The sequence below is a fragment of the Stenella coeruleoalba genome (assembly GCF_951394435.1).
Source record: "Stenella coeruleoalba genome assembly, chromosome: 4".
Taxonomy (NCBI): Eukaryota; Metazoa; Chordata; class Mammalia; order Artiodactyla; family Delphinidae; genus Stenella; species Stenella coeruleoalba.
In genome coordinates, this window is record NC_137149.1 from 45343052 (window position 1) to 45919767 (window position 576716).

Sequence of the window (576716 nt, forward strand, 5' to 3'; positions counted from 1 at the left end):
TGCTGTAACAAAGTTCAAAGCTCTCTCATAGATTACACCCAAATTTAGCACTCAACTATGTAACATTCACAATGCCTGGCATCCAATCAAGAAATGTAAGACATGTGAAGAAGGAAGAAACTGTGACCCATAACCAGGAAAAAAAAAATAAGATGATAGAAAAATAGGCCCATAAATAATAGAGATGAAACAAGTAGTAGACAGAGATCTTTAAAGAGCTTTTATAAATATGCTCAAGCTCTTAAAGAAACATGAACCTAAAGAGGAAAGACATGGGGGAAATATTTCAAAAACAAATGTAGACTCTAAAGATGGAAAATAAGATATATGAAATAAAATTTTTACTGAATGCTCTTAAAACATATTAGACGCTTCAGAAGAAAAAATCAGTGAACTTGAAACATGGCAACAGAAACTATTCAAAATGAAGAATAAGAGGAAAAGAATAAACAAAAACAAAGTCTAAGTCACTTGAGAATAAAATATCAAGCTGTCTAATACATATACTCTGTAACTGGAGTCCCAGAATCTAAATTTTTCTGTAAATCTAAAACTGTTCCAAAAAATAAATTTTTTATAAAAAAATAATTAAAGGATGAAATAAGATATTCCATGATACCACTAGTTATGAGAAAGTTGGGATGAGCTACGTTAATGCCAGACACAGTAAATTTCTGGGTAGTGACTATTGTCAGAGATGAACAGTGACATTTTGTAATGACAAAAAGGTGGATTCATTATGAAGACATAACCAATCTAAATGTGTATGTATCTCAAAGCAGTTACTCAAAATACACAAAGCAAAAATTAGCAGAAATATAGATATAAAAGAATAGAGAATAGAGAAATAGAAGAAATAGAAAGAAACAGAGAAGGGAGAAATTTACAAATGTAGTTGGAAATCTTAACACTCCTCTTTCACTAACTGATACAATACTAGTCAGAAAATCAATAGGGATATAGAAGAAACTATCAAACGACTTGACCTAGTTGATATTTATAGAACTCTTGACTGATCTGCTGAAGAACATAAATTCTTTTATTTACCAATGTAGACCATTTTTTGTACCACAAAACAAGTCGCAGTTCTTTGGTCCACAGTGGAATCAACTTAGAAATCAGCGATAGAAAAATATCTGGAAAATTCCTACATATCTGGAAATTAAACAAAATGCTTCTAAATAACCCATGGGTCAAAGAAGAAATCACAAGAGAAATTGAAAGTATTTAACTGAAATAAAATAAAAACGAGAAAATTGTGGGACGCAGTGTTTTAATGTCCTTGGCTGCTGTAACAAAATACCATAGTCTGGGTGGCTTAAATAGCAGAGATTTATTTCTCACAGTTCTGGAGGCTGGGAATTCCAAGATCAAGGTGCCAGCCGATTCAACTCCTGTTGACAACTTTCTTTCTAGCTTGCAGAGGGCCAAATTCTCACTATGTCCTCACATGGCCTTTCTGTGGTGTGTGCAAGAGGGATCGGAGAGTGAGAGATCTCTTTCTTCCTCTTCTTAAAAAGCCACTAATTTCATCATGAGGGGCCAACCCTCATTACCGGATCTAACCCTAATTATCTCACAAAGATCTCATCTTTAAATACCATGTTATTGAGGGTTAGATCTTCAATATGTGAATTTTGGGGGACACAAACACTGAGTGCATTAAATGCAGCCAAACATTGTTTAGTTCTCAAAAAAAAAAAAAAAAATCTCCAGAACTTTTTCATTCTCCCATACTGGAACTCTGTTCTCATTAAACGATAATTCCCTATCTGCCTTCCCCTAGTCCCTGGTAACCACTGTTCTACTTTCTGTTTGTAAGAATTTGACTATTCTAAGTACCTCACATAAGTATAATCACACAATATTTGTCCTATTATGTCTGATTTATTTCACTTAGTGTAATGTCTTCAAGTTTCATCCAAGTTTTATCAGAATCCCAGTCATTTTTGAGGCTGAATAATATTTCATTGCATATACACACCACCTTTTGTTTATCTGTTCATCTATCAGTGGACATTTGGATTATGTCCACTTTTTGGCTATTGTGAATAATGCTACTTTGAACACTTAAGTATAAATATCTGTTTGAGTCTCTGATTTCAATTCTTTTGGGTACACACACAGAGGTGGAATTGCTGGATCACATGTTTCATATGTTTAATTTTTTGAGAATATCTTTAATTTTTTGAGAAACTACCTTAATGTTTTCCATAGTGGCTGCAACATTTTACATTCCCACCAGCAATGCACCAGGGTCCCAGTTTTTTCCTAACACTTGTTTTCTGTTTTTTTGATAATAGCCACAGTTTGGGGTATGAAGTAGTGTCTCACTGGAGTTTTGATTTGCATTTCTATAATAATTAGTGATTTTGAGCACCATTTCATGCGCTTATGGCCATTTGTATGTCTTCTTTCAAGAAATGTTTATTCAAGTCTTTTACTCATTTTTGAAATTTTCAGATTAGAAATAAGAAAGGTTTATAATCAATGATCTTAAGTGACCTTAAGAAGCTAGAAAAAGAGCAAAGTAAACTCAAAATGAATATGTGGAAGGAAATAATAAGTGTGGAAATCAATGAAATAAAAACCAGAAAAATAGAGAAAATTGATTAAACTTCTAACCAATTAGCAAGTCTTCTTGATTCCTACCTCCTGAATATTTCTTCAGTCTATTACTCTTCCAACGTCTAGGCCCTTAAATACCATATTACAATGCCCTGTGTAATATGAAGTTTCTTAACTATTGTGCAAAATTGAGGAGAAGGATGGACCATGTTGTTTTTATCTTGGTATCTCCAGTGTCTGGCATAGTACCTTCTTAATAATATGTGTTCGAAGATTACTTGACTAATTAATTCACAATTTTCCCTCACAAATTCAAAATGCTAAGATGGTGAGGACAAGGCAAATACACATAAACAACATAGAACAATGTAGGAAAGTACAGTGGAAAGGGCACAACGTTTAGAATAAAAAAGTCACCTCTTAACAGTGTTTCTCTACACAAATCCTGTGGTTCTTTGGATCGTCATCTATAAAGTGGGTGCAATTCAAATAGTAAATATTATAAGAATTTGGGATTTCCATTCACTAAAAATGATTTCATTGATTCAGATTGATGGCTAAACTTGGTTTGGTCCAGGTAAATCCTGCTCTATTCCATGTTAGAATTGTGCAGTGTCTCCATGCATGCCTCTTCATGTACTATCGAAAAAGTCACCCTTCTATTGTGTTATCTTCTTTGAAGTGTAATCCCAATCTAAATCACTAGATACAAGATTGCTGAGATCAGGTACAATGACTTTCATCTTTGTCTCCCTGGAACCTTACAGGTTGCTGGCTAGAGAAGGGCATGATAAATCATTGTTGAATAGTGGAGTAGAAGAGTAGGAAAGATCTCAGAGCCTAGAGAAATGAAAATTGCTAATACTTTATTTCTATAAGGAGCTAACCTGGGATCCACTGCCCAACAGCTCTAATTTCTCCATGTAACACTTGTCACTTGAAATGCCAAGGATGAGGTTAAATATTTGGTTCTGTGCAGACATTTTCCAGGACCTCATTGATACCAGACTCCAAATTGTTTTCAGACTATTTGGCAAATCTCTGCTCTTTTCTATAAGCATGGAGAGCTTTTCTCTCTGGCACAGGATTTCCATAGATTACTTTCTTCATCAAGCGACACTTGTGGAATTTGTCCATGCTCTGAAAGCAAAATACAAACAGTGAACAGAAAAAAGAAAACTGTAAACTTGACTGCAAACTAGCAACGGAAGAAAACTTTGGTGCTGGAAGTTTCTGGAAGTCAGTCCACAGTCAAGTCACAAGACTTTGTCATAACAGATTTCTCTCTCCACTCTCTGTCCAAAATATATACATCATTTCAGACCCCATTCCAATCCCACCTCCATTTATGATCAGACTGTTATCCACTGCCCTCTGCATTATTTGTATTTCTGTAACATTTATAAAGGGAGCCACAAAATCTAGCACCTATTTTAAATACGTTCTGTAAAAATAATTATGTCTGTACTGCATAATATTTTTGAAATGCTTTTAAATTTCCCTCATCTGGTCTTTGCAATTATTTGGAGAGGGTATTTGTGTTAATGCACCCATTTTACAGGTCAGAGTCAGAGTGCCTCAGGGACTTATATGAGTTTATGTACCTAAAGGTAAGTTTTGTGATTTCAAACACGTTCACTGACTTACTGGTTTATGCACGCTTTCTTTGTCTTCTCAACAGAGCCTAGTGGAATACTAGGCACAAAGCAACAAGCTTAATAATTGCTATGTTTTCATTTCAGAACATATGTTGGTACAAAGTACCCATTTGTCCTAAAACATCCTATTTCTGTTCTTTTGTTATGTTAAACATTCCTTGCTTCAGATTTTAGCCTAGCTTCTTAGGTACTTATTTGTAGTGAGGCCTAAAATAGTAGAAAATAGAAAAAACAAGTTGTAAAGAATCTTGAGATCATATAACCTACCAGCCTTCTTCTTTTCCAGCCTGACATCGATTCCTCCTTCTGATAACAGACCCACCAACTTTGCTGGAGAGCCAGTTCAATGTGGCTCTGTTGGTGGTGGGCTCTTTCTTCTTCTCTGCCTCCCATAGGTCTGGGCACATGACTCAGATCCAGACAAACACCCAATACCCTGGTCAAGGTTATTGGTTCAGCAATAGGCACATGATTTGAGAACAGCCAGTCAGAGTTCTCCCTGAAATCTATTTCTTTTTGCCAGTGCTATGGGGAAAGGGACTTTTCCAGTGGTAGAATATGAGTCCTAGATTCTGAGACTCCATCACTCCCATTACATGGAGATAGTCTACCTGAGAAAAATGGAGCCCCAATTATATCATTTGATACAGTCACCCCTAAGCTTAACACCAAACCTGGTCTTCACAGTTCAGTTAATAATTCTCTTTAAAATTTAAGCTAGTTCAAGTTGTATTTTTGTTACTTAAAAATTAAAAGAGTATAAACTGACACAACTGTCACTTACAGAAGAGAAAATTCATGCCTAGAAATTACTTACTGAAAAATCACAAGTCTAGTTAGTGATAATGTCTGAAAAGAATTAAGACAGATCACTATAATTTTAGTGTAAGACTTTTTCTAGTTTACTAAATTTTAGTATACAACTTTTTACTTTTTTGGGCGATATAAAGGCAGTAGCCTTTATACCATAAGACTGCATACATGTATAGTCACTGTTACACTTACGAATTTTAATATATTTTACCATCCAAGATTAAGCCCATTCTTGTTCTAAAGTTCTGTGATTCATTAATGTCTGCTGTTCATGGGTTTTGGTGTAATATTTGGTTTATGTATAGTACATGTTTAGAATACTTTTTAGAGATGTACTGGTAATGGAGGGTCAGAGAAGCTGTATAAATTGCTCAATATTACACAGGGAATAAGGGACAAATTTAGCATTCAAATTCAGCTCTGTTTGACTTTAACCTATGATCTTTTCTCTGCACCAGAGAGCTTCATGCTTCTCTGCGCTGATCTGAGTTTTTCATTTTATTGATGAGAATCCAGAGCTCAGAAAATTTTACCACTTGTTCAAGATCATGCAGTGGCAGAACCGGAACCTATTCACCCAACACCAAAAATCTAGATAATGTTGTGAGTGCTGAAGATAAACGCTCACAGATCCTACATGGTTTTGTTTCTGTTTCTTTTTTTACTCTAGAACAAGCATATTGAATACATATTCCTAACATCTTTATTGGAGTATAATTGCTTTACAATGTTATATTAGTTTCTGCTGTATAACAAAGTGAATCAGCTATACGTATACATATATCCCCATATCCCCTCCCTCTTGTGTCTCCCTCCCACCCTCCCTATCCCACCCCTCTGGGTAGTCACAAAGCACCAAGCTGATCTCTCTGTACTATGCAGCTGCTTCCCACTAGCTATCTATTTTACATTTGTATACAATAAATATACATTTGTATATTTATATTTTACATTGTTATATTTGTATATTCCTACATGGTTTTTGTGTTAACAGAATATAGCTGACAGTGGAATTTTCACTTCCCACTACAGTTGAGTTGGCAATGCTAGTTATAGTCCCTAAATTCTCAGGTTTCTGGACTCCAGCTTTGAAGAAAATGCCTTTTAAATACAAAGGTATTCCAGCCTCTGATAAGGGGTTTATTAGTGGGGTTCTTCAGAGAAACAGAACCAAGAGGATAGGTGTAGATATAGATATATCAATAGTATAGATACAGACATAGAGATATAGACAGATTTATTGTGAGGAATTGGTTTATGTGATTACATGGGCTGAGAAGTGCCATAGTCTGGTATCTGCCATCTGGAAGCCCAGGAAAGCTAGTGGTGTAGTTCTAGTGCAGACTTGAGGGCTTGAGGATCCCAGGAGCTGATATGTAAGTCCAAGTCCAAAGGCCTAAGAACCAGGAACTCTGATGTTTGAGGGCAGGAGAAGATGATTGTCCCAGCTCAAGCAGAGAGCAAGTTTTCCCTTCCTGTGACTTTTTGTCTAATACAGACCCTCAATGGAATGAATGATTCCCTCCCTGCCACACTGGAGAGGATGGATCTTCTTTACTCAGTCTACTGATTCAAATACTAATCTGTTCCAGAACACTCTCACAGGCACACCGAGAAATGTTGGGCGTCCATTAGCCTAGCCAAGTTGACAAATTAAAATTAACCATCACAAAGCAGGTAGGGCTACCTAGCAAATGTGCTTTCCTCATGGATCTGTGCCAGGCAGGTGTTACAGCCCAGGTGGACACTAAGGGCAACAGCAAGGAGAGACTTCAGAAGGCAAGTATAAAACCATGTCAAGAGAGTTCTTGTGGTTACAGTTAAAGAAGCCAAATCTATTGCCATATTCCAAGGACAAATCTGGAGCTGAGGATGAAAAAGAAAACCAAGAAGTGAAGTTCTAAGTAGCACAGAAATGTAGTGGGTGCTAAGGAACAAAGGCAAGAATAAGGTGAGAGGGTCTAGGATTTTATGTTATGTGGCACAAGGATGCTGATTTTATTGGCCTTCACTGCATGGTGGTTTTGTAGGTGCAGCCTGAATTATAGGAAAATGTTGGACAAATTTTAGGAGAATTTAGGAATTCCATTTCAAAATGTATATGGTGTGGAAGCTGCCTAGCTGTGGAAGAACAGTGGATGCTTTTGCTGGTTGGATCCATTGCAAAACTGCTCTTTTCCCCAACTTACATAAACTCCACATTGAAGTACTTACAGATTAAAAGCATTTCCCAAAAGCACTTGGAACACTTCACAGTTTTCATTCTTTAATTCTTATATATAGGTACACTTAAAAATATTACAGAAAACTACTCCACCATGCAGAACTGAAGAAAGCCTCAGAAAGATAGGAAAGCTTTTTGTGTTGATTTTAAGACCATGTGTGTATAATTACTTGGAGATTTCAGACTTGAAGTTTTCTCAATTGAGATAAGGCAAATGACCATTTGACACCACAAAGCAAAAAAAGCAAATCTGGGTGGGAACCTTGTCACTTTTGGAAGAGAAGCAGCTTCTTTTGGAGAGCTAAGATTTCACTTCTCACTCTTTGGCTGCAAGTGTTTTACACTGAAGTTGGCAACTGTTACAGAAAGGAAGCTTTTTGACAATTTAGTAGTTTTCTTTTTCTCTTTTTGAACCTCAGAAATTTCATGCTCACATTTTCAGATTTCCTATAATTTTCTTTATTCAAACAAAGTGCAACTCATTTTGAACCTGATGAAAATACACATTTAACTCAAAAATTATGTGCTGTTTATTGTTCTTATTTTGTTCAAAGTGACGATATCAGGTTCATTTTAGAAAATTTGGAATATACAGTAAACATATTAAAAAGAGCTGTAACTCCACTACCCTGAGATAATTACTGTTCCTATTTTGATGTTTGTCTTTCCAGGTATTTTCTGTGTTAATTGATATTTTATGATAATGATTCATGTTTCACACACTAAATTGTCATCTAGTTTTTATCTTTTTACATAAAAAATTAAACTCTTCAAAATGGATGTGCCATCATTTATTTAACTAATCACCTACTAGTAGATGTTTAGGTTGTTGCTATATCTTCCCTCTCACAAACAACTCTGGAATAAGCATCTTTGCAGATAAATCAATGTGCATATCCATGATTATTTCCTTACTATCAATACAATTCTAGAGTTGAAATGTATTCCTGGATCTCAGAGTAATATCTTGGCATTTTACCTCTTTTTTATTAGTTTGTAATAGAAATATTGGTTCAATTCAACTTTTAAGGTGTCAAGGTTAAGCCTGATTGGTTGATAGGCAAGTAGGCCAATATTGAGACTGGATATCAGGGACTACAGCTTGACTGGATTTGGTAGTTATTCAGGGAAGCTGAGAAAGTGGGAGCCCAAGGTAAGTTGGTTAAGTGGAGATATAATCTTGGTTTAGGAGGGCCCACGTGACTGAACACTGTGCTTCATACTGTACACAAAATTCCTCTAAACATTAAAGCCTCTAATGCAGGTATTACCACCATTATTTTGGAAACACAGCAAATGAGGCTCAGAGGACTTAGCTGAATATGTTTCCTACAGTTATCCCTCTAGGTCAAGGTCCCTCAACCTTGATACTATTGACGTGTGGGGCTAGACAGTTGTTACAGTGGGTTGTCCTATGCATTGTAGGACGCTTAGCAGCACCCTTGTCCCCTGCCCAATAGCACCCTATCCCCAGCTATGACAACCAAGAATGTTTCCAGATATTGCCACATGTCTCTTGGGGTGGGGAAATGGGCAAAATCATCCCTGGTTGAGAATCATCACTACTGTAGGTAGTATTGAAGACAAAATTATTCAAAATTTAAACTGTGTGATTCCATAGTGTATGTGCTTTTCCCTATAGCATTTCCTGAAAGCACTTGGAATTGCCTCTTTCCTGAATAGTAATCAAGATCTTCTCTCAGGTCCTTGCTGGTACCAGACCTGACTTCTCACCATGCTGTTGATGGCTTTTCCACTCTCTGAAAGTTTTACGACCCCACTCTCAGTGAACAATTCCACCCTCATTTGATTGAAAAGATTGAAGTCATTCAACGTTCCCTTGTCTTCCCATTTGTTCCCCACTCTTCCCCACACCACTCCAAGTAAACTTATCTTCATTCAACCACTCCTCTCTCCACCTGTCTAAAGGAAAAGGGAATTTCTTGGACAGGTGTAGTCGATAGAGCTAGGCTTTGGAGTAAGAGAGCTCTGGGTTTGAATCTAGGCTCTTATACTTACTACTATGTGATCTTCAACAAGTTACTTAGCCATTCTAAACCCACCGTTCTTCGTACAGAAAATGGGGATTAAAAATAACACATGTACAGTAATATTCTGAGGAATAAATGAGTTAATGTACTTGAAAGTACCTAACAGAATGATGGCACAGAGAACTTAGGAACCTCATTTTACCCCCAGGAGTAAATCTTTGCTGGAACAATCCATTCCCTTCTCTTCTAGAAATGTGCTTCACTTACACTATTCTCTTTTGTTGCCTCTCTCAAAACAACATAAATCAGAGTAGAATTATGTATAAGATAAAAAAAAATTAAAAGAAAAGTCAATGAAAAATCCCATCAGCTTTGAAAACTTTTAGTTTTGGGCCCTATGTATAGTCATATACTGCTTGCGGTCATGTACATGTAAAATTTTGCAATTCTGCCTCTTAATACTATATCAACACAACATAGACACACTGCTATGTAGCATTCTTCTTGTGTTAAAGACAACTAAATTGACAGTCTCATTGTTTATTTAACTATTCACCTACTTTCCAATAGTTAGATTGCTTTTGACCTGGGACTGCTATCAGCAATAATGTCATGCCTGCTTTCAACATATAACTTTTTATTTCCTTTGGTTCACTTATGGCTTTTATACATTTGGAAACTAGTTTCCAGAGAGGCAGCTCTAGTTTGTATCAACACTAACAATGAACTTGTGCAGTTTTGACCTTGGGATTACTGAGAATTTGACTTCCCCTCCCTCCACTGCAAACATAGTCATCAGTTTTCTAGGTGCTGATTTAATAGGTGAGATGTTTTGTTGTTATGTAATTTGCATTGTTATTTTATTTATAGCCTATTGATTAAGCCATACTATTTTTGCATATGTTTATTGATCATATTTTCTTATACTGTTCTCCATATTCTGATTTTAATCATTTTATCACCGTAGCCTACAGATGAAAATCAAGGTTTAACTTTCCTAAAACAAACCTTCCCCTGAGTTTTTTCCTTAAACTCTAAGCTTGTTTCTCTTCTTTTAATCATTTGCTAAATTTAAAATAATTTTTGGTATCAGAATGATAATATTCTGAAAGTAATAATAGTGAAAATTTTAAAGAAAACATAAGACACTGGAGAATAAAAAGTAATTGTAGTTTAATCACCTAACTAATTTTAAAATTCATTATATTATCATAAAGTTTTATTGTATAAATATACACAAAAATCAGGATGATATTAAATGTAGCTTAGTATTCTAATCTTTTATTTTACTCCAGATTATGTCATTAGTATTTTCTGATAGACTTAGTCTCTCAAAATATTAATTTAAATAGTTAAACTATATTTCATAAAAGAGATATATCATCATGTATTTAACTGTTCCCCTATTATACATTAGACTAGAAACATTTCTACCATTATAATTAATATTGCATTAAGCATACTTGTACACAAATATATGTACTCATGTTGACTATTCAGGATGTATTTCTGAAAGATTACTGATTCCACAGATACAAATTTTCTAAAGACCCTCAATTTATCTCGCCAAATTGCAGTTCAATCAAGTTGTGCCAGTCTATCCTTCCTTGTCATAATGGATGAGTGCCTGTCTAATGCATCCTTGCCAACGCTAGAATTATCCTTGAAAAATCTTTGCTACTTTAATACTTGAAAAATATTAGCCATTAAAATCATATTTATTTGATTATTCGGGAAGCTGATCATTTTTTCATATGTCCACACTTGCCATTTTACTTATGTGAATTATTTACTAATTTCCTTTGCCTATTTTTAATTTTTTTAATGATTTGTAAACATTCTGTATAGATGAAGAATATTATCCTATTATAAGCATATTTCATAGTTTCCTTGATAAGTAACTTTCAAGAAATGTCAAGTTTTTTATGATTATGTTTAATGTAGAGATGTCTTTTCATTCACTACTTTTAAGCTTAGAAAGCTTGTCTCTATCACAAGATCCTTAAGATCATTGAACTATTATCTACCAGTTCTATTATTTATTTAACACTTAACAGATAAATTAATCTGTACTTTGTTCTGTTTTATGTTCTGTAGTAAAAAGCCAAAAATTTTTTCCTTATATGGACAAATTCTTGAATAATGTCTGTTGAATAAATCCATCTCTTAACCTGTTGAATGTGATGCTTCCTTTATCATATATTAAATACTGCATTTACTAGCAATTGTTTCAAGCTTATTCTGCTTAATTACTTTAATGACTGTAGCTTTGCAATGTTGCTTAATATGTGGTGAGGTTAGTTTTCATTTTTATTTCCCTTTATTTATAAAATTATAATTCCCACCATTATCTGTTTATTATTTTCTATAAATCTCAGAATTGTTTAGTCAGTTTCCCCAGATATGCTATTGGAATTGCATGAAAACAGTTTTGGTCCCCACCCTTGTGGAATATAATCCACAAAGGGAGAAGAGACAGTAACCATATAAACAAACAAGTGAACATCTAATTTCGGATACTAATACATGAACTGAAAGCAGTGAGTAGAGTTTGGTGATTGACAATAAGTGTATGTGAGATTTAGAAGGCTGGGAGAGAAGCTACCAACATTGTGTGTTTTAGGAAGACCTTTCTAAGGAGCGGCCTTTGAAGCTGAGGTTTGAAGAATGGGAATGATCCAAAGAGTAAGAAACAAGGACAAACAAGGCAACTAGAAAGAACATGCAAAGGCCCTAAGGTGAGAATATCTGGGCATATATGAGAAGCTTAAACGATGTGAAGGGGTCTGAAGCACCACAAGCAAGGGACAGAGGCAGGTGATGAGGCTGAGTGGGGCAGCGAGGCCAGAGTTATGAATTTGGATTGTATTTAAGATGCAGTGGAAGTCATTGAAGGATATGAAGATAGCCAGTGGCATGATCAGATTTGTTTTAAAATGATTATTCTAACTATTTCGTGGAAAATAGATTATAGGGGGTATGAGTAAGAGGAGGAAAAGCTATGAGAGGCTATTGTGGTGGCGTTGGTAAGACACAGTGCTATTAATTTTTGAATATTTTTTTGTATTCAGTTACTTTATTAAGCATCCTCTTTATTATAATTCTGGAAGCTTACTTGGTTTATTGAGATTTATAGATATATAATTATTATTTTAAATTAATCATATTTTTTCTCATTATTTATAATAGTCACACCCATTGTACCAGTTTCACATCCTATAGCATTGTTTAGATGTTCCAGAGAAGAAATCATCAACAGTCAATGTGTCAGTCATTGTTTTATTCCTTCCTTTGATTTTAACGGCAATGCTTTGTGTGTGCCATGGTTAAACATGATGATGAGTTTTGGCTCACAGTGATATTTATTATGTTATATTTTTAACACATTTTATCTGTAATAGATGTTTGATTGCATCAATGTCATTTTTGGCATCTATATGATAATCACACTGTGCTTCTCTTTTGATTATTAAATGGGCTTACCTCTTCTCATGGCTACAACTTTTAATTCTATGACATTTTTTTTAATTTTTAAAAATTATTTATTTATTTTTGGCTGTGTTAGGTCTTCATTGCCGTGTGAGGGCTTTCTCTAGTTGTGGTGAGCTGGGGGCTACTCTTCGTTACGGTGTGCGGGCTTCTCATTGTGGTGGCTTCTCTTGTTGCGGAGCACGGGCTCTAAGGTGTATGGGCTTCAGTAGTTGTGTCACATGGGCTTCAGTGGTTGTGGCTTGTGGGGTCTAGATCACCGGCTCAGTAGTTGTGGTGCACAAGCTTAGTTGCTCTGCGGCATGAGGGATCTTCCCGGACCAGGGGTGGAACCCGTGTCCCCTGCATTGGCAGGTGAATTCTTAATCATTGCACCAACAGGGAAGCCCTGACTCTATGGTATTAATCTCATTTTAGAAACTTAGCTTGGGAGACCCCGTGGCAGGTGATACCATTTACTAAAATAAGGAGCCCCAGATGAGAGATTTCCTTGCTTTCCATAGTCACATCTGATTCTAGGACTGATTATCTGATTCTACGACTTTCGAGTCTTTGCAAATGCATCTTTAAACATATCATCTCCTTGAACTCATTTGCTAGTTTTTGTGTGGTGAACTTTGGTTCTGCATGAAGAAAAGCCTATAAGTAGTGTGTGTGAATCCTCTAGTCACTAAGCATACAAGTCCTTGGAAATCAAGTACAACTACTCCATTTTACAGCCAAGGAAACTGAGACCCAGAGAGGTAAGTGATGTTCCCAGGTCATAAAACAAAGGGATGCCAACAGCTGCACTAAAATCCTGATCTCATTCCATTTTCCAACTTTTGCAAGTTAAAGGACCTTCTAGTATCTCTACTTTGGAACATTTTAGGCTTGCCCTCAAGTTCTTGGGTGAACTTCAGGTCTTGTAAAGTGACGAGAGGCTTTTATCTGCATTGCATCATTGCTTTCAACCAATTTTTTGAAACTTTTCCTTTAGGTCAGAGATAATCATTTCAAGGACTATAATTATAAGCCTTTGTGGATCTTCATAATACTACTACAAGTGAATTATATTTATTACATTTTTAAATGTGGAAGAAAGCATAAATGAAAAGCAAAATCTGAACAAACAAAAAATTCTGAGAATATATCTATGCATATAAGTTTGTAAGTTTACTTAAGGCTTAATTCACCTAGCCTAACTTGAATTTCTGGCTAAGCGCCAATAAATGCAAACAGTGCCATGCTTCAGATTCCAGAATGGATTCATTCCTAATGTGGATAAAGCAACACCTAAACATTGATCCTGGTTTTCTGATTGACCAATGTGATAATACCAGAAATATGTTCCAGTGATGGAAATCTTCCCTAGTAGACTTAGCTGATAATATTTGATGAGGAAATGAGGAATAAGTTGAAGAACTTAGATCCTAGGGGTAATATCTACTAGCAGTTAACTGTTGGAAGTTTTCACAATAATTTCCTTCTTTGTTCCTTTAGCTTTCCATGTTGTAGTTATGGAACCCCAGCAATTTTTTTTCTGGGTGCTTTTCCAGTTGTTGTTGCACTGAACCTAAGTATCATCATGCATCAGGTTAGTGGGATGGCATCACAAGAATTTGATAATTCTTCCCCTGCATGGCTTTGGCCATATCTTGGAATGAATCTAAAATCCAAGAATTGGAAAGGACAGCTCCATATCTCATAAGACTCCATTAAATAGTGTTTGTAATGGCCACTTATTTCCAACTTGATTTCTTCTAGAGATAGGGAACTCATCACATCTTCACCATCATTGTGATGATCTAAATATCATTTGTTGAGAACTTACCATGGGCTGAGTGCTTTCCACATGACATCTTTAACCCTTTCAACAACTTTGCTGGGTATTATCACTCAGAGTTTATAGAAGAAACAATGAAAGCTCAAAAAAAATTAGCTAACAGTTTCACAATAGTGGAGATAAAATTGAACCCAATTCTTTACTGGTTCTGAGCTAAGACTCTATAGCCAACCTCTGCCCACTAGTTGAGAAGCCACACTTACCAGGTTGTATCATTGCCACCTAAGGATCAAAAGGAGGAAGTTCTCTTTCTTCCTCCACATCTCAGCACTTCATTGCTGATTTAACCCAATTCCTTTATCATACCATGCTGAGAATACCATGACTTTTCTGGGTCCTGAAAATTTTGTGATTATAATTAGTGAGTCTATTACATCACTATTTTCCATTCTATTTTAGAGGTACAATGGAGTGTACTGGCTAAGAGCATAGACTGTGGTGTCATGCTGCTTGCATTCAAAGATAAGTCCAACCAACTAGCTGTAGGATGCTGGGCAAATTCCTTAACCTCTGTTTTCTCATCTGTAAGATGGGAATTTTGTGAAGATTTAAATAGTTAATCAGTGTAAAACACTTAGAGCACTACTTGATACTTGGTAAATGCTGTATGAACATGTTTTCTATTAGTATCATTGTTATATATCAGCCTTGCCTGAATCCCAGCCTTTGTATTTCTCCTTCTTGGAGAGCTGGGGACGGCTTGGACAGCCTCTGTTGAGGCTGAGTGTGTTTCAGTAGCACTTCACTCACGTTTTGGGGCTCATTCCAGTTTCACCCAGAACCTATCTTTCTTTCCCATCACTTGATCCATTTCCACACTGCTCCTGGCTTTTTTGGTGTTACTTCCCTGATTACAACCCAGGATGGCTGCTCACGGTGGGTCCAGAGTACGCAGAAGTGGATTTAACTCTACCTGCCCACCCTCATCGCCTGCCACTTTCCTCACTATGTCCTGTGCTCCAGCCTCTTGCCCACCCCTGAACACTCCTTCCAGGCATTTTTACCATTCCATTCCTTCCATCCAGAAATCTCTATCTCCTATCGAGATGAAAAAATCCCACTCATCATTCCAGATGCAGCTAAAAATGTTTTCTTCTTTGAGAAATAGTCTTAGACTTCTAATGATCTTCACTCTCTGGACTACCAAGACTTTATATGTTTGCTATCTGTTAGCTTGTGTGACATTCGTGTGCTGTGATTTACCAGTATGTCTTCTCTGTCATCTCTGCTCTGGGAGGTCAATGAGGGCAGGGGTAGAGCTTAGCAAGTTGAGAAGCCGTGTGGTACAGTGAATTGGAGTATGAGTTCTGCAGCCAGATTTCCTGGATTTAAACTCTAATTTGCCAGCTCCCTAACTGTGTGACTGTGAGCAAGTCACAGTGTCTCTCTCCTTGCCTCGGTTTTCTCATAAGTAAATTGGGAGTAATAATAGAAATTGCCTCATAGATTATAGTGAGACTAAAATGAATTCACGTACACAAAGAACATGGAAAATAATTAGGCATATTCAAAAAATATTGGCTGTTATTTCTAGCAGTTTATTATTATATATTGTATTGTATTATATTATATTATATTATATTATATATTTTATTCCTTATTTCCTATCCCAGTACATGGCATGGCCCATAGATATACTCAACCACTATTTGGTGATTGGGTAGATGAATTCCCAATTTAAAAAATCTTAGTTTCCATACACATTCTCACTTTATGTCATAGCTTTTAAAACAAAAGCAAACAAGAAAAACTCACTTTGGTTTCTGTCTAAAATGTTTTTCGTGTGCTTAGTAAACCAAGGCCCTTAAACCCAAAACCTTTCTTCTGACTGCTTTATTCTTCCCAGGAACTGGAGGCGGGTCCTCAAACTTGGTCTTGGACCTGGGTCTCCAGCAGCTGCCAGTCCGAGCTCTTTGCTTGGAATCCTGATTGCCCCTGCCTGGATCCCTTTCCCTTCTAGGCTTTGCCCTTTCTCCCTCTCTTGCATGCCTGTCTTTCTGCCCATTGTTTATTCCTTGTCTGGGCTGTGCTCCACTGCTGCCTATCTGTTTGGGAACCCATTATCTCCCCGGCCTGATCAGCCTAGCTCTAGTCCCTGACCTCGCCCATCTGTCCTGTCCAGAGGATTCACTGGGTTACACCTAAACACATCTCAAAACAAAACAGCAAAGCTGGGCAAGAGCCAATTTGGCCTGTAATTGGGATATCATCAGCTTTTTCACATCATTAAAAGATTTATAAAATGCTGAGTGCACCTATTTTCCTTTGAGGTTGTCCTTGTGGTGAACTAGGCTGTGTACACAAAGGATAAAGCAGAGGGAGATACTCAAAATATTTAACAATGTATTATGAGCACCCTCAAATCAGTGTGAGTGCTGGAAATACACAATCAGTTTAGGTGTACCCACTGAATAAGCATTCAGTAATGGAAGCTGCTATTGTGACACTCTCTTCTGGGCTCCTACTAGGGACCAAAATATCTTTTTTCATATTTCCTTTCTATACAGATCCTTTGCTGTTCATGTTGCCAGATTAAATACTGGACACCCAGTTATATTTGAATTGCAGGTAAACAATGAATCTTTTAGAATATGTCTCAAATAAGACATGGGGCATACTTAAAGTTAAATGATACATTGTTCATCTGAAATTCAAAGTTAGCTGGGCATCCTTTTTGTTTGCAAAATCTGGAAACCATATTTACTGTGTCTCACCCCAGATTGACCTAAATGTTGTGTCCACGTTCATCACCATGAAGTTGAAATTCTCTGCTTTCTGTGCATTCTAGCACAGTGCTTGGCACACAGTAGGTGCTCAAGAAATATTTGCTAACTTTTGTTTTATTTGAAGGAGAGTGATAGAAATCACAAAATGAAAAGCAAATACAGGGAAAGCAACAAAGCGACATAAAAGAAAGAAAATCTGAGGACTCTTGTTTTCCTTAGAGAATAATGCTGGTCTCCTGATGGATTGAGACTTGTCTACATCAGTTGATCCCCCCAATGAGATGACCCATGTGAGTTTGATTTATCTCATATGCTGTAAAGGAACAAATTGCATATCTAGAGATATCGAGATGCAGCATCATGGGCAGCCTCTGGAAAAGCTAGCTGATGGCAGGTGCTGTGCTGCTGTAACTCTAGGGAATGTATTGCCTTTTCTCTTTGGTAGAACTTGGGCTATTGCTTAATAAGCATTTCCAGGAGCCACAGTCCCAAGCCCTCACTTTCCCACAGTGCTCAGATCTCTCTCACTGGTGCTGTTAGCACCAATGAGGGAGAACACAATGCCGTTCCGAACCACTTGGGATCTCGCCTCAGTGCCTGGGATGTGAAGTCCCAAATCCTTAGCACGGCATTCCAGGCAATTGCTGCTACTCCCATCCCAATGCCTCTCCTAATTCCCTGCATCCCAGACACACCAGGGACCCTCACTCCTCCTGAAGAGCCTTGGTTTCTCATACCTCCATGCCTTCACTTCTGCCTTTACTCCTGCCTGAGATGTTTTTCTCCTTACTTTGCTTCTAGACAGATCTTAAGCCTCCTTACAAGTTACACTTTAAAAGTTTCCAGTGCTTTGTGAAGCCTGTCCGAGCTTCTTATCGTCCTTTCAAAATCCTAGCACAATTCTACCTTTGCTTCTGCCCAGAGGGGAAAAAAAGACTCCCTCTTTTGGGCTACAAATGAGTCAGTGATCTTTATGTGTTGGGAATTGCATTCAGCCATGAATTATAGGAACTTGCCCCAAATGGCTCAAACCAATTGGGAGTTTTATTTTTCTACTTAAATGTTGACTGGAGGTTGACATTTCAGAGCTGATACGATGGTTCTGCCAGAGACCAGGCTTTATTTTTCTGATGAGCTGTCCTTGACATTGTATCCTGACCCAGGGAATGTTTATTTCTGAGAGATCTTCAAGGGCAGGGGCTACATCATTAATTCATCTGACATTTTTAAAATTGCTCATATCCTTGTGACTATGCAATAAATGCTCATCAAATGAATGGTAAATAAATGAATCATTAATGAGATAATTTCTCATTTGGAGATAAAGAAAAATGCATATTTCATTATACTAACCACAACCTCAGAGCAATGATCTATAGAATTTAAGAACATTCAGTGCTTCTCCTTATTTGCCTCAGATATCATGCTTTGGTTTATCTGAGAAAACACCAATTTTTCAGGGTCTTAGTGCCTTGATCTGAAAAAAATGAACTTAGAAATTAGGCAGCCTCCAAATTAGAGTGTAATGTATTCTCTTTTTTTATAACATTTTTATTGGAGTATAATTGCTTTACAATGGTGTGTTAGTTTCTGCTTTATAACAAAGCGAATCAGTTATACATATACATGTTGAAGTGGTATGTGCTTCTTACGGAAACAATGTTATAATTGACACATTTTCAACCAAGGATTTGTCAACAAATAAATCATAGAAATGATGGTTAGTATGTCATAAAAACACAAAGCCACAACAATAATTAAAAAGTGTAAAATTATGCCTTATGTCCTAGAAAATGAACATACACTTACAGTAAGTATGAAACAAAGGTCCAAATGTACCATAAATTGTGTATATTACACATAAAATGCAACTCTATTGTGCCATAAACAAGACTTAAAACTAACATGCTAGTGATAATAATGTTTTAAAGCTTTGGACTAGATACAATTGATCTTGTAACCTCAGGACTCACCACAATGCCTATCGTATAGAAGATACTCAACAAATGCTTGTGAATGTAATTAAACAGAATCTATGCAGAGCTCATAAAGCACTCTCACATACATTGTGTTTTTACTCTGTCAATAATTGCCCTGTGTGTTTAGTAGCATCGAGAGTATCCCATTTGCAGATAAACTGAGGCTCATAACAGTTAAGTGATTCATTTTCTCAAGGTCAGAAAGTTAAGTTGTGGTGCTAAATCTCTTACCTAGTTTTCCCAACTAAGTTTGAAATGTTTTGATGTTGCCTCATACAAACATCTATGATTCACATGGCTTAGGTCTGCAGATAGAAGCTTGAATAGCCACATCCTTTTTCTATTAATAAGTTTTCTCTCAATGGAATAGGAACATTCAAAACCATTTTATTTATCTTAGTTCTGTTATCTTACTTCTGTTTATCTCAATGTAAAATAATACATGAGAAGAATAAATTTGCTATTGATGAGTATGATGGAAATGGTTTTTTTCTCACCAAATGATAGTTTTGACAGGGAAGTCTGGCCTAAAATTTATCCCTGGTTCTTCTTCTACAGCAGTTATTTTTATTAAGAACTACAATTTGCTATTAGGACAAAAGGCCACTACATAACACTAAGCAATGACTTCCGTCTACTTGGCCTTTGTGGATGGGACTTAAAGTGGTTCCCATTTCATGGAAAACTAGACACAATGATTACTACTGAAATAGCTTATAATTTTATATGGCACTCCAATGCATCTATCAAATATTGCTAAAACAGGAAGACAATGGTATGCCGACAGAGTGTCCTCTGCTGGACAGTGGGTGTGTGGCAGTGTTCAAAATCATGACTTTTTGACATCAGACTGTGCATCCATTCCCTTCTTTGCTTCTTACTAGTAAAGTAATCTTGGAAAGTTACTGAACTCTCTGTGGTATAGTTTTCTTGTCTGAAAAGTGGGGATGAGAATAGTACCTACTTCGTATGATTGTTGTGAAGGTTAAATGTATAAAATTGTGTAAAGCATTGATAACAATGCTTGTCAGGAAGCAAGCATTTAATGAATGGTAGCAAGTACCGTTATTGGTTTTATATTTTTGAACAATGGTGGGAACCTCGCATTGTCTGCCTAAAATGTACTGAGGGTTAGGAAACCAGATAATTATGCTTATTATGGATGTTAGTAAAATAGAAATTAATGGTATCTGTCTGTAGATTGAACGATATCACACCGTAAAGTGCTAGTTCTTCTGTTTACAAGAATTCTGAAATTCACAATTGGAGTCAAAGCTATGCTTAGCACCAGATTTTAAACTGTCAGAAGGAGGAGATCTTCTCTGTTTCAATCCCATCTGTTCCTCAAACAATTGGCACATTGGAGGTGTTCAACAAATATTTCTGCAATGAGTGAGTAAATAAATAGATAAAAGAATTAATAGCATTTCCATGTATACCTGAAACTAACACAACATTGTAAATCAATTTTACCCCAATAAAAAAATAATTAACATTTCCAGCAGTGTGACTTATGACTAAGTTACCCTGTAACTACCCAACACATTAAGTAGCCTCTGTAGAAGCTGACCATCTTGATTTCTCTATGGAATGTAAATGTACTCTCATGAAATATAGTTTTTTTTGAGTTTATAAAGATATGAATGTGCTATAAATTTTATCAGTGTTGTTAGTCTTCCAATTACTGCAATCCCAATTTCTCCACATTACTTCTGCTCTTTTAATTACATAAGTCATAATGGAAAAGAGAAGCTATAATTTAATGCATTTAAATTTTCCATGATGGAAACGACATCCATAACTGTTCAGTAGGAGCTAAATGTTAAAGGCTGTGTTTAAATGTGATCTCTGCAAAGTGAGATGACTTTTCTGAATAGAGAGTCTTCTTATTTTATGTTCTGCCTTTGTCTTGAAGATTTTGCTGCTGAGCAACCATTAACAATTTACAAGTAACTTAAGGAGTAGTGTGTAGGGGTCATTTTGTGAGGTGCCCTTCTGTTTGGTTTACTGACTTTGGGGAAGATTAAAGAAGTGTTTATTCCCTTCCTGAGGGCTTGGTAAAACTTGGGAACTACTTTCACGACCTAGGGATTTCGAAACTCCTGTTAGAATATTGATACAAAGATAGAAATAAGTATATGTTAGTTGAATCACATGTTGAAATGTATAATTCTGTTTGTGTTGGCAGAGTCTGTGAACATAGGGTGCTCTCTGGCCTCCAAGTTTCATTTGCTTATTGGCTGTTAGGAACTTGATACTTTGCCACATAAACAATGCTAACAGATGAGACTGAAAAACCAATACCCCGACTTTCACACGCCCTCACAACCTGTGCATTATAACCATTGTTTCTGTGAAAAATCTCATTCCAAATTCCAGCTCCTCTTTGTGCCTAATTCTTTGTTTAAAAGGAAACATGTACTCAATAAGTGTTGCATGACCAAGTTATGTCAAAAAGAGCTCGCTGGAGCAGCCCTAGAATTGGGGGGCTGTCAGCTGCTTCTGACCTTTTTTTACATCTTTATTGGTGTATAATTGCTTTACAATGGTGTGTTAGTTTCTGCTTTATAACAAAGTGAATCAGTTATACGTATACATATGTTCCCATATCTCCTCCCTCCTGCATCTCCCTCCCTCGCACCCTCCCTATCTCACCCCTCCAGGTGGTCACAAAGCACCGAGCTGATCTCCCTGTGCTATGCGGCTGCCTCTTAATAGCTATCTATCTTACGCTTGGTAGTGTATATATGTCCATGCCACTCTCTCGCCTCATCACAGCTTACCCTTCCCCCTCCGCATATCCTCAAGTCCATTCTCTAGTAGGTCTGTGTCTTTATTCCTGTCTTACCCCTAGGTTCTTCATGACATTTTTTCCCTTAAGTTCCATATATATGTGTTAGCATATGGTACCTGTCTCTCTCTTTGTGACTTACTTCACTCTGTATGCCAGACTCTAAGACCACCCACCTCACTACAAATAGCTCAATTTCGTTTCTTTTATGGCTGAGTAATATTCCATTGTATATATGTGCCACATCTTCTTTATCCATTCATCTGTCGATGGACACTTAGGTTGTTTCCATCTCTGGGCTATTGTAAATAGAGCTGCAATGAACATTTTGGTACATGACTCTTTTTGAATTATGGTTTTCTCAGGGTATATGCCCAGTAGTGGGATTGCTGGGTCATATGGTAGTTCTATTTGTAGTTTTTTTAGGGAACCTCCATACTGTTCTCCATAGTGGCTGTACCAATTCACATTCCCACCAGTAGTGCAAGAGTGTTCCCTTTTCTACACACCCTCTCCAGCATTTATTGTTTGTAGATTTTTTGATGATGGCCATTCTGACTGGTGTGAGATGATATCTCATTGTAGTTTTGATTTGCATTTCTCTAATGATTAATGATGTTGAGCATTCTTTCATGTGTTTGTTGGCAATCTGTATATCTTCTTTGGAGAAATGTCTATTTAGGTCTTCTGCCCATTTTTGGATTGGGTTGTTTGGTTTTTTGTTATTGAGCTGCATGAGCTACTTATAAATTTTGGAGATTAATCCTTTGTCAGTTGCTTCATATGCAAATATTTTCTCCCATTCTGAGGGTTGTCTTTTGGTCTTGTTTATGGTTTCCTTTGCTGTGCAAAAGCTTTGAAGTTTCATTAGGTCCCATTTGTTTATTTTTGTTTTTATTTCCATTTCTCTAGGAGATGGGTCAAAAAGGATCTTGCTGTGATTTATGTCATAGAGTGTTCTGCCTATGTTTTCCCCTAAGACTTCGATAGTTTCTGGCCTTACATGTAGGTCTTTAACCCATTTTGAGCTTATTTTTGTGTATGGTGTTAGGGAGTGACCTAATCTCATACTTCTACATGTAGCTGTCCAGTTTTCCCAGCACCACTTATTGAATAGGCTGTCCTTTCTCCACTGTGCATTCCTGCCCCCTTTATCAAAGATAAGGTGACCATATGTGCGTGGGTTTATCTTTGGGCTTTCTATCTTGTTCCATTGATTGATATTTCTGTTTTTGTGCCAGTACCATACTGTTTTGATTACTGTAGCTTTGTAGTATAGTCTGAAGTCAGGGAGCCTGATTCCTCCAGCTCCGTTTTTCATTCTCAAGATTGCTTTGGCTATTTGGGGTCTTTTGTGTTTCCATACAAATTGTGAAATTTTTTGTTCTAGTTCTCTGAAAAATGCCAGTGGCAGTTTGATAGGGATTGCATTGAATCTGTAGATTGCTTTGGGTAGTAGAGTCATTTTTCACAATGTGGATTCTTCCAATCCAAGAACATGGTATATCTCTCCATCTATTTATATCATCTTTAATTTCTTTCATCAGTGTCTTATAATTTTCTGCATACAGGTCTTTTGTCTCCTTAGGTAGGTTTATTCCTAGATATTTTATTCTTTTTGTTGCAGTGGTAAATGGAAGTGTTTTCTTGATTTCACTTTCAGATTTTTCATCATTAGTGTGTAGGAATGCCACAGATTTCTGTGCATTAATTTTGTATCCTGCTACTTTACCAAATTCACTGATTAGCTCTAGTAGTTTTCTGGTAGCATCTTTAGGATTCTCTATGTATAGTATCATGTCATCTGCAAACAGTGACAGCTTTACTTCTTCTTTTCTGATTTGGATTCCTTTTATTTCCTTTCCTTCTCTGATTGCTGTGGCTAAAACTTCCAAAACTATGTTGAATAAGAGTGGTGAGAGTGGGCAACCTTGTCTTGTTCCTGATCTTAGTGGATATGGTTTCACTTTTTCACCATTCAGGATGATGTTGGCTGTGGGTTTGTCATATATGGCCTTTATTATGTTGAGGAAAGTTCCCTCTATTCCTACTTTCTGCAGGGTTTTTATCATAAATGGGCATTGAATTTTGTCGAAAGCTTTCTCTGCATCTACTGAGATGATCATATGGTTTTTCTCCTTCAGTTTGTTAATATGGTGTTTCATGTTGATTGATTTGCATATATTGAAGAATCCTTGCATTTCTGGAATAAACCCCACTTGATCATGGTGTATGATCCTTTTAATGTGCTGTTGGACTCTGTTTGCTAGTATTTTATTGAGGATTTTTGCATCTATGTTCACCAGTGATATTGGCCTGTAGTTTTCTTTCTTTGTGACATCCTTGTCTGGTTTTGGTATCAGGGTGATAGTGGCCTCATAGATGAGTTTGGGATTGTTCCTCCCTCTGCTATATTTTGGAAGAGCAGGATAGGTGTTAGCTCTTCTCTAAATGTTTGATAGAATTCGCCTGTGAAGCCATCTGGTCCTGGGCTTTTGTTTGTTGGAAGATTTTTAATCACAGTTTCAATTTCAGTGCTTGTGATTGGTCTGTTCATATTTTCTATTTCTTCCTGGTTCAGTCTTGGCAGGTTGTGCATTTCTAAGAATTTGTCCATTTCTTCCAGGTTGTCCATTTTATTGGCATAGAGTTACTTGTAGTAATCTCTCATGATCTTTTGTATTTCTGCAGTGTCAGTTGTTACTTCCCCTTTTTCATTTCTAATTGTATTGATTTGAGTCTTCTCCCTTTTTTTCTGGATGAGTCTGGCTAATGGTTTATCAATTTTGTTTATCTTCTCAAAGAACCAGCTTTTAGTTTTATTGATCTTTGCTATTATTTCCTTCATTTATTTTTCATTTATTTCTGATCTGATTTTTATGATTTCTTTCCTTCTGCTAACTTTGGGGTTTTTTTGTTCTTTTTTCTCTAATTGCTTTAGGTATGAGGTTAGGTTGTTTGTTCGAGGTGTTTCCTGTTTCTTAAGGTAGGATTGTATTGCTATAAACTTCCCTCGTAGAACTGCTTTTGCTGCATCCCATAGATTTTGGGTTGTCGTGTCTCCATTGTCATTTGTTTCTAGGTATTTTTTTTATTTCCTCTTTGATTTCTTCAGTGATCACTTCGTTATTAAGTAGTGTATTGTTTAGCCTCCATTGTTTGTATTTTTTACAGATCTTTTCCTGTAATTGGTATCTAGTCTCATAGTGTTGTGGTTGGAAAAGATACTTGATACAATTTCAATTTTCTTAAATTTACCAAGGCTTGATTTGTGACCCAAGATATGATCTATCCTGCAGAACGTTCCATGAGCACTAGAGAAAAATCTGTATTCTGTTGTTTTTGGATGGAATGTCCTATAAATATCAATTAAGTCCATCTTGTTGAATGTATCATTTAAAACTTGTGTTTCCTTATTTATTTTCATTTTGGATGATCTGTCCTTGGGTGAAAGTGGGGTGTTAAAGTCCCCTACTATGAATGTGTTACTGTCGATTTCCCCTTTTATGGCTGTTAGTATTTGCCTTATGTATTGAGGTGCTCCTATGTTGGGTGCATAAATATTTACAATTGTTATATCTTCTTCTTGGATCGATCCCTTGATCATTATGTAGTGTCCTTCTTTGTCTCTTCTAATAGTCTTTATTTTAAAGTTTATTTTGTCTGATATAAGAATTGCTACTCCAGCTTTCTTTTGGTTTCCATTTGCATGGAATATCTTTTTCCATCCCCTTACTTTCAGTCTGTATGTGTCCCTAGGTCTGAAGTGGGTTTCTTGTAGACAGCATATATATGGGTCTTGTTTTTGTATCCATTTAGCCAATCTGTGTCTCTTAGTTGGAGCATTTAGTCCATTTACATTTGAGGTATAATTATTGATATGTATGTTCCTATTCCCATTTTCGTAAATGTTTTGGGTTCATTATTGTAGGTCTTTTCCTCCTCTTGTGTTTCTTGCCTAGAGAAGTTCCTTTAGCATTTGTTGTAAAGCTGGTTTGGTGGTGCTGAACTCTCTCAGCTTTTGCTTGTCTGTAAAGGTTTTAATTTCTCCATCAAATCTGAATGAGACCCTTGCTGGGTAGAGTAATGTTGGTTGCAGGTTTTTCTCCTTCATCACTTTAAATATGTCCTGCCAGTCCCTTCTGGCTTGCAGAGTTTCTGCTGAAAGATCAGCTGCTAACCTTATGGGGATTCCCTTATGTGTTATTTGTTGTTTTTCCCTTGCTGCTTTTAATATGTTTTCTTTGTATTTAATTTTTGACAGTTTGACTAATATGTGTCTTGGTGTATTTCTCCTTGGATTTATCCTGTATGGGACTCTCTGTGCTTCCTGGACTTGATTAACTATTTCCTTTCCCATATTAGGGAAGTTTTCAACTATAATCTCTTGAAATATCTTCTCAGTCTCTTTCTTTTTCTCTTCTTCTTCTGGAACCCCTATAATTCGAATGTTGGTGCGTTTAATATTGTCCCAGAGGTCTCTGAGACTGTCCTCAGTTCTTTTCATTCTTTTTTCTTTATTCTGCTCTGCAGTAGTTATTTCCACTTTTTTATCTTCCAGATCACTTATCCGTTCTTCTGCCTCAGTTATTCTGCTATTGATCCCATCTAGAGTATTTTTAATTTCATTTATTGTGTTGTTCATTATTGCTTGTTTCATCTTTAGTTCTTCTAGGTCCTTGTTAAATGTTGCTTGCATTTTCTCTATTCTATTTCCAAGATTTTGGATCATCTTTACTATGTTTATTCTGAATTCTTTTTCAGGTAGACTGTCTATTTCCTCTTCATTTGTTAGGTCTGGTGGGTTTTTATCTTGCTCCTTCATCTGCTGTGTGTTTTTCTGTCTTCTCATTTTGCTTATCTTACTGTGTTTGGGGTCTTCTTTTTGCAGGCTGCAGGTTCATTGTTCCCATTGTTTTTGGTGTCTGTCCCCAGTGGCTAAAGTTGGTTCAGTGGGTTGTGTAGGCTTCCTGGTGGAGGGGACTAGTGCCTGTGTTCTTGTGGATGAGTCTGGATCTTGTCCTTCTGGTGGGCAGGTCCACGTCTGGTGGTGTGTTTTGGGGTGTCTGTGGACTTATTATGATTTTAGGCAGTCTCTGTGCTAATGGGTGGGGTTGTGTTCCTGTCTTGCTAGTTGTTTGGCATAGGGTGTCCAGCACTGTAGCTTGCTGTTCGGTGAGTGAAGCTGGGTCTTGGTGTTGAGATGGAGATCTCTGGGAGATTTTTGCCGTTTGATATTATGTGGAGCTGGGAGGTCTCTTGTGGACCAGTGTCCTGAAGTTGGCTCTCCCACCTCAGAGGCACAGCACTGACTCCTGGCTGCAGCACCAAGAGCCTTTCATCCACATGGCTCAGAATAAAAGGGAGAAAAAGAAGAAAGAAAGAAAGAGAGAGAGAAAGAAAGGAGGGAGGGAGTAAGGAAGGAAGGAAGGAAAGAAAGAAAGAAAAGATAAAATAAGATAAAATAAAGTTATTAAAATAAAAAATAATTATTAAGAAAAAAACTTTTTTTAAAAAAAGAAAAAAAAAAGGACGGATAGAACCCTAGGACAAATGGTGGAAGCAAAGCTATACAGACAAAATCTCACACAGAAGCATACACATACACATTCACAAAAAGAGGAAAAGGGAAAAGAATCATAAATCTTGCTCTCAAAGTCCACCTCCTCAATTTGGGATGATTGGTTGTCTATTCATGTATTCCACAGATGCAGGGTACATCAAGTTGATTGTGGAGCTTTAATCCGCTGCTTCTGAGGCTGCTGGGAGAGATTTCCCTTTCTCTTCTTTGTTCTCACAGCTCCCGGGGCTCAGCTTTGGATTTGGCCCCGTCTCTGTGCGTAGGTCGCTGGAGGGCGTCTGTTCTTCGCTCAGACAGGACAGGGTTAAAGGAGCCGCTGATTCGGGGGCTCTGGCTCACTCAGGCCTGGGGGAGGGAGGGGCACGGAGTGCGGGGCGGGCCTGCGGCGGCAGAGGCCGCAGTGACGTTGCAGCAGCGTAAGGCGCGCCGTGCGTTCTTCCGGGGAAGTTGACCCTGGATCCCGGGACCCTGGCAGTGGCAGGCTGCACAAGCTCCCCGGTGTGGGGGTGTGGATAGTGACCTGTGCTCTCACACGGACTTCTTGGTGGCGGCAGCAGCAGCCTTAGCGTCTCATGCCCGTCTCTGCGGTCCGTGCTTTTAGCTGCGGCTCGCGCCCGTCTCTGGAGCTGCTTTAAGCAGCGCTCTTAATCCCTTCTGCTCACGCACCAGGAAACAAAGAGGGAAGAAAAAGTCTCTTGCCTCTTCGGCAGCTCCAGACTTTTCCCCGGACTCCCTCCTGGCTAGCCGCGGTGCACTAACCCCTTCAGGCTGTGTTCACGCCGCCAACCCCAGTTCTCTCCCGGCGCTCCGACCGAAGCCTGAGCCTCAGCTCCCAGCCCCGCCCGCCCCGGCGGGTGAGCAGACAAGCCTCTCGGGCTGGTGAGTGCCGCTCAGCACCGATCCTCTGTGCGGGAATCTCTCTGCTTTGTCCTCCGCACCCCTGTTGCTGTGCTCTCCTCCGCGGCTCTGAAGCTTTCCCCCTCCGCCACCCACCGTCTCCGCCCGCGAAGCGGCTTCCTACTGTTTGGAAACCTTTCCTCCTTCACGGCTCCCTCCCACTGGTGCAGGTCCCGTCCCTATCCTTTTGTCTCTGTTTATTCTTTTTTCTTTTGTCCTTCCCAGGTACGTGGGGGAGTTTCTTGCCTTTTGGGAGGTCTGAGGTCTTCTGCCAGCGTTCAGTAGGTGTTCTGTAGCGGTTGTGTAGATGTATTTCTGGTGTATCTGTGGGGAGGAAGGTGATCTCCGCGTCTTACTCTTCCGCCATCTTCCCCTCGTCCCCCTTGACCCTTTCTTTATGGCCTCAAATGCCAAGGGAAAACATCACATGCATTAGCATCAACAGCAGGAGAAGAATGGACAAGAAGAAACCCCTAAATCCTAAGAATCTGTGAGTTGAAGGTAGGAATAAAATATTAATATTCTTGATAATGGAAGCTACTCTTCATGGAAGGCTCATTATGTGCCAGGAACTGTGGAGAACACCTTAATTCTCAGAAAGCTTGTTTGATGAGTGAGGAGTCTAAGGCTGAGCGTAAGTAGCCTATGATCACAGAGCTACACGTGCCCAAAGCAGAGTGTTCTGGCTCCTGTTTTCATTTTTTTTTTTCTCTTTCTGCCCAGCCCCCCGAACTATTCTGCCTGATGACTGGTGTGTCCCTGCAGAAGAGGCCAGACACAGTGCTGCTGCTCTGTTGAGACTTGGTAAGTTCAATGGGGGAAAGAGAATTAGGAAGCCCCCTGTCTGTGGGTCCAGGCCACAGTAACCTCACCTGCCTCTGCAAAAGCAAGTACTTTGTTCTCTGTCTGTGACTTCTATGTCTATTCCTAATTTTTTCTAAATTCAGGGAGGGAAGAATACAGTTAAGTATAAGCTTCACACCTAGTGTAAGCATACTGTTGTGATACTGTTTTACATTTGTTTGTTTTTCTTTGGTTGGTGTTTTAGAGGTCCTCTTTTGTGACTAACGATCTTGCTGCAAACAGCAATATATCAGCAAGGAGATCAATTAAATACATGGAAAAAAGTCTAAACTAAGGCTTGCTTACCCCCGGGGGAACAGAGCCTCCGATTTCTACACTTAAGCCTGCCTTAAGCCACCCTTGCAGTGTGCTGGCTGGAGAAAGTGACATTTACACAGAAATGCCCTGAAGGAAAAAGAAACAAGAGTTGAAAGAGAGCCACCAGAAACATTACGGTTCATAAACCTGAAAACAGGAAGGGTGACCTTTCTAAAGGCTAGAAATGTACTTTTCAGCCTCTAAAATTCAAACCATTTTTGGTGTCAAAATGTCCTTAAGCTCCAAGTTGCTGTTTCCATAAACATGGCTGAATTGAAAACTGTTGTAGCTGAAACTTTAGGTCTTCAAATGGAACCAGCACAGGGTCTGGGCAGGGAAATGTTTCCCTGGAGGTGGTGTGGACTGGCCAGTGAGCCTTTCTGAAAATCCTTTGTCACGGTTTATTCTTTTTGCAGTTGATAGATGGAAAACTGCAGAAATTAATAGCCAGCCCTTTTAACATTTGCTCCCTAAAAGGCTCACCTCAGTGTCATTCCTTGGCCAGGGAAACCTTTCTAAAGTACCACTTTTTTCAAGAGATGATAGACCAGCAACAACTCAGTATTGCTCAGGTTTCCCAGGGTTTGGGTGCCACCTTGGTGTGTCAAGAGAACTAGGAAAGTTTAATGGAAAGACTAGGAGACTTGGCGGTGAGGGGTGTATGCAATGGCATGCAGGGCTCTTACAAGGAAGAGAGGTGTAGTGGGCACTTGGTATCCATTCTTTTTTTATTATTTTTTAATTTTTGGCTTCTCTTGTTGCAGAGCACGGGCTCTAGGCACACAGGCTTCAGTAGTTGTGGCACGTGAGCTCAGTAGTTGTGGATCGTGGGCTCTAGAGCGCAGGCTTAGAAGTTGTGGCACACAGGCTTAGTTGCTCCGTGGCATGTGGGATCTTCCCGGACCAGGGCTCAAACCTGTGTCCCCTGCATTGACAGGCGGACTCTTAACCACTGTGCCACCAGAGAAGTCCCTTGGTATCCATTCTGATGTGCTCAGATCCCTTTGCCATTTCTGTGATCTCCTCCCCTGGCTTCCCTGTGCTTTTGCTTTCAAAGATACACACCTGCAATCTTCCTTCAGAGGACTTCTCAGGCTACTGAGCTGCTTTGCCCACAGACACAGAGAGACAGAAGTGCAGAGGGTTTATGGCTCCAGGGAGACCCTTTGTTCAATGACTGAATCATGGTGGAGTATGAGAGCCTCAGCTTCCTTGCCCCAAATAAGGATAAAGTTGGGAGATGTAACTTATACTCTAGAGAGCTCCCCTGCAGGGTCAGGTTGAAGCTACCCTTCAAGGGACTTTGCCTGACCTTGTACCTTCCCTGGCTTCTTCCCTTTTTCTGTGCTCCTTTCCCAGCTCCCTGACAAGTTCTCCTGGGAGCACTCCCAAAGTGAATCACTGGCAGAAAAATCTTTCCTCAAGGTCTGCTTCTGGGTAAGATTTATTCTGTTGGTTCTGAAAAATAAGATTAGGCCTAGTGGATAATAGAGGGAAGAAGACTTTGATTCACTGCAAGGAGAAACTCTTTACAAATAGAATTTCTAAAATACAGTTTGTGAGAAACTACTTAGAAATATTTAAATAGAGACTGGGTGAATAATTATTGGCACTGTGCTTTGTGGGAGTTCAGGCACTAAGTATGAGGTTGCTTGTAAGATTCCAGTCCAGTGCCTTACCACCGGACTATCATAGTATGCAAATGAGCCTTAAAGCTTCACAGGTTAGCTGACAACATTTTTTTTTGTTTTTTTTTTGCGGTACGCGGGCTTCCCGCTGCCGCGGCCTCCCGCGCTGCGGAGCACGGGCTCCAGACGCGCCGGCCCAGCAGCCACGGCCCACGTGCCCAGCTGCTCCGCGGCATGTGGGATCCTCCCGGACCGGGGCACGAACCCGCGTCCCCCGCACCGGCAGGCGGAATCCCAACCACTGCGCCACCAGGGAAGCCCTAGCTGACAAGTTTGAACAGTATTCAATGTGGATTTTCACAGTGCTTGTGTATTATTCAAACTATTATAAGACTCTCTCTTTATGTCAAGCAGGGAATGTGGCTGAATGGACAGCACAGTTAACTGGGGACAACTATTGTAGGTGAAGGCTTAACACCAAGTTGGCTCCAAGTTAAAAATTTGTGACATGTAAGATGAGAACCTCATCTTGCAAAAATATGAAAGGCTGATTAAAGCAGAAAATATGCTTAAAAAAAAAAAGGCAGAGAGCTGCCTGGTGACTGAATGAATGGTGAATGTTACACAACAGAGAATGAAACACAGTGATTGTTCAGGCATCACAAGAGACTGATGGACTGAGGCAATGACTGGGCTCAGTTTTGTTGACTTGCTAGTGGTGTTTTGAATCCTTTAATTTTCTAGGTTGGCCACCAAATTCTAGTGTTTGAAATCCCACTGACACAAAAAATCAACAACTGTTTTTCAACATCATTCCCCATCACCACCCCTGCCCCTGAAACCGTCAACGTCTCCCCGCTGCTTAGAGGTGAAAACTTCTATTTCATGGCTGGGCAGGCACAGACTCTCACACAGCCCTGGAACAGGTTTTCTGGTATCAGAGAGAGAATTTGGTCTTGTGTGGATCTAGAGAGAGGAAGAAGTGGTCTCATGTTGGGTGTAGTTCAAAGGTGACGAGGAAGTATGACATTAGGAGAGGGTGGGGTGCAGGTCAGAGACTGCATCAGGAAAGAGAAAAGCAAAAAGTCATGGAAATCCGAGTTAAGAAAAAAAAAGAAAAAAACCCTACAGCTAAAATGTTGCAAAAGAACACTACAGTTGCACTGAGGGGAACTAATAGAGGTGGGTGTGAAATATTTCACAAAGCAGAATTGAAGAAAGTTCTGCCAAATGGTACCTTCCCAGAAGTACAGGGTGGCTGGGAACTTTGATACCTCCACTTCCTGGCCTCAGTCTAACGACATAAAACCTAGACTTATTTCTAATTACTTTGTACTGCTCTAGTTTCTCTGCTTTACTCCAAATCATTTATTCATTGATTTTACTCATGCAATTATCCCCATCTCAGCCAAACCAAATCTTACCCACCCTAATGACCAAGCTTTGGACTCTTCTCCACTATGGAGTTTTCCACAGTTTTTCCAGCCTGTAGAACTCTTAATATCTGTTGACACCAAAAGACATTACTCATACCAACTATTTGGCTCTTGTCATGAAATATTTTCTGAAATTTTCTCTTGCTTTTGTATATGAGGCCTTGCATATTGAATATTTGTATGTTTATCTCTTGCATGATATATTAAATTGCTTATGCCTTGACATTCCAAATTGATCTCAGTCCAGATAGTCACATACCATATATGCAAATTACATCTATTTGGGTTGTAAGAGTTGCAAATGAGAAAATAAATGCTCCATGTTGAGGGTTTAGGAAAGATTGCTGAGGACTGGCGTGGGTTAGGAAGTCTTGATGGAGGTGGGGGAAATGAACTCAGCAGTTGAAGGATGTAATCTTCAGAGTCAAAATCTTTCAGCATCAGTGTGTAGCCTCTGTAGGAGAAAAACCCCTAGTAACAGCAATAATTGGTAGTGTTTATTGAGCGCTGTGCTAAGTGCTTTATGTTATCTCATTTAATCCTTCAACAGTAAATTAAAATTTTGTGGTAGGTATTATCATTCTCATTTTAAAGTTGAGGAAATTGAGACTTAAAAATGATAATTAATTTGTCCAAAGTCACATACCCTATTAAGTAGGAGTGACCAGATTCCAAAGTTATTTTAACTATGTTGTACTTTGTCCCAATAACAGTGGGATCATGTATGAGATTTGCATTTTCAAAGGAATGTGAAAATTGGTTTCTTGAGCTTTACCTGCTCTATTAGGAAGATTTGGGAACTATAACACCAGGACAGAGCAGAGACTACAATTTATGATGTAACTGCTCAATTTTGTTTCTCATTTTCACATCTTGTTCAGCCACTTTGCATTCCATCTGAACATCCACACGGGGGATGTTTCTTTAGAGTATCATTTACCAGTTGTCCTCTGGCTTCTCTGATTACAAAGAGTGACTTGAAATAGTGAAAAAGGACCTGAAGAGAGAAATCTAGTCTTGTTCCTATATCACTCAGAATTGTGGGCAACTGAGATTGGAGGTCAAGGTGACTCCTGCTTTATCTGAACTATTTAATTATGTAAAATAACACAGAACTATACCAAACTATACATTATTGATAATTATTCATTAAAATTTGAGAAATATAAGCATTTATTACATTAATCTGTGTACTTTTTCACATTTTTATTTGATAAAATGATGTATATATTTAATTATGGTATTTGTTGTAGAGTCTATTGTTTTACTTTAACAAGTAAAAAAATACAAAAATAAAAGTGACAACAACAAAAAACTATAATACTTTTTGCCTCTACTATCATGGCATAAAGGAGAAGATATTTTAACACCGATAAAATACAGATAGCATAATTTCAGAATTAAGATGGATCATTTAGCTTCTGAAAACCTCACTTGATTCTCTTCATTTTCTGCTTCTTTTCCTTGGTGTGGTGAGAACTTTGTCATAGCCTGTACTTATCTACTCACTGGCATTTGGGCACCACTGAAGTGTAAAATGCCAAATAATTCAAGATTTCTGCCTCAGTTCTCCACCTCCTCTCAAGTTTGGTGCATTAATCACAAATGAAAAAGTCTATGTACATATATGACCAACACAACCAGAATGCATGGAAATGTAGTTAATCCATGCACTCAGTGGCCTAGGGGTTTGTTGAAGGAAGAAAAACATTAGGGTCAGCTCTGTTGTCATCTCTCACGCCTGCCACAAGTTAGTTCATTAACTTTCTGTAAGATTGCATCTCCCACCTGACCTTTCTGATTGTTCTAAAAAGCAAACCATGACAGGGGTAGCAGGTTTTGCTCCGCTGGGGATTCTCTGTTGCGAACTTTCCCTTGTCGGCCATCACAGCTTGGGTTTGGCAATTATTAGAAGGCATGGCATAAAGCAGTGACTCCCTGTGATTCAATGGAAAGTGGGGCTTTGTAATGGACAAGGCAGGAGATCTGGTGATGGCTCTGAAATCTGTGGAGATTTATTGTTGTGAGTTAGTGGTGTCAAGTTTGGTTCTGTTGCCATGGTGTTTGGCTACTTGGATTGTTTGTTTTAGCTTTTGTAAATGTGCCCAGATATGGGATGTGCATTCAGTCAACTGAAAGGAAGCTGAAGAAGCAGGGTGAAAGAGGAAATAATTACATTCTGGTTTGGGAATGAGTCAGAATCCCAAGGTGTTATTTATTACTTGGGTTCATATAAATGTGCTCCGCAGCTTCCTTTTCAGAAATGAATTTCTGCTTTCATTTCATGGCAATCAATATTTGCAGCCCCTATCCCTGCAATCAAACAAGGAACTCAGATTAACATTCAAACTAACAATATTTAAACAGGAAATTTGAACTTGATCTGTGGATTACAGTCTTTACCCTTCAAACAAGACAAGGTTTACACAATCAGCCTTCATAATATTTTTTGCCAGTGTCTGACATTTTCCCCTGGTTTTGGCCTTTCTACTTTCAATGTGATGTTCCAAGCAAAAATTATTACCATGTAAGCAACTTTCCCTCCCATTTCTTCATCTAAAACTTGTAAAAGATGGCTTGCTCCTCAGTTTTGTAACCAGAAGCACAATGGCTGTGTCTATGTGGATCTTATGGAATAAGTGGGGCCTCCCTGCACCTCTGTGAGCCCTGACTGTGCCTAATTGCCTAAAATCCTATGTGAAGTGCTTTTCAGAATACCAACCACTCAGTTTTCCTAAAGAGCAAATTTCAACAAACCAAGTGGACCAAATTAAGAGTCCTGGTGTAGATGACTGGTGTAGATCTTTATTTGTTTATTCATTCATGTATGCATCTGTTCTTTCATTCTTGCTTTCATACATTTTGTAATGCATACATTCATTTGTTTGTTCACTAGATATTCACTATGCATTCAATAGAAATTGAATGGTACTTATTTACCAGGAACTAAGCAAAGGGGGTAAAATGGGAGAATTAGAGATAAATAAGGCTTACCTTGAAGGAGCACACTATGTAACTGAAGGAAAGACTTATGTCCATCTAGTAACAGTGTGGTGTATGACGTGAGGTGTTAAGAGCTCTGGAAAAGGAGCTTCCCTGGTGGCACAGTGGTTGGGAGTCCGCCTGCCGATGCAGGGGACGCGAGTTCATGTCCCGGTCTGGGAAGAATCCACATGCCGCGGAGCGGCTGGGCCCATGAGCCATGGCCACTGAGGCTGCGTGTCCGGAACCTGTGCTCCGTAACGGGAGAGGCCACAGCAGTGAGAGGCCCACGTACCGCAAAAAAAAAAAAAAAAAAAAAAAAAAAAGAGCTCTGAAAAAGAAATGGTTCATGTTGACTTGTATGTTGGTGAAGACAGCTGGAAAAGGCTTCATGGAGGGAATGGACCTCCAGCTAGAACTTGAAGATGATTTAGTTTTGTCTGGGAGACAAACAAGTTGTAGAGAACTTCAGGCATCAGGAACAAGGGGGCAAAGTTCATGGTTTCTAATAAAAAATGATTGGATTCAGAAATTTCACAAGTTGAGATTCACCCATATCCCATTTAAATGATGCCTAATAACTGGCTACACTGAATATTTCAATGATCCACCGGTTGCCTTGGCACATTAGAGCCATGGGGAGATAAGTGATCTACTTATATCTACTTTTTAAATCTTAGATACCCAGTGGAACGAAGGTATGAACCAATTTTTCTGACTTGTAGACTTCATGTGCTACTTAGCATTCTCATTGTTTTACAAGTTAATAATAGACACTGCAATTTTGGTTTGTAGTAGATTGAAATCATACCTAAAGTTAGCTTTAACATAATATGTTGCTGTAAACGTTTAACATTTTCATTGCTTCACAAATCAATGAAATATTGATGACTCTTACCTAACACCAAAGCCCAGATTATCTCCTTACTGCCCATCCTGAATTGCTTCCTAGACACCTCCCCAGAAATGTGCCACAGAAACCACGAATTTTCAAAGCTAAACAATGCATCTTCTATTTTCTGCCTTACAGTCACCACTGGGAATACATGGCAGAAACATCAGAGTTACTCTGATGTAGCTGGTGTAGATCTTTATTTATTCATTCATGCATGCATTTATTCTTTTGTTCTTGTTCTATTCTTTTCTCCTTGACTGCTCCATGCTGCCATCCAAGCTATGTCTTACCAATTCTAATCACATGTGGTGCTGTGGTCTCTCTGCCTCTAGTCTCAGCCCACTCCAATCTACCTTTCATGTTGTACTCCAGATGCAGATTTGGTTATGTCATTCTCTTCATTAAAAGCCTGCAAGAACTCACAGTTGTGTATAGTAGTAGAGGTTAATGAGTATCCAGAAAAGATAGCTAAAAGAAGGAAAGAAGAAGGAAGGAATGAAGAAGGAAGGGAGGGAGGGAGGGAGGGAGGGAGGAAGGAAGGAAGGAAGGAAGGAAGGAAGGGGAGATGTATGTGGGGAGGGGGACAGTTTTGTTCCATGATAAAATGAGTTAGGAAATGTTAGATTGAACTATGTTAAATAGATTTATTCCTCCAAGATTTGCCTGTCTTTAACATCTAGTAAATTTGAATCTCCCAGATTGGGAATTATAACACTCACTATTTCCCAAGCTTATTTGACTGCAAAACCGATGTTTCTGAGGAACGCCAGTTAACATCCTGTGGGCCCCTGGTGTCTTGGAAAAGCTTCTGCACCACAGTGATTCCTTGTTAAAGAATTCAGAGCCCTTTTATTTTGCCACAATCTCTGATTCTTTGAATATTGATACTTTGAATTGCCAGTCAACTTGCTGATCCCCTCCGAGCATCATCTCTTTCTTTATAATCTCTTCAAGTTTCTTCCTTTTCTCCTGGGAAATAGCCCTGCAGTACCTCCTCTGTGATTCCTGTGACACCCTCAAAATTTTTTTTCTTGTGTATTTGACCCATGTGTTGTCTGTGCTTCTATGAGAAAACATGAAATGGCAACCAACATTTTGTTTATGAGCAATCATTTATTGTTCATCTTGTGTTCTCTGAAATTATTAATGCAGTGCTTGTGATATTTTAGTGTGAACAACTGCAAAATCTATGGTAATCTTTTTCTGGATATTGCACATTGCCATGAATACAAGAAGATGCCAATGAATTCCACAGGGACAAGAAACTTACATCTGTGGAATTTTTAAACTAGCGCATCTCTTTTTAGTTTTGAATTTTTAGCCATTTTTAATTGAAGTAAAGCTACTTTACAATGTCATGTTAGTTTCAGGTGTACAGCAAAGTGATTCAGTTAATACATATCTGTTTATCTATCTATTCTTTTCCATTATAGGTAATTATAAGATATTGAATATGGTTCCCTGTGCTATATAGTAGGTCTTTGTTGTACATCTGTTTTATATATAATAGTGTCTATATGTCCCAAACTCCTAATTTATCTTTCCCCTCACCCCCTGCTGTCCCCTTTGGTAACCATATATTTGTTTTCTATATCTGTGAGTCTGTTTTTGTTTTGTAAATAAGTTCATTTGTATCATTTCTTTATATTCCACACACAAGTGATATCATATAATATTTGTCTTTGTCTGATTTACTTCACTTAACATGATAATCTCTAGGTCCATCCATGTTGCTGGAAATGGCATTATTTCATTCTTTTTCATTGCTGAGTTATACTCCATTGCATATATATATTCCATTGTGTGTGGTGGAATATTCCATTCCACCACATCTTCTTTATCCATTTATCTGTGGATGGACATTTAGGTTGCTTCCAAGTCTTGGCTGTTATAAATAGAGCTGCTATGAACATTGGGGTGCATATATCTCTTCAAATTAGTAAACTAGTGCATCTTCTAAACCAGCTCATATTCTGTCCTGTGCATTTAAATTTAGTACAGAAGTTCCTTTGGGAGAAAAAGGGGAAAGTCTAGCTAAATTCACTAATGCCAATTCCAAAAAAGATAAGTTTCTGTATGGTTAAAACATTTACAACTTCTAGAGTCTCATTTTGCACTATTTACTCCAAAAATCAGAGCCAGACCTGTTTTAATCTCAATTTTAAAGTGTCCTGGAAATGATTGATATTGAAGATCTTTTTTTAATAAAATAATATTGGAAGCATTAGATATTATTATTACTATTGACTCTGAGAGTCACCCTATCCCAAATCTTGTGTTTCAGAGTTTTAAAAAATTAGGTTTAGGTCATTTTAAAAAGTTTCTGAATGAAATTGTGCTATTTAATTATTTACTTCTGACTTTTGGGAGCCTGATGATGGACCTAGGTCTTTGAATTTGAGATTGAAATCCAATCTCAAATCTCATCTTAAAAGGAATCAAGTGAAATTTTTGCTCCAGTTTTATTTGGCAGAGCTTCTCCGCCTCCATTTTCTCTTTGTCCGATGAGCTTTATCAATAAACTGTGAAGTTACTAGAAAAGTATTGTTATTAATTTCATGCATACTTATTAGTCACTTAGATAATGGGAAAGTTTGGATGCAGATTCAGTGATCAGATCCCCCCACATTTTCAACAGCATCTGAATCAAGAATGGTCCATTAATTACCTTTATTGTCAAGGGAGTGACTTGGGAGACTTTGGAACAAAAAGAGTATTCATTAGTGGAAAAAGAAAATGGATGGAGCTTGAGTTCTTCATTTCTTGGTTCCATGCCAACTTTGAAAATGGTCTAGCTTCACCTCTTAGCAATGGATTCCTGTAATTGCAAGGATTCAATAATGTGTTTAGAACGCCAGGATATGGTTTGCATTATTACCCACAAATGCAGCTTCTGGTTGGATTTCTGCTGTGGGGCACCCTTTCTTGTGCTAGGAAAACTTGTACATCTTGAAGTTACTTTCTGATCCAACTTCTTTGTAACTGGGCCCAAACCCAAGCTAACAGGGAAACAGAAAAAAGTTGTCTCCTTTTGGCCTGCACTACACAGCTATCTCCTTTGGGTATCCAGAGCCTTCCATGTAACAACAGGTGCTTACCTTGGCTTATGATGATAAAGGAGGATCTTTCCAATATATGGTGGTTTCTGGAATGGTTTCTGGAACGCTGAAGTTCTTGAAATCATACAGCTTATGCCATATGCTTTGATTTATGAAAATTCTTCAACAAGGTAAAAGTCCTTTATTCTACCAATCTTTCACTAACTTATCAAAAATACTTCTTGAGTGTTCCAGTGTGTCAGGACACAGCGAGTACTGAGAAATGCCCCTGACTCCAAGACACTTAAAATATAGTTGACAAAGGCAAGGAAAGACACTGGTGCAGCAACTTCATTTCTCTTTGGTGCTGTTTAGTCGTGTCACTCAGCTTGTAGATGAATAAATTGAGGAACAGGCAATACAGCTAGCTAAGTATTAGAAAGTGCTAGAATTTAAAATATGGTGGTCTGAATATAGAGCACAAGATCTTCCTGAGTCATAAACTTATTCCAGTTATAGCATTGTTTTGAGGAGTAAATGAAATAATGCATATAAAGTTGCATAGAACTTATCATGTGCTAAATGCCCAACTAAATGTTAACTGACCTAATTGTTATTTTATTTATGATCACCTTATCACTCAGTGTTGGAAGAGCATAGTGGTAAAGCATGCTCTGTTCCTTACCGACTGCAGCTTTCCAGGAAAGACATTAGACATGGCACCAGCCACGTTCCTCCCTTCTCATATGTGCCTTCCTCCTCCAGGTTCTACTTAGAGGTGTCTGATGGAGGAATGAAGGGATGGATGGGAGATGGAATATGCTTACTTTCCTTGACTTATAACGACCTAGGGTAGACACTGAAGTATTTCCTGAAAGCAGATGCTATTTAAAGGGAAAATGGAAAAAATGACTCTCTCAAGTAACAGCTATATGTGTAGAGAGCTTTCAAGCTACATGCAGGATTTTCAGAAGGTCTGTGCGTGGGTAGAGGATGTGGAATGACAGAGGAGAGGTTAAGTCTAAGTGAGAGGTGCTCAGATATGGGAGAGAGCTCATTCCCTTAGGATGGGTTTGGGGTAAGGCATTAAGATTGCCCCATTTAATGCATGCCATTTGGAAATAAATACCTTAGTAAGTAGTTCGCAAAGGAATGGTTCCACCAAATGGTAGGATGCTGTAGTGGAAAGCAAAACAACAAAACAAAACGTGCTTTAGAGCCAGACAGACAGCAGTTCTAATCCAGGCTCTGCTAGATAATCTCGGAAACATTGCCTACACTTTCTGAGACCCAGCAGCATTATTTGTAGAGAGGTAATGTGAATGTGGTAGTGGATGTTGTTAGCTTACCATATCCTTCTGGGCACACAGAACACCACAATTCTCAGCCCCTTTGGAGCCTGGTCAACCAATATGAATAATTTTGGACAATGAGTTGTGAGCAGAAGTGACATAGATCACTTCCAGCCTAAAGCAGTGGAAAGCCACAACACAATTCTTCAATCTCTCTTTCCTATGAGCAGCCTGAAGGAAACCTTACGCTGAGATGGTAGAAGCACAAGGTGAAAGCATCCTGGGCACTAACCACTGCGTGGAGGACAGTTGTCCCAGAAAGTTACCCTATTAGCTTATCTACATTTTCTTAGTCATAGTCTCAACAAAGGTAGATAAACAATATAGCATAATGCATGGCACATGGTAAGCACTAACTGAATTAGCTCTCCCCCTTAGGAAGTCTCACAGAGTGATGATAGGGAGATGGTTTGGAGTAAGAGAAGTGTAGGAACATTTGAGTCCATGTGGGTTACACCAGTTTCACCCCTGTGTGAAGAAAGGCTAACCCATATCTGACACTATTTTATCCAGCATTATGACTCCATATACCTGAAAGTACGTTATATAAAAATGGTTCTCAGTGAAGCTTTGCTGAATAAGAGAGGCATAGGAGTCTGAGATTAATTATTGGGTGATCTAAATGAAATGCTGCTATTGCGTGGGATATGTTGGTTGGACTCACCAGACAGATACAGGTAATCATTCCTTACATCTGCTTAGTGATTTAGAGCTAGCAACTCAATTTCAGAGATGCCATTTGCATTATCTCATTTAATGAATAGTATTATACTGACTTTAGTTCTCTACCAAAGCCTTCACTCTTCTAAAATAGGACAGGTTGGCCCTCACTTCCAAAGTAGTATTATTTGATATAGAATTATGTTTTGACAGAACGTGACTTAACAGTATGCACAGAGCTGCTACTCTCAGTTCTGTAGTGTATGCACTGCTCAAAGGTGGTAGTCTCTGTGGGCCAAGCCATGTGCCCTGGCTCAAGGATGCATCTTCCAAGGAAGGGATACTTTTTTTTGACTTGGGTGCATCTGGGTTGCATCTGATCAGTGGGGTGATACTTTTTCTAATTTGCCCAAAGTGAGTTAGTGTCAGCTTGTGGTACACATATGTAGACAGACTGTTGTGGTAGCCAGCCTTCCAAAACGGCTCCAGATGATATCCACCCCCCAATCACCATGACCCTGTACCATACCCTCCCTTTGAGCTGGACATAGTGACTTGCCTTAAATGAATAGAATATGTTAAAAGCGATGGGCTATCACTTCCTAGACTCATGTACAAAAGTCTGTGACTTTTATCGTGCTAGCACTCTCTCTCTGGCTGGTTCTCCTTCTCCTGACCTCTACCTTGCTCACTCTGGGGAAGCCAGCTTCTATATGGAGAGGCCAAAGTGGCAAGAAGCTGAAGGTGGCCTCTGACCAACAGCCAGTGAGGAACTGAGTCCCTTAGTCCAATAGCCCCAGAGAACTAAACCCTGCCAACACCTAAGGAGAGAGCTTGGAAATCTATATTCCTTCAGCTGAGTCTTGAGATGAATGAGTACCTGGCTGACACTTGATTCTAGTCTTTTGAGAGACTCTGAGCTGGATGATCCATCTAAGCCAGGCCCGAATGTCTGACATTCAGCAACTCTAGGATGGGTGTTGCTTACGCTGCTAAATTTTGAAGTAATCTGTTATAGGGCAATGGAAAAGTAATCCACGTTGTAAAATGCCTGTTTGACTGCTCACCTATTTTTTCCTCCTCAAATGTTCCTTAGGTTGCAGGCTCATCCCTAAGTGTCAGCCTTTTTGTCCAGAGGTTTTAGGGTACTCTGACCAGCAGTGCATGTTGCATGCCCACCTTCATTCATACAAAGGCAGGGAAATATTATCTAGAGAATCAACTAGAATTGGGGGAGAGTATTTCTCAAACAGAGAGGCAGCCAGACAGAGAGGAACAAATGACCAGTACAAGAGGTGAGGTGGGCAAGTAGTACATCCTTGGGGCTTCATACAAAGACTGTCATGGTTGGCCTGCCTACCCATAGCATCCCTGAGCAGCTACCTAGAAGATCTGTCAACATAGGTTCCCTTTCAGGGATGAAACAATTCAGATGTCTCTCTGTTCACGTAAATGATAATTTATCCAAGGGCAAATGTAGATTCTGGGTCCAACACACACATATATGTGTAAATGCTTTGATCACTAAATATCTTTAATAACACCTGACAGAAGAAGATACGAATCAGAGCATCCCTTGAAAACTAACATCAAGCAGCACAATCGGTTCCTCCATTCTTGACGAGTCCTTTATGAAGTGTCACTGTTGGTAGATGGACCCTGGGCTCCACAGACTGACTCAGGGCAGCAGCCTCTGTGTCCCAAGTCACCATCCCCACACTGTAGATACCAATCAGCTAGACTGATTAAAATCTGGACCGAAGTCCATGTAAACCTGTTCAGATGGCTGTCCTTGATGGTACTTTGGTAAGCTCAGTTGGAAAATGGTTCAAGTCAGTAAAACAACAAAAAAAATTGAATTAAACGGAATTGAACATCCAGTTGATTAAGAGCTTACCCCATGGAGAGGAAAGACCGCAGGATTTGGGTCAGCAGTCCAGGCTTTATGAGCATTAGGTAATTAAGTGGTCGGGGGTACACACTGCAATCTGATGTGCTTGAGCATTTGCTCAGTAAAATGATACTTGGCAGCCTTAAAAGTAACAGCCCCGAGGAAACCTTGTGATTTTTTTACAACAACAAAGAAGAGATTTATGATTCCTAGGAGTAATTTTATACAATAACATTCTTAGAAATATATACATAGTGGTTAGAAGCGGAAGTTTTAGGGACAAATACCTTAATCAAACCTGGCTCCACCTCTTACTAACTATGTGGCATTGGGCAAGTTAGTCTAACTCTTTGCCTCAGTTTCCTCATTTGTCAAATAAATGTATCTACTGATAGTACCTAATTCATGAGGTTGCAGTATGAATTATAACAGCTCCAGGGTTATCAAATTGAAAAGCAGATTAGTTTAGTGGTTGTGCCCAGGGACCCTGGAACCAGACTACCAAGACTTGAAGGTCAGCCCCACTACTTCCTAGATGGTTGCTAATGAAATAACCTTGCATACTCTTAAATCTCTCTGTGCTTCAGTTTCTCACTTGTAAAAGGAGATGAAAATAATTGTACCTATGAAGTTAGGTGGTAATGAGAATTGAACTGTTCATTTAAAGAAAAATACTGGTTAAGCTTCTTTTATAATCCAGCCACCATTATCAATATGCTAAAAATTAAAAATCACTGCCTTGGTGTTTACCTTCTGCTAGAGTGAGAGAGAAAATAAATAAACATTTTAGGAAGGAGAAGAAGATTAGGAGTGCCAGCCAGGGAGAATGGCCGGGGATGCCAGAGAAGGGAGAAGAGTTGGGAGTTCTAGGAAGTGGGTAGGCTTGTTGTAGCTGCAATAGATAGAGTGTTCAGAGTTGGCCTCATTAACATGAAGAATATGATCAAAGACTGGAAAGAAATGAAAGGGTTATCCATGCAGGTATCTGGGGAGAAGTCCTCCAAGCAAGACACCCATATAGACCAAAGCACTAAGCTCAGAGCATGCCTGGCATATATGAAGAATAGGAAGAATTCAGTGTGGCTGAAGCAGAGTAGGAACCTGGGGGAGAAGTAGAATGTGGGAGGAGATGGCTAATGGGGGTTTCTGATGTTGCAGAGCCTTGTGGGCCGCTGTTAGGATCTTTGGCTTCAAGTCTGAGTAAAGTGGGATATCCCAGGATTCTAAGTGGAGGAGTGACATTACCTAATTTATGTTTTAAGATCACTCTGGCTGTTGTGTTGAGAATAGATGTAGAGAGGCAAGCATAAAAGTGGGGAGGACTTTTGTGGCAGATATTCTGTACTATGTGTTCCTCTATGTTTCCCAGGATCCCTGTCAGCTAACCTTACCAGGTGACTGAGCTCCAGTCAACGCAGTGTGACAACAGGAGATTGTCACTTCTTATAGAGGCCCTGAGGTCCTAGAAATTGTAGAGCCAGCATATGGAAGAGGTCTGGGGTTTCTGTAGTACAGCTAGGGGGAGAGTATTCCAGAAGAACCACCAGACCAGGAACATCTGCTTTCAACTTTGTATGAGATAAACATAAACTTTTATTGTGTTAGGCCACTTATATCTGGGAATTGTTTTTTATAGCAGTTAACTTATTTGATCAATACAACTTGTTGGATGGCTATTGCCAGTAACTCAGAATAATAGTATCTCGTATTAGTGTGGTAGCAATGCACGTGGTTGAGAAAGTAGAGCCTGTGGATTGGTTTGGGATATAAAGAAAGAATGTTGAGCAGAATAATTGAGTTATGAACCATAGAGCTGAAAGTATCTATGAAAGATCATTTGTGCCAACCACCCATGTTCAGTCAGATGAACGATATCCATGCGGAACATGACTTTTAGGATGGAGACTCCAAAAGGTGACTATTCTAGTGTTTTGTCATTCTTATTTCTAAGATCTTTTTCTTTTGTCTCTTAACTTTACTCATTTCTCATTTTATCATAGTTTAGCACTGCATTAAATATTTTCCTGATGTGCTTATAAGCAATAGTAATTGTAGTTTCACTTATTTTTCTGAGCATGTAAATGAAGAAAGGAAAAATCTGAAGAGGCAAGAATTTAACCTATGCCTGGTATTTCTTCACCCTTTCTTTTTAAACCTGCTGTCCTCATTCAGATCAGAAGTCAGCATTATACTTAATTGCCTTCTGATAACCCAAGTTGCAACTTATAACTCTAAGAGTCAGGGGGAAGAGCAGAAACTCAGAAAAGAGACGGAGAAGGAAGGATCAATGAGGAGGGGAAAACAAAGGGAGTGTGATAACTTGGAAGGCAAGAGAGCTTATCAAAGAGAAGGAAGTGATTGATCATATTAAAAATGTAGGTAAAATGACGAGGTCACTGTTGACCTTGATAGACCTTTTTCAGTGGAGGGGTGGGGAGTGACGAATTGATTAGAATGGGCTTAAGAGAATGGGAAGAGAAAAACTGGGGATAGCAATTCCAGACAACTCTTTTTCAGGGAGTTTTTCTTCAATGAGAGTGAAGAAAATTTGGAATTCTTGTACACTGTTGCTGGGAATGTAAGTTGGTGCAGCCATTATGGAAAACAGTACTGAGTTTCCTCAAAAAATAAAAATAGAAATACCATATGATTCAGCGATCCTACCTCTTGGTATTTATCCAAAGGAACTGAAATCATGATCTTGAAGATATATCTTCACTTCCATGTTCATAGTGGCATTATTCACAATAGCTAAGACATGGAAGCAAACAAAGTGTCCATTGATGAACGAATGGATAAAGAAAATGTGACATATGCATAAAATAGAATATTATTTGCTCTTAGAAAAGTAGGAAATCCCATTTGTGACAACATGGATGAACGTGGAAAGCATTATGGTAAATGACGTAAGGCAGACACAGAAGGACAAATACTACATGATACCACTTAGATGAGGGATTTAAAATAGTCATTCTTATAGGGATGTAGAGTAGATTAGTAATTTCCAGGGGCTGATGGAGGTGGGGACATGGAGATATTAGTTAAAAGGTACTAAGTTTCAGTTATACAAGATAAGTCCTAGAGATCTGCTGTATAGCACAGTGCCTGTACTTAACAAAACTGTATTGTATACTTTAAAGCTTTCTAAGAGAGTGGATCTTAGGTGTTCTTATCTCAAAAATAATAGTAAATAAAGAGAATGGGAAGAAATTTTTGGAGGTGATAGATATGTTTATGTTTATGGCATAGATCATGGAGATGATTTCACCACATGTATACTTATCTTCACACTCATCAAGTTGTATACATTAAATATGTAAAGCTTTTTGTATATAATTTATAACTCAAAGTGGTTTAACAAAATAGGGATGAATGGGGTTAAAGTACTTTTTAAGGTTAGAAGAAATAAAAATACATTTATATAAATGCAAATTATTCAGTATAGAGGGGAATTCTCATTATGCAGGAGAGTGCAGATTGTTTTAATTATTACCTTTAGAAAGCTTTTCCCCTATTCTATTGGTCTATTTATTATATTTGCTACTGTAAAAAAATTAATAATCAGAAATCTCAGTTAAATAGATTTGAAAGGAGTCCTCATGCCCTGTGATGATAACAGGGCCCAACAGGAAGAAGAAAGGCTCCTCTTCTTTCCTGGCAACAACTCAGTCAAAGAAATGTCATGGACTCTTTGTTTACTTTAACCCTTCCAACTTCCTTTTCTCCTCTGTAACAGAGTTTTCCTTCCCTTACTGTGTGGGCGCTTACATATGGCTTCTCATGGTCGCAGACCCCAAAGGGCAATTTTCAGCTGATCCTGAATAAATCTTTTTTTTTTTTTTTTTTTTTTTTTTGCGGGAGAAATAATTGGAAATCTGTTTGTTTTATGTCAACATTTTGGTGGCCCATATAAGGACCAGAGAAGACCCCTGTTGGCTCTGAGAAGTCAGGTGCAGTACCTAAATTTGAGCTCATTGTCACTCACTGCTTTTCTAACCGACTCTAAAGTTTGAAGGTATGTCTTTCTCCTGAATCCCAGCTATCAACCTCTTTGCATTATAAAACTCTCCAGGCTTTATTTGGGATCCATTTTAAGGTTTCTTTCTTTCTGGTTAAGGCCTTGTTTTGTATGTGAGTACTCATTTGGTACTTCAGTCTGATTTTGACCGTTTCAACTGAAACTCGCTTGCCTTTGGCCATTCCTTTGGGATGGGGCTGTTTCATTGAAATGGTGTCATTTTCAGCCTTTGGCTCGTTCTTTTGGAATAGGAATGTTCTGTGAGAACTAACCTGAAAAGCCTTCAGCCTGCTCCTCTAGGACAATCTTTTCCTTTAAAAGTGGCTAGTATTAAGCCTGCAGGTTACTGAGATATTTGAGATGTTCAAGTTGTTTGATCCGTTTGAGTCTTCAGCTGTGTAAGCTAGGAGATTTTTAGGCTGTTTGAAAATTATTCTTCTACTCCAGAAAAATCCTGAGGAAAAACTCTGAGAAATGGGATTCCCCTTTATCTAACTATTTTGAGGGCACCCCTCTACAGGGACTCTGGCCAATTTTATGTTTAAAAACCATGATCCTTCTTCATGCACATTTCTAACTAAATGAACTGACCTCACCAAAGGCAATTTAGAATATCAATGGCCATTATCCGGAAGTTTTGAAATCCCTAAACTTAATTTTCTTACAACTGAATTGGATCACTATAACTCTAAAATTACCAGGATTGAATGGAATACCTATTTCAGCTGGTATTTTGAGGCTTCCGAAATGTATGAGAAGCCTAAAATTGCCTCTCTGAAAAATAAGACTGTAAGATTAACTGAGGCAAACAGACAATGCCAGAAGTATAAAATGGCTCCAGAAACCTCAGTCTCTTCCTCCTTGGCTTTTCTTTTGTCTCAGGCTCCACATCCAGTGCCATCTTCCCCCTTCCCGTCTTTGTAGCCAACACCTTCTCTATAACCTTAGTTCCCCATACTAATTCTCTCACCAAACTTCCTTTTTCCCTGAAAGTCTCCCCACTCCCTTTTCCTCTGAACTTAGTAGAATCTGTCTCTTTAAAATTAAGCCTTTGGAGGATCCAGAAACTGAACCCTTAATTTCTTACATTCCTGGCCTAAAGCTGAACTGCAAGCCATAGTCAAAGATTTTCCCAAAGTAACTGAAGATCCTCACAGATTTGCTGAGGAATTTAATGCAATCTTTCAAACTTATCAGCCTGGTTTCTCTGACTTACATCAGCTAGTTCATATACTTGTTGGCTGGATACAAACTAATTGGGAAAAATGCTGAAGGGTCTCTAGAATTACAACCAAGAGACCAGCCCACTGACTTATATACGCATTCCGGCTCAGGCAATCACTAGGTGACTTCATTGAGCAGTTCCTAGGACTTTTTCAAAGCCTGTTGATTGGAACAAAATTCAGGCTTGCATGCAAAAATGTGATGAACCTGTTCATGGCTATTAAAATCAACTTCAGATTATTTTTAAAGAAAATTCTGGTCTTCCCTCAGATGTTGATTCCACCTGAGTAGCTTTTAAGTCTATGTTTATGAACCAGAATCTTTCCCTTTTAGTAAAAAGGACCAGGATGGAATGGGAAGCTACGTCTACTTAATATTTAGTTAATCTGACAAACCAGCTCTTCTCACACTCCAGATGAGTCACTTAAAAGGAAGATGACCCGAATTCTTAATCTTCAGCTCCAGCGATTGAAAACCACTACATAAAACCAAGCCTTCCTCGTTTCTGCTGTAAAGGCAAAGGGCCAGGGCATTAGAAAATAGATTGTTACAAATTCAAGCACATCAGGGGCCTTCAGCCTTCTAACCACCATTTCCACTCTCCTCCCAATTCTCAGTGACAGGGTTCTAAGGAACTCAGGGGCTTTTCCAAATCCTCCCTTTTAATCAGCTTGGAGGAACATTTCTTCAGACTGGTGATGAATTTCTTCCAGTCCGAATTTATGTTCAACCCCACTACTATAAAGCAGCCCCTGCCTTGGAATACTAAAACGGTTCAGATAGTGGGGATCGCTAATAAACCTCAAGAGGTACTTGTCTCTGAATCTATTCCCTTTTGTTTAGGACTAAGAAGCACAGACCCTTTTCTCCTTAGTTACCCTGCTTCTATCCATTTATTAGGCTAAGTATCATGATGGAATTTCTTTCTCCCAAAAGGGCGAAATAATCCTAGAGCCTGAGGAAGTCATCAAAGCAGACAACCAGGTGAATTAAATGACCCGTTGACATATTTTATGTGCTGTGTCTCTGACAGTGCTAGAGCTGGTTCTGGAAAAACTGATCATTTGTCCTTATTGAATCAGCTACCACCCTCCCTACGGACAAAATCTCCAACTGATGTTGGCAAAATGCACAGTGTACTTCCCATTATTCATATAGGTCCCTCAAAACCTCTTCCCAGAATTAATCAATATCCTGTAAGTGAAGAAGTCTTTCAAGGCACGGAGCCCATAATAGAAGATTACAAGGCTCAAGGCCTCATGATCCCTTGTGTTTGTCCCAGTCATACACCTATTTTGCTGGTGAGAAAACCTAAGGGCTGAAAGTAGAGTTTTGTCCGGCAATAAACAACATTATTATCCTCAATACCCTATTGCTTCTAACTGTCATATGTTACTAACATCTTTTCCCACTGGAAGCAAATTCTTCATTGTAATTTATGTATGCGGTGTATTCTTTAGTATTCCAGTTGATGAAACTAGCCAATACCTTTCTGCCTTCACTTGGGAAGAAAAACAGTTCACCTTGACAGTAATGCCTCAGGGTCTTACTGATAGTCCTTCTTGTTTCTCACAAATCCTGAAGGCTGAGTTGGATGATATAAAGTTCCCTAGAGGTTCTACTTTGTTGCAATATGTGGATGATTTGCTTTTTTGCTCTCCTTCTCAAATCTCCTCACAGGAAGGTATCATCCATTTGCTGAAGCTTTTAGCCTTAAAAGGACATAAGGTTACCAAAGAAAAATTGCAGTTTGTTCAAACCCAGGTTTGATATTTAAGGCATCTTATATCAGAATAAGGGCTACCCTAAGATCCATGGTGTCCTAAGCTTCTCAAAACCCAAAACTCAGCACCACATGTGAGGTTTTCTCAAGCTAGTTGGCTATTGCTGAAACTGGATTTTAAATTTCTTTCTTACGGCCAAACCTTTGTAAGTTTTACTAAAGAATAAAAATCCTAACCCAGTTTTACGGGAAGGACCAGACAGCATAGCCTTTAAAGCCTTAAAGGAGAGTTTGATGAACACACCTTCCCTTCGGCATCTCAATGATCAGATTCCCTTTTTCCTTCTGTGTATGAAAAGAAAGGGGATGCCCGTGGGGTTCTTACCCCAAAACACAGAGATCAGCATCAACCCATAGGTTATTATAGCCAGCAACTGGATCCTGTGGGATGGGGATACCCCCCTTTAACTTAGAGCATTTACTGTCACTGTTCTTTTGGTTAAGGCCACCAAGAAAATTATTGTGGGATCCCCTTTAATCATTTTTGTACCTCATACAGTAGAAATGCGCCTGAATTCTCATCACACTCACATTACTGTTAGCCATGTTACTTCTTATGAAGTCCTTTTGGTAACTGCTCCTCACATTATTCTTTCATGTCATAATTACCTTAATCCTGCTACTCTTCTCCCCTCCATCACTGACAAAGTGTCTCATGACAGCTTAATGCTGAGGTACCGCCTCCTGACTCCTCGTGATGCTCTGCAGGAAATTCTTTGGGGGTAACGGTGAATTCTCATTGTTCACTGATGGTTCTTATTTAAATGGTAGCAATGGCAGATATTGTGCTGTATATGCTATAGCAATTCTTTTTGATGTTGTTGAAGCAGCATCTTTACCTATGGTTATGTCAGCCCAACAGGCTGAATTATACACTCTTACGTGGGCTTGTACTTTAGCCAAGGACGAGACTGCCAATATTTATACTAATAGTAGATATGCTTTTGGAGTAGCTCATGATATGGGAATGTTGTGGAAGCAATGTGGCTTCCTTACTTCCAGCAAAAATAAAATTACAATGGCTCCTATGTTCAGAAGTTATTGGATGCAATACTTTTACCTGCTGCTTTAGCTATCATTAAGATTCTGGGGCATTCTAAACTTGACTTTCTGGAAGCTAAGGGAAACCATCTTGCTGACATTTCTGCAAGAAGTGCTGCCTTTAAATGGACCAACAGTAGTCAAGCCTCTGTCATGTCCAAAGGGTTATTTCCCCAAATGATAACGTTGAAAAACTAGCTAGAGAAATGGGATCAAGATGACAGAGTAAGAAGACCCTGATCACACCTGCTCCCACAGACACACCAGAACTACAACTATATGTAGAAAAGACTGTCTCTGAGAACGGCCTGAAGACTAGCACAGAATGGCTCTACTACAGCTAAGGATTGAAAGAAAAAGACCACACCAAGATGAATAGGTGGGAAAGAGAATTGATCTAGTCAGGACCCACTCACTCAGTGGGTGACCCAAAAGAAAAAGGGGCTATCACAACTCAGAGTTCCTCCTTAAGGAGTGAGGGGTTTAAGCCCCACACTGGGTACCCCAGCCCTAGGGTCTGGCACTGAGAAGACAAGCAAGCCCCTTTAACTGATTGTGAAAAACAGTGGGGCTTTTGACTAAGATAACTGGAAGGCTTTAAGAAACTGAGATTCCACTCTTAAAGGGTACACACAAAAACTTACATGCTCCCAGTCCCAGTACAGAGGCAGCAGGTTGCAAATTGTCTAATGCTTTAGCTGTCCTGCCAAGCCTGCCCCAGCATTCCCACTGGCCCGCACCAGCCTCTGGCACCAACCACCCCCACCAAGGTGGCAGCCCTCAAGCACCCCTGATAAAGCCCTGGCCCATACTATTCTCTAGCTCCAGCACCACCCCCTTCAAGGCAATGGCCATCAGAATGCCTCAGGAGAAACCCTGGCCTGTACCAGTCACCAACTCTATCCCCTTTGGCTTCAGCCACCCTGCCAAGGTGGTGGCTGCCAGCATGCTCTGGGAGAAGCCCTGGCCCATGCCCATGCTAGTTTCAGCTCCAGTCCTCTTTCAAAAGCCACTGGGCAGAAGCAAACTGCATATGGACACTTCTACACAAGGATACACCTTCAAGGCCAGGATAGGTAACTGTTTTGCCTAATTTCATAGAGACAAACAAACAAAAAATCAAACAAAATGAGAAGATAGAGGAATATGTTCCAAATAAAAGAACAATACCCAACCCCCTGCAAAAAATAAAGCCCTTAATGAAACAGAGATAAGTAGTTTGAAAGAGTTCAAAGCAGCAGTCATAAAAATGCTCACTGAACTGAGGAGAAGAATAGAGGAACACAGTGAGAATTTCAATAAAGAAATTAGAAAATATAAAAAGAAATAATCAAAACTAATTACAATAAGTTAAATGAAAAATACACTAGAAGGAATCAATGGCAGATTAGGTGTTACCATAGAATGTATAAGCAACCTGGAAGAAAGAATAGTGGAAATCACCCAGTCAGAACAGCAGAAAAAAAAAAAAAAAATAATATATATAAGAATGAGGAGAGCTTAGAGGAACCTCTGGGACAACATCAAGCATACTAACATTTGCAATATAGGGGTCCTGGAGGGAAGAGAGAGAGAGAGAGAGAAGGGCAGAATACATATTTGATAAAATAATGGCTGAAAACTTCCCTAACCTGTGGAAGCAAATAGATACCCGAGTCCAGGAAGCACAGAGAGTCCTAAAAAGATGAACCCAAAGAGAGCCACACCTCATAACTAAAATGACAAAAGTTAAAGATAAAACAAAAAAATTTAAAGGCAGAAAGAAAAAAACAGAGTCACATACACGGGAACCCATAAGACTATCAGCTGATTTTTCAGCAGAAATTTTGCAGGCCAGAAGGTAGTGGCATGATATATATAAAGTGCAGAAAGGAAAAAAACCTACTTTACATGACAAGGTTATCATTCAGAATTGCAGGAGAGATAAAGAGGTTGTCAGACAAGCAAAACCTGAGTTCATTACCACTAAACAGACCTTGCAAAAAATGTTAAAGGATCTTCTTTAAGCAAAAAAGAAAAAGCCATAACGCAAAATAAGAAAATATACAAAGGAAAAAAATCTCAACTGGTGAAGGCAAATACATAGTAAAGGCAGTGGATAGACCATGTAAAAAGCTAGTATGAAGGTTCAAAGCCAAAAGTTGTAAAATCAACTGTAACTACAATAAACAGTTAAGGGATACATATGAAGATGTAAAATATGACATCAAAAACATAAAACAAAAAAGACACCTCCAGAAAGACGCTTTTCAACCTCACTGCAGAGCACCCTGCTATGTACTGCTAACAAACCTTTGTGCCACCAGACTTCAGGGAGTATACTCGGGTTCATATGACATACCTAAAGAAAATACTGACCCTTAACTGGACCTGCACATCATTTAGTAACCTGAAAGTAAAGATTTCCCAGAATTGAGGCAGACAGTGTCTGATGAGATAGCTCCTCTAGGATAACAGGGCCAGGCCTGTTTTTAAGTTTGTCACCAAAGTTTTGATGATGACATAGTGCTTCAGATGATTTCCAGTGTTTATGGTCTTGACAACATATGTATTTTAAATAAAAAGTGACTGAGAGTTCTCTCTCCTACCCCTTCTTGTTAGTTGAATGTGATCTCAATAGGTTTCCGATCTGTGTACTTTCCCTCTGATGTGAGACACTACCCCCAGGAAAGGTCCTTCCTGGCATCGAGGGACAAAAAGCCGTTGAAACTGAACAACCTGACTCTTGGTCAGTGATCCTTTTAGAGAAAGATCTTGAGCAAAAGGGGGAAGTGTAAAAAACTAATAAAAAGAAACCTCAATTAAATAAAGTTCAGAGAACAGAAAGGGGAGCTCTCACAATCTGTGATGATAGCAGAACCCAATAGGAAGAAGAAAGCCTTCTCTTCTTTCCTGGCAACAACTCAGCCAATGAAAAGCCGTGGAATCTTTATTAACTAAAGCCCTTCTAACTTCCTTTTCCCCTCTATAAAAGAATTATCCTTCCCTTACTGTGTGAGGACTTGCATGTGACTCATCATGATTGCAGATCCCAAAGTGCAATTCTCTGCTGATTTTGAATAAATCTATTTTTTTTGCTGGAGAAATACTGTTTTTAAGGTCAACACTCCAATGTATATTGTTCTAAATTATCTATATAGTATGTCTTGCTATCTAATAAATTAAACTTTTGTATTCTCCATCGTTTTTCTACTCATTCTCTTACTATGATCATCCTCCAAGGTTATCATGGCTAGGCTAGGCTCTGTATTCTTCTATACAAATACTATAATCAGCTACTGAGGTGATAATACACACACACACACACACACACACACACTCACTCACTCACTCACACAAATGGGTGTTGAGACTGAATACAATTTCATGGAATATACAGATTTATTTAATGAAAATTATTACTTTTATGAGATTGAGATTTCCTCTCCATGAATGATATATATTTTCATTAATGTTTTTCAATCAAATCTGATGAATTATTTTGGACATTCTTGAACATTTTTGAAAACTTGCTTCTGAGTACTTATAGGTTTCTTCTCTGTCATATCTGTCATATTGAATTATTATTTAAATAAAATTCATGGATCTTAAGTGTTCAATTTGAGAAGTTTTGATAGTTGTATAAATTTTTGTATATCCCAAACAAAATATAGATCATTTTCACTACCCCAAACAGTTTTTCATGATGCCTTCCTATCAAATTTTCACTTACCACCAAAATAAGTACTTTCTGATTTCTATCATTAGTTTTACCTATTCATGGACTTCATATAAATCAGATTATACAGTCTGTACTTTTTGTGTGTCTGGCTTATCCTCAACATGTTTTGGGGTTCTTTTGTGTTGTTGTATGAGCAGCATTTTATTTGATTTTACTGTCTGTACTATTCTCTTACATGATTATTCTACTATGCATTTATAGACATTTGGGTTGTTCCAGGTTTTGCCTATTATGAGCAAATCTCCTAAGAATTCCTAAGAAAATTGTGCAATTCTCTTTGTGGTTAGATGCATTTCTTTCTCTGGGGTGAATACCTGGAATAGAATTGCCAAGTCGTAAGGTAGATATGTAACTTTTTAATAGGTTGCCAAACAGTTCTCCAAAGTGAAGGAATCATTTTACACTCCCACACACCTTATAGTTTTTCTTCCCTTGTAAAAAAAAAAATTGTCTTTTAAGAAACTTGTACGTTATATTTGTTTATTGCTGGTATATTAGCAATAAAAGTGATCTTTTAATATGGCTCTTGTATCAAGTATATATGGTGAACTTTTTCATTAATAAGACTTTATTAATCAATCTTGAATTTTCTGTGTCTGTTGGTCAATTCCTATCAGATACAAACATGCTGACCAGTCTCTGTCATCTAAGAGTCTACAATTTAGTTTTGCATATAGGAACAGACTATGATAGTTCTCGTCATATGTTCCTCCACATTTCCCATCCTCAATTTGGATGCGGTCAATATCACTAGTTCTTGCCAATTCTTAACTCTTGAGACAGTTAACATGTTTGGCATCTCCATTGTCTTGATATATTTCTCTCTGTCTCTCTGTCTCTTTGTCTCTCTCCCTCGACCCTATTTATCCTGTGCATTTAGCTGGAAGCAAAGTTTTCTGAATAGAGGAGCTGAGGATAGGAGCAGCCTGAGTCCCTTAATGGGTTCTTAGGTAAGAGTGTTGTTATAGGACCACCCAGTCTACACTGGATGGTGATTTGAGTGAAAATACAGATTTGTTCAGCTACTGAAATTTGGGAGTTTACTTGCTCCTGAAGCTTAACTGAGCCTATCCTATTATAAAAAGAAATTAATTACAAAACAGTTAGTGCTAGCTTAAGGTCAAACTCAAGGTGCCAGGGAAACACAGAGGAGGATACCTGACTCAGTTGTAGAAGTTAGAGAATGGTTTCTAAAGGATTTACAGTCTAAAATGAGACTGTGAAAATTAACAGGCTTTATTGTGTTCCAGCACAGTTCCTAGAACATGGTCATTCCAGAATGCTTTCTGAATGAATCAGTGAGCTCTATCAACTATCAGAATAGAGGTGTGTTTCTGAACATGTCTGTAAAGGGTTTCTGATTAATCTAACCCTTGAAAATATGACACTCTGTCTGGGCTAGTCTTAGAGGCTAGGACTTTTTGGAAAACAACTACATGTGTTCCAGTTGTAGATTGATGACCAGAAATGAAAACCTGTCTTCTCAACTGTCTCACACCATAGCATTGATGCAGTTGCTATCCCCTTGGCTTCTTCTCCTTGCTGTTTATGTTCCGATAGTCTGACAGTATTTACATTTCAGGCAATTCTAGGAGGCTTCTCAGAAACAGAGGAAGCCAGAGCTCGGAGAAGGTAATTAAAAGCAAAACCAGGAGAGAGAACAAAGGTATTTGCTTGTCTTTAGAAGACGTACAAGGCCACAGGCTGCAGGGTGAGGGTGGGCAGAGAGAGAGAGTGAGACTGAAAGCAAATTGGCCCAGTGACAATAGTGACCGAATGATTCAGAAGTAAATCCATGGTAACTTGGGGGTAAATACCTGAAAGGAAACAGCTGCTGAGGAAGGAACATTTTCACTTTGGATGGAAAACACTGGAAAGAAAACTTAAACATACTCATTATCTTTAATCTTAGCACAGTGGTAGAACCTGGTCATCACATTAAGACACTGGAGATCACTTCTACCAGTTAGTCAATTCTTCCACAAAAGAGATGAAGCCTAAGAAGGAAGCCTAAAAAGGAAGCCTAAGAGCTTTGTTTCAACACTTGAGGGGACAAAGTGAATGCTCTTTTAATTGATTTCTGTGTTTTCTCTGATGGATGTTAAATACTCATATAATCAAGTCAAAAGCATTTTTATTTTCATTGTAAGAAGAGCTCTCTAAGCAATGACAGATAGTATTAGGTATAACATGTTCTGCAAGGGTTGCCATGGTAAGAGTTCATCTGCTGTTTTCCTCCCATCTTTCCATAAATAACAAGTGGAAGAGTGCAGAAAGCCTCTACAGAAAAGATGTCTGGGACCCGAGTAATTAGTGCTCTGCCACGCAGAAGAGTCACTAGGTTTTATGTTAAATATATTTCGTACTAAAAGTGCTCTCTCTCTCCCTTTCCCTCTCTCTCTCTTTCTGTTTTGGGTAGGTGGCCTGATTTTTGACATTAGACAGCTCCACGCACTACCACCAAACACTGGCAGATTTAAGCTATTTAATGAAGCAGCAATGTGGGGTGTGTGTGTGTGTGTGTGTGTGTGTGTGTGTGTGTGTGTGTGTGTGTGTGTGTGTGAATGCAGTTGAATTTCAGTAGCAGTTCACTCCTTGTAGATGCCAACTCTGTCTTAATTATATGAGATTCAGTATTCATCTGATTTTTTACAGTGGAGTTTCAAACACAGCTTTTTTTTCCTTTCTAGGAAGGAAAACTTGGTTAATACTTGTATGCCTACTGAAAATTTCTAATGTATTTTCATGGAATTCTTAAGCAATTCTCTCTTGTGGAGTGGATCACCGTGAGGTGACATGAAAACTTTTCTTTTTCTGCTGAACAGATCAACCTTTGATGTTCAGTTTAGCAAATGCTCATTTAGTGCCTATTTTGTGCTCTGGGATTTTCTGGGGAATCAGAGATAACTAGGATGTGGTTCTTGTCCTCCAGGAGTTCTTATTCTTCTGGTTTGTTTTCGGAACATTAGTCTTGGGTTTAGAAGGTCTTCTTTGCGGGCTGGAGAGATGATGTTCTGGGGGCAGATGACAAAATGTACAGGTTGGACGCTATGTCGACTGAGGCCATAGTTCTGGGTAACGTAGAAGAGCGTGAACAGCTCCATTGTCAGAGGCAGAGCGATGGTACGAAGAGCCACTGCTCTTGCTTATTCAATCCTCAGCGGTTCCTGAAAGACCACAGCAACCACAGGGCTGAGGTCTGAGCAATCAAGAGAGACATGTGGCCAGAGTTATTGTCTCTTGCCAAGAGGCTTCTGCTACCTTTTAAGCCAGAGTAGCTCTGGAGTTTCTGCTCAGTTCCGTCCTTTCTAGTTGGACCCCCGGACTTAGAGGGCAGTTGTCGAATTGGGATGACACAGTGCCTCTGTGTGCGTATCCTGACGTGAACATGCACTTTGGATGTTCAGGGTTTTGGCTGAAGAATGGGTCCACTACCTGGCTAAGCACAGGGAGGTGATTAGAGTAGCACATTATCACAAGATTATTATACAATAAACCTTAAAATATAGTTTTGATTTTGTTTTCATGTAATAGAAGAAAAATAGCCAGTACATCAAATCTACAATAGAGGATAAAGTAAATAATGCCATGATATATAATTTTAAGAAAAAAGTAGATGTGTTCATATAAAAATATTAAGTATAAATGGTTTATCATATATTACTCAGGGAAGACTAGCTGCTATAATAAATAATCCCTATGTCTCAGAGCTTAATTAGTAAAGGTTTTTCCTGCGTGTCACACTCCAGTGTAAATTGGCCTCATAGCTCCACCCCATAGAGTCATGAAGGCCCCAGGCTCTTTCCAACTAGCTGTTCCAATATCCACTGAGCTTTGAGTCCTCCATTAGATCATCTGAATATGGTTAGGAGAGGAGGTAATAGGAGAGCTTGGAGGACTGCACAGAAAGTTCCAGTGGGTTGGGTCTGGGGATGATGTTATGACACCCACCACATTCCTTTGACCAGATTTCAGTCACGTGGCCACACAACTTTAAGGGAGCCTGGAAACTGTGGTCTAGCAAAGTGCCCAGGTAGGAGAGAAATTCAGGCTGATAAACAACTAAACTCTGGCCTACAGCAATATAACCAAGTTACTAAGGTTAAACACGAAAGAGTGACTTATGCAAACGCTGGTGGAATAGGAGAAGAGTGAGCATTGGAGGTTTCTGTTTTGGTGTTTTAATCACAGTACTGATTTTTTTTTTTTATAAGTCTCAACATTGCCGTTTATTAGTGAGGAGATCATAGCCACTTTACTCCGTATGTCTGGGGCTCAAAGGCCCTTTGTGTGGATTGAGGAGATCTATCTCAAGGGTTTTGGGGAGAATGATAGGAGCTCACACGTGTTTAGCATCATGGACAATACTTGGCACGAAGTAGACGCTCACCAACTACATGTTAATTCCCTTCCCCTAATATCCCTTTCTTCTTCAACTTTCTCTTTAAAATTTTTGAGAGAGACCTTTGTCATAGAGGCACACTTGCCCGCAATTAAAGAGTTAAAATATTTCTCCCCCAGGAAGAAGGGTATCTTCTCTTTTCCTGTACTGGCATGCTTTCAATTTCAATTTCATAGTTTAAATTGTGCACATATCCTAAGAATTGTTTATGTCGTCAGGTGTGTTTACTTTTTTAAAAATTTACAAAGCAATCACATTTGGCCTACCTAGATTAAACTAAAAAGAATTAAATAAAGTTTTCATAATAAAAGCTTCTCTACAGTAGCCCCAAATAACCTTCTTGGTGGGTAAGAAAACCTTGTTTTTAGCTGTGTCTTTTGGGTTGGCGCTTTCGTTGAAGGTCTGTCCTTTGACATTTAGATAGGACAATGATGAGATTTGAAGTCACATAAAGGAGGCAATTGTCCTTTAATTTTTCCTTCAACCTGAGGGAAGAATTTCTGAAACCTTTTCAGGTTTACAGGGTTAAGTTTTATATTCATTTTTCACACTTTCTTATTCATCTACAGTCATCAAATTCCCTTAATCTATTGAGACGTTCCTACTGTAACATATAAGGATCTCAACCTAAATTAGATTCTAAAATTAATGAAATTTAGCAAATCTATAACAGTAGCCAAATAATATTCTCCCTTCAATGAGCACAGGAAAGTCCCTTTTTTTTTTTTTTTTTTTTTTTTGCGGTACGTGGGCCTCTCACTGTTGTGGCCTCTCCCGTTGCAGAGCACAGGCTCTGCACGCAGGCTCAGCGGCCACGGCTCACGGGCCCAGCCGCTCCGCGGCATGTGGGATCTTCCCGGACCGGGGCACGAACCCGTGTCCCCTGCATCGGCAGGCAGACTCTCAACCACTGCGCCACCAGGGAAGCCCCAGGAAAGTCCCATTTTATTATGAATAAAGAAAGCCTCTGGATAATGGGTGGGAAATTAATCATAACACAAATACCAGTAACTCATGTCTTTACATTTTCCCCACTGAGACATCTGCTGGGGAACTTGTTTTTCCCTAAGGCAGAGAAATCTCATAGGTTACATAATCAGATGAAGCTGCCCCAAGATTTCTGAGTCAGTTAAAACTATCTAGTGTACTGAGAAACATAAAAATGTGTGTTAATGGTAATAATAGAATCTGTCATTTATTTGGCACTTAATATGTACTAGGCCCTGAGGTAGTGCTTCACGACTGGTGGAGATGAGGTTTCAACTCTAGCTTGTGTGACTTCAAAGGTTCTTACTCCTATACTAGCCCAGCTCTAGAGACAGAGCAAGACAAAGGATCACTAGTCCTTTGGAATCAAAGGATTCCATAGCAGTGGTCTACCCACTTCCTGTGAGACTGTAGGAAATCAGTTAAACTCTCTAGACCTTCTGCCTCTCATTTCTAAAGAAAGGATTAAAAACACTTGGAAAATTATAATTTTCCTATCTATGTAGGTTGTTATGCATAGTACAGTTTCCTTTGGGGCTCTAGAGAAATTGAATGGCTGAAAAGTCTTTACAAATCAATCATTTGGCTCAGATATATTTCCTCTGCTTTAATGAACCAGGTTACATGTTAGTGAGGTTGAATGCCATTAAATTTCTTTCCATGAGTTATAGATTAATTAATCTAACCTAACATTTACTGAGAACCTACAGTGGGCAAAAACTCATCCCAGTGTTTCATAGGAGCCACAAACATAAATAAGCTGTGGTCTTGGTCAGCAGGAGATTCTAGATTGCAACTAAACAGTCATAATAATAGTAGTAGTAGTCATAGTAGTAATAATAACAATACATGAATTGGCTTCCCTAACTGAAAATCAAGGGGTGTCCATACAAGTGGTCAGTGATGCCATCGGGAGTTTGTTTCTCTCCATCTCTCAGCTCTGCTTTCCTCTGAGTTGGGTGTCCTCATAGGTAAGATGGTATCTTGTAGCTCTTGACTCACAGTCATCTCGTTAACAACTACCTTAACAACTCCAGCTTAAAAGGAAATTTTCTTTCTGAACATATCTGAACTAATCCCAGATGTCATTCTCATCAGTCTGTACTGGGTCACATGCCTACCCCTAAACTAACCCCTGAAGCAAAGGGGATACCATACTCTCTTAGATGTGAACTAGGTACTCTTGTACCTATTTTCTTGGCCAAGGAGTGGCATATGCAGCTATACCAGAAGAGGTATAGAGAAGATGCTCCTTAAAGGAGCATGAAGCAAAGCAGAAAACCGGATGTTCACAACAGAGAGCACTTTGGCTTGGCTCTGACAGAAGTGTAGGGGTTTGACATAGGGAGAAGGGGATGAGGTATATTCCAGGCAGAGAATCCAGCATGAGTGTGATGCCCAGATACTTGGTAAAACATTACTTCTGGGTATGTCTGTGAGGGTGTTTCTAGAAGTTAGCATTTGAATCTGTAGAGTGAGTAAAGAAGATCACCTTCGCCAGTGTGGGTGGGCACCATCCAATCCACTGAGAGCCTAAATAGAACAAAAAGGTGGAGGAAGGCAGATTTTGCTCTCTGCTTGTGCTGGGACGTTCATCCTCTTCTGCCTTCAAATACAGGTCCTCCTGTTCCTTAGACTTTAGACTCAGACTGAATTAACCACCAGCTTTCCTGGTTGTCTACTTGCAGATGGCAGATCGTGGGGCTTCTCAGCCTCTATAATTGTGTGAGCCAATTTTTATAATAAATCTATTCTTATTGGTTCTGTTTCTCTTAGAATCATGACTAATACAATGAAATGACACCGACATGGGAAATTTTGTTTGATTGGAAACATAGATTACATAAGGAAGTTCAGTGGGCGATAGGGTGAGGTCCTACAGTGGAGTGTTTTAAATGCAGAATGAAGAACTTTATTTTCTGGGCAATGAGAAGTCTCTGATCACTTTGGTAATGGACATATGTTCTAGTAAGATATTTCCCACTTCACGGTGAGTCCCTTCAGAGCCAAAAGGTATCTTTTTTCCACCTTCACGCTTAGCACAGATAGAGTGCCTAGTACACTGCTGGGTCTCTTTAAATACTTGTTGAAGAAATATCAATTTTATTATCAAATATCTAGTGATAGTTGACACTTGCTGGAGGCTTTTATGTAGTGGACACTATAAGTGCTATGCACATATCTCATGGGCTATCACAGAAACCTTACGAGGGAAATGTTATACGTATCCCATTTTACAGATATGGACTGTGTCACTTATAAAGGTCAGATGGTAAAAAGAGGACTTAAACTAAGGTCCTGTGCATTCAAATCATATACTCACACAGCACATCAGCGAGACTCCATGTCAGGTATGTGCAACACCTTAGAGCACATAAAGAGCCTCCCATATATACAGTGTTTTACTCAGGCTTCACTATATCTCCATGAGGTAGGTGTTATTATCATTTCCATTTTATGACCAATAAGCTGAAATCCAGAGAGGAGAAGTAACTCAACAAGAATCACAGGACTAGTAAGTTGAGGTGATTGACTTGTATTGGGCAACCCTGTGTTCAAAATTCAGTCATTTCCCCTGTACCAACTAGTTTCCCCAGAAGCTGCCAGACCATAAAGTGAGTGTGGTGGGGAAGACGATCTGTTAGTTTGTGTATGTGTTACGTCAACTCTAATATTCAAAGATTCTAGTCTTCCACCTAAAAATTAAATGTGCATAGCACTTGTTTCAACTCTTTCAAATATAAAATGTGAGCCGAGCCATGCAGACTAAACTAAAAAGGTCACTGGAATAAGATTTTTATTCATAATTTTAGTTGAAATGTTGCTGTTTAAATCTCACGAAAAGGGGCTCGGTTAGCTTTCTTTTGTTGTTGTTCTCTGCCATACAAATATCCACAAATTCTCTGCACTAAAATTCTATGTACATTCCACGGGGCACTGAGGGCGACCCATTCCATGAGAGTGCTGACTTTTCCCACTAGGGACACTTGGCAAAGCAAACTGGCTTATAAACCACTTCTGAACTTGTAACCTGAACTTTGACGCAACAAATGATATATTCAAAGCATCTCATAGGATCAAACCCTTGCACGAATTAGGGATGGAGATGACCTATTTTTATTTCATTTGACTCTGAAAATAAAAAGAGAACTAGGATGCTTTTGCACTTGGCGCATGTGCTGGACGGGTGGCAGCAAGGAGATAACAAATGACAATTACAGTGTTAAAGAAACTGAGCACTGTACCAAGCAATGTATATGGAAATCTGACCTTTAGCATGAAGACTTAGCTTGCTTTTGTCTTTAGGTCATAGGTCTCTTTTTCCTGGGAGAGAGGACTTTGGTGGGTCTTTCAATCTTATTGACATTAGACTAACCCACATCCATTGTTCTTGGCAAGGACCCAACTGACAGTGGAATTACCCAAAGACAGAAGCTGCTGATGGCAGTATTAAGTCGTTTGTTTGGTAATTTACATTGGACATAGGTTTCATGTACCTGAAAACTGTGCAAGGTATTTTTTCCCCTAAATTTTGGTTTAAATTTCTCTATGTCTAAACATTATTTTTTGTTTTAGGAAAATGTTAGCATGTTTTTTTTTTTTTTTTTTGCCTAAGCGTTTGCTCCCAGGAGATGGAGAGTGGTGGGCAGACCACACGTAAGGGATGTGTTGGCTTGATATCATCCTCACCCAGCACTGGAGGAAGGGCTGGGAAAAAGAATTGAGATCAACTTGGACTAGCACAACACAACTCTGGCACAACTCAACTGGTGTCTTGTATACAGGGCTGACTAACCCTAAATAAACAAGCATTTCAGGAAGGGACTGTCACATCATGATGATTGCCAGGACCCTGGGACCAGATCACACCTGTGGGGAGAGATGGACTTTTCCAGGGATGGGCAAGAATATTGTCCCTGGCAGGGTTGTGGGAAGAGATTAGTCCCAGGCCGGGATATGAGATGGGGCTTAGATAAAGGGTAGGAGAGGTAGAGAGTAATATGCTCTTCTTTATCGTCTTTCCCTCCGGGGCTGGTAGGGCATGAGATGGACATCGGTTCTAGGTAGAATAGTTGTGGGGAATTAGGCAAGAACTCAGAGGCAGATTCTGGTTTGAGTAGCCAATTCTAAAAAAATAGCTGCTTCTAGGTAGCCATGAAGGAAACCACTTATGGCAGGTCAGCAACTCCTCTGCAGGACAGGGTGGGCGAAGTCCCCAACATAGGACAGCTGTCTCTTCAAGAGAGAAAATTTGACATATCAACTGGTGACAGAGGTTGCAGGCTGCTAGGAAGATGAAGAGAGTGGAGGAGAATAATAATAACAAGGATATGAGCAAACATTTGATGAACACTCATTGAATACTAACTGTCTCATTCACTGTGCTAAGCTATAGCTTTAAGCACAAAAGATTTCTAGCCTGTGAGATGCTCACACTTTTCTGAAAGGCAGAGGGGAACTAGGGCTAAATATGGCAACGGCAGATTCACACCTCCCTTCTCACCAAGGAAGAACTACCAGTTATTGAAAGTGGAATTTCATATAATGTTGAACTCTTGTTCCTTCTCTTGCTTTCTTTATATTTCTGTCTCTGGACAAGAGCTTATGGTTGAATTCTTTTAAGTTAAATGTGGGTGTTGATTACAGTGCTTGCATTGTTTCATTTAATCTTTATAACAATCTGACAAGGTAGGTAGGTAGCAGCTATTATTTTCCTCATATTATACCTAGAGAAACAGGATAGTGAGGTTGAGAGACTTGCCCAAAGTCATATGGATACAAGTGGGGTATCTGGCACTTAGACACAGGGAGGAGAGGGGTAAAGATAACAGTAACGAAGGGGCACACATTCTGTGCCCCTTAGCTGGTATCCAGGCCATAATTCATTTTCAGAGTTTCATGACCTTCTATTGTAAAACTCACCAATTGATTGTACACTCTAAATTCTCTCACCTGTTCTCCACTCTTGTTCATCCTCTGCTGTAGACCAAGCATTGGTGTTGCCCCCAAATTCATATGTTTAAACTTATTCTCCAGTGTGATGGTATTAGGAGGTGGGGCTTCTGAGAGGTGATTAAGTCATCAGGGTAGAGCCCTCATGAATGGGATTAGTGCCTGTATGAGAGACCCCAGAGAGCCCCTTTGCCTCTTCCACCATGTGAAGACAGCCATCTAGGAACCAGGAAGATGGACCTCACCAGACAAGGAATCTTCTAGGGCCTTGAACTTGGACCTCTCAGGCTGCAGAACGGTGAGAAATAAATTCCTGTTCTTTATAAACCATCCAGTCGGTAGTATTTTGTTATAGCAGCCCAAACAAAGACACCCTCTAAATGGCTCCCAGTTCATATTGAATTTCTTACTATCCTAAAGCATGGTAGTCCCTTTCACATCTCTTTGACTTTGCATCTCCTCTCCTTTTTGCCCAGAGTAGTCTTTTTTTCCTTCTATTGTTGATAAAAAGCACCTTATCAAAAATTAGGCCAGCATCAAGTCTTCCAGAAAAAATGTTTAGCATAGTGTTCAAAAGCATGGTCCCTGGTTCTGCCACTTAGCATCTGCAGGAATTCACTAAGCTTTAGTTAATGTTCTCATTTCTAAAATGGAGCCAGCAGTACTACCTGCAACATAAGATTATTAAAAGTATTACATATAAAGGGCTTTGCATGGATCCTGACACACAGCAAATGCTGAATAAGTGTTGTTACCTTAGTTCTCCTTGAAGACATGCCTGAGTCTTCAAGTACATTCAACCACCTTCTCAGATGGGTTGAAGAGTAGATATTGTTCATATCTCTATTTTAGAATTTATTCTGTTGTCTTGTAGTTATCTGTTTAAATATCTCTTCTTGTATTGTCCTATCTCCTGACCCATAAATATTTCCTGTCGATAATGGTATAGATTCTGCCTTGTGGGAACTCCATGCTATGCCAATTGGGATTGGGAAAAGCCCTAGAAAGCAGACCCCAAGAATCTGTTTTGGAGTTGTGTTACTTGTGGTCTGATGGCAGTATGGGACCCATACTTTGGTAATTAGTCAGGTAATAACCCCTGGCATGTAGTGGCATTGCAATCACTAATGTTTTCCCCTACAAATAATTGGGATGAGGTGAAAGGAGTAGGTGAAACATTATTTATGGAAAGTCTCTGCTGAATAAACAGTTTGGGGAAAATGCTAATTATGAAAATATTGGAGTAAATTAACTGCATCGCAGTCCTTGAAAAAAAGAAAATGATAGACTCCGAGAAGTAAACTGCCAACCTGAACATGCTGTGAAAGTCAGAGGGGTTCTGTGGCTGCTTTGAACAGCGATGAGATCTCTTATTGCTCTGCATCAGATGTTGCAGGAAATCAGGGGATGCGGCAGCAGAAGAGAGCAAATGCACAGCCATGACGGGCTTCCTTCGTTAGGATCATGAGAGAAAAAGAGGAAGGGCCTGAGAACTGGTTTTTCGGTCAATAAGCCTGAGGACCTTGCACCTCATACTCTCTTGAATGTTCCACCCAAGAAGAAGCAGCCACCTTCCCCTTGCCAGAGGAAAGGAGCCTCTCTTTGCCTGGAGACCATGTGAAGCTCTTCTATGAAACAGGGCCTTACAATGCTCTCCTGTTCTCCTCGAGCTCTGCCTCCACCAGTCCTCAGTTCCTCTAGACCAATATCCACGATCAGATCTTAGCACTCCCTGTCTGAACGGGGAAGTACTATCTGAGCCCTAGGAAAAAAGAGCTTACGCCCCAAAGGAATCTCAGAAGGTGACTAATATGTACTGTTAAGAACTAGGGAGGGCTTCCGTGGTGGCGCAGTGGTTGAGAGTCCGCCTGCCGATGCGGGGAACGCGTGTTCGTGACCTGGTCCGGGAAGGTCCCACATGCCGCGGAGTGGCTGGGCCCGTGAGCCATGGCCGCTGAGCGTGCGCGTCCGGAGCCTGTGCTCCGCAACGGGCGAGGCCACAACAGTGAGAGGCCCGCCTACCGCAAAAACAACAACAACAACAAAAAAACCCTCAGTGGTGGCTGTTTTATATAGACTTGGTTTGACAGTGGGAGATGCGGCTATGAAACTGAGGGCTCTCACATATGGATGGCAGATTTTAGGAATGACAGAAGCCACATGCCAGCATCTTAATGCCAGTTGCAAGATAGAAATAATGATCATAATGGGCATCAAGACCAGAGTGGCAGTTGGGGTGCCTTGTCCAACAAGGATAGGGGTGATAACTATTAAATTATGACATTCTTTGGGGGGAGGGTAGAAAGACATGTAGAGAGACAGAGAAACAGAGAGATGCTGGAGACAGAGAGAGAAGGGGAGAGGAGGGGAAGGAGGGGAAGGGAACGGGAAGGGGAAAGGAAAGGGAAAGGGGAAGAGGAGAAGACATTGACAGCCGGAGGGCAGAAGCTTGCCACCAGTTGTCACAGTGAGAAATCATGGTCCCTTATCTGGTTTCCAGATCTATATCAGTTTACAGACCCAGAACCCAACTAACAGAAGGAGATGGCAGATCTCTTTGATGAAGATCAAAGTACATAGTAAACATACCTCTGATCCTTCCTAGAATGCCCTGCAGCCGTTGGCAGCAAGGAAAGAAGAAAACTCAGGTTTTTGGACAGCTGTTAGGGTTTGAGCTGGTACTGATGCTAGGAGTCCTTCAGCTGGGGTGGGAGGGTCAGTGGAAGCAGGGTAATAAATGGAGTTGGGCCCAAGTCTTTCTTATTTTTATGGTTGTTCTCCAGAACCCAGTGGAGTAGATAGACTTAACATTTGGTGGAGGGCACTCCTTGGCTCTCCAAACTGTGGCACAAAGACCATTGTTTTAGATGATATGGATTGGAACCTATTGCCATGGACCTGAAGCACGAGGATCCTTTCAGGAGGTTTTTAGTGCTCGGGGGACAGGATAATTTGACCTGTGAAGTCAGCTGGCCTCTGTCCTTGGCCACCCCAGTGCTGCTTGCTGCAGCCTCAAGGTACCTGGCAATGCTGTTACATGATAGCTTTCTAAACCATAGAAATAATCTTTCTCTTCATTTTATCAGTTCCTTTCTAACCTAACCACCCTTGAACCATATTCAGTCTCTTATGGTTGTTGCTAAGATGTGACTTTTAAATTAAAAGAACACTAACCATACATGTTTATTATTTAAGGTCATAGGGAGCTGAAATAAACCATCAGTATCTGTTAATTATGATTCATCCTTGCTATGGAATATTCTATGTAAAAAAAAGATCAGCCTGCATGGGTATAGAAGGATCTCCAAGATACATGTTTAAAGGAAAAAAGAAAAAAGATAGGAAAAGTTCAAAATGCTGTGAAGAGTAAGATCTCTTTAGTATTAACAAAAAATGAATGTATGGCTCTTCATGCACATGAAATGATTTAATTGATTTATTACTTTTAAAGTGCTGCAAACTGTGCCCGGCTAATAGCTGATGCTTTATAAGTGCAGCTTATATTGTTACATTATATATTACACTTATATTTTAAATTATTTATTATTAGTATAGTGGTAATGTTTATACAGAGGGGTATTTGTGTGGGTCATAGAGAAGTTTTTATTTTTCATTTTGTACTTCTGGGTATGGTTGTTTTTTCTCATCAGATCAACATGTTATATTTTTCCTCCTTTTTATCTTTAAGACATCAGGGCTCATTTGGGCAATGAGTTTATCAGCTATTTCTTATTTCCTTCTTGAGATTTCTCTATTTAAACATTTAAAGATGAATTTGAATAATAAAAAAATGAAAGAAAACAAATATTAATGAAAAGAGAGGGAGAAATGATTCTGAGTGTGAAATGAGTATGCTGAGAAGACAAATTGTGGGTTTATACTGAATAGATCAGGTTCTGCCCATTTACTCTGGGTGTGAACTTGAGTCAGTTCAGTTAATTTTCCTTGACTTTGCTTTCCCTATCTGTAAAATGGAAATAATGACAGCTACCATACAGAATTACTGTGAGGATAAAGTGAGATAGTCCTTTCAGTATACCAGGAAAAAGAAGAAAAGCTCTCGCCCTCCCATATATGTATATATGGGAGGGTGAGAACAAGTTTCCTCCATAATAAAATTGTATGTAAGAGTAACAGGATGAAATATTTTGAATGCATGGATTTGCAAGCTGGTTGCACTGTAGATTTATTGCTAGGAAAAATGTGACTTGTACAAATTAAAAGTCACCATCAAAAAGGGAAAATGCCAATATAAACATCTCCTTCCTGTTTCTTTGTTGGAAAGTCCAATAAAGAGAAAAGAGAAGACATTTTAAGCCCAGGGGCACATTTTAAGCTTGTGATTTGCCTGAAATTATAGTCCTGCTCTTTTCTTCGCCCTCTTTGTGGAAGCACCTTTCTCCAAGTCCCTAGGTGTATTTGTGCCGCTCAAAGTAATTGGCTCATTAGGCTGCAGTGTTGCCCCTCATCCTGCACCCACATCTCTCCAGTTAAACTGGATGGAAGAAGCAGAGCTCTTCATTCAGGGACTGCACAGCTTGCTGTCTTTTTTTACATATCTCTAAGTCAAAGAAGAGGACACAAAATGATGCTTTCCTGAGTTAATTGGCACTGCACTCTCCTGAACTACTGAGGGAAGCCTTTCAATGCCATGATAATACTGCCCCCAAGTGGTCAAATCTAGAAAATCTCTCCCAAACCCTGCAGTCAAGAGCCCTATCCTATAAAGGACCAAAGCAATGTGCTCTTAGAGACTTCTACAGTAGTGCTGATTTCGTAGGGAAACCACTGTGATTGTTTAGATGGAACAGTTAATTAAGGCTTGCAGAGGGAGATTCAGTGCACTTGATTTTGGAGCTAGCTGTTAATTCTCCCAATGGTGTGACTGTAGTTTTAAACCATTGGTTTCTGCTCTGGGAAATAAGGGTGAAAGATCCCTTTACCCCCCTGTTTCATGAGTTGGGGAAATAGAATAACACTGGCTTTAAATGCTTTGAAACTCTGGGTGTGATGGTATCATAAAATGTATGGGAGTAAAGTGGAATTTGCCAGCAAAAACACTGTCACTTGAATACTGTCACTTTTTAGGGGCATGAGCTGAACCAAGTTTTTAAATTTCCTGAGACTGTACTTTCTTGTTCTGAAGATGTGCTGTGAATAATACTCCAAATACTCTTTTTAAACTGAGTTATCGTATGAACTGTTTTTTTTTAAACTGAGTTATCGTATGAACTGTTTTTAAACTGAGTTATCGTATGAACTGTTTATTGTAAAGTTGCTTTATAAAATGTAAAATGCAATACTAATCTTAGCTTCATAATTATTAAATATTTCAATATGACCCTGAGCCCCTGTGGTGGAAAGTCCCCCTGGTTCTGGCTTGCTCATGAACTTTTTAGGTAAAATTGGACAAACCAGGTGTCTAAGTATGAGGGGATCCATTTTCTCATCTCTCAAGTGTGGATAATAGTTTTGCTTTGCTTATCTCCTTGTGAATGTTACTGAAATGAGCCTTGTGGGGAGAAATTTTGAAAACTGTATGTTGAACATGTTATATGCTTTTGCCTTCATACAGTAACAAGTACTTCTTTCCTCCTATTAACAAGTAATAGGGTCATTCACAGATCACAGATTCACTTCAAAGTAGATAAATAATTCCTACAAAGTCATGCCTCATTTACTATAAATTATCATGGAGCCAGGAGCTAGAATCATTGGTAACCCTGCAGCATGTAAAGGTGAATGTCATTAGTTAGAGGATACAGTATTAGTTGCTTTGTGGCAGGTGGCAATTTGAATAGATGCTCTACCTGTGGATCCTTTTGGCTTTCCTGTGCCCTATTAAAATGCATTTTCTGAATAACTTGGCTTAAGAGAGTGAATAATTTACAAACAAAACTCTCCATCCCCCCTCCAACAGTAGCAATAAGAGCATGTCTGTTTTCCTTTAGCCCATTTCCCCACTAAAAGAATGTTTCACATCAGAAAATGCAATTCTTTTCCAACTGGCCTTTACTGAGGTCACACTGTGTGTTGAACAGAACCTTCTTCTAGTCTATTGTGATGAATAGCCAACCCACCTCTATACACCTCACTCACAGCTCTTCCCAGAGGGGAGGATCAGCACAGCAGAAGTGGGGTGTCTGTGTCCTGATGCATCCCTGAGAGCAGCTTGACTTTAAGAGAATGGAAAAAATATTCACGCACGCACACACACACACACACACACACACACCCCAATACACAGAGATTTTAAAAGAGATTAATTAGCTCTGGGGAATTTTTTGATATATACAAGAGGAAACGATTAGAATCCCATTTATAATAATTTATAAATTTAATGTATGAGAATAAAGTTAAGAATTGTGTAGGATGTATATAAAGAAAACCATGAGAATTTACTAAAGGACAGGAAAGAGGCCTGGAACAATGAGACATTCCATTTAGTGGGTGGGAATACACGACATTGAAGTGATGTTAATTATCCACAAATGACTTTATACATTTGTTGCAATTACAGTGAAACTCCCAGCGGTATTGCTTCCTTCCCTTCCATCCCCTTCTTCCCTTCCCTTCCCTTCCCTTCCCACACTGGCATTATTTCTGCTCTTCGAGCTCCAGGTTCTCTCCAGGCTCGGCCCTTCTGCATCAGCTGTTCCTTATGCTGAATTTCTCTTTTCCTGCATCTTCAAGAGACTGCCTCTTCCTGTCAACATGGGGCTCAGCCCAGATATCACTATCTCAGGGAAAATCTTTCAGCCACCCAACTTAAAGTAACTTATAAGTCACAAAGTCACTCTGTTACACTATTCTGCTTTTGTTTCTCCATAGCACTTGCCATAATCTGAAAATACTGTCTTTATGTATTTTTATGCATATTATCTACTTTTCCTCACTAGAATGTAAGCTCCATGAAAGCAGTGGTATTCCCTGACTTACTTCCACTGCATTCCTCTCCCCCCAAACTATGCCAGGCACAAGGAAGATACTCTGTTGATTGGTTTTGTTCTTAATGAATGATCAGTTTTGCAATTTTGAGAGATCATTTGACAATAGACTCATAATATTTAACTATTTTACTTGAAACTTGCCCAGAGATTTATTAGACTAGTTCTAACTGTGTTTACATTGTATTAAAACCAATTTTGAGGGCTTCCCTGGTGGTGCAGTGGTTGAGAGTCTGCCTGCCGGTGCAGGGGACACGGGTTCGTGCCCCAGTCCAGAAAGATCCCACGTGCCGCGGGGTGGCTGGGCCCGTGAGCCATGGCTGCTGAGCCTGCGCGTCCGGAGCCTGTGCTCTGCAACGGGAGAGGCCACAATAGTGAGAGGCCCGCATACGGCAAAAAAAAAAAAAACACAACAATTTTGAGGACTTCCCTGGTGGTGGAGTGGTTAAGAATCTGACTGCCAATGCAGGGGACACGGGTTCGAGCCCTGGTCCAGGAAGATCCCACATGCTGCGGAGCAGCTAAGCTCCTGTGCCACAACTACTGAGCCTACACTCTAGAGCCCGTGAGCCACAACTACTGAGCCCACGTGCCACAACTGCTGAAGCCCGTGCACCCTAGAGCCTGTGCTTTGCAACAAGAGAAGCCACCACAATGAGAAGCCCACGAACTGCAACGAAGAGTAGACCCTGCTTGCCACAACTAGAGGAAGCCCGCGTGCAACAACGAAGACCTAATGCAGCCAAAACAAAACAAAACAAAACCTATTCTGTATTTTGCTTGAGTGCTGAGTGTGATTCTTATCTCTGCTACCTTTTAGCTTGTGAGACTTTGGGCAAGTTGCTTAACTTTTCCCAGCCTCAACTTCCTCATCTGTAAAATGGGGCTAATGGGAGTAGCAAGCTGATAGGTTTCTTTTGAATTATGAGTGAATGAATAGATAATGATAATGTCAAACATTGCCCGGCATATAGTAAACATTCAATAAATGTTGGTTATCTTTTATATGGCAAAGAGGCTCCTTAACTTATGACCGTCTGGTTTTTGAAAGGCTCTTCATGAGTTATTTGTAAGTCCAAAGTAACACTCTACAAGGTCTAATCTGAATGTATTGGTGCAGTGTTTGGTTTCACAAGAGAACTGAGCAGGTTGGTGGTATCGGTTTTGATAATCCCATTTGCACAGATAATATTCATAATTTTCTTACCACCTATTGTTTATTTATTGTTTTTTTTTTCTTGCGGTACGCGGGCCTCTCACTGTTGTGGCCTCTCCCGTTGCGGAGCACAGGCTCCGGACACGCAGGCCCAGCGGCCATGACTCACGGGCCTAACCGCCCCGCGGCATGTGGGATCTTCCCAGACCAGGGCATGAACCCATGTCCCCTGCATCGGCAGGCGGACTCTCAACCACTGCGCCATCAGGGAAGCCCCCACCTATTGTTTAAATGTCCTCTTCCCTTACTATCAGCATTTCAGGACTTGTTGTTTAAGCAGTTGTACTGCATTTTAAAACAAACATCAGCAACAATACATGACTGCTAATGGCATCTGTGGTGGTGGGCAGAGGTGATGCTTTTGCGTTGACAGATAACTGTTCATATCTCTTCCTTTAGCTGATATTTACGGTGTGTTCTCCTTCTACCAGGCACTGTGTAGTCTTGCGAATGACATGAAGAACAGGGCAGACTGGTCCCGGATCCCTTATGATTTACATTTACGTGCTTTTGAAAGGGTGTATATTGAAAATTTTAAGTACAAGACTTCATGCGTTCTCAGTTGGAGTTTGGCCCTTTAAAGACTCTGCAGCTCACTGTGTACTAGGGTTGTTTTCTTTCTGGGAGAATGTCACCCTTGCTTTCAGCATTAGATATGGATAAGCCATATGCTAAGTGGTTTGACATTTCAGTTCGATTTAAACCGATAGACATTGACAGCTTCATGCCAAACTGTGTTAATTCTTAATCAGAAATAATATCCCCTTGGACCAAGGAATGTGTTTAGCATTAATTGGCAGTGGCTTCCTGGAAGCTGTCTATGGGAAGATGTGGACAGAAAAGAAAACTCAAGCAGTTTAGGGGGAAAACAGTGTCTTTATGAAGCAGCCACATCAAAGAGAATTTATTATCTCTTTGTGTAAACTATGTTCTATTCATTGACCATTTGTGCCTTCATTTAAATCGCATTCAAGAACATCTACAATGTACTAGGAGCTCTGGGGATACAAAGATGATGTATCCCTTAAGGAGCTCCTAGTCTGAAGGTGGAATCAGATAAGGAAAAAAACGATAAGCATGCAGTGTGATCAGTTCTCTTATGATCTACAAGAGGACTCGGTGCTGCCGCCTTTGGCACAGCTGAGCCGATTCTGCAGGAGATAAAAGTTTTGACAGTAAATTTCAGAAATTAATGTTTCTGCATATTGGGGAAATATGGTTTTTAGTCTAGAGTTCCAATTCTTTGTGAGGACTCCCCCGATCAATATATATTCAAAGGCCCTCTCCCAGCAGGGTTCAAAGAATGTGCATTTCATGCGAGAATACAGCTGCCAATGGTGCATATTAGAGGCACAGCGAGATCAGGAGGAAGACTGATGGATATCACGCTTCTCCCAGTTTCTCAAGCTGGAAATTTGGGTGTCATTCTTGACTTCTCTCTGTCACCCTCCACATCCCATTAATCACAAGTTTTGTCAGTCTTCTCCCTCCTGCATATCTTTCTGGTGTAGAAATATCTCTCTGGTCTACTTTTAATTGGTCTGGGGTACAGCTTTGGTATCAGCAGCTTTAAAATCCCCTCAAGGTGATTCTAACATATGGCAAAGTTTGAGAACCACTGGTTTCCAAATAAATAAGAATCTCTGAGGTTAAGGCCCAGACATTGCTACTTTGCTAATGTTTCCCAGATAATACCACGTGCCCCCAAGTTTGAGAACCACTGCTGTCATGCAGCACATTTCAAAGTTCAATGTATAAACGCATCACCCGGGGAACTTCTGAAAATGTGGATTCGGATTTGGTGATTCTGGGGTGGGACTGGAGATTCTGCATTTCTGAGGCCCTTCCAGGTGATGCCCATGCTGCTGGTGTGAGAATCACACTGTGAGCAGAAGACACTAGAGTCCTACAAGGAACCTTATAAATGGCCCACGTGCATTTAATACTTCCCCTCCCATTCATGTGGGACTTTGCTGCCAGTGCCGTCTTTCTAAAACACATACGATCATGTCATTTCTCTCCTTAAAACCTATTATCAAATTAGTAATGTTTCCAAACTTTGTATAATGGTTTACAGGATCCTCTAAGCTCATGACCCTGCCTAACTTACCACTTAGGGTTAGATCTCTAGACACTTCCTCCACAGAACATGCCAGCCAGGCCCAGACACTTGAGTTTTGTAACAACACCATGCTCCTTCTGGCCTCTGGGGCTTGTGTATACTATTCCTTCCACTAGAGCATTCTTTATCACATCTTGACAAATTTTTATTTATTTTAGCTTATATAGCACCTCTTCTAACTTCTCCACCCTCCCCCTTCTTCAGCCTGGATAAGGGATACCTTCGAATTTGCTCATAATTATCCAGCTTATCATAATTTGCTAGTCACTTGTATGTCTCACTCATAAAGGATAAGACATGTTTCCCTTATTTACTCTAATTTCCTAGTTCAATATGTAATACATGACAGATGTTTCATAAATATTCATTAAATAGGTATTAAATGAATAAATAGATACCATAAAAATATGGTGAAGAGCTACAACTTTGGTAGAAATCAATACAAACAATAAATGCTGGAGAGGGTGTGGAGAAAAGGGAACCCTCCTACACTGTTGGTGGGAACGTAAATTGGTACAGCCACTATGGAGAACAGTGTGGAGGTTCTTTAAAAACTAAAAAGAGAATTACCATATGACCCAGCAATCCCACTCCTGGGCATATATCCAGAGAAAAACATGGTTTGAAAGGCTACATACACCCCGATGTTCATTGCAGTGCTGTTTACAATAGACATGACATGGAAGCAACCTAAATGTCCATCAATAGAGAAATGGATAAGGAAGATGTGGTACATATATACAATGGAATATTATGCAGCCATAAAAAGGAATGAAATAATGTCATTTGCAGCAAGATGGATGGACCTAGAAATTGTCATACTGAGTGAAGTAAGACAGGGAAAGACAAATATCATATGATATTGCTTATATGTGGAATCTAAAAAATGGTACAAATGAACTTATTTACAAAACAGGAATAGAGTCACAGATGTAGAAAACAAACTTATGGTTACAAGGGGATAAGGCAGGGGGAGGGATAAATTGGGAGACTGGTATTGACATATACAGACTACTATATATAAAATAGGTAACTAATAAGGACCTACTGTATAGCACAGGGAACTCTACTCCATACTCTGTAATGACCTATATGGGAAAAGAATCTAAAAATGAGTGGATATGTGTATATGTATAGCTGATTCACTTAGCTGTACACCTGAAACTAACACAACATTGTAAATCAATTATACTCCAGTAAAATTTTTTAAAAAAGAAAATATTTTGAGCAAATGCATAACATGGATTGCAACTTACTAATAAGCCTTTATACAGAAAGTACATTGCCTGACCAAGGAAAACATGATATGAGACCCTTATAAGAGGACACAATCTTTACAGAAAATGAAAAAACTCTCCTTCCCAAACATACCCAATTAAGGGGTATTTCTACTCATCATGTGTGAAGGAACTGGAGACTGATAACCTACTTGTTCTGTGGGTTGTCCTTCATGATTACCTGTATATAATATATACAGTAAACTTTATTTCCAAAAAAATCATTGCTGTGACTAATATTAAGAAGCTTTCTTCCTATGTTTTCTTCTAGGATTTTCACAATTTTATATTTTACATTCAAGTCGTTAATCCATCTTGAGTTAATTTTTGTGGGTGGTGTAGTATAGTTTCATTCTTTTGCATGTGTATATTCAGTTCTCCCAACATGACCATTTATTGAACAACCTATCTTTTTCTGATTTTCCATTCTTGGCATCTTTGTCAAAGATTCAAAATCTGCGGGTTTATTTCTGGGTTCTATATCCTGACCCACTGGTCTATGTGTCTATTTTTATGCTGGTATCACACTGTTTTGATTACTATAGCTTTGTAATATATTTTGAAATCAGGATGTGTTATGCCTCCAGCTTTGTTCTTTCTCAAGAATGCTTTGGTTATGGGGTCTTTTGTGGTTTCATAAGAATTTTAGGGTGGTTTTTCTATTTTTGTAAAAAAAATGATGTTATAGTTTTTTTTTTTTTTTTTTTTTTTTTGCGGTACGCGGGCCTCTCACTGTTGTGGCCTCTCCTGTTGCAGAGCATAGGCTCTGGACTCGCAGGCTCAGTGGCCATGGCTCACAGGCCCAGCCACTCCGCAGCATGTGGGATCTTCCCGGACCAGGGCATGAACCCGTGTCCCCTGCATTGGCAGGTGGACTCTCAACCACTGCGCCACCAGGGAAACCCGACGTTGTAGTTCTGATAGGAATTTTATTGAATCTTTAGATTGCTTTGGGTATTATGGATATTTTAACAATATTAATTCAAGAATATGGGACACCTTTCCATTTATTTGTGTCTTCTTCAGTTTCTTTCCTCAATATCTTACAGTTTTCAGGGTATGGATATTTCACCTCACTGATTAAATTTATTCCTAAATATTTTATTGTTTTTGATCTATTGTAAATGGGATTGTTTTATTTATTTTTCAGACAATTCATTGCTAGCATGTAAAAAAGCATAGGCAACAAAAGCAAAAATAAACAAGTGGGACTACATCAAACTAAAAAGCTTCTGCACAGTAACGGAAACAGTCAGCAAAATGAAAAGGCAACATATGGAATGGAATAAAATATTTGTAAACCACATATCTGATAAGAGATTACTGTCTAAAATATACAAGGAACTCATAAAGCTCAATAGCAAAGATAAATAAATAAAAAAAATAACCTAATTAAAAGATGGGCAAAGGACCTGAATAGACATTTTCCCAAAGAAGTCATACAAATGGCCAACAGGCACGTAAAGAGGTGCTTGACAGCACTAATCATCAAGGAAATGCAAGTCAAAACCAGAATGAGATATCACCTCATACTTGTTAGAATGGCTGTTACCAAAAAGACAAGAGATAAAAAATGTTGGTGAGGATGTACAATAAAAGAAAAATAAACTGTTGGTGGGAATATAAATTGGTGCAGCCAATATGGAAAACAGTATGGAAGTTTCTTAAGAAATTAAAAATAGAACTACCATATGAACCAGTAATCCCACTTCTGGGTATATATCCAAAGGAAATTAAATCAATATCTTGGAGACATATCTGCAGTCCCATGTTTAGTATTAGTCACAGTAGCTGAGGTATGGAAGCAGCCTAGGTGTCCATCGATGGATGAGTGGATAAAGAAAAAAATATATATATATATACACATATACACACATATATATACATATACATCTGCATATACAATGAACATATCTGAATTGGATAGTTCCCAATTGAATGAATGTCCAAAGTTGGGAAAACGAGTTTATTAGCTCCATTTTCTCCAAGCTCTTCTAGCCTCTGAGCTTTGCAGCTACTGATTCTGCAGCTGAAATATCTGGGAGTGAAATATGTCACACTATGATGTAGGTTTTCACCTCATGGTTTGGGAAGTTAGGCTAAATTGACTTCAGGGATCTTTTTTTCTCATCCAAATGATAAGGTTTTCATAAAGATACAATGAGATAATTTATGCAGAGAGCTTAGCAATCTGCCTGACTGTCTGTCAGGCACTCAATAAATAATAGCTGGTATCATAATTCTTAACAACAGTCTGATTTCTGGCCTTTCTCCATGATTCCCTTGGATAAAGTGCTTATAGGAAAAACTGTTGTAAAGTCAGCTTTAGGAGGATGAGAAGTGAAATAAGAACTTAATTATGCAAATTCAAAGGCAGCATTGAAACTGAAAATGCAAGTGTTATTTGAGATGATATTTGCTTAATTCAGAGCATGATGCAGGATTCAAATTTGACTCTGGGATCTGTGACCTTGAGAAGAAACATCCTTTTAAGAAAAAAAATGTATTTTTCAGCTTTGATACAGTCAGGAACTACCAAGAGAATTGTCAATTTTGCAGTTTGCACCCTTAGGCATCCTGAACTGAAAGAAATACTCAGTTGCTATAGCAGCACCTACTTTAGGAGTATTTTTATGCAGATAGATGTCTTTGTAAAAAATAGTAGTGGAGTGGCTATGAGTGAAATATCACTAGTAAACTTCAATTTGCAGCTCATTTTGAGTCTGGAATGAAATTTAGGTGAGATTTGTCTAGCAGTCAAGGAATCCATATATGGATATTAGAAAAGATTTTTTGCTATAAAAACAGAATCTTTTCTTCTTTTAAATATCTAGTTACAACGACTGTTTACGGTGACAAGAGTACAAAGGCTAGATGAGAATTTGTTGTCCAAAGAGAGATTTATTTTCCAGGATTTTAGAAAGGGGAGAAAAAATCCAAGAAAGGGATTCATTTAATAATGGTGGTATTGGCAGAATGTCAGCATTTCTTAGAACTGGATCAAACTCTGAAAGCATATTCAAATATCCCAAGAAAAATGTTATATACTTTAAACTATTCAGAAATGAGTCCCTCATTCCTTTTGAGTCCCTCCCCCTAATTTCAAAGGAAATTAGGAAAAATGAATAGATGTGGGTAAGACTAGTGAACAGGGGTTTTCCACAGATTTGGGGGAGACAGAATGTAGACAGACAAGGGAGTCATTGCAGCATAAACACATATCAGAAGAGGCTTTCAGAAGTGAGGACCAGTCTGTCTGGTGCAGCTCCCAGCAAATCTTAGCTAAATGTTAAGGATTACCGCCAAGACAAGTAGGCTGAAATTGGCAAAATACATTGATGATCCATTAATGGGAAAATTGCATCAACCTGGTGGCACTACTGTCCTCTCGTCTTCAGAGATTTTCATGCTTCTGAAAACTGTGGTGGAGTTAGAAAGATACTTGGACAAAATTTGGACCACTCACATGTCTTTCTTTTTTAAGGTGGATCTGTACAAATGCTAAAGTTCTAGGCCACGACATAACCAGGAATATTGAAAATTTCATTTTGTTTCCAATCACAAATATTAATACCTCATAAAATATTTTTCATATATGTTTGAGTCTTTGGAAAGATGGCATAGTGCAGTGGTGAGAAGAGCAGATGTTGGTGTTGATTGCCAGTGTTCAAAACTTATCAGCTGCATTACCAGGAACAAGGTAAGCCCAGGTTGGCATCAAAGATTAAGGAAGTAGAGCAGGGGAGTTTTCTCTAACAAAATGGAAGCAAATATTTGGGGAAAGCTAACTATTCTAGTGTGAATTTCAATACCTCTGAACAAAACCCTCTTACACTAGCATTTGTCTAGATCTAGGGAACCTGGCTAGATCCTTTTCCAGCAAAAAACTACTTTTGGACTTGCCTGAGCCAGTTACTGCCTGCTCCTCCTACTGTGACACTTGCCAATCATTTGACATATCTTCCCCGCGAGGAACATATCTTTCCCACCCAGAAACCTCATTAAAATTCCCACCCCAAGACCTGGTTAGAAAGAGCCCTCTTCATAGAAAGCAGAGGCCATCCACATGAGCTGGCAAATCCTTTGTTTTAAACATGTAGAGATACCATGAATCACCAGTGATTTAAAGAGGACTGGAAGTATGAAAGAAAAAAGCCACTGCAAACAGAGAAACTCATCGCAGAGGAAACAGAGATAATTCAAGGAACAGAAGGAAAGTTAATATACCCAGACTCAATTAGATATCATGTCAGTAAAATGAAAATAGTATTCTCTAAAAAAGAAAATCAGAAAACAATAAAGACTAAAAATATGATTGAAAGAGTAAAAATTTCTATTCACAGACATATGTAAATTTGAAGTAATGTCTTAGAAGCTAAAACAGAAAAGATAAAGATAGGGAAAATATGAGAAAATAAGAGGAGCCTACTGGAGCAGTACAGGGGCTCCAACCTTTGGCCAATTAAACCTCAGAAACAGAATTTGGATTAAATGGAAAAGAGAAAATTATTAAAAGGTAAAAGAAGAGAATTTCTTAAGCATAAAGGAAGGACACAAATTTTTATATTAAAAGGACATACTAAGTGTCCAGAGCAATGAATGGGGGAAAAATGACTTATATCTGGAAACATCACTGTAAAATTTCAGAATATCAAGAATAATACAGATCATAGAAGCTTCAAGAAACACTTGTTGCTAGAAAACAAAGTCTCATAGTCTAAAACTTTCAGGGAGATTTAATTAAGGCAAGTAAAACAAGGATAAAAGAAAGTAACTATATTTTAAAAAGTCCAACTAATAAAAAAATTACAAATAGGAAGTAAACTGACATGTGTAATGATATTCAGCAGTTTATGGAGTACAAGAAAAGAGAATTTTCACTGTGGCATTAGTTTTGGTTGTGGAGGCCCAAGCAGCAGTGGCAGTGGAGGGAGAGACGATGGCCTTAGTTGTACTCATAGACTTCTTGCCCTCCCACTTCTCTGCATACTGAATTTTTCACAATTTATTTTAAACATTTATCCAAGTCATATGCATGTGGTAACAAGTTAAATAATACAGAATATCCCCCTCATTAGGCCCAACAGCCCAGTATGGGACCTCTAGAAAAGCAAACATAATCTTAACATGCCATACTTACTAAACACTGTTCATTGCTTTTCACACTTTATGATCAATTTAAGGACGATGCACAAGTGAAAGTGTGATGGAGATAAAGGGGGCATGAAAGTAGAGGAACAAAGAGACTGCTGCTAAATATCCTCATTTCATACAGTTGAAAAACCAAGAGACACTGTCAGAAGTTGGCGGAACAAGAAGTAGAGGTAGAGGTTAATTATCTCATGTTACAGAGAGGATCACTTGAAGAACTGGAAAAATAGTGTAAGTGATAACCTGTGGGAAGAAGGGAATGGAGAAAGTGGAAGTTTAGGGAGCTAATTCATCCTATTATAGAGTCATTAGTTGTGGTCCTAACTTGATAAGTCAAGAAATATAGTTATTAACGTGTTACTTAGTAGCGGAAAGAAAACTATCAGAAGGGTTAAAACTACTAAAAGATAATGCCATTGTGTAACTAGGCTTTGTTCGGTGGAATATGCAAAAGGAGTTTTGCTTTTTTTAAAAAATTAAAGCTATTGTTTGATTTGTTACCATGTGCATATATGACTTTGATAAACACAAAAATAAATTACAAAAAAATATATGTAAAGGGAGAAGAAAGGAAGGGAGGGAGGGAGGGAGGGAGGGAAGGAGGAAGGCAGGCAGGCAGCAGTGAGTCTGCAGAGCACTACAGTAACAGCATCACCTCCACGACCACTGCCACCTTTTCACCCGCCACCATCACTACTGCTTGGACTTGTGCATCAGACACTGGGCTAAGTGTTTTGAATGCAGTATCTAATTTTAGATTTAGTCTCCTTAGAAACAAGGATTGGTAAATTCTGACTAATAACTGCTGAGACTAATCTCTTTCTTCCATTTTAAATCTGATTTGAGAAATAGTGGTCATCTGCATATTTTCTGTCAGATATTTAACTATACTTGGACACAGGATATTTAGGAAAAAAATACTTCAGCAGCAAGACAGTATCATTCTTTAATATTTGAAGAGCTAACATGTGAAAAATATTTAGATTTGTTCTCAAATGTTAGAGAGCATGCTGATAGAGTAGACTGTACTTCAGCAGGTCTGGTACGGGGTGTGCCTTTTTACTATGCACCTCCGTGGATTCTGATCCAAGTGGTGCATGCATCGTGCACAGAGAAACGTTAGTGGTGGAGGCTGTATTTGCTAATCTCTAGGATTTCTTCTACCACTAAGAGCCTCTAACCTTCTTAGACTGATGCCTTGCTTAGATACTAGTTTAGAAGTGCTAGTTAGACAATACTTTTCTTGTGATGTGAATAGCAATCATCCTGATGATCGATAAAAGAAAATTAATTCAATCCAAATTATTTGACTTCCAGTTTCCATCTCCGACCACTCAAATGAGGTATTATTTGTGCTGAATTTATGTATCAAAAATTTCAAATTTTAAAAGGCTGTCCAAATATGAATATAAAAATACACTATGCTGGTTTGTTTAAAAAACAAAGCAGGTTAACAAGTAAAACCTGTTCCAGCCTGAAAGATTGGTTTTCCAATAAGAAAGAAAATAGATTATCTCATTAAATATTTCTTTCTACTCTGAGAGGCATATATTCCCACCATCACCAAAGATGCTAAGTACAGAGAATGATGCTTCTATTTGCTGAGCTAATGGGTTTCCCTTGTTTTTTTTATTGCAGTCTTGCAAAATTAAGAGAAAAACTGTTATTCCGTTTTTTGGTACTTTACAAAAAATAGCATGCTTCATGAGACTTAAACTTCTAAAATTAGGTGTAATAACCAATGAAACAAACAGTGCAGGAACAAGAAGCTTCTAGTTTTGCCGGTTTTGTTTTCTAAAATCTTTGGTTCTATATTGCCCCTTTATTTATTAAGCAGCTTCTTAGAAGATATGTGTGAAGGAAGTAAAGAGTCTTCAGCTAGTATATAACCGAAAATGTTTCCAAAATAATTGGTTTGGTATTTATAATTAATATTGTCCATGTTCATAAACCTTGGAATAATGAAAATGTGGTAACTTGCCTTATATGTCAAACTGCTGGGTGCGTGAAGAAAATCATATTTTCCATAATTTTAGTTTCAACTTTAGAAATTAACAGTGACTCCAGTCAGTAACAATCCAAGTGATTAGTCAACTTGGTAACATTTTGTCCTCATGAGTCTAGTTAAAGGGAAATCAAGAAGGTGGAAAAGAATGTATTTAAAATTTTTAATAAAAATCTTAGCATGTTTCCAGTTGATTGAATAAATCTTTGATCCTTTATCCTAAAGAAAATAATAAAAATGAAAGGAAACAATTATTTTTTAATCAGCAAATTTATTCTTCAGTAAATATTTAGACAGCTCCCACTGCTATTTAAAAGTTTTTGCATCATGGAAATATAAAATACCTATTGAGGCTTCCTATGTTTTTAAAATTCCACATAACGAAAACGTACATTATTATAACAACAAATGTAAAAAATGTTCAAAGAAGTTCTTTTTTGGAAGGGGAGTGACATGAAAAGCCTTATATTATTTTACAGTATTTTGCGTTTTGGAAGTTTTCAAAATACAGTTTTTAATGCTAGCCTTACATAATTCCTAGAAGTGTGTAAGAAACTTTGCAAAATAGTAGAAAAAAGAAGTATTTAAATGAATTAATCAACTATTGGTGGTCAGTGTTTTGAGTTATGTAATTTTAGATAATGTGTATCTGTTACAAACTAGAAATTAGTAATCTTATTTTCATAGAATTAAAAGTTTAATATACCTTCTAAGTATTCCTCTCCCCTTATTCTTTTTTCCAATAAAGATGTGATATATTTATACAACAGAATATTACTCAGCCGTTAAAAAAGAATGCAGCAACATGGATGGACTTAGAGATTATCATACTAAGTGAAGTCACACAGAGAAAGACAAATATCATATGATATTGCTTATATGTGGAATTAAAAAAAGATACAAATGAACTTACATACAAGACAGAAATAGACCCACAGACATAGAAAACAAACTTATGGTTACCAAAGGAGAAAGGCGGGGGAAGGGATAAATTAGGAGTTTGGGATGAACATATGCACACTACTATATATAAAATAGATAACCAACAAGGACCCACTGTTTAGCACAGGGAACTATACTCAATATTTTGTAGTAACCTATAAGGGAAAGGAATCTGAAAAAGAATATATATATATATATATATATATATATATATATATATATATATATATGTATGTGTGTATATATATATATATATATGTATATGTATATGTATATATATAACTGAATCAGTTTGCTGTATACCTGAAACTAACACAACATTGTAAATCAACTATACCTCAATTTAAAAAAAAGAAGGCCCTGCCAACATTTAACAAAAATTATTCATCTACCACTTATTTACAATGCATCTGATGAAAGTTTATTTTGTCTGCTAAGTGTTAGGTGCCGGATTTCAGAGATACACAAGACTGTTTCTGTTCTGGAAGAACTCATAAACTGGTGGAGGAGAAAGAAAATCTATCAATTATGGAAGACTGAGGACTGAAAAATGGCAACAGAAGGGCTCAGCCCCTTGCCTTTGGGAAGTGGGGAGAGATAAAGAGAAGCCTTTGTGGGGTAGATGACTGCTGCTCTGGGAAGACTTGGCCAGAAATATTGAACGGGAGAAAGCATTCCAAGACAATGCATTTGAACATGAAAATTACCTGGCGCGTTCAAAGATTTACAGCTCCTTTTGGCCTAAGTAGATCAGGTTGAGTTAAGCCCACTAGCAGCCAAGAATCCTAAAAAATGCTCTCACTAATCCAGCTCCCCCTTTCCTTCTTCTAGTCTTGCATTGTATTATGATTACTTGTTATGTTGTTTTCTTCCCGACTAAAGGGTGAAGAGGGAGAGGCCGTGTGTCACCATCTTTGTATCCCATAATGCTTTTAATTCATGACAAATGTACATCTAAATGCCATGGAAAGGTTAAGAATGCATGTCACCTTGTTGAATACGAGCCAGAAGATCCTATTTCTAGACTGACTGCTCCTCGATAGCTGTGTTGCTTCTGGCAAGGCACTATGTGAATTCACGCTTTGGCTTCCTCTTGTGTAGAGCAAATACATTAGATTAGATGCTCTCTAAGATCCTTGAATCTAAGTTTGGATGAGCCTGTGATTCTCCCTAATTAGGCTGTAGAGCTTCAGTGAGGTTCAGAAATGAATATTGCTTTTAAATCCTTTCAGGGCACTTAGCTTAATGCTTTTTTTTTTTTTTTTAACATCTTTATTGAAGTATAATCGCTTTACATTGTTGTGTTAGTTTCTGCTTTATAACAAAGTGAATCAGCTACACGTATACATATATCCCCACATCCCCTCCGTCTTGTGTCTCTCTCCCACACTCCCTATCACACAACTCTAGGTGGTCACAAAGCACCGAGCTGATCTCCCTGTGCTATGTGGATGCTTCCCACTAGCTATCTATTTTATATTTGGTAGGATATATGTCCATGCCACTCTCTCATTTCGTCCCAGCTTACCCTTCCCCCTCCCTGTGTCCTCAAGTCCATTCTCTACGTCTGCGTCTTTATTCCTATCCTGTCCTTAGGTTCTTCAGAACCTTTTTTTTGTTTTTTAAGATTCCACATATATGTGTTAGCATACGGTATTTCTTTTTCTCTTCCTGACTTACTTCACTCTGTATGACAGACTCTGGGTCCATCCACCTCACTACAAATAACTCAATTGCATTTCTTTTTATGGCTGAGTAATATTCCATTGTATATATGTGCCACATCTTCTTTATCCATTCATCTGTTGATGGATTGCTAGGTTGCTTCCATGACCTGGCTATTGTAAATAGTGCTGCAATGAACGTTGTGGTACATGACTCTTTTTTTTTTTTTTTTTTTAACATCTTTATTGGAGTATAATTGCTTTACAATGGTATGTTAGTTTCAGCTTCACAACAAAATGAATCAGTTATATATATACATATATTCCCATATCTCTTCCCGCTTGCGTCTCCCTCCCTCCCACCCTCCCTATCCCACCCCTCCAGGCGGTCACAAAGCACCGAGCTGATCTCCCTGTGCTATGCGGCTGCTTCCCACTAGCTATCTACCTTACGTTTGGTAGTGTATATATGTCCATGCCTCTTTATCGCTTTGTCACCGTTTACACTTCCCCCTCCCCATAGCCTCAAGTCCATTCTCTAGTAAGTCTGTGTCTTTATTCCTGTTTCACCCCTAGGTTTTTCATGACATTTTTTTTTTAAATTCCATATATATGTGTTAGCATGCGGTATTTGTCTCTCTCTTTCTGACTTACTTCACTCTGTATGACAGACTCTAGGTCTATCCACCTCATTACAAATAGCTCAATTTCGTCTCTTTTTATGGCTGAGTAATATTCCATTGTATATATGTGCCACATCTTCTTTATCCATTCATCCGATGATGGACACTTAGGTTGTTTCCATCTCTGGGCTATTGTAAATAGAGCTGCAATGAACATTTTGGTACATGACTCTTTTTGAATTATGGTTTTCTCAGGGTATATGCCCAGTAGTGGGATTGCTGGGTCATATGGTAGTTCTATTTTTAGTTTTTTAAGGAACCTCCATACTGCTCTCCATAGTGGCTGTATCAATTTACATTCCCACCAACAGTGCAAGAGTGTTCCCTTTTCTCCACACCCTCTCCAGCATTTATTGTTTGTAGATTTTTTGATGATGGCCATTCTGACTGGTGTGAGGTGATACCTCATTGCAGTTTTGATTTGCACTTCTCTAATAATTAGTGATGTTGACCATCCTTTCATGTGTTTGTTGGCAATCTGTATATCTGCTTTAGAGAAATGTCTGTTTAGGTTTTCTGCCCATTTTTGGATTGGATTATCTGTTTTTTTGATATTGAGCTGCATGAGCTCAATACAAAATATTGTATATTTTGGAGATTAATCCTTTGTCAGCTGCTCCATTTGTAAATATTCTCTCCCATTCTGATGGTTGTCTTTTCATCTTGTTTATGGTTTCCTTTGCTGTGCAAAAGCTTTTAGGTTTCATTAGGTCCCATTTGTTTATTTTTGTTTTTATTTCCATTTCTCTAGGAGGTGGGTCAAAAACGTTCTTGCTGTGATTTATGTCATAGAGTGTCCTGCATATGTTTTCCTCTAAGAGTTTGATAGTTTCTGGCCTTACATTTAGGTCTTTAATCCATTTTGAGTTTATTTTTGTGTATGGTGTTAGGGAGTGTTCTAATTTCATTCTTTTACCTATATCTGTCCAGTTTTCCCAGCATGGCTTATTGAAGTGGCTAGCTTTTCTCCCTTGGATATTCTTGCTTCCTTTATCAAAGATAAGGTGAGCAGATGTGTGTGGATTTATCTCTGGGCTTTCTATCCTGTTCCATTTATCTATATTTCTGTTTTTGTGCCAGTACCATACTGTCTTGATTACTGTAGTTTTGTAGTTTAGTCTGAAGTCTGGGAGCCTGATTCCTCCAGCTCCGTTTTTCTTTCTCAAGATTGCTTTGGCTATTCGAGGTCTTTTGTGTTTCCATAAAAATTGTGAAATTTTTTGCTCTATTTCTGTGAAAAATGCCATTGGTAGTTTGATAGGGATTGCATTGAATCTGTAGATTGCTTTGGGTAGTATAGTCATTTCCACAATGTTGATTCTTCCAATCCAAGAACATGGTATATCTCTCCATCTATTTGTATCATCTTTAATTTTTTTCATCAGTGTCTTACAGTTTTCTGCATACAAGTCTTTCGTCTCCTTAAGTAGGTTTATTCCTAGGTATTTTATTCTTTTTGTTGCAATGGTAAATGGAAGTGTTTCCTTAATTTCTCTTTCAGATTTTTCATCATTAGTGTATAGGAATGCAAGAGGTTTCTGTGCATTAATTTTGTATCTTGCTACTTTACCAAATTCATTGACTAGCTCTAGTAGTTTTCTGGTAGCATCTTTAGGATTTCCTATGTATAGTATCATGTAATCTGCACACAGTGACAGTTTTAATTCTTCTTTTCTGATTTGGATTCCTTTTATTTCTTTTTTGTTTCTGATTGCTGTGGCTAAAACTTCCAAAACTATGTTGAATAATAGTGGTGAGAGTGGGCAGCCTTGTCTTGTTCCTGATCTTAGTCGAAATGGTTTCAGTTTTTCACCATTGAGAATGATGTTGGCTATGGGTTTGTCATATATGGCATTTATTATATTGTAAGTTCCCTCTATGCCTACTTTCTGGAGAGTTTTTATCATAAATGGGCGTTGAATTTTGTACAAAGCTTTTTCAGCATCTGTTGAGATGATCATATTGTATTTATTCTTCAGTTAGTTAATATTGTGTATCACATTGATTGATTTGCATGTATTAAAGAATACTTGCATCCCTGGGATAAACCCCACTTGATCATGGTGTATGATCCTTTTAATGTTCTGCTGTATTCTGTTTGCTAGTATTTTGTTAAGGATTTTTCCATCTATGTTCATCAGTGATATTGACCTGTAGTTTTCTTCCTTTGTGACATCTTGTCTGGTTTTGGTATCAGGGTGATGGTGGCTTCATAGAATGAGTTTGGGAGTGTTCCTCCCTCTGCTATATTTTGGAAGAGTTTGAGAAGGACAGTTGTTAGCTCTCTCTAAATGTTTAACAGAATTCACCTGTGGATCCATCTGGTCCTGGGCTTTTGTTTGTTGGAAGATTTTTAATCACAATTTCAATTTCAGTGCTTGTGATTGATCTGTTTATATTTTCTATTTCTTCCTCGTTCAGTCTTGGAAGGTTGTGCTTTTCTAAGAATTTGTCCATTTCTTCCAGCTTGTCCATTTTATTGGCATAGAGTTGCTTGTAGGACTCTCTCATGATCCATTGTATTTCCGCAGAGTCAGTTGTTACTTCTCCTTTTTCATTTCTAATTCTGTTGATTTGAGTCTTCTCCCTTTTTTTCTTGGTGAGTCTGGATAATGGTTTATCAATTTTGTTTATCCTCTCAAAGAACCACCTTTTAGTTTTATTGATCTTTGCTACCGTTTCCTTCATTTCTTTTTCACTTATTTCTGATCTGCTTTTATGATTTCTTTCCTTCTGCTAACTTTGGTTTTTTTGGTTCTTCTTTCTCTAATTGCTTTAGGTGTAAGGTTAGATTGTTTCTTTGAGATGTTTCTTGTTTCTTGAGGTAGGATTGTATTGGTATAAACTTTCCTCTTAGAACTGCTTTTGCTGCATCCCATAGCTTTTGGGCCATTGTGTTTTCATTGTCATTTGTTTCTAGGTATTTTTTGATTTCCTCTTTGATTTCCTCAGTAATCTCTTGGTTATTTAGTAGCATATTGTTTATCCTTCATGTGTTTGTATTTTTTACAGTTTTTTTCCTGTAATTGATATCTAGTCTCATAGCATTGTGGATGGAAACGATACTTGATACAATATCAATTTTCTTAAACCTACCAAGGCTTGATTTGTGTCCCAAGATATTATCTCTCCTGGAGAATATTCCATGAGCACTTGAGAATAAAGTGTATTCCGTTGTTTTTTGTTGGAATGTCCTATAAATATCAATTAAGTCCATCTTGTTTAATGTGTTATTTAAAGCTTGTGTTTCCTTATTTATTTTCATTTTGGTTGATCTGTCCATTGGTGAAAGTGGGGTATTAAAGTCCGCTACTATTACTGTGTTACTGTCAATTTCCCCTTTTATGGCTGTTAGCATTTGCCTTATGTATTGAGGTGTTCCTATGTTGGGTGCATAAATATTTACAATTGTTATATCTTCTTCTTGGATTGATCACTTGATCATTATGTAGTGTCCTTCTTTGTCTCTTCTAATAGTCTTTATTTTAAAGTCTATTTTGTCTGATACGAGAATTGCTACTGCAGCTTTCTTTTGATTTCCATTTGCATGGAATATCTTTTTCCATCCCCTCATTTTCAGTCTGTATGTGTTCCTAGGTCTGTAGTGGGTCTCTTGTAGACAGCATATATATGGGTTTTGTTTTTATATCCATTCAGCCAGTCTATATCTTTTGGTCGGAACATTTAATCCATTTACCTTTGAGGTATTTATCGATATATGTGTTCCTATTACCATTTTCTTAATGGTTTTGGGTTTGTTATTGTAGGTCGTCTCCCTCTCTTGTGTTTCCTGCAGAGAAGTTCCTTTAGCATTTGTTGTAAAGCTGGTTTGGTGGTGTTGAATTCTAGCTTTTGCTTGTCTGTAAAATTTCTCCGTTGAATCTTAATGAGACCCTTGGTGGGTAGAGTAATCTTAGTTGTAGGTTTTTCCCTTTCATCACTTTAAATATGTCCTGCCACTCCCTTCTGTCGTGCCGAGTTTCTGCTGAATGATCAGCTGTTAACCTTATGGGGATTCCCTTGTATGTTATTTGTTGCTTTTCCCTTGCTGCTTGTAATATTTTTTCTTTGTGTTTAATTTTTGATAGTTTGATTAATATGTGTCTTGGCATGTTTCTCCTTGGATTTATCCTGTATGGGACTCTCTGTGCTTCCTGGACTTGATTGACTATTTCCTTTCCCATATTAGGGAAGTTTTCAGCTATAATCTCTTCATATATTTTCTCAGTCCCTTTCTTTTTCTCTTCTTCTGGTACCCCTATTATTCGAATGTTGGTGCTTTTAATGTTGTCCCAGAGGTCTCTGAGACTGTCCTCAATTCTTTTCGTTCTTTTTTCTTTATTCTGCTCTGCAGTAGTTATTTCCACTATTTTATCTTCCAGGTCACTTATCTGTCCTTCTGATTCAGTTTTTCTGCTATTGATTCCTTCTAAAGAATTTTTAATTTTATTTATTGTGTTGTTCATCATTGTTTGTTTGTTCTTTAGTTCTTCTTGTTAAACTTTTATTGTATTTTCTCCATTCTATTTCCAAGATTTTGGATCATCTTTACTATCCTTACTCTGAATTCTTTTTCAGGTAGACTGCTTATTTCCTCTTCATTTGTTAGGTCTGGTGGGTTTTTATCTTGCTCCTTCATCTGCTCCATGTTTCTCTGTCTTCTCATTTTGCTTAACTTACTGTGTTTGGGGTCTCCTTTTTGCAGGCTACAGGTTTGTAGTTCCTGTTGTTTTTGGTGTCTGCCCCCAGTGGGTTAGGTTGGTTCAGTGGGTTCTGTAGGCTTCCTGGTGGAGGGGACTAGTGCCTGTGTTTTGGTGGATGGGACTGGATCTTGTCTTTCTGGTTGGCCAGACTGCATCCAATGGTGTGTTTTGGGGTGTCTCTGAACTTATTATGATTTTAGGCAGCCTCTTTTCCAGTGGGTGGGGTTGTGTTCCTGTCTTGCTAGTTGTTTGACATGGGGCATCCAGCACTGGAGTTTGCTGGTTGTTGAGTGGAGCTGGTTCTTAGTGTTGAGACAGAGATCTCTGGGAGAGCTCTCGCCAATTGATATTACATGTGTCCTGGAAGTCTCTGGTGGTCCAATGTCCTGAACTCGGCTCTCCCACCTGAGAGGCACAGGCCTGACACCTGGCCGGAGCACCAAGACCCTGTCAGCCCACACGGCTGATTTATAGTGCTGATGGGTAACCTGGTACTTTGGCTGCTGATAGCCAATGAGAGCTCAGCGACTGTAGCACTATGTACTGCAGTACCACTGACAGACACCAGCAGGAAGAAGAGAATATGAGCTTCTTTTTTTTCTTCTCCTGTTTGCTTAATCCAGTTTCACTTGCTCACAGGATGCCGTGTACAGAGGTCTTGCCCTCGGCTTCAAACCAAAGATCCTCAAGTGAAAAGCTACACCCAATACCTCAGCTCACAGAAGTGCTGTGGAGACACCGCAATTCCAGCTTCCAGCTTAGTGCTTTTTATCATTGGAGTGTGTGCTTGGAAGTCAGAAAATCTTAGTTCCCAACCCTAGCTCTGTTCAAATTTCGTCAACTTTAGCCTTTTCATTTGTTACATGAAAAATATAAATTCTCCCTCTTATGTAGAGTTTTTTGAAGATTGTGTGAAGTAATGTGCAAAAAGGGCTAAATAAATTGCCTGGCACTTAGGTGCCAGAAAATGTTATCTCTCTTCTTTAGTTTACTCAGAATAATTGCTCATTAGATATTTGTTGATTGTTTTGCCTTAGGTGTTAGTCCAAAGCAGAGGGAGATGATAAAGTTAGGCTGAAACGCTGCCATCTTCTTTCATATTGCACTTGCCTGAGAGGATAAAACAGGATGGGTTGATCTTTTTCTATTCACACTCCCCTTCCGAGCTCTAAATTTTCATTATCTATTTAATAAAACAAATTCACTGAGTATCTACTCTGTGAAAGTTATTGGGTTAGATTGTTTAGTATAAGAAGTCTGCCCAATACACTGAGAAGGGGAATGAACACAGTTTGAGATCACATTTTCAAGCTTTCTGAAACTCAGATCAGGAAATATGACCTGACAAATACCCATGTGCTTTGAAGGGTGCTGAGATAGTCTGTTTGAAATTGATTGTCATAGAAATGAGAACAGAATATATATAAGAGGGTCATTTTCTTCCCAGGTTCCTGTCACATCCACTTCACCAGCCAATTCCTCCTCCTTGGTCAAATATAAGCTCTTTTCGATTGTCATTTCCTCTACCTACTGGGAAATGAAATTGTCAGCCACATACAAATACATTTAATATCAGAGCTAAAGTGATATACGTGCCTGAGGAGAGCTGATGGACATATTCCTACAGGAATTCAGAGACAAAGAAGGTACCTGCAGCAGCCTCTTTGCTTTCCTTGTACACTTTTCCCTAAACCCTTGCTACCCAGGGTTCTGGAAACATAAGCTTTCTCACGAGTTGGAGTGTAAGTTGGAGCAAGGTCATAGAAAAATTGTGAATAACACTGTAGATCTGAAGTGATATCACTTTTACAAATTGTCATTTTTTACAAGTGTTTGATTTAAAGACAAGTGTGTTTAGAATGGGACCGCAAATACCTTTCTCCATGGTTTTCTGGTAGAAAAAAATACGTCTTAAATGCAAATATTTTCTGAATTCTTTAAAAACATTCTAATTGAACATTGGTTGACTGCACACATGCCAAGGCATCCCTCATTTTAAGTTAACCAGAATTTCAAATTAACCTGCTTGCTTAGCTTGTCTGTATTGTTTGCTCAAAGGAAAAAAATTAAAATAGGTTAAAATGGGTTTTTTGACAGGCCTGTAACATAACATGGCAAATATAGATTTAAGACTTCTTTGGATCAGAGGTCAAATAAAGTCACTACTTGGTCCCTGTTATGGACTGAATTGTGTCCCCACCAAATTCATATGCTGAAGACCTCCCTAACCATCATGGTGATCATATTTGTTGATAAGCTTTGGGAGATAGTTAGTTTTAGGTGAGGTCGTGAAGGTGGGACCTTCATGATGGAATTAGTACCCTCATATGAAAATACACCAGAGAGTTTGCACGTCCTCTCTCTCTGCCACTTGAGGGTATAGTGAGAAGGCGGCATCTGAAAACCAGGACGAGGGCCCTCACCAGAACTGACCATGCTGGCACCCTGATCTCAGACTTCCAGCCTCCAGAACTGTGAGAACATAAGTTTTTTTATTTTTTCAGCCACCCAGTCTCTGGAATTTTGTTATGGCAGCCTGAGCTGACTAATATAGTCACATTTTCCCTTCATGTATATATTTTAAATTTCAAATTTGAAAATAGAGTATAGAATTCTGTGGTTGAGTTGCTTTCCAGGGAGATTCATGGCAAATACTGCTGCTTTTCATACCGCTGCCCTGTTTGTCTGAACAAATGGGTGACTTGGTGTGTCATGCAAGTGATGGATGCTGTCCCCATGGCTGGAGTAAGATGGTTTCACTTTATAGTGGCCTTAAGCCAGCTCCAAGGAGCTGTGACCTAGGACTCAGAAGGACTCCACTGAAAGAAGATGCTGATTTCTTACAGCTCATGGACAGATTCAGGAGTTTGTTTTTCTTCTCCCGTCCTCCAAACTTCAGTCTCTAAACTAAAGGAAATGACATATTGATACTATGCATAAAATAGATAACTAATGAGAACATACTGTGTAGCACAGGGAACTCTACTTAATGCACTGTGGTAACCTAAATGGGAAGGAAATCCAAAAAAGAGGGGATATATGTATATGTATAGGTGATTCATTTTGCTGTATAGGAGAAACTAACACAACATTATAAAGCAACTATACCCCAATAAAAATTAATTAAAAAAAAAAGAAATGACAGGGAAACAAATAAATAGCACCTAAGGTCTATTTAGTGCCTGTGTTTTTCCAGGTGCTCTGCTAGAGGCTATTTGCAGATTATGTCCAATAATTGCAATACCCAATTAATGTAGGCATTTTCCCCCTCTATTTTGAGTTGTGCAGAGTAAAGCGTATGGAGCAAAGTTGATTGACTAGGCCAGTGTCACACAGTGAGTAAGGGTGTGGCTGGGACTTCAGTTGAGGAGCATCTCTTTCATGTTTATGTCATGCTTGTGTGCTCTCAGCTAGGCTCACAATCATTTTTCTTAATTGAGACAAGAAGAGATCGTCTATCCACTGGGAGGACCCTCTCTAGTTAGCAAAGCCATGGTGCTGAAGAATTTGTGTTTGGGGAGTAGAGCAAAAAGTTCCATCTCGCATCTCAGCTGTTGTCCTTGCCTTTTCCACGATGGAAAACAGAGGGGTTTAATAACAATCCTAGAGGCAGGATTTTCCTAGGATTAGCTAGGGTTTGCTATTTTATGGAACATGCTTCCTCATCTCTTGCATCCTTGGAAATTATTTTAAGCACAAAGTTGTAAGAAGAGGTTTAATTAACAGAAAGTATTTTATGTGCTCAGTTCACATATTGGATGGGCAGATGATATGCTGACACTGAGATGTATAAAGCAAAAATTAACAGAGAGAAATGGAGCAATTCCTCATAAGACTGATTTTTAACATATCTCTCTCAGTAATTGATAAAAATAAATCATTCAATCAACACAGTTAACACGTTTTTTCTAAGGAATATACATAGGGTCCTGCATTAAAGAATCAGAGAATACATATTATTCACACAGATTATTTACAATAATTTTAAATAATGTTATTTACAATTGTTAACCATGCACTAGATTGCAGAGCAAGTCCCAATAAATTTCAGACTTGGAAATATTCAGACCATGTTGCATTCACTACAAAGACACTGAGTTAGAAATCAGTAAAAGAGGATAGCATACTCCCATTCATTTAGAAAACTGAAAAAAAATCTCCTGTATAATTAATAAAAAATTCTTGTACTTATTTGACAATCTTTAAAACTTAACAATAAGGAAAATACTACATATACAAATGTGTGTATACTTTGACAATTACATGAAGAGAAATACATAGAATTAAAAGAAAAGAAAAAAGTCTGAAAATTAATGAGCTAAGTGTCCAACCTAGTAAGTTAGGAGAAGAAATACAGAAGAAAATCAAAGGAAAAATAAGAAATTAGTAAAAAAATAAGAGAAACTAATGAAATAGGAAATATGTACAGTAGTAAGAAATAACATCAAAAATTCTTTCTCTGAAGCAGTTAACAAAAGAATAAAACCTGGACAATAATTAATCTAAAAACAAAAGGAGAGAAGGCACAAATAAACAATATTTGGAATGAATAAAGGAGGCCTGATCATAAGTAGAATCAATATTTAAAAGATAAAAATACAACTAATTGGGCTTCCCTGGTGGCGCAGTGGTTGAGAGTCCGCCTGCCGATGCAGGGGACACGGGTTCGTGCCCCGGTCCGGGAAGATCCCACACGCCGCGGAGCGGCTGGGCCCGTGAGCCATGGCCGCTGAGCCTGCGTGTCCGGAGCCTGTGCTCTGCAATGGGAGAGGCCACAACAGTGAGAGGCCTGCATACAGCAAAAAACAAAAACAAAAAAACAACTAATTATTTTGGATTATGGGTTTTTTTTCCTCTGATTTTCTTATTAAAGCATAAAACTCCATGCAGTACCTAAGAAGAACAAGCCACTATCATCTAATCCCCTAGGCAGAGTCAAGAATTCTTTCTGAGTGAGGGCTTTAAGACTGATACTGAAGTCTACTGATACTGAGGTCTAGGGGAGATTCCTTAGGGGAATGCTTAGGAACCTGGAAAATGAAGGGGAGGAAAAAAAAAATGTGTGTATTTTTGAATAGTCTACATTTGCCCTAAACCTCTGTGTTTCTAATTCCTTTGGTCTGGATTTTGCTCAGTCACTACTCCTCCCTGCCAATGCTTTTAGCAAGGTCATCGTTGGTTTTCTCGCTGCTCATCCAATGGCCTATTTTCTGTTGTGACTTTTCTGCAGCATTTGCCACACTTAACCTTCTCTTCCTCCTCCTCTTTAAGAATCCCTGCTTCTCTTGAATTTCAATTTCCACTATTTCCTCAAAGTGTCCTATAATGTCCTTTTAACTGTCCTCCTTCTCTGATACATTTACATTCATTTGAAGAGGTAGTAACATTCTCAGTTTTCTGCTGCAAACTATTGTGCCTTTGTCAACAAATCTTTTTTTTTTTTTTTTTTTTTTTTTTTTTTGCGGTACGCGGGCCTCTCACTGTTGTGGCCTCTCCTCTTGCGGAGCACAGGCTCTGGACGTGCAGGCTCAGTGGCCATGGCTCACGGGCCCAGCCGCTCCGTGGCATGTGGGATCCTCCCGGACCGGGGCATGAACCCGTGTCCCCTGCATTGGCAGGCGGACTCTCAACCACTGCACCACCAGGGAAGCCCCCTCAAAAAATCTTTATCTATCACTCAACATTCAATTTCCAGTATGTTTATGCTCCTGAGCAAAAAAAAAAAATTAAAAAATAAAAACACCTTCTCAGTGGTTTATTTTTCTTCTCAGGATTACTCCAGGGTCTTCTCTCTACTGTCCACTTACCCTTCTCCAGGGCTGCCATTTTGTTTGACTTCAAGCCTTGACTTATTCTCATCTCTCCTCTCTGTGAAGAGGAGTTTCATGTTCTGTCTCCACAGGTTTGACTGATGGTGCAGCTTCCAAGCTAAGTATTGATAGGAGGATGACTTTCCTAAAAAACTACAGAAAACTTCCTTTCTCCATTGTATTTTCTTGTATACCAGCTCTTTAGAACCTTCTTTCCCTCATATGAAACTTCCTTGAAATGTCATTTTGAGTAACTCTTCCTTTCTCTCATGAGAAGTAACAGCTAAAGTCTTTCTAATTAGGTACAAGTTTCCATCTTGTCTAGCCACAGTTTACCTCCCTAGTCTCCCTTACCTTTTGCTATTCTGCTTACTCAGCCTCAGAGATACTCACTGTTCTTCAAACTCACCAAGCACAAACCACTAGGAGCCTTTGAACTGGCCGGTCCCTCTTCCTGGACTGTTCTTCCCTCAGTTGTCCAGAGGAGTCCCTCCTCTTCTTTGGAGCCTTTAATCAAATGTCAGTTTTGAGCTGAGTCCTACAGGGATCACCTAGCCCACTACTCCATGCCTATTGTTTTAAAATATAGTGTGTTGGGCTTCCCTGGTGGCGCAGTGGTTGAGAGTCCGCCTGCCAATGCAGGGGACACGGGTTCGTGCCCCGGTCTGGGAAGATCCCACATGCCGCGGAGCGGCTGGGCCCGTGAGCCATGGCCGCTGAGCCTGCGCGTCTGGAGCCTGTGCTTTGCAACGGGAGAGGCCCCAGCAGTGAGAGGCCCGCGTACCGCAAAAAAAAAAAAAAAAAAAAAAAAAACCTAAAATATAGTGTGTTAATAGAAAATTTGCTGTACAATAAGGCCAACAGATCAGGAAACAATTGCCATTGAAAATAAAGCTCATTGTCACAGTTCCCAAGGGGAGGGGGCATGGCACGTCGTGGAGGAGACCTGCAGGCCAGCATCAGGGTCAGTTACTAGACAGAGGGACGGGGAAACTGTGCGCAAGAGCCTTTACTGTGGTTTCCAAGTGAAGAAATGGATGAGGCAAAGCAAGCATGTTTAGGATTAGTCAGTTTGAATAATTTCAACAGGCTCTGGGACATAGGGACTGTCCCTAGTTGTCTGGCACCTGGCCCTGGAGTGATTAGGGCAGGTGGATAGTGGCCTGGAGTCTGAGAACCCAGTAAGGGAACTGGCTGAGGGTGTAGGCTATGGATTGGTTGGTTTGTATTTGAAAAGCATGCCCTTGGGAGGAGTATTCTGCCCAAGGAGGTGTAGAAGGCAATGAGGGAGGTAGGAGACCAAGCACGGTGACTCAGGCATGTTATTGGGTTGTTCAGAACATGCATGTAGGGCAGATGTTACAGCATCAAATTTACAGAAACTAGTAACATTGTTAATATATCTGTACTCCTAATTCCCCTTACTCTAGTTTTTTCAGTAGGATTGTATCACCTTCTAACATATCATACCACATACCCATTATGTTTATTGTTTATTACCTGTCTGTTCTTTAGACTATAAGCTTTGTGAGGATAAGAAATCTTTTATATTCTGTTTTCTTAACTGATAGTACCTAGAACAATGCCTAGCATATGTATGTGCTCAGTAACTATTTATTGAGTAAATGCCTTTAACTCTCCAATCTATAAACTGTTGGCATTATGTCCTATGTCCCAACCAAGATTCTGAGATGCTATACTCTGGCTCAAGATCTCTCTGGTCCCTGATTGTTCATGGAGGGGGACAGGGCAGCTTGGACTCTGAAACAAAATCTAACTGCTTGAGAGATCTTGGTCTTAGTCTATTTAATTTCAGTTTGTTTTTGTAGTAAAGACTCTCTGGATGGAATCTATGCAATAATATATTTAATATTCTAAACTCAAGGTCTCACAAGCAGCTTTCTTTGTTAATGGATTCCAATGCTTCTTCTCCTATGATCTTCAGGTATTGTGAATTCAAGTCCAGCAGTGGTATGTCTGTGCACACATATACTGTATGTGGATGTGTGTGTCACAGCTGGAAGTGGAAGAGGAGGAGGAGAGTGTACACACACCTCTGCAGACGTGTCAGGGAACAGAAGGCTCAGAATGCTATTCACGGCAACCTTTTATGTCTTCCTTTCCAGTAAATCTCAATGTCCCTTTACATATTTTGAGGAGTGATTACCATGGAAACTATTAAAAAACTCAAAAGCATTGTGACTTTATATTCTCCACATTAGAGCCTCTAACAAAGGGGACCTCGCAGATACTTAACCTCCTAGTCTTTTCTTTCTAATTACACATTCGTGTTTAGCTTATTTTATACAGTGAAAATATGGAGACCTGTGTTGTTAATGTCATTGTCAATAGTCAGTGTTGACAATGTTGTCTTTATTACTCACAAACTCAGCTTTGGTTTTGGATTTCCAAGGGAAAATATCAAATTTGATATCTCAGTAAAATTATGTCACATTGGAAAATTTTCCTGAATTTAACCATATTTCTTATTTCCTGTTTTTAAAAAGGCTTTCACTTCTACGACAGAGTGAGAATAATATTTTAAATATCTCATGTGATAGGAATAAGACTTATGACAAATGTTGTCAAAACATTATGGGATCAGTCTATGTTAGAGGTTTTTTTAACCACCTGCTTTATTTAAAAAAATGAGAACTGCACACTGAGACAAAAATTATGAAAACACACTTGGTATGCTTGGAACTAGAGGCTTTGTCTTTTGTTGTTAAAATATATTACAAAGATGGAGTGTCTGGAGAGTTGAAATCCATTTTGCTTTTTCACTGCCATGCATAATATGTTGAGATACAAAAATTGCCAGTTGGACTTCTTCCTACATTGTCTGTATTCACACAATACGCCTTCCGCTAGGCATGATAATCAATGATAAAAAATTATACCAGTTGGTGGCAATGTTGTTTTCACAGCAACGGTCACTTAGTTAAAACCACAAGTCTGTGCTTATTTTCTCCTTATTAATTCTGTTATTTTGAGTGTCTAACTTGTGTTACAAGTTATTTCTGGTTTGAAAATGAAGCCAGGTTTCTGTAACCCCCAAGTATTCATCTTGTTATCTTTAAATCTTTTTCATTACCGGAGGCAAACTAAACGTGAAATAATAAATAGCAGGATGGTGTGGGCTGAAAAAGCAAATTCTGAGGACCGCAGGAAACTATGTCAAACATTGCCTTGCCTCATCATGAAATTACACATACATGCGGTGGAAAGCAATTTTGAACCTGGTTCTCAAATGCCTTTCATCTGGTATTCTGTTTTAGAACGTATTACTTAATAGGCAGAATATGTGATACCTAGTGAAAATTTCCCTGAACATCAGTTTTTATCCAACTAAACTCAGAAAACCTTCCAAGATAAGCAATTGATAAAGTTTAACTGTCTAAATTTATTTCATGTGTAGAATCAACAGATGGGATACAAGAATACATCTGCTGGTTGGAAATTGAGCACCTCCATTCACTGGCCTAAACTTGTGCTACAATTCTTTGCTCTCTGGCTTAGATTTCAACTTGACCAAGAAATCTTTCCAAATCATGTCCCAATTTGAATTAATAGTTGTGCCTCAACTGTTACCAACTTCTACAATGCCTTATTCATATATCTACTGTTGTACTTACCACAACTTGATTTACATTGATTATTTGTACATATGTGGTATTCCCATTAGATATCAATTTAATTCCACAAAGTGTACTGGACACCAATATGTGCTAGCCACACTACTGAATGTTGGTATTGTGAACTTTGCAGAGTCAGTAGTTTAGTCTTGTTCAGTTGTTTATCTCCCATTTTTCTTAGCATCATGACACATCAATGTGTTCATTGACTTTGATGAGATTAGAACTTTCATCTTTAAAGGATGATGCTGGAGTACTTCTTTCTTGAGTAACTGCAAGCGTGCAAACCCAGTGGCAAGAACCAAACAGATGAGCTGATTAAAAGGGTGTGGACTGACACTCATGTGCCAGGAAGAAAGCAGGGGGAGGAGCAACAAAATGGAGGAAGTGGGTTTAGCAGGGAAGATAAAGAGTGAGGGAAACAATAATAGTAGGAAAAAACACCACCACATTTTTGAGCTATGTACATCCTATGAATTAACGCATTTAATCCTCCCAACAAGTTCCAAGGTGGGCATCAATATCACTGCCCCCCTTTCACAGATGAGGGACCCTGTAGATGCTATTGTAGTGGCCTACCTGAATTCTGTTTCCTATGTTTTCCTGTCTATCAGTACTTTGATTTGGTTCAGATATCCACCCTTTCCCAACACAGAGGAAATACCTCCTGGAAAATTGATGGCATCCCCAGGTCTAGGAGAGGCCTCCATTGATTTAATGCTAACTCCATCCCTTGCCAATGATTTGTTCAGGAGCTCAGGCCTAAGGTGTTGAACCCATGGCACTGCCTGGACAGAGGCACTGTTTTAGGAATAGGCAAATGACCCAATTCAGGCTGAAAGCTTGCTAGAGGCTCCTAAGAAAGTAAATCCTTCACTCTGAAGAGAGAGATCCTGGAAGCAAATCTCTCATTTCTTCTCAAATTAATAGTGAACACATATGAAGTCAGAAACTGCTATAAGCATTTTGCCACCATGACACAACTAGGGAGGACTTCAGGTTTGATGAGCTAATGCATTTACTCTCTTTAATGTCAATTTGGGGAATAGTTTTTGTTTGATTTGTTAGTTGCTGCTGAAAGCATCCTTACTGACACGAACCTGAGGCATAAAAGAGGTTAAGTGATTTTTCCAAAGTCATACTCACGGTGAGTAAAAGAACCAGCTTCAAAGTCAGATCCATTTGACCAGTTCTAAACACTTCTTAGCATTACCTCCCTGTGGCAGCCTGGGGAAAGTCTTCGTGAATCTTCTGAGAATGTATTTGTACTTTTGCTGAGCTAGTTTGGGTTTCCTTAATAGGTTTCAGTTACTGTCTTTATTACGCAAACTTCTCCCCAGTGTTAAAGTTCTTTTATTGGGGACCTTTTATTGGCCTCATATCTCTAGCCAGTTCCCCCCCCCCCCCCCATGACTGGAGCCACTTTCTTCAACTCCTGGCTAATGAGTGCAAGTCTGCTTCAACTGAGATGAATCTCTCGGGAACTGCAAAGATACACCCACCGATGAAGCTCATTCTGTTCAGACAGGGCTGTGGTCACATGTCTCCGCAACTCAGCCTCCTAAGAAATACAGTCCTGATTTGGCTAAGTGTTCATTCTTCCTGGAGACATTGTGATATGGGCTTTCTCTTAGTCCCTATACGCCAGCTTCCAGGACTCTTTCTCTTGCCAACCCAGGCTTAAGATTCTATGCCTTGCAACTGAAGTGGAACTTGGCTGGGACAGAACATTTGTTATGGTCAGAGATGACCTGTGTATACCACTAACTATCATACAAGGAACAATGTGATTAAAGAACTATAATTAATGTCTTAAAAATTCAGTTGGTGTAAAATATAGATTAATCCAAATCTCACTGATGGGAAGATGAATAAAAACTGAGAGAAAGTAATGCAATCAATGCACATATCGCATCTTGTACCCACAATAGTTAATGCTCTCCCTCTGCACTAACCCCACCTCCTAAAGGTTTGTGCTGGCTTCTTTTAAGACTCGGAGTTTTTGCTTGGTGAATTTGAAAAATGGAGACACAAATAGCTGGTGTATTGAATTGCCTCAAGGATATAATGAAGTTATCTTGGCAGATGAATCAAATGATCGTTCTTAAGCAAAAATCAGGAAAATAAACCTAATGTTTATACAGTATTGCCAAGAGTCACATCTTTTAAAATTTCAAAGGAGAAACTAACTGCCCAGAAACCTTGATAAATGTATGTTGACATCCTAGAAAAGAGTGGCCATTCAATTATTTCCATACTCTATCAGCAGAACCAGGAGATGAAAAGCACATGGTTGGAAAATGCCCCCAAGTTCATAAGGCCTTTGACTGTTCCTAAAATATTTGATATTAATATCCTTTTTGAATTGGTCTCAAAGTATTTCCTTTCAACCAAGAAATCCGAGGAGGAGGATTAGCCCAAGTTAGGAATCAATTCAGATCAAATACACACATTTATTCATTCATTCATTCACTCAGTTCATCATAAACTCTGAAACTATTTACTGGGCACTCACTTTACTATAGACTCTGTGTTAGCTCTCAGTCTTCCAAAATGAATGAGAAAAAACATTCTTTTAAGACAGTCACAGTATACCCGGGTATGAGGGAAAGGGTTAGGACCCTGCAAACACTGGTCAGACTCACTGTGTTTGGAAAGATGATGTGGGAGCAAAGAGGGGGTGAGCTAAATACTCCAGGGAGGAAGATGCCAAGAAAATGACACATGGACAGAGGCATAAAGGAAGAGTATGTCTTTACCACACAGAGAAAGAGGGAAAGAATTATAGAAGAAAGAGGTGTGGAGGCATGAAGTGGCACACGCCTTTGGTGATACTGGCTCAGCGGGCCCTAGAGGGAGGGAGAGGGTATGAGGCAGGAAAGATCGATAGGGCCAGATTAGAAAGGGCCATTCGACTCTGTACTCTAATTCACTGAAAATTCATTTTAGTGAATGATTCTTTAGAAAATTTACTTGGCAGTAGAATAGAGGATGTGGAAGAGAAGGAGGCTATGTATTCATAATAACTAGAGTGAGCATGCAATTTTGTCTGTGTATCTAGTATGTTTACGTATCTCTAGGTAAAATGGTACATTTCTTCTATCTGAAGAACCATCTTTCTACTATTTTTCTTGGACCCGATTCAGGTGGGAATGACTTTACCCTCTGGAACTGGGGGAGAGCATGAGGCCCAGGCCTGTCCAACATTACACAGCCAGTGACTCTAACAGTTTGTGTGAGCTATAGCAAATAATCAGCATCATCAGCAACCTCCACTGAGAAAGGGGAAGATACTCTCCCATTCTGTACAGTTTGTTTTGAAGGTAAAAGATGATAATTAATATAAAAATAGTAGAGGAGCCGGTACATAGTGGGTCGGCCATAGTTATTAGTTTAATTTAATTCCCTTCTATTCACCATGAGGAGCGAATGAGATGATGTATATGGAATGCTTTTATACAGGGATATGCAATCCTTTTGTTGTTGTTGTTTTTTGTTTTGTTTTGTTTTCCTGGATAGGATTAGAGTGTCAAGAGAAGGAAAGTGGGGTAAGAGGGGAGTGCAGAGATTATGTGGATTGACCTCAACCTTTTGATTAGTGTACTGTATTCATTTATACCTTAATCCATTCCAAAGATGAAATCGCATCATTTATAGATGAAGAAACTGAGGCCCTGAGGGAAGATGGTTCCAAGTAAACATGGTCTGCTAGTCAGAGAACAACATAGAACAACATAACTGTCTCCTCTTAGCCCAGGCCAATGCACTTTCTCCTATACTTTCTTCTTTTAGAAGAAATTGTTATGGTAAATTATTTAGAGAAAATAATCAAAGTCTACCCTTAGAAAACAAAGCAAAGTTAAGTTTTACTTTTATTATTTTCTAATGGAGAACATATGGCGTGTGTATGTTTGACTATAGTGAAGGAATACTCTAGGAGATGAAAGCGTGGGGATTTGAGATTTTGTGATGAGCACAAATCTTCCTTCCCTTGTTTGTTGGAGGGAAGGAGGCAGACAGCTGAATCTCCGTTCTCTGTATCATTCACCAATATCCCTTCACTGCATTTGAAAGGAACAATTTGATCATAAGAAGTAGTAAAGGATCCAGGGCTTCAAGATACATTTTCTGAATTGAGGCTAGTAAATCCTCTAGACATTCCAAGTCACCTAGGTTTTCTGAGAAATCATCTCTGGAGCAGTGACCTAAGGATTACACTGAAAAGAATTTTGTGTTCAGTAGGAGCCTGTATTGTGTCCATTTAATTTAAAACAAAAAAATCACACCTATCCTTGAAAAGTAATGGAAACTCAGCCTCTAATGTTGTAGTATACCACACTCCTGACAATTTCACAATTCAAAAATGTGTATGCAATTCTTCCAAGGGTCATTTTTGTGTCTGCTATTCACTCATTTTAAATATCTTTTATATTCCCTTGGTGAGTAATGAATGTTCTTCTTTGTGTCTCCACCAGCTGTTTTGTCTAATCAGCTTTCTCAGACGAGTAGACAGAAAACATTTGTTGAATAGCCTGTGATAAAAGCTGTCAGGAGTGGTTGAGAATGCCTTTCTTGCTTACTTTATGCAGCCGTGGAAGAAATTAGATATGCATGTCATACTGAGGGCATCTGATTTTGAGACTTAGCTGGTGTTTTTGAAACAATACTAATTTTCCAATTAGAGTCTACATAGACCATGGAGCTCCTTATGAATGAAAATCAAGCATGGATTGCATCTAGACGAATTCCATGAAGCATGATTAATAAGACACAGGGTAAAGGAAACTAATGCCGGCTGTAGTCTCTTACAGATTGTTAGAGCCAGAATTTAAGATCATGTAACCAAATTCCTCACGTTACAAAGAGAGACGAGATGCAGAGAAGGAAATGGTTTCCCTAATATTGGCTCCCAACACAGTGCTCACGTCCATCCCCACGTAGATCTGTGTCTGGTTTTTTATATATTCCTCCCTTTTGGAGCTGATGCCAGTGTTCCGTTTGACATCACTATTTATTGATTTGTAGTAACGGCACAACTTGTGTTTCAAGTTTTGGTTATGCAGTTGCAGTGGGGCTGTTTATTACCTTGTCATTTTCATTTCAAATTTTTTTCTTTCAGTGACTTCCTTCCCACTTTACAAAATGGACATATCACAAAATTGATGAACTGGAAATAGGATGTAAAAGTTTACCTTTATTCTCTTTATATTTTCTAGTTGTCCTAGAGACTGGGATATTGTATTACAATTGTATAATTTTTCTTTTCCCAGAACATGTCAAAATGGTCATGCTTTGTATGTGTCTCTAAATAATTCTAGGACTAAAAGGTCACTTAGGAATTATCTAAGCCCTCACCCACAGCATTTTACAATGAAGAAATTTAGACTCAGATAATTTAAATCGGGAGTCACAAATTCAAATAGTTACATGATACAGGCTGGGATTCTGGCATAAGACAACAGGACTAAACAAACTACTCAGATTTCAACCAAATTTATCTAAGTTCACATTCCATCTCAAAAAACTGAGTAGTCCAAGCATTAGACTACCATTGTAAGGCAAGTGCTGAAAAGTGAAACCTACATGTGTGTGTTGTAATGTTCAATTTAACTGTTTAGTACAGTCATGTAATAGTTTTTTTTTTTCCCCCTTGAACTTGAGCTATAAGTAAATAAACCTTATGCAAATTTCAGTCAGGAAAATCCCAATTATAGAAACTGACAGAATATTGACTCTATCAAAAACACTGCAAGTGACCAAGAGACTTGTTGGTGCCCAGACCAAACGGTCAGTCCCTGAGTGTGTTACCCTACACGATGCTCCACTTACTTGGTAGAAAGCAAAGGAAGGGGAGGACATGTAGTGAATGTGCCATGTTATACTGATACAATACACTTTCCACAATAAAGTTACATTTGCAGACTCTCAGCCACTCTTCATTTTCTACCAAGGATCAATAATAATTTGAATTTGTATAGAATTTTGCACTTTGTAAAACTTCATATACATTATGATAACCTTTCATACCAGCCACCATGTAGGTGGAGTCATCCCTACCTTACAATTATGAAGAAAAAAAGAAGTAGAAGTTCATAAAAGTGGAAATATGAAAAGCAAAGATTTTTCCATCATGACTGAGGGTGTCAAGGTCATGAATGTGACAATTATCACAATTTCCTGAAAAATCAGAGCTTGTTGGTAGCAAAGCTAGAACTACATCAGTGGGTTTCTGGACACCAAACTTGTATTCATTCTGTAATTCATTCAATCAACGTTCATTAGCTATTTATTGTATGACAGTCACTATCCTGAGGCTAAAAAGCTAAATAAGACATGGTCCCTGTTTTCAAGGATCTCATCAGGGGATACAGTAAAATATTACAAGCAATTGCAACATACAGTGTGCTGAGTGCTGTGGGCGATCCATGTACGGGAAGCCACTGGGAGCATAGAGAAGCAGGGCCTGGCACGGATTTGGGGACCAGTGACCACTTCTGAGGGAAACTACAGTTACCCAAGTTCTGAAGGACATATTGATATTTTCTAAGTACAGTAAGATTCATAAAGGCATTAAAAGCAGCAGAGAGTGCGTGCCAGGACCCAGAGGTGAGAAGGAATGCAAACGAGAAACAGAAGGAGTGAACATGTCATCTCTGGCGACCTGGATGAAATTCAATCTTACTGGAGCATAGATGGAGAAGCACAAAGTGATGAGAGATCAGGCTGCAGATATTAGCAGGGGGCCTTGTTTGCTGTACCTCTTCTCTTTCCAGCACATTTGGCTGCATCTCTGAGCATGTTATTCAGGCTGCCCCATGTTTCTAATCAGGAAAACCCTGCTGTTCTTGGTGCCGGAATGCAACCAGAGCTGCTAATGGACCTCACTTTGACCTTTGGTTTTTGCGGAGGGGAGACAGGGCCTTGAAGACTGTCAGGGGAGTCATAAACTTTGACTTACAGAGAATCAAGACTGCAATTAGGGAGGCCTGGGCATGTGGTACTGAGTTTGGCAAAGCAGAAATCCCTCTGCCTATAGGGAATAGCTCTCCAGAAGGTGTTAGGCCTCCGTTGCTTGCCAAGGTTCTTTAGGCACCAGATACTATAAGGTGAAATAGCCCATCAGGGTATCCTGGTAATTCAGTATTAGGTACAGATATGGTAATCCACTTCTAGGCTTGTTTTACTGAGCCAAGCTTGTTTTATGAGAGGATACACTTTCTAGTATTTCTGTGGCTTGACTAAAACTAGTGTTTGTTAATCTCTCAGTGAGACTCAGTCAGACACAATAATCTGGATGATTAAATGCAAGGTCAGGCACTATATATTACTTTAAATTGGCTCTCTCTGAGTTCCCAAGAATGCCACATACAGCTGCAGAAATCACCTTTGGCAATTCCATAGCACCTAATAAAGGGAAACCTTATTGGGTTAGGATATTTAATACACATTTATTGATATACTTCTGTATAGTAGCACCCTGATCCACCAGGGAAGATGAGTGACACAAGACATTTTCATGGGATGAATTATTTTTTTCAGGGAATATTTTCACCAAAGATCAGGGGAGACTCCTGCCTTGTCAGGCCATAAATTACTTAGTATTTCCTTATAAAATGCAGTGAATAAAAGTTTCAATTCTTTAAGTTAGATGTTAGATAAAAAAATTTTTTTAAACAAATTTCATTTGTCTTCTGTTTAAGCAAATAGAGAGTAAAGATGAGATTTTTATCCCCACTAGTGCCTCAGTCATTTTCTGGTGAGATCCTCTTTGAGAATTGCTTAAATGATATTGTGGATTGAGTTGTAACCCCCCCAAAAGATATGTTAAAGTCTTAACCCCCAGAACCTCAGAATGTGACTTTATTTGGAAATAGGGCTATAGCAGTTTTAATTAATTAAGATGAGGTCATACTAGAGTAGGGTGGGCCCTAATCCAAAAGGAGTATTGTACTTATAGAAGGAGGAGAGAAACACAGGGAGAAATCCATGTAAAGACAGAGGCAGAGATTGAAATGATGTGTCCATAAGCCAAGGAAGGTCCAAGGATTGCTAGCCCTCACCAGAAGCCAGGAAAGAGGTATGAAACAGTGTCACTCAGAGCCCTCAGAGGGAATTAACCTTCCTGGCACCTTGATTTTGAGCTTATATCCTCCAGATTTGTCAGCCAATAAATTTATGTTGTTTTAAGGCACCTAGGTTATGGTACTTTGTTATGGTAGCTCTAGGGAATTAAGATAAATGGCCTGAGCAGGACTGCAAATTCCTTCCCTCCACAAACCCAAACTTGGGAAGGTGATCTTGAGCTACATGGATATGACTGGTCCCTGTTTGTTTCACCTGACATGAACTGCCCCTTCCTTTTTTTATAGGATGTTTGACAGGTTAGACATCTAATTAAAATTTCTCTTTTCACATTTGGAGCACTGAAAGATGGCTTCTGTTCTCATACAGAAATGTTCCAAAAAAGAAAGCACTCAGAAATTCTCATGATGTCATATAAAGCATAATGGCTGTAGCATATCTTTTATTAATTATAATATTTGTGAACTAGCTCCTGGGATTATTGATATTGTAGGTCTTCTCTATCATGCTGTCCTCATGACAGTTTGTCAAGACCATATGTCCGTAGGTGAAGGAAAAGCAATCTCATGACAAGTGGCCAAGGTCTCAGCCTCTCAGGTGGGTTTGTCTTAGGGTTTATGGCACGTTCTGTTTCTCAGTCTTCCTACTGATTGAGAGCAGATGGGCACTAAATTCTAGAAGGCATGGAGAAACCCTTGTATTTGACCATTTTCCAAAGCAAAACTAGAGACAATTATCTGTGTTAGCTTGACTTGGCAGTAGCATTGGACTAGTAAAATAATGACAGCCAATAGATTGTCATAAGGTTCAAGGATACCTATCTTTAGCACTAATACCCCAGCAGCTCCACCAATCACATGTATTAATTTGACTTCTAATTTGTGTTAAATTTTGTCTTGTTGCTGGCTTCATCTAATTTCCAACTAGACAGCCCCTCTATGGTTAACTTGCTATATTTTGCTAGATAAAAATTTTCCATTTCAGTTTAATTTAGATAATGACAGTCTAAAAACTGAGATAGACCTCCATTTACCACCAATCTGATAATGTTTGTTTGCAGTGAAACGAGCACCATGCATTCCTCCTTAAGTACAATATTTTCTTTCAGCCAGTGGGGTGGATTTAATAATTAAGTTCTCCAAAGCTGTAGAGAACTATAGCCCTCACACGACACTCATGATAACATTGCTTGGCTCAATTAAATTGTGACACCAAATCCACTGGCCTAATGTTGAAGTGGCCCAGACTTTCTACACTGTCAGAGGAATATTCTGATGTAGCACCCACTTGTCCTTAGAGCAAAACCAGCTGCTATAAAAAAAAACTCACATGAACTGTAAAGAAGCAAGTGAAACACAGACACTAAAACAAGCTTATTCAAATATGTTGGGTACCAAGGCCACAGGTTTGTTTCTTGCTTAGTTTTGGCAGGTGAACAGTTTATCCACAAAACAAGAGAATTAAGAGCCGAATGAGATTTCTTTTGGTACCTTAAACTGCAGGCAAGCTGACCATGCGGTCATGTTACAGCTCTCTGAAATAGTCTGCACTGTTGATAATGAGAGGTGGTTTTCATGAGTTTGGAAAAAATTTGAGAACTATCTCCAAGGGTGTTAAAGGCTATCATATATATATGATAGCCTTTTTAAATATATATATTTAAAATATTTCTCTGCCTCAGTAAGCAAGGCAGGCTTTGAACACCCCCTTTGGGATTGTGTCTCTCCTTTCCCCTAAAATGCTGAAGTAAATTAAAAAGTGAAAAACCCAAACAAACAAAAAGATAACGTGCACCTCAATGTCCATAGCAGCATTGCCAAGATATGGAAGCAACCTTAGTATCCATCAACAGATGAATGGATAAAGAAGATGTGGTGTGTGTGTATATAGACACACACACACACACACACACACACACACGATGAATATTAGCCATAAAAAGAATGAAATTCTGCCATTTGCAGCAACATGGATGGACTTAGAGGGTGTTATGCTAAGTGAAATAAGTTAGAGGAAGACAAATACTGTATGATATCACTTATATGTGGAATATAAAAAATACAACAAACTAGTGAATATAGTTTCACTGAGATTGTAATTTTTCTTTAAATCAAAGAAAAATAAATTCTTCTTGGAAAAATTTTTTTAAAAAGGCTATCATGGACGGAATGTGTCTCCCAAAGTTCGTATGTTGCAATCCTAACCCTCAGGTGATGGGATTAGGAGGTGTGGCCTTTAAGAGGTTTAGGTCATGAGGACAGGGCCTCCCTCATGAATGGAATTGTGCCCTTATAAGAAGAGAAGGATGAGCTTGCTGTAGCTCTCTACTCTCTACTGTGTGTGGGTACAAGGAGAAGACAGCCATCTACAAGTCAGGAAGCAGGATCTCACCAGGCACTGGATCTGCTATCTTGGACTTCCCAGCTTCCCAAACTGTGAGAAATAAATATCTGTGGTTTAAGGCACCCAGTCTGTGGTATTTTTGTTACATAGCAGTCCTAGCTGGCTGAGACAAAGGCATATTTTTCAAAGGATGAGGCTGAAGTTGCTGGCACTATTGAATTCATGATTTTAGAATTTCCAGTTTTTGAGCTTTACAATTTGTGTGTTCTCTCTCCTGATTAATGAGTTTTTGTTTTTATTACATCTTGCTTGCAATATCGAGGTTAGGGAAAGAGTACATTGAGTAGCTATGGTGATGCCTTCATGTGTCATACAACAGGGAATTAGCATTAGTTTGAAAAGTATTAGTTAGTGAAAGTATTAGTTTGAATCTGACTCTGATATTTTCCAAGTATGTGTCCTTGGGAAAGTTAACCTCTGTGTGTTTCTTTTTCTTTCTGTGCAAGCAGAAGTTTGCTAGAATAAAACCTTGGTTAACTGGAATCCAATTTCCTAGCATTGGATCCAATGTATCAGTTCTGATTGGAGTAAGCAGTAATAACTAGAAGCAGCAGGGTAGAACACTGAACTTTATTACAGGTGAGAACTATGAAAACTATCTTCTATTGCAGAAAAGGGCAGACACAAGAAGGGGTCAAAATCAAAGGGAAAACCTAAGTGCAATAAAATTGTTCTCTGGCATAGAAAACAGCTTCCTTTAAGATATAATGTTTATTCCCTATAAAAGCAATGGACTATAATGACACAGAAAAAGAATATTTTTTCACATATTTTCAGTCAACCATATGATTCTTACTGTTTTATATACTCTGTTTCTTTGTCTTCTATGATGTACATTTCCTTGGTGTCATACATACCCACAGAATCTCTGCTGCTCCTTTTTTTTTTTTATCCTTCTGAGTTTGTTTTCCTTTAACTGGCCAGTATATGGTAAAGTTTCTTAGAGCTGGGCCAGTACCTTATTCTCACCCTGTGGGAAGCCTCACATACAACTACAGTTTTAATCATCACCACATGTCAAAAACTCCCAAACATAAATCCCCAACTTCTGACCTTTTGTTAGAGTTTTGGATCTGTGTATCCAGCTGTCTTTTTCACATATCCAGTTAGATGTCTCAAAGTAACCTCACATTCAACACGTCCAAAGACAAATGCTTGATTGTCATCTGCAAACCTGTTTCCTCTTTTTTTTTTAGGTGCTCTCCTCAATAAATGGTACTGCCTTCCAGCAAGTTGCATAGACAAAATGTTAAGAGTCCACTTTGGAGGTCTTTTTCCCCATCTTGAATCCATCAAATTCTCTGTATTTGCACCATTATTTTCCTGTCCAAGCTAATGTTAGGTTTCTATCCATTCTTGCCCTTTCCAATCCAATTTGGGGATTTTATAGCCAAAGTGATCATTTTAATATGTGAATCTGAATAGAAACATACTTTTTTTTTTTTTTTTTTTTTTTCCTGTACGTGGGCCTCTCACTGCTGTGGCCTCTCCCGCCGCGGAGCACAGGCTCCGGACACGCAAGCCCAGCGGCCATGGCTCACGGGCCCAGCCGCTCCACAGCATGTGGGATCCTCCCGGACCGGGGCACGAACCCGCATCCCCTGCACTGGCAGGCAGACCCCCAACCACTGCACCACCAGGGAAGCCTGAAACATACATTTTGACTGCCGGTCGGTGGGTATGCCTATAGTAGAGGAACACACTTCTTTTCACTTTTTTCATCTCACCATCCAGTTTCTTGCTGGTGTCCCCCATTGGCTGGATGCACCTGGGAGCTGGAGGGTAAAGGGGCCCGTTGATGGAGTTTTCAAAGTTCTGTCTTCTAGGGTATAGGGTATGGTGGAGAAGGGTATAGAGTAGGTCTGGAGGGACACATTGAGCATGAAGATTCCCAGCCCAACTGCCAGTCAGTTCTCTGCCCCACCTCCTGCCTAATTTCATGCCATTCTACTTTCTAACACTCTCTGTTCCCCCTACACTAGTCGTCTTCATTCAGCTACTAGAATAATCTCCCTGCTTTCCATATGCTGATCACTCTACCTGGAAAGGCCCCTTTGCCCAATCTCTTTAGTTAGATAACTTCTACTTATTTTTCGTGTATTAGTTGCAACATCACTTCCACATGGAAGCCTTCCCCATACTCCCAAATTAGGTCAGGCCTCCTGTTATATACTCCTGAAATACCGTGCACTTTTATTACATAGTACTTATCATATGTTTGATTTTTCTCTGATTTTTGATTAATGCCCAACTCCTCTGTGAAACTGTCAACTCCTTAGCATCTGACATGATGCATGGCACACGATAGCTGTTTGCACAATATTTGTCAAATGAATAAATGCAATTACTATTATATCATAGTGTGTAAGTAAAAAGAGAAAGTTTTGAATGGATGACTCACAGATCTTTACCTCAGCTATCCTTCTAAATTTTAGAAAGAAAGTGAACACTCCTTAAATATTACATATCAATCCAGAAGTTGAACCTTACAACTTAATGGATGCAATACATAGTAATGCATGTACGTAGAACTAAATTTTCAGAGGAAGAGTTGGATAGAATTAGGTAGAGAACTGTCTTATTGCAAAAGTTGTCATGGAACATTGAAAAATCACAGTTCTGCCCTTTTGTTTAGGTTTTCTGGTCGAAAATCAGGCAAATACATAAATGGAACACTCCTGAGCACTTTCTACAGCTTTTTTTCCCCACAAGATCTTATTTGGAAAAGCGTACATACTTGCATGGCTAAAGGAAATCGTCAGAGGCAAAAGTAGTGACTTTTAGTCTAGACTGGAAGTGGGAATATTTGTCTGAGGCCTTTTTAGACGTCAAACTGAAGAGTGCTTCCAGTGAGGGTTCATGAGAAATTGATCTTCTGCTGGGTCTCAGATGGAAACTGAGACTTAGCATGCGTTTTCATTGTGTGTCTTGGTAGAATGGAGAAAGCCCAGATGCAAACACAAATGCACTTCAAGCCTTCAGGTATTAGGCACTTAAGTTATAAGGATTCTTCTTAAAAATACCGAGCTGTGTGGGGGATTATATTAGTGAAATATGAACCTAGCACCTGCCATTTGTGGTTCAAATTCTAGTTGGGTGGGAAATAGGTAGAATATATTTCGTTGACTGATATGTTTGAAAAGGTGTATATAAAACATCTTGGGGGCTTGCATCCAAATCCCTGAAACTATACACCACCAGTTTAATGGGTCTTGTGGTCACCAGCTTAGTGAGTATTGGTATGAATTAATTTTTATCCCATACTAGCTTCAAACCATTTTTATACTATTGTTTTAGCCTAAGGGGTTAGTGAGCAGCACAATGATTAGGGGTTATTAGAAGGATACTGACACTAAACAGATAAGGCTAAGAATTTCAAGTGATTCATCTTTAATTTTCTATTTAGTATTTTATTTCACAAGTTTGTAGTAGTAATTGGCCTTCAAAACAAATCATGTACAATAAAAAGAGGCTTTCTCTTCAGTTTAACATAAATAAATTGAAATGCCAAATGACATATTGTTATGTTACTAAAGAACTAATATTTATCAAAAACTATTATGTGTCATCCACAGTGTTCAGCACTGCATTGATTAGCTCTTGTAACAGTAGAGCTGTATAAGAAATTATCCCAATAACAAGTGATTTAAAACAGCCATTTATTCTCCTGGATCTGCTGGTCACTTATGGTGGTTCCGCTGATCTAGGCTGGGCTCTACTGGGCAGCCCTGCTTCAAGCTGCAAATTAGCGAAGTGGCAGGAGCAACTCTGCTTCATATATCTCTCATCCTCCTTTGCCTGCAAGCTGGCTGAGGCATGTCCTCATGATAATGACAGTAACACAAGAGAACAAACAACTACACAAGGCCTCTGAGAACCTAGGCTCAGAACTAGCATATTCATCATATCTACCCACATATCAGTTGACCAAAGCTAATTATATCCAATCAAAGTACCCATGATGAGGATGTGGCAAAGGTGTAGATAGGGGAAGGAGTGGACATTGGAGTGAATCATTCAATCTGCTATAGGGACACCTTAAATGCTTTACCTCATTTAATGCTCACAGCAGCTGTGAAGTATCAGTGTACATAATTTAGAGGTGAAGAAACCAAGGTTCGAGAGTTAGAGTAGCTTCTTCTGTTTTACAAAATAACTAACTGGCAAAGCTGAGATTCAACATCCAGTTTGTTTGACTTCAGAGCTTAAGCTTTTTCTATTGGAGTGTGTCTTAGTGTTATCATGTTTCTACTAAAGTTTAGGCATAAATCACTATGTAGAAAGAGGGAAAATGAATGTTTTATTGACAGAGTTTTTCCTCCTCATTTAATTTTACTCCTTTTAAAAAGCTTAGATAATATTCAGAGTAGAAAATTAAATCTATGTCAACTGATTTTTGCTTTTCCTTGTATCTTTATCTTTCTTACATGTTAGAAAAAAAGGAAAAAGAAACATAACAAAAGGAAGAATCACACTATTTTTCAAAGAAAAAATAAAAACTTAATATTATATTTAAAATTGAAACTTAAAACTCCATTCTGATACCATTTTACCTTAAAATTCCTTGGGATTATGTTCTCATAAATTTATCTTTTCTTAAAAAAAATTTTGTCTGAATCCTGATGACATGGTGGTTTCTTCTCTGTTTTCCAACTTTCTCAGTTTTGTGGTTCAATATATTGAACATTTTTTTAACCTTATACAGTCAATATGCTAAAATTCTATGGTTGTAAAGACCAGTAAGAGGAATTAGTAATAGCTGGCATCTATTAAATGCCAGTCATGTTCTGGACACTTTACCCATCTTAACTCATTTAGCATTCACAAAAACCATGTAAGTTAAAAGGTGATTATATTATGTGCTTTGTAGATAAAAGACTGAAAGAGGTTAAAGCACATACCCTGTTTCCCATAGCTAAAGAAGGCATATAACCAAGGTCTGTCTGAGTCCAAAACCTGTACCATTAAAAACTATATCACATTATTTCTCCACCTGGAGTGACTCATAATCTAGTGTGGGAATCTAGAGAAGCAATAACAGTAGAGAGAGAGATGGACAAGCAAACATAAAATTGCAAAGCATTGTTCTTGAAAGTATAGTTATGTGATCAGTGTAATGGAAACACAGTGGAACAAATGTTTATATCTGCCAGAAGAATTCATGAGGAAAATAATAGCAGTAGAGAAACAAAAAAAAGAAGGATATTATAAGTTGTTGTAAATAAATATATACATATAAAGTTAGAAAGCAAGGACTTTCTAACGTTCCTTGGAGGCTATTTGTATGTTTATTTTTATGCTATAATAATACCGTATTATAACTAACTGCAAAACCTTAGTGGTATAAAATAATAAACTTTTATTTAGCTCACATGTCTGTGGGTTGAGTGGAGATTGACTGTTTTAGGCTAGGCTTGGCCACGACGCTCTGCTGATCTTGGTTGTGTTCATTAACCCATCAGGAGGTTAGCTGATCATGCAGGGTGCAGCTATAGAGCTGAGCTTTGCAACACCTCTTTCTCATCTTTCTCTTTTAGAACCAGCTCGGGAATGTTCTTCTTATGGTGATAGCAGAGGCTCAAGAGAATGGGTTAGAAACTCACAACTTTTGTTAAGGCCAAGCCTCAGAACTGGCACAATACAACTTCTGACTTATTAGAGTTATCAAATAAAGTCAAATGACTAAAGCCAAAATCATGGTGGGGAAATATACTTCATCTCTTTAGTGGAAGGTATTATAAAGTCACATAGCAAAGGACATGAATACAGGAAGGGTGAAGAATTGAGGTAGGGGAGGATTCTGGGAGGCCTGCAGAATAGGAAGCACCAGGAATCTGTGTCTCCACCTAGACAATAATTTCACTGACAGAATCTGTCGAATGTAACTATTTTGGAATTCTGGAGCCTGTTGAGGCTTGCAACTTCTAGGAAGGTTTGAACAATAAATTATAATTAATTTCAGTTAATTCAGCTCTTAGTACTGTAGTAGCTACCCATCCCCCAACCCCAGCTATGTGGCAGGCAGCTGTGCATGTGTTCCTGGAGCACCTTGCACACAGGGTGGGTAGAAAGAACCCTGTCCTTCAAATATACAGGACATGTGCTCTTATTTCAGATTGCTGTTCCTGATCACAGAAGTGCAAACAAAGAGGCAGTGGCCATTGCTGTTGCATCTCTCCCCATGTTACAAGCCCCTCTGTCTCTGACTGAAGTGACTTCAAAGGGATGGCGCTCCTCCACCCCCCATCTTTATTTTTTTCTTTTTTCCCTCTTGGGAGCCAGACATTGAGAGTAGGACATTCAAAAGTAATTGTGTATAGGAGGGAAATTAGAAAGTGACCACACATGCTCAAGGGAAGGCACAGGCTCAGAAAAGACCTGAGGAGACCTAAAGTTTACACCTCAGGAGGATCCTCAGTACAGGGACAGCCTACAACAATCAAAACCGAGCAAAATCAAAATAGCAACCCTTGGGGAAGGGGGAGAATCTGATTTCCAGAATCACTACATTATTAGATTCAAATGTCCAGTTTTCAGTGCAAAATCACAGAGCTGATATATTTAAAATGCTAAAAGAAAATAAACTGTCAACCAAGAGTCCACCTGTCAATGTATATCCACCAAAACTGTCCTTCAAATGTGAGGGAGAAATTAAGCATTTCCTGGATAAACAAAAGCTGAGGGAGTCCAGTTACCTCAGTAATGATGTATAAAGATGTAATTTTGTGACATTAACAACTGAAAAATGGAGGGGATACATCTGTTAAAGAAGCAGTTTTTGTAAGTTATTGAAGTTTACAAAAAGTCAACTAAACACAAAAGAAGACAGTAATGCAGGAAATGAGGGACTAAAAAGCTTATGTGTCATATAGGAAACAAGAAGCAACACGACAGAAGTAGGTTCCTCCTTATCCGTCATTACTTTAAATGTAAATGAATTAAACTCTCCAATCAAGTCAGAGGTTGGCAGAATGAGTTTAAAAAAAACATGATCTAACTCTACACTGTCTACAAGAGACTCACTTTAGATCCAAAGAAACAAATAGATTGAAAGTGAAAGGATGGAAAAGGATATTTCATGCAAATAGTAACTAAAAGAGCAGGGGTGACAATACTAATATTAGACAAAATAGAGTTTAAGTCAAAAGAGCAGGGGTGACCATACTAATATTAGACAAAATAGAGTTTAAGTCAATGCCTAACAGAGACAGAGTGATATAAAGTGTTCTGGGTTCAGATTTCAGTTCTACAACATACCAAGCTAAATGACCCTGGACTAGTGTCTTAAATTCAGAGAGATCCAGCTTTCTTATTATATAATGAAAATTGCTTTTCACAATTATCACAAGGATTAGATATAAAACATATAAATCATATGATGTGTATGTGTACATGTGTACATACATGCTACTCTTTAAATGTATATAAAACTTATGTTCCATAATAGCAGTAACTGATTCAAGCCAGAATCATCAAAACTATTAGATGAAAATTTGTTTGGCAGCAGAAAGTGATGTGATACACTGAGCCCTGAGGGACTGCTCTAGTATTAAAGGAAAACAAAAAGGCAAGACAACTAAATATAATGCATAATCCTGGATTGGATCCTGAACCAAAAATGTCACTAAAAAGGACATTATTGGGGTGGTTGGCAAAACTTGATTATGGGCTCTATGTCAGATAATAGTATTTTTTATATATTAGATTTTTTGAATTTGGTAATTGTACTGTGGTTAGGTAAGAGAATGTCTTCGTTTTAGAGGATATATACTGAATATTTAGTGGTGAAAAGTCATGATACCTATAACTTATTCTCAATGGCCCATAAGAATAATAAGATTAAGAATAAGAATTGTAATAATAAGGAGTGTGTAATTAGAGAGAGAAAATCCCAAAGCATTAAAATCTTAAAAATTTATGAATCCACATAAAGAATATATGGTGTTCATCATATTATTTTTTTCTGTAGGTTTGTAAGTCTTCAAAATAACACAAATTGAAAAAGGAAAGAAATAAAAAGAATTGAGGCCAAGAATGTGATCTACTACAGTAGATTACACAGAATATCCATATGCAGTGTCAGCAATGGATGTATGTTAATTAGCAAATGCCTAAAACTCCTGGTGAGAAATGTATTTTACATTACCTACCAGAACACATAGGTATATTCATGCATATGTACATATAAAACGGAAACAAAAACTTCAAAAAACAGTATTTATTTTCACTTATTCTGACTGACCCACTCATATATTGTCTTGTCTTCTATTTCATTCTATTCTATTCTACTGTATTTCATTTAAAAAAAAGCTTCTCTTTGCCTCAAACTGAACTGATTTTATCATGCCCTAATAAGTCACAAACCATGGATTGAAAATAGCTTAATACGGTCAATTTTGAATACCTGGCAAGACATTAAGTGTAAGAGGAATTTACAGGTAGATGGAATCATACAAACTGACATACATTCACCAAAGAGAAGGAATTAAAATTGTTTCACCAAGGAAAGTACAATGTATGCCAGGGAGACTAATGTACAAGTTTGATAGTGTATTAGTCCTTCTGACCTTGGTGTTTTTAGATATCCGTATGGTAACACCACAGAGAACAGTTATACTACTAGTATTAATAGTTGCATAAAGAGTAAAGAATAGCTGTGATTTAATTCTACTTATATGGGTTTCAGTAAATGTTTTGATGTAAATTAAATGTAAATTAAATGAATTTAGCATTTGTCTGTGCATCATGGCATGGTAGTAGAGATCAGATTACAGGCACGTTTCCAAAGAACTCACAATTCAGGTTTATAAAGATAACTCTAAAAATTATGTCTTCAATGATGAAGATTATGAAAAATTTTTTGAACTTTTACTACATATAGTCTCTGTTCCAAATGGCTTATAAGCATCATCTCATTTAAACCAATGACAACCCTATGAGGTGAATACCATTATTCAGCTTACTTCACAATTAAAAACTGAGGCTTCCTTCCTAAGTCTGCACAGCTAGTACATGATGAAGTCAGGATTTGGACCCAAGTCTTTTCACTCCAATGCCTAAATGCAAAACTCTTAATACATGAGCTGGGAGAGGTATGAATGAAGTTTCTCCTAGATCTTCTGGAGAGAGTGTGTCCCTGCTGACACCTTGATTTCAGATTTCTGGCCTCCAGAACTGTAAATTGTCATAGATTTAAGCTACCCACTTTGTGGTAATTTGTTATGGCAGGGCTAGGAAACTAATGTAGACAGCTTGGCAAAAGCAGGAACATTAATATAATAATCAAGATTCTTCTACAAGTTAAGTGGAAGGACAAGTAGGGGTTTTAGAAACCAAATATGAGGTTTAGGAAGCACAGTTTTTCAAGGAAATTTACAAAGGCCAACGTTATTGAATGTCCAGGTGCAAGCTGAATATTCACTGTCCAATCCAATAAGATTTTGTTCATAATACTGATCAAGAGATATGTTTCTTTGTTGAGTTAGGGCTTCATTTCACACGTAATTCAATAACATCATGGCCATTGATTCTCAAATAAGTTCTATAACAGAGATTAATCATAGCTTTGTTCCACATGCACTTCAGCGACCAAGGAGAAATAATTACCACAGGACAAGTCATCAGTGTCATTGCTGTCAGGGCTCCAACAGAGACAGGGGCAAGTTGACATTGAGTCATGAGCTGGATAAATAAGGTGGAAAGGCTTGACCCTGTCCCTGGCTGTGCTCAGCTGTCCAAATCCAATAACACAGACACACCCAGCAAGGAGCATACACAATACAAGAGTACTCAATTGGTCAAATGGGATGGAGGTTTAGAATGTCAGGATCTCATGCAAGAAGTGAGATGTGGGATCATCAGATAGAATTTTTCACACACAAAAATTGTGAATCAGATTCTTTTGAAATCTGATTTTTCAGTGTTGTCAACTATTTCAAATTAAATAACACTGTGCAGGTTGCGTGGAGAACATCAGCAGGCTATATACATCACTGTGAACCACGGCGAGTCCTCTGATTGAATAGATTTTTCTTTCCAGTTTAGTCTAAGGGCACCAGGATTCAGGGAATGAAGGTAGAGGGCAGAACTAGGTAAGGATTCTCATCTTTCTTATCTGCAGCTGGCATTCTGTGGTAAAGAGCTGGGCTCCACTAGGAATCTTTAGCACAGTTAGCAGGGTAAAGAAAACAAACAAAACAAAAAAACAATCAAAAACAAAAATGAATAAAGAAAACAAACAAAAAAATATCCTTGGTACCAAAGATAAGATCAACAAGGACTAGTCTAATGGATAGGCTGTCTACATCCATGAAGGTAAGGGAGGCTGAGAAAACTTTCTTGCTGTGTTCCCCTGATGTATGAGAATTTAGATAGTAATAGTCCAAAGTGCTTTTATATCCATTCATTATTATGTTTGGAGATTTTAATATCCTGCTGGAATTGTTCGTCACTAGGGTTAAATGATGCTGAAACATAGGTGACTATTATCATTATTTACAATAGAAAAAAGGACTGAAAAGTAGGGACTGGTTATTAAGATAAAATGTGGAAAACTTAGCTTTTAGAGTTGTGTTGTTGGGAACAGTACCACTATCTCCCTTTGCTTATATTCATGGTGAAGCCAGGATCACCATATTCATGGTGAAGCCACAAGCCACATGTAGCTATTGAGCACTTGAAATGTGGCTGGTTGAAATTGAGATGTACTTAGTATAAATGTACACCAGATTTCAAAGACTTATAAAAGGTGTCATTAATATTTTTATGACAATTATATGTTGAAATAAAGATATTTTGCATATATACAGTTAAATAAAATGTTTTATTAAAATTATTTTCAACCGTTTAACAGTGAAAGCTGAAGCCAAATCTGGCCTCTATCCCAACACCAAATTAATTCTCAGTGAGAGTTTTGGGTGAAGTAGAAAAGAATAGCTTTATTGCTTTGCCAGGCAAAGGGGGCCACAGCAGGCTAATGGCCTCAAAACCGTGTGCCAACTTGGAGAGGGTAGTGAGGAGTTTTATAGTAATGGTTCAGAGAGGGCGTGATCAGCTCATGGACAACCTTCTAATTGGTTGGTGGTGAGGTAAGTGGGAGTCAGTATCATCAACCCTTCTGGGGATCTACCACTTGAGGACAGCATTCCGTTTTAGCTTCTCCCACCTGGTGGGGTTTTCAGTATCTGCAAAACAGCTCAAAGATACTGTTAAGTATATCTCCTGGGGGGGAAGCAGTACTCTGCCCCAAGGCTGCACTATTGTTTCTTTTGACTGTTCCTCCCTTGTCTCCACATCTACTCCCTTCCCTAATTAACAACTGTTTGAATCTGCTCTTGGAACTCAGAGAAAGTCACAGAAGCTGAATGAAGCCTATTTCCTGTAATCTAGAAATGGGGGACAGAGAAAGGCTTTTGTGCCCAGGAGCCCCACAGGGTCCTGCTTGGTATCAAAACTGTTTTTAATGTCTCTACAGAATTTTAAATTTCATGTGTGCCCTGTATTTGTGGCTCACATTTATTTTCAAGGAATGACACTGCCTTGGAGGATTATGAGTTAGGTCGCCATTTGATATTCATCAAAACCCCAAGTTTCTGACTAATGTTTCACTTGGTAGCTGGATAATATAGTGTCACGTAGATCAAGGCAGTGTTGTTTTTCAGGAATTAGGCAAATAATATAACCTCATGAACATGGCTTTTACATGACAGGTATTTCATACAAATATTTATCCCAAATACTTTAGGTCAAATGCAAGAAGGGGAGGCAGCTGATGAATGCCTGTCAAAGCAATCTTCACTAGATGAGAAAGTATAATTTTAAATCATAGCAGAAATTATAGTTTACACGCTGCATTAGCCAACTCAATCTGCATAGTATATTTTCTATAATGAATTTCCATGTGATAACAAGTCCAGATGTAGCATTTGGATGATCAGTAAGCTTTTTAGATCAATTTATTATGAATGAAAAGAGGCATTTATCTCTTCCTCACACAATTTAATTTACATTCCCTTTCTAAAATCTTAAAAGACCAATAAAGGGATCTATGATGGGCATTAAACCAATTCAAAGTTGTGAGCACTTAGTCTTCTCATGTAATATAGTTGTCTTTAGAATACAAATGGAGGCATTAATTGGGAAAGAAAGTATAAATGTTTGCTCTTGATGAAAGAAATATTTGAGTTTATGCTATTCAGGCAAATGAAGAATCATGTTTCAGAAAATTATGGTTTCTAACAAGAAATTCAAATATTGTCAATTTGAATTTAAATTATAGGAAGGATTGCTATATCCATTCAGGAAGATGGGAATTTAAATGAATGAGATTACTAAGACATGCGTAATGTTCTTAGCATTGTTCTGTGTATATGCTGCTATGGTTGTGTGTGTGTGTTTGTCTATAATTGTCATGATCCGATGGCATTTGTTAGATGTCCTTTTTGTACCTAGATTGTGTTAAAATAATAGAATTATAAATTTTAATGCTGGAATAGAAAGAACCTGTAGTCCAGTTCTCTGACCAAAGCATGTAATCCACACTTCCCATCATTTCCAGAGGGTTATTATCTGGATGTCTCTGCTTCAAATACTTTTGAATGAATAATATTAAATTCATAAAAATTCATCTTCTTACATGCCGTCCTACCTAATCGGGTAATGCAGTATTGTGCTCTGTTGTTTTAAGGGTATTGGCTTGAGAAGGGTTTATAATATAAGGCTGCATAGTAGGTAAGAATTAGGGTATAGAGTAGAGGGTCTTAGGTCAAAATGTCTTAATACGTATACTAGTTCTTTGACCTGGGACAAATTATTTAACTTCGATCAGAGAAGCTCTGCTTTTATGTGTTCCACACATTAGCATCTGGGGTCAGACGTCATTTGTTAAAAGGGTTATTCTAATTTTAAATATTTGGGAGTTACTAATCCAATCAAATGACTCACCTCACCAAAATAGTCAATTCAAAAAAATCTGTAGAGGATAAACAAAGAAAAAGACAAACTCTACTTATTCGCAGGGAGCTTGCCATTAAGTTGAGAAGATAAAATATATTCATATTGAAGGAGAGCTGATTGATATGTACTAAAGAAGTGGTATCAAAGAGCTAGGAGAGTGTGGTGGTTAAGAGCATGGGCTCTGGAGCCAGGCTGCCTGAGTTCATGTCCCTACCCCATTTCTTACTAAGTATGCATCTTGGGCAAGCCATGTGATCTCACTGGGACTCACCTGTAAAATGGGGATAATAAAAGTACCTTAAGGCATTGTAAAATTAAATGACATAATATATGTAAAGTCTGGACAGTGCGGGTTGCACAGGAGACATTTATTAATGATATATAACATTTACATATATACACATACAGAGACAGAAAGAATATTTTTAAGTAGTGAAGAACATGAATAAAGGAAGTGAAAAGGTCCAAGCATAGTTAATAATTGTAGGGATCCCTGTGAGTAGCTTCTGTGTTTATGCCAATCTTGCAGCAACACTCGATTCTTTGATATATCTCAGAAACACTCGATCCCCCATAATATATAAGCAAGAAGTAGATGTTTTCTGAAGATACCATGGAGAGAGGAAAGGAAGGGTTCATGACATTTCATATGACCAAATATCATGAATGTCTCTTTGGGCCACTCTATAATCTTCCCCAAATCTCTTTTCTGATGCTAGCCATCTTATCTCTCCACTCTTTCACAAGGCTAACCTCCACAGCTTCTCTTTTAATGCTGGTTCCTCCATCCTCCTGGTGGACTCTAGCATCCCACCTCAACCCAGAGCACCTGTGAGCTGCCTATTTGTAGTCTCATACTTACCATTCTGCTTGGTAATGAAATAATCTGCCTCAAGAACTCCTTTCATTAAAATAGAGAGGAGGCTGCTAAAACATATTTCCCTTCTGAAAAACAAGCCTATGGAGGAAAGCATGATCTCACTTGCCAAGAAATGGCAGAGGACTAACATTGGATAAGAATGCCTGAGACGACTGGGTGTTATTCAGTGGGCATGAGAGACCACTATGGAAAGACTTTGGGTCAGGGAAATAACGGAGTAAGTGCGATGTTACTAGAGAGAAACGACTTGGGTTGGTCAAAAAAATTGAGACTGGAATCAGGAGAACTGAGTTTCTATTATTTGACCTTGAGAAAATTACTCTTTAAAATTTATTTCTCTGTCATTACAGTATATAGAGAGGTTTAAGTTCAAAGGTGTTCTATTCTTTCCAGAATAGAAATCCCAATTTTTTAAAGTAGTGTGCCAAATGTCACTGTGTCCATTAGAGCCAGAGCTGAGATAAAAACCATACATGTCAGGAGCCTGGAGGGTCTAGAGAATATGCTCAAGAAGGAAAGTCTTTCATTTCTGAGATGACATTTACACAACTAGCTAGAGTGATGAGGATCTTCATGATTTTTCCTTCAAAATGTATCAATTAAGATTGAATTCATTGTGTTCCTCTTTTATTCAAGACTCATGAGATTTTCCTTTTCTTTGGGGGTCTGAACTTTGACCTCCTCACTGTCTTCTCTGCAAGCCATCTTGCCTTTCTAGGTAAGGGGATGGGATAAACAGGAGCATGGTGACTGTCTCTGTGCTAAGTCCACATACACATGAACACATCTGGGAGCTAAATGATATGAGCTGTTTTACAGATTTCTAGGTTAGAATTTGGAGATGTGAAATAACTTTTCCAATTCCTGGAGACATGGCTGAATCCAAGACTAGTGATACCCATTTGGGCAATTTAACTTTTTTTTTTTTTTTTTTGTATAGGGAAGTGATGTCTATAAATGTCAGGATAATATTTAGGGGAGAAGAAGAAGAGGCAGAGGATATGATAGAGATGGAGCCCATGAAAGGGATTTTTCAAATAGGGAGTAAAATGCTATTTCTTGCCCGGGGTGGTTTCCTGGCTGGTGATCATAATTAATTTAGCTATACATTTGATGGATGTGGTTATCTGAATTTATGTTTTATTTTGCAAAAGAAAGATTGTGAAAATTATCCCAAATTCATCAGGATGTTAGTGGTGTAGGTAGAATTGGAAACCAGTAATGATTCTACAAAGATTCAGAAGTATGGTGCTACTGCTGGCAGTAAAAAGCTATAGCTAATTCCTATAAACTTTGGCCAGTGAAAGTTTAAGAAAAGCCATGGAGGCTTCCTACCACCCTTCTTCAATTTCTAATTTGATTTTAGAGACACAACATAAAAAATCATCTTACTTTTAAAAATGAAATTGAAGATGAGCACTAACTCCATCAACTTACACACCTTGTGCATGAATTTTTTTTTTAAAGCCACATATTAGAAATTGCTTTTTGAGTAAAGTGGCTCAAATAATATTCAATCACAATCCAATACCATTGGTCTCCATTGGTGCAGGATGTTAAACTTTTTATTTATATTCTGCTGGACCTTCAGTTGCTTCATGATAAAGAGGTCTGGTGGTTTACATGCCCCTTTTCTGGGCTGTCATGTTTCTTTTTCATAGTAAACCTGTGTAAAGACAGATATTTCATTTCTACACTGTATAGTGCTTGAGTGGGATTAAAAGTCATGGACAGATTTTACATTCTGTTGAAATTCATGAATGCCTTTCTGTTTAAAAAACATTTTTAATATAGGACACCATTAATTACTAGGATTCTGATTGTAATTGCCTGGTTTCAGAACTGATGAACAAAGCCATTTTAGAAAGCAATCAATTTGAAATCTAATTTGTTGGCGAAATGAACCATATAAACAAAATGCCACTTGCAGTTTGTCTAAAATGAGATGTGCTTAACGAGCCCATCATCTTCTGTGATCCTCATCACTATGGGTCGCAGCTACCTCGAATGTCATCAATTGGATCCAGAGCACAGAAAGCTGAAATAGAACACAACACCACGAGCAGAGCGAATATGAAACAGATGGCTCTGCAATCCCCGCAGGGTGACTTTTGGGGGCAGCTTGGGGGTGAAGGCAGAGTGGCTACTAAAATCAACTAAATGCAGTAACACACTTGGCTCTCCTGTGTCATGCACCAAAAATAGCTGTGATTGTTTACGGTAACTCATCCCATTCACACGTATTCAGAGAACAAAAGATGAAAGTGCAGGAAACTGGATTTGGGGAAAAGGATCTGAATTATTTTTTATGAAATATATATACACACATATGTGCACACACACATATGAAACATATGTATTATGCACACATAAAACATACTATATATGCACACACACACACACACACACACACACACAGGAACCAAAAGGCATCTGGTGGGCTATATAGTAGAATCTGCGCTTTGTACAAAGTTTGACACAGCCTTCACTTGTTCTTTCATTAATGAAGGAAAAATTTCATGTAAAAGTCTTACTAATCATCTCTGATGACTTATTGCTGCGTGATCCTAAGACATCTGATGTTCTTGAAATGGATCATAAAAGAACTATTAGCATGTATGAGTTAAAGTCTTCGAGTTAAACCTGTCATCTATTTTAAATTTGCTAGGTCACTTGTATGTTGGGGCTTATTTATTTATGTTTACTCAGTTGGTATACTAAACTAGGAATTACTTCAAAATACAGCAATCTCAGGGCTTTGTAAAACTGAAATTACAAAACTGAAATCACCATGAAGGTGGCTAGTCCTATCATGAGATTGCTGGGGGTAGATGTAAACTGGGGGATTGTGAGCACGTAATTTAAGGGGGAAGAACCCTTCTGAATCAAGCAGTCCTCATCTATTCAAGTTCAAGCAGAGAGATAAAACCTTTGAGTTGATGAAAAAATTATTTCCAGTGAATCTCAATTGAGAATATTTTATCCTGTAGAAATTTATTATGAATCAGCAAGGCCTTGCCAGTCAATGTCATGGATAGGCAGTAGATTGTCACAGATTGGTATAAACTCACTTGGGAATTTATAGGGAATGCAGTGTCTCTGGCCCTACCCCAGATTTTCAGAATGAAAATCAGCCTTTTAAGTCCACTTGGAAGCCGTTCTACATGGAATTCTTCAAAGTTACTCCTACAGATAGCTACCAAACCTCTTTGGTATATATAACTCTACATTAAACAGAACCCTCATTATCCAGAGAATCAAAATCTCTTCAGTCTTTTAGATTACACTGGAAATTTACTTTTTCTCCTAGGGTTGTATTTAATTTCTGAGAATTAAAAATAATTAGATGACAAAATGGATGACAGAAATGGAACAAATTTATGTTCTCTTTGGTTAAAGATAGATATGGTTATTATTTTCTGAGAAAAATGATTTCAAGTGAAAAATGAAAAGTAAGTATGAAATGAAATGGTCATCATAATGATGTCATGCTGAATACTTATACACATGCACACACATACATAAATGCACGCACACACACATATACACACATTGTGCTCACGTATGCATACACATACACACTCACATACAAACATCTCACATCCCACATTCAGAGCTAAGCCTAGGAACATATTTTGTAAGTGTGATATAAGTTACTTTTATTTTCTTTAATATTATATGAGATTTAAAATGTTTATTATGGAAATTAAAACAAACACGAAATTAGAAAGAATGATAGAACAAATACCCTTGTGTCCGTTACTCAGATTCAACATCCGTCAAGATGTTACCAAGCTAATATCATCTATCCGCCCACCTCTCCTTGTTTTTGGTGCAAAACTTTTTTTTTTAAGGCAAATAGAGGACACTGTCATTTCACTCATAAATACTCCTGTCGATTAAAAAATTATTCACAACATAAAAGTTGAGAGTTGTGTTCCATTCAGTGGGAATTTTTAGGACTTCCAGCCTGGGAGGCAGCATCTTAAGTAATCCTGAGAGAACTGCTTTGAGGTGGCAAGTAGGGAGCCAGGTTACATAGAAGTTTTACAACAAAGGGCAGGTCATTGCAACATCAAAAGATTATTGTTAATTAAGGAAAGCCAGATATCTCAGGTTAAGGAATTTAGCACTTTTCTATGTATGGGAGGATACAAGAGTCTGAAATCATTTCTTTAATATGCACTTCAACTATCTGGGGCCAGTATCCTGTGTTTTCACATCCTGAGTTCCCTCAGGGCTCACCAGCTCCCTGGTGGTGGCTGCAAGCACCGTCGTGATTGACTGTCACGACCTTTGTTTACTGATAAGGCAGGCAGTATTCCATTTATTACTCCAGTATGCACCTCTAACTAATAAGGGCATCATTTTTACATAACCATAATGCAATGATCACACCTAATGAAATTAACCTTAATTCCTTCATAGTTAAGAACAAATAATTCATATTCAAATTTTCTCAGTTGTCTCAAAGAAGCTCTTAAAAAAATCACGATCCAAACAAGATTTACTTATTGCCTTTGGTTGTTTTGTGTCTTAAGTTTCTTTTATTCCATAACAGAAGATGCTCCCCTACACCCCATTCAGTTTGCCTTTTCACGTCATGGTTTGTTGAGGAAACTGAGTCTTTTTTCCTGTAGAGTACCCTACAATCTGCATTTGGCTCACTGCTTCACACTGGTGTTTAACTTATTTCTATTTCCGGTTTAGTCAATAATTTAACTTTCAATTAATAGGAAATAGTTTCTTTTCAGAAAAATTCTTATTAGTGATCTTTAGTCATATTTATTCGTAATCAGCTAATTATCTTTCTACTTAAATTATACTACTTGCAGAATTCTTGCGTTTCTTTATTCATTCTTTCAACAAAGCTTCCTTAAGAAACAAAGTGAAACTAGTTTGTAAGACAGGCTCGGACAATTATAATTGTTAAAATCTCGCGGTCAATGAAGCTGTCAGTGATTAGCTTCATGTGGACTTAACTAAAGCCTGTGATAACCTGTTTTTTCTCCATACCACCACAACTGTCAGTCTCTTTCAGACGGAAAGTTAAGATGTTAGAAAAGAAACATGATGTTCCTCTGGGTTGTTTCTCTTCCAATTGAATGTCCCTAATTCTTTCAAGACTTTCTGATATGACATGCTTCCAGAGCCCTCATCCCCTATTTTATTAACGTTTCTTTTAAAATAGGATTCATGAAATTTAATACATGATTCTAGGAATGATTAAAACTGCTTTAAGAAGATCAAGAGTAAAATTTATCTGTTTAACAACTACAAAAATTATTGCAATCATAACAAGAGGCAGGCACATAACAGATACTCAAGAAAGGCAAACAAACATACTTGTTCTTTGCCTTCAAGAAGTGTAGAGTCTAATGGAGGAGATAAAGTTAGGAAATGACAATAGTATGTCATAACTGCTATGATACAAGTGAATATGGGCATTTTGAGGAGGATCCCCAATCCAATTTGGGGGTGGAGATCTCAAGTGAGGAAGAATTAGCCAGCTAATTGGGAAGAGAGGGAAGAATGTACCAACAAAAGGAAGAGCAAGTACCTACGCTCAGAGTCCTAGAAACTATAAGTCACTTAACAAGATGAGATCAAAGGAGTTGAGTAGGATATTGGATTTAATCACTTTTCATAATCTGAGTGTCATGATTATATGTTCAAGGTACTATTCATCTGTGTTTAGGGTGATCTTTTCACTCATTCATTTGTCTAGTAATTATTTACTAAACTAGCACTTTATGTTAGGCACTGGGATGATAATCCTGAGTGAAATAGATAAGATCTCTGCTCTGATGGGAATACAATTTACTGTGGAGAGACAAAATAAGTAAATAACTAGAAAAAATATAAAAATTAGAATAATAAAATTAAAGTTCTAAAACACTATTTTTACTTACTATACTTATAAAATAAGTAATAAGAATTTTTTAAGTATAATAAAATGGGTCTGAAGAAGTGACATTAATCTAAAACCTGACTAATAAGAAGGAAGCATACATGCAAATGCTGTATCTGGGCAAGAGCTTTCCAGGCAAGGTAGCTGTAGAGGTCCTAAAATCAAGTGTAAACTTAGTGTGTTGGTATAAGAGGAAGAAGGAAAATATGGCATGAAGGATGGTAAACAAGACAAAGAATGGCACAAGGTAGATTCAGAGTGGTGGATCCCATAGGGTAGTTAAAACCACGTTAAGATATTTTTATTTTATTCTAGATGAGGTGGGAAGCTATTGGTAGTTTTTAAGCAGGGAAGTGACATCCTTTAACTTACATTTAAGAAAGGTCCATCTGGCTATTGTGTAGAGAATGGATTGGCTGGGATGGGGCAAGAGGGGTAGGAGGGAGACCTTTATAATTCAGAAGATGGGTCTTGTCTTGATGACTTGCATAGGAGATATGGTAAGTTCAGGGACTTAGGGGTTGATTAAGGAAGAAACAAGACCACAAGAGGCAGAAATACACAAGCTTTATATGGGCAGTACTTGGACAGGGTCCCTCTCTGCAAGAAACCTTCTAGAGGCAGCAGTACGGGGCCACCACCCAGTGGGCAAATAGCAGAGGGGAGCTTGGGGCTTACACGTCTAGGTGATCTTACTCAGTGGCAAGGTGGGGAGTTCCTGGGATAGAGAGCTCCAAAGGGCAGCAGCCATTTGGGGTATTTTATAGCTACAGGGCTTGTTTTATTTATGGTTAGCATACGTTGGGGGCAGCTTAATGGGGTTTAAAGTATGTAGGATCTATTATTTATTTATTTTATTGGGGTATAATTTTTTTATTTATTTTATTTTTCAATTAATTTTTATTAGCATATAGTTACTTTACAATGTTGTGTTAGTTTCTACTATACAGAAAAGTGAATGAGTTATACACATACATATATCCCCTCTTTTTTAGATTTCTTTCCCATTTAGGTCACCACAGAACACCGAGTAGCACCACAGAACACCTGTGCTGTATAGTAGGTTCTCATTAGTTATTTATTTTATACATAGTAGTGTGTATATGTCAATCCCAATCTCCCAATTAATCCCCGCCCTCTTCCCCCGCCTTGGTATCCATACGTTTGTTCTCTACGTCAGTGTGTTGATTTCTGCTTTGCAAATAAGTTCATCTGTATCATTTTTCTAGATTCCATATATAAGCGATATTATATATTTGTTTTTCTGACTTACTTCACTCTGTATGACAGTGTCTAGGTCTATCCATGTCTCTGCAAATGGCATTATTTCTTTCCTTTTTATGGCTGAGTAATATTCCATTGTATATATGTACCACATCTTCTTTATCCATTCCTCTGTTGATGGACATTTAGGTTGCTTCCAAAAAACTAAAAATAGAACTAACATATGGCCCAGCAATCCCACTCCTGGGCATATACCCAGAGAAAACCATAGTTCAAAAAGATACATGCACCTCAATGTTCATTGCAGCACTGTTTACAATAGCCAGGACATGGAAGCAACCTAAAAGTATGTAGGATCTTAATGGCTAAAAATATGGGGGTTTGGGAGCTATATTTAAAACAATTTGGATGTGTGAGAATTTGAGTTTGGCACTGGCAGGCTTTGAGATAATGATACCAGCTTGTTGTGAAGCAGCAAACAACATGAGACATTTTAGGCTAATACACAGGGGACATCTCTGGCTCATTTATACAACAGATGGTATCCCTAGTGATGGAGTGGTGGCATCAGCAGGATTTACTTGGAGTGTGAATACGTAAATGAGAGGAAAAGAAAAAGTATGGGTATCTTTCAGGTTTTTGGCTTGGGCAACTGGGTGATGCTATTTTCTGAGATGAGAAACATGACTAGAGGAGTATGTGTGTGTGCAATAAAGAGCCCAGTTCTAGACAGTTCATGATGAAGGGTTAAAAGCACCTTTGAATCATTACTATGGTACTCTTGATCCCACTAATCCATAGAAGGGAACAGTGAATCCAGGCTGAGCAACCTCTGTAACCTCAACCCAGCTCTGGCAAACACATTGTGTCCAAAGATCTAACCTTGCAGTCATATCTACTGGAAGGAAAGATGAAGCCTAGGAGTTTGATTACACAGATGTATTTATATGTAAAATAGTGTCAGTGGGAGAAATGATAAGCATGAGCAGTGCCTAGAAGGTCTCAGATGAGGTGGCTCGGATCTGCACATTTAGGTTAAATTAATAACACTACTTCTAAATTCTGTACAGTATAAGGGAAGACAAGGAAATAAAAGACATACAGATTGGAAATAAAGAAATAAAACATTTTGTATACAGACGACATGATTGTCTACAAAGAATATCTCAGAGAATCCATAAAACAAGGTTGAAGAACAAATCAGTGAGTTTAGTCATGCCATGGAATACAAGGTCGGTGTACAAAACTAAGTTGTGTTTCTATATACTAGCTTTGAGCAACTAGATTGAAGTAAAAACAACAGCATATACAAGAATACCTGAAAACATGTAACACTTAGGGATATACCTACAAATATGTGAAAGATTGGTATGCTGAAAACTCCCAAACTTTGTTGAGAGAAATAAAAGAAGACACACCTCTTAGAATAGCTAAAAACAGAAACAAAATCTGACAATACCAAATGAAGTCGAGGATTAAGAGCAACTGGAACTCTCACACTCTGCTGGTGAGAATATAGAATGGTACAGCCACTTTGGAAAATAATTTTTCAGTTTCTTATCAAGTAAAATATATGTTTACTACATTCCCCAGCAATTGCATTCCTAGACATCTACCCAAGAGAAATTATACTAACGCCTACACGGAAATCTGTGTGCAAATATTTATAGCAGTTTACTTCATAATCATCCCAAACTGGAAACAACCCAAATGTTTATCAACTGGTGAATGCAGATAAAAATTGTGGTACATTTATACAATGGAATATGTCTCGGTAATAAGAAGGGGAAAAAACTACTGATATATGCAATAACAAGAATGAATCTCAAAAGCATTATATAAGTGAAAGAAGCCAGGAGCCAAAGGCTACATATCATATGATTCCATTTATATAACATTCTAGAAAAGGCAAAATTATAGGAACAGAAAATATATCTATGGTTAATAGGAGTCGTATTTTGGGGGACAGGAATTGAGTAAAATGCCATGAATCATTAAAAATATAATTATGGTATTTGTCAAGGATTTGCATGCATTTATTTTAAAGAGTTAAGTGGTTTTATAAGGTTTCTTATTAAATAAAGTTATTTTCTATCACTGTTCCATTTTCCACTAGCCACAGGTAATTATTCCATTTTTCGTTATTTATTTCCATTACTCTGAACAATATGCTTCTTTATTTCTTGATGCTTATATTTTAGGCATTTTAAAATTTGTTAATAGATTATGAGTCAATTAAAGATAAAGATTTAGCTTTTACTCTCTTCAAATACAACAAGAACACATATTTCCAGTCACCAACCTCACATACTCTTACTTTATTTGTATTCTAGTTTTATTTGGATTATTAATTAGTGGTTGACATAGACAGGAACATTCACAGTAACAACTGGTTTCTCATCAGAAATAATGGAAGCCAGGAGTCAGTGGAATCATGTTTTAAAGCCTTGAATAATAGGAAAAAAAAGTCAATCCGAATTTCACTTTCTAATCAAAATACTTCAAAAATTAACACAATATAAAGGCCTTTTCATATAAATGAAAACTGATAAGAATTAATCACCAGCAAACATATTCTGTGTGGAAATGATTTGGTCTGAAGGGAAATGGTATCAGATAAAAACTTGAATCTACAGGTAGGAATGAAGAGCACCTGGACTCATAAATATTTAGGTAAAAATGAAAAAGCATATATATTTTTGTCTCTCAACATCTTTAAAAGGAAATTGACTGTTTAAAGAAAAATTATAACATTGTACTGGGTTTATAACAGGTTGTAAAAGTAGAAAATATAACAACAGAAGTACAAATGAAAGAGTGGCTAATGGAATTATAGTGTTGTAATATTATAGTGTTTAATACAAAGTAGCATAATATTAGTTCTAAGTAGATTGTGATAATTTATAGTTGCATGTAGAGTCCCTAGAGCCACTACTAAAACTAATACAAAGTATAGCTAAAAATTAAAGGCAAAATGTAAAAAAAAAAGAAATTTTATGAAAGTTCTAATCCTGAATGTGTATATACTTATAGGTGTGAGCACCTAATAACAGAGCTTCAAAGTATATGAAGCCAAAAGTGACAGAACTAAAGGGAGAAAAGATAATCTTTTTTTATTTACTTCCTAGAGTAATGAAAATAAAAATAAACAAATGGGACCTAAATAAACTTAAAAGCTTTTGCACAGCAAAGGAAACCATAAACAAAACAAAAAGATAACTCTCAGAATGGGAGAACATATTTACAAATGAAGCAACTGACAAGGGATTAATCTCCAAAATATACAAACAGATCATGAAGCTCAATATCAAAAAAAACAACCCAATCAAAAAATGGGTGGAAATAAAATTAAAATAAACAAGTGGGAACTAAGGACACTTAAAACCTTTTTCACAGCAAAGGAAACTATAAACAAGACAAAAAGACAACCCTCAGAATGGGAGAAAATATTTGCAAATGAATCAATGGACAAGGGATTAATCTCCAAAATATATAAACAGCTCATGCAGCTCAATATTAAAAAAAACAAACAGCCCAATCCAAAAATGGGCAGAAGACCTAAATAGACATTTCTCTAAAGAAGACATACAGATGGCCAAGAAGCACATGAAAATTTGCTCAACATCACTAATTATTAGAGAAATCAAATCAAAACTACAATGAGGTATCACCTCGCACCAGTTAGAATGGGCATCATCAGAAAATCTACAAACAACAAATGCTGGAGAGGGTTTGGAGAAAAGGGAACCCTCTTGTACTGTTGGTGGAAATGTAGATTGATACAGCCACTATGGAGAACAGTATGGAGGTTCTTTAAAAAACTAAAAATAGAATTACCATATGACCCAGCAATACCATTACTGGGCACATACCCAGAGAAAACCATAATTCAAAATGACACATGCACCCTAATGTTCATTGCAGCACTGTTTACAATAGCCAGGTCATGGAAGCAACCTAAATGCCCATGGACAGATGAATGGATAAAGAAGATGTAATACTTATATACAATGGAATATTACTCAACCATAAAAAGGAACGAAATTGGGTCATTTGTAGAGATGTGGATGGACCTAGAGACTGTCATACAGAGTGAAGTAAGTGAGAAAAAGAAAAACAAATATCGTATATGAACACGTATATGTGGAATCTAGAAAAATGGCACAGATGAACCAGTTTGCAAGGCAGAAATAGAGACACAGATGTAGAGAACAAACATATAGACACCAAGGGGAGAAAGCAGGGGAGGGGTAGTGGTGGTATGAACTGGGAGATTGGGATTGACATATATATACTAATATGTATAAAATCCATACAAACATGACCCAGCAATCCCACTCCTGGGCATATACCCTGAGAAAACCATAATTCAAAAAGACACATGCACCACAATGTTCATTGCAGCACTATTTACAATAGCCAGGTCATGGAATCAACCTAAATGCCCATTGATGGAGGAATGGATAAAGAAGATGTGGTACATATATACAATGGAATATTACTCAGCCATAAAAAGGAATGAAACTGAGTTATTTGTAGTGAGGTGGATGGACCTAGAGACTGTCATACAGAGTGAAGTAAGTCAGAAAGAGAAAAACAAATACCATATGCTAACACATATATATGGAATCTAAAAAAAAAAAAAGAAAGTGGTCAGAAGAACCTAGGGACAAGATGGGAATAAAGATGCAGACCTACTAGATAATGGACTTGAGTATACAGGGAGGGGGAAGGGTAAGCTGGGACAAAGTGAGAGAGTGGCATGGACATATATACACTACCAAATGTAAAAGAGATAGCTAGTGGGAAGCAGCCACATAGCACAGGGAGATCAGGTCGGTGCTTTGTGACCACCTAGAGGGGTGGGATAGGGAGGGTGGGAGGGAGGGAGATGCAAGAGGGAAGAGATATGGGGACATATGTATATGTATAACTGATCTACTTTGATATAAAACAGAAACTGACACACCATTGTAAAGCAATTATACTCTAATAAAGATGTTATAAAAAAACACACAGAAGATGTGGTACATATATACAATGGAATATAACTCAGCTATAAAAAAGAACAAAATACTGCCATTTGCAGCAACATGGATGGACCTAGAGATTGTAATACTGAGTGAAGTAAGTCAGACACAGAAGGACAAATATCATATGATATCACTTATATGTGGAATCAAAAAAAAAGGGTACAAATGAACTTATTTACAGAGCAGAAATGGAGTCATGGATGTAGAAAACAAACTTATGGTTACCAGGGTATAAGTTAGGGGGAGGGATAAATTGGAAGATTGTGATTGACATATATACACTACTATATATAAAATAGATAACTAACAAGAACCTGCTGTATAGCACAGGGAGCTCTACTCAATACTCTGCAATGGCCTATATGGGAAAAGAATCTAAAAGAAGAGTGGATATATGTATATGTATAACTGATTCACTTTGCTGTACACATGAAACTAACACAATATTGTAAATCAACTGTACTCCAATAAAAATTTTAAAAAAAACTAAATATTTTTAACCAGTAAAAAAACAATAAAGGGAGAAGAGATAAAATCTATAATCATAGTTGGAAATTTTGACAACAATTTCTCTTAAACTGATGGAATGACGTGAAAAAAAATAGGTATTATAGAGAATTTTGGAACAGCACTCCCAATCAAACTGTACCTAGTTGGCATTTACACGGTTTTTGTTTTCTGGCTGTGAAATCAATAATTTAGGTGGTACACAATTTTAGATTTACAGCTATTCTCTCCCAGCATTTCCATTATTGTCATTGAGAATTCTTCTATTTAATTTCTTTTTCTATATAGACAATCATTTTTTCTTTCTGTTTGCTTTAAAAATCACTTCCTTGTTAGTGGTATTGTGCAAATTTATTAATAAGTGTCTAGGAGATTTCTGTTTATTTCACCTATTGGGTATTGTTTGTGCATCCCTTTCTGATTTTTTATATTATTATCAATTCTTAAAATTTCTCAGTTATGCTCCCTTTCAATATTAGTTCTCTTTTATCCTTTCTATTTCCTTCTTCTGGAATTCCAATTGGATGCATGTTAGATTTTTAAACATTCTTTCCTCCATATTTCTTTGTCTCTTCACATTATTTCCTATCTGCCTTTCACTGTTGTGTTCTGTAGTTCTATAGTTTTAGATGTATCTTTTGTGTCAGTATTTCTTCAGCTGTATTAAAGCTTTTATTTAATCTGTATATTGAGATTTTAGCTATAGTGCTGACATTTTTAAATTTTAGAAAAGTTATTTTTTAAAATATGCTTAGTTATATTTTTATAATTTCTTGTTTCTTATTCATATTTTGAATTCCATCTGTTATTTCTTTAAACATTTGAAGCATGGGTACTTTATATTCTGGATTTGATAATTATACTATTTGGAATCCCAGGTGTCTATTGCCATGATTTTTTTTTTACTCATGGTAACTTGTTTTCTCATGAATTGTTAAATTTTATGTTGTGAGCTCAAATTTATGTATGGGTCTAGGTTAAGGACACACGCTTTCATAGACAATGTATTTTTTTTCTACCTAGAAAGTTGAAGTGCTACTACTCTTGGACTACATTAAGAAATTTTTTGATGTGGGTTTTCTAGGCCAAACAGTAGTATAATTGTATTTGAAGGCAGATCTATGGTTAGTACTTTTTATTCCAGTGTCAATATTTTTTCCTTCCAGTGTCTAAACCAATATAAACAGGTGTTTTTGTCATCTTCCCTTGTCAGTAGGACACACAAGTTCCAGACTTTATAAGGGAATCTCCATTCTAATTCTACTTTGCCCAGGCCAAAGTCCTCTCATAGGACACTAAACCACAAGGCTTTAGATTTCTGATATCAGCCAAATCCTCTTGAGCATATGTGGTTACATCCTTCCTGGACCATTCTCATTTTACTTCCTTGTTTGTTTTGGTCCCTGGTTATTTCCTCAACTTGAACTCAGTGTGACTTTATTATATGAGGTGTTTTCAAGATAAGTCTGCCTAGTCTTATTTTTTAAGAAGCACTTATTTAAGAAATAACTATTTGTATATACTATACTTTTTAACATTAATAATGTCTTCTTATTAAAGTATAGTTGACTACGTATACTTTCAAATGCCATCTTCTTGGTTTCTTCCCTTTGTTCCACCTGATTGCAGTATTCAAGTACTCTTCTAGGTACCGTGGAGGCTTTAAAGAACAACATAGTGGTCTTTTCCTTTGGGAATGCAGCAGAAGAATTGTATTGCACTGTAATACAAGGTAGAAATTCTAGTGCCATAAAAGGAGTCCAGATGAAGTGGAAGCAGGGGAATGAATGGTCCAGGACATGCTGTTTGAGGGTTGGCACATGGAGAATAAAAAAGCATCTACTTCCTTCTTCCTTAGAATAGTGGTCTCTGCCCATGACATCTGCTCTCCTTGCATGGCTGGTTCCTCCCTCCACTCCTTCCCTAGTTAAGGCCATGTTGCCCTCAGATCTCAGCTCAGTCCTCACTTCCAAAGGGAAGTCTTCCATGACATCCTTCGAAGTTGACGTCAAAGCCCTTCCCTGATACTATACGCCTCTCATTCACAGAATCTAACAGACTTGGAATTTTAGATTTATTATGTGGTTAATTTAAATTTTCCTTCTGGAGTATGTAGCGTAGGACAGCAGCAACTTTATCTGATTTTTGCTTATCATTGAATTCCTAGCACCTGGCATTGTGCTTATAAAATGTTTGAGTCTCAATATGTATGTTTTGAGTGATTGAATGAGTCCTTCCAATCTTATGTTTTTTACTGATTAGATAAGCCTTTTGCTTACGACTTTACCCAGTTCATTGCTTAACATATTGGTTAGTCAAAGATACAGCCTATTGTTAGACACAGGACAGCTTCATTGACCACATTTCTGGTAGCTGTGGCAACTGAGTGACCCAAGTTCAGGCAACTTTGGAGGCTCTAGGATTAATGGGGTTAGAAAAGTCTGGGATTTCCTCCCCTCCCTGGCCTGCACTAACGCACAGTTCTTACCCCTACCTCAGTTGAATTTAAAGATTAATAAAAGCCACAGAGGATAATGCATAAATTTTAGAATTAAAGTAGTTAGAGATGAAAAAAAAATTACCCTGTTCTGGATTATGTAGGAGTATAGTCCAGAACAGCAGTGTTCAGAAAATAAAATAGTTTCCTGATTTTACCATGGGAGGATTATATCAGGTTTTATTATATTTACATATTCATCAGCTGTGGATATAGATATAATATTTATGAGACAAATTGAGAAGTCAAAATAGATAAAAATAGCTCAAGATTTAGAAATGAAGACTCAAACTATAAAAGTAGGTTGTGAGACAGTAGATGAAATTACATAGACTGGATTAATTTTTAGTTTCTCAGGACATGTATATAGAAGGAGATCAATGTTGTCTTGGGGAGAAGAAGAAATAGTTTTTTCTTGGCTTGTGAGGCCCCTTGGCTAGGATATGCAGAAGGAGAGACTGCAAGGCTGGCCACAGGGCATAATCTGGCCATCAAGAGGATAGGATCAAATCTGCGGCAGTGTTCAGAGGTCTCCGTTGAATGGAGGAAGAAACAGGGGAGCCACTGGGGAGCTGTAACCATTGAAGCGATATGTTAAAAATGGCAGCCAGGAGAGCAATTCTAGAAGTATTAGGCTAAGCTTTTGTCTCCAGGACAAGGGTCTTCCTGCTTCTCCTGGATCATCCACAAAGCCTTCTATTGACCTCCCACTGCTGCCGAGGCCATTGAAGACTGCATCTGGCGAGAGACTGAATACGAGAAGCAGTTATGACAAACACAGAGCTCTCCCTCCTGATGGGACTGATGGTGCCAGGCTCTCAGAGGACATAACGCGCTTGTTAAGGTTTGGTGAATAGCACCAATCTCCACAGAGGACGATTTGGGTTCCCATAGAGAAGTCATCAACACAGAGTAAGAATTCAGCCAATTATGTCTCACCTCATCGGTCCTATTTAGATGGTAACCCCATGGGGCATGGACCATGTCTTTCCCTGTGTATTGTACAGTGTTGAGGAAACATTTGGCACTCAATAAATACCAATCAAGAGCTTGTTTCTTGTCTCCCTTGGCCTCCCACTGAGCTGATCTGAGGAAGGAATTCCCTTTGAAGTCTCTTGTCCCCATGCTTTTGATAAATAACATAGAGGCACAGAGAGAGATGAGGCATCTATACAGTCCTGGAACTGTTTTTGGTCTCCATAGATGACAAATACTATCTCCGTAGTGATATAGCTAGGGGGTAAGAGGCATACTTAGTGGGACCATGCCTTATAAAAACTCTTCTTCCGTAAACAGTGTCTTCTTATTTCTCACAGATATATGATTTATGCTTTTAAACATCTATTAATACCACTGCAAAGTTGTCTTGCTGAGCTGAGAGGTATAGCCCTTGTAAGTTTCGGTTCACTTTAGTAGTTCATGAGTTTTATCATGTACATAGAGAAAAGCAAAGTATAGGCGGATAAGAAATTAGAAGAGAAAATAAAAGATAAACATTGTAAAAATAGAAAAGGATTTTAAAAAAGATAATCTATGATAACTTTAATAAGCCGTGGCAAGGAGTTGCTTAGAGCATTGAATGTGTCACTATTGAAAAATGACTTTGCTTTTTATATTATAAAATATTATAATTTTGGCATTAGAGAAAAATATTTACAAAACTTTTTTATAGGTATCGAGATTTAGGGAGAAAAAAACCGAAAATAATATATTACAAGTAAAATAAGGCAGCTGAATTAACATATGCATATAATATGCATATACATTACCAAAAAATATACATTTTCTTTACATACTGGAAAATCTCTCAAAGTGTTTTCTTTAACTATTGAGGCCAAGACATCTAATGTTATGATAGACAGGTACTGATGAGGTTAAATAATCCCTAGAAGATGTGGCCATGTGGTGGAATGATGACAGCTCCAACTCTTTTTTCATGTACTCATAGTTCCAAGACACTCTCTCTCTCTCTCACCACCGCTCCACCTCTTTTCCCCTCTTTCTCTTTCCCTTCCCTCTCCCTCTTCCTTTTCTCTTCCATTGAGGCATTTTAATTATTAAAAATATTCATTTGAAAACTTGTGAGGATGAGAGTTTAACTTGGACTTTGATTCAGGAAAACACCTAATGTCTCTTGCTTTGAATAATGTACAAAATGAAAGTAAGGCATGATACAGCCAGGATTTTAAAAAGATGTGTCATGCTTACTCATGTTTCTTTTGAGAATAAAGTAAAATAGCTACATTATGCCCTAAAAGGTGTTGCAGATCTAAAAAAAGAATGATAGAAATTAGGAATATCTTGACCCCAAAATAATAGAGATCGAGAGACTTTCTTTTTGAAAATTTCCCATTTTGCTGTTGATTTCTTAAACTTTATTATTCCTTAAATTAAGGCCAAAGGGTAAGGCATTAAAATTATACTAACTAAAAATGTAGGAACTCACTCAGTGCATTGGGTATTTTATCACCTTTGGTCATTAGAATGAGTCCTCAGATTAAAATCATGGAGCTATAGTGTCTCATATGAAGGTGGAATTAGCCCTCTTCTGTGTAGGAGAATCAGATCATACCCATGGTTCTGTGTTCAGTATTCAATGCCATGTGACCTCAGGAGAGTGACCGACATATCGAAGGGAATTTCACTGCTTCAATATATTAGTGAAAGGTTGAGGAAACATTGAATTCTTTATCAAGAACAAAGAAGGATGAAAAAGTAGTTGCGTTGGAAAAATTGTATTGATGTAGAACTTCTTTAGTTTTAAGCCAAAATTTGAAAACAATAGCTTGGGACTCAGGGTGGGTTGGTGGTTAATTCAGCTATTTGGGTGATGATCTTTTCTGCCATAGCTGCTAAGGTATAAGTGATGATGAACGGGGTGTTCAAATGTGAATGATGATCTTTAACTTGAGACCAAGTAACAGTTAATGTTCCAGATCATATTCATTCATTCAGTTAGTCTTTTAGTAAACAATTACTGAGCCCATGCACTGGATAAGACACTGATAGCTGCTAAAAAATTTGGGGTTGAATGAGAATGATATACTCTCTGAACCTGTGGATTTCAGTTTCTAGAAGGACAGACTTTAATCAACCAACCACAAATTTGGTGTTTAATTATATTGTGGTGAGTGCTATAGAGAAGTATAGAGTGCTAAGAGAGCATATGACAGAGGGGATCTGAACTTTCCTGATAGTGGGGTGGGGCATTCATGAAAGTCTTCACAGAGGACATGATATTATTCTAAGATGTGAACTTAAGGAGAGCAAAGCAGAGAATTGGCCAGGTGAAGGGAAGAGCACACATGAATAAGGACACAGGAAGGAGGTCCTAGCGAGGGAGCACCAAGTCCCATTTCAGAGAGTGATGAGACACCTGTATGATGAAGACTCAGAAAAGGAGAGGGTGAGTGTCCTGAGATAAGACAGGTGAGGCTTTGTGGGCTTTGATAAGAATTTCAGAATTTATTCTAAGAACAAGGAGATGATACTTAACAAGCTTAAAGTAGGGGACCGGTATCATGAGATTCACATTTTTCCAAGATCACGTTGACCGTATTGTGGAAAGTGGTTTGGAAGGCTTCAAGGTCATATATGAGGAGAGTTTTTTAGAAGGCTATTTAGTATTCATTCACCAAATATTTATTAGTACCATCTATATATCGGGTGTGAGTGTGTGTGTGTGTGTGAGTGCGTGCATAGGGGGCGATGGCAAAGAAAATCAAGATCATGTCTGCCTGCACAGAGTTTACAGGCATTAAACAAACACATGGAATCATTTAATGAACACTCACTGACTGCTGACTATATGCCAGCACTACATTAGGTACTGCAAATTTAGAGCTAAATTAAGTAGATGTTATCTCTACCTTGTGGGGTTTACATGGACCAGTGGTGGAGAGAAATGATAAACAGTTAAACAAACAAAAATATAAGTACAAGTTCAATTAATGCTTGAGGGGAATTTCAGGGAACTATGAGAGAGAATGATGGCGATTGCTGATCAGAGAAATCTATCTGAAAAATGATGCTTAGCTGAGAGATGAATAATGACAAGGATTAGCCAGGCTGAGTACTGATTATTCTGTGTTCACTCTATTTCATGTTTGCTTTTTAAAGTGTTTACAGAGTTTATGCAGCTTTCACATTTTGACTTGAGAAGTATGTAATCAGTTTGAATGTTGGGGAATATTTAATCTGTTAAATCCACATAGTTTTGAGTTATCAGTTATGTAAGAAATCTGTGAATATTTAGAGAAATACTATGTAATAATAAATTGAACTGAAGAAAAAATACTAATTATTGTTCTTTACACCAGAAAGTCCCCTCAACACGAACATGAAAGTCATTTCCAAAGAGCTGACTGAGAAGTCTTCCTCTTAGGAGATTGTACTCCTCTTCAAATGCCTACATTTAATAGTACATATAGCCTTGTGTGCTGTTCAGGTCAATATATCTATCTATTAATTTATTTGCTCTCGCTTATGCTTTTGTATATTCATAGGTTTATTAAGCATTTATCAAGTGCCTACTTTAAGCCAGGTACAATGATGGCACATGGTATAGAAAACCAAATAAAACATGGGCCCTGCTGTCAAGGAGCATTCAGTCTAGAGGAAGCCAGAGAGAAATGAACTTGTTATCACAGAAAGCACAGCAATTTCTGTAACAGAGCTAACCTGGAGGGGTATGGGAGCACAACAGAGAGACATCTTAATCAGTCAAGGGGAACAGGGAAAACCTTCTGGTAGATGGTCTCCTTGAATTGAATTTGTCCTTAAGAACATTGTAGGGAGAGGCAAAAGTTTAGTCAGAAGATTCAGAAACAGCACCAATATGGGCCATTCAAGAAATAACAAATAGGTTAGCTATATTGGAGCAAAGCGTTTATTTATTCCAAGTTATCAGCACCTCTTGTGTTCAGCATCCTTGGTAAGTATTAACGGATACAGAGCTGCACAAAAAAGTTTTTGATCCCATCCTCTTGGCATTTATAGATTATTAGGGAATGGCAAAAGATGAATTAGAAAATCAGGCAGGGAACAAATTATTAAGGACCTTATATATTAAGTGAAAGTATCTACATCTTGTCCTGCTTAAGTAAGGAAATTACAGGGTCAATTAAACTTTATCTAAGAAAGATCAACCTGCTTGTAGAGTAGAAGATGGATTGGGGAGCTGAAGGTATTCAAGATTTGACACAAAAAGAGTAATTAGTAGACTATTCTAAGGATTGAGGCAAGAACTGATGGATGCCGGAACTAAGGCAGGAGGATGTTGTGGATGAGGCTAATGTAGAGACGTTAAGGAGGTAGAATCTATAGATCTTTTGGACCAGTTAGCTCGGGGGAATGAAAGAGACAAAGGAGTCCGGGGTGACTCCTGGTATCCTGGATTGGGAGGCTGTGTGAATGTTGTTGCAATTCCTCCAGACTGGGAATCTTAGAAACACAGGGGTTAGAATGAATCTGTAATCTTATGCATTTATGTATTATTATGTTCTTACAAAATTAAGAGCTCCTTTCATATAGGAAGCACTTCTTAGACCTTCCTTATAACTTTACACCTTCCCACACTCTAAGCAGTCTTTCCATCAATACCATAAACTCAATAAATAATCATATAATCAGTTGAGAATTAGATTTTTCTTCTCTTGTAGAGAAGAATTCCACTTTGAGTGAAAAGGGCAGACAATTTTTGGCAGTACACTGAGAAAAGGACATCTACAATATAAGCTAGGAGAAGATGAAGTTCTTTATCTCTGAATTACATATAGAAAAGTATAAAAAATCTTTCATATCTCTAAGTAAGTACTGTTTCAGTTATTTTTCTGAAATACAAATTTCAAAAGGTTTCTGATCACTTAAATTAAAAAGTAACCCTATTCTACTTCACAATCCATACTCTACCTCTATATTTAGTGATCCATGGATTAGAGATGCAATTCCACGTAGCCACACAGCCCTCCCTCTCAAGAAATCACCTCTCAATGAATGAAGAACAAGTACCAATGTCAAGGAATACCCAAGGAACCCACAGGGAATGCTACAGTAAATGTTGAATAGGGAAGTCAGGGAAAGTCAATGTGAGCAGTGAATGTCTTACTGATCTCCAGTGTCCTATGCTGAGTCTCCCACCTCCTCAAGACACACCCCCACTTTGGTTGAATCTCTTTGTCTCCCTTCTATACCCTTCTGTTTAGGCTGGTGGAGGAGACACAGTCAAGTTGAGAAGAGCAGGTGCTGAGTACTGCTCAGCAGCAAATTAACAAGAAAACAAACTCCCGGGAAGCTTGAGGCTAAAAGAGAGCTCAAGTCAACCAACTAATATTTCTTGAATATTAGCTCTGGGGAGAGCTATGCATTTGTGAAGATGAAGAAAACATATATAAGACAGCAAAACTACTTTCAAGGCACTTAGAGTTTGCATGCCAAGTCCGAACAAGTGAATGCATAGCCAGTAAATGTATATTTGGAATCATTCTTATGAAACCGTGTAGTAAACGTCTCTCCCACAGAGCTTATTTGCTTACCCCAGTAATGATGATCATTTTTATTTATTTTTTTATTTCTTTAAGAATTGGAAGGGAAGAGTCTAAAAATTACACAATGTCTCACTTATGATAAAGACACGAAATATAGAAATAGAATTTCTTAACGCCTTTGTGTAGCGTGATCATAATGGTATAGATTTTACCACAGCTCCTTGGATGTCGCAGGGACAAAGTTTGCTCTTTTTAACCGTCTAGAAATGAGCCTTGTGGCATGTGTTGCACTTACAAGGATGCCTTTCTCTTAAAGCCTCTTTTGCAAGGATAGCCACAGTTTAAGGCAGAAGAGCACTGTTTCATATGGGGGCTCCAAGGCAAGAAAAGACATCAGAGGGCCCCAAATCTAGACATAGCTGGACACTTCCACCGCTCTGCACAGAGAATCCACGATGCCTGGAAAGTACAGCAAGGGCGCTTCTGCACACAGGTCCAGCCTTTCCTCATTGAAGGTTTATGGGGCTTGTAATGTCAAGATTCATGAATTTCGGGGATTGTACTTGTCCTTGGATCAGATTTGGAAGCAGCTTTTGATCAGTGAAGTGAAACAATTAATTATAATAAATAATGCTACTAGGAGTCCTCACATCAGCTAAAGGAGGAGGGAGCCAAAGAAATAAAGCTGGTCTCTGGCAGAACCTCAGCATCTGGCTGTCTGGATCAGATCCTGTTTGGCTACGGCCCCCACAGCTCACTAAGCCGTGGGTGAAAGGCACGGTTGCTCCGTTTTCTCATCCGGTGGGTAGTATCAAGTTCTGGTGAGTGCAGGGGGTGGTCAAAGGAGGTCAAAAGAATCTGGGAGGAATGCAAAATTTCTTTCTATTCATCTGTATTTGATTGCTTTGTGCCCTGAAGCACGATTTAATTATTTTCATCATTGCCTCAGCTTCCTCAGCTACCAATCTCATTGAGGGCAATAAAATTATTCAGCCTTTACAAAAAATGCAGCCATAATAATTTTTGACTCAATGAATAGCTAAGGCTATAAAACCAGCTCCTTGGATGACCACATCCAATTGAAAACACCATCCTAGGGTTTTCTCAACAGTTAAAGTAAAACATAACCTTACGTGAGAGAAGTACCCTGCCTGTGATTTCCGTAATAGATAATTGTTATTTGCTGCCTACAACTTACATCCCCATCTCTTATCCACACAAGAATTCTCTATGCAGGTACTATTATCCCCAGAGTAAAAATGAGGAGAGGGACACTCAAAGACCTTGACATCTGTTGGCTTCCCCTAAGAGAACTTGAGAAAATCCTGAGTGTGCTGATTTGCCACTGTAAGGTGTGTGTGGAAGGGCCGGGAGTGGGGCTGGAAGGTGGCCAGAAGTGATTGCTTGCTCACTTGTTTGGACAAAAGATATAGCTGGATCAGAAATGCTACAAACGGAGAGGAATCGGCAGGGGGTTGGAGGGGTAGGGAGATGTCAGAAATGAACCAGAAGGTCCTGGGATTCCTCTAAAATGGTAATTTCCTTGAAAGGTCACAGCGGGAGATACTGGCTCTGTCTGGAACTGGGAGCCTTCTCTCTGGGTTTGTATATGTTTTTTGCTGTATGGGTGTGTGTGCATGTATGTGTATGTTTTAATTTAATCTCCTTTACTTTTGTGATTTCTTTATTAAAAATGCTTTCAGGATCCAAATCGTGGCTTGTGGTAATTGTGGCTTGAACATGTTAATCCTAAGGCACGCTTTTCTCATTTGAAACTGGGGGCGATAAATGTGCTATTTCACGAGTAGCTGCGTGGAATAAATGAAGTGCATCACTTAGCACAGTGCCTGTTCAGAATAAAGACACAGTAATGTCAATCATTATTTATGTATTGATTTACCTAGCCTCTTTATTTCTTTTATCTTGCATACTCACTCACTTCCTTAAACCCACCGTGTTTCGGGGTTTGAGATGTTTTATTCAATGTTGCACAGCACCCATCATGTAGAAAGGATTGTGTCAGAGAGATGGAGTGAGGAGTGTTCCTTGAGTGTGTGTGTGTGTGTGTGTGTGTGTGTGTGTGTGTGTGTGTTTGTGTACGTGTACGTGAGCTAGGTAGGGTGACCCCTCTAGAAGTTTTGTTTAACTAGTGTAGTAGTTAAATGCTTCCAAAAATGCAATGTCTACCTAATGATATCTCACTACCCATATGTGGGTATACAAGGTAGTTACAGGATGCCAGCATGACAGCCAGCAGAGACCTGAAAGTATTCCTGTGCCTGCCCAAACTATGAGGGAGTTGAGCTGTGGTTGAAGTGTGGCTGGTTGGTTTTGCCCGAAGTCATGGATGGAGTGGGTTTTCTGTTAAATGTTTGGTCAGAGAGGCATGACTGACCACTTATTTGTAATAAACTGGTAGCTGAGAGATTTTAAGGTTTTTTTTTTTTTAAGTGACTTTTATGTGACTAGTTCTTCCCAAGTGCATATTCGCTTTAATAGAAAATGTATTCACTGTCACCCACCACAAAAGTGTTAACAACATTCACCCCTATAATTTCCCTGTCTTTCAGAGGTTATAACTAGTCTTGCTGAGTGGACCATCAATACCTCTTTGCTGTCAGGCTGCTGATGGGGAGTGATGACAAGGATAGAGGACGGGTTTTATGTTGGACGGTGTTGGCTCTCAATCTTAATTTTACTACTTACCAGTTGTGTGACCTTGGGCAAATGACTTGATCTTACTGAGCCTGAGTTTCCTTATCTTATGAAATTAATACTCATCTCCCAGAGGTGCTGTAGAGATTAAATGGGGTGAAGCACATTAAACGTCCATCACAGTCTCTGGACCTGACTAAATGCATCATCAGTGTGAGACCAATTGCCAAGTCCCCTGAGATACTAATGACAAATTCAAGCCTCGGGTAGGGGGTTAGGCAAAATGATCTTTAAGTAACTGTCCAACCCTGAGACTCTGTGACACTAAGGTTACAAACTATGCGGGAACACTGAGAAATAATGCCTTCAATTGCAGGTCTCCTCCTGTAAATCACTGCATGGCTGGGAGTACCAGTCACCTGACCTCTCAGGGCTTGACATTTTTCAAGTGTTAATGGGCTGTTCTCATTTATGTGCTAACACTGAGAAATGATTGCTGGTATTTTAAAATAAAGGGCACTATATGTTCATAAGCAATTAATCAGGATGTTTTTGCCACATGAGAATGGATTGAAACTACAGTGGGAAAATAGAATCTAGGGTTTGGAGTCCAAGATGGCTATGTCCAGATTCCAGTTTCCCCAGTGGAGCAGTGGCAAGTATCTTTAATTTCTGCTTCCTTTACTAATAAAATGGTGATGATAGTCTCTACCAACTGGTCTTAGGAGGATTCGATGAAATAAGCACGTGAAGTACCTCCAATGAAAAAATGTAAAAGAAAAATATAAAGAAAATAAAATAGAACACATAAAGTGCCTGACAGTTAAAATTATGATATTAAAAGTTTAGACTAACAAAATAATCACAGTTAGTGGTGTTAGACACTTGAATGTCTCACTTTTGAAAATTTTCTAACAGTGTAAGAATGAGAAGTACTCAATATATCCGTTTGCTAGAGTTTATATATATTATTTTTTCCTTCCTTTCCTTTAGAATAGGATTATACAAACTTTGTCTGTAAAGGGCCAAATAATAAATATTATATGTTTTGCTGGTCATTTGGTCTCTTTCTCAGCTACCTAATTCCACAGCTGTTTGAAAACAGTCATAGACAATAGGTTGATGAGTGGGCAATAGCCGTGCTCCAATAAAACCATTCACAAAAACAGGCTGCAGGTTGAATTTGGCTTGTGGGCATTAGTTTTCAACCTGTGCTTTAGAAGACTGATTAAACCAACAATATTTATTAAACATCTACAATGTTTAAAACACTGCCTTTGAATTGTTCAAGGTACAACAATAAATCGGTGTCTTGCACTGAGAAAAAAACACAAGCTTAAAACAGAATACAAATTTATTTATTTTTTATCACTAAATAATTGGCCAGAAGTTGGCTTCAAAACAGTTGACAAGAAAATAGTTAAGAAGCTATGTCCTGAGTTAAATCTTGATCTTTGCCAATTTCTCACTATGTGACTAAGCAAATAATTTAAGGATTCTAAGCATTGATTTGCTCTATATCTATCAAATGGAGATAACAGTATTTCCCACACAGAATTTTGGAAAAGAGTTAAACAAGATAATGCACACAGAGAATACGGCACATTGGCACATAGTAAGCAATAAACACATGTTAGTTATCATCATTCAGGAGATTGAAGGAATATAACTAGTCACCCCAAGCGTGCAATCCCTACTCAAGCCGCAGTGGGATAAACCATGGTCCAGCTCTCCCTGGTCCAACCTCCTAAATCCTACTCATCTTTAAGGATGGTGAGTAGATATCTCTTTCTTTGGGAAGACTTCCCCACAATCATAGACTTGTTCTAATGTGCAGTCTGTACCTGTGTTTATAACTTAATTTTCTGCTATTTTTAAGCATCATGACCATGGACTTCCATCTACAGAATTAGTCCCTGGCTTTACCACTCCCTTAGTACGTTTTGTACTCTAGTATTGTGTAGCACACGGTTCTTAGAGAAAACACTACATTGAGTCACCATTGTATAGGAGGTGTTAAACACCGTGTCTTCCTACTCCGTCACAATAATCGTTTGCCATAAACTTCTTCACGTCCTCTGCTGCTGCTAGTCTATAAAGGGTATTAGGACACAACCTATGAATTTTAAATATTCTCCACATATATCCAAGATTGTTGTCCATAATACGCCTTTATCGATTTAATCCTGAGAGGGTTTGCTCCCTACAAGGAAGCTCCATAAAATGTCTGCTCCCTATTTTGCTCAGCCTTTCAGCTATGCTGCCTAACATCAACACTGTTTTGCTTTCTCAGGTTCACTGACACCTGGAAAATAACTATCCTGCCTCATTGTTATTAGGTTGAACCATCAAATTTGCCATTTTTGTAGATCAAATGGTTGAGTATTAAAAATTTCACATGAATCAGCCTAAGGCTTTTGTTACCATCGTTATTATGTAGTAATTATACTTTTTGATTAGAGTTTAAGCTGAAAATGAATTCCTGCCATTGGGCAGAAATATTGATGTCATGATGGCTATTGTGTATTACAACTAAATATATATCTCTTTCAGCACTATTTGCAACAGCTTAAAGTAATCACTGTTTAATCATTTCACATTTAATAATATATAGGTACTTTATATATTGGCATGTAGTTTATTAATTCAACAGTTGCTATATAATATCTACAATACACTTTCATGCTTTAGTGCCAAGCTAAACAAAGGAAGGTTATATATTCTTAGAAGCACAAGCGGGTTAAAACACATGGGCGAGGGGTAGGAAAGGAGTAAATTCTAGGGAAGCATATAGAATAAGTCCACTAACTCACTCTAGAAGAGTAAATGCAGATTTAACATGTTGATTACATAAATATCTCCAATTTTTCACTCATCCCTGTGTCCACATCATTTGCGAAGTAACTTTGCAGCTCCAGGCATCAAGAGGTGGAATCTATTTGCCCCACCCCTTGATTTTGGGCTGGACTTGACACTTGCTTTGGTCAATAGCAGACAGTAGAAGTGGTGTTGTGTCAGGTTTGGACGTAGGCTCTGAGGGGCCTTTCCCAAGTTACCCCAAATTATGATACCTTGACATGCTGAATATTTTAAGCTGAAGGAGTCTGAGGAAACAGTAGAAACAGGAAGGTCACTTTGACCTCTTCCCCCATCGCCCTTCGTCCCTGAGACAGGTTATAAAAACCTTGCGTGGAAGGTGCCCTTACTATACACAGAGGAAAGGAGCATCCTTATCTCTGAAGAGAAAGGTGCGCCAAGAGGAATCCTAACAAATAGGTCTTGCTAACTTGCTTCAGTAGAATTGCCTCATACTCCTTCACCTGTCATATTCTTCCACAACGATCCACTCTTCATCAAGCCTAGTATACAAATACAGCACTGTTTCTTTGGGTCTCCATTTCCTTATGGCGGCTCCCTTGTCACATAAAACTTACATCAATTAATTTTGTATGATTTTCTCCTGTTAATCTGTCTTTGGTGGTTTAATTTTCAGACTCAGAGAGGAACTCTTAGAGGGTTAAGGGAAACCTTTTCCTCCCCTAAAATTTCACAGAGTCTTGCTCAGTTTCCCTTCCAACAGTCCAGCTTGACCTGCTGGACGATAAGGAAACACTTGGAGTATAACTGAGCCATCAGACCACGCAGCCCCCATCTGATCTGGCAGCCAACTGCAGACATGAGGCAGCCCAGAAACATCCAGCTGAGCCCTGCCCAAACTGCCGATCCACAGAATCATGAGCCCAATGAGCCTCTAAGTTTCCTGGCCATTTGTTAAACAGAAAATGACTATTGATGTACATATTTCAGCGAGGAAGTTAGATTTTAGCTAGTCCTTAAAATGAAATAAGAGACTGGCAGATGAAGAAGAGGGAATAGGGAATTTGAGGCAGGGCAATTATTGACAAACAGGCTTAGATTCATGAAAATTATTCTTTTATTCTTAGAAAATGAGAAATCCAGTAAATCAGGATAATACTAATTACATGATGTAGACTATAGAATGTGTGTGTGTGTGTGTGTGTGTGTTTGCACGTGCATGCACGTGTGTAAGCATGGTTATGCATGTTTGGGAAATGGGAGGATGTAATGAAAAATGAATCTGGAAAAGGAAGTTGGGACCAAAAAGCCTTGTAAGACCTATAAAATCTGATGAAATGGATCTTAAGTGTTTTTTTCCTGATAATCTGTAGACTCTTTGACTTGGGCAAAAGCATTAGAGAATAAAGGGGGGGGCTACTAGTCATTGAAAGCATTCTGCATGCCACATGCTATGTTGGGTGCTTTGTACACCCATTGGTAACTCTTATAGTCCTCCCATCACTTTTAGGGATATTGCGCTAGTCTATGGAAAGAGAAACCGTCTTAGAGGGAGGTAGGGAGACCATATGGTTTGTCAGGGAAGCCCTGACTTAACTTGTTGTCTTGGCAGACAACACGGCCTCTTTCACTACCAAAAAGTTGGCCGTTGGATGACAAGTCATATTGTTGTACTACTTAGAGGTTATATGAATTGCCTGATCTTGCACAACTTAATAGGTGGCAGACCTGAGGTTTGAACCTGTAAGGCATACTAACATTAATTACTTTATTAAAATGAAAATACCTCTCAATGTTTGGCACATATAGGTGGATTAAATATTTGCTCAGTATTTTGTTTTTATAAGTATTTGGGGATGAACATTTTTATCTTATGGAATGCATCTCTGGCATGATATTTTCAGTTGGAGAAAACTTGCCTCAATTTACAGAAAATCAAATGGACATAAGAATGTACCTCTTATACAAATTCAGATTCACCTATATTGACAAAAAAGAAGAGACTTTTAAAGATGATAGCACACGGACATGAAAAATGTATACAGATATGTGTGTGGTGTTGGTGACGGGCAGAAAGTTCAACCATTTTCACTTATCTCCCAGTCACATTTGAAGACTAACGTTAAATCAGTAGATTTGGCATCGGGTTTGTTCTTGAACGGTGATCATATCTGCCTTTTTCTGCCAACCACCATAATTATCGAGTATATACAATTTAAGCCAATCAAAGCACAATTCTGACTCAAAAATTCAGTTAAGTGTCATGGTACCTGATTTAAGTTTTGATAATAGACCATATCCCTTTTCCTCTGTTGGGTCCCATGTGTACCTCTCAGCAAACTTGATGTTAATTGCTTTGTTCTAGAGTAGGTCAAGTGTGCTGTCACTTATTTCTGATTATACTTTTCCTTGAGCTTTTTAGTATCCAAACTTGTCTTGCTCTATCACACACAATTGATGTTATACATGAACAGCAAATTAACACACTGCCCAAACAATTTCCTGTGGTTATTAGGCAGTCTGATCAGAAGCTGCTCTAAACTTCAGCACAAATGAGTAAGTCTAATGTGAAAACCATTTTTTAAAAAATTGATGAAGCAAAGCTTTGAGCTCTACAGTGTAGAATATAATGTTTCCTTTATATAGAGTACATGTTGGATGTGGCATAGGTGTGTTTACATGAAGGATTATAATTCTGGGAGCCGTGACCCTTAACCACATGGGCTTTAAGGAAACTACATTGAAGGGCTTCTGCATTGGGCTTAGCAAATATTCACTGATCATCTGATGAGCTGTCACTGCAGGTATAAGAATCAGAAATAATTTTCGTCCATATGCTACTGAAAGCAGCACCAAGTCAAACTGATCTGAGTTCAAATCCTACATTCCAGACTTCTCAAGGAAAATGTAATTGATTTTTGAAGACTAAATTTTTGTTTTTCAGATTATAAAAGTAAAACACTTAGAATTTGAAAAATTTCTAAAATTCAAAAAAGAATACAGAAAAAATGAACATACAGACTTGGCAACTGTTAAAAGTTTAGTTATTTCCTTTAGTCTTTTTTTCCTCTGTTTATACTTTTATGTATAATTATATCATACTTGTGTTTACTCTAGATCTCTATCATTTGTACCTTGCTTTTTACCCCATAGCATTAACAAAATGTGTGAACTTTCTAAGGTATTAATGTTCTTTGAAAACATTTTACTGGCTTCATGCTTTTCAAAGTTACGGATGCGCCAACATTTATTTAATCCTTTCCTTGTTTAGAGACAGATTATTTCCAGTCTTTCTTTATTATTATTAACTCCTTGAGGAGCATCTTAATACATTTGTGTTTATCTGTACCTCTGGTTGTCTATTACTACTTTCCAAGTTAAAAACTTAAATTTTTACTTTTATATTTATATAGTAATCCTGTTCATAATTTTTAAAAGTTCAGTACTTCTGATGGCTTTATGATTAAAATAGCACTGGATGTTTTTTAAACCAAAAACGAACCTGGCCTTTTCCTTCTTAGAAGAAATAACTTGCAAAATTTTTTGTTGTTTCTTATAGTATTTAACATCCTACCACCTAATAACATGCTTATATTGCTATATCATAATTTTTCAAAATTAGGTATCAGTTATTTTCCTTCTGATGTGAGGACGAACATTTAATTCTCTCAAATCTTGTCTCTTTCTACTCAGCATTTTATCAAACACTTCTCTCATTCACCCAGTTTAATTATAGCTAATTGGTTGCATCAATATTGTGTTTATTATTGTGTATATATTATTCACAGGTGGGTCAGAGTGTATATGTTAGAACTCATTTCTAGTAAAACTTGATTTTTCCTGAAGTTCATAATTGCCTTTTATTAAATTGATGAATTTTCTATGTACCTATGACCAACTCATCCCCATATTCTCTAAGAAAACTCTAAAATAAGCATATAGGCAAATATAATAAGCAAATATGTAAGGAAGTATATAGCTTCTTTTTTTTATGTAGTATACCTCCTGAAGTCCTCTGACCATCTATATAAACATGGCAAGTTGTTCCAAGGGAATGCCAATTCCTGGTAAACACTGATCTGATTTCTTTCTTCATAATGTTATCATTTCAAGAATGATATACAAATGGAATCATACAGTAAATAAATTTTCTTCAGTCATCATAATTCAGTCATCATAATTGAGATCTATCTAAGTTGTGTGGATCAATACTGTGTTCCTTTTTATTACTGGGTAGTGTTCCATGGTATGAATGTACCACTATTTATTTAACTATTTACCCCACTGAAGGACATCTGGATTATTTCCCATTTTTGGCTGCATGAACATTCATTTTCCATGAAAGTTGTCTTAATTTTTATGTCCAAAAGCATTACCATAGTTAAATACGTGTCTGCTCCCTCACTTATGAGCAGAAGCCTTTGGTAACCTATCAATGTCTGTGTCCCAGAACTTTGCATGGTTCTACCACATAATAAATACTCAGAATAAATTCAATTTCTGAATGTCATTTAAGATGTTCTAAGGCAGAAGACTGATAAACACTGTAGGACTCCAGACATCACTGTGTTTGAGGATTCTGTCATGGCTTCATAGAATAAAAGGAACTTACGTTGTCCTTTGCAGAGTAAACAGGATATGGTCAAGAGGCATGCAATGGGGAAACTATCCCATTGCTTAATTAAAGGTATCTTGCAAGGAAAGTATATTAAAAATAACGGAATGGATCAAGTTGGATAAAGAGTAGAGTGTGTGTAGATGAGTCGAGGGAAATGGGATGAAAAGATAAATTGGGACCATGGTGAACGTGGCCTTGAATATCCAGCTAAAGATTTCAACCTTTTTCTCATAGACTTCCAAAAGCCATGTCTGGCTCATATTTGGGGAAGGCACGATGAAAGTTGACTTTTAATAAGTCATTTGCTGGCATTTACTGCAAGACTGCAGTTATTTATGTTCAGATGATATGTATATCCTTGTCTGTGTTTGGAGAAATCTCAAGTGCTATATTGTTTTTGGATAAGCAGTCACCACATCGGGCATCAGAACTTATGAAGGGTTTCTGATACCAATGAGAGGTAGGATCTACAACAGTGGTAGGAGCTCTGAAGGCAGTCACCAGAATCCTCACCAAGCAGAGAAGAATAGAGACTGGAAATTTTAGGCTCCTAAATTTGAGCCATTTTTGCCCTGCTTCCTGTCTTGGCTGTTAAAGCCTCATAATTATAGTAAAATATTGCAGCCCCCATGACCTGTGCTCCTTCCATTTAATTTACACATAATACATCTTTTAATCCTCACTACAAGTTTGTATGGAAGATACAAACTTTTTACCCTCCTTCTAGAGATGAAGTCCCCTGGTTCTAGGGATGTGTCTTGTGGGGTTACAAATAGGTCAAGAGAATACTACTTGTCACAGGAAAAATAGGAGAGAAAGAGAGAGAGAGGGAGGGAGAAAGAAATGAGAAAGTTTGGAGGATATTCAAAAGTCAAATTAGAGCAATTCTGGTACCATCACTAAATTAAAAGGGCAGTAATGAAGTGATGCATGTAAGAAATTAAGTACGCAGAGCAGGAAGGAATTCGGAGTGAAATAGAAACAGACGACCCAAAGAGAGTGCTGGGGCAGGACCTCTGAAAGTACTGCAGTGATGATGGTTATTTGCCTTATTGATCCCTGCTGTATGAGTAGGTTAGCTCGATTTAAAGAAACAGGATATATCTCTGATTCTATCTCTTGAAATTTTATTTTAAGGAATTGGCTCACCCGATTGTGGCTGTTCGCAAGTAGAAATCTGCAGAGTAGGCCAAAAGACTGAAGACCCAGAGAAGAGTTGGTGCTGTGGTCCTGAGTCTGAATTCCTTCTTTCTTGGGAGACCTCAGACTTTTCTTTTAAGGCCTTCAACTGATTGAGGCCCACCTCCACTATGGCAGCTAATTTGCTTTACTCAGTCTACTGATTTAAATTTAAATGTTAATCACATCTAAAGAATACCTTCACAACAACATCTAGATTGGTGTTTGACCAAATCTCTAGGCACCATAACCTAGACAAATTGACACATAAAATTAACCATCACACCCTCTAAGCTTCCAGGCTACCTCAGGTCACTCTCCAAAGCCAGGATGAATTTTTTCCTACCAAGTGTTGGCCAGGACTCCTACTGCACTTCAGCTGTTACCAAGCCATCAGGATTGTCCAGAGCCTCAGATGGGGCTTAGAACCGTGCGAGGAAGATTCCCCCTCAGTGCTGCACATGGTGTTTTGTAGCAATGTGCTTTAGACAGCCAGTTCCCTGAACTCTCAGCCACTTCACTGAACGAGAGGGAAAATAGAGCCCTGGCAGAGAATAACAGCTCCATCCAGGACTGAGAGCACATTCTCCTGCCTGGGACAGATAAGTGTTCTTGGAAGGATAAGTGAAATATAGACCTGGCTCTCCTGCCCAGTTGAAGAGATAGGCATAGAGAGACTGACGCTGGCAGGGGCCCAGCCAGGCCTCATCAATCATTTTAGCTTCTATAATGAGGTCTCCGTGGGACAGAGCCATAGGTCTAATACGGGCATGCAGAAACCCATCAACATGTTCTATGTGCTTGTAAAAATGGACCAAACATGCACCAATGAGTGGTTTCTCTGGAGACTGGAAAAATCCATTTCCTTCCTGTGCTGGGGAGGAAAGAGTGACTATTTTCAAAAGCTTGATTGCTATGGAAATCGTGACAGGATCAGATGTGGGTTGGCAAACTATAGACCAGACACTGCCCGTAGCCTGTTTTTATATGACTAGTGAGCCAAGGATGGTTTTTACATAGTCAAATGGATGAAAGAAGAAAGGAAAGAAAGAGAAGAGGAAGAGGAGAGGGAGAGGTAGAACAGCAAGAAATAGAGGCTGCATGCGGCCTACAAAGCATAACCTATTTATTATCCGGCTCTTGCCAGCCCCAGACCTAGAAGAAGATGCACATGCACCAGAATTCAACATTTTACCAAGAGTAAGTGCTGCCTACGGTGCAACTCTAGGAAGGTTATTTTGGTTTTCAAGCCAGATGTCCCCATGTGGGGCACACTGCACACTGATCCTCCCTGATGAAAAGTCTTACAGGAAAGAAACGTGTGTAACTCTTCAATTCAGTATTTTAGAGGACAGCAACACAGCAGTGGGATACCGTAAAGCTTCCATTTTGATAAGATTCAAAAATAGGCAAAACAAAACCATGATGTTAGAAGGAGGGTGCTGCCCTTATGGGGAAGCTCCTGGACTGCCTCCTCGGGGTGTCTGGAGTAAAGCTACCATTTTTTTTGTTGTTTTGTTTGTTTGTTTTTCTTTTTTTTTTAAGGAGTAAAGCTGTGGTTTTCTCTTTTTTTTTTTTTGAAGATGTTGGGGGTAGGAGTTTATTAATTAATTAATTTATTTTTGCTGTGTTGGGTCTTTGTTTCTGTGCGAGGGCTTTCTCTAGTTGTGGCAAGCAGGGGCCACTCTTCATCGCAGTGCGCGGGCCTCTCACTATCGCGGCCTCTCTTGTTGCGGAGCACAGGCTCCAGACGCGCAGGCTCAGTAATTGTGGCTCACGGGCCTAGTTGCTCGGCGGCATGTGGGATCCTCCCAGACCAGGGCTCGAACCCGTGTTCCCTGCATTGGCAGGCAGACTCTCAACCACTGCTCCACCAGGGAAACCCAAAGCTACCGTTTTGTTTCTTGATCTGGGAGCTCCTTACACTTTTGTTTGTGAAAATTCATGAAAATTTATGTTCCCTTAGGAACACTTTTCTAAAAATAAATTATACTATATTAAAAAGTGCATCTAACTAGAAAAACCTTTTTTTTTTTTTTTTACAAACTGCTTATAAAATAAATATTTTGCCAGGGCTTTGTCCTTTACAGAAAAGGGGACAGGCCAGGTAATTCTAACCTGACTTAATCTTCTTCCAAGAAGTCACACTGTAGATTTTCCAAACCAAACCCTTTTCCTACTGACTGATAGCCCAGTGCTCTCCACTTCACACTGTCTCCCACTTCTTCTGGACCAGGAGAACACCTTTCAGGTGGTTGGTGATGAGAAGGGGATTTAAGTTCTTCTTTGCCCATATGCTATCCCAGTAGGGTCAAGGCTTCCTAAAGATCTAGTCCTGCCCACTCCCTCCTGGTGTCTGGTTGTGTCCACTGTTAAAAGTTAGACTGAGGTATATTACAATTTTTAAGAGTTTATCTGAGCAAAAATCAACTGGAATCAAGCAGCGCCCAGCTGGATAGTTTCGAGTATTCCACCACTGACAGGAGCTCAGGAGAGACTTTCATAGAGAAAAGGCAGAAGCAGAGTAAGAAAATTATTGATTGGCTGTAGGTTACAGTCTAGATGGCTGTTCCTGATTGGTTGTCCTTAGCGTTTTGATTTCACAACCTTGAGGTATTTACAGGCTTAGATTTTGGCTGGCTTACTCACTTAGACTGCCATGGCATGAGACCCCCCTCAGTTTAATGGCTTCTTCTTTTAATTAGCTTAATACCACCTCTAAACACATACCCTGATCACACTGAACTTTTCCCTTTCCTGATCATGTTGAGATACTTCGTCAGGTCTACTCCTCATCTCCAAATGCCCTTCGCTTAATCACCAACTTGGGAAACTTCTGTTGATTCTTTCTCTGCAGATCAAGTGTTTCTCTATGTGGAATCTTCCCAGACCTACATCACTACAGAGCTAACCAGTTTCTATTGTGCATTACACAGATGCTTCTATCGGTGTGCCCACGACATATGTGATTACTTTTTGGTATGTTTGCTTATTCTGATACTCAAGAGTTCTTTTTTAAAAATTTTTTTCTCTTTGTGTTTAAAATTATGCTTCTTCTTTTTTTTTTTTTAAGAATGAACTATGCCATTTATTGTACTGTCCCCATGCTTGACACCTAGTAGGGATCTAAAATACATTTATTGAATAAATGAGTGAGTCCTTACTACTTGAAGATACTATTTTAATATGATAGAATAATTAATTTTTCCCAGTTGTGTGATTCTCCCGAGGGAAGAAATATTCCTTCACCAATTTGTTACAGTTTTCTTTTAAAAAGCAAATGAATTTTAACACACATAATACCATGATTTTTAAAAAAACTAAGTCATTTATTATTTAGGAAGCTCAAAAGAAAAGTTAAAGACTCAGAGAAGTATAAAAATGAGTCAGAATATTATTACCTAACTCTGGATTACTTTTTCCATGAGAGAACCAAAACCAAAAATAGGACAAACCAAAAAAAAACATTTTCATGAGCTATTAAAATTTTACCTCTAGGCAAAGGAATAATTAACTAGAAAATAACACGGAATTTTTTTTATAGATTAATTTTGAATTATTAAAAAGGTATTCATTGATAAATAGCAATGCAAATTGCAAAAATGTTGTTAGATAAAGATGAAATAGAATTAATCATGGGTCTAAGTAGTAAAATATTGTATGTGAGACGCCAATTATTTTGAACTATTTAAAAAACATCATTAACTAATGGTGAGACTTTGGGGAACATCTTTCAATTCACCTGCTTCAATTTCTCAACCTATAAAATAGTTCTGAAATGCTACAACTCTAAAATGAATCAAGATTTAACTTTACCTATTTCTATAGTATGTCAAAAAATGGTCTAAGACGTGATACCAAAACATCCCACTAGATGGCAGGGTTCCCATTTCAAAGGAAGCAGTTTTTTTCCTTGTTCAAAATGAGAGCCTCCAACAAACAGAATTTGAAATGTGTTTATTTGTACAGCTATAAATATGGCTCATCTGATCCAGTTTTCCACTGGGTTCCATGTTTTTCAGTGACTTGTAGCCAGTGTTTTTCTATTTTTTTTTTAAGCCAGATTGAGGAAGTCATTTGATATGCAGCTACATTCTTTCCAAATAATCAAAGTTAATCCTGATTTCTTCTTTTTAATCAGACATTGCAGGTCCACAGTGTCATTAGCTGAAAAAAAAATTATGGAACCATTCATTAAATAGTGTGTAATTTTTGAGCACAGTTCCACAGAGCCCTCAGCAAGTGTGAGTGTGGACATCTCTGGAATTTCTTTAGTTTCAGAAAGCCAAAGCAACACCTGCTAAATTTCATTCGATTCCTGACTGGCTGAGAGCAAATATTGTAAAGGTAAATCGAACTGAATTTTCAGAGAAGTGAAAGTGCTTTGATAACTAAATACATGTATGTGGCTAATCTTTGAAAAATAAATGGCATGCATGAAAAGGAAGCTATTTTTATTATTACCAGTTATCATGATTATTATTGTGGCTGACTTTTTTGTTTCTAAAACCCTCAGAGGAGTGTTTTCCAAGAAACTTAAGAGTCAAGAAAAAGAAATGCCTTTCTTCCAAATTTAACATAGCAGACCCAATATGTTTTAACCCAAAGGAATTTTTTCCACTTACAGAGTTCATACTGAGTAATGCTTTATTAAAGAGAAAAAGGAATCATCCAGACATGTCTGAAAATTACAGATTTGCTCATCCCAATATTTATCAGAAATTGCTAGACTTTCTAGTTTAAACAATTGAAAATCATCCCAATGCAGAGTTATCTGAAGCATATATAACCCTGTCTTTCTATTTGCAAAATAACACAACACACTAAAAAGAATCCCTTCTAAAGTAAAACACGGTGGTAATATCATGTGGTTTTCGGGGTAAAATATGAAACAAATACACAAAAGAGCTACCTCCCTCCATTAAAAACAAAAACAACAGCGACAACAAAACTAGGTTATTCTTGAAACTACCCCCTTTGTGATGGACAATAGCGTTTTAAAATCCCTCTCCAACCTCTGGGCAGTGTTTAGACACAAAGTATTTTCGTATATCATGAGATCTCTGTCTTTCTGCCTAATCCTACTGTATCGTAGTGCCTCATAACACAATGGAGATGCATGCATGCCTAATTTCCATAAATTACACAGCCCGACGTTTTCATAAAGACAAATTCCAATTGTAAACTATTAAACGTAATTCAGCATCTTTTGATGTCTCTGAGAAAAACTGTGGGGAAAGTTTAAGCATTCCCGCATGGGAATGTGTCCCCTGGGGTAGGTGAATGGAAAGAAAGGAGGTAATATTCTGCCCCTCATATCTCTTCATTAACTTAAATATGTTCTTCTGAGGCTGAAGTTAGTCTCTTTATAGAAAATTTAAAAAAAATTCTAAACACTGGGGACAAACTAACATACAACCCCTTCTCCTAAAATCTCTAAATCTGAATCAAAAGAATGTCCGTTTCTCTGAGCTCCTGATCTGATTTCTCCTCTAAGGTGGAAACCCAGTCCTAGCTGCCACCAAACAACAGTCATACTCTTTGGATTATTTAATGTTAATTTTTTTCCTTTGTTTCTAAACTCTCTCCTCCCAGACCCTCTTGTGACTAGGTCCTTAGATCAAAGCAAACACCATCCAGGCTTCTCCATTCCAGTACCATCAAGTTTCATCATTTAGTTGTGGAATTTCCTCGACAGATCTTGTTCTCAGCATCCTGTTGACATTATTTAACATACAGGTTATAAAGAAGGGTTAACCTTCTCCCTTCCTGTTTACTTTCACTCTTCAATGGAGCCTAGTGCTCAGAAGCGGGCTCTTTTAAACCTAAAAGCCGGATCACGTCCCCCTGAAGCAGGAAAGGTGTCAAAAGCAAACAGAGGAGAGCAAATACAGTGGCTTTTCAGTAGTTCCTCAGTGCTGGCTGTATTCTGAGAGGTGATTCAAGGAGTGAGAATTCTAGCAGGAAGCAGGATGGGGACCATGGATACATTTCTGGGTCCTGCTGAGTTAGTCCTTCACAGGGTGGCTTTGTTATGAGACGTGAAGTGTTATGAATTCCTGGAACCCCACACACACCAGTATGCAAATGTAAGCACAGAGAGAAGGCTCTCAGATTCAGGGCCACTAACTAGAACCAGTTCCTTGGTCCTATAATTACACTTGATGGGATAATCCATGCACACCTCTGGGAAGAGGATCCTTCCCCAACTATGTTTGTAAAGGCTGGCTGGAAACCCAGGGGGCTGGGCCAGAAATCTCCATGTGGGTAATCTCAGGTCCAAATGAGTCAGTGTCATAACAGAGAAGTAGTGCCATAAGGTCCTTTAACAGCAAGCTGAACTTGGTAAGCGCAACACAAAGCAGCTGTTGATGGTCGGAGCTTGTGGCATGCAGGGGGTGTGAGCCCCAGGTGTTGGTGGGTGGGATGGATGTGGGTCTCCTGTGAGGTGGCACTTTGAGGCAGACAGAGAGAGACCAGGCAGATCAGAGACCCCTTTACATGCATGGCAGCTGGTGGAGGGACACAGATTAAGGATAGGTAGGGCAATTCTGAGTTACCTGGTGCACCCTGAAGATTTCCTTAAACTCATGTTGATAAGTTGGCAGCAAAAAAGCTGGCATCTGGACAAAGAAAGGACAAGGGGAGATCAGTACCCAGCATGGATTCTGGGCATCTGAATTCAAACTTAAACTGCAATTTCATCAATTCAACACACCCCTTTCTTTGTAAATCCACTTGTTTTAAAAAATTAAAGCTTGTGTGATATTTAAAAAAAATTTCAACATGAAGTAAAAAATGGTATGCATATGTATATTCTTCCCGAATAAAGTGGAAACTTTAATGTGGTTTTATTCTATGACTTTCAACCCAAATCCCAATTTTCTTTTTCATAATCTGGGACTTAAAACCCAGATACATAGTAAATGTGTACTTTATCTTATGTGATTATAACATTCTTAATATTATAGGTATAAAAATACTTATATATTATTTTTATTTATATTGTATTTATAATACTTTGCAAAAGTGTTTTCTCATTTGCTTTAAGTGTATAATCTTTAACAATAACTGTTTAGACTTACTCTACATTTGATTTTATTTCTTCTCACCAGTTGTTTGTAATACCATGATGCCCCCATATCTTCATGTCTATACTTTCATTCATTTTTCAGCCAACTGTCATGCATGTTTGAATATGTTTTTCTCAAAAGGTATGGGAGAAAAGTATACTCTCTAAATTCACATATGAGGTTGTCTTTCTGTTTTTCTCAAACCAGGACAACAATATGGATTGTTGTAGAATTTTTGGTCAAAAGTTTGTCTACTTAAAACACTGAAATTTCATCTCTTCATCCTATCTGTTGAGCACCTACTTTCTGCCTGTATCTCCTACATGCTGTGGACAAGTGAACAAGATTACAGTCTTTGACAATTTTAAACTTACGTTTTTTGGAGGTTAAAATACATCATTTATGTCCTTTCTCCCTCTGTCACTTCTTTCTCTTCCTTCTTATTTTGAGTAGATGCAAACAGTAGTTTTTCTCCTTTATTTTTGAAATTGAAAAATGTTATTGAGTATATATCAGAGACAATACTAATTTTTCCTGGTACTTGGAGGACCTGTCAAAGTGTGAAGTGTTATGTTAACACACTAATCACGCTTGCGTCTTCAAATTTTATTTGAATCTTTTCTCTCATTGTTTTTGTCTCTTTAGCTTTGCATTGTGACACCCAAGGTAATTGATTAGGCTAGTTCTTTTCTTCACTAATTTGTCCTTCCATCGTATTCAGTTACTATCTACATTGCACTTTTTAATTCAGCAATTATAGGTTTGATCCCTGAGAATTCTTTCCTGATCTTAGATGGTGCTTTTTTTTAGGACTGCCTAATTTATTTGTTTTGCGATGGATGCCTTGTCTAATTTGTTAAGAAAAAATTGAGATATTTTCAAAAAATATCATTTCTTGCAGCAAATCTCTTCCACTGACATGCACTTGCACCTTCCTCAGACTGTTCTCTTTCTTTTGAACCATGGTATCTTTCTTATGTCTGAATATTTCTCTCTTTTTGTTCATCTTTAAGAAGAAAGAGCTCTGCTGGTTTTGTGTAGACTGTGTAGGTGAAATGAGTCCTGTCAGTGAGGTTTCCTGTCTGATTCTTACAGGCCCAAATAAAGGGATAAAGAAAAAGTTTTGATTTATTCTACATCCACTTAGCCACTTCTGAGACCCAGCCATGAGGAATAGGGGGATGGTGGGGATTGAAAAGGGAGCTAATGTCAAAATTTTTTCTAGGCTGAGTAATCGCTTTGCCATTGTGTCGAGACTCCCAGGGGCCTTCTGGATAATTCTGTTTTCCTGACACCCACAGATGCTGCTATGGACTTTCTGCTCTCTGTGGCCTCTGGCATCAGAACTGTCCCATCTTTACCAGGGGTCTTTGAGAATTACACAATCCATCCCACCTCCTCTACTACACTTTTGGTAGGCATGGTTTTATCAAGTTCTCTTCCATTTTTTTTTCACAGAAAACAGCGCTTCCTCTTCTTATGAAAGGAATTTCTATCGACTTTCATATTAATCTATGAAATTATGTCCAGACTATACTTCAGCACAGACTGTTAGCTCTTCCTCCAGTAAATGTCTCTTTTTCTTCTACAGAATTAAATATTTTAGTAAGTCACATGGCTGACCTGCCAAAGACAATATAAACAGCCTCCCTTCCAGTTGGTTTTGACCAGATGATTGGATTGGGGCAAATGATAGAAAAGTAGGTGTGGTATGTGCAACATTATGCCTTTAAAAGGAAAGAATGTACAGTTTCCTTTTCTTTTCCCTTCCTGCTCAGTGGAATGTGTGTGTGGTGGAAGGAGCTAGAACAGTCCCCTTAGACATAGATGGGAACTACATACTAAGACAGCAGAATGAGATAGAATAAACCAGAGTTTAGCCACATGCAATAGTATATTACACCTGGGATTCCTACGTTTGGACTATCCCGTGAGTGAGAAATAAACCTCTCCATTGTTGAAGTACTTTATATTTGTCTTTATCCCATCTAATAGAAATCTCTGTGCATGTCATCTGGCCCTGGTTTCCAGTAGGGGGTAAGTTTTTCCTTATTTCCTTATTATATCAATCATTTTCAGGGAATCTGGGAGGAGGAGAGGTCACCATTCCTCCCATTCTTGAAATGATTTCAAAGACTGGTAGAATTCTATGTCAAGACAATGTCACTTTACCTGTGAGTGGTTTCTCCCCTCCTTCACGCCATACTACTCTAGTGGTGCTTTTATTAATTGATGAAACACACATTGTTTAGAACCTCCTACTATCCAGCCTCTGCTAAGCACTAGAGATGCTTCAGGATCCCTCAAAGACCTTATCACTTAGTAGACAGAGACAGAGGTGCCAAAAATAATTACACTAAAGCTTATGGGGAGGAATGTACAGGGGACAGTGAGAGCCTGGAGTCGGGGTGGCAGTTGAGTTTTGACCCAACAGGGCCCCTGCTGGTCTTATTTATATGCTCTTAAGAAGTGCATATCCCTTTAATATTTTATTTCCCTGAGACTCTCAGTCACATAGGGTGAATTTTTTCCCTCTCTTCCTTGTGAGGAAAGAGTGGTTAAAGGCAATTAGTTAATGAGCTTGAGATAATTGTTCATTAAATTATAAGCACTAGTTATAGTTAAAAGTGACTTTAACTAGTTGTACAACTCAAGAAATACCTAAGTACTAGCATACAGGATTCCTTCCCTTCTGAAGTCCTACAACAGAAGATTTTCTTGTTGTAAGTTTTGCTGTAAGTTTATATACTTAAGATAAGGCATAGACCTCTCAGTGCTAAGTAGTGTCAGAGAAGCAGCAAAATCAGTAGTCATTTATTTAAGGAAAGAAGAAAAAGAAGGAAGGAAGGAGGGAAAGAAGGAAGGGAGGAAAGAAGGAAGGAAACAGGGGAAAAGGAAGGATTTGAATGAAAGCATTATGACATAGCCTATTTTACAACTAGATTACAAGAAACCACAACTTCTATTTCTTATGCATGAATTGATGCCCAAAAATGATGCTTATTAAGTATGTCTGATGCATTATTTAAATTGTTATTATTGAAGCAAAAATAGAAAACCATAGGTAGCTGTGTCATTTGAGATGGTGTCCAGAGACCTCAGTTAGATTCTCAGTTTGGCAGTTTACTAGGTGGGTGGTCCTTGGCATGATACGTAACCTCTGTGTATCTCAAACTCCACATCTATTGTTTGGGCATCGTATCTGTCCTGCAGTCATTTTGTGATAATGAAATAGGGTATCTCTGAAACTACTTAGCAAAGATCCAAGCACATAGTAAATACTCAATAAATGTTAAGGTAATGTGCATTTTTTAAAAAATTTTTTTATTCTTTTGTCTTTGGCTGTGTTGGGTCTTCATTGCTGCACGCGGGCTTTCTCTAGTTGCGACAAGCAGGGGCTGCTCTTCATTGTGGTGCGTGGGCTTCTCACTGCGGTGGCTTCTCTTGTTGCAGAGCACGGGCTGTAGGCACACGGGCTTCTGTAGTTGTGGCTCGCGGGCTCTAGAGCGCAGGCTCAGTAGTTGTGGCGCACAGGCTTAGTTGCTCCGCGGTATGTGGGATCTTCCCGGACCAGGGCTCGAACCCGTGTCCCCTGCATTGGTAGGCAGATTCTTAACCACTGCACCACCAGGGAAGCCCAGTAATGTGCATTTTAATAATACTCCACTTTCCTTTTTTATTCACATTTTAAATTTGTAGAAAAGTACATATTTTCAATAATAAATATCCACTTTAAAGATATGCACAAACTCTCATAGTTGGTCAGTAGGCATCATTTTTTAATCTCTTTGAAATTATTTTTCCATTACAATTTACCTATATATTGTCCCAATATATATTTATTTTGAAAGACTTATTGATCCACCGTCATCCTTTGCTGTGGCAAATATATGTAAAAAATTGGAAAGTAAAATTATTTTTGTGGACATCAAGCTCTAAGTGTTTTGTAGTTTCCTCTGGATGAGATTCTCAATTCAAAAATTAATATGTAATTGATAAATAACAACATAAACATTAAAATATTGCTACTATATGTTAAATGCAAAAGGTAAATTTTGTTGGAAATGTGTCTCTTGTTGACATGGGTGGGGCTGGATTATCAAGGTTTGATTGAGGGAGGCTTCCCTGACATTCCTATTTTGAACTGTCCTTTTGTTACATACACCAGAGGTTCCCCTCTGTAGAGCAACTCACCATAGTTAGATTAGGAATGAGGGTATCTTCTTCTTTCCAGAAACCAAGGATAACTGGTTATGAAACAGGAAGTGAAGGGGGAGATTCTCCCAGTCACTTTCTTGGACAGTTTAACATTAGGAAATATGACATATGTTGAGGATACGGAAATTGATTCCCCACAAATTATCTGTGCACATTTAACCTTGAGGTGCGGGCAATTGTGAAGAGGAATCAAAGATAAATAAGACAAATAAGAATAAAAACACAGCATCTTCCTTTTGTATATTTTTATAGCATTCCTTTTTTCAAGCATAAACGTGCTAGTAGTAGAAATTTCTACTGTATAGTAATTTTTAATGGACAATTGAGGTACAAACAAATACATATAAACCCAAGATTCTCTGATAAACACTATACTTTGTGTATTACACTTTTAAATGTATTGTTATGAACATATTTTCATTTTAAGCATTTTTCATTATACACTGTATATTAGTAAATAGATTTTCTTTTCCAAGATAAGCATTTAAATCTCCATATTTCTATGCAAGAGCAAAATTTTATGTTTTTCTTCATTATAATTCAGTTCAAAATATATTCGAACTCCCCATGTGATTTATTTGACCCATAAAATTTGTACAAATATGTTATTTATTTTCCAAATAATTTAGGTTTCTTTTTAGGCAGCCCTTGGTAGCTTTTTGTCTTTTCTTAAACAGCAGCAAGACTGATACTATTAATATGTAAGTCAGATTACTACATTCCTCAAAGTTAAGACAAACAGATTTTTACAACACACCATTATTTTATGTATGACTAAGTTAGAAAAAAAGTTACCCACTAACGCAACATTGATTTTTAGACATGTCTTTATTTCAGTGATGTTAAAATGTGAAAAACAAAACCAAAGCTATGCCTTAGAATTGATGAAATGTATTATTGTCTCCTCAGCTCAAAACTCATGACCTTCAACCTCTTAGAATCCATAGTGATTACAACAGCCTGCAAAGCCCTCCTGTAATCTACCAAGTCCCCTCCCTGCCTTCTTACCTCTCTCCCCTTATCTCCTGCTACACTCATTCCTGCTCATATAGCTCCTGTCTCTGTGGTCATTCTGAACTTGCTGTGCTCAAAGACTCTGGACATACTCCTACCTTGGGGCCTTTCAGATATCCTATTTCTTCTCCCAAATGTTGATTTTCTCCCTGTGAAATTACATCATGGCGTACTCTCTCTCCTCTCTCAATCTTTACTCATCTCTCATCTTCTCAGTGAGACCTTTCTCAACCACACTCTTGAACTTGCTAACACCTGTTTCCTCTCCCACCTTCCTGATCTTCCTTCCTGTTTCCTTTCTCTCCATTGTACTTATCAGAATTTAAGCTATGACAGAAAAATCCTACAGAATATCTCCCAATTAGTATTTTCCCAGTGGAATGAATACCTCTTCAGTATTAATACCTAGGCTTCACAGAGCATTTTAAATGCAATATTTTTTGGCCAATGTTTAAAAAGAAAAAAAAAATTTATGCCCACAAGTCTAAACACAGCATTTTTAACAAAACAATGTGCATGAACAGTCTTGAGTCGTATTCCAAATGCAATTGGTAGAACATAAAAATTTTAAGAAGTGAGAGTTGAATGCCAACTAAGGAGACGCACATCATGATACTACACAGCCAGAAGCCAGAAGCCAGAATATTTGTTAACAACATCATCAACTTTTTGGTGAGCAAAAGCAGTGTTTTAAGTGTTTCACATCCTGATGTAAACATTTGTCATTAATATTTTAGGCATTTGACTGTATTTTAATTATGTTGGGGGATAGTGGTTGGATTTGGGGGCTGTCAGCTTTGAGTGGAACCTGGAGCAGAAAAGGACATTATAGAATGTCTAGATCAAGAGACAACCAGCGCTGCCATTGGATTCTATGGTCCTGCAGACTCTGTGGTGTTGGAAGTGTCTATAGTGGGCAAGGGGGCAGTGTGGAGTCTATGGCAAGCTCCAGTGGGAGAATTGCCACAAAAACTCCTGGGATTCTGGAGTAAGACTGTACCATCTATCACAGAAGTTTGCATGCTATGTGAGAAACAGCTTGTGGCGTGTTATTAGGCCCTGGTAGAAATGGATCATTTTACCATTAGGTACCAAGTGACCCTATAGCCAGAACCTCTCCTCATGAGCTCGGTTCTGACATACCCACCAAGCCATGAAGTTGGACAAGTCCAGCTGCTGTCCATCATACAGCAGAAATGGCATATCTGGGATGATGGACTTATTAGAAGGACCAGAGGGCATGTGGATGCTACAAGTCACCCTCCACAGTTGCACAAATGCCCCCTCCCTGGCTTGCACATTTAAGGGAGTTTTGTAAGAACACTTGAAAGAGGAGGAATAAAAGTGAGTTTGGCTTATGAATGGATTGGCTTGATACATGGGTGAAGCTGAAAATAGATGATAAATATGTTACAGCCCCATTTGGAGGTACCCCCGAGGACAGTGGATGGGGAGGGAAAATCCTCCCAGTGGGTGGAGCTGCCAGCAGGGTACCTACTCATCTACTTGATGTGGAAGGAGTAGTGGCCTGAGGAGACTGTATACTGATTCCTGGGCAGTGGCAAATGGCCTGACCCTCTGGTGGTGGGAGGTGGGAGTGGAAGACAAGACTCTTTGAGATAGATGCATGGAGACGGACATAGGAAGGTCGGCACAAATTGTGAAGATGTTTGTATCATCAGTTAATGCCTAACAGAAAGTATCTACTTAGAAAGGGCACTGAAAACTCACATAGACAACATTACTCTACCAGTTAACAATTGGTCACTCAGAACCGGCATGATGGGCACATGATTGGAGAGGCACAGAGGTGGAGATGGAGGCTAGGTATGGATGCAACAGGATGGACAACCCACCACTAAGGCTGATCCAGCTCTTTCTGTCTCTGAGTATCCAATTTTTCAGCAACAAAAATGAACATTGAGCCCAAACTCTTATATGGCACTTGTCTTCAAGGACACCATCTGGCCACTTGGTGCCAATGTGACACCCTCAGGCTCCTCCCATCTTCAAACAGTCATTCATCTATTTCAGGTATAGGTTTGCTTTTCTTGCCTGCAGTGTCTTAGCTATGACTGCTATCCAGGTACTTATAGAATGCCTGATCCATAGCTCAGGAATCAGTTCCACACAGCATCCAACCAGGGGAACTTTACAGTGAAGGACGTACAGGAATGGGCTCATGGCTATTGGGTCCACTGGTCATATCATGTACTAAACCATCCAAAATCAGCTGCCCACCCCTAGAACTCTAGAACAGCCTTCTAGCTGTACAATTGAAGTACTAGTTCACAGGAAACACTCCAAAAAGATAGGGTGCTATTCTTTAGGATTTAGTATATCTATTAACTCAGAGACCTTTATATGGCACTGTGTTCATTCAAGAATAGGTACATGAACCAAGGCATGGAAGCAGAAATGGCTCCATTTACCATCACCTACAATGAGACACTAGGGGATTTTGTCCTTACTGTCTCTTTAACTCTGAGCTCTGCTGGGTCTTTCTGAAAGAGCCTTTTCCAAAAGTTAACATTTTGTAAGAAAGGATAACTAATCATTACCACCTAGTCTGTCGTAATCTGTGAATAGCACTTTCATGATCACAATAATGTAAACGTATTTAATTATGTTGGGAAGTAGAGGGTAATAAAAATATGGGAGTGTATGTGACAGCTCGTGTGTGTGTGTGTGTGTGTGTGTGTGTGTGTGTGTGTTGACTTCCATGGAGAAGTCAACAGGTTAGACCTAAAACTTAAAAGCAAGTAATAGTGGTAAGATTATGATACGAAGGAGAAGGCAAATAAGAATATTCAGCTCAAAGAAATGGAAATGATTGTTCTGGGGAAAGAAAAAATGAAGTAGAGTGAGATTACTCTTTGTTTTAAAAGAAGTTCTTAAATGCGTGTGTGTCTATTTATGATTGAAAACAAAAAAGAACAAAAGAAAACCTGATTGCCTCTTGAGTAATATGAATACTTTAGGATGATTTTATTTCTTAATTTCTCACCCCACTTCTTCTTAGAATATCATTTATCTTCTGGTTCATGTTTAACTTTAAATTTGTAATGATTTTATAATCATATTAATAACATTTTAGACATAGCAATATTTGTTTATTCTCTCCCCACTTCCTCCTCCTTCCCCCGCTTTCTTCTTTCCTTGTCTTTTTCCTAAATTTAATTTTCGCATTTTCCAGTTCTTTATTTTGTCTAGCTGGACTAAATCTTTGGAATATTTAATAGTACATTCAGGGAAGGCAAATGGCCCTTGCATCCTGGGATAAAATTCCAGAGACAGTATTATACAAGGCTATTACAGCATAAAAAGTGCTATATTTCAAGTAAGTGAGGATGATGTGCTTTGGTAATTGGTGTTAGATGAGTTGAAACTTATCTTCTGTGATGATAAAGGCACTGATGTTGAATATGTATATGAACAATTAGAATAAAATAGATTCACAAAATATGAGTTCAAAAAGCAACATTTTAAATTCAAACACTATTTTCATAAAACATTATTTTACCTAGGAGTATATAACATATAACTTATTACAAGCATGTGTTTGAATATATATATATATATATATATATATATATATATAATTTTTTATTTATTTATTTATTTATTTTGCGGTACGCGGGCCTCGCACTGTCGCGGCCCCTCCCTCTGCGGAGCACAGGCTCCAGACACGCAGGCTCAGCGGCCATGGCTCACGGGCCCAGCCGCTCCGCGGCATGTGGGATCTTCCCGGACCGGGGCACGAACCCGTGTCCCCTGCGTCAGCAGGCGGACTCGCAACCACTGTGCCACCAGGGCAGCCCATGTGTTTGAATATTTTAAACATATCCATAAAAATGTGAAATAATCAAATTTGCCCAAAATTTACCTTTGGATATTCTCATTGAAGAAAATGTTCTCTGTCATTGTTTAGAGATAGATGGTATTGACTATTCAATCTACAAATGACCCAATAAGTTACAATCTTTACAGATGAATAAAGAGAGGCTAGAAAGTTAAACATATACTCAGTGTCATACAGCTAGTAGAGGGGAGGTGAGATTTGAATCCAGTTGTAACTTGCACCCAAGATACTCTTACCTTACTGTCATCTATACCAAATCCTTTCTTTAGGGGACCCAGTGTTAATATCTGAGCTAGGGATGGGAAAGTCTGGGCAGACACGTTCCATGTACAGGAGAGTCTTAAGTTGAAGATTACAGTAGGGGTTCTGGGAGAGAAGAATGGAACTCTAAAGAGGTCATCACTCAAGTAAGGGGGCATATGCTAAAATACAACAAACCTGTGGACACAAGGTACTTACCTTGTCATTTTCTCATAAATGGTCTTTGCCATGGCTTTCACCTGTGTGACACCCCGTCTCTTCTGTAACTGCCTAGGCGTCTCCTGTTTCTCCATTAAGGCCTTCTGAAGTTTCTTCTCTGTTGGAATGCCTTCTCTGACCTACCTCCTCCTTCCTCGTAGCCCCCTGGTGCACATCACAATGTGATGCCATCATCATCTTCATCACCCAGTAACTTATATGATAATAATTTATTTGCATGTCTAGCTCCACCCTAGATTGTAAGATCCTTGAGAGCAGTGTTTATGTTCTTTAAAGCCATTTCTCTACTCAGCCTAGCTGAGTATCTGGAACAGATACTCTTCCACATGTGTAATATCTCTGAGCCTAACATTTGCATGTAACCAATAGTAGAGCTGGGCTTTGAACCTAGCTCTAGTTATTACATGAATGATTGAATGAATGATAAACATATTCCCTTGCAGATTTATGTGGGCATTGGGGTTTGGAGTACATTTGAAATATTTTTTCTTGTTTTGATATTTTTTACCCTGGAGAAAAAAATTTGTGTTGTTTCACAGGATGGTAGATTATGGTTCAAAACTCAGGTGATAATTTAATGTATGACAGCCTATCATTCTGTAACTTATTCTTCCAGAGCTAGTTGTGTTTTATCATCTTGAATATTCAGACCTTACATAGAGAACATGAGGTATTAGACTTGGGCCTAAAGGATGAGCAGCAAATTAGCATGTCAGGGTTGGGAGGACTGCTCCCCCACCATGAGACACTTATGGAAATTTCTACTGTTCTTAATCTGCAAGCTCTTAAAATTACAGAACCAATTTTCCTATTAGACCCTTCGACATAATTGAGTGAAAAAGAAGTAATTGCATTCAACTGATAGCAGAAAATGAGCCCCAGTTGATGACTCTCTAGAAGTGTATGTCTGAATTGTCAGGGTGTCATGGTGCCACCAAATGTTCTTTGATCAATCAGTCTGAAGGAGAAGACACAGGGTTTGCTTTGGAGACTTTTTTTCAGAACAACTGATTGCTTAGATATTTGAGAAGCAATGGTGGGAGAGTATGCAGTTTTTCCTCCCAGGATGTGCTATCCTTCCCATGGGCAGTCATTTTTATTCATGTTATAGAAACACAACTACAGACTCTAAAATGTTTGTTCTAGGAAGTTATTCAATTCTGCAACAAACCAACATTTCTACTCTCTTCTATAAAGACATCTCAAACGTGCTTTTTGTCCCTCACACCTAATTTATGCAAAGGATCTCTTGCCCTGGGGGCTGCTCTGTTTTTTAATGAATTCACTTAGATGACAAGTAAATGTGGCAGGTGTTTCAGGAAGCACATATAGCAGTTCATCCAGGGATAGTTTAAAATTCTTTCACATGTATAATATCTCTGAGCCTAACATTTTGGTTGAAATGTGTAGATTTTGTTTCCTTTTTCATCTCTTTCCATATGAAACATTATCTTCCTAACTTATCTTGAACCCCATTGCTGGGCTGGGAGTAAAGAAAAATTTAGTTTGCTCTGCCAAAAAGTGGCCATTTGACCCTGCATACATCACTGAGTAAGCTTCTCTGTGCCTCAGACTTTGAACCTGTAAAATGAGTTGGTGACAGTGGGGGAAGGGGGTTGGATGAGATGATTTCTCCATGGCCTCAAATACCACTTCTGTGCTTAGGATTTACACATATGGATCCTCAGCCCAGTTTTTGAAGCACCAATGGACATCTTCGATCAAATATTCCCCAAACACCTCAAGACCGGCAGGCAAAACAGCCAAGCTCTTTCCTGTTGTCCTCTGTGTTTGTGAATAATGCCACCAGTTACCTAGAAAGATACTTAGACTTCATCCACAGTGTTACAACTACATCACCTATCGCCTATCAGTCTGTGTGATTTTGCCCTAAATTTCTCCTCACTCACAGCTCCTGTGTTAGATTGGTAGTGATGAACTTAGAGTGGGATCATTGTTTAATAAAGACAATATTTCATAATACTTCTTGATGTATTTCCTCTTTGAAATAGCTACAACTTTTTGCATTTAAGACTAGATCATGAGATTGAAGTAAGATGTTAGAGGGACATAACATAAGGAAACAGTGGCGAGAAAAGAGGGCATAGAAAGCTCTCTTCTGCCTTGGGTGTCAGCCAGGGGCTTCGGAGGAGCATTATACTCCACTCATAATGACATAGCCTAGGGAAGTTTCAAAATTGCATTTAGCAAGACATCAGTGAATTCCGAAGCATGGGAAGTAGTTTACGTGAGACTAAAGAAGATATCTAGATGGAGTTAAGTGGACTCCCAAACAAATGGAGGACTGGGGTTGAGATGAGAAGGACAGAGGGGCAGGGACTTGGATCTAGAACTAGTAGCTATGGCACAGATGTCAACATTAAGTAGAATGTAAACACAATCAGGCAGGGATTTCTGCCTCTTTTGCTTATTACTGTATATTTCCAGAACCTAGAACACTGCCTGGTATATATTAGGTACCCCTAAATGTTTATTGATTAAATAGGTATGACGAGATACCTAAAACACCACCAAGATACCTAGACACCACCAGTTGCACTTCTGTAGACATCATTACAGGATATCCAGAGACCAGATAGGGTGAGGGGCATCTCTGGGAGATGGAAGAGACATCTGATATCAACACGTGGGTCTGGAGGTGAGGCCAGGTTGGTATGTAAATAGCCCATTCCCACCTCAAAACTTAGTTCCTAAGTTAAGGGCAGGAGAAAAGGAAACAAATTCTGAGTTCCTTTGTGATTAAACTGATAAAAGAGATTTTAAAACTATAGCAGAGCATAAACTGTCCTACAATGACTAATTTAATTCCTTTTATTTCTTGAGAGAACATGAAGTCAGTTACAGAAAAGGGAGTTTGTAAGTTATGTCTTGGACCTCACTGCAATTCCTATCATCTCCTGACTTCTCTCTGCTGCTGGTTTTGTTCTTTTGTAAAACCTCTTTAATGGCTCCACATATCATGGGAGAAAGTCGAGTTCAGAACCCAAATGGCTTCACTATGTATTCAATCTTACCTCTTGTCCTTTCTCTATCTCTTTTGTATTCTCTATTTCAAGGCCACAACATTAGGTATTTGCCCTAGGGGAGAGTGACTGCAAATAGCTGGTCCAATTAGGGGCACACTTTTCTGATTCACATTATTATGGGCTAGTGATAGCCAGCTCTTCATTGCCATCACCTACACACCAACTCTCTCTCTCTTTCTCTCTCTCTCTCTCTCTCTCTCTCTCTCTCTCTCTCTCTCCCCCTCCCTCCCCACTCCCCCTCTCTTTCTCTCCACACACACAAACCAAATCCCAAGTCATGTGGAACTATTCATAGTTTCACCAAGTCCACAAGCCTTTAGTTATACTAGTTATCCACCCATCACCTCTTCACTCCTCGCTTCTACTTCAATGAACACCTATACATTTAAAAAATTCCAACTAATGTGGAATTTTAGTACCTCCTCTCTGAATCTCTCCCTTTCCTGTGCCTGGTGGCAAAATTAAGTATTATTTGTTGTACAGATAATTAGCATTGTAATGTTATTTGGAGCCATGGATCGTGTCTTACTCATCTTTGTATCTCTAGGACCTAATGCGATCTCTGGTCCATAATAGGACCAAATAACGGTTCTTCAATGAATGTTCTCTGCAGTTTCTTCCAGCTCTAATGAGCTGAGATTAAAAGAGTAATGGATTTTACAACTAGAAACACAATTGGATTGAGTTCCTAAAGCAGCATCTTAGACCTCAGGTTTTACCTGATGTTGATGAAATTTCTCTCAGCATTTTCTAGGCCTGAGGTAAATAAAATTAGTTCCAATGTTAAGATGTGATACAGTGGATAGCACGTGACTAGGTCTGAGTTTTGACTCTCATCTTGGCTGCAACCTAGCTATGCAACTCTGGGAAAGTCACTGGATATTTTTGTCTTCAATTTCTTCTTTCATTTAAGGAAAAATAATATCTATCTTCAAGTGATGGTTTTAAGTAAAAAAAAAATGTGCTAATGTATGTGGCGGCTCTTTGGAGATTGTAAAGCAATATTCTTTCTCAGGATAATGCATTTGGGGAAGTTATTTGTCCCCTTTTTACTCCTCCTTAAAATCAGAAGCAGGAAAACAAATCCTAGAATAGAAATTGAAGAGTATTGATTGGGAGAATAAAATAAGAAACATTTTTATAATAACTAGTGCTGCAATCACTAAGATTGGCTCTCATTTCGTAATGAAATGTGATTCTGTGAAATAGTAGTTAGCTAAATGTCAGATGAAGGTTATTCCATTAAAATGCTTTTCTAGTTTAATCAAGCAAAGATAAGCTCAAGCCTTTACAGAGTACAGCTATTAGTGTTTTTTGTGCTTATGCAATTTTCTTTGGCTGGAAGAGTTTCCGCTATTCTTTATTCAGTAAAACAACTTGGCTGGAAATCTCTGTGTTAGTGAAATTTACACATTTCAACATAAAATACATATTAAAGTAACTATAGTGCAATATGTGTGTGTTTGTGTGTCTGTGTGTAATTCTAATCTGTTATTTCAAAATGGGACCACGTATTAAGGAATAAAAACATATACAGTGTTTTGTCTTGATACAGAGCTTGGTGAAATACAATATGCTCTACTTTAAGAAGAACTAGCTTTAAAATCAGATAGCTGAATACTTGTCTTAGGTACTACACTTAAATGAGTCTGGGCAAATAATTTAAACTTTTTGGGTCTTAGTTTGCCTCTCTATGAAATTAAAGTTATAATGTCTCAACCTTGTTATCGCTTACTTGTAAGGTGAAAAATAATTAGATAAGTAAAAAATAATTAAATTGAAATGTACAGTAATAGATGAAATAAAAGGTGTTATTATGAAGCCCAGACCATAGCCTTTGGGGCATACATAGCACTGGGCTCATACTGTGTCTCTACCAAGTATTAACTGGATGACCTTAGGCTGGTTACTTAGAACATTCAGTCTTCTGTAACCCCATCTATTAAATAGTGGGAAAGAGATTGGTCTTACAAAGTTGTGAGGAATCCATGGTGACATTTGTAAAAGACCTCACATATGATGGACATTAACATATTAGCAATCCCAGGACTCCCCCCTTCAACAGTGCCTGAGTCTAAACAAACTAAGCATTGAAATTTTTCTGGAAAAACTAGTGGAACACATTCTTACTTGTAGTGCCCATAACTTGTTTCTGATCATAGTTGTGGCAGTTCTTTTGATTTTTTGTTTTTTACCAAACAAGGTACCTGTGCTAGAACCTGGATAAATTGAGGACCATCTCTCCCACTCATTCCACCTTCTTTGGTCACATTGACTTGACAAATGAGTAACTGGAGATGAGTCAAAGGCTCTCTTAAAGTCCCACACTAGTGTACTTTCCCATCTCATACTTTTATGAAAAATGAAGAAAAGGTTACTTTATTATTTCTTATTATTTTATTCTGTTTTATTTAGGAAGAATTTAGGGCCTAGAAGAATCTAATAAAATAATGGACACAACAGAAAACATGTTCATTGCTAATCCATCCCATCTTAGCTTTGTACTCCTTGTTGACAAGTACAGAGCGATGGCTTCACCAGCCGCGTAATGATAAATATCTTCATAAGGGTCCATTTCCTTTGTCTTTTTAGTGCATAAATGGAAAAACTGTTTTATGTCAACTCACTGGAGTCAGTTCCATTTCTACCATATCTCTTTGTATTTTTTCTTGTTCTTTTTGCTCCTTTAAAGCTTCTATTTCTTGAATGTTTCATAATATATACATAAATGCATATATATCTCTATATATGCATATATGTATACACATACATGAAATACGTATGTATATATACAAAATGTGTGTATATGCACATATATACACATCTGGATAGGTGCATCTATATGTACCTATATATCCTAAGAACCAGTGTTCAGTATAATTCAGTATAACTCTCTTTTCAGTATAATTCAGAGCCTCACACACAATTCTAGAATTTTAGAATTGGCAGGTGGCATTATTGGTAGCTGGCATTATTTTTTCTTTCATAAATAATCCTTTTCAGAATTCCCTCTAAAATAAGCCACCAGTACATGTGAGTTATTCCTAGCCACCGTGGCAAATGACTCTGTTAATGGCGAGCCATGGAGTTTCCTTCTTAATTTCTCCTTATTTGGATAAGTATAATACGTTGGATCCAAACTACCCACAGAAGGATGCAAGACGGACCTAGACATTTCCTGAGCTGGACAGACACATAGAGGGTCTCTGTTTAACTTCACTTCAGAGTTCAGAGGGAGAAATAGGGGCACTGGACACTCTCAGGGGTGTAGCCGAAGTACAATGTGCTTAATACCAGAGTCCAATCCAGTGTTGCCAACAACAATCACTTTTTCCTTTTAAAGCTTTTTGTGTAATTTTGTTCATGGTAGAAATTAAGAATATTTTCTACAGTGAAAATATTTGCAGCCAATATGGATATTGTAATCAATTCTTGTCCTAAATGTCATAAAACACAAGCTTTAGAAGAAAGATTAGCTTATGAATTATGTGAGCCTTTGACCATCTATTCATCCATCAAACCAGCCATCCAATAACACTGATCATTTACCTTGAGTACAGATCTATGCCAGGCTTGAGAATGAACATAGTGATGAAGACGTAATCCATGCTCTGAAAGTGTTTACAGCTTCCTGGAGGCTAAAAGGCAACGGAAGAACAGGCCAGCACTGAGGGTAATGTATAGTAAGGGTCTTGAGAGAGGTGTGGTAAATTGCCACTGGGGTATGAAGAAGGAAATGTTACTTTTAGCTGGGGCTCCATCTGAAGTGGGCAGGATGCCTTGAATCCAACAGTAAATGAGGCAGATAGTTAATTCTGAGAACAAACTGGATAATCATACAGAGATAGGGAAAACATTGAAGAGGGAGGAATGTTGGAAGGTTTCATACATGAAGGAGGTAGTGAGAGGTAAAGCTAGAGAACTGTATGGAATTTGGTCTTGAGGAGTATTGAATGTCAGGGCATAGCATTTGATTATGATGCATTGAGGGGGTCATGTTTCATGCTTAGTGGCTTGGGGAGGAAAATGAGTCCACGGAAACCAATCTCCAGAGGGGAAAAGTGTCATTTTATGAGATAAGAGAGGGGGAATTTTAAATAAAACGTGGCAAACAAAGACTTTGAATAAGATTGGTATGATGAAAACACACACATACATAGACATTGGAGTAAGTGACTAGAATGTGACATTTGAGAATAAAGTTAATTAGAGTAATTGTGGTGGAAGCCAGGTTGGATTCAGTCAGGTTGTAAGAAATAGACTAAATGTTGTAGATGCAGATGTCTTGATAAACATTTTGAGAAATTTGTCAGTGTCTACCATGGTGCCTATCACATTGCAAGCGCTCAGTTAACATTTGTGGAATAAATCAGTGAAAGATACATAAAACTTGATAAACCACACATTTTCTCTCAGTGGAATTAGCTATAGCTGCACTTATCACATACGTAGAACCAGCCATCTGGTTCCTCAAGGAAAACAGAAATCTGCACGTCTGACAATTTGAAAGTGTGTATCTAAGTTTGAAAATATTTACAGAAATTATAGAAATTTAATATGGTGAGGATAAAAGAGTCAGACTACCTGAGTTTTAATATTCCCTCTAACGTAAGCAAGTCCTTTAGCCTCTCTGTGCCTCAGTTTCCTCCATAGAATGGGGGTAATAAAGCTGGTAGTTCTTTGCCGTGTAATGAGAAATAGGCATTAATACGTGTAAAATGCTTAGAAGAGGCTCTGATACGTGGCACTCATGGTATTAATGTTTGGTCATTATCATTGTTATTTTAAGAATGTACTTTTTAGAATTTAAACGGCCGCTTGAATTCCACTTCAAGACGTACAGGCTATGTTCATATACAATATCTTAACTTATTCCTTCATCCCAATTTCATTCCTTCCATGCGGTCAGTGAGGAATCTTAGGATCTGTCAGTTTAATTGACCTGCCTAAGGTGGAATTGAGTCTCGAAACTAGATCTTTTAGTGATGGCCATTAATTCCTAAAAGGTCGTTGTGTACCAGGCACTGTTTTAAGAACTTGGTCAAAATAATCTCATTTAATCATTTTTAAGCAAGAGTAGGAACCAGAGGATCAGAGAGGTTCAATGCCTTACTTAAAGCTACATAGCTAGTAAGCTACTAGCCACATAGCTAGTAAGTCATGAGGGGGAATTTAAGTCAGGTCCTATGTCTTCAAAGCCTGTGCTCTTAGCTATCAAACCAGAAGTGTCCTAATGTGAAGTGAGAAGAAGAGAGGGATCACTTGGTCAAGGGGAGGAAAGGCATCTCTAAGTATGTTCAGTGGACTAAGACTTCTCAGCCTCCCTAGGATCTCGGTTCAGCATCCCTGCTGGGCACAGATGTTTTTCTGAGTTCTGGCATGCCAGAGCTAGGTTCTTGCTCCACCTTCACTTCTGAGGCCCATCTCTTTGACTCCCCTGGCCCAGCTCTGCCTGGGCTCTGAGTAAACAACTGCAGCCATAAACCTTTCAAGTAGGTGCAGAGAAGAGCTGTTTTTCATCAGGTCATTGTAGGCAGCTTGGGCTGCCAACTTCCCATCAAAGCCTCATAAACTCTTTTACGAGGCCCATAAAATGCTGCCAACTCCTGTTAGGGGAGAGGAGGATAACCATGAGAACCAAATCATGCTGGTTTCAATTGCTTCATTTCCATACATAAGACTCCTTGGAAAACCAAAGGCAGGCCACAGTCAGATAATAAAGTGGTCCTTGTGTTCCTGTGGTGTTCCTTTACCAGGCCTCCCAGGCCCTGGGATGCACAGAAGTGTTTGATTACCGTGGAGAGCAATTCTGGGTGGTGGAGTCAGCAGCAAGTATTGCAGGGAATCATGTCTCCCATTCAGAGCTGGAGAAGTGTTGGCTGCCGGGTGGGTTCTGCTTTCTCTGCATGCACATTCAGAGAGAATGCTTCTTGACAATATCTCATGGCTTTTCCACTGCAGTTGCACATAGAATCTGCCCCTATTTGTATCTATGTACCTGGCATGGATTGCGGTTGCCCAAAAGAAAAGATAACCACCTTGTTAATTAGGTTCATGGAGCTGCCCAGCTTCCAAGGTTTTCGTATCCACCTGCCCACATAATGCTTCATCTTCTCTGCTTTGTCACAGAGAAACAGGCAGTTCTGAAGTCAGGAATGGGAATATAGTCAGAAGGCAATTTGCAGGTAATCCACCTCTCTAGTTAGTAGGTGTTTCATCCCACTCTACTGTAAGTTCCCTCAGGGACAGGTGCTACTTCTATGTTTTATTGACAAGTGTCTACTCTTGTGCCTGGTATATATACAGAGAGAGTGCAAAACTGTTCAATAAATGAATCGCTATTATAACATGTATCAGTCAGCATATGCTAAATTATGCTGTGGTAACAAACACAGCACTGAAGATTTATGTATTATTCTTGCTGTAAGCCCATCTCAAGTCAGTTGTTCCATGCCATCTTTACTCTGAAATCCAGACTAATGGAGTAGTTTTTACTTGGAATATTCCTAGTCTCTTGGCAGGGGAAAAAGAGGACAGTGATGTGAACCACATGCCGGTTTAAAAGTTTCTGCTTGAGAGAGAGACACCTTACTTCCACTCACATTTCGCTGGCCAATTCAAATGAAGACTAGGTCTGACTTCAAGGGGCTGGAAAATTAAAATTCTCTCCCACACGATCCCTTCCCTTATGTTTTGTCAGAGTTTAATATTTACTTGCAGTGTTGCCCCTAAGATATAATTTAAGGAACACAATATTTCATTGTAATTCTAAACAGCCAAAACTAATCTGAAACCTTGAACAGTAGATATATGTTTTGTGCTCAGCACCCCAATCTTATACGTCTACGGCCCTGGCTAAGAAGTGATGCCACGAGCACTGGAATGATAGTCAATCATTAAAGACAACTTCTGTTATTGCCATCAGCTAATAGTTACTAAAGCAAAGCAAAAACTTGGTATATCTTAGGAAGATCTTCAACAAAAAAGTAATTGAAATAAACACAAAAAGGTTTTCTGTTGAAGCCATTTTTCAATTCCTACAGGAATATAGGGAGGCATAAGAACATCACATTCAGGAATGGTTTTATTCTATTTCTTATATTATTCCATGCAAGAAACCATTCCCCTAAGTAAATGACCTGCAGTAAGAGTATAACTGAGGTTGAAAGAGTTGGCTAATAGACTAGAAAGGGAAAAATAAAAATGAAATTAAAAATGAAGTCCTTAGCAATAAAGTTAAAAAGGCATTCTGAGAGGAACTGTACTTCAAATCAATATTAAAGATTGAAGAGGAAAGAGAGATTAACATTGACTGATTTAATGTCAGCAAAACATTGTACTGCATGCTTCTTATATGTGGGATTTTATAATAAATGACAGTGCAGAAGTTACCACCTGTGAGAAATCTCTTCCTTTACCCTTCAAAATCAGCTAATGATTAAATATAGTAACAGCTAATACGTGTTGGACACTTAATATGCGCTAGATCAGTGGTTCTTAATCACCTGTGTGATTTTGCTCCCAGGAGACATTTGGCAATGTTTGCAGACATTTATCGTTATCACGTCAGGTGAGGGAGGATGGAAAGTGTTGTGTTAGTGGATTGAGGCCAGGACTGCTATAAACATGCTGCAATACACAGGACAGTCTCCAGTACAAAGAGTTATCTGGCCCACAGTGCCAGCCCACAGTGGTAACTAATTTAATCCTTACAATAGTTTTATAAATATATAGCATTGTGATTTACCTTTTACAGATGAGAAAATGGAGGCAAATCTTATTAAGTAACTAACTTATTCAAGGTAATATATCTAGTGAGTGTTGGGGCCTGTGTTTGAAGACAGACAGTCAGGCTCCAGCCTACAAATTCTTAACCACTGTCCCCTGAGTCTTCCCACTGTCATGTAAGTCTGTGAGAGTAAGAATTCTGTATATGCACTACTGTTTCCCATCAAACACTTAGTACAATGCCTATAATAGTGTTTACAAAGCAGCTGTTCAGTGAAGGAATGAAATAAGTTGTCCACCGTCACAGTTTACCAGGAAGGTTCTAGTTAGTTAAGAAAGTTGTTCCCAATTTTCAGTCTTAAAGAATTTTTTACATAGTATTCTTCTATAGATTGTATTCTTAGGAGCTGGGGAAATTCTAGTGAAAAGCATGAGGCTTACATTTCAGTTAGTCTGTGTACGCTAGATAAACAGATTGTTTTCCTCAAATTTTAATAATGAGAAAAGCTTAAGGACATCCCCATCCCCAAATCCAGTTATCCCAGATTAGGAACCACTGAAGGATGACAGTACATACTCTACTGGTTTGATAGCCACATGGGAAAAGGGAAAACAAAATAAAACAAAACACCTTTTCATTCCCCTAGAACTGGAGTTGAACACTCCCATTCCACAGGCCAAATCAGGCCCACTCAAGGTTTTGATAAATAAAGTTTTACTGGAACACAGTCATGCTCATTTGTTTCTATATTGTCTATGGTTGTTTTCACACAAGAGCAGAGTTGAGTAGTTGTGATGGAGACCATGTGGCCTGCAAAGCCTAAATATTTACTATCTGGGTATTTTCAGAAAACATCTGCCAACCTCTGCCACAGAAAAAAGCTGCCAATACTTGAAAAATAATATTTTTTTTGTCAATTACATGGTACAGTATTATTTTTCTTCCAGTAGTATTATCCAGACCTATTCTCTTGGCTTTGGAAAGTACAAACAACCTGGTGGTTGGGCTCTTGTTTTTGTAGAGATTATCTGAATGACTGTGGCTGTGGCCTGATAAATCCGTGCACCTGCTTTACCGAGTAAGTAGAAGGATTTTTGGAAGCACAATAATATGGCTATATACTTTTATCCATAAATGAAAATGCTTAGAAAATTCTAGGAGGTTTAATTTCTGCCAGAGTTCCCATGATAAATAAACCAATATATTTTTAAAGCAGCATGCCAACAAATCTAAAAGAGATCTATAATTAGTTGTTACTACATATGGATTTCAGCACAAATTAGATGAAATACATCAAGGTGACCAGATTTCCTTGCTAGTGTTTTGCCTCCAAAGCACATATTTTTATTCATAAGTTTTTAGACATCATTTAAAACTTTTCACACTATTTAGATTCTCTTAGTGAATAATTTTTTAAAATATAAATCTTATGACTTCGACATCATGGCTTTTGCTATAGTACTGAATATTGAAAACTAATGGACATAGAGGCCACTTTTATAACTTTATACTGAAGTACAACACATGTACAGAAAAATGGACATATGTCCAGTTCGATGTATTTTCACAAATTAAACACATCTGTCTAAACAGCACTTAGATCAAGGAATAGAGAATTACCAGCAGCCCTCTCATGCCGGTTTTGAGTTAAAACCCACCACAAGGGTAACCCTTACCCTTACCCTTCTAACACGATGCATTAGTTTTGCCTGCTTTTATTTACTTTTTTGTGTCTTTTACTCAACCTGATGTCTGTGAGATTCATTCATATTTTTGCATATAATAGTGATTTGTTCATTCTCATGACTGTAAAGTATTCTATTGCATGAATGCCTAATTTTTATTTATTCTACTGTTGAAGGGCATTTGTGTAGTTTCCAGATTGAGGATATTACAAATAGTTACAATGAGCATTCTATTACATGCCTTTTGTTGAATATATATATATATATATATATATATATATATATATATATATATACATTTTCTCATTCTTTTTGCACAGTGGAATCATTTATATATATATATATATATATATATATATATTTGTTCAGCCTATGTAAAAGGAATTATTGTCTTTTAATATATTATTTCTTGCTTAGAATAAAAGAGACTAATTCATTTGGAATTGTTCTTGATAACACTGTCATAGAATCGTTAAATCTCATCTTAGATCTTCAGAGGTCATCTCCAGGTCATCTCCAGGATTAATTTGATGGATGTGTCACTTCTCTAATATTCTCAACAAATTGGCAACCAGCTTCAGTTTATTTACCTCCATGTTAAAGAAACTCACTTTCTGAAGAGGAAGCTACTTCAATTTTCCCAAAGCTCAAATAAACTGAAATACAGCTTAGTAACTTTTTGATTCTAGTTCTACTCTCAAAAGTCCTACAGATTTCCATTTAATTTCTCTTCTGCTTGGTGAACTTGATATTGAGAGACACTAATTGTGCCTTCGAAAAAACCCATTTTTCCTCTTTTTTTGTATTAGTAATTGTTTCTAGATTCTTCACCATCGTGTAAACATTACATTGACATAATCTAGTCTGTCACCATCTCTTTTAATTATTGATGTTCATTTAAAAGAGAGAGAAAGGGAGAGAGACTGGAAAACAGATGCAATAGTCATCAACAAATGTTATTTCTGAATGTTAGGACAGCAGATAATTTAAATATTTTTTGACCTATATTTTCCTAGGAGTTCTAGATTGAACTTAGAAACTTTTAGGAAAATTAAAAAAAGCCATTAAACAATACAGTGTCCAAAACTGAGGAAAATTCCCTAGAGAATCACTAATCCAGTGTAGAATAGAATGCAACTATTTTCTTTCTTATACCGAACCTGAATTTTTTTATAAACACGGGTTATGTTAGTTATTTTTGGCAAATGCGTGTAATTATCATATCATATGTGAGACATAGTCAATGAAAGTCTTGTGATAACTTTCGCTTTTTCATTCAACATTGTTTATTAAACATCCATTGACCAGACAGCATGACTTACTCGAGGCTCTGTTCTTAAGAAGCAAGTAGCTGGTGAGGGAGGTAGATTTGTATATTTCCCAGTATAAAACTATGACCATAGATGCAACATGGGTGACCACAAAGTAGCACATAAAAGGAGCACCCAGTCCATTTCAGAGCCATTCATGGAATACTGAGCCCAGAAGTGAAGATACTCAAGTTTTCTTAAGAGGAAAACCAGTGAATGAACAACATGCTCTGAAGGGTGGAGTGTGGGTGTGATAGGATCCTGGAAGAGGGTTAGGAAGCTGGGGTGAGTGGAGTTTAGAGAGAAGGCTGAAGGGTCACCCTGAGATCATACACTTAAAGACTTTCTGAAAGGTATCCTGAATTCAATGGGGCATCAGTAAAACATTTAAGCCCAGAAGTGACTTGATCAGACTGGGTGCATCCAAAAACTCATTATGGCTCATACCACTCCATTATAAGTCAGTTTTGCAAGAGTATATATTTACTCTTAATAATTTCAATTTAGACAGAAATTTCATCATAGAACAAATAGCATTTCTATAGTCAATATATAGTTAACTTTAAATGGTCAGGGTGAAAACTAATGAAATTAGTTAGGAATATTTTTTCCTGAACCAGATTTGAAATTTTCATTTTTTCTGGCTCTCCCATAGAGGATAACTTCAGACTTCAAATATTTATTTAATTTTACTGGTGTTGGTAGATTTACTATCTTTGAAAACCAAGTGTGACATAACTTTATTTCGTATTAATAATGCTGTCTGAGCTTGGTTTCTATGACTCTTGGATACATTTGGAATATAAAGACGATCTTCTGGAAGTGGAACAAGACCTTTGCAGCTGTGCTTGTGTTCAGTGGTTTCAGTCCAAAAATAATCATGCTCTAATATTACCATAGGGCACTGGGCTTTCTTTTGTGTTCAACATTGATTTGGATCTGTAAAATTTAGTATGCCAAGTTTGTCATCAAATGCTTGGAACTTAGGAGAGAGAATGGAGTTTGAGGTTAGGCTGCAGAAACAGAAATTTTTATTAATATTGGAAAATAGCCACACTGATTGAAGGAAGGGTGGAAAAGCAGTACTGTGTCTCTTTCAGTTTGAAACAACATTCAATCTCTTGCAAAGTACTTTACTCCAAAGAGCTGAAAATGTACAGTGTTGGGCTGCCTGACAATTAGCGCTGGAGGGAGGAGGAATAATTGAATAATGTCTTTCCACCAAAAAATGTCAAGCTCTTTGCCTGAGCAGGCTCATTTGCCCACTGCTCTTTGGCAGCCATCAAATCCAGCTCTTGAATGTCAGTCAACTTGTCTAGGTGATAAACACAGAACTTGTTCTAGCCAATGGCTCTGTGCCTGCATTTTCACGTTTGGCTTCTTGGCCTGGGTTTCCTCAGCAGGCCGTCACTGGAGTGAGTAAAGGGAGAGATTACGCCCTCACAGAACCTCGTGTTAAAAATTACTTTCCTCTTGGAAACCAGTTCAACCTACCTGTGCGCTGGGTTATTGGTGGTTGAAATAAGAGAACCTTGTATTACCAAGCCCTGCCCTGCAAAACTCCTGCCTGGTTTGCACCTTTCTTTTATTGATTCTGTTATTCCGTGTTATGGGTTGAATTGTACATCCCCTCCCTACAAAAAAAAGGTGTTGAAATCCTGACCCTCAGTACCTCAGTGTTGAAGGTACCTACCCCCACTACCTCAAAATATGACCTTATTGGGAAAATAGGGTTGTGACAGATGTAATCAGTTAAGATGAGGTCATACTGAAGTAGGGTGGGTCCATCATCCAATAGGACTGTATCCTTATGAAAGGGGGACATTTGGACACAGAGATACACACACAGGGAGACCTCCATGTGGAGAATGGAGTTATGCTATCACAAGCTAAGGAACTACCACAGGCTAAGAGAGAGGCTTGAAACAGATTGTTCCTTAATGCCTTGAGAGGAATCATGGTCCTGTTGACACCTTGATCTCAGATGTCTAGACTCCAGAACTGCAAGACAACAAGTTTCATTTGTTTAAGCCACTCAGCTTGTGCTACTTTGTTATGTCATCCCTGGCAAATCAATACTCTGTTTACTCAAATCTCTCTGTCTCTTTTTTAAATTTTGTGTCATGTGCATACCCACTGAGCTAAAGATAAGCTTGACACCTTTGTATCTTGGTTTAGAAAGCAATCTGGGCTTCCCTAAGGTTGTTCTCTTTGAGCTGTTCTAACATAATTGCTCTATTTAATTGGATTTGAGACTAACACCCAGGCTCATTACCAACCAGCAAAGTGGCAACTGTGCCAGGCTTATTCTAGATGCCCCATGGGAGTGATTGTAACCCTCCAAAGTCCAGCAGTAGGCTACAGTGGTAGACCCTTCCTCATGCCAGGCAGGACAGACCATGTTAAAAACCTTCAAGCATAGTCCTGAAATTACTTCCACTGGCCAAACTAGTGCCAACATTCATTTTTATTATATAGGTCCTTTAGTCTATCTTTAACTCTGGAAATTAATTTGCCAACTTAGAATGTTAGAATTATTTTAGAAGTGGCTTTAAAACTATCAAGGTAATTTAAGATGAGGTTAACTATACTTCTATTTAGAAGAAGTCTGGTAACCAGCCCCCAATCTTCCAAAACTCTCTCGGTGGTGTGTTCAACAGACACATTTGAATGTTAACCATATTGGCACATTGTGTAGAAGATACAAAAGTGAGTGTTTAAGTGGAGAGCTTCTCTATACATCTAAATTAATACACATTTATTAAGTGAGACTAAATTAAGGGGATTATTAACTCACTCAACAGTGAATTACTTGGAACTCACCTTGTGCTGGGCACTATGCTGTGCCTTGTAGGTCATGGAATGCGTAAGATAAAATGGACCCTGCTCTCAGGAACTTTCCATCGTAGGAGAGAATCTCTTTTCAGTTCTCAAGGACTGTGTCCTCTAGAAGGGAGATAAGATAAATGCAAAAATAACTATATTAAAATCAGATGTGAATAAAGTGACTTAAGTGATAGGCAAATTTCTGTGAGCAAATAGAAGTGAAAACAGATGCAGTTATACAATCAAAAAGGAAGTGGGACAAATCACTGAAACATTAGTCCAAACCAAGGATACTAATTGCATCAAATTAAGTTTTTAGGCCCATGTGCTGGCAAACTATAAAATGTCTGTGCTGCTACTATTCTACTACTCCTTTCCACCCCTTAATGCCTTTCCCTTTTGCCCCTATTCCAAATTTGTAATCTCAGAAACATGCTTTTATAAAAGATACTTGGTCAATTTATAATGGCACAGACAACAAGCAGAATATTATTAGAAAATTTCTGAGGTTGTTAGCACAAAAATGCAATTATAAGTTTTACTGTACAGTAGAGGGGTGATGAGGTCAGCACAGCAAGGGCATTTCCTTTTTTACCAATAGTCAGTGGAAGGGGACGTGATGCTAATTTACTTGAGAAAATCTGCTCCAGACTGCTATACCAGAATGTGCTATTATAATTAAAATCACTAGTTTTAATTACTGTAAAAGTAGAGTCAGTTTGGAGAAAACATTCTAAAATGGAAAAAAATCTATTTATTTTTTAGATTTTAATTTCTCTGTGTCAATGCAGATAATTACCACTAATGATTCATCTAACAAGATATAATGAATGGAGGTAAGAACTTAACAGGGATCTTGAAGACCTGGTTTCTAGTTTTGGTTGTGCTACCAACTTTCTGTGTAATTATGGATAAAATGTGTTCTCTCTCTGAGCATTATTTGTATCATCTGTAGAATCACGTGCATTGGACTGGATGATCATTAAGTTTTTTTTCAGCAGTGGGATTCCATCTTACAAAATTAGGGCAAGAGGCCCATGATGCACATGTCTTGGATTCTCTCTGGCTGGATGTTGACCAGCTGCTCTTGCCCGCATAAAGCTTAGCCATCTCCAATAATGTAAGTTATTGAGGAAAGAGCTAGTAATAATAGGGAGTATTTGTGCCAGACACTATGCCAAGACTCTATTGTGTGATTTTTCACCATAAACCAGGGCTTGGGTGCTTATATTATCCACATTTTGTAGATGAGAAAAGTGCTTCTGGGTCATTCAATTGGGAAGTAAAGACCAGATTTGAATCCAGGTGTCCTTGACTCCAGAGTCTGGGCTATGGAGCTCAAGGCTTCTGTTCTACCTTTGGAACCTGTGAATATGACCTTATTTGGACAAAAGCTCTTTGTAGATGCAAGTAAATTAAGAATCTTGCGATAAGGTCATTCTGGATTTAGGGTAGGTCTTAAATCTAATGACAACTAGCCTTAGACAGAAGAAGGAAACTTACAGAAACACACAAGAGAGAAGGCCGTGTGAAGGCAGAGGCAGAGATTGGAGCTGTGCAGCCCCAAGTCAGGGAAATTCTGGAGCCACTAGAAGCTGGGAGAGGCAAAGGGGGATTCTCTTCCAGAGTCTTTGAATGAAGGATGGCCCTGAAGACATCTTGATTTCAGACTTCTGGACTCTAGAACTGTGAAAGAATAGATTTCTGTTGCTTTATCTAGCAAGTTTATGTAATTTTTTTTATGGCAATCCTAGGAAACTAATACAACTTTCAATCTGGTGGATCTTTAAAATCATAGGAAGTTTTTCTTAAATGCAGACATAAGGGCTTGGGTCAGATAAACTGAATGAGGATGATATTTGTACACAAGGCCATTCAGTTGCCACCAGCCCACAAAAGACTGTACCCTGAGAACGACCCATCCACTCCCACCCCATGCCAGCACCCTACACCACCATGGCTCTCACTTCTGTCAGAGTGGCTGCAATTTGCTACGTCCCGGGAAACAGACAGAATTCTACACCGTGAGCTCCTTGAACCTTCGTCAGGCTTATTGTTGCTAGAAATTACTGACAAAATATTATAATGGTTCAGTACAATTTTAATTTTAACTATAAAATAAAATATCGACATACCCTAAAAAGGGAAAAAAAGATTAAAGTGTTGGTCACAGTGTTCCTGAAGCTGTCCCTTTTCCTGATCACCTGAAAGGTAGATCAAAATTCTTTAGAAGGGTAGTAGGAAAGTCAGACTGGAGCTCAGGTAAACTCTCCAATCTCAAATCTCAGCGTGTGGGTGTATTTATTGTTTAGTTTTCTCATAGATATTTGGTTCAGTGTAGAAAGATCCTTTGTAGAAATACAATCTTGGCTAAAAAGCGACCTTGTTCCCTCTTTATAAAATTCGAAGCTACCATAATCTGTCAAACTTCTAGGGAAAGAAGGTTTTACTTCTGGGAAATCCCACAAAAGGCTTAGATAAAAGTACTGTGATAATATAAATCTACGTATATCACAGTAAATAAAATAATCTCAGAGAGATAGTTTCCTAGTCTGTAAAAAGATAATGGAAATGACACCTAACTTGTAGGAATCTTTGCAAGATAACACTGAGAACCAGATGATACCTAATACAGTGCTTGACACAAATAGGTGCAGCCCATATTGTTTTTATTTTTACTAGTGTCTTTTAATGGACTTGACATAGATTTTTCTCTTTCAATCTCATCTGCTTTATGTTTTCCTAAGTACATGTTTCTCATAAATAACTTTTTAGCAAGAAATTATTCTATAGTAGTCTATATTTATTAATATACTTTTAGGAATTTTTGTTAGATGTTTATTTAGAAAGTATGTGTGATCATTGTTTTAATGGAGTAGTCATAAAGGCAATACTCTAAAGAAGGAAAGATAATGTGCTATGGTTAAGTAATAATTTTAATCTCCTTACATGCTTGATTGAATCAAGAATACTTTTATTTGGTTCTATACAGAAGAGGAAGGACCCTCATCCATCTGAACCGCAAGGACTAAAAGCAACTGAAGTTTATTCTTGATTTTCTTATATTAATGAGCTCTTCAGCAGAGTCTATTTTGTTTGGGTTTGGGGAAAGGAGATGTTCTCAAGGAAAGAAGATTTTTTAAATTTATATTTGCCTTGATTATTTGGTAAAAATAATATTTAATTAGTTAAGGATTTGCAAGACCAGCTTTTTTTTTTCTTCTCCCTACACCTTCATTCTCTTGTAAGTATCACAGAAGATCCATCTGATAATTCAGTAGAGTTTGTTAATCACAGATTATTGGAAAATTATTTTTTGGTAAATGATAAGATTTGCCTATTTCACTAGAAGACTAAGTAATGCTCAGTGAATTTTATCAGTACAGTGTCACAGGAAACTGTTTTAGGTCTACAACCTTAGGCTGTCTGTTGGTGCAAAATGGTGTAACATGTAATTGGAATTCCTTTAATAATTTTTACAGTAATACAAGTTAGTATTTACTAAAAGCTTTCTGAGGTCTAGGCATTGTATAAAACCTTTGCATATATAATCTCATGTAATCCTCTTCCTATGTCCATTTAAAAGGTGAGAAAATTGGAGTGCAAAGAAATCATAATTTGCCTAAGGCCACACAGTAACAGTTAGTGATTGCAAACAATAGTTACTAACAATAGTACATAAGATAGTGTATTACTGACCCAAAGTGTCAAGACAATACATGATTTTTTATTATCACTATGCGCTTCATCAAGGAATGTTTCATGCTAAACTGCACGCAGATCTCCTCATGCCTATTTTGGTTAAGCATGTTTGGTTAAGCTAAATGTTTTGGTTAAGTTTCATTGACACATAGTAATGTCAATACAATCAGTTAAAGCAAAACATTTAGCATTAAACTGAGAGCTGGCAGAGGAAACTGACAAGCTTTTATATTAGTTATCTATTTCTACACGAAGTAAAACAAACTTAAGGACGTACCACGCATTAATTTTTCTCACAGTATTGGTAGGTCAGGAATCTGTGCACAGCTTTCCTGGGTCCTCTGCTTCAAAGTCTCTCATGAGGCTCTAATCAAGTGAAGGCGGGGGATAGGGTCTCATATGAAAAGGCGACTGGAGAAGGGTCTGCTGCCAAGCTCACTTATGTAACTGTTTGCAAAATTATGTCCTTTTTGGGTTGTTTTAGGGTCAGAGTTTCTAGCTGGCTGTTGACAGGGGATTTTTCTTAGTTCCTTGCTACGTGAGCCTTCCCAACATGGTGACTTAGTCCATCAAGGAAGGGAGGGAGTCTGCTACCAAGGTGGAAGTCAGAATTTTTGTAACCTAATCACGAAAATGACTTTTCTAAACTTTGAAAAATTCTATTGGTTACTGAAGGGAGTGGATTATGAAAGACTGTGAATATCATGTGGCAGGAATACACTGAGGGCCATCTTAGAAGCAACCTAGTCTAAATCTTTCCTCTGTTTTTTGCCATTTTGCTATTTCATGGAATGCTATATTCTTGATACCTTGCTGGAAATAATTAAAGAAGGAGCAAGGTTCTTAAATTGGGTTCCCTGTCACTGAAATCTTTTTCCTGGTGCCTCTGACATAATTTGGCTTTCTACCCTTTTGCATTCATTAGCTATAGACTGGACCTTCTATTGTCACATCAAAGTATGTAGTTCTTTTTTTAATAGACTTTATTTTTTGGAGCAGTATTGTATTCACAGCAAAACGGAGCAGAAAATACAGAGATTTTACTTATACCCTCTGACTCCACACATATACAACCTCCCCACTGCCCATACCATTTGATACAATTGAATTCAATTCAATTGATGAATTGAATAATGTACAGTAATACATTATTAGTTCTCAAAGTCCATAACTTATATCAGGGTTCATTCTGGCTGTTGTGCATTCTATAGGTTTTGACAAATTTATAACATATCCACCGTTATTGTATCATGCAGAATAGTTTCATTGCCTTAAACTTTCTTTTCACTTCCCTGACAACCACTAATCTGTTTGATTTCTCCATGGTTTTGCCTTTTCCAGAGTGTCATATGGTTGGAATCATACTGCATGTAGGATTTTAAGATTGGTTTCTTTCACTTATAATATGCATTTAAGTTTCCTCTATGTCTTTTCATGGCTTGAAAGCTCATTTCTCTTTAGTGCTGAATAATATTCTGTTATCCAGATGTATCACAGTTTCTTTACCCATTCCTCTCCTGAAGGACTTGGTACTTCCAAGTTTTAGAAATTATGAATGAAGCGGCTATAAACTTCTTTGTGCAGATTTTTGTGTGGATCTATCTTTTCAATTCATTTGGGTAAATACCAAGGAACATGACTGCTGGATCATATGGTAAAGTATGTTTAGTCTTACAACAAACTGCTCAACTGTTGTTCAAAATGACTGTACTATTTTGCATTCCCACCAGCAGTGAATGAGAGTCCCTGTTGCTCCACATCCTGTGTCCTTGCCAGCAATCTGTGTCAGCATTCCAGATTTTTGCCATTCTAATTAAGTTTGTAGTGGTACCTCATTGTTGTTTTAATTTGCAATTCCCGAATGACTTACGATAAGGAGCATATTTTCATATGTTTATTTGCTATGTATACCTTCTATGTTGAGGTGTCTGTTCAGGTCCTTTGCTTATTTTTAATCAGATAGTTCATTTTCTTATTATTGAGTTTCAAGGGTTCTATGTATATTTTAGATAACAGTCCCTTATCAGACAAGTCTTTTGCAGGTGTTTTCTCTGTCTGTGACTTGTCTTCTCATTCTCTTGACATTGTCTTTCACAGAACAGAAGTTTTTAATTTTAATAAATTATTGTTTATCAATTAATTATTTCAATTGTGCCTTTTGTGTTGTGTCTAAGAAAGTCATCATCAAATCCCAAAGTCTTTTAGATTTTCTCCTATGTTATCTACTAGGATAGTATTATTATAGTTTTGAATTTTACATTTAGGTTTCTGATCCATTGTGTGCTAATGTTTGTGAAGAATATAAAGTCTGTGTTTAGATTTGATCTTTTTTGGCATGTGGACGTCCACTTGTTCCAGCAACATTTGTTGAAAAGTCAGTCTATCTTGTCTCCATTATACTGCATTTACTCCTTTGTCAAAGACCAGTTACCTGTATTTACGTGAGTCTATTTCTGGGCTCACTATTCTGTTCCATTGACCTGTTGTATATTCTTTTGTTAATACCACACTGTTTTGCTCACTATAGCTTTACAATAAGTCTTTAGGTTAGGTAATGTCTGTCCTCTGACTTTGTTCTTTCCCTTGTTAGCTATTCTGCATCTTCTACATCTCAATATAAACTTTAGACTTGGTTTGTTGATATCCACAAAATAACTTGCTGGCATTTTTTTCTTTCTTTTTATTGGGGTATGGTTGTTTTACAACATTGTGTTAGATTGGGATTGTGTTGAATCTATAGAAGAACTGACATCTTGGCAATATTGAGTCTTCCTATCCAGGAACATGGAATTTTTCTCCATTTATTTAGTTCTTCTCTGATTTATTTAGTCAGAGCTTTGTATTTTTCCTCATATAGATCTTATACATACTTCTTCGTTTTTTGAAACATCCAACAAATAGTGGGGTTTTTTTCAGATTCTTTTCTATTATAGTTTATTACAAGATATTGAATATGGTTCCCTGTGCTATACAGTAGCACAGTCTATCTGTTTTACATATAGTAGTTTGTATCTGCTAATCCTAAATTTCTAATTTATTCCCCCTCCCCTTTTCCCTTTGGTAACCATAAGTTTGTTTCTATGTCTGTGAATCTGTTTCTGCTTTGTAAATAAGTTCATTTGTGTCATATTTTATATGCCAAATATGTGATATCATATGATATTTGTCTTTCTCTGTCTGACTTACTTCACTTAGTAAGATAATCTCTAGGTCCATCCATGTTGTTGCAAATGGCATTATCTCATTCTTTTTTATGGGTGAGTAATTTTCCATTGTATATATGTACCACATCTTCTTTATCCATTCATCTGTTGATGGACATTTAGGTTGCTTCTGTGTCTTGACTATTGTGAATAGCACTGCTATGAACATTGAGGTGCATATATATTTTTGAATTAGAGTTCTTGTCTTTTCAGGATATATGCCCAGGAGTGGAATTGCTGGATTTATGGTAACTCTATTTTTAGTTTTTTAAGGAACCTCCATACTGTTCTTCATAGTGGCTGTACCAATTTACATTCCTACCAGCAGTGTAGGAGGGTTCCCTTTTCTCCACAACTTCTCCAGCATTTATTATTTGTAAACTTTTTAATGTTGGCCATTCTGATCAGTGTAAGGTGATACCTCATTGCAATTTTGATTTGCATTTCTCTAATAATTAGCACTGTTGAGCATCTTTTAATGTGCCTATTGGTCATCTGTATGTCTTCTTTAGAGAAATGTCTATTTAGGTCTTCTGCCCATTTTTTGATTGGGTTGTTTGTTATTGAGTTGTATGAGCAGCCTGTATATTTTGGAAATTAAGCCCTTGTCAGTTGCATAATTTGTAAATATTTTCTCGCAGTCCATAAGTTGGCTTTTCATTTTGTTTATGGTTTCCTTTGTTGTGCAAAAGCTTATAAGTTTGATTAGATCCCATTTGTTTATTTTTGCTTTTGTTTCTATTGCCTTGGGAGACTGACCTAAGAAAACATTGGTGAGATTTATGTCAGAGAATGTTTTGCCTATGTTCTCTTCTAGGAGTTTTATGGTGATATGTCTTATGTTTAAGTATTTAAGCCATTTTGAGTTTATTTTTGTGTATGGTGTGAAGGTGTGTTCTAACTTCATTGATTTATGTGGCTGTCCAACTTTCCCAACACCACTTACTGAAGAGACTGTCTTTTCTCCACTGTGTATTCTTGCCTCCTTTGTCAGAGATTAATTGACCTTAGATGTGTGGGTTTATTTCTGGGCTCTCTATTCTGTTCTATTGATCTATATTGTACATACTTCTTTTTAGATTTTTACCCAAGTGTTTAAGTTTGGCGTGTAGCTAGTGTAAGATTTTAATTTTGAATTCCACTTTTATATATATAAGTAAACAACTTTTGTATATTAAACTGGATCTTATAACCCTGCTATAATTGCTATTAGTTTCAAGACTTTTTCATTGTTTCATTGTTTTTAGATCCTTTCAAATTTTCTACACAATCATGTCATCTCCAAACATAGTTTCATTTCTTAATATTCTAATTTATATGCCTTTTATTTCCTTTTCTTGTCTTATTCATTAGCTAGAACTTCCAATATTATGTTGAAAAGGAGTAGAGAAAAAGTACATTCTTAACTTTTTTCCTGATCTTACAGGGAAAGCTTATAGTTTCTCACCATTAAGTATTATATTAGGTTTAGGTTTTTTGCAGGTTTTTAAAAAATCAAATTGGAGAAGTTCCCTTCTATTCCTAGTTTTCTGAGAGTTTTTACTCATGAATGGTTGTTGGATTTGTCAATGTTTTTCCATGTATTTTTGTGATGATGTGACTTTTCTTCTTTAGCCTGTTGATGTGTAGTCTATTATTTTTTTCACCTGGCTCTATTTTGGAGGGTACCTGCAGTTTTGACTAACTCAATTCAAGAGAAAGAAATACAAAGCCTGATTTTGCCCACATTTCCAAACATTCTTCTCCAGTGCAGTCTTATGTTAGTAAAACTAATATTTTCATAGCTACCTGTAGTTTCTCAATTGCTTTAGAATTTGGAGAGAGGAAGGAGTATGACTGATTTTTGCCATATAAATAGAGCCCTCAGAATTCCTAACAAAAGTAGTAACAAACTTATAAGAATGTTAGGTGTATTAAGTGAGATTTGTTTTCAGTAAATGTAAGTTAAGTACTTGGTACATGGTAAACAATCAATAGCTACTTCTTTTTCTTATTTTCCTTTTCTTCCTCTTCTAATAATGATGATGATAGCTGTGATCAAATTGAGTTTTCTAAGTATTATACTACATATTTTTTACTACCTAGACTACATATTTATATTTCCAAGGTTGTACTACATGTGCTAAACATTTTTAATACATTATATATCCTACTACATATTCTCAGGTAGGGTAGAATATAAAAAATACAAAAATAATATAAATTTTAATAAAGGTAAGTTTATTAATTTTTATTTTTATCCAGTTAAAGGGAAAATATGGAAGGGGTAATAATACATCAACTTTCATGAGAGAAATACAAGTAAAGAATACTCCTATGAAATGACATACACAAAATATTATCCTAGTAGGAGCATCCTGGCTAGGGAGATGAACAGATACTTGGAAAGGCCATTGACAGGCTGAGTCTCTGGTGCTTGTGATTCCACTGTGCCTTGGATTGAGAGAGTTGGAAAATAATCAAATTACTCTTTAAAAAGAAGTTGAGAATGAGATTTAGAGACTGTATAGCAGAAAGAGATATGCAGTCTTTCAGGTGATAGTAAAAGAAGGATGGTGATGGGAGCAGGATTTTATATTGGTGCTTGTAGTTTGGTGTGCAACACAAACTCCTTTATTTACCACAAGCTTTTTCAGTAGACTGCAGTAAATCTGCATTGTTTATGAGCAGTTTGATAAAAGGATATGTTCTGAAGGAAGAACATGCAGGACTAAATCTTTTTTTTTAAAGATTGGTTTGGTGTGAAAACAAAGGCTACCCGTTGAAAAATAGGCACATGTTAACCAATAATTCATATTCTCTGGTATGCATGGTAAGGTGCTACCTACTGTTGATACAGAATTGAGCATGATATAGACCCTGCCTTCACACCTTCACAGAGGTCACTATCCTTACTACAGCATATCTTGTAAATCTCACAGTGAATTAGCTGAAAACCTGTTTGAAGAGTTACTGACAAATGTACCTTGAAAAAGGATTCCTTAGTTAAAGAGGTTTGGAAAATACGACACACTCTAACTCTTCTTGGAGATTCCCAAAGCTCTTTAGTACATTAAACACTGAGACATCTGTAATTAAATGTACTCTATAGTCACATGTGCTTACTTAACTCTGTCAAAGCCAGTCTTTCCCAAATGTATTTGCTCATGAAACTCATTTTTTTTTAACGTCTTTATTGGAGTATAATTGCTTTAAAATGGTGTGTTAGTTTCTGCTTTATAACAAAGTGAATCAGCTATATATATATCCCCATATCTCCTTCTTGCATCTCCCTCCCAGCCTCCCTATCCCACCCATCTAGGTGGTCACAAAGCACGGAGCTGATCTCCCTGTGTTATGTGGCTGCTTCCCAGTGGCTATTTTACATTTGGTAGTGTATATATGTCCATGCCACTCTCTAACTTCGTCCCAGCTTATTCTTCACCCTCTGTGTGCCCTCAAATCCACTCTCTACGTTTGCGTCTTTATATCTGTGCTGCCCCTAGGTTTTTTTTTTTTTTTTTTAGATTCCGTATATATGTGTTAGCATATGGTATTTGTTTTTCTCTTTCTGACTTACTTCACTCTGTATAACAGATTAGAAGTCCATCCACCTCACTACAAATAACTCAATTTCATTTCATTTTATGGCTAATATTCCATTGTATATATATGCCACATCTTCTTTATCCATTCATATGTTGATGGACACTTAGGTGGCTTCCATGTCCTGGCTATTGTAAATAGAGCTGCAATGAACATTGTGGTACATGACTCTTTTTGAATTATGGTTTTCTCAGGGTATATGCCCAGTAGTGGGATTGTTGGGTCGTATGGTAGTTCTACTTTTAGGTTTTTAAGGAACCTCCATACTGTTCTCCATAGTGGCAGTATCAATTTACATTCCCACCAATAGTGCAAGAGGGTTCCCTTTTCGCCAGACCCTCTCCAGCATTTATTGTTTGTAGATTTATTGATGATGGCCATTGTGACTGGTGTGAGGTGATACCTCATTGTAGTTTTGATTTGAATTTCTCTAATGATTAGTGATGTTGAACATCCTTTCATGTGTTTGTTGGCAATCTGTATGTCTTCTTTGGAGAAATGTCTATTTATGTCTTCTGCCCATTTTTGGATTGGGTTGTTTGTTTTTCGGATATTGAGCTGCATGAGCTGCTTGTAAATTTTGGAGATTAATCCTTTGTCAGTTGCTTCATTTGCAAATATTTTCTCCCTTTCTGAGGTCTGTCTTTTTGTCTTGTTTATGGTTTCCTTTACTGTGCAAAAGCTTTTAAGTTTCATTAGGTCCATTTTTTAATTTTTTTTTTAATTTCCATTTCTCTAGGAGTGGGTCCAAATGGATCTTGATGTGTTTTATGTCATAGAGTGCTCTACCTATGTTTTCCTCTAAGAGTTTTATAGTGTCTGGCCTTACATTTATGTCTTTAATCCATTTTGAGTTTATTTTTGTGTATGGTGTTAGTTTATTTTTGTGTATTAGTGTTCTAATTTCATTCTTTTATATGTAGCTGTCCAGTTGTCCCAGCACCACTTATTGAAGAGACTGTCTTTTCTCCATTGTATATTCTTGCCACCTTTATCAAAGATAAGGTGACCATAATTGCGTGGGTTTATCTCTAGGCTTTCTATCATGTTCCATTGATCTATATCTCTGTTTTTTGTCCCAGTATCCTACTGTTTCGATTACTGTAGCTTTGTAGTATAGTCTGAAGTCAGGGAGCCTGATTCTTCCAGCTCCGTTTTTCTTTCTCAAGACTGCTTTGGCTATTCGGGATCTTTTGCATTTCCATACAAATGGTGAAATTTTTTGTTCTAGTTCTGTGAAAAATGCCAGTTGTAGTTTGATAGGGATTGCATTGAATCTGCAGATTGCTTTTGGTAGTATAGTCATTTTCACAATATTGATTCTTGCAATCCAAGAACATGGTATATCTCTCCATCTGTTTGTATCATCCTTAATTTCTTTCATCAGTGTCATAGTTTTCTGCATACAGGTCTTTGTCTCCTTAGGTAGGTTTATTCCTAGGTATTTTATTCTTTTTGTTGCAGTGGTAAATTAAGTGTTTCCTTAATTTCTGTTTCATATTTTTCATCATTAGTGTATAGGAATGCGAGAGATTTCTGTGCATTAATTTTGTATCCTGCTACTTTACCAAATTCATTGATTAGCTCTAGTAGTTTTCTGGTAGCATCTTTAGAATTCTCTATGTACAGTACCATGTCATCTGCAAACAGTGACAGCTTTACCTCTTCTTTTCGGATTTGGATTCCTATTATTTCTTTTTCTTCTCTGATTGCTGTTGCTAAAACTTCCAAAACTATGTTGAATAATAGTGGTGAGAGTGCACAACCTGGTCTTGTTCCTGATCTTAGAGGAAATGGTTTCATTTTTTCACCATTGAGAATGATGTTGGCTGTGGGTTTCTCATATATGGCCTTTGTTATGTTGAGGTAAGTTACGTCTGTGCTTACTTTCTGGAGGGTTTTTATCACACATGGGTGTTGAATTTTGTCGAAAGCTTTTTCTGCATCTATTGAGATGATCATATGGTTTTTCTCCTTCAATTTGTTAATATGGTGTATCACGTTAGTTGATTTGCATATATTGAGGAATCCTTGTAATCCTGGGATAAACTCCATTGATCATGGTGTATGATCCTTTCATACACTGGGGATCCTTAGCCAGATCCCCAGTGGCTAAGGTTGGTTCAGTGGCTTGTGTAGGCTTCCTGATGAAGGGGACTTGTGCCTGTGTTCTGGTGGATTAGGCTGGATTGTGTCTTTCTGGTGGGCAGGACTGCATCCAGTGGTGTGTTTGGGGGTGTCTGTGATGTTATTATGATTTTAGGCAGCCTATCTGCTAATGGGTGGGGTTGTGTTCCTGTGTTGCTAGTTGTTTGGCATAGGGTGTCCAGCCCTGTAGCTTGCCTGTTGAGTGGAGCTGGGTCTTAGCATTGAGATGGAGATCTCTTGGAGAGCTTTTGCCATTTGATATTATGTGGGACTGGGTGGTCTGTGGTGGACCAGTGGTCTGACTCGGCCCTCCCACCTCTGAGGCACAGGCCTGACACCTGGCCAGAGTACCAAGACCTGTCAGCCACATGGCTCAGAAGAAAAGGGATAACAAAAGAAAGAAAGAAAAAAGTAAAATAAAGTTATTAAAATAATAAATTTTAAAAAATTATTAAAAATTAAAATAAATTAAAAAGTAATACAAATGAGAAATAAGAAAAAAAGGAAGAAGGAAAGAGGAGAGCAACCAAACCAGAAAACAAATCCACCAATGATAACAAGTGCTAAAAATTTTACTTAAAAAAACCGAAAATTACAAAAAGAAAACGGAGAGACAGGACCCTAGGACAAATGGTAAAAGAAATGCTATACAGACCAAATCACACAAAGATGCATACACATACACACTCACAAAAAGATAAAAAGGAAAAAAAAAAATATATATATATATATAAATTTTAAAGAAAGAAGAGAGCAACCAAATCAATAAACATATATCCCAGGGATCATAAACTCTAAATTCTAAACTAAGATAAACATAAAACCAAAGACAAATTAGATGCTAAAAGCAAACCGGAAGTCAACAGTTGCTCCCATTGTCTACCTCCTCAGTTTGGGATGATTCGTTGTCTTTTCTTGTAGTCCACAGATGCAGGGTACATCAAGTTGACTATGGAGATTTAATCCGTTGCTTTTGAGGCTGCTGGCAGAGATTTCCCTTTGTCTTCTTTGTTCGCACAGCTCCCAGGGTTCAGTTTTGGATTTGGCCCCGCCTCTGCGTGTAGGTCGCCGGAGGGCGTCTGTTCTTTTCTCAGACAGGGCGGGGTTAAAGGAGCAGCTGCTTCTGGGGCTCTGGCTCACTCAGGCCGGGGGGGAGGGCGGGGCACGGAGGGCGGGGCGGGCCTGCGGCATGACGTTGCACCAGCCTGAGGCGCGCCGTGCGTTCTCCTGGCAGTGGCGGGCTGCACAGGCTCCCCGGAAGTTAGGTGTGGATAGTGACCTGTGCTAGCACACAGGCTTCTTGGTGGCGGCAGCAGCAGCCTTAGCGTCCCATTCCCGTCTCTGGGGTCCTTGCTGATAGCCGCGGCTCGCGCCTGTGTCTGGAGCTCCTTTAAGCAGCGCTCTTAATCCTCTTTCCTCGAGCACCAGGTAACAGATAAGAAGAAATCTCTTTCCTCTTCGGCAGCTCCAGACTTTTTCCTGGGCTCCCTCCCGGCCAGCCGTGGCGCACTACCCCCCTGCAGGCTGTGTTCACGCCACCAACCCCAGGCCTCTGCCTGCGCTCAGACGGAAGCCAGAGCCTCAGCTCCCAGCCCCCGCCCGCCCCCGTGTGTGAGCAGACGAGCCTCTCGGGCTGGTGAGTGCTGGTCGGCAGCGATCCTCCGTGCGGGAATCTCTCCGCTTTGCCCTCGGCACCCCTGTTGCTGTGCTCTCCTCCGTGGCTCTGAAGCTTCCCCCCTCCTCCACCCGCAGTCTCCGCCCGCGAAAGGCCTTCCTAGTGTGTGGAAACCCTTCCTCCTCCACGGCTCCCTCCCACTGGCGTAGGTCCCGTCCCTATTGTTTTGTCTCTGTTTTTTCTTTTGCCCTACCCAGGTACATGGGGGACTTTCTTGCCTTTGGGGAGGTCTGAGGTCTTCTGCCAGCGTTCAGTAGGTGTTCTGTAGGAGTTGTTCCACGTGTAGATGTATTTGTGATGTATTTGTGGGGAGGAAGGTGATCTCCATGTCTTACTCCTCTGCCATCTTGTAGGTCTCTTGTGAAACTCATTTTTAGTAGAACATCCCTATTATCTCCTCTTGGACAATATTCCCTGGGAAAATCTTATTTAGAAAATACAACTTTAGGAGGAAAAATAAAATATAAATTGTTATGTTTTTGTAAGGGGGCATGAATTTGTTAACATAATAGCATATTGGAAAGAGCCGTCTCTCTTTGAAGTTCTTTGAGGATGTGCACCTTGTTAGTTAGCTCATTGTATAAGTGAAGGTAAGTAATAAGAGCTACTGTAACAAACAATTCCTAAATCTCAGTGACTGAGACTAATAAAAGTTTATTTCTTGTTTACATCACAGTTGTAATGCTGATTGGCAAGGAGCATTGGTCTGTGGAGGCATTCTGTAAGTCAGGCTTCCTGAAACCATATTCTGAAGCTTCAGGGGCTTTCCCTTGATCCTGTGCAGCCTGTTAGCATATGAGTAGATGAGATTTCTCACAGAATTATGCAGCTAATTTGGGGAGCCATGCCTAGAAATGACAAATTCCACTTTTGCCCACATTTCATTGTCTGGAAATTGGTCATATGGCCTCACGTCTATTTCTGTGCCAAGCAAGAAGAGGAGAACACAGATAAGAGTGGGCATTTGCAATTTCTATCAAAAATTTTGAAAAGTGTCTAAGACTTTACTAGTGGGACCAACTAGGTAAGAATATTTTAGGTACAAGGAGCTACGTGAATAAAGGGCATGGATTCATAAAATAAAAGGAAATTTAGAAGAACTATGAAAAGTCCAGGTGGCAGATGAGTCTGGAGAGAGAGAGTTTGGGAATAGATTGTAAAGAATCCTAAGTCATTCTAAGGATTTTAGACTTTGTATTGTAAAGGGTTGGGAATCAGTGGAGGTTTTCAAGGTGAGCACAGGAGTACTTTTATTTCATATAAGCAGCTCTGAGAAGAGTGTCCAAGATGGACTGGAGAGATAAGAGACTTGTGGAAATAGAGGGTAATAGACAGGAAGCTTTTGAACTTACCTGGAAGAGATGGTTCATGTTCATTATGAGGATTGTATTGGAGATGAAGAGGACAACCAAACTTAGACAAATAATTTCTTGGAAAAAAATCAGTAAGGTTTGATAAAGGGTTTGTTTTGGTGAGGGACTGGAAGAGAGAAATGATTTTAAAGTTTCTGGTTTTTGAGCTCGAGAGGATGGTGTCATGATTTACCAAATATTTTAGAGCTGGAGCAGGTTTGGAGGTGAAGATAATTAGTTTATTTTTTCATACTGAGTTGAATGTAACTGTTGGAGGTACATGACTGGAGTTTGAAAAAGAATAAACTATTGCTTGGAGAGAAATAAGCACATAGACTCAATTTGAAATCTTGAGATTCAGTGAAGTCACCCGTGGGTCACAATTGAGGAAAAAAATGGAAAGAGAACCAAAGAGAGAACTCTAAACAATGCTGAGGGTTAAATGATGGGTAGAGAAATAAAACACTGAAGTTGCCTTAGTGATCAGAAATAAAAGTTTACCCAGTGTAACATGATGTCTAGTAGAAAAAAAATGCCCGTTCATGAAACACGATATCCAAGAACTTTCCTTCCTTGAATAAGATAGACATTTTTGTCTATGTCTTGGAAAATAAAATGTATTGCTGTTGGGAATAAAAATATTAAACCTCTGAACCATTACTTAAAACATGTTTCCCAACTTGTTGTTTGACTAATAGAAAGCATTTGTGTTGAAAACACAGCAACTTATATCACTTTTTCTCCATAGTATCAATATTTGGTAAACACAGATTTTATTGGAAAAATAAGGAAAAGCAGTTTCAGTACCTGTAAATGCATTTTATGGGATAAGTGATGGTGCGGGAAGTCAGAATGCTCCAGTAGTTTTTGACCACTGATGCTGGCATGCAGACTTTGTGGGAAGCTGGAAATGATTGTCACATTTTAATTTACTCAGAGGAAGAAATATGAAATGAGTTTCATGACAAATGCATATCCAAGAGATATTTCTGTGCAGGAGAAAAGAAATAGCTGCTAAGTGGATCCTGATCTGGGGCATAATCAAAACTTGACAATTTCCATATTTATGTTTTTGTGAACGTTTCCTTTGTGAACATTTAAATAGACATTTATAAAAGGTTTAGTATTTTTGGCAGGGGAAATGCATAAAGAATATGTTGCCATTTTGGAACTTGAATAAGGAAACAAAAATACTTTATCCATTTCTTTGTTTAAAGCAAGAGAACAATATTGAGCATTAGCTGTGTTATTAAATTAGGGCTCCCTATAGATCTGTGTATTATCCAACCAGATGTATGTGCTGTATGGCCTCGTTGCTCTAAACATTATTTTTTCTCTTGCTCTCTCCCTTGCTTCTAGACAAGGTGAATTAGTAGTGTTCCAAGTAGAATGCGAGTGGTATGGAATAGAGGAAAACTATGGAGAGAATTTTATCTCTACTTTCTGCACGACACAGCCAAAGTTTTCCAAAAATTTGCAGTAGTCACAATTCACTTCACTTGCCTCTGGCTTAGACACTTTCCTACTCCTACATTCCATCAAAACAACTCTGAGCAAGACTGCCAATGATCCCTCCGAATAGTGGACCAAGTACAAGATGCTTTATGCATCCACCCAGTTGAGAACTCTCTTGTTTTGCTGCTTTGGCTTCCAGGAAGCCATTCACTGCTGGTTCTTTCCTTATTCTATAGCCACTCCCTCTTGTTTCTGTTCCACACCTAGCAGGGCACTCAAGTATGGTTTGTCTCCAGATTCCTTTCTGCTGACTCTGTACTACCACATATTCCTAATTTTCTACGTATGGGTTCATGACATTACAAAATTAGAAATTTGGTCTTGGAGTTGATATTCAGATGGATTAAAGGACTCAAAACAACATTAAAAAGTCGTTAATAATTATGACACAATTAGCTTAACAATATTTCATGATGTGGGATAAATTCATAGTCATTGTATTACTTAAGTGGGTCAAGCTGTTGTCCAAATTATGTACTCCCATTGACCAGCCAGATAGACTTCCAGCACATCCCAGAAAACCTCTGGTCATTCTTTGTGTTAGCTTGACATTATAATAGACCCATACTTGTGTCACGTTGTACCTCATCCTACAAAATGACACCATCCTACCAAATATCACACAGCCCATTCAGGTCGTTGTTCTGCCTCTTAGAATATTCCACTGCAGCCTGTTAGGTTTTATACACAGATGCAAATGCAGTAAAATTGTGAAGGTGGTTTTGAGATTCATGTATCTCCTGGGACCCCCTGCTTGGTTGCCATGCTCCTTCTGGTCATATTTTCAGCACTCCCCAAGGAGCTATACCTCCTTCTAAGTGCCAGTGGCTCCCAAGGAGTATTTCCATCTGCCTACTTAGAATTTCTAAATGATAGTTTTATATCCACATCAGGATAAACTTGGGTCCTTACTTTGTATCACTCCTTCATCACACCCACCCACCTATGTTGCTGATTCAGTTTGTAGCACCACTCCCACCATCCTGCTGAGTGTGCATTGAGAAACTGGGTTGTCATTTTAATTCTCTTCATATGCTTTACTATCCCCTCTGCTTTTTACTCCTCTCTCTTTATCCACCCATCTTCTACCTAATCGTGTACCAGATCTTTGGGGGTCTTATCAGTTGTACCCCAAATAGTTCATGATTCAGTGCCCTGGTTTCTATATTCACCATATATCCAAAGTTAACTGATGAAGTTGCTAGTATTGTATGACAGAGATATGAAATTATGTCTTGGAGCTTCCCCATATTTCTCAACCTCCCTATGATTAGAGATTAGAGACTCAGAGCAGTTCTGGCCAGTGGACTTTGAGTGGAAGTGACATGTGTCTCTCCCAGCCTAAGAAATTTAAAAGTAGAAATGATTTCTCCATGCTGATTTCCCCCCTGCTCCAGTAACCTTTGAGGCCAAATCTTCCAGCAGGTGTAGCTTCAAAATGGCTGAGGACAGTCTGTCATGGATCAGAGATGGTGGGGACAACCTCTGAGATTTCAGGGTTTCTTTCTTACTGTGGCATAGCTTAGCTCATCCTGACTCATACACTTCATAATAATTCTTCTGATTGCCAGTGTTCTTCCTCTTCACTTTTCTTTTCCTTTCTACTCTTTGCAACATTACCAGCTATCTTTCTAAATGCACCTCACTCCATTATGTTTATTATATGATTTAGTGGTCCCTCATGTCTTTAAAGTCAAGTCTACATGCTCTGCTAGCACATGCAAAGTCCTTTAGGATCTGGCCCATGAGTACATGAAGACCCTTACCTCCTATAAGCTCTTCATGCATTTCCTCTCTGGTCATATCAAACAACACACAGGAGCTCATGTGCTTCTTTTCTGAGTACATGCTATTTATTTTTATATAAGTAATAGATAAATAATTCTCACTGAAAGAAGTTAACTTAGGGTATTTAGAGGGAAATGTAAAACATTCTCTTTCTCTTCTTTTCCTTATATTCATTTCCATGCTCAGAATCAGAAACCATAGTGTATCAACGTTTTGGGGTACATTCTTTCAGTCCGCAAATGTGTAAATGTACATATTTATGTACATCTTTTTCTAAGCATAAAAGGTATTGTATTTATATATCATTCTGCACTTATATTCGCATTGTCTCTGTTATATTTTATATTCTATTCCTCTGCTTCTAAGCTCCTTTACTTATTCTGTGGAATGCACATTTGTCTTTCAAGATGCAGCTCAAACATCAACTTTTGCGTGAAGTCTTCTCCTAAACCTCTGACCTGCAGGCTAAGTTTTGCGCCACTTTATTCCGTATACGTTCCTCCATCAGAGCTCTTATTGCATTGTCATGTAATTATGGGCTGTGAAAAATACTTGACTCATTTAGTAACTTTTCATGCACGAAGTGGACATTTATCAAATACCTACATAAATTAACTCCATCATACATTCAACAAACCTTCCAAATTTTTTGCTTTAACTTAGCACCATGCCTAGTATTAGAAAGAATAGAAGCAGTTCTCTGATAAGAGGAACTTAAAATCAAGTTTAAAATCAACCCAGATTTGAGTAAATTTGACTAAGATGCCAAAATTCAGTGGGATAATTCTGAATTCAGTAATTGGTATGACAATTTTTTTTCTCCTCTCTTTAGTCCTTTCAATATATTTTCTAACTGGAGCTATAGTAATTTCACTTCCTTAAAGTCAAAACTCTTTTATCTTGTGCTTGTATCTCTTCATTTGACCCCCTGCTCTCAAGAAGACTCCAAATTCTTTTGGAGTTTTATGATCAAGCCTCTTTCTGTATTTATTCTTGCTGCATCTTTTATCGTACTATTGTACCTTTTACTTAAGCTTACCTTAACATTCAGGATACTCCATTGAAGTTGTCTGTTCATTTATGTGACTTGTGTGCTGGAATATGAATACCATCAAGAATTGGACACTGCCCTGTTCATTAATATAGTCCCAGGGCTTAGTGAGAGAATGATAAATGCATAAAATAGTTTTTCGTGGAGTTGGAATATACTTTTATTACACATTATTAAATAGCTACTACTTATTGAATACTCATTTTTTGCCAGATAAAGCACTAAGTGCTTTAAAATAAAATGACATTAAGTTCTCATACTAATTCCGTGATGGGGATGCTATGCCCATTTAACAGATGATGAAACTGAGCCTTAATGAGGTTAAGTAAATTGGTTAACATCACATACCTCATAAGTAAAAGAGTTAGGCCCACCTGAGCTCTAAACTGAACGTTATGACCCCTGCACTGTACTTGGTGGTAACATATTGGGTGGGCCAAAAAGTTCGTTCGGGTTTCCCGTAACATCTTATGGAAAAACCTGAACGAACTTTTTGGCCAACGCAGTATATTTGTTCCACTCTTTTTTCTCATTTGAAAGGTTGTTTTTCAAATGTGTTGTTATGGACTGAATGTTTGTGCCCCTCCCAAATTCATATGTTGAAATTATACCCCTAGTGTGATATTAGGAGGTGAGGCCTTTGGGAAATAACTAGGATGAGATGAGGTCACGAGAGTGGAGTCCTCATGAATGGGATTAGTGTCCTTGTAAGGGTCATGAGAAAGCTTACTTCCCCTCTCTGCTCTTTGTCATGTGAGGATACAAGAGAAATAGGCAGTTTGCAACCTGGTCGAGGGTCCTTATCAGAATCCGACAATGCTGGCACCGTAATCTTAGACTTTCCGCTTCCAGGACTGTGAAAAATACATTTCTGTCATTTATGAGCCACCCAGTCTATGGAACTTTGTTATAGCAGCTGGAACTGACTGAGACACATGTCATACCATAGCTTTAAAGTATTTGCCCTAGAAGCTCCAAATTTTTCTTCTTTCCTTTGTATCTCCTTTCTTTTTTTCTATTTCTTCCATCTAAAGTTTTATCATTCATTGAAACTTTAAAGACCATGCTAGTCAACATCTGCGCAAAACAATGACTCCAAGAGGATCTCAAGTCTCTTGGTTGCATGTGAAGTTTTAGGATGAGATAATCCATGGTCATTTTAGTGTTTGCCTCTAAGGCTCCTCCCCAGGGACCAGACCTGAACATCGTCTTTTCTTCTTTTCTTCCTTCCAAGCATTCCAGAGACCTAGGCTGCTCTCTTCTTTCTTAGTCTGCCACCACTCCCTATATTCTTTGGGTTTCTTCTCCCCCTGCACCTGGTTACAGAGAGAATGCATTTCTCTAAATGCTTTTCTTCTAGCCTCCCTGAAGGCAAACTACGCAGTACTAAATTTTAAAGATCTCTTTTAGATTTCAAAACAGTTTTTTTCCAGCTCTGCTGAATTTAATCTAAAGATTCAGGGTTTTTTCTAGTGTTCCAACATTTGCATTTCTTTATTAGTAGGTAAGGACAGAAAAAGAGACTCAAGTCCGTGGAGGAAACCTGGAGTCAGTTTCACTGGGGCTACTGTTTAGAACTCTTTACATGACAGCGTGAACTCTAAGCCTACAAGGAAATAAAAGCTACAAGGTTCATTTTCATGCATACACAATATTTTCATGCTCTTGAGTTGGCAACAGAAAACCAAGTGCTGTGTAACATGAGATACCCACTCCCCCGGGGCAGAGGTTCACACGGTGGGTGCTGCTAAATGCTGTTGATTCACTATCTGCTTCTGGGAGTGTAGGGAGAAACATTATTCCTCATGCATATTGTTCATTTGTTTATTCATGCATAAAATATTTATTGAGCAAACAGCACTACAGAAGAAACAGCACATGCTTCTAGAAGTTCACAATTTACAGAAGACTTCCCCCATTCCCCCGACTGCACCTTATATCCTGGTTGGCAATTACTGATAGTCACTCATGGAGAAACTAGCCTGTCTTGCAGCCATTGGTGATACCAGTACACAACACAATTAACCCCTCCTTATGTAGAGCTGAGTTATTTACGAGCCCATCAGCTGTTCCAGGGACAACAGTAATCTTTGACTGTGGTGTTACGCCTTGCTTAAGAACATCAAAAAACATCTATGACTCCCTTTTGCCTTCGGGACCAAGTGTGAACTCTGTTGTCGTGGAAGAGGTTCTGTAATAACCGAGCCTTGACTAATCTTGACTCATCTGTCACCACTCTCTGGTTTGTGCTTTGCTCACAAACAAGATCAGACTTCTGGAAGTTCCTCCCACACATTAACATGTTTCTCATTTCCTTTCATTCCTTTCTGCCTGTAATGTTTCCCCATTTCCATGACCCCCTTTCCCATCCCCAACTGCACTTTGGTGCAGCACCTCCAATGGTCTAACTGCTAATGATCTTTAATGGTTCAGTTGGCCATGACCTCCACAAGAAATCATCCTTGACTCCAAGAACATTGGATTTTGATCCTTTTCTGTATTCATTAAACTCTATTTAGTGTATGGCAATTGTAACAACCCATTTCTGTGTTTGCCTGCTCACCTTGCTGTGACCTTAAAGGCAAGAGCTCTGCATTATCTATTTTTTTATACCCGTGTTGGTGTATGGTATCTGACACATAGCAGGAATGAATGAACAAAAGAATAAGTAAACAGAAGAATAGTGAAGCTTAGCCTTATATCCGTTTGAAATTGCATTTGGTATTGGGTAATCCTGGCATCTCGAAAATTGTGATTCTTCTATAATATGAGGACATAGGTGGTCCCATGTTGGTACGTGTGATCCACATGTGTCTTCAACGAGCCAGAGTTTTCTATTGATATAGTTTTGTTCTTCACCCTTAATAAATGATATCCTCCAGATGTTCTCATGGTCACAAGGTGAGTCCTTAGCTCCAGTCGTCATGTCTGCATCCTAGGCAGGAAGAGGCAGGAAGAGTGAACGGAAACAATTACATGACAATTGAGTGATTTTTAGCCAGTTTCTCCAAAAGCCGACTAACTACTTCTGCATATATCTCATTAGCTAGAATTTAATCACGTGGCCACTTCCATCTGAAAGTGAACCTTGGAAATGCATAGTTTTTGTTGCATAAATTGTCACATCCAACAAATCCAAGTTCTGTTAGGGTGGAGAAGAGGAGAGTGGATATTGTCTGCCCCAGGCAATAAACAACATTTGGATGTTTAATGTTATGAGTTGATTTAAATGAAGGCTATCATTCCAATCTTCCAATTGAATTGAAATATGTAAGTTATTTGTATGGCTATTCTATAAATTATTGTCTAGTTAGGGAAACCGATACTATGGCTCAACAGGAGAGAATTAATACACAGGTTTTGGAAAAGCTGAAAGGCCATAAAGGGGACCAAGAAGCAATCCAAGATTCACCAGTAGTAGGAAGTACAGCCACCCTTTCCTGGTACAGGTTAAACAATGTGAGAAGGTGGCTTGGGAGCCAAAGGTGCCCACTGGGATCTTGGACATCAGTGGGAGTTGCCTGGGACCAAAGAGGAGATGTAGCCACTCCCAGACACAAGAAAGAGACAATAAGAAGTAGTCTAGATTCTCCCTCCCTCCTGCCTTCAGTCTCCACCAGTGCCTCCCATTCACTGCGCTTAGTCAGAAGCCTGTAGTTAGGGCAGCTTGGGAAAAGTTTGCAGGGTCAGCCCACTGAATGGATCTGAGAGAAATGGATCTGAGAGAAAATGAGCAAATGTCTGGCACAGGCACTGGTAGTGGGTCTAAGAACAATCTCTTCCTAAATGCAATTTTTCATAAATCTATAGGGGAAGGAGTATAGGGTAGTAAGGCACACACGCACTTGTAGTCAGAAGTGAATTTATGTATTACCTCCTCCACTTATGAGCTGTAGGATTTTAGCAAGCCACATAAACTTCCTGAGCCTCAGTTTCTTATTTTAAAAAATGGAGACGTTAAAATCTCGTCTGCTTTCCTCAAGGCATACCTGTGAATGTTGAAGAAGGCTAAAACACCTGTCTGCATACATCATAAAGGATGTATTTGAAGAAAACTTATTAATCATCTACTATGTGCCAGCTATTGTCTATGTGCTTTACTCACATCATCTCATTTAACCCTCACAAAAGTATTTATAGGCAGAGATAAATTGATCCATTTAAAATCGAAATTGAAGAGCATGGTAAGAATTGAGGCTAGAGAAACTGATGGGAACTCGATGATAAAAAGTCTCATAGATATTGTTAGAGTTGATTTTTTAAATGCTATGGGGACCTTTGAAGCCTTTTAAACAAATGAGACACACGATAAGATCTAAGTTTTAGAAATATCAACCTAGGTGGCAGGGAGGAGGGTTAATTGGGGGTGAGAGGAAGTGGTAGAATGGAGATGGCAGGATCAACAATACAAAACTTGCTTAATTGTTTTTTACATCCACTGTAATCCTGAATTTCAAGTTATTAGGTTTTATTATCATCTAAGAGAAAAAACATGCTATACACAGGTTTTGAAGTAAATGTTTCACTGAGTAGATTCCCTAAACCTCAAACAAAATTGATATCGAAGGAAAGATTAAGGTTAGATTTTCCTTGGAAATTTTGGTTTTGCTTATTAAACTCTAATACCTTTATGGTGCTAAAGGGCATGGGTTTGACTTAAGGCCATGTCCATTCTGGTCAGTAGAAAGTTTGCCTGTGATCAGAATCAGGGCGGAGCATGTGAGTTTGCCTGTTTTGGGGCTTGTGTAGGTTTACATGTTTTTGTACATGGTCCCCTGCACCTGCTTCCGTGTGTCTGATTTTGTGTGTATGACAGATGCATACTCAGAGGACATTGCAGAGGGAAAAAGGAGCAGCTACCATCTCTGGAAAACCCCAAATCTGCTTTAGAATAATCAAACATGGATTCTTTTCAGGATCACTATTGCAAACAGATATATTTATTTTTATTATTTTATTTGAAAATATTGATTGATATAAACCATGTATAATCTCTTACATTGGGATACATCATATGCTTGATGGTATAATGGTCCTCCGAACCTTTCTCAGTGTCCCTCTTACACTCTCTTTGGTGTCTCAGAGGCTAAAAGACCAGAAGCTACGTTTCCTAGTATTTCTTACTATGTTTCTGGTTTGCTTTCATCTAAGAAATGCATTGCATTAGTGTAGGAAGGAGGAAGGAAGCAGAAGCCATACTTCTTTGTCAATGGCAGGAAGCACCTGAGCTTTAGCAGATGTGAGGTTCAGTATCAGCAATAGTCTCTGGAAACACCTTTAAAGTCACCTGCCTCATTGCTCTAGGAAGCAGTGACTATCTGACAGTGGTTTCCTGGAGTTCCTGACTTGGTTGAAACTTGCTGATTCTCAGAAAGCTGGGCTGGTCAGCCTGAGAGCTAGTGTCCGCCTTCCCTGATCTTGGTTCCTTCCGCCCTTCTAACAGTGTTATTGGCACCAAATTCTGTGTATTCATTCCTTTCCTGCTTGAAATCCCTAGAGCAGCGTCTGTTTCCCAAACGTGACTAGTATACCCCATGGATCCTGGTACCCACCATGTTACTTATTACTGATTACTCATAACAGTGCTCATGGTACATTGAATGGCAATCAAAGTGACAGAATCAAGTGGATACACTGAGACATTCCTCCTATCCAATGTGGCATCACATTCCTTGAACCAAATCTTTGAAAATTCACGATCTGTTCCCTTGAGTTATGGTTTCCACACTCCAGATGCCTTCTCGCTTTCTTGTAGAAAACAATTTCTTGTACACCTTGTCTGTAACTCCTCCAGACAACCTTATAAGAATTTTAGGGTGAACATAATGAAAATATCACCTGAGACCTTTGTTATACATGTGTGAACAGTATATTAAATAAGCAGAACTCATAGCTTATTCAAAACACATCTCTATTTTGGTATTCCTCCATGTTTTTGCTCAATATTAGATAAAACACAGTCTAATAGTCACTTTAAGAAATAAACACTATCGTAATTCAGAAATTTGGTGTCTAGTGTAAATTATTAATTAAAATTCTGAATATGGCTTCGTGTGAATCTTCTCCCCTCCTCAAACTCTAACATGCTTCAGGGTGTAAGTCTAATGGTTGGCTACTATCTTATTTCTTTGCCTGCTTCTCCTCATTCGCTCCCATTTGTTTGCTTCTGAGATTCCAAGAGTCTAAGTTTAAAGGAAGCAGGTGGAGGAGTGGTAACGTATAAGAAAGGACAACTTGAACTTGTTCTCATGTAACTGGCTTTGTGTTCTTTGGTCCTGTCTTAGGTTTAAAGCTATATCTTTCTTTATCATAGGGTCACATTTTTGCCTTTTGTCAGGGCCCTCTTTGACTCCTCTGACTGTAGTTCCCTTGATCTGGGTGCAGATGCATCTCTAGTCTAGCTTTTTGCCTCAGACTCTTTCTGAACCTCTAACAAACCAGTATTCATATAATATCTACCTTCCTCATGCTAGGTTTCCTCTGTCTTTACAGACCAACTTATTGGAAAGATACCAAGAAGGTCACAAGCCAGTTCTCTGTCTCCTGTTTTCCTACATCAGGTCCATGGGAAACACCCATGGATTCTCTTCACTGACAAACTCAAGGACCACAGCCATCTTTCCCTCCTCCTTCCAAGTTTTCCTGACACATGTGATCTTTCCTGCCCCTCCTTTTCCATGAACATCTGCAATGGTCTTTTCATTTATTCTTCCATTTGAGCCTCATTAGTTCAATACCTTTGTTCAGTTATATTGAATCTGAGTATCATTTTCCATGCCCATGTAGGTAGTTTTTATTCTGTACCATTCTTTCCATAATAGAATTTTTAGATCTTGATTTCTAGAGCCAGAGTAACTCTTTGGAAGTCTTTCTGTGCCCTTCACCAGCTGCATGACCTTGGATTAGTTATCTAACCTCCCTGTGCTTTGCTTTCCTCATCTGTAAAATAGGGATAAAAAGGTATCTGAACAAAATTTCTTGTAAAAAAAATAGCTAAAGTGATCCATGTGACGGCCTTAGCACACTACCTTGTGCTCAATAAATATTGGATTTTTGCTATTATTAACTATGTCCAATTACACTTTTGCTTCCCAGGGTGACAACTCCTAAGAGTTACCTTCACAAGGTAAAGATTGGAGTGATTTGTGGGAGAGGAGTCTAGTCCCCTTCTAATTTCAGGGTGTCACTGGAAGGTCAGGAACATGTTAACATCACTTGTATGGAGGAAGGATATGACTGAAATTCTAATGTGGAGAAAATAATACATGAGACCAAGAACAACCCTTGGAGTTTAGTGTAGGAGAAAAAACTAGCAAAGTCAACAAACAAATAAGCAAATTGAACAGTCAGTATCTGGTAAGAAATAGGAAAACTCAGTATGCAAATTGTGAAATGAGAGATGTGCTTCAAAGAATTGATGTCAGTATTACTCATTACAGTAGAGAGGTTAAGGAAATCAACTTCTACTTCAGTAAGAACTTCAGCTACCTTTAAGTGAAGAAGAGCCTGCTATGCACCAAGGAATGACTCCAAGGCAAACCTAGAAGATCCAAACCATATCTTTGGAGCTTTGATTAAGAAATCCTTTCCTAAAGATAGCAAAAAGAAAACCATCTGTGTCCTGTTTGAATAGTGGTTCTCAATCTGGGGAACTTTAAAAAATACCTGTGCCTGGGTTTCACCCCCAAATATTCTGATGTAATTAGCCTGAGAAGGCTGGCATTCTACAAAACTCCCAAGTTAATTCAAACATTTAGTTAAGTTTGAGGATCATGTACTGGTGAGTGGTTCTCAAAGTATGGCCTGGACCAGCAGAATCAACTTCACTTATACATTAGTTGGTGATGTGAATTCTCTGATCATTCATCATTCCCCACACATACTGAATCAGAAATACTTGGAGGGGACCTGGCATTTAATCAAGTTCTCTAGATTATTCTGATGCACACTAAACTTTGGAAACCATTGTATCAATATAGAGATTCAGTGTTGTATTGAGTGATAAAAAGGCTAGATTGCTGGGCTTTGCATAAAAAATTTATGATAAGAAAATGAAGGTGGAATATATCCATAGTTTGATGGTAGGGGATGGTTTTGCTGTTTCGCCTTCTCTTTCTGCTTCCACTTTGTCTTCTGGTTTATGCAGCTTTGTTCTATTTATTTAGGTATTAATAATTAATAATAAATTAATATAATAAATATAAATAATAAAATAATAAATTAATGTTATTTTTCTTTTTCTTTTTTTTCTTTTTTTTTTTTGCGGTACGCAGGCCTCTCACTCTTGTGGCCTCTCCTGTTATGGAGCACAGGCTCCGGACGTGCAGGCTCAGTGGCCATTGCTCATGGGCCCAGCCGCTCCATGGCATGTGGGATCTTCCCGGACCAGGGCACGAACCCGTGTCCCCTGCATCTGCAGGCGGACTCTCAACCACTGCGCCACCAGGGAAGCCCCTGTTATTTTTCTTAAACACTGCAGATAAGCTGAGCTGCTGTACACACTTCGCTCCCGGTTGGAAAATGCTGTGTAATTTGACATAGAGACTAGAGAATTGGAAGGGGAACATGAGCATGTCAGTTCTCAGATAGGTTAAGTAACTTGTCCATTGCTTCTCAGCAGATCACAGACCTGGGATTAGAATCCAGGGCTATTTCTCTCCAAAATATGTGCTTTCCCTCAATTTTTGCACAGATCAATGTCTTCTTTCTGGACACACTCGTAGACTATGATGCCGTCTTTCTTGCAGTGAGATGTAGCCATGTGTTTAGTTAATGTGAGAAGAAATGAAGTGCATCACTTCAAGGTTTGGTTTATTAAAATATCATCCCTGATATTTCTGATGGCTTTTTGCAGATATTCATGGGACTCCATTAGTGAAGACGGTGCAGCAAAAAAGATGGTCGGAGCCTGGATCCCTGAATCAGCACTTCTGACAAACTTTGGACTTCACATAGAGATAAAGAAAAAACTTCTGGAATTCGAGTGGTAAGTGAAAAAGAAGCTGGCACAACCCTAAATTACCCCAGATCTTCAATGATCACTCGGAATACTTCTGCACTGGTATTAAGCATGTCTTCCTCCTTCTTATCCCTCCTGCTCACCATCACACATGACCAGACTAAAAGAGTCTGATCCTTTGTGTCTCACTTGCTGTTGCATTTGCTGTGACTGATTAATTTCTGCCTATAATTTGCCTGCTTTGTGTGGATTTAGGAGTGAGACTTTTGCTTCCAGAATAGAATTCTGGTAGGACTCAGCATTCCACTCAGCAGTTAGAGCATGGCCAATCAGCTAAGAAGTGAGTTGATGTTTGTGCAATCATCTTATTAGTCTCTCTTAGAGAACTTTACTGCTACACTGCTGATCTTTGATTCAAACCTCCTATTTGCTTCAGATATATTATTGAACCAAGCTTGGAGAGCAAATTAAGCCCTAAGGACTTTCTGGAAATTAGCAAAACAGGTTTTTCAGCCCATTAGACATTCTTCAACAACATTCATGAGGTTAGTGTCATTAGAAAGAACATTCAGATTATCTGCCTTCCTATGTATTTTTTAATGCATTTTAACAAAATAGAATCTGATGCAACTGGTTCTCATTAAGCATGAATTACTTGCTAAATCTGATTCAGAAGAACAAAGAAATTTTGAGTTATTCAAGGACAAAAAGGTTGCAATTCTCAAAAATATACATTTTTTTACATTCCTACTACTCAAAAATAGCTAACACATATTTCTTCATATTTGAGGGGAAAATCTCCCAGGCTAAGGAATTTGTTCCAAGTTTTGTCAAGGAAGGAATTTATGCTTTAATTTGGTATCTTAAAATAGAAAGAGTTCCCTGGTGGTCCAGTGGCTAAGGCTCCATACTCCCAATGCAGGGGGCCCAGGTTCAATCCCTGGTCGGAGAACTAGATCCCACATGCTGCAACTAAGAGTTCACATGCCTCAAGTAAAAATCCCACACACGGCAACGAAGATCCCGCATGCCAACTAAGACCCAACACAGCCAAATAAATAAATAAATGTTGTAAAAAATAGAAGAAAGTTGGAATAAGGCTATGTTTTTGGTTCCAAAATGCCTTTATTTAATAGTATTTTCTAGCATGATTTTTGACGTTGACTTTTTATCTTGATTTTGACTTTCCCAAAGTGTAACTCTTGATTATCTATTAACATAGATTTTTTTTTCCCCAAGTGCTTATGGACAACTTTTCATGTTATGCACCTTCTTTGAAATTTGCAGTATCACCAGCATACTGAAAGTTCTGGCACGTCCCTCTGTAAAGACAACCTCCCCATCCCCTGGCAAACTTGCAAACTTTGTTCCACAAAAAAACCTTTTTCCTAAACATATTTAGCCCCTTCTGTGTTTTTCTACACTTTCCCCAGAAATTCTTTTCGTAAAAACAGATGTCTTCTTGTTCATTTGCTAATAACTTCACCTGTTTTCTCTCAAAGTAAGTCCTTAAAAAGTGATTCTAACGTGTCTGAATTCCTTTCATTTATATCGTTTATATTCCCTTCATCATTAAGCATAGTGCTATGCTAGATATTCAATACATATTTCTTTAAAACTTGACTAAAGATGAAAACAAAATGGTAGAAATGTGTAAAAATTCTGCTTTGCTTCCCTACCTAAAATTTGTGACAGTTCTCAAGTTGCTTTAGATTTTTCGGTTAAGCTTTGAACTGTTTGGCTGAGGCTGTAATACAATCAGTCTGGAGCAGCAACATATAATTGGGAAAAACGTGTTTATTGACAATGATGCACTCTTCAAGATCCAGAGGACCTAGTTCTGACCCAGAAATGCTTTCATAATGCAACTGCATTATAACTACATATTGTTTGTCTTCCCTGCTGGGATGGTAAATCCTTGAGGCAAGAGCTTTGTTACCTCTTCTACCTCCATAACTAGTGCAATGACTGACAGAAATTCTCAATGGATATTTAGTAATGTGTGATTAAACTTGCTATTTGCGTAGAGAAAGAAGCTCTACTTGTAGTTTGAACTCATCTAATGCATCTACACAGTGAAGTTCTATGTCTTGGACTGTAATTTGAAAAGATACATGCACCCCTATGTTCATAGCAGCACTATTCACAATAGCCAAGACATGGAAACAACCTAAATGTCCATCGACAGGTGAATGGATACAGAAGATGTGGTATATATAAATATATATATATACAGATATAGATATAGATATATATGATGAAATATTACTCAACCATAAAAAAGAATGAAATAATGCCATTTGCAGCAACATGGATGGACCTACGAATTATTTTACTAAGTGAAGTAAGTCAGAAAGAGAAAGACAAATACTATATGATATCACTTATATGTGGAATCTAAGATATGACACAAATGAACTTATCAACAAAACAGAAACAGACTCAAGACATAGAGAACAGGCTTGTGGCTGCCAAGGGGGAGGGGTGTGGGGTAGGGAAAGACTGGGAGTTTGGGATTAGCAGATGCAAACTATTTATATATAGGATGGACAAACAACAAGGCCCTACTTACTGTATAGCACTGGGAGCTATAATCAATATCCTGTGGTAAACCATAATGGAAAAGAATATGAAAAAAGAATATATATATGTATAACTGAATCACTTTGCTGTACCGCAGAAATTAACACATTGTAAATCGACTATACGTCAATGAAATTTTTTTTAAAAGTTCTGTGTTTTGGGGATGTGGATCCATAACATACTCTCAGTGCATGATCTGGCAGGGAATTTTCCATACTTACAATTTGCATCATAAATATAATTTCAAAGAAAATATTTTAATTCTCATAGGTCAGCTTGTATTAATAGATGGCGTATTTCCCAGTGTTTTGCTTGCACTTATTCCTATCAGTTTGAAAACTTTATTTGAGATCGAGGTGTCATATTGACCACCAATAAACTTCTTTCATTCATCATATCCACAAATTGTACTGTTTTTGGATTCCAAAATCAACTGTAGAAGCAATATGTTCGTGTTTAAGAGATGTGAATTAGCTGAGGTAGCTTCATGTAGCTGGATTCAGGAAGATACTACCCATAATTTGAAGCTGTTAGTTTTCTTGAAAGTTTGTAACTTCTATAAATGGAAGTAAGCTCAACTAAAGCAACCTACAAATCAATTAAAAGGCATATGACAGAAAAAGGAAAAACATATCTAAAAGTGATTTAAATTTTAAGTTGTTATTACTATAGTTGACACTAATATGAATTCTAATTACTTAATTAATGTTGTTAAAGAAACAATTATTCATTACACTTGGTAAAGAACTGTAAAGTGAACTTTATTTGGGACTGTCGTGGTAGGTGTAGGGAAACACTGCAGTGGAGTTTTGCAGTAGGCGAGAGAAATTGGCTCAACTCTGAAAATAAGGAAGAGTGGGAATTTACAGCCAAGGAGCAGGGTGAGGTTTAGTGGAGGGAAAAGTACTAAGAGGAAACATCAGGAGTCAGGAAGATCTTGGTTAAACCAACCCAACGTGATTCTTGCCGAAGCCAGGCCAAGGTAATCAGACATCACCTGATGGATGATGGAGGATGAAGGATCCTATAGGGTATAGAGAGTGATCAGATATTGAGGATGGGGGATTCTGCTTAACTGACTTAGTAGGATTCTTATTAAAATCAGGCAATCAAAGACAAAGAAAGCCTAAGAGTCAAGGCCAAGTTGAGAAGAAGATTAAGAAGAATAGAAGATTAGAATTGGGTCAAGGAGAGAATTTTGGCAATATATATGTGACCTTTAGAAACCAATTTCACTAAAAACAAATTGGGCATAGACACTGTGCTGGTTAATTATTAATGATTAAACTCCTGTTTTTTTAACACTTGTTGAGCTTTCATTTAGTGGGGAAAACTGTATTTAAAGTATGTAAACTACAAAATATTCAAATGATAATTTTAATACTAATTTTATTTTAAAATATTAAGCATTTAAATTTTTTTTAAAAAATTAAATTTTAAACATTCTATTTAGGAACTGCAATAGGTAAATCACTTGATCACATTAAACAGCAGCATGATAATCATTATTCAGCTTCAGTGCTTCAGCTAAAGTCAATAACTCACAAAAGGTAACATAAGTGACAGTAACAAACTCGCAGATATGTCATTGCTTTAAAAAATTGCCGATCAATAGCATTGTAGGAATTTTAATTCTTTTGCCAATTTATATTTTAAAAAATACATAAATATTTAATCTAGTGGGAATTAAGCTAGTTTTGCCTTTTGTATTTATAAAACCATGACTCTCCATGCTTCATTCATTCCCCAAAATGTTGTCACTTGGACCAACTATATAGTTTAGTCTTGATTCATACCTGTCAAATAATTAAGGGGATCCCATACTCTAAAGCTTCTCTTTGAAAATTTCCTTTCTTTCCTATACTCTGACATCTTCAGATTTCTAAGACTTGCTTTCTTCTATCTCTCTTCTAGAGTAATCTTTCATGAACATCATCCACATTGCCCACGTGGCCTGAAAATAGTGTAGCCCTTCTCAGGGATCAGGGAAGAAGGGGAAGTTTTGTGAGTAGAGCAAGGAAAAGGCTGTAGTCCCTGGTGTATCAATGACTTTCCATATCGTGTCAATTTCTCTATTTTTTTTTCCTATGATGTTCTCAGAGGGTAGAAAAGTCTGCTGGCTGGCCTGAGGGTTGCTGCTATATCTGCTACTATGTGTGTTGTTCTGATTGGGTGCCTGTGAACTGTGGGTTATGGCTTGGAATGAAGCAACTGAAGCATCTATAACACACATTTGTTGCCAGTGACCCATTGCTAAAGTCATCTTTTAGTTTTTATCTTTATAATTACATATAATTAATAAAATTTGGGAAATACTCTCTGGAAAATAATAGGACTTTTGAGAACATTTTTGCCAATATTTTTATTTTCTCCAACTACATCTTATATTTCTAATAAACTTGTAAGTTACCAGCATGTTCACTTCTAATAATAAAACTCATATAAAAATTGGAATTTTAGTACTGCTGTACTGCAATATTTAAGGTCAGGAATCACTAGCTTCCTGGTCCCTGAGATCTTACAAAGAAGCCTGACTCCCACACTGATCCTCAGGGTAGACCCACCAGTACCAAAAATATGGGGAAAGGGATGAGAGATGAGGGGATGCTAAAACATTCACCTCTTTGACCTCTTAAATCGTGGGAAAAGTATGGGCTTTGAAGGTGGGCATCTGGGTTTCCAAAAAAAAAAAACTCCATGTTTTTCCTTATCTTTAACACTGGGAATAATACTACTTATTCTTCAGAGTTGAAAAGAACCTAAGACGGTGCCTCATGCTTTTTAGGTGTACTGTAGATTGGAATTATTATTCTACAGCTATATATGGGGATTCTTATTCCACAGGTAAGACAATTTGGTCTTTAAATTCCCACATTAAAACTAACCTTTTAATGTGCCCCATTCAAAACCCAATATAATGTGCAATCTTTTAATTTCTGCGTTGAACTCCCTTTTCCAACATAACTTCTGTAATTGGAACCATAAGGGAACTTACATGTTGGGCTTATTATACCCTCAAGGCTAGAATGTAAGAACTAAATAAAATATCTTTATGATAAAATACTTGGTAAACTTCTTAAGGGCTGAAGATTTCATCTGGTTTTCTGATAGTGTAATCTTGGTGGAAATTGGAGGAATGCACTAAGTGATTCTGTAATCATGAGAATGATCATTCCACATCCCGTCCGAGGCACAGAATGCTAACTGTCTAGGGGAAAAGAGCTATCACCAAAGCACACACATAGTCGTCTTCAACATTGGAAGATGGCAACTGATGGAATTTCTCATCTGTGTGTATTATTCAATGCATCTACAAAATTAGTTAGATAAGGTTTTCTTTCCTTTCGTCATTTGTAAAGTGGAGTTAACACTGACATCAGAGATGAAGAGTATGGGCTTTGGGTGTTGATTACCTTTAATTATTTGAGGCTTAAGAGACTCTGAATACATACAATAGTAACATCAAAGGTTACTGATCACGCGTCACTGTAACAAATATAATAATAATGCAAATTTTGAAATATTGCAAGAATTGACAAAAGTGACACAGAGACATGAAGTGAGCAAATGCTGTTGGAAAAATGGCATCAATAGACTTGCTTGACACAAGGTTGCCACAAATCTTCAACTTGTAAAAAAATGCAATATCTGTGAAGCACAGTAAAGGGAAGAGCAATAAAATGAGATATCCTTATAACCTAATAATGGAGATACACTTTAAAATTGCAAGATGCATACAAATAAAAGTCACTGTTGTAATATATAAAGAACCATAGCGTGTGTGTGTGTGTGTGTGTGTGTGTGTGTGTGTATGACTCTTGGCTAGCTTTTATGTTTTATATTAAACTTCCCAAATGCTCAGAGTACTATTAAAAATTGTGCCTAAACCAGAAACCTATCCTCCTACATGTAATGATTTAATATGCTATAATGAAGGTATAGCACATCCATGGAGAAATGAAAGGTTACTTAATAAATTATACTGGCACAATTGGCAAGCTATTTGAAACAAGGGCCAATTTATTCCCTCTTCTATAGGGAATATTTGTCATTTTTGCCAATTCAATATTTTTGAACGCCCATGTTATGTTTGGAGAACTTCCCATTTTATAAATTCTGTTACTCTAAAGTCAAAATTTGGAATTGTCTCCCAGCCTCCTTTAAAGGTAGATAAGAACATTTGACCAAGACTTCAAAAATTATATCTACTAGCTCATGACTCAGGTTATAAGTTAGTAAGTAAAGAAATGGTGATGCTTAGACTCCATCTTTTGGCACAGATGGTGGCAGGGACATCTGATTTTTCTTTGTTTGTAACCATCACCCCTGGATGATATATCATTTTGCCCCATGCAACCAAAAGAAATTGGAGATGGATTAAAGAATTACACTTTAAAATTTAGATTTTTAAAACATATACAACAACTAAAATTGCCATTAAATCTAGGCATGAAAAAGCATTTTAACTTTTTATAAAATGGAAGAAATCACAAAATAAAAATTCATATATTGATAATACAAATCAAATTATTTTCTATCTCTATAAAAATATCCAACAGATACAACATGCAATAGATTAATTGCTTTATTATCCAATAAGCTCATATAAGACCTCTGACAACACAAATATTGCTACTGAAAGCTTGAGTTAAGTCCCAAGGAAATGAGAAAAGATAATTTACAAAGTAAAAAAAAATGGATAATATTTGAGTAAAATGTTCAAACTCATCAGTAATGAAAGACATTTAAATTAAAGCCATGACAAAACATAATTTATTGTCAAATCAGTGATATTTTGCTTTTATAATAGAAATAATTCATGCTGATGAATGTATAGAATACTGGTTTACTTACATGCTAGGGGAGAGAGTACAAGTTGATACAACCTTTTTTGGAAACAATTTAGAAATGTATATCAAAATATTAATGTCTTCTGAACTAGTCATTCCTCTCCTAGAAATATTTTGTTAAGGAAATAATCTGAAGTATTTAAAAAGATCTGTATATATGATGCTTACTGAAGCATTAATTTTTAAAGTACAACAATCTAAAAATTACAGTATGTAAAACAACTTAAATAGCCAACAATAAAGAGTTAAATACATTATGTATAATCACGTGAGTGAATATTACAGAATTGTTAAATTGTTAAAATTATGTTTCTGAAGAGTTTTCAATAACATGAAAAATATACATATTATAATTTAAATGAAAATTGAGGTAACAAAGTATATGTATAACTGATTCATTTTGTTATAAAGCAGAAACTAACACACCATTGTAAATCAATTATACTCCAATAAAGATGTTAAAACAAAAAACCTAATTATCTATATAGTCTGAGCTCAACTGTAAAATACAGAGAAACAAGGTACGAAAGATGTTAGCAATCAATTCATCTGGGGATAATTTGGTATAATTTTTTCCTGTCTTTTATGTATTCATATTTGCAAACTAAATATTTTTTTGTAGTTAGAAAAAAGAAGTTCACTAAAATTAATTTTGTGCACAAGAACAACTGGTTTGACTAAATTTAGCTTAAAAATAAAATGTTAAGTTAAACAATCCTTATTGGAAACAACTTGATGGAAAAATTAGTTTTTCATTTTTCCATTGCCAAAATCATTTGAGATAATGCTTTTATCTTGTACCCTGTTTAGAAACCTCATAGGCTCCCTGTTTTATCCCTTCAAGTCTAAGTCTCTTTGACTGCTTTTCAAGGACTTAATTTTGTTCCACTGAAAATTATTCCTTCTTATTCTGTCTTCTGCTTGTCTATATTCCGATGGGTATTGAAATCACCCTTGAAACTCCATACTTGCTCATATAGCTCATACACACACACACACACACACACACACACACACACACACACACACACACACACACAAACACACACTTGGAATATCTGCTCACCAATATGAGAGAAAATCATATTGTTCATTTATTCATTCAATAAATACTTGAGTCTCCAGGATGGATCAGGTGCTGGAGATACAGAATTGAGAAGGTGAGAAGGTTCAGGAGCCTGCTCCCATGAAATGTTTGCTCAGAGGAAAAGTTATTTAGCAATAATCCTCTAAAGGCCATGAGGTGGATGGATTCCTCTACAAATGTAAGGTGTAACCTTCAAACTTAAGTGTGGCACCAGATTTCTGCATACTGGGTTAAATTAATCTGGTACCTTGAGGGGAAGAAAAAAAAAAAAACTTCACTGATTTCTATCTTTAGTTACCCCTCCCCCAATATTTATAAGAAACATCTATGTAAAATGTACTACTGCATGTGCTGTAAAGAAAATGCTGTTGAAGGCATTCTTTTTATGTCATTCTGTTCTACCCTATAAGGTTTATATCACAGTTTTATTTTATAAAATATTATTTTAAAAAGCTTTGCTTCCTCTAAGGAATTGATTTGCTTCCTCCTCTTTGATAGGAATAAGGATATGATACATCCTGTTTCCGTTTTTACCCTGACTACCAGGAAGATCAGTGACATATTCTTCAATTGCATTGACATCTACACATATTGGCAAACTTACATTAGCAATATTTTTTGATGTTGATTTTTTTCATTTCTAATTGCATTGCTTTCTTTTCTTGTCTGTAACTTCTTGTAAGAAGGCCCAAACTCCTTATGGAAAAAGGAAAGAGTGTGAACGAGATGCTGCCTGCTGGATTGAGGGACTCATTTTTAGCTGCTTTGAGTGGTAACCATTGCTTTCAGCTGAGTCCCTCTTCAGGAACAACATTTAGTCAAAAAGAGCCTCCTTACCAAGGCTACATCTCCATCACTGTGGCAGCCTATATCCAATACCCGGTTGACTCAGGCAGAGGTAGAAAGGCCCCAGTACCTTTTTCTCGGGGGAGGACAATGCTGAAGACCATCCTAGATCAACTGCACTGCAGTTCAACTTCTTCCTTAGCCAACCCTGCATCTCTTACCCTCACAGGTGTTGTTCCCTATAGCACTCACCGGTACATCTCCTTCATGCAAATTTCAGTCTCAATATCTGTTTCCCAGGAAATTCTACCTACAAAAACTAAATTAACAAAAAGTGAAAATGGTAATATTCCCTATTAGTTACCCATAGGTACTGTCTACCACATCAGGTCAATAACCTCACTGCCCCAACCTCACATGTTTCATTATGTCCATAAAAACACCATCAGTCATTGGTCTGCATTTCTGCCGGACTTAGAGTCACAATTCTTAGCACTTAATTCTTAATTCACTTATGTTGTTCATTGTTGCTTCAGAATGTTATAGAAATATGGCTGTACTTGACATCCCTCAATGATTCTCGCCTGTTTTTTGCATTTATGGTAAGCTTTCAAGTACTAGAAATTTTGGCAATGATTTTAGAGAGATTAAATTGCCCTTGTAGCTATTGTGCTACTTATTTGTTCATTTTTAGCCTGTATCACTTCTTGTGGAGAGAATGTAATTTTGGTGTCTGGACATTAAAATCTTATATTCACAAAGGGCAAAGCTCTAGTCTGTACGTGGACATTTGTGGTGCTCCTTGAGAATTATGATCTCCTTTATGCTTATAATCAGAATCAAGGTGTTTTAGTTTTCTAGGGCCTCCAAAACAAAGTACCTCTAACTTGGTGACTTGAAACAAGAAACAATTATTCTCCTACAATTCTGGAGGCCAAAAGTCCAAAATCAAGGAGTTGGCAGAGCTCTAGGGAAGGATTCTTTCTTGCCATTTCCTAGCTTCTGGTGGTTGCTGGCAATCCTTGGAGTTCCCTCTTGATAAATTCATCTCTGCAGTCTCTGCCTCCATCATCACATTGCTTTCTCCTGGTATATCTCTGTCCAAATGTCCCTCTTCTCATAAGGATACCAGTCATTAGATCAGGACTCAACCTAATCTAGGATGACCTCATCTTAAATTGATCATATCTTCAAAGATCGTGTTTCCAAATAAGGTCATATTCACAGGTAACAGGAATGAAGAGTTGAACATATCTTTTTGAAGGACACAGTTCAACTCACAACAAAGGTGTATCTCACTCTGCTCTTGGCTTCCTGGGCCAGCAAGACTAATATGACAGGTAATAATAAGCATCTTCAGTTGAGTAAAATCACTTTTATTTATTGATTGAAATCTGACACCACACCTGGGAAAAGTTCAGAGTGCAATACATTAACTAGGAGTAGAGCCACTGCTGTAAGCCTTGGGTCTCCCCGACTGCTTATTTGATGCCCTCCCCATCCCTTTCTCTGACTGTGCCTACCTCTCTTTTGCCTAATGTGTGCTGGGTGCCACATTTGACAGAATTCTATAATTTCCTCTGACCAACTGTACCTTCTTGTTTCAAACCTTTTCTTATCCTTCTTTCTGCTTTTCTCACTTTCAAGTCCTGTATATCAATCTTCAGGATTGTATAAAATGATGAGAGTCATTCTGGTAGCTCATTTTCTAAATTTTCTATATTAAATTTTAAAGTGAAATAAATATTGAACATTCATTCAGGAAGATTTTAAAAGATATTTTTTAAAGTGTAGATTGGAGGTGCTCCATGGGCAAATAAATTTAGGAAATATCAGGTACTAAGTCTCCTCTACCAGATTCACAAAGTTTTTAGAATACTTGGGTTATGAGAATTCCCACAAGCAAACAAAAGCAAACCAACAAAACATGTTTAGCTTGGTTTAAGTCAGCATTTTCCAAATGTATTTAATCACAAAACATACTGCGGAGAGCCACATAGTGAACATTTTTCAAAGCCTGTCTGGGGAACAAAATAAAACTGTCATCATCTTAGTATCTCTCTACACACAGAAGGTTTTTCTAGATTAGTCTATGATCCAAAATGATTAGAGGCAATAATGAGAACCTCAGACAATAACACTGGTTTCTAAGGGAAAGGCTCATCACCTTTTAAAATGTATTTTGGCATGGATATTAAAAATATGGGTTCCACATTGCCGGAGTTTAAATTACTTCTCCACAATTACAAGCTACGTGTCTTTGACCAAATTATCTAATCTCTCTTAGCTCAGTTTTCACACTTATAAAATGATTATAATGACAAAAATATCTACTCACAGCATGATTATGGGGATGGCACAATCCATGTGAAGTGACTAGCATGGTCTTTATCACACTGTTCATTTTCATTTTCAACCTGAAGACTCCTGCTTGTGCTCCCTTTTTCTCTCTTACATTACACACACACACACACACACACACACACACACACACAGGGCATTATTAATGCTAAAATTATATTGAGTGGTGGATACCTCCATTATTGCTCTATCTTAGAGCTGGAACTTGCTTTTTGGCTTTGTAAAGGACCCTATGCTAGGAGTCAGGCTATCAGAACTTGAGTTCCAATTCTGAAACTATCCATCTGAGAGATCTTGAGAAATGAATTTTCCTCAGGTTTTGTTTTCTTTACCTGTAAAATGCATGCTGAATGCAAAAGATCACCTCCATTCCCCAAATTTCAAAATCCAGTTAAAAATTCAACAACTAGATTCCAGTATATCTGGCATTTTGTTGTCCTGGATAAACACTTTGTTTTCACATGCTGCATAACACTTCCCCATATTGTAATAGTTTTTACTTTCTGCTAGTTGCTGCCCTGGCAGCTCAAAACTTGAGAGAGTCACATTAAGATGATCTTATAGAATGCCAAAAAGATTTCAAGAAAAACATTGAAATGTTTGAAATACATTTACCAAGGACTATCCTCATTTCACTGTGGGCTTGGATATCAGGCAGCTCAGTGTAGGGTTAAGGACATGGATCCAGAATCTTAAGACCTACATTATTATCTCAGTTCTGCCACTTTTCATTTCCTCAAGCTTCCTGTGCCTCAGTTTCCTCATCTGTAAAATGGAGTCTCTGCCTTCATAGAGTGATTGTAGGATAATATGTGTAAAGCACTGGTAAAACAATGCCCATTGTCCAGTAGGTGCTCAATACATGTGTGCTCTTATTATTACTAGGTGATCCCATGATGAGAAAACTGAGGCTCAGAGATTAAAGTGCCATTCCTGGAAGTCACAGAAAAAAATTAATGATAGAGCAGCGACTGGATTCAGTTTCTGCTCTTGATTATCCCTCCTTTTCCTCAACAATTGCATTCCAACAAGGATGGCTGTAAAGCCAATCTTAGCTGCTTTAGTTATCCAATTTGATTACTCTCTCTAAAGCCCTAAATCACTTTGGCTTACTTCTCAAAGTAAATTAATTTTTTCAAATGAAATCTTTTGATTCAGTGATTTTTCTGGTAAGTGAGATGCAACAGGAGGTTTCTATAAAGGTGAAATACAAAAAATATCAATTTAATTCAATTTCAAAGATATTTATTATCTATTACATATATAACATTTTATTTTAGACCTTATTAGGGGAAAATCTATTTCCCTTCTCCCTGTCCTTCTAGTCTTTCATGAGAAGGTTCTTTGCCAGACTTCAGCATGGGTGCATTTATTCACACGACAATATTTATTTAAAACCTGCTATATTCCAGAGACTGTTCAACATGAAGAGGAGAGAGTGGTGAGCAAGACAGGTAAAGTCTATGTTCATGGAGTTAATGTTCTAATACAGGGGTCAGAGAACTATGGCCTCAGTCAAATCTGGCCTGCTGCCTGTTCTTGAAAATAAAGTTTTAATGGAACAGAGCTGTGCTAACTCATTTATGTTTTGCTTGTAGCTACTTTTGCATTACAATGATAGAGTTGAAGAGGTGCCACAGAGACCCTGTGGACCTCAAAGCCTAACGTATTTACTATCTGGCCCTTTACAGAAAACAGAGTCCACCCCAGCCAGTAGGATAAACTATTCAATAAAAAATAGACAAAATTATTTTGGATATTATAAATAAATTAAAACAGGATTATATAACAGAGATAACAGAGAGAGCCTTTATATTTTGGGGGTTATCGAAGGACTTTCTAAGGTGGTGACCTTTGAACTGAGACGAGCATGGCAGGAGGGAGTGAATTATGTCAAGGACCAGGTGGCGAAATGTTTCTGGAAACAGGAACAAGTACAAACGACTTGATCAAGAACTGTCTTTGAGACAATGTTGTGGATGAGGGCAAGACCAATAAGAGACAAGATCACAGAACATGCTGTGGCTGAATCACTTTGGCCCCTATTTGAGGAAGAGTGGCATTTGACTTGGAACATTAGGGAGAACTTAACATCTGCTACATCAATTTTTTATTGTTTGGGGATAAAGATTAGTGTCCATGGATGACCTTGCTCTTCTATGCCCACCGCAGGCTATATAGCAAAGTCATCCTTTTCTGTATGGATAAAAGTCTGCATATTTCTTCCTTCTTCTTCTCTTCTTGCTATTGGGTGGAAAACTCTGGGTGCTTTTGGTCTGAAATCCTAGGTTATGAGAGGGACCAGGGAAGTTCTGCCCAATTCTTCAAACAGTTTTATCAGTAATAGAGTTGCACTATGTTTTAGTTTTGATTTGGCTTACTGTGTGATCCTAACTGACTACAACTGAGAGAGGAGAGGAAAAGGCATTTATCAGTAGCCTCATAGCCATATTTCTTCCAGTTAAATGTAATGATTTTGCTATCGTAACATAGAGTTCAGTGCAAATTTCCACAAATGTGACACAATTTACACACAGAATACGTGAACCTGCTAGGCAATATAGAATCTAACATCATATCCTAAAATGTAATAATGAATCTTCCTGTGATCTGCATTTTAAACCATAATTGTCTATGTAAGTCAGGGTCAAATGAGTAAAGAATAATTAAAAAGCAGAACACCATAAAGGTAACTACATTTGTTCTAACTAAAGGGATCTCTGTTAGGAGAACTAGGAAAACTATAGATAAAAGGTTGGCAAAGTCACAAGAATTGCCTAAGCGTTTTTCCTAATAACCTTAGAGACTACCTCACTGAAAGCATGTACTTATATTAGTTTTGCTTTCCTCCAAGGCACTCTTAAGTTGCTTCACTCATATAATCATTGTGATACCCCTGTTATTATTAATTATTACTAATAAGTATTGGCATTAATGTTATTCATAATATTAAATACATTAAATAATTTTTAATAATTATTATTCATTCATACAGTTGAATTTAGTGGCAAAGTTGAGATCCCAATCAAGCCATCTGATTCTAGAGCCCATGCTCTTAAGATATGGTCCTCACAGCAATGATGCGAGTCATTGCGGAGCAAGCTCTGTGCTAGAAAGGAGGTGCATGGGCTTTGCAGTCATGTGGATCTAGGTTCAAAGCCAAGATCTGTTTCTTACGGGCTGTGTGATTTGGAACATCTCATTTGCTTAGCTGTGCAATCCTGTTTCCTCATCTTTAAGTTGTGAATAAAACACATAGTTCATAGGATTGTTCAGAGGATTAAATGAGTTAAAATGAGCAGAGCATCAAGTACAGCACTGCCCACAGGGTAGGCATCCCACTGGGAACACCATTTTTATAGTTGCTGTGTTTACCTAGCAATAGAGTGAACTCCAGCTCAAAATAGTAATATATTAATAATCACCTGGTCAAGTTGGGTTTGCATACCTACAATGTAACTGATACAAACCTTAAAAGAATAAAAAACAAAAACGAAATGACAACACCACCAAAACCCAAAACTGACATTCTGCAGACGTAGGAATTTAGAACTTCTGTATATTAGTTTATCATAGCTCTGATACCCATGCCCCATCACAACAGGGGCATGATTATGTGGTGAGTGTCACAGATGTGAATCAGTGGATGACACTGAGCCACACAGCAAAACACAGAGAGAGCCCAAACCAGGAGTAGGGAGTTATTACATAACTGAGTTGTAAGCAGTTAATCCTGTCATGTGGAGGCACATTTTCCTTAGTGAAAACTTCTGTAAGCCTTAGGCAGTGCCAAGTTAAAGAAATCCAATCAGTTATATTTAAAACAAGAAACTCATACTTGTTAAACCCAAGTTTTATTTACAGTCAGTTCCTGTGCCTGGAGTAAGAAGGTCACATAAACAGCATCCCTAGAAACATAGGCCAACGCAGGGTCTGTTTTTCCTTGGATGTTTCACCTTTCATATTGGGGTTCCAGGTAAAATCAGGATCAAAATTTGCCTCCCTGTGACCGAATTTTCTCATAAGGTGAAAAAGTTTCACACAGGCTGTCATTCATCTAGCACTGGTACCTGCTAGGTGATTCCTTAGATCTCTTAGATTTGTTTCTAATCTTTTCCAAAAGCCCATAGGACATTGTTGGGGATCCTGAGGTTCAGACACATTAACTCATAGGATAACATATCTGGCACTGAAGTAGCAGAGTTTGGGGTTTAGGTTCTCTGGTTTTAAAATTCTTACCCTGTTCTCCATGCGATGCTTCTTTATACTTGCAGGTGATGAATAACAAGCATTTCAATCTACCAGTAAAATCTAAAGTTATCCAGAAGATATCACTTGAGTCTTCTGTGGGCTGATCAAAGTTTCTGTTCATATTTTTATAGCACATTTTCTGGTGGCAGGTAAAAGAAAGGGAATCAACATATACTTCCAGTTCTCTGTCTCCATCCTCATGGTCTTATCACTTGAGGAACTAGCATTAGAAATTCAAGGACTTTAGTTATTTTTTTGCCATCCAAATATCTTATCTGTTGGATCAAAATTTCTGTGGAAAAAAATTATCTAAGCCAGCTATTTGTCAGTTAATCATTTAAATATTTCTAAATCAAATGGTGTGTTGGAAAGGTAAAGCTATAATCTCAAAAATTTTTATCATGTGTCTAAACAGATTATTTTTTGGTTCTTCAAGTCAGAGTGAAGGCTTTGAGTTAGAAGAAAGATGATAAAAATATAAGACCAAAGTTTGTTTTATTCTAAAATTAACTTCTTTTGGCAAATTCTGTCAAGTGGAGGAAAACCTGTGGAGTGGTGGCTATTGAAATTTATTTAACATGATCCTTCATTTGTGACTTGGCACCTCTGGTATATATCTGGATACTTTTTTTTTAATGTGGAAAAAGTAAGAAATGGTTAGTAGTTTGAAAAAATTAAAAAAGGGATAACAGAAAAAACACCTGTACCATTTAAATGAAAAACAGATAAAATTTTAAGTCTGTTTTTGAAAGCACGCAAACAGAAAAACACATGGTTTAATTTTATCCATTCACTATGGAAATTTTAATGAATAGAGATTCTGAGCATAAAAATATACAATGCGCTTCACCTGGAATAAGCTGTGGTCTGAGTGGGTAAAGAGGATATTCCATAGCACCCGCCTTGGACCATTTGGAGAATTTGACTTATATATAGAATTCCGTCCTATACCTTTGAAAGTTCGGCTTCTAAAACTCTATTATGGGGGACAAATTTTAGACTATAAGAAAATATGAGGCCACTGGTGAACCCATGAAAGGTGTTATGGAAAGTCCAGTAGATATCTGGGGACTTTGACTACACAGATTCTATTTTCCTTCCTCTGATTTCCCACTGAGAGACCTTTCCTTCCTATTCTACAAAATCTTGCTAGAACTGTCAATCAAGATGCCACTTTGTCCTGGCAAATGGAGCACGTTTTGTTGGGATTAGTGCCATATATACAGTGTTAACTGCTGTAGCTCCCAGAAGATTGTGTCTTAAGCTGTGTGACCCAAACATGAATTCCATATTCCATAGGCAAGTCCCTCCGAAATATTTCATTTTCCTACACTCCACCCAATGACTGCTACGTTAAGGAATGCTTTTCACCCTTTCCTTTTGATTCTGTGGTGTACCTCAAATTCTAAATGCACTATTTTCAATCTCTTTCTTGATCTTTTTCTCTCACTTTTTTCATCTAGTTTTATTGATGTATAATAGACATACAGCACTGTATTAGTTTCAGGTGTATAGCATAATGATTTGACTTACATACATCATAAAATGATTATCACAGTAGGTTTAGTAAACATTCATCACCTCATATACTGATAGATACAAAATTAAAGAAATAGAAAATAAATTTTCCTTGTGATGAAAACTCTTAGGATTTATGCTCTTAACAACTTTCATATATAACATACAGCAGTGTTAATTATATTTATCACAGTGTACATTACATCCCTAGTACTTATTTATCTTATAACTGGAAATTTGCACCTTTTGAGTGCCTTCATCCAGTTCCCACCCAACCCCCGCCTCTGGTAACCACAAGTCTGATCTCTTCTTCTATGAGTTTGCTTGTATATTTGTTTGTTTGTCTTTGAAGTATAATAGACATACAACATTATGTTCATTCCTGTTAATGCAACATAGTGAGTTTTTTCTGTACATTTCAAAATAATCACCACTATAAATCCAGTTATATATGTCACCATACAAAAAATTACTTTGTTATTGACTATACTTTCCACACTGTACATTTTATACCTGTGACTCACTTATTTTGCAGCTGGAAGTTTGTACCTCCTAATCTCCCTATTTCTTAATACCTTAATCTCTATTTCTTAACCTCTCTGTTTCTTTCCTCTCCCTACCACCCTCCCTCTGGCCACCACCTGTTTGTTCACTGTATCTATGACTCTGCTTCTATTTGATTATGTTTGTTCATTTGTTTTGTTTTTTAGATTCCACATGTAAGTGAAATCATACAGTATTTGTCTTTCTCTGTCTGTTTTATTTCACTTAGCATTAATATCCTCTAGGTCCATCCATGTTGTCACAAATGACAAGATTTCATTCTTTTTTATGGCTGACTAATATTCCATTTTATATATATACCACTTCTTCTTTATCCATTCATCTATTGATGGGCACTTAGGTTGTTTCTATACCTTGGCTACTGTAAGTAATGCTGCAATGAACATATAGGTACATATATCTTTTCTAAATTGTGTTTTTGTTTTCTTCAGATAAATACCCAGAAGTGGAATTGCTATTTTTAACTTTTAAAGGAACCTCCATAGAGTTTTCCATAGCGGCTGCACCAACTTACATTCCCACCAACAGTACACAGGGTTCCTTTTTCTCCACATCCTTGCCAACACTTGCTATTTGTTGTCCTTTTGATAATAACCATTTTGACAGGTGTGAAGTGATAGCTCATTGTGGTTTTGATTTGTACTTCATTAATGATTAGTGGTGTTGAGTATCTTTTCCTGTGCTGGTTGGGCTTCTGTATGTCCTGTTTGAGAAAGTATCCATTCAGATCCTCTGCCCGGGAGTTTTCGTTTTTGACACTGAGTTGTATGAGTTCTTTGTGTATTTTGGATATTAATCCCTTATCAGATATATCATTGGCAAATATCTTCTCCCATTCAGCAGGTGGCCTTTTTGTTTTGCGGATAGTTTCCTTTGCTTTGTGAAAGCTTTTTAGTCTGTAGTCGTCCCATTTGCTTATATTTGCTTTTGTTCCCCTTGCCTGAGGAGATGGTTTAAAAAAAAATTACTAAGAACAATGTCAAAGAGCTTACTGTCTATGTTTTCTTCTAGAAATTTTATGGTTTCAGGTCTTAAATTTAAATCTTTAATCCGTTTTGAGTTTATTTTTGTCTATGGTGTAGGAAAGTGGCCTCGTTTGATTCTTTTGCGTGTAGCTGTCCAGTTTTTCCAACACCATTTATTGAAGAGGCTGTCTTTTCCCCAGTGTGTATTTTGCCTTGTTTATTGTAGATTAATTGCTTGTGTAAGTATGGGTTCATTTCTGGGCTCTCTATTCGGTCCAGTTGACCTGTGTCTGTTTTTGTGCCAGTACTATACAGTTTTGATATTACTGTAGCTTTTTAGTATAGATGGAAATCAGGGACTGTGGTACTTCCAGCTTTGTTCTCCTTTCTACAGGTTGTTTTGGCTATTTGGGGTCTTTTGTGTTTCCATACAATTTTTAGAATTATTTGTTCTACTTATGTGAAAAATGCCCTTGGTACTTTGATAGGGATTGCATTGGATCTGTAGATTGCCTTGGGTAGTATGGTCATTTTAACAATATTCTTTCAATCCATAAACATCGTATATCTTTCCATCTATTTGTGCTGCCTTCAATTTCCTTCATCAGTGTATAGTTTTCCAAGTACAGGTGTGTGTGTGTGTGTGTGTGTTTACCTCCTTAGTTAGATTTATTCCTAGGTATTTTATTCCTTTTGATGCAATTGTAAATGGGATTTTTAAAAAAATTCTCTTTCTGGTAATTTGTTGTTAATGTATAGAGATGCAAAAGATTTCTGTATATTTGGATGCCTTTTATTTCTTTTTCTTGTCTGATTGCAGTGGCTGGGACTTCATATACTATGTTGAATAAAAATGGTGAAAGTGGTATCCTTTATTTGTTCCTGGGTGTCCCAAAGCTGGTGTCAGCTGTCTGGTGTGTGGGGCTAGATCCTGAAACAGCTGGCTGAGGAGTCCAAGATGTCTTGGAGCTTGTGTTGGCCTACTGGTAGGTGTGGCCAGGGCCTGGCTGGGTCCCAGGGCTGGTTTTGGACTGCTGGTGAGTAGAACCAGCTCATGGATTACCTGGCTGCAGGTCCCTGGGGGTCCTGGGACTAGTGTCAGCATGCTGGTGGGGAGGTCCAGTTCCTGACATGGCTGGCTGTGGGATTTGGGGTGTCCTGAAGCTGGTGTCGGCATAGGTGGGCAGGGCTGGGGTCCAGGGGCTCCTGGGCCTAGTGCTGGCCTGCTGGTGGGTGAGCTGTGTTTTGACATAGCAGATTGCAGGGATGCAGTAATCCTAGGCTGGTGTTTGCTTGCTGGAGGCTGGGTCCTGGGACTAGTGCCAGCACAATAGCAGACGGGTCTGGGTCCTGGGCCATCTGGTGGGTCCAGGGTGACAGTGGGTTCAGGAGGTCTTAAGGCAGCAGGCCTGCTGGTGGATGGGGCTGGGTCCCTATGCTAATAAGCTAGATGGAGGATTCCAAAAGAGTGCTTGCCAGCACCAGTGTCCTTCTGATGGAATGAGCTCCCAAAAGTGGCCGCCACCAGTGTCTATGGCCCCAGGATGAGCTCCAGTTTCCTCTTGCCTCTTCTGAGGCTCTCCAAGATGAGCAAGTGGGGCTGACCCAGGCTCGTTTCAATTTATAGCTTCTGTCCTGGGTCCTGCTCTGTGTTCCAGAGTGTATGAGATTCTATGTGTGCTTTTTAAGAGTGGAGTCTCCAATTCCCACAGTCCTCTGGCTCTCCCAAAAGTAAGCCCTACTAGCCTACAAAGGAAAAAGTTCTGGTGGTTCATCTTCCCCATGTAGGGCCCGCATGCTGGGGAGACCAGTGTGGGGTTTGGACCCCACACTCCTTGGGAAGAACCTCTGAAATCGTAACTATTCTCCTTTTGTGTTGCTCCCTAGGGGTTATGGGTCTTGACTACACCATATCTCCACCCCTCCTACCCATCTTGTTGTGGTTATTTCTTTAGTTGTAGAAGATCTATTCTGCTAGTCTTCTGGTCTTTCTCATCAATAACTGCTCTGCTAATAGAGTACTTTTGGTGTGGCTGTGGGGAGGAGATGAGATTGGGGTCTTTGTACTCCATCATCTTGGCCACTTCCTCCTTTCTCTTTCACTTTGGTTAGCTGGATTTAGTTTTTGTTGCTTGGCACTAAAGAACCCAAACTAATCACAGATGTTAAACATTTATTTAAATATATAAGTAAATCAACTTAAAAGCACATTACCATTTTACATGTTTATAGTACATATTGCTGTTGAAATAGCAATAATACAGTAGTCACATAAATTTTCAATTTTCATCCTTCAATTCTTGGACAATTCGTTGCAGTTGGCTTGGGTGATAGACATGAACAGTGCTGAGTTTTTAGGTTTAGGGGGAGAATATTTAGATACAGGCTGACAGGTACTGGAGGGGAGCTTATCAGCCTGCTTTAAAGTGTAGATTGAAGAAGATGGTTACATATAAATTTATTTTGTTTTGTTTTACCTAACATGCACAAAAGCCTTTGTCTTTTATACCTGGCTCTTCATTAAATTGTTTAATGCCTAAAGTATTGATTTTACAATTAGATAGCTAACCTGCTTGATTTATAATTCTCACAATTGAGTCAAATATATAGAAATATAAATCCCAAGCTCCCCTGGTGGCACAGTGGTTAAGAATACACCTGCCAATGCAGGGGACACGGGTTCGAGCCCTGGTCCGGGAAGATCCCACATGCCACGGAGCAGCTAAGCCCGTGCACAGAACTACTGAACCTGTGCTGTAGAGCCTGCACGCCACAACTACTGGTTAGCTCTAGAGCCCACGCGCCACAACTACTGAAGCCCATGCACCTAGAGCCTGTGCTCTGCAACAAGAGAAGCCCCTGCTCGCCGCAACTAGAGAAAGCCTGTGCACAGCAACGAAGACCCAATGCAGCCAAAAATAAATAAATAAATGTATTTTTTTTTAAAAAAAATATAAATCCCCATATCGAAAAATTTCATTTAAATGGACTTTGGGGAAAAGTTTAGTATATGTATTTCAGGTCTCAAATGCATTTCTGGACAAATCATATAAAATTTAAAGCCTTGTTTATTGCCCCCTCCCCTTCTTCCATACTTTAGTGATAGAAGTAGACACTGGATGAATCATGAAATTGGCTCAGGAGATCTTTTGTCCCCTTCTTTTCACATTTGGGCCACTTTTCTCTCTTTCTCACTACAAGCAATCAGAGTTCACATGGCACATGGATTTCCTTTTATCAAGGGGAAGAGAGTGAACAGCTGATGATTCCTGGGAGAGATTGCTTTCCCTCCCCCGAGAAGACTCTGTAATTGTATAACTTCAGGTGTAATGACACCTGAGGAGGCTTTGCATTTTAGAAAACAGAAGTTTACATGGAGTACCAGACTCCTAAATCTTGATATTCACAAGATATTTTGTTTTGGCCAAGTTCCTAATTTTACCTCCACTACAGTCTGATGAATCAGACTCCTATTTGATTTTTATTTTTGTGATGAAGAATCTGAGGCTAAGGATTCAAGTAAGATCTGCTAAATTCCCTTAGATGGGAAATGTAAGAGCTTAGATTACGATCTTGGCTCTTTGGCACTAGAGCCTACATTCTTTATATTTCCCCACTCCACCTTTCTAAATTCCTTTTAAACCAGGATGGTTCAGCCCAACTTCTCAACAACATAGATCCACAGATCTCCTTCTATTCATCCCGGTCAGCCACTCCCTTCAGAAGTTTCAATTCACTTTACAGGTGAAAAGAAATTAGATTCTTACTTTGGAGATTTTTAGCCCTACCCTCTTTTAAGATTTAATTTGTTTTACATGAGAGAACATAAACAAAAATGTACGAAATATCCAGTCTTCAAGCTAACAAAAACTATAGAGGAGATAAGAAATAAAAATATCAATTTACAATTTCAATGAACCATAGAATTTTAAGATTGGAAGGAATCTTAAGTCATTAGGTTCAAATGCTGGTATTTCTGAAGTTGTGCTGTGTAACCAGCTCAAAACTAATGTCATTTCAGAAAATCATGAACCACAAAACCACAATGAGGATTTATTCAGTGTTTCCCATTTGTGTTAGATATTGTTCTAAGTGAATTACCCATGTAGTCATATATATATGTATGTAGCCATGGCCCATTATGTATATGTAAGTATAAATATTTTATAGTCACAGAATCATAACATACGTTTCATTTATATAAAACATATTGTCCTCACAATAACTCTATTAAATACTTTCTTTTAATTATTCCATTTTAGAGGTGAGGAAACTCATAGGCTCATTTAACTTCCTTAAAGTCACATAGCTAGCAGCAGTCAGAATCTGAACACAAGAAACATGGCTGAAGGACTGCTGCATTACACTTCCTCATGGGATTGGAGAACAGACCACTCACCTCCCACAAGGATCCTGCCACTGCTCAGGCATGGCAAGGATGATGACTTTGTGAATGATGCTCTTTTCATTCTCTCTCCTAACTTCTTTTCCTGTTTTATAGGAAGCTATTGAGTTTTAATTATTTACTTTGCTATTGGGTAACTTACTGATCTCAATGATTGGTTGTAATAGCTTTTCGGTGATGCCGTCTGAGTTTTCTAGGTGTACAATCGTAACATCTACAAATAAGAACACTTTTTCTTCCTCCATTTCAATTGTTATACCCAATATCAGTTATCTGGTTTATTAGATCGGGTATAATGCAGGTTTTTGTACAAATTAGTTGGAATGATGAAAATGTTGCAGAATTTTGGAGACTCTATAAGCAGTTAAGAAGCTTTTCAGGTATAATGCAGTAATGGTCTGGCCTCAATAATGGCATGGGGAAGCCAGTATCTATTACAGAGGGCTTTTATATTAAAAATTGACTAAACTTAGGGATATGGCCTGGGAAACACTAAAAGGTTTTGAAACTAAGGCATGCAAGTCTAATTGATAATGATCAGGAAATTGACTCTATTTTAATAGCTGTTGAATTCCACTAATCTATTCATCTGAAACGAGGTGACTAGAAAAAAATAATTAGAATTTTGTTTATAGACAATGCTAGGAATGTGTTTCTAAGAGAAATAAATACATATTTTTAAATTTGTACAGCTTCTCTGTGGTCTGATATTTGCTTTAAAAACCTATGAAATATACTATATAAAGTTAACCTGATGCTTATCCAACTTATAAAGTAACTTTAAAAAACAATATTCTGACTCAGTTAACCTGTTAAAACCCTGAGATGGAGAATACACTGGTTTTTGAAATTTAGTCCACTAGAGTTATTAGGCTAGATCTTAAAGATGGGTGTCACAAGAAGATTCTTGATCTAATTGATCCAGGGTAGAGCTTAGGAATCTACATGTTTAGCTACCAGTCCAGGTACTTCTGATAAATTGGTTCACAGACTACACATTGAGCAACGCTGGTCTAGGTCTTTACAATTTGCACCAGGACTTTGAATTTGTGTGCTGTATTTGGTACACATATCTCTGTCACTCATGCTCCAAATTTTAGCACCTTCTGTTTCTCTGAACATGGCAGTTTGTTTCTTTCCATATCCCTGTCCATATGGTTCTGACTTCTTAGAGTGTCATGACTTGCCTACCAGATTAACAGTCAAGTTATCCTTCTAAACTCTACTCAGGCTCAGGGGAATCCTGGTTCTCTTCCTCAGGGTGAGACTGAGGGCTTGCATGTCCCTCACAAGCAGAAGATGCAGCCAAGTCATTCCTTCACTGTAGTGGGGCTAAGCAGAAGGACCACAGGTGAGGCATCTTTCCTGAACATATATGGAAGCCTCCACAGCTGTCCCTAGCCTATGAAAATACCCCATCCTTTGGTGAGCTTGCTGTCACAACCAGATGAGGATTAAAGACAATTAAACGATATCTATTACTTCTGTCACTCCTACTTATTTTGCTTACTCCCGAGGAGAGGCAGAACAATATGCAGTATGGTTTACTTTATAAAAATGAAAGAGGATACTGTATACATGTAAACATAGGGAAAGAAAAAAATGCTGAATGCACAGAGCTTTTACCTACTTCCTTTAATTACTCATAAAGAAAATGAAGAAAGGATAAAAATACACTACCACTAAAATTGAGCAGTGATGATCAATCTGTTTCTGTAATGAAGGATGTATTTCCAGTAACTGCAAGACCAATAGACATGGATTAAAAAACACAATAGTGAACCAGAAACATCATATACCTTGACTTGTTTGCGTGAAAGTAGGTAGACATATTCTGTCTGTCCCTTGTTCAAAACCCAACTTATATATGACTGGGAGGATGATCAGCCAGCACTCTGAGATACCTGAAAGGGAGGGAAGAGTGGTGGTGTATCACAGGAGCCGTGCATCCCACAAATAAGTCTCTGGAGTTGGGACTGAAACACAACAAGTCCAGGTCACAACGGTCATTGGCGAATTCAGTCTCGTCTTACTGCCTCTTACTGTATGAGTGTCAGACAATCATGAACTGGCTCTAAGAAAGCTCCTCTCAGGGACAGTTACTCAGAATTAAACCATGAGCTCTGCATAGCATATCACTGTAGTGGCTAGTTTTAAAAATAAAATAAACAAAATAAATATAGTCTACCACACAAACCAACAAACGGACCAACCAAAACACTGCAGAACAAGAGAAAGAAAATAGCATCCTGAAGACAATCCTCGGAAGATATCCCAAGCTGTTTCAATCATTGGCAGCATCTTCGGGGTGAGTTTACACTTCCAGGACCAAGTCTGATAGAGACAGCCCTCATTTGAATGAGGAGTTCCCAAAATATCTGTTTAGAAACAGTCTTAGCATATTACCATTTATATAATTTGGAAGATATTTTTCAATAGCTTTTTTTTTTCTGGTGAAAGAAAGAGGGAGCCCCATCTCTTCTTATCCCTCCTGGGTGGTCCTGGTGCTCCTGCATAGCAGCAGAAAGGGTGTAATTTTTTCTCCTTTCAAAGATCCTAAGTGGAGGTTATTGCTCTGCCTTTATTGTTTGTTGCATTCTCAGCACTGCCTCACTCCTGCTAGTTTGTGTAAGAGCCCGATAGGGGGCTTTCATTATCTTTTATCTAAGTGTCGCCTTCCTTGCTTTTCCCCTTGTTTTCTTTCTTTCTGCCAATATCTTCATTTTCTTTTTGCTAGGATGTTTCTTTGAAAAGGGAGAAAGTAGTATACTTCTTTAAAAGCATACCTCATTCAAAACATAGAGAAGAGAGAGATTAATAAATTGAGAAGAAGGGCATGAATTGAGAAAGTTACAACTCCAAAAACTGCAATTGTGGGAGAGAAAAAGTGTGAAGGAACAGTAGATAGTGTGAAACAATCTAAGGCAGAACACTGAAAACCTCTATTCAGAAATGCAACAAATTAGACATTCCCTTTTGCTTGTCAATCTCCTATTCTCAATTCTTATACACCATCTCTTTTTCCTGATGCTCGGTCTGAAGTATTTCCTCTCATGAAAAGAACAGAGTTTTTCAAACTGAAGAGTCTAATTAGGAACAAGGTTTTCCATCCTTTCACTATTGTGTTGTAAGTTCAGCTTCTCTTTTCTGTACTGTTTACAATGGAAGCATTTATAATAACGGATATCACAGTAGGATACCGCCATTATTGGTAGTATCGAAATGAGAACTGTGGAGAGAAAATAGACATGAGTTCAAGTACTGCAGTGTCCATTCTTTGTAAGTGTTTTTGTCTAATGCAATAACAAGCAGGCACATACCATATTGGAATTACACTAAGTGGACAGTGAAACACCTCGACAATATCATTAATTCGCTATGACCATATGGATTGAGCCTCAAATTCAGTATTGGAAAAAGGTTGCTCACTTCCCAATTTTGACACCACTCTTAGAGACTACGTTTGTTTAGCCTTCAGGCAGAAGCAGAACTGGAAATAGAGATGTCAGAGATGGCTGGGAGAAAAGGAAGCATTTTTTTGGGAGGGATGTAGAGAATATTAGTTTTAATCACATGCAACTATACTTTCCAAATTTAGCATGCATGAGAATCAACTGCAGAGCGAGGTTCCTGGTTCTTGTCACAGAAGTTTTGCTAAGAAGCCAAATAATTTACATTTTCAAGATAATTCCTGGTGATACCAATGCTTCCAGTAAATAAATGGACCACATTTGTGTAGCAAGGACATAAGGCACGATGTTTCCGGGGAGAAAAATCAAAATAAGAGACGTGGGAAATTTTGAAATTATCCTTGACTCTCTCTTGCTCATGTCTTACTCCCCTGAGCTCTCTCACTCTCTGGCACAATTTCCAATCACTTTTAGATTGATCTTATAGATTCTACCCTCAAATTACCTTTTTAGTTTACCCCCATATTTGCACTCCCCACTCTAATTCAAACCCCTTTTTGCCTGAATCTTTAATGGTATCTTGAGTGATCTCCCATCCTCAAGTCTTGTCTCAATTTATTCTAGCCTCCATGTAACTTTCTTTTTTTAAAAAATCTGATCAAATTGTTCTTCTGATTAAAATCCAACAAAGGCCTCCAGTTCTTTACAGAGTGAAGTCCAAGCTTCTTAACGTTGCATATTAGGCTTTCCTGATCTCTCCTTCATCAATCTGTCCAGTTTTGTCTCCAGTGATTCCCCATTCCATCTCCCCTCTGAGCAATGCTTTATTTATCTGACAGCCATGTTGAGCTGTTTATGGTTCCTGAACAGGCATCACTATAGTCTTTCCACCTGAAATATCCTTACTGGGAGGAATCTCCATTCATCCTTCAAAATCCAACCTTTGAAGGCATAACTCCTCTTTGAGATGTTCCATGACTCTTTAGATAGCCCACTGCCTAAAACCCTTTCTCTTCTCTAGCCACTTGTCAACTTGTAGTAGTTATGTGCTTTTTTTCTTCTCCTCTAAAATAGTATGATTACCTTGAAAGCAGGGTTCAAAATACAAATTTTGAAACATCTAGCACAATGCTGTTTGCTCAGTTAAATTGATTTTAAGAGAGATTAAATCTCATTTGAAGATTTCCATTTTTCAGATATGGAGAGAAGACAGGAAAGATAAAGAAATGTGTCAAAGCCTTTAAAATAGGGCTACAGAGTGATCATATGTTTTTGCTAAAATGAGACAGTTCAGTCAAATAGGATTTCTGTCTTGTTAAGAGGCTTAAGCAGATCACTGTAAGGACCAGGAAACACTTAGAAACCAGTGAGTGTGTCTATATTTATGTTTCAAAGCCTTATGCCTGAAGTGTATTGTTTAAATACTCAGTACAAATATCACCAACTGTATATAGAGCATGCAAATTGCTAATACTTGGGTTATTTTATTCTAGCTGTGATGTGCTTTGAAAAACTATCCAATATCCTTTACCTCATTAAACACTGAAGCCTACAGCAAGTCTGAAGATTTACAAAGTATCTATTTTCCTATAAACGAAGAGGGAAGAAATAAACTTTGTAAAGTACAACATAACAGAACACTTTCCCCCTTCTTCCTCTCCCGTTCTGTTTGTATACACCAACCAGAGTTATGGAAACGCCGGTTGCCCTAGAGTTACAATACATTCTTTCATATCTCTCAGGCCAGGGGTAACTCTTAAAAATTTCAACTTTATGAGGGAATACGAATTATAAAACCAAACAGTCCTGTCCCCCAATACTACATGAATACACCAAGGAAAATTCACTGGGGTGGATAACATAGACTTAGGATGGTAGAAGTAGATAGAAAACCAGAGCCCCAAGGCAGGTGGTGCTTTGATAAATGTTAGTTTCTGAAATGTGTGACCAAGAGTTTTGGTTCTCCATATGGCTCCAAGGCAATCTAGGGAGAGTCTCCTAGCGCACATGCTACATTTTTCTTTTTCCTAGCCTAAATTCTCATAGAAGAGTGACTCACTTAACCTCTCCAGCTGGCTTCAGTCTATTAAAACACTCTGCTTTCAACATGGGCTCTGGTCTGGGAGGGACAGAAAGGAAGAAGGAGGTTGTTGAGCTGATTCTGGGCTCTAATTTGATAAGAAGCTCAGATATGTGCTAGCCGTGATGTCACTGCGCAGTAGAGTTAGAGGAGCATCCTATTTTCTCTGCTTCCTTTGACCCTACACCCTCTTTCTAAACCTCCCTCTCCTAATCTTTACTATTATTTGACTCAGGGTCAAACTCATACCTCCTGGGGCATTTTTGACCCAGAAGAGTCCTTAGGAAAGCCTGCTGTTCCCCTTGGAGAATTGTAACCTTTGAGAGCATACTGAGGTCATGGTTGCCAAGGAAATCAAGAAAACGGAGCACAACTGTTTCAATTTTACTGTCTGTTTCAGGAACTATAGCCTCCAGATAAAGAAGATAGAATACAGCCTGTGGGTCATTTATGTGATAGTTTTATTCTTTCTCCCTCCCAAATTCTCACTTCTATGTTTGAAGACTGTCTGAATCATCTTTGGGAAGTAACCACCTGATTACTCTCTTCTGAATATTTCCCAATTTAAAAAATTATTACATCGTATGCAATTATGTAAACTTTTATGTTAATTTAATCTTTAATGATTAAAGTCTGATTTTTTAATTGGTAAAATATATAAAAGTTTATAGTTTAACAACATTAAAAATTTTCCAAAGAGAATAAGGTATAAAATTTTAGTATATATATATGTGTATATAAAAAATGTAAATACATGTATGAATTGTTGGGCCCTGAATGGGAGAGGTGTCTTGAGTGCCACAGAGCAAGATTTTCACTTCTCATGTTTTAGATAGCTTTATGCAGCATAAAACGATCAAAGCCTTAAGCTAGAGTTTATAGCATATTGTTGTGTATTAGGTTTACCCTGAAAGGAAGACCCCGGGGTTGTTTCTACCTTATATTTGGGTTCTGTGTTTTTGATCCTAATGTAAGACTTTACATAATTTATGTCTATCGTTTTAGTATCATTTGAATCTGGCTACTTTTCATTAGCGTGCTGGTGACTTTGCACTCACTGCTTTGTTGTTCCAATCACTGATTTAATGTTGAACAGAACAGATTACCCTGTGGTAAATTTTCCCAGGTTGAAAATTTGATTTTCATAAATTAAATATATATAAATATAAAATAAGTGTGTGTGTGTGTGTGTGTGTGTGTGTGTGTGTGTGTGTCTCGTGACAAAGTGCGATTTATCCTGGGAATGTGATGCTTGTTCAGCATTTGAGAATTAATCAGTATAATTTATCACATTAACAATCTAAAGAAGAAAAATCATTTGATCCTCTCAGAAGATGTAAAAAATGACTTTTAACAAAATTCAACATCCATTCCTGATAAAAACTCTCAACAAACTAGGGATAGAAGGAAACTTCCTCAACATGAAGATGGTCATCTACACAAAAAGATCACTAATTTCTTAATGGTGGAAAATTGAATACTTGCCCACTAAGCGAACAAGGCAAGTGTGCCCACTCTTACCACACCTATGAACATCATACTCTAGGTTGTAATCAGTGCACTGAGACAAGAAAAATAAATAAACCCATACCAACAGATAGGAAAGAAATAAGATAGTCTCCATTTTAGACAACATAATTTTCTACTTAGAAAATACCAAAGAATCTAAAAAAAAGCTACTGGAACTAATAAGTGAGTTTAGTAAAGTTTCAGGATACAAACTCAATATACAAAATTTAATCACATTTCTATATATTAAAATTTAACAATTTTGAAATTTTTAAAAATCATCATTTATAATAGCACCAAAAACATGAAATAATTAGGTACACATATAATAAAATCTGCACAAATTTTATACACTAAACATTATAAAACACTAATGAATAAAATAGTTAAATGAATGGATATAAGCCTTATACATAGGTTGGAAGGTTTAATGTTTATGTCAATTATCTCCAAACTGATCTTTAGTTTCAACTCAATATAAATTAAATTCTAGCAGAAAATCTTTGTAAAATTTGACAATCTGATTTTAAAATTTATATGGCAAGGCAATGGAACTAAAATAGCCAAAAAGTTTGAAAAAAATCATGGAATACATGCACTATTTTAAGACATCATATAACTTTAGTATTCAAAGCAGTGTGATATTGGTGAAATTATGGAAACACTGATCAAAGGAACAGAACAGACTCCAGAAGTAGACTCAAGGTACAGGATCAGTGAGGTTTTAACAAAGAGTAAGGGCAATTCAGTGTTGAAATATCCATCTTTTCAACAAACGATGCCAGAAAATTGGACATGCAAATGCAAAAAAAAAAAAAAAAGAGTTGGTTCTTGAACTCAAAATGGGTCATACTTAAAAATAAAACCTAAAAGTGTAAATTATTTAGGCTATAATACAGGCAAAAGTATTTGTGACCTTGGGATAGGCAAAGATTTCTTTGATTAGACTACAAGAACACAATCTACAAAAGAAAAAAATTATACATTGGACTTAATCACCGTTTAGAATTTCAAAACTCCTGCTCTTTGAAAGATACTCTTATGAAAATAAAAATAGAAAAAGCCATGGATTGAAAGAAAATATTTTGTATTACATATTTGATAAGATATTTGTACCTAGGGCTCAATGGTAAGAAAACAAATAATAATTTAAATATGTTTTTGAAAAATACTTAAACTGATACCTTACCAAAGAAGATATACACATGGTATATAAGCACAGGTAAAGATGCTAAACATCATTAATAATTAGGGAAATACAAATTAAAACCATCATGATACTACTATTATCATGGAAGAGATTTCAATAGCTGACAATACAGTGTGTGAGGATGCAGAGCAACTGCAACTTGCATAATTTGCTGTTGAGAAGGCAAGTTACTACATTAACTGTGGAAAAAAGATTGTTGACATCTGAAATAGTTAAATATTCACTTACCACCTGTCATTCCTGGGAATACACTGAAGTGAAACAAATACCTTTTTAATGCAAAAATTATATGCAAATATTTGTAACAACTTTATTCATAATTGACAAGGACTGAAAGTAACAGAAATGTCCATTAACAGGTAAATGGATAAATAAACTGTGTTGCATCATACTATGGAATACTACTCAGCAATACAAAGGAACAAACTATTAATACCACAGCAATGTGGCTAAATCTCAAATGCATTATTGTAAATGAATGAAGCTAGCCCCCAAAGTCTACATACTGTATGATTCAATATACATGATATCCTGAAAAAAGGAAACTATAGACACAGAAAATGGATCAATTATTGTCAGAGCCTGGACTAAGAGAGAAGGATGACTCCAAAGGTGAATAGGGGAAATTTTTGAGATAATATAATTTTTCTGTATTTTGATTTTGGTAGTAGTTATATGACTATGCATTTGCAAAACTCAAAATACTATATATGAAAAAAACTATATATGAATTTTACTCTGTGACATATACCTTTATAAAAATAATTGATAAAAGAACATTAAAAAAGAAACAAGTCAAGTTACACAGTAGTAAGTTTCAGCCCAGATGATGTAGATTAGAAATGTCATAGGATTTTAGGAGCAAATCATCAGAAACTAGAAGGTCAAGGAAGTTCTGATAGAGGAGAATATGGTATTTTATTTAGATCTTGAAAAAAATCCATTAGTGAAAGAGAGACAAAAAGGCAAATTTAGAATGGTGAGGGGAACTTATTAAAACAAAATTGTGGTTGCTTTGTGCCATAATGATTTATTTTCATTTTTATCTAAAGACTTGGGAAAGTCAACTAAATGTAAGAAAAGATTAAAATCTGGGTTTATATCTTCTGCTTTATTATGAACCAGCTATAAGATCTTGGATAAGTTATTCAAAATATTTGATGCTTCATTTTGATACTCTTATAAGAGGAATAACAATTCCTATCTTAAGATTCAGTGACATTTACTTAGCCCCTAAATAATTCTAAAGTTGACTGGTAATTTCCAGTTTAGGGACCAGGTGTAAGTTACTTAGCTTCTTTGAACCTCTTTTCTTTTCTCCAAAAAGAGAATGATGATGATACTCATATGCTAGATTTTTTGAGAAGATAGAATAGGATCGTGTGGTCAGTGAGTGCTTATCTTGTTTGTACTTATTCTAGATCAAATATAAAATGAAGTAGTCACAGCCTAGGCAGACAGAACACGATATTCAAAGCCAAGAGACTAAGAGAATATCTAGTGTATCTGGGAAACTTAAAATAGTTGATGTGGTTGATATTAAAGGCTAAAGGGAGAAAAGCAGTGAGAGAAAAGATGGGCAGTAGCTAAATCATGAACTATGTGCGTTTTGGCCTTCATTTTATCCCTAATTATGAGAATAGCAATGGAGAAGTGTTGACTGATTTGAGATATATTTGGGAGGCAGAATTTACAGGGTTTAATGACAAATTGGGATGGGAAATGAGAGAGAAGAAGGAATCTAGGACAACTCATCAGTTTCTGGCTTAAGTGACTAAGTGACTAGGATGTTTGTAGTGTCAGTACCTACTTAGGAAATGAAGGGCTAAAAAGAAGTGTGTGTGTGTGTGTGTGTGTGTGTGTGTGTGTGTGTGTGTGTGTGTGTTTGTGTAAGGTTAGTGGGTGAGAATGGTTGATGAGTTTGATTTTCAAAATGTTGGGTTTGAAGAGGTAATGAATATCAAGTGGAAATTTTCATTAAGCCCCTGTATATTTGGTTCAAAATGTGACCCTGAAGGAGACTTGTGAACTTTAAGAATGTAAGTGATAGTTGCGGGTATGGAAATGAAAGAAATTAAATAAATTAAATTTATAAATTAGGCAGAGAAGAGACAGAAAGACAACTCCAGGAAATACAATTACTTCATGTCTAGAATGAGGAATTGAGTTCGAGATGGAAAGAAACTTAAAGGGAGAGACTAGATGATTCTGACAATAAAAATGGTAAGGGCTAGATAATATTAATTGAATGCTTATTGTATAATAGACACCATGCTGAGTTGTGTATAATTATTATCTCATTTTATATAAAGGGAAATGAAGGCTTAGGGATAATAAATGATGTCCCAAGGCACACATTTATAAGTATTTGGATCTGGGTTTGAAGTCAGGAAGCCTGACTGCAGAGCTTGAATTCTTATAAATTCAGGTTGGAGAGATGTCAGCAAAGTCATGGGAAAAGAGGAATGCCAGAAGGGAGAGTTTAACTGTGTTAAGCAAACGTTGTACATTTTGCATTGAATGTAACAATTAGGAAGAGAAGTCATAAGTGATCTCGAAAAGAGACTTTGCATGTATATGGCAGAAGGCAAAGCCAAATTACAGAACATGGAGCAGGTATAACAAAGACAGTAGCAAGTATGAACTTATTGGTGATGCCAAGATCACATTTCCAGTGGTCATAACCCTTTGGGTTTCTGCAATAGCTCTATGAAGACAGAGACCTAACTGGTTTTTTAGAAATTTGAAGATTTTTAACAATTATGCATTTGCCACATGAAGGCTAATAAGGGAAGTAAAACTCTCATGGCAAATAGGTAGGACTGCTTATTTAACAACAGCAACAATGACAACACATACTCCCTCAGAGCCCCTGCTGTCCACTCAAACCCAATTTATGGGACTGGTTCTTCCTGTCCACCTGAATCAGCAAACTAGGTCAGGGTTGATGAATCCTTTGCTCATTCTCAGATAATGAAAGAGTCTTTGTAACTTCTATCCACAAAGGAGTCTCAATTCAATCATAATTTTGTATATTACAGTGTAATAATCAAAACCGTAAAACTTTGTTTGAAGGCAGTTTTCCCATCCCATCTCTTAGCCGGAACCTGATCCAAACTGATGGCATGCAGGGGTAAGAGTGAGGCTTTATAGGTTGCTTCCCTCTTTCCACTACCAGCACTTTTGCTCTTCCTCCATCATCTTGCTAATAGATTTCTGACCAGTGGAATTGGGAAATTTTCAGCAGTGGAGAAAAGAGAGATATAACAAGCAAGAAAATATTTTCATTCCAAAAAAATGTGAGTAAACTGGGTTTGATGCTCTCTGAGCCTAGGAAGTACTTGAAGTTGATTGATTCATTCTTTAAGTTTCCTGGATTCTTATGAGACCCTCTTCCCATCATTGGGAACTCTCTAATCCTCTAAATGGACAAGCGTGTTAATGTTATTGCCTGGTCATTTATGATTTCTTCCTAAGCTTGTAGATGACAGAAAATACAATTCTAGTTTTCAAGGTTTCCAAGATCCCTGTCTATCTACACTTGGAAGAATGAGAAGCTGTCATTCCATTTCACTCTCTCATTCATAGTCTACTAGTAGTTCATGGGAACCAGTCACTTGGGGTGACTTGTTCATAGGCAATGTCATTACTCCCCAAACTGCTGTTACTATGATGCTATTTCAAGTGGTCTCTTTAGTCAATCTATCCCTCTTCAGATTTTCCAAGGCAAGAAACAGAAGTGAGTCCACTTTGCTTCTCAAGTCTCCGGAACACATAATAAGCACCCTGAGTGTCCATATGAAGCCCTTTCCCGAGGTTTGAGGTGGGGCATAGGAACTCTCATCCCTGACCTCTTGGGTATAGTAGTACTTATAGAACCCCAATGGATTTCCCTAAAATTTCTCCTTAACCTCTAACTCCTCAACATTCTGTACTTTATATGTGAAGTGTTGAAAACTGTGAATTAGTTTTGTTATAAAATCCCAGGTAGTCTTGAACTCTAATCTGGAATGTGTCTGAGTTCTTTAGATCTTTGCTAAATTGATTGTAAAATGATTCATTTACATGGATTATTTCTTGGAACTGAGAGGATTTTTGTTCTCATCTGCCTGAAATTTCTGTCTGAAAAGAAGAGCATGCTGAAGAGTTCAGAGTGCTGACCCATGCCTGGAATTGCTGGTGTTGTTATCTCTGAATGAATAAATTCAGTTAAGCATTAATTAAAATAACAACACAACAAATTAACACAACTTCCCTGTGCAACAAATTGATCAATAAAGGAAAGACATAGGTGCCTTAGAGAAAAATTTAATCTAAGTGCAAATCTTTTATTCATAAGTGTCGAATTAAATCTGCTTGACTTTTAAAAGCACCATTCAAACATTAATAAATGTTTTTGTAGCAAAGGGGGAAAATGCCACACTCTTTTGTAAACTAAAACGCATATGATTTTACATATTCCCAAATGGAAAACATGAACTAAGCACAATGTATAAATGAGAAAAAGAATTAAAATGAGTTTATCGTAAGCAGAATTTCCAGTGTAAGTTATGTCCACAAGTGTACCTTGGACTTATGGACAATAATATTGTCAACTATTTATGTTTGTCAAACAGGAAGAGTATTCTTGACTAAAGAATTCAATTTATATTAGGTTGAGGAATTAAAGCATTTTATTATCATAACTGCTGAACAGCTCTCTGTGAAGATCTTTGCTATTAAGGCTCGGGGAAAAAACAGAAGAAGATCAACCACTCTTGTTATGAACAATAAATGCTAATAGAGCTAACTTGAGGATGGTCCAAAGAGACCCAGCACAGGCCAGCACATTCACAGATATTTTCAAAGTTTAAAGCATTATGCCTTGTGGAGAGATAAAATAGAACCAGGCTCTTTGGCTCATGGTACTTGGAACATTTGATTTTATTCTGTGAGGGCAAAGGGCCTTAGTTAAGACCATAGTCAAAATACATGCAAAAGTATTCTCTGAAGACTTCTCACTGAAAAATAAATACAGAACACTGAAGAAATAAGAATAAAATTACCAAAGACAGCTCCAGTTTGGGAACCAGTATAAATTCTGGTTCTCAATCTGGATTGTTTTAGAGATGTGCAGATTAATTTATTGGACTCCTGGTGAATCAACAGTATTCTCTTAAGTTAAGATCACATTAATATCATGAGATGAAAGCAGAAAATAAAGTGAAATAAAATAAAGTCTCTAATGATTTATAGGGTCCTCCCCTCTTCCCACTATCACAAGGGAGATGGTAGTAATACAGGGGTGTTTATAATAGATTTGATTATGAACTGACTGGATGGTGGTTAATAGTGTGAGTTTTTGGAGTCAAATAACCAGTATTCTAGTTCTGGATTTACAGTTAGTGCATTCAATTACAGGCTAAAAATGGAGGATGATGGTGGAAGCTGATTCCTGCACAGGGAATTCTTAACACAGAAACCCAAAGATGAGGGAGCTTATGGTGTAGCTGAAATTCTAAACTTATTTCCTGACACATTTCCCCTTTTGCTTCCATTGTGTGAGATTACATATCCTAAAATAGTACTTTGATATGCTCATGGTCAGTTCAGGAATTTACAACATTTCACTGCTGCTCCCCCATCCCTATCACCGCCTCCACCAAAAAAAAATAATTTCGTAAACTCAAGGTTCAAAACCTTAAATAACGTACTTCAATCTACTTTGCAAGATCTTTTAACATATTAACGTAAAGCTTCCCTGTCTATCAAACTAGGTATTTTACTTTCCTACAGAGAATCTTAAACATTATTGCTTTTACTATTCTTGTTTCTCCCTAATATTCATGCTTATCTTGATTTGGAATCTCGTGTGTTCTCCTTCTCATAAATAACCACCTCACATCCTAAAATCTCACCTCTAGAAAGCTGTTTATGAAATTTCACATTGAAATAACCTTTTTTTTTTTTAAATGTTGGCAGTGTATCCTAAATACCTTTTGATGTATTTAGGTATCTACCTCTAGTACACTGGAAGTGCTGGACCTAGAAGTGCAAGCAGAAAATGACTTACTTCTATCTTTGTCACTCACTTTGCTACATCATTCCTCCCCTTCCCAATCCAATACTGGAACTAATCCCATAGCTTTTCTGGTCCTTTTCATGTATAAACAAAGTCTCATTTCTAGATATCTTTAAAAGTCCAGTCAAGCCTAAATTAAGACTACAACCTCTGATCTTTTCAGTCTTCTTAGCTCCTGCTGTTCCTGCTGGGGCCCCAAAGCTGGCAGACAGCCCTATTGGTTGTATTATTTTAAGAGGATTCTAACTCAACTCTCTTTGCCCTTTGGTAAAACTTGAAGGCTTTTCTGTCTTTGCAATGCAATTCCAAGCAGCTCAGCCAAGTTTTAGATTTAAGCTTTTTGAAGAGAACATCCAACACCAAATCTCTTTGCCTTCCCAAGGATGATAGTCAAAGAAATCATTCAATATGCTCTGACCCAGTAACAGAACAGGATGGGTCTTTGAAATTCTATAGCTCAACAAATAAAAGCCTTATGTCAGTGTTCCTTCTGACAAGCACAAAAATCTCTCTGAGGATTACCTTTCTTGCTTTCTATATTTCAGGTGAACTGGGGAAACATAATAAGTAGCATTGGGGGGAAAACCAACATGGCATCCACTCCTCAGCTCCTTCCCTGGGGCAGAGAGTAAAGAGTGGTATCAATCAATATCATACACCACATTCACAGAATGAAGGGGAAAAGAACTCCCGTATGATCCTCTCATTGATGCAGAGAAAGCATTTGACAAAAGTCAGCACCCTTAATAGAAATACTCAACAAACCAGAAACAGAATGACACTATCTCAACAGAATAAAGACCTTATATGAAAACCCATAGCTAACATCATACTCAATGGTGAAAGACTGAAAGCTTGTCCTCTAAGATCAGGAAATGCCTACTAAAAGGAGTTCCTGGACCCTATTCCGACATGTGTATGTTGAAGCTTCCCTACACCAACGAGCAATTCTCCTTCGCCAGCAGGGTATGCAAAAATTCAACTCATATCAATTCTGATACTATCTACCTGGAGATAGAATCATATTCCACAGGTAAAGGGCTCGGTTGCAGAAGACTCCACTTCAGATGCCAGTCACAAGTCTAGGTTCTTACCTGGTCTTCTGATCTACTGGCTATAAATCAGAGGTTCCCACATTCCCTTCCTTGAGTTTGATTAATTTGCTAAAATGGCTCATAGACCTCAGGAAATCTTGTTTACTTACTAGATTACCGATTTATTATAGAAGGATATTAAAGGATATAAATCAGCAGTCAGATGAAGAGATACATAGGGAGAGCTCCCAAAGAAAAGGGCTTCTGTCCTTGTGGAGGTTGGGGCCTGGCACCTTGACATGTGGAAGCATTCCATTTCCTGACATAGAAGTTTCTTGAAAGGGGGACAAAAACCATCCTTTTGGACTTTTATGGAGGCTTCATTACCTAGTTATGATTGGCTAAATCTTTGGCCAGTGGTGATTGAGTCAACCTCTACGCTCCCAGGAAATCAGGTTGTGAGACTGAAGGTTCCAACCCTCTAATCACATGGTTGGTTCTCTGGCAGCCAGCCCCCACACTTGGATGGCATCCAAAAGTCACTTTCCCTGAAGCATTTTCAGGAACTGAGGACTAGATAACTAACATCCTATTGCTCTTATAACTCAGGAAATTCCACGTTTGGGGAGGTGTGAGCCAGGAACTGTGGATGGAGAACAAATACATATAAGAAACACATATTTTGTTGTTTGAATGACCATAAATTATAAATTACAAGAAACCTGCTTTTGTCACTTCTCTTCACTGGTACTGGATGCCCTAGTCAGAGCAATTAGATAAGACAATGAAATAAAAATGAATCCAAACTGGAATGGAAGAAGTAACGTTATTTCTGTTTGCAGCAACATGATCTTATAGGTTGAAAGCCCTAACACACACTCTCTGTTAGAATTAATAAAATAATTCAGCAAAGTTGTAAGATAAAAAATCAAGACTCAAAAATCAGTTGCATTTCTACACACTATATATTATGCTATACACTAATGGTGAACAATCTGAAGAGGAAATTAAGAAAACAATTCCATTTACAATAGCATCAAAAAGAATGAAATACCTAGGAATAAATTTAACCAATGAGGCAAAAGATGTGTACACTGAAAACTACAAAATGCTGCTAAAGAAATTAAGGAAGACACAGATAAATTGAAAAACATCCCATGTTGATGAACTGGAAGGCTCAATATTGTTAAAATGTCAATACTACCTACAGCAATTTACAGATTTAATAAAATTCATATCAAAATCTCATGAGCATATTTTGCAAATAGAATTTCAAAATCTATCCTAAAATTTACATGGAATTTCAGGGGACTCCGAAAGGCCAAAACAATCTTGAAAAAGAATAAAGATGGAGGTCTCACGTTTCAATTTCAAAACTTATTACTAAGCTAAAGTAATCAAAACAGTGTGGTTACTTGTTAAAACCATTCATATTGACCAATAGAATAGAATAAAAAGCCCAGAAATAAGACCTCACATATATGATCAAATAATCTTCAGCAAGCATGACAAAACCATTTAATGAGAATATGACAGTCTTTTGAACGATTGGTGATGGAAAAGCTGGACACTTTTCCAAGAAGATATGCAAATGGCCAAGAAAGATGTGAAAAGATGAAATAAGTGAATAAGCTAGTCATAAAATGACAAACACTGTATGATTCTACCTATATGAAATACCCGAATAGTTAAATTCGTAGAGACAAAGTAGAATGGTGGTTACTGTTGGCTGTGGGGAGGAGAAACTGAGGGGTTATTTCATGGGTATAAATTTTCAGTTTTGCAAGATGAAAAAGTTCTCTAGATTGGTTAAATGACCATGTGAATGTATTGACACTACTGAACTGTACGTTTAAAAATGATTAAGATGGTAAATTTTACGTTACATCTATCTTATCTCAATTAAAAATAAATTTAAAAATTCTTCAGCAGTGGGCCCACTTCTCGTTGCTGTCCATCACCAAGTGGATGTTAGAGAAGTTTGAGCCTTAGAACAACTACTTTGAAAGCCATCAATGTGACCTACATTAAAATTTATTGTATTGAAATATATTTACTATAACTAAATCTTACAAAATCTGTCAGCTTTTTAAAAAATTAAAATCTGTTGAAATATACTTAAATAAAATATTTAATGAATGGAATCCATGAAGCTTCAGATTTTGACAGGTTTATTGAATTACAGTTATTGAAAACAAAGCTTGAAAATGAGAAGGCATTGGCACTAATCACACCAAAATCAAAGCAGGAGTTTAACAAATTAAAGAATGAGAGCTCAAATAACTTATAAAGTATAATTTTGAAATTCCCTAATTTGTGCTTTGGAACACCTTGACTTGGAAAAATATATTCATTAGAGTTGTTAACTTGGTTAAATTTATATTTAATAACATAATGAAATGAAATTGATGAGGCCTAATTTTGCAGCATCTAATTTTGAAACATTAACAAATATGAATAGAGAAATTATTTGATGAATTTTGCTGCATCAAAATATTTGTTGAAGAAACACATTCTTGATGGAAAAAAAAAATACCTGTGAGAATATTTGAGTTCCAGTTTATACAGTTTAACATAGAAAAAATGGAAATGAGAATATTTTTAATTTAGCAGAATTTTCTCTGAGTTTACCAGTTATATCAGCACCTATAGAAAGAATAGTCTCTCAAATGTGAATATTATGGTCTATAGAGAAGCATCAAAGATGTCAACAATTTCAAATTCATGAGCCTTCAAAAGTAACTTTGAGACAAATTTCAGGCACATCCTCTCCAATAGTTAGCATTTTTGGATTTTAATTTTTAATATTCTCAGTGTGTTAAATGGTATCTCAAGAGGAGAAAATATACATTCTCGAAGACTTATTTCTATTTTTTCATATTGTTAAGTCATATCATTCGAAAAGGGAAGAGGGAAAGGACAAATTCGTGGTATGGAATTAATAGATTAAAAACTACTATAAATAGTAGCTATATAAAATAGATAAGCAACAAGGATATACTGCATAGCACAGGAAATTATAGCCATTATCTTATAATAGCCTATAATGGAGTATAATCTGTCAAAATACTGAATCACTATGCTGTACACCTGAAACTAATACAATATTGTAAGTCACCTCATTTCAATTAAAAATTCTGATTATTTACTGCTGGTATGTATTTTTTAAAACTTGGAGTAGACATAAGATTCTTGGATTGCAGATCTTTTTCCACGGTAAAATGTAAATGTTAGTTCAGGCTTTCTGGTTGTGAAATTGCATTGCAGAAGTCACAGTTGGGCAAGAAATTATCAAATTTCCCTGAATGGATCACCTGGATCCCTTGTGTATTCCTTTCTGCTTCCATTTTGTAACAGTAGTCCAACTTCATTTTGATAATCTATCAATTACCCCTGCCAAGATGGTGATTCCTTTCCTTCCCTGCTGGTCTCTTGGAAGAAGTGTCCCAGAATGCCCAGGCACTTGTCCAGCTAATGGTTACATGGGACATTTTCTGTGTCTCCAGGTGAAACTATGCTCTCTTTGGGTGACAGAGGCTGGTAATATGCCACCTACTACAGGTGGGAAACTCATTGCCAGCTGGGCAGCAAGCAATCCATTTCCAAAAACCCCTCATAGCACCTGCTTTCTCAGATCACTTTCAATACCATTGCTATAGTTTGGCATCTCTGGATGTAGTTACTGAGATGGAGTTTAGTCTGCAGGTTATTTACTGGGAATTTACTCCCTTGGATGAGAAGGAAAGAAAACAAGATTGGGTAGAAAAATGTGTTGAATTGTGTCAAAGGTCTGGCAAAGCGTCTTCCAGATCCACAGGGAGCTCTGGAACAAACAGGGTCTATCAGAGTTGTACAAAGTTGGACCTTTATACACAAGTATTGATCAGTCATTTGATGTGGACAACACTAGGAAGGGTGTGCCCTAGATCTCTGCAGCTTAACAAACCTGAAGTGACTTACAGCTGGAACAATCGAAGGGGGAATCTAAGTGGACTATCTGTGTTTCTACACAGGCTTCAAATTTCTCCTCTTTGTCTTCAGTATTTCAGGTTTTTATATTTTGCTCTGTGCTTTTTGATGTTTCACTCACTCTTCTAGGTCAAAAATAAAGCTCTCGACAAGAATCTATGGAATTGCTTAATGGGAAAATCATGGTTTTTTTCTAACTCTATAATGTATTTGGGGAGATACTTTTCTCTTAAGTGCTCTTATATTTTTACTCAGGTTTTCATCTAAAGCCTTGGCTGTCCTTTTTCATTGGGTCAATGTTGTGATCACTCTACATGGTTTTCTGCTTCCTGAGTGCTTAATCTCTGAAGAATTGGTGATTTTTCTTTGGCAGCTTATGGGGCATCCAGACTGGTTACTTCTATATCCTAAAATGTGCTGAGGAAGGGGCTCTCTTCCCCTGTGGGGCAGGAGACAGTGTGCAAGAAGTGGTCCTGCCTCCCCTGACCAGGAGCTAGAAAGATGCTCTCTCTCCTGTCTTGGCTCCCTGGATTTTTAGAGTCAGGACTCTGTCAATTTATTCAAATTGCAGTTTCCGTTTTGTCCATTGTCTAAAACTGTTTGATGATCATCACCTTTCTCTGATTAAAAGAAAGGTACAAAATACTCGTTCTACTTCTTTCCATTCATTTTCAGTTTTCCTTGCAGTGGCAATGCGTGGAGAAATTGTAAGTATTCTTCTGAAATTTCTTTTGACTCTCTGAGACTCAGTTTCCTCTTGTAAGATTTTTACTTCTTGAGGAAATCATTTCTTTAATTCTGATTATTTCTGGAATACCCTACACAGAACTGCCTATACAGGAAAAAGCAGACCTGATAGAAAACTATAGCACATCATTGTTAGAGGAAGAAAGTTTCTAGAATCTGATTTGAATTTGAATCTCAAATGTGTCATTTACTTTATTTAAATCCCAGACAAATGATTTAGTTAAAACAACTCAATACATTCTCCTTAAATAATGTTTTTAAAATAAACCTGAAATTTAGTAGTGTTGCTTAAGAAATTATTTACATATACTATTTATTTGGTGGGGTTTGAACTTAGGACTGGCTGATTCTAAGCATACTTTTTTTTTCTTACTACATATGCAGACTTATTTATTGTACTGTAACTTCCAGCTTGTATTCCAGGAAATTATATATCATCACAGAAACTTGAATTTAATATAATTTTCACATGACATGAAGTATTACTCCTTTAAAAAATTTTTTCTGCCATTTAAAAATGTAGCAAATATAGGCCATCAAGAGGTATTGCTAAATTCTACTGCATTATAACTGGATTGGAACTGAGGGATGAATGGGAATAAAAGAAAGATAATAAATGTTGGGTGGGGAAGTGAGAGGGACATAGAGATAGAGATGGAGGTAAAGACAGAGATACATGAGAGAGAAAGAGTGACAGAGTCACATACAAACAAAGGAGAAAAGAGAGAGAGAGACAAAATATTTGGCCTTTGACTTTCCACCTTGTGGAATAGTAGTAGTTCAAGCCAATTAGATATAAAGGCACGATAAGATAACTCTAGCTGACACATTTGGATATGCATACACACAAAAAGAATTGATCCCTTAATTCTGGCACTAACTAGTTAGTTTATAATAGGTGTCAGCAAACTACAAACCATGGACCAAATCCAGCTTGACACCTGTTTTTTTATGGCCTACAAGATAAGAATATTTTAATACTTTTAAATTGTTCAGAAAAAACACAAAAGAAGAATAATATTTTGTGCTGTGTGTAAATTAAATGAAATTAAAATTTTCATGATTATATTAACTAAACTTTTATTGAAACACAGACATACCAATTTGTTTGCATGTTGTTTTTGGCTGCTTTTGTGCTTGCTGCAAGACAGAGTTAAGCAGTTACCACGAAGACTGTATGGCCTGCAAAGCCTAAATTATATACAGTCTGGCCCTCGTGCTCAGTGTCTCCTGGTCTATAGCCATACTTGTGATAGGGATCCAAATTTTGGTTTATAATTTTTACAAACTTTGGACTCATGTGACCTATTCTGAGTGTTCAAGGGAAGACTTTGATGGAATGTGCTGACACTCCTTCTTAAGAAGTGACATGAATAAAGTTGTTTCAGAGTCAACAGGTCTAGAAACACACAATATCCTGCCTGCCAAATAGGTCATATTAATAAACATCCAAATAGGTTACACCGTATGTCTTACTTTGTGCTAGAACATCTTGGTAATTATCAAATGGCTTCATTGAGCACACTCATTCCCTATCATATACTTCCAGCTCCTTTTAATTGCGTTTTCACTATTCTCCTACAAATAGTTCTGTGGATTTGTCTCCTTATCTTATTATTTTTAAGGTCTTGCTGAACTGTACCTGGAGGTTAACACTTAGTTGAATGGCAGTGTGGGTCAAACCAGAATTTCAACATAAAATTCTCTGACAGTGTCTCTCCAAGGAACTGCGGGGTCTTCATTGAACCCAATGCTATATCCTGAAAAAAACTTTCTATTGTCTTGTTTCTGTTTAAGAATTTCCCCCTTTTACTGATTTCAGCATTCAATTATCCTTTTTGTTTTTTTTAAATTTCTCAACTATTATATATATATATGTATATATATATATAAAGATACAAATGACTGGATTTTATTGGTATTTATCGTTTCTAATTATAGACCTTATTTTTAAAAGAAGCATATAATCAAAGCTTTGGATAAAGGTTATATATCCTGTGATCCTTTATTTATTTATTTATTTATTTAACATTTTTATTGGAGTATAATTGCTTTACAATGGTGAGTTAGTTTCTGCTTTATAACAAAGTGAAACAGCTATACATATACATATATCCCCATATCTCTTCCCTCTTGCATCTACCTCCCTCCCACCCTCCCTATCCCGCCCTTCTATCTGGTCACAAAGCACCGAGCTGATCTCCCTGTGCTATGAGACTGCTTCCCACTAGCTATCTATTTTACATTTGTTAGTGTATATATGTCCATGCCACTCTCTCACATTGTCCCAGCTTGACCTTCCCCCTCCCCGTGTCCTCAAGTCCATTTTCTAGTAGGTCTGCATCTTTATTCCCGTTTTGCCCCTAGGTTCTTCATGACCATTTTTTTTTTTTTTTAGATTCCATATATATGTGTTAGCATGCGGTATTTGTTTTTCTCTTTCTGACTTACTTCACTCTGTATGACAGACTCTAGGTCCATAGTGGCTGTATCAATTTACATTCCCACCAGCAGTGCAGAGGGTTCCCTTTTCTCCACATCCTCTCCAGCATTTATTGTTTCTAGATTTTTTGATGATGGCCATTCTGACTGGTGTGAGGTGATACCTCATTGTACTTTTGATTTGCAGTTCTCTAATGATTAGTGATGTTCAGCATCCTTTCGTGTGCTTGTTGGCAATCTGCATATCTTCTTTGTAGAAATGTCTATTTAGGTCTTCTGCCCATTTTTGGATTGGGTTTTTTTGTTTTTTTTATATTGAGCTGCATGAGCTGCTTGTAAATTTTGGAGATTAATCCTTTGTCAGTTGCTTCCTTTGCAAATATTTTCTCCCATTCTGAGGGCTGTCTTTTCTTCTTGTTTATGGTTTCCTTTGCGGTGCAAAAGCTGTGAAGTTTCATTAGGTCCCATTTGTTTACTTTTGTTTTTATTTCCATTTCTGTAGGAGGTGGGTCAAAAAGGATCTTGCTGTGATTTATGTCCTAGAGTGTTCTGCCTATATTTTCCTCTAAGGGTTTGATAGTGTCTGGCCTTACATTTAGGTCTTTAATCCATTTTGAGTTTATTTTTGTGTATGGTTTTAGGGAGTGTTCTAATTTCATTCTTTTACATGTAGCTGTCCAGTTTTCCCAGCACCACTTATTGAAGAGGCTGTCTTTTCTCCATTGTATATTCTTGCCACCTTTATCAAAGATAAGGTGACCATATGTGTGTGGGTTTATCTCTGGGCTTTCTATCCTGTTCCATTGAACTATATTTCTGTTTTTGTGCCAGTGCCATACTGTCTTGATTACTGTGCCTTTGTAGTATAGTCTGGTGTCCAGGAGTGTTACTCCTCCAGCTCCGTTTTTCTTTCTCAAGATTGCTTTGGCTATTTGAGGTCTTTTGTGTTTCAACACAAATTGTGAAATTCTTTGTTCTAGTTCTGTGAAAAATGCCTGTGGTAATTTGACAGGGATTGCATTGAATCTGTAGATTGCTTTGGGTAGTAGAGTCATTTTCACAATGTTGATTCTTCCAATCCAAGAACATGGTATATCTCTCCATCTGTTTGTATCATCTTTAATTTCTTTCATCCGTGTCTTATAATTTTCTGCATACAGGTCTTTTATCTCCTTCAGTAGGTTACTCCTAAGTATTTTATTCTTTTTGTTGCAATGGTAAATGGGAGTGTTTTCTTAATTTCAGTTTCAGATGTTTCATCATTAGTGTATAGGAATGCAAGAGATTTCTGTGCATTAGTTTTGTATCTTGCTACTGTACCAAATTCATTGATTAGCTCTAGTAATTTTCTAGTAGCATCTTTAGGATTCTCTGTGTATAGTATCATGTCATCTGCAAACAGTGACAGCTTTACTTCTTCTTTTCCAATTTGGATTCCTTTTATTTCTTTTTCTTCTCTGATTGCTGTGACTAAAACTTCCAAAACTATGTTGAATAATAGTGGTGAGAGTGGGCAACCTTGTCTTGTTCCTGATCTTAGTTGAAATGGTTTCAGTTTTTCACCATTGAGGATGATGTTGGCTGTGGGTTTGTTGTATATGGCCTTTATTATGTTGAGGTAAGCTCCCTATATGCCTACTTTCTGGAGGGTTTTTATCATAAATGGGTGTTGAATTTTGTCGAAAGCTTTTTCTACATCTATTGAGATGATCATATGATTTTTCTCCTTCAATTTGTTAATATGGTTTATCACATTGTTTGATTTGCGTATATTGAAGAATACTTGTATTCCTGGGATAAACCCCACTTGATCATGGTGTATGATCCTTTTAATGTGCTGTTGGATTCTGTTTGCTAGTATTCTGTGGAGGATTTTTGCATCCATGTTCATCAGTGCTACTGGCCTGTAGTTTTCTTTCTTTGTGACATCTTTGTCTGGTTTGGTATCAGGGTGATGGAGGCCCTGTACAATGAGTTTGGGAGTGTTCCTCCCTCTGCTATACTTTGGAAGAGTTTGCGAAGGCTAGGTGTTAGCTTTTCTCTAAATGTTTGATAGAATTCGTCTGTGAAGCCATTTGGTCCTGGGCTTTTGTTTGTTGGAAGATTTTTAATCACAGTCTCAATTTCAGTGCTTGTGATTGGTCTGTTTATATTTTCTATTTTTCCTGGTTCAGTCTCAGAAGATTGTGCTTTTCTAAGAATTTGTCCATTTCTTCCAGGTTGTCCATTTTATTGGCATGCTGTTGCTTGTAGTAATCTCTCATGATCCTTTGTATTTTTGCAGTGTCAGTTTTTACTTCCCCTTTTTCTTTTCTAATTCTATTGATTTGGGTCTTCTGCCTTGTTTTCTTGATGAGTCTGGCTAATGTTTTATCAATTTTGTTTATCTTCTCAAAGAACCAGGTTTTCATTTCATTGATCTTCATTTCATTGATTTCCTTCATTTCTTTTTCATTTATTTGTGATCTGATCTTTATTATTTCTTTCCTTCTGCTAAGTTTGCCGCTTTTTTGTTCTTCTTTCTCTAATTGCTTTAGGTATAAGGTTAGGTTGTTTATTTGAGATGTTTCCTGTTTTTAAGGTAGGATTATATTGCTATAAACTTCCTTCTTAGAACTGCTTTTGCTGCATCCCATAGATTTTGGGTCATCGTGTTTTCATTGTCATTTATTTCCAAGTATGTTCTGATTTCCCATTTGATTTCTTCAGTGATCTCTTGGTTATTAAGTAGTGTATTGTTTAGCCTCCATGTGTTTGTATTATTTACACTTTTTTTCCTGTAATTGATATCTAGTCTCATAGCGTTGTGGTCAGAAAAGATACTTGTTTCGATTTCAATTTTCTTATATTTACCAAGGCTTGACTTGTAACCCAAGATATGATCTATCCTGGAGAATGTTCCATGACCACTTGAGAAGAAAGCGTATTCTGTTGTTTTTGGATGGAATGTCCTATAAATATCAGTTAACTCCATCTTGTTTAATGTATCATTTAAAGCTTGTATTTCCTTATTTATTTGCATTTTGGGTGATCTGTCCATTGGTGAAAGTGGGGTGTTAAAGTCTCCTACTATGAATGTGTTACTGTCTATTTCCCCTTTTATGGCTGTTAGTATTTGCTTTATGTATTGAGGTGCTCCTATGTTGTGTGCGTAAATATTTATAATTGTTTTATCTTCTTGGAGTGATCCCTTGATCATTATGTAGCGTCCTTCTTTGTCTCTTGTAATAGTCTTTGTTTTAAAGTCCATTTTATCTGATATGAGAATTGCTACTCCAGGCTTCTTTTGATTTCCATTTGCATGGAATATCTTTTTCCATCCCCTCACTTTCAGTCTGTATGTGTCTCTAGGTCTGAAGTGGGTCTCTTTTAGGCAGCATATATATGGATCTTGTTTCTGTATCCATTCAGCCAGTCTATGTCTTTTGGTTGGAGCATTTAATCATTTACATTTAAGGTAATTATCGATATGTATGTTCCTATTACCATTTTCTTAATTGTTTTGGGTTTGTTATTGTAGGTCTTTTCCTTCTCTTGTGTTTCCTGCCTGGAGAAGTTCCTTTAGCATTTGCTGTAAAGCTGGTTTGGTTGTGCTGAATTTTCATAGCCTTTGCTTGTCTGTAAAGGTTTTAATTTCTCTGTCAAATCTGAATGAGATCCTTGCTGAATAGAGTAATCTTGGTTGTGGCTTTTTCCCTTTCATTACTTTATTTTATTTATTATTATTATTATTAATTTTTTTTTTGCGGTACGCGGGCCTCTCACTGTTGTGGCCTCTCCCGTTGCAGAGCACAGGCTCTGGACGCGCAGGCTCAGCAGCCGTGGCTCATGGGCCCAGCCACTCCGCGGCATGTGGGATCTTCCCAGACCAGGGCACGAACCCGTGTCCCCTGCATCGACAGGCGGACTCAACCACTGCACCACCAGGGAAGCCTCCTTTCAATACTTTAAATATATCCTGCCACTCCCTTCTGGCTTGCAGAGTTTCTGCTGAAATATCAGCTGTTAACCTCATGGGGATTCCCTTCTATGTTATTTGTTGTTTTTCCCTTGCTGCTTTTAATATTTTTTCTTTGTATTTTATTTTTGATAGTTTGATTAATATGTGCCTTGGTGGATTTATCCTGTCTGGGACTCTCTGTGCTTCCTGGACTTGATTAACTATTTCCTTTCCCATATTAGGGAAATTTTCAACTCTCATCTATTCAAATATTTTCTCAGTCCCTTTCTTTTTCTCTTCTTTTTCTGGGACCACTGTAATTCGAATGTTGGTGCATTTAATGTTGTCCCAGAGGTCTCTGAGACTGTCCTCAATTCTTTTCATTCTTTTTTCTTTATTCTGCTCTGCAGTAGTTATTTCCACTATTTTATATTCCAGGCCACTTATCCATTCTTCTGCCTCAGTTATTCTGCTATTGATTCCTTCTAGAGAATTTCTAATTTCATTTGTTGTGTTTTTCATCATTGTTTGTTTGCTCTTTTGTTCTTCTAGGTCCTTGTTAAACTTTTCTTGTATTTTCTCCATTCTATTTCCAAGATTTTGGATCATGTTTACTCTCATTATTCTGAATTATTTTTCAGGTAGACTGCCTATTTTCTCTTCATTTGTTAGGTCTGGTGGGTTTTTACCTTGGTCCTTCATCTGCTGTGTGTTTCTTTGTCTTCTCATTTTGTTTAACTTACTGGGTTTGGGGTCTCCTTTTCCCAGGCTGCAGGTTCATAGTTCCTATTGTGTTTGGTGTCTGCCCCCAATGGGTAAGGTTGGTTCAGTGGCTTGTGTAGGCTTCCTGGTGGAGGGGAGTGGTGCCTGTGTTCTGATGCGTGGGGCTGGATTTTGTCTTTCTGGTGGGTTGTGCTGTGTCTGGTGGTGTGTTTTGGGGTGTCTGTGAACTTAGTATGATTTTAGGCAGCCTCTCTGTTAATGGGTGAGGTTCTGTTCCTGTCTTGCTAGTTGTTTGGCATAGGGTGTCCAGTACTGTAGCTTTCTGGTCATTGAGTGGAGCTGGGTCTTGGCATTGAGATGGAAATCTCTGGGAGATTTTCACTGTTTGATGTTACATGGCGCTGAGAGGTTTCTCGTAGACCAATGTCCTGAACTTGGCTCTCCCATCTCAGAGGCACAGCCCTGATACCTGGCTGGAGCACCAAGGGTTTGTCATCCACATGGCTCAGAATAAAAGGGAGAAAGAAAAAAAGAAAGAAAGAAAGAAAAAGATAAAATAAAATAAAATAAGATAAAATAAAAAAGTTATTAAAATAAAAAACAAAAGATAATTATTAAAAATAATTTCTAAAGTAATTAAAAAAAAGAAAGAAGAAAACAACCAAACCAAACAACAAATCCACCAATGATAACAAGCGTTGAAAACGATACTAAAAAAAAAAACCAAGAAAAACCAAAAAAACAGACAGACAGCACCCTAGGACAAAGGGTAAAAGCAAAGCTATACAGAGAGAATCACACACAGAAGCATACGCATACACATTCACAAAAAGAAAAAGTGAAAAAATATATATATCGTTGTTCCCAACGTCCACCTCCTCAATTTGGGATGATTCATTGTCTATTCATGTATTCCACAGATGCAGGGTACATCAAGTTGACTGTGGAGATTTTATCCTCTGCTCCTTTGGCTGCTTGGAGAGATTTCCCTTTCTCTTTGTTTGCACAGCTCCTGGGATTCAGCTTTGGATTTGGCCCCGCCTCTGTGTGTAGGTCGCCGGAGGGCGTCAGTTCTTTGCTCAGACAGGATGAGGTTAAAGGAGCAGCTGCTTCGGGGGCTCTGGCTCACTCAGGCCGGGGGGGGGGGGAGGGAGGGGCACGGATGCAGGGTGAGCCTATGGCGGCAGAGGCCGGCGTGAGGTTGCAACAGCCTGAGGCGCGCCGTGCGTTCTCCCGGGGACGTTGTCCCTGGATCACGGGACCCTGGCAGTGGCAGGCTCACAGACTCCCGGGAGGAGAGGTGTGGATAGTGACCTGTGCTTGCACACAGGCTTCTTGGTGGTGGCGGCAGCAGCAGCCTTAGCGTCTCATGCCCGGCTCTGGGCTCCGCGCTGATAGCTGCGGCTCGCGCCCGTCTCTGGAGCTCCTTTAAGTGGCGCTCTGAATCCCCTCTCCTCGTGCCACAGGAAACAAAAAGGGAAGAAAAAGTCTCTTGCCTCTTTGGCAGCTCCAGACTTTTTCCCATTCTCCTTCCCGGCTAGCCATGGCGCACTAGCCCCTTCAGGCTTTGTTCACGCCACCAGTCCTCTCCCTGCGATCCGACTGAAGCCGGAGCCTCAGCTCCCAGACCCTAACCCCCCCGGCGGGTGAGCAGACAAGCCTCTCGGGCTGGTGAGTGCTGGTCAGCACCGATCCTCTGTGCGGCAATGTCTACGCTTTGCCCTCCACACCCGTGTTGCTGCGCTCTCCTCCATGGCTTCAAAACTCCCCCCTCCGCCACCCGCAGTCTCCATCCGCAAAGGGGCTTCCTAGTGTGTGGAAACCTTTCCTCCTTCATAGCTCACTCCCACTGGTGCAGGTCCCGTCCCTATTCTTTTGTCTTTGTTTTTTCTTTTTTCTTTTGCCCTACCCAGGTACATGGGGAGTTTCTTGCCCTTTGGGAGGTCTGAGGTCTTCTGCCAGCATTCAGTAGGTGTTCTGTAGGAGCTGTTCCACATGTAGATGTATTTCTGATGTATTTGTGGCGAGGAAGGTGATCTCCACGTCTTACTCTTCCACCATCTTGAAGCTCCTCCTCTGTTTTTTAACTTTCATTGATCTCCTTGGTTACTGCTTCAGGTATGCCCCTTATTGTTTGCAGCAACAAAAAATGGAGCGGTGAAAAATTGAAAATATTTTTTTTTTGTATTTATTTATTTATGGCTGTGTTGGGTCTTTGTTTGTGTGCATGGGCTTTCTCTAGTTGTGGCAAGCGGGGGCCACTCTTCATCGCAGTGCGCAGACCTCTCACTATCACGGCCTCTGTTGTTGCGGAGCACAGGCTTCAGACGCGCAGGCTCAGTAATTGTGGCTCACGGGCCCAGTTGCTCCACAGCATGTGGGATCCTCTCAGACCAGGGCTCGAACCCGTGTCCCCTGCATTGGCAGGCAGATTCTGAACCACTGCGCCACCAGGGAAGCCCTGAAAATAATTTTTAACTGACTTCTTTAAAACAGCTTTATTGAGGTATAACTGATATACGTAGAATTGCACATATTTAATATATACAATTTAATGAATTTTGATATATGCAGACAACCATGATACCATAACCACAATCAATGTAAGAGACATTCAACATTTCCTTGTGTCCCTTTGTTTTTGCTTTTTGTTTGTTTGTTTTTTTTTTAATGGGGAGTTGTTATTCAATTGATATAAAGTTTTAGTTATGCTAGATGAATAAGTTCTAGAGAACAGCTGTACAAACATATAGACTTTAGATAACAGTACATTATTGTACACTCCTAAATATGTTTAGAGGGTAGATATCATGTTAAGTGTTCTTATCATACACGCACACACAAAAAACACTCCTGAGATTTCTCATGTTTAAACTCAGCAAGGTGATTAATGTCTATCCTTATCAAACTATTTCAAAAAATTGAAGAGGAAGGCATGCTTCCAAATTTAATCTATAAGGCCAGCATTACCTTGATACCAAACAAGTAAAAGACATTACAAAAAAGAGAAAATTACAGGCCAATATCCCTGATGAACATAGATGGAAGAATCCTCAACAAAATATTAGCAAGCCAAATTCAACAATGTATTAAGGACTGTACACAGTGATTAAGTGGAATTTATTCCAGGGGTGTAAGGATGGTTCAGTATCTGCAAATCAATCAATGTAATACCCCACATAACAAAATGAATGATAAAATCATATGATCATCTTGATACAGAAAAAGCATTTGACAAAATTCAAGATTAATTATGATAAAAACTCTCAACTAAGTGGGTATAGAAGGAACATATCTCCACATAATGAAAGTCACACATGACAGACCCACAGCTAACATCATACTCAATGGTTAAAAGCTGAAACCATTTCCTCTAAGGAATAAGACAAGGATGCCCACTATCACAACTTTTATTTAACATAGTAGGAAGTCCTAGCCACAGCAATCAGACAAGAAAAAGAAATAAATGATATCTAAATTGGAAAGGAAGATGTAAAACTGTCACTATTTGCAGGTGACATGATACTATATATAGAAAACCTTAAAGACTCCACCAAAAAACTACTAATAAATGAATTCAGTAAGTTTTCAGGATAAAATAATCAATGTACATAAATCTGTTATATTTGAATACACTAACAATAAACTATCAGAAAAAATTAAGAAGACAATTCCACTTATAATTTCATCAAAAATAAAATACCTAGGAATAAATTTAACAAAGGAAGTGAATGACCTGTGCTCTGAAATCTATAAGATATTGAAGGAAGAAATTGAAGACAACAAAATAAATGGAAAGATATACAGTGTTTATGGACTGGAAGAATTAATACTGTTAAAAGTCCATATGACTCAAAGCAGTATTTAGATTCAACTCAGTGTTTATCAAAATAGCAATGACATTTTTCACAGAACTGGAACAAATAATCCTAAAATCTGAATGGAACCACAAAAGATCCTGAATAGTCAAAGCAATCTTAAGAAAGAATTGCAAAGCTGATTTCTCTCACTGATTTCAAATTATACTAAAAGCCATAGTAACCAAAACTGTATGTTTTTTACTGGCACAAAAATAGACACATAGATCAATGGAACAGAATAGAGAGCCCCCAGATAAACCTATACTTATATGGTCAATTATTTTACAACAAAGGAGCCAAGAATATACTGTGGAGGAAAAACAGGCTCTTCAATAAATGGTATTGGGCAAAGTGAACAGCTACATGCAAAGGAATAAAATTAGACCATTTTCTCACACCACATACAAAAATAAACTCAATAACCAAAAATCCCAAACAACCCGACTAAAAATAGGCAGAAGACCTGAGGAGATATTTTCCAAGGAAGGAATACAGGTGGCCAACTGACACATGAAAGGATGCTCAACATCACTAATCATCAGGGAGGTGCAAATCAAAACTACAGTGAGATATCACCTCACTCCTTTAGGATGACTATTATCAAAAAGACAAAAAAAAAATGTGTTGGTGAGGATGTGGAGAGAAGGGAAATCTCATGCATTGTTGGTAGGAATGTAAATTGGTGCAGCCACTGTGGAAAACAGTATGAAGTTTCCTCAAAAAATAGAAAATAGAACTATCATATAATCCAACAATTCCACTTCTGGGTATTTATCCAAAGAAGACAAGAACACTAATTCCAAAAGCTATATGTACCCCAATGTTCACTGAAGCATTATTTACAATATCCAAGATATGGAAGCAACCTAAGTGTCTATTTATATATGAATGGATAAAGATACTTTATATATACAATGGAATATTACCTATCCATAAAAAAGAATGAAATATTTCCATTTGCAACAACCTGGATGGATCTAGAGGATATTATGGTAAGTGAAATGTGTCAGACAGAGAAAGACAAATACCATGTAATTTCACTTATATGTGACATCTAAGAAACAAAAAAATGGAAAAAAACCCAAAACTGAAACAAACTTACAAAATAAGAGAACAAACTGGTGGTTGTCAGAGGGGAGGGAAGTGAAGGAGTTGAGTGAAACAGGTGAAGAGGATTAAGAGGTACAAAATTTTAGTTATAAAATAAATAAGTCACAGGAATGTAATGTATGCATAGAGGATATAGTTAGTAGTATTGTAACAACTTTGTATGGTGACAGGTTACTTGATTTATGGTGATGATCAATTTGTAATGTATATACATGTTGAATCACTATGTTTTACACCTGAAACTAACATAATATTGTACGTCAACTATATTTCAATTAAAAAAAAACTTCATATTAAAATAATTACAGATAAGTTTAAGCTGAATAGTCATTACTTGCACATATTTACCCCCATTTTTCAATCTTTCCAGCTTTCTCCTCTGTAAAAAATTGGGCATTCTACAGAATAAGCTATTATAAGCTTTACAGGAAAACTCAGTAAGTTGAAAGAAAGGGAGCATAGAAGAAGCCAATTTTCTATTATAATGTTTGGGATGAACACCTCACTCTCATGGTTATTTGAACTTAAATTCAAATGTTTGTATTTTTGCTTATATATAAGCCCACATTTCTCATTTGCAGGAGGTAGTATAATGCACTTAGTCAAGGAATCATCTGCATAGCTTACAGTTAAATTGAGACTCAGTATTATGATATATCAAATTAGACAAATCACAGAAAATAATTTTCCTCTGACTAAGCCTCAGCTGCATTTTGTCCTGGTTTAAATTTTTGTGGCTCTGGCTGTCCAAATAAATGTATAACTTCACAAGTTTGCTTGAATTGTGTGAGAAAGACAGGACTCATCAAGCTGACAGGATCATGAAACACTCTGACATTAGTTGCTTTGACTACTTTCAGCTGCATCAGTTTGTTATATTCTAATATTAGTTGACATCATGTGTGAATATATCATGGGGGGAAATAGTCCACAAGCTGACATAGTCTTGACCCAGAAACTTCTCCAGGAGCAAGAATTCTACTTGAATCCATCTATTGTGAGTTTTCTCAGCCTAAAGAGTAAATGTGTTGGCCTGTGTATGCTTATTCACCTGGTCAGTATTTACGGAGCACCAGCGATAAGTAAATTCTCAGATATAAAGGTAAATTGACACATTGTTAATCCCCTCAAGGTATTCAGAGTCTCATATAGAGGCAGACTTGTAAATCATACTAAAAAGAGATGTACCACATACTATGACAGAATTATGTACATGTGGCGAAAGAAAGACTTCTTAGAGAAGGGAGTAGTCATGCTAAGAGCCCAGGGATGTGCAAGAGTAACCAGGACAACAAGGACATCCCATTCCAGAAAGAGAGGGGTGGATGATAGTTGGTTTCTAAAGATCTCTGCTTCCACCCTCATAAACCTCACCTCACAGTAACCCTGTCTTTGTGGGGTCCCAACCCTTGAATCTGGGCTAGCTCTTGCATTCGCTCTTGGTTGGTAAACTGTGGCAGAATTGTTGCTGTGTGATTTCCAAGGCTAGATATTAAGAAAATCTTACAACTTCCACCTGGGCCTCTTAGAGTTGCTTTTACAAAGTCCCTGTTGGAACCCATCTCAGAAGTGTACCTGAGCCATGTGGAGAGTCTCAGAGGATGAGACATCACACTGAGGAGAGCCCAGGGAGCCTCATGTCAAGGCACCAGACATGTGCATGAAGAAATTGTCTGAGAAATGTATCCTTCAGCCCAAATTACTTCAGCTGAAGCCACTTGGAGCTGGACCATCTCTAAATTCATGCTCTCAAAACTGTGAGCAAAATAAAGGATTGTTTTAAGCCACCAAGTTTTGGGGTAGTTTGTTACACAACAGTTAATAACCAGAATAGAGGGTATATGTGCAAAATGCAGAGATATGAAAAGGTTACTTCTAACCTGGGAATTGCAAGTAGTTTAATAGCTTAGTATGGCTGAAGAAAGAATGGTAGGGGAAATATATTACTGAGAACACTTGCAATTACAAGTGGGGGAACCCTAGCTCAGTCTGAGTCCAGAGGTGAAGCTGATTTCAAGCATGGAAGGGACAAATGATTTAAATGAGGTCTTTAGGTCTATTTCCTCCTCCCCCTCCTCCCCCTCCTCCCCCTCCTCCCCCTCCTCCTCCTCCTCCTCCTCCTCCTCCCCCCTTCTTCTCCTTCTCCTTCTTCTTTCTTCTTCTTTTCTTCTTCTTCTTCTCCTTCTTCTCTTTCTTCTCCTTCTTCTCCTCCTTCTTCTCCTTCTTTTTCTTCTCCTCCTTCTCCTTCTCCTTCTCCTCCTCCTCCTCCTCCTCCTCCTCATCTCCTTCTCCTTCTCCTTCTTCTTCTCCTTCTTCTCCTTCTTCTCCTCCTTCTCCTTCTCCTCCCCCTCCTCCTCCTCCTCCTCCTCCTCCTTCTCCTCCTTCTCCTCCTTCTCCTCCTTCTCCTCCTTCTCCTCCTTCTCCTCCTTCTCCTTCTCCTTCTTTTTCTCCTTCTCCTTCTCCTTCTCCTTCTTCTTCTTCTTCTCTCTCTCATACACACACACACACCACACACACACAATTTACTTGTCACTCTACTATACTTTGTAATCTTTTACTTCCAGTTCCAAACTGAATAATCTGAGAGGCTCTTATTGACTCAACATGATTCACTTGTCCATCCCTGGACTAAACACAGTGGCCAGTAGTTGTGATTCACTGGGTCAAGATTACATTTTCTGTCCAGGACTGGCAGGCACTGTGGGTAGTATGTAGACAAGAAAGAAGCTATTTCCCCAAGGAACAGGGGGTGTTAGACAATAGTTGTTTACTATGGAGAGAATCACAGGAAGTCAACTTATTTCAGCAGTTATTTGGCATGGAAGGTTTTATATTTGGATTGCAGGTATAGCTTGGATTTTGACCAAATAGTGTTATATAGTTATTTTAGTTTGGGTTGATTTGATGTGTTCTCTTGGTTATTTTGTTTGCCAAAAGCTGTGTGCATTTCTTTATTTCTGTATTTAGCCCCTTTTTGCTTTTATTAAAAATGTGTGATAATGCTTTTCTCTTTGTAGGGAAAATATTGATACCTTATATACACTGAGTTTTTCTTCCAGCTGTATGGATGGCTTTGTGTGACAAGAACAATATTCTCCCATTTAATCCCTTTGTTATTCATCCATGACATATCATTTCAAGATACTTAGTAAGGGAGTTTAGGCTATAGCTGTGGTATCAATTACTGAATTAATTCACTCATTCTCTAAGTATTTAATAATATGTTCCTTTCCTGGACTAGTCCGAGAGATAGCTTGATAGATAAATAAATGACAAATAGAATTGGCTTTGAGTTTTCCATTGACCGAAAACAAATAAAGATGCATGCAAAGACAGGGAGTTACAACAGTTTTGATTTTCTACAAAAGAAAACATAAAATTGCAGATTTTTCTGGCGATTAAAAAAAGAAATTTCTCGTAGGAAGCTTCATATAGAAGACTCAAAAAGCAAGAAAGAGACACTTAGCAGTGTCTTTAATTATATCTTTCTTACAGAAAAAAAATTCCTGAAATTTTCTGAAACAAATAAGAGACAGCCCCTACCCTCTATCACTTACATAATAGTATAAGAAAGAGGCATAATCATGAAGAATGGCTGTCTCAACGATGTAATTGTTCTGAAGTGGTCAGTTTGAGGTGCTATTGAAACAAAGAGGGTATGTTGTTAGCACAGCCAGGTCCTAATGGGTTTAGTTCTCCCTATGGACACACACATGCTATGGAGGTTCATCCACTCTGCTGTGGAATATGATGGATACAACTCGAGAGCATATATAGACTAAGTCATCAAAGCTATTAAGACGTTTATTTAATGGCTCTGGATAGGGTTATGGGAGCAGGACAAAGAAAGTCTTGTGGGAACAGAGGATATGGCCTAACTTAGAATGCCTTAAAAAAGCTGAATTCTACCCAGCTATCTTGGCCTGCCTATTTAAATACAAAGTCAGGGAGATGAGATAAAATGTTATTTTAAGGATTTCCCCTGCAAAGAAGAAACTGACATTTTCTTCCATTTTAATTGGTTACTCTCTTTGACAGCTATCAGAAATATTCAGTGTTGCTACACTGTATTGTAAAGATAGGAAAAGCAAAAGGAATACTAGTCTTTTCTGACACTAGTAAAGGAGGGCTAATTAAGATATGCATGAGGGAGTGTCTAGGGTGGTAGTTAGGAGAACAAACTCTGAAGGTGGATTCAGTGGCCGTGAATCCTGACACCACTAGTTACTAACTCTGTGACCTTGAATGAGTTACTTAATCACTGTGCCTCAGCATCTTCATTTGTATAATGGGGATAATCTATATACATATAGATTGCCATTATTAACATGTTAATAATAGCAGTGATATTAGATAACTTTTCTTATGATCTATCTATATCTATCTAGCTATCTAAACTGTCTACTTATCCTTACACATAGATATATAATCTTCCTCATCTCACAGATGGGAAAATTGAGGTACAGAGAAGTCTCAGCATCTTTGCCTGAGGATCTGGTTGTATTTTTAACTGAAAATACTGGTCCAGACTAATATCAATCAGGTGAGGTTAATTTCACTGAGCCAGAAGACACAGGCTAAATGTGTCATGAGATATGTTTAAAAAAAATCGGTCTTTCTAATACCATCAGCAGCCCCCTTGCTCACTGGTCTGTTCTTTTAAAAGTTGCACCTTTCATTCTGAAGGACTTGAGCCCACGGAGTTCACAAACACTCCATGTATTCTTTGTTGTATCATGTCAAGCAGTGCTTCTTCATAAAGGTGGGAAAAGAGAAATCAAAATCACTTATGGAATGTTTTCAGTCTGTACAAATCAAGCACCTGAAACCTCCAAGTTATGAAACACAATCCTATTGGCACATTTGTTAAGAGCCCAGGGTCTGTAGTCAGGCTGCCTAGGAAAGAATCTGGTTTAGAGATGTCCTGGTTGTATGATCTTCAGCAAGTTAACTAATCACTCTTTGTTGAGATTCCTCATCTGCAAAATGGGATAATAATAGATCCCACCTCATAGGGTTGTTGTGAGGACTAAATAAATTAATATACAAAACACATGCAGGACAGCACCTGGCAAATAATAAGATCTCAGTTAATATTTGCTATAATATTTTTGCTTAATTTATTTTCTATCACTGAAGTTAAATAATGGCCAATCTTTTAGCCAGGTACTCCAAGGTCACAGCTCCCACCAGCCTCATTTTTTCCCTTTCTCCATCTCACTCCTTTTTACCAGTCACACTAAATTCTTTCTTAGGTTCTCCAACATGCAGACTACTTTCTTTCTGATGATTTTAGTGTTGGTTGTTTTTATTGCTTGGACATCTCTTTCCCTGGTCTCCTTATCCTTCAGGTCTAGGCCTCAGTTTAATGTCAACAGCTCAAAGTAGAGGTCCCTGACCATCCCCCTCCCCAAGCTCTCCTTCACCTGGACACTGTGATTCCTGACTTCAGCGCCCTCTTTCCTTCATACCGTGTATCACAACATACAGTTTTTTCATTATTTGTTGTTCTATTTCTTCTGTCTCTCCACTAAATTGTAAGCTCCAGGAAGACAGAAATCCTATCTATCCTTTTCACTGCTTTTCAAAGATGAGTGGATGAAGTCCAAGTATAAACCACATAGTGGCACAGAACCTGACTATATTCCTTTTCCCTTGAAGTTTACTGTCAGATTTCTAGATCTTGACATTATATAGTTTTTAATCTATTGTCCAGAAGGGTATATGTAATAGTGGTGTAACTCACCTCAGGATCTCTGATTGCATCAATTTAGATGCATGATGTACAGTTTCATAAGATCTTAGAGATAAAAGATATCTTTGAAGTCTTATAGCCCAGTATGATCACATTAGTAATGAAAGAGTGAGGTTCTGGAGCAGAGGAATGACTTGTCCAATGATGTAGATAATCAGAGAAAGAGTTGTTGGATCTGCTTTCTCCTCATTTAGTACTTTTTCCAAACCAGCACAGTGTCTTTTTCTATTTTCACAGGTAATTGTCTTTTATTTCTTCAAGCCAGAATCACTTCACTAGCTGCCTAACCTATTTACCCAACCATTACACTCTAGAGATTAGAGAGATTCCTACTCTTGAGAAACACACATTTGATAGAAACACAATTCTGTATGATAATCACAATTAACCAGAGACAGCTATGCAAGGTCAAAGGCACAGCTCTCTGTCCAGTGCTTACTGTGGGCTCAGTTCTCAGTGTGTTATGTGAGTTAACCGGTGAAATTTTCACAACTCTCTGTGTTAGGTGCTATCATCATGCCCTTTTTACAAATGTGGAAACTGAGGCACTGCTTGAGTTACACTGCCAACGTTCTTCAGTAGCACAGGAGTATAAACCTAGCTGAGTGTTCTCCTAATTACAGTATTGTCCTGACCTACTCAAAGCAGAATAGGATGGAGCTGGGGAAAAGGATACCTTTTAGAGGAGATTGCACTGGACTGGGCCTTGAAGGACCTGGAATTCTTGGAATTTCTGATATGCAGTATTTCCCTTCCAATAACATCTGTAGGAGCTCATTCTGGCTGGAAATTTCCCTTTTCTTTTTTTTTTGCACACACTCATGCTTATGTTTAGCATATTTGGAGTTGCCTCCTCCTCTCTGTTCAATCCTTCACTTCTCACCTCAGGTAGAGTTTTAAGGTGACAGATCAAAACACTTCCTGAGTATAAAAGTTTTGCATCAGAGTGTGCCCATGACTTCTCTGATTTCTCCTATGGGACCATGTTTCTCCATTATTCTTAACAACTAACTCATGACCATGGTCACGGTTCTATTCAGCCCTCGGTTTTCATGGTGGTCCCCAATGATGGTTGGAGAGCCAAGCTAGATCCTATATTCCTGTGCCCCATTACATGGAGGACACACATTGTCCAGTGCATATGAACTCCTGGGACCTTCTTCCTGTTTTAGATCTCAAGCACAAACCTAAACATGAGCTCTTGCTTACCTCTATGTGTTTCTATTCCTTTTTAGTGTTCTTTGAGATGCTTATCATCACAAACTTACTTTCTTTTTAACATCTCTTAAAACTTTTTGTATGTTTGCAATGGAGCCAGATTTCTCCATAATCACATTCTGCCATCTTGGCTGAAATTTGCTCAATTGTGATTTGCATTGTACAATACTTTTTTCTCAGACTTGATCTCAGTTAATCATAAAAACCTGTGAGATTAAATATTACAGTTTTTGACTTACAGATGGAGAAACAAACTCAGATGTTTTATAATTAAGCCTGCAGAATGGTATGGCTGGGACTTGAACATGTGTTGGTTAACAATTATATTTAAGTTAGAGCAGTCAGGAGCAAGGGATAGGAGTTCAGATAATGGGGGATTGCATTCAGACTCTACTGCTTATTAGTTGTGAGATCATGAACATTCCTACATAAAACCTCAGTTTTTTCATCTGTGAAATGGAATAATAATTCCTATGACAAACCATTGCTTATATGAAACATAGCACAGTCAGTGCTAGGCAATTTGTAAATGCTTTCCAAATGGTCATTATGATTAGTTTCTGTAGTCAGCTACCTCTCTACTGTGTATAGGTAGATAAATTTCCAATTCAACCTGGAATTAAAGTATGTTAATCTGGAATGACAAATGTGAAATGCTATTAAAATTAATATCTATCTATTTCTTTTCATTATTCCATCACTGAGTAAATTTCCCTCTGAGTTTCATTGGCTCTAAAATACTGATATTTTTTTCTTGATCCTGAGAAATGCAGATTTACATCAGGATTGGATTTGGGGTCCTAAGAAGTTACTTTATGATCAATGGTGGCATCCACCTCTCCCTTGCTTTCCCAAATAATTTGTTGGAATCTGAGCATATTTTATATTACTAATAAATCTTCAACTTACCATGTGGGACAGATTTGAAAAGAGTGGTCTAATATTGCATGTTTTCATGTAAATTCCTCTTATTTCTTAACTAACAGTGCTGAAAAATCCTACTGTATATTTCTGGTGGTCATTTATGGTACTTACTCCTGTGCTCTTAAAAGGTTTCCTCTAGACCAGAGCAGTGCATCTTAATTTTGACATAGGAATCACTTGGGGGATCTTGTGAAATTGCAGATTCTGATTCTGTAGGTTTGCAATAAAATTCTACATTTTTAACAAGTACCCAACTTTGAGTAACAAGGTTCTGAGAATTCCCTAAACTAATTAAGGAATTTTATAATATATGTATTCCTGGGGTCTATTCTCAGTGATTCTGGTTCAATAAGAATGAAATTAGATGTCTATATATTTGAATATCTACATAGGTAATTCTGATAATATATGACCTGCTTTGTAACTGCCAAAATATATTCCAATTATGAATGTTTTGATTAATTGGGGTCCAATCTATCTTTGAAGTCTATCCTTCTATGGTCTGTTCTTTGTCTGTGCTGCAGTCCCATTAAATTACAATTTTATGAATATGCTATCTCTTCATGTGCTGTTTCCTTTGCTTAAAAAATATTTTTTCATTCTGTTTATTGAGGAAATGACTACTCATCCTTAAAGATCTAGCTCTAGTACAACCCCCTCTAGGTAAGCTTCTTTGATGTTCTAGTTTGGTGGTTCTCAAATGTGATTTTTGTCTCCCTCTTCCCTTAGGGACACTGATAAAGTCTAGAGACATTTTTGGTTGTCACAACTTGGGAGGATGGGCAGGTTGCTACTGGCATCTAGTAGGTAGAGGTCAGGGATGTGGCTAAACATTCTACAATACCTAGAACAGTCCCTACAACAAATAATTATCTAGTCCAAAATATCTGTAGTGCTAAGATTGAGAAACCCTGCTCTAGGCTCTTAGATGTCCCTCTTTTATTTTCCTCCTGATTGCTTCTATATTACTACTTATCACAATTTTTATTGTCTATTTTTCTTTCTCCTGAGGAGTCTGTTATGTTCTTGGACAAGGAATTGTCCCTTTCATCTCTGTTTCCTCACAACCAGTGGATTGTGTGTGTGTGTGTGTGTGTGTGTGTGTGTATTCATTCCATAAATATTGAATAAACTAAATGGCTAAATATCTCCTTGAATATATAACTGAACTTAAAAATAAACTCATATGCAGTGTTTTGTGGTGGGCAGATGGGATAACCCAAGATCTAGATAGATTCATGGACTTTCACTTGGGGTGAGATGTTACTGCAGCCTGAAAGGCATAATATCAAATCATCAATCACCAACTGTAGGGTCAGCCTCCAGAGGAAAAAAACCTACATATAATGCTTGCCAATTGGAAGGAATACAATTGACTGGAACCAGCTGGTTTTGAACTCTCTAAAAGGCTGCGATCCATTTAATCAGTTTGGAGTGCTTCCATAACTTTGAAGATGGATCAGGAAGAATGGCAAACATGGACAAAGTCAGCTAAGACCAGCGATCTCCCCATTTAAAATGTCTGATGTAAGACACAATGATTAAAAAAGAAAAAGCTATGTGCGTAGGGTCAAGGGTAAGGGTAGGAAGATGGGTCATTCTTTATGATTTTGAAAACTGACAAAATGTGTTTAGTTTGGAAAGATCTGAAAAACCTCACATAACTCAGCCTGTACTCCATTTCACCAACAGTGAGGGGAAATAATGAAATCTGCAGTTCCTGCTTTCTATCTGTCATCTAAGTCATTCCAGGGACAGTAATCCTGGGTAGTGTCTTTCAGTTGGAGCCATTTCCCTGGAGAGATGGAGTTATTAATAAGACATTGCAAGCTCATATACTTTCTCCTACCTGTTTTTGATTTTCCCTGTTTCTAGTGCAGTTTCACTGATCTCTTGGAAATGAGACAAACAAGGGATGTTCTTCATGCTCACGCTTTCCAAATGTGCTCCTCAAATTAAAATGCTGTACTATGTGCAAAATTCAGGTCTAGGAAATTGGAAATAATCTCTTACATTTGTATGGGATCCTCCTGAAGAGCACATATTACATTTGCTTTCTTTTAGCCTCACTTTGTCAAACTGATTCACTTGCCTTTCCTTATTTTCAAAACTGGCGACCCCTCCATAATTTTAATTTCAAGGATCATTTTTCTTCTCATGCCTTTAGTGCTTATTCCCATTAATACTCCAATTTAGTATTTCCTGAAGCTCACTAAGACATAGAGTCCACTGATACTTCATTTTACTGTCACTTTTCCCCTCATGACCTCACTTAATCATCATTGAGTCTAAGGTCATTATTCATCCCTTTTATCCTCCCTCAGTCCCTCTACCCTTCTTTCCCTCTTATTATATTTGCCTGGCTGAACACCCAACCTGGCTAATTCCAGCTGTCTTCCTCTTATACACACGTACCTGAACAGCTGAAGTTGTCTGAAGAGGATTTTCCTTCCCCACTCCCACCTCCATATATGTACACAGTCACACCCATGTTGACCAGTCTCGCTTCAAACTTATGACCGTTACCTTGTGACTCTTAACACTGCTTCAAAATCCAACTCAATTCTCTAGACCAGGGTTTCATAAATGTTTTCTATAAAGTATCAAATATAGAAAGTATTTTAAGCTTTGGGGGCCATACGGTTTCTGTCACAATTTGGTCATCCTAGCAGGAAAGCAGCCACAGACAGTGCAAAAATGAATTGGCATGGTCATCTTCCAACTAAAGTATTTACAAAAATAAACAGTGGGCTGGATTTGGCCCAAAAGCTGTAGTTTGATGACCTTGCTCCAGACCATTCAGTCCTCTACTTACTATCTTAGATGACCATTTTGTTTGTATCTTCTCTCTTTCTCAAACCTTATACAGTTACTCCCTATCCCATACCAAGTCTTTGCTATTAACCTTGCTCCGTTTGATTAAAACATCAAAAGAAAGCAGAAAGGATGAATCACATCTTCCATCCTCTTTGGATGTGAGCCCATTTTACTCTGCATTCCCTTCTATCTCTATGGATGAAATATCCGTGTTTCTCTTTGAGGCCGGCTCCACTCTTTGTGCACTGGATCCCACCCTCTCTCCTCTACTTAAGAAAAAGTTCCAGCAGTCCTCTCTTCACTTTCCTGTATATTAATTTTTTCCTCTTTGTTGGATTGTTCAAATCAGCCTATAAATATACTGTAATGCCTACCATCTTGAAAGAAGGAAAAGAAGGAAGGAAGGAGAGAGGGAGGGAGGGAGGGAGGGAGGGAGTGAAGGAAGGAAGGAAGGAAGGACGGACGGACCCTATTCCTTGACCTCACATTTCTCTTTAACTACAGCTCCATTTCTCTGCTCTCCTTACAGCAAACCTCAGTGAGTTATTTATATTCATGACCTCCCTTTCCTCTCCTTCCATCCTTTCCTGAACACACTCCCATTAGATTTTATCCCCACCATTCCACTACAGCAACTCATTAGGGTTGACCTACCCCAGTTACCTTCTCTTTGTCAGCTCCAATAATCATTATGTTAGTCCGTGTCTCAGCAACATTTAAGAACAATAACAATAGTGTCCTTTTAGTTTATGAACTTCACGGGGCTCCTAGGATCCATTCTCTCTTACAGCCTCCTGTATCTGGCTGCTCCTTCTTTGGCTCATGATTTCATGTTCTGCAGGTAAAATTTCACCTTTTTCAGAGACCTTCTCTGATCATCTTCTCTGATGAAAAATTGCACCCCCATCACAGTGTTCCTTAGCCCCATTACCTGCTCTATTTTCCCTGTAGCACTTGGCACCATAAAACTCATTCTATACTTATATAAGTTTGTGTTGATCATCTTTCCCTCACATCATTAGAACATGAGCTCCATGAGTACAGATATATTGTTCTGTTCACTGTCGTATTCCTAACACCTAGACCATTTCTGGCATGTAGTAGATACTCAATGAACAGTCATTGAATGAATGGATGAATCTTTTAAATCCTTCTGCACACACAATCATATAAGATCCTTTAAGTCTCCTCCTGAGTATGTTATCCCCCACGCTTTCTTTTCTGCAGAGAAGATTGACATTCAAAATGGCTAAGTGATCTTAGATGCAAAATCACATCTCAGGTGAGAGCAAGCACCCAGAGAGACACTCCACCACATTTTTTTGAGTGATGGCTATCAAACCTCTGCTTAACCCCCTAGTTATGAGAGCCTAGCAGAAGCCTACCCTATTCCACTGCTGAGGGGCTCCATATGCTAAGTTCCAAGCTCCATCTGAAAGTTCCAAGTTAATTTTCTCTCCTTATTCCCCACTTGATAAAGAATTGTATATTTTTGTCACAATCATTCAAATCCACCTTTAAAAAATGCACACCTGAAGTTTTGCAAGGTATTTCTGCTGACTTTATATCCCTTGTCTACTGTAAAACTGTTTCTTTTAATACCTAAAGGATGTTACAACCTTGTTAGAACATTCACCACTTTCCTCAAGTTGTTAATTATTTTCTGTGCTCCCATGGTACTCTCTGAGCCACATCACAGTGTTCAGCACTGCAATTTCTATCTGCCTAATGACAGGGGCATGTCTTACTTATTTTATCTCCTATCAAGCTTGTAACAGAGAAAAAATAATTTTTGTAGAGTTAATCATTATACGTGGCATTTTACTTATATGACTTTATTTAATTTTCACAGTGCTCTGAGGTTAAGTACAAGTACATGCCCATTTTACAGATCAAGAGGATGAGGATAAGAGACTGTAATAGCATCCCCATGGCAACTGAAGCTGTTATGTTTTATTAATTTTCAAAACTTTATTTAGGAAAAATTAACAAATATAACTGTATATATTTACAGTATACAACACAATGATTTGATATACATATACATTATAGAATAATTATCAAGAGCAAGATAATTAACAAAGCCATTACCTCACATAATTAACATAGTTAACTTTTTCTTTTTTGTGTGTGTGGTGAGAATGTTTAAGACCTACTGTTAGCAACTTTCAAGTATACAACACTGTATGTTGTATACTTGTATACCTGTGGTCACCATGTTGTACATCAGATGCTTAGAACTTATTCTTCTTAAAGCTGCAAATTTGTACCCTTTGACATATCACCCCATGTTACCCTTCCCCCAGCCCCTGGTAACCACCATTCTACTGTTTCTATGAAACCACACCATATTTGTCTTTCCTTGGCTTATTTCACTTAGCATAAAGCCCTCCAGATTTGTCCATGTTGTCACAAATGTCAGGATTTCCTTTTTAACAGTCTAATAATATTCCATTTTTGTACATATATATCTCATATATATATGTTGTGTACGTATATATATATGTATATATATCACAGAACACACATTTTTCTAAAGAAGATATACAAATGGCCAATAGATATATGAAAAAGTGCTCAACATCACTAATCTTCAGGGAAATGCAAATCAAAACCACCATGAGATATCACTTCACACCTGTTAGGATGACTATTTTCAAAAAGTTACATGATAATAACGGTTGCAAAGATGTAGAGAAATGGGAACCCTTATATAAGGTCAGTGGCAATGCAAAATGATAGAGCAATCATGGAAAACAGTATGGCCATTTCTCAGAAAATTAAAAATAGAGCTATCCTATGATCCAGCAATCCCATTTCTGGGTATATCTGAAGGAAATGAAATCAGTCTCTTGAAGTGATATCTGCACACCCATGTTCATTGCAGCATTATTCACAGTAGCAAGATATGGAAGCGACCTAAGTGTCCTTTGATAGATGTACAGATAAAGAAAATGTGGCAACTGCAGCTTTTAAACATTAGAGCATGGACCACCCACACCCATGTCTGCTTGACTCTGATGACCGCGCTCTTAATAAACACCTATGTTGTACCCACAATAATTTTGAATGAAGGAAGGAAAAAGCAAAGCAAACAGAAGAATGAATGAAATAGCACATCCAGTTTTCACCATTTGATCTAGACTGGCCTTTTGAGAAACAGAATAATTATGTTCATTCTGTTAATAATGACCTGCCAGTTTTGAAGAGGGCAGCTGTAATCCTACCAGATCTCTTCTAAGAAATTATCTCACTGTCTTGGCCACTGCTGGGCTCCATGACTTCCAATTGGTTAATTTTTCCAGACCTTAGGTGTCCAAAGGGGTGTCTGTGAACTTAGGTGGGTGCTTTGACTACAGTGAGTCTGAGGTTGAAGCGTGCAGTACAGTGGCCAAGAGCCTGGATAGCCTTGAGTGATTCTGGCTCCAGCACCCACTAGCTGCTTTTCACTCAGTGACTTAACCTCCATGTGAATCAGTTTCTTCATCTGTAAAATGGGTTAATAACGTCCCTCAGTCATTAAGAGTATTAAAACTAGTTAAATTTAGTAAAGTGCTTAGAAAAATGCCTGGCACATAGTAAATGCTAATGAATTCTTTTCTAAATAAAACTGATTTCTCCCTGCCTCTCTTGCAACTGACATTAGCAGTTCAGCAAACGTGGCATGGAGCTATGTGGTGAGTGACTTTAACTTTTTCTTGGAAAGAGCACAGAGAAACAATTTAGGCTTTGCCTCCCGGAGGCTGGCATTTTCTTCTGATTGATTTGACCTGTCAATTCATAGAAGAAAAAGAAAAAAACAAAGAAAGGAAAAACTTACCAAACACCTAGTCAGTTCAGTTAAACATAAATTTGGCTGATTATTTTACATGGAGCTGACTGGCAGTTTGCCTGAGGAGATCAGAATGGCTTGTTTTGGCATCACATGTCACAGGCTGAAAGCTGGCAAGTGGTTTTTGAATTGAGGGAGATGGAGCCTGTTTGGATTGTCCAAGACCACGACTATCCCCAAGATCACGACTGCAGGGTGTGAAGAGGAAATTATCAGACTAGTTAGACTCCTGTTGGTGACCAAACATTATTACTCGTGGATCTGGAGGCTTGAATTGGTTTTGCGTTCTGCACTTTGGCAAAGTGTGCCAGATCTGGGTCTGCGGGGCTGCTCCATAGCTGTGTGGACCCAAGGGACGTGATTGCTTTTCTCTATCAGTACCAGTGAGAAAGCTTCCCATATGAACGTGGTCGCCTCGGTTTTCTTTGACTCTTCTCCCCAGTGTGCATTATAAGAGCTCAGGTAATGTTTCTCAGTGAATGCTGAATGGGCTGTGCAATAAACAGGCAGGAAACTAGACCAAGGCTCAGAGGTAGACAAGATTCAACTGAGAGGCAAAGATGATCCACAAACAAACTCATTTTTTGGGGTGAAACAGTATATTTAAGAAGATCAGAGTTTCTTTTCTTCAGAATTCTTCTTAGAACAAATGACATTACCAACAACTAGGTCCCCCTTATGGAGACATTTGGCAATTTCCAGCCGAGAAATGCTTGACAGGCCAGGTAGGAACCCCCTGAAAAGAGAGACTGAAGTGTGTACATGTGTTTAATGGTTTCTGGATTCAGATCACTATAATTAACTGCCATTAGGTGTTAATGCTGACCAGCCAATTCATCTGTTGATGAAATACTCCAAACCGAGAGGCCTTTATCTTCCCCCAGACTCTAACCGCCTCTGAGGCATTACAACCACCGTGTCCTGTGATGATGGGTAGGCCTTCAGCAGCAGAAGGTACTGGAGCCTATGTGGGAGACTTCATCCATTTCCTCTCCTTCTCTCATTTCATGCCTTCCCCTGAGCAAGTCCTTTCTGTGTCTTACTTTTCTATTGATGCAGAAATATCTACAAACTTGCACTCAAAGCATGGTCCCATGAGCAGCAGAATGGCCGTCACCTAGATAATACCTGGTTTCCCAAAAATCAGACTTTATATAATAGTAAGTGACATAGTGATGAGGTTATTCCCTTTCCAATTCTCTTTCAATCCTCCTGCTTAGAGAGAGTCTAAGTTCTAAGCTAGATGCTCTAATACTTCTTTAACACTTTTACCTCTCTCTTTCTACCAAGGAAGTGAAGTCTCAGCAACCCTTGGCAGCCAACAGAATCTAGCTAGCAAATTGAGCTGTTTTCTTTTCAGTAGAATTGGTATAAAGTTTAATCCATAAACCAATTTATTTCTGTTAAAATTGTGAATTGGAGTCCTATGGAAATTTTAAGTAAATAACAGTAACTGTGATACATGGATAGGGCAAAACTCATAAGGAAGATATTTAAATCACTGTAGTTGAGCAAGCATTGATTTTAAGGGCTGAAATTAGAGTATGAAATAGCAGTGCTTCTAAAACTTAATATACAATTTAACCAACAGGAGATCTAGTTAAAATAAAGATTCTGATTCAACAGACCTGGAATAGGCTACGGGACCTGAGATTTGGTGCTTCTAGCAATTTCCAGGATGGTGCTGGGTGCCAATCCCACTATTACTGTGGACAGTTTGCAAGGCAAGGATCTAAGGGAAAAGAACCCCAAAGGCCTTCAACTGTTGTGTGCAAAACACTTCTTATAGCTTGTCCCGACCCAACCAAGCTCACCAACGCCTCACACTGTGGCATGGGATCAACAGTGATCATAGTAATTGAGGTGTTCCCTGCCCATATTCTCTATCAGTGGTTCTTAAAGTTTAGTGTTTTTCAAAATCACCTGGAGTATTTGTTAAACTACAAATTACTGGGCCCACTAAGGTATTTTCTGGTTAACAGGTCTCAGAAATGGCTTGAGAAGTTGCATTTCTAACAAGTTTCAGATGGTGATGTTGCTTGTCCAGGGACCAGACTATATATAAACTTTACAAGTGGATGTGTGAGTATCAGGCAGGTGGGAACACAGAAGTACTGGTAAGCACAGCACTTATCCTGACTACTCTGCTGCTTGCGAGTTCTCGGAACATTTCAGGCTTCTTAACAGTTTCAGTAGGAATGCCAAGATATATGGTGGAGACTGGGTGGGGCCCCATCATCCCAGGTATTGCCTTCCAGTCATGTGTGCGTGTGTGTGTGTGTGTGTGTATATATATATATATATATATAGAGAGAGAGAGAGAGAGAGAGAGAGAGAGAGAGAGTGTGAGTAGTGTAGTGGTAGGGAGCAGACAGAAGATGTAGTTTCCCAGCCAAATATCACTTTACTTTGACTGAAACCTTGTGACTAACCATTTGTGACAGAATATTGGGCAGTGCGGCAAATGTCAACACATCTATTTGAGAAAGCCTGACTCAGACATAATGCCAGGACGCCTGTGCACCAACCTGGGAAAGTTCTTTTCCTTCTCATGTTTCTCTCACCCAGATCTGTCACATTATCGTATATATTTTTTAATCTATACAATAACAACAATAATAGTAACCAATTTAAAAAGCTGTTGTGAGGATCAAATGAAAAACAATACCTGTAGAGTGTGTTATTACAACCCCACGACCGATGAATATTAAGAGCCAAATAAATAAACTCTATTTGAGGACAGGGAGGACGGTAGTGTGGCTGGAGCTTCATGGATGAAGGGAAGGGAAGAAGAAGAAGTAGCAGATGAGGAAGTCGGGGGCCAGGTCTTGCAGAAGCTTGTAGGACAGCACAGTTTAGGTTTTAAGTATAATGAAAAGTAACTGGAGGTGTTGAAGCCAAAGTGCAATATGATCTGATTTACGCTCTAGAACGATCTGTCTGTCTTGCAGAGAGAATGGAGTAGGAGGGTCAAGAGTCAAAGGTGGGAGACTAGTTACAGTGTCCAGGTGCTAGGTGATGGGGCTTGCGCTAGGATTTTAGTGATGATGGTGAGAAGTAGCCAGATGCAGGCCCCATTCTGGCCATAGTGTTGTAGGGATTTGCTGAGAGATTGCTGAGCAGAAAGAGGAATCAAAGGTGACTCTCAGGTCTAAGTGAGGGAGTGAGTGGATAAGGGTGCCAGTTATTGAAATGAGGGAACTCTAAAGAAGCAGGCTCGGGGAAGCTACCTGGTATTTTTGTTTAGACATACAATTTGTGGAATGTGTTTAGATATATGAGAAGAGATATCGAGAAAGTATAGAGTCTGAAGGTCAGAAAGTAGATCAGAGCTTGATTCACATTTAGGAATCATGTACATTTGGTAGCATCATGTACATTAAGTAGCAACTTAATGCCCTGTACCTGGAGGAGATCTCATAAAATGAAAATACAAATAGAGAAGAGATGGCCTCTCAGTAAATTCCTTCACATGGAGGCACGGAGAAGTGAATGCTACTGGTTTAGCTGAAGATGGGGATTTGTACCCTGTAAGATAGCACCTGAAGATGTGGCAGCACCTGGGAAGAACTGGCCGAGAGGGGCACCAGGGAGGATGTATCCTGTGCCCAGGCCTTCCAGCTCAGTCAAAGATTTCTGCACCAGGCATGGCAGAAGAACCAAACTGATGGAACCATGAAAGAAGAGGCAGTGGGAATTTGAGCCGTAGGGAGTGAGGGCATCACCAAAGATGTCCAGCTGATACCTCAGCATTGAGTAAATCTCTGTTCTTGGCACAAACTCAAGGGGTAGAATGTGCCCTTGGCACCTCAAGTATGTGCCAGGAAGAGATGAAATTGCCATGAGCGAGACAAAAAATGGGTCGATTAACCCAACCTAGTTAATCTAAAGAAAATAATAGGATATTTGTTGCCTGTAGCCTGAGATTTGCACTCACTACATCCTGATTCTAATTACTGATGGTATAAATGCAGTTTCCTAACTATAAAGAGACGATTTTTTGCTCATTTTCCCTTCCCCAGGGAATGCTTGCATTTGCCTAATATACCAGTTTTGGAAGAGAATCTTTAAAAAAGGTATTTTCTGCATAGGGATGAGCTGAGGAAGCACCTCTCTCTGCCTGGAGTCATGAACCTGACACAGTTAACACAGTGAAATCTGCTGTACATTTAATTAGAGTAGTTAATTTGATTTTCTAAAATTAAGCAGAGCATCAGTTTGTCATTAGGCCTGAGAATTACTGGGTTTCAGAAGTCACTCTGTGTACCCCAAAAGGGCTTTATTGGATATGAATAATAACAACCTACAAATATATTGATGATAATGAGCATCTAAGTGTTCTGTAAGGAAAAACAGAAAAAAAAAAAATCCCCGACAAACATGACTGGTGACTCATGGTGGCCAGAATTTTTAAAATTTATGGTCATTACAACATGAAAAAATAATCATGAATAATAAAAATCTGTTACAATAATTAGCTGTAATGAATGCTCATGGTGAGCTAAATGAACTGGAGCAATTTAAGGTAATATCACATAATTTGTATTTTGTGCTATGTCAGATCATTTTATCATTAGAGGGAAAGAGGGAGAAGTAGAAAGATAAAGAGACAAAGGAGACAAAAAGGGAGCTGATGAAGAGAAAGTAAAATAAACCATTCCGCTTCCTATGTTCTTGTTTTCTCAAAAAAATGAAAAATGCTGCAGGTTGCATTTTTTATACTTTAGTTTTTGCATCCATTCCAAGTTCTTTGAGGGTGTCAACAGTGTGAGAAAGATAATCAGTGTAGCAGACATCTGAATCTGACAAAGTTGGGTTTGAACCTCTGCTTGTCTTTTTATATGTTATGTAATGGAGGCAGCTTCCTTATCTGACTTAAGTCTCAGTTACATTCAGGATACTAATAGATGTTGCCTGAAGTTGTGGTGAGGAGTGAATTCCACATTAACAGCTAACTCTTAGTAAATGCTTATTATTTACTAAGTGAATTTCACATTAACAGCTAACTCTTAGTAAATGCTTATTATGCACCTGGCATTCTCTGAGATACCTTCACATGAACCACGTCATTTAGTCCTCCTGACAACCCTAATCAGGAAGAGCTATAGTTATCTCTTTTATAGAGGAGAAAACAACACCTAAAATGATGGAATACAAAAAGTAAGTGACGGAGTGGTATTTGGTACCCAGGCTCTTAGTTTCAAGAGTTCACATGCTTTGCTGTTCCTCTAAGAAGCCCCTGCTAGCCAGCAGCAGGACAGTGCCTGGGATCACACTTCAATAAAGATCAGGTGTTGCTATTTTTCATATCATCTTTGTGTAAGCAAAATAGAGCATGCATTTACATTTGTGAGCAGGCCTTACTGTAATTAATTCAACTCTATAACATAAACGGCAACATTTAGGGTTGGCTTTGAAATTCTCCTAGTGTAACCAGTCCTATCCAGTAGAAACCCTGCACTGTGAGATGACGAGGTTACTGCAGGTGACTTTCTCAGTTGGAGGGTGATGGGCAGCTCCCAGAGATAGGCTTTTCCTGACATGGAGCAGGATGGAAGGGCTGATGGCCTTGATCTCACCAACTTGTCATCCAGGGCACTTGAGATAAGCCCCACTCCACAGACCCTGACAAAGAGCTCTCTGTGACTTAGCTGGTTGAGATTTCCCTGGTACCTGGATTCAGAGCCTTTCTGGGTGGGGCTTAGTATGGTAGTGAGGGGTGGAGGGAGGTTAGTTCTGTGGCCTGGAGCACGAAAACAGGATACTTAATTGCCCAAGTCTCCTTTTATCTCTTTGGGCATTATTTGTAAATGCAGTTAAACATACACTCCCAATCTGTGTCTACCTAGATAATATTGGAAAAGGTGTTCATTACATCACTTTGATTATTAAATGTGAGCATTGAAAATACAGCCCCATTTTCTTCACTCGATTTTGTTATTTCTTCATTTCATTGTATATCAGGAGCCTTATCAAATGGGAATGTCTTGGACTTTCCTTGTCCAGTAAGAAAGCTGGCATGCTTTACACTGAGTTAAAAGTCTACAAACTGTCAAGATGCAGATGGGCTGACCCTCTCCATTGTACTGAGACATAAAATAAATACAAAACCGAATCAGAGAATAAGCAAACATGAAGTGGGATTCCTCATCCTGTAGGTTGGCCCCCTTTCCCGAATGTTTGCTATTTTTCTTTCAAAAGAAATGCAGTGACGGGACCCCCAACCCAGGACCTTCCTCTCCTGTCCCCATAGCCCAACTCTTTCCTTTCTTCCCTCAGGTCCCCCTGCTTACCAGCTCCCAAGCTTCTGTTTGCTCTTAGGTAGTCTGCCTGTGGGAGGTTATCAAATGACCCAGCTGGAGCTTCCCCTCCTACCCTCCAGTGGGCAAGGGAGGGAGTGGTTTATTTTCCTCTTTCTCTCTTTGGAGGATGTGCCTTCGCTAGTCAGATAAATACCTCCTGGCTGAACAGGAGTCGGCAGGAATTTGCTTTAAAACAAAAGAAAGAAGAAAGAAAAGAGGGAGGAGAGCTCTCTTTAGGCAGCATATCTCCTTTGAGCAAACAACGCCAGCTCGAAGTTCCTTGGGCAGAGCCACAGGGCTGAGTTAAAGGCATCATTTTCATCTATGGATATCAAGTTGGTTAGGAAACTTGTCTGAGATTTGGATGGTCTCATTGACTGAAAGGGCATATCTGTTACCCAGTGGTTGCTAAAATCTCACATATGAAATATTATTTTTGTTTGTTTATAATCAGAAAGGATTGGGTTTCTTTAGTATGCACGGGGGTCCTTACTCACAGTCAGAGTTCGCTTCAGGCAAAACAGAAATATGGGAAAAGAAAACAGCACTAGGTTGCTACTGATTTCAGGTCTGTAACAAGAATTGTTTTCCTCTCATTTTCTCGTCAATTGCTTTGTTAAAGGAAAGAGGGAGGGAAGCAGGGGGGGTGAGAGAGAGAGAGAATGATTTACTTAATTGCTTAATTTTTTTAGTCAAGCGATGAGGGTATTTATCTTTGCTGAAACAATGGATTTTAGTGGTCTTCCAGGGACCAAAAGAATACTCAAGATTCAACTTCCAGTGTTGCCATTTTCTTAGAGGACTTAGTGAAACAATTTTATTCCGAGTTTACAAATTGGGGTTTCTTTTAAAAAAGTAGTATATGGTCAGGTTTTTTGAACTGACTTTAATCAAATAGTTCAAAGTCCCCTATTCCAAGGCCTAGATTTGTTGTTTTTACATTAATTGTGTGTGTTTGTCATTTCTGGGTCAAAATAAATTTTTGTCTAAACCAAATACTTTCATGTAAGACAAGGACAGTTGGACATCAAAATCATCCCCCAGGAATGGCTTCAAACTACTTCTTTTGATAACATTCTGCCTGACATGTTCAGTGCACCCATCACATCAAAGTTGATTCTGTTTTTTAAAAAAAAGACAAGGAAGAAACTCTTTCATTTTGCTTTTCTTAGAAAATGCATGTTTCAGTTTTCTTTCCGTATGTATTTTTAAAACCATTGATGCACTTTCAAAAGAGGGTTTTCAATAACCTTGAGTAGAGATGTAGAATGCACAATGCTTATTTTGAACACATAGAACCTGACAGATATAGGAAAATTTGATAGAGGAGGTCACTCTGGGGCAGTTCTATAGAATGTTTAATGCTGACCTCAGTGACCATGAACAGAATGAAAGCCTTCGAATTACCTTCTCTTCTTGGTTGGTGATAAGTTGACACAGTGTTTAAAGTACACCATCTTTTCTGTTGTCACTGCCTAACTCCTGGATTCAGGCTTTCTGATGCACCCAAGCCTTCACATGAAGTCTCCTATTGCATGAGAGATGCATGGCTGAGATCAGGAGCAAATGACTTTTTTGGAAGCATCCATAAAGTACTGATTAAAATGTTATCATTGATGGAAACACATTATGGAAGAAAAATACATAAGCTGAATGTCGATTTATGGCCCTTCATACTTTGTCTAAAATGCCTTTTTAGAAAGATAGCTTGGAAATGGGATTTTAAGGGCTACTGAAATATTTGTACTTCAATGGAACTAGTGATAATAGCTACAGTAAAATAAATAATACGTTTCTAAGATTTCATGTACTTATTTATTTAATGAAGTTTCTTTTCTTTTTTTTTTTTTTTGAGGTAGGTAATGCATTTATTCTTAGTTTATAGGTACAAAAATAGAATGTTCAGTAGCCAATCCAAAGCCACTACACAGTGGCTTAGCCTTCAGCGAGACCAAGAATGTATGTGTATACGTGTCATTTAGGGAAGTGGAGATTTAGGTGTGTTTTGTGTACAATACATATATATGATATATATCTATATATGTATTGTCTCTTTAAGGCTTTCTTTGGTCTACCTGGACATGCAGATAGGCAGAAGCAGTTAGGGGCTGCAGAGAACTGAGCACTCCACACAAGGACAGGGAGAGAATTTGATGCATATGTTTCTTAAAGGGAAAGTATGTTCAATGCATTTGACATTGTCTGGCAGATTCTGTGTGGTTCTAGAAAGGAAAACAGGCTGGACAGCATAGTGACTATGAGCCTGGGTTTGAAGCCTGATACTGCCCTGGGCCAGCTGTGAGACTTCATGAAGGTTCTTAAGTGCCCAGTAAATGCCAGGTGAATAGTGGGGATACGTATATAAATGCTATAGTTACTTTTCCTGTGGTACAAAAAACCTACTAGGACAAACAGGAAATTCTCAACTGTTCTGTCAGAGATCCATGCCCAAAGGATGAGCACCTAAGTAAGAGAAGTGTAATCAGTAATAGCTTCAAGGAAGGGGACACTGTTGAGTTTATTTTTACCTATTAGGTTCTTTGGGGAAAATAACATACTGGAAACTCAAGAAAGTTGGTCAATGTCAGTAAGTTTGCTCAGCAAGCTCAGTTCTTTCGCCCTTTTAGCTAAAACTGCCCTCACCATAGAATGAAATCTTGGAAAGAGGCTTGACCTTTCTGTGGTGTGCACTATTTGGACCAGGATGTGCACAGGACTCATGACCTCTCTAATTGTTGAAAAGTTTCTCAGCTTGATCCTGAGCTCCCTTCTCTTCTCTCTCTCTGTTGTCTGCCCAGGATACCTGTTGTACAGCAGTGCCTTTAGTTGTTGGCTGTATCCAATGACACAAATTGTATCACCAGCTCTCACTTTTCCTCTGAGTTCCAGACTTATATAGTCTAGAATCTTGTCCACATTTCTTCTCTAGAAAGTCTTGGAGAAATCTTTGAAATCAAGCAGGACTCATTTTGAAGGGTGTCACTATCCTTCAATTAGACTTAACTGGAAGCTCCATGTTTTTACTTAACCCACTCATTCCTAAGCTCCCTCCACATCCAATCCATCACTAAATTATGCTGATTTTACTTTTTAAACTTCTCTGGAATCTGGCAATATTCCTCTGTATCTATCACCAGAAACTACTACAAACTACAATAAACCCTTACTGATTCAATTACAGAATTATTTTTTGTCCTCTATTATCAGTCAGGTTGTTAGAATTCTCTAGAGGGAATATATGTGTGTGTGTGTGTGTGTGTGTGTGTGTGTGTGTGTATAATTTATTTTAAGGAATTGACTTACACAATTGCTGAGGCTGGCAAGTCTTAAAACTATTGTGGGGGAAGGCCAGTTGGAAGAAGGCTGAAAACTCAAGCAGTCTCAAGTGTGAAATTTGTAGGGCTGGCAATAAGGCTAGAAACTCAAGCAGTATTTCTATGTTACAGTCTTGAGGCAGAATTTCTTTTTTTCTAGGAAACCTCACTTTTACCTCTTAAGAATTTCAGCTGATTAGATGGGATGATCCACCCACATTGTGGATGGTAATTTCCTTTGCTTAAAGTAATTGATTGTAGATGTTAATCATGTCTACAAAATACCTTCACAGTAACATCTATACTAGTGTTTGACCAAATAACTGGATACCATATCCTAGCCAATTTGACACAGCAAATTTAACCATCACACCTCCAATCCCTTCTAATTTCTTCTTAGTACTATAGCCAGAGTTATGTTTTCAAAGCATAAATTGGATGGTATAATTGTTCACTCACATCTTAAAAACTTTAAGTGTCTTCCCATCGTGCTACCTGGCTTACAAAGTACAGTGTAGCTAAGTCTAGATGAGCTATAACTTCATTTCTCACATGCTTACACTCTGTGGACCATCTGCAGTGGCTTCCTTATATTTCTTTGGGTGAACCCCTTTCTCCTGCTGCAGGGATTTTGCAGACTTTTCTTCCTTCTACATGGAATGTTCTTCCTTCCTCTCCTTGTTAGGTTCCTCCTATGCATCCGTATTTCAGCTCAATTGTCCCATGTTCAATGAAATTGACTTTTCAGTGACTTTCTTGACAAGGCCAAGTGTGTTAGATGCTCTTAGAGTACAATGAACTCCTCCATTATAATATGTTCTAATCTATGTTAATATTTGTGTGATTACTTGATTAAAGTCTGACCCACCTTGAACCAGTAAACTTTAGAAGTTCCCTAAGAACAAAAACTGTGTTTGTTTCTATTTCTGTTGGTATCTTCTGCATGCAGTACACTGCTAGGTTCATAGTGCATACCCAGTAAATACTTGTTGAAAGAAGAAATTAATATGAATAATTTATTGGGCGACTCTTTATAAACATTGAGTTCTTTGTGAGCAGAGACCCTCTCTTGTTATGCTGTTTTATCACCATGGAGACAGTAATCATTAAATGGCTGGCCCTAAGACTGAGAGTTCAGTGAGTAGGGATGTAATTGTTGGTCATGTATTGTCTCTAACAAGGTGATAAAATAAGCAGAGGCAGCTGTTGGAAAGAGAAATGAGCCGACTAGGCAACATGAAAGAGATCACGTGGCCCTAAAGAGGTGAAGAGAGTGTCCTCAGTTGTTAAATTTCTGTGCTTTATTTTTCTGCTTGAAGTCAGGACATACCTTTATTTCAATCTTTGGAGTCTAAGAAATTTGTTTCCCTATAAGAAATCTCAACCTCCTTCTTGCCTTTTAATATTTAGGTTATTGATAAGATCTTTTACTCCTTGTAGCCCAAAGAACTCGGAATTGAACAACATCGTTCTAGGGATGCTCTGACAGCATAGTCATTATCCTACCATTTTTCACCCTTTCCTCCTGCCCCTTTTCTCCCTTCTCTGTTTCCTCACTATCTCAAGTGTTTATAAAAAATACCAGTGGAGGGCAAATTTTGCCGATGTGGTCTAAGAGTGAATCCAAATTCTAGGGAATTTGACTAGATTTAAGTGAAAGCGTAATGGGCTTAAAAATCCAGAAGACAAGTACAACAGCAATAACATTTACTACTATTTATCATTTACTGGTTCCTTAGATTGTGCCAGATACTCTGCTAGGTTCTTCTGAAAACTTTCCTGACTGTGGCCCTCCCTCTGCCCCTGGTTGGGTTAGGTGCCCCTCCTTAGTCTTTGTTTGCATCTTTGTTAGCATACTTACCACATTGTTTTATAATTTCTCTGATCGGTCTTTCTCACCATGTGGTGAACTGTTTTGAATTTGAAGATCCTAACACAATAATTTAAAATCAAAGATGTCGAGGGACTTCCCTGGCAGTCCAGTGGTTAGGACTCTGCACTTTTACAGCAGGGGATGCAGGTTTGATCCCTGGTTGGGGAACTAAGATCCCACATGCCATGTGGCATGGCTAAACATAAAATAAAATTAAATTAAAAAAATAAAATCAAAGATGTTGAATCTGTATCTTCTATATGAATTTACAGAAACAGGCAAAAACACATTATCTTAAATAATTTCGACATAGCTAACATGTATTTAGTGCTTATTAACTGCCAGTTGATTTTCTAAATGCTTTCAATCTTTTAAATTCATTTATAGTGTCTTTTTTTGGAATTACAATCTAGGGGTTTCTGGATTCCTAAAATGGTGGTCTTTACACCAAGTTTTGTCTCCTCAGGGAAGCTGGGTTTAAATTCTGGCCCTGTGCTTTATTCATTTTGATATTATGTATTTTAGGGTTCTTCAGAGAAACAGAACCAACAGGATATATATAAATATATAGAGAAAGATTTATTATGAGAGATTGACTCATGTGATTATGGAAGCTGAAGAGTCCCACAGTCTGCCATTTGCAAGCTGAGGCTCAGGGCAGAGGGTGGTATAGTTTCAGTTCAAACCCAAAGACCCAAGAGTCAAGAGTGCCAGTGTCTGAGGGCAGGAGAAGATGGACATCCCAGGTAAAGCAAGAGAGCAAATTCACCCTTTCTCTGCCTTTTGGTTCTATTCAGTCCCTCAATGGATTTGATGATGTCTACTTATATTAGTGAGGGTGATCTTCTTTACTCAGTCTACCAATCAAATGCTAATTTCTTCTGGAAACACCCTCACAGACCTACCCAGAAATAATGTTTTACCAGCTTTCTGGGCATTCCTTAGCCCATCAAGTTGACACATAAAATTAACCATCACATTGAGCAAGACACTTAATCCCATGGGGATCAGTTTTCTGTTGTATAAAAGAAGGATTGAGTCACCCACTTCTCAGCATGCTAGGAAGATGGAATCATATTTTCTTAGCTCTCTGTGCCAGTGGGGTATATAATAAACTCTTATTATCTTTCACCTTCATTTCTCAGATTAATGTAGCCATACGATGAAGGAAGAAAGACACGAGGGAGTTCAGGGTATAGAAAAGATAATGACTATAATTGTTGAGCACTTCAAGGTGAAAAAAGAGAAGGAGTAGGATCAATGTATTTTAGGTCATGGTGCTACAAAAAGATGGGTGGAGTTGGACTAAAAGAGTGAATAAACTGGAAAGAAAGGAAATGCTGGCCAATGAGAGGTGTACGTGCAATGAAGATGTGGAACAACCACCATAGTTGGAAAAGACAACATTGAGGTAGAGCCATGGGAGTGAGTGACTGTGGTAGGTGAGTTGGCATCAACACTGGAGGAGAGGTATACAAGGAACTGAGAGGCCAGTATGGGGACAAATAACCTACACAAATATATTGGAATTTTCTAGAACATAAGACAGATATAGTGTGTTAGAGAGAGAATAAGTGGCCTAAGAGTTAAAGTGGTTAAAAAATGATCTACATGTTCCAACTAGAAAACTACCTTACTACACTGCTAGCTACTAGTGATATAATACTGTGAAATTTCTTTTTTTGAGTGTTAAATTTCTCATTTTCAAAAGGAGTATAAGAACTGTCCTGTATTACTGACATATTTTTTGAGATGATCATAAGTAATAATGCATATAAAAATTATCTATTGTAATGCATGGCGACTGTGAGATGGGTGGGGTATCATCTTGAAATTTACATCTCAACCTTTATTTTTCATGTCAATGGAACAGTTATTAATTTCATCCAATACTTGGGGCACACAGTCTGTGGTATAGAAAAGTAAGGGGACACCTATGGTTTTTTTAACTCTTGTAAAAACTGGAGACTGAGTGACATTTGGGACTGCTTTTTCATTCACTTCCCTATATTTATCATCTATTTTCAAGTACCTAACTCTGATCAATATACATGGTAGATGATTTTATTCAATAAATATTTACAGAGTATCTGTTGGATGCCAAGCACATATTCACCATATGAGATACTTTACATTTTTCCCCCAATACATCTCAGTTCACTTTACAGTGAACTTCCATTTTTAGATATTTTTCTGCTAGGTTCAGGAAAATACACCAGTTTTCTTACAACCTAGATAAATTTTCATTTACAGAAAAATTCTATAGTGACCCAGGTGCACACCATACCCTGTTCCCCAACCACAAAACTCTGGTGGAGTTGATTAACTGAAGTGGAAGAAAGCAAGCAAGCGAGCAAGCCAAGCCGGTAAGCACACAAACAAAACAAAACTAAACTAGAAGATTTGAACCTGTGTATGTACTTACAACTAACTATAAAAGACCTTAAGTTGTGTACAACATTATAATTGTATACTTTGAGTTAAAGATCAATGGAATTATTCTTGCTTTTGAAATAATAATTATTAATAGTTTGAACACTTTTAGAGATGGAACCAAATATAAAATGACTCTGCTTTTATAACTACAGTCTCTAACTTGTCTGTATTTGGCAATAGACTTTAAATTCTTAGAAAGTAAGGGGCATGTTATCTTTATATTTTTGTTCCTAGGGCCTAGCACACAGTAGGTTCTCATTAAATGTTAATTGCTTTTAATTAGATTAAAGACAGATGGGATTTATATAGAACAAAATAATCTTTAAAATGAATTATAAACCTCAAACCAAAACAAGCTAACATTTTCAAGTGTGAAAATAAGTATTATTTCTAAATGAATCTCATATGTCATGAATCAAAACTGTAGTATCTCAAATATTTTTACATTTAGATTTGAAGCAAGCAACAGCTATGCAAAATGCTTCTAAATGTTAAGAACGTGTTTGTGTAGGATAATTTACCATGTGACTTTGAACGGTAGTTTAACTCACCCCTCCACCCTTCAAACATCTGGTATGTTTCCAATAAATAAGGCAGCAGAAAAGGTAATATAGAAGAAAAACTTGCTCAGGGTTAGGGATATAAGTTTGTTAGGCTGTGGGATTATGGATGTATATGCTTTTAATCATGGAAGATTATGTGCATACAATCAGAATTTTTATTAAAAAATATAAATAGCTTCTGAACAACTGTTGAAATTTAAAATGGAAGCAGTGAGCTCCAAGGGCAATGTAATTTTCTTAACAATTACAGCTTCCATTCCATGAGAATTTTCATTTTGCCAGCCATGGCAATGGGCAAACTGAGTTCATTACCTTTCGTCCTTAAAACCGTCTTAAAAGATGGGTATGGCCTTCAGTTTAATTATGAAGGAACTGAAGTGCAAAGAGTTGAACAAAGTAGCTGCAGTTCACAAAATAGAAACCAGCAGAACAAGATTTGACTTTGGGTCTCACAGGTGCGAAGGCACATGCTCTTTTTGCTACCTATCTCTTATAGTTCTTGTGAAACTAAGGTAATGATAATGTAAACACTTTACATAAATTAACATATTTAATCCTTACAGCAAAACTATGGGAGAATTGAGGAGACAAGTTATATGAATTGACCAAGGGCAAATAGCTGACATGTGAGAACAGGCGCTTAAGCACAAACTACACTGTTTTCTTTATATAAGAGAAATTATGGACAGCTCCTAGCTCGAAGCATGACTTGTATTGGGCACCAAGTAAATGTAAACTCCTTTCTCTACATATTCTCAATGATTTCCGTAAAGTGAACACTTAACACGTTTGTTGACTAAATCGTGGAAATGATAATACATGTATTATATAGGTATATTAAAAAAGCAGAACAAATACTAGATACCCCCTCAGACTGTTGTTTTATATGGCATTTCAGTCCTCCCATTTTTAGGAGAAATGTGATTTTCTATATTTAGGTTTATAGAAATATCTGGCACGGTCATCCCTTTTGGGTTATGTCTGTTTCATAAACTCCTGTAGTCGGGGCATTTTCATCTAAATGCCAGGCAATTTGTGATTACTCTTTGTTTTATGACCTTTCAGTTAGTATGCAATCTATTTGACAGCGCTCATCCAACACCTACAGCAATTTTGCCTAATATGAGAGCTAGTTTTCCTGAGACACTGACTTGGGCCTGAATAAATCAAATATGCCCCAATACTTCTACAATCCTTCCTTAATCAACTTATCTTCAAATGGTATGACAAAAAGAATCATGTTTGCTGGCATGATTTGTTTCTTTGGAAATCTGTGCTAATTCCAGTTTATAGTCTATTGCTTTTTCTTAACTAGACTATTTTTATGAATAGGTAGTTCATCATTCCAGTGAAGCTAGAAATAAATATGCTTAAGGAGAGAAGAGGTTTTATACCACCATCATATGGCAGATCATTGAACTTTATCATTTGCCTTCATTTTATTTAAATAAATAGATAAAATTGGTAGGGAGACCTTTTGAGGGATATTTATTTGGTTTATGGTCATTTCATGCCTCTGTCCCCCCTTCCACCCCGCCACACACACACATACAGTTGAGCATTCATGTCTGTATTCTTTGCTCCCTCTAAATAGAATATCTGTTTTGGGGGGGACAGAAGTAACGATTTTTATGGCTATTTTGTTACCTTCCATCCCTATCAAAATAAGAAGCACATAGTAGGTGATCAACAATTCTAGCTGGTTCATATTCTCAGTCAACTGAGAAGGGGTATAAAGTTGTGGTTGACGAACTTTAGATTTAATCTTCTTTGATTCCTACTGGCTGTGTAATTTTGGGAAAGTTATTTAAACCTCAGCTTTTCATCTGTGCATTGGGGCTGATAACAGTCCTTACCACATGGGGTCAAATGAGATAAATAGCACTGTGGTGGGCGCATTGTAAAGACTGAAAATATTATTCTCTTTAGTTTATTTAAAAATATTTATTGAACACCTACTATAAGCCAATTGTGGCCTGAGCTAAGGGGTAGGAAAGTCAAATTGTTTTTGACTTGGAGGAGACTGAGAAATGGCGAGATACACAACAGAATGTAATAAGTATTACAATCCGTTTTGTGAAAATATGGCTTAGCAAATGTCTAAATGCCTGAGAATCAAGGAAGAATTCAGAGAGAAAATAGTGTTTGAACTGATATCTAAAGATGAACCAGATCAAAAGCAAGGAAATTGCAGGCATTTAAATATATGATTAAATTCCTTTTCTATGTGACAAGTTCTTTCGTGAAATTTGCTGTGTACAAGTATACTAGTGTTCTCCAGACAAACAGAACTAGTAGGATCTATATATATGTATATCTATATCTAATCTATATCTATATCGTATGGATATATAAAAGATTTGTTATGAGGAATCGGCTCACACAATTATGGAGGCTGAGAATTTTCACACTCTTTCCTCTGCAAGCTGTAGACCCAGGAAAGTTGGTGGTATAATTCAGGTGAAATTCGAAGACTTGAGAACAAGAAGAGCCAATGGTATAAATCCCAGTCTGAGGTCCAGAGACCATGAGATGAGATGAGATGACCCAGCTCATCCAGTGAGGCAGGAAAGAAGCAGCATATTTCTTTTTCCTCCACTTTTTTTTTTAACATCTTTATTAGTATAATTGCTTTACAATGGTGTATTAGTTTCTGCTTTATAACAAAGTGAATCAGTTATACATATACATATGTCCCCATATCTCTTCCCTCTTGCATCTCCCTCCCTCCCACCCTCCCTATCCCACCCCTCTAGGTGGTCACAAAGTACAGAGCTGATCTCCCTGTGCTATGCAGCTGCTTCCCACTAGCTATCGGTTTTACATTTGGTAGTGTATATATGTACATGCCATTCTCTCACTTTGTCCCAGCTTACCTTTTCCCCTCCCTGTGTCCTCAGGTCCATTCTCTAGTAGGTCTGCGTCTTTATTCCCATCCTGCCCCTAGGTTCTTCATGACCATTTTTTTTTTTAGATTCCATATATATGTGTTAGCATATGGTATTTGTTTTTCTCTTTCTGACTTACTTCACTTTGTATGACAGTCTCTAGGTCCATCCACCTCACTACAAATAACTCAATTTCATTTCCTTTTATGGCTGAGTAATATTCCATTGTGTATATGTGCCACATCTTCTTTATCCATTCATCTGTCGATGGACACTTAGGTTGCGTCCATGTCCTGGCTATTGTAAACAGAGCTGCAATGAACATTGTACCACAGTGTTCATTTCCTCCACTTTTTGTTCTATTCAGGCCTTCAGGAAATTGGATGATGCTTACCACATTGGGGAAAGCAATCTATGATTCAAATGCTAATCTCATCCAGAAACACTTCACAGATGTACCCGGAAATAATGTTATATTTGGGTACCCCCATGGCCAGCCAAGTTGACACATAAAATTAACCATCACAACAGGCAATACACTCACTGAGTATTTTTATATAATTTGCTTCAAATGGAGGGAGGTCCTTCTTTTCAACACGCACTATGCAATGTACCTCTCTAATTATCATCCCAACAATATACACTTAAAACATTTTCTGTTGGAGAAGTATGTTTACGTGTGTGTATGTGTGTGTGTTTAATTTAACAATTTAACAGTTTCTTCACGGTGATAGTGGGAAAGTAACTTAACCTATTTTGAATCCTAGGGTACTCATCTATAACATGGGACAGCTACTCCTGACTCACAAACAATTAATGTGTAGAACCCTGGTGACTTTTCAGTTTAGGTTCTTGCCCTGGATCATAGTGTGACTTTAATATGCAAGGAATTTTTGTGTTTGGGAAATAACATGACTTCCTACATTGCTGCATGGTTTATTCATTGGATAACTTAGGGTTTTGGAAAGGGTCTTTTCTTTCTCATGTATAATTTCACTAAAATAAGTAGGTCAGGGTTTCAGCTCCGTGAGATTTCTTAAGTACCCATATTCTTTTTCTTTCGTTTCTCTGTCACTCCCTGTGGTGTTTTCTTGTGTGCTTGCAAAGTTTTTTCACCATCTCAATGTACACATCCCAGCCTATGGGAAGGGAGAAAGAGGACAGAGAAAAAAAGAAACTTCCTTATAAGGACACCATGCAGAACTTGAACACATCAGTCCCATCAGATTTGCTGGACAGAATTTAGTCGAGGGGTTTTAACTGGTTGCGAGGGTGTCTGGGATATATAGTCTTTAACCAGGAGACTATGTGCTCAGCTGAAACCCAGAGGTTTAATTATTAAAAGGCAGAAAGGAAGAATGGATACTAAGGAATAATTAGCAATCTGTACCATGTGCACACCATTGCAACAATTCTTTAAGGGTGATCTTTTTGTCCATATTCAATGGATAAGATAGTTGAAATTCAGAGAGAGGAAATTACTTGTCAAAGTCACATAAATGTGCAGATCAAATAAGAACGGCAATTACAATCAAGACAGCGCTACACTAGGTTCTCCGCTCTAAAACAAAAGGAAAAAAATAGCTACTTAATGTTGTTTTGCCACCCAACAGAAAACAGGCAGCTACAGTGTTCATGTGCCATTGACAAGGCTATGTTTTGCAGGCAATCTTGTGGGAGCTGACATAACAGGAAGAAAATTAAATCATTGAAAGTAGTAGCTAGAGTTAAGCCCTTGGGAGAGAAAAAAAAAAAAAAAGCATGACTTGTTTTCAATTACATGATTACACAGGTCTCAAAGATTCTCCTGTATGTCCCAGGTAGTTAAAATCTCCCTTCTTTTTAACCATCAGCTTTTAGTTGAATTTTTAGTTTGAGAGAACAGCCCTGAGAACACAAGTAATATACATTTACAGGTAAAACAAATTCAACCCTGAAAATATGGGGATAACAAGATAATAAAAAATGTGGGAGCAAAAACATTGGACAAGGCCTATCAATTTGCCAAAATTTTGAGGTCAGATGTCCACGAGCCATGAAATTGTTTAAAACTTGCTCTGGATAAATAAATATATGTTTGGAAGAATTGCTTACACAGTGATTTTTGAGCTTTCTATTTAGGAAAATGATAAGAAAAGTGAGAGAAAAGATTTCTTAGGGCCAGTGACAACATGAATACTAGGGAATATATCCATGCAGAAAGATGACCTATTCAGCGGTATATAATCACTGACCCTACTCTGCCTCATTCATGAGAAGAAGTTTCTAAGCAGCTTCAATTATTGCATAGTCTTCAGTACTTCTTTCAGGCGTTAAAAATTTTCAATCAGCTATCTAATTTTATTTTGGAGTTCTTACCTTTTAAAATTCTTTTACTTTTTTTCATTATGTTAGAAAAACTCAATTAGATTCCACTGGTTTTAATACTCTTCCTTTACCCTACCAATTTCCCTTAAAGATGGGTTGCCTATAGGCTTTGTTGGTAGGTAAATTTGGAGGAAAGTAGGGAAGTTTTGGTAGAAAGCAAAAAATATTCCACACTGAGAAGCTAGAATTTGAAAATAGAAGCTGTTCCTGTATGTTGAGCATCATGGTTAAAAAGAGACACAGTTGATTTCTTTGATAGAATTAATTGATTAATAGCAATGACAAAAAAAAAATGTTATGATCCCAGCATCTCACATTACACTTGTCACCTCTAAGATTCCTTCTCATCCTCTAATGCCCCCACTCACCAAAAACTGATGAGTAAATTCAGAATCCTTGGCTAAGTAGCCTTTGGAAAATTTTCTCTCCTTGGTTATCAGTCAATATTTGAGGAATAAACAGTAAGCCCTGTAATATAGTAACTTTCTAGTGTGCAGAATTAAGCAAAACATTAACTGTGATGATGGAAGAATGGAATTAGATGCTGTGTAGATTGATTTTAGTAGTTTACAAAATCCAAATATTTGTTTGGTCTATTTATCTTGTCTTTGAGGATGTCTGAAATTCTCACTATTTTATCCAGTCCTTTGAGTAAGGCTGTGTATTAGGCTGATCAGGCTGACATGACAATACCACAGACTGGCTTGCTTCAACAATAGAAATTTATTTGCCATAGTCCTGGAGGCCGGAAGTCCAATATCAAGGTTCTGGCAAGGTCAGTGTCTGGTAAGATCTCTCTCCTTGGATTGCAGATGGCTGCCTTCTTACCATGTCATCATATAGCATTTCCTCTTATGAGCACATGAAGAGAAAGAGAGAGAGAAAAAGAGAAAGGGAGAGAGAGAGCAAAAGAAAAAGAAGAGATCCCTGATGTCTCTTCATCTTCTTATAAGGACACTAGTTCTATCATATTAGGGTCCTACCCTTATGACTGCATTGAATCTTGACTAAAGTTTAAATGCCCTATCTTGAAAAACAGCCACCTTTGTGGGTAGGGCTTCAACACATGACTTTTGAGGAGACTTAATTCAGTATATAAGAGATTTTGTCACCCCAAAGCCCTATGAGAAAACAAATCTATATCCTGAGTGAAGAAGGAGGCCAAAGGCTTAAAATGCTCCTTAACATGGACAGCTTTGGCATATTTATTAGCTGTCATTTTAGAAATCATGAACAGGATTTTGGTAGTTTAGGACATGGGACAAAGGATTTTTCATGGAGGGGGTAAAATGGCCTAAGAAAAGACAATACACCATTTGCAGGTAGGAACGCTCTCTTAGGGACACAGGTAGTTGAAAGTTGAAGTGAGGGGCAGGGATGCAGAAATGAGCAAGAACCGTATTTGTCTCATTCTTGCTCCTTTGCCATAACCCACCTGCTTTTCTACTCCTTGGCTAACATGCATAAAGTAAATTCCTAGTAGACTCTATCATGATTTACTGTCACTGTCTTGATCCTCTTCTTGGGTCTCTTTGTCCAGTTGCCTAGTCTCAGTTTCTTACATTTGATTATAATCAGCATTGTTCTCATTCCTTGGACAATTTGACTGAAACTTTCATTAGATATAGCATTAAAAACAATAACATGCTTATCTAAGTAAAAGATGGATACTGTTCTTACAAAACTTATCTATAAAAATTTTAGCCACCATTGTCTGAAACTTATAATGTAAGTTCTTTACATTCACCTCTTCATTGTATACCTGTAACACCCCTAAAAATTATGTTCTTTATTATTTCCATGCATTTCTGGTATTGAACCTGGACCTCTTACATTTTGCTAGTATCCCTTGTTAGTTTTCCATGTTCTTGTCTCAGATTAAGAGGTTGCACCTATCCTTTAGGATATAACCTAGGATATAAAATTGCAGAGACACAGAATGGAAGATTACTTCAAATCTGAGCCCCCAAGACACAAGGGCATTGGGGCAGGTGGCCAATTCAATGCTAAACATCCATCAGAACCACTGGTTTGTGCTGATTAATGAAGATGACTGCTTTATGGGGTGGGACAGTAGGTTATTGTGTTTGACACTATAAGGAAGAGTGTACATGAATGTTTCTGCAGACATGTCACCTCCCTTAAAGGCACCTCTAACCTACATAGTGCAGTCTGCTCAACTGTCTTATTGTGGCTGCATATCAAGGGCTCCCTTTTCCCTGAGTACCCAGGAATTTTACTGATAAACATACCGCTTGGAATTAAAGAGTACTTTAGACAGATAATTGTGCTTTCAGATTCTTAATCTCTTTTGGACATATTTCATTACTCATTTAATGTAGCTTGAATTAGATTATTTTAAAATCGATTCAGTTAAATGTAATCTACAAATCATTTAAAGGCACTATCATATTGCATTATCAATGTGCAACAGTTATGTTGAGTGAGTGCCTAATATGTGCCTGGCATTATACTATAATACTAGCAACAATCTGAATGTTAAATATTTGTCACCTCCATTTAAAGATGCAGAAACTGAGACATATGTTTAACAGAGAGGTTAAATGTCTTTTCCAGTGCTACAGAGCATATAACAGCAGACGGAGCTGGGATTTGAAGCCATGGCTGGTAAACAGCAATTCTGTTGCGGTTTTACCATTTTTCTATGGTTTCTCAAATGATTTTGACTTTTCCACAGGTGATCACAGTCACTATGTTTAGACTCTATTCCGGTGTATATAAAAGGTGTGTTTATTTGCTCTCATCACTATTTCCTCTATTTTCTAAGACTGGGCCCAAATAGTTCTATATATTTGTGATATAATTAAAAATTATGTCTTCTTTGTATATATTAGAAGTTTTCCTTGTCTTGAATAAAAGAACACCAGAGAAAAACTCAGATTAGAGTTTTCTTGAACCATGTTAAAGAAAAAGTAGAAGTTATTAATTTTCGTTTGGCATTTTAAAGACATATTAAATGTCTGGAAGGTTAGGGATTTGGCTTAAACACTTGGCCCTGCTTTTTATCCACAGGCTTTTCTGTGACCTCAGAATCACTGTGCAGATTGCATGAATGGGCATATTTGGGTGTTTTTTGGAGTATTTTTTTCTGTCTTTGGGCTTCATATTTGTGTTTCCAAATGAGTGTGCATTTCTGTATGAGTAAGCACGAGTCTACTTTTTTTTTCCACAGAGATGATTTTATTTCCAATGAGGTCTGTAATGGAGTTAGGGTAGCTTCTGATATGTAAGAGAATTAAAATCCTGCTTCAAGAGAAATCAACATTAACGCTTCTATTTGTTAATATTCTATCATCCTCAGGTCTCTCTGCCCACTTATTTTCTGACTAAATAATAAGCACTCTCAGAGCCAGTTTTCAAAAATTTACTTTGAAATTTTTATTTGATCAGCAGCCTCAAGATCTGAAGGGGATTACATTTTCCCCCTTTTCTTGTTTCTTGAACTAGCATAAATAATCCTCTTTGTGATAATACCCTGTCTCCCAGCGTGCTTGTTTATCATAAGAGGACTCTTGTTTCCACGGACTAATGCACTCAGAAGCTTGGCTGACTTTCTGATGTAAATGTCAGACAGGAACCATGTCTTTGCTTTTCCAGCCAAATTGCCTCGTTTTTACAACACTATGCTTGATTTATAGGGGTCTTTGAAATATTGAAATTGCCCCCTGCACTAAAAGAAATGCATCGTGTAGGCATTTTAGTATAGAAACATTAATAAGAATAATTTATAGGGGAAATGGGTTGCAGCGTTCTGGAAAATACTCAACTCTTTGAGCAAAATATGGCAGTGTCAATGAACAACACTGACATTCTAAAGGGAGGTACATATATTGAAGGATAACCAGAGTCAATCCCAAAAGAATGTCATAATTTCTTAGTTTGGATTTAAATAACCCTTATAGAAATAATAATTAAAAAAGGAACATAAGAAATTGATTCATTTTTGTTTTTCTTATAGTATGCTTCATTTCTTTATTGATAAATGGTCCATAATGATCGTCAACCACATGCTTACTCAAAAATAGGATTTCTATCTCAGTCAGGTATTTAACTGGGGAACATAGCTGTGTCTATATAGGAAATGGGGAGAATGGAGAAAGAAACTAATTTATTGTACACATTCAACATGCCAGAAACAGGGACAGGCAGCTTATATGTCTTTTTAAATTTCAGTCCTTCCATATAACATGAGAAATTGGTGTTAGTGTTCACATGTCATTGCTAAAAGTCAGAGAGGTAAAGTGACATGCCTTAAGTCTCATGGTTAGTAAATCTTGGGTCAAATATGCAATTCAGAGAACGCTTTGGTGAGGGGACGAGAATAGAATAAAATTATTGGTTCAAAAACAAATTTATTTTGTATATAGTTCATTAAATACCAAAATACTACTATATCCAGTGAGTCAAAATTATGTTTTTCCAAATACATGATATTACTTCAACACCAGTTAGTATGTTGTATTGTGGGAATGGGGAGTGGGTTCTGGCAACATAATGTTTATCTGTCTTTAGAGTAGTTTCATAATGGTTTTATGTATTAATTAAATATGACTATTCTATATGACTATTTTATGACTATTATAAAATATGACTGACTATTCAAAGGTCAGAGAGAGTCTTTCAGAATGCTTTAAACAAGAACAATATTTGACAATAGACACATGGCAATAAAAATTAAAACAGTAGGTAGAAGAGAGAGTAAGAAAAAAGTAGAAATGTAGTGGAAAAGCAAAGAAAATGGAAAAATTGAGGGAGAAGAGGGGAAAATCTTGATTAAATCCAATGCCTTTAGGATATGGATTGCTTCTAGATAATTTTATTTGTTCGTGTTTGATCATTTTGAGGGGTCATTATTTTTTTAACACTGGCTATGTACCAGCCTTTGTTCTGGACAATAAAGCTACAGAGTTCCATGACCTTACAAACTCCTGGGTATGACAACAAAAGAGATGTGTAATGGTGTAATGGTGTCAAGATGGGGATAATTGGGAGTCACCGTGAGAGAACAACAAAGGGCATTTAACCCAAATTTTAAATGTCAGGAAAGATTTTTTGAAGGAAGTGATAGTTAAACTGGGCTGAGACTAGAGAGGTAAGGACGAGTTAGGCAAAGATAGGGAGTTTAGGCAGGGGACAGGAAAGTATTCCAGGCACATTCTTTTATGTGCAGTATCCCATAAGGAGTGAAATGGCACAGTCTAGGAGATTTAAGTAGTTTGGAATTCTTGGAGTGGAGAGTGAGAGGATGCAGGAAGTAGGACTAATGGACAGACTAAGAGTTATCCATTCTTTATTTCATTAAAGCAAACATCATTTTCACCATTGCCATCATTATGTCATTCATCTATTTACTATTCACAAGCTTTTATTATATAGCAAGTGCTCTGACATTTAATGTGAATGTTTTACAATGGAAAATATTATTATATAAGTTCCTAGCAGAGTTTGGGAAAACACTCCTGTGTTTCTCTTTTGCTCACACACTCATAATACTTCTGACACCAAATATATATATTTTTTTCACACAATTAATTCTGTGTGACCCTAGCTGGGTGTCCCATAATTCAATTCAATTCTGACACTGTCTACTTGGAATTATCATCAGATCCTACAAGTTATGTGCTCAGTTCCACAACACTGCCCCCAATTCACAAACCAGTTGCAGGTTCCAGATTGTCTGCAACCTGTACTTCTGACTGGCTGTAAATTGGCGTTTCCATGACACCCTTCTTGGATTCAGCAATTTACTGGAATTACTCACAGAACTCAGAGAAACATTTACTTACATTTACCAGTTTACTATAAAGAATATAAGAAAGAGTACAGATGAACAGTCAAATGAAGAGATACACAGGGCAAGGTCCAAAAGAGAATAGTTCAAGAGCTCTGTCCCCATGCACCACTTGGCGGGGCACCACTTTCCTAGTATGTGGTTGTGTTCACCAACCCAGAGGCTCTTCAAACCCCATACTTTGGGATTTTTATGGAGAATTTATCAAGCAGTTATGACCAATCATTAACTCAGTCTCCTGTCCCTCTTTCCTTTTCCTGGAGCGTGGGGACCAGTTGCCATCCTGAAGCTATTCAGGAGTCCAGTAAGATTTACCTCATTAGAACAAAACACACTCCTATCATCCAGGAAGTTCCAAGGGATTTAGGAGCCTTGTATTCAGGAACTAGGGCCAAAGGCCAAATATTAGAACAAAAGTTGTTTCTGGTGTTCTTATCACTTAGGAAATTACAAAGGTTTTAGGAGCTCTGTTCAAGGAATGGGGGCAGAGACCAATACATATATTTTCTATTACTTCACACCAGAGGACAAGGACAGTGTTTTATTCATCCTTGTATTCTCCAAGATAGCCTGAAAATTTCATTGTGAATAAAAGTTGCTAGTACATATATATTTTAGATATGTGTTAAACTGCCTTGATGTTATAATTGATTCTAGATAGCAGCCAGGGGTCAGAAAATGTTTAAAACTTGTGAGGAAATTAAGAAAAGAATTCCATTTAGAATAGCATCAAAAATAAGTTAATTAGAATAAATTTAACAAGTGTAGCACTTGTATATTGAAAAGTATGGAGCATCATTGAAAGAAGTTTAAAATGACCTAAATAAGTGGAAAGACATTATATTCATGGATTGGAAGATTTAATATCATTAGGATGGTAATACTCCCAAATTAATCTACAGATTCAAAGTATTTTCTATCAAAATCCTAGTGGCCTTTTTTTTTTCTTTTTTTTGCAGAACTTGATCACCTATTCTAAAATTCATGGAAATGTGAGGGACCCAGAATAGCCAAAACAATTGTGTAAAAAGAAACAAAGTCAGAGGACTAACACTTTCCAATTTAAAAATTTATTACAAAGCTCCAGCAATCAATACATTGTTTTACTGGCATGAGGATAGACATATAGATCGATGGAATAGAATTGAGTCCAGAAATAAACCGTTACATTCGTGGCCAATTGATTTTTGACATTGGTGCCAGGGAAATCCAACAGGAGAAAGAATAGTTTTCAACAAATGTTCTAAGACAACTGGATATCTAGGTGCAAAAGAATAAAATTGGACCCTCACCTCATACAATATACAAATATTAACTCGATGTGGATCAAAGGCCTAAATGTAAAAGATAAAACTATAAAACTCTTTGAAGAAAACAAGGTAGTATATCTTTGTGATTTTGAATTAGGCAACAATTTCTTAAATATTACACCAAAAGTAAAAATAGATAAATTGGACTTAATTAAAATTTAAAACACATGCTTCAAAGGACAAAACCAAGAAAATGAAAAAGCAACCTACATATGGGTGAAAATATTTCAAATCATATGTATGGGTCCTGATAAATCATATGTATGGGTCCTGATAAGGGACCCATACATAGAATATATGTATATATTCTTTTACAACCAATTATAAAAATACAAATAAACTAAGCAAAAATTAGCAAAAGACTTAAATAGATATTTCTCCAAAGAAGATATCCAAATGATAATAAGCACATGAGAAGAAGCTAAGCATTGTTAATCACCAGGGAAGTACAAATCAAAACCACAATGAGATACCACTATTACCCACTAGGATGGCTGTAATCAAAAAGACCAATAATAACAAGGGTTGATAAGGATGTAGAAAAATCAGAACCCACATAAACTTTATTTGGGAATGTAAAATGGCACAGCTACTTTGGACAACAGTCTATAAAATGGTATAGCTACTTTGGACAATATTCTGGCAGTTCCTCAAACAGTGAAACATAGTTACCATACGTTCCAGTAATTCCATTCCAAGAGAAATGAAAACATGTCCAGAAAAAAACTTCTACATAAATGTTCATAGAAGAATGATTTATATTAGAGAAAGAGTGGAAATACTCTAGATGTTCATCAATGGATAAACAAAATGTAGTATAACCATACAATGATTATCATTTGACCATATAAAGGAATAAAGTACTGATATATGCAATAAGACGGATGATTATTGAGAGTGCTATGCTAAATGAAAGAAGCCAGATACAAAAGGCTACATATTATAGAATTTCATTATATGAAATATCAGAATAGACAGATCCATAAAGACAGAAAATAGATTAGTTAAGAAAAATACATGAGGATGATTTGAAAGTCTCTTCTTTCTGTCCCTTGCAATAGGGTTGAGTTATCCAAAAGCCACATTACACGCAATGCCTAGGGTCCATGATAATATTTACTACAGTTTCACTGCAGAATATAATTTTGATATTTATTTTTATACAAATGCAGTAATAAAATGTAATTTTTTAATGGAGAAAGGGTCAACAAGGGCAATGTAGGTAAGTCGCACCAAAGTCATCATCAAATCCTATGCACTTCAACTGAAGGCCTCCCTGCCACCTCCCACCCCTAAGGTAGAAAGCCTTGGGATGAAACAGAAGCTATATGTATCATGGTAAATTGCAAAAGTGGCCATGATACTCTGCAGTGCTTCCTATTAAGCAGTGGATTCAAGTTCCCCATGCCTCGTATGTCTCACCTTTGATCAGGAGGATGTGGCAAATGTGACATGTGAGGCTTCCAAGCCTAGATCACAGCAGGTCTTGCAGTTTTCAGTCTCATGCCTTTGGGACTGGGCATGTGGACAATCCTTGTCTAGCCTGATGGAAGATGATAGACCAGGTAGAGAGAGGATCCAGTCATCACACCAGTCCCAGGAAGCCAATCTAAAACCAGCATGCTTAACCTGCCTGACAGCTGATGGCAGGCACAAGAGCAGAGATCACCGGAGCATGGTTTCTCATTTAACGTTGAACACAGCCTAATACAATCACTTACATTTTCATGTTTAACTCCAAATTCGATATACTAGCTCATAAAAACTTCTTTAAAAATCTCAGTTTTCAAGAATTTATTTTTGAGATTGATCTAGTTGGAATGTCATTACCTGTTTTCTCCAGTGGTTTTAGAAGATTATGCCCTATGCTTGATTTCAGAAGGAGGAGCAGTTAACACTGTCTGTTGGGAAGCAAAGTGGTGTCCAGAATAAAATATGTGATCTTGGGAGGAGGAGGGTGTTGAAATATAATTTCTGACTCTTGGATCAACCTCAAACATCACATGCAGGCATTTTCTTACAAAACAACATGATGATTTACTTTATTTAATTATTTAAAAGTGCTAACAAGAATAAACAGTAACAGCATACAAAACATTGGGTTTTGAATGCATAGCCTCAGGGTCCAGGTAATGGTGATTTTCATAACTTAAAATAAAAACACAATTAAAAAAAAAGTGAAACATGCTGTTTACTTTCACTCTGAAGTTAGGTGGTCAAAAAAATAAAGGCTTTTCCTCTGAGTTTGACCCTAAAACAAACTGGTTATTGTTTTCTCTCCAACAGAAGTAATTATAAGCCTTAAGTTACAGCACACCACAACACAAACCCCAGATAATTGTAGGATTACATAAAAGGATGAAAAAGATATAAATATATTTTATCTGTAAGATGGGATTGGAAAACTTTCTAACCATAAAAGCAATGGGAAAAATCACAAAAGGATATATCAGATTCGATGCTTTTAATTATTTTTTGTCTGCAAAAAGACCATAATATTAAAATGCAAATAGAAAACTAGAAAAATATTACATGCAAATTACATGACACATTAAAAGTTAATATCATTTATACATAAAGAGTTCATACAAATCAAAAAGGAAACATTTCCATAATTCATCAGGATGAAATTAGATGTTTTATCAACTTAAAAAAATCAGTTTTAATCAAAGAAACTCAAACTAAATAAGAATTTTATTTTCACCCATGAATAATTCAACAAACAAACTTAAATTCTGCTTTTGCTGGATACCATTTTGAGGTGTTACTCTTACCAAACTAAATAATCATACTTTTCAGTTTCGTGAGAAAAAAATAGATCAATAGGCCCACAATGTATGGTCATGCAGGTTGTGCACTGCATAAAGTGCTCAGTTTAAGATGCAGGTGGGCTCCTGAAACCATGCTTTCCTCCACCTATCAAGCCATACACCCTGATAAGAGCTACATCTATTTGGTAAAATTAGGTATTACAAATATTTTATATAGGCTAGTGGAGGCTCAACGTGCATGTATACAACATATATACACACATAAAATAGAAAAGGTGGTGAAATATGGTAACTACTATGGGGAATTTTTAGAGTTTTATGAGAGTTTATTCTGGTGTTTAAGGGTGGGATTCTGGGAGGAGATGTCATGAGCAGAGTTCTGAAAAATAAACTGGAATTGATGTCACAAATAAATATTCACAGAGAACAGAAGATGTAATGTTCTAGAAGTGAAAGAATGCATGGTCCATTTAGCATGGCCAGACTTTAGTGTGTGGAGTGTGTCGTCAATGACTGAGGAGGAAAAAGATAGAAAGGGCTTTATATGACATAGTAGGAGTTTGGTGTATCCTGAAGTTAATAAAGTCATAGTTGAGTTTTCAAGGAGAAAAATGACAAAAAGATTTGAGTTTTAGGGAAATTGATCTGGCTACACTAAGCAGAATATATTGATAATGGTCTTGGAAAGGGATTAAACGTCTGACAAGTTTCTCTGTTCCTCTGGGTATATGATCGCCAGGTTTTGCAGTGCCTTGCTATGATGTTAGACCTGAGTTCTTTGAGACACATGCAAACCTGAATTAGATATTCTTTCCCCACCCCACTCCTGCTTCTTCCACCTTATGTAATGCAACAGTTCCAAAATTAAGGGATGTGTTTGTCATAGAATTTGAGACTGACCCAGGTGACTATTATTCTGAACTCCAAATTCCTGGAAGAGGGAATCTGGTTGGTTTAGAGAGTGCTGGGTGATTTGTCAGGTCCAACAACCATGGCTAGTTACAAAGCGGCCTTACTGCCCCTCCTTGCTTCAATGAATGAAGATAGGACAATTCCTAAGGAAAAGGAAGTGTTTTGATTCATTTTGACACAACTAAAATATATTGTGTTCAATCAGGCTGGGAAAGTCAGCCATAAAAGAGAGAGATGGAAGGGAATGGGAGGAACATCAGGAGAATGGCTGATATAGTTAAGAAATATAGTTACAGAAATGATCTTAAATATATCAAGACTTTTAATGTTATTTGTACACTTGACCCTGCTATTTCCTTTCTAGGTACTCTGGATACATCACGGGTCTCAAGGTACTGGAGTCTATCTCCTCTCCTCATTTCTTCTAGATAAATCTTACTTCTTGCTCTACTCTCTATGTTCCAACACCATTAATATGTTTGAAAATTGTCTGCTCCTAATTTGCAATTTTTGAGTTCTGAGCTTATTCTTCTGAGTTTTCTTTGTTGCCTAAAATCTCTCTCCCTGACTTTCTATACCTTAAAGGGCTTTGGCTCATCATTTTAAGGAGTCAAACCAGGCATCAACTACTGCAGGAATATTTACATTTCAGGGTAATGGAGTATTCTTCTCCTGAGACATTGTCCATACTGCTGTCATTTCACTTCCTTCTGGATACAGAAAAGATCCTTTTGTATATCCCACAAGACTTCATTCTTAGGATAAGGACTATGTCTTATTCATCTTCATAACCTGAAAGGATATTAAGGTACTTTGTTCATAGTTAGCACTCAATAAATGTCTGTTGAGTGAATTAAATGAAAGGGTGATTACAATCAAAGATAACGAGGAGGAGCAGGGTAAAGATATTGATTAATTGTATATTTGTTAAGAAAAGTTGACATGCTAAGTCTGGAGGTAAAATGAGGAAATAAAAGGTATAATTTCTGATCTTATAAAAGGGGAAGAAAGTAATGAGAAGAAAAGGAAAAGGAAACATATATTCAAATGCTTGCTCAAAGAGAGGAAGAATAAAGAATCATAGAACATGTGGCATAAGTACAAAGCAAAACAAGATAATAGAATTAAATCCAAATGTATCAGTAGTCAAAATGAATGTAATCACCAGTTAAAAGACAATGATATTGAGCAAGATCTTCAAAAATGTCAAGCTCTAGGGTGATTACAAGAGGCATAGAAAGTGGAAACTTGAAAGTAAAAGAATTGAAAGCAACACTAAACAAATATGTTTTAATACTTAAAAAATTTTTAATAACTTTTAATATTTGTAGCTTAACATTATTTGTAAGAGCAGTTGCAATAATAGAAACCTGGGGAAAACCAAATTTCTTTGAGAGCAAATTGAATAAATAACTTACAATAAAATAATACATACCAAACAAGAGGGAAAACAAATGAACTTTAGGCACATATAGCAACATGAAGTATTCTCAAAAGCATGAGACCAAGTCTAAAAGCAAATCCAAGGAAAAAAAGTTTTTTAATATAAAATTTAAAACATGCAAATCTAAGCAATCCATTGCTTAGGAAATATAAGCATGTGGAAAAGACAATAAGAAAGGACGAATGATAGTAAACAAAGAATTCATGCCAGAGGTTCTCTCTCATATGAAGGAAGAAGACTGGGATCAGGCATACAGTGGACTTCAAATACACTGGTAATTTTCTATTTGGTGGGTGCACTAGCAGTCCATTCAACACCATTCTTTAAACCAGCTGACATACTTTAAATATATATGCATGTATGTTTATAAAAATATGTATATTTATTTATATTTATACATATATATATATATACACAATATATATTATATTGTGTTGACATATTTTAAAATTAATGCAAGGCTTGTATTCCTATATACTAATGATGAAAAATCTGAAAGAGAAATTAAGGAAACACTCCCATTTACCATTGCAACAAAAAGAATAAAATACCTAGGAATAAACCTACCTAAGAAGACAAATGACTTGTATGCGGAAAACTATAAGACACTGATGAAAGAAATTAAAGATGATACAAACAGATGGAGAGATACACCATGTTCTTGGATTGGAAGAATGAACATTGTAAAAATGACTATACTACCCAAAGCAATCTACAGATTCAATGCAATCTCTATCAAACTACCAATGGCTTTTTTCAAGGAACTAGAACAAAAAAATTCACAATTTGTATGGAAACACAAAAGACCTCAAATAGCCGAAGCAATCTTGAGAAAGAAACAGGGAGCTGGAGGAACCAGACTCCCTGACTTCAGATTATACTACAAAGCTACTGTAATCAAGACAGTATGGTACTGGCACAAAAACAGAAATATAGATCAATGGAACAGGATAGAAAGCCCAGAGATAAACCCATGCACATATGGTCACCTTATTTTTGATAAAGGAGGCAAGAATATACAATGGAGACAAGACAGCCTCTTCAATAAGTGGTGCTGGGAAAACTGGGCAGCTACATGTAAAAGAAAGAAAGTAGAATGCTCCCTAACACCATAAAAAAAATAAACTCAAAATGAATTAAAGACCTAAATGTAAGGCCAAACACTATAAAACTCTTAGAGGAAAACATAGGCAGAACACTCTAGGACATAAATCCCAGCAAGATCCTTTTTGACCCACCTCCTAGAGAAATGGAAATTAAAACAAAAATTAAAAAATAGACCTAATCAAACTTAAAAGCTTTTGCACAGCAAAGGAAACCATAAACAAGAAGAAAAGACAACCCTCAGAATGCGAGAAAATATTTGGAAATGAAGCAACTGACAAAGGATTAATCTCCAAACTATACAGGCAGCTCATACAGCTCAATATCAAAAAAACAAACAACTCAATCCAAAAATGGGCAGAAGATCTAAACAGACATTTCTCCAAAAAAGATATAGATTGCCAACAAACACATGAAAGGTTGCTGAACATCATTAATCATTAGAGAAATGTAAATCAAAAGTACAATGAGGTACCACCTCACACCAGTCAGAATGGCCATCATCAAAAAATCTACAAACAATCAATGCTGGAGAGGATGTGGAGAAAAGGGAACCCTTTTTCACTGTTGGTGGGAATGTAAATTGATATAGCCACTATGGAGAACAGTATGGAGGTTCCTTAAAAAACTAAAAATAGAACTACCATATGACCCAGCAATCCCAGTGGTGGGCATATACCCTTGGCACATATATACAATAGAATATTACTCAGCCATAAAAAGAAATGAAATTGAGTTATTTGTAGTGAGGTATATGGACCTAGAGACTGTCATACAGAGTGAAGTAAGTCAGAAAGAGAAAAACAAATACCATATGCTAACACATATGTATGGAATCTAAAAAAAAAAAAAGGTTCTGAAGAACCTAGGGGCGGGACAGGAATAAAGATGCAGATATAGAGAATGGACTTGAGGACATGGGGAGGGGAAAGGGTAAGCTGGGACGAAGTGAGAGAGTGGCATTGACATATATACACTACCAAATGTAATGGGAAACAGCCACATAGCACGGGGAGATCAGCTCAGTGCTTTGTGTCCACTTAGAGGGGTGAGATCGGGAGGGTGGGAGGGAGACGCAAGAGGTAGGGGATATGGGGATATATGGTTATGTATAGCTGATTCACTTTGTTATATAGCAGAAACTAACACACATTGTAAAGCAGTTTTACTCCAATAAATATGTTAAGAAATGTGATATAGGAATTTGAGGTTAAATAGACGTTAAAAATAAAGTATTAATAAAAAGAAACCTCTCAAGATAATTACATGGAGTGATGCACTACCTTAAATAGTCTGGGCGCTTCTTCCAATACCATACATATAACACATGGGTGTTATAAAGAATATTGAAACATTTTCTGTAAAGACTTTAAATCCCAAATGAAAATTTTATGTAAATACTGTTATTGTAAAAAAAAAAATTAAATGCAAAGCTTGTAACTGAAAAAAGTTGAAAAACGCCCACATGTCCGAAATTTGATGAGAATCAACAATTTCATATATCTGTGTGATGAAATAGTATGCACTCATTAAATGAATTATAATTAATTTTAATGTCAAGGAAATCATTTATGATTTCATATTTAACTGAAAAATGTTAACAAGCTGGAAAATACTGAGAATAATATGGTTTTCATTATGTAAAAAATGAAATATTATTTATTTAAGAAGGCTGGAAAGAATACACAAATATCCTAATAGTGGCTGTTTCCCTGTGGTAGAATTGTAGACGTATTATTTTTTTGTCTTGATTCTTTATATATTTCTAAACTTTTCTGATGTTGTACATAGAGTACATATTGGGTTTCCCTGAGTGCAGTTGAGCATGTGTTATTTTTATGATTTAAAAACACTATCAGTCATAATCAATAGAAAAAGAATTTTAAGAAAAAATACTAGAAAATGAACAAGCATTTTTTTTACTCTACAGGATTTTGATTAATGAAGCACTTTCTCCTGTTGCTTAGATCATCTGGAAATCTGATAATGGTAAGTTGTTACTATTTATATTTTTACTATTTCTGATTGGTACATGACAAGTGGACTGGGTGCATTAAAAATACATGATGGGAGCCATGCCTTTGGTTCGCTTGAATTCATCCTTATAATTGAGCACATCTTTTGAGGAAACCCTTGGGCTGTAACAAGAGATTGTGAAGAATGAGGCTTCTATGACAAGGTGACTCCCATACCTGTCCAATGTGGATCTTTTTCCTTTATATACCCAATGTGGATACTTTTCCATCTAGAGGGGACAACAAGGATAGGTCCTGTACAGCTCTGAGGTCTGTTACATGTACCTCTGTGAGTATTCTCACTTAAGAGAAATGTCTAATTCTGCTTTGCTGGAAAGATGGATTTCCCATCCTAGATTCTTGAAAGTGAATGTGGTGTCAAGTCTGGCCATTGGAGTGACACCGGGTAAACCATTAACAAGCCTTTAATAAATTAAAAGCCAACATTTCTTTGCAATTAAGAATATAATAGTCTTAATCTCTAACAGTGTTTTAAAATAATTACTGACAAATTTAATCCCTATCTCACTTTATCAATAATCTCAAGAATCAGTAATGTTTCCCTTTTCTTGAGCCTTTATTCTAGGTAAAATTGTTGAATAGGTAATAATATTCGATGACATCAATTACAACTTCTCATGAAAGTCTTTCTTGTACCAATACTCTCCTGCTCATTTCATATACTTAAAAATTTACTTTAAGTAAAAAATAACAATCAGTTATAATCAATTTTTAGTGTTAAACCTTATTTCTGATAGTGAAATATTTCCTTCCTTCCTTCCTCTTTTTTCTTTTTTCTTTTTTACTTCTCAGTTCATCCCTCCCTCATTCCCTTTCTTCCTTTAAACCAAATGGATAAACATCTTAGAGAGATATTTGAGTGGGAAAGAGAGCCTCTTGGAATCTGTGAAATCACAGCTAAAATCAGCATTAGATTTTATACATTCCACCAAATAATTTAGTGCTGACAGTTATACCAGTCTTCTTTATATGTACATTTCTTTGGGAGAAATAAAAATACTGACTATTAAATGCCCCCCAAAATGGTTTAAGAAAGCCTATATTTTTTTGGTTGTTGTGGCCTAAGAATTATCTTGGAACTGAATATCATTTTATTTTTTATCCTTTGTCTTCAAGTGGTATAAGTGAGAATCAAAGTTAATAAACAGATTTAAGGTTGTTTGCCTCAGGACACCATTTAGAGGACATCTGTTAATTCTTCTATTGTGTTTCTGAGTTGAAGCTCAAAAGAGTTAAGTAACATCAATCCATGAAGAAAATAATTTTCTTTTCTTCCTTTAAGCTTTGTTGGAAAGCTTAGAGTTTAGAAGCTATAGAGAACTTATAAGAACCTACACAGTTTTTATAAGAACCTATAGAGTTTATTATTTCCAAAAGAGTTTATTAAACCTATAGAGTTTATTATTTGTAGGTGGTAGTCTTCCCTGATCTAAATTTAGATGGTTTGAAACAACAAACATAATGAATGTACTCAATGATTAGAATTCAATTATCTTAGGACCCTAATTATGATCTAGAATGGTGATTAAAATTAACATCCCCACATAGATAAATCTCAATTAAAGTGATTAAATACATATTTCATCTCAACCTATATTCTTCTGAGAATAAATTTATTACTATATCTGGCTTCAGAAGTATATTGAATGGGGGTTTGTACAAGATTACCTTCAGTCACCATAGGATTTTGAAGTGAAATTATGTTAGCTCTCAAAGGGGAGCAAGTCATTGTTTTAGGACTGAACGCCAACATGTCTTTTGATACTAAGGTAGTTTCCTTTTCCTAACCAAAACATTGTCAGAAAGTTCTTAAAATGAAAAGGAATTGGTTTAAATCTTTACTTATCTAATTGAAATTTCTATCTATCTATCTATCTATCTTTTGCATATATGTTTATATGTGTACAGACATACAAATATACATATAGAGTAATAAAGTTTCTTATAATAAACTGTATACTTGAAACTTTGAAATAAAGTTGAATGAATCCATGCCTGGCCTCTTTAACATATTGTCAGTAGAGAAAGAAGCAAGTTTTCCCAGCTGCATCAATTTGTCACTTCTGTTGATAGATTAGGTACAATAAATTTCCATGCAGAAGAAATCACTCAGAGACTCACCTCATCCAGAAAATGTTCACAATTCTGTCTATACATATGTTTGTCATGACTTGAAGAAGAGATTTTGAACATTTGTATCTTCTACTGAACCCATTTTTCTATTGGCTTTCTTTAGAACAGAGTTGCAGTGAAATAGTAGGAAGAGGGCTGGAGTAACTAAGAAAGTATTAATGTTCTGGTTTGTCTAAGTCTGAATGGGGTAGGGCAAGACATCTACCTTGAAAATAGCAAAAATTGGAGAAGCAGGAGCCTTGCATATCTGGAAACCACATACCTAAGAAAAATCTTTAAGATAATTATGTGTACAATTTGATATGTAAATCAAATATTGGTAACCATCACCTGGTCTTGGCTTTTATTGACTACCAGTTTCCTGAGATAAAGGTAGTGAGCCTGTTTATATATAGAGTAATGATAATGAATACTGAAAAATCTGTGTGAACTAGTAAAATGAACTCACCTTTTGTAAGTGTGTGGAGTGTCAATCTTAGTTGAGGCACACAGGCTAGTATAGTAGACTATGTTTCTAACTGAGTGTCCAAGTTACTCTATACCTTTGAGTGCATGACTTTTGAACTAAGAATATAAGGATTAACTAATGTGCATCACTCTTTTCTACCCATTGCCAAGTTATGAAACTCTCCCAGAAATTATGGATTTGACATCAGGCAAGGTGTTAAGTGGAGTTTTGGTCCAAGTCAAGAACCCTGAACATAATTTTTAAAAATTACATTATTTACACTTTAAAGTTACATAACTTAAAACATTATAATAACCACACTACCTTAAAAAATCATCCATTAACTGTTTTCATGAATATCTTTATCATGATAGGATGTTCATCATGTTTTAAAAAATGAGCACCTTTTCACCTGGGTCATTATTTTTTAAAAAATTTATTTATTTTGGCTGTGCCCGGTCTTAGTTGTGGCGTGCAGGATCTTTTCATTGCAGCATGCATACAGGATCTAGTTCCCCGACCAGGGTTTGAACCCGGGCCTCCTGCATTGGGAGTGTGGAGTTTTACCCATTGGACCACAAGGGAAGTCACTCACCTGGATTTGATCACTAAATTCTGCCTTCAGTAATCAGATTGACTCAAGCTGATACTTTCCTCTGGACCTACATTGTGCTTCTTTATTTACAGGGGAAGGTGTTGGATTAAATCATAAAATTGTTTGTCACTTTATTGAGAGGCAGCTGGGTACAGCGGATAGAACAGTCTTCATAGACTATGTTTAAAATTTAAGTTCTTCCCTTTTCTTCTGTGTAACTCTGGGCAGAGTTATTTGACTTCTCTGATCCACAGTTTTTTGTTCTAAGTAAAATATCGTATCTACCTTGTTGAGTTCTTTGCAATTTGGAGAATATTTGTCATGCTGCCAGTCTTCAATAGATAGTTTCTATTTTTGATTTTGTATAACATGCTACAGCCAGAAAGGACTTAAAAACTCTTTTTAGATCAATTCAGTGAAACCAAGGGATATGTGTATGATTATCTCATTCTTATAGATATAGAATTGGACTCTCAGAGAAGTGAGAGATTTTCTTGAGTTCACAGTTAATTCGAACAGAAATCAGAACTGAACCTGTATCTTTTGGTGTTTAAATCTTTCAACAAATATGCTGTATTTTCTTAAGGTTCCTCCCAATCTTAAGGTCCATGATTTCTGGAAGCAGATGGCAAAGACTTCTGTCCCAAAATAGATTTATGGGAGATGAAAAGACTGTTTAATCCTGGTTACTATGTTCTTGCATTTACAGTGCAATTTTACATGCACTGTCTCTGAGTTGCATTTATCTATGGCATTATTTCTATATCCAAGTACAATATTGTATGTACCTATTTAAAAAAAAATTCCATGGATTTTATGTGTATGTATCTTTGTGTGTATATGTATAAAAATGCCAAATAATAATGTTATTATTATTGCATCATTGTCATTTTATGATGCAGTTAATTTAAACCTTTAATCAGCATAGTATTTGGTGCACACCAAAAGAGAAACACCGTTTTGGTAACTTACTCAATATGTATCATTTCCTTTGACTTTTGAATATTAATTTTATCTAGAAAATTTATACAAATATCCTTAAACATAGTACTCTCATGGAAATCAGAATTTTTTCAGGTCAATCACAATATCCAATTTTAGCTTCAAGTTTATATATACTTACGTGTATATGTATATGTATATGTATATGTATATATATATATATATATATTTTTTTTTTTTTTTTAATATGGGCGTTTGGTAATAGTCAGTTGTCCTTCTAAACATTTGTAAATAGGATTCCAGAGCCACCTAAGCCACTTTTCCTCAAAAGGAACAAAACCTTAATAAAACAACTCTCAAATAGTTATAAAATAACTAAATTTCCTATATGGAATCCATATAAGTTATTTTAGCAGCTAACATGATATATATCCATTATTATAATCAGCCTAGCCCTTAGGTGAAAACTCCTTTCTTAAACAGACAAAAAAATGGAATTTTAGGGGGTTAATTTTATTTATTTATTTATTATTTGAAGTATAGTTGATTTACAATGTTTCAGGTGTACAGAAAAGTGAAAAAAAGAAATTTTGAAGTGATAATAATATGAATCATATTGAAATGTTTACATTTCAGGTGTGAGTATTTATTTTTTATTTTGACTTTATTATTTCCATTCTCGAGTTCTTAAATGTTTTTGTACTCATCTTACTGAATAATTTTGACTGATAGTTTTCTTTATATACTGTAGATAGTGTCATAGTTCTCACATTTCTACATACACAGGTCTGAAAATCTGGCAAATATGTAATCTTTGAACCTTGTCTGAATGATTCATGGAATCTAAAGATTCAATTCTACTTGTGGTAGGCTGAATAATATTACTCCAAAGATATCTACATCCTAGTTTCCTGAACCTGTGCTATCTTAGATGACAAAAGGGATTTTGCCATTTTAAGTTAAGAATTTTGAGATATGGTGATTTTCCTTGGTTATCCGAGTGTGTCCAATAGAATCACAAGTGTCCTTAATAGAAGGAGGCAGAGGGAAATTTGAATAATGAAGAAGATGAGATGATGATGGAAACAGAGGATGCCTTTTATGATGAAGGAACAGGCCATGAGTCAAGAAATGCAGGAAACCCCTAGAAGCCGGGATAAAACAAAAACAAAAACAAGAAAACAGGTCCTCCTCTGAAACCTTCAGAAGGAGCACAGCCCTGCCAACACTTTGATCTCAGATTCAGACCTCCAGAACTATGAGAATATATTTGTACTGTTTTGAGCCAATATATTTATTGTAACTTGTAACAGTGGCAAATATGAAACTAATACACCACTATGGTGAACAGCTGAAAGTATATATTTTTATTCCTTACCCCTTAAATAAAATATTAGTTGAACAAATGATAAGTCTGGAATTTGACAATATTCAAAGAAGGCAACTAGGGGATTTTAACATTTTAATAGTTTTGAAGGCTCTGATTTATTGGAATGTGTTAAAGAGAAAGGTGGAGGAGATGCAGTGAGAACATCCTACTGAATTAGAGGTTCCTTAGAATGGAACTGTCTTAACAAATAAGGTGATCATTGCCTCCCTTTGCAAAAGTTATCAACCTCTTCAGCTGTTATTAATAAATGATATTGGTAATGACACTGGATCATTTTTTCATGTCCTTCCTAATCTTAACATGCTCTTCGTCTTAGATCTTTTCACTCATTCATGAACACTGCCTAATGCACCAGAACATTGCCTTAAGTGGCTATCTGGCTTTCCATATAAGCATTAAAATAAAAGAGTCATCGGGAAGGGAAAAAAAGAGTATAGTAGAAAGAAAGGCCTTTTGTAAATTGCTTTGCAAGAGCTAGGCATCATTCCAGGAAAATGAAGGGCACATTTCAATGGACTTTAACCTCCCTTTGGTGGTATTTAAAGTCCTTCCTTGGGACATTATAAAAGCCAATGGTGAATATTTTGCCAGAAATTTTCCATTAAAATTGTAATGACTTAATACTTTGAGGTTAGCCAAAGAGATTATATTATATAGAGAGTGATCTTAAAATTTGCATTTTAAGTTAATTACTATTAACTGAACAAGGCTGTCAAATATTTTTCCTTCTGGGAATCATCCAACTATATATATATTTTTCCATATATTTGTGCCAAAATATCAAGAATTCCCATTGAGGAAAAAAATAAGTAGTTCTTTTAAGAGGAAAACCTATGTTTTCAATATTATGATTCTGTGGAAAAATAAATATTGCCGACAGGTTAAAAGTGATAGAAATTTGGACATGAGACCCTAAACATTCCATATATCTTGCCCATCATGAGCATTTAAAATTCAACAACATGAAACATGAAAGAAATGTTCAGTGAAATATAGAGATATAAAATATATGATTATATCATACTCACTGACTCTTCCAAGCAGAACCAAATTATGTGTAGGTTACACTATATTCTATGATCACTATATTCATCTCATTCTTTCTCTAATAACTTAATTTACATGAAATCAGGTTTAGAGAAAAAGAAAGCTTGCATATTTACTATATGCCAGGCACATGTGTGTAGTATATATCTCTTCTACACCATTTGCGTTAACCCCATTTCATAAACTACAGGAGAACAGAAGTCCTGGATTGTACCTTACTTAGGATTTTGCAGGTAGCACATGACAGAGGTAAGATAGGGACCTAAGTCTTTTGATGCAAAGACTATGCACTTTCCTCAAAAGGGGGTATTCTGAAAAATGCATGTCAAATGGGAAAAGGGAATGTTCAATTGAAATTTTTCTTGATGGAGTTGATGTAGAAGGGATGGTATTTCAGGGTTTGTTGAATTACCGTATGTCTTTGTTCTTTGTGTATATAGCATGCATATAACAACTGGTATCTATCTTCGTCTGTCAGTGGAGACATTCATACACCAAAACTTCCTTCTCACAATCTCCTGGAATGGTTTTGCCAAGAAGTAATTAAAATAGATCTGTTGATCCAATGAAGATGGATCTATAACCATACCGACAGTCTGATATTTATAGAAACAGAACTGATAAGTAAATTAAACATAGATTATTTTTTCTACTTGCTGTCTGATCTTATCTGGGAGAAAAATCATGTAATTGTCATTTCACAATGGCCAGAAATACTTTTGTTGACCTGTAGAGACAGTATAGTGTACTAAACGTACAGAAATAATGTTATCAATAGAAAACATTTTAAAGGTACTATGTGCCAGATAAAGTTCTAATTTTTTAATGCATGCCAACACAATTCTTACAATTACCTTATGAAATAGGTACTATTGTGGTCTCCATTGTACAGACTGAGGAAATGAAGCTCACAGAGGTAAAGTAACTTGTACAAAGTCACTCAGATAGTAAAAGGCACAATTAGGATTCAAATCCAGGTGTCCTGGCTCCAGAGACCATATGCTTAAACATTTAATTTCTAATAGGAGTTGAATAGAGGTCTTAAGATATCAAAAAAAAAAAAAAAAAAAAAAAAACCGAAGGGGAAAGAAGTGAAGGAATAGAAAAACAAAACTTCCTAGACTAAATTATGATGTGAATCATCAGTTCAAGAGTCAGCCGAGGACTGAGCAGGATGAATGGAAAATGCCCACTCAGGCATATCTCTCACAAGATTTCGGAACATAAAAGATATTTTAAAAGATTCCAGAAATTTAAAGAGACAAGAAAACTAGCTGGTGACTTGCAAATAAATGAGAATTAAAATGGCATCTGATTTGTCATCAGCAAACCTGAGTATGACAGTGGTGAAAAAAGTTATTCTAAGTTCTAAAGGAAAAGCCTATTCTCTGCCAAAATATCAAGGGCAAGTGCAGGACAGACACGTATTTGGATATACAGGGACTCATAAAGTTTGCCACTCACATCCTAAAGTCATTTTCTAGAATACACTCCAGCAAATTTAAGACAAAATACAGGAAAGAGGAAGACATGATATTCAAAATGCATCATTTTAAACTTGAGTAAAATTTGAAAACTCAGCTGTTAAATGTGCAGTTGGCTTAAAAAATGAATGAACTAAAGTAGAACACGAAGTCAAAAAGTTTTAAGAAGAAAGACATTAAAGCAAAAAATTGATTCATGTAACAAAATAATGTAGAAGTTAGATGACCTTGGTGCAGTTTTTCTCAATCTTGGCACAATTGACATTTTGGATAAGATAATTCTTTGGTGGGAGAAACCTGTTTCATGAATTGTAAGATGTTTAACAGCAACTGGAAAAACGATGAAATGTAATGATTCTGTGTTGTGTAGCATGTGTTCAATAAATATTTGTTAATTAAAGTAAATTTCCAGAGATAAAAAAGAATAAATGTCAAAAACATTTATGGAAACAGTAATGAATAAAATATAGACATCATCAAAAACCAGGAAATAATATCTTAAGTTGATATGTTATAAAACAAAATTTAAGTAAATATGCAAATCTATACAGATAATGAATAGGGAAGCTGAAAACAAAATTTGGCATAATTTGAGAAGAATGGGGGATATGAAAAGCACAACAGAAGGTAAATGAATCATAAAAATTGTATTTTGTATTAGCAAGACAATATTATAAAAAGTTGAAAATCAAAAACAGATATATGAACACTTCATGCACAGTTTTGAGGAAAATTTCCAGGATAATTAAAAAAACAAAAAACAAAATAATTAAAAAATACAAATAAACAAAACAAAATATAATAATGAGACAAGAGTCAACAGGTGGGAGAGTGAATTCATTTGTGTCTTTAACTCTGTTTAATTTATACACTTTAATTGACTGTTTTTGAAACAAAAATTACACGTTTAGGGGAAGAACTTTGGGAGAATGATCTCGCCATGTAATGGGCTAATTGTTTCATATGAAACCTAATATCCTCTTTAGGATCACTGAATGGAGAAAAAGAAATTACTAGAAGAGTAGAGAGGAGATATTCTTATAGAAAATTCCAGACCAAGCAATGGACTAATAAAATTTACATTTTAGAAATAGCACTTTTATAGCTGAATGAATGATGAGTCAAAGAGGTAATAGAGATAAGAATTCAATTAGGAGATTATTTACAGTTAGGAGGTGAGAAGTACTGATGGCTTGAACCCAGAGGCAGCTTGGATTTGGAGAGAGGATTACCAGACTGACTAGAAATTTGGGAAACATGATGGGCAGGAGTTGGGGACAAATTATCATTATGAGATGAAGGAAGAAAGAACATCTAGGATGACATTATGGTGTTCCACTGGAAGACTGGTAGAATGGTGGTGTCACTCACTACAACAGGTAACCTAGGAGAAGAAAGAGTTTTATTTGGGAGAAAACGAAAATGAATTTAATTTTGGCAAGTGTTGACTATGGGAGTTTGTTTTTCATTCATGAAGATGGTGGAAATACAGACTGAAGACTCAGAGGAGTCAATTGGAGACAGAGATTTGTTGAAAATCTTCAGTCTAGTGCTAGTGTCTTCAAGACAATATTATCAGTATGGGAACTGGTATTCTAGTCAGGTCTCTAGCACTCAGCTGTGTTAGCTTGGAGAAATTGTCCTTCCCACCCCAATAAGATGGAACAAAAGAAGGGTAAGATGATGTTAAAGGTACCTTGAGACATGGGGAATTTGTCAAACCTACTTGTTGAAATTAGTCTAATATTGATGGTTAGGTTTGTAATATCAAGGTTGTTTTACTAGATACATAAAGACTGAGTTGTATTTTATGTTTCAAAGCAATGTGAATTCTAATCAGCTTCCTGCTGTAGTTGATGTTTTCCAAGAAGCTGGGAAGAAAGTGAATACTGTACTGAGGCAAGGATTTTCACTGCTGCAAGTCTCTGACATGATGTCTCCTATTTTTTGTGTTATTATTGTGCTCGTGGATTATATCTCATGTAGTGATGCCAAATATGTTCCTGATTTTAAGCACAACATTTCACTCATTTATTTTTAACCCCTTATAATAATCATAGCTTTGTTCATTAAAAATATATCTTTAGGGAAGCTGATTGGTTGGGAAAGGGATGTACTCTGGTATTCTGGGGGATCTTTCAAAGATAACGCACATGTTTTGGGATAGAGAAATGAAACTTTGACCTGAGTGAATGTTTGTGGTTCAGATTGATGAGATATTGTTCAGTTTATATTTCCTGATTTTTATCCTGATTGTCCAAAACACAGTTTATTTTCCTCCTTATTCTTTCTCTGTGCCTCTCTGTTCTAGAAGGGAAACATGTCTTCTCTAAGCATTTGGGAATTAGCTCGATGTGAAACTCCTTTATCAATCCTATGCACATTTCCCTGGGAAAAATGCCAAAATTAACCACTTATGCTAGATAGGAAAACCTCAGCAAGCTTTCCAAATTTAAGCAGTATGATTTTTCCAACAAAGATATTTGAAACCCAAGATATATGGGGTTTGCATATTTTGGTTTATAGTACTTAAACTGAAATTTGATTCACCTTGTTTTTCATTAAGACCAAGAAAAGAATAAACCAGGCTTTTCCTAGAATTCAGCATAATCTGCTTCCAACTGTACTCTGTGAATCTAAAAGCATTTCAAATGATTAAAAAATAACCTTGGATCTGTAATTCAGCCACAGTGTTCATGACCACAGTACAGCTGACTGAAATCACATGTGTTATCTTGTAGATAAATGACCTGTATGGTGAATAGGGAGGTGAGTAGATTTAGAAAGTTGAAGATTAAAAATGAGCAAATTCCAGGTTCTGTTTTAAAGCCTACATTTTTGAAAAATGCCTTCTACTTAATGCTTATTGGCTTATACAGAGAATGGCATGAGTTAATCTAGTTTAAGGATTTATTCTTTAAACTGATAGTCTTATTTTTTAGTAACACAGCTTAATACTGTAGTCCATGTTAGAATCCACATTATTAGTACTATGGGTTAATTGGAAATTAAATATTGCTTTTATCACTCATTGTTAATATCAAGTTTGAAAACTTCACATAACTTCAAAACTGATCACCTTGGGAGAAAGATGGGATTAGTTTGTGATCTCGCCCACAAATTACATGTGATTGAATCATCTTATGTGCACTAGGGAAGCTATTTTAATGAAATCTTGGAAATCCAAAAGAGAAAAGAGCTAATAGACTATTCAGCCTTGTGTTAGATAAACATCAGAATAAGCCCCAGAACCTTGAGTGTTTTTATGGGCAACAAAAATATTCAATTATTAATCTGAATTCACTTATACTTCACAGTTATGAAGTATTTTTAAAAAACAGTTTAGCAAGAGTAACCATCTCTTGAACAGAGTGCACTATTAAAAGATGTACATATACAGTAAAACTTGGATTTGTTGCTTTAAATATATCTTAAAGATAAATAGCATTTGAAAATTATTTTTCTTAAGGGCATATTTCCTTTCACTTTTCATTAAAATTTTATCTGGGTATAGTTACAAATATAAATATCCTGTTTGCATTGCAGTTAATGGCGTACTTATTTGAATAGCCCAGAACCTCCTTACAAAAACAGATATAACCACTAAGATAATATATCAGAAATATCACAGGCAACATCTACAATAAAATTATATGAAAAACTATTCCCATCAGTGTGGGGAAAAAACAAAAACAGCAATAAGAATGGTATGGTTTCAACAACTCTACAAAAGAAAGCAGAAATAGCAAATAAATCATCTTCAAATGACTCTGAGAGCTGAAGGATCCAGAAATTGCCACATTTGTTGTAGAAAGCTTGATGGGCAAATCTTGAACAGCCCAACTAGGAGGGTGCCAACAGAGGCTTAACTATGTAAGGAAGTTAATGGTTACTAAGGAGATTTCAGACAATGTTGAGGTAGTCCAATCACTATGAATTCTTGCAGTTAATGAAATAGAACTCATTTTAGAATAAAACACCAGACTTCCGTAAAATTGCTGTGAGTGAAATACACACTGAACAGAAAAATGGACTTTTAAGTGCAAAGGATGGAGATAGCTCATATAAAACTCAGCAAAAGAAACAGAACCAGCGCATATCAGAAAATACAAGGCCATGTTTTCAAAATCTTACATGATAACAGAGAATATTTCTGTAGAGTCATGTGATTTCATATTTTAGCCTACACCCATGTTCTAAGAACCTGGGTAAACCTAGTTGACTTACAGACCATCAACTGAAATATATTGCAATAGAACCCTATGTTAAATTTCCATATGAAAAAAGTAAAATGAGTAAAATAAAATACATATCAACATTTAATTCATTTTAGAAAAACATGCACAAAAGAGATAAAATCTATAAGCTAGTACTTTAAATCAGCCAAAAAGGAATTAAGGAAGCAATAGAAATCAGAATTATAAAAAGTAGTAATTCATTCAACAAATGAGAATATGAATAAAGAACTAACAATATTCATTAAATAATTAGAAATTTTAAAAAGTAATTTTAGAAGTAAAGTTTAAACAAGAAAGAAAACCATAAATAAAGTCATAAGGGACACAGGTAATGAAAAGACAAAAACAAAAGAAAGAAGGAAAGAAAGAACAAAGAAAGAGAAAAACAGAGTTTGAGAGAATCATATAAAAATAGGTAACAGGGCTTCCCTGGTGGCATAGTGGTTGAGAGTCTGTCTGCCAATGCAGGGGACACGGGTTCGTGCCCCGGTCTGGGAAGATCCCACATGCCACGGAGCGGCTGGGCCCGTGAGCCATGGCCGCTGAGCCTGCATGTCCAGAGCCTGTGCTCCGCAACAGGAGAGGCCACAACAGTGAGAGGCCCGCGTACCGGGAAAAAAAAAAAAAAAAAAAGGTAACAATGATGCAACTATGTATAATGGTAGTAACTGCAGAATATGAATAATAAAACAGTAGATGGGCCAGATAATAGAAAATAGAATTCAGGTAAGCTTTCTTAGAATAAAAAAGACCTGAAACTACATATTGAAAGAACATACTATATCCTTTTGAAAACTGACCCAGAAAGATTAATTTTTAGCATAATTATGGACTTCAGAGAAATAAAATCTTTCAGGCATCATTCCAAGAAGGTGGAGTCATTTATAAGAAAAGGAATATCAGATTGTCATCAAAATTGATGAAAGTAATATTTTATGTCAGAGGACAATGTAGTATTATATGTAAGATAATGTAGAAAAGACAATGTAAGCCAACAATTACATATCTAGCCAAACTGATATTAAAATGTAATGACATTTTACATAACACAGACACACTATTTATTAACATGCATAATGTCAGTGAATATTTCATGAGCCCTTCATAAGAAATACACTAAAGAAGAATTTTAAGAACAAAAAGGCCTAAAAAGACACTTATAATTATGTACAGTAAGCATTAAATATAATGTTATCAATAAAACTAAAATCAGTTTAAGAGGAAGGGAAGAGAAGAGAGGAGGAAAGCAGAATGAGTTTACTGATTGCCTTATGGATATAAACTGGAATTTAAAGTGTGTCTCCTCAACTGAAGTGCAAGGAGAGAGAAGAGAGGAAAAAGAAAAGATTCTACCTAACAAACTTGCTTATGGTAGAAAACAAATAGACATTATCCAAAAAGAAAAAGACAAGATTAATTAAGAGTATTATGTAAAGAGATCAGTATAAATGCAACTATTACCAAAAAATATAGGCTTGTCTAAATATTAAAGATAACACAGAGAGAAAAAGAGTGAGAGCAAGGATGAAAAAGGAAAGACAGAGAGAGAGAGAAGAGAGACAGAGTCAGAGACAGTGAGAGTAACCCCATAGTAAAATGACATTTAAAGGTAAATATAATATGAAAAATATCACAGAACTAGGAAGACCAAATCAGCTGATCAAGGTTCAGTCAGAAGACTAAAGCCACTCTTCTGTGTTCAGGTATAACTATTTTCATGTAGAAAAGGGGGCTTAAATATCTGTTGTAAGAGCCTGAGGGACAGAGATCAGAGAAGCTACTACTGAAATTCAGAGGGTCTCCTGCAAGTCAGAGGAGTCAACACTCAAGTCTCAACCCAAAGTACCGAGGTGGATAATTCTCAAACTGGAAGCTGCTGCAATTCTCGAGAATATAATTCTCCACCAAATATTTCAACCTGTAGTGAAGAACTAGATAACTCTCAAGAGTTGTCAGAATTTCTTATGTGTCCATATGTACGGCTACAACTTTCCTCAAGAGAAGGATGTCTTTCTTTCATTCTGATCTTTTATGCATGTTCCTCATATTGGCAGTCTTTTACCCAGAGCCATACACAGAAGGGGATTCTGGGAAATGCATTGCAATGGAGGGGGATAAAGATGATGCTGATTTGACAGCATATAATCCATCACAGTAAGTGAAGAAAGCCATACAGTATGCTGTATACAAGAAATTTATCTAAAATAAGGAGGTTCTTAAACGTTTAAAATAAAATCGTGGACAAAGGTACACAAGGCAATTTGCAAATTAAAAAGATAAAACAGGTGTCATAATTTTGATATCTGACAAAGTTGAATTTGAGGCCAAGAAACATAAAAAGAGACAAATAACACTTTATAATGTTAAAGTCTGTATTTAATAATAAAGATACTAGTTATTAATATGCATGCATCTAGTAACAGCAACGACTCACATAAAAATAAACTGTAGGACATAAAAGAAAAACAGACAAAATACAAAAATAATATAAATAGCATTCTCTCACCATAGATATTAAAAACAACATAAAAAAGGCACCACATGGATATATCTTAATAAATCTGCTAATAATTTAGGCAAATGTAATATTTTATTGTATTTTAATTGTATATGTTTTATACATAAAGTTATAAGTAAATATATTCTTTTAAATTTCTAACTCTGTGAACTGATTGTTTATGCCTTTTGTGCATTTTATCTGTTGGTTTCTTTGCCTTTTTGTAAAAGGTTTATAGGAGATTTTTGATATTGCATATTGATACACTTTGCTGTGGTCCAAGCGTGCTACAAGACTGTATCATGGAATTAGATCAGTTGCATAGGTCCAAGTGCATCTACTAGAGCCACAGATGAATATACTTAACCCCTTCTTATAATTGAGTTCTGACTGCTTTGTAAGAGGGCGACTCCATTTCTACGGCTTCTGGTTGGAATTAATTTTGCAATCTAATGCATTATCCATCCTTTCTAGGAGTCTTTCATTTATCACCATCACTTAATATTTACAACCAAGGTTGCAGCTAATTCCATTCACCCCTTAATTTGATTTAGCCTATGTTTTTACTGCTTCACTGGATTCTTTATTGTTTTCAGATTTTTCTATCTGGCTCTGGGCTTCAATTTTATAGGCATTTTATTGACATTGTTTACTGTATTTCAAAATAATTCCCACACTAGTAAAGACATACTTCTAAACGTATGTACTTCAGTCTCAGAAATATCCTATTATGTGAATCTCATTCTTCATTGATAGTGGAAAAAAGTGTTTATGGGATGGATGAGTTTGGTTATGACAACATTTCTATTTCTCTCCCTTCGGTAAGGAAAATGAGTGAAAAAATAAACTGTGAGTCTCAGTAAAAATGTTCAATTATCATGTTGACAGGCAGATCCAGGCCTCTCTTTATATACCTGTTTTAAAGAAGTAGAAAATATCACTTCATTGTTAATCAACTATACTCCAATATAAAATAAAAATTAAAAAAATAAAGAAATAGAAAATACATTGGTTCATACTACCCTTCTTTTCTCTCTCTATTCTCCATCCCCAGGAAGCCAAGTCTTGTCTGGGCTGCACTATACCAGGAATGGATCTCTTGGTTGACAACTTATCTAACAGATTCTAGACTCACTCTGGAAATACTGATACATTTTGATTCTAGGTTACTTGGACACTATACCCTTTTGATACAGTTATAATTTTTCAATCATCTTGTCCACCATAGTTAAACATGATTCAGATTGTATGTTATTTCTGTCTTCTCCATTCAACCTCACTAATTTATTCCTCAACTTTCTTTCCATAAGTATTCTATATTTGGCCTAGATATTATGCTTTAATTATCTTATGCTAAATTTTCTGTCTTAGGATATAAGAAGAAAAATCAGCTTTCAAATTTCAAAGGAAGGGGGATCTTGAAGGATGAGGAAGGTTTAGACATGTGAGGAGAGGGGAGAAAATATTCGGAGAGCATAAAATAGTTTTAAATGAGATATGGGTGAATGCATATATAATATTACATATATATAATGCATATATAATATTACATTACATATTACATAATGTAATATCCTATTTACTGCCTTTTACCTTCTATTATTACTTGTGGTATAACAATTTAAACTTTTAATGCATGCACATTATAATTGTATTGAACACTTTTTTTACCATAAGGAGTTTTGGGTGAGAATTTCACTGATTCATGATTCATGATTCCCTTTTCTCTTTACCCTTATCTAAAGTTATAAAGATTAGATTAAGAACATAGACCCTAGAAACAGATTATCTGAGTTTGGATTATGTCTCTGCTTTCTTGCACTATAGTTTTGGTGAAGTTACTTAAACTTTTTTTGCTTCATTTGTCTCATCTATGAAAAGGCAATATTAATACCACACCTACCTCCTGCTGGTGTTAAATGAACTTGTATATGTTAATGGCTTACAGTAGTGCCTGTTATCATAAGGAGGGCTATGAAACCAAAAACATAGGAGTCAGATGGCAGACATAGATTAGGGCCATTTCAAATGATTTTTAATGATTAGTTTTCTGTTACTAATTATTACATTTCCATTTCTAGTCCTGCCTCCTACATATGAAGTTGCCTATGTCTTAAAGTAGCAAGAAATTCTAAACTATAAACTAGGAGATGATATTTGCAAATCAAAAGTCTTATCATCTTTTCTTTCTACAGTTCAAAGGAACTGCTGTAGGTTGTGCTCTGAGAGTCTATAGAGCCTCCCTGCAAAACAAACTGTAAAGCAGATAATCAATACACTAATAATTAAACTACCCCATGAAATTTAAGAAAATTTCAGAGAGTTTTAGACTGGTTTAGCAAGGAAGAGATTAAAGACAAGAAATCTTATATTTTGATTAGTGAGTCAAGAAATGATGGGTCAAAATACTCTATTTTCACTCTGCTTGATTCATTATACAAAAGTCTTCAAATATTTAAGTACAGTATTTAGAATAAGATATCAGGTACTTATTCCAGCAATCTTAATATTATATTTATCTTTGTTGAAAGCTATATTTGTGTATAACAACATTTATAGAAATTAAAAAGACTTTTCACATCTTTGAAGACTTATGCTATGTAATCAAGTTAAGAACATTAGGCAGGAATTTAAGTGCCAAAGAGATCTACTATAACTGTTTTCTACTATAGAAAGCAGTTCTGTTATCTATAGTACTGTGCTCCCAGTCTTATTTTAAGTACTGAAGATAAAACTGATAAAAATGGATGAACAGACCCATAGATCAATGGAATGGAATAGAAAGCCCCAAAATAGCTCCACATAAATATGGCCAATTGATTTTTGACAAAGGTGCAAAAAATTATTGAATAGAGAAAGAATAGCCTTTTTTAAAAATGGTGTTGAAACAATTGGTCAATCATTTGCAAAAGAAGAAAGAAAGAAAGAAAAAGAAAAAGAAAGAAAGACGGAAACTCAACCTGTACCTCTCTCTTCATATCTATGAACTACAAACAATAAGTGCTAGAGAGGGTGTGAGGAAAAGGGAACCCTCCTACACTGTTGCCGGGAATGTGAATTGGTGCAGCCACCATGGAAAACAGTATGAAAATTCCTTAAAGACTAAAAATAGAGCTTCCATATGATCCAGCAGTCCCACTCCTGGGCATATATCCTGAAAAGATGAAAACTCTAATTTGAAAAGATACATGCACCTCAACGTTCATAGCACTACTTATAGCCAAGAAACTAACATGATATAGTAAATCATATATATATATATATATATATATATATATATATATATATATATTTTAAGATTATTTTCCATTGTAGGTTATTACAAGATATTGAATATAGTTCCCCATGCTATACAATATACATTTGTTGCTTATTTATTTTATGTATAATAGTGTGTGTATCTGTTAATCCCATACTCCTAATTTATCCCTCCCCTGCTCCTTTTCCCCTTTGGTAACCATAAGTTTGTTTTCTATGTCTGTGAGTCTGTTTCTGTTGTACATATAGATTCATTTGTATTATTTTTTAGATTCCACATATAAGTAATATCATGTAATATTTGTCTTTATCTGACTTACTCAGTATGATATTCTCTAGGTCTGTCCATATTGCTGCAGATGATGGCAATATTTCATTCTTTTTTATGGCTGAGTAATATACACATATATATCACATCTTCTTAAGCCCATCTGTTGATGGGCACTTGGGTTTTTTCCATGTCTTGGCACAATATATATAGTGCTTCTAGAGAGTTAAAAAAGGTGAATCATGGATCTAAATGAAAAATGTGAAAATATAAGAATTTTAGAAGGAAACATATGAGAAAATCTTTTTGACCTTGGGTTAGGCAGAGTTCGTAGATATTACACCAAAAGCATGATTCATCAAGAAAATTGATATTTACACATCATCAAAATTTATAACTTATGATCTACAAAAGATTTCATTAGGAAAATGAAAGGACAGCTACAAACTAGGAAAAGATACTTGCAAATTTCATACCCAACAAAGACTTGTATCCAGAACATATAAAGAACTCTCAAATTTCAGCAATAAGAGAACTAATGACCCAACACAATTGCAGGAAATATTTGAATTGACTCTTCACCAAAGAAGATGTATTGATGGTAAGTTAGTATATGGAAAGATTTTCAACATCAAATTAAAGTGCAAATTAAAACGTTAAGATACCTTTACACAACTACTAGAATGGCTAAATGAGAAAACAAACAAATACTCAAACAATACTGATTGCTACCTAGGATGTGGCACAACTCAAATTCTTAGCCATTCTAGAAAACAATTTGGACATTTCTAATAAAGTTAAACATGCATTTACTCTAAGGCCAGCTTACAGTATTTACCCCATAGAAAAGGAAACATGTTTACTTTAAAAACCTGTGTACAAGTGTTTATAGCAGCTTGATTGCTAATTCCCCTAATACTGGAGAGAGTCCATATGTCTTTTTCCCCCCAGCTTGATTGAGATATCATTGACATATAACATTGTGTAACTTTTAGGTGTACAATGTGTTCATTTGATATACTTGTATACTGCAATATGATTACCATAATAGTGTTATCTGTGTCACATCACATAATTGCCATTTCTTTTTTGTAGTAAGAACATTTAAGATCTATTCTCTTAGCAACTTTCAAGTATATAATACAGTATTCTTAACTGTAATCACTATGCTATGTATTAGATACCTAGAGCTTATTCAACTTAAAGGTGGAGCTTATACTCTTTGAGTATTGTGTCTTTCAACCCGCAAATGGATACACAAATTGTGGTAATCTATACAACAAAATATTATTCCATGATAAAAAGGAACAGACGCTTGATGCATACAACATGGCCTAATTTCAGAGGCATTTTGCCAAGGAAAAGAAGCCAGTATCAAAAGGTTATGTACTCTGTAACTCCATTTGTATGACATTCTCTCAAAAGCAAATTTATGGGGATAGAAAACAGATCCATGGTTGTCAGGGATTAGAGGTGGGGTTTAACTTCATGGGAAAGGGACAGCATAAGGAAGTTTGGGGGAGGTAGGGACTTTTGTATTCCAATTATGACAGAAGATATGCAAATCTATATAGGTGTTAGAATAACTAGAATGGTATACTGAAAAATTAAGTTAATTTTATTATATGCTAGTGTAAGATTATATTTAAATATATGTATATATATACTACTGCAATCTGTAGAACAAATTTGCTAAAATGGTTGGAGAAATCCTTGGGGAGATTTTTAAGACTGTAGAACACAGCTATCTCCTAAGGAAAAGGCCCCTTGTTAGAGCTGTTACCTGGGTCTGTGTGTGTGTGTGTGTGTGTGTTTGTGTGCATGTGTGGTGTGTGTGTTGGGAGTATGTTGCTGCAATCAGTAAAAATATATGACTTCAAACTTGAGAGACCTCAGAATTGTGTTACTTCTTGATAGCTTCTAGTGTAAGAGAGCCCCAAGAGTCTTCATTACGACCCTTGATATTAACTGAAATCCATCCATCTTTGGAGCTACACATATGGATCTAAGAGTGAGAGGTCTTAGAATCTTAAATCCTCCTTTGTCCTGAGGAGAATCTCAGGAAAAATGAGGCTACATGTTCTGTTAGAACAATTTCTATCTCCCAGTCTTAATTCAATCTGTCCTCTCCATCTATTTCTGCTTCTCAGAATCCTTTCCACTCATCTCAAATTCCAGTCTCCAGGAATACATCCACGATCAACACATTCCTCACACTGTTATATATAATTTTTATCTCTTGCCTACTTTTAGTATTTGGATGTAGTCCTTCAGTGACCAGACCTGTTTGCTTTCTCTGCTAGATTGCTGTTTCCTTGAGATTATTATGAACTGTTTACATATGAATTTCGCATTGCATGAAGTTGATAGAGCCTTCATTTATTTACTAATCTTTTTTGTTTCATGCTAATGCACTAGGAACTGGAGTTACAATGAAGAATATTGCAAAGCATATATGAAAAATTTCAACAAGGGCTTATTTATTAATCTGTGGACTTCTTTGTATTTGAGCACAGTCAATACCACCACTCTACTCCTTAGACATGTCTGTAACTGCATCAAAGACTGCCAGGGAGGGGAGATCAAGATGGCAGAGAATAAGGAAGTTGAGCTCACCTCCGTCCACAAAAACATCAAAAATACCTCTACACATGGAGAAACTCTCTCTGAAAACAAACTGGAGACTGGCAGAAAGACTCTTTTACAATCAAGGCTGTAAAGAAAGATCCACATGGGTTTGGGTAGGAAGGGAGGAGAAGTGATCAGGTCTGCACCTGTGCCCCTAGCAGGGGACACAGAAGAGGAGGGGATGTCACTGGCATAGAGATCCTCCATGGGGAGAGAGGGGATCAAGCTATATATTGGGCACCCCAGACCTGGGGTTCAACATTGGAATAGGAGTCCCCTTAGCTAGATTGTAATCCAGTGAGACTTACCAGAGGGCTGTAAGAAACCTAGACTGAACTCATGAAGAGCATGTATACATGCTTGCTTACTCCTGGCAACAAGGCGAATAAAGCATATTGAAAACTCCTTGGCACTCTGACCAGTTCTCCACCAATGCCCCAGTGTGCTCCCCAACTGGCACTGGAATCCTGCTGCCGTTCAGCTCCCCACTAGGGTGAAGGTTGCAGTTGCAGAGGAAAGTGCACACTTGGGGAGGAACAGAGCCAACCTGGACCCAGCCCTGCATCTGAACAGGGCAAGGGTGGCTATAGCTGGTGCACGTGGAAGCAGTGGTTTGGGAGCAGCCCAGGGCTCTGACTGGTGTGCCAGGACCTTCCTGGTACATGCTCTGGACTGCTTCAGCCCCTCTTGCTCCAGCTCTGCTCACCTCTGGGGCCAAAGTGCCATTGCTAGGGGAAGTGCACCTACTTAGAGGAAGCAGATACAGCTGGGACTTGGCCAGGGTCTAGAGGGTAGCCAATACCGGTGAACACAAGGAAACAATGAAGTAGAAATGGCCTGGGGCTCTGACTGGCTTGCTGGGACTATCCCAATGTGCACCCCAGTCCATTCCAGGCTCTCACTCCAGTTCCTCTTGCTCCCATGCTGTTCTCCACTAAGGTGTCAGTACCATTGCTGGGGAGAGGAAGAGAGCTCAAACTTAGAAGTAACAGTACCAGCTGGGACCTAAACCTCAAGGTTTCTGCTCTAGCATGTTGGGTCCTGCCCCTGCCCCCAGTAAGGTTGTGGCAGCCATTGAACATAAGAGAAGCCCCAGCTCACACTTAGCTTTGGCTCTAACCCCTCCATCTCCAGCCCTACCTCCCACCAAGGTAATAGCTGCCAACACACCACCAGGGAAGATGTGACCTCTGCTCATTTCAGAACCGGCTCTCTCACTAAAGCCACTGGGCACATGAAGAAGACTACACAGGGACATTCCTACACAAGGACACCACTTCACTTCAAGACCGGGATAGGTAACTCTTTCACCTAATTTCACAGAGACAAAACAAACAAACAAAAAACCAATCAGTTAAACAGAATGAGAAGACAGAAGAATTTGTTTCAAATGAAAGAACAAGAAAAAAATCTATGAAAAAAAATTCTAATGAAACTGAGATAAATAATTTTTCAGATAAGAGTTCAAAGCTTTAGAAATAAGAATGCCAACTGAACGTGGGAAAAGAATAGATGAACACTGTGAGAATGCAAACAAGGAATTAGAAAATATGAAAAAGATCCAGTCGGAGCTGAAGAATTCAATAATTGAAATTAAAAAAAGCACTAGAAGGAATTAATAGCAGACTAAGTGATGCAGAAGAACACATAAGCAATCTGGAAGATAAAACAATAGCAATCACCCAATCAGAAAAGGAAAAAAATTTTAAATGAGCCTAATTTAAGGGACTTCTGGGACAACATCAAGCATACTAACATTTATATTATAGGGGTCCTAGAAAGAGAAGAGAGAGAGAGAGAAATGTTAGAGAATGTATTTGATAATATGGCTGAAAATTTCCCTGGAGATCCACACCAAGACATATCATAATTGAAGTGGCAAAAGTTAAAAATAGAAAATTTTAAAGGCAACAAGAGAAATATATAGTCACATACAAGGGAATCCCCATAAGGCCATCAGCTGATTTCTCTGCAGAAAGTTTACAGGCCAGAAGGGAGTGGCATGATATATTTAAAGTGTTGAAAGTGAAAAACCTACAACCTAGGATGTTCTACCCAGCAAGGTTATCAGGTTATTCAGAATTGAAGAAAGCATAAGGAACTTCTCAGGCTAGCAAAAATGAAAAGAATTAATCAATACTAAACTGACCCTACAGGAAGTGTTAAAAGGTCTTCTCTAAGTGGAAAAGAAAAGGCTATAATAAGAAGTAAGAATTATAAGAAAGGAATAGTCCCACTAGTAAAGGCAAATAGATAGTAAAGGCTGTGGATCAACCACTTAAATAAGTGAGTACAAAGATTAGAAGATGAGGGTGCATTTATATCAGATGCAGTACAAAGATTAGAAGATGGTGGCACAGTGGTTGAGAGTCCACCTGCCGATGCAGGGGACATGGGTTCGTGCCTCGGTCCGGGAAGATCCCACATGCTGCAGAGCGGCTGGACCCGTGAGCCATGGCTGCTGAGCCTGCGCATCTGGAGCCTGTGCTCCGCAATGGGAGACGCCACAACAGTGAGAGGCCCATGTATCGTAAAAAAAAAAAAAAAAAAAAAGATTAGAAGATGAAAATTGTACAGTAAAATCAATTATAAATACAAAAAACAATAAAGGGATAGATAAAGATGTAAACTATCATATCAAATATATAAAACATGGAGGAGGGGAGTAAAAATGTAGATCCTTTAGAATGTGTTTTAATTTAAATGATTATCAGTTTCAAGCAAGTAGATATAGTTATAGGTCAACAAATATGAAGCCCGTGGTAACCACAAGTCAAAAACCTATACAATGGAAGACATGTAAGCAACTTAAATGTCCATTGACAGATGAATGGATAAAGAAGATGTGGTATATATACACAGTGGAATATTACTCAGCCATTAAAAAGAATGAAATAATGTAATTTGCAGAAACATGGATAGACCTTGAGATTATCACACTAAGTGAAGTAAGTCAGACAGAGAAAGAGAAGTGTCATATAATATTGCTTATATTCAGAACCTAAAAAAAAATGATACAATTGAACCTATTTACAAAACATAAACAGACCCACAGACTTAGAGAACAAACTTATGGTTAGCAGGAGGGGAAGGATGGGGGGAGAGGGATAGACTGGGAGTTTCGGATTGACATGTACACACTGCTGTATTTAAAATAAAATGCCTTTCCACACACACACACACACACACACACACACACACACACACAAACACCCTACACAGTAGAATACTACTCAGCCATAAAAAAGAACAAAAATAATGCCATTTGCAGCAACATGGATTGACCCAGAGATTATCACACTAAGTGAAATAAGTCAGAAAGAGAAAGACATATACCATATGATATCACTTATATGTGGAATCTAAAATATGACACAAATGAACTAATCTATGAAACAGAAACAGAATCACAGACATAGAGAACAGACTGGTGGTTGCCAAGGGAGAAAGGATTGGGGGAAGGATGGAGTGGAAGGTTGGAGTTAGCAGATGTAAGCTTTTATATACAGAATGGATAAAAAAACAAGGTCCTACTGTATAGCACAGAGAACTATATTCAATATTTTATGATAAACCATAATGGAAAAGAATATTTTAAAAATGTATATATATACATACATATATATATTTATATATAACTGAATCACTTTGCTGTATAGCAGTAATTAACACAACATTGTAAATCAACTATACTTCCATACAAATACTGCAAAATTATAAAAAAGAACTAGAGAGAAAAGAACATAAGCATACCACTAAAGAAAATCATCAAGCTACAAGTGAAGAAACTTGAAGAAGAAAAGAACATAGAAGAATGGCAAAAACAAACAGAAAACAAGACGAAAATAAGTACACATCTATGAATAGTCACTTTAAATGTCTGTGGACTAAATTCTCCAATCAAATAACATCAGTTACCTGATGGATAAAAAAAAAAGTCCCATCTATGTGCTGCCTACAAGAAACTAACTTCAGAACTAAAGACACATGGACTGAAAATGAGGGGATGGTAAAAGATGTTTCATGCAAATGGAAACAAAAAGAAATCTGGGGTAACAGCAGTCATATCAGACAAAGTAGACTCTGAAACAAAGTCTATAACAAAAGGCAAAGAATGGCATTACGTAATGATAAAGGGATCAAAACAAGAAGAGGATACAACATATAAGCATCTGATATAAATGCACCTAAATATACAAAGCAAATATTAACAGACATAAAGGGAGAAATTGACAATAATACAACTGTAGTAGGGACTTTAATGCTGACTTACAACAACAGAAAGATCATCCAGACAGAAAATCAATAAAACAAACAGTGGCATTTAATGACATATTATACCAAATGGACTTAATATATACAGGACACTGGATCCCCAAATAGCAAAATGCACATTCTTTTCAAGTGCACATAAAATGTTCTCCAGGTTGGATAACATGCTGGGCCACAAAATTAGTCTCAACAAATTTAAGAGTACAGAAATTATATGAAGCATTTTTTCTGAACATAATTGTATGAAACTAGAAATTAAGTACAGGAAGAAAAATGAGGAAAACAAACAAGTGAAAACTAAACAACATGCTACTAAAAAACAATGGGTCAATAAAGAAATCAAGGAGGAAATAAGAAAATGCCTTGAGACAAATGAAAACAAAAACACAGCTTTACAAAATCTGTGGGGTGGAGCAAAAGCAGTTCTTAGAGGCAACTTTATGCTGATACAGGCCTACCTCAAGAAACAAGAAACAACTCAAATAAAAAACCTAGCCTACCATCTAAAGGAATTAGAAAAAGAAAAACAAAACCCAAAGTCTGAAGAAGAAAGGAAATAATAAAGGTCAGAGTGGAAATAGATAACATAGAGACCAAAATATCAATAGAAAAACACTGGTTGTTTGAAAAGATAAATCAAATTCATAAGCTTTTTTAAAAAAATTATTTTATATTGGAGTATAGGTGATTAACAATGTTGTGTTAGTTTCAGGTATACAGCAAAGTGATTCAGTTATACATATACCTGTATCTATCTTTTTCAAATCTTTTCTCATTTAGGTTAGCCAGGATCATCAAGAAAAAGAGAGGAACCCAATAAACAAAATAAGAAACAAAAGAGGAGAAATAAACCAATATCACAGAGATACCAAAAACCATAAGAAAATACTAAGAACAGTTATATGCCAACAAATTGAACAACCTAGAAGAAATGGATGATCCTAGAAACATACAATCTTCCAAGACTGAATCAGGAAGAAATAGACAATCTGAAAAGACCAATCATTTTTACTGAAATTGAATTTGTAATAAAAAAAAAATTCCAGCAAACAAAAGTCCAGGACCTGATGACTTCACAGAGGAATTCTACCAAACATATAATGAAGTACTAATGCTTATACTTCTCAAACTATTCCAAAAAATTAAGAAGTAGGGAAACACTACCAAATTTATTCTATGAGGCTACAATTACCCTGATACCAAAACCAGACAAAACACTACAAAAAAAAGAAAATTATGTGCCAATATCTCTGATTAATATAGATGCAAACATCCTCAACAAAATATTAGCAAACCAGATTCAACAATATATAGAAAGTATCATACACCACGATCAAGTAGGATTTATTCCAGGGATGCAAGGATTATTCAATACCTGCAAATCCATCAATGTGATATACTGTGTTAACAAAACAAATGATAAAAATCACATGATCATCTCAAGAGATGCAGAAAAACATCTGACAAAATTCAACATCCATTTGTGATGAAAACTCTCATTAATGTTTGTATAGAGCAGTGGTCCCCAACTTTTTTGGCAACAGGGACTGGTTTCATGGAAGACAATTTTTCCATGGGATAGGGGCGGGGAGATTGTTCAGGCAGTAATGCGAGTGTTGGGGAGCGAAGAGGAGTGGCAGATGAAGCTTTGCTCCCTCACCCCCCCCCCACCTCCTGTTGTGTGGCTTAGTGCCTAACAGGCCGCAGACCGGTACTGGTCCATGGCCCGGTCGTTGGGCACCTGGTATAGAGGGAACATATCTCAACTTACTAAGAGCCATTTTTGACAAATGAACAGCTAACCTTGCACTCAATGATGAAAAGCTAAAAACTTGTACTCTAAAATCAGGAACAAGACAAAGATGACCTCTTAACATAGTATTGGAAGTCCTAGACATAGCAATCAGACAAGAAAAAAAATAACGGGCACCCAAACTAGAAGGGAAGAAGTAAACCTGTCACTATTTGCAAAGTGACATTTATATATTTGTACTATATATAAAAAACCCTAAAATGTCCACCAAAAACTATTGAACTAATCAATAAATTCAGTAAACTTGAAAGATAAAATATTAATATACAGAAGTATGTTGTTTTTCCACACACTAATAATGAACTCTCAGCAATCCTGTTTAAAATTCTATCAAAATGAATAAAATACCTAGAAATAAACTTAATCAAGGAAGTAGACTGATAACTCCAAAAACTATAAAGCATTGATGAAGAACATTGAAGGTGATACCAAAAAAATAGAAAGATATTTGTGTTCATAGATCGGAGAATTAATTTCGTTAAAATGTTCATACTATCCAATGTAATCCACAGATCTAATGAAACCCTTAACAAAATACCCATGACATTTTTCACAGAACTAGAGTAAATAATCCTAAAATTTACATGGAACCACAAAAGATCCTGAATAGTCAAAGCAGTCTTGAGAATAAAGACCAAAGCTCAAGGCATTATCCTCCCTGACTTCATGGAACTAAAAGCTAAACTAATCTAAATGGTATGGTACTGGCACAAAAGCAGGTGCATGGGTCAATGGGACAGAATGGTGAGCTCAGATATAAAACCATGCACATATGGTCAATTAATCTATGACAAATGAGGCAAAAATTATATAATACAATGTGGGAAAGACAGTCTTTACAACAAGTAGTGCTGGGAAAACAGGACAGCTACGTGGAAAAGAATGAAATTAGAACAATTTATCAGACCATATACAAAAATAAACTCAAAATGGGTTAATGATCTAAATGTTAATACCAGAAACCATAAAACTCCTAGAAGAAAACCTAGGTAGGACATTCTTTGACATAAGTTGTAGTCATATTTTCTTTAGATCAGTCTACTCAGGCAAAGGATACAAAGCAAAAATAAACAAATGGAACCTAATTAAACTTGAAAGCTTTTGCACAGCAAAGGAAACTATTGACAAAACCAAAACCAACAAACTAAATGGGAGAAATCATTTGCAAATCATATGTTTGATTAGGGATTAATATCCAAAGTATAGAAACAGCTCATATATCTTAATATCAAAAAAACCAAACAACCTGACTAAAAAAGAGGCAAAAGAACTGACTTTATTTTAAGAAGACCATGGCCAATAGGCACATGTAAAGATGCTCAATATTGCTAATCATCTGGGAAATGCAAATCAAAGCCATGATGAGATGTTGCCTCACACATGTCAGAATGGCTGTTATCAAAAAACCACAAATTAAAAATGTTGGATATGATGTGGAGAGAAGGGAATACTAGTACACTGTTGGAGGCAACATAAACTGGTGCAGCCATTATGGAAAACAATATGGAGTTTTCTCAAAAAACTAAAAATAGGACTACCACATGATCCAGCAATTCCCTCCTGGGTATGTATCTGAAACACTAATTTGAAAAGATATATGCACTCTAATGTTCATAGCAGCATTATAATAGCCAATGTATGGATGCAACCCAAGTGTCCATCAACAGATGAATGAATGAAGAAGATTTTATATACACACACACACACACACACACACACACACACAGAGGAATATTACTCAGTCATAAAAATGAATGAAAATTTCCCATTTGCCACAATGTGGTTGGGCCTAGAGAGTATTATGCTTAATGAAATAAGTCAGACAGAGCAACACACATATTGTATGTTATCACTTACATGTGAAATCTGAAAAATAAAACAAATGAATAATTATAACAAAACAGAAACAGACTCACAGACATAGAGAAGAAACTAGTGGTTATCAGTGGGAAAAGGGATGGGGGATCTAGAAGCATAAACTACTATGTATAAAATAAATAAGATACAAGAATATATTGTACTTCACAGAGAATATAGCCAATATTTCATAACTTTAAATGGAGTATAATATATAAAAAAAAATCTGAATCACTATGTTGTACTCCTGATGCTAATGTAATATTGTGAATCAACTATACTTTAATTAAAAAGAAAACATGCCAGTTGCCAAAAAAAGAACAAATATCTAATTTTCTTCCTAGGATTAAGATGTAAGAGAAATGGAAGGTAGAATTTGCCAAGCACTGACCCACCTTTCTGCATTACAAGGAGAAGTAATAGGAAGTGCATAGCTGGGTTAGGACTGGTACCTGGCACACTCTAGGAGAAGGAAAAGGCTAGTGTGACAGGAGCAGACTGAGCAGATGGGGGGAGTTTAAGACATGATGTCATACAGTGAGTGGGGACCAGATCAGGTGGTGCCTTCTAGGCTAGTGTAAACATGCTGGCTTTTATTTTGAGCAAGATGGATTGTCATTAGAGAATTTGAGAATTAGAGTACTAGAATCACTCCACCTTTGGGTAAAAACAGACCATATTAGGGCAAGCATGTAGCAGAGAGACAAATTAGAAGATTATGGAAAGAATCCAGGTGAGATAAGACAGTGGTTTAAACAAGGTATAATGGCAATGGTGTTGAAGAGTGGTTCAGCTCAGTATGTTTTTAGAAGATATTCACCTTGGTGTGGTGTATAAAAGAAATAGAGGATTCAGGGATAATTTGGCCTGACGACTGGAACGTTTGAATTGACATTAAATGAGATGAAAAAGACAGCAGGGGAAGCAAGTCTTCTGTGTAAGGGAGGAGAAATCAGGTTTTGCACTTTTAGAAACATTAGTTTTGAGGTCTTTATTAGTCACCCAAGTAATGGTATCTAGTAGGTAGTTGTTTTTATGAGCCTAGGGTCCTAGGGAGAGGCTTGGACTGAAGACATAAATTTGGGAGTTATCAGACTGTAGTTGACATTTAAAACCTTGGGTTTGGAAGAGATTACTAGAGATTGAGTGTAGATAAAACAGAAATCTTAGGATTGACACTCACTCAAGACTTTCTATTGCCTAGAAATCAGGATATGTGGAGAAACTAACAAAGCAAAATGAAAAGCTGCCAATGATGTAGAAAGAGAACGAAGTTAGAGAGATATCTCATAAACTACGTGAATAAGTAAGTTTCAAAAAGAAGTTGATTAACTGTGTCAGATATAGCTGGTAGGTGAAGTAAGATGTGAACTTATTATTGAAAAGAGCAGTGTCAGGGGAATGCTGAGTTGAAAGCTTGATCAGATTGGGTTCAAGAGAGACTGCAAGAAAATGGTTTGAGGACATAATGTACAGATACCTGTTTTGAGGAGATTTTCTATGAAGGATAATGGAAGCTGGATGGGGTTATAAGGTCAAAGGAGAATTTCCTTTCCATTGGTTTTTAACTTGAGAGTTATTACAGCATATTTATATGCTAATGAGTATGATCCAATAGAGTAAAAGGTGATGATTTTTGAATGCTCAAACCACCATGACCTTAAGTCAGTGAGAAAAGGTGAATTCTAGTGCACCACAATTGGGATTGGTCTTAGGTCCTTGGACAGGACATTTGTTGTAAGTGGAGGGAAGAAGAACTCTGTAGATGCATAGTACAGCAAATGGGGTACTAGGTATTTTGTAGTATTTTGTAGTAGGTATTTTGGTCAGAGCATGTGTATTTATCTTCTGACTTTTTTCGATTTTGTCAGTGAAATGAATGAAGCTGAGAATGAGGTGTTGAATGTTTGAGGAAAGAGAAGTTGTGAAATAGTGATCTAGGGGATAGGAAAGGGAATAAATCTGTACTGGAGGTTCTGGGCATCCAAGTGGCCTGGGTGAAGTTAAAGTACAGGTATTTAAAGTGAGTCTATTTAGCATGGTTTTATTTAACCAAATTTAGTTGCACAAGTACAGGTGGGGCAAACAGAGAGAGTTAGAGTTTTGCCAAGTAAGTAAAACATAATGAGAGATGGGCAAGGGAGTTGATGGTGTAAACAAGAGTGTCATTAAAATCATGGACCTTATTTGAAGGCAAATCAGTAAATGCTCCATTGTATGTCCTATCAATCTGAGCTTGATCCATGGGACAAATATTCCAGTACAAATGGCACTGACATTGTTAGCATTATAAATGAATATGCATTAAAATATACCTATGTCTGTCATTGATAGTCCAACTAGAGAAATATTCATGTTGATTCCTGTTATATTTCACCAGAGGACATCTAGTGATACCTAATGGAGAGTAGACAGTTTACTGACAGATGAGGGAGTTGAAGTGAGAGAGAAATGCCTTGCCCAAGGCCCTAGACAGTGTCTGAGCTGCGATCAGACCTATTGCATCCTTTCACATGAACCTTGTTCTGCCTGCTACACCACACTGCATCAGCCTGTGCCTCAGGTCATAATTTAATTCAATGTGTTAGTTTTTGTTCTGGTTTGGAACAACTTTTATCTGACTTGCAATTTCCTTTGTCCCCATTAGTGAAAAGGTCAAAAGTCTTGACTATAACCAAAACCCACCTCTAGTAAATGGCAGGCCTTCTTTTTCACTTTCCTCAGTCTCAAAGCTGTAGGACACAGAATTGTAAGAAGTCTCTTTTTATGCAACACAAATTAGATATGGCATTAGACGACTGAGAAAGTTTTGGAAACTGAATCTCAAAGGGTAGTTAAATAACTTATTTTTAGGTTCGGTGTTTATTTTCTCATAAAATATGGATCACTCAAGGAAATAACAATTAAGAAAATATCTTTTGTCAAAACAGTAAGTGGAAACTTAATTTTAAAAGGAAGAGATTGCTCTGTTTTTCATCATGGAGGCTAAGCTCTGGAGAATTGCTGCGTTGAATCTGTGATGTGTTCCTTATTCATGCAGTACCTCCTAATAAAGAACACAAGTGGAAGCATTTTTCTTCACTTTGCTCATATTAAACCATTTAGAAATAAGTTACTTTGATTTGGAACTACTGTAGTTCAGTCATTAAACTGTTGAGAGTATGCTGTTTGGTAATGTGTTGACATTTTTTACTATGCTAGTGTCTGAACTTTCTCATTCATGCTCACATGGCATTCTGAGAGTGTTGTAAATGATGGCATTTTAAATGTATTGCCATCCAACTTCATACCTGCCATGCAATTGCAATGCAATGTTCTGTAAGCATCTGAAGTGAAACATTTTAATACTGATCTTATTTTTCTCCCAACTAACAGCACCCTCTCTGGACTTTCCTGTCATTTACTAGAGGGTCCAAGCAAGATATCTGGAATTTATTCTAGGCCCTATGGCCCAATGGATAAGTATTCAGGCTCTGGAGCCAGATGGACATATATTCAAATCTTGACTTTGCATCTTATGAAGGCTGCTCTAAAGTGTTATTTACTTCCCCAGATCCATGTTACTCATCTTTAAAAATAAGAAAATAATGGTGGCTAAACCATAGGGTTATTTTGAAGATTAAATAAGATAATATACTTAACAAATACTTACTGAGCCTCTACCACCCAGCATTGTGTGGATACATTAGTGAGTAAAATATGTAAGATTTATCCTTTAACAGACTAAACATTCTAGTTGGGAAAATGTATTAAATTAACAAAGCAATATGCAAGCATGATTATGTCAAGTAACAAATGCCATGATAGAAATAAAAGTGGATGATGTGAAGGAGATTGTGGAATCAGACTGACAGGAAAAAGGAAGATCTTTGCAGGAAGGTTAACCTAAAAACCTAGCAATGTATAGATCTGGAGGCAGAGGATTTTAGTCCAAGGAAAGGGAGCAATTATTGCAAAAGCACTAAAGTGGGGGTGGTATCCTTGGGACATGCTCAATAATAGAAAATAGGCCAGTATCGTTAAAGAGGAATGAATAAGAAGCAGAAGGGTGCACATGACATCAGACAGGTTGGCAGAGAACAGATATTATAGCATTTGGATACTTTAACATCAATGACAATGAAAAATACGTGTCAAAATTTGTGGGTTCAAGGTAAAGCAATGCTTAGGTAAAATTCATATTTTAAGTGCTTATATTATAAAAGAAGGAAGATATAAAATTAAAGACATAATTTTTCACCTTAAAAAGCTGGAAAAAGAAGAGAAATTTTACCCAAACTATGTAGAAGGAAAACAGTAATAAAAAGCAGAAATCAAAGAAACATAAAGCAGACAAACAATGGAGAAAATTTACAAAGCCAATACATAGTTATTTTAAAGGATCAAACAAATTGATCAACCAGATATGGAGATATATGTATATGTATAGCTGATTCACTTTGTTATAAAGCAGAAACTAACACACCATTGTAAAGCAATTATCCTCGAATAAAGATGTTAAAAAAATAAATTAAAAAAAAAAAAGAGAGATACACAGAGATTCCATCTGGTGATGGTAGGGATTTGCCAGGAGAAAAACATCACAAACATCAGGAATAAAAAACAAATTATCATCTCAGATCCTAGGCATTAAGATGATCATAAGAGAATTCTACTAACAAATTTAGGTGAACAAATTTGACAACTTGGGTGATACACAAAAATTTATTGAAAAATACATAATAGCTATACCTTCCTCCTGAAAAATCTGAATAATATCTCTATAACTATTAAATAAATCAGATTTGTTATTTAAAAAATTCTCAAAATTAAATCTTTAGGCCCAGATATTTAACTGGTGTAATTTATCAAACATCCAATGAAGAAATAACATCAATTTTTCACACACATTTTCAGAATGCAGATGAGAAAAGAGTAGTACCCAAATCATTTTATGAGGCCAATGATAACCCTAATATCTGAAAAAAATATTGCAAAAAAATTAAATATCCATCATGAACAGATATGCTAATTTCTTAGGAACATATTACCAAATCAAATCTGACAATAAGAAAGATAATACATCATGAGCAAGTAAGGTTTATCCCAGGTATGTAAGATTGGTTTATCCTTTTGCAAATCAATAAACATAATTCACCACATTAACAAAAAAAAATCAAAGCTTTTTAAAAAATATAATTGAAATGTGAAAATGAAGTATGATTATTTCAATTGTTGCAGAAAAACCATTTGACAAAATTGAATATCTATTCAAGATAAGAACTATCAGCAAATTAGGAATAGTATAAAATATTCTCAATGATAAAGTGCCTCTATGAAAATTCCAATATTATTCTTACAAATGGAAAATTTAATTTTTTCCTCTTATGATAGGAAAAAGACAGGGATGTTTGTTATTGTCATGACTATTCTACATTATACTGGAGGTGCTAGGTACAGCAATGTCAAGAAAAAGGATAAAAAGTACAAAGATTGGAAAAGAAGATGCTAAGCTCTCCTTATTTGCAGGAATTTGCAGAAAAGAACTTACAAATTATTACTAAGATTAAAAAATAAATTTAGCAAGATTTCAGATACAAGGTTAACATAAAATATAAAGTGGATTTGTATGTACTATAAACAAACAACTGGAAAGTAAAAAGAATTTAAACCCTTTTACAATAACATCAAAATCATAAAATACTTAGGAATATTTCTAAGACAATGTAGCCAAGTCCTTCATACTGAAAACTACAAAATATTAGTAAAATCAAAGAAGACCTATATAAATGTAGAGATATATGCTAATCATGAGTTGGAATGATCATTAGTGTTAAAATGTCAAATTTTAAAATTCTAAGATTCAACGTAATGACAAAGTTTCAGCACCTGAATTTTTTCTTTCATAAGTTGACAAGATTTTATAAATAGATTTTAAAATATATATGTAAATATAAAGAATTTAAAATAGGCAGGACAAATGAAGGCCTTATCATAACTGCGTTACAAATGGATCATGGACTTAATTGTAAATCTAAAAGAATAAAACATCTGAAAGAAAACAAAGAAGAAAAATTTTGATATCCCAATATAGGCAAAGATTTCTTACATACAACACAGAAAGCATGAAGTATAGTATGAAAAAGATAATTGGTTGGATCTAACTAAAATTTTTAAAATTTCCATTGAAATAATTAAAGAGATGAAAATACAAGCTGCATACTGGTAGAAAATATTCATGACACATATGAGACAAAGGATTGTTCTTAGAATTTATAAAGAATGTTTACAACTCAATAATAAATTGGGTAAAAGATCTGGATACTTTACAAAAGAAAAGATTGAAATGGCAACTAAGCACGTAAAAAGAGACTTAATACCTTTAATTATCAGATGAATGCAAATTAAATCACAGTGAGATACCACTACACACCCATTTCATTTTAGATTTGTTAAAATGAGAGAGAATGAGCCTACCATGTAATGGCAAGGATTTGGAGCAACTGGAACTTCATATACTGCTGGTAGGAACACAAAATGGTACAACTACTTAGAAAAATAGTTTGGCTATTTCTTTTTTTTTTTAAATACACAAAGAAAAAATATTTATTATTATCTGTAAATTGTGCACTACATATCTTTTCTATCCATAAAATATACATTAAATGTGTGTGTGTATCCATGTGTGTGTGTCTATATACACACACATTTTTCTTTTCAGAGTGCCAACTGTTAAACACTTACAGGCACACCACTGTACCTACAGCTCTTGCTCAGGAATAAGTAAGGAATAAGGAAATATGACTAGAGAAATTTAGCCAAAATGATATCTCAGGAGCCTGTATTCTTAGAGTGACTTCTACCCTTCCCTCTCTTCTTTTTTTTTTGTTCTAATAATAACAATAACCTTTATAATAAAGACAATACAATTTTGAGCACTTAGTATGTGCAAAGCCCTTAGCATTATGACTACTTAATTCAATGCTTACAACTACCTGGAAGTTTGATATTATTATTATATTTTTTAATTAATTTATTTATTTTTCTTAAAACATTAAATGTACACCTATCTTGTGACTCAGGCATTCTCTTTCTGGTTATTTACAATGAGAACGAAAAACACAAAAATATGTACGAATAAAGACTTTTATATGAATATTACTAGTAGTTTTATTTGTAATGGCCCCAAACAGGAAACAACTCAAATGTCCATGAATAGGTGAATGGATACTTAAACTTTAAAAGGAATAAACTATTTATTTATACACAGAAGATGAATCTGAAAATCATTACTCTGAGTGAAAGAAGCAAGGAAAGAAAGAGTTTACACTTTATGTTCCCATGGATATAAAATTCTAGACAGAATAAACTAATTTATATTATCAGAAAGCAAGTCAGTTGTTTCTTGGAGACAGAGTTGGAAAAAAGAATGTATTGCATATGGATGCAAGAAAACTTTTGATGACGGAAATATTCATTATCTTGATTCTATGGTTGATTTCATATGCGTATACAAATGTCAAAACCATTCAAATTGTACTATTCAAATATGTGCATTTACTTCAATAATATCTCAATAATGTCATGAAATTTTAAAAAAGCTGACAGTAACAAACATTTGGAGAAATAGGATCATCATCTTCAGCTGCCGGGAATTTAATTAGACACACTTTGAAAGTAACTTGACATATTCTGATAAAATTAGAAATAAATATATCCAAACTCATATATTCCAATTCTGCAAAGGGAATCTTTCTCACATTTGTATAAAAATATCGAGGAGGGTTCTCACTGCAGTACTGTTTATAATATACAAGGTGTTTAGCAAAATATTTTTCAGAAGGTGGATGATTGAATAAAATGTGATATATGGGACAAGATATGATATTCAATACAAATAAAGTAAATGTCTAAATGGAAATATGGGTAGATGTACAAAACATTATAACTGAGAGAGAAAAGAAACATGACAGAGAATTATATATACAATATGATATTATTCATAGAAATTAAACATACATCAAAACTATATTTTATGTACATAAAATTAATATTTCATGTACATCTGTGTGCACATTTATACAAAAATGTATATATAGCTAATATATAAACATGAACCAAACTCATTATGTGTTTTTTCTTGAAGTTCCGGATAGTATACGGGGAAATGAAATTGGAGGGCTCTCAGAGAAGAGGAAGTTTTACCTTTATCTTTAATTCATCATTCCCTGAAAAAATCTTGAACAAATATTGTATTAATAGATATTAATTCTGGGTGTTTGGGATATGGACATTTGTTACATTATTTTTATTTTATTTTACTTTATTTTCTTTTGCGGTGTGCGAACCTCTCACTGTTGTGGCCTCTCCCGTTGCGGAGCACAGGCTCGGGACGCACAAGGCCCAGCAGCCATGGCTCACGGGCCCAGCCGCTCCGCGGCATGTGGGATCTTCCTGGACCGGGGCACGAACCCGTGTCCCCCGCATCGGCAGGCGGACTCTCAACCACTGCGCCACCAGGGAAGCCCTGTTACATTATTCTCGATCATCTTAAAAGCTTCTCAAACACACACACAACACCTCATACATATATATATTTAGTATGTAAATGTGTGTGTGTGTGTGTGTGTGTGTGTGTGTAAATGCATAAAACATAGATCTAAAGGAATATAAACAAAAATTATAATAGATGTTACTTTAGGAGAACGGGATTTAGGATGGACAATTTTCAGTGGTGGGGTGAGGGGTCAGATAGTCAACAGGGTTTTTGCCTTTATCTAAGTTGTTTGTATTTTGACAAGGAAAACATATTTGTGTTTTACTTAAGTATTCAAATAAATACTTTATGAAATGAAATTAATGATAAAATGGCAATACACTGAACCACGTTCTTTGGCAGAGGCAAATATATGCTACCTTCAGAGTGCTAAGAAAGGGTGCTTATGGATGTGGAGAAGGGTTCTCCAAAAGCTTTTTATTTTGAGAAGGTGACTCCTGAATAAAATGTAGAATTTAACCTGGGTGTTTGATCAGGAGTCCATTAGTTTGGGTTGAAAAAATATATAAATCCTTGATTTCATTAGCATCTAACTAAAATTTAGCATTTCTATTAACTATGAATGAGAGCAAGTGAACTCATTGGTTTCCACAGATCTGTAACTTTGTGGCCAATAAAAGTTGTCACATTTTCTTATAGATATTACTGTTATTATTGATGTATCAAAATATCATTTAACTCATCACAAATTGAAAATTATGGTAGCAATTAGATTTCCTGAAAGATCTTCCTATTTAATATGTTAATAAAAGGGATATATACATATATATCTTTATTTTAAATTTGCTATTTTTAAACATTTCAATAACTGGCTTCCTTTATGATCCTATATATGTTTATTATGGGTTTAAACACATTACTCTTTTTTTTTTACGCGGGCCTCTCACCGTTGTGGCCTCTCCCGTTGCGGAGCACAGGCTCCGGACGCGCAGGCTCAGAGGCTATGGCTCACGGGCCCAGCCGATCTGCGGCATGTGGGATCTTCCCGGACCGGGGCACAAACCCGTGTGCCCTGCATCGGCAGGCGGACTCTCAACCACTGTGCCACCAGGGAATCCCTAAACACATTACTCTTAAATGGAGTAAAAAAGCTTCATTAGACTGCCAAGGGAGTCCACAACATACATAAAGCTGTTAAGAACCTCTGTGTAGAAGGATGAACCAAGCAAGGATTGGTGTTGGGCAGGATGGATTAGGGCAGTGGGTGGAGGAGAGGAGCAGAGCAGGCAAAGGAAACTAGATGTGGGGCATAAAAGCAGGAGGGAATATGGCACCGTTGAGCTCAGCTCATCAATGACTTTTTATGTTGCAAATATAATTTTTCTTCCATAGTTACCCTTGGGGAGAAAATTCTATCCTTATCAATCTAATCAGCAGGTGGTTTGGTTCAGGAAGTGAATAACTTTGAAGCATGAAAGCATATCACGAAAAAGAAATACTTCTTAGATTCTATACTTCATGCCACTTTACACAAGAAAGTTGTTATCCTCAGAGTTTTAAACATAAATACATAATTTATACATAATTACTTGCCACGAGATGCATTGTTGAAAAAGAATCCTCTGAGATGCCCATGATCAATCTTGGTTTGATTAGCAAATTTGGGTGTCTCCATGTACTAACATCCAAGTGGAAAATAAAAAATCCAGACAAACATTGTACATTTTGTCTAGATCAGTAGAATTATTGTCTTCAAATAAAATTTTACTTGGAACGATAATATGTAAAAATAAAAACAAAACTGCTCTTCTTCATAAGCTAATGGGAGAGCAGGGACTCTGACCACTTTTTGTCCACCTTGTCCATTATGGCGGCCCAGGAGGCTACTTTATCACAAATTAAGCCTCCATATACATCAATATTGAGATATTTGGAGCCATCTATAATTTCCCCTGGAATATAACCTCAGCTCTGTGCTTTGAAAATAGTATCATCATCATTATGTATTTTATATTTGTCCGTATAATCTAAAACGTTTGGTTTTCAATGTTGTCATTGTGATTTCCGTCTCATCCAGATAGTGTAGGGACACTATTCAGAAGAGCAGTGAGGTAAAAGTCCTCTCTGTTCCTTCTCCTACTATTCCTTTTACCTTCTGGGTCATTGCCTCTGAAAACGTTCTTAGAGCTCTTTGGTAAGCATATCCTCCATTTTATTTCAATGATATTTTGCTTAGTTTTTTCTTACCATTAATACTTTCAAGTCTTGAACAATCATCCCTTTATGCATTAGAGACTGACAGCTGCAAACTGGGCTTGCTATACCCAGTTCCAACCTGGCTATCGCAAATCACAAGAGAAAAATTAAAAATATTCCATGGTGGTATTACTTATCAGTCAACAGTTCTACTTTGGTGATTTCACAAATTTATATTTAATTATGTAACTTTAATACTAAATTTGATTGTAGTTTGCTTTGTTACTTTATTAAAAAAATGATTGGGGAAAAAAACAAGGATTCTTAATGGGTTTAAATTAAATATGGTTAAAAATAATTTGTAGCTCTGTCAAAAGTACAGCTCTCATTGTTCTGGATTGGCTGGGTATGCATTGAAGATAAGCCTCTCCATAAAGTTTCAGTTATGATAGAAAGAGTACTTTTTATAAAATAATAGAAATAAATTTTATTATTAAAGATATTGAATTATGAACACAAAACTGTTCCTTATTTCCCACCCTGTAGCATGTCTATCAATCAACTTTGACAAATTCTATTTCTTCACAAGTTTTAGAGATAGCAAAGTGAGGCGGCTTCCTTTGCAGTTTCTTGCTTTGGCGGTCTGCGCACAAGAGTGGTCCTGTCCCCGACGGTGCTTTAAGCTCTGTAACTCTGAGGAAATCACTTAAACCTTCTGAACCTTTTTCCTTATTCTTGAAATGGCAAGGGTTTGACTAGCTTGTCTCTAAAGTCCCTTCCAGAGCCATTGTTATAAGACGGTATTTGCTGGATTGAGGAAAGATACAGTCCTGGCTCTCTCTCTCAGCCATTACATAAACCTGGAATTAATCCACACTACCAGCCAGCTGTCTGTGATGTCTCATACACCATATTTTAGTGTATTGATTGGATAATAACCTTTTCAAAACAAGGCATCAAGTGGGCTGCTCTTTTATATCACAAGTTGTCTTTGATGTTTTCAGAGCCATGTATTCTCTTTAGATAAAGTATAAACTTATTTTATTATATCTGAGAAATTCTGACATTAAAGTAAAAGGGTTCCAGAATAAAATCAATAGACATCAACTTTTCTTCAACACATTGCCTTAAAATTAAATGTCAACTGGTAATTTAGTCCCAAATCTGTTCACGACTTTACCATAACTGAAAGTAGCTTCAGAAGATTTTTTTTCCAGCTAGGAAATTGATCTCATACATTACATCTAAATAGTTTAAATCTGTGCACTATTACTAAACTGGCTAAGGAAGTCTCCAGTCTGTATAATGTTAATTCAGAAAAGCTTAAGCTTTGTTAGCACAATAATGAAGTAATAGTTTGTCTAATTTAATCTCTACACAGTGATATGTGACACTTCAATAATAGCTAATGTGACCTTAAAGGTTAATGATGGCATAGCTCATCTGAAGTGACAGACTACTTCAAGTTCTCCTACAGTCGATCTTAATACTTTTTTTTTTATTATTAGGTTACTGGTGTAGTAATAAAACTTCAGTGAACTGTTATCTGGAATTGTAAACTCAGCCAAATTAGTTCCAGGGGTCACGTGACAAGGCATTCCATTGTAAAAGCAAATGGCAGCACTGTTAAGGCAGTGCCCACGAAGAGGTAGACACATTACTGTGCAGATCATAAAATGCAGGATCTCTTCAGATATGCTTCTGCGTATGGATCTTTCTCATCAATCAAGATGGAGTTTTCTCAGGACATCGCAGTATCATTCATCCTCCTCTCTCACTTGGTACAGCAGCCATACATGTTGTTGTTGCCCTATACAAAACACAGTGCTTGGCTACGTGAAGAAAACTGAGATGAACTAGAATACGATCCAGGCTGCAAAGAGTTTAAAATCTACTCAAGGAAAGATAACATATAGACAGATCACTGTAATAGAAAGTAATGAGCACAGTTGCCTTACTAGAGAAAAAATGCAGTGCTTTTAGATTCATAGGAGAATGGAAGAAATTTCTCCTACCTAGAGGCCTAAAAAAAGCCATTTCCTGGGTCACCCTCAGAAGCAGGATAATTCAAAAATACTATGATTAAAATACATCTTACTCTTTCTGCAGCTTCCCGCACCTACTGTATCTTCTGTTATTCTACTGTGGTTGATGACAGAGAGAGAGAGAAGGGGGGTAATGAATATGATGAATACAGATACATAGATGAATGGAATGGGGTTCAGAAAAGTGGTGTTTGATCATCAGGATGTAGAAGGACTAGCTTCAAAAATATGACCTTCTAAGGGAACTTGAAAAAGGAAATCTAAGTGAATGATCTTGAATGTTGAGGCAAGTGTATAGATTTCTCTGATCCATACACAGGAAATATAATATATGAGAGAGAACCTCTTCAGTGTGAGAAGCTTAGAAACCCATGAAAAGTTAGATTAATTTTATGCTTCAGATACTCTCTGAGATGATCTCTTTTTGACCTCTCTTATTTTAGGTTTTGAAAATTCAGCCTGTCTCTTCAATGTTAATAAAGCCAAAGAAGGATTGGTCTTGGGTCAGGGGAAAATGCATCTTAAGTCTCCCACTCTATTTGTCAGATTTGGGAAGGCCCTGCCCTAGAGGACAAAGACCCTCATTTACTCATCTTTGGATTCCTCTCACACACACCCCTCCCTCCTCTACAGTCCTGCATAATTGAAAGTATTCATTAAAGTGTTGGTTCAAGAGAAATGAATTGATTGAACTGAATTATTTCATATGGCTGCCATGTGACCTTCAAGCCACCTTTGAATGCATTTTTGTAGGAAACTCAATTCATTTATATAATGTATCAGCTCCCCCTTGTGACTATCCAGCAGTCAATTTGACAAAGAGGAAATAAAGGTGCATTTTCCTTATTTACTTCCGTTTCCTGAGTAGAGTGATGTGGAGAGAGCCATTGCTCAGGGATAGTCACACTTATATGGAAAGAAAAACCCAAGACATCGAAATCAGTGAGACCGGGACGCTTTATGCTGTGACTTAAATGACATGTGCTTACCCACATGATTCATTATGTAAGGGCCCCTTATAATTGTTAGTGGAGTGACTGCCCTACCAACCTGCAGACACTATGTGTATAATGCAGCTCAGATTAAGGCAGGTGAGTTTCAATAAATATTATCTGAAGACCACTGTGACATATTATACATTTTCCAATGCTAATGTCTTTTATAGCCCATTAAGAACATCTCAAGACATTTTCTCTAAAGATCAAATATAAAATAAAATAATAAAGAAGCTGTTCGAATTATCAGCTCTTATTCTGTTTCCCTATCATCTGAATACATCTTTTAAATCATCCATCTCATCTTAATGGACTCTAATCCATTCTATTTCGTTAAATAACTGTAGCTAATTTTGCAGTTTGCGAATCATTTTCTCATGCCTCTTCTCTTTCGCCTCTCATTTTTAGCCTGGGACGGAGATGCTGCTGTCACTCACCTTTGGCACAGGCAGGGGCTGTGCAAGTGGGAATTTCACGGAGGTTCATTTTCAACCAGCAAATGGTGAAACTGAACTTGAGTCCTAGCCTTGAGACCTGATTTTCTGATTCTGGGACCAGACTCTTTTGTTTACACAAGTGTTTTCAAAGAGTTTAAGTAGCTGTCTGCTACCATCCACATCAAGGTCAGCAGAACACTTGTAAACTGCAGGATCAGATGCCCATACCAGCCTGATTAAATCAGAACCTCTGGCTTCTGATGTTGTCTCTAAGCCATTTGGTTTCTGCACATATTTCTTTTTTATCCACATTTTCATCTCTTTCACTTTCTTTTAAACTCCTTAAACTAAGTTTAGTGCCATTATTAAATATTCATCCATATAACTATGGTATATTTACTGAACTCCTACTATGCGGCACACACAGAGCCCCCAAATGAGGTGACAGATGAATAAGTTGTAATAGCTGACGTCCTAGATTGCATTGTCACTGGGGAAATCAGCCATCAGACTGATTAGTCTTACCATTGGCTTTGGACATGCAGGAGGCATTCAGATTGAGATTAATGATTCAGTCCTTTTCAAAATAGACAGTCTTTTAAGAGAGTCAAAGGAACAAAAGGAAACAACTGGTATTTATCACCCAGTGAGGAGTGCAAGGAAGACCTCAGGTAGTCTTGATACAGTACATAGGGAGACTTAAGTGGAAAGATGACAGGTCAAAAATACACTTAAAACCATCTCACTGTGTATCCAACTACCCGACCCACCCCCTTTAGCCCCCACTGGTTCCCTTTGAAAGGAATTCACTACATAAGCAGGTGAGGGAATTTGTAACAGAACATGATCAAAAGCAAATTGGGTAAGTGAGGGAAAGCAATTACACAGGGAGATCATTAATTGGAGGGCTTATCTCTTCAGTGAGCTTGGAATGTGTAAGCTGCAGTGTTGTGAATTGAATTTCATGCACTCCTATTGTTTGTGAAGAGCTGGCTGTGTGTGGGAGGTACCGGGTGATTTGCCAAAAATGTTGTTAAGAACACCAGCAATCAAAAAGCCACGAGGCTCTTAAAAAGCCCAGAACTGAGTGAAGGTACAAAGGCATGAAGGCTGAAGTGAATTGGGACTTTTTACTGAAACAGAGCTTGAAACTGTGGAAGTAACAATCAGTAATGCAGGGTAGTGAAGAGGAAGGCAGGGCAGAGGGGATTGGAAAAGGTCTTGCTAAGATCCCGTTTCATCAATCAAATTTAGGCTCCTGCTGGGACAAAATCTACCTGGGCCTGTTGTTAAGGCTCCTTGAATTCATAAAGCTTATAAAGAAAGGTCTGTTAGGAATCATTCACATATCTTGAGGGGAAATAGAAGTCATTTTAAACCATTCATGCATCTGGACAGGACACAGAGAAACATGAGGGAGCAGAAGCCTGGTTACTCTAGATCCTCCTATCCCATTCCTGTCACCCACACACTTACCTGCTCAGACATCTGAACCCTTGTCATTCTTCCAGCAAGCCATGCCACCTCTAACCTCCATTTCCTTTGCCTGGATTTTTTTTTTTTCCCTCCCTAATTCACTGAAACCCAAGTTTCAAATCCTAGCTCTGGTATTACTTTCTCTTTGAAATGAGTCCAGGTTAAGAATACTTCATGATGGCAGAATAGCATCTATCACAATACTGCACCAGTCCCCTGACTAAACTCAGCAGCCTAACTTTCTGCTTTTCTACCTTTCCTTCAGTTTCTTCAATTCATGCACCTTCATACTTACTGTGGTGCCTTTCTACGAGTTTGTGAATCCCTCTTCGTACTTTAGAACTTTCTCAAATGTCAATTCCTTCAGGCAACCTTTTCTAATCCTTCAAGTTAAATAGTCTTATAGCAGCCTGCCCCTCTCCTTTGAAACACTGATTATTTGATGTCCGTCTTTCTTATGAAACTGTCATCTCAGTGAGGTTAGGACTGTATCTTTATTGGCCTCTGATGTGTTACAACTTTCTGGCACAGTTCCTGGCATTTGTGAGGCCCCAAAAACTGTGCATTGCCTTTATTATTTCTTCTCAGTGGATTGTGAAATCCTTGGGGTCAAGGATCTTGTCTTTGATTTGTTTTCTTATGTCATAACAAAATACCAGGTGCAAAACAGGTATTAAATAAATGTGTATTAAATGAATAAAACACAAAAGAAAATATCTAGAGCAGAATTTCTCAATCTAGGCACTACTGGCATTTTGGGTCATATGATTCTTTGCTATGGCGGGCCATCAGTAAGATGTTTAGTAGCATCCCTGACCTCTACCCACCAAAAGCCAGTAGCACGCCTCCTAGTTGTGAAAACCAAAATTATCTCCAGACCTTGCTAAATATTTTTGTGCTGGTTGGGACAGTGGGCAGGGGTGTGCAAAATCACCACAAGCTGAGAATCACTGATCTATAGGACACATTTTTAAACTGCTCAAACCGTAAACATGAACTGCTAGCTTTTGCAAAAGAAAAGTGACCAGCGAGCAATGGATAACAATTATAAAATTTATTTAGGATTAGTTGAAGATTTATTTAATTGATGCAGGCTATCATGCAGGCTACTTGGCAAATCAACTTTTACATAGGCAGATACAGGAGTTAATAAATATTCTGAGAATATCCTTATAAGAATTAAATCAGCTAATGTACCTAGAAGTATCTTAGATCAGAGCTCATAGTAGCACTTCTGTTATTATATTCTTTCCTTGATCTAATTAAATCATTTGGTATAAAATAGTCATAGCTAACAAAGATAAATTAGGAAGAGTTTAGTCAAATGAGAACAAAAACACACAGAGGCGCACACAATCTATTTAGTTAAATTTTTTTAAGGCAAAAATTTTGATCAGTTGATCCACTGAGTTCTTTGTTGGGGGACTAGAGGGTTGACACAAAGAGTTTGTTAGTTTCTTTCCTGCTGGGGAACACTAAATTACATCCCACCAACTTAAGCTCCCCTGGAGTGACTCACACAGTGGTTGACTTTTAGAGTTCACCAGAGGTGAGTGTTCAGGCTATATGAGGTCCGATTTTCTCCATGAAGCAGGACAAACAAAAATTTATAATGCCAGGCTGCTTGATATAATTTCTAAAAGTAGAAAGCCACTGGTTTTACCCTCCCTTAACTCTTTCCTGGAAAGAAAGTATAAGAATTATCCCCAGAGTTGCTGGAAGATGGAGAATTTCTGGGTAAGTAGATTTATTTTTTCATACCCAGTGGGATTGTTGGCTGACTGAGTAGTAAATTTAGTCTCAGTGTTTTAGCTCACAAATAAAGACGTAATAAGAGAAGCTCTACATGTGTATTGGCTGAAATAGAAAATGGACAATAAGCAACCGGAGTTTTTAAGGAAACACATCCGGCTGGAAAAATGTTTATTGCTGTTTTAGAAAGAATTGCAAAATTGGGAGGTAGAGGGAAGTGTCGATGTCATGCACTTTAAACTGAGGTAAATGTTAGATACAACAATTTATGAAATGCGATTTGCAAGAACAAACAGTCAACTTAGATTGCAATGTGGCTACAAGCCTGGGAGGAAGTATGAGGATATTGGGGGTCAGGGAGGGAGGTCCGTAGCTAAGTCTGCAGAAAACCTAGGATTATTATTGCTGTAATTTAGTGAGCTTTATTCCTATGTTTGGGTTTTGACTAAAATTGTTTGTTTGGCTATAGCTTCCCTAAGTGAAATACTTCATGTGGTACATAGAAATTCCTCAGTGCATTTTTTGTTTCCTGTGACTTATGCACTGAATTTTCTTCATAATTCTAAATTAAAAACTGAACGAAAGTTTCATACTTTCCTTTTTCCGACTTAAGAATTCCTTCCTTGTAAGACACATGCCCATACATATAATGACTTTAGGTAGCTATATGATCCTAGAAGAGTCATAACCACTTTGGCCTCAGTTTCCATATTTGGAGAAGGATGAATTTGGCAGCTTCAACAAAGTACGAATTCTTCTACTTGATTCCTTTCTGCTTGAGTCCAAATCCATTTTCTCTTGCTTTCTTCAGGTTAAGATGAACTCAGACTAAAAAAATGTGTCTTTGGGCTTCCCTGTGATCACCCCAATCTGATTATGACTTGGAATCTAATGAAAGGGCATGGAGTCCTACACTATGAGTAGAAATCTTAGCAATCAATGTAAGCCCACAGTCAGAAGCCTATGAACCAACATCAGGGTTATGGAAACAGGGCCAAACAGGCTAGGAAACTGAAGAAAACAAACAAATAAGGAGATGTCTACTTATTAAGTCTACTTAAGTCTAGTACTTATTGGCTTTGTGACCTTGAACTGCTTACTTCTTGTCCTCAGTTTCTTTATCTGTGAAGTGGAGTTTGCCATTTGTTCCATGAAAGTGTTCTAGAAAGACTTAAGAATCTGTTCACAGTGGCCTCAGACCAAGATAAAGGGGAGGAGACCATGAGAAGACTCATAGTGGAAAATGAGGCTGATTAGGATAATTCTTTTTTTTTCCTCTCTTTTTTTTTTTTTACGGTACATGGGCCTCTCACTGTTGTGGCCTCTCCCGTTGCATAGCACAGGCTCCGGACGCGCAGGCTCAGCTGCCAAGACGCATGGGTGCAGCCGCTCCGCGGCACGTGGGATCTTCCCAGACCGGGGCACGAACCCGTCTGCCCTGCATCGGCAGGTGGACTCTCAACCACTGCGCCACCAGGGAAGCCCGGATAATTCTTCTTTTGCATATTGAAATTTCTCAAAGATTTATTTCATCACAATTAGTCTGGTCCACTGGCCAGGTGGCTAACATGTGGGTAAACCAATTTCATCATGATGTGCTGCAGCACTCCCTCTGTAACTTGACTGTTGAATGACACACAAAGTAATCACCACTTATCTCCTTACGTGACTGTATTAGTTTGCTCAGGCTGCTATAACAAAATGCCAGATTGGGTGGTTTAAACAACAGAAATTCATTTTAGCACAGTTCTGGAGCCTAGAAGTCCAAGATCAAGGTGACAGCAAAGTTTTCCTGGTGAAGCTACTCTCCTTTGGTTGTAGATGATAACTTCTTGTGGTGTCCTCATATGGCCTTTCTTCTGTGCAGGCACAGAGAGAGAGAGAGAGAGAGCTCTGGGGTCTTCCTCTTCTTATAAGGATACCATTTCTATCAGATTAGGGCCCCATGCTTCGAACTCATTTAACCTTAATTACCTCCCTAAAGGCCATACTCCAAATACAGTCACATTGGCCGAAGTTCCAATATATGAATTTTGGTTTGGGGGAGATGGTAGTGCGCAATTCAGTCCCTAATACCACCCAACTATTAAGTCTTTTTGGTACTTATGGGATCTAAGGGAGAGATGACTGAGGAAAGGCAGGGTAGCAGGACTGTTTCTTGTAGATCCCAGGATTGTTTGGATCCCTAGTTTGGAACAGTTTTTTGTTTGTTTGTTTGTTTTACTAATTCCCACGTATGAATCCATCTACCAAGAATAATAGACATTCCCAACCAGTCATGTGGAAGTAGCACTGTTATATATCTTAATTTTGTTACGTATTCACTCTGTGGCCTTGGAACTTATCTGAGGATCAGTTTTCCCCTCTCTAAATAGGAATCATAAGGTACTATCCCTGCTTGAATATAGACAAACTACTGCTAAATTAACTACTTACCATTTTCACATAGGCCCTATACCTTTCTGTTACTCTTTACTTTTTCTAATATTAATTTCCTTATTTTAGGATCAGTTTCTGTTCCACTTCTTCTATGAAGGCTTCCATGATATCCTAAAATACTCTCTCCTATTAGTAATCCAACAAGATTTCCAGGGTATCTCAAATTAATGACTTGTCCTAGAATTCTTTATGAAAACCCCTACCATATTTTGAGACCAGTGGCTCTGTAATTTAAAATTTTATTCCTACTATTTTCTTTCTCTGCACATTTTTTCAGTGCAATTATTGTGTCAAATTAAAAGGGCTGAAACTAGTTTAGAAAGCAAATATTGTAGAAAGAAGAAGAAACCAGCTCCAGAAAGCCTTCAAAGATACCCTTGGCTGATTTTTGTGTCTTGTCACTGTGGCATCTATCATAAAATCTAACACATGCTTCTCGCTTCTTTAATCATTCATTTACTTATCTTTCTCCCCACTCTATTCTGAGATCATAGAGGGCAGGGACTCTTGTTCTTTTCTATGCCACTAGGGGTGTTATACTGCCTATTAGATCACAGGTTTTCAATACATTGAAAGGAAAATGTGCAATTGAAAGACAGGGATTTAACTCAACTTTTATATTTTCCCAGCAGTGAAATATTTATTCTCCCAGTACCTTACACCACGGGCCAGTGTCCCTTCAGTGGTTAAATATTTATGGAGTATCCACAGTGTATTAGGGTCTGTAATAGGCAACATGAATTTACAGAGAAGATGGACCCAGCCACTAGCTTCAATATGTCAATCCTGTAGAAGAGGTGCACCCGTAGATAGAAGATTATACCACAGTGTGAGATGCACACTGATAGAAGGCTTCAGAGCCCAGAGGAAGCCCAGCTGTTCCACGCATTTGCTTTTTTTCTCCCTTATACACACCAGGTTCTTTTCCACCTCGAGGTCTCCGCACACGTTCTTGCACCTGCCTAGAACATGCTTTTCCTTCTGTCCATATGATTGGCTCCTACTAACCATTTATTTTTCAGTTTCAATGCTCCTTCAAAGGAAAGACATTCTTGATATTCTAACTTTCAGTCAGCCTCTCTTATTCGTTTTTACATTATCTTTGTTTCTTTTATAACATTTGTGAAATTCCACTTTGGAATATGTAATTAGTTTATTTGCATGTGTAATGTCTTCTTTCCTCATTAGACTATGCATTCTATGAAGGAGAAACTGTATCTTTTGTTCAACACTATTTGAAGCACAGAGAACAGTCCCCAGGATAATGTAAGAGCTCAATAAACATCAGATTATTGTATAAAGGCAAGAATGAAATAATGACATTTGCAGCAACATGGATGGACCTAGAGATTATCCTACTTAGTGAAGTAAGCCAGACAGAGAAAGACGAATACCATATGATATCACTTATATATGGAATTTAAAAACTGTTACAAATTAACTTATTTATAAAACAGAAATAGACTCACAGGCATAGAAAACAAACTTATGGTTACCAAAGAGGAAAGCGGGGGGAGGGATAAATTAGGAGTTTGAGATTAACATATACACGCTACTATATATAAAATAGGTAACCAACAATGACCTACTGTATAGCACAGGGAATTATACTCAATATCTTATAATAATCTATAAGGGAAAAGAATATGAAAAAGAAAAAAATATATGTATACACTGAATCACTTTGCTGTACACCTGAAACTAACACAACATGGTAAATCAACTAAATGTCAATTAAAAATAAATATATGAATAAATAAATACAATTAATTTCGAAAATTAAAAAAAGAATGAATGGGCAGAGAGTGTTCAGCCCCATGGAAACCAGTGAGAAGAGGGCACAAGAAAAGCTAGCCAGTAATGTTTATTTAGGATTATGCCATGATTCAAGAGCTTTGATCTTACTCTCTGCACATTTGTTATAAGCAAATGTAAGCATTTTGCAGATACGAAATTCCAAAACACAGAGCTAAGTCCCTCTTCCAGAGATAAACAAGTAATACAAGGTGGAATGAATTCTCATAGGTTTATTTTGAACCCAAATCCTCTACTTTTTCATGAACTATGCCAGTACCTCAAGCAGGTGCAAGAATGGCTGCTCTCACCATTCATTTCCTTCTGGGGAAGCAAAGACTTCACTGCTCCAAAGTATTTTACAAACACAGCATATCCAGGATTCAGAGAGGTGGATAAAGGAATTTCTATTGTTTCCTTATAAATCCTATAAACTCCTTAATTTTTGCCTCTGGAATCTCTCCTCTTATTTTAATGTTCATTGTATTCTGTTTTACATTACTTTGGTCCTGTTGTCATCTAGATAAGGAATATTAAATTTAGCATTACATCTTGCATCTCCATGCACTTTGCGTATTTTGTAGCAATTGCTTTGTTCACTACTAATTCCTTGCTTCACCAGAGTTAATTCTTTTATTAACAACCACAGGTTTTCAATGCTCTGTCTAGTCAACATTTCCTAATTTCTTCTTCTCATTCCCTTTATGTATTATTGAATTTTCTAAGTGAATTATTTAACTCTGCATAGCATTTTGAGATGTGACTTGCATGAAATATGTTGTACAAACTGAAAGCATATCATATTAAAATGTCTATAATAACGTGAAGAAAAGGCCCCCAGGGAATACACTTGCTGTATATAATGACTGTGGGGAAATTTTGAGCTCTTCAGTGACGTGAAGCAAACAAAGAAAGGGACATTGTTACATGTGGAGATTTGACTTGCACTTAAGTAGATAAAATGTGTTTATGTGCCAACTAGGGTTTTTTTGGTTTTATTTAAAACTTTCTTTTCCCCTTTGCCTTTAAAGGTAATCAAAAGAGAAGATAGGACATTTTCCCCTTAATTAATCTCTACAACAATTTTGTGGAGTGAGGAGTATTATCTCCATTTCATAGATAAGTCAAAGATTTACCCGTCATAGAAAGTCAAAGATGTTAATTGACTTAAAGGTCTTTCTGATTCCAAAGTTTCTGGCTTTTCTCTAGATTCCTGCTTAAAGAATATATGGCAGTGGACATAGTGTAATTGAGTGGATTGAATTCTGCCCTTAATGGTTTTTGTCACAGAGCTGAGTAAAGACTGTGTTTGGGGGTTTTAATGGAACAGTCAGAGTGTTTTCTTCTAGAACATGTCTCCATAACTTGAGCCCAGAAATCAGGACCTGATAATTATATCATCTCTCAAGTGGTGGCAGCTTTGCCTGTTGCCCAAATGCTTATATTCAAACATCTTTGCTTGACTATAAAAGCCCTTGGTAATTTAGACCCACCTATGACAGCAACCGAATACCCATTCTTTCAATTACACTTGTACTTCTAGATAATGGAATGGGTTGGGAAATAGTTCTTACCCCCTTTTCTCAGAAGATGGGCAGGGGGAGAAAAAGACCTTATCCAGCAAAGTTGATGCTAGTCTTCAGAGGACAAAAAGATAACCTGGATGGCAAATGTATATTATCTTTGTCTTAGTCAGCTCAGGCTACTATAACAAAATACCACAAACTGGGTGACTTAACAACATAAAGTTATTTCTCACAGTTCTGGAGGCTGGAAAGGCACCAGCAGTTTCCATGCCTGGTAAGGGTCTACTTCTTATTTCTTTTTATTTTTTTTTAAATTTTTATTGGAGTGTAGTTGATTTACAATGTTGTGTTAGTTTCATGTGTACAGCAAAGTGAATTCAGTTATACATATATCCACTCTTTTTTTAGATTCTTTTCCCATACAGGCCATTACAGAGTATTGAGTAGAGTTCCTTGTGCTATACAGGAGGTCCTTGTTAGTTATCTATTTTATATGTAGTAGTGTGTGTATGGCAATCCCAATCTCCCAACTTATCCATCCCCTGATATCACTTATATGTGGAATCTATAAAAGGGTACAAATGAACTTGTTTACAAAACAGAAATAGGGTCACTTCTTAGTTCCTAAATAGCTGTCTTCTTGTTGTGTCCTCAACATAGTGGAGAGAGAAGCAAACTCTCCTGTGACTCTTGTAAGGTCACTAATCTCATTCATGAGGGCTCTACTCTCATGATCTCATCTAATTCTGATTCTTTTCCAAAAGACCCACCTCCTAATACCATCCTATTGGGGGTAGGGTTTCAAAATATGAATTTTAGGGGAACACAAGCATTCAGTCTGTTACAGTGTTTAATTGCCTGTAGACCACAGGATAAATCTCCGCTAATAGAAGGAGTGCTCTTTCATCAATGTGGGATTGAACTGTGTTTGCTCAGAGGAAAATTCATGCTTTTACTAATAGAGTTTGCTCATCTCAGGGAGATATAGTCAGTAGATTTTGGGAGGCTCATATTCAGACCAGTTCATGCTATTAGAACGTGTTTCTTCTCTAGAAACTGGGATGTGAATTGCACAAGCCCAGGTTGTGGTGATGTTTGAATTTGAAAACAAAGAGTCATCAGGGAATGGAAGCTCTTCCTGTCGGGAGAGAAGACATTGAATGTGAGAGAGAGGGGCTTCATCGATCTGAGAAATTTGAACTCAGTTTTGAAGAGACATGTATGAAGTTGAGTGGTGGCAGGGGCGGTGGTGGTAGTGATCTCGAGTAGGGGATGGGTGGAAGGGGAGTTCTTGCACGACAAACCTTTTGCAAAGGCATATGTGAAATAGGCCCTAACCCTGACGCACACACACAGAAGCAGATACAAACACACATACACAAACACACACACACAGGTAGATTTGTTTAGTCCTTTGTGGATCTGTATCACAAAGAATGTGCATATAAGCATCCTAGATGAGAGTGTTCACTCTGATGGAAGCGTATGACTGAATGGCATGAGGAGGGCCAAGTATGAACGCAAATAAGGAAACATATCTTTATCTTTTAACCTAGGTGGCACACAGAAGATGCCAGGCACTAGAGAAAGCAAAGCTGATTTTTAAACCACTCTGTACAATTTCATAATATAAATAGAGGTCACCCTTTGGAGACTAAAGTGCAGAGGGTTATAGTTTTTTTTTAAATTGCCACATAAATTATGTGAATTTTCAAAGCCTATGTCAAATCTCAACGTTTCTTAAGTTGGTAGTGCTAATTCTCTCTAGCCATGAATGAGTATTTTGGTATCTTTTAAGTTGGTTATTATTTACATGTGATTTATTGAAGATGTACTTTGTGGCAGCAAATGTGTGAGGCTTTAAATATGCTGAAATGTGCAGGCTGACATGAGCACGTGCATCAGGAGCCACATAGAAAGATGACCATTCTAAGCCTGAAAATAAAAGCCCCTCTGCCCCATCTCCTTGAATAGGTACCTGTCAATTTCCATGCTAGCTTTTTGGTGCGCCAGATGACTTGAGTTTGTTCAATGTAATGCAAAATGTTCTCTTTTTCAAAAATTACGCTCTACTCTTTAAGGCAGAATTTTATAAAATTTAATTTGCCCAATCCATGGAGAAACTGGGTATCATCAGTAATTAATTCTGTTTTGCGCAGCTTGGCCCCAAATCTTTATTATGATAGTCATGAATGTTGACATTCAAATACTAATATAAAAATAACATAGGTATTAATTTGTTCTTTCCTTAAGAAACTTTATATTGTAAAAATTGTATTATAAAAGTAATTGTTTTTTTTCCCTGTGGGAGTATGGCTTGAGAGGTTTGGCTTCCCATTTAAAAATCCAGTCTTACCGCAGAGGTTTCAATTTAAAGATTTTTTAATGTAATGTAAATGCTTAGCTAAAAATATCTGAAGATGACTGAAAAATTCAGAATTTGATTACATCTTGCTCTTGACAAATACTAACAATCTCACTATATTTATAATCACTAGCACCATCGTTTGTATGTTAGTTTTATACATTCACATAATTTAATCATTTTTATCTCCCATTGTTACAATATACAATGCAGAAAGCCACTGGAACCATTGGACATGAGGAATAACTTCTTTGTGATCATGTCACTAGTTTGTGACCATTATCAGCATGATGCAATGCATGTTCTCCAAAACAATGACAGCTCACAGTTGTTAAATGCTTACTCTTTTGCAGATACCTCATAAGCACCTTTACATAAAATATTTAATTTATTGTCACAACAGTCCTATGAGATTGGTACTGATTTTAATTCCACATTAGTAGAGATAAAGTGGCTTCCAAGTTGGTAAATAGCTGCTCTGGGATTTGAACCCTGGTAATGGTATCTTCACAGCTCATGGTCTTAACTAATCCACCTTAATAGTGCCCCTCATTAATCAAATGACATTTTGAAAATGAAAGCTGTAGTAATACCTTACTTTATCAAGACAGTGTATGTGGTAGGGAGAAATGAGTATATTTTGTTATATAATACATTTGGACACAGTATATATAAAATAAATACACGTTAATTGAGTTCTGTTATAAACTTCCAATTACTTCTTACTCACGTATCAATGACCATTTTGACCCCAGTGTCTTTCATGACTTAAATTGCCTTTCTCTCCTCCGCTGATTTTGATCAACTTTTTCAGTTTATTTCACAATTTCTGTGCTGTGTCATCTACTTCTTGCTTTGGTACTCTTTTTACCATCAGCAGAAAAAATACATTTTGTTCATGCACTAGCCCAAATTGTATTCTTTAAATAGCATTTCTTTAGTAGTTGATAGTTGTTTTTTAAGAGTGACTTTGCTTCCTAATAATGGGTAGTTTGCATAGTACTGGTAGTTTGCTTGCCTTATTGGGTAAGGAATGCAAACATATGTTGCAATTTTCTCTCTTACCTGAGTACTCCAGGCTAGAATTCTCTATATTGACATCAGATATTTGTTTATTTATTGCCAAAGACTATAGGAGGTGATTTTTTGAAACATTTTTTTAAAAAAGATACAAACATTTTCAATTTGTAGTCTCAGCTAAAAATGGGTTTTCCCATGAGTTAGCACCATGACACTACCTATGCAATAAAATTTAATATTATAGCACTCTCCCAGAGTTGTATCTCAAGCCATGACAACTTAATGTGTATCCAATATCATGTAGACTGTTGTTTAACTTATCATGCAATGGATGAGTATAAGACCTCTGTAATCATACTATGGTTCAATCTGACTGTATTATTGTAAATAAGTTACAAAGCCTCTTTAAATCTCACTTTATATTAACCTGTAAGTTGTGACTTGGATTTAACTAATAGCCCAGTACCTGCAACAGAGTATGAGCTAGCTCTATATAGGTTTGATTCCCTTTATTAAGTGAATCCCTTAATAACTCTCAGGATGATCCCTGAGAGTTTTCATCATGAATAGATGATAAATTTTGTCAATTTTTTTCTGTATCCATTGACATGATCATATGGTTTCTTTTCTTTAGGATGTTAGTATGGCATACTAGCTGAGGTCCTATACAATCTATACTTTCCAGCTAACCCTCCAATATTGTCCCCTACTATTCTCTCTCTCTCTCTCTCTGCTCCAGGCACATTGCTTCCTTTCTATTTGTTGGCTACTTTGTGCCTTTGGACCTTTTTACTTGCTCCATCTAGCTTTCTGCCAAGACTTCCACATGATTAATATTTTAACTTCCCTAATGTCTCTGCTCAGATTTTATCTCCTTAATGAGTCATACTCTGACCATCCTATTGAACTATGTAAACTGAACCTGGCATTTCTGATCCCCTGCAATCTGGCTTGATTTTTTACATAGCATTTATTACCTTCTAATGCATTATATAACTTACTTTTCATTGTGCTTATTGAATATTTTTTCTATCCCTCTATCCCAACTGTCCCTCTCTTCCTCTAGTTCTCTCCCCTACAAAAATACAAGCTCCATGAGGGCAGTGATTTTTATTTCTTTTGTTTTTTGATGTACCTCAGTACCAAGAACTGGCTCGTGGTAGATATTTTATCCGCATTAGTTGAATGAATGCCTGATTAACAGAGTGAATACTTGAATGGGTTCTGCTTTCCTCTCCATCTGCCTCATTCTCACCTATTACAGGTAGGTTTCCACATGTAACCAAGGGACAAGTGGAGTATGGTCATCGGGAGCTCCATTATTACATCTCATCACCTTAGGGAATCCAGAGGAAAGAGATGTACAATAGATAGATAGATAGATAGGTAGAGAAAAGAATTGTGAGAATTGTGATTGGTGAAGCTTGGCTAGTGTTTTTACACCCATTTACAGGGTAGTATGAGCAAAAGGGTCTCTCTCCAGAATCAGAACCATGTGGATCTTGGGTTAGGGTGGGATCAGGTCATTGATCCAGAGAAAGTAATGTGTTTTACGAGAAGAAAGGGCTGTGAAGATGTTGGGCAAACAAAATCCACAGATGTTCACCACTGTCTTTATTTCAGTGTGACACCTCCATAGCACATCTTTATTTGACGAAAGGGCCCCAAATTACCAGCTATGTCAGTTCACCTTAAATCATCTCGAAGGAGGAGTTACTCAAAAGTTGGCACAAGCTAACTCTTCCAAGTTACTTTGTTAACCATTTAAAATTCAGAAAATTTTGTTTACTTTGCTCTTTGCTTCCAGACCTTTCCAACTAACCACATTGTTAGTTCTTTCTAAATACACATAAAGAGGGTTCTTGGGTAGCCACAAAGTTTATGTTTATTGGCAAAGCTCTCCACAACTTATAGCAATTATGGAAAGGTACAGAGTTGAGGAAGGATGCCACAAATAAAAACAAACTTGAGACTTTATAATGGATGGAAAAAGTAATATCAAGAAAACATTGTAAGAGGGAAAGTTGTTAAAAATATTAAGTTTCCTATAGCATCTTAGCCTCTGTCTGAAAAGTAAAATTTTGTAGAGTGAAACAAAATATCAGTTACGTTATTTTTATTTAATTAATGTCATTTAATTTAAAAATAATGTTATTTATTAATATTAACATTTAATATATTATTTAATTTTCATCACAACACTAACATATGGAATTTGTTATCACATTTTACAGATGAGGAACCAAATTCTCAATAGTTTAAGTAATTTATTTAATCTCATCCATGGCAAAGTGGAGAATCAGACTAACCTAGGATTATCTGATTCTAAGCTTCAATTTTCTACTTTAGACAGCAACAACATTCTCCTAAGAGAAGTAAGACTATTTTCTTCTAAATTATAATATCATACAATTTACTAGCTGTTATGTGAAGGGGACGGCTGCAATATTGAACCAGTTTCATTAGGTTCAAAAGCTCTGTGCATTATTTTTTATAACTCCAATATCCAAACAATTGAAATGAAGGGAAGTTCATACACTGATTCTTCTGCTTATTATTAACAAAGGCTCAGAGTTAAGAATAAAAATCAGTTAGTGAAATGCATAAATGAAAATGCATATTTAAGCCCATCTTTATTATTAGAAGGTTGTATATAGTAAGAATGTCTATAGTAAGAATGTCTATATAGTTGTATATAGTAAGAATTGTCTATAGTAAGAATGATGAATTACTACCCCAAAAGTATTCCAGATGAAAAGCATTTTATTGACTATACCATAACAATAACATCTTGTAGTGATCCTGGGAACTTCTATTATACTGTCTGTTGTAGCAAAGATTTCAAGTCATTAAAAACTCAGTTTATTTCTATAACAATAAAGTGTTTAAGAAGAATGTTATTATTTCCTATTACTTGAACTAAAAATAACACCAGAACCCATGGGGCCCAATAAAGTCAAGGGCAACAGCAGCCTATTATTTTTGAAGAATGGACACCTATTTAATGAAGAAGAAATATTCCTATGGCATCTATCTATATTGTGATATCTAGGAGTACTTTCACCTCTGATGGTAAACAGTACTGGAATTCCAGTTAGATTAATTGTGAGACATCTTGGTGGCTGATGCTTTTCTACTACCTTGTCGGGTGAACTTGGGCAAGTCATTTAAGTTCTATGAGTCATTGTATCTTCATTTAAAACTATGTCAGCTTTACCAATATTTTATTAGAATACAGTAGTAGTTCACACACACACACACACACACACAGAGTAAATTGTAAAATCCTAAACATAAAAGGGATGGTTCTTAATGCATTATTAATTACTCTAAAAATTTCTTTCAGTATTTTTGTCACTGCAGTCATTGGTCAAAAGTTCTTACAACCAAAAACTTGTCTTTATAAACAGAAAGCCAAGGTGGACTGCAAGGGCGGGGGGAAGGGATGCTTTATTTGTACAATATCTTTGAAATGTTTTAGCTAGCTAAAAACTTGAATACTTATCTTTCTAGATGTAACAATTAACGAGAGCATTATATGTCTCTGTGTGTGTGTGTGTGTGTGTGTGTGTGAGCATGAGTGTATTTTAAGAAAAGAGATGGTAACAGTAAGAAATGTGTGGCTGTATCATTGGGAATTTTACTATAAAATTACTAACCAGAAAATATGCAACAGTAATTTCTTTCCTGAGTAAACTTTGAAGAGTATATTCAACGTTTATTTAAAGAAATAGTTACCATGGCATCCTTGCAGAAAAATACACCAGCACATGAAAACAAAAATAGCAATTTTAGTATTGTTCTTCAGGATGAAAAACAGCATTTGCAGCTAATATTATAAAAGCATGACTATATATGCTTAAGAGCATATATTCCAATCGGGAGACTTTTCAGGAAAAAAATGAGTTAAATAATTTTTTAATAAACAGTATCACTTTAATTTAAATAGCTATGTAATTACATTTATGTAAATTAAGATGAGATAATTCTTTTCAGAAAAAATAAAATTGCATTTCTCTGGATAAACTGCTTACATTTATCTTTATTTCTATGACTCCCCTATAGGCTCTGTGGCCTTCAACTTGCCACATTACTTAACATTTCTCAGAATGTGAACTCCCCCCTTCCCCAAAGGCAAAGTTCTTTCATGTATTTTTTGTTCTATACAAAGACTCCATTTGATTGATATTCCATTTCTATATCCCACAACACATCTTCTCAGTGTGTTCTGCTCTATTCTTTAAGATTTAGCTGAAAAGTTTTCATATTTTGAGCTTTCCTCTACTACGTGGTAAAATCAGGAGCTTTTGTGTTTTTATAATTATTTACATTTACTTCTGTAATAATAATATAATAATAATTCTAGTTTACATGTTTGACTCATCAACCTAACATGAGCTCCTTAAGAGAAAGGTTCACAAAGAAAAAGATTCATAGATTTAGGTTTATTCATTCATTCTTCATTTTAACAAATATTTTTGGAGTATTTGTCTTATGTCAAGTAAGCAATCATCATTGAAAATTCACAGAAGCCTTGCCTTCATCAAACTTATGTGGACCTATCTCCCAGTGGGAATGGAGACTATCAAATAATCTTATAAGAAAGTTCATTAATTATGATCGTTTTAAATTCTGTGAGGTAAGGGTGCTGTGCTAGGATACCTGTGATAGAGAAATTTGGTCTAATTCAGCAGATCAGAAAACGCATCCGTAAGGAAAGACCTTGTGATGGGTTATAGAACCAGTATAAGGCTTTTTCGGCTGAAATAGAGAAAGAGAAGGGATACTGTGTAGGAGGTGAGCTGAGACAGAGGTAAGGACCAGACCTATCTGGAGTTCTGTCTCTATCCCAAAACAAATAGAAACTCGCTAGAAGTTTTAAAGGGGGGCAGCAACATCAGAAAAGATCAAAGTCATATTGTCCTCAGTTTGTGTGAGGCAATTGTCAAATGTCACATGATGCCCAAGTGACAGGTGATGTTAATTGGGACTAGGTGGAGAGAACAAGCCAGATCTGAGCTATATTTAGCAGGTGACACTAATGAGACTTTAAAAAAAATATATGATTATGAAACAGATCTTTTAAAAATTTTATTGGCATGTAGTTGCTTTACAATGTTGTGTTAGTTTCCACTGTACAGCAAAGTGAATCAGCTATACCTATACATATATCCCTTCTTTTTTGATTTCCTTCCCGTTTAAGGAGTTGGGAGACTGAGGGAGCTTCAGATGCCAGAGACGCTGTCCAGGTTTCTAGCTTGAGTCTGTCCAGCTGACAGTCTTGTTCTGAGAGCTCCTAGGAGTGGCTCTGATTCAGCCTTGTGTTTTTTTGTTTTGTTTTGTTTTTTGTTTTTTGCGGTACGTGGGCCTCTCACCACCGCGGCCTCTCCCGCTGCGGAGCACAGGCTCCGGACGCGCAGGCCCAGCGGCCATGGCTCACGGGCCCAGCCGCTCCGTGGCACGTGGGATCCTCCCGGACCGAGGCACGAACCCGCGTCCCCTGCATCGGCAGGCGGACTCTCAACCACTGCACCACCAGGGAAGCCTCAGCCTTGTGGTTTTTTCATAAGCCTTGTTCTTGCTCAGTGCCTTGGCCATTATATTTAGTGTTTGCTTATTTTTAGTGTTTAAAACAATTACTGTGGTCATGCACTGTATCTGGTAGTTTTTTTTTTTAAGTAAGGCAGATTCTTTCTCTTAAGAAACGTATTAGGGTTCCGTTAGGTACAGAATTATTACATATATTCTCTCAGTCTCTCATGGTGAAGTAGTCTAGGTATGATCATTAAAGATGCTATATCAGGGAGTGCAGGGGCATAAAAGAGTTACTACAAACAAAAATGTGAGGAGAAAAATATAATGGAAGTAATTAAGTTTAATATCTTAAGAGATAAGTATGATTTTGAAAGGCAGCTATGAGTATTCGGCAAAGTGAACATTTTGAACAATGGCATGGAGGTGAGAATAAGGAGGGCCAACACAAAAGTAATGAAAAGTCTAACTTGGTGGGAGCACAGTGTTTGAAATAAAAAAAGAGAACACTAGAAAGTTTGATTTGGGTTTTGACTGATGACATGAGGATTGTTTGCTTAATTTAGTTAGTGGAAACTGTTTTGAGTCAGATACAACAATTGGTAAGAATTGGAATAGAGGAGACACAAGATACTAGAAGATATTAGATACAAATAAAAATATTTACTTGGTGTGTGGTCAGAATAATTTGTTTGATGAAATTTGAGGATCAGAGAGGAAGAAAGGTGGACATACTAGTAAAAACGTTGTTAGATTCTGAAACAAATAACCTCCAAATTCCCATCGTTTGATAAAACAGAGCTTTATTTCTCACACAGCTTTCCAAAGCAGATGTTCCTGGCTGCTGAGTATCTTTTCTCCATGTGGTGACTTAGGGACCCCGAATGTGCCATCTTGTGGCTCTGCAATGCCCTAATACCTTGGAATCCCTTCATCCAGTTGGCAGAAGGGGAAATAAAGCATTAAGATGTGCTTTCTAAAAGCTCCAGCCTGAAAATTATACATATAACTTCCACCCTGCATTGCATTATCTGTTAGTCTCATAGCCAAATCTGAATACACGAAGGTGGAGAAATATAATTGAGTCATGTATTAAGGCAAAGAAGAAGGAAACAGGTTCTAAGAGACAGCTAGCTCTCTCTTTCAAAGATAGTTTCAAAAATTTCCGTGACTGTGCATTGGTGTTGGCGTTACTGGTTAACGTAAACGATACACAAGAAGAGTGATGCGAGGATGCTGAATATGCTTAATATGAAGTGGTAGGGCATTTTTTTTTTTTGGAGATTTCCAGCAGAAGTTTGGTTTATAAGTCTGAAACTTGGGGAGCACATTTGGGTTGCCTTTTGAATATGGCGGAGGATTTATAGGCTAAGCTGACTCTTGTAGAATTTATTCAATCAATAATGATATGTTGGTGCTAGAAATAAAGTGATAGATGAAATATGATCCCTTCTCTTTAGTGAAAAAGAAGAGGACTTAGGAAATTGACAAGGGAGCAGTTTAAATCAACACTGTCTAATAGAAGGTTCTGTGATGATGGATATGTTCTATTTCTGTTCTGTTCAATATGGTAACCACTAGCCACATGTAGCTATTGAACACTTGAAATGTGACCAATGGGACTAAGAATACCAATGTGAAATTTTATTTAATTTTTATTAATTTAAATTTAAAATCTAAATAGATTGAAATTCCTAATGGACAGAGACTATATTTTAACTCACGTGAACGATAACAGTCAACAGCAATGATGACAAATACCTCTGGAGCACTTACCACATGCCAAGCGCGATTCAAAACACTTTGTATGTATTAACATACAACCCTGTGAGGTTAGTAATATTATTATAATTATCATTTTTTTCTGGCAAGGGAACTAAGGCACAGGGCTATGAAATCTATTTCCTCCTCTTAGAAACTACACAGTCCAATGCATGAACTCTACAAACAGATCGTTCTTTTGCAGTATTGCTAAGAGCAATACAAAGGAACCAGCAAGCACCTGTAAGAAACTTGGAAGCAAAAGCTGGAATTCACCCAGTGAAAGAGCTGTAGAGGCTAGGATAAAAAAATGGAATATGCTAGGTATGAACTAAGGCAGGACAGCAAAGCTGGCCACACAAAAATCTCTTTTATAAACATGTAGTCAGTGTTCTCCATTCCTTTTTTTTTTTTTCCCCTAGAATTATACAATATTCAGGATACTCATTAACCCATCTGGCAAACACCCAGTTGTTTTTTCTTACTTGAATCCTACGTTGGATTACAGCACGTGGAGCCCCTGACAATATGGAAATGCTGAAACATCAAAACTGAAAGTTCTCTACCCTCCTCTGCCCTCTGCCTTCAGTTGATCTACTCGCAGTCTGCTTAAAGCTGGAAGTAGCTACCACGGTCTGGCTGCCCTTTCCTCAGAATAGGTCAACCTGCCTGGAACTGAGCTAAGCCCATTTCCATGCATCATTAAGGCTGGATAATGATTAGCTAAATTATTCCTTCTCTAAGCTTAATGAGCTGTGATGTGATACATTTGTAATTCATTCTAAAACATATAAAAATAGATGAAGTTTTTGTTCAGAAAATCTTCCTCTAGAAGCCATTCACTTGGCTCTTCCTTTGTCATCCTAGAGAAATATGGCCCACATGGTAACCCAAGTCATTTATGAATTATTGTCAACTTTGAGACAATAACAGGATTTTCTTAGTTACACTATGTATATGTGTGTACATATGTGTGCATTCCTTTTATGAAAATGTGACAATATAGGGTCCTGGAGGTCTCTCAAATGGGATAATATTAAATACCTTTCTTTTTTGTTGTTCATTTCACTTTCCCTTTGAATTATTCTATTGTTTATGCCTTGCTGATATGTTTAATATAGATTTTTTCTATCCCAATTTATGCAATATAATATTGTTTCGGAAGAGTTACATTCCCATCTTATCTTTGCAAATGAATGAAGAAACCTACTATTTAAAGGAGTTGGGTGTGCATGATCATGTGTGACTCTAAATCTGCATAGACAGAGTTTAACATTATTTAAAGAAACTCACAACTGGATTTACCAATGTCACATTTTGTGCCAGAAACTCTACTTTATGTGTTTGTTAGGGCAGGCTCAGCTATGGAAACAAAAATGTCAGTGGCTTGACGAAATAAAAATGTATTTCTTCCTCATGTAACTATCCTGGGAGGTTGTTCAAATAGAGCAATTCTCCTCCCCTCAGTCATGCTGGTACCTTGTCTCCATCTAGCTTGGGGCTCTGTCATCCCTCAGGGAGAAAGAGGAAAGGAAGTATGAAAGTGGAACACCAACTCTCTTAAGAATTCTAGCCAAGCATTTTCCCACATCATTTCTGCTCACATTCCAATGGAGAGAGCCTAGTTTCATGATCTAACTGCAAGGAAGTTTGGGAAGTTAGTCTAGATTTGTATCCAGCTATGATCCCCATTTTGATGTAAGGAGAAATCTGATTTTGATGAGCAGCTGAGTTTCTGCCACATTCTGGATATGTAAAATACTGTACAGATCCACTTGGCATATCTTCTACTTTTTAAAAATGAAAATATAACTTTCATTTTTCAGATATTCCAGACTTACACTGTCTCATTGTCTCCCCTATTCCCATGGTTTCTTTTGTCTTCTTTATTTATATATATATATATATTTTTTTTTTTTTCATTTATCTGCCCTTGAAATGCTTTGACTCCTCCAATTTACCCCAGGCTTCAAACCCCACACACAGAAGTAGATCTCTCTTCGTAATGTTTATCCCATCTTTCTCTTTATTATTATTCTTTCTACCACTACCTTTTAGACTTTGAGTCCATCTTAATTGAATTTTGCTATCACTCTCCCAGGGAGACTTCCCAACTCCTATCTTTTTCTTTTCCAATCCATTCAGTATACTGGTTCTAAATTAAATCCACACAGTTCCCCAACCCCCAAATACCTGGTTCAAAATTTCTGATGATTTCTCACCATAGTTCTGAATTTGGACTTGCCTTACCCTAAAAGTCAAGGTGCTTCTCACCATGGTATCAGTCTGCCTTCCATGTACTGCCTTAAATTCTATAGAATACACTGCAATTCAGTTATTTCCCACAATCCATGTTTACTGCTTTTCTATCACTGCTCTAGCAAATCACCCCAAATTTAGTAGCTTAAGACTAGGCAAATTTATTATCTTACAGTTCTGGAGGTCAAACATCAAATGAGTCTCACTAGGATAAAATCAAGGTGTCATCCTCTGCGTTTCTTTCTTAAGGCTAGAGGAGAGAGTCTATTTTCCTGCCTTGTCAGCTTTTAGAGGCTACCCCTATCCCTTAGCTTGTGGTCTCTTTCTTCCATCTTCAAAACCTGCAATTTGCTTCTTTTGTAATCTATTTCTCTGCCTCTCTCTTGTGATTACATTGAGACCAACCTGAATATCTAGGAGAATCTTTCTATCTTAAAGACAGGTGATCAGTAATATTAATTCCATCTACAACCTTAATTCCCTTTTGCCATGTAACCTGACAGATTCACATATTCTCGGGATTAGGACATGGACATCTTTTGGAAGGGGCAGTATTCTGCCTACCATGCCACGTTTTCCCTCTCTCTTGATTCCTGCTTATTCTTCCTCCATCTTTCTTCCCTTCCTCCACCTCAGAATGTTCTCTCTAAGACACTTTACATTTTGAAACCTTATACATCCATCCATTCTCAAATTTCACCTCATATTCCACTTCCTCTCCAGATTCTACTCACTGGTATAAAATGCATCTCTTTATTTTGTCACTTTTTACACACATAGCCTGCGTTACTTAGAATTTTAACTTTTAAAAAATTGAATGCATTTTGAATTATCACTGTGGGTTGATTGCAGTCTTCCAGGAGGAAAGGCATTATGCTTTGTTCACTTTTCATAGCATTCATAGACTTAAATTTTTTCTTACACATAATAACCACACATGTAATTTTTGTCACATTGAATGGAATTTACCACCAGCAACAAAGGGGCACAGTGACATAAGTAATCCTTTAAGAGCAGGCAACCCACAACTAACTTGCATGTGTTTTAGGAATGCTTCTTATGGGACTTTTGCAAGAGATGTCTAATTAAATTTTTTCTCCTCATACTGATTTTATTTCACATAGCTTCTTTCCTATATGGACTCATGGGTAAACATGAAGATATCATCTTTGACAGCATGCTTACCCACACTGATCACATTTATTGGCCTTCTCCTTAAAATGGAGTCTCTAGAGAAATAGGATTTAGACATTTGTCTGAAGATTTTCTCACAACAAAAATGCTTATAGAGTTTCTCCCTGTGTGACTTCCCTGATGAATGACAAAGTTGATTTCCAAACTCATTTTTTCTATAAGTATCCAAAGTATAGATTTCTTCCCATGGGGGCCTCTTGGTTGGCCTTTTGGCAAACTAGCTTCTCAGCCTTTCACCCTGATGTGGATTCTCTCTTATACTTTGATCAGATGTTGACCTAGCTTACCTAAATCCTATTTTCAAACATGCTCTAACTATGTTACTTCAGGGATTTCCTATAAATAGGTTATCTATATCTCTCAGTTTTTGAGGCTCTATAACTTCTTTAACTGACATTTTACTGAAACTTCTTAAACTCTCTTTAATTCAAGACTAAATTTCACACTTATGTATAATCTCATTAGAGCACGTGTTTTGTGAACCCTGTTGCTTCCTCTTGTTTTACTGGCATAGGGACTGTGGAATTCATGGTCTAAACAATGTTAACTGGGCTGGATAATTGGCTCTCCAATTTAAGCTTGCATCACATACATCAGAATTACTGGGACAACTTGTCAAATCAGAGAAATCCGGGGCCTTACACCCAGAGTTTCTGGAATTGGCTGAGAAGTGGCATTTCTATCAAGTTCTCAGGTAATGCTGATGCTGCTCGTTGGGGACCACACTTTGAGAGACACCAATATAGGTAATATGCCACAGAAAGAGCAATCTAAAGAAGAGTAAGAATATATATTCATTTATGTATTAATTTTTTTATTCATTCATTCATTCATTTAAGAAGTATTTATTACGTACCTGCTACCTCTGATTCCAGAGTTTATATTCTTTTCTTTATATCCATTTCATCTGTTCAAAAGGAAATATGGAAGTGTCTATATTTTACATAAATTAATATTTAAGATAATTCATGCAAGTAAATCCATACATTAACATCTAATTTACTATATGCTTTTTACAAAATGTAACTCAATTCAATGATTATTTATTGAGTGCCTGAGTGCCTACATTATACAAGGCCTCGTACTAGCAACACAGAACAAAATAAGAACTTAAAAATATTAGGTATATTAAAATGCTTCTCTACTTCTCCGCATTCTCCCATGTATCATGTGTGGATTTGTAAATTTGGCTATTACCTTATTATAATAAAATATAATAATTAGTTTAAACTTGTCATACTGTTGTCATCCATTGTGCTAGTCAAGTTGCATTTGCCTTTCCTTTTAATTTTAGCTTTTGCTCATAGAGCTAAATAGAGAAAAAATACTGCTGGGTGCAGAAATATGAGATGTATAAAAATGCTATGTTAAATGTATATAAATTTAAATAAATTTTGCTGTGTTTACATCTATAGGCTTTTATTTATCATTCAAACATTATAGTAAAATGAAAAAAGAATCTTTGAAAATAGATGACTCAAGACCCAAAGTTTAAGTTCATCAATAGCCCTCTGTGTGTGTGTGTGCGTGTGTGTTTGTGTGTGTATACACACTTGAATGTTGCCTGCTGGCTCTTGTCTGTATGCATATTTCTTTCTTTTAATCTCGAGGTATTCATACTTTTTATTTTGCTTTTTTCACTTATTATATTATAAACTATTTCCCATTTTCTGTAGTCTTCATAATTATTTAAATGGCTCCGTAAATTTTCATTTAGCTAAAATTGCACAGCATTTCCCTTCATTTTAAGCATATAAATCCTTCTATTTCTCTAATTTAGAAAAAAATTTTGAATAATATTCTCATGAAATATTCCTAGTAGAAAAATTTTGGTCAAATCTATGAATATTTTTATGACTTTTAAATGAGAATCTTATTAATATATAATGTAAACAGTAGTATATGAAGATACTTTTTAAAGGTTTATCTTTCATTGATAATTTATGATTTTTAGTCATTTGCTAGATATTAAACGTGCTTTTTATTTTTAATTCACATGCATTTTATTACCAATGAATTTAATCATTATGCTATGTTGATTTATAACTTTTTATTTTTGAATAAATAGGTCATTTGAATCAATAGAATAGGTTTTACTTATTTATCTATTTATTTTCAGAGGATAAGACTGCTTTTCATAATTGTGGATCCTCTTCATAAGCCATAACCTCATTTCAAGTTTCTATAAGTACTTAATAGAAAGTGTGCATTCAAGTATAAATTGAAACTACATTTTCAAATGAAAATAAACATTTTTCTCATCAAGTATTTAGATTTTAAAAAGCACAAATATCTATAATGAACCACTCCAAAAAGAGTTCACTTTAGTAGTAATATAAGAAATTAATAAAAAGCTTTTATAAGATATAAAGGCATACAAAATAGCATCACCATGAGGTATTCTATTGTCTGTTAGAAGACTGGATAAAACTACAGCAGGAATGTTTGAAAAAGAAACATTTTTCATTGTATTAATGCTATGGACTGAATTGTATCCCCTAAAATTCATATGTTGAAGCCCTAATCCCAAGTGTGACTGTATTTGGAGACAGGGTTTTTAGGAACAAATTAAGGTTAGATGAGATCAAAAGGGTGGGGTCTTTATCCAATAGGATTGATGGTCTTATAAGAAAAGGAAGAGCAAGATCTCTCTCTTTGTCTCTGTCTCTCTCTCTTTCTCCACATGTATGCACAGAGGAAAAGCCACGTGAAGACACAGTGGAAGGTGGCTACCTGAAAACCAGGAAAAGAGCTCTCACCAGAACTTGACTGCGCTGGCACACTAATCTTAGACTTCCAGCCTCCATAACTGTGAGATACTATATTTCTGTTGTTAAAGTCACCCAGTCTATGGTATTGTATTATGGCAACCTGAGCAGACTAAGACATATAATTAACAATAATTATAATTACATATAATAATAACAAAACATACACTTATAAGAATACACCTTTTCCTACTCCTCAACTGGAGCCTAATGCAGAACTTTGTTTTGGAACAGCCCAGAAAGTGTGATTTCAAGTTCTGTCAGGATTTCCCCAATTGTGTAATAGAAATGATAATACCTGTCCTATTTTCTTTCCTTTTCCCACAAAGGGTCATTATGTTATTGTACATGAAAGTGGTTTGCAGGACTTCCCTGATGGCGCAGTGGTTAAGAATCCGCCTGCCAATGCAGGGGATACCGGTTCGATCCCTGGTCTGGGAAGATCTCACGTGCCACAGAGCAACTAAACCCCTGTGCCACCACTACTGCGCCTGTGCTCTAGATCTCACAAGCCACAACCACTGAGCTCATGTGCCACAAGTACGAGCCTGTGCTCTGAAAGGAGAGAAGCCACCACAATGAAGAGTAGCCTCTGCTTGCCACAACTAGAAAAAGCCCGCTTGTAGCAACAAAGACCAAACACAGCCAAAAAATAAATAAATAAATAAGGAAAAAAAATAAAGAAGTCCCTTCTGAAAAAAAAAAAAGTGGTTTGCAAGCAGAAAACACTAAGAGATAAAAAAGTGATTACAAAATGATACAATCTATTGGTATCTAATGAGCAACTATTATATTGCCTGGGCCAGAATTTTTTGGTCATAATCTACATCATCAGAATCACCTTCTTTAATGCAAGTTACAAAACAATAAAGAAAAAAAACTGAATGGATATTGGATACATCCATGGGCAGGTACTTCATGGTCAGAAGTGTCTGAAGTCCTAATCTGGTTCTTAAATTGAGGAATCTGGCATTTTTAACGAGACAGCTTCTGAACATACTTACAGACATGTCGTTACCCTTATATCACAGTGTGGGGGAATACTTTCAAAGGGCATCATTTTGGAAAATGATGACTTGTTTGTAATTTGTTCTATTTAGAGGACGAAGGAAGGGTTGGTTATTCTGAATCATCACTTTGCTCTATGCCTGAGGTGGAACCACAGGAACCTTGCAATGCACATGAGTTTTTCACCTTCCCCTCCCTTCATAGCCTCTAAGCATGTGCTGTCAATTCTGCTACATAAATAAATTTAGCAAAGTATGTAATTGCTGGGGAAGATTATTATGAGATAAAGCAAAAATTGTCAGCTAAACTAGTGACAAAAATCTTACAACTTCTAGTCCCAGATTTATGCTCCAGAATCACTACCAAAAACCATTTCATCTGTATTAGGAAGATTTCATATCCTTGGAGGTAAAAGGTACAATGAATATTTATTATGGCCCAGGGTCTTGTTCTCCTTCTTTTATGCCTGCTTGTTTTTGTTCCTCTTATGTAACTCGGAAAGTTTGCTGGGACAGCCAGGCGAGGACACCGTGCATATGGTGGGGCTCTTAAGACCTATTTGTTGAACTGAATGCATTTTCTTGTTATTAAAACGTCAGATAAAATCCTGGATTTACTTATTTACTAAACTTGTGGCTTTGTACCTGTTACTTTTATTCTCTGAATCTCATCTGACAAATGGGCATAATAATAGATACCCAGTTTTGATGTAAAGATTAAGTAAGTAAGTATAAAGTAATACTCATAAAGTAGATGACCTGTGTCTGGAATGTATTAGTTACTCCCTTCATGTTAGTTATCCTATCTTACCCCCTCCTATTTTAAAAAGAGAACTAAAAATCTTCTATTGTCATTTATGTTAAATCATCTCATTTAAGAAACTCTCAACAATCAAAGGTAAATTCCACAAAATTAAAAGATGGGGGCAGTTTTTGATCTCTCATATATATAAATAATTCAGAAGAAGAATGAATTACATTTTCTTTCTATTACCTGGATAATTGCCTCAGTTAAGAGTTGGTATTTTCAAAAGGCTTCCCACTTTTTAAAGGCACTTTTCCATAAAATATCTTATTTGCTCATCATGGTAAAACTTGTAGGATCGAACAATTATCAGTCCAGTTTTAAAAATTTGAAGATACTAAATACAAGTAAACACTTACCTGTATTTAAACAAGCTCTGTGTTATTCCCCCACCCCTGTTCCTTCTCAGCCTTTACTATTTCAATTAATCATAATTGTGTAATTAATCAAGACTACAACCCAGGAGGTAGTTTCCCTATTTTTCTTCTTCTCTCTCATATCCAATTTCTAGTTCCATTGCCCCTTCTTCTAAGATATATTCTGAATTCATCAAATTTTCACCACTGCACTTTCATTCCTTTAGTCATTGCTACCATTATATGTTATCTTGCACTGTTGTGATAAGATGAATATGGAAAAGATTAACTGAAAAGTTACAAATAAATATAGGTTATTTTTATTATTGAGGTTTTAAGCATTCAATAAATAATACTCCTTTTCTCTCCCTAATGTATATATGTATATAACGTATACATATTGTCTTCATATTCTTTTCCATTATGGTTTATCACAGGATATTGAATATAGTTCCCTGCACTATACAGTAGGACCTTGTTTCTAAGTTCTTAACTCGTAGGAAGAGAGAAATAAGAATTTGGCAGAGATTGAAGTATCATCTTTATCACTTCCCTGAATACAGTCCAATACTTTCGTTCATTCATTAACGAAATGTATGACCCTTCTCTGGGTGAATTTGTGGCTCAAGTTTGTAAAATCTCTCTTATTCCACCCATAAGCCCGGGTGTTCTAAATTGGCCTCACCATTTGATTCTCCTTTAAGCCATGAACAACCAGGTTAGAGCTATTCTACTTTATATTAATTGGAGAGCCAGCAGCCAATTTAACTTCCAATCCAAGATGATACCTACCAGTCTTCATGTCTTTTTGCCTGCTCTCAGACAGGATCTTGCAGCATAACTTCTCTGCCCCACCCAAAGAAACTGCTTTTCTTTCCTGTCTGCTATGTGGATGACTTAAAAGTCAGACTTGCCAGAGATCTTTTCAGTTTTACACTTTTTCACCTAAGCATCATCTTACATATAATATCAATCTATGCCTCACTGGCTTCTGCAGAGGTCAAGCCATGCTCTTGGAGTTCAAGATCATGCTGTATCTTTACACAGTCAAGGCCAACATGAACTGCTCTATAAGGTAGAGCTGTCCAAGTTTGCTAAGGTCCTTGCAAAGCTTGTTTGCTAAAGAGCTATATTTTCTATGAGCTGTGCCTGCTAAAAATAGCCCTACCTCTATCAGTGAAGCCACTTGACTGTGAACAAAGCTGCCATAAACCATAATGATCCACCAAGGACAAAATTCCACTTAGGTCTCCCTTACTAAATCCTTAAGAATAAAGCTATGGGCCAATCTCTCTCTCTGTGGTATTTTGTTCTCCAAAGCTACTTCTTGACTTTTCTCAAGGTTCCTAACCAATATATGCATATATTGGAGTTTGAGAGAACTTAATAAACAACTTTTTTCCTAATCTTAATTCAGAACAAAATGAAATCCAGAAGACAGAGAGATGGTAACCAGAGTATCTGCTTTATTGACATTAAGGTAAATGTAGACCCTGGCTATACATCTCTAGGCAAGTGAGATTGCTAATACTTTACTCCGAAATTGAGCAGACACATCCACCTTGACACAGGCTGTACTGTATGATTGAAGACTTTGTCCAACATGGCAGAGTCCACCCACAAAGTTATTTGTTCTATGGAAGAGCAGAATGCAGTTCTCTGAGAGCAGGAAGACCCCAAAGGAAACAGAGGAGGAGACTGAGAAAACAATGCTCATCTTTTCTAACCACACCAATTGGCTGGCTAACTTCTCTCATCTCTGGGAGGAATAAGAGGGGTGGGGACAGAGCCAAGAGACTTTATTTAGCTGAAGTTTCTCCACCTGGAAGCATGAGGAGTGGAGAATTACTGTTCTGCTACCAAAAACATACCATCATGATTCTGAACTTCATTTCTTAAATGAAGAAATAAGCACGGAGAATTTAAATGATCTGAGAAACTAATGTTCATTAATTGCATGCTAATATCAATGAGAAAAAGAGATGCTCTTATAAATATGCAGCTGGTATAATTTTTTTTCTCATTCCACTTATTTTGATGGCAATAATGATGATTCGGATATGCTGGTTGCTTAGGATAATAAACAGAACCTTCCCTATAAAGTATTATCTTTTTAAAATTCTTGGTGCTTTGTTTGGACTAATGCTTCTAAGTGTGTATTAGTAAGGAATATGGTCACATATTGGAATGGGGGGAAGAGGAGGGCTCTTTTCAGACTAAATTACTCAAAGATTCTGATACTTAATGTTACCATCTCCAGTTGAAAATCTCCTCTCAAGTTAGCTACAGAGCAGTGGTTTTGGAGGTCAGCGTGTTTTATTCTTTAGGTTACTGGTCTTGAAAGGATTTGAAGACAGCTGCTTCAGAGTCCTGTTAATTTCACATCACCATGCCCATTTGTGGCCCCTCTAGGCCCTCCATTGGACTGACACTGGAATCCTTAGCTCCTCACTGTATTGTTACCCTCCAACTACCTAGGATTTGCTGCCTCTTATGAATCTTTCCTCCCGTACAGCTCCTTCAGTTCCCTAACCCTGCATGAGGATACTCTTCTCAACCTATTAGAAAAGGTACCTGACTTGTAAACCTTATCACAGAACAAGGCTTTCAAGTGATTAATTCTTTTATACACCCACTTAATCCTAAAATAGTTATGGGCATCTTCATGTGCCAGGCCCTGCCCAAGAGCTCAGGTTACTAAAGTGGGGAAGACACAATGACAATGAAGGACCTTAGGTTGCAGCCAGAACTGTATTTCCCAAAGTATCTTTCTTAAAACCTTGCTATTCAAAGTGTGGTCCCCATGGTATTATGTTAGAAATGCTGAATTTCAGGTCCCACTCCTGATCTATTGAATCAAAATCTTTAAAAAGAATCACAGTTTATGGGTATATGCACTAAACTTTAAGAAGTGTATTGCCTTAAAACACATTCTGTGATATGCTCTGTCTTAGTCTGCCTGGCTACTCTAACAAAATACTGTAGACTGGATGGTTTAAACAACAGACATTTATATTTCATCATTCTGGAGGCTGAGAAGTGGGGTTTGTTTCTGTGAGAACCCTCTTCCTTTCTTGCAGATGGCTGCCTTCTTGCTGTATCCTCACATGGTGGGGAGAAAGAAAGCATGCTCTCTGGTCTCTACTTATAAAGACCACTAATCCCATCATGAGGACCCCACCCTTATGACTTCATCTAAACCCAATTACTTCCCAAAGTTCTCACATTTTAATACTCTCACATTGGGAGTTAGGGCTTTAACATATAAATTTTGGGGGACACAAACATTCCTTCCATATAACTCTACTATTAAAAATATTTAATACTCTATTCAAATTCAAAACTTTTGGGTGAAATGAAATTAAAAAGCTTTTGTATTAAATAATTTTCCAGAGGCTTTCTATGGTAGTTTACCATTTTAATTTCCAAGAAGCACATATAGTACATTGTGTTTCCAAAATTTTTGACCAGGGAACCACATTTAATCCAAAATGTTTAATGGAACTAAAATATTGGAGAGTGCTTTTCGGAAAAAATGGGGGTCACATGATTTTTTTTCCTGTTTTTCTCTTTTAACTTTCATATTTACCATGTCAGTGTCTTGTGTCAGAATGTCAAAATGTATTACATGCATTATCTCACTCAATTCTCCTGTAGACTTCCCCAATAAAATACACAATGCTCAGTTACATTTGAATTTCAGACAAATAATGAATGTGTTTTAAGTATGAATATGTCCCAAATATTGCATGGGACATATACTAAAATATATTAGTTTTTTATATGAAATTCAAATTTAACTGGGCTTCCTGTATTTTTATTTTCTAAATCTGGTAACCCTACAGCCTCATAACAACATATGAGGGAGGCAGAACAAGCATTTGTCTTATTGGATTTTGTAAAAGAGAAAACTGATATTCTGCAATGTTAGGAACTGATATTCTGCAAGCCTGTGACTTTCTTCATGTCATGCAATTAGTGAGCTGTAGAGCAAAAATCACATGTAGGCTTTCTCATTTCTAGTCCAGGACTCTAGCTTTCACTGTTTTAGCGTGAGGGATGATTTAAAGATGATGATACTGTGCTCCTAATTACTATAGTTTATTTCAGTATACATTATTTCAGCATATGTTGGAGGCAGAGGGGTTACCTGCTTTTAAATTGATGTTCAAATTATTATAAATATTTTGGGAGAGAAAACTATGTATTCCTGTAAACTAGTGGATCACATATAATTGGAAGAAAGTGTATTTATTTAAATATTGGCTAAATAGGAGTCTCTGTGGGTCTGGAGAAAGTCCAATGAACGTAGCATAAACCATAACATGAATAAGAACTCAATATATATCTTTATTCAATTAAGGAATAGAAAGCTATCTTCCTTAAATGAATTGGGTAACTAGGAATTAATATCATGGTCCACAGGTTAAAACTTTTGACTCTGGGGCTTCCCTGGTGGCGCAGTGGTTGAGAGTCCGCCTGCCGATGCAGGGGACACGGGTTCGTGCCCCGGTCCGGGAAGATCCCACATGCCGCGGAGCGGCTGGGCCCGTCAGCCATGGCCGCTAAGCCTGCGCGTCCGGAGCCTGTGCTCCGCAACGGGAGAGGCCACGACAGTGAGAGGCCCGTGTACCGCAAAAAAAACAAAAAAAACTTCTGACTCTGAAGTCAAATTACTTGGTTTAACCTTGATCTAGCTCTCTTACTCTGTGCCCTTAAGCAAGTTACTTAACTAATCTGTGACTCGGTTTTTCCCCTGTAAAATGGATTTAATCCTTGTAAACAGCTCATATGGTTGTTGTGAGGATTAATGAATTTAATACAAGTAAAGTACTTTACAACAGTGACTGGCAAGTAGTAAACACTCAATAAACTTAAGCTGTTGTGATCATTATTATTTTCCTCCTGCAGCTGCTGAGACCAGCATGTGCCATAATTATTTCAAGTTTCCTCTTACCCCAAATTGCTTTTCTTACTGGTTCCATTAACAGCCGCAATAAATCACATAACTTCAAACAAAGGTTTTCAGGTTTGCCTCAAATGCTCCATCTATTAATAGCTTTCAGTGGCTATAAATGGCAAAAGCCTAGAATGGTGCCCAAGCTGTCAAATTCTGCCCCTAATTCTAAAAATTCAACTAAATACTCTGCTTATACTCACCTACAATGTGATTTTATATAACCATCTCCTAGCTTTTCAAGGTAGAGAGAATTCAGGCAAAGAATCACCTTGAAAACATAAATTTGTCATAAATTCAACCTTTATTTCTAATCTTCATTTAATCAGTGACAGAAGGTTGGAAATTAGAAGCAATAAGATATACAGATAATTTGGAGTTTGTGAGCCTGAGCACGTCAGACTAAGGTTTAAATTCTTTGGACACGTACTCTTAAAAAGAGTCTGGTTATCATAGCCAACTTCTGCAGTCCAGCGTATTTTCCTCCATCTGCCAAGAGTCTGAACGTTTCCTAGGTCTGTGCCCTTTCTTCAGCTGATTGCTCTGCCCAACACTGCTGACTTTAAAATATTCAAACCACTAATGTAATATGCAGCACCTGCAAATACTGTGAAATATTAGCGGAGTGGTAATGAGAATTGACTGCAAGTATAATGACAACAGGTGAAATTATTCATAGCCTGCTCATGTAGAAAACTTAAGATATAAACTCAATGAGCATAAATGGAATAAGTTCATGACAAATATGAAAATACCCCAAACTGCTGAAGTAATAAAAGTAAATATAATAAATCTTTTCTGCAAACATAATAAGGTCCCTAACTGCAAATGTAATAAAACCTATCAACAGCTGCAATATATTTGGAACATATTATTTAGCTTTACAAAGAATTATACCCCCTGCTGGTATGGCCTCAACAATGTCATGCTTTGTCTTTTGCCAATGAGTCCAGATCTATCAGACTACCGGTTGCCCAGTGTATATTAAATATGACAGAACGTTAATACAACCAGGTTTGGATTGAAAATGAAATGCTCAATCCATATGTGCTCTTTGGCCATTCTGCAAGCAGAGCCAAAGGCTGTGGATCTCCCACCAGGGGCTGAAATGCAGCCAGGAAAGCTAAGCATCGGAGGTGAGGAATTGATGAATCGCTGGATAACCTTTTTGTTGCTTGGATATGGTATCTGAATCAGGAAAGTGAGCAGTACGTGGACCAAGGGAATGAGGGGCCGAGGGACTGATGTGAGAAAGAGATATGGGGGTGATGACATTCTGTAAAGATCATTCATGTGCCGGGCAATTTGCTAGATATTTTGTCTCTTTTCTCCCTTCTTTTACTTCCTTCTTTCTTCTCACAATGTAGCACATCTGTTGAGTATCTACTAGTTTATATCCAGGGAGAAAAGAGTAACTAAACTCACTGTCCTTGGCCACTTGAGTCCCTTAAGTCCTGTGGGAGAATCAGAAAGTGGCAATACTAATATAATTACAGTACTAATACAATTCTAATACAAGGCAAATACATCTGTCGCTGGGCAAGAGAAAAGGATCTGGGACAGAAGCCTAAGGAATATCAACATTTAAGGGATGAGCAGGGGTTATATACACATATGTATGGGTCTTGCCGTTTTTTATATACATATAAGTTACTTTTCATCTTGCTTCACCCACTTAATAATATAGCATGGATATCTCTTTAGGTCGATAAAAACAAAACTAGCTCATTATTTTTAAATAGTACATAATATTTCATGCACTGAACTCCCTCAATTAACCAACATTTGGGATATTTTCAGTTTTTCTAACTTCTAATCTTTTGCTGTTCTGCTAGCACCATCCCCTGCCAATAATACTACAGAAAGTATCTTCATATATATTGCTTTGCATACCTGAGCTTTCATTCTGTAATACCGGTAATCGAAAGTGAAAATGTAAAGGCTATGGGATTTTTGTTTTTAATAGATATTGCCAGATTATGCTCCAAAGTATAATATTGATTCATATTCTTACCAGCAATCATGTGTCTATCCATTTCCCACAACTAGTCACTAGACCAGACTTATTTTGCTTTACATTCTTTTCTTTTTTTTTTACAATTAGAGGTAAAATATGTTTTTTCATTATGTCTTCAACTTCCAACTGCTAGTGAGGCCTATGATCTTTGTATTTATTGGCCACTTGAATTTCTTATTCTGTGAATTGCCTATTCATATAATTTCCTTACTTTTTTTTGTATTTTTTTCTTATCAGGGTGTTATGTATATTTGAGATAGTAATCAATTTCCTACAATATGAGTTGCAAATAATTTATCTTATTATTTGATTCTGTTATGGAATCCTTTTTATGTCTATTTTCCTTCGTGACATCTGGATTTCCTCTCACTTTGGTGGGTCTATTCTTTCCCAAAAATGCTATATGAGAGCTCCTAAATTTTTCTAATATATTGTTTTATTTAAAAAATAACTTTAAATATAAATACAAAGCTATAAAATATATTATGTGTAAGTATCTATTTATTATTGACTATTTATGTATATTTATATAATATAATTATTTTACATTAGATAATCATACATTGGATTATTCTGTAAGGAATTTAGTTTTTTTTTTTTCGGTATGCGGGCCTCTCACTGTTGTGGCCTCTCCCGTTGCGGAGCACAGGCTCCGGACGCGCAGGCCCAGCGGCCATGGCTCACGGGCCCAGCCGCTCCGTGGCATGTGGGATTTTCCCGGACCGGGGCACGAACCCGCGTCCCCTGCATCGGCAGGCGGACTCTCAACCACTGCGCCACCAGGGAAGCCCGGAATTTACTTTTTATGTGGCATGTGCTTTGTTTTCTTATAGATGGCTAACCACTTGTGCTGGCTATGAAATAAGCTTCATTTTGCTATTTTACTGAACTATAACTTGTCATACATTCAATCACACTTTCAGGTGGCTCTATTTTGAACTAGTTATTCTGAACAGCTGTCTATACCTACTCAATTGCCATCCTATTTTTATTATAATGGGTTTATTGTAAGTTTTGGCATCTACTTAGGCAAAGTTCCCTTCATATTCCTTTTTTGTTGTTGTTTTGTTTGTCATATCAGATATTTATTCTTTCATATTAACTTCAACATCATATTCAGTTTTAAAATAACAAGAGAGTATTCTAATTTTCTTCAATTTCTAATTATTTTTAGTTCTTTAATACACTTTAGTTTTTAGAACAGTCTTATGGTCACAGCACAGTTGAGCAGAAGTTACACAAATTTCCCAAATTCTAATTTTTAACCTAGAAATTGTGCTTTATTATTCAAAACATGATTGTAAAGTTTTTGAAGTATTTTTTCATCTTGACATATTTAGGTATAAAGTTCATTAATTTCTAAAAGTGGTATGGGAGATCTCAATGTTTTCTGATGTGTAAAATATTTTAATAGCACTGGATTACTTGTTATTTAAAGATTATATAGAACTCATCTATAAAAAATCTAGGCTAATAACTTTATAAGTGGTAATTTTTTAATTAATGCCACTACATTTCATTTGCCTATTTAAAATTTTCTATATCCTTTGAAATCAATTTTGATAATTTATATTTGCTTGGTAATCATCCATTTTTCTTCAAGTATTCCAATTAGTTTTCCTAGTTTTGCACACAGTATTTGTGTTTAAATATTTTTAAACTCTTTTGAATATGTGATTATGCCTTCTTTCTCATTCCTTATTAATATGTATTTTTTTCTCCTTTTTTCTTAATTCAGTTTTGCAATCCTTTAAAAAACCACACTGCAGACTTTAAAAAATAATTTCTACATTTTATTTTTGCTTTCTATGTTTCAATAATCACATCTTATTATTGATGTAAATAACTTCTTTGATTTTTAAAAACAGTAGACAATAGCCGAACTCTTGAATATTGTCAAAAATTATTGACAAATATTGTAACCTCTCCTACTCTAAATATTTATTCAGATAAACTTTTATCTAGTTGTTATGATCACTTATTCATTATTCTATCTTTTTTCCCCTTATTATTGCCTTATTTATTTTTCCAATTATATGTGTATAAACTTCTTAATTTTCATGTCTAATGTAACTAAAGTACAATTAAATTAATTTGCCAGAGTCTAGTCATTTTTTCCCTTGCCTATTTGTGAATTGAATCTACTCCCAGTTATCAGAAATAGCACACAGTACACCAACAAACAATACCATCTAAATCTTTCTCTCTTTTTCTTTTTTTGTTGTTGAATTACTTCCTTAGAATACATTCTCTAATGTCTCTGTGGCAGACAGAATCTTAAGTTTGCCCATGATCTTCACATTCTGTTATTCACAGCCTTGTGTAATTCCCTTCCTTTAAGTGTGGTGGTGGCCTGTTACTTGCTTTTAAACAGTGGAATATGGCAAAGGTGATAGAATGTATGTGATTTTGTGTTTATTATTATGTTACATAAGACTGTAGTGACCATCTCACTAGAGTCTCTCCCTTGGTGGTTCTGAGGAAGCAATCAGCTATGTTGGGGAGCCCCATGTGGCAAGGAACAGTGGGTGGCCTCTAGGAGGTGAGGGCAGCCTCCAGCCAACAGCCAGCAAGAAACTGATGGCCTCCATATCACAACTACAAGGAACTGATCTCCCAACAACTCAAGTGAGCTTGGAAGTGAATCATTTCCCAACCTAGTCTCAGATGAAACCCCAGTCCTGGTTGACACTTCGCAGCCTTGCAAGACCCTAGGAAAGAATCCAGCTGAAGCATGGCCAGATTCCTAACCCACAGAAACTGTGATACAATAGGATGTGTTGTTTTAAGCTGCTAAGTGTGTAGAAATATTGCCTTGCAGCAATAGAAATACAGTAGTATTATCAGGTCATATGGTAACCTTACTCCAACATAGTAAGACATTTTAAAATTTCTCCCCAGAAAGATTGTATGCTCTAAGTACAATCAAAATGCATCAGCACTATAAAAATATATCCATTTCACCACACAATTTCAGATGTTGAATATTTCCATTTGCTAATTTTTGCTGTTATTTGTTCATTTAATTTGTATGTATATATACACACATATGTTCAAGTATACCTATATTGTGAATGTGTAAACAAATCAAATGGTGTGTATATATGTATACATACACACACACGTTTGTTTATTAATGAGGCTGAAAAATTGTCAAGGTTTTTTCTGATATTTGTCTTATCCTTGGTGTGAACTGTCAGCTCCAATACTTTGCCTATTGGCTATGGAAGTTTGGGAATTAATTTAGTATAAATTTTAAATCAGTTCTGCTGTATTTTGTATTGCAAACCTTTGTCACAGCAATCAAAAATTTTCTTCCACTCTGTCCAGGCAATTTCTAAGTCATGAAAATTGTTTTCACTTTCAATAGTCTCTCTGTATGTACCCACCAAATACGGAATTCAATTTAAAAAATAATATAAAGTTAACATTTATTGAGCACTCACTATGTGCCAGACAGTTTCTGCATGGCACAGGGTCCTTATATGTCATGTCCATGATTGTATCTTTAGCACTGTACATAGTGACTGGCATATACTAGTTGCTCAATAAATCATTATTGGATAAAAATAATATCTATTTGAGGGATTAATAAGGGTAGTCAAAGAAGAACCCAACTTGAAAGCAAATGAAAAAGAGAACTCAAGTAGAAACTTCTGAGCACTTGGTCCACTAAAATGTTCCTTGCATGGAAATTACCTTGCATCATACTCTGTGTATCCTTTTGTAATTGTAGAATCACTTTTTAACTTTTACCCTTTCCAAAGTCTAGTGAAGTTGGCATAACAGGTGTATTTAGCTGAACTCAAAATTTAGAGAATTCAAGTAACTTGCTGTATGTCATACGTGGTACCATATGTCAGGATTGTTACAAGAACCCAAATTTCTGACTTTAGTGCTTGTTCCATTATTCATAAGCTATTTAAAACTGCTTATTTTAATATATTTTTCTGTGTAATTGAAGTCTCTCATATTGCTTTTATGTTATTATTTATATTCCACGTATTATGTTCTGTCTCCTCTGCAAGATCATGAGTTTAATTATGGTGGGCACTTGGTCTTAGGTCTCTATTTTAGGTATATGGAAGTCTGTAGATCCGCAATACATAGCTAGGGGAAGGTAGCATAAGTGAATTATACCTGTGATTCAGCTGTCCATACTGTCACACCTTTGAACATCTCAACTCCCTTGTCCACCTTCAGGCATAGACATCATGCAGCTGAATCTGGTGTTAGCCTATGCTAATGATGTGGAACATGGAAAGTACACCATTTGCAATCTCCATCTGATAGAACAGAAATGAATGGGTCATGCTTTGATTTGCAAAGTGCCTTTGGCTAGACCATACATGCTATTTTCTAAGTACCTAGATTATAAAGCACAGGCATAGAAAATTCAGAGACAGCCATACATCAGTGCGAATGACTATACTTCTCTACTGGACCAGTTAAAGGAAAATATATCTGTCTATTATATACCCTCATACAGTTATCTTAATGGCTTTATGGAAGGTTATATTTCTTATATGATCTTTGGTTAAATATCACATATTTCAATGTCTTCACAGTCAATTTTTTGAAAGTGAATCCCCATTTTTTGAGGATATATCTTTGTGAAGGAAATTAACATGGGATTTTGCTTCCTTCTGGATGCTGGGGAGTAAATATGTATTTTCTAGAGATGAAGGAAAGAATAAAGTAGAGGAAGGCATTTGAACAAGGTGAAACAACACAGGCAATGATATAGAAACAAGTTCAGGGAAATTCAAGAAATTAGGTACACCTAGAATTTAGGATGGGTGTAGAGAGATTGAGATGAAGGAAAGGGAAAAAATGAACAACCATGAAAACCACATTAAGAAGTTTGAACCTTCTACAAAAGGCAAAGGTGAACCATCGAAAGCCAGGAGAATAATATACTCCTTTGGTGAATCAGTGTAACTTAAATTACAAGCAGAAGTATTTGCTAATAAATTAAAGAGGCTTCAGGAAGAGGCAGAAATGAGAAAGAGCGATAATGTAGTTGTAGATCATATTTGGAGTGCATCAGAATCCATTGAAACTTACCTTTCATCAGAGGCTTAGTTTTTAAGTCTGTACAATTGAAATGATATATCTTTCAAAATACAGTTATTATGATGAAATACATAAGTGTATATTCATATATGGGAGTAAAATAGGAATTTAGTAACATATTATTAATGTTTTTGTTGTTTTTTTTTAACATGGCACACAAGATTCTGCATGACTTGGCCTCTGCTTTCCTTTGTACCTTTACCGCTCATCATTTCCTACTCCCAAAATGTTAAGTTTCAGCAACATTGAATACAGCTCGTTGTATCTTATATCCATGCCTTTGCTAATTCTATTTTCTCTGGAATAGTTTCTCTGTGGTGTTTCCTTCTCATTCTGAAGTCTCACTGCAGGATTTTAATCCACCTGGAAGGCTTTCCAGCCTTCCCCTCTGATCCTCATACACTTTTTGTGTGTATCTTTAACATACCTTGTATTAAAATTCTCTCTTTATGTTTCTATCTCTTCCACTAGGTATGGTCCCACTGGAGTCTGTGGCAGTGTCATACTCATCATTATAGCCCCAACACTTTGCACATATCTTATCATAACTGCCAACAATTGCTGAATTTAAAAGGTAGACAATTATCCAATAAAAACTGGCTATTGTCCAGATTAAAAAGAAAAGGCCATTTAAATAAGTAAATATTACTGGAGATGAAGAAGAAGTATAAGCTTAAATAAGCACCTAGCAGATGGAATAGAGAACGTTTGGCGCTTCCTTTAAGATTGTAGTTAAAGGAAAGGGAAGAGTTGAGTTTAGCTCATCCTTTCTGGAATGTAGGAATAGGTACTCATGATGCTTTTGCCTGAGATGGGGAATCCAGATGGAAGTGCACATGGGTGGGGCTGTGGATGAGAGATGGTCATGAGACATCTGAGAAAGCACAGGATTTAGATGGAAATGCATCATAATCAGACTTCACTAATGTGATCTGCATTCACCTCTCATTCTGCCTGCGAAGTCCTTCCTCCTATTCTTCATCCTGGTAATTGCTGCCTGTTTTCAAAATTTGACCCTGGTCCCTATTCTCTGGGGAGCTTTGCCTAACTTGCGGGTTGGATGAAAGTGCTCTCCTGCTTGCACATCTCATTTCTCTCTGGCATAGGACTTATCACATTGTCTCAGAGGAGATGCTCAACACTTATTCATTCATTCTTTAATGAAGACTTATGGAATCAATAAGACTGATCTCTTTAAAAATAAAATAGGTTGTTTAGTTCCATAGCACTAAAAGTTAGCCCTCACTGTAAAAATATGAAAGAAACAATATACCCACACAACTCGGAAAGTGCACATCTTTATTACTAATGCCAGATGGATTTTTTTTTCTCAAATCAAGGCCTGCCACAGCACGACATTAAAACAGGTATAATTTTACTTTTAATTTGTATTCCCCATTTCAGAATTACGAGACTTCAGTCTTCTTCAGATTATGTTAAGCTGAATTTGTTTTGCATTAATTGTTTTAAATAAAGGTTCTTGCTTGAGGGTTTCACTGAGTTGGTTGAAAGGAAATTCAGTACTCCAAACCAGCATAGCCCTTCCAACACTGAGAAAATGTTTGTACTTCTTATAAAATTTTAGAAAGAATTGTGTCATGTGGCCGTCACTTTAGGAAGCAACCCTTCTGGAAAGAAATTGTCAGAAATAAGACTCTTCAAGTGTCTCTCAGTAAAAGATGTTGCCCACTCTGGGCATGAGAATTTCACGGTCATGGTTTTGAGTGCATCTATCTGGTTTCAACGTCTTTCCATAACAGGAAGGCAGAGTTGTTCAAAGGGGCTTTAGAAAGATAAAAGCGTTACTTAAGAAAACTGAACATGTTCAAAACATACACAGTTTAACATACATCTACATAGAGGTCTATATGTACGTATATAGCTGTAAGGAATATATTATAGGGATTTGAGGCAAACATCATTTTTTAAAAACATTCACTAAATATAGCTGGATAATTGTTCTACAATGGTTCAGATTTCTTTTCTTTTCCTTTTAGTTTCGTGTATCATAATGAGGATGATTCAGACATTATCCACCCACAGGTATGTGGTAACAGTAAGAATCATATAATTCAAATCATATAAATCAAATATATCACATATTGCAGTGCCTGGACAAAAGTATGTGTTCAACAAATATTCTTTCTTCTGCTTAACACTCCAATGATATAATAGTGACTACGTTGTGAATGTGATAAAGTACTAATTTAGCTTTTGGTAAGTATGTTTCACACAGTGGTTTTTCTTTCATGGTAGTATCACTAGAAAATGTGAGAGGATTTAAGTTCTAGCCATCATGGAGATCTATATATCTGCTAGTTATTGATCCAGCTTACAGAAAGACACAGAGAGCCTAAATTGTGCTGAGCAAATGATTTTTTAAAACACAATTACATTTCTTTGGCTAGGGGCTCTGGTACAGTAATTACTTTTCTTCAAAAGAAACTTCTTAGCCCATCACAATAGCAACAGACCTAATAAAGCCAAATCGATCCCCGAAGTTATTGGAGCTGATCTTCTAGCTGATAGAAGCTATTTCCTTCAGTCGAAAAGGAACACATCTCGGCCTTTATTTCCTTGTTATAAAATTCAAATAAAGTATTTGGTAGCATTTCGCTACAAAACCCTGCATGCTGTGTCTCTTTCAAGCATTTCTAAGTGTACTTACAAGTTCTTTGATTTTGGAGTAAATTTCTCCCTGAACTTTAATTTGTTATCATCATTGTTCAGGTGACTGAAAATGTCTAAGGCTACCTTATAAATTGAATGGGATTGAGTATAAGATATATGGGAATCTTGCTACCACATTGCTGACAGAGGCAGTGTTGGAACTAGTATTCTGAAAATGCCCATACACCTGAGTAGGACCCTAAGCTCAGGAATTCCACTTGCTCTAATGGCTGATAATGGAAAAGAAACTTGGTAAGTGAGACACAAAGTTTAAAAGGTTTATCAGGTTTATTGGGGCTAGGATGAGAGTAGAGAGAAGGCAAGTGAGGCCACTGAGGTGCAATATTTAAGAAGCTCCCTCTCAGGGTCCTTCAAGTCCCTCACTTGCTTCACCCCAGTCCTGACCAATTTCTCAAGATATTTTGTGATTCAGGAAAACAATGGTGGAGGACATTCCAAACTAGAGATTACAATAATGAAAATTAATATTCTTTTATGTGTTCACTGTAAAGAAACATCAACCCTGTGTTTTATTTTTCATTATCACATTTTTTCCTCTCTGCAATACTATGAGATAGATACAGATATCTTTACTTTGAAGATGAGAAAACTGAGGTACAGAGAAATAAATGTATTTATCCAAGCTCTCACAGAAAGTTTAAGATACAGCTAGAATTAAAACACAGATGCATCAGAGAACTGGGATTCAAAGCCAGGTTGGAGGACTCACTACATTTTAAGTGAAACTGTAAAGCACATTTCCCATGCAAGCAGGAGGCCAGAGTGACAGTCTAGGACAAGATCAGGATAAGGCTTATCTGTGGTAGCTGAGTCTGTAGTTTAAAAAATTGAAAAAAACATTGTGAAGATGGTGGAACTGGAACTGTATTTGTTAGGGCTGTCATAACAAAATACCACAGGCTGAATGGCTTCACAAACAGATACTGATTTTCTCACAATTCTAGTGGTTGCAAATCCAAGATTGTTGCCAGATGTGGTTTCTCCTCCTGACACCTCTTTCCTTGGCTTTTCCTATTTTTCCTTTTTTTTTTACTTTTTACATGGCCTTTCCTCTTTGTTTTCATTCCCCAGGCGTCTTTTCTATTTACAAGGACACCAGTCCTATTGGATTAGGGCCCCACCATTATGACCTCATTTCACTTTACCTTTCTAAAGGCCCATCTCCAGATACAGTCACACTGGGGTTAGGATTTCAATCTATGAATTTTGGGTGGATACAGTATGGTCTATAAGAGGTACATAGAGACAATCTCACTCCTATCGTCCAGTATTGTCTAGTATCAGCCAGGATAGGCTAGGCTCTGATGTAGTAACAAGCAACCTTAAAATCTTAGTGAATTAATGCCATAAATGTTTTACTGTGTTCATGCTATAGGCACAGTATGGCTTGGCAGGGGAGCTATTCATGTGCTTTCTCAGGGACCCAGGATGTGAGAGCTTTATCTTGACACAAGCTTTATCAGCTTGGAGACTGGAAAAAGAAAACTTGGAGAACTGTGCACTGATTTTTAACACTTCTACTTACAGGTGACACATCTCACTTCCTTTCACATTACAATGGCCAAAACAAACCATATAGCTATGCTTAAATGGAAAGGAGACAGAAAGTTACAGTCCTAGTAGTATGTGTCTGGAAGAAGTTCAGGGTGCTAGCCTGAGAAGCGAGAATTATATCTTGAACAAATGTCTGCTGTTTCCTTGGTGGTGAGGCAGCTTTAAGGATGTAGGCTGTCTCATATAATTTTTACTTGTTTATTTGGTTTGGTTTTGGTTTAGAGAGGCAATTTATAATTTGTATTGCAAGATATTTGGCATTTCTGGCCATGCCCAATAAAAGCCAGTAACTCCTTATTGTGAGAACAAAAATCACCCCTTACATTTTCAAACCCCCTGAAAGAGGGGGCTGTGGGCTAGAAGAACCAACTACTGGGATACAAAATACTGTAATTTAGGAATGTTCACTAACACCCAAGGCTTGCTCCTCAATCCCAGAGCTTAGGTCTATTTGTCAGTGAAAGCAACCAGAATTCACTTGCTCACAAATATCACTCATTTTTGAACAAAAGAAATGGGAATGGAGTGAAGACATCAAAATATGTCTACCAAGAGTCAGGTACTAGGGTGTAAATAATTCTGTAAGAGATATGATGTCAGGGAAACCAACAGGAGGAAGGGAGAGAATATAGACCAAAGGGAACAAAGCAGGATTTGGTGTAGCCCTGACAGCTACAGAATTTGCAGGGAGAAATCTGCCTAAATGCCTGCAACGTTTGGACTTACTAAGCAGACCTAAATACTAATTACAACAAATCATGAATACAACAATTTGAAGAAACCATGTGGAAACATTAAGTTGTGTCTGTTATGGTCTGCATATATAAGTAGGGAAACATATTGCTGACTATGGCCAGCATCAAAACTAGTGAAATTTACAGATTTTAATACCTCATTTCACTGTTGTTTTGCAGCAGTAAAATACGTTTGCAATTACGTAGCTTCGAGTATTTCTTATGGAAAATTACGTTTTCTTAACATAATGACCTTTCAAGTTGTGGTAATACTCATTTTAATTTCAAAACTGTTTATACCACTTACAGTTAGTGCCTTATGATCTATAACTTCTATTTTATGGGCTCTTGTTCTGTATTTTGTGGTATAAATATTTCCCCCTTAATATAATTTTTTTAAATGATACTGGTATAAATATGTCAAAGGAAGAGGCAAAATTAATATATTTTGTATTTCTATACACTGTAAAAACATGACAAATGAACAGAAATACAGAAAATATTATAAAATGAAGGAAATTTATTTAGATAGTTCAATAATTCCTATATAAAACATTAATATATTTTATCTATAAAAATAATAACCAGATAAGAATCACAATAGGAGGACAGTTTCCACATACAATTATAATAAAAAGATAAACTGCCTAGGAATAGACTTAAGAGATATGCATGATTTATATAAAGATAAATTTTTAAAATTCTATTGAGGAACATAAATGAAGTTTTAAGTAATTGAATACTTTTGTACTGGAAGATTCAATGTAGTAAACATTTAAATTCACACAAAATTCATCTCAAATCTCAGTGCAATCTCAAAACACAATTAGATTTTATTGAAAATAAACATAGGACAATAGCTATGAAAATAATGAGAAAAATAATAAGGAGAATATATTACACCAAATATTGAAATCTCTATGGTTATATATTTATTGGAGATACAGTTCTGAGGGATACATGCCCTCACAGATCGCAATCTATCCATGAAAAAAGTGGATGTTACTGATAATGTACATGATTTTACATGAGTATTTTCATCACATATTCATTAGCCTTCTGAGTATATTGTTTGGATACTTGTTTTAATTCTCTACTTCCTTTTAGGCTAATATCAAATTCTCATTAAACTTTTTTTGTAACAGAAATTTATGCCCTATTTTTAAATTTGATTTTTTATCTTTAGGCTATAGACTATAAATTAAATGTTTCTATTTATACATTTTAATTTCAGAAAATTTCTTTACCTAAATTTGTAATTATGTGCATTAATTGCATATACATTTAATAAAACACTAAACTTTTAGAAAGAAGAAAATAATTTCTTATAAGCTACCCTCTGTCGATGTACACTTTTATTATTTTGGTGTGACTTTATTCCTTTTTTTTACATGGTAACTACCATATAGGAACTGGCTGTTCTTTAAGGTTTGAAAAAACTGAGAAAAAATCTTGTGGACCTCTCGAGTTTTGAATATTAATATCAAATAATTCTTTAATAATTTGTTCAAATTACCATCATGTATTTTTCCAGTAAGTTCTTCTATTTTTTCTTCCTGGATAAATTTTGTTACATGTACCTTAGAAATAATGGATTTTATAAATATATAAAATTATAATATTTTCCGTATTGTCATATTCTTTTTTTAACTCATAAATACTCTTTTTTTTTTTTTTTTTGCGGTACGTGGGCCTCTCACTGTTGTGGCCTCTCCCGTTGCGGAGCACAGGCTCCGGAGGCCATGGCTCATGGACCCAGCCGCTCCGCGGCATGTGGGATCTTCCCGGACCAGGGCACGAACCTGTGTGCCCTGCATCAGCAGGCGGACTCTCAACCACTGCGCCACCAGGGAAGCCCCATAAATACTCTATTTTTAAAGTAGTTTTAGATTCATAGCAAAATTGAGGAGAAACTGTAGAGTTCCCACATACTCCCTGACCCCGCACATGCATATCAATATCCCTAACTAGAGTGGTGCATTTGTTACAACTGAAGAACCTACACTGACACGTTATTATCATCCAAAGCCTGTAGTTTATATTAGGGCTCATTCTTGGTGTTACGCATTTTACGGGTTCTGACAAATGAATAATGACATGTGTTCACCGTTATAGTATCCCACAGAATAATTTGATACCCTAAAAATTCTTCTATTCATTTTTTTTATCTCTCCTCTAGCTCCTGCAACCACTGAATTTTTTACTGAGAGTAAAGAGTTTTGCTCTTCCTAGAATGTCATACAGTTGGAGTCATACAGTATGCAGGCTTTTCAGATTGGTTTCTTTCACTTAGTAATATGCATTTAAGTTTCCTTTATGTCTTTTCATGCCTTGATAGCTCAGTTCTTTTTAATACTAAGTAATATTCCATTGTCTGGACATATCACAGTTTATCCACTCACTTACTGAAGGACATCTTAATTGTTTCCAAATTCTGGCAATTATGAATAAAGCTGCTATAAACATTCCTGTGGAGATTTTTGTATGGACATAAGTTTTCAGCTCCTTTGGGTAAAAATGTCAAGGAGTATGATTGCTGGATCATATGGTAAGAGTATGTTTAATCTTGTAAGAAACTGCCAGACTGTCTTCTAAAGTTGCTGTACCACTTTGCATTCCCACCAGCAATGTATGAGAGTTCCACATCCTCCTCAGCGTTTGGATTGTTAATGTTCTGAATTTTGGCCACCTCTAGTAGGTTTGTAGTGATATCTCATTGTTGTTTTAATTTTTAATTAATTACTATCAATTCCCTAAAGACATATGATGTTGAACATATTTTCATAGGCTTATTTGCCATATCTATACCTTCTTTGGTGAGATATCTGTTCAGGTCTTTTGCCCAGTTTTTAGTTAGGTTTTTCATTTTCTTATTGTTGATTTTAAGAGTTCTTTGTATCTCTTGGATAACAGTCTTTTATCAGATATACGACATACTTGCAAATATTTTCTCCCAGTCTGTGACTTGTCTCAATCTTTTGAGAGTCCTTCATAGAGCAGAAATTTTTCATCTGAATAAGGTCCAACTTATCAATTATTTCTTTCATTGACTGTGTCTTTGATCTTGTAAAGAGCATTGCAATATCCCCAAATATCTAGATTTGCTCCTATGTTATCTTCTAGGAGTTTTATATTTTTGCACTTTACCTTTAGGCCTATGATCTATTTTGAGTTAATTTTTTGTGTGGGGGGAAGGTTTGTGTCTAGATTAGTTTGTTTACTGGCAGATGTCCAGTTGTTCCAGCACCATTTGTTGAAAGGGCTATCTTTTCTGCATTCTATTGCCTTTGCTTCTTTGTCAAAGAGCAGTTGACTATATTTATACAAGTCTATCTAACTCTAGGCACTCTACTCTGTTATATTTATTTACTTGTTTATTCTTTCACTAGTATACAGTGTTTTGGTTAGTGTAGTTTTATAATAAGTGTTGAAGTCAGGTTGTGTCAGTCCTCCAACATTGTTCTCCTATAATATCGTGTTGTCTGTCGTAGATCTTTTGTTTCTCCGTGTAAACTTTAGAATCAGTTTATTGATATTCACAGAGTAACTGGTTGGTATTGTGATTGAAATTGCATTGAATCTATACAACAGTTTGAGAAGAACTGACATTTTCACAATATTGAGTATTTCTATTCATTCATACGTAACATCTCTCCATTTATTTAGTTCTTTGATTCTATTTGTCATATTTTTGTAGTTTTCCTTATATAGATCTTATACATATTCTGTTTGATTTGCACTTGAGCATTTCATGTTTTGAGGTGCTAAAATAGATGGTATTGTGGTTTAAGTTTAAAATTCTACTTGTTTATGGCTGATATGTAAAAATGTGATTGTGTTTTGAATATTAACCTTGTATCCTGCCACTTTGCTAGAATCGCTTATTAGTTCCAGGAGTCATATCCATTTTTACTAAATTTGTGTTTTTTCTTCTTGGTTTCCCCAGAATTACTAGAACTGTAACTATTTTCTTTCCTTAATCTAAAAATTTAGCACTAGGCATTTAAAAACATATTCAGTTTTCTAATTCACTAATTGCTGTTTTCTCTCTTTAAAATATTTTCTTCCATTTTATTCTTCCATTGATTTTATGCTAATTTAACTTAAATTTTGGTCTGAATGATCACATCCAATATTCTCTTCCTGCCTTTTTTAGTTACAAAAATATTTATGCAATTTGATTTGACACTGAGTACAACCTTATATGTGTCTTATTCCTAGGCTGCAATCGATTAGTTGTGGAGTCATATGACTGAGAAACTTACTAGCTCTGTCACTCTGGACATGAAAAATGAGACAATAGCATCTTCCACAGAAGGTAGTTGTAACGATTAAATAAAATAATTAATGGAAAAGACTGACTAGAATATTGGGTATATAATATACACACAATGGGATATTAGCCACTAAAAAGAATGAAGTCTTGTCATTTGCAACAGCATGAATGAACATAAAGGGTATTATGCTAAGTGAAATCAGTTATACAAAGACAAATACTGTATGATTTCACTTAAATGTGAAATCTAAGACACAAAATAAATGAACAAACTTAACAAAACAGAAACAGACTCACAGATACAGAGAGCAAACAGGTGATTGCCAGAGGGGAAGGGGGTAGGGGAATGAGTGTATATATTTGATAGATGTTTTTGGATATATATTTATTTAGGTTCAAAATTTTAGAAGCCTCTACTAAAACAGACTTACAAGTTATTTTATTCAAATTAATTGTCTTTAGTTTTATTGTCTATTCTGTCAGTAAATGACAAATATAGGGAGTTCATAGAGATAAAACTATCTGATAAGGTCTAAATTTCTTCCAGTGTCATCATTCTATTTTCAAGACAAGTTGTTTTTCTATATCTAGATGCTATGAAATTCATGAGACATATTTGAAATAATTTCATTATGGAGTGTGTGGAATACAGCTAAACCCATTTTTTTGTGTATTATCTATGGCTGCTTTCACATTACAATGCCAAAGCTGAGTAGGTGAGACAGATAATGGCCTGTAAAACCTATAATATTTACTATTTGTTCTTTTACAGGGAAAAAAATTCCCTACATTGTATATCACTTTGGAAACAGCAGTAGTTGGCACCTTCTATATGATATATTACATTCTTTATCTTGCTAAACAAGGGTAACATTTTTGGGGGAGGTAAAATTTGTAGGCTCAAATGGAACCAGGAATGGTGAAAGACAGACTAGAGGTCCACAAGAAGAATAATTACTGTAAGAAGGTATCTATCTATCTATCTAGATCTAGCTGTAGATTAGATATATATCAGGAAGAGAGCTGTCTGGATTTTTTCATTCGGATCGTCTTCCTGAGGATGTAAGCCCTCTCAACATATTTTTAAAACAGGGGCTGAGCCCATTAGAGGGTGATTTGATGGTTTTGTTTGCATAGAGGAGATGGAAGAAGGAAAGGAGTTGTAGATAGAATTTATGAAAAAGTTTTAAATAAATTTTAGGATTAATTGAATCTTCACAATAATTTTTAATTATAAATTGCAATCCTATGAAAAAATATGATAACAGGCCATCTAAACTATTTTCCTTGAGTTTCCCTAAAAGTGAAGATTTTCCCAGAGAGATAGCCACTTGAGATGCCCTGCTCCCCTGACCACAGTGCAGATTTTGAAATACTAGTGTTGTATCTCCATTTATTTCAAGAGGTTTTAGAACATATTTTAAAATGGTCAAGAGAGAGTTGATTTGAAATAACTTTAATTTAAAAAGAAATACATGAAATATAGCAATTTTAGGAAAGCCTGGGTATGACATTTAGTTAAATAAACAGAAAAAATCAAATAATCACAGAGTCAAGCAACATGAGCTCAAAGAACAACAGATAGTATTTACCGTAAAAAGGAAGAAAAAACCACAACTCTTCTTGTAACATGTTTGTTTAAACTATCTATGCAAAATCAGAGCACTTACTGTTTCTGATTATTTTGGCACACAATCATATTCAGTCTTATTACATAACAGTATTATTGTTGTCTTGCAGAATAACTCCTAGATTATTACTATTGATGAAATAATATCTTGTTTTAAGACCTAGATTCAGACTTTTTGAGACAAGGGGCAGAGTTTCTCCCGTTGCGGAGCACAGGCTCCGGATGCGCAGGCTCAGCGGCCATGGCTCATGGGCCCAGCCGCTCCGCGGCATGTGGGATCTTCCCGGACCGGGGCATGAACCCGTGTCCCCTGCATCGGCAGGCGGACTCTCAACCACTGCGCCACCAGGGAAGCCTGGGGCAGAGTTTTTAATATGCGCAAATTCTCCAGCCATGAATTGTAATAAAACACAAAAGCTGATAGTCATCCTAGATACTACTTATAATACTCTACTTGCTTAAGTAATATAGCCTCGCTGTGGCTGGTTTCCTTGTGTAACAGGGCTATGTCAATGAGAAAGCATGATCTCTTCTTTCATGAGCTTACATTCTGGTGGAAAATTTAGATTCTACATGAATACACAAATAGACAGCATTTCCGTAAGTAATGATAAAGAGCTGGGGAAAACAAAAACAAAAGCAGTGACACTATGGTGTGATAGCTATACTAGAGAGAGAGTGCAGTTTCTGAATGAGTGCTCAGGAAGGGTTAGATCCAATTAATGAAAAGGAAACAGACTCAAGATGAGAGGCGGGACTTCCCTGGTGGTGCAGTGGTTAAGAATCCGCCTGCTAATGCTGGGGACACGGGTTCGAGCCCTGGTCCGGGAAGATCCCACATACCATGGAGGAGCTAAGCCCGTGCGCCACAACTATTGAGCCTGCGCTCTAGAGCCCGCAAGCCACGACTACTGATCCCGTGAGCTGCAACTGCTGAAGCCCGTGAGCCTAGAGCCTGTGCTCTGCAACGAGAAGCCACCGCAGTGAGAAGCCCGCGCACCGCTATGAAGAGTAGCCCCTGCTCGCTGCAACTAGAGAAAGCCCTCATGCAGCAATGAAGACCAATGCAGCCAAAAATAAATAAATAAATTTATTAAAAAAAAACAAAAAGAAGATGAGACGAAAACATCTTTCAGACACAATAAAGAGTAAGCGTGAAGTTCCTGAGGCAAGAGCCAGATCCACCTGCTCCAGCAATGGCCAAAGTTTGCTGTGGCTTGAGTTGAGCATGGTTGACTAGGGCAGGTAGCAGCTCTTCGATACAGTGTTGGAAGGATATATGGGGAAGATATTGGAACCAGGAAGCAAACTGATCTGATTTTCACTTTAAAGAATAATTTAACTACTAGTAGAAAATGGCTATTAGGATGCAAAGAGCGAAAACAGGGACCAGTTAGGGGCCTGTTATTAAGAGTCTTGGCTAGGAATAAAGATGGCTTGAATGTTGGTGATTTTATTAGGTTTGGGCAAAATGGGTGGGCCCAGGGCATGTTTTAGAAAAAGACCCTTGTCAACCTTACTGCACTGTGGAAATGTACTATTATTACAGTTAATGAACATTAATAAATTCATCTCAAAAATTAATTACTTAAGCCCCTTCCCATTTTTTTTAATAAGCTCACCACTATGTACATTGCTATTCAATAGCAATGTTTTAATTTTTGCCCGGTCCTTTCTCAATATAAGAAACTAGCATCTGATAAAATAAGATCCAGGTACATAGTTGCTACTTGATAAATATTTGCCATGTTAATGACTGCATAAATAAAATATGACAGACTTGCTACAAGGGTATTGGGTCAAGGAGATATTTGAATGAATGAAACATAGATTGAAGAAGTTTATTGTTACAAGATAAAATCGGTTGACAGTCTCTTCATTTCAGGATGGGAATTTTTATAATGTCACTGACCCTGGGATATATTTTTACATGAAATTTCTGGGCAGCATTGGGCTTAATCTGTTAGCATGAAATAATGTATATAAATGAGCTTCAAAAAGAGCAAAGCTTTGTGTCAATAATAGTAAGAATTGTTATCATTTATTTTCTGACCCCTATGTGTCAGATCTCATGCTAGGCATTTGCACATACATTAACTTGTTTAATTCTCACAAAAATCATAGAGGAAAGACAATATCCCCTTGTTTTCAAATTGAGGGATCTGCTACTCAGAAATTTTATTTAACAGGTGGATGAAGGATAAAGCTTTCAAATTCTGATCTGACTAGTTTCATTGCCTCGATAAAGGGGGACATTGATATTTTGATTTTGAAATAAATATTGACACACAAATATCAAGTACATTGTTGATTTCTTTGGAGAATGTCTTAGAAATTATGTTACATATGCTTCTAAAATAATCATAGAATTACAGATTTTAGAGATTTAGAGGTAGATCTCTGTATGACCAGATATTTCTTTATATGTAATTCCTTGCTTGACTTTCACATGCTCGAGGTCATTGGAAAGCAAAGCTAGGATTCAAATCCAATTTGGTGCTCTTCCGACCATAGCATACTGATACAGAATTTGACATTTGGTTCATCTCTGTGTTTATAAGAAGACTAAGATAAAAGACCCAGAGAAATCTATGAAAGGGCTCATTTTGCCATTGGTGAAAAGAATTTGTGGTTTACTTGGAAGAAAAAGATGACGTGATAGCAGTAACAAATAGCTTTGGCTTTAAAAAAAATTGTAAGCCCTACGAAGTGCCTAAAAATAATGAAACAATACGCTTAGCATTATCATGAGAGTGCATGCTCTGATGTACAGAAAATATAGAAATTAAAGGGAAGCTGTTGGATGTCAATGGCAAACTTTGCCGATGTCAGCAGTGTCAGTAGCAGCAACCACTAGAATGCATGACAGGGAAAGTGGGAGGACTTGATAAACAATAGAAAGATTATTGCATCGAACATTTTAGAAATTTCTCAAATGGAGAAGAGATTTTCATACCCCTGATTTGTTCACTTCAAAATGGTCCCCAAACACCCAGGCTGTTTTTGCACTCTCCCTCATACACTGTGACCTCTGAGTCAAAAGGAACACCCACGGAGAAACATAAACCTGGGGAGGGTAGGTTCATCCAGCCAGGATACATAAATAATCTAAATGTTTACTCTGAACCCATCCAGAACAACACATTCAGAACGTCTCCTGCCCTCACCAAATTCCTCAGAAGTGACCAGTCTGTACTATGTAATTAAGACAACTGGACTCGGCGGCGACCACTGCGCAGGTCGGACCTCGTTCGCTCGTAACTCGCTCCGCTTCCTGGGCAGCCATGTCTGACAAGCCTATGGCTGAGATTGAGAAATCCGATAAGTCGAAACTGAAGAAAACAGAAACGAAAGAGAAAAATCCACTGCCTTCACAAGAAACGATTGAACAGGAGAAGCAAGCAGGCGAGTCGTAATGAGGCGTGCGCCGCCAATATGCACTGTACATTCCACGAGCATTGCCTTCTTATTTTACTTCTTTCAGCTGTTTAACTTTGTAAGATGCAAAGAGGTCGGATCAAGTTTAAATGACTGTGCTGCCCCTTTTCACATCAAAGAATGGAGAACTACTGACAACGAAGCCCGCGCCTGCCTCCCATCCGCCTGTCTGGCTGGCAGGGAAGGAAAAGAACTTGCATGTTGGTGAAGGAGGAGGCTGGGTGGGACGACAGTGAAATCTAGAGTAAAGAGCAAGTTGGTCCAAGGTGTCCTGCGGGCTGTAAAATGCAGTTTAATCAGAGTGCCATTTTTTTGTTGTTGTTGTTCTAATGATTTTAATTACTGGAATGTACAATTTTTTTAATATGCAAATAAAAAGTTTTAAAACCTAAAAAAAAAAAGACAACTGATTTCTCAGAAGAATGGCATTGAATACATCAATTACAATTTTCTTTAAATGAGGGTTAGTTCTTATCTGTCTCAGATAGACAAAGCCATAGTTTTGTCACGGGTTTCAAATGAATCCAGAGTATCCACTGACATGACCAGAAGCTCTGGATACTAATCACACCCACGGTGATAAAAGGAATGGGCCACGAAAATATGAAAAATAAGGTCATGTAGATAGGCTATAATTTATTATGTGCACAACATTAGGAGTAAGCTAGAACCCTAAGTTGTCATATTCTTTTTCAGTTTTCCATGCTGTTTGCCATATGGATGGTTAAAACTGTGTTGCAGTTCCTCAGCTGGAGGTGTGATAGGGTATAATCGACAGCTGTACAGATTAACATTTGAGAGGGGTGGGTTTAAACGGCCATGGAAGTGTACCTGTTTATGCTTACTTAACTGCTTCCCCACTGTATTGGGAACGAACCACAGATCAATGTTTACTTTTTTTCCCCCGACTCCTAGGACTTGGAGATCCTTCAACACACTGGGGGTAGAAATGTCAAGGTGAATGAATTTTTAGGTAGGGAAAACAAGATCATAAAAACAAGAGCCAGAAGAAATTAAGAAAGACCCAAAGCAATCGTTTTCAATGGTAGAGATATCTAAATCACCTCAAGGTACTGCCCCCAAACTATTTCATCCCCCCTCATGCCTAGTCTATGGCAGAATATACCTTACTACTTTTCTATGTAACAACTATCACCTTGTGATTGAGTAATTTTTATGTAATTTTTTTGTTTGATTTCAGGGCCAATTCTAGGCCATAAAAAACTGTAGAAAAAAACTTGTGCCTATATTGTTTTCCATCTGAATCTATCACCTGGTAAGACCCTTCACACATAGGAGATATGTAGTAGATATTTGTTGAATGAATACATAAATGAATGAATGAATGCATATTCTTGTACTTTGACCTATCAATAGTATATTCTAACATTGAGTCTAGATGGATGGAATCATATATATTTTCATAAGTTTTTTAAAATTTATTTTTATTGAAGTTGATTTACAATGCTGTGTTAGTTTCTGCTGTACAGCAAAGTGATTCATATATATTTTTTTTTTCACAAGTTTTTAGGTACTTCTGCTAAGAACTGCTCATATCCTTGCCCTGATTTCTTTAAGCTTCTGCCTGTAAGATCATGTCTGTACCATCGTTTGCCTAAACTATACGGGGCCAAAGTATATATAATAAATCCCATCATTCTCTTCTTCATATAGTTTTTTTAAAAGTATTTACTGGCACCTACTATGTTCTAGTGCCCTGCTTGGAACTGAAGGCACAAGATGAATGATCTGGGTCTTTTATACAAGGAGCTCTAGTCTGTCCGGTGGATGAGACAGATCAACAGAGGGTCTGTAGGTAACACTAGAGGCACTAGAGAGGGACAGGGAAACTTCCAGGAGCACAAAGGAAAGCACCTAGTCCAGCCTTGCAGGTTGGTCTCTATTAAGACCTCTTCTACTCTTCCTCCCATCCCTCATAATACTTTTATAGTAGTGTTTAGGATGAGTTACATTCAAATGCACTGTTTCCTGGCCCAGCCATTACAGACCTTCCTCCCCACTCCTTCCTCCCCACTCCAAGTCTCAAGTACAAACCATACTAGGTATCGCTTTTGTAAGTTTTCTGTTTATTCTCTCCCACATCTGAGAGTGATTGCCTCTAGACCTCTTTCATGCCTCAATCTAATCCCGCCTCCTTGGCTAGTACTCTAATTCAGTGTTTCACCCAGTAAGTGTTTATTTAAAATGTATTGTTCTGAACACTGCCTTTCGAGTGTTCAGATGCTTAGATTCCTTGTTGCTGGGACACATACTTGAAGGCCAAACTCTCCCATCTTTCTAACCTTTGGAACTCTAAACTCACTATACCAAAAGTGATAGAGGCTAACCATTTCGGGTCATATAGATTTTCATACGATTTAAAATTTTAACCTTATATATGATTAAGAAATCCTTTGAGTAAATACTAACATTTCTTTGGGAAGAAACTATTTGGAAAAATAAAATCTTGTACAAAATTTCCCCCAATAACTTCACTAATGATTCCCTCCAAAAAGCAAAACAAGAGTTATGTCAGTATTTCTAGATGACATGAAAATAGAGCATCTTTCATTGTGAACAGCAAAAGTAACTTAAAAATCTCCTCAAATCCTTACTTGTCCTCTATAATTTGTTATGATTATTCTCATTTTACAGAAGAGGAAACTAAGTTTAACAGAATTCTGATGAGTTTTCCTAGATCATATAGCTAGTAAGCCACAGAATGAGGGATTTGACCTCAGTTCTGACTCTCCCCCAAAGCTCCTATTCTTAGAAAACAGAATTAAGTTGTTGAGAAAAGCAGTATTTGGATCCAGCTGGCTGTAGTTTCAGTCTCACCTCTTCCATGTGACCCTGTGTCAATTATGGAATTTCCCCTAAACACTCATTTCATTATCATTAATATAGGAATTAAAATGACTAAATGATTAAATTACCTGTTGAATATGCTAAATAAGTCAGAGTAAGAGCTGATGCTTATCCAGTGGTTATCATATGCTGGGCACTGTTTGAAACATATGACATGTATTAACTCATTTAACAACAACCATATGGCTTAGGGGCAAATATTATACCTATTCTGCAGTTCCAGAAACTGAGGCATACAGAGTTTAAGGGATTTTTTTGTCCAATTGTCTTTCAGCAAGATGTGGAAGAAAGGGATTTGAACTCAGTCAAGCTGGCTCCATGATTTTATTTGTCATTTTGCTATATAGTCTGTGCTAGTTTGGTATACTAGGCCATAATAAGCCCTGAAAAACTACATCTCCCTTACTCTATTTATTACCATAGATTTCAAGCAATAAATATGCCACCTGACATCAACTTACTCTGAACTAGTATTTCTGTCTTTAAGACTATAGCAAATAGCAAGTAAAATAAAGATATTCAAATCAGTACTGATGAATTAGAAATCAGTAAAATGTTGTAACTCCTGAAGATGTGGATATTCACACTTTATTTCTGTTTATTTGGTGGGTTTTTTTTTTTTTTCCAGAGTAGCACTTTGCACATAATGTGCAAAAGTTATAATATCACTATTTGTCTTGGCAAATACCTCCACCTTCCTATCTGTATTGAGGAAATCCATACTTTTATTATCTAGGTTTCTCCCACTCTTTGGTTCATGTGTTGCAAGTAAGTTTCTGATGCGAGTTAAGTTCTTTGGAGGGTCCTATGGAGCCATTCATTACAAAGGGAGCCACCATGGCTAACAGGGATGACCTGACAACCGTTCCATGGTGAGTCTCCAAGGAGTGACAGCTTGAACTATAGCATATGTGCTTGGAGAGCTTTCGAGGGACAGCAGACTGCATTTTTGGTCTTATTGTTTCAGAATGCCAAGGCATTATGGGGACATGACTGTTAACAATAGAGCCTGCCATTGTTATGGTGTTATTTTTTCTCAAGGCTTTCTGAGTGACAGTCCCTGGGGAGAATGAATTATCATCCTTAACTTGTAACTTAACTGCTCCTTTTGTCAGTCTGCATAATTGCTGTCACCCAGGTAAAACTAAATAGTTTTTCTCCCTGGTAAATTCTCCCACACTCAGCTTGGAGACCTTCAGGCAAGACAGGCAGTGGGGAACCTGGGCAGATAATGTGGTGATCTAAAATCACTCCTAGAAAAGGAGAGTCTTTGAAAAGCTTTGTCTCGGAAAACAAATGTCAAGCACAGTGAAGACATTTGTTTAAATAACTAAAGTTGCCATTTATTTAGCAATTACAAAAATAGGTATTAAAATTGCATGTGCCGTATACAGTTGGGAAGGTTAAATGGTTAATGCATTGAAAGTGCCTAGTCCAGCGTGTGGCATAAAATAAGAGATCAGTAGGTGTTAGCCTTCATTGCTTTGTGACATTATGTGTTTAATCATTATTACTGTCTTTCAAGGTAGTTATTATTAGTGCCATTTTATAGATGAGAAAACTGAATTTTATTGGAGCTGGAATTTAGAAGTAAGTAGGCTAAACTCTGAAGTCAGATGTGCTTAACTTCAAAAATGCTCTCTGATTCACCCAGTGACTTGTGTCAAGGGAGAGATCGAGATAGGTGGCCACCCAAGGGAAATGAACAGTATTTGGGGCTGATCATAGACTATCAAGTTTACCAGTTAGTCCCATTATTTGAGTGAATTTTTCCATTTTTCCATAAAGCTGTCTTTTCATAAAACTAATATAATTGGTTAAATAAAATAATCTATTTTGAAAAATAACTGCTTGGATAATTTTTTTATTCTCATGAAGGCCTTGAGGCTGATAAATATTGATAATAATATTTGTAAAATGTTGATAATAATATTATCAATAAAATATTGATAATGATATTATCAATATAATATTGATAATATTATCAATATAATATTGATAATAATAATATTTAGTAATAGTAGTCACAATAATAATGATGATGATAACAAGAATAATGTGAATAGTAAAGGTTACCATTTATTGACCACTTACTATGTGCCAAGCATTTTTCTAAGAACTTACCATTCATTATCTCATTTAATCGTCATTAGGCAGGAGCTATTATTATCCCTGATTTATATGTTATAAAACTGAGGCTCAGAGAGGTCAAGTAACATATGGAAAGTCCGAGTTATTAAAGAGGTGAGACAGGATTTGAATCCAGGCAGTCAGACTCCTGGGTCATGCTCTTTACATGGGTAGTACATGATGAATTGAGACTCAAGCCCAACACTCCCTTTCTCACATGCTCCCACTCTTTCCTTCTCATTCAAATCCATGATAAGCATGGATCCCTCTTGAATCCACCTTCTGCTGTATCTACATTTGGTTAGATTTGCAGGATATACTCATTCGATTTTAGAAAGTGAGATGTTCTTAGACTTTATTATGATCCATATTGGCAGTGCCCAAACAAATAACCCAGAGTAAGTACAATATAAGGACTGAATTCACAGACTATAGAGATGATTCTCAGTCAGGTCTGGAAGAGTAGGGGATGAGGGATATGGGTAGGGATGGGGGCTGGAGCCTGGGGAGTGAAGGAAGTCTCTTTGGAGCCAAGTTAGCATTTCTAGAAAAGAGATACATTGAAAAGCACATTCATATGACTACCATTTTCATTATATACAAACTACAGAAAGGAAAGTTCAGCATAATCTTTGCTGGCAGGTGAAGGAAGTATGTTAAAAAGAGAGGTTGAACAACATTGACCTACCTAAAAGTATGTCTAGTTTTCACTCAGACAGACCTGTGCTTAAAGACTGCATACATTTTAGAGCAAGTTATTTCAACAGAGCCTCAACTTAATCATCTTTAAAAAAGGGATTCTGAGACTTTTCTTACAGGTACAATTCCTAGCACATGTTAGGAACTCTATAACTGGAATCTATTGTTATTATTATCATGATCATTTACCCTAATTACAAGGTTAAAGTAATATTCATTCAATGGCAAAACGATCAGTAGTTTTGAAAATTCATATCCACATTAATTTTATTCTTGATGCCCCATAATTGACAATATCTTTCTATAAGCACTGACAACTGTAAATATATTCCACTTTATGGTCTATTTCTCTCTCTCTTGTTTTTTTCATGATCTCTCTGATCCCCCTCCAAAACAGTATATCTCTTCAGTTTATGCTTCATGACTTTTCTCTCTAAGGTACTCAAAACAAGAGATTCCAGTTTTCACAGCATACATAATGTATTTTGTATTAAAACAAAAAACAAAGAACATTTCAACTCCTGACCATGCTTACTGAAAGCAAGTATTGTAGTCTGTCCATTTCTTGATGAAATTCCTCATTAGGGGTCTTAAAATGTACAAAGCCTTGTTTCCATGCTGATGTAAAAATATTTAAAAATAGTGTGAAGACGAGGCTGTTCCTTAGAAATACACTGAGTTGCAAATTCCAGCTACATTCTTTGAGGGGTTAAAGTCATCCTGAGGAGTGTCCCGGAGAACAAATCACCACAGTATCAGTTGGTTGTGATACTGCCACTTTCTCGTGAGCTGGACCTTAGTTGCCAGGGTCAGATACTTTGCAGCTGTCCTGGCAGTCACAGCGAGGAGTTGATATTTAACCTAGGACACCAGCCAAGAATTATTTATCTGTCAAAACTTGTCAAATATAAGTCAGTGTTACTTTGCCTGCTGAGCCCTAGACTGTCTGCCTGCCTGATTTCCATGAGGGAGATCTTCAGATAATTTCTATAAAGGCAGGAAAGGGCAGCCTTATTGCAAAAGGTAAAAAAGAGAAGTAAGACGCTCTTTCGTAACTTTTTCCTCTTCCACTAAAACCAAACGAGCATCCTTTGAATTTTGAATGCGTTGTCTCCACAGGCAGCAACACTGAATTTTGAGTCAGGAAAAGCAACACCTTCCTTTCCCTGGCTCACCCCTCAGGACCTTTGGATTTCAAAAGTCAGCTTTGAAGCACCTGGTTTTCCAGGAGTTTGAAATGTGTCAAATTGACTCAGACTTGCCTGGACACTCCTTTCAAGTGTGGGAATGGTGACCTCTTCCAGGTCACCTTCCATGCTCTTTTTCGTGCTTGGATCCCCTGCACTGCAGCCCAGACGGGACCAGTTGCTCCTCTCTCAACCTCTCAGTTAAAACGGCACATTTGGTTTGCAGAAAATAACAAGAAGAATCCAAGAATGCTTGTCTTGGATTCAGTTCTGTTAAAATTTTCTTTGATAACAAGTTTGTTTAGGGGAGGGAGGAGGAAAAAAGGAAATCTGGGGTGTGTGTGTGTGTGTGTGTGTGTGTGTGTGTGTGTGTGATGGGAGGTGAGGGTCCACTTACAGCCCTACTGATGAAAAACAGCAGATATTTGGAAGCACATCATGGTTTTATTTTTCAACCAAACTGCAGGGCTGAGAGGTTTGACTGCTGGGAGGAAAGAAGGCACATTTGTCAGAATTTTCACTCTGATGCATGCTTATGCAGTTATTAAATACAATATCTGAGGGCATATGAATTGCTCTGGTGTCCAAATACCTTATGGTTTTGCAAGTCTGCCCTGTGTCTTAGAACAGCTTCATATTGAGTGAAGGTATTTGAGGCCCATTACCCTATAGAAAAGCAGCTGAAAAATTAATTTGCCTACTGGAGAGTAAGCTCACAGGTGTGGGGAGAAAACAGTCAATCAATGTCAATAAATGTGTTTTGGAGAAATTCTGTGTTTCTGCCTCCTGTGTGATTTCAGTGCAAATTTTAGGACATAGTAGGTGCTTGATAAATGTCTTGAATGAAGCTATGTACTGTGCTATGTTTACATAGCACGTATTACATAACTCCTTAGAATTCTTCCCTTGATCTAAGTAATAGGCCGGTAATGAATCCATGTGATATTTAAAAGACAAAACTGGTTAGTAGAAAGGATACCAATTCAACTTGGGTGCTGAATACACGTTGGTTGGATAAAATGAAAATTCACGACTGCAAACTATTGCCAGTAAAGTAATTTTATGCTGACTGGCCCCAGATATAAGCAGAACATATATTAAACATATATTTATGGTAAACACTAGCAGTTCATTTTAGAGAAAATAATTCCCAGGGCAATCTATCTCTGGACTTGTCTAGAACAGTTGTTGAAGTCATAATTAAAATGTTTTCCTTGATTTGGAAGGGGAGAGGAATTGGGACCTTGGTTGTCCAGCTGAGAGGAACGGTCCTTTATGGAGGAGGAGGTGACATTCTTTCCATCCATAATTCGGTGGCTTAATCCTTAGCAACAGACCTAATCATTTCTTTGGGCTTTCCAGCTGTGTTAAACCAACAGAGTGATATGAAGACTGTTAAGGAAATGTCTGGTTGTTCACATATTGATTAAATCCTATACATCATCATCCCATTTTTAAGGTCAAAATGAATAGAAGTTAGGAAACTCTCCCAGCATCCTCAAATGACTAAATGTTTAATTATTGAGAGAGTGAATAGCTTAAGTCTGCTGCAAAACATGCAGCCTGAGTGCCTGTTTAACAGTCCTTCAACTCACCTTGAAAGACAGCCCTCCTTAGGTTGCACTCCTTTTAGAAAAGAGTTCTAGGGAATATTTGCCAGCTCTTGAATAATGTCAGTTGATTTCCTTTTATCAGACCACAATATCTATGTACTCAATGATGTTTTCCTCCTTATTTTACCTTAGAAGGAGCCCAGGGTCAAATCTCTTGCTCTGCTACAGACTTCATAAAGACCAAGGATTTTTCATACTATAACATTTAAACACTATTTCCCTGTTTCTAATTTAGCAGTCTTATTTGTGTGTGTATGTGTATTGTAAACCATAGGACACTTCTTTTTGTATTATGTGACCTATAAAGCACATATTTTGACCTACAAAGCACATATTTTGAATTATAAATTTGTTTATAATTATACATTTAATTATAAATTTATAAATTTAACCACAAGCTATACTAAAATCAATGCTAGCTGTGCCATCTTTGGCAAGTTTCAAAACTCTTCTATGCTTTTGTTTCCTTACTTGTAAAATGGGGATTATAATGTTTATCTTATAGGGTTGTGATGAGCACCAAATGAATTAATAATGCAAAGTATGAACTCTAAAGTACAACATTTACCATTGACTCTAAGCTCCTTGATACCATACAAAGTAACTTAACAATTTTAAATTCCCAGGGTTTCAAGCCACACATGGCATTCATTGTCAAGGCTTTTGGCCATGGGATCTTATAGGTCTAGGATGGCTTTGTATTTTCTTCAAAAACCTGTTTACCTTCACCTTTACAATGTCTTCCTGCTTCCAGCTACAACCCAAATAGAGCTGAATCCTTGTCCTTGCTGCTACTCTGCTATTCTGGATATACCAGCATTTCTCAACCTGGACATTATTGACATATGAGACTGGATAATTCTTTGTTATAGGTGTCTGTCCTATAAATGTCCATTGTAGGACATTTATCAGCATCTCTAATCTCTACCCACTAGATGCCAGTACCATTCTCCATTTGTGGCAACTAAAAATATTTCCAGGTATTGTCAAATACCCCATGGTTGGCAAAATTGTTCCACTGGAGAAACACTGGTTTATAGCATTTTAAGGTACTTATTTAATTAAAAAAAAAAAAAAGTTTCCTGGAGCCAGAAGAGAATCTTAAATTATTTAGGAATTTAAATATATATCATTTACCAATAAGGCAGGGCCACAGTTGAACGATATCATCAAAATAAATCTTACATGCAAGTAGGTATTTTTCACCTTTATTTTACGTGATTTGTGGGACACCCAGAAGGTCCTTTTGCTTCCTTTAAATATCTACTTACTCAAAGGCTATACGATCTTAAATTCCAGCATTAATAAATGAGTCTGTTTACATGCTATGTTCTTTTAAAAACCAAAAGCCCTGGGAAAGAAGTACTAATTAAAATTAGTTCACACCGAGGTATTAATAGCAGGGCACAGTGAAGAAAATTTGTAGACAGAGTTGAAAGACTTACTGACTTACCTTGTTACTTTGAGCAAATGACTTAACCTTTCTCAGCTTGAGTTTCTTCATCTGGAAAATAGGAACGATGAAACTGACCCACAGGTTCCTATTTTGAGCATTAAATAATCTAATGCAAGTAAAAATACTTCTTAAAAGCTAATACTGCTGGGGTTTTTTTTTCAGCTTTTGTGACATGCTTCTAACTAAAAACCTAGGATATAAGACCACTGAATATCTAAGATGGAGACATTTTAAATAAATTCTGTGGACTTCAAAGTTTTAGCCACAGTAATCTCTGCATTAAAAAAAAATTTAAATAATGAGCTTGCAGGATTTCTAGAGTATCTGAGAGAAAGTTGAAGGCCAACTAATAATAACAGAAGTGCAAAAAGATATCTCAAATGACCATCTACCTTTTAGATATTACACTCCCTACCAATTACCCATGACCCTTCCAGCCTTCTGGCTGTCCTCTTCCAGAAGGGGAATAGGAATCATTATTCAGCTTCTGATTGGACTTTTAAAATTCAAAATGGAAGTTATATTACTATATTAACTCAGGGAAATGCTATGGAAAACCATCTATTACATGTATAAAACCAATGTTTGGTATCAACCGACCTAAGATGAAAGACTGTAACCTATATTACTGTATTCTGGACTGGTCACCTGAACACTGTGCTTATCAAGTATCTGGGAAGTTCCTACCTGCTTTCCCTCTCTAAAATCACACTGTTAGAGACAGCATAGTCCCAGCAGGCATTGGTAAAATGCCAATATTACCTTGTGGAGTGGTTAGACCAAATTAATGATTGCCCACCTAGACTAGGAACAGTGAATTTTTAATCATTTACCTCTACCTAGATTCATAGTCACCTGCTGTTACTAGCCACACTGCTCTGCCAGATATTTTTACAAACTTTGTATAATTTAATTTTTCCAGCAAAGCAGTGAGAGACATAAGTATTCTTGTCTTCCGTATGTTATTCATGAAGTTACTGAAGCTGTAGGAGTTAAGTGTGTGAGGGTCAGGTGTGGAACTGAGATTCAAACTTTGATGTGCTTGCTTTAAATAAGCACTTTGTACCTCACAAACCAGGGAATAAATAAACCTTAACATATCACATGGTCAAGTCCTGACAAGCTCAGTACAAATAGTAGGACTGTATCTAACCTTGAATTAAAACCTCAATCCTCTGAACCCTTATGCTTCTTTATTTAAACCTCTTAGTACTTGTATTATCTTTTTTATATCAAAACCAGTTATGAGAATGACCCTTATTAGAATGAAGACTGTGGTATTTCCTACAATTCCACCCTTTCCATCATATTCATTCATTCATTCATCTATCCATTCATTCATTCACACCTTACATGTTTGGGGCCCCAGGAACATAGAAATACATGCAATGGGCATAATCCAGTGGTTCTTATTCCAATTTTTGTTAAATGAATGAAATACAGCTTTGCTTGACTATTTTAGTTACTGCTCCAAATCCCTACAGATTATAAATTATCCTTTCATAGCTCTTCACACACACATGTTTTTTATTTCAGGATTTTTCCCCCACCAAGTATGTATAACTAGCAAGTGATACTCAAGGTCTGGAAAATAAGTTCTCACGTGGTAGAACCTTTTGTCACCTATTTCAAAAACAAAATCCACATTTCTCCTTCATCTCACTTTTGCTTTTATTGCCATAAACTTGTCTGTATTCATTATAATCATGGTTGCTGACATAGATAATCAGCCCAGTATGTGAAGGGGATTTTCAGAATTTTCACAAGGCTGGAGAAGAGTTCCCTGTGTGAAATGTAACCAAGTCCACAGAAAGTTCTTGTGCTTTCAAGTAACACATTTTCAGGCTTTTACTTTCTAACTCATCCACTTCTGTGAACCGCACCTCCACACCCTGCCATTCTGCTTATTTTTAAATATATTCTGCTATTGTTTATTTAAATACAATGTTTGCTTTTATAATGCTTTCAGATTTACAGAAAAGTTGCAAAGCTAATATAGAATTCCCATATATACTTTGCTCTGTTTCCACCATTGTCAACACATATTTCTATGGTACATTTGGCAAAATTAAGAAATTGACATTGGTACATGACTGTTACCTAAAGTCCAGAGTCAGTTTTGATTTCACCAGTTTTTCCATTAACATCCTCTTTTCCCAGTAGCCAATTTGTATCACCTTGCATTGCTTTCCTATCTCCGCTGTCCTTCTGGTCAATGAGAATCTTTCTGTTTTTTTCATGGCTTTGACAGTCTTGAGGATTGTTAAAATTCTTAGAATTTCCTTCAGTCTGGGTTTGTCTGATGTTTTTCTCATGATTAGACGGGATATAGGTTTGAGGAAGAATAACACAGAAGTGAAGTGCCTCTCTCATCTCATCTCATATCAGGGGTACATCATGATGACGTTAACCTTCACCAACTAGATAATGTAGTGTTTTTGAGGCTTTCTTCATGGTACAGTTATTATTTTTCCCCTTTTCTGTGCTATTCTTTGTAAAGAACTACTAAGTCTAGTATATTTTCAAGGGAAATGGAGAGAATCTAAACTCTGCCTTCCTGAGAGTTGGAATTAGAATTATTCTGTAACAAAGTTTTGTTAAATTCATTGTTTAGGATCACAATATCCCCTAAAGTTACTTGGTAACAACAACTTCCTTTTTCAACTCTATTATCTCTAACTGTTTTGTTTGTTTGTTTGTTTCTTAGAATGGTCAAACAGGGAATTTTTGTTTGTTTTTTAACTTCTTGTTTTATATTGCAGTATAGCTGATTAACAATGTTGTGTTAGGAAATTCCCTGATGGTCCATTGTTTAGGACTCAGTGGTTTCACTGCCGAGGGCCCAGGTTCCATCCCTGGTCAGGGAGTTAAGATCCCACAAGCCCTGTGGCATGGCCAAACCACATCCCCCTGAAAAAAAACCCCCAAACAATGTTGTGTTAGTTTCAGGTGTACAGCAAAGCTGTTTTTTCTTAGCTAAATTCTGCCACACAAATGTACATGCTTGTGTATATACACATACATATAGATATACATAACCTTCACAAAGCAGAAAGTTAGTTTTCACTTCCTGCCTCCCCCTTCCTTCTTCTTTTCCTGATTTACTCTCCTCAGCTTCAGAATCCTTATTCTAGTCTTTTCCAATCTTTTCCCATCCCATCTTTCTTACTTTAATACTATAACAACCACTCTTCCATGAGTCCCCACTCATGGAAGGGACTATTGACAAAGTGAGGGCAGTATCTTCTAGAAATATATAAACTTGATTGCAGGAAAAGGGTGATACATATCCCAATAGATTAAAAAAATGGATTTTATTTGTTCTCTAAGAATTGAAAATAGAACATGCCTTTGAATATATAGCCACTCTCATAAAGGTTTCTATTATTTACTCTGTTTCATTCATTTATACGACAAATGTAAATAAAGTGCCTAACATGTGTAATGAACTGTTACTATGCAAAGGGGGACTCTGTTTCCCACCAGCACCCCAAGAAATTTTTTAGGAGTTAACTGGAAATTTTTGTTTCCAGATTAAGATTATCATGATAAATAATTATAAAAAGTTAAATTCCTTTAAAGGTTGCAGAGTGACTTTCCAGTAACATAGCTGGAAATTTCTTTCCCAGTGATGGCATGCAATAGTGTTCTGTTTGCATCCCTGCCCTTCCAACAGCCTCCAAGGAACAACTTTCCTTTTATACCTTGTTTTATATTATCAAAAAAATTAGGAGCCTAGCCTCAACTATTTCAAAAGTCTCTTCCAGCTAAAAAATTATATTTTTAGTAAGAAGAATAATCACTTTGAATCAATAGACAAAGATTTGAATTCTGATCCCATTCTTTTAGGTAAATTCCCTAACATCTCTGAGATTCAGTTTCTTGATCAGTAGAAACTGTTTGAATATAATGATGCCTCAGATATTTTGGAAATACATAAAATTTCTAATTTAAATATGCATTAATTAAGTGCCATTTGCCTCCTTGTCTTGAGATTTCTCAAGTTCTAAAGAAAACTAAAAAATTAATAGATATGGTCTTACATTCTGATCCCATCCTTAGGCAAATTACTTAAATTTTCTGTGATTCAGTTTCTTCATCCACAAAAGTAGAGCTGATATAATTATTCTCTTAGTATCTGTTGATGTTCAAATGAGGTTATATACAGGAAATATCTGATTCAAATATGTCATCATATATGCTGGTTCTTTTCTTTCTGTAGATCACATCCTGATTTTGGTTGTATTTGACCAGAAGAAGAGACAGCATTAAGATAGAAATCTGTTCCAATGGAGAGAGAGCATAGGCTTTTTTTTTTTTTTTTAATTTATTTATTTATTTGGCTGCGCCGGGTCTTAGTTGCAGCATACAGGGTCTTAGTTGCCTTGTGCAGGATCTTTAGTTGCATCATGTGGGATCTAGTTCCCTGACCAGGGATCGAACCCGGGCCCCTGCATTGGGAGCATGTAGTCTTAGCCACTGGACCACCAGGGAAGTCCCGAGCATAGGCTTTGGAATCAAGGAAACTCAGGAGTGAATCCTGGCTCACCAATTTTTTAATGTTTGCAATGTACCTTCAGGCTTCTCCAATTTTCTCATTTGTGAAATAGTACAAATACTGTTGGGAGGATTAAACCAGGTAATGGATTCAAAAATGGTGTTGTTTATTTTTTTAAGATAAGACTGGTAAAAATCATAGTGCTTTTAATACATAAGTAAAGTGAATCAGATTTTTGCTTCATTATAGAAATGATATTTTCAATATATATTTCTGAAACTATAACTAGATTAACCTCACCTTGCATTACAACTCTGAACAATCGCCAGGGAAATGTTCTGGGTGACAATGGCATTAAACCCCTTTATGGATTAGCTACTTATTGATTTATTCAATTCATATTGACTGAACACCTACATGTGTTGGTGTCTGCTCTGATTGCTAATTTATTCTAGGCTGTTTGAAAGCATTCTTTCCCAGGCAGTTTAAGATGATGTCAATACAAAAATCATCAAGCTGAATAATGATGTGATTGTAAACATTTGGTTATTAGACCATTACATCATAAGCTATATTCGATGTAAAAAATGAAATATCAAAAAAGACATTTCAGGACAGTAAATGTTATATTTGCAAGGACTCTAACCAAAGGTGGAGTGCTGCTTTCTATATCTGGGGGTTTCTTCATAGATGACAATATGATATGCCTCAGGTAAGTCAGAAAAGGACTGAAACCTTCTCTGAAGAGCATCTAAGAGGTACCTGGGTTTTCTATAAACTTTATGGCTATTTTCCACTGAGTTTGAAAAAAAACCCTCCAATTCTGGAGCAGAGCAATTCTAACAAAAGGTTGATGCAGGTCCTACCTCTGCTGTCAGTCAAAATATTTTTTCTCATGGACTCCTGGAGCTCTGAGACCATAACCTTGCTCCAAAAGAGATCTAGCTATGCACTTCTTATTAACATGTACATATGTCAATAATGATTCTCTTTGGAAAATTAGCCTAAAGTGGGCTTGATATTTGAGTGCCAGCCGTGCTTTTGAATTCTCAATGTAGGATTGTTTATCTGCTAGATAACGTGACAATGAAAGAAAGATAAACATATGTGTGTGTGGCAAAGAGACATGAACTATATAATAAGGTATTTTGACTAGTGGTCTATGACATATTAGCATGATTATTAGACGTGCCTTCTCCAGAGTAAAAAAAAGAAAATCATCTACCTGTGATCTACTATTTCCTTGTTGTGTGGCCCTGGGAGAATTTCTCTAACTCTTTTAAAACTGGGTTTCTACTTTTATACAATAGAACTGAGTCAGTTCTCTAACTTATGGGGTTAACTTAATGATTAACTTAAATGATGCCTCTAAACTGCTTCGTGCAGAGATTTGTGCATCTTAAGTGCTCAGTGAAAAATGTTCAATATTTTTGTTATTTTTAGTATCATTATTATTGTAATTGATGATAGTGGTAATGACGGGCTGACAGCAATGAGAAGTAAGATCTCCCAAATATTCTCCACTATTTCAATTTTGCATCTTGTTTATTCCCCAGCCATTTCTTTGGTCATGCCCATTCTCTCCTTCTTATTGCAATGTGACTCGCACTGAGGTTGTTCTTTGCAGGGAATCTAGGGGGAGCTTGTGGTACAGAAATTAAGAAAGCATTAGCAAAAATAAAGAAGGTTTGTTTATTGGAAGCCACTTGAGATTTGAAGTAGATCAGAGCTGGGTTTGGATTGCCCTCCATCATTTACTATCTCTGCAACCCTGCACACATCTCTTAGTCTCTTACTCCTCAAATTATCACCTGTAAAGGAAATAAATCACACCCATGTCCCAGAGTTCATATGAAAGTTCAGAAGATAAAGAACCCATAAGAATTAAGAAAATGAAAGACAAAAAATTCAAATAGAAAAATGAAAAAAGAGGTAAGCAGACATTTCACAAAAGAAGAAACATAACTGTTAAATATACGGCAAGATTTTCAGTTTCACTAGTAATCTGGAAAGTGCACATAAAACCATAAGGAGATACCATTTTACCTATCAGATTGACAACTTTTTTTAAAAGTCTGACAATATTAAATACTGGTGAAATGTGGCAGAATAGAAACTCTGATGCATGGTGGTGAGAGAATAGTACAACTATTTTGGAAAACAACTTATCATTAACTAGTAAGGTGAAGGTTTGCATATCCTAAGACCTAACAATTTTGCTAACAAGTCTTTACATAGAGGAACTATTTTAGGAAAAAAGAGAATATGAAGATGATTGACATTTTTATCACCATCTATATGCCAAGGACTTTACAATGTCTTTTATTCTTGCAGACATTCTGTAAATGTGGCTCTTAATGCCAGATAAAATATTCATGTGGTGCAATCCTTGCAGGTCTTACTTTAGAGTACCATTTATAATTTCATGATTTAATTAAGTGCTGGCCCCTGTACAGACATATGTACGATGTGTCAGTTATTCATCCAGGGGACTGATTAGACACAAATGTCAGAAGGAGAGGGCAGGGGAATCAGTGGAGATACCTGCTTTGCATCCCATCTCAGGTCTAAATGAAATCTGAGTTTTAGCCTCTCCTGTAACTTAGCCAGTGGTTGGCCTTTCCAACAGGGTTCATATATTACTCTTCAAAAGAACTACATTCATAAATCACTAGTTTCTGCTTACATATTGTAGGACTTTCACACTAGATCGCAGACATTTTTCTCCTCTCTTTGCAAGATACCATTCTACTTGGTGATAGGAGATGAATATATATAAAATTATGAGTAATATGCCACTATACATTTCCATAATAGAATACTTTGAAACAAGCCCCCTTAATCAGGCTTCACATAATAGATTCACCAGGCAAATGGAGCTCCCACTTCACGGTATAAAACATTGACATTTATAATGCATTCAATCTCAGGGTTTGAATTCTAGTTTGTTGGCATACTAGTGCTCTAATTTGTTGAGTAATACACTTACCCAGAGCCACTTTGCTTTGCTTCCCAGTGTGATTGTGTCAATATTCCTTGGTATTATACTTAAGTAATTTTACTAAATATTATGTAAATTAAATAAAAATGTGAAAGTTTTTATAATAAAAACTATGTTAAAAGACTCAATTAAGGGAGTTTCTTAAAATACTGTGGAATTAGGTGTAGCTGAGAAAATTGACAAGATAGAGAGTCATAAAACTATAAGATAAATGCAAAAGACTGATATGTTTTATGAACACCTTGACATTCTTGCTTCCATTTAAGGAAACTGGAATTGGTAATTGTATAAGATGCATTATGGGTGATATTTATGTCAGAAAGATAAAGGAAATGCAAAGATGTACATAGGCATGCCATCTTTAAATGTTTTACGTTTAAAATGTTATTTTTCCCTGCTGTTTCAAGGTTTTCAATTAATTGATCAATTACCCTTTCTGATTAGGTTTGATAAAAGGGATTCTACAGTAGAGACAAAGTTTCAGCAACTAATACAGAAAATTAGAAAAAAGAGCACCAGATTTTGGTAGCATTGTATGTGCAGAAATTATACAAGGATATTTTCTCAGCTTATTCTAAAATAATGGGGACCTATAGTAGTGCAGAGTCCCATTTCTGGATGTGTTTTTAATCTAGGTACCCTTCCTTTCAGGTTGCTAGAGAAGTTTTTCTTTGTTTGGGGATCAGATTTGATGTATTCCAAGGTCCATTATGTATTCAATAAAAATATGTTCATCTGAAACCCTAAATTCAAGAATTTTATTTTTCTAAGAGTAAAACACCATGATGTTGCAGGACCAATGTTAAAGATTACACTTTTACTTGGATAGACTTTTCTGGGTTAACATAGTAGTTGGGGCTATGTGATTCCCAGAGCCCTCTTGTGTGTTCCTCAGGGTATCCAGAAGTAAGTTGGAGGAAGGATCTTTCTTCTTGTCTAGTCACTGGAAGTGAATCACACACAGACCACCTAATTCAGGCTACAACTGAGATAATACTGATAGTGGCCACCAATCATCCTTGTCAAGTTAAGCATGGTACCCACATAAATTCTCACGGATTCTTGGCATTCAGTTTCCTGGTGTCACGATGGATTGATTAGCAGCTCTGCTCTTTCAAAAGGACCATTATTCAGGGATACCTGTCTCTTTGACCACTCCCAGTTTTCAGGTGATTCATATTGCCATGTAAGGGTGGACTTATACATTGTAAAACAGTCATGTTTTCCATTGTGTAAATGTAATGGTGATCCTAGGGAGGTACAGATCGTTATGGCTTGTAATAGAATGGATTATCACCAAAAGGAATAAAAAAATGTTAAAATGCAGTGGAGATCTTGAATAGTGAAAATAGTAGAATATCAGAGCTGTAATCCCTTTCCTATTATCTTGCAACTTTCTGGTGTCTTTACTAGTAGGTCACTTGGAGCCATCTGAGCTCCTGAATCATTGATCAAAAAGTCAAAACTTAACTCTGCTCCTCTACTCTAATGAAAATAACAGTTCACATATATTGGCATCATACTGTCTTCCACAGGCTGTAATAAGGGCTTCCTATTTTATTTAATGTTTTATATCAGTGATTATTGAACATTAATGTGCATAACAGTCTCCTGGTGAGCAGTCAAAATGCAGACTTACAGCTAATACATCCCATTCCCTAGTTCAGATTCAGAGTTCTGGGGCAGGACCCAAGAATTTGCATTTCTAGCAAGCTCACAGATTACATGATGCTACAGGTCTAATAAACACATGTTGAGTAGCTCTGCAGATGATTCTCTGAGTGAGATACTACTCTAATTATCCCTATTTCATCCATGAGAAAACCTAGTCTCAGGAAAAGGGGGTAAGTCATTTTCCCAAGATCAAAACATAGAAAAAGTGGAAACAGGATTTGAATTTGACAACAAAATCCACTATCTTAGCTTCTGTATATATTACACCTTGACACTGGGTTCTACTTCCTTTTCAATACGATCGGTGAATAATTAGGTCCTTGGTTTCTGTTTCACCAAAAGAAGTAGAGTGGCTGTAAAGACTAGAGAAATGATATCCTGGTAATGTTTTCTGGTAGTCTAAAACTATAGAGTTCCAGACTCAGGTTGCCAGGGTTTGTGAATAGCAGTTGAGCCACTGGCAACATCCCAGGATCTCAGCAGGACTGGAGATTTTGAATGGACAATATGTCTTTGTTGAGTTTCTCAAAGTAAAATTAATCATGGCTGGACATTGTTTAGAAATTGTCTGGGTGTACACTTTTCAGTAATTGATTTGTTTCCACATGGACACCTTGTTTTCCATGCAAGTGATTCTCCTTGATGGGTGATTTTATTCCTCTTAGTGTATGCCAGGGGGCAGTGTGGTTTAATTATAGTGATGATGTGTTTCTTGAGACCATGTTGCTTTATTCTTTCTCTCTGAAATCTGTGCTTGTAATCCACAGGAGGATGGGGTATAGGACTTCTTAACTGTCTATAGACAGTTAAGTCTAGCTTCTAAAACCAGCTCACCTTTGCCTGTTCTTGCTTCTCAAATATTATACCATTTCTCCAGTCCAGGAACCCTAAACAATTGTGACTTTTTGAGAATAGTTTTATCAGCAAGAAGGTAGCTGAATAGCATAGAGTAGGATTGTACAAAGTTAGTTTTGAATACCTATTTAAACATTAGAATGAAATGAAAGCAAAGCAAAGTGGAATCTAACATTAATATAAATGTGATTCATTAAAGGGTGCTGAGCCAAGAGATGTTACAGAATGGAATTAAGAAGGATTTAGTGACCTTTCAGGACTTTAGGATAACCACTTAGGACAATAGGTCGTGACTATTTTTGACACTCCAAGGACTCAATCCTTGAAATGCAGGGGCATCATGGCATGAAAGACATTTGTGTTATGGATTGAGAGCTCCATAAACAACAGATGTTTTATCATGATTATAGCTGTCTTTCTACGAGCTCTCAAGGGTACATACACAAGGAAAATCTGTTTGCTATTATTACTATTTGGCCTTGGGGAACTCCCTATCTCATAAGTGTAAATTCATATGAGCAAATAGGGCTTTTTTATGTACAGTAACATAGTGCGACAGTTGAGTGTACAGCCTCCTGAAGTCAGAATGCCTGGGTTTGAACACCAACTTCCCATTTACTTGCTGTATGATCTTGGGTAAGCGAGTTATCCTCTCACCTATAAAATGAAATCTGTAGTATCGATGGAAGGATTAAATGGGTTAAAGTATGTAGAACATTTAGAAAGTGCCTGGTACCTAGTAAATGCTACATTAAATATGTGTTACTTATTGTAATTAGTGGCCACAAAGTCAAGAATAAGAGCTTGTGGATAAGCCACTGTGACCTCTTTTCCTAGGTCTTTATCCTGATTTCTCTTTCAGTCTTCTCATGCTGAGGTGAGAAGAACCATAAATTATTCTACAGAAAGATAGCAGCTCTTCTAAGCACTCTATTCTAGGTCACCTTTGCTCTGGGTCCCACATTAAGTTATTCTTGGAAAGGGGTCCCTCTAAAGGGAAATCAACTCCAGGCCTGTCTTGCTGTAGCAACTCTGAAGGAGAAGCACTGCAAAAAGGAAAGAACCTATTCAGTGGAAAAGAGTTTTTAAAACTTCTTTATTCCTCTTTCTAAAGGTTTTGCTCCCTAGTGTCTTGGTCCATTTTTTTCTTCTAGGAATAAATTTGTCTGTAATAGATACCTCTTCTCCATCTCCTCTTGGATGAAGGCAGAGACTCAGAAGAGGCACTGTTTGAAGTCACCTTCATGTTAACATACAGTCTCTAAAGGCAATTGCCAAGAGCATGCTGTGCACTGCACTAAATGACTATGTTGCTGTGGCAGCTTCAGTCAGATCTTTGTCACCTTACTTTGTATTTTTGTTTTATTTATTTATTTAAATTAAAATTTTTTTTAATTGGAGTATAGTTGCTTTACAATGTTGTTTTAGTTTCTGCTGTACAACAGAGTGAATCAGCTATATGTACACATATATCCGCTCTTTTCTGGATTTCCTTCCAATTTAGGTTACCACAGAGCACTGAGTAGAGTTCCCTGTGCCATACAGTATGTTCTCATTAGTTATCTATTATATACATAGTATCAATAGTGTATTTATGTCAATCCCAATCTCCCAATCCATCCCACCCCCTCACCTGTCCCCCCTTGGTATCCATATGTTTGTTCTGTACGTCTGTGTCTCTTTTTCTGCTTTGCAAATACATTCATCTGTACCATTTTTCTAGATTCCACATATATGCGTTAATATATGATATTTATCTTTCTCTTTCTGACTTACTTCACTCTGTATGGCAGTCTCTATGTCCATCCACGTCTCTGCAAATGGCACAATTTCATTCCTTCTTATGGCTGAGTAATATTCCATTGTATATATGTACCACATCTTCTTTATCCATTCCTCTGTTGATGGATATTTAGGTTGCTTCCATGTCCTGGCTATTGTAAATAGTGCTGCAATTAACACTGGGGAGCATGTATATTTTTGAATTGTGGTTTTCTCCAGGTATATGCCCAGCAGTAGGGTTGCTGGGTCCTATGGTAATTCTATTTTTAGTTCTTTAAGGAACCTCCATACTGTTCTCCATAGTGGCGGTATCAATTTACATTCCCACCAACAGTGTAAGAGGGTTCCCTTTTCTCCACACCCTCTCCAGCATTTATTGTTTGTAGATTTTTCTGATGATGTTTTATTTTGTTTTGATGATAAAATTTTAAATATTATAATTGAATAGCATATATTTAAGAAATTTTTTCTTTTGTTTTATTATATTTAGTCCACTCAAAAGAAATTCAGTTGTTAAATCTTTAGTATCACAGAGTTATATTGCCATTGTCCTTCTTTTTTTCCAGCTTTATTGAGATATAATTGACATATACTATTGTGTAGGTTTAATTGTATACCATGTTGGTTTGATATATATTGCAAAATGATTACTATCATAGTGCTAGCTAACACCTCCATTATGTCATACAGTTGCCATTTCCTTTTTTATAATGAGAATATTTAAGATCTAGTCTCAGAAACTTTCAATATGTAAGACAGTATTGCTAACTAAAATCACCATGCTGTACATTAGTTCCCCAGAACTTACTCACCTTACAACTGGAAGTTTGTACCCTTTGACCAATACCCCATTTCTCTTACCCTCCAGCCCCAGGAACCACCATTCCACTCTATGTTTTTTTATGAGTTTGACTTTTTTTTAAATTTAGATTCCACATATAAGTGATATCATACAGTATTTGCCTTTCTCTGTCTGATGTATTTAACTTAACATAATGCCCTCAAGTTTCATCAATGTTATTGCAAACAGCAGGCTCTCCTTCTTTCTCACAGCTGAATAATATTCCATTGTGTATATGTACCACATCTTCTTTATCCAGCCATGTGTTGCTGGACACTTAAGTTATTCCCATAGCTTGACTATTGTGAATAACATTGCAACAAACATGGGAATGAATGCAGATATATTTTTGAGATCCTGTTTTTATTTCCTTTGGATATATACTCAGAAGTAGAATTGCTGGATCATATGGTAGTTCTATTTTTAATTTGTTGAGGAACTTCCATACTGTTTCCCATAGTGGCTCCACCAATTTGCATTTCCAGCAACAGTGCAAAAGAGTGCCCTTTCTTTCACATCCTTCTCCAACTTTTGTTATCTCTTGTCTTTCAGATGATAGACATTCTGACAGGTGTGAGGTGATATCTCATGGTGGTTTTGATTTACATTTCCCTGATGATTAGTGCTGCCAAGCACCTCCTCATGTACCTGTTAGCCATTTTTATGCCTTTTTTGGGAAAATATCTATTTAGTTCTTCTGCTTATTTTATAACTGAATGTTTGTTTAATTGCTAATGAGTTGCATGAGTTCTTTATATAGTTTGGATATTAATCCCTTAATAGATATATAATTTAAAAATATTTTCTCCCTTTCCATAGATTGCCTTTTCATTTCATTGATTGTTTCTTTTGCTCTGCAGAAGCTTTTTAATTTGCTATAAGTCCACTTACTAGTTTTTGCTTTTGTTGTTTGTCTTTTGATGTCATTCCAAAAAATCCTTACCAAGACCAATGTCAAAAAGTTTTTTCCCTATGTATTATTTTTTCTAGAAATTTTATGGTTTCATTTCTTATGTTGATGTCTTTAATCTATTTTGAGTCAATTTTTGTGAATGGTGTAAGTAGGAGTCCAATTTCATTCTTTTGTATATGGTTATCCAGTTTTCCCAACACCATTTATTAGACTATCCTTTCCTTATTGAGTATTCTTGACTCCCTGGTCAAATATAAGTTGACTGTATATTAGAGGGTTTATTTCTGAGCTCTTCACTCTGTTCCATTGGTATATGAATTTATTTTTTGCATATACCATATTGTTTTGATTACTATATCTTTGTGATATAGTTTGAAATCAGGAAGTGTGATGTCTCTAGCTTTGTTCTTCTTTCACAAGATTACTTTGGCTATTCTGGTTCTTTTGTGGATCCACACAAATTCTAGAATTCTTCTTTCTAATTCCGTGATAATACCATTGGAATTTTGATAAGGATTGCATTGAATCTACAGATGACTTACAGTAGAATGGACATTTTAATGATATTAATTCTTCTGATTCATGAACATAAGCTATCTTTCCATTTATTTGTGTCTTCTTCAATAATTCTTTTCATTACAATCTCATAGTGTTCAGTGTACAAATCTTTCCTCTCTTTGGTTAAATTTATTCCTAGGTATTTTATTGTTTTTGATGTTATTTGAATGGGATTGTTTATTTCTTTTTCAGATGTTTCATTGTTAATGTATAGAAATGCAACTGGTTTCTGTATGTTGATTTTGTAATCTACAACTTTATTAAATTTGTTGATTAGTTCTAACAGTTTTTTGGTGGAGTCTTCAAGATTTTCTGTATATAAAATCGTGTCATCTGCAAACAAAGATAATTTTACTTCTTCCTTTTCCATTTTGATGCTTTTTATTTCTTTATCTTGACAATGCTCTGGTTAGGATTTCTAGTACTGTGTTGAATAGGAGTGGTGAGAGTGGGCACTTTTGTCTTGTTCCTAATCTTAAAGGAAACCCCTTCAGTCTTTCACTGTTGAATATGATGTTAGCTGTGGGCTTATCATGTATGTCCTTTATTAGGTTGATATATGTTCTTCTACATCCAACTTGTTGAGCATTTTTATCATGAAAGGATATTGCGTTTTGTCAAATGGATTCTCTGCATGTGTTGAGATAATCACATGAATTTTATCTTTCTTTCTATTGATGTGATGTATAACATTTGTTGATTTGTGTATATTGAACCATCTTTGCATCCCAGGGATAATTCCCACTTGATCTTGGTGTGTGATACTTTTAATGTATTGTTGAATCAGTTTGCTAATAGTTTGCTAATAATTTTTGCAGCTATATTCATCAGGGATATTGGTCCGTAGCTTTCTTTTCTTGTAATGTCTATTGACTTTATTATCCAGGTAATGCTGACCTCATAAAATAATTTTGGGAGTGTACACTCCTCTTCTGTTTTTGTGGAGGTTTGAGAAGGATTGTCATTAATTCTTTAAATATTTGGTAGAATTCACCAGTGAAACAGTCTAGACCTGGGCTTTTCTTTGTTGGTTGTCCTTAATGAGAGGGAGTTGGAGGCAAAATGGAATTGAAATGAACCTTATTAACTGGTGAAAGCTGTGAACGAGGTGGACTTACTGGCCAAGAATACTTTGAATTAGTCAGGGTCAAATCCTTTGATAGTAATATCTAGGTTCCAGGAATCTGTTTTTCCTTCATCTTGAGAGACACTTGACTAAATCAGAGATCTAAAAGACTGAAGGAGGTATGAAACCCTGCTTGTCCTATACTCTCTTGAACATACAAAGAAGAAACTGTGGAATGCAAAGATAGTATAAGGGAAGCAGTTTGTAGACAGTTTGGGTACCCTATAGAGTACTTTTAAATACCACCAAGTTAAGAACAGGATGCCATGGCTTTAGGACCATAGTAAAGGATATAGTACCTATGGCTAAGTCACCAGTGCTGCTACTACCATTATATTCATGCCATTCAATCTAACTCAAATTACCAGATCCCATTCCAGTGATAAAATTTCTGTTGCAACCATCAATGGCATCTCCTTTTCATCAGAGCACCTCTTTTCATGTGATCAAAGGATCTGAAAATAAGTAAGACTGAAAGCATTTGAAAAGGTCAAAAATGTTTCTCAAATGCACTTTATTATGTTAAATATGTTCTGATCAATTAGAAGTTCTGTACAATGCCCTATTCTCCCCTAAAATGACTTGTTGAATATTGAGGGATAGAATAATTTTGTAACTAAAACAATCATTGCACTGAGTATAGGACCTATTAAAGCTGTTGTTCTTTCTTAAATTGTTCATCCGTGTGTGTGTGTGTGTGTGTGTGTGTGTGTGTGTGTACATAGAATCAAACCCAGGAAGCAGGGTGACCTGGTGTTTTATTTAGCAAACATTCTGAACAATATCAAAGCAACATTTCCATCCCACATGGGATGGGGTTTTTCTTGTGACTGAGCTGTGTTTTACTTGCAACAGGTTTTACGTAAAACTACATCAACAAGTTCAAAAAATATAAATGTTGGAATAAAGAAGATTCAAGGATGAAAGCAATCTTTCAAAAGCACTATTATAAGTATTTAGTGTTTCCTCTTCTTCTATATGTATCATAAATCTGTGAATCAGAAGTTTGTACAAGTATTCAAAAATGACTTTTCCAAATGCCAGAGTCTTTGTTAACAGTGTCTGAATTTGTGTCCAAGTAAACACACTGTTTCCCCTGACACAGACACAGGAAATAGTGTATTAACAACTTATGTCCTGCCAAACAGGTTTCCTAACTGGAGCCACCGTCTTTTCCTATGAAATGAAACCCTAAAATGTCAATATGAATAAATTGCTAATAAAGAACTCTTCACTTATCTTTAATGCTTTGCCAAATACCATCTTTATTGAAATGCTGATATTTAGTAGAAAGAAGAAAGGGGTATCTTGAGGAAGAATCAAACTAACAAGGGTAGTAGGCTAGAATATTTCTGTGTCAAATTCCATCTGAACAATCCTGTTTTTTTAAAGGTCGGAAGCCCATACATACTTGGAATTTTTGCTCTCTGCCTTTGATTTAAAGCACAAATCAAAAGCCTGTCCTATGAAAAGAAGTGCACTTGAGCAACCCAGGAATGTGCTGAAGCCTTTCTACAGATTAATCTTTTCTTTAGTGAAGTGAAACATCGGGACCATTCAGGGACACTGGGAGGTGCTCAGGGGCTTGAATTTGAGCCAAGCTTAATGAGAGGGAGTTGGAGGCAAAATGGAATTGAACTGAACCTTATTAACTGGTGAAAGCTGTGAACGAGGTGGACTTACTGGCCAAGAATTCTTTCCCTTTGTTGCAATTAACTACAGGGGATATTTTGAGGTCGTTTTCATGCTCTTTAAAGATCATGGTATATTTTTTAAATTTTGTATGTTTTTAAAATGTGGAGATAATTTCCTAATTCTGGTTTCCAAATTTCTATTGCCTTGAAGACACACGTTTACGTTTCAGTTGAGTAAACATTTATTTATTTGGCCATTTTATTAGAAATCTATATTTCTAGCCACTGTTTCAGGTGATGGGGGGAAAACCGATGATAATTGGAGTCCTGGACCAGAGTGACTGGCATTCCAGTGAGGAATGCTGGAATCTCTCAGCCCCAGCAGGAAAAACAGAAACCAAGAGGCCAAATATGCATCAGACATTTAGCTTAAGTTCTCTAAGCAAATCATTTCTCACAGGGACCATGACATACGTTTCCCAGAGAGACCCTTCTGTGGTGAAAGGCTGGTTTATTCCATAAATTTCTTCTGTAGAAAATTTGCTAGGTAGGAAGCCTGGTATTATGAGAGTGAATGTTCAGCTAGAATTCAGGAAATCTGGATTTTCTGACAAAGATCGTCTTGAACCAGTTCCTAAAACCTTCTATGTGTGCCTCTGTGTCTTATTTTATAGCATGGAGATGAGACCTGTTCTGCAGGGTTACTGTGAAGCAAGTGCTGACCACACTTAGCAACAGGTTATTGTGGCAAGTTATTTGCTTAGCATCTTCTGATTATTCAGGAAATTCAAATTTTGGTTCTCTTAAGAGCCTATTAAAATGTGTAAGGGGTGGAATAATACTGTGTCTATAGAATGGGCATTGGATGGAGTGTGGAGTCATAGCTGTCTCTTAAGAGACTCTCCAGAGTGAAGGAGTCTCCAAAGCTTGAATACACTGGGAAAGTAAGATGCGCACTGGGGTGGGGGGAGAAGATATTAAACTCTGTATTTGTTTTATCTCCTCTGTTATTACTTTCCACTTGTACCTTTTACATCATGTTTAATGATTCATATAATATGTTAGATAGTCCATTTATATATAGACTTTATTAATAAGTACATATGTATTAGGACTGCATGCTCAATTTTTCTTTATTGACAGAGTTTATAGTAAAAAGAGTTAGGAGAGTACTTTTTTAGAGAAGGAAAAACTAAACTATTGGGAATATATTTCTCTTCACTGAAAAGTGTTAGACTATCCCAAACTAGTTTAATTCAAATTCTCTTTAATATGAGCCTAGAAAAACCTTCAGATATAAAGACAAAAGCAGTCTCTCTATCGTTTGTCTATTTTATTGTGTTTAGAATGTGAAACTCTGATTTGGAGAGGTTCTCTGAAAGCCTCTTTTTGACACTGGCTTTCAGAATTCTTTTATGGCATGGGAAAGACTACAAAATTGGAACACATCAATGCATTCTCCAGAGAGTTTCTTGACTTTGTAGGATATTTGCAGCTCCAGATCTGCTTTCCTTTCTTTCTCCCTTATTGTGACCTCTGAGGAAGCTGACCACAGTGACTGCATCACCTAAAGTTCTTTGGTTTCTGCCTTCTGTTTGCATTTGGCCAATGAGAAGTCCTGGCAAGGTATGGAGAATGGCAGAAGAGAATGTATGGGGCGCTTATTACCTCAGTTCCCTCCTGACAACGTGATGAGTTAACAGTGCCTGAATGGCCATAGCCTCCATCCAGCAGACATCTCCAACAGGCTGAGCTTCCCTGGTTCCAGGTGCTGGTCCCTCCTTTTGCTTTTGCAGGTTAAGAGAGGGTAAGAGCAATCTAGCCACTGCTGTATCATCTCTTGTTGGTTTCCTGAATCTTGCCCTTGGGTTGTCAGTAAACTTATCTTAGTTGCTCCTTTTGCTTTACATCAGTTTCCTGTCAGGACCTTAACTTAGTCTCTAATTCAATTCAACTTACATCTCTTACTAGGCTGCAGAAGATATAGAGATAGATGGATAACACACAGACCCGAATCTGCCAAATCTGGCTATGCCCCAAATTTATTTGTTCTTGTATTCAAAGAGGATTTTTTGATGTTGTTCTTGTTGAAGCAGTTTTTTTTTTTTTTTAGAAAATATATTGAAAGTTATCTTTTAGCAGAAAATATTATATCACTGGTTTTTCTTATCTGATGCAAACATATCCCTAAAAAAGAAAGCAGGCATCTGCTCAGACTACTGCCTTTCAGGAGGTCACATTATAAGCAAGGATATTATCCTGTAAAGAAAAAATACAAACATATAGTGAAGTAATAACATGCTTATAAGAATAAAAGGGTGTGTTTATTTGGAAACCATGTGTGCCAGACCCATGCTGGTGGAGAGAACTGACCTCCCAGGGAAAGTGTATAGTTTATTACAGTGTAATTTTGATACATAGAGATACAAGTTTAGAAGAAAGATATGCCCTGTGTTAAAATCAGATTTTTGAAAGACTCTAATAGTGCTACTAACAATGATACCTCACATTTATTGAGTGTTTATTACATGCTTTATGTGTATTAACATATTTAATTCTCATAACGACCCATAAAGTATTATTTTTAATCCTCACTATTTTGGTCAAAGAAACTGAAGAATACAAGATGAAATTCACTCAAGATGGGAAGCTATATAATCTAGCTCCACATATAAGCTGATCATTTTACAAGATCAACAGGAAAAAATAATGTTGAATTAACAAAAGTACTCTATGAATAAAAATATTTTTTTCTCCTGCCCAGCATGTAATATATTTGCCTCATTATTAGAATAACTCAAAAAGAGTTTTATGGCTAGATTTCCTCTCTTCATTCTAGGAAGTCCTTTTCAGCAGTTACAGTTGGATTATTTTAGAAAGACAGAGAAAGGAATTCTATACTTACTTTTAGAAATATTAAATGCATACATTTTTAAAAAGAGAGGTTTGGCTTTTCAATAATTAGGAGTTTAGTGTAAAAGTCATTTTTGAAGCAAATAATAGTACTCTTTTAAAGACCCCATTGTTCAAAGCTTCTCCCAGTCTGTTCACATATGAATGTCCTTGATGTCAACCACTAGTCTGGGATGCCTAAGGAGCAGAGACAAATATTTCAACCTAAGTTTACAACTGGAAATCAACATGAAAATCTATTCCCTTTGAGAAGCTGTGAAGTCTCCTGGATGTTTAAAATATGTCACATTGACTGTTTTATTTTGTTTTTTTTAAATCACATTCAACCCTGAGTTTCGCCTAGGAGAAAACATGTCTAGTTGGCAAATGGTGGCCCCAACCATTGTTGAGATACGTGATTTATTCTGCATGCACCAAATGGGAAGGGCCAGAGTGCTCTGGGTTCTGGTCTGTTCTGATGCTGAGCAGGCCCACGCCTTGCTCCTGAAACCTGGCTTTGGATGTCTTTTGGCCAGGCTATTTTGTAGATCAAATACATTCCATCAGAAGATGTCTTACTAACCTTCTAGAATTACCCTGCATTTCTGAGACAGAAGCGCAGAATCTGTGGAGATAGCATTTCCCATAGAATGCAGAGTATAAGGTATATCAAAGGAAAACAAACAAACAAAAAGAAACAAAAACAAAAACAGGAATGCATGTCACATGAGATCATTATTAAGAAGGAAAACCATTTCTGGTGGAAAATTCCAAGTTCCCTTTGAACAACTGCCTTGGGGAATGTCCTCAGGAAACAGAGGTCTTACTTCTAATATGTCATTAACTGTGCTTATGATTTCCTTTGAGTGTTTATAGATAGGAGTCAGGGTATGGAATGCACAAATATTATACAAAAATTACAGTACAGTGATTGCTTCCTTTGCCAATCCACTCTCCAAAAAGTCATGAAACACTGCAGTGGCATCTCTGGTATGCATGGAAACTTAAGCTTTTACCTTTATTTAACCTCACAAGCTAGGTCTGACTCAAAGTCTGCATCGTATGTATATTAGGATAAGCATTTTGAGTGCATTTGGAAACTCGAGACATTTGTGTTGTGGATAAGTTTGAAATCTCTCTGTTCTGGAGAGATCATTGTCGACCCTACTAATGCTTGACTCATAAGGAAGAGATATTGTCTATAGAAAAGGAACCAAAAATAATGTCCAGTTGTCCCTTGGGCTGTGCCCCACATTACCCATTGCTGATTTGTTGACTGAAGCTATGAAGCAATTGCATGCTGAATTGGTGAAAGTCCAGCGCTAATGGGGCCAGAGGTCACTGGTCTGGTTTATCTCTTGGGGCTGTTATTACTCCGCCTCATCTGGCACAGTTATGCCCTTTCCCATCAGGGTTATGGGATTCTCAGAACTGACATGTGGCCTAGAGGAGTGAACTTGATGCTCCAATCAGGTGACCAAACTCTGATATCAACTCAGCTGCTTTCTGCTCTGAGACATTGAACAAAATGTTTAGGTTCTACCTCAGCCTCAATTTCCTTTTTCAAAGGGCTTTTGGAAACATTTATGGTAATTTCACCAACTAAATTCTTAGCCCACCGATGGTAACGAATACAGTTTACATTTGTTCTCTTTCCCTGTGGTGACTTACATGTTGCCAGAGATAAAGACAGAATTAGAAAAATCTTTCTTGATTTATACTGGATCACCAGAAGACTGGATGGTGGCAGGTGTCCTCTAAATTATCAAATAATAATGATAATAGTAGTAGTAGCAGCAGCAGTACTAGTAGTAGTAGAAGTAATAGTGGTAGTTAGTAATAGAGTAGCTAACATTTGCCAACTGCGTGACATTTCTTTAAAGGTTAGTATCTATTTTGATCCTCATCACAACCCTATTAATTATTTCTGGGTCCAACTTATGGCTAAGGAAACTGAGGATAAGAACACTCAAGTGGCAGCGATAGTGAGAGGCCCGTGCACTGCGATGAAGAGTGGCCCTTGCTTGCCACAACTAGAGAAAGCCCTCGCACAACACGAAGACCCAACACAGCCATAAATAAATTAATTAATTAAAAAAAAAAAGAAAGAAAAAGAACACTCACGTTACTTGACCAAGGTCAACAGCAGAGAAGTGACAGAACTAGGAATTATTTAAAGTTGGTTCCAAAGTTAATGTTGTGTTTAACCACTGTAAAGCTGTCTGAATTTGGACACTTGGGGCATTTCTAATAAATACAACCATCTATTATTCAATCTGTTTGACTACTGTAGCATATTTAACACAATGCAGATGTGTCTAGCTTAGAAAATCAGGCTTTAAATAACTGAAGAATAGAGAAAGTAGAAATAGAACATGATTCTACGTAACTATTTTCCATATCACTAGCCTCCTACCATGAAAGAGTTTCAGAAACTGAGAAAATATAAAGCTTTCCAACAGCTATTTTCTTGGTCTCCCTTACAAACAAAGTAAATCAGATTGCACTTGGTTAATTTATACTTTTTGGGAAAAGATCTAATTTGCTCTCATTCAGATATTCTGGCTAAAGCTGGTTTCCATCCAAAGGTAGATTGGTAAATTAACAAACCGAAACTGCAAACAACCCTCCAACTAACCATATTCTTGACTAAAAATACAGATACTTCTAGCTCCTTTCATTTGGTAAGCATCAGTTTCACCTATGGTTCTTCCTAAGTTTATTGATCCATCTTCCTACTCCACTAGATTTTTACTCAAAGCTGCCTCAAAAAATTTTTCTGTCTGTCTCTATAACTGGAACACTAGGATGAAGGCAATTTATTGGGAAAGTGTTGTGAATTTTCTGATGTCATTCAGTACTATTGGTGCTATGGACCAAATTTTGTCCCCCCAAAATACATATGTTGAAGCCCTAAACTCCAATGTAACTGTATTTGGAGATAGGGTTTTTAGGAGGTAGTAAAGGTTAAATGATGTCATAAGGGTGGAACCCTACTCCTATAGGATTGGTGGCTTCGTAAGAAGAGTAAGAGAGATTACTTTCTCTCCTGCTCCTCCCTCTTCCCTCTCCTTACTCTTACCCTCTCTCTCTCCCCAGCAGGAACCTAGGAAAGGCTAACTGAGCACATGGAGTGACAGCAGCCAGATGCAAACCAAGAAGAGAGCCCAGTACTTGACTATACTCACACCCTGATCTTGGACTTATAGCCTCCAGAACTATGGGAACATAGTTGTTGTTTAAGCCACTTAGTCTATGATACTTTATTATGGCAGTCCTAGAAAATTAATACATATCCTTTTAGGCATTTGGAACATTGGAGTGAGATACTGGTGTACTTTCTGAGTAACAAAAGCCTTCTTAGTAACCTTTGATAGCACATTAGTAAACAACAATCCACTCAAAATTTTGATGGGCAAGTAGGATTCTATTCTAGTTTTGCTTAGAATAATAAAATCATATGAACCATAGATATTATCTATTCCAACCTCTTCATTTTATATATGAGGAAACTGAGGTATGGAGAGGGGAACTGATTTGCCCAAGACCTCACCTTAGTTAGTTACAAAACCTGTGCTAGATTTCGAATACTTCAATTTCCTCTTTTCCTTCTACCATATAAAACATTTTATCTTTTTTTTTTTGTATTTTGACAATCAATTCAGTTGTATACTTTTTTTCCTAACCTTCAACGTCAATGTGTTTACCTTTTCAAAATATTTGTTCCTTTAAGTAATTATTTTGGAATATGTTTTCTTTACCTGCTTTTACTACCTTATAAAGTACATGGTTTTCAGGGAATGCACTAACAAGGTTTTCCATTTCTTGGATGCTTTACTCAGTTAATAAGTTACAGTGGTTTTCACCTATGCTTTTCAGCTCCATTAAAAGGTTGATTTTACTGAAATGAACATGCAAATGTTTCTTTTTTAAGTGTACTGAATTTGTAATTACAGACCTTAATTAGATTATGGCCAGTGTCCTTGAATTTTCTTTACTCCTGTCTTACTAGATATTTTTTTTTCCTCTTCCATGTGAAAGAAGGTCTCTGGCTGTTTCCATTTTTAATTCTGCTTTCCTGAGCTACAAAAGGGCTTTTGTTATGCCCTTGCGGGGAGTGTTGATGCCTTGTGAAGCCTAAGGATGGCTTTGTCAGATAGAGTCTTGGCACAGCCTCAGAAAAGCACTCAATCTTCATATGCTGATGCTATGTATAGGCATGTGTGGTACTTTGTAGGCGGTTTGAAGACCATTTCTGTTCTTTTTCAAATAAGGTAGTTTAATCTCAACATCAGAATGAAGTGGTGTAGGATCCCCTTTTCTATGGTTAAAAGTGGATGTTAATCAAAGGGCTCTCATGATCATGAAAGCAGATGTTTCTAGGGGACCTAAAAGTTTACAAAGCAGTTTCATATACATGATTCTACAAACTCTCCATATTAAGCATTTGAGAATTTTACAAGATGAATAAAGTTGCATTCATTTTGCAGATGATTGAATGGATAATGAGAAAGCTTAAATGACTAACTCAGGGCAAACCACCATTGAAGACTAAAATCCATAATTTTTTGTCTTCAGTTTTTTCTTTCTTACCCTCTATGCTCTTCCTTGCATGTTGCATCTCTATATCATTAGGACATTATTTTATTTACAAAATGTTTGATGAGTTTCCTCTAAGCTATGAGGATAGAAGCATACGTTTCGATGAAATAAAATTTAGCTATTAGTTCCAGTTACTAATCAGACATTTTAAAGGGCTTGACTCAGTTCCATTTTCAAACTAAAGTTTATATTATTACATATAGATTTAGTTAATCATGATCTTGTCTTGTCAAAACCCAATTCTGACCTACAGCTCTCTACTGGGTAAGAAATATGGCACCTGCAATATATCTGAGTCTCTGCTACTGTTTATGAGAGCACATTTGACAATATTATCCAGTTTAGAAACCTGGAAAGAGACTGATATTGTAGAGGTTAATAACTTTCCAGACCTGGCTTTGGAACTTATCTTTCACAAGTTAGGTAAGATACTTAACCTCTGTAAGGCTCATCTTCAATGTTAAAAAATGGAAATAATTATAGTATCTCTAAAACGAGTTTGTTAGAAACCTTTAATAAAATTGTACTTGAAAATTGCTTTGCACAATGTGACACCTTGTTCTCAGAGTTTACTTTTTTAACATCAAAGCTAACCAATTCAAATTTCAAAGTTTCTTGCCTCCATTATGAAGTTAAAGTTTTTCAGCTTACCTCTCAAAATACTTCACAATCTACAACTCTCTTACCAGTCTAATTTAGTCCCCCTCTATTTCTACCCAATTTTCATTCCAGCTCCACTGAAAGGACCACAATCCTTTGCCACCTGCTCTGTCCTATCCTTCCTATTTCACTAAGTGTTTGTATTTTTCTTTCTCTTACTGCCATTTATTGGAAAGCCCTCTCCTCCTCCTTTTTCAGTATAAAGCACATCAATTATTTATCATTCTGCCCTCTGTTTCCAGGGTATTTTCCCCCTTGTATCTATAGTAATAGTACTTTCTGTACTTAGTTGTACTTTATTACCCATACCCTTGACTCTTTCCCTAGACTTCAAGGCGGTGGGAAGAAGTATTTGACTCATCTTTGCATTTTTAGTGTCAGGCACAGAGCAGATAGTCAATAACTGTTAGATGGAATTGAACTGATCAATTAATCTGTAAATTATTCCAGAATGCTTACTATACAATGTGTCTGGGAGAATGCCTTTGACAACAAAACTTTGTGTAATATTTAAAGTTTATTGAGTAAAAACTTAAGTACTCCTTGTGCTTTGGCTTAATTAAATGAGATGATTACTATGCGGTATCAATACAGTGCCAGATATGTCACAGGTGCTCACAAACTTTAATCCTTCCACCCACAGGAGGAAATGTGTTCAAATGTGAAATGGTCAGAGCAGTGCTTTCTCTCTGTGACAATTTTCAAGAAAGTGTTTGAGGGGATATAGGTATACATATAGCTGATTCACTTCGTTGTACAGCAGAAACTAATTCACTTCATTGTACAGCAGAAACTAATTCACTTCATTGTACAGCAGAAACTAACACAACATTGTGGAGCAATTATACTCCAATTTTAAAAAAAATTAACATTTAGATAAAAAGCTTGGGTAAGGAATTTTACTCTAGTGACTTTAATGTCCCCTTAAAATGCTTGAAAACAAATCTTGAGTAGAAAATTTTCAGAGAATCCAGGCAATCCATATCCCACTAACCTTCAGTTAATGGATAACTAATAGCATCAGTTTTTATTTTGTTTTCAACTTGAGCTGTGCTAACAAATTGATAAATACAGTAGAGCAATTATCATAGAATAAACTCAAAATATGTTTATGTAGGTGGAACTAATTCACTATTTGCATATTTTCCCTTTTCTCTATTTGGAGAATACAGTTTGAATCTGACTAAATAAAATATATAAAATTAAATAGTTCTTTTGGAGGCTAATTTGTCCATCACTCTTAAATAACTAAAGGTGCAATAAACTGATTATGACTCCTTTGTTGATTTTGACCAGATATTTTAAATTTATCCAAAATGGTTTTATATTTATGTTCTTTGTCCTGGAATTCAGAATAATCCATTCAACTCTCTGCTTTGGTGTTGGTGTGCAGGATGACATCATCTTAGGCAATCTATCACATCTATTAATAAAATTGTTCAGGAGATGAGCCATACTTTTTGGATATCAGGTTATAAAGGCCAAAGTTAGGAACAACTAAACTTTATCTCAATAACCATAAAACAAAACTGAACCCTTGTCCTTCAGAAGAAAGAATAAAAATATTTTTCCTATGTTCTTTATATTTATAAAATTAAATGTTATGAGAACAAGAAAGAGATATGTATCTGGCATTAACATTTCTGAATCCACTGACATTGCTCCATTGTGGACATCAGCACCAGACCTGCTTGCTGACATACACATCCTCATCTCTGACAGACGTCACTAAAAGAAATAGAACCACAATAGACTAGGCAAATAAATATTTTCATATTTAACCTCTCCAAGCTTTATTTTTCATATGTGAAATGGGGATAGCATTAATCCTTACCTCATAAGTCATTGTGAAAATTAAATTAGATCATTAATGTGACCAAGTACATGCTTGGTATGGGTTAGCTATTAATATTAAAGCTAGACCTTTAACTGCGAACTTTGAATCAACCTCCTGTTAATATTTAATCTTAATATATGTTAATTCTAATAATAATCATGCATTGTTTTCATAGAATACATATGAGTTGAATCAGTTATAAGGCATTTACAAAGAAGACTGGCAAAGAAGTAGCCTTTGGCAAGAAGGCAGAGACCTATGCATTTATTCGTGATCCACCTGTCCATCCATCAGTCCACCCCAGATGTCCAACCATTCACTCAATACATACTAGATTTGTAACTCTATCATGCCAAACAAATTACGTTTGCTTTGGAAATGTGTCAACTTGCCTATACTGTACTTCATTTCCTGGAGTTTCTGTTGCTATATGTTTCCCATCAGTGTAGGCCACAAGAGAGATTCTTGTGTAAAATGTGAAGGATACAAGTGAAGCAGCAGCCCTTTTGTAGCTCACCCCCATTGTCTTACCTGCTGGCTCACCCACTGATATAAGGCAGTGCCCGGGGCTGCAACTACTCCACCTTCCCCTAGATCCATCTTCTTCTGCTCTGCCTCCTGGGCTAGGTGTATGTGTTTCAGTCTGTCCTCCTGGGCTCCAGCTGTGGCTTGTGTTCCCAGCTCATTCTTGTTCTCACCCCACTTTATATTATCTTCCCTTCCCAATTACGTGTCCTGCAGACTTCAAGCTTTAGCATCAGACATGAATTTAATATGCTTACCGCTTCAAGCTTTAGCATCAGACATGAATTCAACATGCTTAACCTGTTCCTACAAGTGTATATGGTCAAATTTCTGTAACAAATCTCATGTAAATATATATCTTAGAGGTTCTTCTTCTCTGATTGAACCTGGATGATACACATACCTAGTCTTAGATCTGCCATCATTGAATCACATTATTTTATAAGTGGGAAGAACACTAGAATCCACCCTAGATGAACCTACTTGAACACACTGTTCTCTTGACCAGAGGGAATGTATTTGTTGTTTGATCCAAAAATAATTTACGTGACCTCAGTATTTTTAAAATGCGTTTTTATCCCATGGATGCTGTAAATCTTAAAACTGATGATTCCATTATTGAACTGGCTTTTAAAATGTATATTTCCACATATTTCTTTGCCTTTCTGTGAACCTTGTGACTATTCAGTAGACTGAGGCTTTATTTTGTTTACTCACTCTTAAATTATATCTTCCCTGATTTCCTCATCTGCTTCAAAGTATACTCTATTCTCTTATTCTATTTGCCTCTCTTTGCTACCTTAAACTACTTTTTTTGGAGGGTGAGGGGAAGCAGGGTACTAATAATACATAAAAATGAATGTTAAATATTTTCTTCAGTTCACTAGCTTTCATAAGAGAACTTATGTAGTTAAAATTTTTAAATTTCACTATTAAAAAGAAGTTACAAGTTTTTCAATTTCTCACAAACATGATATAAACTTTCAAGGGAAGAACCCAAACTAATAAAACAAAACTAATATTATACTCAAGAATGTATAGGTATTTAGCTATTTGTCTTTTTCACTCATCTATCATTTGTTCATTCATTTATTGATTGATTTATTCAAACAACAGCATCAGCTATATGATACTAGTGTGGCACTGTGTAAAATGCTGAAAATATAGTTTTCCTGCACATTGACTAAATAGGAAATAGATGAGTAATGGAAAAAATGTAATAGACAATGTATTAAGCATTATGTTAGACAGAAGTACAGAGACTATGACTGAAAATGAGGTATTCTCCACCCAGGATGGCATGAAATCAACTCAGCACAGCATTATCAAGAGAGGTCTGTGAAGGATAAAAGCAGAACTAAGTCTGGAAGAAAGAGAGTGAATGGGTAAGAAAGAACAGAAAGATGTTACAGGGAGGCATATGGGGGCATAAAGAGAGTGGCTTTTTTTTTTTTTGGTACGCAGGCCTCTCACTGTTGTGGCCTCTCCCGTTGCGGAGCACAGGCTCCGGACGCACAGGCTAAGCGGCCATGGCTCACGGGCCCAGCCACTCCACGGCATGTGGGATCTTCCTGGACCGGGGCACGAACCTGTGTCCCCTGCATCGGCAGGCAGACTCTCAACCACTGCGCCACCAGGGAAGCCGGAGAGTGGCATTTTGAATACTGCAAACAGATATCAATGTGACTGAATCTTAGAATATGTAGATGGATGAAACAGAAGATTTGGTGAGCACAGAATGTGTCCTACCAAGTTTGGATCTTACCCTGTGGGCATGTAGAGGCCTAGAAGGATGTTTTAAGCGAGGGAATAATAATGTCACATGTACGTTTGGCATTGCCACAGGTATCCTTAATAATCATCTCATATTTAACATGAGTCAACAGAAAACCATTATTTCCTCCTGAAATTTACTCTTCCCCCCAAGCTTCCTCATCCTAAAAAATGGCAATGCCATCTACTGAGTGCTTAATCCAGACATAACATCTTACCTACTCCTTTCCTCCTCACTCTTCACATCCAATTCACAGCCTTTCCACTGACTCTCATTCTTTTGGTTTTTTTGATTTTCTTATTTATTTATTTAGCAATTATACTCCAATAAAGATGTTAAAAGAAAAAACAACTAATATTGACTCTCATTCTTAAACATATTGTGAATCCATCCACTCCTCTCCATACCATTCCTAGTGACCTCAACTAAATCATTTTTTTTCTTTTTTCCTCTGAAATGGCTTCTAAATAATGTAGAGTACCTAAGCCATCTTTTTTCATTTATGCATTTTAATTCTCTGCATAAGATATACCATTTTCTGATACTATGTTTTTCCTGCTTCCTTACCTATTTTTACCTGTCCCCTTTTAGAATGTACATTCTCTGACATTAAAAACTGTCCTTGGGGGCTTCCCTGGTGGTGCAGTGGTTGAGAGCCTGCCTGCCAATGCAGGGGACACGGGTTCGTGCCCCAGTTCAGGAAGATCCCACATGCCGTGGAGCGGCTGGCCCCGTGAGCCATGGCTGCTGGGCCTGCGCGTCTGGAGCCTGTGCTCCGCAACGGGAGAGGCCACAACAGTGAGAGGCCCGCGTACCGCAAACAAAACAAAACAAAACAAAACAAAACAAAACAAAAAAAAACTGTCCTTGTTCGCCAGATCATAGGAATGTGCCTGGCAAATGGAATACACTTAAGAAATTTGTGTTATATTAATGGATGAAAACGTAAGAAAGATTATTCTGTAGACAGCGTAAAGAATGATTTGGGGAGGGCAAGCCTAGAGAGGAGTGTGGTTGAAAGGCCTGCTTTGGCCAGTGCATTGGTTTCAGCTGCAGCTCTGTTGGGCAGTTCTGTGCACACTGGCAGTGTGCTAACTCAAGGGCCTCGCTTATCTCTGCTTTTCTGTCTCAGGACATATTTCCAGTTTGGCCCAGAAGTTCAGGAGAGTTAATGCTCCTGGGGCCACCATTTCAACTGATAGGGGAAGGGAGACAGGGGATATAGACCCACTTCCCATCCTTCAGAGGGAAAAGTCTGAGGCATATTCTGCATTGTTCTGCAGAGCTGCCCCTGCACCACTGAGCTCCATTACTCAGAGTGGGAACCAGCACACTCACACCTTTGATCACCTTTTCTTCTTTCCCTATCTCACTTTTCCAGCTCTCTTATTCCTGCTCCCTGGGGTCACCTCACCAGTCAACCACAGGCACCCAATTTCCCTGTATCAGATTTTGCTGTCACAGGAAATGCAAACAAATACAAACCTTTTGTATTAATCTGTGCAAGGACAGATGAAAAATCTTAAGCTCTTTGGGTGAGGAAAGTGACAGGACTTCGAGACTGTGTTAATGGGGAGAAAATATAGGAGGGAGAATTCAAGGATATTCCCAGGTATATATTGGTGTAATCCATGCTGGTGGAAAAGAGGGGGAGGGCAAAAAATGAATAGTTCAGTTTTCTAGTACGACAGCCAAGGGCAGAAATCCAGAAGATATTTGAATGTGAAAGTGTGGAGCTCAGAAAAAATTCTTGAAAGCAACTAATGTTTCTTGGAGTCAGCTTCAGCTTGGTGTGGGAAATAGTTGAAGCAAAAGCAAAGAGAAGATCCCACAGGGGAGATGGGTAGAATGAGAAAACAAGAGAAAAAAAAGAACAGATTCTTGTGCTAATGACCCCTCCAAGTCCTGAAATAAAGAGAACAAATGGCCATAACTGGATGGTTTCAACTATTCAGTGGTACAATAGTTCCACTGGTTTTTAATTGATATTTTATCCATAAAATGGTCTATGGTCAAATATAATTGAACACAGGCTTAGACGTACATAAAATAATTTTCATTGCAGAAGAATTTTGACAGATGCTAACATGCTTTGAGAAATTTCAAAAAGGGAGATATATGTGGCTTTTCTTAGCATTATTTGTAGTTTTCTTCTTGAAGAACCCCAGCAAATATTATTTGGCAAACATTAGCTTAGTTGCACTTGAAGGTTCTTTCTAGTCATAGTATCCGATAATTACACTGTCTATAGTTTCAATGATCTTTAAGAATAGTCTTTTCCTGACCCCCTAAACAGTGAACCTCCAGAATTCAGGGATCCTATAAATTATAATAAATATAAAGAAAGCAGAACTTAATTTTGTCAGAACAAGCCATTACATTAAAACATTATTAGCAAAGTGTAAAGCCTATGGGGAACATGAGAAAATATTCAGGAGTTCAAAGATGTGGTAGATAAATTTAATAACAAATTGTCACATCCTGGATATCCCTTCAGATTGTGTGGTAAAAACATGGCAGTGGTCTTCTCCAGACTCTTACAAGGTGGCGAATGCCAATCCCTAATTATCCCAGCTCCAGGGAGATTCAGCTCCTGCAGGTACCCAGGCATGCAGAGTTGATCCCATTCAGTGCTTAAACCTAGTGGTCAGATGAAATCTTAAAGCGGTGATCTGAGTCCAGCAGGCAGTGTTCAAACCCCTCATGAGGATATGCTTGACGAGATGTAGCCTGACTCCCTGGTCCTGGCTCTGATTGCTCTCTCTGGCTGGTTGTGCCATTCTCTGATTGACATTTCCATTCTTATCTAGGTGAGGAGCCTTGCCCTGCGTTCTATCCTGTTTTCTTGTGGCTCTAACAACCTGAAAAACTCCTGTTAGTCTCTGTCGAGGGTAAGAACAGAGTGTGTGAAAACTGTTCCTATACTTTAGCTTCTGAAGTGGTTAAAGCCAGATGGATTCTCCTGTACCCAAGACATTCTATTCCATTGAGTGTAACTATACTACTGCTCTGCTCATCAGCTTGAATAGTTACTCCAAAAGAAGTATGAGACAAGACTGATTACCAGTTCTTTCAAGGACATTGTGATGTGGATGCTATTACGTAGGAGGCATAAAAGCTATATAAATATATAAACATATATACTGCTATAGTGTATTCTCGTCATAGCTGAATCTCCTATCCAGATTTTACTAATTGAAACAGAGAGAAAGAGGCAGAGGGAGAGGGGAAAAAACTTGAGAGCATATTGTTCAAAACTTAAGACTGAAAGAGGGTAAGCAAACCAAAGACACATGTTCACTCATTGATTCATTCAACAGATATTCTCTGAGAACAACTATGTGTCAGACACTACTCTATATTATATTTCACTGGTAATATAGTTATAAATATAGACATAAAATTATCTCCCTTCATGGATGTTAAGTCAGTACATTCACAGCACATCTGCTCTTAAAGTAAATTCAGCTTATTTGGAAAGACCCAATTAAGGACAGTCCATTTGTTCAAGTACCAGATTTGAAACTTGTCTTTCTATAGTAGATAAGAAGGATAAATAAGCCAAGGATAGTTTTTTTAGGCATAAGAGCTATGATCGCATGATCAGTTCTATTTATCTCTATTCATATTTAATAAACAAAAATTGAATAGAGTTTTTAATGTGGGAATTCCAGAGACAAAGAAAAACAATGAAAAAACTGTAAAGTATTACATTTTCTAAAGAATTAGTTTGTTCACAAGCATGATTAATTATCATATAAATAATCACAAATAGCTTTTATTAATCACCAATTTCAGTCTACCAGAAATTGAAATAAAGAGAGAATAATCAACTCAGGTGGGTGTAGGAAATGTTTTAAGCACAAATTTGGGGCTTGTCTATATTTTCTTATCCTTTTCTCTGCTATTTCACTTTTTTCCTTTTCAGATACTCCTCAGTATCTGGAAGGCTTTCTCATTCTATTAAAATTTACTCTCTGCAAAACTCTCAGATTCTTGTGGCACAAACCTCACTCTAACTGCTTAGAGAGAAAATTCACCCATGACCTGATTCTGTTAATGGTCATCTAACCTAATTGATATGTCTCTGGTACTTGATGATGTTTACCACTTTCTCTTTCATAAAATTATTATCTTATTTTGCTTTAACAACACCATTATTTCCTGTTCTCTCTTTACTCATATTTCTTCTCAACTTATTCTTTAATTCTTTATTTAACCACATCTTAAGTATTTATATTACCGTGCTCTTTAATTTAGTCCCTTTTTACTCATCAATGCAACATGATTTCAAGATGTGTAGCTGCATAAGGGAATATATAGTCTATAGCTATGGAATCCACTCTGTCATTAATTAATTAACTCATTAATTAACTAAATCTTTAATGAAATTGTCCTTTTCTATACATGATAATTTCTGGTCCAACATGTGACCTCATTATTCTACCATTACATCTGGAAAGATAATTATGATTAAAGTATCTCAGCAGAATTTTAAGCCTAATAAATTTCAACGGGCAACAAATAACAGAAACTACTCTACTTTGCTTAAGAAAAAAAAAGAAAAGAAAAAAGGACTAATTGCAGTAATATTGTGGCAGCTCAGAGAATCAACGGTAAGGAGATAGTTGGGCATTGGAAACACACTGGAAGTAGATATTTAAACAACGCTGTTTCTGGCTATTTGTATTAGGGGACTATTGCCATAATAATGCCGAGTAAAAAAAAAAAAACTATTTCAAGAGGTCATACAACAGCAAGAATTTATTTTTCTTGCTTTGGGTCTATTACATGTTAAGTTGGAAAGCTTGCTTCAGACTGAGGCTTGCCTGGGTTTGGCTAGGATTTTCTCCAGGCTGTGGATTGGGTATAGGTATTTTCCATGAGCTTTGTCATTCTCCTTGGAGCCAAAGCTACCTGGAACGTCTACTTCTCCTAGTGCATCCTTGGAAAACACAAGTCTGAGCAGAATTGTTATTCTCATTAAAGCCTCAGCCTGCAACTGGCATATTGACACTTCAATCCAAATTTCATTGGCCACAGCAGTTCATTTGGCCAAGCCCAACATCAATGAGACAAGGAAAAATACTCCATCTCCAGTTGGAGGTACTACAAAGTCACCTGGCAAAGGTTTTGGATAGATGCAGAATGATGATAAAGAATTAGAGATTAATGATCCAATACACCATGCTCCTTCATTCTGTCTATTCATTGTGAATTATGTATAATGATTAAGGGGATCACAAATCACTCAGTCTCCCAGGGTAAAAGCCTCAGAAATGTCTTTGACATATCCAGATTCATAATTCCCTACATCCAGTCAATCATAAAGTTTCCTCTTATCTTCTCTCTCACTTCTAACCCTTCTTTCATTTTTATTATCACTGTTTGACTTTAGGTTTTATTGCTTTTATATTATTATATAAGTATAGGTTTTGTTGTATTTATATTATCACATAAATTTAAATTATCGTATGGCCATATAAACATAATTTAAGCATAAAGGAATATAACCTAAATATAAATATTATATATAAATAATTGTTATATCCTCTGAACTGGTTTTCCTGTCTCCAGTCTCTTCTTACTGTTATCCACTATCTACATACCACCTAGAATTCCATGTTTCACTTTTTAAAGTACAATTCTGAGATTTTGTTTCTCTTCTGATAAATTTGTAACTATTTCTTATTTTGAGACTAAAATTCCTTAGCGTGGAATAGAAGTCCATTCACAGTCTTCTCCTAACTCATTTTTCACATCTCATTTTCTTCTTTCACTCAGCATGAACCCACACTCCAATCACAAATAATTACCTGTCATTCTTGTATAGTTCTGTGTACTTAATGCATTTCACTTTAGGACTTCCTGTTACCTACCCCTTAAACCTCTGTCTGTGATTTCCTTTTTAGACCTTACCTCAAATTTCCCAACTTCTGGGGAGCCTTAGCTGAGTTAGTGCTTCCTTCCTATGTCTCACCACAATACTTCATTTATCTAACATATTTTTTGTACATTACTATTATGCATTTTATATACCATATTTATTCTCATCACTGCTTTGACTCCTTTGATGTGAGCATTTTCTCCACCTTAGTGATGAAGAAATAATGTTTCAGAAAACTTAAGTAACTTAACCAAGGTCAGTATACTTAGTAAGTGAAAAGGATAGTGTCCAAAACCAGGTGCATCTCATCTCATGGATCCTGTATTCTTCTCTCTCATTTCCATTCCTTCTTTCATTTTTATTATCAATATTTGACTTTAGATTTTATTGCTTTTATATTTATATAAATATAGTTTTTATTGCTTTTATATTTATAATGTTTCCAAATGCTACATTATAATGCTACACAGTATATAATTGCAGATTGTATGTCAAGGGGCCTAGTTGTCTTGTTTTTTGTGTAGCTACCAGCCCCCAGGTTTTGTCCCCAGGTATCTGTTGGACAAATTTATAGCATGAACAAATAAACACCAAAGTGTAGTAAAACAACTGATTGCCCATCAGCAGGTACCTAGGAACTGTGGTAGAAAAGCAAGGGAGAAATATACAGAAAAGACCTGGAATTGATTAGAGTTGAGAGAGAACTTGGAGGGGGGAAGAATTGTAAGCTTTTTACTATCCAATACCAAAGGAAATTGCCTTATGGCTCCGTACATATGCCTTTCAGAATTTCCCACAGGCTAAAGAAGGCAATCTCCATGTATTATAGTGCATGTTTTATTTCATTTTCTTCCTGTTATAAAAATGAGTCAGTTCTGCTTGGAGAAGGAAAGTGTTTACTTTTGCTTTTTGAATAATTTCCTGGGGAGAACTGTTCTGTTTATGGGGGAGGGGGATGGGAAACTTCAAAATTGGTTTTATTATGCAGAGCATTTTGAAAGCACTGTAAAGACATCATAAAATAACTTTCTTTATAGAGGTCTCATTCTTACCCCTCAGACTGTAATTATTAACATAACCCTCTAGGCACTCTTGTCATCTCCACCTGAATGTCCTATCTTGTTTTATCTGTGATCTTTCTCCTGCTTTATTAGTTTAAAGAGCCCTTGGCTACTCTCTAATGAGAAGAAACTGAATTTCTGTAGCTTAGGTCACCCTCTATTGCTTGAAGGGAGAAAGAAGAAAGTTCACTGGAAGGTAAAGAGGGAAAAAAAAACCTACAGGCAGACCTAATCTCCTTAACATCCTTTTGTAACTACTAAGAACAACCGGCCTGATAACTGAATTTTTGTTTTTGCTTGACCAAAGTTAAAAAAAAAGAAAAGAAAAGAAATTACATCACAAGCCTACAATATTTCCCCTTGGGGGAATTAGCCTTATCTTGCTGTTCTCTATCTCTCCTGTGATCTCTAAATGCTGACAAATCTGCTGAACAAAAAGCACTGGTGTTTCCTTCTGGACCCCCAAGTCCTCTCTTACAGCAGTTGGCCCTGGGTGAGGTTTTTCAATCAGTGTCAGCTTCAAGCCAGCAGCTTGCATCCTACTGCAAAATTTATGAAGCATGCTGATGAGAACAACGTGGCTCCCTGGGAAGATGACTGGGAATTGGCAGAGGAGTTTTTGTAAGTCTGAGCACTGCAGCTGGGCCATCGATTGTTCCTTCATCTGGTTGGACTTCAAAAGGTTACATGCCTTGTTATGTTTTGCACCCCTAACCAGAAGCTACTTTGGGAGCATGAGGTGCTTCTTAGAATATATTAAAGCCCTTTCCACAACCTCATCTCCCGTTTAGCTGAGACCACTCATCCAATCTTCAAGTTTCTAGGGTGGTAGGGGAGAGAAAAAGGGAGTGGTGTGTTTGGTTGGTCAGTTACCTAATCTATCTCAAACACAAGTGTTCAGGAGGGAAAACAAAACAAAACAAGAATGGGTTGTATTAAATGGTGGTGAAATCATCTGGCATAGAGCCTGCTATATAGTATGCACCAAGTGGAGAGGAAATCAGGGGTAGACTCTGAAGCCAGACTGCCTGAATTTAAATCCTGGTTCTGTTCCTTATCAGCTACATGAACACAGGAAGTTACTTACCCTTTTAATGCCTCAGTTTTCTCATCTACAACATGGGGACAATATTAGTGTCTCCTGGGGTTGGTCTAAGGAAAGTGTGACAAAATACATGCATATTCTTGTACATATATTTGGCTTATAGCACATGCTTAATTAATGTTAGTTATTTTTTAAAAAAGAGCAATAAATAACAATAAATAGAGAAAATGGATCTCAACCACTTTCAAGGTCTACTGTCTCTCATTCTTCAAATAATATCTGAGCTATGACTGAAAACATCCATACTTTTCCATAGCTATTGCATTTCTGAAAGTGACCTAAGGAGGAGAAAGCTCTGTCTGATATAAAATGTATACAGTATACAATATAGTATATGGTATATATACTATATATTTATGTGTTTATACATAAATTATATATTTATGTGTTTATACATAAATCTTTCTATTTTTATATACAGTACATGCAAATCTGATTTATATATGTATAGGTGTATCACATATATCATTTTATATTATATATAATCTTATTTTTGAGCTCATTTTTGATATTACTGCTAAATTTCAAATCAGTATGTTTGTAAAGAGGAGAATGACTATTTTGAAATCTGAGTGTCTAAATTGTGACTATATTTGTATTTGCTGCCTGAGAACTGATGTGATGATATTATTTGGTTTAGAGAGTATTTGTTTTATCAGTTTTTTGGGGTACTATTTCACTTGGGCCAAAATAGTCTCTTTGAGAAGCACTTTTTTTTTTTTTTTTTTTTTTTGGCCCTGCTGCGCGGCTTGCGGGATCTTAGCTCCTCGACCAGGGATTGAACCTGGGCCCCGGCAGTGAGAGCACAGAGTCCTAACCACTGGCCCACCAGGGAATTCCCCAGGAGAAGCACATTTTGACCTGCTAATATAACATGGGGAGGCAAATACCATTGGATTCTAAATGTAAAATAGATGGGATGATGTTGGAGGAGATTTACTTTGTATTTGTCCTGGCTTATACTGTCATTCAGTGTGAAATTTGTTTCATTTTCTGGTTGGTTTTCTTAAATGCAGTTCTTCCCCAAAAGAAGCTGATGAAAAGCCGTGAGAATTATTGATCATCCTCAGTAATATATACAAGAAAGCAGACCAAGGGACTCTTAGATATGTCTAGATGCACTCAGTTCCTATTAGGGACAGGCTTTGGCCAAATTATACATCAAAAGAGGCACCCAGGTGTGGTAGAAAGGACATAGGGTGGGGAATCTGATAGAGATGGTTCGATTCTTAACTCCATCACTTGCTAGCTCATAACTCCGAAGGTTTAGATTTCAGAGTTTCCTCATTTATGCTGAGAGACTTCCATATTATCCCTCTGAGCCTCACTTTCTATACAGGGGTAACTATATCTCCTTATTGTTAAGTATTATATGAAGTACTTCTGGAGAATTCAGTCAACCAACTTGGCTGAGATTTTTTATAAAAATTTCATATTTTTGAGTGATATGGATTCTTTCCCTAATATAGTGTCAATTAGAATTGTCAAATCCTAACCCAAGTTTTGATGAAGCCAAAATAGTATATATTTTAGAGATAAGATTAAGTGGACCTGAGTTTTAGACTTTTTTAAAATTTGAGTTTATTATTTTTTAGAGCAATTTTAGGTTCACAACAAAATTGAGGGGGAGGTACAGAGAATTCCCATGTAGCCCTTGCCCCCCACGCAGGCAAAGTCTTCCTCATTATTAACAGCTCCTATGGAGTGGTATATTTGTTACAGTTGATGAACCCACATTGACACATCATAATCACCCGAAGTCCATACGTTACATTTCATTCTTGATACTGTACATTCTATGGGTTTGAACAAATGTATAATAACATGCAACCATCATAATGGTATCATAGAGAGTATTTTCACTGCCCTAAAAATCCTCTGTGCTCTGCCTATTCATACCCCACCCCTACCAACCTCTGGAAACCACTGATCTTTTTACTGTCTCCACAGTTTTGCCTTCTTTAGAAAGTAATAGTTGGAATCATATAGTATATAGCCTTTTTCAGATCGGCTTCTTTCACCTAGTAATATGCATTTAAGGCTCCTCTATATCTTTTCATGGCTTGACAGATCATTTCTTTTTAGCACTGAATACTATTCCATTATCTGGATATACAACAGCTCACTTATTTATTCACCTATTGCAGGACATCTTGGTTGCTTCCAAGTTTTGGCAACTATGAATAAAGCAGCTATAAACCCGTGTGTGGACTGTTTGGAGTGGGCGTAAGTTTCTAACTCATCTGGATAAATATTAAGGAGTACGAGTGTTGGATTATAAGCGTGTGTTTAGTTTAGTATGAAACCACCAAACTGTATTCCAAAGTGATTGTACCATTTTGCATTCCCACAATCAATGAATGAGAGTTTCAACAGAAACTCCACATCCTCACTGGCATTTGGTGTCATCAATATCCTGTAGGCTTTATTTTTCAGTCTCATAATCTAGAGCAAATTAATTCATATAATAACATCTCAGTTTCTTCATTGGTAAAATAGGATGTACTGAACCTGAGGATTTACTAAGTTATCTAGATGGTGTTCAATGTACATTAGTTTTTTTTACATTTTCTTCTTAAAATATAAATAAATAGAAATTTGCTGTTTTTTTTTTTTTCTTGAGGTAAAGAAAATGGAACTCTAAGTCAATGATCTTGTGGTGTCACAGCTTTGTACTTTTGCATCTTTTTCTTCTGCCCTGGAATATTCTTATTCCCTTTCTTTTTACCTAGTAAACATTTGTTTATTTTTTTAAGGCCCATCAAAAATATCATAGGTCTGGAATATTACCCATATCCTCTAATATTAATATAGTAAAGAACTAACGTCTTGGGGAATATGCTCTACCAGATGTCATTTCAGACACATGCATGGATTGTTCTTTTTAATTCTCACAACACCTTATATTTTGATTATCTCCATGAGATTGGAGAAGTAAAGTGATGAACTCAAGATCACATCATTCATAGGTAGAGAAGTGGAGGGTCTGGGATTCTAACTGATTTACTTGCATAACCCTAAACTTCCAAGTAAATTTCTTTTTCTCTCTTATCTTCCTCTGCTCCCAGAGGACTTTGTACTCATCTTTCTTCTCATTATGCAAATTCAGTAGACTCTTTTTCACACACTCATTTTCCTATTAAGATATGAATATCTCAAAGTCAAGGGCTTTAGTCTGTTGATCATTGCATCCCAGCTCGCAGCACTCTGTGGCAGATATTAGAAATATAGCCAGTGCTTGGGTTAACATATGTGTGAATATTGACATCCAGTTTCCAGATAATCAATTAGTCTTACAATGAAATTATTAGCAAAATGATGCTTAGAACAATGCAATCCTTCCTGTGTCATTCAGAAGATTCTACAGACCAAAGGAGGACGTTAGGAGAAATACATCATTATGAATACCACTATCAACATCCAGTAAGAATAAACAGGCTTGTTTAAGGTAATACCTTTTCTGTAACTATCTGTAAATTTCCAAGTAATCTAGTGTTAGTCACATTTCTTGACAGCTGTCAGTATTAAAATCTCAGTCTGGACAACATAGACTTATACACCTTATTCATGAATCTCCCCAGTGCAGTATTTATAGAGAGATCAATGAAAAGATGGCTTGTGGGATTTACATAAATAAGTTTTAAAAGATTCTACATGTTTTAATATCTTATTACTATATAGAAAATTAATTCAATTAAATTAATAAGGAGCCATACTTTTTCCATTAATGTTAGCAACTTAAAACTTTAAAAATAACACCTCTTCAACCAAATACAGAAGAAGCAAAAATTACTGATCTTGTTTGATTGGTTATCTATTTTCATAAGTCCCTGAATTAGCAAACAATTACTCTTGTCAGCTTTTGTTATAGTCTTGGGAAGATCTAGGGCAACCACCCTTTTTCATTCTTTCTTTCTTCATCATGATTAAATGCAAACAACAAGGACACTTCACAAGCATATGCCAAAGACATCAATAGTTTTTTAATGAGGCCATAACCCTGAGTAGGTCATGGAATATTAAAAATAAATGAACATATTGCTGTCACTGGGGATTGAACTCTGTCAGCTGAAGGGTATCGATGAGGAAGCACAATACTAGGACACAATACACTGCACTGCCTACATTTCAAAAGGCAGTTGATTATAGAAGCTATATGAATGACCCTTGCCCATGTCCTTGGTGCTCAAGTTATGTGTGTGTCAATGAGAGAACTGTGCACTGCCCTTCTCAATAGGGAGCCAGTTGGCTGAGACACATGACCAGGCTTTATCTACACAGTCAATTGTGAGAATTAAAAGGTCATTCAATAGGAAAGATTTCCCTTTTAGTGACCCTGTCTAGCAAGGAGATTATCCTCTTGAATGAGCAAGGAAGAGAACAATAATTTGTGAAGACCTAGACCCACCCAATCAATGAAAATTCTGAGGGTAAGGGGAGTTGAATGAGAAGATAGGGTGTTGCTATAATGACATTTAGGCTCTTCATCTTCAGCTCTTCATCTATCCCTCTAAACTCATCCTTCACTACTCACTACCACACAATTAGTGCAGAAGCAAAATGGGACTCCCTTCTTGTCCTGTTTACATCTGCTCTATCTAACCTACAAACATTGCACATGTTTTCACTTCACCTGGGACATCCTTTTTGCCTGTCCTCCTGGATAATGCCTATTCTAGTCTCAGATCATGTGGCATCACTTCTCCGTAGGCCTCTAGACTCTTTTATGATTTTCTGGAAAAAATAGATATTAATACTTATAATACAGTTGTAGAGTAAAGGAGATAAATGATGTATGTTACTTTTCAGAGAAGGTGCTCATTAAAGAGTACTTTTGAGATTATTATTCATTCATCTTATTTTATGGTGTTCCTGTTATTGTGTGGCCAGTTTACTCAGCAGCAAAGCTAGAAAGGTGACAAGACATTTTTCCAAAGTCCACTTATAAAGGAGATGTGCAAACAAACAGTGATTACATCCTATGCTAATTAGTTTTTAAATGTAAGTTCTACAGCACAGTGTCAACATATTAAACTATTCCTGGATAAGTCATTATTAAGGGAAATCTTAGTTGGTAAAATTAATGAATTCCAAATTTCAATGCAGCTGTTCTATATGGCCCATTGTGGGCATCTGTGGCACAAATGGTTATAACAGTCTATGAAATTTCCCTAGCAAGAAGCTGTCTCTGAGAAGCACCTTCTCAGGCAGGGGTTCCATTTTCCAGATTCCCTATCATCTAGGTAAAATCCTTTATCTAGCTTTTGCTGTGGTCTATGGACAGAAATGGTATGGATCACTTTCAAGTTAAGATGTTTAAGAAGCGGTTGTGTCCTCTTCTGGCTCTCTTCCCACATCCTGAAGATGAATACAGAGATTTAAAGACCCTAGAGGATGACTGAGGAAAAAGGTGGCTGAATAACACATGGAATAAAACCACTTTCTGCCATATAGAACAGCTGCATTGAAATTTGGAATTCACTAATTTTACCAACTAAGATTTCCCTTAATAATGACTTATCCAGGAATAGTTTAATATGTTGACATTGTACTGTAGAACTTACATTTTAAAACTCTAATTATCATAGGATGTAATCACTGTTTGTTTGCACATCTCCTTTACAAGTGGACTTCGGAAAAATGTCTTGTCCCCTTTCTAGCTATGCTGCTGAGTAAACTGGTCACACAATAACAGGAACACAATAAAACAAGATGAATGAATAATAATCTCAAAAGTACTCTTTAATGAGCACCTTCTCTGCAAAGTAATATATGTCATTTATCTCCTTTACTCTACAACTGTATTATAAGTATTAATATCTATTTTTTCCAGAAAATCATAAGCTTTTATTCATTCAATGAGTATACGTTGATTCCTGATTCTGTACCATAAATTTTGCAAGGAACTAGAGACAATACTGCGAAAAGAGACTTGTTTTTTGTTCTTTAAAGACTATACTAGTGTAGTGTATTTATTTCCAAATGTTTTATCTTCAATGTCACTGAGGATGCTTTTAAGAAACACAGATCCCTATTGGTCTGAAGGTTTAAAGTCACACGGTTAGACACACAACAGAGTAGTGCTGGATTGTGGACCAGGTTTTTCTACCCCCAAACCAGCACTCTTTCTGAATTAAAAGAATTATCAGATTGGTTTTTGTCCCATCAAGAGTATGGATAGTGAGATCAGTGGACTTGGCTTGCTGGCCATCATAATTTGGTTAACTGTTAAGAGAAGATAGTATTACCTTTCAGTCCACTGAGATTTGACAGGAAATTGAATCGCAATGGTGTTAGCTGTTTGGCTACTTTAGAAGAAGAACCAGATGCTCTTTACCAATGATCTAGCCCTCTCTCCACAGTCACTGTTGGAGATAATTTACGGTCCTAGATAAAGAGGTTAAATAATTTCTCCAAGTACAGATCAGGGATTTGAACCCTGGACTCTTCAGTTCTAGTTCACTATACAATAAAATAAACCACATTTACTCCTTTTAAATGAAGGAAAAGGTATCTTTTCTTATTGCTTTACACTGAGGATTTTTTATTCTTCAGAATATATTAAGCTCTTATGGTAAAGAACAGTCTAAAAAACACAATCTCTTTACAATTAATTAAAAAATTAAACTGATGAAAGAGAAAAACCTACAGCCAAGATTACTCTATCCAGCAAGGATCTCATTCAGCTTTGACGGAGAAATTAAAAACTTTACAGAGAAGCAAAAGCTAAGAGAATTTAGCACCACCAAACCAGCTTTACAACAAATGTTAAAGGAACTTCTCTAGGCAGGAAACACAAAAGAAGGAAAAGACCTACAATAACAAACCCCCCAAAATTAAGAAAATGGTAATAGAAACATACATATCGATAACTACCTTAAATATAAATGGATTAAATGCTCCAACCAAAAGACATAGACTGGCTGAATGGATACAAAAACAACACCCATCTATATGCTGTCTACAAGAGACCCACTTCAGACCTAGGGACACATACAGACTGAAAGTAAGGGGATGGATAAAGATATTCCATGCAAATGGAAATGAAAAGAAACCTGGAGTAGCAATTCTCATATCAGACAAACTAGACTTAAAAACAAAGATTATTACAAGAGACAAAGAATGGCAGTACATAATGATCAAGGGCTCAATCCAAGAAGAAGATATAACAAATGTGAATATTTATGCACCCAACATAGGAGCACCACAATACATAAGGCAAATACTAACAGCCATAAAAGGGGAAATCGACAGTAACACAATCATACTAGGGGACTTTAACACCCCACTGTCAACAATGGACAGATCATCCAAAATGGAAATAAATAAGGAAACACAAGCTTTACATGATACATTAAATAAGATGGACTTAATTGATATTTATAGGACATTCCAGCAAAAAACAACAGAATACATGTTCTTCTCAAGCGCTCATGGAGAACTCTCCAGGATAGATCATATCTTGGGACACAAGTCAAGCCTTGGTAAATTTAAGAAAATTGAAATCGTATCAAATATCCTTTCTGACCACAACGCTGTGAGACTAGATATCAATTACAGGAAAAAAATCTGTAAAAAATACAAACACATGGAGGCTAAACAATACACTACTTAATAACCAAGAGATCACTGAAGAAATCAAAGAGGAAATCAAAAAATACCTAGAAACAAATGACAATGAAAACACGACGACCCAAAACCTATGCTATTGAGCAAAAGCAGTTCTGAAAAGGAAGATTACAGCAAAAAAATCCTACCTTAAGAAAAAAAGAAACGTCTCAAATAAACAACCTAACCTTGGGGGCTTCCCTGGTGGCACAGTGGTTGAGAATCTGCCCGCTAATGCAGGGGACACAGGTTCGAGCCCTGGTCTGGGAAGATCCCGCATGCCGTGGAGCAGCTGGGCCCGTGAGCCACAACTGCTGAGCCTGCGCATCTGGAGCCTGTGCTCCGCAACAAGAGAGGCCACGATAGTGAGAGGCCCGTGAACCACGATGAAGAGTGACCCCCGCTTGCTGCAACTAGAGAGAGCCCTCACACAGAGACAAAGACTCAATGCAGCCAAAAATAAATAAATAAATAAATTAATTAATTAAAACAAAATCAAGAAAACCAACCTAACCTTACACCTAAAGCAATTAGGGAAGAAGAACAAAAAAACCCCCAAAGTTAGCAGAAGGAAGGAAATCAAAAAGATCAGATCACAAATAAATTAAAAAGAAATGAAGGAAACGACAGCAAAGATCAATAAAACTAAAAGCTGGTTCTTTGAGAAGATAAACAAAACTGATAAACCATTAGCCAGACTCATCAAGAAAAAAAGGGAGAAGACTCAAATCAATAAAATAAAAATGAAAAAGGGGAAGTAACAACTGTCACTGCAGAAATACAAAGGATCATGAGAGATTACTACAAGCAACCATATGCCAATAAAATGGACAACCCGGAAGAAATGGACAAATTCTTAGAAATGCACAACCTTCCAAGACTGAACCAAGAATAAATAGAAAATATAAACAGACCAATCACAAGCACTGAAATTGAAACTGTGATTAAAAATCTTCCAACAAACAAAAGCCCAGGACCAGATGGCTTCACAGGTGAATTCTATCATACATTTAGAGAAGAGCTGACATCTATCCTCCTCAAACTCTTTCAATATATAACAGAGGGAAGAACACTCCCAAATTCATTCTACAAGGCCACCTTCATCCTGATAGCAAAACCAGACAAAGATGTCACAAAGGAAGAAAACTACAGGTTAATATCACTGATGAACAGGGATGCAAAAATCCTCAACAAAATAATAGCAAACAGAATCCAACAGCACATTAAAAAGATCAGACACTATGATCAACTGGGGTTTATCCCAGGAATGCAAGGATTCTTCAATATACGCAAATTAACCAATGTGATGTACCATATTTACAAATTGAAAGAGAAAAAGCATATGATCATCCCAATAGATCCAGAGAAAGGTTTGGACAAAATTCAACACCATTTATAATAAAAACTCTCCAGGAAGTAGGCATAGAGGGAACTTTCCTCAAAATAATAAAGGCCATATATGAAAACCCACAGCCAACCTCGTCCTCAATGGTGAAAAACTGAAACCATTTCCACTAAGATCAGGAACAAGACAAGGTTGCCCACTCTCACCACTCTTATTCAACATAGTTTTGGAAGTTTTAGCCACAGCAATGAGAGATGAAAAAGAAATAAAAGGAATCCAAATAGGAAAAGAAGAAGTAAAGCTGTCACTCTTTGCAGATGACATGATACTCTACATAGAGAATCCTAAAGATGCTACCATAAAACTACTAGAGATAATCAATGAATTCAGTAAATTAGCAGGATACAAAGTTAATGCACAGAAATCTCTTGCATTCTTATACACTAATGAAGAAAAATGTGAAAGTGTAATTAAAAAAACACTCCCATTTACCATTACAACAAAGAGAATAAAACAGCTAGGAATAAACCTACCTAAGGAGACAGACCTGTATGCAGAAAATTATGACACTGATGAGAGAAATTAAAGATGATACAAATAGATGGAGAGATATACCATGTTCTTGGATTAGAAGTATCAACTTGTGAAAATGATTCTACTACCCAAAGCAATCTACAGATTCAATGCAATCCCTATCAAACTACCACTGGCATTTTTCACAGAACTAGAACAAAAAATTTTACAATTTGTATGGAAACACAAAAGACCCTGAATAGCCAAAGCAATCTTGAGAAAGAAAAACGGAGCTGGAGGAGTAACACTCCTGGACACCAGACTATACTACAAAGCCACAGTAATCAAGACAGTATGGCACTGGCACAAAAACAGAAATATGGATCAATGGAACAGGAGAGAAAGAATAGAGATAAATCCCTGCACATATGGTCACCTTCTCTTTGATAAAGTAGGCAAGAATATACAATGGAGAAAAGACAGCATCTTCAATAAGTGGTGCTGGGAAAACTGGACAGCTACATGTAAAAGAATGAAATTAGAACACTTTCTAACACCATACACAAAAATAAGCTCAAAATGGATTAAAGACCTAAATGTAAGGCCAGACACTATCAAACTCTTAGAGGAAAATATAGGCAGAACACTCTAGGACATAAGTCACAGCAAGATCCTTTTTGACCCACCTCCTAGAGAAATGGAAATAAAAACAAAAATAAATAAATTGGACCTAATGAAACTTAAAAGCTTTTGCACAGAAAAGGAAACCATAAACAAGATGAAAAGACAACCCTCAGAATGGGAGAAAATATTTGCAAACGAAGCAACTGACAGAGGATTAATCTCCAAAATTTATAAGCAGCTCATTCAGCTCAGTACCAAGAAAACAAAAAAACTCAATCCACAAATGGGCAGAAGCCCTAAATAGACATTTCTACAAAGAAGATATATAGATTGCCAACAAACACATCAAAGAATGCTCAACATCATTAATCATTAGAGCAATGCAAATCAAAACTAAAATGCGATATCGTCTCACACCAGTGAGAATGGCCATCATCAAAAAATATACAAACAATAAATGCTGGAGAGGGTGTGGAGAAAAAGGAACCCTCATACACTGTTGGTGGGATTGTAAATTGATACAGTCACTATGGACAACAGCATGGAAGTTCCTTAAAAAACTAAAAATAGAGCTACCATATGACACAGCATTCCCACTACTGGGTATATACCCTGAGAAAACCTTAATTCAAAAAGAGTCATGTATCACAATGTTCATTGCAGCTCTATTTACAACAGCCAGGGCATGGAAGCAACCTAAGCGTCCATCGACATATGAATGGATAAAGAAGATGTGGCACATATATATAATCAGATATTACTCAGCCATAAAAAGGAACAAAATTGAGTTATTTGTAGTTAGGTGGATGGACCTATAGTCTGTCGTACAGAGTGAAGTAAGTCAGAAAGAGAAAAACAAATACCATATGCTAACACATATATATGGAATCCAAAAAAAAAAAAATAAGGTCATGAAGAACCTAGGGGTAAGACGAGAATAAAGATGCAAACCTACTAGAGAATGGACTTGAGAACACGGGGAGGGGGAAGGGTAAGCTGGGACAAAGTGAGAGAGTGGTAGTGTATATATGGACATATATACACTACCAAATGTAACAGATAGCTAGTGGGAAGCAGTCGCATAGCACAGGGAGATCAGCTCGGTGCTTTGTGACCAGCTAGAAGGGTGGGAGGGAGGGAGATGCAAGAGAGAAGAGATATGGGGATATATGTATATATATAACTGATTCACTTCGTTATAAAGCAGAAACTAACACACCATTGTAAAGCAATTATACTCCAATAAAAACATTCAAAAAATAAATAAATAAAATTGATAACTAAGATGGACCCACTATATAGCACAGGGAACTCTACTCAATACTCTGTAATAATCAAAAGGCGAAAAGAATTTGAAAAAGAATAGTACATGTATATGCATAACTGAATCACTTTGTTGTGTACCTAAAACTAACAGAACATTGTTAATCAACTGTACTCCAATATAAAATAAAAAGTGAAAAGAAAGATATCATAAAGAGTCTTTCACATGAAATCTACTAAATAAACATGACATTTTTTCTGAAAAAGAAAGAAAAGGGAACACTCTTGCACTGTTGGTGGGAATGTAAATTGATATAGCCACTAAGGAGAACAGTATGGAGGTTCCTTAAAAAACAAAAAATAGAACTACCATATGACCCAGCAATCCCACTACTGGGCATATACCCTGAGAAAACCATAATTCAAAAAGAGTCATGTACCACAATGTTCATTGCAACTTTATTTACAATAGCCAGGACATGGAAGCAACCTAAGTGTCCATCAATAGATGAATGGATAAAGAAGATGTGGCACATATATACAATGAAATATTAATCAGCCATAAAAAGAAATGAAATTATTTGTAGTGAGGTGGATGGACCTAGAGTCTGTCATACAGAGTTAAGTAAGTCAGAAAGAGAAAAACAAATACCGTATGCTAACACATATATATGGAATCTAAGAATAAAAAAAAAAAGGGTCATGAAGAACCTAGAGGCAAGATGGGAATAAAGACATAGACCTACTAGAGAATGGACTTGAGGATATGGGGGGGGGGGAATCTAGAGGCAAGATGGGAATAAAGACACAGACCTACTAGAGAATGGACTTGAGGATACGGGAGGATAAACTGGGAGAAAGTGAGGGAGTGGCATGGACATATATACACTACCAAATGTAAAATAGCTAGTGGGAAGCAGCCACATAGCACAGGGAGATCAGCTCAGTGCTTTGTGACCACCTAGAGGGGTGGGATAGAGAGGGTGGGAGGGAGGGAGACGCAAGAGGGGAGAGATATGGGAACATATGTATATGTATAACTGATTCACTTTGCTATAAAGCAGAAACTAACACACCATTGTAAAGCAATTATACTCCAATAAAGATGTTAAAAAAAAAAAAGAAATTGACGTGAATTTTCAGACTTTATTTAGCTCCCACACACAAAAACATGTAATATCCTTGATGATGCCGTAGCATTATTATCTTTGAAAGGAACGATATTTTTATGCTAGAGGCTCCAAAATGTATGAAGTCATTGCTGTATATTGACATATTGAAATGAGTCCTTGGTGCTTTTGTCTTGGTGTCTGTTGAAACAGTTTATTATCTGAGTTCTAACTGCATTCTTTCTGGGTAAATGAACTTTTGCAGATGACCTACATGCCTAGAAAAGTAATGATGGTATGAAGTCGGATTTCTTTCTTGCCCAGGTATATGTAGCCTCATAACACTATGCTTATACCCATGTAACAATCTTACTCTTGCTTGGAATCTGAAATTCAGTTGCTCAACAGTTAAAATTCACAGTATAAGGTCAATCATTATGGATGATACTAGCTTAGAGCTAAGCCTCCTCCTTGTCTTTGTTTGTATGTCAGTGGGATTTCTCTGTGAGCATAAAACCCATCAATATCCATCCAAGGAAACTAGCTTGAAGAATAATTGAGAGTGCATGCGCGCAATGATCAAACAAAGGTTTTTGTACTCTCAGAATAAATTTCAGGGAATGTAAAGTAAATATCCCATTTCAGCAACTAAATGCAAATGTTTATATAGTAGGGTAGACTACAAATATGGACTCTTTCATCAAATGTCAGTAACGGTGGTTATAATAGCTGTCGTTCCCCAGGAGAAGCAATATAGTATAGTTGTTATAAGCACAGGTAGCTCAGTGGTTTCTCTCACAATCCTGCTTCTGCTATTTTTGGGGGGGGGCTGGGGCAAGTTTTCTTAACCTCTTTCTGACTCAGTTTACTTTCCTAATGAATGCAGATGATGAAAATCATGCATGATCGTAATGAGACTTAAATATGAAAATGGATTTAAATGTCTTAGCCACAGTGAACAGCGTATATTGAGTTCTCAGTAAATATTAAGTTTAAATCTTATCCTGTAATGCATTGTAAAATGCAGTTTTCTAGCAGATCTGAAATATATCATAGAGGTCAAGTAATATTCCGGTCTCTTTGTATTGAACACCAAGTTTCACGTTATCCTGAGTCTTATTACAAGAGTCCTAAGTTTTACTTCATTCATATGTTATTGCCATGAATGGAAATTTCCCCCAGGGGCATTATGGTTGAGCAATACGTGAACATCCACAGCACAGAAAAGCAGGGGAGATACGCTTTTCCACAGATTTCATTCCATTTATCATTTTCATTAATTTACAAGAAAAATTACTTGGCATATTTTCTATTTGCTCTTTTTTCCTTTACCAATCTTACATATAGATAGCTGCTTGAAAAGGAAACAAAAAAATTAGTTCTTGTTAATTATTGTCAAATTATTCACAAATGTGCTCAATACTATTGATGACATCTTAATAGTATCTAAGTGAGATGTGCTTTTGACTTAAAAAATGGTGCCCAACAATTTGTAATAATAATAATGAGAGAGAGAAGCGGATAGAGAGTGGAAGAAGAGGAGGAAGGGGTGGAAAAGAAGAAGAAGAAGAAAACAAGGGAGAAGAGGTGGAGGAGCAGGGGAAGAAGAATAATAAGAAAGAGGAAGAGAAAAGGAGGGGAAGAGAGATAAGAGAAGATAAATGCCCCAAGTCTGATACTTGGAAGTTCAAAGTAAGAATATGTTTAAACATCTTTTCCTCTCACCTGGAATCATCATCTTCTTCAGGAAGCTATTATGTTAAAAATGCTTATATAAGTAGGAAAGATTCAATTAAATTCCATTCTACAGATAATTAATGAAACATATGTATTCAATTTCCTGTGAGATTTAAAGAAAAAATGTATTTTTGTTTATTGTAAAATTAAAGTCGGTTTTGAGTCACATTAACGTTCAAATCCCAGCTCCAACATATGTGACTTTCCCTTGGGAAAGTGTCTGTTTCTTCTTGTACATAATGGAGGTAAAGTATTCTATTTTAAAGACTTGTTTCAAAGAAAAGTCAAACAATGTGTTTGAAGTACTCAGAAGACCAAATACACACCAGATTTGTAATATATTTTAGTTTTCTGTCTGCCTGCCTTTAAGATACTTGGATTTTCCTTGATGTGATACAGCATGAGTATCTGATACTTTTAATCCACTACCAGGTTGTATGTGGTTATGGAGCAAGATAAGCCACTCAGTAAGGCATGCAGAGAATTTAGGAAAAGGACCATGCTGGAGCCTCAGGGACCAGAAGGGACTGGGGTTGGTGGCTGAAAGGAAAAGAGGGGGAGTCTTTGCAGAAAGGGAGATTGGTGTTTAAGCAGGGCAATGAAATCAGAGGCAGCTAGGAAAGATGAAGAAGAGGCTAACATTTCTTAATCTCCTGTGATTGAAAAGCATCATACACAGCTTCTTTGGCAGAATTGTTGGTTCAGATGATGACAAGAAGAAAATGCTCCTCTGATGCAGTAAAATCACCAAATACAAACCTAGGAAAACAATGCCATTGTTGATAGCTCCTGCAGGAGGCTTTCTTCCTGGGACCAGATCATGACATCTATAATTGGGGAATCTGGAAAAAGGGCAAAGGAAGCTATGTTAATTTTCCTTTTAAGACAATGAACAGTATTCATAACCATTTATTGAGTGTTTCTATTTTTCAGCCATGGTACTGAGCACCTCACAGAATTTACCATTAATTCTTACATTTTTAATTAATTGTTAATTAAAGAGAGAAAACTGAAGCTATAAGAGTTTAAGCAACTTGATCAAGGATCCACAGTTGTAAGTGGAGTGACCAAGTCTTGAATCATGACTCTTTTTTCTCCCACGAGTACTAAAATTTTATTTTTTAAGTATGATAGTACAGTAAAATTGACTTTTTCACTTTTATAAAATTAATTGACTTTACATTTTTAAAGATGTACAGATTTGTGTGACTACCACTATAATCAAGATTCAGAACAATTCCATCACCCTCAAAAATTCACTTGACCTACATCCTTATAGTAATCCACTAGTCCTACACTTAACCTCTGGTACAAAATCATACAGTAAATAACTGTTTGACACTGGTTTCTTTTACTACATACAGTTCCCTTGTGACTCACACAAATTGTTGTGTGTATCAATAGTTTGTCCTTTTTTGTTACTGAATGGTATTCCAAAGTATGGATATACCACTGGCTTTTTTTGTTTTTTTTTTTTAATCCAGTCACTCACTGAGCAGGATGAATTCAGATTTATTTGATATTTTCTATCACAAATCTAAGGGGACTTTTCTATAAGCCGTTAGGAAAGTTTTATATCTCATTAATAATTCAGAATGTTGTTTTTTCTTAATCTTACTTCCTTTGATAGCACTCTATCTCTTCTTTCTCATCTTACGTACATAAGTCAGTAATAGTGTAATGGTTGGAAGTATATATTCTCTAGCCAGAATTCTCAGGTTTAAATATGTGCTCTGCAATTTACTTGCTATGCAACATTGGTAAGTTAATTAATCTTTATGGGCCTCAGTTTCTCTATCTGTAATTTAGGAATAATAATGCCTATGTCATCAGGGTCTTGTTAAGATTAAAAGAAATGATACACACAAAATTCTTTGAAAACTACCTGCCACAAAGTTATTACTGTAAAATGTCAGCTGTCTCCAGACACCTATACTTGGGTGTAGTGAAAATATTACACCAACAAATTTTAAAAGTTTTTTATATGTGTATGCATATAGGGAATTAATAGGTTTAAGTTGAATTTCCAATGTTAAGTACTGACCATGAGGCTAAAAAATTAGACATGATACCATATAACAAGCTTTTAGAGTAGATAGAGTATATGAAAATTCATCAACACTGCCTATGTCTTTTGGAGAACAGCTCTGAAAACTGACAGTGAGAAATGGATCAGATTTTGTGATGGAATTATGTTTCTAAATTCAATTGCATTTCAAGCAGCAAAATAAATGTGCTGTTCTTTGCTGCAGGTTGACAAAACGGCATTGACTCTACTTCCATTTCTTATGTTATCCCCATTCCTTAATTTCTTAAAAGAGAATAGCAAAGAGAGAAGATTGTAAAAACAAAGACCTCCTTTTTCTTTGTTCTTTGTTGTAAAAAAAATTTTTTTTGGCATTGATCTTTTAAAAGTGTTTATATTTCCTTTCTTCCTAATTCAGAAAGCTAAAGGTGGGCTTGTGTTCTGTATACAAAGAATATTCACTTTTTGTATTTAACTAAAGCTTATATAAATCTATTTGGATCACTAATATATCGTAATTACATTGAAAATCTGTTAAAATATGGATTTTCCTTGAATGTTCAAGTGCCTCTGGTTTACAAATAAAGCCAAAACATTTAACCTGAATACTTTTGGACTAGGACAGAACATGACATATTTACTTTCCTCCTGAAAACAAACAAAACCAAAACTATCTTTCATCATATCCATAAATAAAGAAAATAAATACAGACAAAAAATAGAGTGACAAATGCTTACAACACAAAAATCATAATCCATGCTGGTTCTTCCCCATAAAGGGAAATGTATATATGTTCTTTTCTCCTTTATCCATTAATTACTAAAACCATTTACACAGCACTTTTCATATACTTTCACAAATTCCTCATTTCTGAAAATAATCTCCATTTATCTGTCCCTGACTATAGAACACTTGACTTATGCCTAAGAAACTTATGCCTAACTTCATAAACTATAACCATGTTTTCCAAATAATATGACTCTTTGACATTTGACTTGTGTCTTCTTTGAAGTTTTCTTTGATTTACACATGTTATTTTTCTGCCATCCATTCTGAAACTACTCTTAAGAAGGCCAGATTTATCTTATAAATGGATTCTAATCATAGTCTTTCAGTAATCTTCCTGTTTTTAATGTCTCCTGTTTGCTTATCCTACTTACAGCCCCAAATACATTCCTAAATCTCTCCTTTCTCACCTCTCTGTTCAAAAGCTTATTCCTTCCCCATGCTTCCTCAAACTATAGTCATCCAACAATTCATTTGATAGCAATTCTCACCCACCTCTCTATTGTTTGGGTCAAACATTGTGTAGTCATACTTAATTTTTGCCTTTTCTCAAGTTCACTTGCACATCAGTCACTGAGATGATACATTATGCTCTACGTCAATTGTATTGAGACTCCAAACTATTCTCTCTCCTCTACTGCTACTTCCCTATGGATTAAGCAATAGCTTATACTTTATTTATCTATAGCTTCATAGATTGCTCCAAATTACTTCAAAACTTTTTTTGTGATTTAAAGCAATATTTTACTTTTCTCCATTGTTCTCTGGGTTGAGTGGGCTCAGCAGAGTGATTCTCACTTGAGGTCTTTCATGCATTCACAGCCTGATAACACATGAAGACTGGATGTCCAAGACGGTTTATTCACTTGCCAGGCCATTGATCCTGGCTATTGACTAGAGCTCATCTGGGTCTGTCAACTGGATGATCTACATATGGATTTCCCATGTAGTCTCTGTTTCTCAGAGGATGGAGACTAAGCTCTAAGCTGGAGCTTCTCGACAGTGAGATTTAAGAAAATTATTTCAAAGCTGTGGGACTTATGAAGACCTTCTATTTCTTCCATATCATTTAATTACTCAGACAAGTTATAAGTCTGCCCCAGATTCAAGAGAAGAGGGATGAGTGAGCCCCCAGCTCTTAAAGTTGAGAAGCAGCAAGTGCATAAATCAGGGAGGGAAAGAATTAATCTAGATTACCTTGGGGACTCCTGATCATAGCTTCTTACTTGTCTTTGTTTCCATCTTTGCTGCCCTTCACTTAATGGTTGCTGACTCATCAAGAGTAGTTCTAAATGTTTGTCAGAACATATTAGTCCTCTGCTCAAAACCCTGTAGTGGTTCTCAATATAAGTCAGAGTAAAAGCCAAAGTCCTTACAATGACCAACAAAACCCTATACACTGGCTCTCTGTTACCTCTTTAAACTTAGATTCTACAACCATTCAATTGCTACTTTTCTTTAGTCACACTGGTTTCCTTATAGTTTTTCTTAAACACTCCAGGCATTTTCCTGAGTTAGGGCATTTGCACTGGCTATTCCCACTGCCTAAAATATTCTTCACTTACATACCTACATGGTTACATCCCTCATGTGTTTCCAATCTTTATTTAAACCTCAGTTTCTCAGTGAGGTCAAAGTGAATATCTAATTTAGAATTACAACTCCATCCCAGTTTAGGGCTCCTCAGTAAGGTAAGCGTCTTCACTAATTTCTGTTTTGATAAGGATCTTGATTTGTTAAACAGTTTGGTGCACTCTTACTTCTATACAATCTATAGGAAATTAGTTTTGGAGAACATTTTTCTTATTTGGAAGTATATATACCTGATATGTATCCTCAAGTATCTATACATGTCTTAGATGTGCTGCATCAGCATTACCACACTTGAAGAGGCCAGGGTCTTCTAGAACAAGTATTTTAGTCAAGTACTTTCTTTCTACCTTAGTCAAGTACTTTCTTTTCTCCATTCATTTTCTCTTTCTTTTCCTGGTATAAGAAATGTCTTTGACCATTTTCATCAACTTACCCATTTTCAAATATCAGCTTCTAACCCTGCTTTAACTCTTCCATATATATCCATGCTCCAAACTCTTATTGTAAACATAGTTTCAGGAGAGTATCTTTTAATTCGATGGTTTTCAAAGCATGGTCCCTGGTGGTTTCTGAAGCTCTTTCAAGAGGTCTTTTGGATCAAAACACTTCAAAATAAAACTAAAATCTTATTTGTCTGTTTCACCCTCTTGCTCTGCAATAAGGCAGCATTAAACCCATACCAATTGATGAATTAGGTTCTGCAATACAGCTCAGAATATCATATCCTGTGGCTTTAAATGGGGTAGAAAAAAGAGAAAAAACCACACATCCATGTTTTCCAAATAGAATGAGCAGAAGAAGAAAAAGTGTAATTGTAAAACTGGTTTAAAAAAGTGTAATTTCAAAGTCAGATAAAAATGTAAATTGATACAGCCACTATGGAGAACAGTATGGAGGTTCCTTAAAAAACTAAAAATAGAACTACCATATGACCCAGCAATCCCACTACTGGGCATATATGCTGAGAAAACCATAATTCAAAAAGAATCATGTACCACAATGTTCATTGTAGCTTTATTTACAATAGCCAGGACATGGAAGCAACCTAAGTGCGCATCAACAGGGGAATGGATAAAGAAGATGTGGCACATATATACAATGGAATATTACTCAGCCATAAAAAGAAATGAAACTGAGTTATCTGTAATGAGGTGGATGGACCTAGAGTCTGTCATACAGAGTGAAGTAAGTCAGAAAGAGAAAAACAAATACTGTATGCTAACACATATATATGGAATCTAAGAATAAAAAAAAAAGGGTCATGAAGAACCTAGGGGCAAGACAGCAATAAAGACACAGACCTACTAGAGAATGGACTTGAGGATACAAGGAGGGGGAAGGGTAAGCTGGGAGAAAGTGAGGGAGTGGCATGGACATATATACACTACCAAATGTAAAATAGATAGCTAGTGGGAAGCAGCCACATAGCACAGGGAGATCAGCTTGGTGCTTTGTGACCAGCTAGAGGGGTGGGAGGGAGGGAGACGCAAGAGGGAAGAGACATGGGGACATATGTATATGTAAAACTGATTCACTTTATTATAAAGCAGAAACTAACACACCATTGTAAAGCAATTATACTCCAATAAGGATGTTTTAAAAAAAATTCAGATAAAAAAAGATCTTGTGTAAAACTTTGAGAAATAGATTACCAAAATGTTTGTTTCAGTCAGAGGAGTTCCTGTCCTAATTATTAACACCTAATCCTGGTACTTCAGTCTTTGACTATGTTTCCTGATTGCCCCATTGTCAATGATACATGGGGTGTTAGAATGAGAACAAAGTTAAGACAAGGTGTCAACTACCACATCTGGAATGGATTGAACCCGCCTTCTACCCCTACTGTTAACACCCTCTTTACACCTTTCTTTTGATACTGCCTAGGCCAGGAAGGGGTAAATTGGTGGACAGGTAAGACTGTACAGCTGGAAGTACTTGTCTACTGTATTTATAACCTTCTTGATGGGAAGAATTATTCTATACTATGGATAGAATTGATTTCTGCTTCTGTGGACAGTTTCATCTACTTAATTGTCAGCCCACTCTCCTTTGCTGCATGTATCCCCAAATAAGTCAATGGGACAACTGAATCAAATAAAATACATTGAGTCCCTGTTTTATAGATAAAATGAGAGATCTTTTATCAGAAAACATATTGAGAGATTAAACAAACACAGGGAGTAGATTTTGAACAGCTTTCCAGAAAGATAATGGGATTATACTGAGTCACATTTTCTTTTAAAGTTCTCCTTATACATCACCTGTTCATACTTGCAAGGCAGCTTGAGTGGTGTAAGAGGGAGACTGTAATCTAAAAAGAAAACAACCTCTACTCATACCAAGGATGTACCTAAGATTCCAGCTGTCCTGGTCCAGAACTGTAAAAAATGTAACATTAAGGGACTATGGAGAGAGCCTTGTTTCTATTGGTACTGAGAACCAGCAGATATAAGTTGTCCAAGTCATGACATTTACCAGGCAAAAGTGCCCCTTCATTTCTGTAGGTGCCATTTTCTTCGAGTGTAAAGTAAGAAGGATTCTAAGCTCCTATGCAGATCTGAAAATCCTATAACTTTAAGTAAATATGTACTTTTAAGCCCATGGATATGGTGGAAATGCCAGCTACAGGCACTTGTCCTCTGAAGCACATCAGTCTGTGATGATGTGTCTGTTTTGAGCTAAGCTGTCACTCTGATTTCTGTCTCCCAGTCCCTGTCCCTGCAGCCACTCAAAGGACAGACCCACTCAACTGTGCGACATAAACCAAAGAGAAGTGACAGTCATGCAGAGGTCTCAGCCACCAACACGTGTCTTGCAGGGCGTCGCCATAAGCATTCAACCCTTGGAGCCACAAGGGCAATAAACTAAGTCAAAGGAAGCAAATGCATCTACTTAAAAATATGGCTGGCTGACACTTCATAGTGTATCTTGAAAGGAAAAGAGAAATTCAGTGATCTAAAATGATGGCAAAATGGATACCTAAAAGATCATATAATCTTTGGATACTTTTGGTTTCACTGTAGGACACTAATATTTCCAAATAAGAGGAATATAATTGGTATTTACTTCCTTTAGTCATTCAGCGGATTCATATTAATCAAATAAATTCATCAGAATGCATTTTGATATAACCTGACTCCATAGAAACTTTATTGCAACTTAGCCTTCCTTTAAATGTTTGCATGCAATATGTGACTGATATTTTTAATCAAAACCACATTCGTGTACCCTAAATCCCCTACAGCCCTCATTAAAAATGAAAAGTCTTCTGTCTTATAACTCCTGAGGTCATTGAAATTCCTAAACTCACCCTTACCCCTTCCTGAATTTTATTTTACTACTTGGTCAACAGGAACTGTTTGCTGCGTTTGGAGATTTTAGGTCTTATTTGTCTAGCGTAAAAGTTGGCACTGAATCCTAAACTAGATTTGCCACATGGGCTTTATGGGGAGATTCTAGGTGAAATGAAATATTTTGCAAAGATAATAATACTCTCATAGTCTCCATGTAGTAAATTGTCAAGTGTAGTGACAGTCTTTAATACCATTTTCTCCTTTTATTTTTTTAGCAGTGAGCAATAAATATTTTCTCCTACGCCCAACACACACATAAGTTGACCATTATTTTCTGATGAGAGGGATTTGTTTTGCTTAGACACCTAAAGCCTTTTAAAAATAAATATATATATATACACACACACAGACAAGGCATATGAAAAGGCATATCTCTATGTGATGGTATAAATTGGCTGACTGTTTAATCGTCTGTATTTTCCAATTTTCTCTTATTATACATTATTTACAAAGTTTCTCTAGAGAAGATTCTTCAGATGTTGTACACATTTATACACATCTATTGCTGAAAATTTCTCCAAATAACAATGGACGATGCTAGGATATTTTTGATTGTTGGCATAGATCTTCACAAGAAGCTGAGAGGGGATGGAAGCATTTGGGATTCAGAGGTAGAAGAATTGGCATCTAAAAGCAACACAGAGGATGTTTTCTTAGATGCCCATGATTAGGAACATTTTCTCCCTTCTTTTACCTTCCAAATCATAGCAGGTTAATGACATTGCCTCCATAGGGAAGCATGAGCCTGCCATCTCAACAGTTGGAAGAATTAACTTGACTTCCAAGGGAAGCTGCACAGTAGTACCAAGCAATAAAGAGCCTGGAGCCCAGGAATGAGAAACAATTAGACATCACTTTATTAATGCTTAATGATGCAGAGCAGGCATACAGCAGAGCTGATTTGTGCTCTGTCTTGGCCAATGATTCTCACATAATGCCAGTGTGCTATTATAAATGTCTCTGTTCTGTTGGCTAGGGATCAAAGAAGCCAGGAGATGAAATTATCCGGGGAACCTTAGTATGACATATTGGAGAAAAACCAGAAAATGAGCAGTGTGGATACCACTGTCGATCTCAGTGCAGGTTGGGGAAATGTTATATACTTTTTATATTTGGTTTCCTAAGCCTAATTCTTAATAGGCATGGTTAAATCCCACTGAGAATTTCTGTTCCTAATAATGCATTAAGCATCTCAGTTGGAAGTTTCCATAAAACATTTTCCCCTCCTTTTTTCCCTATCATACTGCAGTGAAAAAGGATTAAGAATATACTGCACAGGTGCAAGTTGCAGCTGTTGAGGGTAAACTCTGTTCTACTATATTAATTCATATCCCACCAGGGGAATTGGAGAATAGTTTAGTTCCCATAAAAAGAAAAAAAAAGTTGTCTTCATCAAGGAAGAAAGAAATTTCTTATCCAGAGTAAAACACTGTTTGTGGCCAGAGGGGTCTTTATAAATACAATTTCCTAACCCAGTCAAACAATCATAGAAATAAAAACTCCTTGGTTTTGGTTAAAAATTATTTATTTAAAGTTATATATATGTGTGTGTGTGTGTGTATGGGTGTATGTGTACACATATACAGTATGCTGTACAATATGGTAGGTATAATGACACATGCACAGAAAACCTCAAGAAGCTACATTTTAATAAAATGTTTAGTGATCAAGGCCAAATAAGCAGAATCACATAGTCAGAGCCTTTTATTGTGCTTAATTCCCGGGTCAAAAAAAATCAATGACAAAATATACATTTATATTACATATTCATTTCAAAAGTAGATCATATATCAAGGCATCCTTGCCATAAAAATATGGTTCCATCTTCCTTATTTCCTGTAGTCTCATGTATAACTGTGTATGTTTATTGCTTGTGTTCACAGCCATGACCTCCAATGTATAAGCTTTGAACTATTAAATGAAGGTTCACATATGCTCAGTCTGGTAGGAAAGAAAGAAAGAGAAAGAGGGAGGGACGGAGGAGAAAGAGGAAGGAAGGAAGGAAGGAAGGAAAGGAAAGGAAATAAATGGAAAAAGAGAAGAGGAAGAGGAGAAGGGAGGGGGAGGGGAAACGGAAAAGGAGAGGTCTTGCAGCACATTCTCCTTCCCAGACTCTCTGGCTCCAGGGTGATTTTTAACTTCTAGGAGCCTCAGTTACTTCAGAATGGATAATAGTTCCTGACCTGCTTGTCTTCCAGAATAGTCATAAGAATCCAACAAAATCATGATCAAAGATCTACTGTAATCTATAAAGATGTATATAATCATATTATGCTCTTTGTAACCCGTATCACCCTGTGCTGTGATATTTTCATAAAGTCTTCTTGGCTTTCCTATAATGTTTCAGAAGAATCCATTGCCTCTCCAAGAATTGTGTAACTTTTACATTGTTATGGTCACTTTCAGCTCTGTTTTCCTCACAACTATACTAAACTCTCTAACCTACGGGAGCCATTTTATTTTGTGACTATTCTCTTCTCTCACCTGACTCAGATTTTAGTTGAAATCCCTTGAGTTCATGAAACAGCAGTCACACAGGGCAGGTTTGCCACAGAAGTTGACATTCAGTGTCTGTACATCCTTTGACCTTCTCTGTCAGGGACAGTTCTCACACTTCATATTTCTTTGTCCATCTCCACTAAGTCATCTTCCATTCCCCCTCTCTTTCCCTTTTCTCTTTTCTCATCTTTCAACAACTCCCAAGTTCATGTTTATTTTTAAAGAGCCATATATGTGCCACTGATTTCTTATCTCATCTAAATAAGGACATGTGAGAAGATGAAGGACATCTCAATTTTAGCACCCAACATAGCAAATAGAAAAAAGACCATGTGTTCTAGAAAGAAATGGTGACAGTCCATTTTGGATAGGAAAACTGATTTAAAGGACTGTTTTATATAATGTTTTATTTTATTTTCATATTTTATATTCCCAAGTCTAAAAATCACAAGTATGCGGTGCATATGTCCTCATTTTCTCTTTACTAAACCCATGGCAGACGTTCCTAAACAAACATGACCTTCTGTCTAGAATTCAGAAATGACATTAGAATTCTTGTGAATAGAGAGCTTCTGACCAACTCTGGTACTCTATAGATTGTACCTCTTTTCCATCCATACCTTAGAACATCTGTACCAAGGCAGGAATGAGAAGTACTGCATTAATTCTTTCAATAAGTATATACTTATATGTTGGGTACTTTGATAATTGCTGAGAATACACAGGTAATGTTTTCACAGAGATGATAGTCTAGTGGAGGAAACACCAATGCCAATAAATAAGTGGCAGGAAATTTAACAGATGATATGACTGAAGTATGGTTGAGGCCTTGTAAAGGCACATAAGAAGGGGTGATCAGTGTACAACTGAGATTAGCAAAAAACTCACAATGGAAGAAGTACTTTATATCTGCCTTGAGAGTAAATGGAAGTTTAAAAGATGAATAAGTTAAGAGACCAGGAAAGGCATTCTGGGAAAGAGAAATAATATGAAAAGTGTACACACACACACACATACACAAACACACACACATATATGTATATTACCTCTACATATATAAACAAATGCAATGATAGTGATTTTAAAAATAGGTATTTTACAAATAAAACTCGAACAGTATTTTTGCTATTCAATATTTTAATTAAATTATATGGTAGGTATGCTCACACCATATTCTTCTCAATGATAGTGATTTTTTTATATTGTGTACCAATGCATCTTTAACGTCAAAAAGAGTAATTGGCACAGAGAGGGTGCTTAATAAATATCTGATTAATTTAATTGAGAGATATATGAAGAAATGTCCTCTTTCTTTGTAGGCTCTATTTACCTAGTTCTTATACCACTCCAATGGGAAACTATTTTGGGTTCTATGTATATCCTCACAGAACTTTTAGGTAGCCAAATGCAAAGTATAATGCTTTTTGATCTGTTTGATTTTTTGCCAGCTTTATTAAGGTATAATTGGCATGTAGTAAATGACAAGTGTTTAACATGCATAATTTCATAACTTATAGACACACCCACGAAACCATCTTCAAATCAAGGGAGAGAAAATATTTATCACCTTCAAAAGCTTCATTGCAGCCCTCTGTTATTTCTCTTTCCCCCAATCCCTGCCACCCCTACCTCTATCCCCAGGCAACCACTAATCTACTTTCATTATAGATTAGTTTGTATTTTCCAGAGTTTTATATAAATGAACATACAACATATATTCTTTTTTTTTCTGGCTTCTTCCATTCAGCGTAATTGTTTGAGCTTCATCCATGGTGGTACATGTTCCTTTAACTACTGAGTAGTGTTCTGTAGTACTGTAGACCCATTTGTGAGTTTTAAGCAATTGGATGAAATTGTCATTTTACATGCATTGAATTCAAAATGAGCTAAATCTAATCTTATTGTTAGGCTAGTTTTCTACTACTCTCTGCTCTTCTTTGTAGGAATACTATATTATTTTTTTCCCATGAACTGACTGTTTTGGTTAAAGGCCTTTAATCTTTCCATATGCTAATCACTAGCTTAGAAAAACATCCCCTTGACTGTTCATGTAGTGAATGCCTATTTATCATTAGGAGCTCTGCATTTGAACATCTCTAAAATACACTCTATCTGATGGGAGTGTTCAACTTCTGTTCTTTGTTATTTCAGAAACTTGTGAAGATGCTGGAATTACCCAAGTTACCCAGTTCTGTGGGTATGCCACTTAGGAATTTCTGTGCATTTCTTTCTTACAGAGCTGCAGCAATGCTAAGGTTTTATAGCGCTCCAGAGATTTTGGCAAGAAAGAGAACTACTGAATTTTAATTTTAAGATATATTTTAAATATATATTTTAAAATATTTCTTTCAGTATTTTGTATTTACACTTATGGAGTAGTATTTCTTTCCCTTGCCAAAATATTTTAAAAAGTTATCACTGAATTTGTATTTCTCATAAAATGGGTTGCATTTGAGAATTAGAGAACTTCACTACATCAGGATCGAGCACTGCTTATAAGAACATTCCTTTTAACCTTAAGACTTCGGATGTAGTGCCTTGAATGTATCTATAGCAGATATGATTCAAAACTGTGCACTTGGGCTTCCCTGGTGGCGCAGTGGTTGAGAGTCTGCCTGCTGATGCAGGGGACACGGGTTCGTGCCCCAGTCCGGGAAGATCCCACATGCCGCGGAGCGGCTGGGCCCGTGAGCCATGGCCGCTGAGCCTGCGCGTCTGGATCCTGTGCTCCGCAACGGGAGAGGCCACAACAGTGAGAGGCCCACATACCACAAAAAAAACCAAACCAAAACAAAACAAAACAAAACAAACTGTGCACTTAGTATTTGCAGAGACTTTGCTGTTTTAAATATTTTTGAGTGTAAACCCCACGTGATAATTTTATGAGCATTGATTTTGTAGACAGACAGACTTAGGTTCTAATTTACAGCTCCAAGATTGACCAGTCATGTGTCACCACATATCTGACATGTATGTATATATGCAAGTATGTACATGTGTATGTATGTACAATATGTATGTGTGTGTCCAAGGGTTAGCTCAGTACCTGCTATATATTAAGTACTCCATACTTGATAACTATTATTAAGTGTATCCGGGTTTTGGCCTCGCATCCTCCTTCTGTCAAGCATACTTATGTATGTAAGCAGAGGATTTAGACCAATTGACACTTTGGAGAGCTTCCCCAGTGCTGTGTCTTTCTGCTCCTCTCCTAGCTCTGACTCTACCTATTCTCTTGGACCATTCAGCACCACGGGGAACTCAGACAAATATATCTAATGCATGCAATGACAGCAGAGTCTCCACAGAAACCACCAGGAGACAAAGCTGGAAATGTCTTCCTTCCCCCTGGCATCTTTTCCCTTCCTTCTCCCCAAGCCAAAACACCAGCTGTACAAAGTATAGACAGAATTACATACTGAAAGTTCAGGCTATGGTATTCAAAAAACCCGAAACCAAAACAAAAAACAGTGAAGGATTTTGTATATAGTGGAGATGGAATTCAGGAAAACTTCCAGCTTAGGCATAGATTCCTCCACTATGATTTTTTGTTCACTGGTTCTCAAATGGACTGGTTCCATTATTACAGATGTCATAACAAGAGATTTGTAGTCCAAATCCAGTCTGAAAAATAAAGAGCTTGAACAAAAATTGAATTACTGATAACTATTCCTTTTAAGATTAGAAGAGCTGACATAAAGATCTGAAATTCTAGTCTATGTTTAGATATCAGGAGACCTGGTACTCATGAGCTTTATTGTTGCTTGACAAGAATCACCTATAGCTTAGTAGGGACTGCTGTGTTTTAATTAGCTACATTCCTCATCAGTGCCTATGGTTTTATATCAGGTATGTTTCATTTGTTTACATCATCACTTATCTGCTTGCTCCTCTCAATAGAAGGTGACAGTGAATAGTCCAGACTAAAACCTGTTTTTGGAAAGGAAATGTTTCTTAATTAGTAAGGTAACTCAGCTTTCTTCAGATTCAGTGCTCCCATTATCCATTCTTTTTTTATATTTTTATTTAATATTGGAGTATAGTTGATTAACAATGTGTTACATTGTTACAGTGTACAGTAAAATGATTCAGCTATACGTATACATGTACCTATTCTTTTTCAAATTCTTTTCCCATTTAGATTATAACAATGTTAAGCAGAGTTCCTGCTATATTATCCATTCTTAAGAGCAGTATTTCCCATGGGGCAGCACATAACTGCATCAAAAGTACCTGGAATGCTTATTAAAATGCTATTTCCTTGGCTCCTAACTAGGCCTACTAAATCAAAATAACTGAGATTAAGGCCCAGGAATATGAATGTTTAATAAATTCCTAAGATAATCGTACATAAATTTAAAGACTGCTGTCATCCCCAAAACTTTAGAAAATTGATTCTTCTGGGCTGACATTAGGCATGAGTAGTCTGTTATGTTGGAAAGACTCTGGAATTAACATATTTCTGGGCTCTCTGGTGTAAGAGCATTTCAAGGTCTTTTAGGTAAATTATTATAAATCATTTTATTTGCATCATGATTACCATTATCAATTTCATCATCATCTTTATCATAACATGTACTCTGAGTTGGCACACTCAGTACTTTAGAAGAATTCCCTATACAACCTGAGCACCAAGGACATAGGTGAGAACAACCCCAGGGATCAAATGACAGAGTATATATTTTAGTTTAGAAATATTTTAGTACAGTGGTTCTCAACCGGGGACACTGTTGTCCCTCAGAAAACATTTGGCAATGTCTGGAGATATTTTTGATTGTCTTATATTATGTAAGTGATGTTAGTGGCATTTGGTGAGTAGAGAGGCCAGGGATACTGTTGAATATCCTACAGGGATGCTGTTAAACATCCTAACACACAGAGGAAAGCTTCCCAAAGCAAAGAATTATCAAGCCTTGAAATGTCAAAATTGTTGCGCTTGAGACATCCTGCTTTAGAATTTTCTCTCAGATTGTAATGCACTAAATGCCAAGAATATTTACTTTGGATCATAGTTCCACTTCGGCTCATAATTCCACTTCTAAGTGACGGCAGCAGAAATTTATCCTGGCTCCTGGGGCACAGGAGCATGGGAACTTAAGGGGGGTCTAGGATTGGAAAATACCTACAGTGGTACTTAATTACATAGAGTGTATAATCCAAACTGTTTGGCCTTGTGATTCAAAATCATTAGCACACATCAGAACTGCCTAGAGGATCATTAAAACCCAGATTTCTTAGCCTCATCCCCAGAGGTTCCAATTGAGTAGGTCTGCAGCGTTGCCAGTAATTTGCATTTCTTACATGCTCCCTGGAAGTGCTGATGCTTCTGGTCCAGGGACCACCCTTTGAGTACCACTGTGTGTCACTCTCTGTCTGTCTGGTCCCAGTCTGTCTTTGGAACCTTATTAACTGTCTCCAGTCAAGCATTTGCAGCAAAATGAGGTGGAAATCCTCTTTGATTCCTCTTACATATGCCGCTTATTTCTTTATTTGCTCATTTTTACATAGGTACTTTAATTCTGTTTTTATTTTTCTCAGAATGGCCTTTATTGTCATGTTTCACAGCATCTCCTTTTAAGAAAATAGTGCCAGGAAAAAAACAAAGCACAAATCAATAAGCAGCTAACAAAACAATCCTTTTCCTTCCCATTTAGCAGACTTAGTAATTATTGATATAATAACTGACAGTATTTTTCTCTTCATTTGGTTAGAGGCAAATTTACATCCGACCTCCTAAACAAAAATTAACTGAATACTGTGAATTACAATTTGCTAATGTTATATCTTTCTTACTTCCTTTTTCTTTTTCACTCATTTTCCCCTAACTCCTGTTTTCTGCTCCTTGCTATTTTTAAATTTTGTTTTATAACATGTTTATAAGAATTTTATATCTTTTGAAAAACAGGGCAAGGTATAAATTATGAATAATACAGCCTTCAGTGTGTCTTAAAATGCTACCACACGCAAGAATTTCCCTGCTTTCACGATCTTAAAATAATATTGTAATGATGCTCTCTTCTGAATGCTCATAGAATGTTATTTATACTCCTTGTATGTCATGTTTTTTAATGTTTTAATGTGTTATATTATTCAGTATTTGATAACTTAGTAGAAAATATGTAACATAAACATAAGTCAAGATACAGCAATAGGACAGAAGCCCCTGAACTCAGGTAATCTAGTGGTACAAACCCTAACTTAGTGGTACCTAAGTACCCTAACTTAGGTAATCTAGTGGTACAAACACTTCTGGGATCAACCTTGACATGTGACCTTGTCCTGTAAGCAGGTGCTTCTCTAGGACTGATTTTAACTTTATAGCTGAATAGAACTGCCAGATTACAGTGTATGTGTATGATCAATTTTGTGACATACTCTGGATTGTTTTCCAAAATGGTTGTGCCACTTTCCACATCTCACAGCACCAGATGAGAGTTATTCTTTCTTTAATGCTTTAGCAATACATTGGTAGGGTCATATTTCTTAAATTTTGCTAAGTCATTCAGAAGGAGTAAAATATCGATAGTATTTCATTATGGTCTTGGGTTGTCTTTCTGTGATTGAAATTGGAAATTAATTTATCTTTATTTTATTTTTATTTTTTGCCTATCTCATTTCTTTCTTTTAAAGAGATTATAAAACAGTTATTTTTTTTTTGTGATAACTTAAGTACAACAAATACAACATTTGTTTCATAAGACATTAAATGATGTCACCAACATACTCTCTTTTGCTCTGGTCCAGGCTACTGGTTTCAGAGAAAATAAGCAACACTTATTGCACAATCATTTTATTGCAGGAAAATGATTTAAAAAATGGCAGAATTAGAAGGGCAAGACATTCCTTTAAGCCCTGGTTTCCCAATCTCAGTTGGCCATCTCCTACATTCTCTTAAGATTATAAACACCAGATACAACTCTAATTGTCATGGACATAAAATGAAAATAATTTTATTTCCAAGGCCAATTTATGTTGAAATTATCTTCTAATTAAGAGGGATCTGCCAAGCCCATTTCTTCTTTCTTAACCCTGTTTTGTAAGAGATCTTGGGCCTCACAACCATGTTTCTACTACGGGAGCCTGTTTAACCTGTTTCTAAATCTGATTGTATCTGAATGACCCAAGATTTATAATCAGACTATCTCTTCCTGATATTTGGGAGTGGGTTTGAGGGACACTGAAGCGTCTGGACAGGTTGCATGAACAGAGGACACAGAAGCTCAAGAGAGAAAGGGCAGCAAAGTAAGACATGCATTCAGAAGGAGGGCAAACCATTCTGCAAAGACAGGGGGAAGATTAAAGTAGACACACAGAGAAAAGCTGAGAGGAAGATAGGGAGCAGTTGCCTGGGTTCATAATGGTTTTCCTTGGGTTGAAAATAATCACTATTGGGCTTCCCTGGTGGCGCAGTGGTTGAGAGTCTGCCTGCTGATGCAGGGGACACGGGTTTGTGCCCCGGTCTGGGAGGATCCCACATGCCGTGGAGCGGCTGGGCCGGTGAGCCATGGGCACTGAGCCTGCGCGTCCGGAGCCTGTGCTCCGCAACGGGAGAAGCCACAACAATAAGAGGCCCGCGTAGAGGGAAAAAAAAAAAAAAAAAAAAGAAAATAATCACTATTAGTAATGATACTTTTTGAGAATTTACTATATGCTGGCAAGTGTTCCAACCATTTTACCCATGATATACTGACTCTTTCAACGCTTACTAAATACTCTTAGCAACCCTAAAAATGGAAGGAGAGTTTATCCATCTATGGTCTCAGAGCTTGCAATGAGAAGAGCAACAATCTGAACTTAGGCTGAATGACTCCAGAGCCTAAGTTTGCTCTCTTGCCCTCTCTCTTTTAACTTTTATTTTAACTCTTTTTCTTTTTTCCCAACAAGTTTTATTTTGAAAAGTCCTTCTTGGTCCCTAATTTTTTTTTTCTTTTTACATCTTTATTGGAGTATAATTGTTTTACAATGGTGTGTTAGTTTCTGCTTTATAACAAAGTGAATCAGCCATACATATACATATATCCCCATATGCCCTCCCTATTGAGCCTCCCTCCCACCCTCCCTATCCCACCCATCTGGGTGGACACAAAGCACTGAGCTGATCTCCCTGTGCTATGTGGCTACTTCCTACTAGCTATCTATTTTACATTAGGTAGTGTATATATGTCAATGCCACTCTCTCACTTCGTCCCAGCTTCTCCTCCCCCTCCCATGTCCTCAGTCCCTCCTCTACATCTACATCTTTATTCCTGTCCTGCTCCTAGGTTCATTAGAACCATTTTTTTTTTTAAGATTCCATATATATATGTGTTAGCATACTGTACTTGTTTTTCTCTGGCTGACTTACTTCACTCTGTTTGAAACTCTCTAGGTCAATCCACCTCACTACAAATAACTCAATTTCTTTTTATGGCTGAGTAATATTCTAATGCATATATGTGCACATCTTTATCCATTCATCTGTCGATGGACACTTAGGTTGCTTCCCAGTCTGGCTATTGTAAATAGAGCTGCAATGAACATTGTGGTACATGACTCTTCTAGAATTATGGTTTTATCAGGGTATATGCCCAGTAGTGGGATTGCTGGTTCATATGGTAGTTCTATTTTTAGTTTTTTAAGGAAACTCTATAATGTTCTCCATAGTGGCTGTATCAACTTACATTTCCACCAACAGTGCAAGAGGGTTCCCTTTTCTCGACACCCTCCCGAGAATTTATCGCTTGTAGATTTTTTGATGATGACCATTCTGACTGGTGTGAGGTGATACCTCATTGTGGTTTTGATTTGCATTTCTCCAATAATTAGTGATATTGAGCATCATTTCATGTGTTTGTTGGCAATCTGTATATTTTCCTTGGAGAAATGTCTACTTAGGTCGTCTGCCCATTTTTGGATGGGTTGTTTGCTTTTTTGATATTGAACTGAATGAGCTGCTTGTATATTTTGGAGATTAATCCTTTGTCAGCTGGTTCGTTGGCAAATATTTTCTACCATTCTGAGGGTTCTTTTTTCATTTTGTTTATGTTCTCCTTTGCTGTGCAAAAGCTTTTAAGTTTCATTAGGTCCCATTTCTTTATTTTTGTTTTTATTTCCATTTCTCTAGGAGGTGGGTCAAAAAGGATCTGGCTGTGATTTATATCAGAGAGTTCTGCCTATGTTTTGCTCTAACAGTTTTATAGCGTCTGGCATTGCATTTAGGCCTTTAATTCATTTTGAGTTTATTTTTGTGTATGGTGTAAGGAAGTGTTTTAATTTCATTCTTTTACATGTAGCTGTACAGTTTTCCCAACACCGCTTACTAAAGAGACTATCTTTACTCCATTGTATATTCTTGCCTCCTTTATCAAAGATAAGGTGGCCATATGTGCGTAGGTTTATCTCTGGGCTTTCTATCCTGTTCCATTGATCTATATTTCTGTTTTTGTGCCAGCACCATACCGTCTTGATTACTGTAGCTTTGCAGGATAGTCTGAAGTCAGGGAGCGTGATTCCTCCAGCTCCGTTTTTCTTTCTCAATATTGCTTTGGTTATTTATGGTATTTTATGTTTCCACACAAATTGTAAACATTTTTGTTCTAGTTCTGTGAAAAATGCCATTGGTAGTTTGATAGGGATTGCACTTAATCTGTAGATTGCTTTGGGTAGTATAGTCATTTTCACAAAGTTGATTCTGCCAATCCAAGAACATGGTATATCTCTCCATCTGTTGGTATCATCTTTAATTTTTTCATCAGTGTCTTATAGTTTTCTGCATATAGGTCTTTTGTCTCCTTAGGTAGGTTTATTACTAGATATTTTATTCTTTTTGTTGCAATGGTAAATGGGAGTGTTTCCTGAATCTCTCTTTCAGATTTTTCATCATTAGTGTATAGGAATGCAAGAGATTTCTGTGCATTAATTTTGTATCCTGCTACTTTGCCAAATTCATTGATTAGCTCTGGTATTTTCCTGGTAACATCTCTAGGATTCTCTATGTATAGTATCATGTCATCTGCAAACAGTGACAGTTTTACTTCTTCTTTTCCGATTTAGATTCCTTTTATTTCTTTTTTTTCTCTGATTGCCGTGACTAAAACTTCCAAAATTATGTTGGATAATAGTGGTGAGAGTGGGCCTTGTTCCTGATCTTAGAGGAAATGGTTTCAGTTTTTCACCACTGGCAATGTTGTTGGCTCTGGGTTTATCATATATGGTCTTTACTAGGTTGAGATAGTTTCCCTTTATGCCTACTTTCTGGAGGGTTTTTATCATAGACAGGTGTTGAATTTTGTTGAAAGCATTTTCTGCATCTATTGAGAAGATCATATGGTTTTTATCCTTCAAATTGTTACTCTGATATATCACATTGATTGATTTGTGTATATTGAAGAATCCTTGCATTCCTGGGATAAACCCCACTTGGTCATGGTGTATGATCCTTTTAATGTGCTGTTGGATTGTGTCTGCTAGTATTTTGTTGAGGATTTTTGCATCTATGTTCATCAGGGAAATTGGTCTGCAGCTTTCTTTTTTTGTGACATCTTTGTCTGCTTTTGGTATAGGGGTGATGGTGACCTCATAGGATGAGTTTGGGAGTGTTCCTCCCTCTGTTATATTTTGGAAGAGTTTGAGAAGGATAGGTGTCAGGTCTTCTCTAAGTGTTTGATAGAATTCACCTGTGAAGCCATCTGGTCCTGGGCTTTTGTTTGCTGGAAGATTTTTAATCACAGTTTCAATTTCAGTGTTTGTGATTGGTCTGTTTATATTTTCTATTTCTTCCTGATTCAGTCTTGGAAGGTTGTGCTTTTTTAAGAACTTGTCCATTTCTTCCAGGTTGTCCATTTTACTGGCATAGAGTTGCTTGTAGTAGTCTCTCATAATCTTTTGTATTTCTGCTGTGTCAGCTGTTACTTCTCCTTTTTCATTTCTAATTCTGTTGATTTGAGTCTTCTCCCTCTTTTTTCCTGATGACTCTGGCTAATGGTTTATCAATTTTGTTTATCTTCTCAAACACCAGCTTTTAGTTTTTTTTGCTTTTTTTTCAGTATGTGGGCCTCTCACCGTTGTGGCCTCTCCCATTGTGGAACACAGGCTCTGCACGCGCAGGCTCAGCGGCCATGGCTCATGGACCCAGCCACTCCGCAGCATGTGGGATCTTCCCAGACCGGGGCATGAACCTGTGTCCCCTGCATCGGCAGGCGAACTCTCAACCACTGCACCACCAGGGAAGCCCCCAGCTTTTAGTTTTATTGATCTTTGCCATTGTTTCCTTCATTTCTTATTCATTTATTTCTGATCTGATCTTTATGATTTCTTTCCTTCTGCTAACTTTAGGTTTTTTTTATTCTTCTTTCTCTAATTGCTTTAGGTGTAAGTGTAGGTTGTTTATTTGAGATTTTTCTTGTTTCTTGAGGTAGGATTGTATTGCTATTAACTACCCTCTTAGAACTGCTTTTGCTGCATCCCATAGGTTTTGGGTCATTGTGTTTTCATTGTCCTTTGTTTCTAGGCATTTTTTGATTTCCTGTTTGATTTCTTCAGTGATCTCTTGGTTACCTAGTAGCATATTGTTTAGCCTCCATGTGTTTGTGTTTTTTACAGTTTTTTTCCCCTATAATTGATATCTAGTCTCATAGCATTGTAGTCAGAAAAAATATTTGATATGATATCAATTTTCTTATATTTACCAAGGCTTGACTTGTGTCCCAAGATATGATCTATCCTGGAGAATGTTCCATGTGCACGTGAGATGAAAGTATATTCTGTTGTTTTGGGGTGGATTGTCCTATAAATATCAATTAAGTCCATCTGCTCTAATGTGTCATTTAAGGTTTGTGTTTCCTTATTTATTTGCATTTTGAATAATCTGTCCATTGGTGTAAGTGTGGTGTTTAAGTCCCTTACTATGATTGTGTTACTGTTGATTTCCCCTTTTGCGGCTGTTATGGCTGTTAAAATTTGCCTTATGTATTGAGTTGCTCCTATGTTAGTTGCATAAATATTTACAATTTTTATAGCTTCTTCTTGGATTGATCCCTTTATCTTTTTGTAGTGTCCCTCTTTGTCTCTTGTAATAGTCTTTATTTTAAAGTCTATTTTGTCTGATATGAGAATTGCTACTCCAGCTCTCTTTGATTTCCATTTGCATGGAATATCTTTTTCCATTCCCTCACTTTCAGTCTGTATGTGTGCCTAGGTCTGCAGTGGGTCTCTTATAGAGAGCATATATATGGGTCTTGTTTTTGTGTCCATTCAGCCAGTCTGTGACTTTTGGTTGGAGAATTTAATCCATTTACCTTTAAGATAATTATCGATATGTAAGTTTCTATTATCATTTTCTTAATTTTGGGGGGTTTGTTATTGTAGGTCTTTTCCTTCTCTTGTGTTTCCTTCCTAGAGAAGTTCCTTTAGCATTTGTTGTAAAGTTGCTTTGGTGGTGCTGCATTCTCTTAGCTTTTGCTTGCCTGTAAAAGTTTTAATTTCTCTGTCAAATCTGAATGAGATCCTTGCTGTGAAGAGTAATCTTGGTTGTAGATTTTTCTCCTTCATCGCTTTAAATATGTCCTGCCACTCTCTTCTGGCTTGCAGAGTTTCTGCTGAAACATCAGCTGTTAACCTTATGGGGATTCCCTTGTGTGTTATTTGTTGTTTTTCCCTTGTTGCTTTTAATATTTTTTCTTTGTATTTAATTTTTGATAGTTTGATTAATATGTGTCTTGGCATGTTTCTCACTGGATTTAACCTGGATGGGACTCTCTCTGCTCCTGGACCTGCTTGACTATTTCCTTTCCCATGTTAAGGGAGTTTTTGTCTATAATTTCTTCAAATATTTTCTCAGTCCCTTCCTTTTTCTCTTCATCTTCTGGGAACCCTATAATTCGAATATTGGTGCATTTAATATTGTCCCAGAGGTCTCTGAGACTGTCCTCAATTGTTTTCATCTTTTTTCTTTATTCTGCTCTGTGGTAGTTATTTCCAGTTTTCTCTCTTCTGGGTCACTTAACCATTCTTCTGCTATTGATTCCTTCTAGAGAATTTTTAATTTCATTTACTGTGTTGTTCATCACTGTTTGTTTGCTTTAGTTCTTCTAGGTCATTGTTAAACGTTTCTTGTATTTTCTCCATTCTATTTCCAAGATTTGGATCATCTTTACTATCATTACTCTGAATTCCTTTTCAGGTAGACTGCCTATTTCCTCTTCATTTGTTTGGTCTGGTGGGTTTTTACTTTGCTCCTTCATCTGCTGCATATTTCTCTCTCTTCTCATTTTGTTTAACTTACTGTGTTTGGGGTCTCCTTTTCTCAGGCTGCAGGTTCGTAGTTCCTCTTATTTCTGGTTTCTGCCCCCAGTGGGTGAGTTTGGTTCAGTGAGTTGTTAAAGCTTCCTGGTTGGGGGGTGAGGGGGGACTGGTGCCTGTGTTGTGGTGGATGGGGCTGGACATTGTCCCTGTGGTGGGCAGGGTGCATCCAGTGGTTTGTTTGGGGGAGTCTGTGAACTTAGTATGACTTTAGACTGCCCATCTGCTAATGAGTGAGGTTGTGTTCCTGTCTTGCTAGTTGTTTGGCATGGGGCATCCAGCACTGGTGTTTGGTGGCCTTTGGGTGGAGCTGGTTCTTAGTGTTGAGACGGAGATCTCTGGGAGAGCTCCCAGCAATTAATATTACCTAGGGCTGGGAGGTTTCTGGTGGTCCAGCGTCCTGGACTCAGCTCTCCCACCTCAGAGGCTCAGGCCCGACACCTGGTCAGAGCACCTAAACCCTACCAGCCACATGGCTAAGAAGAAAAGGAAGAAAAAATAAAGAACAGACAGAACCCCAAGACAAATGGTAAAAGCAACACTAAGCAGACAAAATCACAAAAAGAAAAATATACACACACAGTCACAAAAAGAGGAAAAAAAGAAAGGAGGAGAGCAACGAAACCAATAAACAAACCACAAATGAAAACAGTCACTAAAAGCTAAACTAATATAACATGAATCCAAAACCAAATCAAACACAGAAGGCAAACCCCAAGTCTACAGTTACTCCCAAAGTCCACTGCCTCAATTTTGGGAACACTCGTTGTATTCAGGTATTCCATGCATGCAGCGTTTATCAAGCAGATTGTGGGATTTAGTCCACTGCTCCTGAGGCTGCACAGAGAAACTTCCCTTTTTCTTCTTTATTCACACGGCTCCTGGAGTTCAGCTTTGGTTTTGCCCCTACCTCTGCCTGTAGGTAACCCTCAGGCATCTGTTACCCACCCAGACAGGAGTGGGTTAAAGCAGCAGCTGATTAGGGCTCTCTTGCTCACTCAGCCCAGGGAGAAGGAGGGGTAGGGTAGTCATAATTGTGATGCTGGGACAGCCTGCGGTGGCAGATGTCAGCGTGTAGTTGCAACAGCCTGAGCTATGCCCTGTGTTCTCCCACGGAATTTGGCCTTAGATCATGAGACCCTGGCAGTGGCATGCTGCACAGGTTCTTGGTAGGGTGTGGGTAGTGACCTGCGTTTGCACACAAGACTCTTGGTGGCAGCGGCGGCAGTAGTAGCTCTCCTTTGCCCACCTCTGGGGTCCAAGATGATAGCTGCAGCTCACGCCCATCTCTGGAGCTCATTTAGGCAGTGCTCTGCCATTTGTGAGCACATGGAGCAGGAAACCCCTCTCCTTGCGCACCTGAAACGATGGTCTCTTGCCTCTCGGCAGGTTCAGACATTTTCCCGGACTCCCTCCCGTCTAGCTGTGGCGCACTAGCCCCCTTCAGGCTCTCTTCATGCAGCCAACCCCAGTCCCCTCCCTGGGGTCTGACCTCTGAAACCTGAGCCTCAGCTCCCAGCCCCCGCCCGCCCCGGCGGGTGAGCAGACAAGTGTCTCAGGCTGGTGAGTGCTGGTCAGTGCCGATCCTCTGTGCGGGACTCTCTTCACTTTGCCCTCTGCACCCCTATTGCTGCACTCTCCTCTGTGGCTCTGAAGTTCCCTACTTGGCTGACTCCAAATCTGATAAATTTTTCTGGCTTTCTGCTGGTTGTGTTCAATTTTCTGCTTATGGCATACTTTGATTCCGACTTTTATGCTTCAGTACCAGGTCACAGGCATGTACCTGATTGGGTTTGGATTGTAGTGGGCATCCTCAACTTCGTAGCCTGCACCCTAGATGGTGTGGATGGAAAGCAAGCCTGTAGAACCAATTCCAGCACCCCATTAGGGGAGCTTGTTGACCATGGCCTGGATAGTTGGTCATGTGTTTACTTTGTTGTAACTGTGTATTCCATTTTTGGACGAGGATCATCTGGTGTCAGTGTTTTTGTTCTTTATCTCCTGCTCTGGGTAGTTTTATTTTCTTTCATCCTGTCCCACTGGGAAAAGTATAACACAGGGATTCTTTTCCTGCCATGGGGATATGACGTTAGCCAGGTGACTATTTCTTTTGTCTACATAGTGACTGCGATTGTGGGAGTTGAGGCCTGGTATGAACCTTTCCTTTTTAATTTCTTTTATAGAGACCTATTCACTGCAATGATCATTGGTTGTGCATTATGCATGACTCTTCCAATGAGTTTATTAAACTTTTTCAGAAGCTATAAAAATAACACCTTGAAACACAATTTAGTCTATGAAGCTGATGCTAGTGACCCAAGCCTAGCTGATAAAAAAGGAACATGTTGGTTTTGTTTTTGTTGTTAAAAGGAATATGTATGTAATCTAAGTTGGCCAAATGAAGTTCAATTTTATGACTTTCTTAGCACTATTAAGATATAAAACTCTTCTTATAAATTTGAAGGTAATTTGAAAGGAGTTGCTGGAGTTCAGCATAAGAAATCTGAAAACTCTAACCAACCTACTAGAAAGCATAACTGAGAAAAGTAGAGAGAAAAAGGAAGGAAGGAAGGAAGGAAGGAAGGAAGGGAGGAAGGAAGGAAGGAAGGGAGGGAGGGAGGAAGGGAGGGAGGGAAAGAAAGGGTTAGATGGGATGATATTGAGTAATACATGATTATATACTTTTGGCACCTAGATACCCCCATTCCCAAAGGAAGCTATATCTCCTAGGCTTTTCATTTATAAGTGTCATTGACTTTCTTGTTTTATTAAGGCTGTTTGATATTCTTTAATTTGCATTTTAAGGAATCTCAATTTCTTGGAAAAGACTGGAAAACTGAGATGAAACTGGAATGCATTTGTTTGAGACAGGGAAATATTCCAAAGTGAAACAGATAATAACTGATATGAAGAGATTTTACCAACAATGTTCTCATGCTGAAACCCATTACACTTTGGAATTTGGGGTCAAACAAAACTGTGTGCAAATCTTAAATCCATTACTTACAAGCTATGCAGTCCAGCTCAGAGTCTAGCAGCACATAGAAGGTGCTTAATTAATTATATTGAATAAACTAATAAATAAGTGGGTGAATAAACTTGGCAAGGTTACCTAAATCTCTTGTAGAAAAAAGGCTATGGGACTATAATGTTGCATTGTAATCTAAATGTTAAGTTCCGTGCAATTCCTGAGCACAATACAAAATCTACAATAGCTTCCCTTCGCTACTTCTTAGTGATAAAATTGAATAAAAATGAACATATCCAGGACAAACTTAAAGGAAAAAAGAGAGAGAACGAAAGAGAAAGAGAGAAGGGGAGAAATAGAAAAAGAAAGAAAGAAGAGAGGGAGGAAGGGAGGGGAGAGAGAGAGAGAGAGAGAGAGAAGGAGAGAGAGAGAGAAGTAAATCCTTTGCAATTTAACTAAATTTCTGAAAGAGGTTTGCATATAACCCTTACATTGGGTTTAACAACCTTCTAGAAATGCCTTTTACCCACTTTATCTTCAGTCACTGACTACCTCTGGGCATTGGTTTCTATAGGTAGTATTCAGAAAAGAAACCACTTTATGATATGAGTAGGATTCATATCCTTTGCCATAAGGGAAGTTGATATGATATTTTGTCAAAAGAATTCATCTGTATGCACCATCACTATTCTCCAAGGGAGTGATTGCTGTGCCGCATAGCAAATTATACAGGCTACAGACTGACAAGATCAGAAGGAAAGTGCCAAAATGGAAAAGATTACCATAGGTATCAAATAAGATGCCACCCTGATTAACATATACACAGGTTTGTGATACATTTATAGAAAATATTGCACTTGGGGAGTTACTTTGTGTGAAAATTTCTGCAACAACCTGGTTTCATCATTTTCTGCTGGCAACCCATATTTATAAATTATTTTTCACAGAACAGTTGTAATATTGCAAAGTATACATGTCTCAATTGTGCTCTTAAAATAACTGGTCTTGGAATTGGAAATATACAATTAAAAATAAAACTAGGATTTTAATAGAGTGGAGTTAATTTAGAAGATTTTTAACCAGCAGCCTGGGATAGGCAAGAATTGGCCACATTTCACTTCTTATAATTGACATAAAGGAAGAATAAAGAACTTCCTTCCTGAAGTGGCAGGCCAAGTCTTGATGCATTCCTTTGCTTTCTGGAAGTTTATGTATGCGTGTGTGTGTGTGTATGTGCTTTTTGAAGAGTTGGGAGGAGTCCAGGGGCTTTGTAGGACCCCAGGTTCAGCACTTATATATATACATGTGATTCTCCCTGCAACAGCAATAAGTGTCACTAAAACTCATCCCAGTAGCTTTGCATTCCCACAAGTGGCCATTCTATGCTTTAGCAGAGTGTTTCTTCAAGTATAATCCCAGGACAGCCCTCTTCACTATCACTTGGAGTGTCTGTTTAAATTGTGTTTCCTGAGCCCCACCATAAACCCATGTCATTTCTGGTAGGGCAGTGGAAGAATGTGCAGTGGGAAATTTGCAATTTGAAAACCCCTACCATAAACAACACAAAGTAGTATACTGCAGTGACTAAGGGAAGATATTAGAACCCAATTGCCTGGTTTCAAATTTATTTTCCACCAGCTAGTTATCAGTTGTGAAACACTGAGCAAGTTACTTATCTTCCTTGTACTTCAATTTCTTCATCTTTAAAATAGGCACAGATACATATTATATAACAATACCTAAATTACATATACATTGTTAAAATTAAATAAATTGATAGTGTAAACAGCTTAGAGAAATGCTAAGCTCCAATGTTAATATTATTTTAGAGGTTACCAGGTATAGAAATGATCTTAACTCATAAGGGTTTTCCCAAATTCCCCCACTATTTCATAGTATTGCCTTTGTTTTGATTTCTCAGCTCCATGAATGTGAAGATTATGTTAATTTGCTCACCTCTTTGCCCAGTGCCTACGATATTGTACTCTGAATAATTTTTAAAATTTGAGTTAATTTAACTGCCCGCTGTTTCCTTATTAGAACCAATGGCAAAAGAATAATGGTTAACAACTTACTGTCTCATAGGAAATTAAATTTAATATTTTAGGATTGAGAAAAGTGTGTGGACTCTTCAAACCCAGAAAGTTTCTGGACTTTAGCAAAACTTTCCTCATAAAAGACTGGCTTGCACCCCTTTATCTTGTTGCTTTTGTTTTTCCTTCTCCTTTTCTCATAAAAGGCCCTCCATAGTCTTCTGCTTGACTCCCACCTTCATCTACTCTTATTTTCCCCGGTCTCTTGCTCAGCTCTGGGTCTGGACACATGATTTACCTGTTTTACCAAGGACCAAAACTCTTTTAGCTAGGAGTTACCACACCTGCTGCACTTTCTGCCTGAAAAGTTTCTCGAAACCTTCGCCATCTCTATTCAAAATAGTTTGTCAATGGATCTCTGTCTCCCTCTGTTCAGTGAGTATCTAGTGGTGAGGAACCTTGTCTCATTCGTCCTTACATCACCAGGGCCTGACACTGGGCATCAAACACACTCCCACTGAAAAAAGAAAGGAACCCAGAACACGACAGCATAAGATTCTTCCATTTGCTTATGTTCTCCTCTCAATCATCTTCATGGACATCAACCTAGGTTATGATTATCTCAGGAGAAACTTGGCATTGAACCTGTTAGGGGCAAGACTGGCCAGCAAGAAAGAGAATGATCAGGCTGAGGAACCCTCAGAGGAACCATTCCATAAAGCCCTTTTGACGCTGCAAGCCTTCTCCTAAGCTGGTCTCAGAAGTCACCCAACCCAATTCTGTTGTGTTTTCTTAGTCACAGGCTAATGGTAGGGGTCTTCTCAGATTCGAGGAAAGAGGACTAACAAGAACATGCATTTCTGTGGGGGACTTGATTCATCAATTGGAAGGCTGAAGTTCTTTCAAGGCAAGCCTGATCTTTTTCTGCCTCCTCAGATAAATTATGAATAAATATGTTATCATGAACACTGCAGAAACGTTTAGATCTGCTACACTTGGTTTCAAAGCCCAAATCCATCATTTACCAGGCACCTGATATTATCTATGAAAGGGAACTAAAAAATATCATACCTATATTATAGGGTTATTGTGAGAAGTAAGAAAATATGGGCACAACTTCTGCTGTAAAGTAGGCACTTAGTAAGTGGTAGCTGTTGTTAATATTATTTTGATAATTTAATAAATATGTATTTGTTAAACATTTGAAAGAGATAAAGTACAAGATTTATGTTTTTTCCTCTAAAAAATATCTCTAAATCAACCCCATTCTGAATGTCATTAAACAATATAAGATTATATATTTTCAGCTCAGTTTCAGTGTATTTTATATACAGGTCACCCTTAAATTTGAAATGAAATCAATAACATTTAAATGCTCTATTGATTTAAATCTCCCAATGACCGTGTGTAGTCCAAAGCTTGTAAATATTCTTTTACCCAGAAGAATTGTTGATAACACAGTGTTCCAAAATACTTGGCCTATTATTAAATTAAATATCTTTTTCTAACTAATGAAAGTAACCTGCATATCAAGAACACACAAACCTATCAATTTTCACAATTTCCTTATGAGAAAATATTGCTATTCCAACTTCTTCCTTTATTTTTTTAGGAAAGTCAGGCAGAGGGGTTAAGTGACATGACCAAATCCATTCCATAAGTTCATGATGGAGAGAGGATTGGTGTTGTGTCTCTAAGTCTGAGTCTGTGGCATTGTTACTAAGTACAAACTGCTGTACTGGCTCCCTACCAGATGCTACCAAAAGTAAAAAAAGACTGCCTTGCAAAGCATTATTCTACTTGGACTGTCAAGGTGTTATATTTTGATTAGAGAAACAAAAGTAAAAACCTTTGTTTGAGAAAACAAATGGCAAGAGTGTGTTCTGATTAAAATCAGAAACACTGACCCCTGAAGATGATTCATTTTTAGAATTATAGCAAAATGAATTTCCAATAATTCAGTGTTCCTTATGACTTCAAGCTGCCCAAGATATTTAGAGGTCAATGAATTCAGCCACCTATTGCTAAGCAAGACCCAAATACACTTCAATGCAACAAGAATGGACCTTTCCCTTCTTAAAATTGCCAGCCCCAAATTTCTCTTAGCTCTGTTCACAACATAGATAATAAAGCATCTGATCCTTTATCCAGAAAACACTTTCTCATCCATCTTTTCCACTTTTCTTATTCTGAAAATGAAGGAATAGAAGTTCAGAGTCCTTGTCCACTGCTCTTGTCCAATGCCAACTTTGTCACTTCACCACACCTCCTGACTGTGCTACGGACAACATCTGACACTTCCTACATCTGCAATTTAGGCAATTTAAATTAATAACAGAACTTTAGGATTTATATTATCAATATGAAATATCAATTTCAAAAATAGCTGAGAGTTTCATAATGACAAGGACCATCTTTTCTTTTTTTTTTTTTTTTTGTGTGGTATGCAGGCCTCTCACCGTTGTGGCCTCTCCTGTCGCACAGGCTCTGGACGCGCAGGCTCAGCGCCCATGGCTCATGGGCCCAGCCGCTCCGCGGCATGTGGGATCTTCCCGGACCGGGGCACGAACCCGTGTCCCCTGCATCGGCAGGCGGACCCTCAACCACCGCGCCACCAGGGAAGCCCCATCTTTTCATTTTTAATCCCCAGTTTTCCTCATATTGTTTGAGAGATAGAAGGCTTTCAAAATATACATGGTAAATGAAAGAATGGAGGGATATATGAATCAATTACCTCAATCTTACTACTATTTAGATAGGCAGATAGTACTATCTGTACTTCTCTAATTTTTGCATATTAAGTCATCACCTGAAGAACTGACTACAATCTCAGACAGAATAAAGAAACCTTTTGGCAAAATAGGTCATCACTATCAAGAAATTTCTCCTTTTATTCCAGCATTGTTTTTTCTGGAGTATGTCAACCTAGTGGTCTCTTCCATAACTCAGCTACCTTTTACTGCATGTACAATGTGTGTCAAGGACTATGCAAAAACCCTTATATATTACTTAATTTAATCTTTACAACAATCTCATTGAACAGACTTTCAGAATAAGGCTTTCAGAACTGAGTCTTATTGACTTGTCTAACATGATGTGAAAGATAATGATGGGATTAGCTAGCGATTCTACATTTTCTGGCTCCAAAGCCCATGGCTTTATACATGATACTCTTCTGTCTTAAAGTAGTATTGAAAGATGCTTTTCCCTGTTTCTGAACTGGATCTGTATCTACTTTCTTACCAAGTCTTGTTAAGGGAGACAGTATTGCCGAACTGGTTGATCTAAACCAGAGACATTTGTGGGAACATATTGAATAAGTGGGCTGAGTTTCTGTGTCTTAAAGGTAGTAGAGCAGTGAGATTTCCTCCACTCTTCACCTTTGTGGTCATAGATCAGTGAGAGGCCTAGGTTCATTTCTGTAAGAAAGGAAGAACCACATCTTCCCTCTGCTTTCTCCTGAGGCATGCTCAGGGCTTAGTGGTCTGTCAAGGGTAATGCTTCACTTGGGTTTGCTCCACCTTACTCCTTTCCCTCTGGTACTGGTGAGTATGTTCTTATCACATTACCATAGGAAGATTGTACCCTGAGGTCAGAGAGAAGACAGAAAACAAGAAAGAAAGAACTTCCCTTTTGTCTTCTAATTTAAACCAGTGAGAAAGTGGAAAACAACCCTGTTAACAATCAGAGTGCAGTATTCCCAATAGAATATAAATAATATTCAAACAAGGACAACACTTAGGCCACTCTGCCCATGTTTGGATAGATGTAGACAAGACCCTCATGACCAAAGAAATGACTAACCATCCTCATCTCCTGATATACACCACCTTTCTTTGAGTGATTGCTGTGTCTTTACTATGGCAATTCTAACACTATCCTACTTGCCTCCAAATTTAAATTGATTATAATATCTAGTTGCCCTCACATTTTTTTTTTGGTTTGTTTGTTTGTTTGTTTTTTTGCGGTACACGGGCTTCTCACTGTTGTGGCCTCTCCCGTTGCGGAGCACAGGCTCCGGATGCGCAGGCTCAGTGACCACGGCTCACGGCCGCGGCACGTGGGATCTTCCCGGACCGGGGCATGAACCCATGTCCCCTGCATCGGCAGGCGGACTCCCAGCCACTGCGCCACCAGGGAAGCCCTGCCCTCACATTTTAAATTTTGTTTTTTAATTGCTATTTACTATATTTTATTTATTTATGTTTTAAATTTTTTGCCGCACTGCACAGCACGTGGGATCTTAGTTCCTTGACCAGGGACTGAACCCATGCCCCCTGCATTGGAAGGCGGACTCTTAACCACTGGACCACTGGGGAAGTCCCTGCCCTCACTTTTTGATAACATCGGAACCCAAACTGGTTCCTGCTTAGAATCCTCTAACACAAACACAAATCCTATAGTAAGCTACTCCCGATTCACTCTTCCCACCTAGGTTCCCCTTGGGTAAACCATTTCTCTCTGCAGCAAGCTAAATAACCTAACCATTCTTTTGACTGGGGAGATGTTCCTGGTGGGCTTTCACTATGTGTTCCTCAAGCCACATCACGTTCTCCAAATGTTATAGCAGCTCTGTATTGGGGGATTCTGGGTCCTTGCCTAGCTATAAATCAAAGTTATAAATGGTTTTCTATGCAATTACTGTGCTCCATGATAAAGCTCCCTCAGTGAAGAAGTTGATCAGGAAAAAAAAAGTGAATAATTTTCAAGAACAGAACAGCATTCTGAATCACACGAGTTGGTAGTTTCTTTCCATCTGCCTTGCCCTTTTTTGTCTGTCTTTCGTGGACAGGACCAGATTAAGATCTTTAGAGCTGGAAAGCTTTTAAAAATATTACTGTTTCCTTTTGTTTATTTTTGCCACTACTCAGTTCTTCCCATAAGCATTTACTTAGTCTGAGTATTAGTTAATTAACCCATTCTGCTTTATGCAGTTGTGGAGGACCTTTGCTAGGACTGTTGTCATAAAGTCACACCCTCCAAACTAAGGGGAAAATCAACAGGAAGGAGAAAAAAGGCTCCACTTACCTTAAGCCTAAACTACTGTTTCTTTTTAACTGAAAAACACTGTTTGGGGTGAGATGTGTGTGTGTGTGTGTGTGTGTGTGTGTGTGTGTGTGTGTGTGTGTGTGTGTGTTTGTGTGTATGGGCGTGTGCAGGGGGAAGACGGATTATTTGTTACTTGTTTAGCCACAAATAAAAAAAATAAATTGTAAATAGAAGGGAAAGGGAGTTTAATATAAAATTCTAGAAATAAAACCTATGGTCTTGCAGCTAGATGCTGGAAAACACTTCTCAGAGGACTTTTTGTATATCAGCAAGGGCAAACATTAACCAAGTTTTTATAGTAACATGTGATTAGTGCTTTGATGGGAAAATACCAGAGGCTTGGGAGCTTAGAGAAAGGGGACTTAATTTAGGGTCTCCAAGAGACATTGCGGATGAGATCTGAAGAATGGGTAGAAGCTTGCTAGGGAAAGAAGCTCAGGACACACACAGTCTACATGCAAGTCAGGAAGCAAGGAAGAACTTTGAGTGGAGGAACAGAAAGAAGTTCCATTGCATAAGGAATGAGGGGAGTTCTATGGGATGAGGGTGAGCCATGATAAAGGGTGTGGACTCAGTGGCTATCTTCATTGTTCCAGCCTAAATATGACGACCTTCTGGGGAGAGGAGGAGACTTTTGTTCATCCTCATTTGCACCCTATCTTCAAAAGGTGTTTTACCTGAGGTCTTGCTCTCTTTATGCTAGTCAGCTTTCATATATCTGCTTTTCTTACCTACAGTGTTATTCTCGCTCTTCATTCCTGAGCTGCCCTCTGGCTGCTCAACAGCCAGCCTGGTGTGTCCCTGAATAACAGGTTTGCATTCTCACCTGGTAAGTCTTTCTGGTCTCATCTTGCTGGGACACAATCATGCTCAGATGCTCAGAATATGTGAGCAAGGCAGTATTCCATTTGTGACTTGGAAGAAAGTTACTTAACTGCTCTTTGCCCCATAAAACATAATAATAGTTCTTTCATATAAGGTTGTTCTAAAGGTTAGCTGAATTATTTTATGTAAAGCAATTACAAATAGCTAGTACATAGTAAGCACCCAATAACTATTGTATCTAGTTATCTGTGGAGCATATGCATTGTTTTGTGCCTGTTCAACATCCATTGCCACTTCTTCTAATAATAGTACTGAAGTGTACTTTGGAGAATTATTTCTCCCCACTTTAAGTCCATGGCTTGGCTTCACACCCTGGCTCCAGGTGTGAGCACATGTTCTAGACCCAGGCCAATCCCAATCAGTGATTCGTTCATGAATGGATTGTGACCTACTCCAAGTTAACGAACCTTGATCCTATGGCTTTTTGTCAGAACTGCAAGGAAAGAGAATCTCTTTTTATACTGGGATTGCTAGATAGAATGGAAAATAAACCAGGAGTGCTCACTAAGATGGAATTTCCTTCCTGAGAAAGAAGCCAACACAGAGAAAAGCAGTCCCAAAAGATAGAGACCAACAGGTTCCTCACAAGAGTTTTTGAGCACTGGATTCAGCTACAACTTGAGCAAACATCTTATTTACATTTTTTGTTAAATTAGTAAAATAATTGTATCTGATTCTACTGTCAGTTTGAACAAGGTGACTTCTGTCCAGAAGAGCTCTAACCTTCTGACTTCACCCAAACATTTTCTGATTTGCAAGCTGCTCAAGGAGGGATGGAAGTGCTGAGTTCACAAGCTGACCCAGGGGAACACTGCTGAGCGTAGTTATTACTAATGCATGTATTTCATATTCCTTCACAAATTTTAAATCTCTTTCTCTCCTCAAGTCAACTTGAATCTATGGACCCAAAAACTCAAAACACTTGCAACTTACCAGAGGCTTCCGATCCTGTTTTCCTTCACATCCTGGGCTCTTTTGCTTTTCTCAGTTATGTTAGACTCTCAAGTTTTTTTTTTTTTGGCCCCTCCTCTTCAAGTAAACAAATTTATACCATGCGTCCATTTGTACCCTTACTAAATTATCTTTCTTATTCTTCCTTGCTGCCCTACCCCCATTACAATCTTTCTCAGATCAGGGAAATGTTTTATCCAAACTTCAACTAAGACATCAAGAAGATGAGTGTTGGCTAACATATAGGTTCAGAATAGAACCAAAGGGCAAAGGGGAGCTTAAAGAAATGCTAAAATAGCAACCTGAATCTGTGAGAAGAAACAACTGATATTAAATGAAATGGGGATTGGGAAGGAGAAGGAGGTCAGTGCCTCATTGAAAATTAAATGAGAAATCCACCCTATAGTTTTCTACTATAGCAGAAATAGAAGCGAATACAGCTAGCCTTTGCATCAAAGGGCAGGAGTACTTGAACATGAGCAGATGAGTCCAGAAGCTATGAGCACTGAAATCAGAATCAGTCAAATTAGCTATTATATTTTGGTCAGCTCTGTTAACAGACTAGTGGGGAGAAAGGACATGCTTTGTTTATATAATTTCTAAAAATATGTACACAAGTTATCTGTTTTTTCCTTCCTTAAGAGCTCCGGATTTGATTCTCAGCTCTTCTACCTACAATTGGTTCACCTTGGAAAATGTTCTAAACCTCCCTGACCATCTATATCTATAACATAGAAATGATTATCATCATTTCCCCAACTCAGAGGACTATTGTCAGAACTAAACAAGACACTGACTATAAAGACATTTTACAAACAACAAAGTACTACAAAAATAATAATTATACCTATTAATAGTATTATCATCATTGCTATTATTTTGTGGATCAAAAATTCAAGCAGAGACTCAAAAGAGTACAATGGACCTCTAACATGCAGATTGTTTCATAACTCTCTGTATCAGTGGGCACATTCTTTTCAAAATGACAAAAGTGATACATCAGGAATTAGAATAATTCTTCTCCCAAGAGGAAGGTACTGAGTTTATGATGATTGATTGTGACATTGAAAATTAATTATTTCAATGATACTGAAAATGCAATTTATTCTTTTCTGTATTTAGATCAGGTGGAGGAATTTCACATTGACCTGTAGAAATGGTGGTAATGCTCTTGCAATTCAAAATACAAAAGGGAGCATTGTAGACTCATAGAACCAATCTTCAAATGATATTTTGCAAATGGGTTTGTTTATGCATTTTTAAAATCCCCATATTTTTAAACATATAGTTTATTTATTATTAAATATTGGCAATAAATAAAGTAAGAGGAAAAATCAAATCATAGGTATCAGCTATGCCTAAGTATTTCCAGCTAAGCTTGACGTGTTCTACAATAGATCTAGATTTCAGGCTCCAAGAGATTGAGAAAACATATGGAAATTTGCATTATTTACCCTGACTCTATAATATAAATACATGGTTTCAGACACTTTGGGATAGAAAGCTTAGATTCAATATTTACTACCTTTGTTTCCTCAAACTTAACAACTGCTTTGGGTCTCAGTTTTCTTATCTGTAACTTGGGGACTCTAATAGTCTTCTTTGAAGACTAATGTCTATACTAGATTCTATACAGAATAGATATTCAATACAGCAGCATGGTCTATCCTATCCTGACTAAATCATAGGGAGAGGCTAGAAACCAGCATTTCACTTCCTTCCTGAAGACACAATTGGAGGTTGAAACATGATAGGATCAGTTTTTTTTAAAAAACATATGCTATTATTAGAGTTGTTATTACTAGCCCTCCCAAATTTGAAAAACGAAGGAGCAAATTATTTTATATTGTATACCTCTTGCCTTTCCCTATAGTAGAATAAGGTTCTCTTTCGTAATCTTGTGATGTGGAATGGTGATTTTCTGATTTTCTTAAAACCTTACATAATCTTCCTCTACTCAATTAAATACAACTTTGAAAGTCTTTGTGTATTACTTTTATTCAGATCTCTAAACTCTCATCCATTCCATGCTCTGCATATTTCTGACTCAATGACCTTTTCCTTGCAACTTCTCTAAATGTTTTCCCATTTCAGTAATCTTCTCCATTCTTTCTACCCATCAATATTTTACACATCCTTTGACACTCTGATTCATTTTTTTACTGTAGCAAAGCCTTATTCCTCCTTTAGAGAAAGAAGGTAGTAGAATGAAAAGAATAGATTATTTAGGATATAGAGTAGGGATTAGTATTATAGGCAGAATAATAACATTCTGAAAATGTTCATATTCTAACCCATGGAAACTGTGACTATTTTACAATAGATTAAATGGCAAAGGGAAATTAAGGTTTCAGGAGAAAATAAGGTGATTAATCAGCTGACTTTAGGAGAGGGAGATTATACTGGTTTATCTAGGTGGGCCCAATATAATCACAAGAACCCTTAAGTGTAGAAGAAGGCAGAAGAGTCAGTGTCAGAATGATACATCATGAGAAAGACTCCACCAACCACTGCTGCTTTTGTAGACTGAAGGGAACCACAAATCAAGGAGAGCAGGAGACTTCTAGAAGCTAAAAAATTCTAGGAAACTGATTCTGTCCTAGAGTTTCCGCTAAGGGATGTAGTCCTGCTAACACCTTGACTTTAGCCCAGTAAGAGCCATTTGTGACATCTGACATTCAGCTATAAAAGTTCTATAATATAATGCTTTTGTGTTGTTTTAAGCCACCAAGTTTGTGGCAATTTTTTAGAAAATAGAAAACCAATATAGCCAGTGGATGTTTTCTGTAAAGGGCCAGATAGAACATATTTGAGATTTTGCAGGCCATCCAAATTTTTTTTTATCACAACTACTCAAATCTGTCATTGTAGTATGAAAGCAATCACAGATAATACATAAGAAAAGGGCCATGCCTGTGTTCCAATAAAAGTTTATCAGTAAAAACATGTGACAGGCCAGATTTGACTTTTGCTGAATGCTAGTGAAGTTTCTTCCAGAACCTTGAATCTTGGGCAAGTTATTCAATGTATTTATGCCTTGGTTTTCTTATATGACCAATGGAGTCACTTATATTCACTTGTGTCAGAAATGAAGAGCTGTCCTCAAAAATTCATGTTTCCCTTTCCATAATGGAAGTTGTACCTGGGAAATAGTTGCCCTGCCAAAACTACCCTTCCTGCATTCTTTATAGCTGGTATAGCTATGACTCGCTATTGGGATGTGAGCTGACATGATCAGCAGCATGTCCATGCTTGTCCTTATCAACCTGCCCCATGGCTCTCCTCCAGGGATTTTTTTCTTCTGGCTGGATGTAATGGAGATGACCTAAACAGTATTCTTGAATGACACATAGTGAAGATAGAAACCCTTGGTTTTGGGGTTCCTGAATGACTGCATGGAAGACAGCTGATCTGTATAACTATTAACTGACTTCAAAATATTGTGTGAGCAAGAAGTAAACTTCCAATCCTTTTGTGCCATGTAACTTCTGGAGTCTATTTGTATAACGGTTATTATACTCTAAATAATATCTTCATGTTTAAAGTTATAATAAAGATTAAATAAAATATTATGTAAAAAACTATACATAGCACATGGGATTTAGTACTTAACAATTAATAGTTAACCAGTGCCTTATTTCTTAATTCCTCCAACACTCTATTTTGCACTGCACAATGTAAGTTTAAACTAGGATACTAGTTTTGTCTCCCTAATTTGACAGGGAACATTGTCTTCTATTTTTGAGGTAACTTGACATAGTATTTAAAATATGAGCTTTGAAGTTTATTATACCAGGATCCACTCCCTCACATCTCTCCACTCCCACAACTGTTTATTCTTTGGCTTTAACTTCTCTTAACCTCTGTTTCATGTGTAAAAAATGACACATAGCTATTATGTTTAGCTCTTCTATAGCATTCATATATGTCAGGATTTTAGTACATGACAATGCATACTCATTGAGTCATTTATCAATTATTCAATATGATGAAAGTTGATTTTGGAGAAGGTTGCTTAATTTCCTTAACTTATTTCTGATATACTATGGCATTGCCACAAGAAATGTGAGGTTTAAAGACAGATAAACACAAGATCAGTTTATATTCTTTACTGATACCTCTTTTGTTTCAGAGAGTGGAGACAAATAATAACTTTGGAGGGGTAAATCTTGGGTTGGAGTTTTATGCCCCTATCACTGCAGCCCAATGATCACATTTTCATATAGTTACTCTCATATAGTCTCCTAACTTCAATTTTCATACTATAATTAGAGAAACCTGAATAAGGTTTAAAAAGAATTAAAGCAAATGTATAAAAATGTCTAACATAGAACCTGGTGCATAGTAGGTACTCAATAAATGATTTTTATTATCATTATTATCACTATTATTTTTGGAGTAAATTACAAAATCTTAAGAATAATCACTTTTTTAAGATTGGTTCTTCATTTTCATTATAAACAAAATTATATTGAGTTTCTGATATTTTCTAAATACTGAGTTCAAAACCCAAAGTCCTTGTTCCAGGAGTTGATGTAATCTGACTGCAATATACTGAACTTTGCAAGGGAGTAACAGGCGTGCACATGTATTGGCTAAGTCGTGAAGATGATAAACGATTTTCATTAAAATTCACCCTACTCTATGTAAACCCAAATACTGTACACAGTTAAATCTTCTGATAAATCAAAAAAGTCTATGTGAAAGTTTATTACAAAAGAGAAGTCATTTGAAAAGTGAGAATGGTTAATCAATTCATTTGCATATATATTTAGACTTTCTATTTAGTTATCCATCAAGCAATCACAGAAATATAAATCACCATTTCAGGTTAGTTTCATATTATCAGACACTACACAACCTTGGGACTAGGAAAGCAATAGATCATCACCAACAATATTTACTGAACTGTCACAATCTGAATAGGAAAATAAAGAACCCACCATGCCAATAATGTCAAGAGCCTCAAGAAAGTTCTGTCCTCTTTTTTCAATTGATCAAGGACATTGTTTTAACCTCTATTCCAATAGGGAGAGACAGTTGACAACTCCTTAGCCCCAGTTTTTTATTCTTTCTACACAGCAGGTCTGAGTGTGCATTTGCTTTTTTAGTTCTGCACCTGGAGGTTCTAAGAAGTTAAATCATCTTCCTGATCTTCTGCTTTCAGTTTCCAGGGTTGTTATTCCTCTAGTCCCCAAACTCTAGTTTCATATATATATATATTTGTGTGTGTGTGTGTGTGTGTGTGTGTGGTGTGCGGGCCTCTCACTGTTGTGGCTTCTCCCGTTGCAGAGCACAGGCTCAGTGGCCATGGCTCACGGGCCCAGCTGCTCCGTGGCATGTGGGATCTTCCCGGACCGGAGCACGAACCCGTGTCCCCTGCATCGGCAGGCGGACTATCAACCACTGCGCCACCAGGGAAGCCCTCATATATATATTTGACTTTGATTTTCTTCTTCTTCATAACAATTAGCCATCACCCTTGGTAATTCCTTCTTCTAAACATTGATCATACTACTTCTTTATTGCCTCCATTAAGTTCCTCAGTAAGTTCTTTAACACTGTAACACAATTATTTTGAGATAGTCATATAATCTGTAGCTATGACACCTTATTTTCAGAAAATATGTATACGTGTAGCAAACTCAAATGCCTCTAGGACCAGGCAAATAGCGAAACGTGTGACATCAGTGATGGATACAAGCACATTTTGCATATTGTGCAAAAGGATATTATTCACTTGCACAAATACATAGTCTCCTATTTTTCTTAAGAATCTATGCTTTTGCAAATTTTTATTTATTACTTGCTGATTATGTTTTGTTTTTATTAAATTACATAGTCTAAAAAGTCAAATGCCACTAAAAGTGTCATAAAGAAAAACAATATGGGCAGGATCAAGATAACAGAGTATGAAGACTCTGATCTCACAACCTCACACAAACACACCATAATTACAATTATATGTAAAACAACTCTCTCTGAGAACAACCTGAGGATTCTCAGAAAGGATTTTCTACCTCCAAGGATATAGAGAAAAGATCACACTGAGGTGTGTAGGAGGGGAAAAGAGGACCTTTAGTTTGGACCCACATTCCTGGTGGGTGATTCAGAAAAGGAAATGCATATCACAAACTGGAGGATCATTCCTGGGGAGTGAGGAGTTTGAACCCCACATTGGCCACACCAGCCCTAGGATCTGGCACCAGAAAAATGGTCAAGTGGGATTTACTGCAGGGATACAAGGACGGTTCAATATCTGCAATTAAATAAATGTGATAAACCATGTTAACAAATCAGATTATAAAATCATATGATCATCTCAATAGATGCAGAAAAAGCATTTGATAAAATTCAACATCCATTCATAACAAAAAATAAACAAAATGGGAGTAGAGAGAATATAACTCAACACTGTAAAGGTCATTTATCACAAACCCACAGCTAACATCATACTCAATGGTGAAAAGCTTTCTGCTTTTCCTCTAAGAGCAGAAACAAGATGAGGATGTCCATTCTTGTCACTGTTTAACACAGTATTGGAAGACCTAACCACAGCAGTCAGACAAGGCAGAGAAATAAAATTCATCAAAATTGGAAGGGAAGAAGTAAAACTACCAGTATTTGCAAATGACATGATATGGTATTTAGAAAACCTTAGAGACACCACCAAAAATTATTAGAACTAATAAATAAATTCATTAAAGTTGCAGGATACAAAATTAACATAAAGAAATCTGTTGTGGGACTTCTCTGGTGGTGCAGTGTTTAAGAACATTCCTGCCAATGCAGGGGACACAGGTTTGAGCCTTGGTGCAGGAAGATCCCACATGCCATGGAGCAACTAAGCCCGTGCACCAAACTACTGAGCCTGCACTCTAGACACCACGAGCCACAACTACTGAGCCTGCATGCCACAACTACTGAAACCCATGCACCTAGAGCCCATGCTTCACAACAAGAGAAGTGACTGCAATGAGAAACCTGTGCACCACAATGACGAGTAGCCCCTGCTCACTGCAACTAGAGAAAGCCCGTGCAGCAACAAAGACCCAATGCAGCCATAAATAAATAAATAAAATAAAATAAAATAAAATGAATCTGTTGTATTTCTACATAGTCATAATGAACTTTCAGAAAGAGAAATCAAGAAAAAAAATCTCATTTATAATTTCATCAAGAAGAATATAATACCTTGGAATAAATTTAACTCAAAAAGCAGTAAGACATTGGTGAAAGAAATTGAAGATGATAGAAATCAACAGAAAGTTATTCCGTGTTCATGGATAGGAATATTTAATATTGTTAAAATGTTCATACTACACCAAACAATCTACAGATTTTATGAAATCCCTATCAAAATACCCATGCATTTTTCACAGCACTAGAAAAAAATTATTTAAAAATTTGTATGGAAACGTAAAAGACCCCAAATTGCCAAATCAACCTAGAGAAAGAAGAACAATGCTGGAAGTATTATGCTCCCTGATTTCAGACTATATTTCAAAAGTATAATAATTAAAATAGTATGCTACTGGCACAAAAGAGACACATATATCAATGGAGGCGTGTAGAGAGCCCTCAAATAAACCCACACACATAAGGTTAATTAATCTTCAAGAAATGAAGAAAGAATATAACATGGGCTAAATATAGTCTCTTCAATAAGTGGTGTTGGAAAAACTGAATGATTACATGTAATAGAATGAAAGTAGAAAAATTTCTCACACCATATACAAAAATAAACTCATAATGGATTAAAGACTTAAATGTAATACCTGGAACTATAAAATTTGTAGAAGAAAACATAGGCAGCATATTCTTCAACATTGGTCTTATCAATATTTTTTAGATCTGTCTCCTCAGGCAAGGTCAACAAAAGCAAAAATAAACAGGACCAAATCAAACTAAAAATATTTTGCAAAGGGAAGGAAACCATAAACAAAATGAAAAGGCAACCTACTGAATTGGAGAAGATATTTGCAAATGATATGTCCAATATGGGGTTAATAGCCAAAATATATCAAAAGCTCAAACATCTTAATGTTAAAAAAAACAAACAATTCAATTAAAAATGAGTAGAAGACCTGAATAGGCATTCTTCCTGAAAAGACATACAGATGGACAATAGGCACATGAAAAGATGCTCAACATCACTAACCATTACAGAAGTGCAAATCAAAACCATAATGAGATATCACCTCACACTTGTCAGGAGGACTATCATCAAAAAGATAAGAAATATGAAATACTGGTGAGGATGTGAAGAAAAGGGAACCCTAGCACACAGTTGGTAGGAATGTAAATCGGTACAGCCATTTTGTGCGGTCCCTAAAATAATTAAAAATAGAACTATGGTATGATCCAGCAATTCCACTCATGTATACTTACTGGAAGAAAACAGGACCACTATTTTTGGAAATATATACACACTCCAATATTTATACCAGCATTATTTACAATATCCAAGATATGGAAGCAACATAAGTGTCCATTGGCAGATGAATGGATAAACAAGAATTGATAAATATATACAACGGAATATTACTTAGCCATAAACAAGAATGAAATCTTTCCATTTGCAACAACATGGATGGTCCTGTCAGGGATTATGCTTAGTGAAGTAAGTAGGACAGAGAAAAACAAATATTGTATATCATTTATATGTGGAATCTAAAAAACAAAACAAGTGAGCAAATATAGCAAAACAGGAACAGACTCACAGATACAGAGAAGAAAGTAGTGGTTACCAAAGGGTAGGTGGGTGGGGGAAGGAAAGAAATAGTTGAAGGTGATTAAGAGTTAGAAACTACCCGTTATAAAATAAATAAATCTCGAGGATGCAAGGTACAGCACAGCCAATATGTTATGATAACTTTGTAGGGTGTGGAATCTACAAACTATTGAATAACTATGTTGTATACCTGAAAGTAACATGGTACTGTAAATGAAATATACTTCATAAATTTAAAGAAAAGAAAAAAATTCCTTGTCCTAAGCTTTCCACTCCTAATTTTTGGTTGCCCAAGGAAAATGCTTTTAGTAAATTTACCTGTTCCATGTGGTACTTATATTCATATTTCATAAGAATATTCTTATGTTATTGTTCTGATTATTTGGTTTTCCACTGATATTCTACTCTGGAAGATGAGTATTTAGCTTACATAATCTCTTCCTCAAAATCCTACACTTCTAATATAATTAGAGTAGTAGTTTTCAAATGTTAGCATGCATCAGAATTAGCTGAAAGGCTTGATGAAACAGATTGTTGGGTCTCATTGTCAGAGTTTTTGACTCAGTACTTCTGATATGGCACCCCATAATTTGCATTTCTAACAATTTCTCAGGTGATCCTGAAATTCATGGTCTAGGACATATTTTGCAAACAACTGAATTTTATAGTATTATTATTTGTAAAATTAAAATTTGCTTTTTCATTTTCATGACCTAAATATTAGATCTGTGCCACTTAGTGTACTATAATTATATTTCTATTATTGTGCAACATTTTCTTATCCTAGAGTTATCAATAATACTTTTTCATACTCTTTTTTCCAAAGTTTCCAATAGAACAAATATTTTTTTCCTGGTCAGAGACATTCAGTAACATATCAATTTATTTAATTTTAGAAACATTTTTTTCTGCCATCCTGTTTTGAAAAAATCTGCCTCATTCCAACTGCTTGTACTTTATAGACCTCTATCATGGCTCTTTGCTCACAACATTCAGAATTTTTCCTCGCATCTCTCCTGGATTGGATTTTCTGTTTCCCAGACCCTGTTTCTTGCTCTTTCATATCTTTCACATTCATTTTGCAGAAGTACATCCTCTAGTAGCTTCTCTAAAATGAATTCTTGTATGAATGTATCATTATTTTATATACATGTTTGATTGTTAGTTTGGCTAGTTATAGATTTATAGGTTAGAAATTATTATCTGTCAGAATTTTAAAAACTTTGCTTAATTTTTCTTTTTCAGTGCTGCTGTTGAGAATTCTGACATCATTTTTATTCTGGAAACTTTTTATATGGCGTGTGTGTGTGTGCAGGTAAATTGAAGGTGTAATATCACTGAAAAACTGTGACATTGTAAATCCGAGTAGACTAAGGCAGAAACTTATAGAGCTGTTAGATGTAAATAACACAAGCTAGCAAAGCTTCTAATTGTCGTGAAAAGAAAATATATTTCCTTCAAGTTACCTCTTTTCTCCAGTAGCAGAATATAATTGGCATTTTGTGTGTGTGTGCTCTGCAGGGAGTCCTGTCTCCCATGTTTATGTTTCTTCAAGAAATTTGAAGACATTTTTCCTGACTCTATGTGGTCCCAAGTGGGCTATTGATGACAAAATTCTGTCATGACCTTTGGGATAGGACAGGGGAATGATTCTGGCTGGCTGATAAAGCAGTGTTCCTATACATCAGGTTTAGGAATGGGTACATAACCCAACAAGACCAATCTTGCTGGTGTGCTAAAATTAGGAGAAAGGTCCCCTTCTAACAGGTTTTCAGAAATGTGAGAATAAAAAGCTCTTGGTAGTCAACATGCTTACCAACTGGCAAGAGCCTTTCAGAGAAGAAAGCCATATAAAGAAACACAGTTTGATAATACAGTTGAGCCCAGAATCCACTTCTGCTCTTCCCTGACATAAGAAGCAATGTTTCCTTTTTACTTAAATATACAATTCATTTTCTGACATTTAGAATGGATAAAGCCAGAAGAATACACTTTCTATCCATCCCCATGGATGAGCCATTTATGCCATTAAACAGAATATTTAACATGATACTTAGATTCCATACTTGCAAACAGAAAAATTTTAAAGGGATCAAATTGGCTCTCAGTAGCATGTTCTCAAATGTTAGTTTATAATTCTAAAAACTTTTCAAACACAAATATAAATCAAAGCCAAGGTGATAAAGTGATGTAGTATAAGCATTTGGTAAACTGTAAAGAATAATAATTATTATTATTACTCATTGTAGTTATTATAATTTTTATTAATATCACTTCTATTGTAATGTCACAAGTTTATTATTCTTCATGCGTCTTCCGATTAGAGCTTATGATGTATTGCTCAGTGTGTCTGACGTCACAATATTTTTATTGTAACATCATTTATTAATGTGAATATTATCATCATATAGGACAAATTTTTTGAGAAACCATTGTATTTCTGGAAAGTTTTATCATAACCAATCACGATGCCACAGGCCTCTCTTGCTGCTATTATTTCATTGAACATTTTAGTGCCTCTGCTTTGTATGCTTTGCCTCTTATCCCCTTCAATCATAATCTCACTTTAATTGCCTCTTCTCAGGCAAATACAAACATTATCTTCCTTACTCCTAGAATTAATAACTTCTGTGATGACTTATCATCTTTTTTGTTCTTCAGTGCACCTTTCCAATTAAAATGGAAATTAAATGGGACTGAATACGACAACCAAAATCATGTATGTAGATTTGGTGGATCTGGATGCCATTGAGTGCAACAGGACTCTTTATATTTGAGTCTTTTTCCTATTTTTTGTTTCCCACAAGCCACTAGGAAAAAAGTAAATATATGTTGATTGTCTGCGTTGATTCTTTGTACTGTATATGTATACAAACACATACACACCACAGGATAGATAGATAGACAGATGATAGATAGATAGAAGAGATAGATTGATCCTGGAAGGCTTATTATTCGTTGGCATTTTCATTTCTCAACCCTGAATTTCCTAATCAATTTTAACTGACAATTTCATTTTTTTCTTTTGTTTACTCACATTTGTTTTCACTTTTTTCAATCCTTTTCTTGTTCAGGAATGATTCTTACATCTATCATTTTTATGTTTATTTTGCTTCGGTCATGTGAACTCAAAGGCTGCCTGGCAAGGCATGCTTCATTGGCTCTTACAATGTCCCTCAGTGCTCCAACCATTTCCCTCCTATGCAGAAGGGTCTCATGACCTGACCCTCTGATATTCCCATCTGCATGCTGAGTGGGGCTTTGATTCCTGAGCCAATCTTGACCAAGGCAAGAATGACAGAAACTCCTTCACTATGGGCTTGACCTTCTCCAGATTCAAGGGGATCCTAATAGGGGATCATCCTACTATACCTAGGAGATAATGATGTCCCCTAAATTTCCTCCTCATTTCCTTTATTTTCACTTCTGTTGAAGGTATATGACCCCACAATTGACTTCAGGATATGTATTGCTTCCACCCCAGTGCCCCATCTTACAGGACTAGAACTTTGATATTTCCTTGTTTACATTTCAAAATAGCTTCTGCCCATTCATCTCCAACTCTCTATTATTATTTTAAAGTGATTTTTAATAAATAAAAAGTATACGGTATTTGTCTCTCTCTTTCTGACTTACTTCACTCTGTATGACAGACTCTAGGTCTATCCACCTCATTACAAATAGCTCAATTTCGTCTCTTTTTATGGCTGAGTAATATTCCATTGTATATATGTGCCACATCTTCTTTATCCATTCATCCGATGATGGACACTTAGGTTGTTTCCATCTCTGGGCTATTGTAAATAGAGCTGCAATGAACACATATATATGGAATTTAAGAAAAAAAAATGTCATGAAAAACCTAAGGGTGAAACAGGAATAAGGACACAGACTTACTAGAGAATGGACTTGAGGCTATGGGGAGGGGGAAGGGTAAACGGTGACAAAGCGATAAAGAGGCATGGACATATATACACTACCAAACGTAAGGTAGATAGCTAGTGGGAAGCAGCCGCATAGCACAGGGAGATCAGCTCGGTGCTTTGTGACCGCCTGGAGGGGTGGGATAGGGAGGGTGGGAGGGAGGGAGACGCAAGCAGGAAGAGATATGGGAATATGTGTATATATATAACTGATTCATTTTGTTGTGAAGCTGAAACTAACATACCATTGTAAAGCAATTATACTCCAATAAAGATGTTAAAAAAATAAATAAATAAATAAATAAAAAGTAATTTGTGGTCATGGTTAATAAAAATAAACTATGAAGGAAGGAAAAATAAAATAATTAAAATCACTAATAATTTCAACATAGGAGAGAAGCACTGCTTAACATTTTGAATATATTATCTCTTTTAAAAAATTTTATGCTATGGAAGAATAACTATTTTTTAAATTCAGTTTATATTGCACCTATTTTTTTTTAGTTAACTGCTTTTGTGCTTTTGACAATATATCATGAATGTCTTCTTGAATTAATGAATGACCTCTCTATTATCTTATACTACCATAACAAAATACCACAGATCAATTCATTTAAAAACAATAGAAATTTATTTTTTTCACAATTCTGGAGACTAGAAGTCCAAAATGAAGGTGACATCAGGGTTGGTTTCTAGTGAGTCTTCTCTTCTTGGCATGTGCATGGTCACTGTCTAGCTATGTTCTCATATGACCTTTCTTCTGTGCAGAGAGAGAGAGAGAGAGAGAGAGATCCCGTGTTTCTTTCACTTCCTGTAGGAGCACTACAAATCTATTAGATTTGGACCCCACCATAGGGTCTTCTCTAAAGGTCTTACCTTCAATTTAGTCACATTGGGGGTTAGGGTTTCAGCATATGAATTTTGTGGGAGACATAATGCAGTCCATACAGATTCTTTAATACAAGTTTTAATAGTTAATTATATGTATACCATAATTGGCCTGAGAAATCACATTTTATATACTTGGGCTATGTCCAATTCTCTTTCTCTTCATTTTTTAAAATGATAACTAATGCTGCAATGAACCATCTTTTTCATACATAGCATTTTACATTGTTTCTTAATAATTTCCTTTGGATAGAATATTCCTAGAAATAAAATTACTTGGATAGACTACTTTTAAGTTTTAAAATTCACACTACCATACTAATTTATTCTCATAATAGTTGTGATAAGCATACCATTTCCCTTCCATTTACCAGTACTGGTTATCAATATAATTATTTAAAATATATGTTGTTTTGTTACATCAATGTTTGTTGTATCAAATTATTATTTTCATTTACTTGATTAGTGATGGAGCTCATCATGCTTCAACACTCTTCCTTTGCAAGTGACTGAAGCTATTTTCCTAAATCCTATTCTTTTTTTCTTTTTATTGAGGGTAGTTGATTTATAATATTGTGTTAGTTTCATGTGTACAGCAAAATGATTCTGTTTTATATATATATATATATAATTTTCAGATTATCTTTCATTAAGGTTATTATAAGATATTGAATATAGTTCCCTGTGCTATACAGTAAATTCTTGTTTCTTGTCTAATTTATGTATAGTAGTTTGTATCTCAAATCCCATACTCCTAACTTATCCCTTCCTTTCTTCCTTCCCCCTTTGGTAACCATAAATTTGTTTTCTATGTCTGTGAGTCCATTTCTGTTTTGTATATTGATTAATCTGTATTATTTTTTAGATTCCACATATGAGTGATATCATATGACATCTGTCTTTCTCTGATTTACTTCACTAAGTATAATATTCTCTAGGTCCATTTATGTTGCTGCAAATGGCAATATTTCATTTTTTTATGGCTGAGTAATATCCCATCTTGTGTGTGTGTGTGTGTGTGTGTGTGTATATACCACATTTCTTAAGCCAATCATCTGTTGATGGGTACTTGAGTTGTTTCTATGTCTTAGCTATTGCAAATAGTGCTGTTATGAACATTGGGGTGCATGTATCTTTTCAAATTAGAGGTTTCGTCTTTTCTGGATATGTGTCCAGGGGTGAGATCTTATGGTAGCTCTATTTTTAATGTTTTAAGGAACCTTCTTACTGTTTTCCATAGTGTCTGCACCGATTTACATTCCCAACAAAAGTGTAGGAGGGTTCCATTTTCTCCACATCCTCTCCAGCATTTGTTTTTGTCGACTTTTTAATGATAGACGTTCTGACAGGCGTGAGGTGATACCTCATTGTGGTTTTGATTTGCTCTTCTCTAATAACGATGTTGCACTGCCTGAGGCAGTGTTTGTAGAGTTTCTCCACTGTAAATCACTTTTATCTACTTCCCATATTTTAATAATTGGAACAAAGTCATTAAATACAGCCCGCACTAAAAGGGTTGGGAGTTTTAAGTCCACTTCCTTTAGGAAGAATAACTACCTAAACTATTTGGAATTCTTCTGTATGTAGGATTTGTCTGTTCTCCCTTATTTATTTTTTCAGTAATTTATTTACTTCATTATGGACTTATGGATATTTATTTTATATTTTGAAGTATAATCTAAGAGTACATTATTTATTATTATTATTTTTTGCTCAAATTATTCCAGGTTTGGAATCTGAAGCCCTTTCAGGTTGGTTTCCATGTCCCACTGCCATGGCCTCATCCTTCTGTTTCTTTGATTATTTTCTCACTTTCTGGCAATGGAAGATGCTCCAGATTAATACTGTGTAATTCCTGACCTAGCCCTTGGACCAGTCATTTCTCCAAAGAGCTCTGACTCCTTTTCTGGAGAATTATATAAGAAACCAAGATCAAGGTACTCTGATTTTGTCTCATGTTTTGTTTCCTGAGTTGGATAGCCAGCCATGTCGATACCACATCAAACTTCTTTCCACTTATTATATTTTTCACTCCTGCCTAGGACTGTATTTGTGCTTTGTTCTTTGTATGTGATTTAATGGCACTACTATAGCCAAAACCTGAACTGGATATAATGTCAGTGCCCTATTTCTTGCCCTACACCACTGCCCATGCTGAGCCTTACCAACAAAACTAGGCTGGCTTCCCCATTCTTGACTATATCTTCCTGAGTTTCATCCATTTTTTCCCTCAGTTCATTTGTCTTCTCTATAAGTCCAAATTATGACTGAGTTCCAACAGCTTCAAGTTAGAGCCCTTCTGTACAGTAACAAGCAGTAATGTCATCATTATGGGGCCTGGCTACAGGTAGAGGATTTTGGAAAAGATACACAGATAAAGTTATTCTGCAAACACAACCATTAAGAAAGTCCTTACTGATAGCTTTGACCCAATTTATAGGAATTATAGATCTATGCACTAGTTGTTTCTCTAGGCATGGGAAGTTCTCTGAATAATAGTGTTTTCTAAAGGTTGAAACAAAATTTGAAGCAGCAAATCAAAATAATAGGTTAGTTGATAATGCTCTTAAAATTTTTGGTTTACTTTTCTTCTGTTATAACTTCATATGAATTATAGTCAGTAGATTTAAAAAATTAAATACATCCAATAAGAGTGATGATGCCCAATGGAAACTTAAAATTCATTCAAGGATTAAATTATTACCAACATGCCCTTTGAGAAGTTTCATGAAGTATTAAGTGACACAGCTAATGTTTTTGTGGATGGCTATCAGAACAGGGCAGCTCTCAGTTGTCTTTTTGGTTCACGTAATGAAAAAATTAATGCATCCTATCCTTTACCATAAGATTATTTACCTGGAATTCTCTATAGTTTAAGAAGCTGCAGTAACAAAATTTTTCAAAGTCACTTAAGACTTTCCCCTTGAATATATTTATTAGCCATCATTTTGTTCCAAATTTTTTTCTTTCCTTTTCTAAAAAGAGGTATATTGATTTTGCCTAAATCAGTCAACTTTAGTGAAAAGAAAGGTGACCATACACATATGACATGCACAGTGGTTGTCTCACAGAAGGGCATACTTCAGTTAAGTGCCATTGCTGAAATTAGGTCAAGATATTCAAAATGCAATGATATAATCTAGTTCCTTATTTAATAAATTAGACATTTCAAATAATAGTCATAACTCAATTTTAAAAGAGATAATTTACTTTTATTTGCTGGGTCTTTGGTATTTTCCTCCTCCTCTCGGGTAACCACAATGATGAACTCTGGTTACATTTCAATAGATATATTTTACATAGTGCCTGTAGTGGCCCATAGGAAGAATGTACAGAAGCAGAAAACATAAGGTGATGAAATGAAGATTTCATCTCTTCCAAAATTATAAAGAAGTTTCTCACTAAGTTGTTTGAATACAAACGGTGGTTAGTACCATGAGTTCAGATTCCAATTCAGATTCCCAATCTAGTCCCCTTCACTTACCAGCTTTGTGACTTTGGGCAAGTTACTTAACCTCTCATCTAGCAAATCCATTTGCAAATGCAAGTAGTTTCATAGGATTGTGTTATCCTTTATAGGAGCTTAAATGAAAAGCATTTACCACAGGCCCAGTACATAGAAAGTGTTCAGTTCAGATGAGGTATGATGATTAATTTTTTTTTTTTTTTTTTTGCAGTACGCGGGCCTCTCACTGTTGTGGCCTCTCCCGTTGCGGAGCATAGGCTCCGGACGCGCAGGCTCAGCGGCCATGGCTCACGGGCCTAGTCGCTCCGCGGCATGTGGGATCTTCCCAGACCAGGGCACGAACCCATGTCCCCTGCATCGGCAGACGGACTCTCAACCACTGCGCCACCAGGAAAGCCCAATGATTAATTTTATATGTCAATTTTACTGGGCCGCCAGGTGCTCAGATATTTAGTCAAATATTTTTCTAAGTATCTCTGATTTTGGATGAGACTAACATTTAAATAGGTAGTAAAATAGGTTGCCCTCCCCAATGTGACTGGGCCTCATCCAGTCAGTTGAGAGCCTGAATAAGACAAAATGCTTGACCCTCCCCCCAAGTAAAATAAAATTCTTCCTACTTGGTACATCCTGCATTTGAACCCTAACTGAAACATCAGCCTTTCCTGGGTCTCTAGCCTGTCTGCTTTTGGACAAGAACTATACCATCCACTCTCCTGGTTGCAGCCCTTTGGACTCAGACTGAATCTGCACCATTAGCTCTCCTGGGTCTCCATCTTGCAGACTTACTCTGTCGATCTTGGTACTTTTCAGCCTCCATAATCATGTGAGCAAATTTCTCAGAATAAATCTCTTAAAGGGTAAAATAGAGGGGGAAAAAAATGCTTAGGTTTTAAAAAAGTCCAAGTGTGCTAATTTCTATGATGTTCCCTTCAGTTGTCATTCTTCCCTCCTATGTTGACCTGTCAGTGTCACACAGTCATTAAAGTGCAGGCAGTGTTGGTGTAAATTTATAATTGGCATAATCCTTATTGCTGACATGTCAATATTTAACTTGCATTAACCTTTCCTTTGAGGCTGACAAATTGTGCATCTGTGGCTTGTTCAGTCTAATTTTTCATGTCATTGCCTTGCAAAGCATACAGATTTATAATGTCACTGTGTGATGGATGCAGGTCTCTCCTCTGCCTTGGAGAAGGGTTTCAACCCACTTAGATGATCCATTGGTTTATTTATTTATTTTCACTTCCACCCACCACCTATTTTAACAGGCTGTCAGTGAATTTACTTCCCCAAGGCCCATAGTTTGAGGACGAACGGAGGGGTACCCCTGTCAGGAGTCATTAACATGCTGCTGCTAAGGCACCTACACATTGTTCTGGCCTGTCTCACGCAGAGCAGCCTTCATCTGTGTGTGCATGTTGTCGCTAAGAATTTGTTGACAGAAAATGAAGACGGGTGAAAGAAAATTAGGTCAGAGTAGTGTGTGGGAGACCAAGTGACGTTCTTGTCAGTTTTACCTAATCTCCTAGAACAGAGCGACCAGAGTTATAATTTCTCTAGGATGTGGGCAGCTGAGACTTAAACTCAATCATTTCTGTCTTTTTTTAAAAAAATTTAATGTTATTCCCTTTCCCCACTCCCCACAGGCTTTGACTGAGAAAAGTGGACAAGTATCCAAGAATTCTTATTTGAAACTCTTGGACCTGAATGCTAAGGATTTGGGACTAAAGGGGATTTGGAGGGCTGAGTCATCCCATAGGTGTTCAAAGACAGGTTTATGTAAAGATCAAAAAGGATGGCTTGCGAGCAAACATTTCCTCCAAGTTTCACAATACTATATAATGCTAAGCCACTCTCTCCACTTCACTGGACTATTTTAGAACAGTGGAGTTATCCAATCTTCCTCCAGCAAGTCTAGTACCTTTATTTAAAGCTATCTAGGATAAAGATGGGATATACCCAGACCGTATATTTAGGAATGGATAGTTATTTTAATTTACATTTTATAGAATGTTTGAAGAAAACCCAAAGGAACTGACACTGAAATTTCATCTCAGTTCAGCAAAGTATTATTTACACAAGCGCTATTAAAATGGAGCAATCATTGGTCTATTTCTTAGATCCTCAATTAAATTCTCACATATTTAGAATATCTTGAATGATTTATGGAAATTAAAATGGTTAATACCTGTGCTTGAAATAACGCTCCTTCTATCCTTCTAATTGATCACTTGCATGTGGGTCTTAAGAACCCCAAAGCAAAACTGATATCATGTCTTTAATTATTGCATAAAATGTTAGTTTTGTACCTCAATTTCCAAGCAACCACACATCACATAAACAAAGCTAATAAAGTCAAAGGCACAAAGAGTGGCCCCAGATTAATCCTTGTCAATGCTAAGACTATGTCAACAATCATATTTACAGTTAGGTTTTATTTTATCGTAATGAATCATGATACATTTATTTACCAAACAGAGACAGCCATTCCAAGCAAGGAAGAAAACACATAAACAAATTAGAACTATATTATGTTTTTATTCTTTTTCCCTTAGTCATGAAATCTGCTCTTCAAGCATTAACACTAGTGTCTATGGAAGCCCAATACATAAAATAGGTAAAAACAGAAAAACTTTAGCTGTAGTAAGGACTATGTTCTAAGCCCAACTTGCAAACATGCCCTGTGTCCAACCAAGTTCTTCCACGGTCTCTATATCATGCAGAATTTTAAAACTCCGAATTCCATAAGTGAGAAATTTGTGACTAGAGAATGTTGAGTTGCCTGATATGTACTTTAACTAGCAGAACTAGAACTAGAAATCAGATCTCCTAACTTCTAATCTATTAGTATTTTCAGTAGAACAGGTCAGGAAACTTTCATGCTGTCACAATTTCTTTTATTTATTCAACCCAAAATTTAATATGCATCTTTTATGTATTAGACACTATTCTAGGGGCCAAGGATATGAAAATTTTCAATAGAAAATTCTTACCTTCATACAGTTTACATTTTAGTAAAAGAAACAAGCAATAAATACATCATTATGCAATATAATGTTGATGCTTTATAACACAGTAAGAAAAATGGAAAAGGTAACAAGGCATGTAACTTTTTGATAAGGTTGCAAAGGAAGGCGTTTCAGAAGCAGAAGTATTTGAGGAGAAACTTGAATGGGATAAGAGAATGAGTTGTGGGGAGAATATTTAAGGCATAATGAATAACTGATGCAAATGTCCTCAGTTAGGTGTGTTTTGGGCACACTTAAGAGCAGCCAAAAGGGTAGAGGGTCTAGAATGCAATGAGTCAGGGGTGAGGAGTAGGGAGGAGACTAGATTGGAGAGGGAGCTCTGGAGGTCATGGAGATAATTTCAGATTTATTTGAATCTGTTGGAAAACCATTTGATAGTTTGAATTCAGTCTGTGGCACGTTGTGGCTTTCGTTCTTGAAAATAATTATTCTCTACTTTCATTCTTCTGCCATGTAGCTGTTCAGTTTTCCCAGCAGCACTAATTGAAGAGACTGTCTTTTCTCCATTGTGTATCTCTCTACTGGATAAAGGATGAAACATAGGGAAGTAAAATCAGAAACACTTATATGTACTAACAAAGAATAATGCTACATTTTTAGTGTTTATATAATATCTTCTCCCTAAAGTCATTCTACACAGTTAATTGAATTCCTACAATTATTCTGAGATATAAGAAAACACACAGTATTAATTCCATTTAACAGATTGGAAGCTGAGCTTGTAAAGTAAGACATCAAGTAGTCATATTTCAAGAACAGAGCTTTATCAACCACACAATAATGACTATTTTACACTGCATTGGAGGGTGGGGGAGGTAGGCAAGAGAGAGCGATAAGCTTCTACTTAGAAGAGAAAGGGAAGATCAGTTGCTTTTTAATTCATTCAGTACTTATTTATCATATATCATGTGTCAGGCACTGCATTAGGCACTGGGGATACAGAGGTGGAAAAAGTCAATTCCTGACCTAACAAAGTCTGCTCTAGGATATAATAATGACCTTTAGTCTTTTTGCCTTTTATTACATGCTTGCCAATTTAGAAGTAGCTCATGCTTCAATCTCCTAATAATCCATAGATAATGAAATTAAAGAGCAGAAAAACTAAACTATTTATACAAGGTCACTCAGTGTGCAATTTGTGAGTTTCAGGAGGATTCAAGCCCAGGTTTAATCCCAAAGTCTGTTCTCTTAACCATATGCTTCTTCACCTCTTTTAAACACTCTACATGTTTAAATGTCTCTTGCATTGCTCCCTCAGTTTTTGTTTTGGTTTATAGTTATTTTATTATCTTGCTGCTTCTTTATTAATTACACAGATCTCAATTAATGTTTAGCATATTTAATTTACTATCACTCTAGCTACAAAGTATTTGTGCATTGTAATAATTTTTCCTTTTTTTAATTTCAAAATAAGTATATTTTCCCCCTTGATAAACCTTTATAAAATATCCAAACAATTCAGGGACCATGAAAGACTCTCTTTAATCCCATGTCCACTTCTTAAGGCACATCATCATAGAATATTAAAATATACTCCCTCAGTTTTTTAAAATTTCTTTTCTTATTTTTTGCTTATCTTGGCATGTGAACTGTTGACACCTATCAAATGAGTTGGTAGATACAGAACTTCAATGGCCTCGAGCTCATGTAGGTAAATGAGATACAGAGCACTGCATATACTGAGTATACTGAGCAGTCATCAAAGCCAAAATCATACACACACATACACACACACTGGTGTATTGTTAATAGCACTGCCCAAATCAATAGCTTTTCTTCAATTTCATAGGTAGTCCTTTTCTCACAATCTCCTGCTTCTGTGTCTCCAGAAGTTTTAGAAAACCTGAGAGTAAAATAATGTCAGTTCCTCAGTTCTCTAGTTTTCCAAAGTACACAGAGGATACATTAGTATACACTGGCAGGACAAAGTTAAGTTTCAAATTTAATCAGAGTCTTCATAACTCAGAGTATGTAACTTCCCTTCTCACCAGCAAGGACTGGGCTGTTGAGAATTCTATATGGCTTTTGGGAGACACGCATTTAAGAACATAAACTCTGGTAGGTCTGTGTCTTTATTCCTGTCTTACCCCTAGGTTCCTCATGACATTTTTTTTGGACTTGAGGATATAGGGAGGGGGAAGGGTAAGCTGTGACAAAGCGAGAGAGAGGCATGGACATATATACACTACCAAACGTAAGGTAGATAGCTAGTGGGAAGCAGCCGCATAGCACAGGGAGATCAGCTCAGTGCTTTGTGACCGCCTGGAGGGGTGGGATAGGGAGGGTGGGAGGGAGGGAGACGCAGGAGGGAAGAGATAGGGGGACATAGGTATATGTATAACTGATTCACTTTGTTATAAAGCAGAAATTAACACACCATTGTAAAGCAATTATACTCCAATAAAAATGTAAAAAAAAAAAAAGAACATAAACTCTGAACGTGAGTTTAAATGCCAGGTACACTGCTTGTGGGTAAACAATTTAACATTACTGTGCTTCACTTTCATCATTGGTCAATAGAAATAATAATAGTGACTACCTTACAAAGTTGTTTTGAAAACTTAGTGAGTTAATAAAGGGAAATAGTAAGTGCTGTTTAAGCGATTACTATTATTTAATCTCAAACCTCAAAGGTCTCGTCAAAAAATTGAGTTGTTTTGGTCATGGAAATTTTTTTTTAACATTTTTATTGGAGTATAATTGCTTTACACTGGTGTGTTAGTTTCTGCTCTATAACAAAGTGAATCAGCTGTACATATACATATATCCCCATATCTCCTCCCTCTTGCGTCTCCCTCCCACTATCCCTATACCACCCCGCTAGGTTGTCAAAAAGCACGGAGTTTATCTCCCTGTGCTATGTGGCTGCTTCCCACTAGCTATCTATTTTACATTTAGTAGTGTATATATGTCCATGCTACTCTCTCACTTCGTCCCAGATTATGCTTCCCCCTCCCCATGTCCTCAAGCCCACTCTCTAAGTCTTCGTCTTTATGCCTGTCCTGCCCCTAGGTTCTTCAGAACCATTTTCCTTTTCTTTTCTTTTTTTTTAGATTCCATATATATGTGCTAGCAAACGTTATTTGTTTTTCTCTTTGTGACTCACTTCACCATATATGACAGTCTCTAGGCCCATCCACCTCACTACAAATAACTCAATTTCATTTCTATATATGGCTGAGTAATATTCCATTGTATATATGTGCCACATCTTTATTCATCTGTCGATGGACACTTACGGTGCTTCCATGTCCAGACTATGGTAAACAGAGCTGCAATGAACATTGGGGTATATGACTATTTTTGAATTATGGTTTTCTCAGGGTATATGCCCAGTAGTAGGATTTTTGGGTTGTATGGTAGTTCTATTTTTAGTTTTTTAAGGATCCTCCATACTGTTCTCCATAGTGGCTGTATCAATTTACATTCCCACCAACAGTGCAAGAGTGTTCACTTTTCTCCACACCGTCTCCAGCATTTATTGTTTCTGAGAAACATATATGTGTGTGTATGTGTGTGTGTGTGTGTGTGTGTGTGTGTGTGTGTGTGTGTGTGTGTGTATATATATGTAGAGAGAGAGAGAAGTTGATCTAAGGAGATTGGGAGTCAGGGAAGAATTGTTTTTTGTTTGTTTGTATCTTTTTTATATGGAGATATGAGTGATCCAGTAGACAGGGATATGTTATGATGCAGGAAAGGGAGGGGCACTTTCAAGAGTGATTCTTTGAGTAAGGGTGCTTCACACAGGTGGTTTAATTGCCTTTAGGAGTACAGTGAGTTCATCCATCAGAATAGGAGGGGAGTAAGAGCAATGGGCCAGGCTGGTAGCTTGATCATAGGATTCTGTGCAAGTCCTCTTCAGATTTTCTCTATGTTTTCTGAATTATGAGGCAGTCAAAAATTGAGAAGGAGAGAGCATGTGCTGGAGGATTGGAGATTTAACACCCTCTTGATACACAGGAGACTGAAGGACAGGAAAATTAACCAGTGCTAAACAGCTACCTCCTTTGAATAGTCACGGATGTAAAATGAGATATATTAGTACACATATGCATTTTTCTCCAATCACATTCAGCTGCTCCTATGCAGGTATTGACTGTGGAGAGGAATTGGAATTTAATGAGGGTTAGGGGCTCATCAGATGAAGAAAAGAGGGGAAATGGAGTTGAAGGCCTATGTAAAGTATTGCTTTTATTGATGAATTATGAAGGGAGAAGTAAAGGAGATAAGGAACAATGAGAAAGTAGACTGGCGATTTCAAGTGGGTATAGAAATCGATGGCGACAAACAAGCCAGAGGAAGAGAAATGGAAATATAGGAGGTGATAGTTGAAGAATGAAATCATTAAAATTTAAGTGTGGAGAGGTCAAAATTATTGGTAACATCTGGGTTATGAGCATGAGAATAGATGACTATTCCCCTTACATTCCTTAAAGCATTTAAAATTTCACAATCTTCATAGAATTTCAAGTCCTATAAGAATTGGTTGGGCAGCTTTTTTCTTAAAATTTTTTTTTGCACAGTGCTTTTTAAGAATTTTTCAAATTTCAGTATAAAAATTGTCACTTTTCCAATCAGTCAAGAGATTCATTATTCAGTATGGTAGTCAATGGCAACACGTGGCTACCTAAATTTTAATTTTAATTGATTAAAATTAAATACAATTTAAAATTCACTTCACCAGTCTCATTAACCACATTTGAAAATCTCCAGAACCACATGTGGCTAATCACTACTCTTTTGGACCATGCAAATAAGAAAAATTTTTATCATCATAGAAAGTTCTATTGAATAATGTTATTCTAAAGTTTTGCTTCATATTATTCCAATGTTAAACAATTCTGGTACAGAAAAGAAATTAAATTTTGCCTTGTAACCACCTGATCAGTTTTGCTAGACACAGAAATTATCTGACAACTACTATGTTACCACAACTGCTTAGATACCATATGTTTTATGGCATCTATGAAATAGGTAGATCATTGCCATGGCTACTGAATTACATAATATGAGCTAATGAGAAGTAACTCACTGGTAAAAGGCAACACAAAAGATGTGTTTGATTAAAGCCACTGTTTTCCATATGTTCTCTTTTGTCAAAGATCCTAGTTATTTTGGAGTATGGGGAGTTTGTGATTCAAGCCACTAACCCTTATTATGATGGTGTGCCCCTCTAACCTTCAAATCAAACCCATGACATGGCTCAAAATGGGGACTAATATACAGATGGGGAAAACCAATGATTCTTTTAAAACCTTGAAGCTAGCAATTTACTTCCAGGCTTACTTCTTTTGGAAGAAAATGGATGAACAAATAAGCAATCATTTTCTCTTGAGTGAAGGTAAGGTCAGCTAAACATCTGCTTTATTCTAGCCACGTGGCACAATTTTCAGAGGAAATTACTATGGCTGTAACCAGAATGTCAGAAAGGCTCACTGTTCAGCTTCAGTGGATGTTGCGCTCATTTGATGGAATTTTGCTTTCTGTGGCATCTAAACATATATTAAAAACACACACCAGAGACGGAAAGGGAAGGGAAGATCAAGAGCTAGGAAATAAATATGGATGAACTCTTACTCTGTATCATATCTGCATGGGATGGTTAAATTATATCAGGTCGCTTAATGTTCACACCAATTATTTGGTGTATGTTTTGTTTTCAAAACAGTTTTACAGATGAAGGTACTCAGAAACATTAAGATCAAGTAACTAGCTCATGTTCTCAGAATTGATGATGGCTGGAGGATGGAGATCTTCCTGGCTCTAAAAAGCTGTCATTATGTATAACAAAGTTAAATATCACTTGCTGAATTTTCTGAGTATCTCTGGGAATACTGAGTAGATTGCTTCATTTGACCATTTAGACAAAGAATCAACCACATTAGAAATGTTGTGAAAATGCAATAAGAAGGGACATGTACAGAGAAATGCCAGTGAGGGAGGAATCAAAGGTTTATACTCCTAGTCATGTATCAGATTGTTTTCCTTAAAAAAAGAATTTTTTGGAAATTCTATTTAATTTGATGGGTTAGATATTTTAACCAACATTTTGATAAATTATAACCTCTCAGGGAGGTTAAGGCAAAATACAGTTACACTAAATGAGTACCTACTGCTATAAAATGGTTTTAGAATAGAATCAACTCTGTCAACTTCTATAACTGTTAAAAAATTCCTTATATAACAATTGTTACTTGTTTTTTGCAAAAAAAATCCTTATATAACAATTGTTACTTGTTTTTTTCCCTATCAGTCTAACTAAAGTTTTGTCAGTTTTGTTCTTTTCAAATAAAAAACTTTTGTTTGTAGATTTTTGTCTACTATTTTTCTATCCTATATTTCACTCCTTTCTATCTCATCTTTTAAAAATTTTCTTCCTTCTGATTGCTTTGACTTCAATTTGCTCTTAGTTTCTAGTTTCTTGAGTCTGAAGTTTAGGCTATTGATCTGAGATATTTCTTCCTTTTAGATGTGGACATTTACAGTTATAAGTTTCCCTCCAAGTTCTGTTTTAGCTGGACTCCATACATTTGGTATATTGTAATTTCTTCTTTGACTATTGATCATTTAGGAGTGTAATGTTTAATTTCCATATATTTGTGAATTTCTGAAATTTCTTTCTGTTATTTATTTCTGTCTTATTCCATTGTGGTCAGAGCACATAAAAACTATTCCAAAACACAGAAGAGGCAGAAATACTCCACAACTCTTTTTATCAAGCCAGTATAAGTTTGATACCAAAAACAGGAAAAGATATCACAGGAAAACTACAATCCATTTTTGTTATGAATATAATATAAATATCCTTAATACACCAAATATAGCAACATATAACAGTGATAATATATTATAATAAGTTAGGGTTTATACCAAGAATTCAAGGTTGGTAAAACATTAAAAAAGTGGGGCAGTGTAATATGGTATATTAACAGAATCAAGGCCAAAAACAAGATGATCATCTAAATAGATGCAAGAAATCATTTTACAATATCCAAAACCTTTCATAATAAAAACACCCAACAGATTATGAATAGAAGAAAATTCCCACAATCTGATAAAGACCGTCTTTAAAAACACCACAGCTAACATTACACTTAATGGTGAAAGTCTAAATGCTGTCCCCTAATGTCAGGAACAAGACAAAGATGTCTGCTGTGGTCACTTCAGAAATATATGGGAGGTTATAGGTAAGGCAATTAGACAAAAATGAAATAAAAGACATTCAGATTTGAAAAGAAGTAAAACTATTTCTATTCACAGATGACACATCTAGTATATAGGAAATCCTAAGAAATGATCATAGATCTAAATGTAACCGCTAAAACTATAAAACACTTAAAACACAGGAATAAGTCTTTTGGCATTGGATTTGGTAGTTCTTTCTCAGATATGACACCAAAAGCACAAGCAACAAAAGAAAAAAATAAATCAGACTTTATCAAAATTAATAATTTTCAAATTCACAGAACACTATCAAGAAAATTAAAAGACAACCACAGAATTGTAGAAAATATTTACAAATTACATATCTGATAAGTATCTAGTATCCTTATTATACAAAAAATTATTATAGATGCACAAATAACCCGGTTAAAAAATGAACAAAAGATTTGAATACATATTTTTCCAAAGAAGATACAAAATAACAATAAACACATAAAAAGATGCTCAAAATTATTAGCCATTAAGAAAATACAAAACAAAACCACAATGAGATATCACTTCTTACCCAGTAGGAAATCTATTGGACGATTCATACATTCCTGGTGAGGATGTATAGTAGTGCAGCTGTTTGATAAACAGTTTGGCATTTCCTCTAAAATGATAAAAATAGTTTCCATATGACTCAGATATTCCATTTTTAGATGTATACTCAATAAAATTGGAAACATATGTCCACACAAAAACTTACATGAATGTTCATATCAGCATTGCTCCTATTAGCTAAAAATGGAAGCAACTCAAAAGTCCATCAACTGATTAATAAATAAGCGAAATGTGGCATATGTACAACGGAATATTATTTGACCATAAAAAAGAATGAAAGACTGATAGATACAAAAACAGGTATAAACCTTGAAATATTATGCTAAATGAAAGAAGCCAGACAGAAAGGCCACTTATTATATGACATCATTTATATGAACTGTCCAGAATAGGTAAATGTAAAGTAAGATTCATTAGATTAGTAATTATCAGGGACTGTGGGAAAGAAAAATGAGGATTAACTACTAAAGAATACAGTGTTTCTTTTGGAGTGATGAAAATATTCTAAAGTTAGATGGTGAAGATCCTTGCACAATTCTGTGGATATACTAATTTACCTCTGAACTATATAGGATAAATTTATAAGGTTAAATAAATTTTATTCCAATAAAGATGCTACTAAAAATAGAAGAAGTTTGAGCTCATACTTTTTGTCAAGCGATAATTTCCTGACAAATCCCTACTGGAACTTTCTGCAGGAATCAGTTCAAAATACCCTCCTTCTTTGTGTATACTTCTTCCAACACTCAGCATTGGTTCTCTCACCTTTATGAGCTAATTTTTATTGCACTTGTCAAAGTATAAAACTATTAGTTTTTCATAGGTTCATTGACCCTCCTGGAGGTTGGGAGTTATATTTCATGAGTATTACTATCACAGAATCCACATTTTGCATGTTGAATACATGAATGGAGATGGGGACTATAGGGAAGGTACAGATGAAACAAAAAGAATAGTTTCTTAACAGGACAGGCAACAAGAGACTTTGATGTCATATATGCAGATATAAAATGAAGCATGATAAATCCAGCAAGTTTGATTACTAATCAGTGAGTAAGGCTATTGAATGTCCAGGTGAAAAATAACAGATAAGATCAGAATTTAAAGGACATCAAAGGAATAAATCCTGGGAAAAGATAAGAAAAAAAATCAAAGAAAGAGAAATGTGTTGGGCTTTTTCATCTGACAGGAGTGCAGGGCCATTTAGAAACACTAATACCACATGAGGACAATTTATTTTGTTGCCAGAAAAGCTTGTTATCTTCTGCTCCGTGTGACCCATTGAAGTTGCAGGATTTCAGTAGCTACGCACTTAGGGCAATCCATCATTTTCAACCCAGCAGCTCCATCCTTACTAGCAAAGTGTGTGGCAAATTGTAAAAGAAACAAATAGCTCACTTGTGCAATGAGATACTTTTTCCCAAATGTTCCCTGAGATGACAATTTCTTTGGTGTATCAACCTGGCTGTTCCATTGCTCCTTAGAAGTGGGATATAGATATATCAACAAACATTTCCAATGTTTCTGGAAGCAATCAACATGAACTCTGCAGAAGACATGGCTCTCTTCTTTTGTTCCAAAACCATGCAGAAGAGCTGATAGGCTCAATTCTGTTACAGCAGAGAGGAGGAGAAAAGATTGAAAGTCATTTTTGTGAGTTCACTGTGGTGGGTGTATATACATAATTCCACCATTAAGCTATATTGTGGCAGATTCCAGATTGCATAGTCCTAGTGATGACTGGTGAGACCCTTACAAACTGCGTACACAATCAGAACTTTATTTCAAGTCCAAAAAACATGGTCCTAAGTATTTAAAGCCCACAGGATGGTAGAGTTTCAGGAGAGGATTTTGTCAACTCTTCAATTTGCATCCCTAAATCCTTTCACTTGTGCTTCATCCTACTTTGGAGTAGCTTTGTTCAAGGTTTGGAGACACCTTCACCCTCACCCCCCATGGGTCCCCTCTCACATTCAATCTCATTTCTTCACCCTCCACAACCTATCCAGTGTTCATAATTTTCTCTAGGAGACAAAGGCTGGAGTTTTGGATCCTGGTAGTGGAAAAAATATGGGTGCTCTCAAAGTCTCATAGTAGCCTGGCTTCCAGGAGGCAAAGTCTATTATGCTATCAGATAATACTGTTTTTCATGATGAATACTAATTCACTTCCAGCCTGTCTTCTGCCCTTTATCATGCTCAGAGATGACTATGTCCCCTCATGCTTTAAGGTCCTTCACCAAAATCCCTCTTCTACTATTTCAGGAAATGCCAAAGAGCCATCTATTCTGGATGCAGGTAAAAAGGTGATGCACCTTCTGTAGACAATTTAACAATATAATGAAATTTACTGAAAGTTAGTCTCCTTTTCACTGTTGCCCTGAGCCAGCAATTCTAAACAATGCCAGTAATGAAATACTCTTTCCTTTGGAGCAGACTTTCCCACTGCCTACATCCTCACCTCTCACATCACTATTGAAGAGTGCATAGAACTTCCTCAGAAAGAGGACACGATTCCATCAAGAAAGGTACATGCTTGATTGCTCCAAAACTGTGTAACTCACAGTATCTTGTATAATAGCTGCCATATGGTAGGTGCTCAATAAATATTTATTAAATTAAATGTTTATTTTATATGCAAGGATACCATAAGCAAAGGGAAGAAAATATGCAAAATAATTAAGGTTAAACTACGTTCAGAGAAATATACTGGAATTGGAATCCAGATGCATAGGAGAGTGTAGGAAGGGCAAGACAGGAAAAGATGGTTGAAGTCTTTCCAGGGGCTTCTGAAGGCCCCAAATTATTGATGAAGTCCTAACAAGAAAAAAAAAGCCATTTGTTATAAATAAATAAATAAATTGGGTAAAATCAAAACCTAACATTTTGAGTCCTCCTACAAAATAAATGGATATTTTTTGCATTTTCTCTTTATATTTGATTTCCTTGAAATCCTGCTTACTGACATACAATGGAAAAATAGAAGTTAGAATATTTGGCCTAGTTCCATGAAGATTGCTTGAGACCTCAAGTTGTCTGGGCTTATTAATATTATAAAATGTGTTCCCAGAGATTCAAGTAGATTCCCTCCCTCAGTCAAACAGAAACTACTTTTTAACAAAGCAAAAATCATAACTTAATACAGTTATCCAAGTCCCCACTGCTGCATATATAAAAATGCACACATGTATATGCATGTATATGCATGCATACTAATATATACATATATACACAAACGTGTGCATATATCTCACCTGTTTAGTTTCTACAACTTTACAATGAAATATCAAATGAACAGAACACTAAGAAAAAGGGTTGTATTTTACCCTATGTCAAATAGTCAGAAATGCTATATATTTTAAATGTATTTCTTAGCATTTATATGCAACTCAAAGTTATTATGAAAGACTTGAGAATCTTAAATATACACCCATCCTAACTGTCTTTTTATGAGGGTGTATATGCAACACATTAGTGAATTACTTTCACGTATTCAAAATTCTGTTGTATTTGAATCACAGTGAGGAGGATTTGAGGATTTTTGAGTTCACTCCCAAGGTATTTCCTTTGTTTTCACTGGTATTTGATGTTTAGTTCTCTGGGGTGTTGCAGGAAGAAAGGGCAGTTTAGAAAGACCCAACAGAAGCAGGCCTGTTTTATGTTAAAAAGCCAAGTCAATTTTGCACTTATGTTTCTGTCTGTGTTTTATCCTGGGGCCTTGGGGATGAGAACTATTTCAGGGCACTCTTCTATTCTCTGTGCTGGGGTCACAGAAGACCTTCAAATCAGAAATTCAGGGCTCCAGCAGTCTCACAGTAAATTTGATTAACCTTTACAGATTACTAGATAAATTAGATCATACTTTTGATAGATTATTTTAGGGTTTTTATATCATTTAGTAGAATTGAGCCCAGTCATTTTGGAAGTATACTCAAGCCCACCACCTTCTGTCTTATATTGGAGCTCAGATACCACTAAGAAAAATTGGATGGCAAAAAAGATAATTACTACTTTTTTATTGAATTGATGTTTTCTTCTGCCTTATAAGCCTAACTTGAAATGGATTTGATTTTTCACAATTCAAATATTGTCCACGAATATATTTTTCTTCATGATAAAGAATATATCAACGAAATTTTAAATCATTAGATAACTCAGATTTATTGTTTTAGAGAATGTCTACCAAGCTTACAAACACATTTTCACATTTTGAAGAGTGAGAAACTGAAACTTGAACAGTTGGAAACTTCTCTGGGTTGTCAGAGAGTACTCTATATTTCCTACGCATGAACAGTCTTTGAGATCTGCAATGCTTTACAATAAAAGCCACTTTTGAATTAACTGAAACAAAACCATTCTTCTATGTACACTCATAAATAAATTTCCCAGATGTCTTAATCAGGACTCTTTTACTGTTGCTGTCATTTTGATCAAAATGACAATTCAGTCTAAACTGGCCTAAACACACACACTCACACATACACACAATCAATTAATCAACAAATGAAAGTTTTAAAAGAAGAAAAGGGAAGTTGAAATTATTAGCTCAATTAACCAAAGCTTAGGAAGGCAGGAGCCTCATTCATGAGTAGAAGTGGTAGTTTCTCCTTCTGTCCACTCAGAAATTTTCCTCTAAGACTGGCTTTTCCCACGGGAATACTTATTCCTTTCCATGTATACCTCCTGGCCTCATGCACCCTCAGTTTTGTCATGTAAGAGAAAATGACTTGCCATCCACCATTTCCACCTTGAAAACTTGCAAATTAGGTATGTCCCAGATTGGCCCACCATTGGTCATGTAAATATACTTTTCTAGACCAATTACTTAGGCCAGGTTGGTAAGAACACATAAGAGAATGGCAGCTCCTGTGGGATAATTTTCAAAATAGGGAGGGAAGAACCAGTTTTCCAGAAGAGGTGAGATAAGTGACAACATAACCAAACAGGATAGAAATTCTGTGTTGGGAGCTATTTCAGTTTGGGTCTTCTAGCACAGGAAATTAATTTCATGAAATTGTTATTCTTGGCCCATTTGTGTCCTCTAGGAATCACCTAAAATTTAATCTAATAGTCTTCTTCTTATTATCTCTTATTTTTAAAATGTAGTGGTAGGTAATTTCCATGAAAGGGAAATTGCACGGTTCCTACCCACAGCTGGAGTGGACATCAAATTTAGAAACCCTCAGTATAGAGCAGAACCTAAATTTGTTTCTGACACAGACACCACAACCTGTGCAACAGTGCTAATTGTTATTATGTGGTGATAACTCATTAAACAAAACAAACAAAAGTATTGATACCTTTGAAGCTAGCAGGTCAATCAATTCTGAAGACTATCCAAAGCAAACCAAACCAAACTTAAATAGATCTGGTTCAAAGATCTTAGTTGTAAAACCAGATGAAGCAAAATAAGTAGGAATCAGATCACAAAGTCATTCCAAAGACAGCCAGAGGTCAGCTGCCTCTGATTTACAATTTATACCCAATGTCAATAATGGTGAATGATTGAGTGTAAGGAGGAGGTTTTTGCTCTAGTTAGCTAATGGTACAACTTACAGAGAATAGATAATACCTACTGAGTTTATCAGAATACACATTTAATCAATATGTGCAAATATATATAGGTCAGTTGAGAGACAGATTTCACAAGAAAGTTCAAATTCCCTGTAACTAAATCCCAAAATATAGATGCCCAGCTCATTTTCTCTGATTCCTTAATTGTTCTCTCTTTTTGTCCTAAGATGAGTATTTGTCTCCTTTGGTCCTTCTAAAATGTAATGCTCCCTCCTTTAGCTTTCCAGTGTATGGAAAAAGAACACGCCTCTGGGTCACAACAGCTTTATTGTTCTCTACGTGTTACAGAGTTTCATCATATTCTCTATTTCAACAATTTGTTCATAGGTGGTCGAGAAGTTAGCACCCAGTCCTTCTGGGGTGTTGTTTCTCATGAAGCCACCTCAGACCCTCTTTTCCAAGTCAGTCTCCAGTCCCTGAGTCATTGCTCACAGTCTGAGATCTGCTTTGACCTGCTGAGGCCTAGTTCACTTTCGTTATTTTCTTGGAGAGAGAAACTGGTTGTATGTCAAACTCATTTCTCTTTGTGTCCTGGAAGCACAGTTAGTTTGGGTCTCGAAGTCTCTGTTGCAGGAAATTGTGGCCACTGACTAAGTTCTGGCCAGGGGACTGTGAATAGGACTAATGTACCCCACTTCTTGAACTGTCCTATTCAACCCTCCCATAATCTTATGCCTGATCCTCTCTTTCCCCAGCCACCAACTGAATGGAGAATGCACTGAGTGTCATTCAAGTGGGAGGCAAAGCCACAGATGGAAGAAGCTCTGGTTCTAGAATAATTATATTGATGGCTACCTAGTTAGAAGTAATCACCTTACACTCTGACAAGAGAAAAAATAGACTTTTTTTTTTTTAAGTCACTGAGACTTTGGCGGTTTATCTGTTATAGAAGTAAGTGTTTTTTTAACTAGTAAATTCTTCCTCTGTATTTAGTCAGCATCACCTAGAAATAGTCATTCTTCTCACCTTTAGTGCTTGGTGATTTACTCATTAAATTCCCTCTTCAGTTCTCCAACCTCTCATTAGTCCAATGTCAGGACTTATAATAGTCAGTATATAGTAACTTCTTAAAGATAGGAACCTACTTTCTTTTATATGTGCCATGGTACTTATAAAGCAAGGCACATAGCATGTAATATAAAGGTGCTTATTGATCTAGATATCCACAAGAGAAGTGTTGGAGACTTTATTTCTTCTCCAGTCAAAAGAGGTCCATGGAACAAATAAATAAGGACAAATGTGTTACATCTACATATTCACCAAATATCACTGGAAAATCACATCAGTATTTGCAGGTGTAGTTTAGACTAATAATCAAAGCAGGTCGGGGAGCCAGGTTTACTGATTAGGTTACTATCACTCTCAGCCTCCTTATTTTCTAATAGAATTTATTCTTTAGAGCAGATTAAGTTCATAGCAAAACTGGGTGGAAGGTACAGAGATTTCACGTACAGTCCTACCTTCATATATGCACAGGCTTCCCCACTATTGGCATCCTCACCACAGTGGTACATTTGTTACAATTGAAGAACCTACACTGACACATCATTATCACGCAAAGTCCATAGTTTACCTTAGGGTTCATTCTTGGTATTACACGTTCTGTGGGTTTGAACAAATACATAGTGGCATATATCCACCATCATGGTGACATACGGAAGAGTTTTACTGTTCTAAAAAGCCTTTGTGATCTGCCAATTCATTTCTCCTATGCTCTCCCCTAACTTCTGTTCACCACTGATCTTTTAACTGTCTTCATAGTTTTGCCATTTTCACAATGCCATGTAATTGGAATCATACCGTACGCAGTGTTTTCAAATTGGCTTCAATCATTTAGTAATAGTCATTTAAAGTTCCTTTATGTCTTTTCATGGTTCGATAGCTCATTTCTTTTTAGCACTGAATAATATTCCATTATCTGGATGTACCACAGTTCACTCATCCATTCACCTACTGAAGGACATCATGGTTGCTTCCAAGTTTTAGCAATTTTGAATAAAGCTGCTATAAACATCTGTGTGCATGTTTTTGTGTGGATATAAGTTTTCAGCTTGTGACTAAAAACTAAGGAGTGTGGCCTCCTCATTTTAAGTACTGAGCTATCTTAAACATCACATTTTTTAGTGGTGATGGTACTTGGGTAGGCAGCTTTCCTTTTTCTTTTCTCCTAATGACAAACATATATGAAAACCCAAAGAACTTTCAGGTAGCTTTTCCCTTCCATCTCAAGAGTGTCATTTCCCAAAGAAAGGATTATGAGGAAGTTAAAGAAGTCTGATGTGCTACCTCAAGTCCAACACACTCACTCCTATACATACCCAACAAAAGCAGAATTTTTTGGTCATGGCTCTGTATAACCCCATAAAGATACTCCTTTAGCAAGCCCTGACTTCCAACCTCCTTTTAAATTATCCATTTCCCTTGATCTCTACTTCTTTTAGGTCCCTCAACTGGGATTCTTCACCTTGCCTTCTTTTTATGGTTCTGAAATCTTTGGCCTCCTGCACAGACACTAACCTCTGAGGATTTCTGCTACTGAGGAAGATGCAGTAGGAACTTGAGTTCATTAGGATGGAGGATTAAAACTGGCTAAAAAATTGTTCAGACTATGGGTTACAACTTGTCCTTTCTTTCTTGTTAAACCAGATATCTTAAAATAACAACAGAAACAGGTCTTTTCAGATGAGGGCTACTATCTTGATAACGATTTTTAATGCTTTACCTTAAAATTAAAACTGTATCCATCTCCTCAGATGAATGGATAAAGAAGATGTGGTATATATACAATGGAATGTTACTCAGCCATAAAAAAGAATGAAAAAATGTCATTTGCAACAACATGGATGGACCTAGAGATGATCATACCTAGTGAAGTAAGTCAGACAAGTATAATATGATATCACATATATGTGGAATCTAAAAACAATGATACAAATGAACTTACATACAGTACGGAAATAGACCCACAGACATAGAAAACAAACGTATGGTTACCAAAGGGGAAAGGGAGAGGAGGGATAAATGAGGAGTTTGAGATGAACATATACACACGACTGTATATAAAATAGATAACAACAAGCACCTACTGTATAGGGAACTATACTCAACATTTTGTAATAACCTACAAGAGAAAAGACTGAAAAAGAATATATATATGTGTGTATGTGTATATCTGAATCACTTTGCTGTACACCTGGAACTAAAACAACATTGTAAATCAACTATACTTCAATTTTAAAAGAAGAGTGTATATTTCTCCTTTCCATAAGTGAATTGCATTATGTAGGTGGTTTCATAGCCCCATCTTTATTTATGTGATTGTTTTTCTGTTTCTTCCCTGTAACATGTAATGGAAAAGTCATCCCATCACAATTAATATTGAGAATGTTGTTATTTATTGTTTGACATCGAAATTGGTATTGAAATTGTAATTGATCTAAAAGTGTTACTATCATAAGGTGATTCCTCTATCTCACATGTCATACCAATCAACTCCAAATTAATTGAAAACAATATCTTGAAAATAAATAATACAGAAAGAGAGATGACAAGTGCCATGTTCCCATCAGTTTCCTCTACTGGGACCCTAAGTCTTCAGTCCCTCAACCACCATGCTTCCTTCACAATGAGCAGCTTCAGTGTTGTACTATTGTATGTCTCCCTGCCTCTGCCTGAGGTGCTTCCTCTGCCTGAAAGTCTGCCTACAGCCCTCCCATCCTCTACCTAACTGTAAATGCCTTTTCAGCTTTTGTGGATCAGCCTTTGGACAAAGCCAGTGAGTAGAGTTTCCTGACCAATCTCCATGCTCCACACTGACTCTCCTGGAATTCACTTCTCTTCTCCAGGGCCACAACTCCCAACATCAAATCACATAGAATCCTCTGACCAGATCCTCCTAGAGGCAAACTGCGCTCCCCAAGACCTGCTTTTCACCATGAAAGCCTGAAGGCCAGGGCCTGTACCCTGCAATGAAGTGTTCAACAATCTATGGTAAAAACAGAAAAAATAAGGAAAACTTAAATTTTTTAAAATAAAGCCCCATATGTCAACTCAGGAATCTGACTTTATTCTGAGAGCATACTCTTTTTACATATCTAATGTTAAATTATTTCATACTTTATGAAAATGCAATAGTAATTGGATTTTCTCAACGTCTGTATTGGCAAAATCAAAAGTTAGCAATCAAATTGGAGTTTTCAAGTTGAAGTAAAAAATACATAGTGCTTTATAAAATTCACATATCTGCCACAGCACCTGTTCATACTTATTACAAATGCTTCTTTGTATAAATGAGTGTCTCTGTAGACTCCAGGCCCTGTGACAGTAGAGATCATCCTTATTCATCTGGACACCAGGATCTATTGTAGCACGAGTTTAAAGAATGTTCTCTACAGAATGGATGGAGGGAAAAAAGGTAACAAAAAGGTACGAAAAGTATTAGAACTATTTTCTTTTAATCTTCTTTTCTTCTGGACATAATTTAAGAAATGTAAAAGGCTCCTCCCCCAAAACGATATGGTACTTCAAGAAATCAATTTTTGTCTATAACAAGAATTTTAGTCTTATTTGTCTGCTTGTTACTATCTATCTATATCATGTATATGAAATGTATATATATATATGTATATATATGAGGTAGTTTATTCAATAAATTAAAACTCCACCTGTATAATTGAGAGAATACTTTGTACTTAAAAAACATACACATAATTTTTAAAATAAAGTAATAATAATACTAGCATTTATTCTTATAATATTTATAAAATTTACTAATTTTTTTAATATGTTGCCTCATTTGGTCCTCAGGAGACTCAGTGAATTAAGTATGAAATCCACTTCCCAGACGGAAGGATCAGGGAGCCTCATTTCTGAAGTGGCAGAGTGGAAACTTAAAGCCATGTATTCTATCCTCAAGCCTAGTGTTGTATTTTGTTTTTTCCCCTGATAACAGTCATGCACCAAACAGGGACACAATGCGAGCAAAACAGTGTCTTTGTCTCCTAGAGTCCACTCCCTCATGCATTCACAGTCCCCTTCCACCACGTGGGAAGGAACATTTCATTGTTGATATTATTTAGATTTGTCAGTGTGTGGTGATAATAAAAAGCAAACTGCTTTCTATTATTATTGTTTTAAAATTCTGTATTGATAATGCATCATCGTCCTTTTCCTGCACACTGGGAGGCAATCACTGCCCCACCATTGGTACACCCATGTGTGTTAGGCAGGCAAAGTCAACTGTTATGGCAAATTCCTCTAAATATCAAAGGATTTGTTTTGCACAACAATAGTTTATATGTCACAACACAGTGTAACATAGGTCTTTATGGGCTCAGTTTCATACAGTCTTTTAGAAATCTAAGCTCTTTTATCCTGTGCCTCTGTACCCTTTTCCTATTCTGTCTATTCAGCCTGTGGATGGTAAAAGAGAGCACGAAGAATCATGAAGATTTTAAGGGTCAGGCTTGTGAGTGGCATCCATTCTGCTCAGGAAGATGACAAAAAGGAAGTTGGGAGATATGTCCTACATCTATACCCTGGGGGGAGGGGGGCATTGGGTTTGGTGGACAAAGTCTCTGCTACATCTTGTGCCCAGGCTTTCTTCACTCTCAGAGCAAGGCTGATAAACAGGCAGGTTCCTGGCCCTGCTGGATACCTGCTAATCATGCATGTGGCAAAAAATTTTAGAAGCCATTATTGAAATATAAGCACTATTTTTCTGGCTTTCCCAATGCTAATGCATGTGAATGATCATCATCAGAAAAAAATCAATTTACTTTTCGATCATTTTATAGTTTACAAAAATTTTCATATCACTTTTCTTATTTTAACTTAACTATTACCTTATAGAAAGTGAAGATCTATTTCTCTTCCCATTTTATGCATGAACTATCGACACTCAAGAAGGTTAATGGTATGTACCCCTCATCTGGTAGCTGACAAGTACTCTCAAAACATTTGATGTTCTGTAAGGGGCAAGTGTGTCAGGCACTTCCTAGTTTACTGACCAATATTTGTTCACCCGGGTTCTTTATTAAAAATAATTCTCATTTCATTCATATTTGCAGCAGATGGTAGTTATACAGCAGAGTTCAAGGCAGTAATATAAAAGTAAGAGTCTCTTCTAAAAAGGGGATGGGTAGAACTGATTCTGGCTTCTCTTTTCTTCTTATATTGATCAAAGACTGCCAGACCTGCAGACCTGATTCTGTGAAGTAAGGGATGTTGGAATATGATACAGATGCCCCATGCTCCATGGGCCAGAGCTGATACTAATGGGCATGGGGAGAAAGCTCCCACCCCATACACAGCACTCACAAAAGAGCAAGAGCTGAGGGTTGTCAGGGCTCTGGGTACTGGCCTCTGGTATCTGTCCCCTCCTGCTCTCAGAGCAATGGATTTTAATTTGCTGCTCTCTCCCTTATGGGGATCTTGAAGCACTCTATAAGCATTTGGCTTATTAATCTTTATAACCTCTCTGAACACCCCTGTAAAGTTATCAAAGGGCAAAGGAAAGAGCAGCAATAATTATCCTTATTTCACAGACAGGGAAGATTGTGACAGGAAAGCAGTTCAATTAAGTTCTCTGATGAGTTGTGGAGAAAGATAGAAAAAGGACCCCAAATTTCAGAAAAAAGACACCCATTCCTCATCCCCTGGACCACTATTTTGCTTTTATGACTTCCTGACTAAGGGTTTCTTAAAAAAGTCTGAGCTTTCTGACAGGTGGGTCAGCAGCCACAGATGTGCAGGTTACATTCATTGACATCTATCTGCCTGGGTCCAGTGTCACAGTCTTCGAGGGGAAGCATGAGAGCTGTACACCCCAAGGTAGATGAGGCCAGAATGACCCAACCCCATGGGAAGTTGAAACTGAATATAAACAGGGCTCGTAGAACTCAACTTCTCCAGGTAGAAATTATTGGTTAATAACATATTTTTTCAATGGGTGGAATTAGTCTCTTTGCAATCTCAAATTTGAAATGGGCGAAGGGTATAACAACAAAGTCTTTACCCAACTCTTGTGTACTTTCTGGGAAATACGCACATGCTCCTTAAGCTATGTTGGCTGAAGGCGAGCCAGTCTTTAACAACTCTTTACTTAAGGAAATTTGTGGAGATCATTCTGTGATGGGGGAAGAAATAAGGCCTAGATCAAGGACGTTTCCCCATTCATATTCCTAAATCATACACTGAACTACATCGATCAAAGCCTCTACACTCTTCCCCTTTCTTTCCAACCCATCCTTTGTGCTCTGAGATAATATCATCTTTCCGATTGTGCATCAGGCAGAGAAGTTCACCAAACTAAGGGCAACAGTCTGAGAAATTACATAATGTGAGACAACAGAGAGCAGGAACCAAGTAGGAATCTCGCATTGCTGAATCCCCTCTAAATCCCTCTCAGTTCCTGCAGGTGAGCTTTCTGAAATCTGACCTCTGTTATCCCTCTAGTCCCCTGTCTTTAGCTATATTAAAATCCATGTAACTTCCCAAGTATACCATGTGTTTTGTCATTTTATTTCCTCTGAGTGAGATGCTTTTTTCCCTTATACATTCTCTTTTTATACTTATTTCTACTCCTGACTCCTATTCATTCTTCAGTTTACATGTCATTTCCTTTTAGAAGTCTTTTTTTTCCTTCCTAAATCTGGATTAAATATCCCTCCCCTGTGCTCTTTGACACCTAATATGTGTGCCAAAGTATTTGCTAAATAACTACTAAGTTCAATGTTCCAATATTTTTAAAAATTAATATTTAAGATACATTTTAAGAGAATCATCAAATCATAGAAAAACTAAATAAAAAGCAAAGACAATCTTCACCCAACACATTTTTGTAAACCTTTATCCAGTAATCCCATTTCTGGGAAACTTTCTTAAGAAAATAATCTGAAATTCGTAAAACAAAGTTTGGCAAGAGGATATTAATGGCAGCACTATTTATAACCATAAAACTTTTAAAGCAATGTAAATTTTCAGATATAGAAGTAAGGATATGTTGTGGGTGGGATTTTAATTATCTATTAAAATTCTTTTTATGAAGAGTTTACAATGACAATGGTCATACAGTAATGTTAAATGAAGAAACTAGGCTATAAAATAATATATAGTACCCAATAAAAATTTAAGTCTCAAAAAAACCCCAAATAACCACAATTTGAAATAAGAGAGAGCAGGGGAAAACCGCTATCAAAATATTTTGAGTGGTAGAGCTATGCATAATTATTTTTCATTTTACATTCTTTAATATATTTTAAAATATGATAGGCTGGCATTAAAAATTAACTTCATTAAATATGATTACTTTACAAAGAAAACCCCTATGTTCACAACTTCCACAAAATATGTAAACAAAATCTACATACTACCCAACAAACTAGCAGTAATACCTAACTGAATTTTAAAAGGCATAAATTGACTAATAGTTTAAAAATTAATGATTTTATCTTCTTTACTGGCAAGGCTTGTATATTTCTTGTGCAGCTCAACTGGCAATAGATATAAAAGTAACATACTTCAGGACAATTTCTTATCTGGTTTGTAGTGGACATCTGTTGTTTTTTTCCTGCCCAACATTTCTTCCGTGTTATTTGGAGATGGCATCATGATTTTTCTTCAGGGACCACTTGTACTATCTTTGCAATCTCTGGGGTTTGAGTGGGGATGGGCACAGAGCTCAGATCAGTCAGTCCTTTTTTTTTTTTTTTTTTTTTTGCAGTACGCGGGCTGCTCACTATTGTGGCCTCTCCCGTTGCGGAGCACAGGCTCCGGACGCGCAGGCTCAGCGGCCATGGCTCACGGGCCCAGCCGCTCCGCGGCATGTGGGATCTTCCCGAACCGGGGCACGAACCCGTGTCCCCTACATCGGCAGACGGACTCTCAACCACTGCGCCACCAGGGAAACCCAGTCAGTCATTTTATTCCATTCCCAGGAACAGAAATTCATCTAGAGGTGGGAATAAAGTCAAGCAGGTAAAGGTTAACAATTCTTACCGTTTGACTGAAACTCCCAGAAAAGGGATGCATATTTTCCTAGGAATCAGCAACGGGAAGAGTTGTGAAGACTAGAGCTGTAGGGCTCTGCCTTTGCCAAGAGGTGGAGAAAACCTGCAGGAGAATGACACTGTCACAGAGAGCAGAGCTCAGAGGTGGAGAAATGGATGTGCGGGAGCGAGTGATACACAGAGAGAAGAAGTGAGAGATAAAGAGAATTCCAGTCATTTAAATTCTTCGATCCATTTGTGTCTGAAATAACTTGACATGCTACATTTTCTGTTTTCGTTTCAGCTACTTTGAGTTATATTTTTATCCGTTATATTCTATTCTATATTTCTGTGCAATCGGAAGAATTCTAATTCTTCATATTATTCAAGTGCTTCACAGATTGGTTTCTCTTCTTCTACCCATAAACATAGCCATCTACAGAGAGAGTCAAAGGAAAAGGAAACTGCAAATGTTCCAAATGGGAAAACATAAAGAGGAGTCAGCCCATTCTGTTAAAGTAATCTGTCCTGTGTTGCCATATCATTGAGGTCTCTGATCATATTTGGTGGCTTCACAGTCACCAACCTTCAGCATACAGGTTCAAATATGTAAAACACCTTAGTTTTTGACATTCCTTAGGTAATATATTCCACTACTTTCTTAACTGCAGAATATTTTTCTTCTTTTAACATTTATATTTTATGTCATCAGTAGTTTTCTAAATGTTCTTTACAAAGAGTGTTGGTTTCTTATGATTAATTGCCCAATTGTGATATTATTTTATTGAATTTGTATTAAAATATCTATTTTATCATCTTTTAAATAGATTCTTATTTACCGTGTCTTGGAGCCCCTCCCTCCATGATTCGTTGTTATATTTTGCTGTCTTGAAATGTTTACATCAAAACATTATTTTTATTACCTTAAATGGAGACTAAGTGAACAAAATATCTTCTTTACGAAATAAATTTTTTCCACGTTTACTACCAAAATTAAATGTGAACTATCAGAGCTGAAGATGTGAGAACATTTATGCATAAATGTAGGCATTTTAGGCTCCTAGATGATGAAAAGAAAATAAACACCCACGATCTCCGTGTAAGCTGCTAAGAATTTAATATGGCTCTTTCTTTGAACTATGTTTTTTCCATGAGATTATTCAATTAGCTCCTTAAATAATAAATGACTACTCAGTGAAACGCCAAATGCCAGATAATTTTCCTGCAAAATTTCAACCGAAAATATAAAAAGTTTTCCCCTGAGACACTAGTCAGAAGGTACTGTGAATGCAGCACCTGGGGTGAACAAGGGTAATAGAGTTTATAATAATTAATTCACAGCAGCTATTCTCTAGTGATCAAAGATTGAATCATATGCAAATGTGGTTTTAATTTCCTCTTTTAAATGAAGAACAAGCAAAACTATAAATCACATATCCAATTCTGCCATAAATCTCATTTGTTCCATTGCTTGCTGACAGTCTGAAAGAAATATTTTATTCCTTTCATTCCTTGTCCATATCAGGTTAATTATATTTTATTCTTTCCAGTAATAAGTAAGCACAGGACATGCAAACTCTGAAGTCCTTAGCAATGATTTCTCTGCTGCCCCCCAAGATTGACAGTGAGAGGAAATCAGACACGAAAATAATATTGGTTTGTCTCTATGTATTGTAGTTTACATTCCAAAGGGGATGAGATACACGCACCACTACACTTGAGGAGCATCTTACAGACATTTGTGGGTTGCAGTGGAAAAAAGTCTCCAGCAATCTCTAGTTTTGGAAGATAGTTTTTATTTCAGTTTTGAAGCCCTGAAACTTTCCAGACACTAAATTCGTTTCAACAGTTCTTTGGAACTCCTTATATCCATCAATAGGATTCACTCACAAAAAGCTAAAAAGATATGAAAATACCCTAAACTTTTTTTTTTTTTAATCTTCTAGAAACCAAGATTTTCTATAAGGGCTGAGATGCTTCAGATACCAAGAGAGAGTAAGGATTTTGAGCCAAATTTGTGAGATATTTTCTTTTCTCTCCCAATCCTACTCTTCCTTTGAAGTTTTGCAGACTTTAACATAATCTTCTCTTTGTTTATACTGAAATATTTGATATATTTTTGTGGATACATAGTTTTTTCTATGGAAATGGCTCTGCTTGATGTAATAACGTAATAGCAGGTAATGAAGATGATTTTCCCTTTCCCTCCAAAAATAATGGTTTTGCCCCAGTTACATATTGATATGCAGAATTAGAAGTACAACTGTTCCAGGAATAATGAAAAACTTATGCAAGATGCCTTTGTCTTTTATATTTAGACCAGTTTAACAGAGAAAAGTATTAGGATTTTGATCACAATGTGGTGCAAATTTGTGTTTGTTGATCATAAATTTGAAAGCAAGATATGACTCATCTTGAACTTATAAAGATATGAATTTTTGTATAATATCCCCCAAAGTCATAGCTCATCATTTTGTAAGCAGGGAAACAACTTTCAGAAAAGGAGTCATGGATTGCAATTCTACTCTCAATCTTTTTGCTATGTCTTATTGTGTAAATCATCTGATTTATTAACTTCTTTGGCTTTCCCTCAGGGAAAACAGTCTTTTCTCCCCACTTACTCTCAAGGAAAATGTTGAACATTGTGGACATTTGCTAAGATAATATAGTTTATTTGAAAGGACACCAAACCAAGAGCAGAAGTGTCTAGGTCAAATTATTTTAATTTATCTTCTTACTGGAGATAAATTCCTCAATATATAGTCACATCTCTGGGTTTCTATTTCCTAAAGTATAAAATGAGGGATTTTAAGTAGTGAAAGTCTACATTTCTTCCAAAATAAAATAAACTATGATAGAGATTTGGCTTTCTTCTCTCCTTTTATGAGAAGCAGGCTGAGACAAATTTGAGATGAACAAATGTGCATATCGGGTAAAACATAAAACCGGATGTCATAAAATATATATCAAGCAATGTTCTTGGCAGCAAACACATACAAATAGCTCGTGTAACCTTCATTTTCATCTTCCTTTCTAGGTAACATTGTTATCTGCGTTGTACAGATGAGGAAACTGAATCGCAAAGAATCAAACAGAATAGCTTGGCCAAAGTCTCACAGCCAATTAGTGTCAGCATCAAGCTTGACACACACTGGCAGTTTGGCTACCTAGCTGATGTTCTTAAACTCTTAGCTATAATGTCAGATTTTCTCACTGAAATGTGATAGTCCAAGATCTTTATAAAAGTGGTAAGTTCTTGCCTTGCTCAGAAATATCTGAAAGACTACCTCTGGCCATGAGCACAGCCTCTACAGTGATATCTTGCCTTCAAAGCATAATCCCAGACGTCCCGTCTCATCATCATACCTTCTTTACAAGGAAATTACTTGCTCCTAGTGACAGAGCCACATATTGATAGAGTTATCTGTGTGTTTTGGTTTGTTGCAGCTAATTCATTTTAGTCATGGGAAATGGTCTCTCTGATATTTGCTGTACTCTAATTTCCTGAACAATATGTCCTTTCTTTCCATGTGTCTCCTTTGGAAGGCCTTCCTGAGGTTTCCTGTGGTATTGTAATTCCTGTGGATTTTGCAAAGTGGTTTTGTGGTGTTCAAGACTTGAGGCAGAGTAAGAAAATGTTAACCACTTACTTCTCTCATAGGAGCAAGGATGACTTGGGTGACGATAACAATAATGAGAATGATAAAGAATAGAAAGATTTTTAAAAATCCATATACAGTACAAAGCTGAAGCATTTGTTTCCATTTTGGAAAGTTTACTATAACAGCAGTATAATGCATTGTAGGGGAAGAGTACTTGAGTTAGAAAGACCGAGTCGGGAAATACAGCAGTGATCCAGGTGACAAGTAATAGTGACCTGAATGGATGCGATGGCTATAGGAATAGAAAAAAAATTGAGTAAATTTGAGAAGTGTTAAAGAGATGAACTTGCTATAACTTTGCAATTGGTTGTGTTTGTGGGGATGAGGGAAAAATATGCTGTCAAAGTAATACCTACACTTTTAGCTTCAGAATTGGAAGAATGGTGGGCAAATTACTTCACCTATCTGATCTTCTGCATATTCATATGTGAAGTAGAGATGCATACCTGGTGAGCATATTAGAGCATTCCAGTGAAAGGACATGAAAACTCCCAAAAAGAGGCAGAAAGAGGTAACACTGGGGAGAAAAGATTCTTATTTAATACACTTAATTTATTGAAAAATAAAATGTTATCTTAGCACATAAGAAGTGTGAGAAGTCTTCACAAATAGGTGACAATACGAACAAAATGCAAATGGGCATGAAGGTGTATGACCAACTCCTATTCATTTTTGGAATCTAAACAGCGAGAACATTAATAGTCAGAAGTAATTTTAATTTAAGCCTCATTCTTGTGAAAAATAGACAAATGATAACTAAGTATACTTCTCATAAGAGATAAGAATTTGAGAAACTTCATGTCTTACCCAACACAAGACCATGCTTATATCACTAGAGTAGGCAAGGGGATCTCAAACTAGGTATGCTCCTAGAAAGACCTTCAATACTTACAATCTAACCATCATTATCTGTGCACTGAGACTACTCTCGTTATTCCTCTGTGTTTGCAGGCTGGAATGCAAAAGAAACACAGGGTGACGGTAGAAGGCATTTGTTGGCTATGGTACAGCCATCTCCAGAGATCTCTAAACAGCTCTATTGAGAAGAGTTGGCATGCCTAACTGCTCACTCACCCAGTTCTATTCCTTAAGAAATGAATAAATTTCTACTATGGAAAATTACTGAATGTTAAGGTTTATTTGTTTCAGAAGCTAGTTTTATTCTAATACACTCTACATTTTACAAATTTATTTATCCCCTTCCCCCACCAAAACGCCCCTGTCTTAGGATCTCCCTAAGAGTCTGAATCCTTGATGGAATCCCTGAACGGCTGAAGCAAAGCCAGAATTCACCTACTTCTACACATTTTACTATATGAGAAAGATATACTCCTATTTGTTTCCTATTACTTTGATTTTTCTGTTATTTGAAGCCAAGAGCACTTCCAGATGATATAACATTAGTTAAGAAAGCTGAAAACATTCAGTCTCAAAGGTGGAATTCTATATGACAATTCTTGGTTATGTCAAGCTGAAATTAGCTCATTTTGTATGAGATAAGCAAGTACCAGCTCTGTTCAAACAGGAATTACAAGAGTGTCATTGCTTTTGTAGGTAATGTAGCTTTTTAATCAAAATGTGATGTTTGTATCTGACCAACTTCTGATACAAAATATGGTTGTAGAAATACTTTTGTCAAAGACATAAGATTAATTTACTATAGAAATGCTTTATTAATTATTTAACCTATTGGTTAACATTTTATTCCTTGAATTAACCAATTCTATCAAGCACCCACATCTATCTAAATAAGGGCCTTGCTCTGAGAGTTTAGGGTTGCAGGAAATATAATGAGTTTGAAGTCAGACATACACTACACTCTTCATCTTGTCCTTTATCCCCATGTTATAGATTTGGTGCGAGGATAAGGTGAGACAGCATATAAAAAAATGCCTAGTTCAGTTCCTAGACCTGAGGAGAATACATGGACGTGTGTTCTGTTCTTCTGAGAGAGTTAACATTCTTTACAGGGGTGACAGGACAGACCACCAAGCTCAAAGGAAGTATGGATAGAACAATGTGAGGGTGCAGAGACAGCTTGGGGGGGAGGGGCAGGAAAAGGAAGCATGAAAAAGATGACCTATGAACTGAGCTTTGAAAAAAGGATTTTATATGAACATGTAAAGATGCACGGATGTGTCTTCCATTGCCTCTTACAAAGGAATCTCTCACTTTTCAGCCAGCAAAGTGATACATCTTTTTCAATATTAACTGCACATCAGTTTCGTTAATGTACTGGATGATTTGAGTTCTTCCTTACTATACCTCATTATTTGCTGTCTTGCCCAATTTAACCTCATCCATCTGAAAGCTGGGAAATTGTGTTTAGATTCTTTTTCATTGTTGTTTGTGTTAAGCAGGCCTGAAAGTGTTGAATCATTAATGACCCACCTTCATTATGTGCAGAAATCACATAACGCAGTGTACCAGCATGGCATTTAACCTTAAATTTTAACTCCATTATTTAGTCATTAACCTTATGTTTTATATGACCTCCGTTCTTAGGATGATCCAAAGAGGCTCACTCTTGCATTATTGTGGGATAAATTAAATAAAATTCAACAAAATTTCCCAAGTGCCTATCATGGTGGGCCAAGTACTTTACATATTCATCTTTGTATCCCCAAGCCCTGGTATACTAACATAAATTAGGCACTCAATACATATTTTTAATGAATAAATGCTACGGGCTCTGAAGGATACCAGCATGAATACAATGCTGTTTTGACACTCAAGGATTTTTAAAAATTATTATGAAGGTGTCTAAGTCCATTTGGGCTGCTACAAAAAACAACCCCACTATTGTCTTTTAAATAACAAACATTTATTTCTCATAGTTCTGGAGGCTGGAAAGTCCAAGATTATGGTGCCAGCAGATTCAGTGTCTGGTGAGAGATCATTCCTCATGGAGAGCATTTTTCTCATTGTAACTTCACATTGCAAAAAGGGGTCTCTTTTATAAAAGTACTAATCCACCCTCATGACCTAAGCATCTCCAAAAGGCCTCACTCCCTGATACCATCACATCAGATAATAGATTTCAACATATGAATGGGGTATGTGTGAAAATATTCAGTCTATAGCAAAGGGCTAAATAAAACATATCAGAATAATTCCTCATGTTCAATTATCTATGAAGAGACACAAAGTAGTACAGGAATTAGATAATTAAAAGGGTAGATGCCAACTGGTTGGTAAAGGAGAACCAGAAGACTTCACGTAAAAGGTATTGTTAAAGAAGAATATCAACACGTGATTAAGGAAGAATACTTTGAAGTCCTGATGTACAATTCATATACATTACTGCATTGTCTTTGTAAGAGAAGACCATGGCTTTTATGTCAGTATCCTTCCCACATTTTAAAGACATGAAAGAATCCCAGACATATAGTAAAAAGTAAATAAAGACTATATAGTTTGTATATTACATAGACTGACCTGATTGATAAGATTAACCAACTGTTCTGAAAAAGATGGGTCAACCTAGTAAAATTCATCTGTTGTTGCTGTCATTTGTTGTGGCTTTTACAGTCAAAGGGAAATTACACAGACAAAAATTATATTTTCTCAGTATTACTTAGAAATTAATGGAAATTATCCCAAACCTTCTACACAAGTTAGAAGAACCTTCACATCAAGCATAAAGTAAGGTGCTTGGAATTGCAAAATCTGGTTTCAAATCCAGATCCATCACTTTCTACCAATGTAAACTGGTGTAGGTTATTTGCCCTTTCTTAGCCTTTGTTTCAGTATTACTAAAGTAGCAATAATAACCCCTACCTCAATGGTTGTGTGTAAATATTAAGTACGTAGCAAATTTCAGAACCTTAGTGATTTAACAAAATGTAGGTTCTTTGTTTTTTTTTTTTTTATAAATTTACTTATTTATTTTATTTATTTTATTTTTGGCTGCATTGGGTCTTCGTTGCTGGGTGCCGGCTTTCTCTAGTTGCGGAGAGCAGGGGCTACTCTTCGTTGTGGTGTGCGGGCTTCTCATTGCGGTGGCTTCTCTTGTGGGAGCACAGGCTCTAGGTGCGTGGGCTTCAGTAGTTGTGGCACGTGGGCTCGGTAGTTGTGGCTTGCAGGCTCTAGAGCGCAGGCTCAGTCGTTGTGGTGCATGCGGTATGTGGGCTCTTCCTTGACCAGGGCTGGAGCCCGCACCACCTGCAATGGCAGGCGGATTCTTAAGGGAAGCCCAAAAAACGTAGGTTCTTTTATATCGGTTACTATGGCTTGGTTTTCAAGTAATAGACATTTCTAACTCAAATTAAAGAATAGGGTTTCTCTGGTGGCGCAGTGGTTGAGAGTCCGCCTGCCGATGCAGGGGACACGGGTTCGTGCCCCGGTCTGGGAAGATCCCACATGCCGCGGAGCGGCTGGGCCCGTGAGCCATGGGCGCTGAGCCTGCGCATCCGGAGCCTGTGCTCCACAACGGGAGAGGCCACAACAGTGAGAGGCCCGCGTACCGCAAAAAAAAAATAAAATAAAATAAAAAAAATTAAAGAATAAAGAAATTTCTTGTCACATATAACAAAAAGCCCAGGGATATTTTAACTTCGATTATTCAGGAGACCAGATTCTTTCTTTCTACACTTATTATTATTATTATTTTTTGCGGCTATGGCTCACGGGCCCAGCCGCTCTGCGGCATGTGGGATCTTCCCGGATCAGGGCATGAACCCGCGTCCCCTGCATCGGCAGGTGGACTCTTAACCACTGCGCCACCAGGGGAGCCCGAATTAATTTTTTTTAAAGTAGTTTAACAAGAGGAAAAATTTGCTAATGAAATATTTTTCAAATGCATGTGAAGCCTATTGAAGTTTTTGTTTCTATGCAATAAAAATAGTCAATTCTACTTATTCAATGGAGAAAAATAGTCTTAGCATTATAAACTTTAGGCAAGCACTAAAAGATAAAAATATAAAATTGAATCTTCTAAATAATTCTAAACAAATTACAGCAGATGGATGATCTCTCTCTCTCTCTCTCTCTCTCTCCAAAGCTATTTTCCAAAAAATTCCATTGAATCCTCTGTGTACTTTTTGTGTATTTTACATAGGTTCTCCACCATATATGTATTTGATTTTTATGAAGTAGTGTTCTGTACCATGAAATTGCATTTAACCAGAGATGAAATTTGCATTTTGAACTGACCCCCAAAGAGACCTGACATCATTTAATGTCTAAATATGGATTTAGTAAGTTCTAGCAGCATCTCAGGAGCAGGGTCTTACATACCAGCCATTTACTCATATTCTGTGCTCCCTTTGCACTTTTCATAAAGCTTTAATGTTATAAGAAAACTGTACTACAAGACAATGCATAGGCAATCATAATTTAGTAGAGGTATTATGATCTTAAAATACTACTTACAATACACAGATGAAGTTCTACGAAGAATTTGACCTTTTATGAGGAAAAAGCAGAATACAAAAAGCCCAAATGCGTCCTCTTGGATTTTAACATATTGGCCTATTTTTACCAGATGTTTTTATTTTAGTGATTTTTTTAAGTTCCATATAAATGACAATATTTTCCTCCAACTGTAGAAAGAATGAATATTCATGGAAAAAAATAGGTCGTGAAACATTACATTTGGCATTTCTGCTCAGTGCCAAGGTGTAGTGATGTCGCAGGAATGTTGCAAGTTATTAATATGTTCATTCCACTGAATGACCGACTGTAAGTTTTTCCTTTTATGGATGAAAGTTCCCCATCCCAATTTTATCTTTATGGTTGTTTTTTTCATGTGCTATGCCTCTATAAACCACATAACCCACCCCAAACTTCTAATGATTTACATACCTCACCCCCGATGTTTAAAACCATGTAGGAAAAAATAAAGCAGCAAGACCAGTTAAACCATTAGTATTGTGACCGTGACACTCATTGGAAGAGTTTGTATTTCCTAGTGAGTAGCATAAGTTTGGGGATTGTAAATCAATATTACACCTCCTTATAACTCAGGAAATGCCATGATATTTTGAGATCACAGAACAAATGCTAGTTTATATATATTCAAATAAACTGCATTTAAAATAATCAGGTGTTGTGGTAGGAAAAATAAATCTCAGAAAATAACACTCTTATGGGCCTAGACTACAGTGTACATGAAGATTATTACTCATCTGTTATATTTTCATGTTATTGCATCAAGAGAAAAAAGAGAATAATAATTATCTGGAATTTTAGACTTAATTAGAAATATATCTGACATTTAAAAATTAATAAGACAAAATTTAAATGCTATGTTTAGTCAACTGAGATGAAGGTTATAGATATTACCTATAATTTACTTGTAGGGAAGTAGGAGATGACTGTTATTTTGTAGGGGGAGACAGAAGATGGCAATAAGTGAAGGGCGACAAGTGAAGCCTAATTAATTTTTCAAAAAGAAATCTAAGAGGATGGTGTTATATTGGTGCCTTCAAACATTCATGTTAGTATTGCAGCATTTAGAAATATTGGATTGTCTGACTCATATAATTCAACACGTAAGAGAAAGAATCGTATAAGCCAACCACCAGTAAATTCATTTCAAAAGGGACATTCCTTCCAAATGACAAGAATTATTCCATCTCTCATGCAGGGAGTACCCATCCTAGTTTGTAGTTTCATGGGAAATTGGATTACTAGTATTTGGAATGTTGCTTGGAGAGCATGGAGACAAAGCAAAAGCAAGTGGTGAATTTGGCCAGGATGAGTAGGTACCACTCTAAGGTGATTGGACACTAAGTCTCCTTTTTGGATACTGCTAAGGCTGGTTATACAGTGTGGTTCTTTGGAAGTCATTTTCTAGTTCTTTCAGCCAACCACATCTTCTAATTCACAGTCTTTCTCCAATATAAATCATTAGTTTGCCACTTTTAAATTTAAATCACTGTCCAGGTATGCCACTTAAATTATTTCTACATCACCTTCAGTGGTGTTTTGGATGTTCCCAATAGTTTTAATCCACATATTTACAATCTCAGGTTATTGTCAGGTTTGTCTGATAATATTCAAAGTCCCAGAGAATCACTTTATTTATTGGTTTATTTGTTTGTTTTCTTACCTATTTATTTATTTATTGTAAGGTATCCACCCCCAAATCATCCTCTTTTTCTCTTTGAAACCACTCATTTACTTCTTTTCCTTACTGTATTTCTCTTTTGTTCTATGTCTATTTCCTAATAATAAAGCTGCTGATGATAATTAAGATCTACTGCTTAATTACTAGTAGCTCAAATGGCACAACTCCGATACCGATGGGGCCAGGATCTGAAATCATGTTTGTATGACCCAAATGTCTATGAATTAACCATTAAGTAAACAAAAAGCAAACAAAATTGCCATTAAACCTATAATTATAAATAAAAATAAGTTATTATAGTAAGTGGTAAATATGCTGAGTTAAATAAATCTTTCTTTAATAAAATAAATATAACCAAATAATGAAATCACAATGAAAGGGTCACTGGTTGCTTCTTTCAGCTTTCGCTGAAATTGCCAAATGCACAACAATTTCAGGGAATAGTGTATAGGATTGATAAACTCCAGGAAGTAACAGTACTCTTATCCCTACAACAACGTTATGAATTGCTCCTTCTCTGTCTCTCAATGATCTTGTCATCCATCTTTTACAGAATCTATTATCCTACATAAATTTTATTTCAAATACCTTATTCTTTTTGAGCCCCCAGCTCTCCAGATTAACTGATAATCCTGCTCCTATTTCTCGTCCATACAAGTACAAATGAATGAATGGTAAAGAGCCACCTAACTGCTCACATTTCATCTAGAACTTTTGCAACAAATGAATTTTATCTCAGCGTCCTGAAATAATTTAATCTCTTTGAGCCAAAGAAAGTACACTCATCATAACGTATGAAGAAAAGAAACAGTCCAGAATACTTCAAGTAGACAAATAAAATAATATATTTTTTTAAAAAAGAGATGAATATTGTTTCCAAAAAATAATATGAGAAGTTTATTACCAAATCTAGGTAAATGTGATAATGGGTATTATGAATTTTATTGTATATGTAAATTGTATATATATAATTATTTATTTTACATATACATTTTACATAAGTTTTAAAATTTATTAAATTATGTTTGAAAGTAAACTATACCAAATTTGAAAAATACAGTAAAGTGTAAAGCCACTAACATATACATACATACATACATAAAACAAAGCGAACATAAAAACCCTATCTCACAGCTGTAGATTTGTCCAGAATCATTTGTCCACTGCTCTCCCTTGCCATTGTTACCTTGCAGAGTAGATTTTTCCAGACCACTGACTTGTTTATGTGACTACTTTTAGTCAATGAAATATGAGTGGCTTGATTATGATGCTCAAGCAGAAGCTTTTAAAAGCAGTGCAAGTTTTTGCCAGTCTTCTTGCTTTCTTGGAATGCACGTTGGGCTGCATCAATGGAATGCCCTCCACCAAAGAAAACCCAGAAAGTGCTCTTTCAGAGGAGACCTAAATCTGATCTGCAGACTAACGCCAGGTTCAAGGGAGACCAGTTAAGACTGGTAGGACCATGGATGCTTTGGGATTCTTTGAGGCACAACACTCAACATCTATATAGTGTGAGTGAGAAATACATATTTGTGGTTGTAAGCTACCAATATTTACGTTTGCTTTTACTGCACATATGCTAGTAAATGCTGACTCATACATGTTTTATCCCATCTTTTTTCTCCTGCACCAAGCGGGGCAGGTAGGAAAGAATCACGGTAAAATATTTTAATTTATTTTTATACAGAAATTTTATTCCTTATATCCTTTATTGTATAGTTGAGGTAATATCTTGAAATACAATTTTCTAATGTGATATTTTTATTTAGCATTGTCCATGATAGGGTATTTCCATAAAGCATATTTGTAAAGGGTGAATACTATTCTATCATATAAAGATCCATCATTCTCTTATTATTAGACCACTAGGTTGTTTCCATTTATAGATGACACTGGAATGATCACCTTTGACCTTAAACTTGTACTTTTTTTACAGGCAATAAGATTAGAGTTTCCTAGAATGTGATCCATTAGTCAAAACAGGTATATATGTTAAGTCTGATGATGCACATTGTTTTTGTCATCCAGAAATTTTGAACCAGGTCACTCTTCCATCCAGTGTATGAAATTTCACTTTTTGCTGTACTCTCATCACTGTTAAGAAATGAGATGTCTAAACATATCCTAATTGTACAGGCATAAATGGAATCTTGTTTTAATTGGAATTAGAATTTAATTTTAAAATATTAAGTTATAAATATTAAAAGAGAAAGAGCTGCTCATCAGGAGTCAGGCTGGGATTATAGTGAATAGTTTATGTCACATTAATATATGCTACACGGACTTTGTTTACTTTGGAGGAGAGCATCACAGAAATGGTATGCAAGGGATTTCTGGAGACATAATGCATTAGAATTTTGAAAAATCATTTTACAAAGCTCTTTGTGAATGAAATTGAGAAGACATGTATTTAAGAATATTAGAAATAGATGAGTTTGTAATAGGTTAGTGATTTAGGTGTGGTTCCACCAACAACTAGAGAAATTTTGAAAATCTAGTTTGAGTTGTTACAATGATTTAAAGATGTCGTAGATATTTAGTAGATGGGGACCAGGAATGACACATTTCTTTTACTGCATAGAATGGCTCTTCACAAAAGGAGGTTGTCCCAAACACTGGGGACAATTTCCTTGAGAATCATTGGATGACAGGATATAAATATTGGATCAATAGCAACCTAGATGATCTCTACAAAATCTGTGATAAAACTTTTTTCTTGGCTCATGTCTGTCTCTCTCTCTTTCCTTCTGTCTCTCCCCCTACACACACGTTCACACACACACACACGTAAATATTTATTCATGAATAAATTCCTCCTGTGGTGTGGGCAGGAGGAAAGAACTTTCAAGGTAAAGAGAAGTCATCAGGAAAATGAAGAAGATTCTGGG

The 576716-nt window shown here is 37.0% G+C and overlaps 2 protein-coding genes and 1 long non-coding RNA gene across 8 annotated transcripts; 2 read left to right on the plus strand and 1 right to left on the minus strand.

Moving 5' to 3' along the window:
• Positions 1-11894: 11894 nt before the first annotated feature.
• LOC307185307 (thymosin beta-4-like) lies at positions 11895-424383 on the plus strand. Of its 6 annotated transcripts, none has more exons than XR_013827953.1 (6): positions 11895-11992; positions 29266-29346; positions 221232-221363; positions 326374-326432; positions 411600-411645; positions 423623-423734. XR_013827953.1 is itself a non-coding variant. In XM_079919369.1 (6 exons), the coding sequence occupies exon 6, from the start codon at positions 423772-423774 to the stop codon at positions 423901-423903; it is 132 nt and encodes a 43-aa protein (XP_079775495.1). In that variant the 5' UTR covers positions 27891-28524; positions 29266-29346; positions 221232-221363; positions 326374-326432; positions 411600-411645; positions 423623-423771; the 3' UTR covers positions 423904-424383. The 6 variants fall into 6 exon arrangements, 2 of the variants coding, with proteins under 2 accessions (XP_079775495.1, XP_079775496.1); XM_079919369.1 differs by lacking the exon at positions 11895-11992 and adding an exon at positions 27891-28524 and having other exon boundaries at positions 423623-424383; XR_013827954.1 differs by lacking the exons at positions 11895-11992; positions 29266-29346 and adding an exon at positions 206219-206632.
• On the minus strand, positions 192059-205993 carry LOC307185309. The gene is made up of 3 exons (XR_013827957.1): positions 205880-205993; positions 193862-194044; positions 192059-192478 (listed from the first exon to the last, which is right to left on the minus strand). It is a non-coding gene; the product is annotated as an uncharacterized lncRNA (long non-coding RNA).
• An 85784-nt stretch (positions 424384-510167) lies between the features above and the next one.
• LOC307185479 (ethanolaminephosphotransferase 1-like) lies at positions 510168-511205 on the plus strand (the record flags this gene model as incomplete). The annotated part of the gene is made up of 2 exons (XM_079919805.1): positions 510168-510227; positions 510495-511205. The coding sequence occupies 2 exons, from the start codon at positions 510168-510170 to the stop codon at positions 511203-511205; spliced, it is 771 nt and encodes a 256-aa protein (XP_079775931.1).
• Between the last annotated feature and the right edge of the window lie 65511 nt (positions 511206-576716).

What these genes read in the sequence shown, in the direction of transcription:
- LOC307185307 (XM_079919369.1), top strand. Translation starts at nt 423,772, where the DNA reads ATGTCTGACAAGCCTATGGCTGAGATTGAGAAATCCGATAAGTCGAAA.